General features: G+C 54.1%; 16 protein-coding genes across 27 annotated transcripts; 11 read left to right on the top strand and 5 right to left on the bottom strand.

The window, feature by feature from the left end:
- Nucleotides 1-2,140: 2,140 nt before the first annotated feature.
- NDEL1 (nudE neurodevelopment protein 1 like 1) lies at nt 2,141-25,504 on the top strand. Of its 7 annotated transcripts, none has more exons than XM_056506118.1 (10): nt 2,141-2,213; nt 10,267-10,364; nt 11,680-11,833; nt 12,994-13,142; nt 14,111-14,247; nt 16,242-16,415; nt 17,144-17,235; nt 19,228-19,379; nt 22,148-22,182; nt 22,453-24,108. In XM_056506118.1, the coding sequence occupies exons 2-10, from the start codon at nt 10,279-10,281 to the stop codon at nt 22,650-22,652; spliced, it is 1,179 nt and encodes a 392-aa protein (XP_056362093.1). In that variant the 5' UTR covers nt 2,141-2,213; nt 10,267-10,278; the 3' UTR covers nt 22,653-24,108. The 7 variants fall into 7 exon arrangements, with proteins under 7 accessions (XP_056362093.1, XP_056362099.1, XP_056362097.1 ...); XM_056506124.1 differs by lacking the exons at nt 2,141-2,213; nt 22,453-24,108 and adding exons at nt 3,334-3,458; nt 24,115-25,504; XM_056506121.1 differs by lacking the exon at nt 2,141-2,213 and adding an exon at nt 4,134-6,301.
- A 2,397-nt stretch (nt 25,505-27,901) lies between these two features.
- Nucleotides 27,902-112,769, bottom strand: MYH10 (myosin heavy chain 10). Its single transcript, XM_056506117.1, has 41 exons — nt 112,713-112,769; nt 109,993-110,366; nt 99,235-99,391; nt 82,916-82,943; nt 74,218-74,320; nt 65,848-65,940; nt 63,780-63,843; nt 61,931-62,029; nt 60,902-61,045; nt 60,504-60,599; nt 57,020-57,138; nt 56,388-56,540; nt 55,843-56,016; nt 54,423-54,596; nt 53,568-53,682; nt 49,965-50,158; nt 49,615-49,736; nt 49,088-49,157; nt 48,836-48,996; nt 48,165-48,273; nt 47,952-48,083; nt 46,965-47,171; nt 45,747-45,884; nt 45,150-45,273; nt 42,702-42,873; nt 41,758-41,970; nt 41,513-41,657; nt 40,241-40,447; nt 39,208-39,312; nt 38,049-38,201; nt 37,495-37,743; nt 36,740-36,952; nt 35,788-36,000; nt 34,502-34,663; nt 33,761-33,889; nt 32,592-32,680; nt 32,153-32,276; nt 31,862-32,070; nt 31,020-31,128; nt 30,585-30,757; nt 27,902-29,517 (listed from the first exon to the last, which is right to left on the bottom strand). The coding sequence occupies exons 2-41, from the start codon at nt 110,332-110,334 to the stop codon at nt 29,373-29,375; spliced, it is 5,928 nt and encodes a 1,975-aa protein (XP_056362092.1). The 5' UTR covers nt 110,335-110,366; nt 112,713-112,769; the 3' UTR covers nt 27,902-29,372.
- A 37,002-nt stretch (nt 112,770-149,771) lies between these two features.
- Nucleotides 149,772-157,690, bottom strand: LOC130260584 (TBC1 domain family member 24-like). The gene is made up of 7 exons (XM_056506127.1): nt 157,563-157,690; nt 155,498-156,533; nt 154,847-155,005; nt 154,432-154,495; nt 153,111-153,206; nt 152,673-152,937; nt 149,772-151,407 (listed from the first exon to the last, which is right to left on the bottom strand). The coding sequence occupies exons 1-7, from the start codon at nt 157,663-157,665 to the stop codon at nt 151,262-151,264; spliced, it is 1,869 nt and encodes a 622-aa protein (XP_056362102.1). The 5' UTR covers nt 157,666-157,690; the 3' UTR covers nt 149,772-151,261.
- Nucleotides 157,691-160,388: 2,698 nt separating this feature from the next.
- STX8 (syntaxin 8) lies at nt 160,389-248,147 on the top strand. Of its 2 annotated transcripts, XM_056506128.1 has the most exons (8): nt 160,389-160,468; nt 161,001-161,100; nt 165,090-165,184; nt 166,784-166,894; nt 172,978-173,102; nt 174,385-174,477; nt 214,350-214,451; nt 247,110-248,147. In XM_056506128.1, exons 1-8 carry the CDS (start codon nt 160,452-160,454, stop codon nt 247,175-247,177), a joined length of 711 nt encoding a protein of 236 aa, XP_056362103.1. In that variant the 5' UTR covers nt 160,389-160,451; the 3' UTR covers nt 247,178-248,147. The 2 variants fall into 2 exon arrangements, with proteins under 2 accessions (XP_056362103.1, XP_056362105.1); XM_056506130.1 differs by lacking the exons at nt 214,350-214,451; nt 247,110-248,147 and adding an exon at nt 174,560-178,368.
- A 4,569-nt stretch (nt 248,148-252,716) lies between these two features.
- On the bottom strand, nt 252,717-342,521 carry NTN1 (netrin 1). Its single transcript, XM_056506131.1, has 6 exons — nt 340,014-342,521; nt 288,745-288,933; nt 275,277-275,426; nt 272,886-272,939; nt 260,444-260,518; nt 252,717-254,889 (listed from the first exon to the last, which is right to left on the bottom strand). The coding sequence occupies exons 1-6, from the start codon at nt 341,035-341,037 to the stop codon at nt 254,561-254,563; spliced, it is 1,821 nt and encodes a 606-aa protein (XP_056362106.1). The 5' UTR covers nt 341,038-342,521; the 3' UTR covers nt 252,717-254,560.
- A 12,567-nt stretch (nt 342,522-355,088) lies between these two features.
- PIK3R5 (phosphoinositide-3-kinase regulatory subunit 5) lies at nt 355,089-399,045 on the top strand. 2 transcript variants are annotated; one of them, XM_056506055.1, is made up of 19 exons: nt 355,089-355,177; nt 375,983-376,098; nt 380,599-380,699; nt 381,941-382,009; nt 382,684-382,822; nt 385,385-385,454; nt 386,050-386,224; nt 386,714-386,867; nt 387,346-387,429; nt 388,002-388,755; nt 388,841-388,991; nt 389,103-389,228; nt 389,435-389,560; nt 390,273-390,366; nt 391,574-391,650; nt 392,408-392,501; nt 393,769-393,851; nt 394,045-394,157; nt 396,507-399,045. In XM_056506055.1, exons 2-19 carry the CDS (start codon nt 376,002-376,004, stop codon nt 396,646-396,648), a joined length of 2,649 nt encoding a protein of 882 aa, XP_056362030.1. In that variant the 5' UTR covers nt 355,089-355,177; nt 375,983-376,001; the 3' UTR covers nt 396,649-399,045. The 2 variants fall into 2 exon arrangements, with proteins under 2 accessions (XP_056362030.1, XP_056362031.1); XM_056506056.1 differs by having other exon boundaries at nt 394,048-394,157; nt 396,507-397,392.
- Nucleotides 399,046-403,148: 4,103 nt separating this feature from the next.
- Nucleotides 403,149-429,984, top strand: PIK3R6 (phosphoinositide-3-kinase regulatory subunit 6). Of its 3 annotated transcripts, none has more exons than XM_056506057.1 (20): nt 403,149-403,466; nt 411,294-411,389; nt 412,373-412,456; nt 414,609-414,700; nt 416,633-416,701; nt 417,100-417,232; nt 418,151-418,220; nt 418,590-418,773; nt 419,467-419,614; nt 420,616-420,702; nt 421,243-421,690; nt 422,255-422,354; nt 423,076-423,192; nt 423,811-423,921; nt 425,601-425,691; nt 426,300-426,370; nt 426,604-426,694; nt 427,053-427,123; nt 428,173-428,285; nt 428,916-429,984. In XM_056506057.1, exons 2-20 carry the CDS (start codon nt 411,377-411,379, stop codon nt 429,070-429,072), a joined length of 2,250 nt encoding a protein of 749 aa, XP_056362032.1. In that variant the 5' UTR covers nt 403,149-403,466; nt 411,294-411,376; the 3' UTR covers nt 429,073-429,984. The 3 variants fall into 3 exon arrangements, with proteins under 3 accessions (XP_056362032.1, XP_056362034.1, XP_056362033.1); XM_056506059.1 differs by having other exon boundaries at nt 403,164-403,466; nt 422,255-422,326; nt 423,075-423,192; XM_056506058.1 differs by lacking the exon at nt 403,149-403,466 and adding an exon at nt 407,428-407,505.
- A 619-nt stretch (nt 429,985-430,603) lies between these two features.
- Nucleotides 430,604-433,194, top strand: MFSD6L (major facilitator superfamily domain containing 6 like). Its single transcript, XM_056506060.1, has one exon. The coding sequence runs from the start codon at nt 431,083-431,085 to the stop codon at nt 433,054-433,056; it is 1,974 nt and encodes a 657-aa protein (XP_056362035.1). The 5' UTR covers nt 430,604-431,082; the 3' UTR covers nt 433,057-433,194.
- Nucleotides 433,195-436,926: 3,732 nt separating this feature from the next.
- Nucleotides 436,927-447,863, top strand: LOC130260542 (bMERB domain-containing protein 1-like). Its single transcript, XM_056506062.1, has 6 exons — nt 436,927-437,422; nt 441,757-441,877; nt 443,720-443,793; nt 445,062-445,176; nt 445,296-445,369; nt 445,937-447,863. Exons 1-6 carry the CDS (start codon nt 437,347-437,349, stop codon nt 446,053-446,055), a joined length of 579 nt encoding a protein of 192 aa, XP_056362037.1. The 5' UTR covers nt 436,927-437,346; the 3' UTR covers nt 446,056-447,863.
- CCDC42 (coiled-coil domain containing 42) lies at nt 447,857-452,653 on the bottom strand. The gene is made up of 7 exons (XM_056506061.1): nt 452,394-452,653; nt 452,007-452,112; nt 451,777-451,881; nt 450,109-450,306; nt 449,243-449,464; nt 448,624-448,782; nt 447,857-448,042 (listed from the first exon to the last, which is right to left on the bottom strand). The coding sequence occupies exons 1-7, from the start codon at nt 452,456-452,458 to the stop codon at nt 447,974-447,976; spliced, it is 924 nt and encodes a 307-aa protein (XP_056362036.1). The 5' UTR covers nt 452,459-452,653; the 3' UTR covers nt 447,857-447,973.
- A 5,856-nt stretch (nt 452,654-458,509) lies between these two features.
- On the top strand, nt 458,510-465,595 carry LOC130260618 (TBC1 domain family member 24-like). Its single transcript, XM_056506189.1, is given in 8 exon segments — nt 458,510-458,635; nt 459,692-460,727; nt 461,143-461,242; nt 461,245-461,303; nt 461,655-461,718; nt 462,733-462,828; nt 463,012-463,276; nt 464,201-465,595. Coding segments are annotated over 8 exon segments (1,869 nt in total). The 5' UTR covers nt 458,510-458,532; the 3' UTR covers nt 464,347-465,595.
- Nucleotides 465,596-481,999: 16,404 nt separating this feature from the next.
- Nucleotides 482,000-492,241, top strand: USP43 (ubiquitin specific peptidase 43; the record flags this gene model as incomplete). The annotated part of the gene is made up of 15 exons (XM_056506312.1): nt 482,000-482,419; nt 483,508-483,648; nt 485,796-485,896; nt 487,322-487,414; nt 487,619-487,754; nt 487,824-487,947; nt 488,656-488,818; nt 488,906-489,017; nt 489,170-489,273; nt 489,619-489,696; nt 489,774-489,903; nt 490,040-490,388; nt 490,644-490,815; nt 490,850-491,100; nt 491,173-492,241. Coding segments are annotated over 15 exons (2,823 nt in total), but the record flags the coding sequence as incomplete, so codon positions are not given.
- A 1,078-nt stretch (nt 492,242-493,319) lies between these two features.
- ARHGAP44 (Rho GTPase activating protein 44) lies at nt 493,320-516,817 on the bottom strand. Its single transcript, XM_056506314.1, has 23 exons — nt 516,207-516,817; nt 511,202-511,371; nt 510,890-511,112; nt 506,954-506,993; nt 506,119-506,223; nt 505,937-506,013; nt 504,324-504,435; nt 503,948-504,024; nt 503,162-503,279; nt 502,497-502,565; nt 502,339-502,420; nt 501,859-501,986; nt 501,322-501,433; nt 500,396-500,477; nt 499,981-500,061; nt 499,785-499,898; nt 499,309-499,400; nt 498,909-499,089; nt 498,243-498,260; nt 497,759-497,980; nt 495,619-495,704; nt 495,176-495,532; nt 493,320-494,057 (listed from the first exon to the last, which is right to left on the bottom strand). Exons 1-23 carry the CDS (start codon nt 516,815-516,817, stop codon nt 493,903-493,905), a joined length of 3,312 nt encoding a protein of 1,103 aa, XP_056362289.1. The 3' UTR covers nt 493,320-493,902.
- A 5,810-nt stretch (nt 516,818-522,627) lies between these two features.
- LOC130260372 (cytochrome P450 2C5-like) lies at nt 522,628-527,725 on the top strand. Its single transcript, XM_056505701.1, has 9 exons — nt 522,628-523,185; nt 523,677-523,839; nt 524,176-524,325; nt 524,968-525,128; nt 525,275-525,451; nt 525,538-525,679; nt 526,018-526,205; nt 526,865-527,006; nt 527,149-527,725. The coding sequence occupies exons 1-9, from the start codon at nt 523,006-523,008 to the stop codon at nt 527,340-527,342; spliced, it is 1,497 nt and encodes a 498-aa protein (XP_056361676.1). The 5' UTR covers nt 522,628-523,005; the 3' UTR covers nt 527,343-527,725.
- A 1,460-nt stretch (nt 527,726-529,185) lies between these two features.
- Nucleotides 529,186-540,062, top strand: LOC130260693 (F-box/WD repeat-containing protein 10-like). Its single transcript, XM_056506315.1, has 11 exons — nt 529,186-530,101; nt 530,183-530,310; nt 531,236-531,364; nt 531,861-531,973; nt 532,324-532,530; nt 532,779-532,900; nt 533,435-533,583; nt 534,445-534,587; nt 535,380-535,538; nt 536,385-536,733; nt 537,450-540,062. Exons 1-11 carry the CDS (start codon nt 530,008-530,010, stop codon nt 538,341-538,343), a joined length of 2,487 nt encoding a protein of 828 aa, XP_056362290.1. The 5' UTR covers nt 529,186-530,007; the 3' UTR covers nt 538,344-540,062.
- Nucleotides 540,063-541,570: 1,508 nt separating this feature from the next.
- Nucleotides 541,571-545,850, top strand: TVP23C (trans-golgi network vesicle protein 23 homolog C). Of its 2 annotated transcripts, none has more exons than XM_056506307.1 (7): nt 541,571-541,658; nt 542,056-542,138; nt 542,321-542,465; nt 542,895-542,984; nt 543,558-543,689; nt 543,775-543,903; nt 544,605-545,850. In XM_056506307.1, the coding sequence occupies exons 1-7, from the start codon at nt 541,584-541,586 to the stop codon at nt 544,635-544,637; spliced, it is 687 nt and encodes a 228-aa protein (XP_056362282.1). In that variant the 5' UTR covers nt 541,571-541,583; the 3' UTR covers nt 544,638-545,850. The 2 variants fall into 2 exon arrangements, with proteins under 2 accessions (XP_056362282.1, XP_056362283.1); XM_056506308.1 differs by lacking the exon at nt 541,571-541,658 and adding an exon at nt 541,957-541,975.
- Nucleotides 545,851-556,309: the final 10,459 nt, after the last annotated feature.

The raw sequence follows: 556,309 nt of genomic DNA on the forward strand, positions 1-556,309 counted from the left end.
GCACAGGGATGGACACCCAGCCTGCTCCAGAGCACAGGGATGGACACCCAGCCTGCCTCAGAGCATAGGGATGGACACCCAGCCTGCTCCAGAGTGCAGTGCTGGACACCCAGCCTGCTCCAGAGCACAGCACCACCAGCTCTGGCTCTTCCCAACTGCCAGCAGCTCAGGGCTGGATCCCAGGAAAGGAGCTTTTCTCCCAGATACCCTCCAGGTTCTGCACAGCCACCTCGATGTCACTCCCTACCCTCCAGAGGGGGTTCGGCAAGCCAAGGGGATGGTCAGTGGGAGGGAGAAGGGGAGAGGTGGGTGGGTTGGTCCAGGCTGTGGCAGCAGCAGCATCACCCTCTGGGAGCAGAGAACACAGGGGAAGGTGCACTGGGAGCAAGGCTGTGTTCCCAGGAGGGATGAGGTAGCTCCAAGGGCAGTTTGTCACCAGAGGATGACTGCTCCCAGGACGCTGTGGCTTCCCCTCCTGGCACAGCCTCTAATTCAGGTGTCTCGGGGCCGTGCTGTGCTGCACGTCCTGGCCCGGTGCTCTGACGTGGCTCAGCAGCATCTGTGGCTTTGTGCAACACCCAGGTCACACAGGGTGACCCAGAAAGGGCCGGGCAGGTGTCAGGGGCCAGCCACGGCTGGCTGGACACCGGCTGGGGAGAGGCGTGTGCTCTTCATCCTCGGGCTGCCTGCAGTAATCCATGGGAAATGCAGGAAAAGCACGGATAGCCCCAAGTATAAACGGGTGGGACATGGCTATGGGGACAGAGGTGGCCGTGGTGGCTCCGTGCCCACGGAGGGCACTGGCCGCCCCAGCTGTCCCAGATGCGGTTTGGGACACGGCCTCTGCCGGCAGCAGCGGCCCGCGGCGAGGGGAGCACAGGGCATCCCGGCTGCCCCGCCCGCCGCTAATGACAGCCCGGACTGCTAATTACAGGGCAGGAAATGAAACGCGCAAAGCCAGCTCCAGTATCGACAGGGGCAGTGCCAGGGAGCCGCGGCCGCTGCGGGGCACGGCCCGCCCGGGGAGCGCTGCGGAGGAACCCGAGCACAGGAGCCCGAGCAGCCCGGGGATGCGGGACACCCGGGCACGGGGACAGCGATGGCAGCCCCGCCGGTGGGGCACACTGTGCCCAAAAAACAGGGAATGACAAAGGCACGATGGACAGGCACGGCCATGGAGGCTGTCAGCTCTCCTAAGCTCAGCTCTGGGCCACCAGAGGTCCCTATGGAAGTTCCAAAAATGTGTATTCACAGAGTTCACTGCTCCATGGACAGAGAAGCTGTGCGGGGAGCGAGGCAGAGAGTGCAGGATGCGGAGGAAGAAGGCGGAGCTGCCCCTGCCCGCTCCTGCGCTCGCCCGGAGGGAGGGATGTCCTGGGCCCCGAGAGATGGATGTCCAGGCCCTGAGGGATGGATGTCCTGGGCCCCGAGGGATGGATGTCCTGGGCCCGAGGGATGGATGTCCTGGGCCCCGAGGGATGGATGTCCAGGCCTTGAGGGATGGATGTCCTGGGCCCTGAGGGATGGATGTCCTGGGCCCTGAGGGATGGATGTCCAGGCCCCGAGGGTTGGATGTCCTGGGCCCTGAGGGATAGATGTCCTGGGCCCCGAGGGATGGATGTCCTGGGCCCCGAGAGATGGATGTCCAGGCCCTGAGGGATGGATGTCCAGGCCCTGAGGGATGGATGTCCAGGCCCTGAGGGATGGATGTCCTGGGCCCCGAGGGGTGTATGTCCAGGCACCCCGAGGGATGGATGCCCAGGGATCCCGAGGGTGGATGTCCAGGCACCCGCAGGGACGGTGTCCGCGGGCCCGGGGCTGCGGTGCCCGTGCTGGGTGTGTCCCTGCAGGGGTCGCTGAGGACAGAGCGGCGGAGGATGGGCAGGGGGCAGTTCCCGAAGGCTCAAGGGCAAGAGGGTGGGACCGCCTCACCCCGGGGGCGGCCGGTGGGACGGATGGGGGCGAGAGGGGGGAACCGCGGCCGTGCGGCACCGGCACCGGCACCGGCACCGGCACCGGCACCGGCACCGGCACCGGCACCGGCACCGGCACCGGGGAGCGGCCCAAGCCCCGCCCCCCCACAGGCCCCGCCCCCGGCTGACGCCAGCGCCCCCGCCGGCTCTTGCATCACGCGCTGGCCCCGCCCCCCAGTCCCCGGATGAGGCGGCCCCGGCGGCGCGCGCTGCGGCGGCTGTGACAGGGGATGCGCTCCGGTGAGCGGCGGGGCCGCGGCCGGCCCGGGGTCCCCGCGGAGGCCGCAGCGGGCCGGGCCCGGCGCGGCGGGCGGGGGGCGCGGGGCGGGCGGGGAGGGGGCCGGGGGTGCTGCGGGCCCCGCTCCGCGCCGCGATTGGCTGGGAATTGACAACGGGGCAGGGCCCGCCCCCGAGCCGCGCCATTGGCTGCGGCCGCGGCGCCGCCGCCTCTCATTGGCCGCGGGCGGTGTCAGTCACGGCGCGGCCCCGCTCGGCCGCCGCCCTGGCCGGGCCCCCGCCGGGACCGCGCCGGCTGCGGGGCTGGGCTGGGCTGGGCTGGCCCGGCCGCAGCGGGACCGGAGCTGCCCCGGCCCTGCCGCCGCTCGGCCCGAGCACGGGCCTTCTGCTGTCACTGGCAGCGGGCTGGACGCGTGGTTTGCCTCTGTTCTCGTAAAATCCCCGATCCACCCTGTGGCCAGGGCACAGCGTCTTTTTTAGGAAGAAATTCCTCCTGGAATTGGTGACTGGATGCTGGAGCGGGGAAGGAGCTGGTGGTGGGGTCATCCCTGAGGTGCTCGCGGCAAGGCCGTGCCGTGCTGGGTGACCAGGGCGTGTTTGGGCACAGGTCGGGCTCGATGCTCCCGGAGCTCCTTCCCTGTGGTTCCGTGCTCTCTGTCGGGATTTGTCCGTAATTCAGTGAAGGTTTTTCCCCGAGGCTGTTCCCCTCCCTCCGAGCCCAGAGAGCGCTGCTGGGTTCTGTCTGAACGCGCCCAGCCGCGAGCGGCCGTGCCCGGGTGATGAGCGTGACCCGAATTGCAGGGACGTGCTGGAAAGGATGCGCTGACAGCGGAGCGGAGACATCCCCGAGCCCAGGGACTGCCACCGACACACGCCTCTCCTCCCGGGAGGAGGGAGCTGTGCCCTCCCACCCCAGCCCGGGCTGCGCGGGGAGTGACTCAGGGCTTCTCTTCCCTCTGCCGCTCTCCTGACCTGCTCACAAGTGCAGGGGGTGGAGGGCACTTTTGGATGCCTGTGGCATTTGTTGCCTGACAGATGGCTAAACATCAGAAACTGCTGTAGAAGAGTTCATTGGATACTTCAGAAAAATAATTTTCTTCGTTTACATATTTTTCCAGCCCCACCCCCCCCAAAAGAAACAATTCCTGGGCGCTGCGGAGAGCTGGTGGCCTTTCAAAGGTCGGTGTTTTGTTAGAGATATCAGAAACTGTAAGAGGAAGAAGCTGTCCCAAGGCAGAAAAGAGACAGGTAGGCTTTTAGAGATTTTGGAAAGTGGTGAAGTCCCCATCCCTGGAAGTGTTCAAGAAAGTCCAGTGCTCTGGTCTGGTTGACAAGGTGCTGATTAGTCAGAGACTGACTTGATGATCTCAGAGGTCTTTTCCAACCTGACTGATTCTGTGGTTCTATATTTATTTATTTAAATGTCAGTTTGATGTATTTGCCTGGTTGATGGTGCCAGTTAACTGTGGCTGCACAGGATGTGGCAGAGGTGGGTTAAGAGTGTGGATCTGGGATTAATAGTGTTAGGGCTGCCCTGGAAGAGATCATCTCCCTGTCCTGTTTCCTGGCTGGCTGTGCATTTCTGCTTTGTTGTATATGTGGAGGCAGAGCCTGGGTGAGAAGATTTAATCCCACTTGTCACTGGGAGTCTCAGAAGTGAAGGAAGTGTTCAGAGGCAGTGTTCCTTCCTCTTCAGGGGAAAACTCTCTTTTTTTTCCCTTGACTCTTTGGAGTTTGCAGATAGTAAGATAATTCCTCATTTGGTGGAGAAGGACAGAGAAGAGAAAGGAAAATAAGAAAGTGGAGAGAAAGCACGAGACTGATGATGTCTGTGACCTTGGTGTCACAAGGAATCTTGTCTCTGGAGACGCTGCTGGCAGCAGACTGCCAAGAAGTACAGAAATAAAGTACAGTTTATGCCCTCAGTCCATTACAGTTGTTTTTTTGAGGTGCCAGGAAAGTCAGACTGCAGAAAGGAAATGGTATTTTTGCAGCCCTTGATGTTTGTGACACCACAAACATCATCAAGATAAACTGGGGAGTGTGTTCAGCTGCCTGCACTGCTGTGCTGTCCTGGCCTTGGGCAAAGCCAGCCAGACCCATCAAAGCAGATTTTTCATGATGTGCTTGTGTCCCTCGAGGGTTCTTCTGTCCCCACAGCTCACTGGAAGATTGTGCTGGTTCCTTCTCCTGATCAACATGGAGTTTGGGAGTTGCTTTTGATATTCCTGTTGTTAAGTGCTCACTGCAGAGCCCCTCTCTGCTGGGGCTGCTCTGTGATGCCATTCTGGGAGGGAATTTTTCAAGTCCATTTTACCCCTCCCCAGCACTGGTAGAACTTCAGAGATTTAGAAGCGACAGAATTCAATCCTTTTGGCAGAAATCCGTGCTGAGTGCTTTTCCCTTGGAATTCCTTGGTCATTCTGTGGTGTCCAGGAGTATCTCACCCTCTGGCCATCCCCTTCCCAGGAGATGTTGTCACAGGGGTGGTTTGGGTTGCTGGGCTAGCAGGGAGGCCCAGGAGCTGTCACTGGTGCAGGCTCTGTGCTGTGTGTGCCACAACCTCTCAGGTAAATAAATCATTGCTGCTGGGATTCCCAGAGGGGGTCAGGGCCATGGCAGCCTGTACCAGCTGCCAGCTCACTGTGAGTGAGGCTCAGAGCTCAGGTCACGCTGCCTGTGCTGCCTGTCACACTCACCAGTCCTGGGAGCAGAGACTGAGGCAGGGACAAGCACATCCTTTCCACAACTGCATTTCCTTCTCACTTTGCTGTTTACTCCTCTCTCTGTGGATTCATCCCTGTGGAGTTTCTGGGTATGGAGCTGGGAGCAAATTGTTGCCGTGCTCAGGCCAGGGTGTTCTGGGACATGCACATCTCCAGGAGCCTTTCCTTCACCTCTGCAGGTGCTGAACCTGCAGCAGGAGTACCAACCTCTCCTTTTTTAGTCACTTCAGTGAGTTACTTGGGAAGGAGCACAGTCAAATGTCTGAAACTTTCCATGTTTGTTAAAGCAATAAATTTTTTAATACAAAATTCTGATACTTTTGGTAGTCATAGCTTGATTTCTGAAAAGAGGCTTTTTGCATTTCTTCTGTTTTCAAAGCTGCTAACCAGTGCTGGCTTACTCTTCAAGGGTTTTCCTGGGACTGGATATCAAATATTCACCAGACAGATGAGTCTTGGCCATGTGGTGTAGGGCAGACATGTTATATTTGATTAATGAGGCTGTTGAGATAACAAGGCTTTGGTGTGTGTTGCTTGGTTTATCTTAAAGGCTTTTCTGAATTTGGCACCAAGTTCCTGCAGGTAGGAATTGGTTATCTCCTGCCTGCCATGCTGCCCAAATTGGAAATGCAGGATTTATTATTGCAGCACAACAAGGAGCATTGTGCTGACGCTGTGCTCGGTGACTTTCTTCTCTTCCTGAAAGCTCCCGTGCTGCTGTTGTAGGAGAGAAGGAGGCATTTGTTGTGGTTCACTCGAGAACATTCAGTTCAAAAATAGAACTGCAGGAGAAGGTTCACTTCCCAGAGGTTCAGTTTCATCCCAGCGATGGATGCAGGCACACATCCAAACGCGTATGGAAATCCGCCGGCTCCTGTTCCAGCACCAGCAAAACGAGCCCAAATTGATTGGTGAAATCCAATCTGTGGCTTCTGCTTGTTTGTTTTCCATCTTCTAATGACAGTGCATGTTTGCTCTGAGTTTTGCTGGTTACCTTGCTTTGAGTCCTGATTGGGATTGCGGGGAAAACTTCAAGAGCTTCAGGAGCTGGAGGTTACCTGTTGGTCCTCACAGTTTGAGAAGGTGAAGAATGATGAAAACAAGATTGCTGCTTTTCTGCTCTTGAATCAGCAAGAAGGGGGAAGAGGAAGAAGAGCTGGTTGTAGCCAGTCATGCTCTGGGTGGTGCCAGCACGGGGTGACGGCGTCATTGCCTCTGAGAAGGGGGGGCTGGCAGCCAGCAGGCACTGGGACATTTTGTGATAGCAGAGTGCATCGTTATCTCCAGAACTGAAGGCCACATGTGGGCTTGGCAGAACTTCTTGATCAGGTCCTGTTTGAGCTGCTTGCTTGTTTAATTCCAAAGGTCAGTGGACATTTGTGGTGCCTTGAAGGGAGGGGGGATCAGCCAAGCGTAGCTGGGGGAGTTCAGCCCTGTGGTTGGTTCTGTTTGAGTGGCCTTGCTTTGCTTCTGCTTAAATTTTCATGTCTGGTGTCTGAAAATACTGGGCAAATGGGGTTGTGAGGAAGAAAGTAAAAAAATGTGTAGAAAAACGACCCGTTCATGAAGATCAAATAATATCCATTTTCTTTATATGGCAGTATTTATGAGCTGGTTTTAAATGGGAGAGTGTGAGGCAATTAAAATCAGGGGGAATGCTTTCTGCAGCCACTTGAGATGCTGCAGGTACATCCAGGGTGAATTGCAGTGCTCAAAGTCATCGCTGCCCAGGGACTGAGTGACTTTGAGAGCAGGGAGGGGTGGATTCCCCGCTGTGGGAAGGGGTGGGTCCCAACTGAGACGTGTTGGATTTCAGGCTGAGTGTTTTGTCTTAGATTTCATCCCGAGCTTCGCTGCAGTCTCCCGTCACATGGAAGCTTTTTTAAGGTACTGTGTTACACTTCAAGCTGTGTTTGTGTTTTCATGGCTTAGCTGGAAGGTGGCTCCAGAGAGGTTTGGGGCTGGCCTTGAATTCAAGATTCTTTAAATTACTTGAAAAATACTGTCTGCATGTTGTAGTTAGTTTACTTCTGGTGAATTCTTGAGCCTTTGGTTCTCGTGATATCCGGAGGATACTGCTCCTCTCGTTTTAAGGATGCTTTCCATGTGGAAAACCAGATTTGTCCTGTACAAACTCCTCTGGATTTAGACAAGTTCTTAACCTCCAGACTGTTGGGGTTTTTTAGAGTCATTGCAGCGTGGAAAAGTTCTTTCCTTTTCACAGTGGAGAGTTGCTCTGTCCTGCTGACTTTATCGGGGGGGCTTGAAAGGAGCCCCGGTATTTTGAACGTAGCTCTTGTCTGGGAGCAGCTTTGGAGCTGGAGCTGTGCCCACGGAGCTGTGTTTTCCCAGGGCACTGTGTGAATGCTCAGCTGTGTTGGAATGAATTTGAGTGGGCAGCAGCATAAGCCTGTTCTCATTTTCCCTGGAAGACGCTGCTGCATTGTCTTGTCTGCTCCCTGAAAGCCTCAGTGTTGTTTGTCAAAGGCTGGATTCTGCAAGTGCCACGTATGCAAAGAAGGCCTGAATAGGAAGGACTGGCCGTGCTGGTTCTCAGCTCCTGACAGAATTCCCAGGGCCAGGACAGCAGGCTGAGCAAAGCAGTTTTTGTTCAGCTCTTGGTATTCCGTGGGCATCCGCTCTCCCACACGTGAGATGTGTGAAATTGTCTGCTTGTGTTCTGATAACTCCTGGGATTTGCTCCCTGCTTGCACAATCCATGTTTTTGTGCCATCATTCTGAGGGAATGGGCAAAGGTTGGTGGAGTGAAGGATTTTCCCGTGGCCATGCGTGTGCTGGGAGCAGGTTTGGAAGCTGCCAGCATCTCCCAGGTTGATATTTTGGCAGTGAAGCACCGTGTTTGCCGGGTGTCTGTGTGCTCTCAACCCCTTCTCCTGCCCCTCATGAGCATGCAAGGGACAAAAAGCAGGATCTGGATGCTGGAGCTCAGCAGTGCAGGCTGGCTTTGGCATCTGCAGCAGGGCTTTATGCAGAGCAGTCAGCAGATCCCAAATCCCTGCTGATAGCATTAGGGATGGTGGGAGATGTGAACCAGGGGCAATCATGACCTATCACCTGCCTCAGCAAGGCAGGATGAGAGAGTTGGAGAAGATCTGGGTGGGCTGGGAGGGAGGAATTCCTGCCCAGGGCGTAAAGCAGCACTGGGCTGAATTTCCTCCCTGTAGTGTCTGAAAGGAAAAGGTGTTTGGACAAGGAGTGGGGGGCAAACACACCTCCTGTCCTTGGGAGCCCTCCCTGCACTTGCACAGGCTGCAGTGCTTGCAGGGATCCCTTGGATGCTGATTTCCAAGGGTGTGCCCCGTGTGAGCAGACAGGAAGGAGCCTTGTGCCTTATCTCAGCTACTTCTAGGAAATGATGTAAGATGCTTCCTTGTACAAGCTTTTTTCTCACCACATCCTGTCTTTTACTGACAGCCTGCTTGGCTGCTCACCTTTGGAGCTCAGCTGCTCTGGAGCTGTGGGAGTTGAGCCTGTGTTGTGCTTTATCTGATTTATTCTGGGATGAATGTGCTCCCTGCTGGTCTGAGCCTCTCTGGTGTGCTGCTTTGGAGCTGTTCAGGGAAAGGTTGGAGGGATTTGTGGAAGGGTTGGATTGGTGCTTGGCAAGTGCCATGGTCAGCACCCAGCAGTGGGAATCACTGTCCAGGGGCTGCTCCCTCTGTGCTCCCTCCATGGAGCTGGGGCAGCAATACTGGGCTCCACATCCACAGGCTTCTGCACAGGGCTTGGGATCTGTCCCTGTGGAGTGACTGAGCTGCCATGGTAATGGCTGATGCAAGTGCTCCCACAGAAAATCCTGTCTGAGATTTGTGATGGGAATGGCTCCACAGGTACTTTTCATTTTCTCTGTGCAGGAAAGGAAACACCATCCCTTCTCCTGAAGACCTGAGCCATGACTTGTTCACTTCTGCAGTAAAGCTGTGGGGTTAAATAAACACAGTGTGAGATCTGAGGTGTTTTTGAGGTGCTTGGCACCCTGTGGATAGATTTGCTCTTGGCCTGTGGCAGCTGCAGGCTCAGCTGGAGAACCAATGTGCCAGTTCTGCCTCCCTGTGTTTGGCCTGGCTGCCCTCTGACGAAAGCATGGGATTGTTCTGGCCCACTTTTAGGTGTCAAAAATGGGTCACTGAGATACAGAACACATTAGTGTGACAATTTTAGCCTGAAGGGACAGAGCTGGCTGAGAAGTGATGCCTGTCAGTTTGTGAAAGTCAGGACTTTTAGGTCAGCTCTTCTGATCAATGGGCTTGGTGCAGGCATTGTTCACAGCCTCTGCTTGGAGCACAGGGGAGGTTGGGTTCACCTCCTTCTTTTCCTGGGTGGGAAGGACAGAATTTGAGGATTGGCTTTTTGAGGAGAAAAAGAAAAAATCCTTGAAGAGCTGTGGGATGGCTTGGGGAGGGCTCAGCAATGGTGCTGGGGTCTGAGCATTCTCCTGGTCCTGCCCTGCATTTTATCTCCTTCATCACCTCTGAGACCTGCTGTGTGCTGAGGCCTCTAATGTCTCGTGTCCCCTAGACAATATAAAACCATAAAACCATCCAAAAAGTGTCCTGGGTTGTGTTTCTTCTGCTGGCTGATAGTCTGGGGAAGTCCAAAAAGGAGGATCCTCGTGGAGAGGGGATCACCAGTGCCTTGGTGTGGGAAACTTCTCTGAGCACCTCCAGGCTGGGCACACTCCTTTGTGTATGGGAGAGGCTGATCTTCCTTGATCTTCCTTGTGGCTGTTTGAGGCAGCAGAACCACGGGGATAATTCCTGTTAGCTGCATGTGACACATGCAGGAATTAGCCAGCACTTGCTGCAGGAGTAAGTTGAGTTTTGATCTCCACACAGATGTGTTTGGAGTTCCCTCACTTGGAGTGTTCCTCCTCCTTCACTGCTCACCTTTGCAGCTCTAAAAGCAGCTGTGGTGCAGTCACTGTGTGGTGGCAGGAGGCAAAATCTCCTAAAAGCATTTAGTGAAGTAAAGTGGAAACTGATAGCTGTAAATTTGAGTTAAAATTTAAAATTACCAGCTGTGAATTACCAACTGTGGGCCTGAGTGGGCTTGTGGCACCAACTGGAGTTTTGCTGGCAGGTACAAAATACAAGCAGAACTTCTGCTCTCATTTCAGGCTGCTCCACAAGCACTTTGCAGAGGCTGGGCAAAATCTGGGGCTCGTTGGGGCAGGTCTGTGTGCTGGGTGAGCCCTGGGAGGGAACCTTGGCATCCTGGGTGTGGGTGCCCAGGACTGAGCAGAGGTTTTGGGGCTATGTTTATCCTGCCTGGCTTTATCCTGAGTGTATTCCTGTGTTCATGTCCTGCAGGTTGTGTTGATCATGGACAGTGAAGAAATTCCTACTTTCTCGAGTCCAAAGGAGGAAACTGCATACTGGAAAGAGCTTTCCTTGAAGTACAAACAGAGGTATTGTGGATTTGCAAGCTGAATTTGGTTCTTAATGATCAGAACACTTTAATCTGTTCCTCTGCAAGGCCACACCAAGATGATTGTTAGATACTTTAGAGAAAACTTGTGAGAAGAGAATTCTCTGGAAAGGATTTCTAGCTTTAAAATTTCCATCTCTGTGGGAGCTGAGCATTTCTTGCCCAGTGTCACCATGCCAAGAACTGCAGGCTATGTTTTGAGCATGTTTGAGCAAGAGCAGAGCCTTTTTATGATCATGTGCATCTTTGTGTAATTAAAGTGCTGCCTAAAGTGGTAATCTTGATGTTTTATCATAAGAAGGAGCCTTTGGGCTTGCCTTGTATCATTCCTGTTCCCTCAAGCTTCTTGTAGTGGAATTACTGGTATGAAAAGAGGCTGATTTGGTGTCTGCTGCATTTTATTCAAGTGTTTCATAGCTCCTGGTCCTGCCTGTACCAGTGGTTTGCATCTCTTAGGGGACACAGGGCTTTTTGTTACCAAAAGTGCCAGGAGAAGCTGCTCTCTGGAGGAATGCTGTGCATCTGGAGGGATTGGGGGTGGGCTGAGGTTTTTGTGGTGTTAAATCCCTCTCAAGTGCCAAGAGCCCGAGTGGCTATTTTTGTTTGGTTTGGGGTTTTTGGGAGGGATGTGTTGGGAATGTGGAGGGGCCTGTCCATGTGGAGAAGCCTAAGCTGTTCCTGTGTGTCAGAAATTCCATCTGGGACACCAGTGGATGTGGTGTTGCCTAAAGCCTCGGTGGTTTTCTCTGCTGCTTGCTCAGGGCTGAGCTATTACATGTGGTAAAGATGCAAATTAAATAAGCAAAGTATGTGGAGTGGCTACTTCTAGTATTTAATAACTCTCAGTGGAATGAGGTAGGCATGTCCTGCCTTCCTGACTCTGCATGATTTTTACAAACTTTAATTTTCCAGCTAGTGCAGAGATGCAGAAACTTGTTCTCTCTTCAGTTTCTGACCAAAATCTGGTTAAATGTTTGCTTAATTCATTGTCTGTTCCATAAAGTCTGCCAGCAGTGAAAGTTAATGGAGCACAAAGTGCTTCTCAGGCTCCCATGAATCCTGTAAATAGCTCTCATTCCACACAGGCATTCAAGGTGGTTGATGTAAGGGAATTCATTTCCTCCAATAGCTTAGCTTAATGTAATTTTTGTCTTCCCATTTTTCTTTTTCCCCTTAGAGTTCTGTGGATGACACTTAAGTGCTTTAAAACTCCCATTTTTCAGCATTTTATTTTAGAGGAGCTGCAGGTTTTGTTTGAACTTGGCTTTTCCACTGATGCAATCCTGTCCTTGCAGCTTCCAGGAGGCCCGTGAAGAGCTGGCTGAATTCCAGGAGGGAAGCAGGGAATTAGAAGCTGAGTTGGAGGCACAGCTTGTGCAAGCTGAGCAGAGGAACAGAGATTTGCAAGCAGATAACCAAAGACTGAAATATGAAGTGGAAACATTAAAGGTAGGTTTTCTCTGTGGTAGTGATGCTTTTCCTTTCAGCTACATCTTGGATCTCTTTTTGGATTGTCTGGGCCACTCTTGGGCACTGAACATCCAAATAAAAAAGGAGTTGTCTGGTTAAGATCCACACTGAAGCATGGCATGTACCCCAAATAAGGCCAGGGAGATTCCTGGCAGAATTTTTCTTGTTCACGTCAGGAAACTTTGTCCTGGAGTTTGTGCTGCTTTGAATTCCCGAGGCTGTGCCAAGGAGGAGCTTTATTTGTTCCACATCAGCATAGCAACAGGGCACAACACAAGGGGGTTGTCAGCCACTGACACCTTTCTTTGCAAACCAGTGTTTCTGCCCTCGGGGCTTTATGAGACTCCAAAGAAACCAGAGAATGGGTGATGGGTGCACATCTTCCAGGGAATCTCCATGTCCATTCACAGCTGTATCTGTAGGGCCAGGAATTGCTTAAGGATCTGCATGTGCAAAAGGTAGCTCTGACTTGATGACTTTGTGTTAACAAGTTCTTACCTCTCTGGAAAAAAACATAATTTTGGGCAATCCTGGCTTATTTAGTGAAGACAGAGGTTAGAAATTCACTCAGTGGAAGGAGTTTGTGGGATTGCTCTGTGTCTTCAGTCCCAGCTGTACTTGCAGGGTCAGGATGTGTTTTATGAGGTCAGTAGTGTCTCCATAGGCCCCTACCAGTACCCTCAGAGGGTGTTTGGCAGTGAATTCTTCAGTCTTCTGAGGATGAGTTTGTGGGCCTGGAGGTTTTGTGGCAGATTTCAGTGTGCCATTTCTGCTAAGGGACACACAGAGAATTTCTGGTGTCAGGGTGGGTGCTGGCAAGGCAGAAGCACAGAAGGGGAGGCTGTGCAGTTGGATTTCTCTCTGCCTTCCTGGAGCAGCTGTCAGTGCAGGCTGTGGGGAGCAGATGCAGGGATGCATCCCTGAGAGGCAGCTGTGCCATGGGGAGGTGGCTGGGATTTTGTTCCATGGCCAGCTCTGAGTTCACACATGTTCCTTCTCCCTCTCTAGTTTCTGCTCTGAATTACCAGCAATCCCAAATCAGCATTCTGCAAAGAGAACAATACTTTTTCTCCCCTTTTTGTGCTGATGATTTGGCCAGTGCCAAGCAGCTGATGTTTATCTCCTGTTCTTTGTTCCAGGAGAAACTGGAGCACCAGTATGCCCAGAGTTACAAGCAGGTGTCGTTGCTGGAGGATGACCTGAGCCAGACAAGGGCCATCAAAGATCAGCTGCACAAATATGTGAGGGAGCTGGAGCAGGCCAACGATGACCTGGAACGTGCAAAGAGGTGAAGGCTGCAGAGCTCCTCTTCCCTTCGAGTTTGCACCACAAAGATCTTCTCTTTACTACTCAGCTCGACCATTTCATTGGTCCTTAAAGGGAAAATAACAACCAGAAAAACCCCCAACACCCCCAAGACTTCGGGTTCTTTGGCCAGAGCAGTTGTCCCTCATCATCAGCTGGTTCCTTGCAGGAAGGGCAGTGGGACAGTGAGGTTTGTGCCCAGAGCCAGCCAGGCACTGCTGCCCTTGGTACCCCCAGCTAAGTGACTGATGTTTGTGTCCTGCTGTCTCAGAGCCCCTTTGAAGTCAGCAGCTCCTGCTTTCCATAGTCCTGTTAAATCAAACAGGCCAAAGGAGTCTCCTGGTCCCTTGCAGAGCAGCTGGAGGGAACATTCCTGCCCTGTCCAAGTGCCTGCAATGAGCAGGCTGCTGCTGGGAACGCCCAGTTTGGGAGGAGGTCATGCTTCCCTTCTGCTGGGTGGGAATTCTGCCATTGATTCAGGGAGAGCAGGAATGAGCCTCTGGCTATCTGGAAAAAAGATCTGAGAGCTGAGGCCCTGTTTCCACAAGGCTCTTAAGCTCATGACTAACTTCTGACAGTGATTTGGGGAGCAGTTGGGTTTAGGTAATGTCCCAGTGCTCTGCTGCCCACCTTGGCTGGGCTGTGCCTGAGCTGGGACAGTGATTAATGCACAGCTTTGGAGCATGGCTTGGGGAAAATGGAGCTGGCTGCTCTGGGCTGGCTCTTCCCCAGAGCTTTGGTACATCTCTGAGAGCCAGAAGCTATCAGATTCTTCTCAACTTTTTCCCCTCTTTCTTTGGAGTTGATTATTCCTTTCTAAGGAGCATTTCCGTGGCTTTCAGATGTTTACCTTGAACACAGCCCTGCTACCATTTTCCTTCTGTTATGCTTTTGAATAAGCTTTTATGCTGGCTGAGCTGAAGAACCTAATATTCTGGATTTTGTTTCTAGGGCAACAATAGTTTCATTGGAAGACTTTGAACAAAGACTGAACCAAGCTATTGAGAGAAATGCATTTTTAGAAAGTGAACTGGATGACAAGGAGTCATTGCTGGTCTCTGTACAGAGATTAAAGGATGAAGCAAGAGGTATGTCTGGTCTGGTTGGTTCTGGCTCCTGGTGCAGGGTTGGTTTGCTAAAAGAGATGTGCAGCAAGCAAAGCTCATGTTTCTAGAAAGCCTCACATGATGAGACTTGAACTGGATGCTTTAGGTTTTACTAACAGTGTGTTCTTTGTATGTCCAGTGTAGCAAAAAGGAAAATTTCCTCATTTAGGTCAGAATTAACAATAGATGAATTCAGGTTTTTTAACGCAAAAATACTCTGTTGCACAGATATAAGAGAATTGAGGAAGTTGCTTCAAAAGTTCCTCTTGTTGTTTGTAGGATTTATAGGAAGGGAAAGCACAGGAAATGACAGGGAAATACAGGATAAATGATCAAGTAACTCTTAAAAAAATCTCTCTTGGGTTCCTTCAAAGCCCCTGGGAAATTGCCTTACATATATTATTTAAGATATTTTGATAAAGGCTGTGTCTGGACTTGTGGGAGATGTTTGGGATGGTGTTCTGGGATAAGTTCTGGGAGTTGGGAATTCCCCAGTGGATTTCACATGGAAGATGCTGGGGAAGCATTTTTAATGAGGGTATAAACTGATTTCTCTAAAAGTGGAGGTGATGTGCTAAGCCTGTGCCAGCCAATAATGTACTTCAGAGGTTGGTGATTTGCAACTTTGTTCCCTGAATGAAACTTTCTAAAATATTTCCTCTTTTAAGGCCTGGACCTGAGTGTTAGAACACACCTGACAGCAGGCTGGGATTTTTTGTTGTTGTTGTTCTCTTTTATGAACCTTTTTGAAGCAAGTTTGTGCCCCCAGAAACTGGGAGCTTTATTGGAAGCACAGGGATTTTGTCATAAACATGAAGAAAGACATTGTCTGAGGAAGTATATGTATTATAATTTTAGATTAGGGCAATAAAACTGGAAAAGCCAGCAAAACCCAAGGGACTGTTTTCTAGAACACTGGAACAATCAGCAAAACAGACATCTTGTTTCTTAGATGAATCATTTGGACATTTTTAGCATTTGTGAGTTATTCCCCCTGGCAGCAAGCAGGAACAGCAGTCTCTGAAGGAGCTGGTACTGTCAAACTCAAATGTGACATTTCTGATTGAACAGCCCAGATCCTCTTGTGGGAGCCCAGACAGATTTTCACTTCAGCTCTGCTGTTTTACCTAAAATCAGTTCCAAAGATTTGTTACAACTTAAAAGCTGTGATGTGCAGTTAATATTGCTTTTGTGCCAGGTTGAGGCAAGGAATAGGAGGTCTGTGAAAATGAAGTTGCTCTGCCCAAAAAGGAAGGACTCACTTGTAATGTTTGTTTGCATCTTCTGAGGATTTGAGAGATCCATTGCTGGGCTGGATGGTCTTTGTAGCAAAAAGCTGTGGAAAGGGAAGGGGCAGGGTAGGGATTAGCTGCAGTCTGGGGAGGAGGTGAGAATAAAACCAGGCTTTTCTAATGCCCAGGCTTTTCCCTGTCCTTTGGACTGCCCTCCAGTCTGCTCTTCTACTTCTCAGGGCATCAAAAAACTGGGTGCAACCCTTGGACTGCCTTTGGCTTGTGTGGATTATTAACTGGGAGGAGAATGTAGGGGGTGGCAAGCACAGGAGCAGGTCATTGCTCTGTTTTTCCAAGCTGTGTTTGAGCAGGAGCTGGGCTCAGCAGCAGCAGCAGCTCTTTGTGTCCAGCTGCAGTTTTGGGAACATGGAGCTCACACTGCAAATGGGGAGAAATCCTGAGGCAAATCAGCTGCCCCCATCCCTGGGATGGGATGGGATGGGATGGGATGGGATGGGATGGGATGGGATGGGATGGGATGGGATGGGATGGGATGGGATGGGATGGGATGGGATGGGATGGGGCTGCTCTGAGGGGTGTCCCCACTCTGGAGGAAGCAGCAGCCATTAACCCAGGATTGTTGGGAAGTGTCTCCTGCTGCCCCTCCCAAATGAGCAGAGTGTTTGTGAGAGAATCCATCACTAAGAGGGGGTTTGGTGGGTTTTTCCTTCCCTCAACCCTCAGACCTACGGCAGGAGCTGGCTGTGAGGGAAAGGCAGCAGGAGGTGACCCGGAAATCAGCACCCAGCTCCCCCACTCTGGACTGTGAGAAGATGGATTCTGCTGTCCAGGCCTCTCTCTCCTTGCCAGCTACACCTGTTGGAAAAGGATCAGAAAACAGTTTTCCTTCCCCAAAAGGTATCATCCAGAGGAATGGGGTCTGGTTATGTGCCTTAAGGGACCTGAGGTGGATGTGAGGGTGTGCATCTCACACTCTTGCATGAGCAGTGTGTGAATGCCAGGGCAGCATCAGGTGCATTTCAGGGGTGGATAGCATGGAAAGGACAGTGAAGCTTAGACACTGCCTTTGGGGGCAGGCACTCTGCCCTGGGTGCTGCTGTATTTGGGAATGCAGGGAAGTGCAGGGACTGATAATTCTGCTCAGATATGCAGCAGCAGTGGTGGGTGAGCATGGTCAGGAATTTGGAGAGTCTGTTACCACACTGACTTCTCCAGGATCCTCTTTTCTTCTGTGAGACAGTGGGATCTCAGTCCAGCCCCTTTTCCCATCTGGAAGGCTCTGGACAGTCACAGAGATTAATACTTGATTTTTCAGATGAGGAAGAGTGGATTCCAGAGGGGAGCTCTGGCTGGATTAGATGGATTGCAGTCAGTAGCCTTGCAGATGGAGAGTGCATGAACTCTGCTTGGAGGGGCTGATGGGAACCAGGGCAGTGGGCAGGAATTAAATTTGATCATTTTCCCTGCCTAGTGATCCTGCAGTTCCTGTGGGTAATTATATGAGATGTCTGCAGCAAGATTGCAGATATGTTTGGGTTTTTTTCCTGTAGAAGCTGATTTATTGAAATTTTTGAAAAGCCTGAGCTGTGGAGGAGTGAAGTAATAAGATGTGTGTGTGTTTGCAGCTATACCAAATGGGTTTGGTACCAGCCCACTGACTCCTTCAGCTCGAATATCTGCACTCAACATTGTGGGAGATCTGCTACGGAAAGTGGGGGTGAGTGCTCTGAGCTCTGGGCTCTCCTGGGCCTCTGGCCTTGTGCACATTCACTGCTTACTATTTGATAATGCTTTTTTTATTATTATTATTATTATTTTGATTTTTAAAGTCTGATCCTATGGTTCTGATCCAATTTGGGGTGACAAAACTCGTATTTGGAATAAAATTTTTCCAGTGCTGGGTTAGACACTGTCAGCTTGTTCTTACCTTAACTGGGCCTGCAGCTTCTCTGGGCAGCAGAGCTGGAGCTCAGGCCTGGCTGAGGGAGGAGCTGGGATCACCCTGCCAGGGGCTCCTGGTGGGAGAGCTCCTCTCCCATGGAGATCTGCCACAGATATTGAAAGAAGAAACAGCCTAGAAACTTTTGGTAAGAAAGTGAGAAAATAAATGAGGAGAAAGCCAAATGCTCCCATCTGTGCTTGGTGGGGAAGTGAAATGCATGAGCCTTTAAAGGGATTACACTGTAAGCAGGGAAGAAGTGCTTTAAACAGCTGCTGCAGCATTGTTCAGAACCCAGGCTTTCCTCTTGGAAGAAGAAGTGACTTTTGAGCTGCCAGGAGCTCCTGGATGAGCTGTGGTGCTTTGTGTGTGAGTGAGCACAGGGAAGCTGTGGCTGGCTGTGCCCTGTGCCTGTGTAACCACACTGAGCCTGGCAGGAGCTGCAGTACAGACAGTTGTTTTAGCAGAGTTGGACATGAAAAATTGCCTGGCTGCTCCCATTTGGAGGCAGTGAGCCCAGCCTTGGTTTGAAAGGGCAGCAGGACAGCTTGGGGTTAGCAGTGACACGTTTACAAGGGGATCGTTGTGAGTAAGAGTCTGCAGGGGATTTAGGGAGCTTAGTGACAATCCCATGTGATTACTCTGCAAGGACAGGAAATGCCAAATAAGCAAGTTGCTCTCCCAGCCTGCCCTGAGCCCCAGCTTGGCCACTGGGGCAGCTCCAGCTCATGCTCTAGGAACAATTAGAGGGTGCTCAGGTTCTTTGGGGTTTGGCTGTGCCTCATCCCAGGCTTTGCACTGTCTCTGCAGGAAGTTTCCCCTCTGCTTTCCTGCCTGCAGCTGAGACAGGGAGTCCTTGGCTCAGATCACACTGCCTGTGGCCAGGGGACAATCTGTGACACCCAGAGTCACCTACAGCTGCCTGTATAGTCCAGAATCCTTAAACAAACTTCCAGGGATTCCTAGGAGTCTGCACAGGGCTCACTTACCTGTGGCAGCATGTCAGTACCCCCTTAATGGAATATTCTGTGCAGAGCAGGACCAAACCCCACATTTGGGGAGAGGAGTTTCAGTTCCCAGTGCAGGCAATTGCAATGTTCTGAACTCCCCCGTGCACAGGGGGTGTAATGAGCAAGGACTGTCTGCCACAGCACATGGAGAGGCAGGATAAGGTGGATATTCAGCCTCTGATGGTGGAGAAAGGGCAGGTGATGTTCTGGAGTAAAGAAGAGAATCAGGATGTTGCTCCTCCTTCCAGGAGTCACTGTCACTTTACATGGGGGAAAAAGACCTCACCAGGCCTGTTTGGAAATTGACTTTATTTTGCAAGCCAAGATTAAGAAAGAAATTCCAGGAGGCATTGTTCTGGTGGAATAACCAACTTTCCAAGTACATAGTCCCTCTCAAAGCTTGAGGATTCTGCTTAAGGCTCTCAGTCTTCTGATCAGCTCAAGGCAGCTGCTGAAGCAAAAAGTTTGGGTAACTTCTGCTGGGATGTGGCTTCCTTATCTTGGGTAATTACTTCAGAGTTCATCTGTTCCAGAATCTGGGCCCTCGTGGAGCTGAGTAATGTCTGGCAGTCTGCATCAGCCTCTGTGTGTTTCCTCTGTGGTGGGGTGACAGAGGAAATGACAACTTTGTTCCCATTTTTTTGCCAAGGGTGATCACACTGGAGTCCTGCTCATAGCAATCTTGGGCTTGTGAGCAGCAAAATACTTCCTCTTAATTATTACTTGTTTTAATACTATATTTTTCCCTCTCCTTTCACAGGCCTTAGAATCCAAATTAGCTGCTTGCAGGAATTTTGCAAAGGACCAGGCATCACGGAAATCCTACATTTCAGGGAACATCAACAGCGCCGTGATGAGCAGCAATGGCACAAAGTACCCACACCCAGGGCACACCTCCTTCTTTGACAAGGGGTGAGTCTGGGCTCAGCTCTGCCCTCAGCACAGCCATGTGGCTTTGGAGCACCTCTGGCTTGTCCTTAGCCCACCACAGCTTGCATCCTCTAGGAGGGCCCCTCGTGGAGCAAAGTCTGTGAAGCAGAGAGAAAAGCAGGAGGGGGGGTGGCAGTGCCAGTCCTGCCCCATCTCTGTTGGCTGTAACCAGCCCCAGGCAGTGAGGAATGGGCCCTCTGAGAGCATCTCAGCAGAGCAGGGCTTGCCAAAGCTGCAGGTGTGCTCTGGGGAAGTGCAGAGCCACACCTGGAGATTGCCTTGCTGCAGCTGAGGGCAGGCAGGGATGTTCCCTGGCAGTCCTGGGTGCTCACACCCCCTCTGGGAGGGGAGGGGTGAGCCTTTGGTGGTAGAACTGTGGCTTGGGGGTGGCTCCTCCCTGCTGTGAGCCAGCCTCAGAGCCAGGGGTTGCTTTCCTGGGAACAAGGACCCTGTGTGTTTGCCGTGCTCAGAGCTCCCTCTGGGATGCTGGGAATGCTTCTGCAGGAGGCTTTTCCCCAGTTCCTCCCAGTACACAAATGTGGAAAGCACAGAGTTCTCCAGTGGCACTGGGGGCAAACACCTCCATGTGTACCTTCATGTTAAATTAGTGCAATTCAATGCTGATATTCAGCACTTCCTCAATCCTGCATTTATTTTAGAGAATGAAATGAGCTGTTTCCAACCAGGCACTGCCAGAGCAGCCAGCTGAGCTTCCCACATTTATCCTCAGTGGGGCTGTGTGGGGAGCAGGGCAAGCTGCACCTTAAAAACTGGCACTGAGAGCTTCTGGAGCCACTGGTGGTTGCTGCTTTTGGAAGGGAGGAATTCAGAGCCTTAAAGTCATGTTCAAATGAGCATTTGGGGCTGTGTGTGCTGCAGGGCTGAGGGGGCTGTGCATCCCCCAGCAGTGCTCCTGCAGTTCCAGGGAGCAGGGAGGTGCTGGGGAGGGATTATGGCAGCTCTTAGCAGGCAGCATGGCTATATTGAGGTGTGGTGTGACAAATAAGCTGATTGCTCTCTGGCATGGGGGTCACTTTTAATTATGCAGATTGTCATCACACTCCTTATCTGGGCTGCCTGCCTGGAGGGAGGAGCAGGCTGGGGCTGAGGAAAGCTTTAGAAAACCTGGAAGGAAATGCTACAGCAGAGCTGGGGATGTTAGTGGACAGGAAAAGGGCTGGAAGTGGTTCCTGTGCAAGTTGCCAGGGATGCTGCAGGGCCCCACTGTCCTGTCCTGGTCCCCTGTGCCCCGTGTGCTGCTCCCAGGCTGTGCCTGCAGCCCCCTGCTGCCCTCTGTGTGCAGGAGGTGCTGGCAGTGCCTGTGCTGCTGTGCAAGCCTGGCTCAGCCCCGGCAGCTGGCCCAGCCCAGGGCAGCCTGTGCTGGTGTGCTGGAGCAGTGACAGCCCTGGCCATGCTGGTCCAGAGGGGCTCTGCTGGCTGGGCACAAGGGGCTGAGCCAGGCCTGTCCTTCTCATCCCCTCCCTCCTCCTCCAGTCCCTGCACTCCCCTCCCTGCCCTGAGTGGTGCTGGAGCCTGATCCAGCTGTGAGTGTAACCCTGATCCAGCTGTGAGTGTAACCCTGATCCAGCTGTGAGTGCAGCCCTGCTCCAGGTGTGGCTCTGCTCCAGCTGTGAGTGTAGTTCTGCTCCAGCTGTGAGTGTAACCTTGATCCAGCTTTGAGTGTAACCCTGATCCAGCTGTGAGTGTAACCTTGATCCAGCTGTGAGTGTAACCCTGATCCAGCTGTGAGTGTAGTTCTGCTCCAAGTGTGAGTGCAGCCCTGCTCCAGGTGTGGCTCTGCTCCAGCTGTGAGTGCAGCCCTGCTCCAGTCTGCCTCAGGAGCAGCTGCTGGCTGAGTGGTGGGGTTGGTCAGGCATATCTCAGCCACACCATTACAGCTCTGCTTGGTTTCCTCCTCCTGCCATTTTGTTGGCTGAAATATCTGAGGTGTCTCCAGCTCTTGTGCAGTCTGCTCTCAGAGGGGGGCAGGGCAGCACTGCTTTAGGAGAGGCCTGGAGCACAGCAGGGCTTGCACCAAAGCTTGGCTGCAGAACTGGGGGAGGCAGGGTTTACCTGCTTGTTAAAAACTCAGCAGGGTCTGCTGTAAGATCAGTTTCCTGCAGATTTGTCTCTTCAGGAACATGCAGGTTCTGTCCAGATTCCAGGGAATGGCAGGACAGCACCTGAGGGTGGTCCTCAGGATGGATACTTGTTTTTTGCTGTTGCAATTACTGTTAATTGGTTGAAAATGTCAGTGCAGATTTGTGCAGGAACTAAAACTGCTGTGGGCTCTGCAGGGCCCTGGCACTTGGACAGCCAACCTGAGGTGCTTGTTCCCCTTCTGCAGTCCTGAATGTTTATTCTTGGTTATTTTTGTGAATCCCTTGGGCTTTGTTTTAATGAAACTAGCTGAAGTTTGAGGTGAGAAGTGCCTGTGCTCACACACAGCAGTCAGAGGAGTCTCTGCACTGTCACCCACAGCCCTGACCAGAATACCCAGGCTGGGAAATCTGGGTGTTTTTTCAGTCCCTGCCCCACCTTGTCAGAGGTTTCCCTGGGGTGGCTCCGTGCAGGGCTCTGTGCCTGTGCTGTGCTGGGTGCCCATGCACAGCAGTCTCACTCTGCAGAGCTCACACAAACAGGTTTGCTGAGGTTTGCCTGAACACTGTGCTTGGCCCCACTGTTGCCTCAAGGGTTGTGCTCAGGAATGTCATTTCTGTGTGCATAAACTTTCCCTTTCTCTCCACTAGGCGTGAGAAGGTCATATTCCCCACCTTGGTCATGGGTAAATGAATTCATTTGCACTGGTTGGCTGCATGTGGTGTAACCTGGGGCTTGGGGCAGATCTGGGGCTCAGTAACTGCACGAGGTAGTTTAGTGCCACACACTAATGGGCCCTGATCAAAGCCTGAAGCTGCAGTTGTTCTTTCTCCTGACTTGGAATAAACCTCTCTGCTGCTGTGACCTGTTGCAAACATAAGCCTGAGTGCTGCTTGCTTTCTTCATCTGTTTAATACTTCAAGTAACTGCATGTTTCTGATTGTACTGGTCACAGCAGGGATGCAGAGGAAGTGTCTCTTCATGGATGGAGTTCATTTGGAAGGTTTGCCCTTTGGTTGTGTTTTCCTTCAGCATTTTGTGGCTCTTGACTTGCTGATGTGCAGTGGTGTGGTTGTGGCTGACAGGAAAGCAAACAAGGGCACAGGTGCCTGGGAGATGGCCAGGGGTAGAGCAGAAGGGGGACAGTGTGGGTAGGGACAGCAGTGTCACTCAGTGTCACTGTCCCTGCCCAGCACAGCTGTGGCTGCTGGAAGCACCTGGGGTGGTTCCAGAGCTGTGCAGCTCCAGGTCTCCAAGTGTGCTTTGCCAGCTCCATTTTCCCTCCAGGCCAGGCTGTTCAGCTCCAGAAGAATCTTCCACCGAGGATTTGTTGAATACTTAGAGCTGAGGGAGTCTTGGGCATGAGATGCTGAGTACAAAATACAGCTTGAAATGGCAGTTTAATGATCCAAATTGGTAATCAGGGCAGAGACATGGACCCATGGACACACAGCCCATGGCACTGCAGGGACAGGCAGTCAGGAACATCCCTCAGGAACCACTGCAGGGAATTTCCAGCAGGGAATGCTGCTGCTGGCTCTGGCTGGAGCCTGGTTTCTTGGCAATCCCAGCAAGGGCATGGCACAGGCACCACAGAGTGTGCTGGGGAGGTCTGAGGGCCAGGGAAAGGGGCAGGGGCAGCAGGGGGACCTGGCTGAGTTCATCCCTGTGGGCAGGAGGCTCCAGACACCTCCCAGAGCTGCCCAAGTCTTTGGAACTGGAGCACAAGAGCTTTTCCCAGCCCACTCCTGGAAGCTTAGGCAGGACCTTTTATTGGTTATTTTTTACAGTTGCTGTATTTAAGGTATTTTATTTTCCTTTAATTCTGTCTCCCACTGCAGTAATGCTGATTTCTTTCCCTTTTTTTGGTGCCTTTCCGTGCTACCACCAGAAAGGCTGAGCAAGCCCTCCCTAAGCTCAGCCTTAGTGCCAGCTCCCAGTATCCCCCAGTTTGGTGCCTTTTGCTGTGGCCCATCAAATCCAGGCTGCTGCTTCACCTTGGATGAAGAAAGGCAGAGCTGGGGCAGTGCTGCAGAGCCCCGAGGGCAGGGCTGGTGTGGGGCAGTGCTGATCCAGGGATGCCATCCCTGCTGGCTGGGCCTGGAGCCCCTCACAGCAGATGTGTCAGAGCACAGTGGAAGAGCTGCTGCACCCACAGGCTGCTCTCCCAGCCCTCTGGGGGCAGGAGCTCCACAGCTCCAGCAGGAGGCTGGGGAGGGGAGCCTGGGCATCCTGGGGCGTGGGGGCACCCCCAGCCTCCCCTGCAGCCCGGTGGGGGTGGGTGGGCACAGGGACAGCTCTGCTGAGCTGTGCCACTGCCGAGCTGAGAGTGTGTGACACTGTGTGTGCCCTCCTGGCCCTGAGGGACACGGCACAGGGCACTGAGTGCCAGGGAAGGACAGCTGGGGCCAGCCCTGAGGGTGCACAGACCCACTGGGGTCTCTGTGGGGCCGCTCATCCTGCTGGGACAGTCACCGTGGCCGGACACGGCAGCTGGAGCAGGGCCGGCGCTGGGACCCCGCGGGAGGGAGGAGAGGTCGGGGCTGCAGTGCTGGGCAGGGGCAGCCGTGCCCCCTGCCCTGCCCACCCTCTCCTGACGGCTCTCTCTCGTTGCCAGGGCAGTGAACGGCTTTGAGCAGGGCCCCCCCGGCCTGGGGGGCTCCCGCCCGTCCTCGGCGCCGGGAATGCTCCCGCTGAGCGTATGAGCCCGCAGGGGCTGGACTTGGATGCTGTTCTCAGCCGCCTCGAGAAGAACTGCTCCCGATTCCTCCCCATTCCCACCCTGCTGGAACGTGGCCCTGAGAGGAGGCCCCAGCCCACGGCCCTCCATGTCCTGTCAATACAGTTTGTTTTCTGCTGTCGCTGTAATGGACCTTCTCTGCCCCGGCCCCACGAGCTGCCACCCTCTGCTGTGCTTGGGGACACCGAGTCCTGCTCTGCCTGGGGGACGGGCCTGGCTTCCCCCCGGGCTTTCCCTCTCCTCTCACCTGGGTCTGACAGAGCCTTGGCTGCTCCTCTCACAGGCTGCCCTGTCCCCTCCCAGGCCCAGGAGCTGCTCTCAGCCCTCTGGCTGTGCCCTGGGGGAGGCCAGTGGTGCCCTGGGGCCAGGAGCACTTGGGGCCGGCCCCAGCCCCTGTCTCAGGGGCAGCTGCAGCCACAGCACTCAGCAGGGCTGGCTGAGCAGCCCCATCCCTGAGGACAGCTGGGCACACCCAGAGACCAGGCTCCTCAGGGCCTGGGTGACCATCCAGCCTGCCCTGCTGCAGGGGGGCAGTGCTGTGGCCAGGGCTGTGCCCTCAGGTGCCCCCAGGGCTGCCCCACAGCTCCCTGGCCCTGCTGGGCTCGGCCTCCATCCCCCACCCCACACAGCGACCCCATGGGAGCTTTAGGAAGCTGCTGCTCCCTCTGGCCCCAAGAGCCCCTGCCCATCACCCCTGTGCTGTAGGACTGGATTGTGCAGCCTCACCTGTGGGCTTCTGTGACAGTTGGGGGCGACTGAACCTCGTGGGTCTTTCAAGCAACACATTTGTGTGGTTTCTCTGTCCATGTGCCTCAGAGTCAGTGGATTTTTAGACTGAACCAGCAAACGGAGCCAGGGTTGGAGCTGAGGGTTCAGCAGTCGTTCAGGGGCTCTGCAGCTCCCAGATGGTTGAGTTACAAATGCTGAGAAGAAAACCCCACTGGCCCAGCAGTGGAGGTGGGATTGTCCCTTTGCCATTAGGGTTTGTATGGTCCTTCCTTCCTGTGCATCCTCTGCTGCATTTGACTGTTTACATTTGTTTTATTGTACATAGATTTGTAAACATAATACCTTTGCCTGAGGTCTTTGTACATAACTTGGGCTTTGTAGCTTTATTTATTCAGCCTCTCTCTGGCATGTTTCCATAGGATGTACCGTTCCACCCTGGTGCCACTGACATGATGTGGTTTCAAAAGAATGAAAACAAATGAGAGTAATCTTCCAAAAATAAAGTTCTTTTAATGTGGAATCAGTGGATTTTGCAGAACCAGTGGCTGTGGCTCTTACTTTGTGCTGTAGGGTTTTCTGCCAAGCCCCAGGGCTGGCAATTCCCAAATGGGATTGCAGTGTTCAGGCAGTGCCACATTATGCCACACCCCTGCCCTTGGGAATGTTGCTCAGTTTGGGCACAGGGGAACAGGCACTGCTGAGGCCATCCCAGCCTCTGCTGCTGGCACTGAGGGGAGGACACGATATTTCACTTGGGGAGCAGTTGGAAGCTCCAGCTGCCTTCCAGGGCATTTTTGCCTCCTTGGAGCAGCTGGAAGGTGCACAGGACCCGGGCTGGGGCCCTTCCTGGGCTACTCCATCCCTTCCCAGGCTGCTCCATCCCTTCCCAGGCTGTTCCATCCGTTCTCTGCCTGTTCCATCCCTTCCCTGGCTGTTCCTTCCCTTCCCTGCCTGTTCCTTCCCTTCCCTGCCTGTTCCATCCCTTCCCTGCCTGTTCCTTCCCTTCTCTGCCTGTTCCATCCCTTCCCTGGCTGTTCCTTCCCTTCCCTGCCTGTTCCTTCCCTTCCCTGCCTGTTCCATCCCTTCCCTGCCTGTTCCTTCCCTTCTCTGCCTGTTCCATCCCTTCCCTGGCTGTTCCTTCCCTTCCCTGCCTGTTCCTTCCCTTCCCTGCCTGTTCCATCCCTTCCCTGCCTGTTCCTTCCCTTCCCTGGCTGTTCCTTCCCTTCCCTGCCTGTTCCATCCCTTCCCTGCCTGTTCCTTCCTTTCCCTGCCTGTTCCTTCCCTTCTCTGCCTGTTCCATCCCTTCCCTGCCTGTTCCTTCCCTTCCCTGGCTGTTCCTTCCCTTCCCTGCCTGTTCCATCCCTTCCCTGCCTGTTCCTTCCCTTCCCTGCCTGTTCCTTCCCTTCCCTGCCTGTTCCATCCCTTCCCTGCTGTGCCTGTGCCGCTGCTGCCGCTCTCTGGCCAGACTCGGCTCTGTCCTGGAACGCGGTGCTGGAGCCGCTGCCGGACCCGGGGCTGTGCCCATGTCCAGCCCATGTCCAGCCCTGGGGCTGTGCCAGTGTCCAGCTCTGGGGCTGTGCCAGTGTCCAGCCCTGGGGTTGTGCCCATGTCCAGCTCTGAGGCTGTGCCCGTGTCCAGCTCTGAGGCTGTGCCAGTGTCCAGCTCTGAGGCTGTGCCCGTGTCCAGCTCTGAGGCTGTGCCAGTGTCCAGCTCTGGGGCTGTGCCCATGTCCAGCCCTGGGGTTGTGCCAGTGTCCAGCTCTGAGGCTGTGCCAGTGTCCAGCTCTGGGGCTGTGCCCATGTCCAGCCCTGGGGTTGTGCCAGTGTCCAGCTCTGAGGCTGTGCCAGTGTCCAGCTCTGAGGCTGTGCCCATGTCCAGCTCTGGGGCTGTGCCCATGTCCAGCTCTGAAGCTGTGCCAGTGTCCAGCCCTGGGGTTGTGCCAGTGTCCAGCTCTGGGGCTGTGCCCATGTCCAGCTCTGGGGCTGTGCCAGTGTCCAGCTCTGGGGCTGTGCCCATGTCCAGCTCTGAGGCTGTGCCAGTGTCCAGCTCTGAGGCTGTGCCAGTGTCCAGCCCTGGGGTTGTGCCCATGTCCAGCTCTGGGGTTGTGCCCATGTCCAGCTCTGAGGCTGTGCCAGTGTCCAGCTCTGGGGCTGTGCCAGTGTCCAGCTCTGGGCTCTGGCCCCACAGACACCCTGGGCTGTGCCCCCCCCGTTCCTCTGGGGCTGCACTCGCTGCCAGAGCCTCCCTCACCCCCAGCCCCAGCTCAGCCTCATACAGAGCCCAGGCTGTCTGACAGGGACAGGGCCAGGGCCTGCCCCCATTCCAGCCGTGCCAGAGGCAGGGACAAGCCCTCCCTCTTCTCTTCTTTTCCACAGCAGTGAAGGAGGAAAAGGTGCCAGGACTGACCCAGGCTGATCCAGCACTGGTGCTGGGACTCCAGCCCCAAGCCAGGCCCCTGGAAGCACAGGTCCCGTGGACAGGGTGGGAGCAGCTCCCAGGCAGCCCCTGTGCCTGCTCTGTGTCCTCATTGCCTCAGGTTTTTCACCCACTCTCCTCTCCCTCCTCCCCTCCCACCCTGGTCCCAGACCAAACCACAAGCTCCCACCCTGCACTCCAGCTCCTGCAGCTCCCAGGCCTTTCCTGCCCCAGCTCCAGGGCAGGTTCTGCACCCCAATACCCCAAGACAGGGGATGTAACTGTTCAGGCAGGAGCCCAGACCCTGCTGAAGGCAGGAGTGGGGCTGTGCCACAGCACTGAGTGGCAGCAGGAGAGCCCAGAGTTTCTTTGTGCTCCAGCTGGGCCCTGCCAGTGGCATTCAAAGGCAAAGACACAGCTCGGACCAAGCCATTGATGCTGTATTTAGGTCAAAATAAAAGGAAAAAAAAAAAAAGAAAAAAAAGCAAGCAAACAAAACAGGAAGAAGGGAAAAGGCAGCTTCCAGTCATATCTCGTTTATTAAGGTCTATGCCAGCCTCGGGAGAGCTCTTCCAGTAAGTAAACAGAGCAGGCGGCCGCATCTATCATGAATAAATTTATTGTCTTACAAAAATCATTGTCTAGAAATATGGGTATACAAGAAAACAAGATATTTGCAGTCAGACGCCTGGTGGTCAACAGCCAGTTTGATTAAAAATATCCAAACACACACAACAAAACCTTTGCAACAGATGTTAAAGCTTTTAACCAAAAAGGGAAATCCATGGGTTTTGAGCATGTGGCAGAGGAAGTTTCCTAGTTAACACTGATTCATTGTCACTAATATCAATAATACCACTTGGACTAGAGAGGTACATGATATGAAGCACAGTCAAAATTAATACATTAAATCATTGTTATATAGGCAAATCATATATGTAACGTTGTCTTAGTACTGTAGTGTCTAAGGCACTTTCTGTAATGTCAGTTTTCAGCTATTTAAACAAAAAGAACGCTAACTACTCACTGTAATACTGCTCAAAAATAAAAAAAAAAAACCAACAACAAAACAACAACAGAAAAAAAAAAAAAAGGATTCACATCCACTGGCATGTTAACTGTAGGCAGGCAACATCCATCCATGCAGGGTGGGAGCCCCGAGCCCCGGCCCCACAGGACCCCGGGGGTCCCAGAGCTCCCGTGGCCTGGCTCAGGCTCCCATGAATAAATTAGTTTTGCCTGTGCTGTGTGTTTATTTCCCACTGGTGGTCACATTCTCCCAGCCCAGGTGCCTGCAGGGCCCCGGGGCTCTGAGCACTCAGGGCTGTGCAGGGGACGGGGACCCACCTCGGTGTGCCTGGACTGCATGGACACGAACGGATGGAGCAGTGCTGAGAACACTTCAAATGGGATTGCAGGATAAAAATGGACACTACTCACTCATCCCTACACTTCCCTCTAACACTTCCCAAGGCCGTTTTTCACAGTTCACTCAGGGCTCGTGTGCGGATCACAACAATTGGGAGAAAAGAAACGAACAGGTGCGGTTTGGTCTTCACTGATCCGAGCGGCCGCGCCCAGCCCGGGCTGAAGGATGCTGCTGGACACAAGGCATGCACAGCCAGGGCCTGGCCTGGCCTGGCCACCCACCCGCTGGGAATGACGCTTCTGGATTGATAAAAAAAAGTTTCATCCTTCACATGATACTTTATAAAATGGCTTTACAATGAGTATCTGGAAAAGAGATGCACTGAACAGAGACGATCCCGGTTGTTTACTATATATAAAAAAGCAGTTGTACCTATATCTGAAGCAGGGTACAGTGTGGTGAGGCTGGAGAGCCTTAAGACATGGTTGACCTATGATAAGGAACCTTGTAGCACATGCCGAGGGTCGTAAGGCAGCTTTCCGGCCCCAAGGCAGTTCCAGGGCAGGGCGGGGCAGGGCTCCTGCCGGGCTGCAAGGTCTGTGCATGCGGGCGGGTCCGGGCGCTACTCGGCGGGGGCGGCCGGAGCCTCGTTCACGTCGCTGCCTTTGCTCTCGGCGTCGTCGTCCGACAGCTCCAGCGAGGCGCCCTCGATGTGCAGCTGCCGCCGCCCCGAGCGGCTCGAGGAGAAGGTGATGGGGCCTCCCCTCCTGCGAACAGCGCGGGGTGAGGGGCCCGGGCAGCCCAGGAGCAGCAGGGCTCAGGCTGGGCTGGGCTGGGCGGATCTTACAGCTCAGCCCATCCCAGCCCTGCACGGCAGGGACACCTCCCACTGTCCCAGTTGCTCCAAACTCCAGTGTCCAGCCTGGCCTCGGGCACTGCCAGGATCCAAGGGCAGCCACAGCTGTGCCAGGGCCTGCCCACCCTCCCAGGGAACAATTCCTGCCCAATGTCCCATCCAGCCCTGTGCTCTGGCAGTGAGAACCATTCCCTGTGTCCTATCCCTCCATCCCTTGTCCTAATTCCCTTCAAGTGCTGGAAGGTCCCCCCAGCAGCCCTTCCTGCTCAAGGAGGGAATGGGGCAGCTCAGCCTCAGGAGGAATATTTCCCACAGGGAGTCTCAAACTCTCCTCTCTCCCCAAGGAGCCAGAACCCTGAGCTCCAACACATCTGGCACTCTGGAATTCCTGCTTAGTTTATACTATCACCTTAGGTTTGCAAATCTAAAGTTTGTCTCTGCAGGAGCACCCATCATAGATAAGAGCAGTTCTGCACAGAATTCCAAGGCTGCTCAGGGAAGCTCAGCTCAGCTGAGCTCAGATCCAGCCAGGCTGAGCCCCTCTGTGCCCCTCAATGTGGCTCATGGGCTGCAGGAGCCTCACCCCTGCTGAGCCCCCTGTGTCCCTGGCACACACCTGGATCCCACAGACCTGCTCCCAAGGAAACTGCTGCAACATTCCCAAAAATGAGGGCCAGGAAAAACAGGATCAATACCAGCCACTGGAAAAGCACAACTGAGCTGCTTCCTCTCACATTTACCTATGGCTGGGTTTAATTGGCTGCCCAGGGAACCTGCCAATGCAAACTCTGAGGAGCCTGAGCCCAAGAGCTGTCAGGAATATCCCTGTGGAACATCTGGCAGCTTCCCTGTTGTCATCACCAGGCTCTAGTTTGACCCATTCCCTAATCCCAGCAGTTCCCACTGGTTGATCCCCAGGGATGCTGCCCCAGGGAGGGTCTGTGGCCATCCCAGCCCCAGGGCTGCAGTGGCACTGACCTTAGCCTGTTTTTGAGGGTGCTGACCTCCCGGCTCAGCCCCTCGTTGGCCTCCGTGGCATCGTCCAGCTCGCGCTGCAGCTTGCGCCGCGACGCGTTGGCGCGCGTGGCCTCCTCCTCCGCCTCCTCCAGCTGCCGCTTCAGCTGCTTCATCCTGGCATTGGCCTTCTCCATCTGCAAGCAGCCCAGCACTGAGGGTCACCCAGCAGCTGCACCCCCGACTGGGGCCAGCACAGCCTCGGCCAGGCTCCAGCCCGGAGCCCCGAACACCGTGGAGCTCCCGGCCCAGAGCGGGGTGGGAACAGCCCGTGCCAGCAGAGCTCACACACAGGGACAATCCCTGCTGGTTTAATCCCACTGTACATTCCCTTTCCATTACAGCTCCTCTTCACAAGCCCTCCCCACCCCAAGGGGGTTTGACTGAGCCCCCACCCACCTGCTCCTTGTACTGGTCCGCGTGGCGCCGCTCGTCCTCCACCTGCATGAAAACCTCCTTCAGCTTCTTCTCCGTGCGCCGCACCAGCTTGTTGGCAGCTGCTCGTTCCCTGCAAAGCCCAGAGCCACTGTCTGCCCCAGTGCTGCAGGGCTGGGAGCACCACATCTTCCCCCATGAAGGTGCAACTGGGACAGAGCTCTCTGAACATGCCAGACACTGCAATGGAGCTGATCCGTGTGCCAGGGGCTGGCTGCGATGCAGGGGTGCAGCTCTCAGAGCACAAAGCCCTGGGGCAATGTGAGCATGGGACAGAGGGCTCAGAGGTGCCTTCACAAGATTGGACAGAGCAGCTCTAAAGCTGCTGCTTTACCAGTAACACAATCCTGCTGCAGAGCACAGAAAGGACAGAGGTGGTGGTAGGACAAGCTCCACCTGCAGATGAGGAGAGGAACCAGCTAAAAAAGTGAATTTTGAGAATAGGATTGCAAGGACGGATGGATAATTCACTGCAGAAAGATTTCTGGAGAGCACATCTCAAGCTGTCCCACATAGGCTGTTCCTCCTAACCAAGCAACTAGGGGTCTCAAGGGGACATTTCACCTTTTCTCAGGAAACTCCTGCAGCACTTCATGGCTCTAGGACATCAACACCTTACAGAATTTATCCAGCTGGCAGGAAGGAAATCCATTCTGCACCTCCCAAGCCCAGTTACTCTACAGCTGCCTTGCTGTTTTATCCCCTGAACAGAGTCTCCAACAATAAACCCAAGGCCCTTCAGAAATTTCCAGCATGAAACCTTCAGCCATTCAACCCACACAGGCAACCAGGTCTGTTCCCCTTACTTGGCTTCCTGCTCGAGCTGTTCTTCAAGCTGTGCAATCTTGGCTTCTAGAGTAGAAATTGTTGCCTTGAATTTGGACTTGACAGAGCCCTCCAATTCCTGCAGCTTGGCCTTGAGCTCCTTGTTCTGCCTCTCCAGCTGCTGCCGTGCGTTCTCGCTCTTCTGGGCCGCGCTGCGCTCGCCGGCCAGCTCTGAGTTGAGCGTGTCCACCTGGCAGGGAGGGACAGGGGACACTCAGTGCCACCAGGGCCTCTGTGGATGTCACACCCAGCACCAGCTGGCCCTGGCTCACCTGCAGCGTGGTCTTTCGGAAGCGCTCGTTGAGCAGCTCCATGTTGCTCTGCTCCTCCTCCAGCTCTTCCTCCAGCTGGGCAATCCGAGCCTCCAGCCGGCGCTTCTCGTCCAGCAGTGCTGACCTGCATAGGGGAGGGGTCAGGGGTCTCCAGAGCCAACAGAGCTCCTGGGGAGGCCACTTAGGATCAGGGAGTCTCCTGAGCTGGAAGGGACTCACCAGGATCATCCAGCCCAGCCTCTGCCCTTCACAGACACCCCAACAATCCCACCCTGTCCACCCCTGGCAGCGCTGTCCAAGCTCTCCTGGAGCTCTGGCAGCCTTGGGGCCGTGCCCATTCCCTGGGGAGCCTGGGCAGTGCCAGCACCCAGCACGCTCTGGGGGAAGAGCCTTTCCCTGACTCCATGCTGCCCTCCCTGCAGCCCCAGGCTGCACTCACTTCCCAGAGGCGCTGTTGGCGATCTCGTCTGCCAGCTCGTCGCGCTCCTGCTCCGCGTGCCGCCGCGCGCGCTCCGAGGCTGCGAACTCCTGCGGGGTGGGAACAGTCAGGGCAGCCCAGGAGCGGCACAGCTCCTGCAGAGCTCAGCCTCCAACAGCCCCGGGGGTGCTGTGAACTGGGATATCCCTGGGGGTTTTAATGGATAAGCCAGCAGGACACAGCTGGGTATTCCCTCCATGCCCTGGGACTGCAGTGGAGTTACTTCTCCCTGAAATGTTCCCCACACAAGGCAAGGGAAAAAATCCATGAAGATCAGTAACACCCAAACTGTCAGCAGCAGGAGAAGCCACTGTGCCACATGTTCTGATAGACAGTCAGTGTAAAGTAGATGCTAAATTAAGCAAATGTTTTAGGTTCTCACAGAGTTCTCAGCATGAATATAATAAAAATTAAAAAGCTTCAGCACAACAGCACTGAACCTCTGATTATAAATCTGCATTAAGTGGCAGAAACACTCAAGCACTTCCTAAATGAAATGCTCTACAAGTGCCACACTGAGGTCTGAAGGCCACCCAAGTCCACTTGGAGAAGCTCCAGGCAGTGCCAGGAGCAGTGCCTGTGAAGGCTCCAAGAGTGTGGTGAGTCTGGGCTGCAAGCTCTGCCTAAAGCAGACAGGAGAGGCACAGGGACCCTCCAGTGTCTGACCTTGTGGCACCACAGGGACACTGGAAGATGAGAGGTGCAGCAAGACTTGGAGTTCTCACTTAAATTACCAACAGTGAGGGCAAGCATGGCCATTAGAGAAAGGGCTAAGAGGGCAGAGGGATAAACCTTCACACACACAAATGGTCCACTGGGGCACCAGAGAGGGAATTGTAAATATGTAAACCCTAACAACCCATTTCAGTGCTGATACTGAGCACTGCACTTCCCAGAGACCCCTGAACCACCAGCACTCTGCAGGGAAGCCTCAAATGTGTTTAAGCAGCAGTAAAGCTTCCCTGCAATCCAGGAAGACTCCTACTCCAGACTCCTACAAAGCTGTAAGGACTCACTGATGACTCCCATCTCTCTATTCAACTCACTACATTGCTTTTCACTTTTTTTTACCCTCTCATCTTTGCCTCACTCTAAACAAGAAAAACAAATCTCCTGGATTTCCATCTCACCTCTTGGAGCTGGAGTATTTCTGCTTCGAGACTTTTGAGCTTCTTCTCACTCTCTTTGGACTGGGCAAAGATCTCATCCCTGGATGCTCGGGCCTCTTCCAGCTCCCGCTGGTAGTCCTTCATCTGAGCCTGCAGGGGGAGGGCAGGGTGAGGAACAGCCAGGACAATCACAAGAGCCATTCCAGCTCTGAAGCATTTCAGTCCCTAAGAGGTTGTTCTCCCAATGTGGCTTCATTCCACTTAAAGGCATTTCCAGTTCCTCTGTATTGTAAAATTTCCTTTTCTCATCTTTCCACCACTCAATGCCTGGTCAGAAATATCACATTCCAAGGCTTCAAGCACTCCATAGAATTGTAGAGTGGGATCTTAGAATGACCTAAGCTGGAAGGCCCCTCAATTATCATCCAGTGCCCCCCTGCCATGGGCAGGGACACTTTCCACTATCCCAGGTTGCATCAAGTTCTGTCCAACCTGGCCTTGGAAACCTCCAGGGATGTGGGAAGTGGTTTTGTGGTGGGGGAGTTTGGAACAAGATTAGCTTCAGGGCCCCTTCCAACCCAAAGCATTCTGTGAATCTATAAAAGGATGAGTTTTCCCTAGAGCATAAAAATCCAGGTTGGACACTCTCAGACCCAGCAGAGTCTGATTCTCCTCCTGCCTTCAGCTGCAGCTGCAGGGAATGGAAGCAGCCCCTGGGCAGCTCCCAGGACAGAACCCAGCTCCCTGAGCAGCTGTGCCTACCTGGAGCTTCCTGAGCTGTTTGATGGCTTCATCCCGAGCCTTGTTTGCAGCCTCTATCTGCCCCTCCAGGTCCTTCAGGTCCATCTCCAGTTTCTTCTTGGCCGCCACAGCCAGCGCGCGCTGCTTGCGCTCGTCCTCCAGCTCGGCCTCCAGCTCCCGCACCTGGGCAGGCAGGCAGCTCAGCCCTGCAGCACCGGCTGCTGGGCCCCCTGGCAAGGCTCTGCAATGGCAGCTAAGGGCAAGGCAAGGCCAAAGCCCACCTGCATTTGCACTGAGCCAAAGGGAGACCCCAGGAAAGAACTCAGCATCTGGAGCATTTCCATTTCAGCCCCTGCCCACCACTCCCATCCCTGGAGATGGCTCCAGGGCAGATGTCACTAACTCTGATGGAAAATAAGAAGTAGAATCACCTCATTGTCTCCAGAAAACAATGAAACCATTCCCTTTGAACAGCCTGTTACTGGCATTTATACACCAACAACTTCTTTTCCCAAAACAAAACAAGGGTGTATGAACAGTCAGACAACATGGACTGAGCCAAACCTATGCAAAAATAAACTGAGCCAGAAATGCCACAGGTTACCAACATGAAAGAATATTTTGTTTTGAAGCAAATCTCCCTCCCAGTGCAAGGTCAGGAGCACTTGCCCAGTTCAGATAACAGCAACTTTGTACTGCAGTGACCTTCCAAACCCTGCAGGCCAGATTTATTCCTAAGATATCTCTAGACTGGTGATTCTCAGTTTTTGTTTTCTTTGAGATAAATCTTGAAATATTGGCTGGTTTATTCCTCAACACTTAATGTTAATTTAGAATCAAGCATGATCCTCTGAAGGCATTTCTTGAGGCTCTTCTGATCCCTGTGTTCCCAGAATCCCCAAGTCTGACAAACCTGGAAGATCTGCCATGATTTGCATTTAGGAAACTGTTCACTTAATTTAAAAGTCTATCTCAGCATCCATGGATTTGTTCCTGGACATCAAATAGGATGGGCTTGAAAATGCAACTGAGATATCCCTGTGCTGGGAATACACCCAGGCAGCTACAGCCAAACCTCCTGCAGTGGTTTAGGAGGTCACCAGCACCACCTGACACTGCCTGGTGACAATGGCCAGCCCTCAGCTGACAGAACTACTGTCTGGTTTGTAAAAGTGCTATGCTTTGGGGTTCCCATAGAGAGAATCTTTAAGAGTAGAGATTTATTTTTCTGGTAGCACAGAGGCCCAGAATTCTGGCAGGAGACCTTCCTCCCCTTCTGACTACAGCACAAAGTAAAACAGACATACTTGTTTCACCAGCATCCTCTTCTTCTCCTCGTTCTGTTCATCTCTGGCTTGCAGATCTCTGTCAAACTGGGCTTTCATGGCCTGCATGTTCACCTCCAGCCGCAGCTTGGCATCTTCTGTGGCCTGCAGTTCATCTTCCAGCTCCTCCAGCTGAGTCCTCATCTCCTCCACCTGCTGCTCCAGGGTTCTCTTGGATTTCTCCAGCTCGTGGACCTAAGGCACAAACCCTGATCAGAGCCTGTCCTTCAGGGGCCTCCCAGCAGCAGTTCTGACAGCAGGACAGGCAGAGACTGCACTGGTGACACTGGGCACTGAACCAGGACAGGCAGAGCAGCAGCTCTGGGCTGCAGCAGAGCCCCCACAGTGTCAGTGCAGCCCCACTCCCCTCACCCAGGCCTGGCAGAAGGGGAAATCTGGTCCTTGGGTAGTGATGTGGGGGTGGGACAGGGTGACACAGCAAACACCATCAGGGAAGGGCAGGGGGCCTTTGCTGCTGCCTCAGCTGGGTGCAGCAGGGAGGACACTGCAGGATCACAGTTCTGCTCTGCCTTTGGTCCAACCATGTCCTGCAACTCAGCTTGACCAAAGGGAACAGAAATCCTCATTATCCCTCATTTCCACACAAAAAAAACCACCCAGCAACACAAAAATGCTGGGTGTGGCTGCCCCCATCTATCACAGCTGCAACACATACCCAGTTCTATCCAACTGCAGTCCCACCTCCATCGATCCAAAAGTATAAAATTGGTATCTGGGATCTCCATGAGGGTGAGAATACAGCTTTGGAAGAGGCCTGATGTTAACAAGGACCTCCCCCTTATGCTGGGCATTGATTCCTCCAGCATTCTGGGTGAGCTTCAGAAAGTTCTGTTCTTGTGCAGCCCTTCTCCAGCCAGGGAGCTCTCCCTGTTATTCCCAGTCTGGAACAAACAGCCTGTGGAACCATACTCACATTTTTGCCCACATCATCTTTGGAGCTCATCAAGTCTTCCATATCTGCACGCAGCTGCTTGTTCTGCCTTTCAAATTCCTCCTTGGCTTCCAGGGCCTCCTCCAGGGCCCGGGCCAGGGACAGGGCTTTGGTCTCCTTCTCCCTCGCCTCGGCCTCTGCACGGTCTCGCTCCTCTGCATATCTGGCTGAAATGTTCTTTTCTTCTGCCAGCATCTGAACATAAGGAACAATTAATCCACCTCTTCAGCTCCACAGTCAGGTCCTTCCTGCCTCAGGTGTTTTATTCAGGAACTGCTGCATGCTCTGAGTTTAACTGGCCTCCAGGAGCTGTCTGGTCCCCCAGTGGTGATCTGAGTGCCACTAAGAGAGCAGCTACAGCCCCTCTGGGACGAGGGGAGGAAAGCAAGCCACTCATCAAGACTCAAGTTTCATACAATTTCCACCTTCCACTCTTCAGATCCTTTTTTTAGTCTACCTCGAGGGATTACAATAAAACTCTGAAGTTTTTGTTCCAGCATAGTTCTCTTTTTCTATATGAAGAGCTGATTACTTGATCTAACCAGCCTCAGAGATGGCATTTGGCTCACAGAACTGGGAGTGACAAGTTCCTAACAAAGGCCAGCTGCTCAGAGATTTATCACCAACTTCAGCACACCAGTCAGACCCTTCTTTACACAAGGCTCAGCAACAACAACAACAACAAGATGTCATTTAAAAATCCTAAAAAGCAGGAAGATGACAGGAGACTGGAGTACCTGGTCAAACTTTTTCTGCTTTTTCTCCAGGTTGGAGACAATCTGGCGCTGGTGGTCCAGATCCACCATCAGGTCATCCAGCTCCTGCTGCAAGCGGTTCTTGGTCTTTTCCAGTTTGTCATAAGCCAGAGCCTTCTCCTCCAGGCGCTGGCTTAGGGACTCCACGTCCTTCAACAACTTCTTCTTGGTCTCCTCCAGGCCTTCAATGGTTCCCAAGTCATCATCCACCTTCTTCTTGGCCTCAGCCAACTGAAATTCAGGAAAAGCAAGTGAAGTCCCCTAGTGCATCAGGAGAGGGAGGAAAGGCATGCAGGGCAAAGTGCAAAAGCAGGAACAGATGTTACTGTGAGCTAAGGGAACACAAAAACTGGCAATTCTCAGGGTCTGAGCAGGTCAGTGTACACATCATGACTGCAGTAGAGAAAAGCCACAGGAAACTTTATTCCAAAATCTGCTCCAGCACCTGTGGAAGTTCTGTGATGTGCTCCCCAAAGCTCTGGGACACCAGTGTGGAACAGCTCCTCACACGAGTGCTGCCACTCACAGCAGCTCACCTGGGCCTGCAAGGCCAGCATCTGCTTCTCCAGGTTCTTCCTGGCCTCCTCTTCCTCCTCCTGCTGCTCTTGCAGGTTGTTCTTCTCCTCTTCCAGCTGCCTTATCCTGCTGCTGAGGTTGAGCTTCTGGCGGGTTTCCTCCTGGAGCAGCTCCTGGAACACAGGCATGGGCAGAGCTGAGTGTGCTCTGAAACCCCCCAGCTCCACATGGAGAGCTCCAGGTTTATTTTTCTCTCTGATTTTGGGACAAAGACATGCTTTGTGAAGACATCTGTTATTTGGGTTTTCAAAAAGTCACTGATCATTCATTTTGGGCACACTTAAACCTTCATAAAGCATGTTTCTGCTCAGGGAATCCACGCCAGAGTCTGTTCTAGAAGTTAATGGATGATATTTTTCCATCTTTCAAGGGACTAGCACAGAAGTCACCTTCAAAATGTATTTTTTCTTTTTGCAGACAAGAATAGAGCACCTATTTTAAACCACCTGGGAAGAACATGCAGCAGCAAATCCTGCAGTGGCAGCATGCTTCTATGTTTTCTGCACTGTTTAAATATAAAGGTCACTTTAAAGGTGGGAACTTCTGTATAACAAAGTAATGACAGGTGTAGTCCCCATCCCACCCCCTCTCCCCATCCTGCTCCCTAGAAACCCCTCCAGCTGTGATTAACACCATTCAGAGTTAAGTGGTCACTGTGAGAACTTTAATACAGGAAAGAGAAAATATATTGAAGTGATGAATATCTGCAGAAAGCTGCAATTTCTTCATTAAGAACCAAAACCTGGCAATTTGAACTTCAGCTGTAAGAATTTGAAGCTGTCAGTAGAAGACAGGATATTATTCCTCATATATCCTAAAGATATTGACATTAAATTCTGCCTGGAAAGGGTTTTTTTATTTGATTCTTATCTCCCTCAGAGACAAAGACATAAAACAGAACTAGCAACTCTCAGGCAGTGAGGCTCAGATAATGAAAACTTAGTTCCTCATGTAGCTGAGCCATCCCAATCCCTCCCATTTCACTGGACTGAACAGGAAATTCAGCTTCTACCCAGGGGACTTTCCAAAGCATGAATGAAAATGTATTTTCTGTCATCAGTCAGCATTTCCCTGAGGAGCAGAGCTCCAGTGCCAAGCTCAGCTTTGCTGCACACACACCTGTGTATCCTGAAGCTGAGATTCCAAACTGGCTGCATCCTTGGCAAACTTGATGCCTTTCTTCTCTGCCTCCTCCAGCAGACTGGAGACATTGTCCAGCTCATTCTGCAAAGCAAAGAGCCCAAAGGTAACAGCACAGCCCAAATCCCACTGGGGGCTGGAACTGCACAGCACAAAACCTCAGCAAATTCCAGCTACGGCAAGACAGCAACAGAGCCCAACAGAGAGAGACAAGGAGCTAAAACCACTGAAGTTTGGCTGCAAAATGGAAGTTGAATGTCAGTTCTGAAGTGCAGTAACAAAACAAGAGTTAGGCTATAGAGCTCTGATATGCAGCACTTTGCTCTGACCCCTGCATACACTTTAATGCTGTTTTTAATTCTAGGACCATATATTTCATGGAAGCATTAGGGATCAGGAATCATCAGGGTGGCAGCTGGGTCTAAAGCTTCATTGCAAGAGAAGAGGTTACTGCAGGTGCCAGCTCATTATTTTGGGTACATTACTTTTATATACAGTGAGAGACAGCCTGAAAGCTTCCTCCAGAGAGCTGGGCCATTCCCTTTTGGAAGTGCTTTAGCTGGATTTACCTGAAGTCCTCATTGCTGTGGTTCAGAAGTCAGCCAGAAATGGGCCTGTGCTTGCAACCCCTCCCTGCCAGGTCCCAGCTTGGAGCACCAAAGCAAACCTGTGGCCACCCTCAATTTTTGCTCATCCCAATCTACTCAATCCAACAGCCAAGCCATAAACCTGTACTGCAGCTGGATGTGCAGAGCTCCCTGCAGGATTTGCTCTCCAGGATGGAAGGCACATCCTTCAAAGCCACTGGAGCTCTCCCACAGCCCAGGAGGTTCAGGATTGATGTCACAGCTGTCCAGCCCTCCCCACCTGAGGCACATCACCCCTCTGGGGCTCCCAAGTCCATGAGAGCCCTTGCTGAGGTCACCTCCCACATCAGCCACATTTCTGCTCATGGTTACAACATTGAGTTCCTTGCCTGTTTTCCAGGGTTTCAGGACTTGCAGAGCCTTACCTGCAGTTTGTTGGCCTTCTCTGCCAGCTCCACCCTCAGCCTCTCCCCTTCTGACACCTTTGCAGTCAGCTCCTGCACCTGAGCATCGAGTTTCTTCCTCTTGTGCTCAGATTCTGCCTTGACCTGCTGCAGCACCTTCACCTCACAGGCCAGCTCCTTGTTGTCAGACTCCAAGCCTTGCTTGTTCTTCTCAAGGTTTGCTTTGAACTGGTAAAGACAAAAGGAAAGAAGTTCAACTCTTTGCTGCAGGTATATTCTGTTAAAAATGATTCTGCAGATCAGGTTTCCATGTTCAGAGAGAAGCCAGGTGCTCAGCAGGATGTCAGCAGGGAGTGTTGAAAATGCTGCTGTGTAACTTTGTGTGTGTGTCAGGTCAAGGCTGAGGGAGCTCAGGGTGCTCTCTCCCAGCAGCACAGGTAACAGTGAGGAGCAGCAGAGGCAGGATCTGGGATGGCAGCACTGGAAATGAGTGTTTTGGTAGCACTGCAAGGAGGAAGGAATGTGCCCATTAACAGATCAGCATGGCTCATCTCACAGAAATAAAAGGGAAGATATGAACCAAAGCTGCCCTGATTTGAGTAGGCAGAGCAGCCTGGAAGTGCAGAACAAAGCAATTCTCAGCACTGCACTGACATTTGTCAAAAGCCTTTAAAAAGCAATAATTGGCATAAGGGATGTTTAAGTGTCATTCCTGCTTTATCACCAGAGCTGACAGCATCTTGTCACAGGAGTTTTGTTTCAGATTGCAGGGTATTTTTCCATCTTTTCATGCTCTTATTGAGAATATTTATTGACTAAGGAGCAGAAGACATGCAGGAAATTTTCAGGTGAATAAAGCTTGTGAAAATCATAGTTTAACTGCTACATTTCTCACTTAATTTAGAATAGTAAGGAAGCTCATGCAGTATTCACAATGCAGAAAAACATCACCACAGGATATGAACTGTCCACACACACATCTGTGAATGACCTCAGCTGTAATTTCAAAAACTTGACACTTCTTTTTTTGGAAAAGTTCCTTCTGAACAAGAACAGGAGCCATGTGATCCACATGTGCCTCTGCTGCTGGTGACCAGAGGACACAGCACAGATGTGCTGCTGAATAGCTGCAATATTGTCAAACCAACATGATAAATCTCAACAATTTGGATTTTTAGAGGACAGCTTGGCTCTGTGATGATGGAAAACCTGAGCTCAGGTATCCTGGAAGGAACCACGCTGCCTGTGGTTCTTACAAAAACCCCTGAAGCAGAAAGTTCATTTTCTTCTCACCCTTTTGGCCTGTTCAAGCTGTTCAGAGAGCTCCTCCAGGGCAGTAGCATGCCTCTGTCTGATCTCCTGGATCTGGGCTTCATGGTTTTTGGTTTCCTCCTCAATTGCTTTCTTCAGTTCAGCCACCTCCTGCTCTCGCTTTGTCCTGGAGGAAGCACAAAGGGTCATCACAAAATCAACATTTCAGTTTTTGTAAATCAAAGATGAATGTCAGTGGTGCTTTCTTACACAGACCATGATCCTACCTCAGCTCCTGCTGTGCTGCAGTGGTGTCCAAAGTATCTTCCAGTTCAGTTTTTAAAGCCTCCAGCTCCTCACTGAGATCCCTTTTCTGCTTTTCTGCCTTGTTCCGCGACGCCTTCTCAGACTCCAGATCCTCCTGCAGCTCTGCAATCTGAGCCTGCAGCTCCCTGATCACTTTCAGTGCATTGTTCTTCTGAACTGCTTCCTCATCCCCTCTGTCAAACAGAGGCACCACAGTGAATGGGATTTCACCTCCTCTTGCAACCATCCTTAAATTATCTACAAAAACACCTTAACTTTTCCACTAGAATAAAATAAATATAAATTTTTATAGAATGGAAGGGACCTTAAATATCATCAAATTCCCATTCCTTCCATGAGCAGGGACACCTTCCACTATCCCAGGTTGCTCCAAGCCCTGTCCAACTTGGACACTTCCAGGGATGGATGAAAGATACCGCAGATAAAACCTAAAACCAAGGTGCACTATCAGAATTATAAAGCTTTAGTTTACAGTCAAATATTCCAGTTCTGTAGATCTCAACACTGCCCCAGAAATGTTCCATGTGTAGAATTTTCTCTTCCTGCAAAATTATACTTCAAAAATCTAGATGGTGTTCAGCATAACATGGGACTGCAGGAGTATCACACAAAGTCTGTCCTGCCCAGCACTTTAAAACCCACTGAGAAATACACACTTTTCCCTCTTAAAACCAAATTTTGGGAAATTAAAAAAAGCTTCCAGAGCCCAAACACTGTTATACCACATGAAACTTCTTTTTGCAGTTTGTAGAGCAAGGATGCTGAGGGATCCCTGAATTCCTTTCAATTTCCATGTCTGTGCACAGCACAGAGCTGCTCCAGCAGTGCTGCTACTGCAGCAACCCCAGCTCTGAGTGCAGCCAGCTGAAATTCAGTTTGGGGAGCAGCTTTGTCCCACACTGACCTGGCCACTGCAGCCTGCAGCTCCTCCTCTTTCTTGGCCAGCTGGATCTTCAGCTCCTCAATCTGGGCTTGCAGCTCAGCTATTTGGTCCTGCAGGTCTGTGGTTTCCCCATCCAGTTTTCTTTTAGCTTTTTCTAACTCTTGACGAGTCTTCTCTTCCTTTTTCAGGCGTTCTAAAGGAAGCAAAGAATTAAATTCCTATGGAATTGTTCCTCTTGTCACCCTCAGAGAGTTTGGGGTGGCAGGAAGGGTGGGAAGTTTAATTTGCCTCAATTCTTTCTCCAGTCTGCAGAAAAATGAAACAGCAAAGGAGAACTGCATGACTTAGCCAGAAAGTCAGGGGAAAGTCTCTGACAGCTGTGAATAGTTTGAGATGAGGCAACAGAAACATCTTGGTAGACAATAAGGAGTGGGATCTAACAGAGCAGCTTGAGCTGCTAGGCCAGATAATCACAGACATCAGCACTCAGAAAAGATAAGCTGTGGACTGGAACAAATGCTGGCTTGCATGGCTTTGGAAGGGCTAGGCCAGACTTCACAAAGTCTACTGGAACGTGGCATAGCTTAAAGTACAGAGGAATGAAGCATTTTACAAGTATCTGTGCTGTTTAATCCCATCCCATCAATATTCACTAACTGACTTGGGTAGCTGGGATGCTCCAGCCCTAAGGAATTCTTTGGGACAACAGCAGGGCCAGAGCAATCACAGACACTCAGCTGGCACCAAAACATTCTGCCTGTGGCAGAAGCAAGGCAGATCCTGGCTGTGCTGCCCACAGCAGCTGCTGAGCAGGGCTGGAACACATCTCAGCCCCAGAAGGTTTTGCTGAGCAGAGCCTCAGCACAGCTCTAAAGGCACTGGCACAAATGTAGAATTCTAAGTGACAGCAGGAGTTATTGTCCTTGTTCAATACTTTGTGGCTCCTCAGTGCAGAGATTTCCCTCACACTTTTCCCAACCCCCTTCTGGAGCAGGATCTTCCACATGGAAAGGGAGCCATGGTCAAGAAACACCTCAGAGCCACCCTGGGCTACTTGGGATTTTCCACACAACCTAAAGTAACACTGCTTTTCTCCAAACAGGCTCACATTCCAAAAGAATTGTACTTTTCCCTCTGTTTTTACATGGAGTTCCTGGTGACTGACAGTTACAGCAGTATCACAAGACCCAATTTTGTAATTGAGAAAGTTCACAGCAAACTGAATTAATTTTTCCCCCAAATATCAGTGCCTAGCAGTGCCAAGACTCTAGCAGAGACCTTAATGGCTTCTTGAATCATCTCCAAGAGTAAATATCATTTTACTCTGCTTTCCTAGCCAAGAAATTGCATGTCTTGAATATAAGCTTTAATTTCCACTTCTAAGGTCATCAGTCTTGGCTCTGTAACCAAACCCATCTGTCAAGTTCCTAGTCCTGATTTAAGCACAGAGCTACTCCAGCATTATTTTCCAGTGAGTAAAGCTTACTTAGACCCATCTTAAAGTCTGAATGCAACTGTTACAGACAAGGTTCATCCATCACTGCTACCTCTGTTAGCTCAGTACCTTCCCACACAGATAAGGTAAAACTCTGATATTCTTCCAGAAGCACATCAGCTTTAAAATATGCAGCAAGACAGGCCACAACACACCAAGTGCAAGAAATATTCCCAAATCAGGGCACAGTGAACAACTTTCTCTATTATTTTGCAACTTTGACTTGGCAGCTCATTGATGTTGCACAGTATCTATAGTAATTTTCAAAAACCAACATAAAATCAAGAAAGGTTGCATGTAGAGCAGGTTTAACTTGTGACAACATTGGCAAAAGAATCAGAAATAAATGGCTAAAGGAGTGGAACTATTTTAGATGGAATCATGGAATGGTTTGAGTTGGAAGGGACCTTAAAGCTAGGCTCATTCCAACCTCCTGCCTTGGGCAGGACACCTTCCACCAGACCAGGCTGCTCAATAAAAATAAAGCCCTATAAAATAATAAAATATATCTATAAATACAATGAAGATAAATATTAAGGAAAGCAAAACAATTGAGATTTTCTTATTGAAAAACAATCCTGGAAGCCTAAAGAGTGCCTGCTGCCATTCCTGCAGAAATACACTGATGTGGTGTTAGAGAAAGTGGGAGAAACTTCCCAGGTGCAGGATGTTTTCCCCTGGTGCTAATGGACACAGGCAACAGCAGGAATTTTTGAATGTGTCTATAATGAAAATGGATTCTCAGAAATGAAAACCTGACAAGTTCAAGGAGAGAGACTGAGCAGTCAGATACAGCAAACCTTGCAAGAGACACAAATTTCCCTCAGGAGCTGGCTGAAAGAGCAGCTCAGGAGTATCCCCAGCTCAGGTTACACTGCACAGGCTGAGCAGACACTGCAGCCCTGGCCCAAGTGATCCATCCCCTCCTGGCAGCAGCTCCAGCCTCTTCCCAGGCCACTCCAGGCACAACAAACCTTCCAAATCAGTGATCATCATTTCCTGCTTGTTCTTCAGTTTGGCCAAGTTTTTGGCTTTTTCTTCTTCTTCAGCCAGCTGAGAAGAGCATTCAGCAATCCGATCTTCCATCAGCTTCTTTTCCTGGGGAGGAGGAAGGGGAGGAAAAAGAACTTAAACACCACTTCAGGAGTCCCTAAGCAATGCAAATAAAGGAATGTACAAAACCCACAGAGGTGTGTCACAGAGCACAATATTCTATTACAGGTTTTGTTTCTAGCATAGGCTCCACTTCAAGTGATTGTCAATGTCAAGGATCAATTGGAATTGCTTGGAAACATGAACACTTCTTTTCCAAGAGACCTGGAATTCAGCACAGAGCAAGCCTGGCTTTAGGACAGCATTGGAAATCTGTTTGCAGAGAACAGTGCTACAAACAATTTTTCCAGCTCTAAGATTTGGCAGAGTCATGAAACTAGGAAGAGTGCATGACAAACTCCCTCTGGATTGTCAGCCCAAACTCATCTCCAGTGTCTCACAAGTGTCCAGATGCAAATGTCCCAGATCCTGGGCCAGCAGCTTTGGGAGCTGCCCCTTGGCATCTCCACTGCTCTCACCTTCAGGAATTTGGAATTTTGGTCCTCCAGCAGTAGGATCTCCTCCTCCATCTTTTTGATCTTTGCTTCAGCTGTCACTTTTTCAAGCTGCAGCTTCTGCCGAGCTCCCTCCTCCTCATCCAGTTGTTCCTCCAGGTCCTGGGGAGAGACACAACTGCATCTGTGCATCTTCCAGGTGATCCATGTGGTCACATTTAGGTTTTTTTAACTCAGTGACAAAGATGTGTTATTTTGAAGAGCCTCTTGCCCTAACACACACTAAACCCACATTCGCTTTGTCAGGTTCATTTACAGGATCAATGAGCTGGTGAGGAATTAAGGGCCATGGGATACACATGGGATTTTTGATGCTCTGAATTCCAGCTTTGGGAGAAATGTGCTGTCTAGGAAACACACACACTGCCACAGTCTCCATCTTCCTAATCTCAACTATAAAATTAAGACTCTGTATTTAATTACAACCAAATCATTTATGTCAGAGACTTCCCAGCACACTGCACCTGAATGGGGCACCTGGTGGAAAAATGCCAGGATCTGGGAAGAGATTCCACAGGAAACAACTCCCCTTATTTCAATATCACAGCTGAGACAGTTCAGTTATTGACACAAAGAGTAAAAAAAGCAATAATGCACTGTGCTTCTAAGGGTTTAAATATGATTCATTTAAATATGGTTAATAGACATTTATGAAAAGGCATCAAAAGCTGTGAGAAGTTTATTTCCTCTTCAACTACTTTAAATATTTTGGAACAGAGGTAACTTCTCACCCTTTTCAGGGCCACCATTACTTAAAAGGAAGCACCTAAATAATCTGATTTCCAAAAAAACCTCAATCAAGTAACTTGGAGAAAGTGACATTATCTTGTAAGGTCAGATGAGGAATATCCTTCATGTTCCCTGGATTTCAGTCAAAAAGGAACGTTTTCCTCACAAGTGACACCATCCCATCAGTCTGTCTGTAAGACCCTGCCTGGTTCCTGCCCTCTCAGAAACCCTTTAATTATCTCTCAGCACACACTGCCAGGGCATCCTGGCTTTCCTTTCTGTCCCCACCCTCACCTGACTGAGGGCACACAAAGCTCATCACACTGAACATGGGAAAGGGAAAGGGAAAGGGAATTCATTTAATTCCACTCAGGAGCCAAATTCCTCTGTCCTGTAAAGATGCTGAGGAAGCTTCCCCATCCTACTTCTCCACCTCCAGTCACAGAACCATACCTGGATATGGCCCTGCATCTTCTTCTTCTCATTCTGCAATAGTTGGTTTCTTTCCTCCTCCTCCTCAACCCTGGACTCCAAATCATGGAGAATTTCTTCCAGCTCTTGCTTTTTGGCAGCCAAGCGAGCCCTCATCTCCTCAGCCTCTGCAAAGAGCTCTGTCTCAGCCTGGAGCTGCTCTGCAAGGATGTTCTTCTCCTCCAGAACCTGCAAATACAAAAGGCAGTAAAGCTTTAAAAATGACACTTCAAAGTCTCTCATGAGAGATTACACCTGTGACAACTACAGAGGTACTTCAAGGCCACGTTCTGCACCAATTCCTGCCTCCCATGTCCACATCCCAAACCAGAGCCTTTCAGAAGAGGCTTTAGCAGCAGTGCAGAGGACACCAGCTCTGGCTCCAGCAGGATTTCCTGCACTGCTCCCTGCAGAGTGGCAGAGCAGTGCCATGGGCTGATCCTGGCACCTGGAATCACTGGAACTCTGGCCACCCCATCCCTGAGGATGCCACTTGTCACTGCCATGGAGCCACTGACTGGCACTCCTGGAGTGCCCCCATCCAGCCAGTTCCTCATCCACTGAGGGCTCCATCCACCAACTCCATGGCTGTCCAGGTTAGGCACCAGGATGGGACACTGCCAAATGCACAAGTGCAGGCAGATGACCCTGAAACTGCTCTTCCTTTATTCCCCAAATTTCTGCCATCACAGAAAGCCACCAGGTCTGTAGAGCTGTCCCAAGTCTTTGCCCACAGCTTGCCCAGCCCTGGCACAGAATGACACTGCCACTGAATTTCTCCTGTACACCAGGAAAGGCCACAGAACCAGGTTTTGTTCTGTTAACATGTTTGTGCATCCCTGGAGGAACAGCTCATGCTGTGAGTGGCAATCAGCTACCTGATCCTCTTTGCTCCCCAACTTGGCTCCCTCACATGGGACAGAGCACAATTCATGTCCTGTCCATCAAAAACTGTTCTTGGACACAAACCTGTTGATGTTTCCTTTCCATTTCCTCAAGTTCTGCCTCCACTTTTGTCTGTTTTTCTTTCACCTTCATCAGCTCCTCATCCTTGGCTTGAAGCTCTTCTTCCTGACGAGTGACCTGAAGAAGAGGCTTCACCTGCAAAGGTTTGAAATGAAAATGTGAGACCCTGCACTCACCTATTTATATGTGAATGAAACAGAACAGAACAGAAGGAACCTTGGTGAAGACTCTCCACCACTGCCAGTGCCTCAGCTTCAAATATGCAGCACAATTCCTCTGCAGGATTTTCAGTGCACTCAGCTGCTGCTGCTTCTTTGCAAAGGCCCTGAAGACAGCAAAAAGTTTGTTTTAAATACAGATGACCATCATTTCATTTTAGGTTGCCCAACCCTACAGCACTTACAGACCATAAATAGGCTTATTTACAAGTTTCAGTAACTACACTAAATGTATGAGTTCTTGCTCCTATAGAGTCAGAGCAAGAGCTGAATTCACCATTTCCAATAATTAAAAATGCTGTTTGTTCTTACTCTCAACAGGCTTTTTTCTTAAAAAGACAAAATCAGGATGGATTAGCTACTTTAATTTTTAAAAAGCAGCTTTCCAGAGTACTTCCAGGAACTTCCAGTGGGACAGGAGGAGAGATAAAGGAATCTGCAGCCTCTGTAAAAGGCTCAAAGGCAAGAGCAGGGAAAGGAGATATTGTTAAGGAATGAAGGTGCAAATTCTTCCCAGGCAAAAATCCACTTAATACCCAGGATACAATTACAGTTCCTCAGGCAACACACTCAGAAAATCTGTCCTGAAACAGAAGTTCTAATGCACAGCTCCCTGCCAGAGAGGCTTGAGAGAGGCCAAAGAAGAGCCAGCCCCAAGAGCACACTCACTTCCTGGCCAGGTACCCCCTGCACACTGCCTGGAAGAAGATGATGATGTCTGTGATCTTCAGATCCCGCTCTTCCTCCAGGTGTGCCAGGACTCCAGCCCGGAAGAAGATCTTGCTCTGTCCAATCCTGTACAAGTTGGGGTCCAGCTCCAAGGCTCTGATCTAAACAGACATCAAGGGCATTGTTACACAAAGAAATGGACAGTTTGGGGAATTTTTCAATGTTTTGAAATGTTTAGCTATCAACACTTACCATACGCTCACAGGCTTGCTTACCATCCATGAAACCCTTGGGAATTGCATTGGGAGTGAGGATCTCATACCTTGAAGGCAAATGAAAAAACACCTTTACATTCAGCAATAAGCAATGTGATTTATAGTATAAATTTACAGCACAACTACAGTGACCAAATGCACAGTTAGGGGAGTTCTCCACAAAGCTTTTCCAGCAGCCAATTTTGGATTGTTTCCCTTTCCTTACTGTCTTTAGAATAAACTGCAGTAATTAAACACTTGAAAGTTCAAGGCCTCACAATCACATCTTGATTTTCTTTGAGCTGGGTTGGGGGAGGAGAGAGGAGTGAGGGTTCTTCAATTATTTAGCAAGGAACTTTAACTCCAAAGAACTCAAAATTCAATTATTTAACGAGGAACTTTAACTCCAAGGAACTCAAAATTCAAGTATTTAACAAGGAACTTTAACTCTGAAGGACTCAAAGTTCAACTATTTAACAAGGAATTTTAGCTCCTAAGAGCTCAAAAGGCTGTTGCTGTTCTTACCTCTGCCTGAATTCCTGGAACACAATCCTGTTTGGGAATCCTTGCCGACAGATCCTTATTCCTTCCAAAACCCCATTGCACCGGAGCTGATCTAGAACCAGATGTGGGTCCAGTTTTCCAGCCTGGACAAACCAAACAATGACTATTTTAATTGGCATTTAATTGTACTTTCAGTTTTTCAGGCCACAAGCCAGCTGTGTGAATCAGGGGATGCACAGGGAATTCTCAGAGGACATTTACTGCTCGGTGTCACAACCGTGATGGGAGAAGGAAGAGGCAGGCAGGATGCAGGACTCAGAGCAGGGGAAGAGTGAAGAGAAGCAAGAATGAGGAGTGGCCTGCAGCCCTACCCTCTTCTCGTGGTTGGGGATGATGCAGCGCACGAAGTTGGGGTTGGTGTTGCGCAGCGTGGCCATCAGCTTGGTGAGAGACTCCTTGTAGAGCTGCCCCACGGTGCGGAACATGCCCTTCTTGGTCTTGTAGGCAGAGCCAAAGGCTGTCTCGGTGATGCCGGTCACCTGGTCCAGCCCCACGATGCGATCCACTGGGGGGACAAGAGGGAGGGCTGAGTGCCCCGGGGCTGGCAGGGGGCAGGGGAGGGCAGCAGAAGCTCTGGGGACAGTGGGGACGGTGGGGACGATGCCGCGAGTGCCGGGGCGCGAGGCAGCCGCAGCGGGACGGGGACACTGTGCACAAGCTGGGGGCCAAAAGCCACAGACTCATCAGCACAGGAGTGCAGCTTCAGGAGGTACAGGCTGAAATATCCAGCTCTTTGCTTGCAGTTCTACATGACCAGGAAAGCTGTTTGCTGTATTGAAATCAACTGGACAGAGATGGAAATCCCAGCTGCAGGCAGCTTTCTATCTGAGCTCTTACAGTGCACAGCATTTCTGGGCTGAACATTTGGAATTACACATCTGTGCATGAAAAGTCACTTGTGACAACCAGATAGATTAAACCTGAGTTTAATTCATATTTTAATAGGAATTTAAGTGTTATTTCAGTGACAAGAGGGAAAAGTATTTGCCAGACTTGTGCTCAGCTGCTGTTTGGAAGAGTTCTTCCCATTTTTAAATACACCTGCAAAGACCTCCCTACCCAAAAAACCAGGAAAACTCCACACCAAATCACTTCCAAGCTGCCAGAAAATATCACAATAGAGATTTTTCTTCAATATTTTGGAAGATTTTGGGTAAGAACCTCAAAGGTTTTTTTCAGAAGTACAATTAGAAATGTGACTGCCATCATTAAAACCTTGAAGGTGATTCCATGTGCATGCCAAGAATTATGTAAACAGTTCACTAAAAGATACACAGGTGGCTTAACACCTCAATAATTACAGCTGGTGCTTCTTAGGACTGAGCAAATCCCAACAATTGTGGGTTCTCCCAGCTGGGCAGCCAGAAACAAGCAACTATTTGTAGGCTACAGCTTCAATTTTGTCACATTAACTTCAAATTAATTTAAACCAAAGAGAGGGAATTCTGCTTTGCTACCAGAGTTATATGACAAATGAGAGACACTATTTAACTTCTTCCTAATATTCCACTGGTCAAAGATCTATCAAAAAAAAAAAAATTAAAAACAGATAAACACAGGGCAGCAAATTTGAATAGCCAGTTTTAAGTTTTGTGTGTAGAGCAGAGCTCAGATCCTCCACAGTGTTTTGAACACAAGAATTAAACTTATTAAAGTTGGAGAAATAAATAGGTGGTAAGGTGTTTATAAGGTCATATCCCAAATACTTGTTTGTAAGCAGAATTCTGTCCCAAATCAGACATGGGATAGAGATTGCAGGGAGTCAGTTTTACAGAGGATGAAATGCTTGTCAATATTAGAAACCTGCACCCAGCAGGCCTCACTAAGCACTGCAACCACTCAGCTTTTTTTCACCCTGTCCTTTCTACAATTTGGCAAACAGATCTGATCTTGCACAGTTTTGCTTTGCTCCTCTCTGTGCTCCAGCTCTAGGAGGGTTATATAATATAAATATATAAATATAATCATTCCAACAGGATTATTGGAGTTAAATGCAAGCTCTTTTTAAAGCATGAACTGTGTGACTGGACCATCACCCCTGGAACAAAGCTCTCCAGGAATTCCTTTAGGAACACCCCTGGCTTCCTCAGGGATGGGATGCATCAGGAGCAGTGAAAGATAAACCCAAAATCTGAAAGCACAGCCCTCACATCCATGTGTTTCTAAACTTGGGGAGAAGAATCCAAGAAGGATGAGGAAGTTGAATTAAATAGCTAAAGTGTCTTCAAAGATATTCCAAGTGCATTTCTTGATTTCTCAATACTCAAAAAAACATCTGCAGCTTATACAAATATTAAAATTAAGAGGTTTTTAAATTAAGAAAACAATTCCAACAAGGCTGGAAGAAATTTATTTTGCTTTCTACTCCCACTAAAACTGCAGCACTATCCTGACACTTCAAAATAGTCTTGAGCTCTTCTCCCAAAAGGACACAGCCACATCCTAAAACATCCCAGAGTTTTGTCAATGTTGGACTGCAGAAAGAAGCTTGATAGTGTTACAAAGCTTTTGCATTCTGTCAAATGCTTGGAGCTACCAGAATTGTCACTTAGAGGCAATTCTACATCTCCTCATGGAACCAGGAAGCAACAAACCTTTTCATCTGCAATGCATAACTGGAGATGCTTTGTGTGTGTGCAGCAGCAGCTGGACAGGAATGCACTGGGGGCCCCAGGGGGGCTTGGGGGGTTTTACCTAAATTCAGCATGAAATGAGAAGTTCATGCAAGCCTACGAGCAAAAATGGTTCTCCTGGAGGAACAACAGCCCTGCCTTCAGTAGGCCTAGTGTTTTATATCCATTCACCTGGTGGCTCATGAAGACCAGAAATATTGTCATAGAAACAGGCTCTCTGAATATTCTGAATCTCTAAGGCAGAGAAACAGCAGAAACAGAAAACAGAAGAGCAGATACACAAGACACTTGAGTTAGTAAAAACAACAGGTTCATCAGTTGCAAACACACTTCACTGTGCTACAAAAGCAGTCAGGCCACAACATATTCCATGCACATTTCAATGGTCTGTGGGAACAGGGGTTGAGGATTTGGACCAAAACACAATTAATGGCTCTGTGTGTGTCCTCCAAGGGAAAGAAGCAGATCCCCAACCAAAAAGTTCTTTATAGATTCATTAAAGCTGCTCTCTGTGGCTGCCAAAAGAGGGAAACTCAGCATTAACCTCCAGCACCACCTAAATCACAAGCTTCATTTCCTCCTCAAGTAGCAAACTACAGGGTTTATATCCTGTGACATGTACATACACTCTCATCAGTAAATTGTGATGTTAATAAACAGAATAGAAAAGTCCCTGCTAAGTATTTATGTGGCTATTTCTGCTTTCTGGAGTCATTTGGTAAAATACTGATAAATACTTTCAGGTGATGGGCAGATAACCTGGCTGAGCAGCAGTGTACAGTTAAAACAGGATTTGATTTTCATGTGCAATACCTCAGCACTGCTGTGGCTGCTAGTGCAATTCATTTCAGGAGATGTGGAGCTCCAGAGTACCACCCACCACAGCACAGGAAATAACTGTACTGATGCTCACAGGAGACAATGTTTACAAATTTACCAACAGCAAGAACCACTACAGCTGTTCACACTCAGGACTCCACTGCAGCAAGTCCCAAGCAAAATTTAGGACAAGATTCCACATGAAATTGGACACAGAGAAACAGGTAATAAGTGAGTATCAGTTCCAGTAATGAACATGAGAAGCAGAAATGGAACATGTGCAAGGGACCAGAGGTGCAACTCAGATTCTTTGGTGTACTTTGGGCACTAAATAAGAGAGAAAATGCCGTAGATATTTACAATGGAGAAGTGGATGGTGAGGAAGGAACAGGCATAAAAAAAACCCCAAACAAGTCATCCAGCAAGGTGAAATCACCAACAATCTGTGCTGAGCTCTCTTACCATCCTTCCAAAGCTCAGCCACGAATTTGTCTGAGGACTGGTGCAGGAGGGTGGCCACATTGTCATTCAGGGGGTCCATGTTCTTCATCAGCCACTCATCTGCCTTGTAGTCCACCTGCAGAGCAGCAAGGGCCACAGGCTCAGAGGAAAAGCAGCTCCAGATTTGTATTCAGCACCATCAAACACTAGTGGTGTTTTCCTCTCACTGTCAATGCTCAGAATCACAAAGGCTGGAAAAGTCCAGGCTCAGAGTCCAGCCCTGCCTGGCCACAGCAACCCTGGGTGCTCACACTTGCTCACTGAGCCTCCTCAGAACAGCTCAAGTACCACAAGCTTGTTATGCTTTTGAAAGAGTAAATGGGAATTTTCTTTAAAATTCACCAATCTGACTTCTTTCTTACTGACAGCTGAGTTTTATTTGCTGCCCAGTTTATTGCCAAAATAAGGTTTCACTGTGAAAATTTAAAACCAGCTCTAGGATAGATTACTTTACCAATTACTTTATCTTAATTACTGGAGAGTCAATTAAGGATGTGCTGCAGTATGATTTTTAAGAATTTCTCTACAGTATTTACATTTAAACACTTGCTTCTATAGAGAAAACAAAGTTCTTATCTTTCAAGAGCCAAACCTGTGCTTTCCAAATAGCAGCTAAAAAATCATTGATACCAGCCTGGATTTCATCCCAACCCAGGGAGCCCTAAAATTCCCTAAGTCCAACAAAATCTCTGTAGACTGAGTTCTGCTTCAACCAAGGCAAAAGTTGTCTGTTTTTTCATCCAGGCTTTGGAAGGAAAGCAGAGTACTTTCCCCAAACCAACCTTTCCAAACAAGAATTTAATGTTGAACCCTTACCTTCCCTGCATAGTGAATAATGCAGAAGTCTGCTTTGTCCTTCAGTTGTCTTGGCTTTTGGAACTTGGAATGAGTTCCTTGCTCTTGCACCAATTTTTCCACAAATGTCTTGTCAGTAGCTTTAGGGAACCAGCATTCCTCATCCAGCAATGCCAACACACCAGGAGGATTTGCCTGAAATGCAGTTTGATAATGTGCTCATGTTTTATATATATATATTTAAAAGTTTAATATTTCCAACACACCACTGAACATCACAATAAGGGTTATCCAGAATGATTCAATTTCAGTTTAATTTCAGTTAAAACAAGCTGTGGGGGTGTCCAGGTCAATTAGGATGCTATGGCTGGTTCAAACAAACTCATTCCAGTGTTTATGGAGACACTGAGCTGGTCCAGGGCTGACCAGAGCCCTGCTTTGTAAGGGTTTATACTTAAAAAGTTCTGAGGGAATGCAAAGTTCACACATTTGGTGAGAGATGTTTCAATGTACCTGGCATCACACTTACACAACTGTGAGGATACTGAGGTGTGCTTTTAAATTAATAAATAATTTGAGATATTTTGGAATATTTACCTACACATGTGCACACTGAGGGCAGCCACACCTGTCCTCTGAGGCTTTTTGGAGGAGATTTTACCTTCCAAGGAGGAAGAACTTTTTAAGTTGCACACATAAAGTGCAGACCTTTGATAACTGAAAGATTTCCCTTCTCCCAAAGGAAAACAGGAATGCAGCTTTTCTGCTGGTCAGGATGCAGAGCAGCACTGGGAGGTCACTGCACCCCAGGACACCCAGGGAAAGGCAGGGAGCAGTAACTGCAATGGCCCAGGTTTCATTTAAAAGGTCACAGGTTCTGAGATGGAAAGAACAATCTTGCAGGAGTCTCTGCTCTCCCCATCTGCTCCTGCTGCTCTTTAAAGGCTTCTTCAGCTTCCAGAAATTGAGCAGCCAGAGGAGGATGTTAAAAACCACAGTGACTAAACCACTTTTTCTATTTGCAATCTTCTAAGGGAAAACTCTACACCAAGTTTCAGGAATTTTGCTATTGATTTCCAATGAAGGAAGTTTAACACAAGTCTTGGAAAAACTTTCTACCTGAGTCCCAAAGCTCCTACACCACAATGGCACAGTTTAGTGACACTGACAGGATTAATGACTTCATTAGTACCAGGGAAAAAGGTATAAAAATAGCAGCTCCCATCTTGAGCTTAGTGTTTTACACTGACATAAGGGCAAAATCCCCTCTGGATAAATCCTTTTATTAACAATACATGGTATTTTAGATTTGAACTTCAGCATTCCAGTTAATTCCCTTTTAATGACAGCTCCACAAGAAATGTCTCATTTGCAGGCAGCAAAAGACAAAGTCAGCACTCCAAGCTCTCCTCCTCAGAGCATTATTCATGTGCAAACTTACAGGTCTTTCAATTAAGTCAATGCAAGGCTGCAGATCCAGGCCAAAATCAATGAAGTTCCACTCGATCCCCTCTCGCTGATATTCCTCTTGCTCCAGGATAAACATGGTGTGGTTGAATAATTGCTGCAGCTTCTCGTTGGTGTAGTTAATGCAGAGCTGCTCAAAGGAGTTCAGCTACAAGAATAACATCAGTATTTAAGAATGAGTCAGTGACAAGATACCACAGATCTGGGAGTCAAAAATTTGACTTTATAAGGAAATTCTCCAAAACTTTGCAAAGTTCGAATATAACACAAATTGGAAAGCAATTCTACAAATCTCCATCACACAAATAATAGTAGGAACAACTACCACATATAAAAGAAGGATTAAAGATTAAATTATGATTTTTTGGCACTGCAATTTTGGGCTCTCAAAGCCTCTGTACACCCCAAGCAAACCCTTTCTGTAAGCTCAGAGCGTGCTGCTTCCAGCACCTCTGCAGTGTGTCCTGATCCCACAGAAGGAGGGAAAAGGAGAAGCTGAGCAGGGATATTTGCAAGTACCTCGAAGATTTCAAAGCCAGCAATGTCCAGGATTCCAATGAAGGAGGCTCCCTGCCGTTTGGTCCTGTCCAAGGCTTTGTTGATGCGGTGCACGAGCCAGCGGAAGAGGCGCTCGTAGGTGGCCTTTGCCAGAGCTTCCACTGCAAAGTCCGCCTGAAAATCCAAACAGGAAAAGTGATTTACCCCGGAAAAGCCATCAAAAGGACACAGGGATGTTATCACAAATAACTCAGTAAAAGAAGAAGTTGGATGGAGTTAATACCAGGGAGGAATGAAAACAAGCAGTAGGAACAGTTTGGAGTTTGAGCAATGTTAAGAAAAAATTCTTTCTAAACTGTTCCATCAAAACAGAAGGTCTCCAAGTATTTGAAAATGTCACAACATGAAAGGATGAAACCAGGAGAAAGTCAAGGAAAGGGAAAGGTTTCTTCCATTCTACAAATGATTTTTACCATATAAGAACATTTCATAAAGACAGTGAAGCTCAAACAAAGCAGCAAACACTCAAAGCCAATTTTCTTTGTTAGGAGCTGACAAGGATGAGGATGAGGATGAGGATGAGGATGAGGATGAGGATGAGGATGAGGATGAGGAAGCTTCACTCAGACTATAAAGCACCTTTGAAAGCTCACCTGTTCTTTGGTCTGGGCTTTCTGGACATAGTCCCTGCCCACTTTGATGCGGGGGGTGAGGATGGCTCGGGTGAACTCCATGACGTTCATTCCCAGCAGGTGGCAGAGCTTCTGTGCAACTGCAAGGGACAACAGGGACACTCAGACCCTGCCACTGGGAGCTGTCACCTCAGGAGCCAGTGCCCAGCCCCAGGGGATCTGTCCCCAAGGCTGGCAGACCTCTCCAGAGGGACACAGCTGGACGTCCCTGGGGACATCAGGGAAACGCTGCATTTCAGGAGGTGGCAGCTCATGAACAGCTCAGGTAAAAGTGCTCACTGAGTTACTTTCAAAGGGTTAAAGGTTACTTTTTATAAGGCTACTTTTTACTTTTCTCATCCCCAGGAGAAAAGGACAGTATAGGGACATCACACATCAAATCCATCATCCTAAAAGTGGCTTAAAAACTGGTTTGAGCCATGTGCCAGCACAAACCAGGGATGTCACACTGCCCAGGGAGCTGAGGACTGCCCAGCCCTGGCAGTGCCCAAGGCCAGGCTGGACAGGGCTTGGAGCACCCTGGGACAGTGGAAGGGTCCCTGCCCATGGCAGGGCTGTGGAATGGGATAATCTTCAAGGTCCCTCCCAACCCAAACCAGTCTGGGATTGCAAGTATTTTACACAGAATAACCACAGGCATCAGTGCACTTCAACAGCAGAACCCCTGATGTCATTTCATTATTTAAACACTGCATTACCCACAGCAGCCCCACAGACTCCTGTTGCATCAATGCCTGTCCCTAAACACGTGGCCCAGGAGGTTGGGTGGTTGTGATTCCACACTTCTAAAAATGACAGTGACACTGAAGGTATTTTTAGGTCCAGGGAAGTGTTGCCCTTTAGCAGGAAGCTCTCCACACCACCCAGTAAGTACTTGGCCCCTTATCTTTATCATCTGATAGCTTCTTTTACTGTCAAAATGAAAATAAAAAGCTGTTTTTTTAAATAAGCATTGGAAAACAGATTTTCATACTAAATATATGAGAGTTTCTGCTGCATTATTTTTATTTTAGTATTAAAAAAGCTATTATTGCTCTTTAATGTTGAGATTCTCTGTCTGGCCATATGTTCACTAGAAGGGTTCATGACCTGACACACAACCAGTGAAATCAGGGGAGTGTCACAAACTGAGCACTCCTCCCCTTGAGCTACAAACAGGACCAGTTCTGGGCCCTGAGTATAAAAATGTACACCAGCACATCAGATAAAACTCACAACCTCAGGGGCCAAGTAGAAAGTGCCATCAGGATCTTCAAAACAAATAAAAGAAGAACTTGAAAACATGAAGTAGCCAGGAGCTTGGTGCAGTGACACTCTGGGTACTGTAAAGGATATTACAGTGCAAGGAAGGAAGCCCAAACACCACCCTCAGCTCCTTGCACAAACCAGGGACATGGAATTCATTGTCCCAGCCCCTCCAGCCAGCAATAAACTGTAGTTCAGGTGAGAATAATACCAAAAAACCCCAGCAGGTGTAATCCTGAGTACCACATCTGCTGAGCCACTGGAGGAGGCTGCAGCCAGCACTTCTGAGCTTCCTCTGAAGAAAATGACCCCACTCCAAACTGTCCACACTGCCACATCTAAGGGCAGGACTGGGTCACACTACCTCAGCTGGCTTCATCCTGCACTTTAAAATAAGCATCATTCACCTGAGGATGGTTTGTGTGGAAGGGACCTTAAACATCACCACAGTTCCAACCCCTGCCACAGACAGGGGACCCCTTGTTTGTCTGTAATGAGAAGGGGCCATTCCAAAGGTGGGACTGGAGAAAACCCTGACTGTCCTGACTCAGGTTTTATTACTGCTGGGCTTTACACAGAAATTTCTGAATTAATTACTGGGGAGCTCCCATCAGAGGTGAACATGAACTTTGGAGATTGCTTTGAACTTCTGCCCTCTCAGCAGAAAGGTTCCTTCCCAATCTGGTGAGCATGAAATGATTCTCCAAGTACAAATCTCCATCCTCCTAAGCCACAAAGGCTCTGTGGCTTCTCTGATATCTGTACTTGAACCCAGGATTTGTTTATCTACATTTACCATCTATAGGGGAGGATTTGCTTCCCATGTTCTTTGAATTGGTTCCCACCTGCACTGCCCACACAAACTCCTTCCCATCCACAGAGACAATACCTGACCTGTGTCACACCCAGGCTCTAAACAAGAGGAGTCCCTATCAGGACACTGATTTCTCCAGAGGATGCAGGGAAACCCCTCTCAATGAGATGTGACAAGAAAAGAGAGATCAGTTACACTCAGCTTCTTCAGAAAGATGCAATAACACAGACCACAACACCAAATTTTTAAATATAAGAGGACAAAAATATGCTTTAACTGAGCTTCCCATCCTTTTGGCTTTAGAAGTCAGAATTTTGTATCCACTACTATAAATATCCAAGAGTGTCAATATATTTATAATCAGTGCTGTAATTCAGAATTGATGTCTAAAAACCAATGGTAATGCAACTAAGTCAAGACAGTCAAAAAGCATCTCTGTCCTTCCACATGGACAATGACCCAGGTGGGCTCTCTAAACCAGCAGGAAAGCCCAAAAAATTAACCCCTCAGCCATCTTTTCTCCTCACTGCAACACAAAAATGCCAAAAGCCAGGTCAGGAACTCCTGAGCTTTAACTCCCAGCTGGGCAGCAGCAGTGCCCTCAGAAAGGACAATTTTGGGCATTGCAGTGAGCCATGTGCTCAGCAATTTGGGACAGCCACAGCATGAGACCCAGACAGGAGCCTGAGATCCACGAGCAGCAGCTCCTGGGAATGGTGGCTCCCACTGATGTCAGTTCTCCCAACTGTCTTTCCATGAAAACATTTCAAAAGCTGCCACTGGATCCTTAAATAAAAACCTCAAATGTGCCTCAGCAGTGCCTTTTTTTTTTTTTTTTTTTTTGGGTGGGGGAAGAAATAGATCCTTCAAAATGCTGATTGCATTGCAGGCACTGATAAATTCAGTGTCAGCCACACTGGCAGGACACTCCAGAAATCAGTCTGTTCTAAATGCAGCATTCCTGTCTTCAGCCACTGCACCATGGAAGTTGTGCTTGGCTCCAGGGCTCTTATCATTGGCAACAAAACTGCTCTCAGCAACCAAAGAAAACAAACTGATTTAAGCATGAACTTCTTCCTAGGGCTTAAGTCTTCAGAGAGAGTAATAAACAAGATTACAACCAAAATACTTGTTCAAAGCTTAGCAGCAATGCAAACAGCATAAATTGCCCTGATGGACACTTGCATTTGTCTGCAGGAGGAGCTGGAAGGGGAGAGGTTTAGGAATTGCCTGTTGGTGCCATCAGCCCAGGCCTGGCCTCCTCCTGGCCCAGAGCACTCACAGGGATGCTCAGCACTGCCTGTGCTTGACCAGATGTGCACTGGACAAAGGGCAGGAGGGAACTCAGCACAGGGCAAGGGACACCCCCAGATGTGGGCAGCTCACCAGTGTTCTCTGGCATGGAGGCCTGGTCTGTGTTCCTCTCCTTCTTGAAGGAAATGTTTCCAAACTGCAGCACTGAGGACACCACTTTCAGCATTGCTGTGAGAACAAGAGACACGTGCATCAGTTTCATGGCAGAGGGCTCAGCTGAACAAATTTTTTTCTGTTTCTTGTGTCACTTTCCTTCCAGATTCCAATGAGAAGTTCAGGGAGGAAATAAAATTTGTAATGTGCTTTTTGGGCAAATGGCTTGAATTCAACTCCAGTTGAATTCAGAGACACTGAAGCAACATTAAATTTGGTGACATTAAATTAGCAGAGTGTGTGTGTGTGTGTGTGTGTGTGTGTGTGTGTGTAAAAGAGAAAAGGACTCTGAAAATTCCAGAGCCTCCATAACTTACACAAGATTTCATCATGTGAAAAGCCCATGATATGCATGGCTTCCATTGTCTCCTGGAAGTTATCCTTGTCTTGCTGCCCAGGGATGGGGATGTAGCCATTAGATAAAAATCTGTAATTGTTAAATCCTTCGAGCAGCAGGTCAGCTGTGTTGGGGGCAAGGGGAAGAGACAGAAAAGTTAGCTCAGAAATGCTGTTCACACCCACCCAAGCTCTGTTCTCACTCAATTCCCCAGCTCTGCTTTAGGAAATCAGTTCCTCAGATATGGCTACAAGCCAGGACAGCAGCTTCTGAAACCCTAAAAATACAAGTGCACCTCCCAAGCTGAGGCCAGACTCAGACTCTCTCTCTGCAGCAACCTCCATGAGCTCTTTAATGCATTCAACCAGCCCACAGAACATTACCCAGATCTAGCACCATCTCAAATCCTCATCTGGAATATCCTAAAAGGAAAATCTCTGCTGAAAGGTACCAGGCCCAGGCAGAAATGGAGTTGGGGATTGATGATCACATCAAAGATGCTGAGCACCAGCTTATCTCACACAGGAGGAGTAGATCAGTTCTCTGAAGTCTGTATCTTTATTACCTTCACTTATCACAGCCTACCAGAAATTCCCAAGGAGAGGAAAAGAAGCCCAGAGTTGAGATAACCACCCCAGCACTGGTTTGAAGAAAGCCCCAAAGTTTCATTAAATTTGGGTTAAATTTCCCTGTAGGCTGGAGGAGATGGGGCTGCCTCTGCTGACCAGGGCTGGCTGTTGTCAGCTGGGAACTTTGCAGCTCCAATCCAGGGATTCCCAGCCAGAGGCTGCCCAAACTGGACTTTGGCATGGAGGAGATATTTGCTTGAAATACCAGAGTGGCTCCCCAGCACATCTGATAAAACACAGCAGTTATTTCAGAGCAAAGCTACATGGCCTCTCCTTCTTTTACAACTCACCATGACCAGAGAATAATTCAAACCCACCCTGTCCCACTGAAAGAACAAATGCAGCACCCAGCAGGCTGCAGGGGGAATTTCCCAGCTTACACTTGAGGTGCTCTCCTGCTCCAGCCAGGAGCTGGTAGAAGATGTGGAAGGTGCGCTCGTCCTTGGCCTGACGGACAGCTCGGGACTTCTCCAGCAGGTCTGGGAACACCTGGAGTCAAGGGTCACCTGCAACCTCTGCTCAAAAACCTGCAGAGCAAGCAGGAGCTCCAAAGCAGGCTATGGGATTAGGCTGAGCCCAAAGACAATTCTAGGAGTAATGTCCAGGGCAGCTGAGGCTGGATCCCTGGCAGTGTCCCAGGCCAGGCTGGGCAGGGCTGGGAGCACCTGGGACAGTGGGAGGTGTCCCTGCCATGGCAGGATGGGCTTTAAGGTCCTTCCAACCCAACCCTTCTGGCATTCTGTGACTGGACTAGCTCCAATATGAACTTTTAGTGACTAAGGAAGAGATTCCCAGCTGGTAGAAACCCACTTTTCATCTCAGCAAACTCTTGACATTTCAATATTCCCATCCCTTGGCTGTTTTTCCCTGCATTCCCTGCTCCCTGCAGCCACCCCTGAACCCATGGTCCAGCTGCAGTTTTGGTGAGGAGGAGCTCCCATTCTTCTCCATCACTTCTATTGAGGTCATAGCTGAACTCTTAATCCCAAAAACACAGCAGCTGCTGAACTCACAAGTCCTTTGTCATCCAAAGTGCGTTTGTCATTCCTTCCAAGCACTGCATTTTTCCATAACAATCCACACTGCCTTTAAACAGCTCCCAAATTCAATTTCTGCAGCAGGTAGTGCCTGATTAGCTGCCATGAGCTGTAATCTTATTTAATCTTTTTTATTTCTTGGTATTCCATATTGTAAAGCAAATGTAGGACAGGGATTTGAAATGACAGTGGCAAGGATGAGTTCCTGTGATGAAGAAGAAACTCCCCAAGAGTTAAATCCTGTTTTCACAAAGCTCTGGGCACAACAATTCATCTGGACTTTCCTAAAAGCTGCCCTCATTCCTGTGCTGTGGTGAATGAAAAAAAAACACTTATCCTTGCAGCATATTTTGAATAACTATAGATCTTTCCCAGCCTTATTGGGAAATCACATTTTCTGACAATTCCAAACATTTCATGCACTTCAGATCAAGCAGTTTCAAAACACAGCAACCAAATGGAAACTTAACTACAGCACTGTTTATGATCAATATTCACTTAATGCTCTTTACCAAGACTTCCAACTTCATCACTTTATGACCACTCCACTGCTATTCTCCCAGAAAACTCAAAATTACACAATACATTTTAGCACAGAGAAAACAACTCCAGGGAAGGGCTTTCAGTGCCCATGTTTTTACTTGGTTTTACACTCATAAATAAAAACTAATCTTAGAGCAAAAACTGAATTTGCTTTGGCATTAATTGGAATTAATTTAGTATAATAGCAGACCCTGTGTTATTGAACCTCCCTGGGTACCCAGAAGACTGAGGTGGCCCAGGTGTCCTGGAGCAGGAGCATCCCTGTCCAGGCAGGGGCTGCTCCCAGCTGAGCTCCTGGCAGAATGCAGAGGCTCAGCTGCTCCTTAGGAAGGCACTGGGGCATTTTCAGAAATGTTCCCAGAACAAGCACATTTTACATGGTTTCCCTTTCAAACACACCCTGGGTTTAAGGCCAGTCTGAAAACCCTGCAGGTTTCAGGAATTTGGGAGTTTAGGATTTCCAAGCACGAGGAAGCTGCTGAATCTGTGATATTTGATCAGTTATTTTGAAACAAAGGAAGAGATGGAAGCTGTCAAAGCAATGTCCAAGTGTGGCAACCTTTCCCTGCATTCCAGTGAATTCTAGGGTTAAAAGCAAAACAAAGCAGGGAAGCTGCATTTTGCAAGGATGTGGCAGGAAAAAGGATACAGGTCTCAATGTTGGCCCCAACAATGTAACCAGTGACATCAAAGTTAATCCTGATGAATTTGCCCTGCAAAGAAAAGAAGGTTTTTTCATAATTACTTTTTTTTTTTTTAATTAAGACAGTGCTGTCTATACCAAACAGAATCCAAATGCATTCATGGATCAAGGATTTCCCAAGTTCAAGGGAAACCTTTCTCCTTCCATGGGCTCAGCCATCATTCCAAAGGAACACATTGCATACAAACACACTCCCCAAGACTGAGGAACTCCTAGTGCACATTTATTTGGAATCCAGACTTATTTCCCTCACTTTTCCCTGAGCAAACACTGGCTGAGGTGAGATTCCAGGTGTGCACATTTCTACAGCATTTTCTGCTGCTAAAGGGGCTGAATCTCAGGTGCTGCCTGGCACAAAAGATTTCTCCTTCCTTTCCTAAAAGGAAAATGTCTCCATGGCCTCTCCAGCTCATCTAAGGGCTGAATTCTGTTGACACCATCACAGCACTGAGTCCAGGGCTTTGGAAAAACCACATCAGAGGGAAGCATTCAGTGCTGCCACATAAATCCAGCAAGGACACTCTCCTATCCAGTGCAAACCAGAGATTTATTCCCTGGAACACAAGAGAACTGCCTTTGGTAGCAGAAAAAAGGGAAAAAATGAAATCCATTGGCCACTGAGCTTCTTTGAGTCCTCCCTGGGTTATCAGGAGCAGGGGAAGGCTGGCAAGCCTGCAGGGCTGAGCACCACCACCTCTCACTTCGTGGGAGGAGAGAGATTTTTTTAAGTCAGGTTTTAAAATGGTTGTTAAAGATGATTTTTTTCTGCATGAGATGAGACCATCTGGAATGAATTATACTTGCTCCTTTATGAAAACAGAGCTGGAGCCATCAGAGTGATTATGTTCATGATGGCAATGCAGAGCTCAAAATAACACAAACCAGATGCTAACATCTTTTAGGGAAAAAAGTATTCTCATTAAATTAGTACAGTCTCTGATGGATTCAAGACAGGTAACAAACTAGAATCATTGTGCAGTGAAACCTGTTGATGTTATAAATCCTGTACCCAGCTTCTATAAGCATCAGGCAACATTATAAATAACAAGGTTGTAAAATTTAAAAAGCTGAAATTCCACAAAACTGTGCTCTCCCTTCTCAGCTGAAGGGGCTGATGGATTTAGTCATACAGTTTTCCAGAGTTCTTATCATGGAGTTGAGTTCATGCATTATAAATCCAAGCAACTGTTGAAATGTCAAAGGCAGACAAGAAATCTTTCATTTGTTCTGTAAATTTTAGTGCTGTTCTTGCAAGCAAAAAGATTTAATACCTCCTGTACACTTTTGAAGTTGTACTAAAAACATCTTCCCCCTGAAATAAGAGATGGCTTTTTTTTTTTTCCCTTCAAAGGAAAGGAAGTTCTAAGAAGTGGTAAAAAGCTATTTATTCATCCTGAGTTGCACCACAATTTTTAAAACAATGGAACCCATCAGGAGTGGTTATCAGCCACCAAAACACTGTGAACAGCAGGCAGGGACCCAACAAAAACATGGAGCAGCTACAGCAGTGCCTGACACCTGGGCTAAGTCACACTGTGGCTTTTTGACTTTCCTGCAACCAGTAAATCTAGATGGGGTTTTATATGCAAGTTCTGTGTTTCTGTATAAATTCAGGATGTTCTCTCCAATCCAATCAATGGATAAAGTCACAGCTATGGACAAGATTGGCTTGGCCAGCTCCATGGGGATGCCACAGTCCTTCCCAGCTCCCAGCAATCCAGCAGCATTTGTGCACACAAGCCCCAGCTCAGCTCCCCAGCACTGATATCTGTTAGATTCTGAACTGCTGCCAGCTCAGGGGGGGCTGGAGGTACAATAAAATTGTGTTTTGCCAAGAGCCAGTGAGGAGGTGTCTTCAGTGACCCCAAAAATGCAGAAGGCATTCTAGGAGAACCTGGACTCGTGGAGGAAGAGAACAGAGCAATCTCCTGATAGCAATTAGAGAAGCAGCTGAAAAGGTGGTTTCCCCCAAAGAGCAGTGTGTGCACACTCTGGGGGCCAAGGAGGCACTCACAAAGCGGGAGGAGTTGTCGTTTTTCACTGTCTTGGCATTCCCAAAGGATTCCAGGATGGGGTTGGCCTGAAGAAGCTGCCGTTCCAGCTCCCCCTAAAAACCACAGAGACAGAAAACAAACAGATTTATCACAGAGCACCCATGCAGGTTCAGGTATTCTGCCTCTCCTGACAGTCACTCCCCCTGGCTGTGGCAGTGCCACCACCTCCAAAGGGGATTCTCATCCTTCCCCTCACTCCCAAATCTGCAGAGTCTCCTCCATCCAGGGGTGAACGTGGCTGGATTTTTGGTGGTGCTTTTCTGGGTGGGGTTTCTTTATTAAACACACACAGAGACACACACAAACAGAGCAGGGAGGAGAAAGGACTTGATGGATGTTGAAAGTCACCAAAGATGGAAAAGAAAATTTACATTTAGGGCTAATGAAATCAGGCACAGACCTTGAGTACTTAAGGGAAGAAACCAACCTAACTGATTTAAGATTTCAGGTCTAAACTTTGTGTTGACAGTACAGCAATCTCAGAACACCCATTTTCAAACTCAGAAATACCTATTTTCAAACTTACTTTCAGATGAGTGAAACTCCCATTCAGTCAGCCAGACTGAAACTCATCTCATTGCATCACCTCTGACCTGCCCACACCTGAGAGGGCCAGAACAGCACAGCAGAGCTGAGCAACACCAATGACAAACACTGTTTTCAAATTGCTCAATCCAGCCAGCATTGCTCAGGACGTTTCATGCATTTGTTACATGTTTCTGTAAGTTCTGGCCAAGGAGTTTAGAATTTGAAGTTCTTATCTCAAGGAAATTGCACAACAGCTTTTACAAGTGCTGTCCATGAGGAGGTCTGGTAACAAAAAAAAGTCTGTGCTGCTTCCAAGAGCCCAGGAGGCACAAATGTACACAGGAAAATATATTGTCTTCTTGCTCTGAAGGATGGATTGGGGAAAAAAAAAATTAAGTGAAGCTGTCTGGAATGTAGTCTCCAAATCTGGCGTTTGTGTTCATGAACCTGCTTTTTCCAATTATTTATAGTCTTGATGAAAAAAGGCCCCAGACCAAGCATCAAAGAACAGGAAGCATTAAGTCTCCTAAGGCTTCCACACAGGGTCAATTCTTAGACAGGAATTAAAAAAAAAAAATAAAAAAATCACTACTTAACACCTGAAAGAGTTTTATTTGTATATTGAAATATATTTCAAGCTCTCCTGGAAATAAATGGCTTCCTTCTTTTATGTCACCTCAAGTTATCTGCTCAGAAATTGCTTACTTCCAAATGTATTCCCTTTGGGACTACACATTCCCTGAATTCCAGGGTAGGTAAAGAAGGAATAAATGCAGAAGGAATAAATGTGAGTCTTAGCCCAGAGCAGACCCAGCAGTGCCATGGCAGGGCTGCCAAGGTGACAAAACACTTTTAAACTGATAAAAAACCTGCAACTGGAGAGAAACTGGAAGCCTGTTATACCCACTCTGTGCTGTCTGCAATTGATATTCTTCAAATTTCTCCATAAAGCCTCAGATGCTGGGAATGCTCCCACCTTCCCTACCCCCCACACCAAGATCCAGGGCACATTCCCTGCTCACTGATCTGGGGATAAACCCCAGTGTGTCCAGCTAAGGAGGGAGGGTGGCACAGCTGGCATGTCCAACTCTGAAGCATTTTGGAAAAGAAATGCCCTGACTGCACAGTGACTGCTCCAGGGCATGGCTGTGTCCCACCTGGGCACAGCAACCTCTGCAGGGCAGCAGGGGTGGGATAAACCTTTGGAATAAACCAGCAGAGAATGTGGAGAGACACTTTTATCCCAATCCTCTGACTGCAGGAAGGTCGTTTTTGCCACCACCTCTGAGGAGCTGAAGGAAGCAGCTGGATCCTGTGGGTGAAAACCATGGGAAGGAGCTGCACACACAGACCTGGCACAGCTGTCACCAAGGACAGCACACCTCTCACTGTGAAAAAAGCTCCTGATGTGGGAGTTGTCCTCTCTCCATGGACTGCTTTCAGCCAAAACCAATCCTCTTCCTGAAGAGCTCAGTGTTGTGAAAGACTCTGAACTCCAGAGTGTCAGTTTGGCCCCTGGGCTCAGCTCCTGCACGGGCACCTCCCCAGAAGTTGGAAAAAGCAGTATGGGAATTGTGGGAGAAGTGAGGTCATGCAATAGTTCATGCAGGCACCACGAAGACAAGGCCAGGTTATTGTCTCAGTTTCAGAAAAATCTGCAGCACTGGGTTTGGGGGAGGCCTGGGGCAGGCAGGGGAAGCTCCATGCTACTCACATACAACAGGGATCCACTCTGGAGTTCCAAATGACATTGAAACAGAGATGTTAATGATTCCATGCCTTATGCAGCATCAACAGCTTGGGATTAGCACTTTCCATGGACACAGTTAAAATGTTCACCCACAAACGTTTTATGTCAACCCTGGCACTCCAGCTCTAAGCAAAAGGAGGGTTAAACCAAACACCACTCCATCTATTTTTGGACTTGACAAATATTTTAGTAAAAACCCTTAGAACTGGCTGATGTGTGCAAGGAGGGAGGATTAAGTTAAACACTAGGAATGTCTGCAGCTTCTGAAAATGAGAGCATGAGCTCAGACACACAGTTGGGTTACAGAGGTTTAATGTGTACCACACACTCCCAGAGGTACCACAGCTGTCCAGGGATTGCTTTTTGCTTCCAATACATCACACTTAAAGGTTCCTTTGCCATTTCCCTTTGCACTACAGTGACACTGCACTAAGCAGCTTCAGAGAAATGCAAGGAGGAAATTCACCCAGCTAAACTAACCCAGGGGAGCTGCTTCAGTCTCTGTGGTTGGTTACACCTGAGGAGCTGGGGCAAAGCTTTTCCTTTATTTCAAAGCTTGTCCCCAACGCAAAGGCATCACTTTATTTTAAATGCCCAGCACAAAAGCAGCACTTACAGCTCAGGTTGGAGTGGGGCACTTATCTTGTGGCAGCAATTGTTTATCCCTTTCCACTGTCCTGCCCTCAACTTCCAACTAAACCTCCTTGAGGTGAACTCCACCTGCAGAACTGCAATTCCTTCTGTCCCCCAAAAAAGTGGGATCAAACAGAGCCACTGCCGCTGTGCCCAGGGATGTGTTATCTGCCCAGCAGCTCCAGCCAGCCTGAGCAGTGAGAGCAGCTGCAGCTCCAGTGAGCAAACATCAATTCAGGCAGCAGATCCACTCTGCTCACACCACTTGTCCTAGAAAGTCACTCTTGATTTCAGAAGGCTTTTGGCTATGCCAGAGATCAAATCTTCATTGGTGATTTGCAAAGCTATAAAACTATTCAGACAAAACACTTAATCAAAAGAATTTTGTAGCTTCCATTAATCAAATCTTTTATTTAGTGCTTTGTTTAATATTTAAAAAGTGTTCTGCACTCTCTCAGCTGCACATTACCCAATATACACACAGTATTTTGGAGGGGAGTGGCTGGGGAGAGGGCAAACCTTTCATTTCAGGGTTTAAAAGTGGTTAAAATCCTTTGCAATGCTGAGAAACTCATGAGCTGCTCACTCTTCCTTCTCTCAAAGCCAAAATTCTCTATTAGCTGTGTGTTCCTTCAAGGTTTCCCACATTATCAGCACAAAGAGAAGAATACACATCAGTTCTCCTACATAACTTTAAAAGCATTAAAAAAAACCACTTGCCTGGTGTTTGACGGGTTTGGGTGATTCGGGCTGTTCATTGCAAACAAACAAATGATAAGTTAGCAAGCAGGCATTCCAGCTGCATGTCACATCCCCAATTAGCACTGTCAGCACCTTTAACCACACACTCACTCCACAGAAAGTTTCACAGAAACTGCCCAAATTCATTTGAGAACAGAAGTTATTGGCATGTGCAAAGCACTGCACCCTGTGTTTATGCAAGGGCTAATTAAACCCAAGATGACAGATGGCCCTTGAGCAGCAAAGGAAAGGGCAGAGTTGCATTATTTGGGCACTGCTTTCAAAATGAACCCCAACACCAAGCCCCTTTCTCCCCAGCCCTGGGCACTGTGAGGTGGCTGGGATGGAGGAGATGATCACTGTGCTTCAACACTCACAGAGGATCTGGGACAGCACCAGGGAAGCCACACAAAGGAGTCAGGGGGTTGGTTTTGCACTGTACTACAAATATTTCAGAAATGCAAACCCACATTCAAGACAAGACCTCTGCTTCTTTCTTTCAAGCACCACCACGAGCAGAAGCACAACCTTACACTGGAAATTTTGTCAGAAAGAAGCACAAAGGGAACGTGAAGGTAATAAAGTAAAATAAAAACTCTTCAAAATTCAAATGTGCACAGCTTCAGCAGGAATTTCCAATTCCATTCTTTCTTCCTTGGCTCAGTATGTGAGTTTAATAATCTTAAGCTTCATATCTGAAAGCCTGAGGCAAACTATTGTGAAGAAACACACACAAGAGATTTTTATACCAAGCCAAATGTACTCCCTCTTTCTCCAATTCTTATTTTATTAGTGCAGAATGGCAGATTTTGACAGAGGTGTCTAAAGCAGCTGGCACAGGTTTGGCTTGGTCAGGTAAGTAATGTGAATTTTCAAAGCTGCACTCTACCTGCCACGAAAAGAATTACCCCTCCTGGATTCATGGGGAAGGACAGGAACAGCTCAGAATTCAGAGTTTCATTTCTTATATTTAGAAAAGATGAACTGCACTCTTGGCTGTTCATTCTTGTCCTACTAGAAACAGAACTGAGCACAATCAGACACAAACTTAACTTCTGTTTAAATGAGGGCAGTTCAAGCACACTTGGGAAGCCCAGGGGAGCTTTAGCCTGAGTGAGCCTTCCTGAGATCTTGTCCTTCAAAAACTAATTCTGTTTCTTAAGAAATTAATAAAACAATTTAAGCAATTTAGCATTTCAGCTGCCAAGGCAAATGCAGTCACTGAATGCAATCATTAACCTGAAAGCACCAGTAATGAGTTCTAAAATAGCACCAACATGGAAGCTGGGTTTAGTGAAAACAGAGGCAGTTTGAGGTGAGAACACTTTGGGGAAACCTTAAAACCCCTTTCAGGGTCTAAAGGGGCTCCAGGAGAGCTGGAGAGAGGGAACAAGGGATGGAGGGACAGGACACAGAGAATGGCCTGAAGCTGAAGAAGGGCAGGGTTAGGTGGGAAATTGGGAAGGGATTGTTCCTGGGTGGGTGGGGAGGCCCAGAATAGAATTCCCAGAGCAGCTGTGGCTGCCTCTGGATCCCTGGAGTGCTCAAGGCCAGGCTGGACACTGGGGCTGGAGCAGCTGGGACAGGGGAAGGGGAGCTGGAACTGGATAATCTTTAGCATCCCTTCCAGCCCCAGCCATTCTGGGATCCTGTGATGTGTATTTGATTTAAAGGTTCCATCTGATGGAGACTTGACACCATGCAAGGCTTACTTCCACCTTGGAGGAGCTCTTGTTTATCTAACCCAGTGCCAGCACCTCTCCCTTCCCTCCCCTCCACTGCTCTGCACAGCCCAGCCTCAATCCCCAGTTTCAGGGACTGCTGCAGCCTCACCTGGCTCTGCCAAATCCCACAGCCACTGAAGTTTCTCTTGCACACCCCTACCACCTCCTCCTCCTCCCCACCTCCCAGCACAGTGCCCAAGACAACACTGTGGGATTCCACAGGAAATGAGGCACTGGGGCACAGATTCCAACACTCAAACCCAGGAACCATCACTGAGCAGGCTGAAATTCCAGCCCCTGTGTTACTGACTCCATTGCCAAGGCTGCTGTGCTGAGGGCTGTGCAGGACTTTGTCAGCTCTAAGCAAAGAGGGATTTTGGATAGAAAAGCCTCATGGACAAGCAGCTGGATGCCAAGCATGGCAGGCTGTGCAGGGGATGGGCACAGCCCCCACAGAGGCTGAGCATCTCCCCACCAGCCCAGCTGGAGGAGGCACCTGGTGAGCCCCTGTGACATCAGTGCTGCTCTGAGCTGTCAGACTGGGGCTCCCTTGGTTTGTTCTCTTTTTACAAATCAAAGTTAACCTTAGGCTTAGCATACAAATTGCTTCATTTAAAGAAATAATCAATGAGACATTCCAACAAGCTCAGAAATATACTTGTCACTGATAATTATCTGTAACAGGATGGGTACAGACAGACTGCAAGTCATGGATTAATTTAACAAGCCTATTTAGCATCTTCTTTGTGCACAGGGCAATGCACAGGTTCTACACACTGTGGATCACCACCAGCCCTCTACAGCTTTGTACTGAAGATGCAAACAGAACCAAATGACAGCTGCTTCTATAACCCCCATTCTGACACTTCCTACCTTTCCAGTGGCACCTGTGAGGGTTACACATCCTTTATTTCCAATATATCAACAAAAGCTAATTGTTGCAGAACAAGGAAGACTCATTTATATTTTCAAATTTAGTTTGGTGACAAACATTTTTCATTTTTCATGGATTTATGGCAAACCCAGTGCTCACTGTGGTACTGCATTGAATGAGGGGCACAATCCAAGACTTTTATTTAGGACACTCCCTGTTCTTTTGGTTCACATCCCAGCTTTCCCTTTTCTGTGCCTTCAGAGGCTCCCTGAGAAGTTGCATCATCTCCATCCCTCAAGATTTTCAAATCTCAGCTTTTCTGGGGCTTGGGCAATGCAATCTCACTTTGAAGAAAGGCACATTTTGAAAGGTGTCTGGACAAGAGGCTTCCAGAAGTGTCTTTCAGCCTGAGGTATTCCAAGTTGTCAACAGCATATTTAGAAATACTTGGTGCAAACCCTGCACAATTCCCTTATGTCCAAAAAGCTGTTGGCAATTTTGCTTCTGTAGAAATTTACAGAAACAGTGGGTTTGTTCAAGGTTACACAGTGGTAAAGCCAAGAATGTGCATAACTCAAAACCTGCACAGAAAAGCACTTGTGGATGATGTCCCAGACAGGGTCACCCAGTCACAACCTCTCAGCACGTGTGGCAGAGCCATGAACACAGCCTGACACTGCTGACACTGCTCTCCTGAGAAACCTCCTCCTGTGCCTGCAGCACTCTCAGGCTGCCCAGGAAACACCTACAAAGACTAATTTTCATCTTTTCTGTGTCAAAAACCAGCACCAGTTTGAATAATTATCAATGCACAGGCTCAGATTATTTCCTCTTGATTAAAGCAGAGTCAACTTTCCCCTTACACTTCAGCAGGATTTCTCCAAATCTATCTGTAACCTTTCCTTCTCTCCCACTTCAAATCCTCACCTTTCTTTTCCTTCACAGACTGGTCAGAAGTCATTTTGTGTTCCTACACGAGTTTGAGCCTTGGCACATACAGGAATGTCTCATTATGAAGTGCCCTGCACTAACCTGACAGAAGTTGTAGCTGCTACAGGGGGAAATGGCCTCAAGTTGTGCCACAGCAGGGTCAGGTTGGATATCAGGAGAGATTTCTTCCCTGACAGAGTGGTTAAACACTGGAACAGGCTCTCTGGAGGGCTTCAGAAAATGACTGAAGTGACACTTCATGGGATGCTTTAGTGGGAATGGGGTTCTGCTCAAAGGCTGGACTTCATCTTAGAGGTCCTTGCCATAATTCTGTAAGTCTCTAATTCTATAATTCCATCAGATAATGTAGTTTGGAGGTTCCAGCCACCACAGACATTCCCACACAGGATTACTACTGGAAAACCAGGCACATGCCATTGGTGATCACAGCAAGACACTGGGGCAAAGCTGAATTAAAACTACACTGCAAAGAGATCCAAGTGTTCATAACAATGAATATTCAAACCCATTCCTGTTTTTTAAAAGCAAAGAATCACTAAAAATTCAGTGCAAGTGTTGAAGCCTGGCAGGAAATCTGAAGGAAGTTCTATATAAATCAGAATTGGTTTCAAGCTACCAAAAAACCCAAAATTCTCTGATATAAAAGTATATACTCACTTGTTTATAGTGTAATAAAATCTGAGCTTTTAATTAGATGCTGGCTTCTAGATATAGCAAGTCTACAGCAGTTTTTAAGCTGGATGATTTTTCCCATCTACAAGTTAATTTTTGAAAGCACAGAAAGCTTGTTCATGAATATAGTACCCAAAACTGCAGCCAGTGGGAACTAAATTCAGCTAGAATTGCCTGGGTTTATTGAATCTTTTTGAAAAATGGCATTTATTGCATCAGAAAGCTTTGCTTTTGTTTGTATAAAGCCCTTAATTTCACAACAAAAATTAGGCAGCTGACATGGACTAGAAATTTTGATGTAACTGCTCATTTCAGCCACTGCTAAAGAGAAAATAATGGTTGAGGCAAAATTACACAGATTATATTACAGTTTAATAAAAAAAGTATCTTTTTTCAAATGTAAAGATAATAATTTGCAAAAAGAGCAATAAACAAATGAGAAAATAGCCCAACTTACAGGAATATTATGGTCCTTTCTTCCTTTATGGGAGGAAGCAACATGAGCAAGGTATTGAATGACTTTCTTGGTGTTCTCAGTCTTCCCAGCACCAGATTCACCTCTGCAAAACAGGGCAAACATTTCCTTCAAAATTCATCTTCAACAACTCAGCAATCCTTTTCCAGCACCTCACTTCACCCCACTTATGGCCCTGACTATGCAGCAGAGCAAAAAGCCAAAAGCAGGGATGTTGCAGGGAACTACAAGGTATTTGTTTAAAATCCTTCCTTCATCCTAAAGATCTCCTGAGCTTTAAAATGTTGATACAAGGTGTGACATCAGTTTGATTAAGAGCTTTTGGCTTTATGCCTGAACTCCTTTGCTACCCAAGGTGACATCAAACACTTGTCCCCTGCCTGGATCACTGCAGACAGAATTTTTCAGGGTGCAGATACATTTTTATTTTTAAATCATGAGGTATACACCTACACTTTTACACTTAGCACGATTTTAATATATATACTTTATATACCAGGATTTGGTTATAGGAATTACCAAGTTAAGGGAAGAACTCAGTACCTTCAGGAGCCAGAAACACAAGGCAGTAAAACACACTTTAAACAAAAGATTCTTTCCACTGCTCATCTCAGAATCTTTGCTAGGTTCAAAATATATTTAAGGCCACTGGGCTACATGAAACCAAGAAGAAATTAATTTATCAGTGCAGAGTGACAGAGCTCACAGATCAATAAAGATAGCAAATGCACATTTCATTTTTAAACCAGAGGTGGATTTAAAGCAGATCATGTTTAGACAGAATTTATGGAGAGGTTTACAGGAGATAGTCAAGGCAGGAAATGTGACCAAGTTCATGTCCCTGCAATCACAAATGATGTTACTACAGCTCTAAAAATTACAGTTTGGGTTTTTTTCTAACCCAGATCTGATCTTCAGACAAATCCACCCCCAGAGGGATTTAGGGGTGCCTTAGGCAGGACTTAAACAGTGCAAGCCACTGAAGGAAGATTCCAGGTAGATGGTGACTGCCGTGAGCAGCTCTGAAGCTAAAAAGGTTTTTATTATGGGGATTTGCATGGAAAGAGTGCAAGCACTCCTGTAATTCAACAGTTGTTCAAAAATTAACAGTCTGGAGCCAGTCCTTTGTAAGAATGACAAGCACACATTTTTCCTGCCCGTTTATTTCTCCTCTAAGCTACTCATAATGGAAATTTTCATTTACCAGGGGAATTGAAGCACATTCCTGGTGCAGCCCTTTTCATCACACACCCCAGTTTTGTAGCTAATCTGCATTTGCTTAGGGATTCAGCACCTCAAGGTTCAGCACCTGACCTGCACTTCTAGGTGAGATAAAAGCTGAGGAGCATCTCCATCCTCACACTGCACTCAGCAGCTGCAGAGAGGTGACAGCACTTGGAATTTCAATTCTGCACACACAGGAAGGATACTGATACTGTCTCATATCTTCAAGACTCAAGCACTCTCATTGCTCCTCACCTTCCAACACTAAAATCACAGAAACCCCACGGGGAATGGCCCTAAGAGAGGGGAACCTCTGCTAGGGGATGGTGGGATGGGAATTCCTGCACCCAGGAGCAAGAACCTTCATTGACTGCAGCTCATGGCACTCCTCCCAAGAGCTGCAGGTGAAACAGCTTCTGTTTGACCTGACAGCACAGCAGCAACCCCAGGTCTGGCTGGAAACCCCAGGCAAATGGTCCTGCAGACGAGCTGTGGGATATTGCACAGCCTCACTGCCCAGCTGTGGCCTGCAGCTCCACAGTGACCAAGCTTTATTGATGGCATCTGCTTGGAAGCAACTCCATCAGTCTGTCTAAAACCCCTTTGGTTCCATTTCCCCCCACAGCCATTGGAAAATAACACAGAATGTGAAAGATAAGAAAGCACTGCATTCAATCACTCCAAGCTTTCCAGAGAAAGGGCAGTTCCCTGCAAACTTGTTGACTGGGCTGGCTTTGCTCAGTGCATGGAAAAACCTGGAAGGTCCTACCTGAAAAGCTGGTTGCAAAGGAGATTACTCTGAGAATTGGCTAATGGATAACTGGGTTTCCTTTCTGCCAAGATACCATCACTATGAAACCCAGAAATGGGTGTACTACAATGGGACTGCTACAAGTGGAACAACACCCTCTGACTTAATGAAAAAAATCCCATTTCTACCCAGCCCAGAGTCCCCACAAACAAGACAAATGGGAATGCTGATAAGCAGAAAAAAACCCCCAAATCATCAGGTGCCAATTCTTGCTTCTCAAGTCTTTATTTCTCATTTCCCTTCTACTGCAGTGTTTACATTAACATAATTCATGACCATGAGCAATAATAAAAGCAGCTTTGCCTGTTTCTAGATGTGTATTAAAATATGTTAATGCTAAAACTATTCCAGCAGGTAAGAGAAGTAAGAAGCACAGCAAAATACATATCTACATTTTAAAACAATACAATTTGTTCTTATTGTCAGCAGAGCTTGGGAGTGCACTATTAGCTGTGCCTGTAAAGCTAGAGAAATAATCTTTTCTGTCAAATCACAAGAAAGTTTATTACATTTTAAAGGAGGGAAATCTCCTGTAACACATGCAGTGCAGAGAAGCTGGTACAATAAATACAGCTCAGATATCAGCTTTGGAAAAGGGCAGCACAGGGCTGGAGGAGTCAGTTGCAGCCACACCAGCAAAGCTCCACAAGCACAGGAAAAGCAGCAGCTTGAAACACATTCCTGGTGTTAAAAACCCTCTAAATCTAGCACAGGGGTATTTCAGACAGAGTCTTTATGCAAGACCTCATTGAAAAGCAGCACTAGTGGATGTTATCATCCCAGTCCTGCTCTCCCTGGAGCTTACAAGAATGCCAAATATTTCCTGCAGCATCGTGGCAAATAGCTCTGTTGCCATATGTGAAAGAATGAGAGGATTTAGGATCAAGTCCTTTGCATTTGTAGGAATAATGACATCTGCATACTTTGGTTCTTTCCCAGGAGTGCAAACACATGGATTACAAAAATAAATTAAAATCTTCTACCTCTATCAACCTGCCCAAAAAAGGTAAACTCTGAGTAACACCATGTCCAGTATTTATGGAATGGGGATGGAATCATGAAGCTAAAGCTTAACTTTTTCACAGCCTTGTTTTAATACAGCTCAATCTGTTACCATAAATTAAACAACTAAAGCCCTGGGCTGAGAAGCAGTCTCACCTCAGTCAGTGGCAGTTGCTAAATGATTTCACCTCCTTCATTTTTCCACTGGTAGAATCAGAACCTTCTGGGACTGAAAGGGAGGAGCCAGCTCCAGCCATGGGCTGTGCCAAGCAGTGCTCCCAAGGCAGCAAACCCTCCTTAGCTACAGCCTCCAGCTGGAAGCATGAGGTTATTCCATCACTTAACTGAGGGGTCTCTCCCTTGGAAACCACCTCCCAGGGACAGGCCAAAGTGTGCCAGTGACTGGTGAATTCATGCAGCATCCCATGTCCAAGTGCTCTTCCCCAGAGCATCAAAGCTCCTGCTTTGAAGCAGCTTCATGCACATTTAAAATAGGAAAAGTTTAGCCAGCATGAGCACTTTAAAGTTTAACATGGTTTTGAATTCATTGCATGTAAAGCTGGAGTGTCATTTTCAGCAAAGCCAGAACTCTCCAGGCAAATTCATGCCAGCTCCAATTTGGTTAGGAAAATCCAGGCACTGACTCAACCAGCTGCAGCTCTTTCCCTGAGCAGCCTGAGCCCAAATCTTGCACAAGAGGCACTTCCACCACTGAATGGATTGTCACTGCAGAGCAGGCAGATCAGAGAGGGAGGACTCAAGGGTTCATGATACAGCAAAGGGGCAGCAAGCAGGGATGGGAGCTGCCCTTCACAGGGAACAGCTCCCCCCCTCAGCACACTTCCAAAGGTATTATCCCAGAAACAGGCTGAGTGCCCCTTCCAAGGGACCTCCTCCAAGAGGAAACAGCAGCAGTAGTGAAACAGCTGCTTTCCTTACTGTCAGGCAGGTTTGAAGCATTCACTCACTTTGTGGCAGTGACAGCACCCAGCAGGCAGGGCCACCTCCTCTCCCTGACCTGGCAAATGCCTTATGGACTTCAGGGAAACCAGAGGAGCTTAAAGTTGTTTACTGAAGGCCCACTGCACAGACTGGCCCCTTTCCAGCCCCTTCCCCCATTAATTCCACGAGCAGAGGCTTCCCAGAAGGTACAAAGTGCCACAAGCAGCACGGGACACAGGGACACACACCCACACATGCAAAGAAAGCTTTGCAATTCCCAGACAGGCTTTTCTTTATCTTCTGCCTGGGCACAGTCTGCAGACTAACAATATTCCTGAAGATGTGGAATGTGTTAGGATGGTCAGATGCAGTTGGAGATCATCTCTGTGATTTCAATTCCTGAAAAACTAACCCAGACAAAGTCAGGACTTTACATTTTGGATGGCTGGGTCACTCAAAGCCTTCCTCTGCCCCAGTAATTTCAGTCATGAAATGATCAGGGATGAGAAGTTCATGTGGCAGCAGACGGTCCTCCTGTGAAGAAGTGGCACCAGTCCCTTGGCACTGCACATAGAACCCAACCTGCTGCTCACAGCAACACCTATTTCCATGGAAGCAGCCACTTACAGAAATAATTTCCAAGGAAATATGGAAATATGCACTTAAATTGTTTGGAGGAGAAAGTAACTGCCTATGTAAGAGCCCCAACAATGGCCTTTTGTCCTTGTGACAACAGCAGTTGCAAAGAACAGAGGAGACACTTATTCTCAGGCACAACTGAGCAGATCATCTGCCAGTTACAAATTAACAGATATTTACAGACAAGACCTGTAATTAAAGGGTGTCTTAATCACCTGGCTTATTTTCTGCAAGAGGTATAACTGATGGTTTGGAAAAGAGTCATTAATTGGCTTTACTAGTTACGTGGCTGCTTCAGAGCTGCTTCCTTTCCCTGCTGATGCTTCCCATCATCTCTACACCACTCACCATGGGAATGTTACCAGCTGGACTCCAGCCAGGGGTTGTATACAAAAATGTTTGGTATTTGCTGCTGTTGGCCTTTAATAAGCAGCCTGTATTCCCTCCACACCCCATCACTCCTACGGAAGCCAGTTCAGATTAGATATCCTTGTAGGGCTGCAAGCATCTGCTAAACACCTATTTATCAGGCCCAGGCCCAGTTTTGGGAATACCAGAAGTCTGTGGTAAGAGTCTCCACTTCAGAACACACTGGCTTTAAAAGTGCAGTGCAGCACATTTTCAGAGTTGACTTTCTTCAGTATTTCCCAAATTCCTAATTACCACAACACAAATTTCTTCATCTTGGTCATCAGCTTGGCATGCTCAGTGAGCAGAGAAACACCAAAACTTAACAAAATAGCAGCTGCAGCTTCTCCAAGGGAAAAAAAAAAAAAAAAAAAAAAAAAAAAAAAGACCCACAAAAAACCAAACCAAAAAAAAACACACTGGAAAGCTCTTCAGTACAGCTTCACATCCCACAGAAACAGGAAAACATGCAGGAAGGTCTGGGAATGCTGCAGTGATGGCATCACATCTCTGATGTATGCTGAGTCAACACAGGCTGATAGCTACTGCTTTCAGATAGAGATATATATAGATATATATACATAAAACTTACATACATGTTACCTGTAAGCTAGAAGGAACATGAAGTTTCTGGAACTACTTTCTTTTCAGCAAACTAAGAATTTACAGAGAGAAGGTCCAAAATAAACTTTCATTTGCAGTCCAGTCAAGAGGGAATGGTGAGATGGAAGTTGGTTAAGTCCAGCTTCCCAGAGAAGTGCTGGTTTTGAGGGCTGATCATTTGCTCTTCATTGAAAAGCTGGATGAAGTAAACTCTAAGGCAGAGGAGAGCTCCAGCAGCCTTCCTCACCATCTGTTAGTGGTTAGCAGCCCAAGATTAAACCATCCAACTTCAAAACTGAAAAGAAATTCTCACCATTACTGTTTGTTCAGCTCCTCCCATCTCATCTTCAGCCAGGCAATAATCTGGCTTTCATCCATGGATTGTCCAATGGATTTGGGAGCTGGAGATGTTCCTGTCTCTGGGCATATCTGGGTTTTCAGCTGGTGAAAGGCCAAAGGGCACAAAAGGAATCCCATCACTGCTCCTGAGGAAAGCAGGGGGATGCCATGGAGCAACACAGGCTGCTGGATGTGGGAAAAGGGTTTTCTGTTCACTCTGAGAAGAGGGAGTTGGATCCAGAGGTAAAGTGTCCTGCAAGTACCACTACTGGAAAAGTGACTGCCCCTCCTCTAAAGGCCATGGAAGGTAAAAAACTAGGAAACTTTATCACCAGAGGCAGGGGACAGAGGTGAAGATGCAAAGCAGGCAGACCTTCAGCAAGCAGTGGGAGAGCTTTGTCTCCAGACAAGTCCTGTGCAGGCAGAGACAGGGAAATGCCAGGCACACCACAACTGTCCACTCAGCTGAGGCCACCATTCAGGAGGTGCCTTCTTCCCCATTAGCCACCCTGAACCACTCCTGCTGGAGAAATGAGAAACTATTCTGAGGGCTTCCAGCTTTAGGAAACATCAGAGTCAATCAGGTGATCCAGGTCCTGAGACAGCAAGTTTGGGATGAGAAGATGAGTCTTCTGAGCTGCCACAGGAGTTTCTGAAACCACCTCCGGTGTGGTTGAGACACTCTCCTTGCACTTTATTTACTCCTGCCTTAGTCTAGGACCTGCAAAACCAGTGGCATGAAGGAGAACACTCAATTTACCTCATCACCAGAGGCAGCAATGCAAGGGGACTCCTGGGCACTTTCCCACTCCTGATCAAAACACAGGATCTCTTTCCAGCCTGCTACAAAAGGCTGTTCCCCATGGCCTTGTCTCACTCAAAAAGAGGCTTTATATCCCAAAATCCCAGTTTATAATGCAGACCTACAAAAGAGTAAGGCTCTCCCAAGGAGCATGGTGCCATTCTCCCAGGTCTGGCTGTAAGGACGTGCTCCCTCCCACCCCTCAGCCCCTCCAGCTCCTCTGCAAGGCACAGACAAGCCCAGCCATGGTGGAGCCCAGCACAAACTCCATGCTCTGTACCAGACACACACAGGGATCAATTGTCCATTCAGTACAGGTGGATCAAAAGCTCACTTTAGAGGTGAGGTAATGACAAAGTTGAAGGCAGGAGAGCTTATAGGCTTTGCAATTTGTAAATGATCAGATTGGACACCCACCAAATCCTGCAGCACTGCCACTCAACCTTGTGGGCTCAGCTGACCATGCAAGGGAGAGTAAAGTTCATGCACAGGCACAAAACACAAAGCTACTTCAAAACATTCACCTGGGGCAAGCACATGCTGCCAAAGCATCCACAAACACACGAGAACAAAGCATTTCTTCTCACTCTGGGATCCCATCCCTGCTCTGAGGGCTGCCTTGTGCATTGCACATGAAACAGTCATCACATGAAAACACAAGTCCTGCTAGGAGCAGGAACCACAGACCTAGACAAGCCTGAGTTAACTGGATCAACTTATCTAAGTACAGAACTCTTTCTGCTTCTGGGTCCTCAGGCCCCAAGAATCCTGTATTCATGGTAGATAGCTGGAAAAGGCATGGCTTGAAAGGATGGACCCTCAGTCTTATATAGACTCTGAGAGCTAAGGCACTTCTGTAGGAAGCAGAAGATGGAGATTTGAATCCCTTCATGCCAAGAAGGAAACTGAACCCAGGCCTCCTTCCAGCAGCTGGTCTCCCAATGGAGCTATTCCAGGCAGCAGGATCCTCCCAAATCACATCCCAAGCACAGTGGCACCAGGAGAGAGGCACCCAGGCACTGCCCTGCCCCTCTCCCTGAACCTGAACTTGCTGTGTCCTACCCAGGCCAGGTCACTGCAGGCAGCTGCAGGACAGAGCCAAGGGGAGGTTTCCAGCACAATGACCCATCCTGACCCCCAGGCTGCTCCCTGTACCCTGCTGGCACAGTGAGTGCTGGCCCAGGGAACTGGACATGAACTGCACCATTCTGTGCAGGGCTGGGCCAGCCCCTCTCCCTGAGCACACAGGGAACCCTTATCAGCCTGGCTGACACTCCCACAGCAGCACAGGAAGCTGCAGGAACACTCAGTCCATGGGGGAGAGGGAAGGAAGCTCATCAGCCCTTCCAGCTGCACTGCAAGCACAGAACAGCTCAGGAGGGCCACAAGCCTGAAATCCCTCTTCTGTTCTGCCTTCCCAAGCCCTGCCATTCCAGATCCCAGGAAAACCTCAGCTGCAGCAAGAAGTTTGCTCCTGGGAGGGTGAGTTCAGGTAAAAGGGAACCTTTGTGTCAGCTCCCTCAGAGATCCCCTGGGGGGCAGACCCAAAGCTGAGCTGCTGCCCAGGCTCTCCAGACCCACTTCTGGATCTTGTCTTCCCCAGGCACTTCCCACTGAACCGTTATAGCACAGCACTGCAGAGGTGGGAACTTCTTAAAACCCTTGGGTTGGATGCAGAGCTCTTCACTGACATTTTTAAATTACATTTAAGTAGCACATGCCTAGAAAACTCAATAACATGAATTACAGTATTAAAAGACTATATCCCCATATTAAATACCACTTCATGCTACATTTTCTCCCACTGCCTGTCAAGACTGAAGACCAAGCTTTGACTCCCACAGCTGTATCAAAGCCCCCTCTCACAATACAGATCCCCAAAAGTGCTGAAATGAAAAATGGTCACTCACGTGCAGAGAATTGATTGGTCCTCACGGTCTGCAAAACAAGAACAAACACTGTTAGAGGGGTTTGTTTACACAGTTCTGTAATCTGCAAAATAGTTTAATTGAGTATTTCTAACAGTCATCTTCTCAGTTTAACAATTCTAAGGATGCTCGGAAGCAAGTTTAATAATATCCCTTTAATAATATCCCAATTTCACAAGCACACATCCCTTAAACAACAGCTTAGAAGTTCCTAAAAGTCATGACATTTCAGATAATGAAGTCAAAATTCTGGTTGCATTTAATAATCACAGCAAGGTTTTATATTTTCAGATAAAGTGACCTAAGATTTCTTATTCTGAAAGCATAAAGAATATAAAACCTTACAGGAGGAGAAAACCAGTTTCAAGCACACAGTACTGAAACCACACACTTGGAAAGAGCACTGCCATCTCCAAACAAGCAAACAAGTGCATTCCTCCCCAGCTTTTTGTTTTCTTTTCTAAATGAACATGCAGGCCTGAAGAGCTCCCACAATTCAGCTTATTCATGCAAGCCTTGTCTAAAGGACACCCAGAGAAACCAAAATGCTGCAGTGCTGTGGCTCAGCACTTCTGTGCTCACGACCTCTGGGAAGAGCTCCTGAAGGTCAAGTACAGCCTGCAAGGGCTAATTCATCATCAAGGAGCTTCACAGAATGTATTTCAGCACCATGTTAAAAATTATATCATCAAAATATTCTAATACACCTGCAGCAAGTACAATATTTCAGTTCAAGTCTTTCAGAGCAGGCAGATGCTCCTGCACACTGCCAGCACAGGCTGAGCCACAGATGCCACCCCTGGCAAGTTCTAGACTGCATTAACACCAAGGATGACAAAAAACTGAGGTGTTTTCTGATTGAAAAATGTTAAAAACATGTTGGCTCTGAACCCACTGTTCAAAAATACTGAGAACCAGGAGTGGTGCCCTGGCCACCAGGTGAATCCTGCAGCCTGTGACTGTGTCTTGCAAGCAGATGTGAGCTCCAAAAATCCCTCCTAAGGATAACAAACAACAGAATGAGTGCAGGAGAAGGCAAGAATATTAGTTTAGCTTACTAAAAGTGGGAAAGAAGGATTCCAAGAGTTGGTGACCCTCCAGACAGGGCTGCAGGGATGGTCCTACAGCTGCATGAGGTGCAGCAACTTCTGCACACCAAGAAAAGGAATGGGAAGCCTGAGACTGCAAGCAATGAAAGGTAAGAGGGGGCAAAAGCAGTGGGGGTATGACAAGAGAAACAAGAAAACAATTCTTCTGGTTTGTTACCAGGCAGTAGGTCTTGCAAGACCTACCAAAAATGTGTTTTTGCTGGCAGGGGCAGAGGCAGGGCAGGGCTCAGGCACAGCTGGAAGCCCTGCAGAGGCAGAGGAGGGCAGCTCTGGCAGCCTGGCAGTGACTCATGCCTGGAGCAGCTCTGACCCCAGCACAGCTCAAGGTGACACAGGACAGCACACAGCATTTGTTCTTGCAGAAGAAACAGCTGAATGAAAGCCAGCTTGGTACTGTGAGTAGAGTTCAAAGTTAGTACTTCTTAGCTTTAGTATTTACTGAGGCATTTCTTTAAAAGTGACAACTTCATTTTTCCCTTTCTTACTTCCCAGGAATAACTTCACTCTAATTTTGGCACTTTAGCTGGACCATTACTTCAAAACACAGCCTCCTCTAAACTGGACCTCTTCAGTTTAGCACTTCAAAAAAGTTAACACAGCTAGCATTTGCCTTGAAGTTCAATTTATTTAAAGACAGTGTGAGTTTGTCAATGCTTTGTATCATGACATTCATTACCTGTGCATTTACCATGCAATGCTACTGTGCCACAACACACGAGGCACACTGTAAATGAATTTTCTTACCCAATTAGTACTAGAGAAAATCTACAAGTCCAGAAAGTTGTATTTATTTGTCATTGTCAGAAGTTCCAGCAAGTGCAGCCAAGCTTTTTAACTTTCTCTATCCAGGAGCCTGAATTGACACAGTCCTTATAAAGTCAATTATCTGCACTCAGTTGTCACCCCAAATCCATTTCTCTGTGTCCATCTGGACTCTGAACCTCACAGACCAGAAAGTGGAAGGAAGACAAGAGCAAGCCTCCAGTTTTGCCTTGTGATACTTTTATGATGCTGATGACCAGCTCCAGCATCCAGCAGTGACCTGACAACTCCCAAACCTGCACATGAAGGCTCAGGGTGACGGCCCAAGAAAGAGCTGATCTCCCCAGAGTCACTCTGAAAAGACCTCTGACAAAGTGACCAGTGTGGAAGGGTTATTTGTGGTTGGTTTCTGCAGCTCCTGTCTTCCCCAGATAGCACAAGGTGTCTGCAGGCTGCATTTCAGAGCAGCTGCTTCCCCTCCTCAGGACTGCACCCACATTTCCCTCAGCCTGGTCAAGGGCTGAGCCCCTGGGTGGCTCTTGCCAGATTTGTTCTCTGGGGTGAGGAAGAAGCTCTAAACTCCTCTGAGCAGACTGCAGGGCTTGGCTGATCAGGGGTTAAAGAGCTCACTAATCAAAGATGCTCAGTAAGTCAATCCAGCTCAATCAAGTGAACAGAAGCAGGAGGATGAGGACATTTAAGAGGTAATGAAATAACACCAAGCTCTTAATTTAAGTAACATCATAAGACAACCCTTTGGTTTTAATCACAAACCAAAACAGGCAAATCCCACTGGAATCTACCACTTATGCAGCTTGGATTTAAATATAATCCAAGGTCTTCAAGCTACACTGAAGACCACGACACTGAAGTTGCACAGAAAAGACTTTATACAATATCCCTGATTTGAAAATCAGAGTTAAAGTTATGCAGAGTCTACAAAAAAAAAAAAAAACAAAACAAAAAACCAAACTATTTTCTGCTGATAAAGTAACACTTTCTATAGACTAGGATACCTTTTTGAATAGAAGAATCTGGAAGCATGAAGGCAAAACAACCTGATACCCCAAAAACTTCCAGCTTTAGGCTGGAGCTCCCCTGCTGCTGTAATTCAACTTGAGCAGCTGTTGATGTCTCTGTTTCCTCTGCTCTGTGTCCCATCCCATTCATCCCTTGGAACCAGCAGCTGACTGGGCACATGCACAGTAGCTGATGGAACAGCAAAATTTAGTTTTCAACCAGATCAGCTCCCTGGTGGAGTTTGTACCAGAGCCAGGCAAACACTGGAATCAGCATATGGAAAATGAGAAGCATCTCTTGTGCCAGCTGCTGAGGCTCTGGTCACCCCACAGCCACTGAGAAAAGCACCTTGCCTGGCTCAGGGCAGCTGCAAAGCACTGCCAGCAGAAGGTTCCACCTCTTCCCATCCCCAGGAGTGAATGCCTTCCCCTCCTGCCCCTCTCACCTCCAGCCACTGGCAGGATCTGAGCCCAGGTGAGGATCCCAGCCCAGGGCTGGGAGCAGCAGCCCCATGAAACCCCCACTGCCACCAGGACAAGCCTTGGAGGAGGCCAAGGAGAATTACCAGAACACAGGAAGAATTACCCCTCTAAAAGTCATTTTACCTCTGCTCTCCCCTCCCCAGAGGCATTAGCTCTGGGGACAGCATTGGCAGCTGCTCAAACAAACCTTGTGCTCAGCTGCAAAAGGGTTTTAAAAATCCAGTCAGAAGAGATCCTGATACTATAACAAAATGCAGGAAGTTTGACTGTCAGAACACAAAAACATTTGACTCTACAGCCCCTCATTCACCAAGCTACATCTCCCAAAACAGACTGGGCCTAACAAACCCTCTGTTAACTCCAGGGGAAGGCTCCAGATGTACATTAAACATTTGTTGGGTAACTGGTTCAGGCAGGATGTTCTGAAAAGTTCAACTTCAAAACAGACTCAGTCCACAGAAGAACTGCAGTATTTTAAAAGCAGCTTAATGGCATGACTTTGTTCTGCTCTGGTCAACTGTAGTAATTTATGAACTGATATAATATAGTCAAACAGAAAAGCAAAAATCTGCCTTCAAGTTTGCCACCAAAACTCCAAGGCAGCAACATTTCAAGCACAGGAACTCTCCCACAGAACAGAGTTTACAAACTCACAGATGCCCAGCATCTACAATTAGCTGAGCTCAAATTACCCTTTACTATATTGAATTTTAAGTATTGCAAATGTCCAGATATCTCTCAGGATTTGACTGGGAATGAATGGGAGAAGCTGTTTGGTGCTACCCCTGAATGAACTGCCCAGCCAGAAAGGAACTTTTTGAATTAGCACTCATTCACAGATCTATGGAAACAATTCCACAGGTGCCTTACCTGCTTTCAGCTTTAACCTTTCTCTTTCTTTCTTATCAAACAGTAACTTTTATACAGACACTGACTGTCTCACAATCCCTTTATTTAAGGTAAGAACATGAAATAAGTATACCAAGGTGATAAAAGTTAAATCTGCTTTCCCAACTCAGGAGAGAAAGCAATGGGCTACCACACACCCAGCCAGCAGAAAACCATGCAGAGGAAAAAGGTTCTTATTTGCAGCTTATTATTTGTCCTTCCTCAAATCCAAGCACAAAATTCTTGTGGATCATTCACTTTGGCATAACCTTTCCTTTTCCCTGTCCAGAGCAGTGATCAAATACCAGCCCCATTTCTGGAGAAGACATTTTAGAAAAATCCTGCTTTTTTGGGAGGTGGAGGAGGCAAGTTCTTTGATATTTCTCAGACAGGAGAAATCATTTGCTTTCTAAAAAGAGGCCCTGTGTAGGGGAATGGAGGGCTCTTGTTTATTTGTAGGTGGTGTTTCATCCTCAGGTGCCACAGAGCACATCCCAGGAAAAGCTCCCTGGTGGATGGCCTTGTTTGTTGTGGATGCAGGCTCCAAGCATCTGTTGTGTATGTGCCCTGTGCTGTAGGTGAACAGGCTCAGATATCAATCTACCCAAGGTCATTTAAAAATTGCATTCCTGACAAGTTCTGTGAAAACAGGTCAGTGCCTGGGGGAGGGAGAGCTTCCCACCAGCACAGATTTTGCTGCTGCCAGGGCACTCACAGGACTGGTCCATGAATGCTACACAAGAGGGAAAGCACACAGGTATCCCACAACCTGCCACTCCTCAAGTCCCATTGAAGATGGGAATGCTTTTATTTTCTGTTTTCTTTTTCCTATTTTCCTGCTGGGCTGATAAGCACAGGAAGAGATCTAGTTACAGAGATGAAGCATGACTTTTTAATTTGTGTTTGTCTCTAAAATGTTGCCTGGTTACTCCCTAAACTATCATCAAACACTTAGCACTGTGAAGTGACTTGCAACAAACACCTCTACCCAGAGCCAACAGGAAGAGTGACAGGCACAAGTTTGCTTGCTGGGCACCTACCAGGCCAAAAGTGCCCTGACACGCTCCTGGCACCATGAGATTTCTGGTTATCCTACACTTCACCCCCATGGGCAGCTCACTCCCTCCTCACTGCAGCTTGCAGGAATAAATCAGCATTGTGCCCCCATCAGCCCAGACACTCCAGGGAGCTCTGCAGCAAGCAGGACATTTGCTAATAATATAAAGTTGATATTTCCAATTTTAACACCTAAATTTCACTAAGTTACAACTGTTTAAAGTTTTAAAGGAGCTGAATCTACACATGCCCAAAGCATCCAGCACATCCAGCAGTGCCACAGGAGCTGCCCAGTATCACTGTCAGGTTACCCTGCTTGGGAGGTTTCAGGTGACTAAAGGATGGAAACATCACAGGTATCTCCAAGGAACTGAGCAGGATCATTGCACTATCCTTCCAAAAGCTGAAAGGAACCTCTGGAAGCCAGAAATTCTCAAGAACACTTCAGGAGAGCCATCTCTCTATGTGTACCTTCAAACTATAATTTATTTTTTTATTTCTTGCCTTGTCATCATCAGCTCATTCATACATAGGTCAGGTTTTACATTCAATTCTTATTTCTTTCAAACTGTTGAGCAATGAACTTGCAGAAATTCTCATTCTTTGTCCTCAAAGGTGTAACATTAATTTATTCCAGAGGAAAGATCAAATTCAGGTGCAGACTACTCCTCATGGGTATCCAGTGGTTTTAAGTCTTAGAATAATAATATTTATCAGCTTTGCTTCATCAGTGCTCAGACACTTTTCTCCCAGAACACTGAAACTCAGACATCACTCCATGGGGAATTACATCAACCCTCTCCCTGCAGCCAGCTTCAAAGGCAAATGCAACAGTGCTGCTTTAAATCACTCAGCAGCTCCCAGCTCTGGGTGTTCACCTGGTGTTTCCCACCCAGCCTGAGCCAGGACAGACACAGCCATGGCTCCTGCAGTTTCCTCTGCCTGCCTGAGAACTGTCAGCTCCAGCTGCCACAAACCCTTTCACAAACCAGCATCTCACTCCTGCCTCTTACTGCAGGAGATGCCCAGGTCTAGAGTGAAGGGTCAATGAAACACCTCTTCACTCTAGGTGCTCCTGCTACTTGTAAAATTAAAATAGAAACAGCTTTTATTAAAAAGGGAAAAAAAAAGTGGTTCTGTTCATTCCTCTGGAACATTTGAGATAAATCCCAGCAGCCATGCTCCATTGCTGCTGGCTGAGCACATGAAGTTAATAATTAGCAGTGATACATAGCAGAGGGCACCCAGAGCCAGTCCTGGCTCTCCCTGCCTCTTGTCACAGTGACCCACAGCACTGCATCCAGGGACTTTTACATGTCTGCAGCACACCAGGTGACCACACTCATTATTCCCTCACCCAGCACAGCCCCAGCCTGGGAGGACTCAGCCAAGCTGTGAATTGAGACTATTTTAGAAATCACGAGTGAGGCATTTGAAACATTAGCTTGAAATTCCCCAAATTCCTGAGGAGAATGCTGTGACGTGCTCAGCAGTGCCAGCCAGGGCTGAGTCAGCACAAGAGGACAAAACAAACAGGACTCTGTCCTGCCCACTGCCTGCAACTGGGGGCAGCTTCACCACACCAGGGAAGAACTGGAATTTCATTTTTGATCCCTAATTAAGTTGGAAGAACCTTAAATATGGTTTAGTTTTCACTATCAGTCTTTCACTCCCTTTACTAATGATCATTAAGAGAAGCTTTAGTAGATTTAATTCAGAAATTACAACAGAGCTGCTGTGTTTGTGAACAGCAGTTCGTGCTGCTCCTCTAAATTCCAACAGGTCTGGATTGATTTCCTCAGCCTTTCCCAACGGGGCTGCTGTGATTTAGATGAGCAGAGCACACAAGGCAGCTGCAGCTGGAGAAAACCAGGGGAAACTCCCTGGGCAGTCAGGTGCTCCTGAGCCCACAGTGCCAGCTCAGGGCTGGGCACAGCTTCTGGCCAGCCCACTGCCCAGCCAGGAGCTGGGCACACAGCAGGGCTTCTCAGCTCAGCTGAAGGCAGTGACCACCCAGAGGGAAAACTCCTCTGACTGCCCAGGCCTTGCTCCCAGTGCCCATGGAGCCACCAACACACACAGATCTCTGCCTCCCTGCTTTGTGGCTCCCAAGGAGCTCTCCAGGAGAAATGAAAACCCACACAGCCCATCCCCACACTTAATTTCAGTTCTTATTTGCATTCTGCTTAGCAGTAACCTAAGATTAGTAGAAGCTAGCAAGCCACAGGCTGGACAAGGTTTATTTGGACCACAGAGCACTCAGCACAGCAGTGGTTTCCATTCTCCATCAATCCTGCTTAAGTTATTCTACTTCCCACAGTAGAATAATATTGTTTAGACAAAGATTACACTGGCCACTGAGACAATGATCCAAGGAGCCCTTCAGCTGGAAGATCTGCCATGTAAGCTCACTCATTTAACTTTTGCTCTTCTCCTTTCCAAACAAACAATCAAGCACAAACCACTTAACAAAATGGGCTGGCAACTTTCTCCCCACTGACCTCTTTCCCAAGGTTTGATCATGGCTGAGCCCCAGGAGTTTGGAGAGATGGCAAGTGTGACAGCAGTGACCCAGGGGCAGGGGTTGGTGTGTGCTCAGGCACACACAGGGCACAGAGCCTCACCCACCACCCCACAAAGAAGGCCAGCCATGCACCTTCATGGCAGCCAAACTCTCCTGCAGTTCTCTCATCCATGTATTCTCCACACAGGCTTTAAGCCCCCACTATATGCTGATGTACAGACTATGACAGTTTAGCTCTGCTGTTAAAAAAATTCCTTCTTTTTGCTGTTCTCAACATGTTATCTGCAAATTTCAAGTAATGACTCTGTTCCTGCATAGGAGGAGATGGGTGGAGGAAGCTCATTGCTCCCTGTGCCACTTCAGGTTTAGACTTCTGTTACATCTGACCTGAATTGTCATTTCCTTACTGAACAGTTTTCCTCATTCTAGTTGTTCTTTCAATGTCTCCTGTTCCATTTCCTCTTTGCCCAAAGCAGGGCAGCCCAGGACTGTACAAAGTGCAGATTAAATCACAGAATGGTTTGGGTTGGAATGAGCTTTAGAAATCAGTCACTCCTACCCCTCCATGGCAGGGACACCTCCCACTGTCCCAGCTGCTCCAGCCCCAGTGTCCAGCCTGGCCTTGGGCACTGCCAGGGATCCAGGGGCAGCCACAGCTGCTCTGGGCACCTGTGCCAGGGCCTGCCCACCCTCCCAGGGAGCAATTCCTTCCTAATCTCTAATTTAAACTTCTGTTTTTTCAGTTTAAATCCATTCCCCCATGTCCTGCCACTCCATCCCTTGTCCCTCTCCAGCTCTCTTGGAGCCCCTTTAAGCACTGGTCTCCCCAGAGCCTTTTCTTCTCCAGGCTGAACAACTTCAGGTCTCAGAGCATCATCCTGGTGCCTCCTCTGGCCTGGCTCCAGCAGCTCCACATCCTTCCTGTGCTGGCCCCTGAGCTGGAGGCAGCTCTGCAGGTGGGGTCTCACCTGTGTTTGTGCTGGGATGTACTCTAAGTCTATATATTACAAAAAAATTATATTATTATAGATTGATTATATGTATTATGAAAATAGAGAGAAAATGCATCAAATCTGTGGTAAAAATGTTTCCTAGATTGACCCCTTTTCCACTCACTCCTCACATTTTCTACCTGACAGCTGCATTTAGATGTCCACAGACCCTTCATCCCATCAGCTCCTGCTCAAGCAGCAGCAGCACCAACATCAGCAAGGGAACTCATCTTCCCCAAGATGTTTATGCACAAAAAGCACGGACAGAGGAATGCAGGTTCCAGGGTTTGCAGCAGCAACTCCCAAACCATAAAAAGCACAAAACAATGGGCAAGATTGACCAATCTTTAACCAGTTTTTTTGACCATATGAAGGCCTTCTCTCACACTGCTTACAATTCTCCTTTGGTTAGGATTATTATCAAATTCCTTTTGGAAAGCTGAGTACAGTGGTCTCCAGATTTTGAGTAGGACTCTCAGAGATGGCACCAGTAGCTCACATCTGGCTGCTCTGCTGCCAAATGTTTTTGTCCAGCACAGTCCATCAGCTATTCCACCTCTGAGATTAAGGATTTGGTTCTTGCAGATTTTCTGTCTTCAGCATTTTCCATTTACTAACCCTTCAGGGAATGATTTCGTGCCATCATCCTCAAATTTTCCACAAGAACTTCCCTGAGTAACTTCATAGCAGATATACATAAAGAGGGAGACACCTTTTTTTTCCTGCTTTATCTTCTGCATTTTCCTTCTCCACACCATCTGATGGCTTTACCACCACTTTGCAAAAGCCCTAGAACTGGATGAATTTGAATGCCCCAGGGTGATCAGAAAGACATGAGCTTTTATTCACGTTGCTCTCTGAAACAGATGCACAACACCCTGCAACTCTGAGTCCTTGAGGAAGGCTCACAAAGTCTGCCAGCAATTCCTGAGCAACCAAGTACCTGAGAGCATCAAGCCTGGCCAAGTGAAAGGAGGCTGGAGATATAAAAAATATAAATTGCCAATTTATATCTTGGTGTATTTATATATCAGCAGTTGTGCTGCTGATGTGAGCCTGGGGTCAAAGAAAGAAGCAGGACACCAGCAGCCCTCACCTCTCCCCACTCACTAAGGGGTAAATCCTGCTTGTTGCTTCCTGGCCAAAGGACAACAAAGCAATTTAAGTCAAGAGGAAGGGGGAGGAAAAAGGAGCAAGTGCTGGCCTGGCAGCCATGGCATAGCTGCATTCAGCATTCAGAGGAATGCAGGCAGGAGTGACAAGCCCAGCTTTGTGCACAGCACGCAGCGCCCGGCCCGCCTCGCACGCTGCTCTCCAGATTAGAGCACATTGGAGGTTTTGTTACATCAAGGCATTACTGCTTGTGCCTCTCATCTCCAGGCTTGAGCCAAGCAGGAGCAAATTATCCATTTCACAACTACCTAGAAATAAAAGGAGTTTAATTTAAACTAAAGCTTCAGTGCAGGAGCAGGTGCTGACTGAGTAATCGCACAAAATGATTCATCTCATGAACAATTTCCCAAGTTGGATGCACTTAGTCTTGAATTCCTGTCTGTAGGCACAGTCACAATTCAATTATAAGGTCAGCTTGCATAGCAAGTTTTAAAATTAAAGTCATCTCTGGTTGCTCAGAACATCAACCAAAAAAGCCCATGCAAGTGGCTCATCTATTGCAGCATTTCACTTCAGCAGTGGGAAGAAAGCCAAGGCAGCAAAGAAACTAAAAATTCCTTGTGTAACAATTGTCATTCCTGTCTCATTTGTAAATACAAGAAAGTTACTGAAATTACATAAAAAGAGATGTCAACTTCTAAGCAATTAAGGCTTGAGAGAGAGCTGTTCACTGTAAACATCATCATTCCTAATTAAGTGCCCAACCTTGAGGCTGAACAATAAACAGGGATCCAGTCACATTTTGACACAGAGAAGGACAAAGGTCAGTAAAGAACTAAAATTTTTCCAGCAATAAAAAAAAGTTTAAAGTGCAGTTTCTAGAACTAAATTGTGTAAGTTCAACTGGGCTTTTTCAGTAAGTACTTGTTACTGATGCCATTCCCAGCTGGCCAAGCAAGGTGCAATAATTTCAATCATGACAACTCCCAGCCCCTGAATCACATAGGTTTAACATCAAGAGACAGAACACAAAAGTCAGTGGAAGGAGATGAAATACTGCAAAACAAGTTCAGCTGACAAAAGTATTTATCATTTTACTTCAAATTCAAAAATAATGAGGCAGGAGACTGTTTCAGCACCACAGATTTCAGATTTCTCTGCTTTGTTTCTTGCTTCTCTTTCCTTGCACTCAGCCACTGCATGTGACAATCTTGGAGGTGTACAAGCAATCTGGATGTTAATAGTATTGTCACCTGAGTATTTATATTCCACACCTGCCTGAGTGGACCAAGTGAAACCCCAGAATTCTCAATGTAACAGTAAAGGGATCTATAAATCTTTCACATGACATTTACCAAGCAGCCAGATCTGCTGGGATCATCATCCTGCAGTTTGCAACTTGTTAAAAGGCCTTGGGGACTCTACTGGGAAGTCCAGATGCAATGAAAATACCAAGAACATTAATGGCACATTTATCAGGTTCCATCTGCTCTTCACAACAGAGAACACCAACCATCACTCCCAACTTTTTCAGTCTCGGGACAATTTTTCCCTCTTCCACTTGAAGATTTAATAGATCTTTAAAAGAAAAAAGTTGTCTTATTTTAGTTTCAACTCTTTTCTTCCATATCTGGGGGTGGATATGCCCCCAAGGGAGGATTTAAACCAAGATTAATTACAAATATAGATCAATAAGGTGTTTTTAAGAGAGAAGTATTGCACCTGTAGGCAGTTCTGGCTTCTCCAACACCAAGTGTTCCCTTCCTGTCTTACACTGTTTCCGATAAACCTTCTCTGCAACAGGATTAAAGGCAGGCCTAAAATATCAGTGCTAATTTGGTGCTCATCAAGATGTCCTCAGGGAAACAGGATAAAAAGGAGAGACTAAGCATAATTATACAAGAGTAATATTAATAGGCAAGATGGGCTTTAGCAACAAAAAGTCAACAAGTTTTCCTTAAATATTTCTTCCGAAGCACTTGTGCGTCACTGAATAAAGAGGAACAATAAAACAAAGCCATACTTCCTCTAGAAACCCAGTGGGAAAATTGGAAGGGAAGAAGGAAAAGAGAAAGTCAACTGTGGAAAAAGCACTAGAGAAAAATTTATGAGTGCTGCTTTTGCACAATCAAGTGTCCTTTGCTGGTAAAATACTGTCACAGACTTCTTAGCCCTAGAAAATTCATTTTCATAAAGAAACTCCTAGTCTTTGGCAAATTTTTATGGCCCCTAACTTTTAGCAGGACTGAAGAACACTAGCAAGGCTTGCAAATTGCATAACCAAACAGAATTAAGGTCAGCATGGTCACAGGGATTAGGACAGCAACTCCTTATGATCATGTCAGCTGTTCAGCAATGCTCTGTGGGGCCGGGGCCAGCCCCAGCCCTACCCCACTGCTGGGCTGCTTTCCACTCCATCACCCCTGGGACATGGGTACTCCCTGCTTCACCTTCTCCTTAGGGAAATGAAGGGAAAGTGCAGGAGAAATCCACTAAACCACCTGTGAAGTAACACCCTACTACCACAGCACTTTGAAAAATAATTACTGGGGGAAAGAGAGGGGAAATCCAGTCTGGAAAGCTGAATTGCAGGTTATTATCTTCTGCGGTCAGGCACTGGGTAATGAGTCTTTTCCTGAAGAGAAATCCTGCCTGGCACAGCTAGAATGCAGCCAAGCCTTGCTTGTCTCAAACAAGAGTACCTCCAACTCCATCTTTAATGCAATGCTGCAGCAAAGGCAGGAGAGCCAGCACTGCCTGAGCTTTGCCTTTCCCTGCACAACTGGCCCCAAGTCCCTGCTGCCTCCCAGCTGCCCCACCACTGACCTGCTCATCTGCAACACTCAGCCATGCAGCACAATTCTGCACCTCCCTCTCCTGTGGCAGCTCCCAGAAGCCATTCTGTGTCCCTGGGGAATCCATTCCCCCCCAAACTGGGTGCTCAGAGCTGTTCTGTGTGTCAGAGCTCTTCCCCCAACCCTGTGCCCTCTGTGTTTGGCAAGCACTGACCCACATTCCCAGCCCATTCTTCCCTCCCCAGAGGGCACAGGGAGGGCTGACCTGGGCAGCCAGAGGGGCAGGAGGTCCCCCCAAACGGGAAATTCTTCAGGGGGCCAAGAACAGAGCAGGGTTTGATGGCTGGCAGTCAGCAGTGCTTCCTCACAGACTTTTCCCACCACAGCACACATGGAAAACTGCAGGGATCCATTTGTATCCCCAGTTTAGGAAAATTCAGAGTGTCCCAGCAATGTTTAAGACAAGGAATAACTATGGAGATGCACATGCACCAGTTCTGCTGACTAGAAAATTGTTTGCTTTCATAATCTAAATAGAAATCTCCATTTTCTTATTTAAGCACAAATATTAAACATACAAACCTCAGCAAAGCAGAAACTGGAAGCTGAGCTGTGACTATCCATGCTCTGAATTACAGGAATGAAACCACTAAGAAACTGAGTAACACTTTACTCACTGTGCCCAATTCTTAGCACAGAAAAATTGTGGTTTAAGAAATCAGGTTGCTCAGAGTCACAGCTCAGGTCCAGCTATCCTGTTACTCACAGTAAACAGCTCACAAACACCTGGAAATGAGTAGTTTGTGATTAGCTGCAAGGAAAACAAACATGATTATGCTGCACAAAATACCACTGAACAGGCCAGGAAAATCCAGCCAACCACCTTCATTAATCTAAATTAGTGGCCAGGATATTTCTATTAGGTGAAGGTCATATTCTCCAAAGGAATTGCATTCCTATGGTTTCAATTTCAGGTTTGAATCCTAATAATTAAACTTCAGACGTCAAATACTGGAAACACAGCAGTCATCCATATCAAAAGAAACCTATGGATGTGCTGTAACAGCAGAAGCATGACTTGCAATAGTACTGGAAAAACTCCTCTCCCCAGCCCTCTCTGCCATCCCAGCTCTATCTCCCACAGCAGCTACGTGCACAGACACAGACAGGAACTGCAGAACAACACTTTTACAAGTATGTGTCAGTAACTTATCAGCAAAAGCATCCTGGCCAAGGATTCTGCTGCAAATAAATGCTTGCAGAGACCTCTGATGATTAATCTGAAGCATTTTGATTAAGCCAGCTAGTTCTTGGTTAGAGACATATTTCTACCAGCCAAAACTTTCTGACACATTTTCTGTTTCATTATGTCAGCTAAAACACAAGGCAGAGTTAGAAGATTAAAGACATTTTGCACATTGTGTTAAATACTTGATAGGGAAAACCTATCCTCACCAAACCCTGGGCACACTCAGTAGCTGACCTTGTGTTGCCACTGATAACCAGAAAACAAATGGAATAATGTAATAATCTGCAACTGTTAAGACAAATATTATTTGGTGCTCTACAAAACCTTGGTTGTTGTAATTGCAAGTTTTATTTCTATGGAGACAAAGTCAGTTCCCTGCAGTGTGTCTCTGCATCAGGGCCCACCCCAAGGCCCTGGAAGCACAGAAGCAGCAGGGTCAGTGCCAGAGCTCCCCACTCCACCTGACACACACTCACTGCTCACCCCCACCACACTAATGCCTGTCCTGGAGCTTTTATTTATCCCTGCAATGGAGGTGTGCAGACAAACCTCCCATGGGAAATTCACTAACTCCTGCAAAGGCTTCCTAAAATAAACAGGGAGTGGCTCCATACAGGTGAAGGCAACACAGAAACACAGATTTAGTTACCCTTAAACAAGTTATTCCCTAAATAATGGATCCCATTGCACAGGTTTATTCCAAGCTGTGCCTCCATGTGTTCAAAAGAGAACTCAGACTTTCAAAATCCAAAAGCAAGCAAGCACAGAGAAATTTGATACAAGATATAAACCTCCATGCATCAGAAGGATAGAAAAGAGGACTGTAACCAAACATACACCACCACCTGCATTTTTTTTATTCCATCTTCCAAAAATAGCAACATTTGTCCATGTAGCAAGATCTCCAGAGATACAAATCAGTACCAGCAGGGTATGTGAGCAAATATATGGAGCACCCAGAGTGTGGTAGCTGCTGACATTGACTTACTTTATTAGAGGACATTTGTCTCAAGAACATTTCAGTGTATTCTTGAGACCATTTCAAGAGGTGCTTTCAGATCGGGAAGCACTTAATCACAATCCACTTGAGACTGCTACAATAAACTCCTTAAAATAAATCTTAAGGTTTGCTCTGCTATTATTCCACATGGACTTAGTAGGAGTCCTCTGACCCGGCCTGTTAGAGGCTGTTGCTCTGGTCAAGAAGTCAGTGGGTTTTTTTCACAAAAACACATGAAAACAGAGTCCCAAATATCCACTGGGAAGCAGAACTCTTGGTGGCCCCAATTTGCTGCTCTTCCCCTGCCTGTCCCTGCATCACCCCACTCTGCTGGCACAGTTCTCCTGAGGTGAAAGGACACTCAGCAACCTGTAGTTGATTATTAAGCAGCCCTAAAGACAAAGTCACTATTCAAGAAACAAAGACTTGTGTGATTTATTTAAAGACATCAAATGTCTAAAAAAGTAGTTAACATTTAAATGGTTGGTTAACCTGGTAGCAGAAAGAGCTTCCCTTCAGTTTGTGTGAAGTAGGTCAGACAGCTTTTCCCCTCCCTCCAGTCCATCCTCAGCTACAGCACAACCCACAGCAAGGTGTGCACACCTGGCTCTTGGTTACACACACCTGGCTGGATACAACATGCTGCTGTCCCCACATCTTTAACAGCCTCCTAAATATGAGCCAATATTGGATAGAATAAGCTGTGCTTCCCAAATACTGTGTCAGAAATGCAACTGTGCAAGTTCAAGAGCACGTGTTCATTTCAACAAATTTGTAGCACATCAGATTCAGTCCTCATGTTTGTCCAGAACAAAATCAAAACATGAGCCCTCCATGAACACACTCTATTCTACTACAGACATACATCAGTTAGGAGACAAAAAAATAAATTCCTCCAGGTTAAGTATTTCCCTGACCTCTTTTTCAACTCAGACACACCATTGTTCCATTGTCACCTCAGATTATTTGTCAGCTTCCAAAATGCCAACATCTTTATAACATTGCCTTTTCAGCCTCACTCTTCTGCTCTTCTTCATCCAGAGCCAGTACACAGCATCTTTTAACATGCAACTTAGCTCCTCTTTTTTTTTTTTTTTTTTTTTAAAAAAAAAAAAGTATTTCTGACACAACTTCCAGAGCACCAATGGCCGGCATAGCTGTGCTGTGTTACTTTGCTGCTGCGCCTCAGCAAGTACATTTCTCTCCCCCTCTTTAAAATTCTGATTCCACAGAGCTGGATAGGAAAAGCCCAAGCTGCAGGTGCACTGAGGAGTGGCCAGGCAGCTGTTAAACCCCAGGATCTGTCCTTACCTTGCAGCATGCACCTGTAGGCAGACTCGGATATGGCGTAAATGTGCGGTGGCATCTCGTGGCGCTTCTTGCCCCTGTACATCTCAATAATGTTCTCTGAATAAATTGGGAGGTTCTTGTAAGGATTTATGACTACACAGAACAGCCCTGAATAGGTCTGGAAGAAGAAAAAAATAAACATTTCTGTCAGTAAACAATACTGAAATAAAGTTGTAAAGAACAGAAAGCCTTTTCACAGGTTCTATAACATTTATCTTAAAACAAAATTGAGGTGCTTTTTGTAGAGTAACTCAAAGTGCATGCTATATTCAAATTATTGGTTTTTAGCTCTCTTAAAAGGCTCTTTAATTACCTGCATAAAAAGTAATTTAAAGATAATAAGTGTAGGGAAATTTGAAGAGGAGTATCTGATCTCTTTCCCACAGACATTTAAATCTCTCTTCCGTTTGCCAAGTTCCAGCTTTATGGACACCTTTTGATCTTCAACTCCTTCAGTAAAATGTGCATTCCAAGTTATTTTCATTTTGAAGGAACTGATAATATCCATTGCTCTGGTAAATAATCTAGCTGAAGGAGGAGCCTATTTCAGACCATCATTATTTCTGCTATCCTGTTATTGTTTCATAACTCCCCATCTGTCTGTCTTTCCTGCTCATTCCCTTCCAATCCCACAGTGGGGTCATTCCCAGCCCTGCTGGCCCTACAGATGTTTCACACTCTGCTTTCAGAGCTGACACTCCACTACCAGAATATCAAGGAGCCAGCTCCAATTGTGCATTGCTGATTTCACTGACTTTTCTGTTTAGCCAACATGCCTCAAGTGTCACAGGGTTGAGCCCCCACTGGAGCAATGCCCACGGGGCTGCATTTCCCTGTGATCCAAGCACCACAGGCTCCTCCTGAGCTCCATCCCTGCTCCCCAGCAGCTCTCCCAAGGGAGTTATGGCAGAAGCAGCAGCACACTGGGTTATGAGGGAGGGACAGATGAGCCTGGCCTGGCTCAGGATCAGAGGCTGAGCTCAGACAGACACTGCTGCCTGCACACAGCACAGCTCTCCGGGGAGTTCCCTGCCCAAGGAATCTGGTTGGCTCCAGCCCTTTCAGCAGCAGCCACAACTGACTGCTTTTAAGAAAACAAGAATCTCTCCATTCACTGCTATCTCCTCACATGCTTGCACAGTGTGTTCCCTTTGGTCACTACTGAAATTCCCAGCTTTACCAGCTCAGGAAGTAAGCAAGAGAAACCAGGTTTGGCAGAAATAGGAGGTATCTCTGTGAATGTAAGGAAAACCACATTTCTTACCTTTGGAGGTTGAGAAAAAGAATGGGGAGAATAAGCAGAAAGCATTAACAGCTTTTGAGAGCCCAGAGTATTGAGCAGATCACTCAGGATATAACATTTGTCCACTTTAAAATATTTCTGCTACATTGGTATGAACACAGTAGCTGACAGTCCCTATCTGCCCTTTTTTTTTTTTCCTTTTACAAGTATAAAATATTTTATTTGGATTAAAAAGTGCCTCCTTGTTCTTTCTCCACCTCCACCAGCTTTTGGAAAGACAGGCAGAAGGTGTTCTCTGAACTGAGTCCAAGAGCACCATCAGCAAAGAAAAAGAACTTGGTTTGAAGCCAGATATCCTGACATGGGGACATCTTATGTCCTTGCAGTAAAATGCTCCCTCTGCTTTGGTCAGATCTGCTGGATGATAACTGCAGGGTCTTACCACCTAAACAAGGTATTTATTTCTCAAGAGAAAGGAAACAGATCTTATCAAGGCAACTGACCCAAGCATAAAGAACAACTTATCAGTCATTAACTCAACATAACATGGGGCTGTTGGCAAGTGGGCAGCTCCTCCCCAGCCTCCTTTCCTATCACTGTCCCTCTTGCCAGCATCAGTGCTCTTGCCCTCACTGACTGACTGCAGACAAATGCAAACAGAACCAGCTGGAAACAGCAGCATCTCCCTGCCCAAACTCATTCATGGCCACTGGTGAGACTGGGAGGGAGGGGAACAGGACAGTTGTTTCAACAGCTTGGTACAACCACCCAAGGAGCCAATGAACTCCTAACAGGGGCACACATTCCCAGCCACCTTCCAGTGCTCAGCTGAGGTCACCCACATCCATCTGTCACCACCACCAGTGACATGGAGGCTCTGGGAACTGCCACAAGCCCAGCTTCAAATGAGGCTTCAAACGAGGGTAACCAGAAGAAAGAACACATTTGCCAAGCCCAGCACAGAGCCACAGCTCAGAACCACAGAGCAGCACCTCCCCTGTGCTCCTACAGCAGGCACAGCTCGGGAGAGAGCTGGTCATTGACTGCAGGGCCTGGCACAGCACTTCCCAGAGGCAGAGTCCACCCCAGAGCCACCCCAGCACAGCTCTGAGCAGTGCCAGGGCACAAAAGGTGCTGAGGCCAGCAGGGCTCTGCCCTCTGCAAGGGCTCTGCCCGCTCACCCAGCAGCACTCTGAGCCTTGCTCTGCTTCTTCTCCACTCAGCTTCAGAGATTTGCAATTTTCCTCCCTGGGCTGCTGTTCCTCACCTGAGCAAGGACAGAACTCCCAAACCAGAGGATGGTTAAGCTGTAAGGGAATAACTGCAAAACCCACCTACATTGGTCACCCTCTTTCAGCAGCAATACCTTAATTTCTCTGCAAGTTCATCCAAAACTTTGACTTTGTTTTGGCATTTTATGTTCCCAAAGGAAAGCTGTTGTTTTTTCCCCAGAATCACTGCCCTTCACCAGACATAAAGAAATCGATCTGGTAAATAATTAAAAAATATCTGGGATATATGCTGGGATAAAACAGTTCTTTGATGATGATCTCCTCTCCCCAGTAGCTTTGGCATCTTTAGTTTATTTCCCCAGCACAGACATGGAGTAAATATTACTATTTAGCTACATAAAGAATTAATAACCTAGAAAAACAAGTTTAACAATCCTTCAGACCTCTGTTGATAATACCTAATGTGAAGCCTTTCCAGGCTGTCTCCTGAAGCAGTGGTTGGATGAACCTGTGAACCTGGAAGGACCAGAACAAGCAAAGCCCAACACAACCAATCCAGAGAATACCAATAAATATCTGAAAAGGGTAAATTGAAGCTCTATATTGAACAGGGGCAAATTAGAAGTCATAAAGCACAAAATTCTACATTTTGCCAGTGCTGGGGTTCATTTATTTGAAACTAAATTTAAAGGAGAGGCTCTTATCACAGACCATTCCCTCTGTACCATGACAGCTCTTTGCATGCAGCACCTTGAACTCCAACACCTTGATTTTCCTGAGTAGGTTACCCAGTTCACTCTCCTGCTGCTTCCCCAAAGAATTTCAAAATGAGACCTTTCTCAAACCAGCACCACCCTGCACAGCCTTCATTTATTCACAGGAAGATGGAACTGAATTTTCCCAATTTCCTGACTGTCATCTATTGCAGAAAGCAATATATGAACATATTGGTGGGCTGTCTTCATGGCTTGGCAGGCAGAGAAACACAGAAAGGATGCTTTTAATGAGCCAAATTTAATTGAGAGGGAGGCAAATGGTACCAAAATCTCTCACAGCTGTTTTATAACTGCAAGTCTCACAATGCATCACTGTGCCTAAAAAAGCAGGAAAGGACTTTGTGCATGGAAACCAAACACATTAAAAGTAGAGATTGTTTAAAACCCCTCAAAAAAGCTTCTTGGTGAGCAGCCACAGGAGGAATTATCAGGAATACACACACATCTGCTTAACAAATGGACATCCCATTATATGAACTCTATCCTGCAGCATTTGGACTCTGATGGAATTGTCAGGTGGGAATGAGAGCTGGGATCACTGTGAGCTCCAGTAACAGCCCAGTCTGGATGGAGAAGCAGCCTTCATCCATTTTTCAGCTGACAGAGGTGGATGTGCACACCAAGAATTGAAAGGCAAGCAAAGATGCTGATTCACCTTGAGCTGATGGATCAGCTGTTTGAACACATTCCTGCTTTAGCCAGGAACAGAGAGCATCAACTCACAGCCATAGGACACCCTGGAATGCACCCTCCAGGCAGGGCTCCAGGCACAAACAGTAAAGGAGAGCTCTGACAGAGAGCTTGGTTATACAAGCTCCCCTTCAGGACACTAAAAGTGCAGTTTGAAGGTTTCCAGATGCTTCCAGCCTGTATCCAGTAGTTTATCATGTAGTAATGGGGGTTCTGCTAAGCTGTCCCAACCTACAGAGTTCAGGGTCCTGGAACTGGCCCGTTTCAAACTCCATTCCATCCCTCCATCCTGGGAGGGAGGTGGGTGGGAGTGAACTGGCAAGCAGGGTGAGTTATTCCCAGGGAAAACACTTGGGAGTTCAGGCTCCTCATCTGGAATGTGGCTTTCATGGCCTGTCTTCCCTTAAAACCACATCAGCCTGTCCCTGTCATACTCACATGGAGTTCAGGGTAGAGAGCCTGGTGCTACCCTTGGATTAGCAGTTCCTGAAGCCAGGAACAAGCTGTTGTGGCTGCTGGGTTGGTCTCTTCTGCTATGCCATTGAAAGGCCTCTTTAAAGCATCATTTGAATGTACATTAGATGCTCTGGTCCTGCCAGAGCACCTTAGAAAAGGCACTCAGACTCAAAAGTTTCCTGACCCACTGAGTGGGAAAGGTGCCATTTATCCCAGAACTGTCCAGATGTTCACCTGCACTCACCACTCACAGGCTCAACGTTTATCTCCAACTCTTCAAATATACAAAGTGACAGATTCACTCTATTACTACATCAGTAATTAAGCTGAAGTAAGCATCTAGATAGCTCTCATTATTACTGAAACAGAAAGCAGCCATTCCCAGCCCAGCAAGCAATACATGTTTTAAGCAGTATCTTTGCCTGGTTTCAATTCCTGAGGTTACAGATTCACCTTTCACACTCCAAGACCTTCTGAATTCCCTGAGCTAGACATGGTTTTCTTCACAGAGCACCTTTTCTCCCTGAAATTATCCAATTCAAGCCTTAAGGAAGGGCAGGCAGCCCTTCAGCCTCAGAGGGGATGAAGGTGAGGCTGTGCCCAGGGAATTGGAATCAAACATTGGAATCAAAGGGTGATTAACAAGGGTAAGGAAAGCCTGGGTAGATCAGGTCAGAGAGGCTGGGGGATGACAGCCACAGATTTACTCAGGGCAGCTCAGGAGGAGAATGGGAAAGGGAAGGAGCACAGCACATACACCAGCTACAAATGGAAAAGCTCAGCCCACAGGACAGATGTGAATTCACACTTGTCTGTGAATGTCCTCCACAGCTGGAGCTGAGCAGAGGCTCAGCAGTGCTGAATCCTCATATTCCCAGCCTGCAGGTGATGTCTTCAGAGAGAAATCCCCCCTGAGCCCAGCAGTACCTGGCTTCTCCTCTCATACTCAGGGTCACAGCCTGGGCTCACTAGTGCCTCAGCCACAGCAACTGCTCAGAGCTAAAACATGAGCTGAGCTTGCACCAGAGGAGTGCTAATATCCTTCCACAAGGCTCTGGAGAGCTGCATGTCAGAGCCTGACTGCTCCACACACAGCTTCACAGCACTTCTGACACAGGCACAGGGCTGGAGGGGTGTCCTGCAACACAAGGCACTCACCTGAGCACTTGGACAGGAGTGAACAATACAAATTGCTGCTCCTTTTCACATTCTTAATCCACCCTTTTTAATAGAACCACAGAGTTTGACAAGAACAAGCACTTTTTCATACCTCTGCTTGCCTGATTCACTTCCTTGAAGTCCCTCAGACACTTCTAACCCTGCACAGAGTTCCCTCAACTTGATCATATTTATGAATCTTCCAAAAACATAGTCAATATAAAAAAAGGTCTTGTAACACATGCTGGGTATTAGATCCAGTGACTGGTTTGTGGTAGGAAAAAGACAGAATTAAGTAACAAACTCCATTTCTTGTAGGTTTCTTTTAATATCAATCTTTGACACTCAGTAACATGAAACATTCCCTACTGGACCAGTAGGAAAATTAAAGAAAATAGAATAGAGATGCTTATATAATACCACAGAGTGTTCTAGGTTACACTCAGGTCTCACAGGAGGCAGCAGCTTAACAGAAGGAACAGCTTAAAGGCAGTTCCTCCAGTGCAGGGCTGGAAGAGCTACCACCCACATCAGGCTCTGGAACTGGGGACTATGGCATAGCTCTCATTCCTTCCCTCTTCTATTCCAATAAAGTGGAAAGTGCATTCAAAAATGAAATAACAGGGCTGCAGACCCATTACAGAGGTAACACTTGCAATTATCAACAAACACCTGCTGCAGTATTTTACTTGCACAATAGTGAGCACATTTTCTACTCCACTGGAGGAAAGAAAACCCAGCAGCCCTGTGCCAGGAGAGCAGAACCAGCAGGAGGCTTCCAGGAACTCTAAGCCTCACGTAAACAGCTTCCAATGCTTTTTCAAAAGTCTTGGCTTAAAAAAACATGGGGGAGTGGGCAGGGAAGATAATGCACAGTGCACTGCAGTTTGGGGGATTCTGAAGCTGAATCTGAACCTTTCCTCAAGGAACATCAAACCAAATCAGCTCTAACTTGACTTTCCCCACAGCACACACCCCATGGGTACCTGGCCCCACCTGCCACTCCCTACCTGAGCCCCCAAACGTAGCCCAGGGGCTCCCCAACACCCCCCAGCAGTCACAAGAGGCCATCTGGACACTGGCACAGAGTCAAGCCTTTGAGAAATTCTGTTCATTTTAATCCTTCTGCCTGAAGGAGGTCAGGAAGCAGTTAAGGAGTAGCTGCAATGATTGATGGGGGTACCAGAAAGCCACACAACCAGCTGTGGGCAAGAGCCTTCCTCCAGGAAAGCTGGGCCTACATCACAGGTGGCAACAGCAACATTTTTTAAAATAAATCACTATAAAGCCCACTGAATTTGGAATACCCTGGTTTTTAATTAAACTCTGTTTGAGTGAGCAATTCCTTCATCCCATTCTACTGCAGTGAGTACAGGAGTGGGAACTTCTGACTGCACAACAGACTGCTGGTCCTACCAGAGCATCTCAGAAAAGGCACTCAGACTCAAAAGTTTACAGACCCACCGAGTGGGAAAGATGCCATTTATCCCAGAAGTGTTCAGATCTTCACCTGCACCCACCAGTCAGACCAGTAAAACACAGCCATCTGCAGCTCAGGTGCTGGGTTCCCTGGAACATCAGAACCTGTACAGTCATGGGAGACACACTGGGTTTGACAGAACATTTCTGTCCACGAGTGGTACATAAGGTGATGCTTCTAAATTTAAAATACACTTTAAAAGTGGGATTGAAGAGTTTCTTGCCATCAAAGGAGCTTTAAATTGCTGGCTAAAGTGTCACCCAGCCCTGACTTAGAAGCACTAACAGCACTTATTCATTCCAATTCCAGCCAGGGTTTGCAATATCAAGAACAAGCAGCTTTCTATGGAAGTAGGAGTGAGGTATTTGCATCCCTGATCCATGCAATTACCTGCATTTTCATCAACAGAAGTGCTGTTCATACTTTAAGTCTGGCTGGATGGGGCCTCTGAGCCACGTGCTCTGGTGGAAGGTGTCCCTTCCATGGCAGGGGCAGGAACAAGATGAGCTTTAAGATCTCTTCCAAGCCAATCCACTCTGGTGTTTTATGACTTCAAAACACTACAAAACTTACAACCAGAATGCTGCTTAACAAAGCATTGCAACATTCTTTAGAGTCATTAGGAGCCACTTTGCTTTTTGCAGCTCTAAAAGTGGTATAGTGTTAAAATTTGTATTGAGTTTAAAAGGAAAAGAGTCATCTTGCTCTTAAAGTGAATTAAAAAAAAAAGAAAAAAAAAAGACTAACATGACAAGTCTGGAAGGTGGTTCATGAAAAACCCCAAATCCCACAAAGGGAAAGTTACTGGAGCAGTAATCTTGTCTATCACACCTTGTGACAAAGAATGAAGTGTGGAATGAAAAAGCAGCATGCAGGGCTGAGGGACCCTCACCAGCCACTCTTCCCAGTGGATTTCACTTCTCCACCTCATTGTCTGATTCAAATCCCCCCATGAAATCTTATTTTACAGACACAACTTGAGCACACACCAAACTCTAGGACTGATATCTAGAAGGCTCACAGTGGCATTTTACATGCAGATCTTTATTCTTAAAGATGTTTCCTCATCCAGGGTACAGGCCTCAGTGACCCAAGACCTCTGAGAGAACTACTCCTTTCTTAAACCAACACCCCCAGAAAGTCACCTGGAACTCAGTTCACAGCATAAGGATATTCAAGAACCACCATAAAACCAGTCTGAGCAAAATCATGTTTATTCCAGATCTTCAAAGGATCTCCTCAGCCTGTGGGTATTCCCTGGGTGCCCTCCCAGTGAACCACCTCCAGCTCCTGATCTGCAGCTGAAGGATGTCACTAATGCAGCCAGAAGCCAGGATTAAAGCTGGCCACTCCAAAGCAGGGCAGCCACAACAGTTGTTTTGAAGCTGGAGAATCAAGTTCACAAGCATTTACAGGAACCAAAACCCACTCCAGCAGGATATGAAGGATCAATTTAGAGCATTAGTGACTCAAATGATATGTAAGAAGCATTGATATCCCTAGAAAAGCACAGGATTTGGGGAAGTTCAGCTATGAAACACAAAGGAGAGTGAAAATTCCAAGCAAAGGCAGAAGCAATGAAAAAACAACTAAACTACCTGCTGTAGGTGGCTGCACCTTCACAGAACCAGCACTTACACACCAAATAAACCTTGTGGCAACCAATGGAATAGATTACATTAAAAATGGAGCAAGAAATTAAAGTTACTTCATCTCCAAAGCAAACTGGGATCACCATAATTTACACTCCAACCACCCTTCCCAGCAGTTTTTGTTCAAGTCCTGCCCCTTTTCACATTCTGTGCTGCCATGAGCAGAGCCCAGAGAGACAGGACCAAGCACTGATACCAAGCACTGACATCATGCCTCTAGGAGCCCCTGATGTTCCATGTTCTCCCCTTGTGCTCACTCCCACAGCTCAGCAGTGATGCTCAGAGCCTGAGATCATGGCACTTGGCAGGCATCAGAGATGCTGCAAGTTCCAGAACCTGCTGGCCATCCCTACTTGGATGTTACATGAAACTCTTGGAAGTGAGCATCACTGGCCAGGTCACTCTGGGCTTTAGTCAGCCTCCCTCTTCCTGCAGCAGCGTCATCTGGACAGGAGATCACAGAGATCACAGACAGGTGACTGGACCCACCAGCCAAATCCCTCAGCTCATTTGTTTCCTTTCTAGGGATTGAAAGCAAACATGTGTCTACTCCAGTTGACATTCTTGCATCTTCCACTTCCTAGAAAGGCAACACTCCATGCTGCCTGTTGGTAAATTCCAGGACATCGAATTCCTGCACCTCACCTGCTTGAGGCCAACACCAAAATATGCAATTTTCATGTGGTTATTATGGGAGTTCTATTCAGAAATCAAAACAGACCCTTAACCAGCTCCTCTCCTGTTCTGTTTGCACTAGAGCTTGCTGTGACATTTAAGGCCTGCAGGCTTTTAACCTTCATAATGAAACAGGGCTATAAAAGTGGTAATGAATTTCCTAACAGCCATAATTAGGATTGATACACAGACTGACAACTTTTGACCTATCAACCTGTTTACTTTTAGTTTTCAATCCAGTTCCCATTAATTATCCAATTAGTTTCTTTATGCAGTAATCATTCCAGAAGTATTTTTCACCCAGCTCTGCTGTGAGCACCTTGGTGTAAAGGCCTTAGAAAAGGAAGCTGACAAAGACACACAAATACAAAAAAAAAAAACCACTTTGTAGTTGTATATGATTTTTAATAAGTCCAAATATCATCAAGAGTCAAGCTAAAAATGTACCCCCTAATCCCCAGATGGAGGGGAAAATGAGCCAACTATCAGGACTAAATAAAATGGATTTCAGCTTTAAGTGTTTATAAAGTGAACCAAGCATTTAAGCAGATGTTCCAGTGTCTTTTGAGACAGAAAGCCTCCTTGTAGCCGTTCCTGACTCCCTGACCCAACAAGTCACTGTGCAATCAGTCTGCCAAGAGAGCAGGAGCTGCTCCCAACTGCAGGCACAGACAGAGCCCAAGGGAGGAGCAGGGTCAGACACAGCACCAAGGGCGCTGGGATTCCCAGCTCCAGAGCAAGATGGTGATAAGCCAGATGTTCAATTAGTGCTTCAAAACCACTGGAAAAAAAAAAGCTTTATCTTATTGGTTTATTTTAAGCACTTGAACACATCTCTTCCTGCCCACTAGGCTGATATTCAGCTCCAAAACGACATTTTGCACTCCCAGTACTCTCAAACTTCATCTTTTAAATACCAGCAGAGTTTCTTATTGTCATTTTTAGCATGCAGCAAGTTAAAACAAAAGAAGTGCTCATTCACACAAGCAGTTAAACACAGCAATCCAGCAAAGTGAGGGTTTGTCACCTCCCTCAGCTCAAGGAAGCCACTTGCCACTGCTCACTGGATCAATTCTGCAGGAGACAAGTGCTCCAAGGAGCAGCACCAGCAAAGCTCCCCAAGCTGCCATTTCACATTCTGTGGCTGAAAGATGCTCACTGAATTGTACTATTTGTTATATGGCAGAGTTCTCAACCTGCACACAGCATGGAAGAAGACTTTGGAGTAATGTAAATGCTGGGGATACAAAGTACCTAGGCTGCCAAATCAAAGACAAGACCTACTCTAACAGCAGGAAAGAATCAGGCAAGGTCAGCTGAATTAGCACCCAGAATGGGTCCCATAATTAGTACTTACATAGATGAGCCCAGAGTAATAGCGATCCTTTAAATTATGCAATACAGAGGCTTCATTTAAACAGGTTAATTCTGCCATGTCTTCCACTTTGGAGAACTTGGGAGGATTCATCTTCTGAACATCATCTTTATTGACGAGCGCTTTCTTCCCATTCTCTGCCAGTTCCACCAACACCTCATCCCCTTTCTCCTCCTTGATGCTGGCTGCCTCGAAGCCATGGCGCTCCGAAGGGATCCACACCAGCTTCTTAGCAGTCCAGTCTGCCTGGGTGGCAGGGTTGTAGATGACAGCCCTGTCCACGAAGAGGTAGCGCTCCGGATCCTCCTGCCCCGGCCTCGCCATCCCGGCAAGAGAAGGAGTCCAATCCCAGTCACCTGCCAGCAGAGAGGGAACAGCAAGGAGCACGTTACACACCTGACCCCTGCCACGGCAACACCAAGATCTTCTCTGGGAGAAGCAGCATCAGGCATTGCTCCCAGCCCACAGAAGCTGCTGCACAGCTGAGCCCCTGCTCACACACCCCTGCCACACAGAAGTTCTGTGACCTGCCAAGTGTCACCCAAAGCCAGCAGGGACTGGGTCCAGCTGTGCAGCAGCAAGGGACAGACACCACAGCAAGAGCTGCAGGCAGGAAAAACACGCACCTGTGTGCTGGGTTAGATAAAGAACAAAAGCAAACAGAGCAGAAGCTTGGCAGTAAACTCAGTGGTGATGGAACGGTGGAAAACAAAAATAAAGAGATAGATACAAACCCATAAATTCACTCAGTGGATTCTGCTGCAGAAACCAGAAGGCGGCAAGGGTGAGTTTTAAAAATGTGGATTTTCAACTACAGACAAGAACTTGGGACACTTGGGGTTCCTGCAAGCCATCAAGGCAGCTAAACCTTATTTATGTGCTCCATGAAAAGCTTTGCATTTCTACAGCCTGCTCCCGTTCTCAGTCCTGAGTGCTGACATCACCATATTCCAAAAAATGTCTCCAGATCTCAAGTTTACCTCAAGGCTCAAAACAGTGCAAGGAATGGTGCTGGATTTTCCAACAGCTCCACGGGTAATTTGAAGCAGAAAGGAAACACTGACTGACAAGAGCCCCTGCACACTCATTTCACCTGTGTGCCTCTCTCCAAGAGGCCCCTGCCATCACAGCCAGGATTCCTGGAGCTGGCAGATCCATCTGAAACTGCCCAGAGCACCAAGGTAAAGCCTGACCTCTCGTACTCAGGGCTATAAACGTCTTTGGTTTGCTGAAGAACCTCATGTTGGCTACAGAATCCCTTCCCAGCAGGTAACCCAAAGGTCAGCTTGGGAACAAAGCCAGGGAGGTTCCCAAACTGCATTTGTCACCTTTCCGACTATGGCACGCGCCCTGATGGAAGCTCTGCAACCTCCTGAGAAGAGCATATAATTAAACAGGATAATTGTGTCTCCATCTAAGGCAGAGAGATTCGTTACACTGTCCAACTTCTGTGTAAAGCAAGCCCGAAGTCACTGAACTCTTCAGAGGTGCGAGGAGCACAGATGGCTTAATTCAAATCAAGATATGATGACTCAACACTTGGAAGTATTTTAGAAGAGCCTCTCAGAGAAAATTTCCATGAGCAAAAATGGAACCATGGAGGGGACACCTTAAGTGATAGCTGGACTCCTCCACCAGGAAAATGAAGGTTTAGACAATGGATGCCACATTTGGCTGGAGAAGCCCACAGACTAAATAACCGAGCTTTGAAGCCCAAGTGAGAAAGGTGACTGTCCCCACTGTGCCAGGCTGCAGCCCAAGCTCCAAGGAAGCTCTGGAACGCCAGTGCCACCCTCGCGTGCCAGTGCCCCTCGGTGCCAGGTCCTGAGCGCTCCCTGGGCAGGTGAGACACAGCCCAAGGCAGCCAGGACTCCGCTTTTACACACCGACAGGCAATGAAACCTGAAGGTCAAATAAAGCTCATACAACAAAATTAACCATTATTGCTCCCCAGCGGAATTAAAGGGTGAACACTGAAATGAATGCATTCATACATGAGAGCATGCACCAGTCATACACGAATGGTATAACTGACTTTAGAGCAGCTCCTGAGAATAAACCTAAACATCAGCGGATCATAAGCACTTTCAGGGTCATTCTTCCACTCGGGCTTCCAATCCCACAAAGCCCAGCACAAAAGACCCTCTGCAGAAGCAAAGCAAGCTGCAGCTCACCCTACCCAGGGCTCCTCCGCTAACAATGGCATTCAAATGAAACACACAAATGAGCACATTTATCATGCAGGAATCCAGCACTCCCAACAGACGACGTGCGAATAAAGGCAAAAAAAAACCAAAAATACCCCACACCCGCTCTGAACAAAAGGGGGGCGGGGGGCGCGGCGGGGCCGGGCATCCCCGGGGCACGGGCGGCCGAGCAGCGCCCGGGGCCGCGGCCGCGCTGCCCCTCGCCGGGCCCGAAGGACAAAGAGGCGGCCGCAGCTCGGCCCGGCGGCGCCCGGAGCGGCCGCGGCCCCGCGCCCCCCGCCCGGGGCCCGCGGGGAAGGCAGAAAATGGCCGCAAACGGCCCCCTCCCCTCACGGCCGGCAGCGGCGGGGGAAGGCGGCGCGGGCGGGCGGCCCAACAAGGGGGTCTTTGTGTGCCGGGCCCGCCGCCCCCGCCACACCCCCGCCGCGGGCGGGCCCCCGCCGAGCCGCCCCCCTCCCCAGCGCCTCGGCGCCGCCGCCGGCCCCGCCGCCTCACCTGTGCAGCGCCGGCCGCCGCCGCCCGCCCGCCGCCCGCCGGCTCCGCCGCGCCGGCTCCGCCGCGCCCGCTCCGCCCCGCGCCCGCCGCGCTCCTTTAGCGCCGCGCCGGCCCCGCCGCCCCCCGCTGCACCGCCCGCCCCCTCCGCCGCGCGCCGCGCGCCCATTGGTCCGCGGCCGCGTCCGTCAGTGGCTGCGCCCGCTGCCATTGGCCCGCGCCGCGGCCGCTCTCCGGCCACAGCCATAGCAACCTCCGCACGCCGTGGGCCGGCCCGCCCCCGCGCCACGCCCCGCCCCCTTAGCGCCCATTGGCTCTCGTCACCCCGCAGCGCCGCTCTGATTGGGCGGCCTCCACGCCCGTCACGGCGGGCCCCGCCCCCCGCTGCAGCACGGCCGGCGGGGGCGCGTCCCCGCTGCTGCAGCGAGCGGCGGGCGCGCGCCTCCCCCGCACCCTCCCGCGCGCCTCCGCGCCCCATCCCCATCCCTTTCCCCATCCCCATCTCCGTCCCTGTCCCAGGCACCGCCACCGGCAATGCCACCGCTGTCGGAGCCGGGCTGTGCAGAGCCTGGGCCCGGTTCCCACGCGGCCCGTCCCGCGGAGCCGGCCGCAGCCCTCGGTGGCCGCCCCGGGTCACTCCCCGGCCGGTCGCAGACGCGCGGTGTCCCGGCAGTGTCCCCGTGCCGCCCCCGCAGCCCCTCGGCTCCCTGCCGCAGTCCCGCTCCCGCTTTGCCCTCCCGCAGCATCCCCGCGGGGTCCGGAGCCCTCGCCCGCCGGGCAGCGCCGCTCGGGGGCGGGCGGGGTGCGGAGCTGCAGCGGGGGAAGGAGGAGCTGCGGAGCCTCGGAGCGCCCCGCGGGCTCTGGAAGCGGTGCCGGGGGTTTGGGTTCCCTCGGGGAGCCGCCGAACCCCGGGGTTCATCACGCAGAGCTCCCCGGCTCCACGGCCCTTCCCGCGTTCCGTCCCCGCCCGCGGTGCCTCCGGGCCGGGTGGGCGCAGCCTCTGCCCCCCGAGCTCCTGCCCGCCCCACCCGCACCGAATTAAAGGCGTTTTGTGAACGGAATTTGTGTTCCATCCTCCTGACTGCGAGCGGGGAGGTGTGAGGAGCAGGAGGGAGCCAGACCTGTCCGCAGGCAGAGCTGGAATCTGGGGGATCCTGGGCAGGGCTGGGGACTCCCGTTTTCCCCGTGCTTAGGAAACAGGACTTTCTATCATCTCAACTGTTTCAAATCACACCTGCCATTACAATTCAACTTAGCATTTTTGCAGGGCTGGAAAGGAGCGATCAGACAAAGCGTGGGGTGCCGGGCTCCTGGCACGGAGCTGGAATGGCCGCTCGCCCCAGCCCATCGCCCGCACAAATCGGCTCCTGGCGCTCGCCTTTCTCTGCAAGTCTCCCTGGTAATTACCATTGCACTGGGAGGTCTTGCACGTCCTGTTTCTCCGAAAAATCAGGGTGTTGACTCGCAGGCAGATGAAAGCCAAAAGGCTCAGCTGGTTCCTCCCCTGCGTTTCGCTGCGCAAGGACTGTGCCACTCCCGGGCAGCCCGGCTCGGTGGCCACTGCCCCGGGCAGCCCCAGGCAGCCGAGTGAGGCAACCGCACGTGGGTCTTGGGTCGCCCAAACACTGGCATGTCCCAAGACTGACACTTTTTCCTCGCTCAGCCATCATGTCTCCATGAGATGAGAGGCTCAGCGCTCACAGAGCAATACAAGCTCCCTGGCAGCACCAGAACTTTCCAACAGAGAAGCTTGATGAGTTTTTTGCTCCCTTTGGGAAGATCACGGGCACAAGGAGCAGCACCAGGAGCAGCATCATCACCAGTTGTGGTCATCCCTCAAGGCAGCCAAGGCCTGGGGATGGTGCAGCATCCAAGCCTTGATGCCTCACACCCCAGGGCAGCACATCCTCATCTCCCTGCTTCCAAAAAACTTCCATTTTTAGACATTCAGCATCATTTAAAAGAGAAATACAGACACCACCCAGAAAACATTAATCTAGGCACAAGCTGTTTGAGGAGTTTAGTTTCTTCTAGGAAATTATTTCCATGGAAAATCTTTGAGGATCCTGTAGATGCCGTGTGGAGCGCGACAGGGTTATTATTTTTATCACACAATTCTTTTTATCCAAGCTCCTGTTAGGAAGGAATTCTCCAAATCTACTCAATGTCTTTAACCCATGGATGGAAAGATAATATTTCTGTCTAACCCAGGAAACTGGGAAGAGCAGAGGCTGGAGAAAGCAGAGACAACCATCTTGCATGTAGGATTTTTATTTAAATAGAAACTCAGCTGGTCACTGATCCTAAAATTGCCCCTGTACCTTTACACAGAAGTCTCTTGATACTGTGGCCACCAGGGCATGCTTAAGGCAAAGTGTTTCCAGAGCTGAGACCAGGTAGGTAAATAAGAAACGCTGAAGCCTGAAGCAGAACTGAATATGTTTAAAACAACACAGAGAATTTAAGCAAAAAATGCTCCATTTGTTTCTGATTTAGAGGTCTTACTACTGGTGGCAAGTCCTGTGACACTCCTCTCCATGCTGGGTGATGTTCCCCTCCCTCCCCAGGCTGGGACAGTGCCAGGCAGGACAAACTTCTGCAAGGGGAAGACACCCCAACATCCCACAGCTGCTTGTTCTGTCCCATGTCCTTGCAGCATCCACAAATAAATAAAAAAAACCCTGGTTCCTTGACTATTTGGCACTTTCACTGCCTGCAGAGGTTGGTGTCCCCCCTTTCTGTCTGGGAGCTTTTGGATGCATCTCCAAGAGACACAGACCCGGGTCTGCCCCCCCAGGAGTCCCTACAGAGCAGAACATCTTGGCCTCTTTCTGGGTCACGTTTGTCCCCCATAACTTCAAGCCCTGAACAATCCTGAAGCAGGGTTAAATTCAATATTTAAATGCAGCAGTTGCATATGGACAGAACAAAGTTTGTGCTTAGTGGTGACAAGGGGACACCTAAATAAAATCCTTGTGAATTAATTTCCCAGTTCAAACCCTGCCCTGCTGTGGCTTTGGGTGGCCACAGCACCTCCCCTGCCCCAGGGAGGAGATGTCCCATTTGCCATGTCAGAGGTGAGGTCACATTTGAGGCACAAGGTGCTGTGATTCCTTCGAAGGAAGGTGGAGGAAAAGGCAGGATTGCTCGTGTACAAACTGCCTGCTTTGTTGTGTGGGATCAAAACAGAGAGGTGTAGGGATAAAAGATAAATTATCCCACGAGAAAATTACTTTATAATAAACATTTCTATGCGAGAAGCTTGAAAGGAATGGGAAATTCAAGCCTCATGCTTGATGCTTGAGTTTCAAAGCTTTCTGAGCTGTACTAAATGGCAGTAAGATGAGGTTACATTTATTTCTTGCAGCAGACTGACCTCCAGGGCCACACTGGTTATTTCATCTCGTGTGTCAATAGGAAACGTTCCCAAACAGGAGGGATCAGCACCAAACACGAGCTCCATTGTCTCACCCAGCATATATTTCAGTCCTGGAGAGTTTTAAAAGTTCTCTAAATCAGGAATGGAAAGTCTGCTCCTTCCTCTTCCACAAGGGTGGCTGGCCAGGCTGCAGTGCCCCTGATGTCACATGGCAGAAATAGCCACCTCTGCAGGGAGTGAGGCAAGGCCTGAGCTGCACAGGGACAGCTTTGGGGTTTGCCTTCAGCCCAGCACAGCCCACAGCCCTGCTGGCAGCCAGGGCATTCCATGGAGCATCCTGAGCCTCCTGGAGCAGCAAGGGCTGAGATCCATGCTGGAGCATGCTGCAGTCATGCTGGACTGGGTGTGCAGGGGACCTGTGCTCAGCTGCTCCTTGCCTTCTGTCTTCCTTCTTTCCACCCATCATGCTGGGAAGGAGTAGAAACTGAGAAGGCAGAACAGGATTTTTACAGCTGTGCCTTCCACTGTCAGCACAAGGATTTGGTGTGCAGGCCTCTTCCCTCAAGGAAAAGCAGGGCTCCTTCTCAAATCTCTGCTTAAACCCATCCAGAAATCTGAACCTCCCTTCTCTCCTCGAAGCAGGAATTTTTCTGCCAGATCTGCCCTCCTCTGCCCTGCTTACCACACCCTGGGATGGGAAATGTCCCAGGAAAACCACGTGTGGCAGGTTGGGGAAGCTGCCCTGACACTTGTGTCTGACTGAGGGCTTTCAATTCTCATCCCAGTTACACCAGTTTGCACTGCTGAAGCACTCATCACTTGCAATATTGTTTTTAAGGGAAATTATTTACTTATTACATAGTAGAAAGGCCAGAAGGAAGTTTTATTGGGCATTTAGAACCAGAGAGTAAATCAAGCTGGAATGAACATCACAAGATCATCTGGTTTGACCCAGCTAGGACTTTGCTGACTTGAATAAAGGAAATGGTGGAAGCTTCCCATAGATCCACTTGCAAAGGGCAAATTTCCCCAGGAATCCCTGCCTTGTCCAGAACTGGCCTTTACTCAGCACAACTGCAGGATTAGGTGTGTGGATGCCAGCAGCATGAGCCTGTCATGCAGAGCTCTCCCTGTGGCAAAGATTCCCCTCCTCACATTTTGGCTGTGGGGTTTGTTCATAGCCTGGTTTGTCGTGCCCCATCTTCATTTCCCACACACAGGGCTCAGTCCTGGTCCAGCACCCACCATCCTGGCTGGAAACCACATTTATCCCTGTCCCTCTGCCCACACTGCTGGGGGAAATAAATGCCCCATAAAATGGGGAAATAAATGCCTCATGACATGGGGAAATGAAATAAATGCCCCATTTGTTCCTGGGCAATCCCAGCAGGATTATCTGACATTTGTTACATAAAAATACAGAAGTGGTTCCAAGGCACATGAGCCCCCTGCATGGCCCAGGGTTTCACACCACCCTTGGCTGGGCTGAAGGGACCAAATCCTTCCTCTTGAGCTAGAACATCCATTCAAGACTAATTACTCACAAGAAGACTTAATTAAACCCATCCATTATTTTTACCCAATTAAGAGATCAATAAAGAAGAAACAGTGTGGGAAAGTCCCCATCAGTGCCCGTGCTGGAAGCCCTGGCCATGCCCTGGGGACCAAGAGAACAGGAATGTTCTGCTGAGGGAGCCAGGCTGTGCCAGGGGTGGGATCTGAGCAGTGAAGGGACACTTGGCCCAGGGTGTCCCCCAGCCCTCAGGCTGCACTGCTGGAACAGGATGGGACCTCACTGCCAGCCAAGCCTCTCCCTGCACACCCAGCTGCACCCCCACTGCCATCAGAGGCTCTTCCAGTGCCCACGTGTGCCACAAAGGAGAAACACCCTCCAGAGCCCCCTCTGAGGAGCAAACATCCAAGAACTGAGTGAGGACAGCATCCAACAGACTCCAGAGCAGAACCTTCCAGCAGGAGTGGAGATCTGATGGCTGCTGGGTGCCTTGGGAGCCTGGGCCCCATTTTTAAGGACAAATAATATATTTGGGATGTCTCCCTGCCTTGTGAGAAGGTGTGAGCTCCTCAGGGCCCACTGTCCAGGGCACCAGCAGTGTCCAGGGCCAGCAGCTCCTTCAGCTCCTCCAGACCTGACCACAAGAGCTTGTGTCTGCCTAAAAACCCACAGAGAAGCATTCCCAAGCCCTGCCTCGTGTTTGGACACGGGCACAGGTACTGCCAGCTGCCCTCACCCTGTCCAACCCTCTCACACTTCAAAAGTGTGTGTTTGCCCAGCCAGGCTCCAGCACCTCTGACCAGCTCCAGTGCCCTGCAAGTGGCAAGTGATGGCGTGCAGGGTTTGCCCAGGCAGTTCCAGGGCACTGGGGGTTTTCCCAGCTCCACTTGGAGCCTCCTCTTAGACTCTGGAGCCTTTAATTGGAGCTGATTTACAGCGTTTTTATTGCTGCAGACAGCCAGCAGTTGGCACAGCAGGCAGCTTTAATATTACTTTTGCATTCTGTTGTTGAATCACCAGCTTGGAAGGCAATTGTGGGGTTTTTTATAGCTGCAGCCTGGCACCACAGCTCGTCCCTGGGCTTTGGGGAGCTCCTGGTGCCCCTGGGGGATGGCAGGAGCATGGCCAGGGCACTGGGCACCGGGCTGTGTGAGAGCTCAGGACACTGCCCTGCCCCCAGCCCAGCACCACAGCCACTGCTCAGCCACTCCTTGGGGCTCAGCATGGCCAGCAAGCTCAGCCTTGAGGCTCTCACCTGGAGATTTTCACCCTCCCAGGGGGCACAGTGCAGCTTCTGAGTGGAACAGGAGATACAGGCTGGACCTCAAGCTCCTGGTCACTCCCAGCTCAGAGGAGCATGTGGCACTGCTGTCACCCTCCTGTGACAGGCACAGTGGCTTTAGGCTGTGTCTGTTGCTGTGACATTCACAGTCTCACAGGCATGAGGGATCTGTCCTGGTCCAGTCCAGCTCTGTGCAGGGCTGTGATAAAGCGAGCCTGAGAGGGAGCAGGGTGGTCTCTGTTATCAATTTGTTCCACACAGTTTGTTTCACCATGTTCTGAAGGAGCCCATTGATGTTCACAAGTCTCCTCTGTGGTTATTCATGTTTGCCCTGAAAGCAGGAGGGTCCTGCCTGGCAGTCACCAGCTCCAGACACTGGTTAATGCCAGCTGGAGAAGCCCAGCAGCGAGTGCCGTGGCTGCCTGAGAGCTGGAGGGTGAATCCTGGCTGGGGAACGTCCCTGCAGTCCGTGCTGCTGTCCCCATCCCTGTGGCAGTGCCCAGCTCTGCTGGGGGAGCAGGGAGTTCCCTTGGCAGCCCACAGCCACCGTCTCATTCAATCTCATTCAATCCAATTTAATGATTGACTGAACCCTGCTGGCTTAATTACCCAGCCAATACTCAGCTATCAGCTGGTGGGTGAGTGTGTAACTCATCTGCCAAGCCTTGCCTGGGCTGGGGGATCGATCCCAGCAATCCCAGCAGATAAATGCCCTGGGGCGCTGAGGATGAGCAGGGTGAGCAGCAGTTAAGCCCTGGCACAGCCCACACAGCACATCAGCACTGCAGAGCCCAGCCCAGCCCCACAGGCTGCCCTGAGCCAAGGGAAAAGCAGCTTGCATGTCCCTGTCAGGGCCAGGGTGTGTCCCCCTTGGTGGCCTGAGCACTGAGGTCCTGCTGGCAGTGTCTGCTCATTCCAGACCCTGAATGTGCTCTCAGGTGTACCTTGTCCCCAGGCCACAGCCTTCAAAGGGTCACAGCATCAGCAGGGTTGGAAGGGACACTGGAGACCACCCAGTCCAGCCCCTCTGCCCAGGCAGGGTCCCCTTGAGCAGCTGACACAGGAGCTCACCCTGTGAGGTTCTTTGTTGCCTTTGTTGATGAGGTGAGGTGTCCCCAGCTGGCAGAAGGGACCTGCAGCAGCTGCCTGGGCTGGCTGGGGAGTTTCAGTGTCCCTTCACACAGTGAGCAATCCAGCACTGGCAAGGGGCTGGAGCAGAGCACTCCCTCACCAGTCCCAGCAGGGACAGCTCAGCCACGGGATGACTTCTGGAATATCTTCAGTGCTTGTTCCCACCCTGCAAATGGCATTGGACTGAGCTCTGTTGGTGGCAAATGCAGATGCTGCCATGGGAGGAGGGGGAGGAAACCTCTGCCCAGAGCCTGGAGCTGTTGGGTAGCACAGAAGTGGGTGCCAGAAATGCAGAGTACAGTTCCTGCAGAGTGATATTGGGGCTGAAAGGGCAGAGCACCTGGAACCAGGGTGCTGCCAACACAGGCATCCCACCCCTCTCATCAGATCCCCGTGGTCATTCCCCAGCTCCTCTGGGAATGTTTTCATGGTCCTGTCCCTGTTGCTGAGAGATCTCCCCATTCCCATTGCCACAACCACTGCCCTGCTCCCACACAGGCAGCACTCCCAAATCCCACCTTGGCAGAGGCACAGCCTGTGCCAGTGGGTGGAGAAGCTCACATGCTCCTCAATAACTGCTCCCAGATCCCAGACAGAGGAAGGCTGAGCACCACAGTACCCGTGCTCAGTAGAGTTTTATGATGAAGAAGACAAAGGTGATTTGCAAATCATTCAATGATTTAGTTTTTCATTGGACTCGTGCCTTTCCTCACCTGTTTAAGATGGATGAGATTGGTCTGAGCCTCTGAAAGGACTGTTGGTAAAACAAACAAACAAACAAACAAACAGGCTATTAATTATCCTGGATGGTAACCTTAGCTGGAGGGCACTGGAGGAAGGTCTGCTGCTCCTCAGGGATGATCCCTGGTGGGTTCAGGCACTGGTGCTGCTCCTGGGGCAGGGATTTGTGTATCAGCACATCTCTATTTAACCCCTCACAGCCAATGGGAGAGAGCCCCACAGCCCAGTGGCACCAGTTTGAGGAGCCTGTCTGGCACAGGAATTTAAGGTCATCTGCAGATGGAGCCACTGTGACCTCCCCCACCTCTGCTGAAGGATCCTGGTGCTGCATATTTAACAGAGTCCCTTCCTCTGCATGCATTTACACCCTGGGGTTTAGAGAGGATGAAATAAATGTCTCTTTGGTAGCTCAGCTTTTTGTCATGGTTTATTTATTAATTGTTTCTTAGTTGTCATTTTATATGTGTGCTGTTATTCAATCACCAGCGTGGTGGAAGCTAAACCTGATTCCAGGAAGAATAAAATGCCCTTTTCCTGTTCTGTTTTCTACTGGAGCAGCCTCTGCAGGTGCTGCTGTGCCTGAAGGGCAGAGTGTCAAGGGATTTTTCAATGTTAAATCATGTGGAAATCAGCATAGAGAGGGAGTGTTTGAATAGTGCTGAGCAATGATGGGTTTGCATGGCACAAAGAACCCCAGAGGAGATGGAACAGCACAGGAGGAGCCAGCAGAGCTTCCAGGTGAAGGAATCCCCTAATTCCAGCCCTGCAGCAAAGCAAGGAGGAACCACTGACAAAAACCACTGGGCCACTGCACCCAGGAGCCACTGTCAGCTCTGGGGGTGTGGACATACCCAGGGGGGAGCAAACCCACTATTTTAGGGCGTGTAAAGGGGCAACTGTGCCACATTCAGGCAGTTCCTGAGCATTTTAAAGGATGGCAGCCCACGCTGCAGGGAACAGAGCTCGTGATTCACAGCAGGACATGCAGCCAGTGGAGGGTTTCATATACACATATTTGTCAGGAATTTCATTTTTCCATAGGGCTCTCTCCCCTCCATCCTCCCGTTTCATTTCAGTTCCCTGTCAGGGTCCCAAAAGAGGCCAGTGTTCACCCCCAGCTGAACGTCTGCAGGAGCTGCCATGAGTTAGGGCTGAACTGCTGCCAGCCCTTCTGGTAATGCTTAGAGAGCCCTGGCTGCTGGCCAGACCAGTGCTGGAGGAGAGAAAGGCAGAGGCTGACAGGAGTGAAGGCACTGCAGGATGTCTGGGAGACAATCCCACTCCGGGTAAAATCACAACCTCGGCAGCAGAGCCATGGACAGGGAAGGGCTGAGGGGCTCTCCCAGAGCCAAAAGGGCCTTCAAGGCCTGGGAGGCAGCATGCAATTTATTTGTTTCTCATATTTTAAAATTTTCTTTCTTGGAGGCATCTTGTGGGGGTCAAGATTTCAAATTCTCCTGTGGACTTTTTTTTTTTTTTTTTTTTTTTTTTTTTTTTTTTTTTTTTTTTTTTTTGGTGGTGATCAAATTTTTGTGTGTGGTTTTCTTTGGGGGGGGGGTGGTCAAAGTTTTATTGTGTGTTTTTTGTTGTTGTTTGTTTGTTTGTTTGTTTGTTTTTTTGAGGGGGCAACAGTGCTTTTCTGGAGCTTGATGTAGCCACAAACTGGGCAGGCCCTGCTCAGCAGCAGATGGTTTCACACTCTGTGCTCCCAGCCCAGGTTTTCCAGGGGAGGCAGCAGAAAGTGCTGCAGCAGAGGGGGTTTCCAGCAGCCTCCCACGGGCTGGATGCCCTGGGGACTCTGCCTGGAGTGCACAAGTGGGATTGATGTGGTCAAGGCTGGCCAAGTGCTCCAGGAGCTCTCCCTGCACCCGTGTGCCCAGCCAGAGGGGCCAGGAGGAGGGGTCAGGGCACAGCCCCTGAGCTCTCAGAACTGGGCAGAAACCAGGGAGATTTGCAGAAGAGAGGAGAGGCAGCAGCCTGAGACCCCACTCAGCCCCTGCCCCAAAATCAGCACTCCAGGCTGAGCTGGGACTGGGATGTGCTGGGAATCCCAGGGTTCAGGGAGATGGGGTTAAGCAGCCCAGGGGATCCCTGCTTCAACCCCATCTCCCTGAGCCCTGGGGTCCCTGGGCTGCTTAACCCCATCTCCCTGAGCCCTGGGGGATCCCCTGGAGCTTCTTTAACCTCATTTCCCTGAGCCCTGGGATTCCCAGCATTTGCAGCCCTGGGGCTTCTTTAACTCCCTCCACGTGGCTTTTCCTGTGCCCCATCCGAGGTGCCCCCCCTGCCTCGCAGGCACTGGGGACCTCGGTGGCAGCCCCTGGGTGTCCCACAGCTCCCCCCGCAGCCTCTCCTCGCAGGAATGCTGCGAATGCAAAAGCTGACAGCTGCCCAAACCAGCCTGTACCCCTCCACAGGGTCTGCTCTCTCTTTCTTCCCTCCTGGAAGCAGGGCTGGGAAAGCCTGGTGGCAATGTGGGAAGATAAAGGGCTGCCGCCAGAAAGGGGATGGATATTTGTCATTTTCCATCACTCTCTGAGCAGCACCCAGGACCCCAGGCAGCCCGCAGTTAAAGCAGATTCCGATGTGATTAACCCCGGCTGTGCCGCGGCTGCAGAGGGGTTAACGAGCCCCTGTCACCGCGGATTAATGGCAAATGCCACGGCCCAGGCAGGGCTGGGTGAGGCAGAGGGGACAGCTGCAGCTGGGGACGGGGCTGTCCCTGCCCGGCCACAGCCCGACCTGCTGGGAGCTGCTGGCCCAGAGGAGAGGGGAAAGGGTGAGCTCTAGGGAAGTGTCTTTAAGGTTTTATTTAATTCTCATTATCCTGCTCTGATTTGGTCAGTGATACATTCAATTCACATCTCTAATTGGAGCCTGGTTTGCCCGTGATGGTATTTGCTGAGTGATCTCTCCCAGTCCTTATCTCAAGTGCATCACAGCCCCTCTTTCCTTGCACTCACCCCCTGGTGGGGCCTGTGCCATGTCCTGGAGCTGGCAGGAGCCTGGCTGCACCTTCCCTGTGCCCTCCAGCTCTGGGCTGTGCCCCCCAGCTCCTGCCCAGCCAGCCCAGCAGCCTCCCCAGTGTCCCCAGCACGGGCTGCTGGGCCCCAGTCCCCACTCAGACACTGCTGCTGTGTCCCTCAGCAAGACATTGGTCCCCCAGCTGGGCACATCCCTGGCTGGGAATTCCATGGGAAAGGGCATGGATGGAGCCAGCACTGTCCCAGCAGGGCTTCCCCTCTGACCCTGCAGCACCCCAGGGCCCACAGCACCCATCCCCAGCTCTCTGCAACTCACACTGGCTGATCACATTTTCAGCCTTCCCTTCACAGGCACAAATTTTTTTTTTTTTCTCTTTTTCTGTCCCTCGAGTGTCTAGTTCTCTGAAACCTCCTCGCTGCTGCTCAGGAATAACCAAAAGCTGGATGTGCAGGGGGAGGAACGTGTGCAGGCAGGCTGGACCACACACAGCCTGGCCCTGGAGCTGGGAGCAAATGCATTTGTTCATTCCAAACTCCATGTCCCCCTTTTCCTGGGCTTTGCTGGAGGTGCTGTCCCTGCTCCAGTGACACAGGAGTGATCCACCCACTGTGGCTGGATTAGATGAACCCACTTTTACAGGCCTGTTCCATTTCTCCCCTCCCTGGTTCTACCACAGGTGTTTTGTGCCTAATCTCTGCATTCCTGACATGCCTGGAATTCCCTGATGCTTAACCTCAGACCCGAATTTCCTGCATTTGCAACATTTGGGTTTAAATGAGTAGCAATGACCTTGTGCAATTATTCACCCCAAGCTTCTGCTGTTTGAGCCCCTCCATAACCCCAGCTCGATTCCATTTTTGAACGTAATTTATAAATTTGTTTGATGCCAAATCAGCCTGCAGAGCCTCAGCTCTGTCTTTCTGCTCAAACCCCTCTGATATCCCAGATCTGGTGCTGAGAAGAGTGGCTTCAGTCAGAAACCTCTCTCCCTCTCACACCTCAGTGCTGTGCAGCTTGGTGGGATGCAGACCTGGAGCATGTGGAGCTTCCTCCAGCTCCCACCCAGCACTCCAACCTCCATCCCACATCCCAGCAGTCCCACAGGGACAGCTGACCCCTCAAGGAGCTCTGGCTGGCTCATCAGCTTTTTGTTTCTCAGCACGGAAGAAGTCCCTTCAATATTTTCAAGCTGCTGAGCTGTGGTGCAGAGCTTTTCTGCTCCCCAGGAGTCAGAGGGTGAGCAGGAATGGGGCAGCTCAGAGGCTGCTCAGGACCTTCTTGCTTTATGCCAGGTTTTATCTGGCCTCTGCTGCTTGCAGAAGTTGTGTTTGCTGGGAATAACTGCAGGGCATGTGGGTAAAGGGTGGAAACCTGAACGCAGATATCCACTATGGAACTGTGTGAAATTCTTCTCATGGAGAATTTCTTCAGAGAAAGGGTGGTCAAGCGTGGGAAGGGGCTCCTCAGGGAGGTGTCCAAGGAACACCTGGATGTGACAAGGTGTGGATCGGGCACAGCTTGGACTGGATGGTGTTGGAGGCTTTTCCACGAGGAATGATTCTGTGACCCTGGGTGTATCACACCGTGCATCAGTGCAGGGGTGGGAAGGCTGCACAGGAGCCAGACTGGATTTCATCCCTGGCATAGGACTGGCCGGTCCTGCCCTTCCTCCACGGCACGGGAATTGCCCCTCTGGGCTGCCAGGGTGGGAAATCAGCAGGATCGGGGCCAGGGCTGAGTCACAGCGGCACGACCCGGCCGCGCCCTGCCCTGCTCGCTCAGCGCCTTCCATCGCCCGGGATTGTTTCCTATCGCCCGCAATCGCTTCCCATCGCCCAGAATCGCTTCCTTGGAGGAGCTGCAGCCGGGGAATGGCACTCAGCAAGTCTGAGCACCCCCACGCCCTGCCTGCAGCTCAGCGACCCCTGCCCTGCTCAGCCCGCGATGATCCTGGCCAGGGATGTGCTGGGAAGAGAGGAACAGGAACAGGGGCAGGGGCAGGAGCAGGGGCAGGGGCAGGAGCAGGGGCAGGAGCAGGGGCAGGAGAAGGAGCAGGGGCAGGAGCAGGGGCAGGAGAAGGAGCAGGGGCAGGAGAAGGAGCAGGGGAAGGAGCAGGGGAAGGAGCAGGGGCAGGGGCAGGGGCAGGGGCAGGGGCAGGGGCAGGGGCAGGGGCAGGAACAGGGGCAGGGGCAGGAGCAGGGGCAGGGGCAGGGGCAGGGGCAGGAGCAGGAACAGGGGCAGGGGCAGGAGCAGGGGCAGGGGCAGGGGCAGGGGCAGGGGCAGGAGCAGGAGAAGGAGCAGGGGCAGGGGCAGGGGCAGGGGCAGGAGCAGGGGCAGGAACAGGAGCAGGAGCAGGGGCAGGGGCAGGGGCAGGGGCAGGGGCAGGAGCAGGGGCAGGGGCAGGGGCAGGGGCAGGGGCAGGGGCAGGAGCAGGGGCAGGGGCAGGGGCAGGGGAAGGAGCAGGAGCAGGGGCAGGGGCAAGAGCAGGGGCAGGAACAGGAGCAGGGGCAGGGGCAGGGGCAGGGGCAGGAGCAGGGGCAGGGGCAGGGGCAGGGACAGGGGCAGGGACAGGGGCAGGGGCAGGAGGAAGGGCAGGAGCAGGAGGAAGGGCAGGGGCAGGGGCAGGAGAAGGAGCAGGAGCAGGGGCAGGAGCAGGAGGAAGGGCAGGGGCAGGAGCAGGGGCAGGGGCAGGAGCGTGGAGCTGCTGCCTCACACCTCACCTGTGTCACTGTCACCTCACCATTGCCACTGTCACCTGTGGGCAAACCCTGCAAGCGGCCCTGCAGTGGCCTTTGGAGAGACCCTGGGACAGAGTTGAGCCCAGATCCCCTCTCTGCCCAGTCCAGATCCCTCTGCCCAGTGAGGTCCCCTGTGCCCAGCCAGGTCCCCTGTGCCCAGCCAGGTCCCCTGTTCCCAGCTTCCCAGCTGATTCTCTTGCCCAGGTCCAGATGTTTGGTGCCTCTCACAGCCCACAGTCCCTTCTCCTACCCCAAAAGCCATCTCTATGACATAGACCCCCTGAGTACTTGTCCTCAGATGGGCAGCCCCCACCTTGCTGTGATGCAGGGCTCCCACAGACCCTAGGGCTGTGACAATCCCATGCTCTGCCAAATCCCCCAGAATCATCCAAGAGAAGCCACAACCCTGACTGTCCCCACAGAGGCACCACACAGGGGCTGGTCTCTCCCCTCTCCCCACAAAATGCTCTTTGCACAAACAAACCAGTCAGAAAATGAGAAGCAGGTGAGGCTGAAAGCACAGATAATAAATTTTCACTCTGAATTGATTATTTGCATGTCTGTGGTTAGTGAGACCACCCTGGCAAGGAGCAGTCCTGCAAGTTCTGAGCTCTCTTGGTGGCCACCAGCCAGGAGCTGCCACCAGCCTTCTGCTTGTCCCTCACCCTGCTCCTCCAATGGCACCTCCAGGTGTGCTCAGCTCCTGCAGCAGGACCCCAGGGTGGGACCCAAGGGTCACCTGGCTGCAGCCTGGCCCTGGCCCTCGCTGCTGCTCAGTGTCCCCTCCTGCTCTCAGTGAGACATTGGCCTCTCCTGCCCAGGATGTCCAGAGCAGACACGTCCCAGCAGTCTGGCAGTCCTGCTGTGGCTGGAGGGATTCCCTGTCCCCCTGTGCCATCCCTCCTGCTCCACCCTGGTGGCTCAGCCCTCCCTGCCCTGGTTCACAGCCACGAGTCTCCTCTCCCTGCACAGTTCTCAGCCAGGCCTGGAACGTGGATCCCTCATCAGGAGAGCTGTGGGTGACTGCACAGCCTGGTGTCATTTGCAAACAGCTCTGCAGCCTTGGCAGCCACGGGGCTGGGAGGGGATGCAGAGGAGAGTGGCTCCTTCCAGCATTCCCCAGGCCAGCTGTGGAGCTGCCCACCTTTACTGACCTGGGGGACATGGACATGGCCACAGAGGTGAAGATCCCTGAGTGTGAATATTTTCCCCTAGATTTGGGTATTTTCACCTTCCCCTTTTGCCCTGTTACTGCCCTCTCCAGTTGTGCCATAGCTCCAATTTCTAGAGCAGAGCAAAAGCTTTGCCATTATAGTTTGGTCCCCACATGTTTTTTCCTTTGATTTTTTTTTGGTTGGTTTTTGTTTGGTTTTTTTCACAGAAAATGTTCTGGGTTTCAGATTTTTGTAAAAAACTCACCAAGAAGTGGAATAACCCCTGGAGTTGAAGCAGAGCCCCTGCTGAGCCACCTGGCTCCCAGCTCATGTCTCCCAGTTGGTTTGATCTTTTGACTTCTCCCTTTCTTTGTCACCCCCCATAATCACATCATTTTCTCTTTCTGGAAACCACCTTGGGAGGGAAGAGGAAGATTGAATGGCTGATAGAGGGAGAAATGAGAAATCCAATGGGAACAGAGGGCAGAGGTGACCAGGGGAGAGTCAGATTGGTATCAGCAGGTACAGATTGTCCCCTGGATACCTCCCCACCCTCCAACTTCTTTTGTTGTGCAAGATTTCCTGAGCCTGGTGTGGTTTGTTGGTTTAGCAAATCTCCACAGATCGCTTTTTCAAGCATTTTTTCAGTGTCTCCTGGAGTCCACCTGAACCTTCTGCAGACACAACTTTGGCAGGGAGTTCCCTGATCCATCCCTTCCCAGGGTGAGCCACACCTTCCTTTGGGCTGGCTTTGCTCCTGCCTTCCTCCTGGGACCCTGGGGGGTGATGAGCAGTGGCTCACCCCCATTTTAGGGGTAACTCCGTTCTCCAAGCCCTTGGGCCAGTCCAGCCCAGGCTGAGCAGCTCCAGGGCCATCGCTGCTACTGCAGAATTCAGCTCAGAGGAGCTGAGGCAGCAATCACCAGGCACAAGTCCCCATCCCAAATGGCTCATGCCCATTGCTGGGCATCACTGCATGAGGAGCAGAATGGAAAGAAGTCTCCCAGCCCAGAGCTGCCTGAGCAGAGCCAGTGAGTGATGGTTCTGCTGAGCCCATCTCCCCCCAGACAGGTGTGCAGGTGTCCCCCAGTGCCTGCCCCACGCTCAGGGGCTCCTGCTGCTCCTCACCCTGCATTCCCACAGCCACACTCGCTGTGCCCTCCCCCCTGAGCCCCTGCAGCCCCCAGCAGGAAAAGCTGCACGTTCCCAGGGCAGGGCTGGGGCTGGCACCCGGGGGCACAGGCTGTCCCTGCCTGCAGCCCGCCCGTGGCTGCACAAACAGGGGCACAGGCAGGAGCTTGGGGAGTGTTTCCTCACCCTGCCCGCTGCCTCGCTCCCAGCCCAGCCTAACTGGGCTGAGCAGGGCTGCCTGACTGGTTTCTAGCCAGCTCAGCTGGTTTGGCTCTTGCCTCCCTGCCTGCTGGCGAGACAAGTGTATTTTCTGGTTTTGCTTGCAGCAGCTTTCATGTGGGATGAGCTGCTCTGCTCCCCAGAGCTCCAGCCTGTGCACTCACAGATCTGTGCTGGTGCCACCACTGACAGCCACTGGAATGTCCCAGTCCCAGGCCACGTTGTCCCCACAATGTCCCCCTGTCCCCTGGAACACTCAGCACTGCTCTGCTTCCCATGGCTGCACGTGGGATGCTCATCCAAAGGGCAGCAGCGCTCCTCAGGCAGCCACAGGCTCTGCTGCCTGGCCAAAACCTGTCTGTCCCAAAGCCAGGAAGGCAGAGAACTGGCCTCATCCCTGATCTGTCACCCCTGGAGGTGTCCAGGACATGTGGCACTCAGTGCCTGCTCTGGCTGATAAGGTGGTGATGGGCCACAGCTTGGACTTGATCTCAGAAGGTCATTTCCATCTTCCACCTGGCAAAGCTGCTGGAGGGTTTTGGTTTAAGGAGGCTCCTTACTTGACCCAAGGAGTGTGCAACAAAGCCAGAAGATGGATGCAGATCTCCTCAATCTCCTTTGAATCTCCTCCGCCAGGCCTGGCTTCTTCTGCCAAGTCAGTCAAGGGTCAGTGACAGAGGTGAGAGCAAAGAACCAAACCCAAGTGTCCCAGCTCCTCCTCCCCTCTGTTTGTTTCCACCAGGTTGACTCTCCACAAATAAAGGATTAATTGAGGCTGTTACAGTTACCTGAAAGGGCCCTGCAGCATAAATTCGGGATCCTAAACACAACCAGTTTCAGGTTAGTAATTAGTGCACTTCACTCGTTGCAGGTGCACCCTGGGAGCTCTGAAACAAGTACAGGATCAGCAAGAAAAATATCTGGAAGCAATGGCAGTGATTTGAGAGAGCTCTCTGGCTTGAACACCAATTGGATTGCTGCTGGCTGCCTCGTCAGGGCTGCTCCGTTACTGAAAGCCTTTGGGAATTGGGGCAAAATCCTGACATCTCATCTCCAACCTACACACTGAGGGCCCCCAAAATTCCCATATGGCAGGTCTGGCTGGAGCCATTCCAGTGTGAGCACAGACAGGTTATTTCAGCATCCTGGGGCTCATTTTCTTCTTCTCTAAGCAGCAGAGGTGTTTCTGTGCCTTGGAGGTGATTTTGCACAGAGCTGGGGGAAGGAAGGGCTGCAGGGATAAAATCCCAGAGCAGTGCTCTGGCACCCCAGAGCTGGGGACCAGCACCCAACATGGGACAGGAGGAACAGGATAAATCCCAGATCCTGCTGAATCCCCCACGGGCAAACCCTGCTCCTTGTCCGAGCTTGTTGAGTTTAACTGGTTAAGAAGGAGCTGACTCCTTTCTTCCAGGAGCTGGAACTTTCCTGAGCAGAGACATTGTGGGCTGTGATGGGTCTTCCTGGGGTTCCTGGGCAGTGGGGGCCTTTGTGCAGAGCTGGGGGCTGAAGGCTCTGCCAGGATGAGATTAGCAGCCCTTGGGCAGGGAAAGTGAGTTCCTGCAGAAGTTTTTATTTCTGTCTTTGTCCCTCTGCTCTCAGCCCCTCTCAGCTCTGCAGCATCCTGGTGGGAGCATCAGCCCTGGAGATGGACACTGGGATTTTGGGAACCCTGCTGTTCCAATCCTGTGGTGCTGCTGTGACCGTGGCTGAGGCTGCAGGGACCCCATGGGGGCTGGGGAGGGGTCCCTGGTGTTGGAGCAGCACCAAGGCAGGAGTTCCCTCACCCTGGGCCTTGCCAGCAGGGGATGTCCTTGGCTGTGCCCCAAACCCCTTGTCCTCATTCTCTCTTTCTCCCAGTCATTTTCCTGTGGTTTGTCATTTTCCTAGCCACCCTCATCCATGCTTTCTCAGGAATTCTTCTCTCCCTCCCCATCCCTTGACAACCTCCTGTTTCAGGTATGTCCAAAATGAGGCAGAGGAGGTTCTGCCTGGGCCCACAGAGTCCCTTCTGGGGGGGTGGCAGGTCCATGTGTCCTGGTGGGACAGCAGTGGTGGTGGCCAGGGCAGTGGGGACACCTGCAGGGACACGTGCTTGCACTCCCTGCTCCTTGCCTCACCTGGCTGCCAGTGGAGCACCTTGGCATGGGTGAGCTGTAAAGGGTTTTTCAGAGCCCCTCCCCTGCCTGATGAACACCCAGCTCCCTGCAGAGGGGCAGAAGAGCCCAGTGCATCCCCAGGGAAGGGCCAGCAGCAGAAGCAGGGAGGGCATTGCCCCAGACACCCACACAAGGGTGGAGGTGACCCAGCCCTGCACCCACACCCAGCCCCAGCATTCTGCACATGGAGGAGGAATATCTGGAATATTCCCACTGCTTCCAAGGGGGGAAGTACTGGCTGAGTGACTCATGCCAAATATTTTGATGCTGTGTTCATGAGCAGGGTCTGGCAGGTAGGTTTGGAAAAACAGGAGCAATCTGGTGCAGCTCCTGCAGGATGCTCTGACCTCAGTCCTGTTGGGTGGTGAGCAGCACCAGGAGTGGCAGAGAAATATAAAACCATGGAGCTGCTGGATAGAGACCAGAGGAGGCACCAGGATGGTCAGAGGGATGGAGCAGCTCTGCTGGGAGGAAAGGGTGGGAGAGCTGGGGCTCCATGGTGATCTAACTGTGACCTTCCAGGACCTGAAGGAGCTGCAGGAAACAGGAGGAGAGACTCTTTACAAGGGATGGAGGGACAGGAGACAGGGAATGGCTTCAGACTGACACAGGGCAGGGCTGGATGGGATGTTGGGCAGGAATTGTTCCCTGGGAGGGTGGGCAGGCCCTGGCACAGGGTGCCCAGAGCAGCTGTGGCTGCCCCTGGATCCCTGGCAGTGCCCAAGGCCAGGCTGGACACTGGGGCTGGAGCAGCTGGGACAGTGGGAGGTGTCCCTGCCGTGGAGGGGTGGGATGGGATGAGCTTAAAGGTCCCTCCCAACCCAAAGCAGTCTGGGATTCTGTGGTTTATAATGGATGTTGGGCATTGTGTTTTACACAGGTGAGGTTGGAAAGAGTAAAGGAAGAAACTTCGAGTCTGAGCCAGCCTTGAACAGCCAGAGCTGGGCTGAGGCTCAGTCCCAAAAACAAAGGCAGCAGAATAAACCCATGATGGAAATAATGTGCCTGAGTGGGCAGTTGGTGCAAGAAGGGTGAAAGGTGAGGGTGCAGCCCCTGTGATGCCAGCAGGGCTGGGTGTCCCCAGGGTGGCACTGTCCCACAGCAGTGAGCTCACAAAGGGCACTGGGCATCTCCTCCCAGAGCTGCCAAGGAGCAGGGGAGGGGACACACAGAGGGGCCCCAAAGAGCTCCTGTGTGCCAGCCTGTGGCAGCTGGGACCCCTTTCACTTTCCAGTGGGAATTCCCCATGGACACTTGCCCTGTGCTCTCCAAAGGGCAGCAAATGGCCCAGGAGCTGTTGGCAGGGGGAGCCAGGCCAGTGACAGACAGTGACACCCATGGCCTGGCTGGGCCCAGGACACAAGCTGTGCTGGCATTGAAACCCCCAGGGAAGGAGAAAGCAGCGTGGATACTTCATGTCTTTATCCACAGAGAGCCAGTATCAGTGAAACCTGCTTGACAAACTGCCCCCTCAGGACTGCAGAAATACCTTTTCCATCTGCAAATGGGCTGTTAATAGGAGAAGATTTAGAGGCTCCAAATGCACTCCCAGAGCATTTGATAAAAGTGTGTGGGAGCAAAGTGCAGAGCCTGAGCTAATACCTCTCTGCTGGATCAGAAACACTCGTCTGGACTCTGGCAGGATGCAAACAGTGCCAGAGCTACTGCTGGGGAGGCTCAGGAGCTGCTGGGTCACTGCCCCAGCCCTGCTGGCTCCCTAGCAGGGGCTCTTTAGACCCAGTGGGGGCTTGGCTGAAGCTCGGTGATTCATGAGACAAAAATATGGTCTAGAGGATAGATGGTGTTGCTTCAGCACTGGAAAATCTAAGATAAAGGCCAGAAATATTTTAAACTGAACTCCAGCAAGTGCAGAGGTAGGGAAGGACATTAGGGCTTCTTGCATGTGCCAAAAATAGAGCACATCAAGGAAAACAGCCTGGAACAATGGTGCAGGAAAAGCTTATCTCCAGGAGCAAAGTAGCACAGGTTTCTTTATATTGCCTGAAAAAAACCCCCAACAGAACAAAAGAAAACAAAGCTATGACCTTGTTCTAGATCCTGATTCTCAGCTCTCCCAGCTCCTCCAGAGCTGGCTCACCTGGCCAGGCAGGGCTGGCCCACACGTCAGTGCTGCTGCGGTTCAGCAGACAGAAGTGGAAATGCAGAATTTACTCCTCATTGCCACAGCTCCACAAATGGCAGCCAGCTGAGGAGCCCCGTGGTGCAATCAGCCCTGGGGCTGTGCAGGAGCTCCTGCTGCTGGGCAGTGCAGAGCTGCTGCCATGGGCAGGGGGAGCTGGGGGAGCTGGCAGCAAAGGCTAAGCCAGCTCCTGGTCCAACCTCAGCCAGGATCTGCCACAGCTTCCTGAATTATCATAAAATATCCTGATTTATCATAAAATAAAGGCCTTTTGAAATATAGTTCAGGGTCTGCTACTCTAGCTAATCTAGTAGTTAGCTTGTAACTTCCCGTGTAAAAAATCATAAGAATAAAAGCAGTTAGCACAACAAATTATTCTAGTAAGAGAAACATTTACACCTGTAATAAACAAGAAATCTGTCCCTTAACAATCAGTGAACAAAATATGTGAACTAACCAAAATTAGAAAGATTTGACAGACATACACCCTAGCCATCTACCAACCAATAAACTGTCAGTGTATTGTTAATTAAGTCTAGTTAGCCAATTAAGTCTAACACCTTGCCTTCTGATATTTCCTGTAAATATGAGCTTTGTGAATAAAGAATTGGCTTTTTCTGCATGAAGAAACTGAGTCCCTCTGCTTTACTGCAGCACTGCAGGAGGCAACCCTGGCTCACTTCACTGGGTGGGGGCCCTAGAAAATCACCAAACCCATCTGCAAACCTGGGAGGATGGCAGCAGCAGGTCAGGCACTCAGGAAGGAACAAACACAGCCTGAGGGAAGTTCGGGTAGGATGGGGTGGGATGGACAGCCATGGGGCCAGTGGGATGAGCTGGGATGGACAGGGAGCTGCTGGGTCTGGAGGGATGAACTGGGATGAGCTGGGATGAGCTGGGTCTGGTGGGATGAGCTGGGATGCACAGGGAGCTGCTGGGTCTGGTGGGATGAGCTGGGATGAGCTGGGATGCACAGGGAGCTGCTGGGTCTGGTGGGATGAGCTGGGATGAGCTGGGATGAGCTGGGATGAGCTGGGTCTGGAGGGATGAGCTGGGATGAGCTGGGATGCACAGGGAGCTGCTGGGTCTGGTGGGATGAGCTGGGATGAGCTGGGATGAGCTGGGATGAGCTGGGTCTGGAGGGATGAGCTGGGATGAGCTGGGATGCACAGGGAGCTGCTGGGTCTGGTGGGATGAGCTGGGATGAGCTGGGATGGACAGGGAGCTGCTGGGTCTGGAGGGATGAGCTGGGATGCACAGGGAGCTGCTGGGTCTGGTGGGAGGAACTGGGATGAGCTGGGATGCACAGGGAGCTGCTGGGTCTGGAGGGATGAGCTGGGATGAGCTGGGATGCACAGGGAGCTGCTGGGTCTGGTGGGATGAGCTGGGATGAGCTGGGATGAGCTGGGAGCTGCTGGGTCTGGAGGGATGAGCTGGGATGAGCTGGGATGGGCAGGGAGCTGCTGGGTGTGGTGGGATGAACTGGGATGAGCTGGGATGGACAGGGAGCTGCTGGGTCTGGAGGGATGAGCTGGGATGAGCTGGGATGAGCTGGGATGGACAGGGAGCTGCTGGGTCTGGAGGGATGAGCTGGGATGCACAGGGAGCTGCTGGGTCTGGTGGGATGAGCTGGGATGAGCTGGGAGCTGCTGGGTGTGGTGGGATGGGGGGTGGAAGCGGCTGCTGGATCCCAGGAGGGCTGGGACTGCAGGGGACAAGCAGGTCCCTTGGGCCCTCCCTGGCAGCCCAGGGTGGGTGTGGCTGTGGTTCAGGGCAGGGAGAGCTCGGTGCCAGCAGCCCTGGGCAGGTGTGGCTCTGCCATCTCTCGTGTGGGCAGAGCTGGGAGGGACAGCAGGCGCTGCCCAGGGGACACTGCAGGGTACCCACAGCCCTGGGCAAGGTGGGCAAGGGAGACTCTGGCTTTGGGATGTGCAGGAGCAGATCCATGGCCCGTGGGCAGAGCAGGGTCCTGTCCTGTCCAGGGCTGGGCAGGGCTGAACCTGCTTGGCCTTTAATTGCTCCAGCCCAGCCAGGTGAGTGAGAACACTCCCTGCCAGCCCCAATTCCAGGCATGTACATAGATTCCATGGATGTACAGAGATTCCATGGATGTACAGGGATTCCAGGGATGTACAGAGAATCCAGGGATGTACAAAGATTCCAGGGATGTACATAGATTCCATGGATGTACAGGGATTCCAGGGATGTACAGAGATTCCATGGATGTACAGGGATTACAGGGATGTACAGAGAATCCAGGGATGTACAGAGAATCCAGGGATGTACAAAGATTCCAGGGATGTACAAAGATTCCATGGATGTACAGGGATTCCAGGGATGTACAGGGATTCCAGGGATGTACAAAGATTCCAGGGATGTACAGAGATTCCATGGATGCACAGAGATTCCATGGATGTACAGGGATTCCGTGGATGTATAGGGATTCCAGGGATGTACAGAGCTGGCAGCTGCTGGCAGACAGAGCCCCTCAGAGGCAGCAGTGCAGGGTGGGACAGGGACCATGGGGAAGCTGTGACATGGGGACAATGTGAGGTGCCCCTGGGTGCCAGGGAGCAGTTTGGGATTTGCCTCCCTGGGCTGGAGTGATGCTCAAGGGACACCTGCTGCAATCAGGACACCACAAAAACCCTGTGGGTGCACTGTCATGAGGATTGTGTAAATACTGTGATTAACTTCACCTTGAATCTACATGAAGGGGAGATTTTTATCACTTTTACTGACAAAACAGCTTTTTTGTTGTTGTTGTTTCGGTGAGGGAGGAGGAGGATGAGTAACTGCTAGAGGAGAATTCCTGCAGTGATTTCACAGCAGATGAAAGCAGCCAGATAGGAGCTGCTGCTGCCTGGAGCAAGGGGACAGCACCCCCTGCAAGTGCTGAGCATGGAGAACTCACAATTCCTGGTGACTGGGACACCTTTGGGATTCCTGTGTGTCTGGCACAGGAGCACAGGGCAGCACAAGGACATTCCCAACCCCTGGGCAGCTCCAGGGCAGCACAAGGACGTGTTCAGCCCCTGGGCAGCACAGGGACATGTCCAGCCCTGTGTCCAGCCCCTGGGCAGCACAGGGACATGTCCAGCCCTGTGTTCAGCCCCTGGGCAGCACAGGGACACGTCCAGCCCTGTGTCCAGCCCCTGGGCAGCACAGGGACATGTCCAGCCCTGTGTCCAGCCCCTGGGCAGCTCCAGGCTCTGGCTGCCTCCTGCAGCAGCTCACAGGGTTCATGTGAAGGGCCCAGGCTGGATCCTGTGTGTTGGCTGGCAGGGTGTCCCTGGAACTGGCACAGCCTGGGAATAGCCCTGCACTGGGCTGGGCTGGGGGTGATGGGGGCTGGGGGGTTCCTCTGCCCCCACTGCCAGGGCACAGGACAGACAGTCCTGCCAGAACTCCTCAGGGAGTTCCAGGAGGGGACAGCAGGTGCCCAAAAGGCTGGAGGAAGAGCGTGACTCATGAAGATGGGATGGGTGGCATTTCCCTCAGTGAGAGCCATGGCAGGGGACTCTGGAGGAGCTGGAAACAGGGAACAGATCCAGAGCTGAGGCAGCACCAGGGCCTGGATCGGCCCAGAAGTGTGGAGAAGACAGAACTGCAAAGCTTCACACCTCGTCTGCAGCCCGGGATTGCCGAGCCCTGCCCGGGGGGATCCCGCAGCCATCCCAGGACGGGCTGGGATGCAGGGCACGGCAGAAACCTCAGCCCACTGCACCCCCGGAGCATCCTACAGAGCCTCGTGCACCTTCCTGAAATACCTGCTGTTCACCTTTATTTCCTCTGGCAGAGGGTCCTGGGGCAGAGCCCAGCGCCCAGCTCGGCCAGGGACAGCTGAGGCTCCAAGGCCACAGGGGCACCAGGACTTTGTGCCTTTGAATCTGCTCTCCTTAAAGAGAGTTTAAACATTTGTGAACGCTTTGCAGGAAAGATCTCTGTGCCTTTGGCTCTGAATAAAATAATGGATTTAAAAGTTTTTTAAAATTTGGTTCAGGGCATGAAAAGGTGTTGGGGCAAAAACCTAAAACATTTGGTAAGACCCCTGAAAGCAGAAGTTAAGCCATTTTTCCCAAAGAGTTTTCTTAAGGGGAAATTTTCTTCCACCTCAATCCAACAAAAACACTGATGCATCTTTTGGTGCATTTTCTGTGCATTTTATCACTGGAAGAGTGTGAGACAGAGGTGGTGCAGTGGTGGGGAGCTGGGGACACTCAGGTCCTGCAGACATTCCACAGGGTCTGCATCAGGGCTTTGGGGAAAGTTCTGGGCTTCTCTGCCGGAAGAACAGGTGCCCCCAGCACCTGGGGGTGGGGGGTTCCAGCCCTGCTGGCACATGGAACATTCCTGGGGCTCTTTGGGGTGTGCTGGCTGTGCAGCCCCGGGGACACGGCAAGGAGTGAAAGGTGGCACGGGTGGCACGGCACATCCCGCGGGTCTGGGATGGCTGGGATGTCACTGAAATGTCCCTGGAATGTCCCTGGAATGTCCCTGCAGTGTCACTGCAATGTCCCTGCAATGTCACTGCAATGTCCCTGCAATGTCCCTGCACTGTCACTGCAATGTCACTGCAATGTCACTGCAGTGTCACTGGAATGTCCCTGGAATGTCCCTGCAATGTCCCTGCAATGTCCCTGCAATGTCACTGCAATGTCCCTGCAGTGTCACTGCAGTGTCACTGGAATGTCACTGCAATGTCCCTGCAATGTCCCTGCAATGTCACTTTACTGTCCCTGCACTGTCACTGCACTGTCACTGCAATGTCACTGCAATGTCACTGCAATGTCACTTTAATGTCCCTGCAATGTCACTGCAATGTCCCTGCAGTGTCCCTGCACTGTCACTGCAATGTCACTGCAATGTCCCTGCAATGTCACTGCAATGTCCCAGCAGTGTCCCTGCACTGTCACTGCAATGTCACTGCAATGTCCCTGCAATGTCACTGGAATGTCAATGCAATGTCAGTGCAATGTCCCTGCAATGTCCCTGCAATGTCCCAGCAGTGTCCCTGCACTGTCACTGCAATGTCACTTTAATGTCCCTGCAGTGTCACTGCAATGTCCCTGCAATGTCACTGCAATGTCCCAGCAGTGTCCCAGCAGTGTCCCTGCACTGTCCCTGCAGTGTCACCGCGCTGCCCCGGGAGCAGGGGGCACAGCCCCTCCATCCCAGCCCCCATTCATTGCCCAAGCCCTGCTGGGCACCCGATGGCTGAGATGAGTGTCACCTGAGAGGTGGCCCAGGGCAGGACTGCTGCTCGTGCCTTGGGGTCTGCAACCCCCCCAGAAAACCCAAAACCCCCCAGGCTGCAGGGCCGTGCCAAAGCAGGCAGGGATGGGCACTGCCCCTTCTGCAGCCCTGCCACGGGCAAGGAGGGAAAATGGGATTTCCAAGCAGCCGCAGGCAGGGCGGGTCCCCTTCAGCTCCCTGGAAAGTGGCGAGGTGGGGGTTGGGCTCCTGGCCCAGGGACAGCCAAGGGAAGGGTTGCACCAGGGGAGGGTCAGGTTGGATATCAGGAAAAATGTCTTTGCTAAGAGTGACCAAGCACTGGATCACTGGAAGTGCTGGAGTCACCATCCCTGGGAATGTTCACAAAACAAATGGATGTGGAACTTTGTGCCGTGGTTTAGTGGTACAGTGAGGTCAGTCAAAGGCTGGACTTGATCTTGCAGGTCTTTCTCCACTTTATTGATTCTGTGGTTCCAAACAGAGCTGTTGGATCCTCCCTGCACACCTGCTGTGCTGCACAGACCCTTTTGTCCTCTGGGGTGGAGCCCTTGTGACATCCCTGGGCTGGGCTGTGCTGACAGGGTCACTGCATGCAGGCACTGTGGATTTCCAGCCCAGGAGCAGCTGACACAGCTCTATCTGTCCCAATTTACTGCACAGTAAATTTTTTCTGCAGGGTCAGCAAGCCCTGCTGGGGGATGCCCTGGGAGAGGGGTTGGGGCAGAGGAGGAGAGGGCAGGGGGACACCCCCTCCCTGGGCAGCAGGAACCCTCCATCCCCATCCTCTGCTCAGCACAGCTCTCCCCACAGTCAGGGGAAGCTCTGTGTCCACAGAGAGGGACACCCCACCTTCCACCCAGGCTCAGGAGCTCTGAGCAAGGCTTGCAGCTGGATGGGGCTTCCTGGAGTCTGCCTCAGGTACTCTGTTCCCACTGCTCCCATTGAAATTAATAATTCCTAACTACCCTAGAGGTCTGGACTGGAGTCACAGGGGTGCTTTGGAAAGGCTGGAACCCCTCATCAGTTTTGGCCCAGGTATATCCTCAGAATTAGTGAGTTTTGGTGGCTGTTTTCTCTCTGCCATGTTGTTTGCCTCCAGCCTGCAGGGCTCCAAGAGCAAGGAGCTCCTCACCATTTTAGAGAGAAAGTCAATTTGTGCAGTAATTGCTGCCTGAGGAGCATGTTTGACCACGGCTCCAGGGTCCAGTGCCCTGTTGGCAAGGCTTGTGCTGATTGTCCCCATCATCTCAGGGCTCCCTGGTGCCACCCCCTGCCCTGGGGACAGCTGATGTGCTGTTGGGGGTGCCAACCAACACCCCAGGAGTGTGCAGACAAATCCAGGCTCAGCTGAGCTCTGCCCTCTCCCTGCCCACCCCACGTCTGCTCCATGGCAATTCCCAGACTCCAGCCCTGGCCTCCCTCACTCCATCCTGTCCTGTGGCTGCCCCTGCTCCCCCAAGGAAAGAATGCAGCTTTGCAGAAGCAAGGCAGGAACAAAGCAGAAAAAGAACAGTTTGGTGTTATTTTCTTTTCTGGGCCATTTTGAATTAATTAAGGAATGTGATCTAAACTATAAATACCCTCCTTCACGTATGATTTATGGCCTGTTTGTTCTGGATTGGTATGTGCTTAATCTCTAATTGTGAGCCCACCATCTGTTTTTATTGATCTGCTTGCCAGGAGAGTTATTGCTCTCCTTGGCCTTATATGGGAAAATTAGGTATGTGGTGAGGAAGGCAGAGCCAGGGCTGCCCTGACGTCAGCCCTGGAGCCGCTGGGACTGTGCTTCCCAAGGCTGCTCCAGCCCTGCTGCTGCCAGGTCCTGCACCGTGTGAACCTGCAGCCCAGGGCTGCCCTGAGCCCCAGGATCTGCGGGGCCATCAGCCCATCCCAGCTCCTCATCATCCATCCCCCACTGCCCGGAATGGGTCTGCTCTTCAGGAAATAAAAAATTAAAAATGGTGAGAAGAAGAGTCTGGCGTGGCCTTGGTGTTTTTGGCTGCAAATCAGGATTCTGCCAGCCCAGCCTGAGTGCTCTCAATGGTGGGAGTGTCTCCATGAGAAAACAGGATTTATTCATGGACCTGGAGGGCTCGGGTGTGTTATTAAGTGGAGAGATAACAGAGCCCGAGCCCAGCCCGTGTGCTCTGCATGGCCAGAGCAGGGAGGGGAGGATGAGAGCTCCCAGCAACATTTTGAGGCTTAAATGAACATTTTGAGACTTAAAGGAAGCCCGTGGGTTTGAAGGAAGGAGTGCAAAGCTGGGAAGCAGAGACAGGCAGTGACATGCCACAGGGGAGCTGCCCCAAAGCAAGGGGGACTCTGTCCCCTCCACACACCAGTCTCAGTGGGGCCAGATGTCCCCCCTGGCCCCCAGACCCAGCTGGGCTGTGGTGGGAGCCCCAGTGAGGGCAGGGATGAGGCTCCCTGGGGCTCTGCAGGCACCAGAGCTGCTGTGGCACAGCTGATGGGGACGTGGTGGTGCCCAGGACCCCCAGTCCCTGCCCGGGGTCTGCAGGGAGATCCAGCAGATTCAGGGGCAGAGTGGGGACCATCCCCAGAGATGGGGTCACACCGAGCCCCTGGCTCTGCATTTGTGCATCCAGCACAAAATGCCTCAGAACACATTTGCAGCCAGGAAGGAGCTGTTGTAATTTGCTCAGTCTCCCACATCCTCCCGTGGTTATTATTTTAAGCCATTTCCCTGATTTCAGGGCCTGGTCTGGAGATCCCCATTCCCAGACTGACTGATGCCTGTGATGACAGAATTTCTGCTGTTGGGCAAATTAATTTCCCATGGGATTGTGGCCTAATACATAAATATAAAACTGACACATTTTTATTCAGTTGAAAGGAAAATAGCTCCAGCTCCAGCTCGCATGAGATAAGGCTTGCAGGAGATAAGGCAGCAGTTGGAGTGTGAATTGCCATGTGGATCCCATTTTTCCCACAGATCCCTGGTGGTGTTTGCTGGCCAGGCTGTGCAAGCCCTTGATAAGGCAATGCTTTGGTTCTGCTTCATCTCACCCACGCCTGCCTGTCCCTGGGCACAGCACTCGGCTGGGAGGGTGGGAAGTGGCAGCTCCATGGAACTCACCGAGGGACCTGCCTGCAGCTGGGCTGGTGCTGGGATGAGCAGGGCCAGCCCCAGCCCTGGGGCCTGGAGGAGGCAGTGAGCCCTTCCCACAGGGAGCAGATGGACCAACAGCCAAGGTCCAGCAGGATCCAAGGGATGTGGGTCTCCTGTGCCCTTCCCAGAAGGGAACCGTGGTGAAAAGCCTCTGGGGAATGGAATTTCCCTGGCTCTGGGCAGGGGGGTGCTCAGGGTGCTGGGAGCTGCTCTGACCCAGTGCTGTGTCCCTTTGTGCAGGAGCAGGGGGAGGAGATCCCGGGCTGGCCCCAGGGACCAGGCTGCATTTGGAGCTTGATCTCAGAGCCCTGGAGCCCTTTGCTCACGCTGCAGAAATGAGGGTGTTGGATCCTGACCTCAGCCCTTATAAATAACCCAACCAGGGCCATGCAGGCACCAAAAACAATTTGTCCCTCTCCTCTCCTCTCCTCTCCTCTCCTCTCCTCTCCTCTCCTCTCCTCTCCTCTCCTCTCCTCTCCTCTCCTCTCCTCTCCTCTCCTCTCCTCTCCTCTCCTCTCCTCTCCTCTCCTCTCCTCTCCTCTCCTCTCCTCTCCTCTCCTCTCCTCTCCTCTCCTCTCCTCTCCTCTCCTCTCCTCTCCTCTCCTCTCCTCTCCTCTCCTCCCCTCCTGTCCCCTCCCAGTTCCCTCACTGCCCTGGGAATGTCCCCTCACCCCCAGGATGATTAAATCCTGAAGAATGTGTGTGAAGAAGGACCGAGGCTGGGGCACACATGGTGTGGGGGACTGGAATAAGCAGGAGAATTTATCTGCACTCTGTGTAACCCAGGCACTGCCAGAGCTCTTGGCAGTGTCCTGGCAGAGCCATCCCATCCCATCCCATCCCATCCCATCCCATCCCATCCCATCCCATCCCATCCCATCCCATCCCATCCCATCCCATCCCATCCCATCCCATCCCATCCCATCCCACAGCAGCTCTTTTCCCTTCTCCAGCTGTGCCATGTTCCCCAGGGATGGCTCTGTGGGTCACTCTGTCCTGCAGGGACATTCCTGCTGCCTTTGGTGGCTCTTTGGGCACTGCCAGGCCCCTCCAGCCAGGGGTGACCTCTGGAAAGGCAGCCTGGGAGCTGCAGTGAGGAGGGAGAGGCACCTTATGGGCTGCTGGGGGCACTGGGGGAACAAGAGGTCTCCTGGAGGCTTGGGCTGGGTGTATTTGGATAATCCTGGGACAAACTCCCTTGTATTTATACCTGGAGCATTCAGGTGTCTCTGGTGCCTGAGTCAGAGCTGACCAGAAATCAGCTCAGAGCCTCAGTCATCAGTAAATCCATATTTATTGCCCCAAACAGCACCAATTATTTTTTTTTTTTTATAACAGGAAAATAAAAAATCCAGAAAATAGCAAGGGAGGATTGCTTTGTAAATGTTTGCAAAAACACTTTTATTGCAGATGCTTAAACTGCTCTGTTTCCCTCCCTGCCTGTCTGCTGCCCCTAGTCAGCTGGAATATTCTGACCACTTCCTACCAGCCTCAACTGAGACATTAAAATGTCAAGAATGGCTCATTCCTGCAAGAAAATCTGGGAAAGAAGAGACCAGACCCACATTTAGGCTGCAATCAAGAGAAAGTCGTCAGTGAGCTCAGGCCCACTGCCAGACATTGAAAAAATGCATAAAGGAAAAAAAACAAGTCTCAGAGGTTGTTTGAGGTGGGAGCCTGATGCTGCAATCAGCTGCTTTCCAGTGTGGTTCTGCATCTTCCATGGCTCTCACATCCCTGGGCCCCCCTGAGCACCTGAGGCCACATTTCCAAAGGGGAATGTGCTGGGCAGTGCTGGGGGCAAGCAGCTCCTGGAAAGGAGATCTGAGCAGAAAATGCCAGACTGGAAGGATTTGTGCTTTTGCAGAGCACCCTGCCTGCCAAGCACGTGCAATGCTTAGAAAGAGCTCTGGGGTGGATTGCAAAATCTGCCCCATTTGGAGTGGGCTTGGAACTTCAATCCCTCTTTGGCTGCCCAGGAAATGACAAAGCTTTGGGAAAACAGCCAGGTTGGATCCAGGCTTGGGACATTTCAAACTGTTGCACACATTTTTTCATTTTTTTTCATGCAGCTCAGCAAACCCCTACAACATCCCACACAGATTTCCTTGTTTCCCTGACACTTCTGGTGCAAAATCTGGGCACTGCAGCAGATCCCAAGGCTCAGTTCCATCCAGCTTTGCCCCATGCTGGAGGGATCTGACTTGCTCTCAAGTCTATAGGTGACAGCTCCATGGGGATTTTAGAAAGCAGCTCCCCCTGACACTTGGTGTTTTGTCCTCTGCTGGCCCTGCAGTGATGCCTGTGGATGGACATGCCAGGGATGCTGCAATGGGAAAGATTTGTGTAAATTCCACAGTCACAGGCAGTGCCACTGCTCAGGGAATGCAGGAGTTGCTGGGTGCCCACTATTCCATCTCAGCTCTGAGCTCAGAGCAGGGAACTTCAGAGCTGAGCAAACTGCACTGGGGAAAGGAAATAAAATAAAGCATTGGTGTTCTTCCAGTGCTCAATGAGTAAATATTAAGCTGTTTTGAGGTTTTGTTACAGGAGATGTTTATGGGGTTATAGCTTTTAGAACACTGAGAGCCTCTGTGCTGAGTCCAGGTCATTCACAAGAGCAGGTTACACTTGAAAGAATCCACGTTAGATTTAAGTGCTGGCTTGAGGCCACAGCAAGAAGGGAGACCCAGGAAAAGAATCAGAGGCGTCTCTAGAAATCACTTTGGTCCAAGCTTAAGCAGTGAAATGCCAGTTTGGGCTGGTGTGGGCATTTGTGACAGAGCGTCCTGCAGCCCGGGGCAGGGGCTGCACCTGACAATGTCACCGATGTCACCAATGTCACCAGTGTCACCGATGTCACCAATGTTACCGATGCCACACAGCCCCGGGACAGGGGCTGCACCTGACAATGCCACCGATGCCACACAGTCCCGGGGCAGGTGCTGGTACCTGACCGATGTCACCAATGTCACCGACGTCACCAATGTCACACAGCCCCGGGGCAGGGCAGGAGCCCCGGGCTGAGCCCCGGATTTGGTTCTGAGCAGTGGGAAAGCCCAGCTCCCCCCGGGGGATGTCCTGGGGCTGGGATGGGAGGCAGGGATGGAGCAGGGATTTTCTTGCAGGAATAAACCACTTTTGACATTTCAATGTCTCAGGTGAGGCTGGCAGAAAGTGTTGCAGCCTGAGCAGGGCCAGATGAGCCAAACATCAGCTCCAGCATCCGCTGAAGCTGCTCTGCAGCCTGCAAGGGGATCTAGGTGAGCCACAGAGGGGACCAGGGCTGTGCAGGATCAGGAATTCCCTGGAAACAGGAGGGATGGCATGGCTGGGACCAGGGCTGTGCAGATCAGGAATTCCCTGGAAGCAGGGATGTCGTGGCTGGGTGCCCCAGGAAGGAGGAATGTCACTTGCAGCCCGCAGCTGGGACAGTCTGGCACCCCCTGCCACCCCCAACCTGTGCAGGTCCAGGGGAGGAGTGGGGGCTCTTCAGGCCCCTGGCAGAGCCAGCGGGGCGGGGACGAGGCAGGGAGGGGTGGATGTGTCTGGGATGTGTCTGCAGGGCAGAGCCTGGGGTCCCCCCGCAGCCCCAGGACAAGGCTGCTGCCTTCCAGCACCACAGCTCAGCTGGGTGTCCCAGCAGGGCAGAGCCCCAGGATAGTGTGGGGTGTCCCAGGACAGTGTGGGGCATCCAGGGCAGCTGATCCAGCCCAGCAGGAGCTGAGGTGGGCAGGGCTCCTGCTCTGAGCCAGCCCAGCCCAGCCAGCCCCACTGCCCTTCCCTGGGCAGCCCCTGGGATGTCACAGCAGGGCTGGGCAGGGTCTGAGTGCTGCCCCCCAAAATGTGGTCAGCTCTGCACACCCCTGCAGCTCCAGCACGATTCCTTTGCTCTTTCCCTGTGGATTTCACCCCAAAATGCTGTCATGCTTTGTCCTTCCCTGTTGCCTGATAGAAAATCACTGCCTTTCCTTGTCCCTGTAATCAGTGGTGCAACAGAGCTTCGGGCTCAGAAGCCTTCAGTGAAGCACTTGAGCCTAGAACCCTGTGTGCAGAAAACTGGAGCCATAAATGTGGAAATTCCTCCCTGGGAAGCAGGTGGGAAGGGGCTGCCAGTTCCTATCAGCCATCAGCTGTCAGGGCCACGAGCAGCAGATACTGATTTCCTCCAGGACCTTCAGACATCAGCCTGAGTGAAGCAGCTCATTAAAAGCAGCTAATTGCTGCAGTCATTTGTGAAATGAATTTTTCAAGGTTAATTTAGTTTAGCACTGAGAGGCCTCCATTTAGCTCTGGAGAGGGTGAACTGCACGTGCCACACATCCCTCCCTCCCTCCCAAGCACTGGTCCCAGCATGGCAAGGTGAGCAGCAGCCCAGCTTGGCCTGTGCTTGATGCAGACATCAGCTTTGTTTTGTCAGGAGATGAGCAATCCCTTCAGAAGTTCTTTTAACCATTGCAGGGATGCTGGGAAATCAGTGTCTGAAATGTGATGTGTTCAGTCAAGCTTTGCTGTTCACCTCCCTTATCCCATTTCCCCTTTGCCATGGAGTTTCCACAAGCAAACCTCCCTGTCTGCTGGACTCCCAGGTGGCTTTAAAGACAGCAGGGACAGTCTGTGGGGCCAAAAGGGACATTGGCTGCAATTGGGATGGCACCTGGTGTGGAATCATTTTCTGCTCCTTGCAGACTAAAAGCAAGTCCAAGGAAGAAACAAGTGCAGAGCCTTTTGTGAAGCATCATTTCAGGTCCAGGGGGGCTGTGCCAGCCTTTGCTGCCTCTCTGTGGCACACAGCAGCCTGGGCAGGGGTCTCAGTGCTGTGGGACACTGACCACGGGGTCAGTGGGAGCAGTGGGGATCTCTGTCCATCTCTACTCCTGGTGCATCATCAACCACATCCCCCAAGAAAGGATTCAGCTGCAGAGCCCAAACGTGCCCAGAGCTTGCTCCAGAGATGGTGGGGCTGGAAAGGAACTGGTGGGGCTGGAGAGGGGCTGGTGGGGCTGGAGAGGGACCAGTGGGGCTGGAGAGGAACTAGTGGGGCTGGAGCAGAGCTGATGGAGCTGGAGAGGGGCTGGTGGGGCTGCTGCAGAGCTGATGGAGCTGGAGAGGGGCTGGAGGGGCTGGAGCAGAGCTGGTGGGGCTGGAGAGGGGCTGATGGAGCTGGAGAGGGGCTGGCGGGGCTGCACGTGTCCCACCTGAGCACAGCCCGCCTTGGCACCGGCCTGGGGGAAATCAGCTGTTTAATGGACGCGTCCTGTGTTTGCAGAGCAGCCACCAGCTGTGACAATACAGATGTTTCCTGTCTCCCTGGACCTGCAGAGAGCCTTTTCCCAGCTGGAAGCAGTTCCTGCATTTGGGCTCCATCTCGGGGATCTCAGCCACCTGAGCTCAGCCAGCAGGACGTGCCTGGGCAGTGACCATCCCCCCTGCCCGGGTCAGTCCTGGCTGTGACACCTGGGGCAGCTCCAGGGAGGGAAGCCCAGCTCCGAGGGCAGGGCAGTGATGCCAGGGAGCGATGCCACCCTCCCAGAGAGCGTGAGCAGCCCTGAGCAGGACGTGGGGATCTGCTGGGCAGGAAGAACCCCCGTGTGAGCAGGATGGAGGATGTGACTGTATGGGCTGTCCTCCCTTGTTGAGTCTCTGTCTTTTCCTTGTCTGGACCCCTGGAGCCGGGTGCTGCCACATCCTCTGGATCAGGGCTGCCTTTGGGAACAGATAAAGGCAGGTTCCACCCCTTTCCTGCTGGGGCAGGGAGCCCTCAGAGGCAGCTTTTGCTTTCCAAAGCTGCTGTGCTGCAGACAGGCTCTGAGCCATTCCCTTTCCTCCCTGCCCAGCTTTTGGGGCTCCAAGGCACGGGCTGAGCTGGAGTGGGGGAGGTTAGCTCTGAGTTTTCCTTCTGAGCTGCAGTAAGCCCTGTCCTGACTCTTTGGTTTCCCTCACCTGGGCTGACCTGAGCGCTTTCCCTGCTGCACTGAGCCACCAGCACATATTTCCTGGGATGTCTCATGCACGCACAGCTGGGGCAGGCGCTGGGTAAGGATGCCACCCTCAGTGAGGATTTCTACCTGCACTGTTCCCGGTGAACTCCCTTCCTCCCAGCATGGAAACGTGCGGGCAAATTCCTTCCCGTCAGACTGCGAGCGATTGGCTCTGCCTGGAGCAGGAATGCTCCCTGTCGGAGCAGCTCGCCAGCAGGCCAGGCTCCTGGGGCACCGGGACAGCTGGATTGTCACCGGTGTCACCCCAGACAGCCCCTCCACTCTCTTTGTCTGGTTTACTCCACAGCCCGGGAGGACGCAGGGCTCAGAGCAGGCACGGTGCTTGCTTGGGGCAGTTTCAAGCTGTGACTGAGCTCAGGGAAGTCTGTCCTTGTCCTTGCAGGGCACGCAGGACCCTGGACAGGGATGCAGGACGGATGCTGAAGCACAGCGTGCCCTGTCCCTTGGTGTCCTGCGGTGACACAGCCCCTGGGATCCCTCCCGCTGAGCTCCAGGACAGCTGTGGGAGCATCTGCAGCTGGGGAGCTGCAAACTCTGCTTGGAGCTGCATGGAGGGGGCAGCAATTGCGCCCCAGTTCATTCACTTTCCTGCCAAGCTGTGGCACAACCTCGGGGACCCGCAGCCCTCCCTGCCTTCCACCCATCCTGGCACTGGGAGCAGAGCCCCTCACCCTGCCAGGAGCCAGGGTGCCCGTGGAGGATTCCCAAGTGACTCCAAACCAGAAGAGGTGAAAAACTCGCAGGAATTGAAGCCAAAACTGGACAATTCCGCTGCTGTTCCTGGAAATGCCACGTCAGAGCCAGAGCACTCGGCAGCCACCTGCATTTCCCAGCCTCGGCAATCCCAGGAGCGGGGCTGTGGGGAGCGGGACCCAGGGCAGCGCTGCTGACGCACTCCTGACAAATCCGGGGCGAACTTCCCAGCAAAGGCCGCGGGGAAGCGAAGAGGAGGAACGGGAGACAAAAGCACAATTGGAGCGCTTCGGTCTGGCAGCCAGAGTGCTGTGCTGGGAAAATCCTGATTTACTGCAAGAGTCCTGGCAGATGAGGAAAGAAGAGAACAGTTTCTAAGTGACTGTCCCCTGAGTCTTTTCCTTTTTCCCCTGGCCTGCTTTGCAACCCTTCTTGATACACTCAGCGGGTTTGGGGGATTTTCTGCTGGACTGCTGAGCCCTGGTGCCCATCCTTGCCCCTCAGCTTGGGAATAGGGCTCTGCCAAGCTCCTTGAACTGCCTCTCACTCCTCATGGGAGCCTTCATCCCACCGAGGGGACCCGGTGGGCACAGCTGAGCCGTGGCTGTGAGCCAGGAGCTCAGCTCCTGCTCCACCAGGGGCCGTGCCGATGTTCAGGCCGGACTCTGGTGCCTGTGGCCAGGCAGGAGCCCTGGGAACAGCTTTGCTGCACAGGGAGTGGGAGGGAGTCAGACCCAGCCCAGGGCTCCCACAGCTCGAGCGATGCGGGTGCTGAGCCTCGGGAAGGATTCCCTGCTCATCCCGGCACGTCTGCACACGCTTTTCCAGCCCGAGCTGCTGCCGGGGTTTCGGTCCCGGGAAGCCCATGGGAGCAGCAGCTGTATGGAAATCAGAGCGGGACTGGTGGCTGCCAGGGAATTCCCACGAGGATCGGGAAGGGTGGGAGTGCCCCAGCTCCAGCCACAGCTGTGCCCAGCGCAGTGCCCGGGCTGCCGTCCCCTCTCCGGGCAGAGCCGCTGCTGTTTCTCCCGGCGCCGGGGGATGGCATCGCCTCCTCACTGTTCGGGGTGCGAGCGAGGAGCCGGAGCTTTCCCCATCCCCTGCGCCCCGCAGGGCCTGCGTGAGGCTCCTCTGGGTGCAAAACAGAGATGCCACATTAAAAGCCGAGCTCTTCACGCATTTCCAGCCTCAAGTGCCCGGAGCTGGCGGGTCGGGGAGCTAATGCCGCCGCTGGGGACACGGGACAGGACGCGCTGTCCCAGCCCGGGCTCGTTCCTGGTGGGCAGCGCCAGTTCCCACCCCGAGCCCAGCGATTCCTGTTGTTATTTCTTCATTCCAGCTGGCCAAGGCAGGAGCTGGGGATTCCCACTCCCATCATAACTCAGCACTATTAACACGTTTTAACAAACAAGGACATCAGCCTTCACTAATTGCTGATCACATAGCTTTATTAATGTTTACTTTTTATTAATTGGCATCCAAGCCCTAATTGCTGGGTGTCCTGATCAGTCACAGGAGCAGCTCTCGCCTTCTTCGGAGCTGGGTCGGCTCCGTTTGAGTCAGTGGCCAACGCGCACTTGGTCGCAATGGTCGCACTTCCCACTGCCAGAATTCCCTTCCCTCGAGTATTTCTCATTCCTGCTGATTCTCCTCCTGGCGGCTCTGGCCCAGACACCCCATTCCCAGTGTGCCTGAATACCCCGTGGAGGCTCTGAGCCATTCCCGGTGCGCCTGGATACCCCGTGGAGGCTCTGAGCCATTCCCGGTGTGCCTGGATACCCCGTGGAGGCTCTGAGCCGTTCCCGGCGGGTGTGCCTGTGCCCGTGGGAGCTCTGCCATCACTGCTCCTGCTGTGCCCTCCTGCCAGCGCTGGCACAGCCCGGTGCAGCCACAGCTCCCGCCCCGAGTGTCCGCCGGGCTGGGATGGGTGGGAGGTGACCCCACCCAGAAAAGTGTGTTTGGGGTGAGAGAGGTTCTCCTGCTGCACCAGAGGGTTCCCCGTGGCCTCCAACCCTCCCGTGTCTGACAGAGCGACACCAAACGTTCCCATTCCACATTGAAATGGCCCATCCATCCCAGTGATCCACTAGGGAATCTCCTCGGTGTCCAGCCCTGCAGCCCCACACCAGCCCTGGGCTGGGGACAGAGCAAAGGGCTCAGCCCCAACCGTGGGGTCCCCCCGGGGCTGTGGCTGCACCCCACAAACCCCAGGCAGGGCTTTGCCATCACCAGCAGCGCTTCCAGCCAGGGACAAGCAGAGTCTCTCCCGGTGCTGGTGGATCCCGGGCAGCCCTGGATCCCCAGGGGCTGCAGAGCTCCGTGGATGGCCTGAAGGGCTGTGCTGGCCTTGGGGCCGGGGGGAAGCGGATCTGAGAGTGTTTGTGTGAGCTCTGGAGCTCGGTGTGGGGCTTTGCCTGGGCTCCGAATTCCCACAAAATCTGCCCGTGCTGTCACTGCTTTGCTGAGCCCCACGCTACAGACAGGCCAGGGAGGTGAGAGAAACTCCAGACCGGCTGCCCTCCCCTCCAGCACCCCAAACTGGGACAGACTGGGTGGAGTGGGCCGGGTATAAACTGTGGGAGGGGACCTCGAATGTCCCCAAGGGCAGCGCCCGCAGCCCCGGTCCGGCACTGCCCTGCCCTCTCTGCACCGCCCCACGAGGGCCGATCTGATCGGGCCCGGTCTGGTCCGATCTGATCTGGTCTGATCTGGTCCGGTCTGGTCCGATCTGATCCGATCTGGTCCGATCTGATCCGATCTGGTCCGATCTGGTCCGATCTGATCCGGTCTGGTCTGCTCGTACCGCGGAGGGGACAATGCAGAGTGGAGCTGCCGCGCAGGTGCCACAGCCCGGCCGGGGTGGCAGCGCGGGGAGGGTCCCCGTGCCCGAGGTGGCACACGAGGGGTGTCCCCACGGGAACTACGCGCTTTGAAAGCCCCACACTTCCAAGAGCTGCACCTGGAAGTTCTCCTGGCAGAGCGGGGGGTTGTCGAAGGTGTCGCAGCGCTCCGTGTGTCCCCAGAGCAGGCTGGCGTCCAGGGCCAGCGCTTGGCCGCCCCCTCCACCTGCAAGAGCGAGCGCAGGTCGGGCCCGGCTGCCGCGGCCCCTCGCTCTCTGTCCCCCGTCCCCCCGACCCGCTCCTGACTGGGAAGGGAGCTCCGGCCCGGGCCCCGAACCTCGCCGGGATTTGGGCTCGGGGGCTCCCCTGGGGCTCTCGGAGGGTCCCTGGCCTGGGGAAAGGGGGGGCTGCCCTCGCCTCCCGGACTCGAACCGAGATCCCAGGCGGGAGCTCTGGGGAAAACTCGGGGTTTAACCCGGAGCGGGCCCTGCCCAGCGCGGCAGCGGCGGGCGGTGGGTGCTGCCCTGGGGCCACGGGGGAGGCACCGACAGCGATCCGTTCACGGATATCGATCCCATTATCGATATTAATCTGCCTTATCGATACCGATCCCGTTCACGGGTATCGATCCCCCTTATCGATACTGATCCCCCTTATCGATACCGACCCCTTTCACGGGTATCGATCCCCATTATCGCTATTGATCCCCCTTATCGCTATTGATCCCCCTTATCGATATTGATCCCCCTTATCGATACCGATCCCTTTCACGGGTATCGATCCCCATTATCGCTATTGATCCCCCTTATCGATATTGATCCCCCTTATCGATACCGATCCCTTTTACGGGTATCGATCCCCATTATCGATATCGATCCCCCTTATCGATACCGATCCCTTTCACGGGTATCGATCCCATTATCGATATTAATCTGCCTTATCGATATCGATCCCGTTGACGGGTATCGATCCCCATTATCGATATTGATCCCCCTTATCGATACCGATCCCGTTCACGGCTGTCGATCCTCCTTATCAATAACGATCCCTTTCACGGGTATCAATCCCCCTTATCAATAACGATCCCCCTTATTGATACCAATCCCTTTCACGGGTGTCGATCCCCCTTATCAATATTGATCACCCTTATCGATACCGATCCCTTTCACGGGTATCGATCCTCCTTATCGATACCGATCCCTTTCATGGGTATCGATCCCCATTATCGCTATTGGTCCCCCTTATCGATACCGATCCCTTTCACGGGTATCGATCCCCATTATCGATATTGATCCCCCTTATCGATACCGATCCCTTTCACGGGTATCGATTCCCATTATCGATATTGATCCCCCTTATCGATACCGATCCCTTTCACGGGTATCGATCCTCCTTATCGATATCAATCCCCTTTATCAATATCGATCCCTTTCACACATATCGACCCCCTATCGATAGCGACCCCCCCTATCGATACTGATCCCCCCTTACCGATAACGATCCCGTCCCGGGAGCCGGACATGAACATGGAGGCAGTTTTGGAGGGCAGGAGGAAGTGCCTGACGGCCAGGAACGGGGACAGGCGGCCTCTCCTCTGCGGCGAGGGCACGGCCAGGTGGTTGGGGCTGGAGCTGCGGCTGTCCCGGGAGGGGCCGAGCCGGGGCCCGGCAGCGGGGGAAGGCGAGCGCGGCACGGCCTTGGCCAGCTCCGGCTTCTTGATGAACACCCACTCGTACCTCTCTGCCTCGGGGCGCACCTGGGCAGCGGGACACACCGTGAGCCCTGGGGCACCTCGCTCCGCTGCGGGGAGATGCTGCTGCTGCTGCTGGGGGCTGGGGCCAAGTGCTGCGTCCAGGTCTGGACCTGGGGCAGGGAGGGGACAGGGTGTCCTGGCAGGGCAGCAGTGAAGGGCCATAACCTGTGACTTACAGTGAACACAAAGCACTCCCCTGTCCCAAAAAAGCCCGACGTGGCTCCGTTCTTCTTCCTTTCGCTCCAGTCGGAGGAGAGAAACGCCCCACACACCTTGGGAGAGAGCACGGGGACCGTCAGGGGACGGGCCGGGAGCAGAGCAGCCCCGGGAGGGCCGGGCATGGCCCCGGGCTCAGCAGGGCAGGGGCTCTGCCCCGTCCCCTGGGGAATCAGAGCCCCAAATCCTGCTGTGCCAGCCCCATCCTGCACTGAGCAATCCCAGACACAAATCCTGCTGTGCCAGCTCCATCCTGCACTGCCCACCCCTGGTGCCCTGCACTGAGCAATCCCAGACACAAATCCTGCTGTGCCAGCCCCATCCTGCACTGAGCAATCCCAGACACAAATCCTGCTGTGCCAGCCCCATCCTGCACTGAGCAATCCCAGACACAAATCCTGCTGTGCCAGCTCCATCCTGCACTGCCCACCCCAATCCCAGACACAAATCCTGCTGTGCCAGCTCCATCCTGCACTGAGCAATCCCAGACACAAATCCTGCTGTGCCAGCCCCATCCTGCACTGCCCACCCCTGGTGCCCTGCACTGAGCATCTGAGGGCTGGGAACTCCTCCTGCCTGTCCTTGGCACAGCCAAGGGATAACAGGAGCTAAAATCTGTAGGAAACAAGGTTTTCTAGGTCACCTGCCCTTGTCTGCACGAGGCTCTGGGGGTGGCAGGTGTTTATCTCCACCCCACCCTGAAGTGTCAGCCTGGGGACATCAGCACTGCTGGTCAGTAAATCTTTGGGAGGCCTGAACAAATCACAGAACTCCCTCCACTGTGGGATGGAGAGTGGAGAGATAAATTAGGGGTTTATGAGGCACTCAGAGTCCCTGGGAAGAGCCCTGGCTCAGGGGCCTTTGCAGTTATTCCACAGCTTTCAGTAGGAACTGTCCTTATTTCTTCTCCATTTCCCTTGTGTGGCTGCTCGTGCAATCAGAGACAGAACCTGACCTTTAGTGCTTTGAAAGCAAGTCCTGGCTCAGACAAAGCATCTGCTGACTTCAGGAGAGCCTGCTCAGCGAGGACCCATGAGTCAGGCTGGAATTGCAATTAAAGTCTCACTGGTGGCCTCTCTCCCCATCACCCACTCCTCCTGTTCCCCCAGCACCTCGGGCTGAGGTGTGTGCTGGTGGCCAGAGGTGCAGTTTGTTCTGTCCTGGGAGCTGGGACAGGCCCGGGGCGGGGCAGGACAGGGACCACACAGCCCGTGGGTGCTCCAAGAGCCTGTGGGGTCACCCACCCTGTCCCCTGCCCAGCCCTGCCTGGGAAACGCTCACCTCCCCCTCGGTGGTTTTGATGAGCAGCACCGTGGGTTCATAGCCTTCACAGCACGTGTAGAACCTGCAGAGATGGACAAGGGGTGGGCTCGGGGGGAGCTGGAGCCCTGGGCAGGGTGTGCTGGCTGTCCCCGGCCGCTCCCAGCGTGCCTGGCACAGCGTGGCACACGGGGACATCCCTGCCTGGCACATCCCCAGGGCTCTGCGTGCCCCGGGCGGTGCCCAGGTGCTGGTGGCCATCGGGCCCCGCCTCTGCCCTCTCCCCTAAGCCCCACTCAGGACCCTGAATCGAGCCAGGAGGGTCCCCAGCAGCCCCAGAGGGGCCCCAGGCCACTCGCGTTGCTCCATCTCCACCACGAGCCCCGCCCGGGTTCCCGTGCCCGACCCCCGCCCCGCTGGGCAGGCGAGGCTTCACCTCTGCAGGCTGCAGCCGTCCTGGGAGGTGGAGAAGAGCAGCAGCGGGGGAAAGAGCGAGAAGCGCTCGGGGATCCAGGACCAGACGAGGCGCATCTCCTGCGCCGTGACCGTGCTGGAGCTGAAGTTCTGCATGTCCACAGCCAGGTGGAAGGACGGCCTGCGAGGGGAGGGACATCAGGCCGGGCTGCGGGGCCCCTCTGCTCTTCGGGGCACAGCCCCCTGCAGCAGCTCCTGTCCTGCTCTTTGCACCGTGAGCTCTCTGCCAACACCCTCGGCTCTGGCTGTGCCCTGTCCCCTGGCAGGTCCCCAGCTCTCACTGTGCCCTGCTCCCTGACAGGTTCCCGAGCTCTGCTGTGCCCTGTGCCCTGACAGGTCCCCAGCTCTGCCTGTGCCCTGCTCCCTGACAGGGTTCCCGAGCTCTGCTGTGCCCTGTCCTCTGGCAGGTCCCCAGCTCTGCCTGTGCCCTTCTCCCTGACAGGTTCCCGAGCTCTGCTGTGCCCTGTGCCCTAACAGGGTCCCCAGGGGCTGGGAGGGCCCAGCACAGCCCCGGCTGCGGGAGGTGCCCGCAGCTCCCCCCGGGTGCTCTCCACAGGAACTCCCATTTTGCCTGCTCAGCCCCCAGAGCTGGGGAACGCAGAGCTCTCCTCACCTTCTCTGCACCACGGTGATGCCCCTCTCCATCAACGCCTTCCTGTTGGCCATCTGCAGGAGCCAGATCTCCTTGCGGGAGAAGAGCCGGATGCCGAAGGCTCTCTCCAGGAGTTTGTCCACAGTGACGTGCTGGGCGATGTTCCTCACGAAAGCCTGCAGCTCTGCCTTGATGTCGGAGCCCTGCAGCCCGGCCGGGGCCAGCGAGAGGCGGAACTGCTTCAGCAGGGCCAGGGCGATGCGGTACAGCACCTTCTGGCCCTCCAGCAGGAACACGTCCAGCACCCGCACGGCGTAGGCGAAGGGCAGCCCGGGGAAGAGCCACGACAGCCACTCCGAGTAGACCTCGAGCACGTTGTCGGCGGCGCTGGCTATGAGCCTGTGGGCGGCCGGGCAGTGCTTGTTGGCCAGGTCCCCGAAGGTCATGCAGGAGGCCTGGTGGGCCAGGAAGGACTGGTCGATGTAGCCGGCGTGGGGAGCGTTGCTGGCGATGAGGCGAGAGACGCTCTCGAAGCACTGCGCCTCGTCCTCGCTGTAGTGCAGCAGCAGCGCCGCCAGCGCGGGCAGCAGCGGGCTGTGGGTGATGTCGGGGAACAGGGCGCCCACGCAGATGAGGATCTTCTTCAGGGCCGTGACCCCGTGCGGGTTGAGGCAGTAGGTGGGCATGGGGCAGCCCTCCAGGAACTCGGGCAGAGGGTGGCAGCTCACGCTGGGCTTCCCGAAGAGCCGGGCGGCCACGTCCCTGTAGACGAGCGCGTCGGGGGTGACGAGGCGGCAGGAGACCCGCTGGATGAGGCGGGGGTAGAGCCGGGCCCGGCCCGCGGGGCTCCAGCCCCAGCAGCCTTCCCTCGCCAGCCGCTTCAGCTCCTTCGGGGGCCGCTCCAGCGCGTCCTGCGGCATCTGCGCCGCCTGCTGCGGCTCCGGCATCTTGTCCCAGTCCACGAACTGCCCGCAGCCCAGGCAGGAGGAGGTGTCGATGTCCCAGGTGTCAGCCTCGGACGTGACCACGATGGTGACCGGGGGCGAGCCAAGCACCTCTGTAGGACAAAGAGCTTTTATTGAACACCTTTCGCCGCCCCACCAACAGCGTTTCACCCTGCCTCAGGGCGCTCTGAAGTCTCCCAGCCACGTCCCGGGTTTCTCTGTTCTCCCCTAAAAAGGGAAGGGTTTCAGTCTTTGCCCTCTCCTCTCCCATCAGCTCAGGCCCTGGAGAAGTGTGGGGCCAGGTCCCAGCCGGCTGTCAGGGTTTCTTCTCGCACCGTGAGGGGCTTTCCAGCCCCCCAGAAGCTCACGGCCCGAGGCAGGGCTCGGGCAGCCGCCAGCCGGCGCTGGGAAGAGCAGAGTCTGAGCTCCTCCTAGAGAGACGGGAGCGGCATTTCCTGGGGCTGCGGGAGAGCTCGGCCCGAGCGACCCCGCACGGGGGCACGGGAGCTGTTCCCGCGTGGGCGAGCTCTGCTGGCACTGAGTGCCGGGCAGGGATCAAGGCAATTAGCGCACTCATTAGCTCTCGGATGGTTTATCGTGGCTGTGCTCAGTTGCTGGAGAGTTCAAGGATGGATTCTCCCTCAGCCAAGGGGACACGGGGGGACAGCACGTGGTGGCTCATCGGGATGGTCCTGACGCCCGGGCTGGGTCCGGCTCTGGCTCTGGCTCTCCAGCTCAGTTTGGCGCTTGCCCAAGGGCAGCAGGAGCAGCGGCTCGGGCTCAGGCTGGGTCAGGGCTCAGCTGGTGGATGCGGTGGCTCGGCCCGACTCCCTGTCCTGGACACAGCCTGACCCCAGCACAGTCACGGGGGCTTCTGGCCACAGAAACCAGGCTGAGACAACACCGGGGGAGAATCAGGGGCTGTTTGCACCCCGCGATCCCCAAATTCACCTCGTCCTCTCCCCAGGATGCCGCCCTGCCCGGGTACCGAGCAGCATCAGCCCGAGCCCACCCGACCGCCGGTGCCCCGGCCCCGGGTGCCGAATGGAGGCCCCAGCTCGGGGCAGGAATTTGGGTCTGCCCCGGTCCTGTGCTCCGCCAGCCGTGTCCCGGCTCGGGCGGGCCCCGCTCGGCGCACTCACCTCGCCCGGTGCCCGTGTCCTCGCCCGCGGCCGGCTCGGCCATGGGGAAGGCGGCGGCCGCGCCCCCGGGGCAGCGGGGCAGGCTGAGCCCCACCTGCAGCATGTGCCAGCTCGGCCACCCCTGCCGGGTCCGCTCCGGCCCGGCACCTGCCCGCGCTTTAAAGGTGAGCGCCGGCCCCGGCCCCGGCGTTTATTTGGGGTAAATACAGCCGGGGGTGGAGCAGCTCCGCGCCCGCATCGCCCCTTCCTGCCCCAGTTCCGCGCCGAGCCCGGCTGGGGGGCTGTAAACACCCCGTGGGCTGAGATAGCATCAACCAGCAACACGAGCAGTAAATGAATCCTTTATTTTGCCGAGGATAACCTTGGTGTTCCCGCTCTGGGGCTCGCTCCCTGCGCAGCGCCCGGGGCAGGAGGTGCTGGGGGCTGGGGCGGGCGGGGGCTCCGGCCATGGCCCGGCCTTGAGCGGGGACACCCCGGCCCAGCGAGGGGGCTGGCACCACTTCCCGCTGGGGAGACCCGGGGAGACGGAGACAGGAGCTGTGAGCAGCAGGGCCGGGAACTGGGGACACCGGGGACAGGGAGAAGATAACCCCGGCTGTCTGCGCTGTCGGGGCCGGGGCCGTGCCGGCCGCAGGTGCACGGCGCTGCTCCAGCACAGCCCCGGGGACACTGGGGCGATGCGGCCCCGCGGCCCCCGCGCCCCCCGGCTGCCGGCGGAGCTCAGCCTGCGGCTGCTGCGGGCACAGCCGTGGGGCTGCAGCGTTCCCGGTCTGCACCCCGGGAAATGGTTGGAACCGATGGATTTTAGCCTCAGAATGTGCTGCAGTGCTGCAGACTGAGCTCTGTATTCACGGACAGAAGAGTGAGCTGGAGGAAAAGCAGCTTCCAGCAGAGGCTGGAGCCTGCAGAGAGGCGCCCAGGACATCGCTCCGGCCGACAGCGCTGACGCAGAACTCACAGCTCAGGCTGCACTTAGCAGGCACTTTTATAGGCATCCTAACATTTTAAAGGCTTTTTATTTGCCTTTAAAACCGGACTGTTTCTGTTGTGATAAGAGCAGCCGCAGGTTGCTCCTGACCTGCACCTGCAGCACCTCCCTGAGCATCCGCTGGCACCGCGGCCCTGCGGCATCTCCCGAGCAAGGCTCCGTCCTTAAGGACCTTCTCCTTTTTCTCACCTTCTCCGTGCTGTGCCAAACCCCTCGGGAGCATCTCGGCTGTCCTGTCACCGCTCCCCACCTTTGTCCCTGACAAGCGGGGAGCCCCCTGGAGTGGGGGGGGAGGCTCAGCAAAGACCCCCGGGCTGTGCCGGGTGGGAGGGGCTCGAGGGTGTCTCCCAGTGGGTGTTATCCTTATCCTTCTCTCCTTGTCCGCCCCGGAGCCTGTCCGGGGGCTCTGCTCCACAGGCTGCTCCCGAAGGGGCAGTGGCTGCCCCAGCCCCGCTCCTGGGGCCGGGGGGTCCCCACACCGCACCCCGCTCTGCTCCCGGTGCCAAGGGGCCGCTCGTTCTCTCTGCAGCTCCAGCCTTTGCCCAGCTCTGGCAGCAGCAGCTCCCGCTGCCTTTCCCGGACCTTTTCGGCCGCCTCATCCTCATTTGCCTTGTCCAGGGCAGCGGCCGCCTCCTCCTGCCAGCCCGACGAGCTCTGAAACCTCCGGCACGGGCTCCAGAGATGGAGATGGAAGTGAATTAGGGACAGAGCGAAAGGAAATGTCGCTTCATGCGTTTTTAATGGCGAAATATTAAATATGTAGAGGCCACGGGGCTCTGGCTGAGCAGCGCAGCTGAGGGCCATGAATGTTTGATGGCCACAGCAGCGGGAGCATCTCCGGGTGTGCAGAGATCCGGGCCAGGACACAGAGCCCAGCCCGGGGAAGCACAGCGAGGACCAGCCCCAGGAATGGGGGAGCACAGCGGGATGAGCCCCGGGAATGGGGGAGCACAGCGGGGATCAGCCCTGGGAATGGGGGAGCACAGCGGGGATCAGCCCCAGGAATGGGGGAGCACAGCAGGGATCAGCCCCGGGAATGGGGGAGCACAGGGGCGATGACCCTGTGAATGGGGGAGCACAGGGGCGATGACCCTGTGAATGGGAATGGGAACGTGCTGACGAGGATGCGCTCGTTATCGTTATCAATATTGTTATCAATATCGTTATCACTATTGTTATGATTGTCCTTTTTCACTATCGTCATCACTATCGTTATCCACACGTCACGAGGGCGATAAAGCCTCGCTGGCAGCGCCCCGAGGCTGCTCCTCAGCTTTGTGCCCGATTTGCGTCACCGAGCGCACCCCAAAACAAAGGGAGAGGCCAAATCCTGGCGGATCAGGGGTGGGAGGTGGGATGGGGTTGGACGGAGCTGCTGCGGGATGGGCAGGGACAGAGACAGGGCTGGGGATCTGGAGAAGGGAACCGGTGCCATCGCTCAGTGTCGGGTTTGTGTGGCAGCAGGGAGGGGAGGGAGGGGTGGGGACAGCTCTGGTTCTGTGCAGTGCACATCTGCACCTTGTACCGTGCACATCTGCACCCTGAATGTCTGCACCTCTATACCCTGCACATCTGCACCTCTACAAGCCTCTGCCCCTGTAAACCCTGGACATCCGCAGCTGTGTCCCTGCACCCCGCACATCTGCACCTCTGCCCCTGAACACCCGCCCCTGGCCCCGTACCGCACACGGGAACCGCTGCGCCATCGGCCTCGCTGCCCGCAGCGCCGGGCACCCCGCACCGCCGCACCGCCGCGGCAGCTGCGCTCCTCGGGCCCGAACCGCTGTCCCCTCCATCTCTCCCATTTCCTTCTCCCACTTCCCCTCCGTGCTCTCCCGGCGCCTGCGCGCGGCGCGTCCGGGCGGATCCGGCGGAAGCGCGGCGAAGGTTCCGGGGCCGCGATGGCTCCGGACCCCTGGTGAGCGCCGGGCCGGGCCGGGGGCTGCGGGCCGGGGGCTGCGGGCCGGGCCGGGCCCTGCCGAGCGTCCGGAGCCTCCGGGGCCCGGCACGGGCGGGAGCGGGACCGGGGGGCCGCGCTGTGCGGGGAAGTGTGCCTTCCCAAATTCATCCCGCTGTGCGTGTGTGTGTTGGGGGTGCTGTGCCTTCCTCTACCGGGATCCTTTCCCAAAGCTATCCCAGGCTTTGTGTGTGTGTGTGTGTGTTGGGAGTGCTGTGCCTTCCTCTACCGGGATCCTTTCCCAAAGCCCATCCCAGGCTTTGTGTGTGTGTGTTTTGGGGGAGCCGTGCCTTCCCCTCCCGGGCCTTTTCCCGAGACTTATATCAGCCCATCCCATAAGACCCCAGCCGATCCCATCCCGTCCCGTCCCGTCCCATCCCATCCCATCCCATTATCCCATCCCATTATCCCATCCCATCCCGTCCCGTCCCATTATCCCGGCCGGTCCCGGCTCCATCCCGCGGCCCCGGGCTCAGCCGCTGCTCGCCCCCAGGCTCCCGCTGCTCGCCGCCGCTCGCCAGCTCGCCCAGGACATCGCCGAGAGGATCCAGGAGCGGAACCGCTGCCAGCGGAGCGGGGAGAGCTCGGCCAAGGTGCCCCGGCAGGGAGGGGCTCGGCGGGGCTCGGCTGGGCTGGGCTTGGGTGTGCCGGGTCCGATGGGCTCGGGAGAGCGGGATTCCCGGGATGGGGGCCCGGGAGAGCGGGATTCCCGGGATGGGGGCCCGGGAGAGCGGGATTCCCGGGATGGGGGCTCGGGAGTGCGGGATTCCCGGGATGGGGGCCCGGGAGAGCGGGATTCCCGGGATGGGGGGATTCCCGGGATGCGGGCCCGGGGAGGGGCAGGAGCCGCGGAAGGGCGGATCGGGCCGGGGCTGTGTCGCTGTCGCTGGGGAAGGTTGTGTTCCACGCAGGAACCCAGCGCCCGTGTCTGTCCCTTGCTGTGTGTGTACAGGGAACGCGGTGTCTCGAAGGTCGCTTGGGCTCGGCAGCCGTGGATCTCTGAGCAGCGGGGCTGGCTCAGGGGAGGAGCTGCGGCGGTGCTGGGCACACACACCCTGCTGCCTGCTCCGGGCTGGTCCGGCCGGGATGGAGCTGCTCCTGAGGCTGGGGATGCTGGGATGCTGGGATGGAGCTGTCCCAGAGCTCAGGGATGTTGGGATGCTGGGATGGAGCTGCTCCTGAGGCTAGGGATGCTGGGATGCTGGGATGGAGCTGTCCCAGAGCTCAGGGATTTTGGGATGCTGGGATGGAGCTGTCCCAGAGCTCAGGGATGCTGGGATGCTGGGATGGAGCTGTCCCAGAGCTCAGGGATTTTGGGATGCTGGGATGGAGCTGTCCCAGAGCTCAGGGATTTTGGGATGCTGGGATGGAGCTGTCCCAGAGCTCAGAGATTTTGGGATGCTGGGATGGAGCTGTCCCAGAGTTCAGGGATTTTGGGATGTTGTGATAGAGCTGTCCCAGAGCTCAGGGATGTTGGGATGCTGGGATGGAGCTGTCCCAGAGTTCAGGGATGTTGGGATGTTGTGATAAAGCTGTCCCAGAGCTCAGGGATGTTGGGATGCTGGGATGGAGCTGTCCCAGAGTTCAGGGATGTTGGGATGTTGTGATAGAGCTGTCCCAGAGCTCAGAGATTTTGGGATGCTGGGATGGAGCTGTCCCAGAGTTCAGGGATTTTGGGATGTTGTGATAGAGCTGTCCCAGAGCTCAGGGATGTTGGGATGCTGGGATGGAGCTGTCCCAGAGTTCAGGGATGTTGGGATGTTGTGATAGAGCTGTCCCAGAGCTCAGGGATGTTGGGATGCTGGGATGGAGCTGTCCCAGAGCTCAGGGATGTTGGGATGCTGGGATGGAGCTGTCCCAGAGCTCAGAGATTTTGGGATGCTGGGATGGAGCTGTCCCAGAGTTCAGGGATTTTGGGATGTTGTGATAGAGCTGTCCCAGAGCTCAGGGATGCTGGGATGCTCAGCAGCTGGTCTGTGCCCTCTCTCTGTGAACAGGGACCAGATGTTCCTCCCCCAGGGCTGGCTCCTGCCTTTTGCAGTGGCTGCAGTTCAGAAGGAATAGAACTTTGCAGCCTTGTTTCAGCTGCATTTCTAACAAAATACAAGCCCAGAGTTATATAGGAATGAGAAGCAGCAGTTAGAGCTTACCCAGGAATGTTGTGTTCTCCATGTTTTCACACTTCCTGTTCAAGAAATAAAATAAGGTTTTCAGGATGCTGCTTTCCCTAGGGCTCCAGGCTTTGTCCTTTCCTTCAGGATCAGCTTTGAGTCATTACCTGCTCCCTTGGCTGTGTTCAGATGAAAATTACTGTAAGCCCTTGAGTTGATAGTTTATGATTTATCTCCCCCCCCCTCTAGATTAGGGCTGTCATGCAATGCTGGATCTGCTGGGCCACTCACTTTGCTGAGAGGGGTTCAAATCAAATGTCATTTTTTAAATGTTTCCTTGGAAGAAATTCTGAGGAAAAGTGTGTAGGCTGTGCACAACAATCAGTGCTGCTGAATGGCTGCCTCAGTTCAGCAGGAGTTGAAAAGGGGTTTCAGAAACCCCAAGGTTTGGGAGCAGTGTTTTCTCTGGCTTTGGAGTGTTTGGAGGTGCAGATTAAATTCTTGCTTTCAGGATGGTGAAGTATCAGAATTGCGCAGATACACCTCAACAACAGAAGACCAATAAAAAGATTGCTGCTCAATCTGTCTGTACTTATAGAGGGTAAAGTTCTCAGTACCACCTCTGAGGAGTCCAAACCCCAAGGAAACGTGGGGTTGGTGTTTGGAGCCTTTCTGGGGCTGGAACTCTCTGAGGTTGTGTTTTATGGAAACATTGCATGGGTGACTGACTTCTCCATAAAGTCATTTGTCCCATGCCCTGTGTTTTCCAGCTTCCTTTAATCCATTAAGAGGTAAAGGGGAATATTTGGCAGTGTTTGATTCTACTCTAAACAAGTTTCCAACAACGAGAGAGGTGTTTTCATAACAGAAGTGCCTGTTGAGAAATCCACGGCTGAGCAGTCACGTGTCCTGTGCCTCCTGATGTAATGCAGGAAAATGTCTTTGTACAATATTGGCCTTTTAGGCAGAATGTAAACAGGTTTTTATTTATTTTTATAGTATTTTGTCATTAGCATGCTTGACAAACTTCTTGCTTGTTGCTGAGCCAAAAATAGAGCATAAAATTTAAAATGGAAAAAAACAAACTGTGAGGAAAAATTTTAATCCAGCACTTACCATAGGTGAACTCTGCTCTGTTAAGCTGATCAAAACTTCCATTGGTTTATTTTCATTTCTTTCTACTTCTTTCTTAGTTTTCTGTGAAAGAGGTGACATCTTTTGTTCTCTCACTGCAGTTTCTGGTGAGGTGGCTGCATTTTGTGACTGTTTTGGCCGTGTCACCTTTGTGCTCTGTTGCTGTTCTGGGTCAGTCAAATGCATCACACTCCACCTGGAGCTGGGAACAAATGAGAAGACCTTTAATTACCTGATTGCAGAGGCTTCAGCATTCCCAAAATCGCTGATCCCCCATCCTGGTTTGGATCTGCTGCCGTGGTGGTGTTGGGCTGCTTTGGTCCAGAGGTGGATTTTGGCTGCCTCAGCCTGGGTGCATCTGCTCTGTGTTGTGTTTGGTGTTTGAGAGCAAACCTCCCTGAGCACAGAGGTTTAATCTTCTGAGGCTCTCCTGCTCCATCCAGTGCACACACCCAGGCAGGGTCTGGCAGCACTGGCCCTGCAGAGAGCTGCTGCTGCCTCTGTGTCTCCAAGAAAGCAGGGCTGAGAGTGAGAGCAGATATTCCCCTCTGTTCCCAGTTCCCCACAGAGCAGCTGGGGTTGCTGCCCATTGTAAGCCACAGCTTGTAAACAAGAGGCACAGCAAGTCTTAATTAGGACGACTTGCATTGTTAATTGCAGTTAGAGTGGTTTTTCTGCATTACTGGGATGAGAAGAAATAACATCTAAGGAGGAAAAACTCAGGAGGATAATGTGAGCTTGAGTTGGGAAGGGGTGGGGAGAAAGCAGGAGGATTCCTGCAAGTCTGGGGTTGGCATCAGGGAAGAATGCCTGAATTGCATTTTTACTGAGAACAGACACATCTGAATCTTGAGCAGGTCAAGGAGAAAGGACTGGGAGTCCTGGGTGCTGCTGAGAAGGGAAATGGAACAATCTGAATTTCTTTGGGGTGTTAAGTTTCAAGTCTGGAGTTCAGTACAGGGAATTTGTGAACCTGTAGCAGCCTTCTCTCTGATCCTGGTAGCTGGGGAAGAAACCCAGTGACAAAAGAAGCTGGTGCCTGTATTTTCATTGAAGATCAGAGAAAAGAGCTGGAAATTTATCTGGAAAATATTAAAATGTGCTGAAATGTTTTGCCCATCTAAAGAAGTGTGTTTATAAAGACTTGAAAGACAGCTTTCCATATTTCTCAGCATTAATGCCTTAGAGTTGTATTTGTGAAACCATTCCATTGTTTTGTAAGGGCTGCAGTGGAGCCCTTCACACCTGTGCAGTAAAAGTGAAATGTGTTGCAATGAAGCAGTGTGAAATGCCATGCAAATCTGAGCAGGCCAGTGACAATCTGTGTGTTCCCCCAGGTCAACGTGGCCATCAGGGCCTCTCTGCAGAGCCTGAGGGAGAAGATTGAGCAGCTGAGGGAGCAGCTGCTGCGGGCGGTGTCCACGCGCCAGATGTATCTGCAAGCACACCCTGGCCCTGGCTGGGGCACTGGGAAATGTGCTGTCATTGCTCTGCCACATGCTCTGGGTTTTTACCTCGTTCCCCTGCAGGAGAGTTTGTCACCAGAACCTTCTCTGTGCTGCTGGTTGTTATTTTCATGGCAGCTGCAGCACAGGGAGAGCTGGCACCTGTGGGGTGCTGAGAGGGAGCCTGGCTCTGGTCTGCTCTGTGTCACCTGGGCTGAGAGGAGCTCAGGGACATGTCTGAGCCACCTCAGAGCTGCCCTGCTGCTGTCTGTGCTCTGCAGGCACTGCTGCTGTCTGAGCAAGGTCGCTTGTCCAGCACTGAACTGGTCAGGTGACATTTTTTTCTCAGCATTTTCTCTTGGCCAGGCCTGGCTAAAAGGAAGGAGGAAGCTTTATTCAGGCTGTGGGCAGGGCTGGGGTATCCTGACTTTGGCTGACTTAAGAAACAACAGGGCTGCAGTTTCACATTGATCAAAATGCAGTGAAACACACCTTGGGAAGAAATCACAGATTTTCTGCTGGGAGTGTTACCCACAGCCAGACTGTGCTGGAAGAGTCAGGTTAAGGATCACAGGTATGTCCATCTCCCTGAAGGTATCCAGGAGCAGTCTGGTTGGAGGGAGGGATGTTTCCTCTGAGCCTAGCCCAGCAGAAATCCCTCCTGAGCCCCAGCCCCGAGTGCTGTGCTGATGGCAGCCTGGAGCTCCCCTGCCCAGGGCTGCTGGAGCAGGCAGATGCTGCTGCTGGGGCAGAAAACACACACAAACCAGTTCAGCCATTGCTGAACCACTCAGCAGGACTTGGGAGAGAGTTAGAAGTGCTTCAGGATGTCACTGAGGTTAATTTAAAAAGCCTCTACAGCTCCCCTCTGGAAGGCACAGCTCTTCAGAGGCACTGTGTGAATCGAGCTCTGCTCACCAGTGCCTGTTGGGTGCTCTGCTCATCAATTGCAAGTGAAAACAGATGCTCAAAGGAAAATTTGGGTTTTTCTCTGATCACTTGGCTGGGAGCTGCTCCCTGGTCTGTGTGAGGAGCCTCCAGTGAAGTGAGATGAGAAATGCCCTGCTGATTTTAAAGGCTGTGTTCTGCTTGGCCCTGCCCTGGTGTAATTTGGAGCTGTTTAAAGAAATCTCATCCTTCCCTGAGTTTAACCTGTGCAGTACTGTTACAATGTCAGTGTTAGAGACCAACAAAGAAACCAAGAATGACTTTGGTGGGATTTTGGAGGGGGAAATACTATTCTTAATGCTAATTTGGCAGTAAATGTCCATTCAGTTCTCTAATTACATTGAGATAATGACTTAAAGATCATTCTGTGTCCACTGGATGAAACCTTTTGTTTCAGATATATAAAGATCAGAAACAGATATATAAAGATCAGATTATTTAGAATAACAGCAGGTTTTATTCAGAAAAATGTGACCAATCCTCTTAGATCTTGGAGCCTTTTTTTTGAGTTAAAATGGTTAATTTGGGTGATCAGGAAGTCTGATTTATTTTAAGAATGTATAACAGGTATTATTTTATTCAATGACATGAAAGCTTTTCAGTGCTTCTGAGTTTGGTCCTTAACCCAGAGCCACCAGCACGCAGCTGGAGGGGGACAGGAGGCAGAATTTGGTGGATGATCTCCTGACACGGCACAGACAGCTGGAGGCATCCTACAGGAATGAAGGCCCGGAGCCAGACATGAGCAGGTATGGCACTGTCCCCTCCAGTCCTGCAGGATCTGTGCTCTGAGTGCATCTGAGGTGACACTGAGCTCATTTACCCTGCAGGTAACACAGGCAGATTCATTGCTTAGAAATGGTGTGTTTTTGTCAGTGACAGCACATTCCTGGCAGTTCTCTTGCTGCCTGGAGAGGCTCCCTGGAGCAGAGGCTGGGCAGTGTCCCAGGAATCAAGCAGGGATTTATGCCAAGGCTCCAAAGGATTCACCTTGGGCAGTGCCAGAGCCCGGCCGTGGCTCCACCCAAGATGGAGCCAAGATGGATCCGAGTCACCAGTTCTCACACTTGCATCACTTTGGCTCCATTTCCATCTTGGCTTCACTGTCCAATCCCAGCTCCAGCTCCTGCACTCCCATCCTCCCACATTCTCTCCTCCATTGCTGCTGCTTGCACTTTTTGGGGCTGAAGCTGCAGCTTCAGGTGTCCTTGGTTGTGGGGCTGGAAAAGGATTGTTTTGTGTGCCTGAGCTGGGAGGAGAACTTGTGACACTTTGTGTGGAGTTCAGGTCACACACCAGTGCACTGCAGAGTCTGGGAATATGAAAGCTGAAACTTGAGGCATCATTCTGTGAGTGGTGGCTGTTGGCCACTGGTTTTGGTGATACTCAGATTTCAGCTGATGGTTTGTTGCATTCCTGTGTATATTTATGTTTGCTGAGGGTGTCTTCAGTGAGGGTGAAGGGATTTGGTTCAGTGCTTGTGTTCTCTTGGTTGTTTGTTCCACCCAAAGCTGAGCTGCCTGTGCTGCCCAGAGCAGCCCCTGGATCCCTGGCAGTGCCCAGTAACATGTGATTGTCATTTGTCATCTTTATGTATCCAGACATCAGCCAGCACCTGCTGCAGGTGATAAACCTCCAGATTGGGGTTGAACCCAAATGATTGTTCAAGGTTTGAATTCTCCAGAGCTCAGTGCAGCTCCTGTTGTTGTGTTGGCTCTTAAATCTATCACTGAGAGTCACCCAAAACATCTAAAACAAAGAGTAGGCAAAATGTGGGACTGTGATGTGGGGAGAGCTCTTGTGTCCCCTGCTCTGAGCAGTCCCTGAGCTGGCCTGGCCTTTGTGGCCATCCCTGCTGTGGCAGGGCAGTGTTGGCAAGGTGCTGCTCCAGGGATTCAGCCTTGGGTTCCCAGCCAGAAGGTGCTGAGGCAAACAGGAGGAAAATACCAAAATCCCTTGATAATTTCAAGCCTTGTTAGAAACGATCAGGAATCCAGTATTTTCCAGCAGAAGATAATATCAGAGAGAGTATTTATTTGCTAGTGTTGCAAGGCTTGATGTTTTATAGTTCTCTTTTAACTTCTTTTATTAAAAATGGATAAAACTATGCCAAATATTCCATGTGGTGAATTCCCACCCCATCCATGGTCTCCCTTGTGGGTCTGGTTTTCAGGGGTACAGGCAGACACAACTCAGGCCCTGAATCCTGTGCCAGGAAATCCAACTTTGCTTTCTTGTCTGAGCCTGGGCTGTGTGTGGGTCTACAGGGAAAGGGCTTGGAAGGATCTTGGAAGGAGTTTGGAAGGAACTTGGAGGGATCTTGAAGGAATTTGGAAGGACTTTGGAGGGATCTTGGAAGGACCCTGGCAGGAGTTTTAGAAGGAGTCTGGCAGGACCCTGGCAGGAGTTTTAGAAGGAGTTTGGCAGGATCCTGGCAGGAGCTGGTGTCAGGCACAGAGCCCCCAGGGTCTGTAGGGCTCAGCTGCCCCTCCCAGCTCGGGGTCCCTCTGAAATCCTTGCAGGGTCCTGGCCCAGCTTTGGGATTCTGGGGGTGGCAGAGCCCAGCCTGGAATGTGCCTGGAGCTGACACTCAGCTTTTCCCTGCATTAGAAAAATCAGCACCTGGAGTTTGATGAAGCTGAGCAGTGACACTTGCCTGGCTTGTGCTGCTTTTCCATATCTAATCCAGCCCTGATGTGACAGCCCACGGTGCCCAGGTCCTGTTCTTGCCAGCAGCCCTTCCTTTCATTAACCTTCCTGCACCACTGATCACATATTTATTGTCCCAGGGCCTGGGGCTGGGAGGTTTTCCCTGGAATTAAGCTGGTTTACGTTTGGTCACCACTCAGTGAGTTTTACATCCTTTGAAAGCTGCTCTGAAGCTGTTTCTGGGGTGCAGGGCTGTGCTTTAATGCTCTCAGGGCTGATCCCAAGTGACAACTGTGGGCAGGACGCTCCCTGGCCTGGGGACAGCATTCCTGCCCCTTCCGGCCTTAATTAAGGTGCCACTGGGATTTTCCAGGGAAAGCTTGTGCTGTTTGCAGCTGCAACAGCCCTTGAGCAGGGCCAGTTCCATTTCCTTTAATTGGGCTTTAATAACAATTCCAGTATCTTCTGCCCCCTTTTCTCCTTGGGACAGATCTGTGCAGGTTGTTAGAACAGGGGCTTTAGTGGGGCAGGATTCCCAGGGCAGGGGTGGGAAAAGCAACCAGGAATGTTGACTTTCTGGATGTCACATGTCAAACTTTTAGAGTAATTAAACATTTGTGGACACAGAGGAATGGCAATATTCCTGCTCCTGTCTGGCCAGGTGTCAGGCTGCAGAAGTCACCAGAGAATCAATAAATTAACTGGCCTTCCTTGAAATTCCTCAAAAATGGAGACTTCTGCTATCTGTGGGACACAATGCACCTTCAGTAAGAGCTGCCCTGGGTACATTTTATTCTTTTTTGTCTTCAGTGTGGGTCACCATTTTTCCTGGTTGAACATTTTCCTGACAGGTGGAAGGTGTTTCAGCCTTGATGCAACAGGAATTTTGCCTAATGCCAAACAGGCTTCAATCCTTGAGTGCCCAGCTTCAGGTGTCAAATGCTTTTGGGAATCTGGCTGTTGTTTGTGGGGTCAAATGCTCTTTAGGAAATATGATCAACAAGAGTTGTTTAGGTGCCTCTGAAAGTCCTTCCTGGTGTCCTTCCTCCCAGTTCCTGCTGGAGCCTCCTGGCTGCAGCTGCAGCATCCTGAGCTGGGATGGGGCTGGCCTCAGTTCTGGGAGGTGGCTGGGAAGGGTGGGAAAAGAGGGAATTGTCCATCCAGGAGAACATCCGAGTCCCAGGATCAGATCTAGGGCTGAGCTGGGGCTTTCCAGGATTAATGTGCCTTTGGCTGTGTGGTCAAGAGCCAGCATGGTCAGGATTGTCCAGCAGCCTCCTCAGCCAGCACGTGCAGCTCCCAGTCCTTGAAGCAGTGGGACCAGTGAACCCAGCCACAGGGAAGTGGGGTCAAGAGCAACATGGAATTTTCTGGAATGTGGGAAAAGCAGCTCTTGTGCTGGTGTGGCTGGGAGTCCTCTGCCAGCTGCAGGGAATGCTGGAGGCACCCTATCAGGAGAGGTTCTTGTGGGGAAATCTCTGCCTGGGATGGTGCCTGGAGGGGATTTGGAGGTGCCTGTGTTCCTGTGGCCTCTCATATATGGGTCTTTGGAGAGATAGAGAGGGTTTCTATTTTGTATGTTAAAACTATATTTATTTTATTTATTGACTTGGAGCTTCCTAAAAATGCAGAGTGAACTCTGTGAGAAAATGCCCCAGTCCTGCAGCACCCCTGTGGAGAGTGACCTGTGAAGCCAGGCTGGGGTGCCCTGGGTGCTTCAAAGAGCCTCTCTGTAGTTCAGGGAATGTTCAAGTGATCATCCACCCAATTGTCATATGACCCAGGTTTTCTTTAAGACTCAGTCTTGCTGATCATTCTTGTAAAGCCCTAAGCCTTGATGTGTGGCCTTGGCCTAGAGTAAGTGCTGCTTGAGTAATCTAAGTTACTTGGGAGGTGTTCTAAGAATTATCAGTGAAACAATAAGACAAGCCCTCCCTTGTTAGGCAGTGACAGAACTCCCTGATTTTAAACCCCATCACCTTTTATACTCAGGCACATTGCTGAGCCCTGTAATTAGTTAAATCTGCTCCCATAATCAAAAGGCATCCCCACACTGCAGTGCTCTGTGAGCTCCCCAGATCTGCCTGATTAACTTGGCGGAGGCAGTGGGTGGCTAATTGGATAAGCTTTAATCTTCACACCAGCCAGGCGAGGCAGGGCAGGATCAGAGGCAGGAGGAAGTTCTGCTGTGTTGTGTGGGAAGGTAGTTACCAAACATGTCACAAAGATTATTGTAACGAGCAGACCACTTGTCATGACCCAACCTACAAGAATAGGGCAGAGACTGGTGGGAGGGGGAGAGACAGAGCTGCAAATTATTTCAAATTTGCTTGCCTTGGCTGGTTTTTAACAGGCAGAAATAGTTCTGCTCTTTTTAGCAAGCAGAGAGCTTTATGTTCCCTTTGCTTTAGTTAAACAACTTTGTCAGATGTTGTTGCACTGGATTTTGTGTCCTTCTAATTGAACTGAATTGGGTGAGCTGCAGTGATGTTTCCATCTTGTTTCTGTCGTGTTCACAAACCTGGTGCCAGTTGTGAGACTGGGAGATAAAAGAGAATATTTAATCCCCCAAAGCAGGGAGGAAAGCTGGGTAATGTGTAAAACTGCATTCCAGGTGTGTGTAAGTTTCTCTAATCAAGCCTGATTGCCTACCTCGATAAATACATGGAAATCTAATGGAGGTGCAGGACTGGAATGCAGAAGAATCCCAGTTCCTCTTTGGTGCTGCCCTTGACACCCAGCTGCTTGGTGTTCAGCATCACTGGGGTGGTTAAGGGAGATTTTAAGATTTATAAAAAGTGCTTTTTAGCCACTTTTATTTTTTAAAAAAAAGTTTTTTTTCTCTATTTTTCGTTCTGAATTCACCTTGAGTTGGGTTGCAATGCCCAGGGAGAGGAGCTGCAGAGCTCTCGTGTGGGGCTGATTTTCCTGCAGTGCTGCTCCATCCCATGGCCAGGAGATGTCCCCAGCTCCCCAGGATTCCTCCAGGAGCTCCAGCCCGAGCTCTGGGCTGTGCTCAGACACCCTTCAGTGCCAGCAGGGCCTGAGCCCTCCTGGCCCCAATGTCCCTGTGCACAGGGACCTCCTGCCCTGGGCTTGGGCCACAGAGCCGTGCCCAGCAGGTGTGGGCACTGGGCAGCATCAGAGCATCTCCTGCAGAACAACTCCATCAAAAACTCCATCAAAAACACCAAAACAACTGCAACATTCAAATTTAGGTCTTGGTGTCACTAAAATAATTGAGAATTTGATTGATCCTAAAAGCCCTCTCTCTGTTCTTGGGTTGTTTGTGGAAGTGCTTTGGAAAGAGCAGGGAAAGGGTAAAATAGGAATGAAATACAGAGTAAAGAAAAGAAAGCAGAAGCTCCCACTTGTGAACATCTGTGGGGGAAGTAAGCCTCCCCCTAAACCTGAGCTGCAGTTCTGGGTTCAGGGGACTCTCAGTCTGTCATGACGCTTGTCTTGGAGGAGAAACCAGTGAGGAGCTGAAAGGCAGAAACCAGAAATCTGGTATTGAGGAAATATTTAAGTGGGGTTTCATTTTACTGCTTGGATTTATGTGCCCTGGACATGGAAAACTTGTTTTCTGTGGTCACCAGGGAAGTGTCTGTAATGTGAGCAATCTCAAGTCATAATTCTTTGAAAAGAAAACCCATTATTTAATTACTCTTTCATTTAAGTGTGTGTTCCTGGCTTCTCATTCAGGTTGATGCCAGACCTGTGTCCATCTACAGTTTTTGAAATTCAGGAATGTTCCTGGTTAGGTTTGGTCAGAATTACAGGGAATTAAAATTCTCATCTGATTTGCACCACTTAACAAATGGATCCTTTCACTGTTTGAGGCTGTAGCAGTATTTTTATAAGTTTGTGCTTTGATCATATAGCAAATACAGGAATAATGTAATTCCCAGGAATGTTGTGTGTGCTACATGCAAACAACATTTTATATGGATATATTATACAGTCTGTGGATATGTTATACAATCTATTTATCCCTGAAAAATGAATTCTCTCCTGCCTTACCACTTCCAGCCTGTGGGATGGATTTGTTCTTGGGGGTTGCCTTTGGCTGATTCCTGCTGGGTTTGCACAGAGCCCCAAGGAGTGCTCAGCCCTGTGTGCTGCTGGCAGAGCACACAGCCAGGGGCTGGGGTTGGAAATCACTCACTGGAACTCTTTTCAGGTCCAGCCTCATGGCAGGAGGGGCCAAACGAGGCGTCACCAACCCCTGGCTCTTGGAAGAGTCGGAGGAGACCAGAGGACTTGGCTTTGATGAGCTCAGGCAGCAGCAGAGAAGGATCATTGAAGGTACAAGAGCCTTTGTGGTTGTTTTGAGCACCTCTGGCACTCAGAGAGGAGCCTTTATTTGAACCCCAACACACCAAGCTGTGCTAAAGTTTTGTTATTTATAGATGTCAAACACAGCAGCCCCAGGCAGCTTTCTGTATTTCCAGGAGCAGCATTGTGCTTGCAATGTTCTTAACTGGGGGAAACTTAAATTAAATCGTGCAAGTCCTGATTTTGCCCATATTCATGGTTTTGGTGTGCAGTGTGATCACATAATTGCACTGGGTGTTGGGTGTTGCTGGGTGCATTAAATGTCTTGTTGAATTGGGACAGGTAAGGTATTAAGGTGAGGTAAGAATTAACTCATCCAAGAAGGGTCTTTAGGTTTTGGCCCTCTGCACCCATAAGGAATCTCCAGCTTTGGAAGTAGTGGGAAACCTCAGCCTGAGGAGGTCAGGTGGTCAATGAGATTGTTTCCAGGCAATTAAATATTGGCAGGTTTGGAATGAAATCAGTCTCCAGATAAGGCCTGCTTCAGTCTGCCTGGGAACAGCTTGTGTGCAGCTCAGGAGAACCTGTCTGGTCCAGGAGGAACCTCAGCTGTGTTTTTAATTCCATTGTAGGTAATTAAACTGAGGCTGAATGAGGTGTTGGAGGGCTGTTGAAGTGAAGAGTGTCCTGGCCACTGCATTGGGCATCACTGCTGTGCCTGGGCACTCTGCAGCTCCTCCTGTGCCACTCCTGGCAGCTCTGGGCAGGGAGAGCTGCAGGTTGTGGCAGCCTGCTGGACACAGGGGAGGTGGTTCTTCACTCAGGAGTTCTGCAGAGCTCTGGGAGCACATCACACTTTCACTGCCCTCAGCTCTCTCCCACCCTCTGGGTCCTCTTGCAGCTTTAAAAATCTCTTTGAGTTCTTTGGTGTTTGCATCACCTGTTTTCTTTTATTCATGTTAAAAGTTGCTTGGAAAATTTAAAAAGGCTAATCAGGAGCTCGCTGTGTTTGCCAGAAAAATCTCCTGCACTTATGATTGAGTAACAGCTGAATGTTAAATTCTTGGATTTTTTTTTTTTTGGATCCTCAGCAAAATGTCCCAGCCAGAGTAGAGAAATTATTTACCCATCATTCACATTATTTCAAGAGTACTTTTGCCATAAGGATTAATTTTCATGTTGTGTTCATATGTTTTTCTTAATGCATTTTAGCCCTTCAAGCACAGAGTAGATGCTTTTTCTTCACTTCCACCTATGTAGCCTGCCATTTCAGGAACTTTTCAAAATAATTTAATATATTTTCCTGGTGCAGAACAAGATGCTGGACTGGATGCTCTCTCTTCAATCATATCCCGGCAGAAACAAATGGGGCAGGAAATTGGGAATGAGCTGGATGAGCAGAATGGTAAGGACAAGATTTTCTTCACTTTTATGTAAGACTGGGATTTGTTTTTTTCCTCTCCTCACTGTGTTCCTTCTGCCCACAGAGCAAGCAGCTGACACTAAAGGTTTATGTTCAAACAACCACTGCAGATCTGCCCATTCACCACCTGATTTTATTGTGCCTCACTCCTTTCCCTGTGGGCTGTGTCCAGTGTAAAACACTTGGGGTGTTTCCCCAAGCCTGACTTGTGAACAAAGAGATTGGTGATTACTGGTGCAAAGTACAGAATTAATTTTGTACTCCATCTTCTGCATTTTTCTGTTCTATGACAGTTTTTATGTGTTGCAGGGCTTCACTTGAGCATTCTCATTCTGTGTCTTTCCTGATTAACTGAAATGGAAAAGTCTTAAGCCAGCAATTAAAGCAGCATTGCATTGTTTGCTCCAAAGGATTTGGTTTGGGAGGGTTCATGGCAGTGAGTGAAGATCAAATAAAGTGTAATGTTGAACCAGGAGAGCACCTAGTTCCTTTCAGGGGGCCATGGGCCAAGTGGAATTGCTGGTAAATCTGCTGTGTTACTTCATTGTGCACATGCCATGAGCTGCCCTGGGAGAGCAGAATCTCCAGTGCTCCTGACTTTTCCATTCCTCCTGGAATAGTCCTGGGAGGGCCCTGCCAGCTTCTCCCTCTCACAAAGGCAGCACCCCTGTGCTTCAGCACTGAGCAGGGCAGTGTCCTTGATACTAAGTGATAACCTTGAAATCTAACCCTGGATGCTGCTTCTTCCTGGGATGAGATTCTCCCTTTGTGTCTCTCTGTGAGTTTGCTTGGAGTGAGGGGTTCCCAAACTCACATCCCTGCCATGAGGTGCTGCATGGAGCTCTGCTCTGAAGCAGGAGGATGGATTTCTCCTGTTTGCCACAGCTAAATCCACGAGGGATAGGAAATGCCTAGAATATGTCTTTGTTTATTAATCTTAAGGTTGTTAAGGAAGGGTTTGTGCAGCTGGGAGAGACTGCTTAGTGCTCTTGTCATGTTTGGATCCTCTGCCTCATGTGAGGAAAGACATTTTCAATTAGGGGGTCTCATCTCATAGGTTCCTTTATTAATCGCTGCTTAAAAAGTCATATTGATTGCTTTTTTTTTTTTTTTTCTCTAAATAGGAAACAGGTGGGAAGCATGAGCATGTTTATGGACTCTGTGAAACTTTGGTTTCTCCTCAGGAAAATGCATGATCTGTGTCCCATTTCTCTGTTGGGGGTTGGGGATGGTTCCCCAGATTCTTATGTTTTGGGACCCTGAAGGTTCTGTGTTTTGTGCCATTGAATTTTTGCCAGACTTATTCTAGCACTGAGGCCTCAAAATGTCTGTGAAATAGAAAATATTTAATCCTCCTTTTTATAAAGAATGCAAATAGTGCTGATGTTGTTTGTCTTATAGCTAGAAAGCCTAGAGCAAAATTCCTGTGTTTTCATGGGAGCTCTACCTTGAGCTGCAGGCAACTCTTTCTCAAAAAAGGGAAACTCAGCTGAGTTTGGAGTGGGAGTGGTGAGGATTGTGTGTGCTGGGTCCCAGAGCCAGGAGAGCAGACCTGCCAGCCGTGTAGGAAGTGTCATCAGGAGGTGCTGCAGCTGTCCAAGAGCTGGGACAGAGCCTGGCAGATGTGGGGAGATCACTCAGCACTTGGCTGCATCCCTGCCGGGCGAGTGGAACTCCCCTGTTTCCGAAATCCCTTTTTTTTTTGGGCTTTTTTGGCTGATGTGGGGGGGGATAAGGTCAGACATTTTGTTGCCACTGGCACCCTGGAAAAGCTGAAATCCTTAGCAACATTTTCCAGGGGCTGTTTCCCTGTGCACACCTTGCTTCATGCCCTGTGCTTCAGCACGAGCAGACTTTGCTCAGGCGCTGTGCCAAGCTCGTGTCACTGCTGCACGCTCAGGCTGATGAGGATAACTGCCCTGCAATTTCCCCTTCCCTGGAATCCCTTTCCTTCCTGGTGCTGAGTGATAATGGCATCGTCTGCATTGTGGGGAGCCAGGGGAAGTTCATCTTCATTAAAGTGCTGCTTCAACATTTCTTTTTCCTCGAGTCAGATTTTCCATCCAGCCACCCCTTTCTGTGGGAAGCTTGACTTCCACTTGCCCGACCTGCTGGGGATGTTCCCATCTTCTGCAGCTCAGGAGGTGCCTGTGGCTTGTCCTGCTGCTCAAATAAAACCTGGCTTAATTCAGAAGTAGCTGATAATGTGCATTAATGAATTAGGCTTTAGGGAGCCGGGTACTGATTTTGCAGACCTGTTCCTCAGGTCTGCTTTTCCCATTCCAAGGCAGCTGTGGCTCTCTGGAGGTGTTTGCTCCCCAGCTCTCCGAGGTGCCAGAGGCGTTTCCCCCCAGTGCCAGCTGGTGTAGCTGTGTGTTTGCAGATGCAGCAGGACCCAGGCATTGATTCATTATGCAAAGTTTACTCCTCACAGAGCCGGTGCATGCGAATTCCTTTGTGTTTGTTAAATGACTGCAAAGTGATTAAACTCTGCCTTTGGGAGGGAGGTGCCTCCTGGGAGGAGGAGCAGGGCTGGAGCTTTGTCCCAGGGCATCGCTGGGGTTTGCTGGAGCTGTGCCCATGGAAAGGTCGGTCCCTGTCCCTGTCCCTGGACTGGTGGTGACACCAGGTGACACCAGCCTGGCTTAGCTGCACATCTGTCATCCCAGGAATGCTGTGGAGCCAGCAGGGGTTGCTCAGGTGGGATCCCTCCAGCCTGCCTGGCACACAATATCCTGGAAAAGCCCATTGCCCCCGGGCACAGCTGGGATGGATGTGGTTGCTGAGTCCCATCCTTGCCTTTCATTGAGCAGCATCCCAGTTTTAGTGGGAGTCTCATGTGGTTCTTTACTCAGGTTTTCACTGTAGCCCTGTCCTGCAGATTTTAAGGCTCTGCTGAAAGCTGATGGCCTTTGTAAACCTTTGCACTGATGAGCAAAATAGGAGCAGGGTACCAGGAGACTTTGTTTTTTTCCAGCCTCAGGAGTCTGCTAGCAGTGGGGATTAGCAAAAGAATTTTCCCATCATTAGCTCCAAATTTGGCCCCAGAAAACTTTCTGTAATCCTTTCATCTGTTCCATAAAAAAAAAAAAGAAAGAAAATAGTGTAAATGGCCTCTGGCCCTGGTGATGAGGCAATCTAATCTAGTGCAATAATTGTGGAAGAATGCTTTCAGAAATTGTGAATGCTGTTTGTTTTACCCTTATAGAGATGTTGTTTTCTCATTGTGACATGCTTGCATGAGAATAGAGTACTCTGGCATGGATGGTAAATATTGGGAGCTTGCAAAACTTGCCCTGTTTGGCAATTTTCCCCTGTCAGTGTCCGTTTGCTTTGCTCTGTTGAGGATGGGTTCTTTTGCTTCTGGCTCCTCTTGAAGTTTATAGCAGAGCATAAATAAATTCATAAATATATAAGCTTCAAAATCAGACATTTTATGTCCTTTTCCTGGTTAGGAGAATGCTGTATCCAGTTATGATGCTCTTAACCAGACTGGATAATTTTAAGTAAACTATCTGTCATAATAATCCTTTAATTATATGGTTATGTAACATTTTGAATTCCTTGTCAAAATCAAGTTTCTGAAACCGGCCAGAAATTGTAGCATTATGTTTTTGTTTACAATAGCTTTGCAAATCAAGGTTGCAGTGTCACCTCTGGTCACAGTGGGTGGCACAAAACCCTCCATGGGGGACTCAGCTCAGCCTGGTGTGAGATTTTTGTTACTACTGCTGAGTCCCTTGTTCTGTTTATTATTAATAACATAATTGTTGTTTTATTTGCCTTATTAAGCATACTAATAAAAAACTGTTACTCCTATTCTCATATCTTTGGCTAAAACCCCTTAATCTCAAAATTATAATAATTCAAAAAGAAGTTTACATTCTCCAATCCAAAAAAAGCTCCTACCTTCCTTAGCAAACACCTATCTTTCAAACTAAAACACACTGCCCTCAAAATGCTTGAGACTGGACTTGTTCTGGCTGCTGCTGTGTCTACACCTAGAGAATTGTCCTGGCATCATCAGTAAAGGGAGTGAAAATATTCCTGGTGATGTAAAGACTTGTTGGAAACAGCACCAGAAATGTGGTTGCCCTCTCCCAGGGCAGTGTTCAGCCCCAGGCTCCTGGTGCAGCCAGGGTATGGACAGTAAAGGCTTCTCCTAAAGATTATTTATATGGCTAGTGCAAAACCCAAAAGTCGTTTCACATTTCTGTTTATTAAGAGCATTTTTGCTGTAATACAAACTAATTAGCACTGTGTATGGGCTGTGCTTGAGTTATGAGCCTCAGACCAGTGGGGCTGGGGATGCATTGCATCATTGTTAGGATTAGTTTGTAAATCACAAATGATTAAAGATTGAGTTTTTAGGAATGTTCATCATCTTGTCTAAACAATATCCGTATTCATCCTATGGAGTTCCAGCCCTGCCTGCTGTGACCCCTTGGAGATGGCTCCAGTCCTGCCTGGTGGGCTCTGGAGGTGTTCAGCATTCCCTGGGAAAGGCTGAGCACCAGCAGGTTCAGCTTTGCTAGAAACCTCCCTAGAGGCCCATATGTTTTTAATATTCAGATGTAAAATAACCATCCCTAGCCTGAGTGACCTCAGACCATGCAGATAGGTTTTAATTTTGCTTCCTGAGCTTATTGTATGGAATAGCAACAGCTTCAGTGTTACTGGGGCACTGCTCTGTCTTTATTGCACATTGTTTAAGTGGATTTAACCCTTCCCAGGGGAAAAATTCACTTTGCTTTTTGTCTTGAGTGGTCTAAATAGTGCAGTACTTAGTCTGGATATGACCACTGAGAAGCTGGGAAGTGGCAGACCTGAGGTTACACAGCACTTCTTGGGTGTATTTTTAATCCTGAAACACTTGCCTGCTGTTTTTGCAGGTCTTGCCTCATTTTGTGTATGGGACTTGATCTCTTCTGGGGTTGAACTGTGCATATGTGGTGACAGAAACTGTTTGTAAGGTCCCAGCCCTGTTCCTTCCAGGTGTGAGAAAACGTTTAGAGTGAGGCCAGGCTTGTGAGGGGGTTTGTGGCAGCAGCAGCAGCAGATAAATGTTGCCTCAGAGCATAGAAGTGTCTGTGCTGCTGCCCAGGAGCTGGGAATGAAGGGGTTAACCCATCCCTCAAAAGCTGAGCTTTCCCAGGAGTGGCTCCCTCTGTGTGCCTGGCTGGCACCCCTGCTCTGCCTTGGGTCTGGAGCACTGGCACTTGGCAGGGGCTGAGCTCTGCCTGCAGTGAATGCTTGGGCTGGGAAGGATCTCTGAGGATCATCTGGGCCATCCCCAGGAAGGACTGGGGATGTGGAATCATTTCATCAGAGACCTTCAACATCACCGAGTCCAGCTGTACCCTGACACTGCCAAGTCCAGCACAAAGCATGTCCCTGAAATCCATCAGAATGTGAGATATTGCTTGGAAAGGTAGATAAGGTGTGGTTTGCATGTGGTTTTAAAAAGAGAGTAAAACTCTCTTTTACTGAATGTCCAAAATAAACCTTAACTATTAGTTTTCCTATTTTCCATCTGAGTTGGAATAATAGTGTTCACCTCCCAGGGAAGCTGTCAAAATCAAAATACACTCAGAGCTGCTGTCAGGAGGGCCATCATGGGAAGGTCTGTGAGGAAGCTTTAACTCTTCAGAGCAGAGCTGGAGTTGTGTGCAGGCCATGAGGAATGTGCTTGTGCTGGGTGATGAGGATAAAACAAATTATTTGGTATCTGTCAAGGAAGTAACCCTGCCTGTGCTGCCTGCTGGGTGATGGAAACCAAGGTTACACTGAATTTGCATTGCTTTGAGAAAGGTATCTACACAAAAAAAAGTATTTATAGTGTTTCCTAACCTTTTAAGTACAAGACTTTGCTGCTTCAGTATTTCCAGTGTTTATTTATCTGTGAAATTTCCTGATATTCTTAAAACGAGTGTGGAAAAAGCAGGGCAGGCACTGCAGAATGGATCTGTCTGCAAGCCTGGGTCAGCAGCCAGATGGGAACCTGCACAGGGGGCTCTGGAGCTCAGGCACAGGGTAATTTCAGCAGTGTTGGATGATTGGAGCAGCATGAGGGAGGTGTGAGGTGTCCTGGCCATGGCTTCGCAGAGGGCTGCTGACAGCACAGGGAGGAACAAGGAGCAATCATCCTTGTGCAGCCTCAGACTCTGCTGGGATGGGTTTCCATCCTTGTGCAGCCTCAGACTCTGCTGGGATGGGTTTCCATCCTTGTGCAGCCTGTCAGACTCTGCTGGGATGGGTTTCCATCCTTGTGCAGCCTGTCAGACTCTGCTGGGATGGGTTTCCATCCTTGTGCAGCCTGTCAGACTCTGCTGGGATGGGTTTCCATCCTTGTGCAGCCTGTCAGACTCTGCTGGGATGGGTTTCCATCCTTGTGCAGCCTGTCAGACTCTGCTGGGATGGGTTTCTGTCCTTGTGCAGCCTCAGACTCTGCTGGGATGGGTTTCCATCCTTGTGCAGCCTCAGACTCTGCTGGGATGGGTTTCCATCCTTGTGCAGCCTCAGACTCTGCTGGGATGGGTTTCTGTCCTTGTGCAGCCTCAGACTCTGCTGGGATGGGTTTCTGTCCTTGTGCAGCCTCAGACTCTGCTGGGATGGGTTTCTAGCAGTCAGACTGGGGCAGCAGAACAAAATCCTTCTAAGCACTGGGGAGATGACAGCTCTGGCCTTGTAAGAGTCAAATGAATTTGGATTTTTTCTGTGCAAGAGCCTTATGGAAAGAATAAAGTGCCAGGCAAGGGCACCTGCTGGGGTAGCTGGGTGAAGGCCAGAAGGTGAGATGGGAGCACAGGCTCTGGAAGAATGGAGCAAAGCTGCTTCAAGAGGGGAGGGAGGCTTTTGGTAACAGGATTGAGTCGAGATCAGAAGGAACAAAAAAATCCTACCCAGCCTGTGTCAGGAGGGACACCTTTAGGAGCATCTATAATTGCAGACAGCTTCAGCTGGGTCAGAGCAGGAGCTGGGCTGGGCCAGTTCTTGTTTTCTGTTGGGACCTTCCCTAGCCTCGCTCTTTCCTCTCTCTTCTATAACTTGGCTTCCTTCAGACTGCTTATTCTGCTGCTTTTATTGATTTGATCTTTAATCTCCCCTTCTGAAAATGTGTCTAATCCTCACTTTTGAAACCACCCATCTGTATTCCAGCGTTGTTGCTCAACCAGTTCCCCTCCTGGGTCCTTTTCCATTCCCCTCTATTTTCTGTGTGTGTCACTGAAAACATTGGGGTACTGCAGCTCCTGAGGCCACTGCAGAGTCTTAACATGGAAGAAATAGCATTGTTCTGAAATGGCTTGGATATTTTGGCTGGAACTTTATTTTATTTTTGAAAATTCATCTGGAAGCAGGCTCCAAGCTGGGAATCTCCAGCCTGAGTCGTTACAGCTTTTCCTCATTTTAAGTGACTGCAAATAGGGCTTCTCCTGGGAAGCAGCACATGGCTCAGCAGTGGGTCGTGCTCCCAGTCCTGCTGTGGATTTTGCTGCCCTGTGTGACAGGGGAGATGCTGCTGCCCCTCCCAGGGTGTTTGCAGCACCCAGAGCCCCGGGCAGAGCCGCACCTGGCGGGGATGGAAGTGCTGCTGCTGCCCAGGGCTGCTCTCACACAATCAGCCTGCCTGGCCCCTTGGCACGGGCAGCCTTTTTCCTTCAATAGTTCAAGCCATAAAATAACTGTTCAACATTTGTCTTCTCAATTATGTGGATTTTTCCACAGTTAGTCAATCCCTACCTCACCCACCCCGTGCTGGAGAGGGGGAAGCTGTCTCCCTCCATCTGTCTGCACAGGGACCAGAACTGCTGGGGAAATGAGTTTCCAACTTTTTTAAGCCTTTCAGGATTTTTTTGATAAGAATTATGATCTTAAACATCTTCTTTGTTAAGCCTTGTCTTTCGTTTCCTAATGGAGAGCTCTGGTAGAAGCCTCAACTTTTAGCACATGAGAGTTTCCCATCTGCTGCTTCAGGCATTTGATTTAAACTGTTTAAAAAGAAAACAAAACCTAACTGTAATTGTAGATATTTCAAAACGCTGATGATTTTTTTCCACGTTAATTTAGCTTTTCCTTCGTTCAAGAAAATCTCAAATTGAGACTGTGGAGAGGGGATTTATTTTCCCAGCCTGCTTTCCTGCTTTCTTAGGATGTCTGTCATGCATCATAAAGGAGCAGGAAGGGACAAACCCAGTCTGTTCTCCTTTACAGCCCTTTTTGGTAAATCCTTACCTGTCTGGGAGCAGCTGCAATTCTATATCCTGACCTTGCAGTCACTGCTTGTGGCACAGGAAGGCAGGGGATAAAGTGCCCTGTGCAGAACAGCTTTGCTAGAGGATCTAGGAAAATGTTATGCAAGTTTCTGTATAATTTGATTTATTTTACCCTTGTAGATACACCAAGGTGTTCTGCCTGACTCATTCTCCTCTGGTTTTTGGCTGAATCAGGGGAGGTTTTAAGGTTTGAGAGAGGATCCCAAGTGCTGTCTCTGTGCCCTGAGCAGGACATGGCTGCTTCAGCCTTTTCTCATGATGACATTTCCCTGTCTCTGGGCAAGTCCTTGAGCACCACTTAGGCTAAAAATAATGCTTTATTTTAAAATATTTGCAGTTTGTGGCAGTGAAATACAGCTTGATGGTTTCTACTTCAGTGTGTACATTAAAGACTCTGACTTCAGAGCTTCCTTCACCTTCTTGGAGGGTTTTTGAGGTTTCATGGGGGGAAGAAGGAGGTGGCTGCTCTGTCCCACATCCCTGGAGGAGCTGCTTGAGGGCACTGCTGGAGAGGAGGTGATCTCCAGCTTTAAAGGGGTCATGCTTGGTGGGAACCAGCTGCTCCTGTCATGGTGATTTCGGTCAGGCCTGCTGGGCACTTCATGGGCTTTTAATAGATTTCCCAGAAAACCTGTAGGGCTGGAAGCTGCACGGTTCCAGCACAGGAGAGGAGAAGAAAACCACGTTTCTGGGCACGTTGTGCTCGTGAGGCATTGCTGGAATCTGAGGAGTGCTTTGAACTGGGCTTACCCAGCCTGAGCTGCCTGCTCAGGGCTCTGCAGCACATTCTCCTGCTTTTCCCATTACCTCCAAGTGCATGGCTTCCCATCCCTCCTCATCTCCTGAGCAGAAAATATTGCTGCTCTGACTCTTCTGTGCAGTCCTCTGGAGATGCTGACTTACCATGCCCAAAATCCTGGGGGTGAAACTGTTCCACTGGGCTGCTGGCCAGCACAGCTCACAATTCCAGTTTGTTGCTCCCAAGAAGTTTGGCTTGGGGTGAGGCAGCAGAACCAATTCATAGGTGCAGCACTTACTTGCCATGTAATTTTTAAGTGTTAAGTTTAAAGAAAGTTGAAGTGCCAGGTTGTGCCCACAGTGTTTGTGGGAGCTGATTTTGCCCAGAGGAGTTTTGGTTTGTGCTGTGTCAGACTTTTCTATTTAATGCCAGAGTCATGGCAGGGGGAAAGCTGGGAGCAGTTGCTTCCTCAAAGCTGTGTTTCAGTCAGAAAGAAAATTAATGTGATATAAACATGGCATTCTTTTAAAACATTGAATTGATATCTTAGAGCATCCTGATATCACTTATAAACTGATAAAATCATTATGCTAAAATATTACTATTAATTAAAGTAACTTCCTTGCAAGCTTGAGTGTAACCTTTTTGTCTGAATTGCTGATGTATTAAATGTGTTTCATCCCTCTGCATCCCAAAGCAAGTTGATGTGGGTATTCTCCTGTTTATGTGTTGTGAAAAATGCCCTGCCTTGGCTCCAGTCCATTCCTGTGATCCCAGGGAGCTCTGGGAGGGAGTGGGATGTACTTGTTGTTCCCTGTGAACTGCTGTTTCCAGACATCAGTAACTGGAATAATCCTCCAGCACAACAGTAGTACAAGTCTTGGATGTGGAAGCAGACAAAATTCCACTTTACTTTCTCCCAGCAGTTTTACAAGGAACACTCCACATGAAGGGAATAAATCACACAAGGTACATGAGGTCCCATAGCATGAAGTGTCTGGCATCAAAGTGCAGGGGCACAATCAAATCTGCCTTTTGGCTGTGTGGATCATTGTGCTGAAACAGCTCCAGGGGTGTTTGATCTCAACATTTTGTTGGAAATTTTCTTACAGGACCAAGTTTGCTGAAAAATGCTGGTTTGGGGCCAGTCTTTAGTCTGAAACATCTGGGCCTGACAGCCTTTTTCCAAGCTTGGGGGAGGAATTCAAGTGATACCTTTGTGATAAAAAGGGATGGATTGGGCTCTGAGATACCAAGGCCACAGTTCCCAGTCTGGAACAGGACACCCTGGGCTGGGCACCAGGGACCCACCCCAGGGTTCCCAGTTTGGAGCAGGACACCCTGGGCCCCACCCCAGGGTTCCCAGTTTGGAGCAGGACACCCTGGGCCCCACCCCAGGGTTCCCCACTGCTCTATCAGCTCCTCCAGGTGTCAGCACAAATACTGGTTTTCAGTCCTGCCAGGATTTCAGCAAGTTGGGTTTGATATGGTTTGGGGAAATCACATGTGAAAATAAGATAACATTTGGTATAAACTGTCCAGCTGTTTGTTCTGTATAACCCTGAGCTTTGTGTTTGTGGGATCTAGAGGGGGCAGCACCAGGAGACAGCCCAGTCCCAGTGACAGAGCCCCAGACCTGTGGCAGCACTGGGGTTGTGGTGCCCTGCAGCAGCACTGGGAAGAGGGATCAGGATCCAGCTTCTCCTTAATGGAGCAAAGAAGCACTTTTGGGTGTAGAGAGAAGAGTTTTGGTTCTTTCTGGTTGGTTGTCATCAGCTTTGTCACCTTTGCCATTTTGTGTGAGGGACTTAGGGTGGGAAACATGGTGATTTGGGCAAGAAACTTAAAAATTGTTAATTTTACTGTGTTAAAACTCTGTTAATGATTTTAATTATATTACCTGTGCTGTAGCACAGACAGGTAGTGGTGGAGGGGACTGATGTGGGATGGTCCTTGGCTTGAGGAAGAATCCATCAAGGACTTGGCTGAGCTCAGAAATCTCCTGGGGGATGCTCCAGCAGAGACGTGTTTGTTTGTCTGCTTCATTTTCTCCAGGTGATATTTCCCTGATCAAGCTGTGCTTGGGCAGAGGGGTGAGCAGGACCTTTCCTTGCTCCTGGTTTGGAGGCTGGGACAGGAGCAGGGACAGGGAAGGCAGGGGGTGCCCACTGGGACTTCAGTGTGGGGCAGGGAGGGATCATTCCAGGCAGGGACAGTGCCAGGCAGGCTGGGGACTGGGAGGGCATCTCTCAGCTTTGCTGTTCCTTGCCTCTCAGACTCCTGCATCCCCCTGGGATCTGATGTTAATTACTCTGCCACCTGCCCTTATTTTGGATTATCAAGGTTTCCCACATCCCTGTGTCACCCAGTTGCTGTGCAGAGGGGTGTGGGTGTCACAGCTGGGTTCTCAGCCAGGGCTTGCAGATAACCTGGGGTCTTGCCAAGGAAAATCAGCAGTGAGAACTGAACTCTGAAGTGGCCTTCCAAAACGTGGTGTTTGCAATGAATAGAAAATCAGATAAGCTGGGAGGAAAGCTTCCTTCTGCTTGAGCTTAGGACATGGCCTACCTCATATGTACTCACTACAAAAATGTATTTTCACTTGGAAATTATTTTTAGGGCCAAGCTGCCTCAGAGCAGCAGCCTGGGGATAGAGGAGACTCCAGCATGGCACACATTCATGTGCTAAGTTATCCAAGAGTTTTGGGGCTGGAGATGATTTACTGGTACTGGTGCATCTGTGAGCAGTTGGGGTCAGTGCTGGATTTTCCAGCTGCTCCGTGTCACTAATCCCAGGTCGTTCTAGGGTGCTCAGAGCTGAACTGCAGCTGCAGAGTGGCTCTTTGCACTGGTTAAGCTGTTGTGACTTCACTTGTTAGGGAAAAGCTCCTTTGATGCTTTGTTACAAAGGGAACTGCAATAGTTTGGCTGATGGCTAATGTGGGTGGTGTGTTTTCAATGAAAGGAAAATGACTTTCATAGCTGGAGACCACAGGACTTTTGGGAGGGAAGGGCTGAGGGTTTGAGTGTAAAATCAGTGTATTCCTCCCTTCTGTTCCAGGGCCAGCTTCACCTCAGGTTGGTGCTGCTGCTGAGCCTCCCTGAGCTTGGAACTGATTTTATCTGGGGGGCAGGTGCTGGGGAGAGGCCAGCAGGGCTTGAACCCAGCTCTGCCTGCCCATGGCAGTGTGCAGGACACAACACCTGTGAGATGCCCCCCACCTGCAGGGAGATGTGGGAGAGGTTTGTGTTTCACTTCCTGGCATAAGGGAGCTCTGAAGTGGAAATAACCCCCAAATCTGCCCTGTGCTCCCTACCCAGCTGTGTCCAAGGGAATTCCTGTTGGAAGGGAATGGCAGCAGGTTTTGTTGAGTGAGGGAAGTTTACATCCCTCAGAAGGAAACAGAAATCAAAAATACAACAATCACAGCTGATTTAAAAGAAATCTTAGAGCTTTGTTGTAAGCATGAGGCAGATTTCTCAGTGCAAGTGTGATTGCAAACTGCCCTGAGCAGTTGTGTCTCTACATGGTTTTATTCTGAAGGTAAAAATTGTTCCTCAGTCCCTGCTGGAAGAGAAACTTTCAGATTTCTGTGAATAATGGAGGAAAAACCCATTAATACAGGGGCTGGGGAATGTTTTGAAGAGAGCACATGCCAGGCTTGCTCTGCTTCAGGCTTTCAACTTGTACAGGATACCAAGCCAAATTAATGTAATTTCTGATATATGTGGAGTTTTTCTGTTTGATATCTGTTAAAGCTGCTTATATTTATTTTTTTATCACAATCTCTACGTATTTGATGTGCAGGTGAGTTGAAGGAGGAGTAACATCCCACTGCAAGTGCAGATGTGGGCCTGACCCTGTCAGACACCTGCAGGGATCATCTCTCCAGGGAGGCAGATCCAGTTCCATGCCCAGGAACTTTTTCCTGCTGTCCAAATCCTGGTGGCCACTTGGTGCCATCACACTCCTGGACCTGAATTAGTAGATCTTAGTCAGTGTTTGCTGGCAGGTGCTTGGCTCTTCTGCAGGACCTGGGGACTCCTGGTCTGTCAGAGCTCCTCAAGAGACCTTGTTTGGGTGAGGGCAGAGGGAAGTGGAGTGGAACCTCGGGGTTCTGTGGCCTGGCTTCCCCTCCAGCTCATTAACATCACCCACACTGTGACATGGTGACAGCTGAACAGTTTATCCCCTGAAGTTAGCAGGAAGATTGAGGAAAATTCACATTTCAGAGTTGCCAGGAGCCTTTACAAGGGGTGTATTTTAAACAAGCCTCCCAGTAGTGTTTAAAGAAATTGGAAGGGGAAAGCCAGTTTTTACAGGGATTAAATGGAGCAGCTGGGCATTAAAGGCAGCAGATCTTGTCTGCCTAAATCATCCAAATGTACAGACATTGCCAAACACAAACACAGCCAAACCCCCATCCTTCAATTGGGGATAAAAACATTTCATAAACTGACTGGCACTGCTGGCTTCAGTGAGAGGTTTGGTTTTTGAAAGGAGGGAAGCTCTCCAAAAGTTCTCACTAGCAGTTATTGTGTGAAAATCAACCACAGACACAGCTCTAGTCCTGCCCAAGTGTTCTTGGTTACTTGGGCTGTCCATGGCTGCTCCATTGAAGCTCCCATCACATTCTCTGGTGTTTCTGGATCAAAGCAATGGTGATAAACACTGAATTCTCCAAATTTAGCTTTGCTCAGGAGATTTTGGGTAAAATGTGTCATTGCTGGCAGCAGCTCTTTCTGCTCAAAGCTGCCAACTGAGGAGCTGCTGACACAGCCAGAGCTGTCCCCAGTGCTGCAGGGCCACTGGGGTTGTGTTCCCTCCTGCAGGGGATGCTCTTCCCCTTGCTCCCCCAAATCAAAAATGGTTTTAACACCAGCTGGGGGGTGGGAGTCGAGCTGGTGGTGACTCCTGTGTGCTGCCCAGGGGCTCAGAGGGGTCCATGGCTTTGTTTGGTGCTATTCCCATGCACTCTGCTCTTCTGGTCTGTTTTAGGGGTTTAGGGAAGATTCCCTTCTGCTGGAAAAAAATGGGGAGGAGTAGGGGGAAGAGAAATTCAGCAATTTAATGTTTCAGCGTTCCTGCGTGTCCTTCCCCACATCCTAAACATGAAAAATATCACAGAGTTTCCCTTTGGCCCTGGGGGAAGGAAAAGGAGTCTCCAGCTGGAATTGATGAAGGTCTGCTGGAGGAAGGAGCCGTGTCATGGCTTGGGGTGATCCCTCTGGAGCACAAGTGCTGTGCTGAGAGTGAACAGCCGGTTCATGCACACTTAAACTGTCCTGAACCAGCACCCTCCCCAATGTTTCTTCATCCCTTCCACGTGGGAGAGAAGCACAGGAAAAAAAACCCACAAAACCTTGAAAAAGGAAAGTTAGGAATCCAAAGGTACATTTTGTCCTTTGTAAAAAGAGGGCACTGCTTTTCATTTTGCTTTTAATATTGCCTGAAATAATGGCTATATTTTATTTTCAAGGTGCTTTTTAAGCATAGGGTCAGCAGTAAGGTTGGATGATCCTGCAGTCCTGTGCCTGGCTGTGATGCTGTTTCAGAGGAATGTGTTTTTCCCCTCTTAGACTTCTTCAGACAATTGCCCAACTGTTGGGAAAAAAGGTAGTGCTGCCTGAGGGGAGGAGGAGAGGAGGAGGTGGAAGTGTTGCTGCCCAGCTGCAGTGCTGCACGCCAGGGAAGCCTCAGCAGGTCGAGCACATCCAGCTCTTCAGTGAGGAGAAGTCTCTGATCTTGTCCTGGGAGAGGCTGCCTGGTTCCTGGGTCTGTTTCTCCATCCCAGCACTGAGATGCACGTGGTGCCCTCTGCAAGGTGCTGAGCCCCCATGTTGGCATCACTGTCACATCCATGGCTGTCCCTGGTGCTGGGGCTCTGCTCCTTTGGTTCTCCTGCTGCTGAAAACAGCCCTGAGTGCTTGGGTTACTCCTCGGGTCTGACAGTCACTGCTCAACTCTTCTCCAGTGTGAGAATGCAGTGAGGTAAATAAGGGAAGGACTCAAGTTCTGCTTCCACATCCTCACGTTTGAGCTGCTCAGCTCCAAGTGCTTCTGCTGCTGGGGAGCAAGAGCTGCTGAGCATGGAATTCACAGTTGCTCCTGCTGCTTTCAGGCAGCACAGTGAGCTCCTGGGGCTTGTGCCTGAGTTTCCTTGGAGAAGCTGTCCTGAAGCTGTTCTGTGCTCCTGGGGTCTCTTTGTGCTGAGGTTTCCAGGGACAGCATTTGACCCATTTGGCTCCTCACTCTGCTTGCTGCCCCATTTCTCTTGCATTTCTCTGATGTATTTTAGTTGTCTCCCCAGTTGTGCTGACTTTCCTCAGTAAATGAGAGGGAAGTTGGCATTTTAATTTTCCCTGGAAGCAAGTTCCTCTCATGCCCCTCATGCACTAATAAATCACGTGTGTACCATCTCCATTGCTTTTGGAGAACAAGAGAAAAAAGTCTCCTGTGGGTTTCTGCATTGAGTAACCAAAACTCCTCTTAGCAAACAGCTCTGGCTCTTGGGTTTGCTGTTTTCAGCTGTTGAATTCCTTGCAGGAGTAACAGAGGAAGGGCTCTGCCTGTGAGAAACCTGCAGCAGCCCTGGTGCCTGCAGGCCAGGCAGCTCCTCTGGGGGTGCTGAGCCCTGGCTGGGCTGGAAGTGAGACCTTAAGTTTGAGCTTTCATATGTTCCAGACTCTGCAGTGCACTGGTGTGTGACTCTGAACTCCACACAAAGTGTCACAAGTTCTCCTCCCAGCTCAGGCACACAAAACAATCCTTTTCCAGCCCCACAACCAAGGACACCTGAAGCTGCAGCTTCAGCCCCAAAAAGTGCAAGCAGCAGCAATGGAGGAGAGAATGTGGGAGGATGGGAGTGCAGGAGCTGGAGCTGGGATTGGACAGTGAAGCCAAGATGGAAATGGAGCCAAAGTGATGCAAGTGTGAGAACTGGTGACTCGGATCCATCTTGGCTCCATCTTGGGTGGAGCCACGGCTGGGCTCTGGCACTGCCCAAGGTGAATCCTTTGGAGCCTTGGGATAAATCCCTGCTTGATTCCTGGGGCACTGCCCAGCCTCTGCTCCAGGAGCCTCTCCAGGCAGCAGCAGAGGTGAATTCCTTGCTGAGCACTCTCGGTGTGCACAGGAAGGGGAGGCTGCTCTGGACGCTGCATTCCTCCAGCTACTCCCCATGGGCGCTGCTGGGATGATGGATATCTCTGCATCTTTGTTCTTTGTTTTCCTTCTAACGCTGGCAGAGCTTAAATCACGGCAGGAGAGGGCCTGACACGTCTCCAGTTACACAAACAAGTGGTGCTGCTCTGAGGAGCTGGGCTGGGAGAGCCGAGCTCAGTGCAGGTTCTGGGATCACGGTGTGACAGGGGCGTGAGCCTTGGAGCTGTTGCAAAAATGGGGATGTGGGTGCAGAGCCTGGGATGCTGTCCAGCAACAGCCTCACCAGCAGCTTATCACTGAGGGGTGTTTGGGATGGATCCTGGTAAAATGTACTGTGTGTTGTCAGACTTCACTAAAAGAAAACAGAAGCTGTTGGCTTACCTTTGTGCTTCTGCTGCTTCTTTCTCTTGAAATAATAACTCTCAGGTCAGTATTAATTTGTTCCAGCTTCCCTGGAGCAATCCCCCATCTCCCCAGACCTCAACAGGAATAAATCCGACTGCGTAGGTGCAGCTTCACCAGAGGAGGAGATCTCAGGTTGCACATCAGTGTCAGGGTCTCAGCAGCAGCATGTGGATTTAGAGGAATCCAAGCTGGGTATCAAAGGTGCTCTCTCCTGTACCCCAGGAGCAGCTCTGTTGTGGCTGCCATCGAGCAGTGTGGTCTGGTGGTCGCATTCCTGGCTTGCCCAAGGACTCACTGTGTGGTTTTGGGCTGGGCTCTCTGCCTTGCCCTTTGTTTCTAGGCCCCCCAAAAAGGGATGGTGCTGGTGAACCTGAGCTGCTCTTCTCTGAAAGCTGATTTGCTGAAAGCTGAGGGATCTCTGATGTGCCATGAGATGCCTCTTGCCACATCCTCTGTATTTTCTGCAGCATGGCTCAGGTCATGGCATGATGGTGAGGGTGGAGTTCCTGAAATGTTGTGAGGATGAAGCCTTGAGTTTGCCTTTGGTCCCCTGAGCTGCAGCAATGGACTCATCACATCCTGAGCTCATCCTAAACCTGACCAGATCTCTGCTGGTTTGATGGGAAGAGAAAATGAGGTGGAGCAGATGAACAGTTGTGCCTGGGGCCAAGACAAGTCACTGCACCTGGACACAGCTTTGTGAAAAATACTCTCTGCTTCTTGTTTCAGAAGAATAAATTGGAGGAAAAGAAAGTCCAGAGAAGAAGTGAGGGCTGTGGAGGACAGTGGGAAAGCACAGAGAGGGCTCTGATGTCTGGGCTGTGCAGTCTGGCCAGCTGGGGATGGATTGCAGATAATGGTTTGCTTTCTGTTCATGTTTTGGCAGTAAAATATTGGGGAGGGAAAAAGCTGCTGAAGCTAAAGAAGGATATTGGTTCAAGAAAAAATGGGAATGAATTGACCATAAATAGTACAGATTAGAAAATTACTTTTTTCTTTTCTAACTGAGAGATTAAAAATTCCAAATGAGCTTCCAGAAAAAAATGGGCAAAAATTTATCAGTTTTTAACATGGATTTCAGACTGGTAGAAAGTTTGTGACTTGACAGGGAAGGAACTGGCCTGGATCTGCAGATCTTTCTGGGGTTTCTATCTGTGAATATGTGCTGCTATTTCAGAGTAATAAAACCAGTTAAACTGTGTTTGAAAATGATTATTTAATGTATAATACACCAACAATGGAAAACCAGCTGTATTTTGAATCTAGAGAGTGCCAAACCAAAGTATCAATTATTTTCATTCTTTCATTCTATGGAAAGATCTTATTATCAAAAAAATATCAGAAAATCTTTGTGTATTCTGAGAAAGCCACTGGATTGTGGAAGGAGCAAAGATGCATCCAGGGAAGGAACCTGTGATCCAGAAGAAGGAAGAAAACTGCCCAGTCTGGTCACCAGCACTGGGGGAGTCAGGGAGATTACATTAATAATTTCTAACCTTCATGAGCATACATTATGCTGCTAATTTTTTCCTGCTGCTGAATGCATGTCAATGTTGAAAGTATAAACAATCCCCTGAATAAAACTGTGTTTGGTTTGCCTTGTCCCACGGATTAACAAATCTGATTACTGCATTTCAATTTAATGCCCCAAAAATTCCCTAAGTGAATGATTCAGTGTGAGGCCGTGAGCAGATGTAATTATCTATGAAAACTAATGAATCATGTGGTTAGGAGAGTTCTCCTTGCAGCTGTCTCCAATTAATCTGTCCCTCAGTAATCCTAGTCCTGGGCTAAGGTGCTGCCCAGCCATGCTGGGGAAGGAGGCAGCTTCCCTTGCCTTTAGGTTGTATTTTTGGAAAATGCAAAGCCCTGAGGATGTGTTTTGCCAATACCCCAGTGATGTTTGAGTGGTGTTTGGTTTGACTGCATCCCTCTCATCTTTCCCTGAGCAGCAAAGTGTTTACAGAAGTGAGTTTTGGGGAGGGTTGGAAGCTTTTCTCTGCTGATTTTGTCTGTCAGTGTTCTGAGCTGGGATCAGGTGTTCACGTGGGAGGCTTCTGCTCCTTTTTCTGTGTAAGGCAAGTCACAGTTTGCTCAGGGAACTCAGGTACTACAGGAGTGGATCCAATAGCTTTTCCTCTATCCAGATAAGTGGCAGAGGATGTTGAGTCTTTAACAAACAGCTCAAATGTCCTGGAAACAGCTAAGTGAGAAGAGTTAAGTATTAAAGGAGGCTTCCAAAAGCCTGGGGAAGAGGAACTTCCTCTTGCCCAAGTTTCAGTGTTTTGGTAGCCATGTGCCTCTGGCAGCTGGTCCTTGCCTCTCCACCAGGGCAATGTGCTCAATAATAATTTTCATGTTCATTGTTTTGTCTGTCAGTAGTGGGAGTTTCCCCAGGCTGGGGGTAATGTAACAAGAGGTGTGGATGTAGGTGAGTACACCTGATGTAGGTGTGGAGCAGTGCCAAGGCAGTGTCTCAGTTTTCTGGGCTGCTGCATTTGGGCTGTGCACAACAAACCAAGGGATGCCCAATGCTGCTCTCAGTGCTGGAAATGTTTAACTGTGTGCCTGCTGAGCACCTGGGAACTGCTGAAAATAGTGGGAAAATAAATCCCATGGTAGTTTACCCTGTTGCAGAATAAGGATTTTGGGGGGAAGAAAGAGCAAATCCCTCACCTGGAAGGAGGGATGTGGCTCAGCTTCTCAGGGTTGGTGGGGACAAAGACCATGGCTGCAAGAAGTCTTTTCCTACATCGTGTTCCCAGCCTCTGTGGGTGTGGAGAGCTGGATGAAGGTCTGTGGGGTGAAGATCAGTGCAGGAGGATTGGGGGGTACCTCAGTCCCCTCCCTGCAGAGATAAAAGGGCAGGCTCAGGGTGGGAGCTGCTCCTGCCTGGCCACAGCCCGGGCAGATTTGTTGTTGCAGGGAGCCTGACTGGTTTGAAGTGGTTCCCCTGGCTGGGCAGAACTGGCTGGTTCCTGGGACAAATGGAGCTCCTGCTGGGAGTGCACTTGTTCCACCTCAGGCTCACAATAACATCGGCTCTGTCCTGCGGTGGGGATGCATTGATGGCATCTCCTGCGAGCACTCCTTGCCTCCAGCCAGCATTGAAAGGGAAACTGAGCAGATGCAGGCTATGAACGACTTGTTGGCATTGCTGGGGGCTGGGAAGGGCAGAGGGGTCGGGCTGCTGTGATTCCTGCTGAGGAATGTTTGCTGGACACGCACGGCCCCAGCTCAGCGCTGCCTTTTCACACAGGAGGCATCTGTCAGGCTTTGGGACACCTGTAATTGCAATTAGCAGCAGGGAAACAAAAGTCAGCAGTCTGGAGGAAGGGGGGGAGCTGGAGGGGCTGTGCTGGAGTGGGGAGGTGGATGTGAGCAGCGTGGCCTCTCCTCAGCACCAGGAGCGCTGTAAAAACACCCGAGTTCCTTCTCAGCCTGTCCTGGTGATCAAAGCCAGGCAAAACGGGATTTTCCTGTGCACTGAGGGGGACTTCCTATAAAAGGGCTGCGTGAGGTTTGTTTATGAAAGTGCAAATTGCACAGAGCAGGAGTTGACAAAGGAGAAGCAATTCTTGCTTTTCCCAGTGAGAGTGCGCTCGCAGATCCACGGACGGCGTGACCCCAAAACCAACTGGAGTCACTGTGCACGGAGGGGGAGCTGGTTTGTTGTACCACCTGTACTGCACTGTGTTCTCTCAGCTATTTTAATAGCTAATTAATCTTGATTTGCTTGGATTTAAGAGGGTTTTTTTCCTCTTTTGGCACATACGCGCAACCTATTCTATCATAAATCCCACACATTTCAGCAAATGTCATCCTGATTGTTCCCTACAGCACAGCATCCTACTAGGGAAACATTCAGGGTCAGGAACTCGGATTCTTTAACCACTGTATTCGAGGAAGCCAATTTATTGTTCTTTCACAGCAGAGCAGGGTGATTTCTTTTGGACCTATATCACATTGGCAGCCAACCTGGAGAGGTCAGAATTGCCTTAATGCTGGAGAGTCCATGGGCACATTAATCTGTCTCCATGAATTCACTGTTGTACCCCACAGATGCCAGCACAGGGCATTTCTGGGTGTTTAGTGCTTTTATATTCCTCTAGAAGCAGGAATTATTTTTGTGCACTCGGTGTTTGACCTGTGTCTCATATCCTGAAATCAATACAAGTATTCCTTGTCCTTTTTCCTTGTGTCTCTTGAAGGGTTTGAAGGAGTTTGCTTGGGGCTGGAGGAAGTGACCTTCATATCAAATAATCCTGACGTGGCAAGTTGGGGCTTTGGGTAGCTTTCTTGTGGCTATTTGTGCTGTGAAAGCTGAATAAAAAATTTGCAACTGAAAGTCTTAAAAAGTGAATTAGGGAAGTGTTGACTCCAAAGAGCCATTAGTGTGTCCTCAGCGTGGGATGTGCCTTGTTTTTCCATGCTGCTTAATGTATGGCTGTGTCTGACCTTTTCCCCGGGTTGTTCTGGTGGGCCTGTGAAGGAGATGTCAGAAGGAAAATGTGAATTAAAACATCTTGCATTAGGGAATGACTTTCCTGCTCTTCTCCAAAAGGGAAAAAAACCTCAAAAATAAAATAATAGGGAGAGTCCTCTCCTAGTTTGCCACCTCTAATACTTGTAGTTCCTGTTTATTCTTGCTTTGGTGGTAGAATTTTCATCTTTTCAGGCTGTGATGCTGGAGGCAGTGTGTCTGTGTGTCCTGCTCTGTGCCTCTGGAGGTGCTGTCACTGCCCAGCTGCTCTGAGCATCACTCCAGAGCTGGGTTCTTCGTGAAACTCCTTCAGCCCCAGCAGCTGAATGTTCCCTGAGGTGGGATTCCCTTCCCAGGTGAAACACAGCTCATTTCAAACTTTTTGTTGAGTTTAAGTAGCTAAACCAAACTTTGTAGACATTCCAGTTCTCAAATCTCTTTTGGCTGGAGCTCAGAAGCTTTTTATTTTCTTTTTCAGAAATCTTTGGAGTGTTCTTTCTCTCTTCTAGTCTGTATCAGAGTACCCAGGGTTTTTCTGAGCAGGAATTCTGGGTTCAGGGTCCTGACAAGCTCCTGGGCGGTGCCTGTTGTACAGCTCAGCCCTTTCACAGCCAGAGTGGGCTTGTGGTCATGTTGACAGCTTGACACTGCCATGGCAGTGATTTGTTAAAGCTTCCTCAAACACCCCAGTGAGCAGAGCAGACAAAGGGGAGGCATGGGCAGGACCTCCCGGAACGAATGGGGATTTGAGAGGAGGCTGGGCCGGGAGATCCCTGCGGTGCTGGGGCTGAGAGAGGCGTGTTTGGCACCAGCACCACGGGGCTTGTGCAACAGACACGCTTGATTCATCCCAGTCTGGTGTTGCAAAATAAACTTTTGAGTGCTTGGTTTATCCTGTAGCAGACTCTAGTTCAGGAGAGGGAATCTTAGCAGGACTTAAAAAAGGTGGGAGCTTTATTAAGGTATCCTGAAGTGAAAACAGAGCTGTGGAGTGGGGCAGTCCTGGGCACTGGTGGGTGCAGGAGGGCAGGGGTGGCTGTGCCCAGCCTGGGCAGCTGTGGCTGCTGCTGGCACAGCTCCCTGCCCTGAGCTGGGGGACAGCCTGGGCTCTGAGCTCCTGGGAACTGCAGGTTGCTGCAAATCCAACATCAATGGCATGAGCACAGGCAGAGCAGGGAGGCTCTGGCAGGAGGGAGGAAACACCATGTCAGGGTTTGAATTAAAAGTGTGATAAGCATGCACAGTGTTCTGCAGCAGTTGTGAAGATTTTCTGACACAGAGCATCAGTCCTACAAGTATGTGACCCATTGTGACAGACCAGTGTCCTTGGCTGCAGTGAGACTCGGAGTCAGAAGGAGGCCAGGCAGGAAAACTGATTTAATACACAGTGGAGCTCTGCTGGGGTCAAAGGATCAAGCCCCATTCCTGGTCTAGAAAGTGCTAAATTCAGTTAATATCCTTAATTCATGAGGCCTGACTCCTGCTGGTACTGGGAGATCTCGTAGGTAAAGGTGAGTGGAAGGAGAAGTGCACCAAGTAAAGAAAAACACACAATTTTTCAAAAATAAAAAGGCTTGTGATGAGAAAAATAAAAAGATCTATCAGGGTGTAAAAGTAGCTCTTACACTCTTGTGTGTTCTCCCAGGAGCTGAGCTGGGGTTTGGTGTGTCAGGAGGGACCCAGAGTGGGGAGAAGCTGTGGCTGGGCACAGTCAGCCAGAGGGCAGCACCCTCTGTGTGTGCTCAGGGGTTTTGTGTCCCCTCAAACTCCTCTCATGTTTCCCCCCCTCTCCAGACAGCCCCTGGCAGTGCAAGGTGCTGTGCAGCATGGCTTGCTTTGGGAGGTGGTTGCCAAGAAGAGAGGCTGCCAAGTGAGCCCTGCACTTTTCCTCTCCCCTTTCTCATGGGGAGCTCTGGAGAGGTGGCAGCTGCCTGCCTTTGGTGCCATCCCAGCGCCCTGGAGGGGGTTGGGAACTGCTCACTGCCCCCCAGTGCTGCTCAGCTCCCCCCCTTATGTCCCCCTAGGTGCCCTCTCACACCTGGCTGCCAGCCCTTTGCATTACAAACCAACAGCTTCAAGTTCCTCCTGGTTTGGCATCAGCCTGGAGCTCTGGGGATGCTCTGTCCCTTTGTGGGCACAGCTCACAGTGAATCTCTCCTTTAAACCTCCTTCCAATCAAACTGTCCACCCTGTGCCTGCTGCTGCTGCCACCCAAAGTGAGCACACCAGGATTGCTCCCATCCCTGCTTTCAATCAGGAAGCGAGGCTGAGGAATAAATACTGCCTCAGATGAAACCTAATCTGTTTTTAAAGAACTTCCTCCCACTGAAATGGAGGGGTTTTTTCCTTGTTTTTTAACAAAAAGCCTCTCTTGGGGTGTCTCTCATCCTCACTTAATGATGTTGAGGTTTTTTTCTTTTTTATTCCAAGTTTCTGGAAGCTCTGTGGTTTTCCCTGTTACACGTTTTTAATTCAGAATGCCTCAATGAGCCTTTCCTGTTCTGAATCTCCAGAGTACTCCATGGGGGGAAATTTAAAAAATAACATGTAAGCTTTACATAATTTACTATGAGAGTAATTGGGTTTATACAGCAGTTCATAAACCTTTAGCTGGTAAAAATCAAAGTACCTTAATCTCAAAAGCAGATGGGGGGATGTCACGGTGAAGGCTTATAGAGTTTTCAAAGACAAATTGTTTAATTCCGTCACTGCTAGGAAAATAAATAGTTCTGCTGCTCGATTGAAAACAGAAACATCTCAGAAATGAGACTTTCTTTGCTTTCAAGCATTGTTAGCTTGACAACAAAGAAATCCAAAGAAGCTCAGTGCAAAGATGTGATGGAGCTCCAGTTTATGAGAAATGAAAGGCGACAGCCTCTACACCACGTTTTATCATTCTCAGGGAATTTTCAAGTGCCTTCCCTGCTCTGCTTTCAGGCACTGCCACTGTCCCAGCAGTGTTTGGTGTGAATCAGTGAGGCATGTGGTGTCTGTAGGTCATTTCCTTCTATCCTCAGAGGTGGCAGGGCTGGCCCTGGTCCGTGCCTGCCGCTGGGAGCGGTGAGTGTGGGACGTGCTCCCAAATCCCACTTTTCAATGCACTTTGCAGGGCTGGATTGAAAGCCCAGAGCCATGCCTTGCCTGTGTAATGAAGGCTGCATTTGTAGCCCCACAGTAATGCTGCTCACAGGCCAATCAGGGCTATCTGGCCAGCACATCCCCTCCCAAGTGATGGTCTTGCTTTAGTCCTAATGGCCTGATGAGATCACCTCTAATTTGTGTATCGAGCTGGTTTGTATCACATCGTTCAGAAAAAAAAAGAAAGGGGGTAAAAAACCCCACACAAACCAAACAAAACCCTCTTTATTTTATTTTTTTCTTGCTGGACTTCAAAAGGTTGTATTATACCCAGTGTGCTGTGCCCTGTGAAAGCGCAGAGCCATTACCTCAGCCCATAACCAGCAGAAAGTGAGTGCCTGTTTTGGTGGGGGCTCGTTTGCTCCAGAATTATGACAGTGCTGTCAGCCCAGGAGGAGATGCCTGGAGATGCTTGCTCTGGGGGCAGCCTGGGCTGCTGACTCAGGCTGGGGTCTGCTCTCAGCATCCACAAGTGCAGCATCCTCTCCTCCTGTGGCCAAGGCAGTGAGGAAGCCTTGGAGCAAGAACATGAGGAGCTCCTGGGTGGCAGCCCAGAAATAGCAGGGGGAGATGTTGAGGTGGCTCAGGATGCTGAGAGCAGAGTGTGGGGGATAACAAGGTGCTCCCAGGCAGTGGTTTGGGTGTCCAGGTACAGATATCACAGCCTGCAGAAAACCTTGCTGTGTTTTCTTCTCCTTGAGGAAGCAGCCAGGAGAGACTCAGTGTGGATTTGGTAACTCTGGGTCACAGATGTGGGTCTGACAGGGGGAGGAGATTTGCTGGCAGCCTCCTGCAGCAGCAGAGCCTTGTGGTAATGCTGCTAACTCAGCAGAACTGGATGGAGCTGATGCTGAAGAGTGTTTTTGCAGTTTTTGGAAAAAGGGGACTCAGCCATGGTGTTCAGCAGTGATGGACCCGGTCCTGGTGGGCTTGGACCAGTGGAGACACAGGCAAGCAGAGCTGAGGGAACAAAATAATCCTCAGAGCCCAGCACACAAAGCTCTGCATTGTGTGTTTGGGAGGAAGAGAGATTTAATAAAGTGCTTTGGTAGAAAGTATAAGAAATAATGGAATTGGGCTGTTGGATGTTTGGGAAGTGAGTGCTGACAGGGGAGTGAGGCAGGCTCACCCCTGGTGCTCAGTATCTGCTGTGCACCAGCCAGGCCTTTCTGCCAGCTTCTTCCAGAGCTGCATTAACCTCAACATGTCTTCTCCTAACACTGCTTTCCCTCTCAAGGAAACAAATTGCTGGCAGAAATTGCTTAATTTTAGCAGCAAACTTTTAAACCTAAAAACCTAACAAATATATGCTGCAACGATAAAAAAATGTTGCATTAACACTTTTTATGACCCAGCTGAGACACTTGGTAACATGCTGTTGTCCTGGGCGATTTTGATACTTTTATTTTTATTATTTTTACTGTTCTACACTCTTTTGTCACTGGATCAGTTTTGCATTTGGATTGCTCTTGGAATGTGGCTGGAGGAATTGAAGTCTTCGGAGCTGAACTTGTTGTTCATATACAGCAGTGGGAGCCCAGGGGAGCAGGAGCTCACAGGGACTGAGCCCTCAGCTCTCAGTTTGGAACTGCACTCTGCTCACAAAATTGGGGTGCTGGCTGTAGAAAATGCAAAGTTTAACTGTGGAAGTTGCTCTCAGTGGGCTCTTAGGTGTCTGTTTGGGATCAAACCCAGGTAAATAAGTGATGCTGCTTCAATCTGGGGTGTTAGATGAGGTTGGTTTGCTCTCTCAGACAGCAGGATTCATTTCCAGAGTTGTCTTGGGGCTGCCTGCATTGTTTTTTATGTTGGCTTTCTTGCTGAACTGGGCCTGCAGTTAATGCTGAGTTTCGATTTCCATGACAAGTTCTCTTCTGGGAGATTTACAGCTCAGCTGCTTTGCTTTGCCAGGCTAATGCTGTGGAATGCAGGTTGACAGTCCAGATGTGAAACCTTTCTCCTCACAAAGAAAACAAAGGATTAAATGCGTTTTAAGAGGGTTTGAAAAAAATAATTTAAGGCTGAGGCCCCGAACCCAACATCTGAAGTCTTGAAATACTGCTGGGGATGTGAAACTTCAAAATCAGGACACTGGGAAGTGTGGCCAGGCTGTGAGTTCCCTGTGGCTTTTGGAGCACCTGATGCTGCCTGTACTTTGGCTTCCTAAGGTTGTACAAAATGTCAAGCAATGAAATTCTGCATCTTCATGTGATCAGTGCAGGTTAAAGGGTGCTTTGGGTTTTGCTCCTGCTAAAACCTGAGGAGTGTGGGGCCAGCTGCAGGCACTCACTTGGAAATGACCATGTTTCCCTGATTTTCATAGCTAAAGATAGTAGCTGATATTTTCTGATTGGACAGACTGTCAGTTTTCCTGATCACAGCACCATCCCTGTTTCCAGGGGGCACAGAGGAAGGCCCAGGTGGTGCAGGTTTGTTCCCCAGCGTCCCCATGCAGGGGGAAAGGTCTGACCAGGCTGCAAGGTCATGACTGAACTGGAAAAGGGTTTAATGGTGGTATTTAATGTCCAAAACATCTTTTTAAAGAGAGAAACACAATGGCCTCAGCCAAGCCATTGAATGTGATCCTTTGTGCTCGTGAAGATTTGTACAATGCATCTACCCATGAATGTCCGTTTGGGTTTCAGAATTATTTGGGTTGGAAACAATGCAGCCGGAGTTCATTGTCCTTTCAGAGAAATGATGAAAACATCCAGAACTTTCTCCCAGCCCATATGGGAAGAGCAAACATGAGGAGTCTGTACTGCCAGATGTCTTAAAATTGAGACCATAGCCTCAAAGGTAGAAAGGGCAGACCTTGCAGGGCAGGTCATTCTCAAGTTGCCTTGGGAAATATAATGGGGTTTATTGGGATTTATTGAAACTGGAGTTGTAAAAAGGTTGTGGCTCTTTATTTGGGACTGATAATCCTATTGGTGTTCTGTTCTGATCAGGCTCAGGAAGCTTCTGCAGAGCAGTGAGTTTACTGTAGCAGAGGCATGTTATGTACACTCAGATATTTGGCATTTGTTCTGTTCTGAAAGGTCTCTGCCTTTATTCCAGGTTGTAGAATAGTAGATTAGTATAGGTGTGCTAAAAAGCAGGTTTAACAAATTACAAAAATGGCTTATGTTTTTCCTAGGTAAAAGTCAGGAAAAAAAATAAAAACCCTGGGCTAAAACTACCTTTTGTAGTATCAGTGTATCTTTTTTTAAAGCAGGATGTCCTGAACTGAGTAATTAGAAAAACAACTTTGAGATTACACACATAGAACTAGGAGTTAACTTTTTGCCATATATATATTCACTTTTTAGAATTAATTTCTCTGTGAAAACCATGTATTTTGGCTAATAAGATGTTGTTTGGTTGAGCTCTGGCTGCTGCAGTGAGGTCCTGTGCTCACTTGTTCCCATGCACTGAGAGCTGTCAGAGCAGTCCTGCAGGGCTTGCAGGCAAAGCACAGTGAGCCCCAGCAATCTCTGCACTTTGATAAACCCTGTTTGTGCAGCTTGATAAAAGTGGGGGCTCGAGGTTTCCTTCCTGCACTGGGGTTTGTCACACTGGAGTTCAGGGGATCACAGCCACACAAGTGTCCCAGCCTGGTGGCACCAGCCCCTCAGCTTGGTGCAGCTCTGATGCCTGGGAAGGCTGACCTGGAACAGGCTAGACAGATCAAAAGGAATAAAATTGATATTTATTGAGAGGATTCACCTTGGGCAGTGCAAGAGCCTGGCTGGGGCTACACCCAAATCAAATCCCAGATGGATCCTGGTCAGGAGTTTTTACACTATTATAAGTTTTGGTTCATCTAGACATTGGGGTCAATTATCCAACCACAGCCCCAGGCTGTGAAATCTCAGCCCCCTGGCTTGCCCCCTTCCCTTTGACACTGTTTCTGCTTTTTGGGCACCAGTTGTCCTTGATCCTCCAGCTGGGAAGGGATTGTTTTGTCACCACCCTGTGAAGAGAATTTACTAACACCTAATATGAAGCTTCAGAGTTACATACCAAGCAGCAGAGGATCTGAAAAATAGAAAAGCTAAAACCCAAGGCATCAGCTCGTGCCAGTGAATCCCTTTGGTCCTTCCAGCAAAGGAGCTCTGGAAGGGAAATCACAGCGGAGCAGAGCAGCTGGGGAAGGGTTCCCTCCGTGCAGCAGCCTCCTCTGCTCTGCAGAAACCCACGGGCACAGAGCCACCCCAAACACTGAGTGTTCAGCCACATCTGCAGAAAATCCATGGGAGGGCATGTGGAAAGTTGGCACAGCTCTTGGTGGAAGGAAGTGGGAAGAAAGAAAATCATTAGCTAAGGCTGACAGGGATGTGTAGACTCGAGGTCGTCTTATCTGTGGAAGTTCTTCTTCCACCCTTTCTGTTGTTTTAACCACTTCTCTGAGTAATCAGAACTTTTTCCATGCCTGCAGACTGGGAATGGAATATTTTTGAGCCACCAGCTTTGGAGATGTATCTCTCTGTGTTTGGCCTGTCAGTCTCCTGGGCAGGTGGCTGGGCAGGCAGGGCACTGGTGCCAGTGAGATCAAGGAGTGCCATCACTGCAGGGCATCCAATTCCTGCTATTTGCCCAGCTCTGAACATGTTGTTAGGTGATGTATTCCTCTTGCTAATTTCCTCAATTTATCACTGATTCCAGTAGAGCTTGATGAAGGATGTCAGCTGGAGATTAGTCCCAGATGCCTGGGCTGACCTTAGCTTTATCAGCTGCTTTCAATACTGGAACCATGAAGCACTTGCAAGTTTTCTGGTTCCTCCCATGATTGATAGCCCAATTCTGAAGTGGCTTTCCTCCTGGTTTCTGATCCAAGAGGATAATGCCCTGCAGCTGTCCACAGCGTGATGCTCTTGTGGTGAGCACTGATGCTCTGCTGGCTCCTTCCCAGCACCAGTGTTTGTTAAACTGGCACTTGTGTTCTGCAGGCCTGACCTCCCTCTGCTCCAGGGCTCTGCCTTTTCCTCTGCTCTCAGTATCTGGAGCAGAGTGGAACAAGTCCCTCAGGTGAGGCTGAGGTGTTTCAGGAGGGGTTTGGCTGTGGCTGTGCAGAGTGGATGGGCCTGCAGACCCCATGGCAGTCAGCTTTTAGCACTTGGCAGAGGTGTTTGCTCATTTTGAGTGTGGTTTTGGGGAACTTTCCTGGAGTTCTCAGCTCCTGTTGGTGCAAGGGGTGGGCTGGTGAGGAAGATCTTTCTTGCTGGCCTCATGACCTGCTGTGTTTGTCACAGGTTTGTCATCACATGGGAATGTGCTGCAGGGTGGCAGCTCCCCCGGCTCTGCACTTTGGGGTCACTCAGAAGGTTGTGTGGACTCCTAGTATTCCAAAAGCTGTGTGAATTCTGAGGCTGATGGCAGCCTTCCCATGATGAAGAGCCAGGACTAGACCAGACCAGGAATTTTTATTACCCTAAATTTTGCATCTGCTGCTGCCTGCTGCTGGGGCTCTGCAGAGGGTATTGGTGGGGAGCTCACCATGGTTGATTACTCTCTCAGACACAGCTGTAGGGTCAGGCTGGTCTGGCTGGGGGAAGGTGCTCATTAAATTTCTAAAGTGCATTTTCATTTTAGAACAAGGAAAAAGAAATACCAAGCCCCATCTTCCTTTAAGGGTGAGGGTGGTAGGGCATGAGCTCTGTGTTGCTCAGCTCAGGAAAGGCTCCTGGCTGTGGTCCTTGTATCTGTGCATGGGAAAGGGGCACTGCTGCTCTGAAAATGGGTGAAACTGGGAGAGGAGGGCATCCCCTCAGTCTGAGTCCCTGAGGTCAGCATCCATCCCTGTTTTGCTCCTCAAGCTGCACTCCATGGTTTGTTCTCCAGCTGTGCAGGAGCACTGCTGGTCATTTTTCCCAATCTTTAATCTGTGTGGAAACCAAGAGCACTCCATCTGCAGTTGTTGAATAATTCTCCATTGTAGGGGCTGTGGCACCAATGAAGTGTTTCACTGCTTTGGAGATTCTTAATGTGAAAAATGTGTGGCATTCTCATGGGCTGGGAATGCCCTTGCAGTTAACTCTTGGGGCATGGTCCTGCTTTTTGGGTTGAGTTTTCTTTCATCTGGGTAGGAATGAGTTTATATCCTGCTAGACACGCCAGGAATTCCAATATTCCTTTCCTTGAAGGTGTTGGCCACCAGAGCCAGGAGATGAGAATTGGTTTTTATCTCAGGGCAGGAAGGTGGAGAGCTGGGGGGAGGTGGCTGTGAGCAGAGTAGATGAGGTGCTCTGCCTCTGGTTTTTTCATGTTTTTCTCCATGGACTAAAGCCTGGTTTGTTGGTACCCACAAGGATTGTGTTATGTTCCTGGGGTGGGCCCACCTTTTATGAAGTGTAGGAGCAAGAATTGCCAAGGAGAGCTTGAAAGTGGCAACAGCTGCATGGAGCATAACACAGATTTTTTAATTTTAAATTTTGTTTTGGTATTTTTGTGGGGGTTTTGGTTTTCTTTGTTTCTTTGTTGCTGGAAACCTCAGCTTAGGGTGTTTAGTAGCCAAGTAGTGTTTTATGGTATAATGTAGCTCTTTTGGATTTTTTTTGTGTGTTTTTGTTTTGGTGTTGGTTGTTTTGGTTGTAGGTATTTTGGTCTTTTTGTGGGGTTTTGTTGGTTTCTTTCTTTGTGAGATGGACTGGAAACCTCAGCTTGAGATGTTTAGCAGCCAAAACAGTGTTTTATAGGGATTTACTAAACCACCTTAGGAAATTGTGGCAACTGATGTGTATTTGTAATGAAAGCTGTTGATATCTATGGAAAAGGGTTGCAATGGTGTAAAAACTTGGGAAAAATGAACATTGCTAAAAGAAAGCAGGGGTGAGCACTACCAACAATTTCTGAAGGCAGTATTTTAAACAATCCTGCTTAGATTTTGGATAAAGGGAAAACAAACAAATGTGGAGTCTGAAACAGCTTCTGTCCTTTCATTTTCTGCTGGAAGTTTGCAGAGCACCAACACATTCTAGCAGGAAAAGTGTTTTGCTTGGCAGGAATTTGTTATAGCCATGTGAGTGGCCTTCCAGCCTCCCAGTGCCCCAGCCTTTCCTGGACATGCAGATTTTATGGGTATTTTATCTATTAGCAGGACTTCCTTGCTTTTTCCCAAAGTCACGCCTGTAGGAAAATAATTTGGGGACATTGTTCCTGTAACATGAAGATCTTGCTGGAAGTTTGGGTCCAAAATCTCTGTTTGTGTTGCTGGGGCACCTGGATTTGGGATTTGAATAAAAATATACATATTAATTACAAGTGCAAAGAGCCCCTGGGTGTGTGGCACTGGGGACTTCAGCCAGTGCTGTAAACTATAAGGGCAGCTTTTTATAATTCCTACAAGAATATTTTTGTTCTAAATCTCTGTTTGATCTCAGGTGTCTGTGCTGCTGTGCCTTAAACATGGTGAGTAAAAGAAGGGTCACTTGTTGGGAGCAAAGGGGAGGAACAAATGGCTTTACAGTCAAATACTTCCAGAGAAGGAGACTTTTATGTCCTCACAGATAACTGGGAGAGGAAACTCAGAATGCCATATCATGTGAATATAGTTCTTGCCTGCCTTGTATCACTGTGAGTTCTCAACACATCTGGGCTGAGAGCAGTTCCAGTAACATTCAAAAGTACTATTTTGGTTGGCACACTGGGGCTGTGGTAGATGCCAATTAGTAATGGCTCTTGGAAACAGCCTGCATTAAAACTGTCCCTGAACCATTCCCCAGAGAAATTATTCAATTAAGTACAGCTAAAATTAATGTCCATGGGTTTTGTTCGAATCAAACAAAATAAGCAGCTGGAGAAGGGAAAACTTCTCAGTGTGTGCTTTTAAAATAATAACTCTTAACTAAAAACTGTGTGAGCTGGAATTGATAGCAGTGTTTGTTTTCCCAGTGCTGCTCTGTGGCTGTGGATGAGCTGCTGAGGGCTCCCACAGCTGATATCCTTGGATGGTTCTGTGTCACCTCCATGCAATCTCCAGTCACCATCTGCTGCTCCTGGACCTGCTTTTGAGAGGATGAAGTGTCCTGTGTTGCCTGGGGGTGTCAAAGTTTGCCCTAGTCAGATATTTTGGGATGGATGAAGGCAGTGTAGAAGGTGGAAGCAGAGGGCCTGGACATGTCCTTGGAGCAGGTGGTGGGGTTCTCTGTGGCAGAACAAACAGGTTCCTCTTGTTTTGGCACAGGTGTGGGCTGGTCCTGGGCACTCTGAGCTGGGTGCTGGGGCTGCTCCCCACTGCCCACAGGCAGGCAGAGGGCACAGGGCTCTGGAGCAGCTCCTTCTTTCCAGTCTGTGCCTTTGTCACTGCTGTCAAGAGCTCCAGGAGGCAGGAGCAGTCCTGGAAATGCAGGAGTTTCTGTTCCTCAGGCAGAAGGAGCTCCTGCAGGTGCCTCGGGGTGGGACCCTGGGCTGGGCTGTGCCCACTCCTGGCCAGGACAGCTCCTGCCCTGGAGCCCCCAGTGCCCAGTGCTCCTCTGCCAGCAGGACAGGGACAAGGAAGGGAGGCAAGTGTCCTTGTGCCACCTGGAGCCCCCAGAGCTGCAGGGCTGAGATCCCCTCTGGTCTCCCTGCAGCTCTGGCACTGCTCTGTTCACCTTTGTAACAGAAATATTCCTGTAGGAATTACAAAAGTTCCTCCAGTGCCTCCAGTTCACATCCTGACATGCTCCCAGCAGGAGCCCAAACAGAACTTCTGAACCCTCCTGTCCCCAAGGACCAGCAAAATCCCTGTTAATGAAAAGAGCTAAAGAGTGAGACAGCTGGAACACGGAGGAACAAGTCACTTTGACCCCTTGGAGGAGTTTGTATTTTTGGGGTTTTTAATGCTTACAGAAAGTTCTGCCAAAGAAGAGATTAAATGTCCTCAGTTATGTTTGGGATGGTGGAGGGAGGAATCTTGGTGTTTGGTTGAAGTGCAGCAGTGATGAGAGCAGGGAGTGTTGGTGTCCCAGTGAGCAGTGAGCTCACACCAGGGGATTGAGGTGGAGCTGCAGGAGGAGCAGCTCAGGAGTGCAGTGCAGTGTTGCCTTTGGCACAGGGAGCTCAGAGGGGCTGCAGAAACCTGCCATGGCTGCAGCCAGGGAGACAAATTCCAATTCCTGGCTTTGTATTAATGACTGTGTTTTTTCTCTTTTCACTCTGCCTTGACATTACAGCTGGCACATCGTGCTGAGGTTCTTCAGGTTTCTGATGAACTTCCATTAGTTGCAATCTTCATTTCATAGCCCTGGCACTTGGAACAATGCTCTGCTTTCTTATTAACATGTAATTATGGGGTTTGGGCATACAGAGGTTGGCATTCCCTGTATGATTCATTTCTTTGGTATCCAGCTCTTCTCCTGAGGCAGCAGAGACCTGAAGGAGGGAGGGAAAGCCTGTTGGCATCTGCACTGAATTCCAGCCTTACTGTAATTGGTTTTGTGTCGGGATTTTAGTTCTCTGTGTGTTTTCTTAAGGCTGACTGGAGTCTTCCATGACTCAGTGGGGTAGGCCATGGAGGTGCATTACTCATCGATAAATGCTATTGAGTGATCCATAAATTTCAATCCACGGAAAATCCAAACAGTTCTAAGGAAACCTTTGGTCAGCAGCACTGCTCTGCTAAACTGATCAAACCCCAGCTTTGTTTCTCTCTTCCAGTGCTGAATTTCACGTGGCCACTTTTGGTTTTGGGTTTCTCACTCCACAGACAGAATGGGTGCAGGTCAAAGATGGAGTTGCCAAAACCAAATGTGGCTTTTTATGCATTTGAAAGTAAATAAACAAAAATAAAAATACTAATTAGTGTTAAGTCATGTATGCAGAACTCTAAAAGCTGTTCCACTTCATGGGAAGAGATGGTCATCCGTGAGTTAAGGAGAGGGATTTAAATAAAAAAACAAACTCCTGTGCCCTCAGAAAGATTGTGCAGCTGTGTGGGACATGAGGAGAGACAGGGAGACACAGCATGGAAAGGAACCAGGTCATTTTCCTGCTCTTGAGTGAGGAAAGATTAGGGAAACCCCCCATGGTTTCCTGCAAAATGAAACATCAGGTTCCTCATGCTCTATCTCTGCCTGGCTTCCACTGCTGTAGGGAGCTGCTCATTTCCCAGAACCAGGAGTTTGATCTCTGATGGAGGAGCTCCTTAGCAGGAGAAGCATCACAGAGAGCCTGAGGCACTGAGAGGGACAGGATCCCCCCGTGTGCCCGCGCTGTGCCTTGTCCTCTCCAGTGACACTCCTCTGATGGAACCTGCACTTGGTCCTGTCCTGTAGCTGTGTCCTCGCTGCTCTTGGGCCCTCAGAGGATGTGCAAGTATTAGTTAGTGGTGGGATCTCATCCCTCACAGTCCCCTGGAGCACAGCTGGAAAGGGAGGAAGGACAGAGTGGCTGAAAGAGCTGCAGCAGGGGCTCCTGCTCTCTGGAAAGTTTGGGCTCCTGGTTTTGTTGGCAAGGCAGAATTTCATTTGGTTATTCACTTCAGGGAGGAGTTCCAGCACAAAGGGCACCCTCGAGGAGGATGGGCTGGTTTTGCCATCTGCCAAAGCCTTTCCAGGGGAAATTGTTCCCTTGGAAAACTTCTGGCCAGCTGTAGAAAGACCTGATGGCTGAGCTGCCACGGGAGATGGGCTGCCAGAGTGATGGGAAGGGCTGTTGGGAATGTCAGCAGAGGTGTTGGGAATCTGGGAAAGGTGCTGGGTGTGCTGCTGGGGGAGCTGTGGCTGTGCTGTGCTGGGGAGAGCCCAGGCCTGAGCTGGAGGGGCAGCAGAGGAGAGGAGCAGAAGGACCTGTTTGGGCAGCAGGCTGCTCCAGGCAGCTCAGCTGGGGTTTGCATTCCCTTCCTGCAGGGATGAGCTCCAGCTCAGCCTGGGGGGCTCCTGGCCCGTGGGAGGCACTGAAATTATCCATGCTGTGGCTGGAGAGAAGCACAACCAGCTTTCCACTGGAGCTATCAGGGATTTCAGTACTAAAACAGAACATTTCTGATTTTCATGGCAGCCACAAAGTCTCTGAAGGAAAAAGGAAATGAGGGATGAGCTTTTTTTCCTTTCCTAGGATCCCATACATTTTCTTCTGCTCAGTTTTTTATCATCTGTCTTCCTTTGGTGTCCTTTGCATAAATCTTTATTTTTTTTAGCTCTCAGCAGATGTGGTTTCAGAGATGTGTATAAGTCCACCCTTACCACTGCTGCCAGATTGTTCATTTGCACATTTAATGCAAATTATTAAACAAAACCAAATATTATTTGGTTTTGGAAAAAAAAATAGGAGGAGATTTCCTCACTTTGCTTAGGCTTTTTCCAGTAAACAGCTCTCCTCTTGCTGGGAGGCAGAGCTATGTTGGAATGAGAGAGAGCTGCACTTCCAGCCTCTCCCACCTCTTCCTCAGGGATGCTTCTTCTGACCTGGACCCACGCTCAGCCTGCTCTGTACTGTCCAAAACACACTGCCTAGGATCAAAAACTGCTGCTGTGTGATTTCAAACCAAAAAAGAAAGTCCAGTGTTTCAGAATATATCACCTTACACTCTTCCTGTCATGGGCTGGCTTTGCTGCTCCTTCCTTGTGTGTTTTCTCTCTAAGTGCCATGTGTGGAACTGATGCCAGGGGCTGCCCCTGCCCTCCCCATGGCTGGTGCTGGGCTGCAGGAGCCAGGGCAGCACTGCAGCCATGCTTGTGTCCCCAGAGAAGACCTGCCATGACTTCTGTCCTGCTTTCAGCTATGCCCTCAGATCCCACCATTATTTTGCTGTCTGACACAGACCTGAAGAAATCCTGTCCTTGTTGAGGGCTCCATCCCAGGTTTTATAGTTCAGCAGGAAAAGAACCCAGATTTCCCCAGATCTGTGGGGACAGGGGGTGCTTCCCTGTCACAGCCTGGTGGGAGAGAGGTGAGGAGAGCTGGAAGTGCCTTCCTGCAGAGGATGGATGGATGGATGGATGGATGGATGGATGGATGGATGGATGGATGGATGGATGGATGGACTTCCATGGGGAATGTTGGGCTGCCTCAGCTCCTAGGCAGCTCCAGAACTCCTGCTGGCTGGTGGCTGGCACTGCAGCACAGGGACACGTGTGCAGGGATGGGGACAGCTGTGGCAGTGGTTTTTCAGCAGTCCCTGCTGATGGAGCAGCTCCTGGCCAAGCTCACCTCCAGCACTGACCTTCAAACTTCTCCCACTTCAGCTGTGCTTAAGTGATTCTGAGTTTAGAGCTGGGGTTGGGCACTGGGTTTTTGTCTTCTGCTTCAAGATCCTGCTTCCCTGAAAGGAGACCTTGGCTAAATTTGTGTTGCTGGCTGAGTTGTGGTTTGCAGTGCTGAGTTACAGCAGTGTCCTTTGGAAGGTCACCAGCAGCCAGCCTGCCTTCCCCATCTGCTCCCTCCTGCCAGGGGGACCTGGCTCCTTCCCTCTCTTTTTTAGCCTGTTCCTTGCACAGCCAGCTAAATGGGAGGTGATAGAACGTGGAACTGCCAGCTTGAAGGGCACAGGGGGTTGCAGGTGGGTCAGGAAAGGTGGAACCTGTGGAGTGTCATTGCTCTGAGAACTTCCTTAGCCATGGATTCCTTGGTGCCCACCTTTGAAATCCAGTACTAATTTTCAACTCTGCCTTATCCAGCACTGATTTCCTTTGCTTTGGAGTAGGGAGAAATACTTCATATACAGGGAGGTTGAGCACTGCCCTGTGCTTGGGAGTCACTTGAACAGGGGGTTTGTGGGTGCAGAGGATGGATGGATGGATGGATGGATGGATGGATGGATGGATGGATGGATGGATGGATGGATGGATGTTTCTCTTCTGACTGTTTTTGGTTACAAGGGCACTCTGGCCTGGGGAACCTGCTGGACTGGGCTTCTGGGAATGGGGTCACAACCTCCTTGTGCTTCCTCCCCATTCCAGCTGCTCAGACCTCCAGGTCCTGCCATGAGCATTCCAGAATTCTCCAGACATCAAAGAGCTGGGTGTTTGTGGAGCTTTGGACTGTGTGTTGGGTGAAGTGCCCTGCTTTCCTGGACTCTGTCTGTGTCACAAAACAGGTTCTTTATATATCTATACATATATATATATATATGGAGAAATTCATCTTCCAGGATGTCCAGGGCAGCCCTATGGTTCAGAAATGAGTCCTGGCAGGGGGATTGGAAAGGAGAGGCTCTACACAGAATCCCAATTGCAGTGCCTTGGGCCTTGAAATGATGACAGAAAATTTTCCTGCTCACATTTGTTCTCATTTAGCTACAGCTTGTTCACCAGGATGTTTTTCAAGGAGGGTCTGGTCAGTGCTGGCAGAGGAAAGTCTCCAATTTCCCAAGCATGCTTATCACTTTGTCCTTGACAACGATGGGAACTTGCAGCACTTTTTTTCATGGAGAGGCAAACATGAGCAGTCCTGCCCTTGCAGGCAGCATTGTCCTGCTCTTCCTGTGTGCTGAATCACGCAGGACAGATAAAGTTTCTCCAAAATATTGCTGCCTTTGCAGATGTCAGACCTGGGAAAGTTGGGTGGAAGGGGCAGGAGAGTGAATATCTGAACTACAAACTGAACACACCTTGTAGCTGACACAAAATGCCTCACATCTCTTGGGAAAATGTGTTCAGGTGTAGGATGGACAATACTGAGTGTAGTGATATTGACAAACGATAATTGTAAGTATTGCAAACAACTTTGGAAATCTGGAAGGTTTGTGTCTGGAGTAGAACAGTGTTGGTGGGGGTGGATGGATCAGATCCAGAGGGTAAAACACAGGGGAGTGGTGGATGTTTGCCCTCTGCTCTCCCTTTGTGGGGATTCAGGGATGCTTTGGACTGCAGGACAGGAATCAGGAGCTCACATTTTAGGAAAGCTGTGTATTTTCAAAGTACAGGACCTTTTAGACACTGGTATCATTTTACATAGGGATTCACTGGGGATGACAGAGTGTTTGTGGAGCAGACAGAAACGTGCCCTGCAGGGATGGTGCTTACATGTCCCAGCTCTCCAGGAGAGCAAAACCTCCGTGCTCCATGTGCCTTGGACATTTCCTCTGTGCCTGCAGAGCTTTGATAATTGTATGTGGGTTTTGTTATCTCTGTGTATGATCAGACTGGTTTTATCTGTATTTGATACAGTGCTTGTTCCTTGATAAGGCTGAGAATGTAAACACCCTCCATAATGAACATCTGGGAGCTGAGGGAACAGCTGGAGCTGTGTCAGGGGAGGGTTAGGTTGGATTTCAGGAAAGGTTCTTCCCCCAGAGGGTGCTGGCACTGCCCAGGGAATGGGCACGGCCCCGAGGCTGCCAGAGCTCCAGGAGTGTTTGGACACCACTGCCAGGGATGGACAGGGTGGGATTGTTGGGGTGTCTGTGCAGGGCCAGGGGCTGGGCTGGGTGATCCTGGTGAGTCCCTTCTTCACTGTCATCCCCTTTTCCTTGTAAAGACATTTGGGAAATCTTTTGTCTGAAGGAATACAGTCAAAACAGTCCTGTTGATGGGAGTTGTGTTCTTTAAATGTTCTTTAACCCTCAACCATCATCCATACAGGGTTATAATCCATAAATTTGGGCAGATATCACTTTGTCTTGCTAACTGGATGCTGTGAGCTCTGACTTCTGCTTTTGTTGCTTAAGGGCCATTGCACCCAGGGTTTCCTCGGGGCAGAGCTCCAGTGCCAGGACCTGCTGGGGTACAGAGGAGCCCAGGGCATGGCCACTGCCCCAAGCCTGGCTTGGGGGACGAGCCTGCCAAGGCAGGCAGGGCTTGCAGAGACAGGGATCAATAGTGGGGGGAGTGCTGGAGGTGGAGGCAGAGCAAGAGGCTGTGCAGCAGCACTCAGGGCTTGGCTGCTGTCCCCTCCTGATCCATCATGCACAAAGGAAGCTTTCCTACCTGCGGGGCAGACGTGGTGTGCTCAGACCAGAAGCACTGGCTGTGTGTTCCAGGGAAATCAGAGCGTAACAGGCACTGAGAGGGAAATTTAGTGGCTTTTCATTTTCAGCCACCCCATCAACCACTCTCAGTGTAAGCCTTGTACCAGCTCTGCTTTCCATGACAAAATTAAAGCCATCATTACAGGAGGTTGAGGGTAGGTTGGCTTCAAGTTTTTCTTTCTCCTCTCTTAAAACTTGATGTAGGGGGAACTTTGCCCACTTTGCTTCTCCCAGAGGACCTTCTGGGCTGCAGGGAGAGTTGCCAGACCCACAGCTCCAGGAGGGAGCCAAGGCAGGACTTGGTGCCCGCAGTGGTTGTGTGGTCAGGACTGCACTGAGTGCTCTCAGAAGCCTTTATGAAGATGGTGGATGTGGTTTAGGGATGATGTCGTGACCAAGTGTTGAGATGCTGTTCCAGGGACTGAAACTCCAGATCTCCTATAGCATAGCACTAATTCCCTCACTTTAGCCCAGTGAAGGAATTCACCTCAGCTTTGTGGCTGCCACCATCCTGTACTCCCTGACCTCCTAGACTGATGCTGCTGTTTCAGGCTGTATTTTTTCCTCCACTTCAGGCTGTACTTTCTCCTCCACTCTTGCAGTGGAGCACTGCTCTGAATCTGAAGTCTCTGGTGCGGTATCTCCCAGGATTTGGAGCTTTCAGTGATGTCAGCACTGCTCTGTCCCACTGGAGGACGCAGCTGGTTCCCATGTCAGCAGGAGGGTGCTTGAGCAGGGGTGCTGGGGGCTCAGATCTAATGCTGCTGCTCCTCTTTCCCCAGAGATCATCGATGACCTCACGAACCTGGTGGAGAGCACGGACGGCCGGCTGCGCACCCAGACACGGCACGTGAAGCTGGTGGACAGGAAATCAACGTCCTGCGGTAGGAAAGGCTCCAGCACAAATCCCTCCCTGCCAGGGCAGTCCTTAGCTGATGAGGTGCACTTGTTAACTGCTGCTAATTGCTGTGCAATGCCCTCCCCCCCAAGGACAGCTTCTTTCAAAGGCACAACCCCCAGCACTCCAACATCTCCAGGGTTTGACTGGCTGTGCTGAAGTGCTGGTGCAGTTGATTTCCTTCAGCCATTTGACTCCAGCGTTGCACAATATCCTGATTGTATGAAATGGTTTGAAATCAGAGCAGTGCATGTTAATTAGCTTTACACAAACTTGCTACCAGCTCTCACAAAGCTGGCACAGCAGGGAGTGAGGCTGCAGGGGCGTTCCTGGGCTGTTCTGCAGGAATGAGCTCTTAACCCAGCAGCACTCAGAGCCTGCCAGGCATGAAATCCTTCCTGGTGACTCCTGAAGTGATGTGCAGGCTGCTAAAGCTACACTGGCCTCCCTCTCCAGAGAGCCAAGGAGAGGAGGTAATCACAGGCAGGTTTGGATGAAGAGCTGAGGGCTGCTAGCCCTGCCCAGGAAAGGATGCTGTGGGTGATGGCAGAAAATGTCATTATGTGGAGAGTGACTGACTGAGGGAGTCCCTGGGGAGGTGGTGGCAGTTCAGTTCTGGAAGCAGCATGTCTGGTTCTGATGTCCGTGGTTTTTGTCATGCTAGAAGACTCACAATGCTCTACAGAAATTTGACTTTCAGTCTCAAGTTGTTGAAATTTGGTTTATGTAGTTCAGTAAAGAGAAGGCCAGGGGCTGATGTGGTCACAACCTGTTTGGAGCTGCTGGGAGATTTCGTCCTGTGGAGTGAGGCTCTGGCTGCAGAAGCTCCCCAGCTCAGACTGGCAATGAAGCATCTTCCAGCACTGACAATTCCAGGGATTTATTTGGTTCTCCATCAGTGATAATGTTTTGAAAGCTTGGTTGATGTAGGTTGATGAAAACCTGTGGCTTCTTCTGGAGGTTAAAGTTGACTTGTCAGAGTCATTTGTCTCTGAGCTCTCTCGTACCAACTGCAGATGGAATTAAAGGCGTGACTGCAGAGTTCATGACTGACTCTTTTATTTTAGATCTTGAATGTTGATGCAAGATGGATTTAATTTAAAACTAAGTGCACTTGAATGATGCTGAGTACCCCTGTGTGCCTTTGGAGTCTCCCCTTAATTCCTGTGGCTTTGTTTTCCTCACGAGTCCAGGGCAGCTCAGCGTGATATGGGGGGTGGGCAGGGAGTCAGTCCCGTGGCATCCAGGAGGGATTTCTCCCCATTTCTAGGCTGCTCATGCAAGTGCAGCCCCACACATGTTGCTGCATGATGAGGCTGTCTCTTTAACTCAGGAAGCCCATCCTGGCTGCCTGGGGAATTTCAGAGGAGGAGGATGAGAAAGGCTGGGAGGATCCTGGGCTGGATTCCTTGGGGGTGACCTCTCTCACCCTTTGCACATTGAAAAACATTTTGCTTTGGTGAGAAGTGCTGCCCCTGGTGCCTGTTCCTTCTGCTCCCATAGGTCTTCCTGTGTTTGCATAACAATTTGGGCATAAGTAAACACCATATTGCCTCAGATGGCTGCTTCCTCCTGCCCAGGCATGAGCTTTGGAGCAATAATGCTGAGGACACAGGCTTTAACAGCATGCCTCCCATCCCTTTTCCCCCTTATCCCTGGCACTAGAATGAACTGGTGTACTGGGATGAGAAATACCCTCCCTGTATGTATGATTATCCCTGAAATGAGGCCAAGCAGCAGGAAAACTGGCACCTGCCAGGGAACTCTGTCAGAGTGCCTTTTCTATCATTTAAATGGATAAAATCTTCAGTAACTCTTTGGGTTTGGTGTCCCATTTTGGATTTGAAGCAGGATGAAGTGCTCATTCTTCCTCCTTGCTCACCCTGTCCTTACTCAGACCCAGTCTCCACTCTGCTCCAGCATGTGGCTGTTAATGTGTTTTTCCCTCCTTTTTGAAATCATGATGTCTTTTTATTTTCCTGATGAGTGCCTGTGCTGGAGCCACGGGCTGTGGATACAAGCAGAGCACACTGGCTGGAATAATGGAATAATCCCTGTTTTACAAGCAGGAATGTAATGCATTAATGGGTGTGTCTTTGTTAGCAGCCAATATAATCATAAAATCAAAGTATTGCTGGTGAAACCCAACTTTAATCAATATTTCAACATCTCCCTCTGATGCAAACCTCATTTCCAGCTGTTCCCAGTGCCTGCTGGGGTTTGGGCTGTGCCCTTGGCATTACCTGCCTGGCCAGGAGCTGCCTCTGCCCATCCCCAGCCTGGCACAGCCCCTCAGGTTGTCCTGGGTGGGTGTTTCATTCACAGCTTCCTTTCAGGGCCATTTTTCTCCCTGGCCAGAGCTGTTGACAGCTGCAGCCCCTGCCATGCCCAGGAAGGCTGTCCTGTCTCCTGGGTGCCCTTGGGCAGCCCCACTCTGGTGGCACTGGCAACTCCCAGGGATTGCAGCAGAGGAGTAACCATGGGATAGACTCCAGCCTGCTGCATTTATGAAATTATTGTTGAAAATCATCAGTCATCCACAGGCTAATGTTTGCACACTGCCTGGCATTGTTTATCCCTTCCCAGTGAGTGCTGGGCATTTGGAGGGGTGGTGGGATATATAAGTTCCTTAGATTGCAGAAATTTGCATTGAGCTTTCACCATAGTGTTCACACAGATCATCAATCAAGTGTCAGGCTGCCTGTACCAGCTTTGCCCCAGGAATGGCTGTGTGCACAATCCTGACTTTCCAGCCTCACCCCTGGCACTCTTGGGTTGGTTTGTCCTCTCTATTCCAGTTTGGGCACCTTTAGGGCTTTCTGCAGAGTAGCACTCACTAACCATGTCTCAATAACTTTTTTTTATTATAAACTAGAACCCTTAGAACATCCTCTTAAGAACTTCATTTAAAAATTGAAGTATAATTAATGTGGAGATGCTGGGGGATGTCATGGTTTAACCCCAGCCACCCCCTCCCTGTCCCCACAGGAACCATTCCATCAGTCTGTGGGCCACCCCTGGGAAATGTCTGTGAAAAGCTCATAAAATCCAGAAGATGTTCCTTGAGTTCATTTAGTGCCTGGCTTTGGAGGCTGGTGGTCACTCAGGGCAGGTGAGCTGGTGTTTGGTGGTTATTGAGCTCCAGAGCCAGCTCAGGGCACTGCTGCACTTGCACTGCTTCTTGTGGGGCTTCTCCACACTGGGCCAGGTGAGTCCAGAAGGCACAGCCCAGCTCGTGGCTCACACCAGTCTGAAGTCACACCCATCCCAGTGTCCAGCTGCCTGGGCTGGGGTCACAGGGCTCAGAGTCACTGAAAAGCCCTCCCAGACCATCGAGTCCAGCCTGTGACCAGTCCCCACCTTGTCACCCAGCCCCTCCCTGAGACAAGAACCAGAGCAGTCAGCTCCTCCCCTTGCTCCCAGCCTGGCTGGAAACAGGGGTTTGCTGCTTTTGGGTAACTTTCTCCCCATCCTGGACCTTTGTAGTGGGGTTTTTTGTTTACCTGGCAGCTCCCTGCAGAGAGGATGGTGAAGCAGCCTTTGGCTGTGATAAGAACATCCTCAAGTGTTTGTGTCTGGAGGAGCCAAGGGCATTTTGGTAGCTCAGGCCACAGCTGGAAGCTGTTGGCAGATGTGACTGTGCAGAGGTGGTTGCATCTGACCTGTGCCATGTGTGGGGTCAGAAATGCTCTTCAGGGCCTGCTGAACCAGACCATGAACTGGGATGGGGACCTGGGCATTGCTGGTTCTACTCCTGCTCCTCCCCCAGTCACTCTCTGGTGTTCTCCTGTAGCCAGGGAGAAAAGCTGCTTTTGTTTCCTGGGGAAGCAACACAGAAAATCATGACTTTGTCACAAAAACAAGCAAAAGTAAAAAAAAAAAAAGGAAGGGAGCTTTTATTTCTGATAGATGAGTCTGTGTCCATCCCTTTCCAAGCAGCCTGAGGGCAGCAGACCATGTTCTCTCTGTGTGCATCCCTCTGGCCTTCCAGATAAATGAGAATGAGGAACAAGCACAGCAAATCCCCTGCTGGGGCAGGAGCTGTGTCCTGGAGAGCAGCCCCCCCTGCACAGAGGTGCCTGAGCAGCTCTCCAGTCCCTGTTCCTCCTGTTCCACAAGATGGCAATGCACTCTAATCACCTCCCTCAGCCCAGGTAAAGGCTCTCAGCTCCCCTTTGCCTTCCTGCTCAGGGAAGGGCTGGGGATGCCAAAAGCAGGGTGTACACTACATCAAATTAATCTATACCAGGTGGGTTGTTGTTTTGGTTTTTTTTTAATCTTACCAAAATATCTGAATTAAAAACAGGGCTTTGCTAAACCCATTAATTGGAGTTTTTGGAAGGTTTGGTTTGTTTTAAAACAGGGTAGCTTGGATTATATAAGGTTTCCTGTAGAAAAGAATGATTCATGCAGGCTGGGGCCCTTTTTTGCCAGGTTCTGTGATCTGTCTGTTCTAAGTTTTGCTTATTTTTACCATGGATTTAATTTGTTTCATAAATTGTGATGGCAGTTGCTCAGGTTTGTTCCTCTGACGTATCCTGTGTGTTTAGATGAGCAAGTCCCCATCCCTTGGTTTTTTCTCAGTGGAGAGGAGGAGCTGGCTCAGTTGCCATGAAATCAGCCTTTCCTGCAATCTGACTCTCAGAGAAGTTCCACTGAAGTTCCTCCCCAGTGCTGCCCTGACAACTGCACTGCTCTGAGTCACCTGTCCAGCCTTGGATGGGATGAGGTTTCTTGGCCTGGCATCTTTTCTGTTTTCCTGAGGTGAGGTCCATGCTGCTGGCAGTCTCCCCCAGCCTGGAGCTCACTTCAGTGCCCTTGTGCTCCCCAGCCAGCTCATGGCCTCCTCTTCCTCCTTTTCCTCCTCCTCCTCACACTCACTCTATTCGCTTCTCAAATATTTGCTCGTGCTGAGGTGTTGGAATGGATTCAGCTGATGAAAGAGGATGGACCTAAGCAGTCATAAACAGGGTTTTTTGGTTAAAAAAGGTGGTTTGGATTTGCTTTATGACTCCCAGGTGGGAAGCACAGCATGTCCTGGTGCTGTCAGCTCTGTGTGTGTTGAGCAGGAAAAGATGGGACCTTCTGGGTCAGAGGATCCCTTCAAGATAAATTTCTGAGAACAAGCTTGTTTTTTCCCCCCCATTACTCCTATTGGAAGGCTGAAATGGTCATAAACTTATTTCCAGCCTGGACTTGTCAGGGATACTTCATGATGCCCACGTGCAGCCCTTGTTCTGCTGTCCTGAATAGTTCTTTCCTCTTTTTTATTTTTTCCCCCAAATGTGTGTGTCCAAGAGATCACTCAGTGTGCCCTCCCAGCTTTTGTTTTGCAGGGCTCAACAAGTGTCTTTACATTTTAATCTCCTACATTAATCTGTGTTCTGCCAAGTCTTTTTTTACACTTCTTCCTATTTAAACCTTTTGGATGTTTAACCACAGGAACCAAGTGCAGCATCCCTGGAGCCTTCTCACAATTCTGAGTTTCTGTAAACCCTGTAGCCTGCCTTGTCCAGCAGCTCCAGCACTTCCCTGGCTGTTGGAAATACTGCAAGTCCAGCATGTTAGTGCTTCGGTAATTTTGGTTTTGAGCTGTTTGCTTGAGCCTTTCTCACTCTTGAACAATTTCTGCTCAAGTTCATTTGCTTTCTAACTCACAGCAAAAACTGTTGCCTATCCCCAGTGTGTGGCTTCCTCTCCCATCTCAGGAATTTCAGCCTTCCTCCATTCATCTTCACAGTTACCCATTTTTTCCCCATCCAGTCCCAGCTTTCCTGTGTGCTGGTGCTGCTTTCCAGCTTTGTGTCAGCAGCAGATTTCATTAGCACACTTATTTCTCGTGCCAAGGTCATTAATAAAAACATTTAATAAGATCAGCCTGCTGACCATTCCTGGAGGAGCTCTGCCAGTGACCTCCATCCATTCTGATCCTTCTTTCAACACCACTTCCCCTCTCACCAGTTTCCTGCCCTTCCAGTTCTGCTAATCCCCAGTTTTTCATTTCAGGCTTTCCCATGTGGGGCTGTATCACTTTGCTGAAGTCTGTGTGGGTAGGATCTGTCTCACTTCCTTTGTCTAGAAAATTCATTATCTGACCAGCTAACCTGGTTAGCTCTGTGTGATCTGATTTCCCCTCAGTGCACTCCCAGTGTTTTCTACCCTCTTTACTTTTTGGTTTCATCTTCCAATTGCTCTTGGTTTGCTCTGGAGCCTCCATCATGTTGGTCAGACAGCCCTGGGTTGCTCACAGCTCTTTCTTCCTTGCATTTTGTGGGTGGCAGTTGTGTGGGTGCTACAGCTCCCCTCTGCTTCTGGAGGGATCCCTAATTTTGGGATACGTGTCCTGGCTAAGGCTCAGTTTGAAGGGAAGGGCCTTGGGTGCATCAGTTCTGCCTTCATTAACCAGGTCATTCTGTTTAATGTTTCATCCTGTGGCACTGAGACCCTCCAGAGCCCCCACAGCCTCTTCCATGTTCCCACCAAGGCCTGGCTCGGTGGATTCAACCAGTGATCATTTAAAATCATGGAATCACAGAGTCACCAAGGCAGGAAAAGGCCTCTGAGATCAAGTCCAGTTGTCACCCCAGCATCACCACTCATCCATGTCCTCAAGTGCCACATCCCCACGTTTCTTGGACCCTCCAGGGATGGGCACTCCAACCCTCCCTGGGCATTTCCAGTTCCTGCCCTCCCTTTCCATGGGGAAATTCCTGCTGCTGATCCACCCTGAGCCTGCCCTGCCCAGCCTGGGGCTGTTCCCTCTCCTCCTGTCCCTGTTCCCTGTTCCCACAGCCCGACCCCCCCGGCTGTCCCCTCCTGGCAGGGAGTTGTGCAGAGCCACAAGTTCCCCCTGAGCCTCCTTTTCTCCAGGCTGAGCCCCTTCCCAGCTCCCTCAGCTGCTCCAGACCCTTCCCAGCTCTGTTCCCTTCCCCTCCATGTCCTTGTCATCAGGGGCACAAAGCTGTCCCCACCACTGGAGGTGCCCCAGCAGTGCCAGCACAGGGGACAGGCACTGTGGCCACAGGGACAGCCCAGGTGCCACTGGCCTCTTGCCCACCTGGACACCCCTGGGCTCGTGTCCAGCCACAGCACCCCAGGGCCCTTCCCACCAGGCACTCTCCAGCCACTCTGTCCCCAGCCCCTTCCCTTGTGCTTTTTTCCATCTGTGGTGACCCAAGAGCATCTCCCTAAATCTTCATCCCTGGGTGCTGATGGCAGACAGAGACAGGAGTGAAATGGTTCATCCAGGCTGCACAGCAGGTGTGGTACAAGCCCAGGGTGAAACCAGGTGAAAAGTCCTTTTCCTGGGGCACAGGAGCCCAGGGCTTCCTCCCAAGGATGTGGAGATTGCAGAGTAATCCCATGACCCCTGATTTAAAGGACACCCCGAGAGTGGCATTTCTGGAGCTGGGCTGTGAGATGTAAATCAGGCAGAGGCTGAAGCCTGGAGCAGGGAAATGCCATCCCTCCCATCAGGAGACAGGGTGAGGGGAGAGGGGGAGCAAAAGGCAACAGAGATCTTCTTAATTACATTTGCATATGCAGCTGTTCAAACAGACTGAACTTCACCATGCCTGTTCATACCTATCAGGAGATTTAGAGCAGCTGTTGTCAACCCACGGAGTGGGATCCTACAAATCTAGTGGGAAAATAAGCCCCTGGGCACTCTGCTCACCCAAGCTGCCCATCACTGCAAAAGGCCAAGCAATTAATTGTATTTCAATACTGAAAAAACTTAAATTGTGTGAAACACCCAAGGGCGACTGCTTACAGCTTGGTTTCCAAGGATACATGTTGCAGAATTAAATCATTAATTTATATTTCTGAAAATGGTGATGAAATGTGTTAATTTGTACATTACCAAAGAGGCTCAAACTTGCCTCCTTCTGCCTTTTCTTCCCTAATGTGCTCAATGACAAAATAATTGCTCTCCCTGATCCGAGCTGACATACAACGGTGTTCAGGCTCGGGGATTTCGTGCCACAGTAAAACCTAAATTATTGGGGAAATCATCTGGGTTAAACGTTTGTAGTAATTCCTGCAGACTGAAATTCTGCCTTAATCTTTGGCTGCCAAGTGCTGAGCCTTTTGCAGCCTCTCTTGGTGGTGTTGCCCTGGATGCCCTGAGCCAGAGCTGTGCCTGGGCAGAGCGAGGGTCCAGCATCTGGAATTCTGCTTCCCGAGCCCCGGGCACTGCAGGGACACAATGCACTGAGGATGTGGTCAGTGGAGAAATTAGTCTGCTAGGGACAAGTGGTTATGTTGTCTCTTCAGGGCTTTGTGAGAGGCATGGAGGATGCTGATCCCACCAGAATCCAGGGATATAAATCAACAGGGGCTGGGATCTGAAGTATTTTTTGTTTTGCAAAAGTGCAGTAGGATTCCTGCCATCGTGCCAGTGGGCTGGAGGAAAAGTGTCCTGAGGCACATGGGAAGAGCAGTAAGAAAGCCCTGCCTTTGTGGGGGATTTGTCAGGTCTGGGGTTGCTTTAGAAAATGTATTGACTTAAGGTGCAAATCAAGATTTGTGTGCAGCATTCAAACACAGGAGTCCTGCTTGCAGCAGAGTGGTAATGAAGCCATGTTCATCCCACCTCTGGTGTTGGTGGTTGTGTTTTGGTGTCCAGCCAGGGCAGTGCTGTGCTCAGGGTGCTGGGAGCACTGTGGAATGGGTGGGATGTGGGGCTCAGGTGGGAGCAGCCCCAGGAGACTGGGGGGTCCCTGTGAGCCTCAGGAGGTTCAGCAGTGCCAGGTGCAGGGTCCTGCACAGGGATCAGAGCCATCCCTGGGTGGGGATGGGTTGGGAGCTGCCCTGAGTAGAAGGACGTGGGCTGTTGGTGGTGAGAAGCTCAATATTCCCTGGCCGTGTTCTCTGGCCCCCAAAGCCCCTGTGAGACCCCAGCTGCAGAGCTGCCCCAGCCCTGGGGAGCAACAGCAGAGAGATGTGGAGAGAGCCCAGAGGGGAAATGGTCAGAGAGCTGGCTGGGAGAGCTGGGAGTGCTCACCTGCAGAAGGGAGGGCTCCAGGGAGAGCTCAGAGCCTTGCCAGGGCCTGAAGAGGCTCCAGGAGGGCTGGAGAGGGACTTGGGGCAGGGGTCTGTATTTAAATACAGGTCATTTGTGCAGAAAACACCCCAGGGCTTTGGCCTCACTGTGCTGCAGCTGAAGCTGTGAGTGCAGCCCCTTCAATGTCACTGTCACCTGGGCTACCTGTCTGCTTGCCCAGGGTTTCAGGTGGGCTCTGCATCCTTTGCTCAGTGTCCCACAGAGCTGATGGGTGCTGGGTGGCACACGGGGGACATGGGGCTCACACTGAAGCTGTTGTGCCATCCCTGGAGCTGCTGTTTGCAGTGACTTCACACCCTGCTGGGAAAGCAGAGGAGTGCCCCTGGCATGTCACACCTGTCTGCAAACCCAGCTGGATGCTGGTGGCAGGAATGCTCTCCTGCCAAAGGTGCTCAATATACAGCCTGCATATTCTTGCACTGTATCCTTTCAGTAAGTTCCAATTTTATTCCTTTAGTCTCTGTTCCAGGTCAGCCTTTCCAGGCATCATCTGCTTCAGGAATGTGGGGTGGGGAGGGAAGGGGCTGCAGGGTGATCAGCTTGTGCCAGTGGCTTTGGTGTGACATTCTGGTGGATTCTGGGCTCTGTAGGTGTGAGGTTGTATTGTACCACGTTCCCAGATGGATTGTGACACACAGTAGCACCTGTGTAATACTTATCTCCTAAATGTTCAAAAAACCTGCACCAGAACATGGTTCTTTTGGCAAGGAAGGCAGTACCACTAGCTCTGTTTCAGTGGAAACTTCATTTCCCAGGCCATGCTTTCTGAATCTGCCTGGTTATTACATTTATCTCTGAGATGCATTGGGAAAACTTGGAAAACTTGGCTCTAATTTGCTGTAACCTTTTGAGGGAGGTGCTGCAAGCTTGCACCTCACCCTTGGGTCATTGTGTGCCTGATAATTAATGATGTTTGTCACTGTGGCTTCTGGGGCTGAGGGAAGCAGGGAATGCTGCTGGTTGTCCCCAGCTTTTCCTTCCCACCCCTCCTCTGTAAACATCTTCCCCTTGATGCTTTCTTTTGTCAGAAGTCTGAAAGAATACACTGATTTTAATAACTTCTATCTGCTTCCACAGAGGGACAGTTTTATAGGATACAGACAGTGCCTGCTGGGATTTTTATGGCCTATAGTTTTCTCAGCAAATGGTTCTGAGCACAAGTTGGCTGGGCTGGAATGACCTTCTCTTGTTCATTAACTGTCTGTTGAAAAATATGCATGGTGGTAGTCAGAGAGCCTGGATTGGGGTTATTTTAGGTGGTGCAGGGAGGTCTGGGCCTTTCCTTCCCTCCTCATTATCAAGCAGCAGAGGCTGCTTAGGGCCTGGTTTATTTACCTAATAAACTGCCTCTTTATCGTCTAGGAAATGCTCACATTTTTCAGCCAAGAAATCCTAGTAACAGGCAAACAGAGGTCTAGCAGTCAGGTCTGGGGAAACAACAAAATGAAGGTCAGCTAATATTGCTGTTATTCTCTTTCCTGGTGGCCATGACAGCAGGGGTGGTTTATTTGAAGATCCCAGACTCGGAGTCATTGTTGGTCCCCCGAGCATGGGAGGCTGTGCCAACACTTGGGATATTAATGTATTCTACAGATCAGTGAATGAGGAATTCCTCTGCACTCCTTTCTTTGGAAAAAAAAAAAGGGAAAAAATCCCCTTCTCCCCCCTTCCCCCTTCTCCCCACACTTTGTTTGGCGTGGCTTTGTTGGCGGGGTGCTGCTGGGCATCCCTAATGAGGCTGGCAGAGCCGGGCTGGGGCCGCTCTGGGCCCTGCACGGGGGCTGGCACTCGGCTCAGGTGTGGCAGCTCCCACACAGGCAGGGATTCCCGGGCTGGAGGAGGGCAGGGCTGCTCTGAGCACACAGAGCTCCCTGCTGTGCTTCACCCAGGAGAAATTCCTGCCCCGAGCCCTGCCATGCCTCATGCTCTGAGCATTCATCCCATCTCCAGCCCAGCTCCTGCTGCCCTGCCAGGGCAGGGCTGGGATCTGCCTGGGAGGAACATGGAAAAAGCACAGGGGAGCAGGGGCTTGGTGGGATGTGTGTGCAGAGACTTTGGGTGGGAATAAAAACCAGGTTCCTGAGGAGGCATTTCTATCCATCAGTAGTGCCAGGGATCAGGGAAAGGCATCTGAGCAGGTTTTTTATATATTCCTGTTCCATAGCAGGAATTGTACTTAGGTGTGTTTTTAATATATTCTTTGATCCCTCATGGAAATGTTAATGAGATGAATACTCCTAAGGAGCTCTCCAGACACTGGCCTGCTGTGGAGAAGGGTGCAGTGAAACACAGCCCTCCGAGGGCTCCTGACACACAAGCAGCCCCTTTGTTCCCTGCTTTCTGTCCCAGAGACACGTCTGGAACCAGAGGGGAATGAGGGGAGGCTGAGGAGGCTGGGAGGAGGCTGGGCATTGCCACTGACTGCAGAAAATCCCAGAGCAGCCACTGGGGCCAGGCTGCAGGGCATTGCCACTGACTGCAGAAAATCCCAGAGCAGCCACTGGGGCCAGGCTGCAGGGCAGTGCTGTGGGCATTTGAGGGATGGGAGTGGGACGGAAGGGGGATGCTTGAGGGCTGCCTTTCACTTGGACATCATTAAGGAACTCCCAGGCTTTGTGCCCAGGGGGCTGGGCATGGGTGGAGCTCGGCCCCTCTGCAGAGGGGACACGAGCACGGGTCTGTGCTGTGATGGCAAACTGCAGGGCAGGGAGTGGGGCTGGCAGTGCCACAGGGCACCCCTGCATGCAGTCATTCCCACTGGGAAGCTGTGTGCAGGACTGCAGAAGGCTCCCAGGTGGAGAACTCCCTGTGGGCTGCCCACCTCTGCTCCAAGGCTGCTTCCCAGCACTCTGAGCACAGTGAGCAGGAATGGGGCCATTCCAACAGGCTCTGAGCCCACCTGGGGGCTCTGACCTGCCCAGCACTGGGGCAGAAGCAAAGACAGCCCTGGATCCCTGGAAGTGGCCAAGGCCAGGCTGGACAGAGCTTGGAGCAGCCTGGGAAGGTGCAAGGTGTCCCTGGCCATGGCAGGAGTGGAACAGGGAGATCTTCAAGGTTCTTTCAGACCCAAACCAGTCTGTGATTTGTGATTTGTGAAATCCCAAATAGGCTGGAAACCAGAAAAATCAAAGCAGCTTAATTTTAAGAAGATGGAGCTGGACCCCACCATCTGCACCCACCTTTGTGGCAGCTGGAGACCAAACAGGGGTGAGAGACTCCCTGCCCTGCCAGCACAAGAAGCTCTCCAGGACAGCCCCACCCCTGAGGCACCGAGGGGAGAAGTGACACCACGACTCCTGCCTGGTGTCACCCTGCCACAGGGCACCCCTGCTGTGGGGCTGGCACTGCCAGTGTGGGGAACAGCAGTAGTTGCTGGGGGTGGGAAGGGCTCTGTCTGTGCAGGATCTTCCTCTGTCCCAGTGGAGGGGCAGAGGCTGCCCCAGGAAGGGGCACACACTGGTTTGTGCACAGCTGGTGCCTGGCAGTGCATTTCTGTGGGGAGGGGTTTGGGATTCCCTGGCCCTGGAGGTGCTCAGAGCCAGGCTGGATGGAGCTCTGAGCATGGGGAAAGGTGTCCTGCCCATGCAGGGGGTGGAATGAGATGATCTTTAGTGTCCCTTGCAAGCATTCCATGGTTCCATTCTCTGTTTTGTGTCTGGTGAAAGTTTCTCCCACTCCAGTGGGAAGGGTGACTCCAGGCCTTGTGCTGACTCAGGGCTGGACACTTTGCAGTCATCACCTCCCAAAGATGAGGTGTGGCCTTTGGTCCTGGCTTGCTGGCCAAGAACTGAAGGGACAGCAGCTGCAGGTGGCTTTTGGCACCTGGAGATGCCTCACATCCCTGGATGCACACTGAAACACTTGGTCTTCATCAATTACCTCTCTGGGAAGCTGCAGATAACCCAAGGAGAAACCATTTGAGATGGGCAGGGAGCAGCTGGGGCTGCCTGGGGGTCTGAGCCCAGACAGGAGTTTGTGATGGATGCTGAGGAATTTCCTCCACACAGACTAGGCTTGGTGGAGGGGCTGGGGAGAGCTCCCAGGATGGGATTTGGGGTGGAGGATGGGCAGATACCATTCAGCCAGCCCAAATTTTTGTCAAGCTGATCTAGTGCCTCAGCTGTAATCTGTAATTCAGATGTTACATTTGTCCTGCCCTACATGGAAGGAGCTGCTTTCTCCTGCCCTTTCCCTGTGGTCCAGCATGGATGGGACACAGGAAATTTGCAGTTTTACTGGTTAAACTGCAGTTTTACTGGTGTTTACTCCTTAGCTGCTTGTTTCTGATACCTGTGAGAGTTCACACAGCACAATGTGTGTCAGGAGGGCATATTTGCAAAACTGTCCCAAACCTACCAAATTCAAGGAGTTTGGAAAGTATAACCTCTCTAGAAGTGAAGATATTCCTGGCTTTAATGCTTCTCCCTGGGCTTGGAGATTTTGTTTAGCTCTGAGGTTTCCAGCTCCTGCAGAATTGGATGTGTTGGTTCTGCCCCAGTGTTTACAAAGTCTGGGGGATCCCAGCAGACAATGTTTTGTGTTTAGCTCTAGAGCATTAGCAAGGTGACAGTGCTGCTAAAAAGCTTTGGAAAAGCATCTCATTGGAGCCAAAGTGACTCATTCCTGCTAGAAAAGCAGCAAATGTTATTCTGGCATTTAAGTAAAATGCAAAAATATTAATTTCCCACCTTGATACTGAATTAAAGACTGAAAAGTGAGGGGGAAAAGCCCCCTATTTAGACCTTCTAGAAAAACAGCAGCAGTGCCAAATGATTCATGCTGGGTATTTTACAACATGGGGTAAGGCAGTGCCATAAACAGGAACATTCCCAGTTTCCTGAGATGAGATGATGGGATTTCTTCCTGTGAATTGTGCATTCTGTGTTTTCAGACCTGGAAGCAGCTCCATTTGGCACAGTGTGTTTGGACAAGACACTCAGATCCCTTGGGAGCTGGGCAGAGCTTTAAAGCTGATCTCCAGTTTTTGTTAGCCCTGCAGGTCTGGGTGGGGGATGTGGGGGAGAAGTGGCTCTCCAGGCTTCTCACTGCACCTCAGCCCTTTGCTGGAGTTAGAATTCCTTCAATTCTGCACCTTTCCCAGTGCCACTGCTTCTGCTTCACTGGTTATTGTGGCAAGGACAGCATTATTAACATTTCCTTGCTTGCTTTGCCATGTCCTCTGAGCCATTTCCATCATTCAGTGGTTTGTTTGCCATCAGCTTTGGTATTTGGGAGGTGCTGTTTGCTCTGGTTCTGGATGCAGCTGTGCCCATGAATGCAGGATAAACTCATTCTTCCCCTGAGCTCCTCTGTCCTTTCTGGAGCATTCACACCATATTTGTGTGTGAATTTTGGTGGTTAACAGAGAAACTGTCCTGGACAGGAATGTCTCCAGTTTGGATCAGGCAGCCCTGCCCAGTGGTGAGAAGCTGTTGCTGTGCTGGGATGCTGCACTGAGACCTGTCTGCCAGTGGATGTGCTGAGCCCAGAGTGTGTGCAAGGAGCTGCTGTCCCTGCACAGAGCCAGGCCCTGGGGCTCTGGATTCTGCCTGGAATCAGGAGCTGTGCATGGAGGCTTGTTGTGTTCTGAGCTGTGCAAGCCCTGAGGAGACAGAGGGAGCTGAGTTCAGGTACTGGGCAGCTGCCCAAACCCCTGGGAGGGTGGGCAGGGCTGGCACAGGTGCCCAGAGCAGCTGTGGCTGCCCCTGGATCCCTGGCAGTGCCCAAGGCCAGGCTGGACACTGGGGCTGGAGCAGCTGGGACAGTGGGAGGTGTCCCTGCCATGGAGGGGTGGGAATGAGCTTTGAGGTCCTTCCCAACCCAAACCATTCTGTGATTCCAGGATGCCCAGCCTTGCTCCCCTTACAAAACCCATGCTGCATTTTGCCTGCCAGAGGAGCACTGGAGATCGTCTTCCCAGGAAGGAAGAGTAGAACTGACTCTCCTTTGCAAATGAAGATCAAAGTGATGCTGATGGCTTTTTGGTGGCCATCTTTTGTCCTGCCAACTCTGGCAGTAAGGTTAAGTCACCAGAGGGCTTGGAATTGGGGAATATTTAGGTGTTAAATGGCCTGGAAGTTGAGGTGGCAGCTCCCAGAAGGGAATGGTGTCAATAGGTGAGCACTCAGGTATTTTTATGGGATGTGACTGACTGAGTTTTACAGTGGACAAGTTCCAGCTGTCTGCTTCCTGCTTGGTTTGGCACAGGACACACAGAGCCCAGTGTGAGCTGAGCCTGGCTTGGCTGGGCTCTGCTCAGTGCCTGCCTGTGCTCTGGGCTGGCTCACCTGAGACCCCAGGTACTGGGGGACCCCATCTCATCATGCCTTCATTCAGCATTAGTAAAGAAAGAAATGGGGATCAGGGAGGCAGGAAATGTGTTATTGCTGCTCTTGGCTCTTCAGAGAATCACAGAAGGGTTTGGGTTGGAAAAGGGACCTTAAAGCTCATCCCACCCCTGCCCCAGGCTGCTGCCCAGCCTGGCCTTGGGCACTGCCAGGGATCCAGGGGCAGCCACAGCTGCTCTGGGCACCCTGTGTTCCTCCAGGGAACAATTTGTTCCTAATTTCCCATCTGACCCTGCTCTCTCTCAGCTTAATGCCATTCCCCCTGCCCCATCACTCCATCCCTTGTCCCTCTCCAGCTCTCTTGGAGCCCCTTTAGGCACTGGAAGGAGCTCTAAGGTCTCCCTGGAGCCTTCTCGGGCTGAATGACCTCATCTGTCTCAGCTGCAGTCCTTAGCCTTGTACTTTCCTCTTCAGAGCTGTCCCACCATGCAGGTTCCAGGCACATGAGCCCTTCAGGTTGGTCACTGGGTTTGTGCAGTTTGTTCTGTTAGGTACCAGGGGTGAAATCATCCCTGGTGGTGGAGTTTCTCTTGGTGGAACTAGACTGCATTTCAGGAATCCTGAGCTGTCTAACCTCTTGCATAAGAGACTTTCTTTGAGAGATATTTTTAAAGACATCTCTGATAAAAATACCTCAGGTAGGAGGGAGAACTCTTGGCACACTCACCTTCTCCAGTGTGATGGGGTTACACCCTTTACTTTGTACAGATCCAGAAAATGGGGGGTTGTAATTATTTAGATAATTAGGGCTGCTGAATAATGCTGTATAGACTCCTGTTAAACTTGGAGTCTTTTGTAACATGAAGTGTTACAAAGCCCTGTCTGGAACAGCCTCTCCCAGAACCTGAGTTGGCAAAAAGTCAGGATTGCTGCCAGTGCCCCAGTACTGCAGGCAGGCAATCCCCACCCTTAGTCCCTGTGCTCTGCCAGGTCACCATGAGAGCAGAGAGAGCATCACCCATCTGCCATGGGGCAGCCAGACCTGCCTGGGCTCCCAGAGCCACCAGAGCACAGCCTGTCCCCAGCACTGCCTCTCCTGCCACAAGGGGATTATTTCCCCCTTTTTGCTGGGCTGGGCTGGGTTTGCTCAGTGCTCAGGACAGATAATTCCTGTGCAGCCCCAGCTGCCCATGGGGGTTCTTATCACTGCTCTGGGTGATGCTGCTGGTCCCAGGCTCACTCCAAAAACACTGATGATTTTCTGAAAAGACTTGTTCTAGCATGAACTGCTGCCTTGCTAAAGGCTGCTGCAGCTTCTTCCCCTCTACAATTTTTAACATAATCTTCCTTTTTGGCGGTGGGGGGGGGGGGGGCAGCTAAATGGAAGTTCATTGGGAAATGAATATTTCATGCTGCCAGGGAAGGTTCCTGATGGCAGTGGATCCTGGAGCTGGTAATGAATGTGCACTATCAGGGCCGGGGGATTTGGGGTGTGAGTTTCCCAGGCTCTAATCATCTCATAAAGCTGCTGAGTGTGACTCCTTCCCCAGTAATCTCCTTAGCTCAGTCATTTACCCCTCCTCTTGCCTTGCCAGGAGAATGAAGCTCCCAGGTTGTTTGCATGACAAGTAGCCCGGGATTGTCTGGGCTCTGAGGAAGATGCTGGGAGTTAATTGGAGCAGCTGGAGTTGGTGGTTTCCCATGTTTGCTGGCTGAGGAGCAGAGCTTTTATGGGCAGCTCTATTCCAGGCTACACCATGTGTTTTGATAGCTAAAATAAAAAAATTAAAAAAAAAAAAATTAAAAAATGGTTTGCCTTCCAAAGGATGTTTTTCTCCACCAAAACTAATCTCGAGGGAAAATGATGTTTGGTAGCTGTAGAATTATTGGATTTGCAGATAGAAACTGCTGTGTTAATGGCAGCTACTGACTGATGACCAAAGCAGCTAACTGAGAGATGTTCTTGGCAGCTGATCCTGCTAAAAACCTCTCCTCAAAGCCATGAAAACCACAGTGAATAATATCAAATAACAAAAAAAAAAAAAAAAAAAAAGCTGCTAGCAAGCAGAAACTAATCACTGCATCCACCTCTTCATTTTAAAATTAAGGATGCTCCATTAGAAGTGTTGCCTTTTAAATTTTATTAGGATTCCCTCCCAGCAAACCTTGATTGTGGTAAAAATAAAAGGGTAAACATCCCTTCATCTCTGTTTTTAATTTGCCTACTCCTAAAGCCAAACATTGTGAGTGAAATTGCTGCTTGGAGATGGGCTCTGTAATACTGGTCAGCCTGTGCTGGCTGGGATGGGAGCAGAGGCACAAAGAGAGGCTGAAGCACTGGATAAACTGTACAGGTTTTATTTTAAATTACTGTCATGTTCTGTGGCTTGCTTGAAATCAAACCCTGCCAGGCATGTCCCTGCAGTCCCAGTGGTTTGCACCTAATATGCATTTCATTAACCATTTGCAGATGACTTTATTCCTGCTGAAATGCTGCGTGTGCAGCATGGAGCTTTTGAAGTGATTGAGGCAGGAGTTGATGAAACCTTAAAAAAAAAAAAGAAATCTTTTAGCATGACTTGAGAGTCATTCACACACAGCCCTGGCAGGGTGACACCAGGCAGGAGTCGTGGTGTCACTTCTCCCCTCGGTGCCTCAGGGGTGGGGCTGTCCTGGAGAGCTTCTAGTGCTGGCAGGGCAGGGAGTCTCTCACCCCTGTTTGGTCTCCAGCTGCCACAAAGGTGGGTGCAGATGGTGGGGTCCAGCTCCATCTTCTTAAAATTAAGCTGCTTTGATTTTTCTGGTTTCCAGCCTATTTGGGATTTCACAAATCACAAATCACAGACTGGTTTGGGTCTGAAAGAACCTTGAAGATCTCCCTGTTCCACTCCTGCCATGGCCAGGGACACCTTGCACCTTCCCAGGCTGCTCCAAGCTCTGTCCAGCCTGGCCTTGGCCACTTCCAGGGATCCAGGGCTGTCTTTGCTTCTGCCCCAGTGCTGGGCAGGTCAGAGCCCCCAGGTGGGCTCAGAGCCTGTTGGAATGGCCCCATTCCTGCTCACTGTGCTCAGAGTGCTGGGAAGCAGCCTTGGAGCAGAGGTGGGCAGCCCACAGGGAGTTCTCCACCTGGGAGCCTTCTGCAGTCCTGCACACAGCTTCCCAGTGGGAATGACTGCATGCAGGAGTCCAGCTGAGCAGAGCTGGAGCTGCTTGGGCTGCAGGACCAGGGAGAGCCCGGGCAGGCAAGGGGCCTCTCCCTGCTGCCCATGCCTGGGTGAGCCCACCTTTGGTTAGCATAGTACCAACATGATCAGTGGTTTTTTTGAGGAAAGATAAACATGAAAAATCATTTATGTAAACTCTGTATGAGCTGGGAGAAAATCAGAATGAAATCCATGTTGCAATTCCAAAAGTGCATGGAAAGGCATATTTGTTCTGTGACTCAGAAAGACGTCGTTGGCTTAGAAGTGTAATTTTAGCAGAATTGTATCACTTGGTTTGAGTTAATGCTTTACAGACAGCAGAGTCCTCAAAACAACCTAAAATCTGGGGGATAAATGGGGATCTTCCTGATCAGAGCCCACGTGGAGTTGGTGGGAAGCTTTCCTAGGCAGCATTTTCTCTGCACTGCAGATCCCCCTTCCTTTGGAGCCCATCCTCAGATCTGGGGTGGGAAATGGGGATGCAGTGCTCACAGGAGCTGAACCTTCCCAGCCACAGCTGATCCATGGCATTCACAAGCAGAACCTTCCTGTCCATGGCTGGTCCATGGCATCCACCAGGTCTGGGATGGGAAATGGGGATGCAGTGCTGGCAGGAAGAGAACCTTCCCCCAGCCATAGCTGGTCCATGGCATCCACCAGATCCAGGGTGGGAAATGGGGATGCAGTGCTGGCAGAAGCAGAACCTTCCCCCAGCCATGGCTGGTCCATGGCACTCACAAGCAGAACCTTCCTGTCCATGGCTGGTCCATGGCACTCACAAGCAGAACCTTCCCCCAGCCACGGCTGGTCCATGGCATTCATGAACAGAACCTTCCCAGCCATGGCTGATCCATGGCATTCATGAACAGAACCTTCCCAGCCACGGCTGGTCCATGGCATTCATGAACAGAACCTTCCCCCAGCCATGGCTGGTCCATGGCATTCATGAACAGAACCTTCCCAGCCATGGCTGGTCCATGGCATTCATGAACAGAACCTTCCCAGCCATGGCTGATCCATGGCATTCATGAACAGAACCTTCCCAGCCATGGCTGATCCATGGCATTCATGAACAGAACCTTCCCAGCCATGGCTGATCCATGGCATTCATGAACAGAACCTTCCCAGCCATGGCTGATCCATGGCATTCATGAACAGAACCTTCCCCCAGCCATGGCTGGTCCATGGCATTCATGAACAGAACCTTCCCAGCCATGGCTGGTCCATGGCATTCATGAACAGAACCTTCCCAGCCATGGCTGATCCATGGCATTCATGAACAGAACCTTCCCCCAGCCATGGCTGGTCCATGGCATTCATGAACAGAACCTTCCCAGCCATGGCTGGTCCATGGCATTCATGAACAGAACCTTCCCCCAGCCATGGCTGGTCCATGGCATTCATGAACAGAACCTTCCCAGCCATGGCTGATCCATGGCATTCATGAACAGAACCTTCCCAGCCATGGCTGGTCCATGGCATTCATGAACAGAACCTTCCCCCAGCCATGGCTGGTCCATGGCACTCACAAGCAGAACTTCCCAGCCATGGCTGATCCGTGGCACCCAGGGAGCCTGCCAGGAGCAAGGCAGGGCTGGAGGTCAGCCCAGGCCATTCCCTGCTCCCACTGCAGCAGTGCCCAGTGCCCCAGGATTGCTCCTGCTCCATCCCCCACCTTCTCTTGGCCGCGCTCCCTCCCCCGTGCCGGGATGTGGAGGGCTGCGTGCTGTGCTAAACACTCCCTTTCTTTTCCAGCCCAGGGACTGCCACTTTCTTAATTGTGGATTCTTTTAGTTAATTGGGAGTGTTTGGAAACGCCTTGCACCTCAGCAGGGTTCAGTCCTGCGGGGTGCCAAGGCTTTGTTCCCCGGCCAGCAGAGCACTTCAGGCTGGCTCTGAGAACACTCCACAGGCTGCAATAAGCTCATTGATTTCGGGCACTGAAGGATTGAGCCAATACCAAATTTCTTCCAATGATCCCTAACAGTAACATCCAGGAAAGTGTTCCTTGAATCTTAATGCTACCTTAAAGAGCCATGGCTCAGGCTTCACAATCAGGGAAGCAGAGACTGAAACCAGTGTTTTGGGGAGGTTCTTCTGGGAATAGAGGAAAAGCCATGGTTAAAGGTGATTTTCCCTCTCTCCCCCCTTATTTTCCCTTCTGATCTGTAGTAGCAGGGATTTGCTTTAACTGTGGTCATCTTCAGCAAGCTTTTAATAAATGAAGAGGAAACTGGAAGAGTTTGGAAAAGGATGGGATAAGCAAACACTCCAGAGGGACTTGTAGTGGCAACATGATGAATAAGGGACAGTTCTGGTAATTCTATCAAAGCAGAGCTATTGCAAAAGCATATGGAGCATCCTGTGTTTGGGCAGGAGCAGGATTCAGACAAATGATCCAGGGAGATTTATGTGCTCCTTGCTGGGAGGGTTTCTTCTCCCCCTGCTAGTGTGAGGGAAAAGCTCTGTAGGTTTAACCATAGAATTAGACTCCAGGAAAAATAAAGAAATTAGTAAATCAGGCATCTTATGGCTTCCAAATATTTTTATGCTGGTTGTTTGTTTGATAGCAGGCTCCAATCCTTACACAGATCTCTTTTCCTTAACTTTATATATTTATCTTTTTTCTCTGTCAACCTCCACACATATCTGGGAATAACCTTAAGCAGCAGAAAAAAGGAAACGTTCTCCAAAAGGAAAATAGGATGAAAAATATAGAATCCTAGAGTGGTTTGGGTTGGGAAGGACCTTAAAGCTCATCCAGTGTCACTCCTGCCAAGGCAGGGACACCTCCCACTGTCCCAGCTGCTCCAAGCCCTGTCCTGCCTGACCCTGGGCACTGCCAGGGATCCAGGGGCAGCCACAGCTGCTCTGGGCACCAGAGAAGGTTTTCCAAACCATCTTGATCTCTTTAAAAGAAAAAAAAAAATCTTTCTCCTTCCCTTTCCCTTTCCCTTTCCCTTTCCCTTTCCCTTTCCCTTTTCCTTTCCCTTTCCCTTTCCCTTTCCCTTTCCCTTTCCCTTTCCCTTTCCCTTTTTTTTCTTTCCCTTTCCTTTTTTCTTTTCTTTCTTTTCTTCTTTTTTCATCATCCTGCATTTCCTCCTGGTGCTCTCCTGAGTCCCCACTGGGAGTGGGGCACAGAGCTGTGCCCATGGCAGTGCCACAGCAGTGTCACCAGCTCTGCCCTGCTCCTGTCACCCTGGCCAGGGGCTGCTCAGCACACTGTTCTCAGAAATTTCCTTCTTTCCTTTGAAGGCTTTTTCTGTGCAGCTGCTGGGGCAGCTTGGAGCTGTCATGTGGGGAGGCAAAAGCAGGGAACTGCAGTTAAGGGCTTATTAACTTCTCAGGTTTTAGGAAGGTACAGAGATGAAATGATACTGTGGGTTTTCCCTCCTCCTTTCTCTTCTTTTTTCTTTTTTTTTTTTTGACACAAAATGAGAGGGGACCTCTTGCACTGCACGTGCATAAATTGTTCAGGTTTGGCTCTGCTCGAGGCTGAAATTAAAAAATAAAAGAAAATCCAATAGTCATCCTGACACATGAGACAATGCAGTCGTCCAAAACCAAAATAGTTCTGTATAGTACTCTGCATATAGGAGTCAGAGATCTGTGTGTGGGCTTTAAGAGATGCCTTGTCTTCTTTTTTTGGAGAAGAAACTTCTGTTAACATCTAAATGATGTCAAGAATTCAGCAAGGATTGAATTCCCTACTCCATGGGCAGGAAATTTTCACATTGCTACTGAACTCTGTTATTTTATCAGCCTCCTGCTCTTCAGACTCCTTTTTCCAAAAACTTTTAAAGTGATTGTGCAAGTCAAACCTAATTTCTTATCACAATTCTTGTGTATGTTGGCTCAGTTGTTTGCAAGGGATTGTTTCACCCACCCTGTTTCCCTTGGCATTTTTAGAAGGTTCTTGTAGTTGCTAGCAGCTGTAAATGGTATTAATAAGGAGTATTTGGTTGCTGGTTTCTGCAGTTTTCTCTGCTGATTAGGCTGCATTGCCAAAGGTTGAGCAAGTTTCTAAAAGCAGGATTGTTCTTAGAGTTGTGAAAACACAATTCTCAACAAAATAACAGCTGTATCTGTGTCAAGAATTCTCCAGGCAGGCTGCTACACCCCTGCAGAAACTGGGGTGAAACACTCTTAATCCAAAGTGGTTTTGATGTTAAAATCAAGCAAGTTTCACCTGAATGTTTAAGGATCCAGCCAGGAAGACGCCAGGGATTTTTCCTTTCCTTAGGGTTGTGTTTGAGGTGAAGCACTTTCCCACTGCAGCATTCAGTCCCTGCTGTGCTGGGCTTCCCTGAGCAGCTTTGCTGGGTTGGGAAGTGCCTTCCCTTGAGGAGCAATGGGCACATCTTTGGTTGGGTTTCCAGGGAATATAGTGTGGGCTCCCTCCACAGCTCCATGTCCTTGGGGCTTTCCAAGGCTCAGGGTGACAAAGCCCTGAGCAGTCTGAGCCTGGTCCTAGAACTGTGGAATTATGAAGTATCTCAAGTTGGAAGGGACCCACAAGGATCATCCAGCCCAGCTCCCTAACGTGGCCCTGCCTGGGGCACTGAGTTGTACCAGAACCTTCCATGATCCATCTCCTCTGGATGTTATCATGAGTGATGACTCCAGAGCATGTCCTTGCTCTTGGAGTAGGAGATTTCAGATAAAATTCATGGAATGAGTTAACTGAAAATAAATGCTTGAAAAAAAACAACCTTGGCATCTTCTCACGTGGCTCCATAAACATTTAGGTGAAACTGCATTGATTTGAACACCAATACCACTTGGGACAAATGGTTTCAGCCCAGTTTCTGTCAGCCTGCCTGGAGAACTCCTGACACAGATGCAGCTGTTGTTTTGTAGAGCCTGGCTGCAGGTGGGGAAGGGCTCCTTGAAGTGAGATTCACCCAAGAAAGGGAAGCTGATGCCCAGCAAGCCTGTTGCTGGCTGGATGGAACAGGAGCTGCCATCCATGTGGCAGCAGTGATGGGATTGACCAGCCACACCACCGAAGTCAGGTTCACTTTCCTCTGGGACTGTGGAGGAGTAGCCACGTCCCTGTGCTGGGCTGTGCTGGGTGAAGGCTGCAGCTTGGGTTTCATCCAGCAGCTGGGCTCAGCCTGTGCCTGAGGGGCTGGGGGGACTCCAGGAAATGGCTGGAGCAGAGTGAAGGTGTGAGCAGCAGGTCTGAGGTCAGGTTCCAGCAGAGCCCCTGGGTGTGGAGAGCAGAGACCGTGCTGGGGGAGCAGCTCGGGGCTGCTCAGGCACCTGGTCCTGCAGACCTCCCCTTTCTGGGGGAATTCCATCCCTGCTGCCTCCTGCACGCACAAGGGCTCTGCTGGTGGAGGCTGAGCAGGGCTGGCTGCTCCTGTCACACTTCTTGGTCACAGTTGCTCAACTGCTGTTCCTGGTGAAGCTCCTTGGCTCAGCAGGACCTCAGGCTGGAGCCTCCTTGCTGTGCACCTGGAATTGTCTCTGAGCTGTTCTCCGAGGTCTGGAGCAGATGGAGAGAGACATCATGAGCAGAGGGAGAACAGTTTGGGCTTCCAGTCTGTATGGATGGAAAAACAAAAGGAGTTTTGGGTGTGTGGAAGCAGTTCAGGCGTGCAGTGTCATTAATCTTCATCTGTGGCTTTTAAAATCAGCAGCAGCCAGCTCTGAAAGCCAGATCTCCCAGATCTGAAAGCCATGTTTGTTTGGATGGAGTGGATGTGCAGGGAATTTTTTCTGAACTTCACCCCCACCAAGGTTTGTGTCAAGTGGATTGACTGAAGCAGCACTGCACAGTGTGGTTCTGACCATTGCAGCAGCCCAGCTTTGCAGGCTCAGCCCAGTGGTTTCATGTTTAAAGTTGTCACACATTTAATTCCTGACTGGTTTGTGCCCATTCTTATTTTCTAAAAAGAAAAAAAAAAGTCCATTCTGGTTTTGAGCTGGAGTTTCTCATACTTAAGTCTGTGTAAAGATGATTTATGGTGCTAGAAGGGCTCCAGTGGAAATGCAAGATCTATTATGAAGTGGATTGAACGGCCCATGCTGAAATGTTTATTGCTGTCTTCAAAATAGAATACATCAGGGTTGATGGGGCCTGTCCAGGAAAGAGAGGGAGTGCAGTGCAGTGGGGCTAGTGGGGTATTTTTAGTATTCCAATAAAAGACAAGGCTTTTAAAGGAAATCACTTATTGCCATTTTGCAATCAAGAATGCAGGAGTGTTCCAGGGACTGCAAGAAATATGCTTCAAGAATGTGGGAGCCATAAGGAACTAATCATTAAATATTCTCCCGTTTCCACCCCCGGCCCTGTGCTGAGGAAGCCATTTAGGAGCTTTGCAATTTGTATGGAAATCTCAGCCCTCCTGGCCACTCAGTCAAGCATCCTGGGCACTTGGGAGCCAGCAGCCCATTTTCAAAAGTCCCTACAATTCCTGGGTGAGCAGGGCACTTTGGAAAATTGGAGACATATGGACCAGCCTTCAGGAACACTTAATCTGACCTTAAATGACTGATATGAACACAATATGATCTTTGTTGTGCTGTAGGTCTTCTTGCTGGGTTCAGATGGATCAGCAAAACTGCAGGGTTGTTGTTCTGCTAGTTTGACTGAGCTGTGATTATTTGTATTTCTTGTTTATTTTTCTCATGTGATGCTTGAAACATTTTGGAAGTGTTTTCATGCTGTAATACGTCCATGGAAGTAGGGAGGGAGCAATCCCAGCATTTGCCAGAGTGAAAAACAAAGGCAGAGGCAAAAGATAATCCTTTCCCAAGTGATTTAAGAGCCTGATGGGACAATTTAGTGATGCATCTAAGCAGAGCTGGTGGTTGCCTGCTCCTTCTCCCCACGTTCCCACCTTTTTCCCTGTCTGGCCCTGGTGTCCTGGTGGGGCAGTTCAGGCAGCTACAATGGCAGAAAAGTGACCCCACCAAAAACAAAGCTGGGGTGTGGGGCTGGTGGCAGATGGACGTGGGCAGATGTCCCTTCTGTGCCAGGCCAGTAGAGCTGGCCTTTCATTTGATTATTTTTCTTTGCCCATTTGTTTTTACTGGAGAAAGTGGTGCAGGAGATGCAGTTCCCTGCTGAGATCATCTGTCACAGCTTCTGCCTGTTCCCAGCCTGCTGCAGGTAGCAGAGCTGGGCTGTGACCCTTCCTTTCAGGAAAACCCTTTGGAGTTTGCCAGCTGGGCTGGGGCTGGGCAGGAGGCTGAGCTGGAGAAGGTCCATGGAGGCTCAGATTTGGGAGGAACCCCAGCCCTCAGGACACAGCCCATCCTGGCACTGGCTCAGGCTGGTGGCTCCTGCAGCCAGGGCTGCTCAGTCTCCCACGTTTGGAGTGCACTGAGCAGCTCTTCAGTGACCTGTGACTGGAGCTGCAGAAGGTCCCACCTGGCTGGATTTCCCATTGGATTCCCTGAGGTGTTATGTTCTTGCCAGGAGAGCTTTCCCTGGCTGTCCTGCATGCCCTGATCCCAGCTGCTCTCCCCAGCACAGCTCCTGAAGGTTCATGGCACAGCTCGTGGCAAACCCTTCTGTTCCTCGTTGTTTCTGGCATGGGGGGATATCTTCTGGTGGAGATGGGGATATCCCAGTTAAACCTGTGCTTTCTCACCCTTCCTGCTGGTTTTGCAGAGCAGAAGGGTTCAGGTGACACACTTGGTTTCACCTGAGTGAACTGAGTGACCCTCATATGAAATAAGGGATTTTTAGAACCTTTGTGCTCTTGTTAGAGCTGCTTTGTTTCCTTTCTCCTGGGAAACCTTCAGTGCACATGAGGTCTGTGAAACTTTCACAGGTCCCATTCCAGGCTGCTCAGAAATGCTGAGTGTTCCTCAGCTGCTCATGCTCCGTGGTGTCCCTGATGTGATGGAAAGGATGCCCGAGAGTTTGGAGGAAGGACAGTGGGAAACTCTGTGTCTGTGTGTGCTTGTTTAATTAAAAAAAGGGGAAGAAAAATAAGCCACATGCAAAGAAATCCAGTGGCCACATCTGCCATGACCTCTGGGGCTGGAGAGAGTCTGATGATGGTGTGGGCCAAGCAAGGAAAGTCTGTGAAGTCACTCCAGAAGAACAAAAGGAAAAACCATGAGGATGGTTCCAGTTTTGGAACCAAGTGATCTGGGTGGTCTGCACAGCTCTGATCTGCCCACCCCTCAGAGCAGGCAGAGATGGGTTGAGATTGCCAGTTTTGGGTTGATTTGGGGTTTTTGGGATGGGGATCACTTGGGGAAGCTGTTGCCTCTCACACCTGCTCTTCATGCCATGGTGAGTCCAGGAAATGATTTTATTACCCAGTATTTTTGCAGAAGGTGTTCAGGTGTGGATTGCTCTAAAGCTCTCAGTTCAGTCATTGTGTCTCAGAGGTGCATGAACCATTTCTCCACCATTGTCCTCTCCCAGCTACCTGCTGCTATTTAAAGGAGATACAAATTTAGCTCAAAGTGTTCCCTTTCCCACAGAATCCTCTGGAAGTTAACACTTGTGACAGTTCAGTTCTTGCTGTGCTCTTGCCTTGTCTTCAGCTCCAAACAAATGTCTTGCCTGTCTCTGAGCTTCACTTCTGGTGGCTCAGAAGGTAAAATAATTTAAATTTCCTAATTTCCATGGGAAACTTTCCTGCCTTTGAGCTGCCCTTCCTGACTTCTGGTTCTCAGGGCAGTGCAGGAGGCTCAGGAATTGTTTAATAGACACAGAGTCAGATGTGGCACCTCAACCCATTGGAGCTGAGCCTTCCAAAGGCAGGAGATGACCCCCCCATGGAGCAGCTGAGCCCCAGGGCTGCTGGAACACCAGCAGCAGCTGGAGCCTGTGGCCAAAGCCCTGAGCTCTTGGTGAGGTTGGGTTTGTGCTGCTCCCTGAAGGAATTTGGGATTTCGGTGCAGTTGTGCTTGGAAGAAGTTCAGGGCATTACCTGGCATGCATCTGTAATTTGAAAAATAGATTAAAAAAGAAGCAAATTGAAGTATAACAATAATGGATCAAGAGAAACACTTAGCTCACTTCCCTGCCCTCAGCCAGGCTGCACATGGGGCTTGGGACCCGAAGTTTGGGATTATTCAGTTGCTGGAGTCATAAAGGTTTGGATGAAAACTCACTCCACGCTGCTTCTGGGGTTAATCTGACATTTGTTTTCTGATAGTGATGGTTCTCATCCTGCTGGGTTTTAGCCCCTCTCTGTTTGCCCACAGGCCCTTCTGTCAGTGGTATCTCCATGCCCTGATCAAAGCTTGTGTTAGCACCAAACTCATGTGTGTGCCCCAGAGGGAATCCTATCTCCAACCTGAGATGACCAAACCCCACAAAAATGCAATTTCTAGCGTGTGAAATAATGTTGACTGAGGAGTTAATGTGCATAAACAAAGTCTGCACCTTTGCCTCAGATAAATGGTTTCTTCAGGTTAATCTGGCATCGCATGAACAGCTCCAAATGTGCAATAACTCACAGACCAAGAGTTTTTCATCTCACATAGGAATGACCTGGGCTATTCTTTCTTCCAAATAAGGAATTAATAATGCAATAGTTGTTGTTTCCAACGAGCTCAGCTTTTTTGAGAAGTGCCTTTTTTCCCCTCCTCTAGACCCAGTGAAGCACATGAACATTTGGAGCCTTTAATAATTGCTCACCGAGCCTGGTCTTGATTTCTCTGAGAACTGCCAATGATTTTGATGTCAGGGCTGAGAGGTACAATAGCAGTGTTAAATTTCTCCAGGCAGAGCAGTTGAAAAGGAAGGTCAAAAGCAATAAGGGCCGGGTTCCTCTGGGGAAGGAGCGTTCCCCGGCCCTCTCGCCCAAGAAAACGTTTGGCTGTCACAAAACTAATAAAGAAAACCTCCAGAGAGGTGGGTTCAGTGCTGCAGGTGTAGGAATCAGGGCTGGATTTACACACCAGCCAGCTTCATAGCGTGGGATTTCTGCTCAAGTGCTTCTTAATGCAGCACAAATTGAATACCCGGCTCGGGGAAGATGTTAGAGGGAAAGGATTTTTGTGGCTTTTGGGGGAGAAAGTGTTGGGCTCTTTTTGTAGGGAGCAGAAGGGACAGCAAGATGGATTTCTTGGGGTGCTTGCCATGTGAAAGCAGTGCTTTAGGTATGTGCAGAGGGTTCAGAGCCAGCCTCTGAGCTGGTTCTCTGCTGCCTCAAAGCAGGACTTTGAAGGGTTTTGGGCAGGGTTTCTGCCATATATCTGGCAACACGGGCTTAAAATTAACTTACTGAAACAGCAGATAAAATTTGGGTTCTTTAAAACTGTGATATTAAAGAGAAGTCCTCAAGGAAAGCAGCCAGGCCTCTGCAGCCCCTTGCTGAAGCTCCCATCCTTGCCCTGCCTCCCTGCTGCCCTATAAAACAACGATTATGTGTTTATAAGTTACTGCTCCATGTCCCTTATAAAAGAAGACTTCTTCATAAACTTCTGGATAGACAGTTCTGTGGGAATATAACTTCCTTGGCCTAAACCAAGCTGCTTTTCCCAGATAATGTAATGCTATACAGGCTCTTTAAAGTCCGAGCATGCTGTTTATTATTATTTTATCATCTATAAAAGACACCAGTGTGGAACCTGGGAATGACACTACACTCAAACAGCAGGAAAGATTGGGAAAACCCCAAGGACAGCTGCTGTTCTCAGAAATACTCACTGACAGACTGCAGAGCACCCTTCCCTGCACCTCTCTGCAGGCACAGAGCCAGGGCATTGCCATGGACACATCTCATTTTTGGGGTGGGATTTGCCAGATGCAAGTTGGATATTGTTGAAATGGATTTGGATGCAACCTTGCAGATTGTGAAGTCAGGGCAGAGGACTTGGCCACACACACACACATGCACATGCCTTAGATATTTTTTTTAATGGGCTGAAATCAGCATTTACTTGAGTCCTCAGGACTCAATGGCCACGTGGCTGTGTTTGCTCTCTGAATATCCCAGTCCTGAGCCCACTGCAGCACCCAGCTCACCCAAGGACTGCCACTTCCCAGGGCTCCAGCTGGGGTGGATTTGGGGATGACAGATGGGATCACTTAGGCCAAACCTGCCCAAAGGAGGGATGCTCCCTGTGGGGAGGGGCTGTCCCACAACCTGCTTCCAGGCTGGAGGAGAGCCCGGGGCTGGGCACCCATGGAGAGGGGACATCACCCCTCAGCATCTGCCCTGGGTAAGGCACCAGCTGGGCTGGACATTCCTCTCCTGGATGCCCTCCAGGTGGATTCAGACCTCGAGGTTTTGCTTTTCTGTATGAACCCAAGCTGGAAAGTTGGTGGTTGGGGAGTAAATCAGTGGGAAGGGTGTCCATGAGGAACCCAAACCAGTGACCCTCAGAGATGACAAATCCTGGGGACAGGGAATGGCCTGGGCACTTGGGCTGGTGTAAATCCCAAGTCCTCTGCTCTCAGGGCTGGACAGAGCAGCTGAGAAAGACCAAAGAGCAATATTCACCTAAATTACATGTAATTAAACCCTTTTTTTCTATCTTGTATCTAAAAATTGGGTCTTTATTTGGAAAAGGTTTGGTGATATTTGGAGCACTGAACCCCCCTGAGCCAGGGACTGGGGGCATGAGCAGAGGAGCATCTGAGCTCAGCAGTGACATCAAGCCCTGCAGAGCCATGTGGGTGCCAGAGTTCCAGGAGTGCTGGGGAGATCCCCATCCTGCCATGGAATATGCCCTGGAACTCAGGGCAGGCTGGGAATGTGCTCCCTGCATTCCTGCCCTGCTCCTCAGCAGCTGGATCAGCAGCTGGATCAGCAGCTGGAGCACTGCCCCACTGCAGGAGCATGGCATTTAGTTCAGCCTGCCTTAATTATTTGCTCTGTAATTGCACAGAGGTTTCTGCTTCCCACCTTTCCCTGGGAGATGCAGTTTGGATTTGGATTCCTGGCACTGTTTCCTTTTGCACGAGAATCTTTCCTTTGTTCTCTTCCCACTCCTGTTGACTTTAAGAATGGCTTTGATTCCTGAACTTCTCTTTGAGGGTTGCTTGTCAAAGGGAATATTTATATTTCATAGCATTTGAGCAAAAAAAGGCAAAGCAGGCAGGGAGCTCAGAATGCAGAATTCCTGTCAGATCCTATCCTCAGCTTTTGTGGGGAAAGCACATGAAACACTCAGGTTTAAAACCTTCAGATCCTTCTAATCTGCTGTTCTGTGGTACAGGGGGAGAAATGTGTGTACCATCTGCTCTGTCTGGTGCAGGAGATGTGTGTGCTGTGTGCTCCTGGTTTGGTGTCCCTGGGCTCAGCAGCTCTGCTGCTCCCACCTCAGGGACAAGGAGAGCCCTTGGCCACTGCAGGTTCTTGGTGCCAGTCAGTGAAAGGAGGTTTAGTTCATCCTGCTGTCCCCTCCCTCCCTGCCCTGGCCTGCCCTGCAGTTCCCTCACTCAGCATTGCCCATTAGCAATCCTTTACTAGTCCCCCACCTTCTCCACTTCCTGCTGGGGAATAATTTGGGGTTTATGTGCAGTTTTTCATGGGACTCGTCAAGGAATAATTACACCCCATTAACTCCCCTCTGTATCATTACTAATTCACACCTATGGAGCATTTTCCAAGCAGCTGATCTCGGTTGTCTCTTAATTGCTGGAGTCCATAAACTCTGTTACACTGAAACTGTGTGAAGGATTTGCACCCTCTAAAACTTCTCCCTCCAGTGCAAAACATAACAGAGAATCGGAATGTGGCAGCTTTATCAGATCTTACTTCTTCCCTATTTAGGCAAATTATTTGCTTCTGGCTCTGTTGAAAACTCCAAAATGTATATTAAGGTGTAAAAAATAGGAGACTAAAAGGGTGAGAAAGTCGTGGCTGTTCAGCCTAGAGAGGAGAAGGCTGCAGGGAGGGCTCAGAGCCCCTTCCAGAGCCTAAAGGGGCTCCAGGAGAGCTGGAGAGGGACTGGGGACAAGGGATGGAGGGACAGGACAGGGGGGATGGCTTCACTGCCAGGGGCCAGGCCTGGATGGGATCACTAATGGTTTCAGCTGAGCATAAAAGAAAAAAAATACTGTTGGTGGCAACTCTTATTTCCCTGGAAAAAAATCCTGGCCCCTGGCAGAGGAACAGTTTCTGCACAGAAAACATGACACTATTTACAAAACACAGTGTCTAATATCCTTTTCCAGCTTGGAAAGAGGAGTTTATTTCAATACATCCTTTTTTAATTGCCATGAGCTGGACTTGTAAATACTGTAAGTGGTTGAGTAATAGTCCTTAGTGAGCAGAGCAGAGGAAGGGACAGGTTTTCCACTCTTGGAACCCTCTGCATTCCCTCAGCTGGGGCTGGGAGACAGCTCACAGCAGATACTGAACACAAGTAAGAGCCTCTCAATTAAAAGCATTTTAAGCCCAGGGTGTGCCCATGGGTGTGATGCCAGTGCCCAGCACAGTGATCCAGCTGGGTAAGGAGTTTGATTATTGGGGTGGTTTGGGAGGTGAATCCAGGATGTTCTCACTAAAACATTTCTTCCTTTCCTCTAAAAAATGGGAGAGAAAGGGGAGAGTTCCTGCTGGGAAATGGGGAGTTAAGAAGGGAGGGGGATCTCATTTTGTAGGATCTCGTTTGTCATGAACTTCTGTAGGGATCCTGTGGGTTTTGGGGCAGGATGTGGCACATGGAGCCACAGGCAGAGCTGGGGCACAGGGCTGTGGGATTCTCTCCAGAGCTGGATGATCCCTGTTTCCCCACATCAGGTACATGCCTGAAAGCCCAGCTCTGCACAGAGGACTTTGTGTTGGAAACAATTTCCTGGTGCAGTTTGGATTTCCTCCAGAATAATCCTTTGCCCCAGTGGGATGGTACAGAGGGATTCCAGCAAAGCTCCACCAGCCTGGCTGTGAGTTAAACACATCCCTTGATGTTTCCACAGCAGATGTTCAGGTAGGAAGATACCCCACAGGCACTGCTGGGAAATACTGATTTGAAGGATCAGGAGGAGAAGGAGCTGCTCTGCCAGTGTGGGTTTGGGTCCAGGTCTCTGCTCATCCCCAGAGTGCAGGCCTGTCGGGGTGAGCAGGGGGAGTCCTTCCCAGGAGGAGGAGGAATTTAACCACAGAAACCGTCTGTAAATGCTGAAGGCAGCAGCCTAACCCTGGTTGTGTCTCCTGCAGGGATGCTGGTGGTGATCGTGCTGCTGCTCGTCGCCATCGCCGTGGTCGCGCTCTGGCCGACGGGGTAACCTGGAGCAGCTCTCCAGGGGAGCACCAGGGCTCCAGGGAGGGACCTGCTGTGTGCTGGGAATGAACTCACCCCATCCTTGGGAATGAACTCCACAGCTGGGAATGAGCTCCACAGCAGCAGGCTGAAGCAGCATCCAGCAGCATCCAACTCCTTGGAGCGTGGCTGAGGAGCTCTGTGGGACCTGGAGGATTTCAGTGGGAAAAGAGGATTTTGTCCCATTCTTCCCACCTCCCTCTGGCATCCAGGCAGCTGCAGCTGTAGGATGGACCCACCTCTCCTGCATCTGCATCTGGGAACAACACTGGTGCTGCTGCCCTGCCCATCTTCCTGAGCTCAGACATCCCAGGGGCTTCAAACACCAAAATCCAGGAATGGTTTGGAGAACAGCAATGTTCCCCTGCTTCAGGATCCCTCCTTCAGAGAGAAAATGCTCCATGGTTTTCAAGGAATAGTCTTGGGGAATGACTGCACCTGGATTCTCACAGGTTGGGAAGTGACAGCCCTGCAGGAGCCCATGGGCTGCACAGAATGCTGTGACTGAGTCAGTGCTCAGCCCTGGTGGGGAGGAATGGTGGGTTACTGATCTCCAGGGATAGTTACTGATCTCCAGGGAAGGAGTCATTGGTGAGTTCCTGATCTCCAGGGATGGGAGTTAAGCAGCAGCAGGACTCAGCCCAGCCTGTGAGTGGAGAGCTTTGCCCTCAGTGCTCCCAGGGGCTCTGCCAGCCTGGCCTGGGACATGCACCAGAATTAACGTCCTCACCGAGCTCTGTCTCTTCCTTTGACAGCTTCTCACACCCTTCTACAGCTGAGAGGAAAGATTACCTGGTTCAAAACTAATGAAAAGGAAGTATTAAATGTTTGCTTCTGGCCAAGAGAATAATTATTTTGTTACACATGCCGGTTTGATTTCAGGATTAATAGAGCAAGCAATAAATACTGATTAAAGCTGATCCATTTATATACAATTTCTCTGCTTGGGGTTTTATTGTTTTCTACTATCTTGTGTTATCTGTGAATGATTTATCCAATGCTGCCATATCTTAAGAGCTGCTCTGGAGAAGGAAGTAAGCTATTCTGTCAGACTTTGTGTGTATGATGACAGATCTGTGAGACTTGCAAGGGCTGGCCCTCACCTGCCCAGCTGGTGTCTCCTTTCCAGCTCCCACCTGGCTGTGGCACTCACCTCCCTCTGCCCACACAGCACATCCAGCACTGCTCTGGGAGGTGGAACCAGGTGTCCTGGTGCCTTGGCCCCTCTTGGCTGGCACAAATCCCTTCTGCCCTTCTGGACTCAGCTTCCCCAGACTGGGCTTGGGCACTGCCCCCTTTGTTAAGGGTTTGGTGACTGCAGATCACCCTCAGTTGTCTCCTTGCAGGGTGCAGGTGTTGGCTGGAGCTTGGACCCCACCACTCCAGGCTCTGAGGATGAGAGCCAAGGAAGAAGATGGAATTCTGCAGGAAGCAGAGGCAGGGAGCTCCTGAGGAATACACAGAATCCCAGAATGGTTTGGATGGGAAGGACTTTAAATCTCGTGCCATGGGGCAGGGACATTTTCCAGTGCCCAGGTTGCTCCAAGCCCTGTCCAGTCTAACCTTGAACATTCCCAGGGATCCACAGCTTCTCTTCTTCACCTGTCGTGGGTGGTGCTGTGTCCTGCAGCTGTGGGAGCTGTGCCCTGGCCCCAGAGAGCATTTCCCTGTCTTTGTGCTCCTGGGGAGGGCACTGGAGTGGGGAGAGGAGCATGGTGGAGAGAAAGGCCCAGAGCTCCAGCTGTGCCCCCTCCAGCTTCAGGCTCTGTGCCCGTGCCCAGCCCTCCTCAACACTCAGAGCTGGAGGAGAGACTGGAGGCTGGAGCTCCTCCATGGGCTCTGCTGCAGAAAATCCTGGAAGCCTTTGCCAGCCCAGCCCAGGCTGTGCCTGGTCAGTTCTCCCGGGGAGATGCTTCACCTTGTGGCTGTCAGAGAGGGGAGGGGCAAACAGAGGGGCTTTAATGTCCTCTGCTTTCCAAGAGGGCACGGCAGGGGGTTGATGAGTTCATTGTTGATGTCAGATTGGAAATGGAGCTTTAGGCAGGGCTGCTCCAGCTGGAAACAAGGAAAGGCTTTGGAGAGCAGTTCCAAATCTGGGCATTGCTGCAGCTTTGCAGAGGGAGCAAGTCTTGGAATGCTCCTGGAGCTGGTCCTCAGCAGCAGCCTCCGAGCCCAGAGCAAGATTTCACCCCTGCTCTGGAGCAGCCCCTGGATCTTCAGTGACAGCAAGAGAGCAACGTGGGGTTTGTTCAGCTGAGACCACGGGCCTGGGCTTGTAGTTAAAACTGTCAGTTCTGGAGGGAATTATGGCTTTGTTTGAATTCCCAGGACACGCAGGATGGACGTGTAACTCATCCTGATCAACGTTCCACAGGGACTTTGTTCTGACAGAGGCACTTTCTGACCCACTGGATCCTCCAGCACATTTTTCCTGTGAGTGCCTGGGAAGGGTGGAAACACCAGGATTTGCTGCTTGTGCTGGCAAACAAAGAGATTCTCAGCCTTGCCCTTTAGGTAACATTTAATGTGTTCTCTGGGAGAGGAATTTTATTAAAAAGCTGCGGATTTGGCAGTGCTCTGCTGCGTGCAGGGAAGCTTTTCTGTCTCCCTGCCCCACTAAAGAAAATGGAAGGTTAAAATATGAGAGATGCCAGGGTTTGGCTCTGAGTAGCAGCGGTGGAGAAGCCAACCTGGAGTGGCTTCTCCAAGTAAAGAACTTCCTGGAATGTGCCCAGAGACATCCCAGGCTTCCCCTTTCCTGCCACCTCCTGCACCTCTCTCCTGGAGGACGTGCTCAGGAGTTCAGCTGCTTCCAGCTGTAATTTCATCAAAAATCCCAATGCTGGGGGCACATATGGGGTGTGCTCCAGGCACCTGGATGTCCCAGTGCCCTGGAAAAATCCCCACCTCCTGCATGAGAACAGGGATCTTCTTGAAAGGCTGCTGGGCATTTTCACATTCCCTCATTCCTGGTGTGAGCTCGGTGTGAGGATGGCTCCTCTCCAGCACTGCCTGGTGGGACCAGGCTGGGAAAACCACTCCAGGTCCAGCCCTCCGTGGGAAAAGCCTCATCCCCCTCTTTCCAGAGCCACCATGTCCCCTTTGGACAAGTGGCCACCTGCAATCTGGGAAGCCCATTTGCCCCTCGGAGCAGAGGGCTGCCACCTGTGACCCATTTGTCTCTGCAATAAAGAGCTGAGATTTCCGGCCCCTGGGATGTGTTTGGATTCATAAATTGCCAGCACTGCTGAAGGCTCAGGTCAGCTGGGCTGACCCCCAGCACCTGGCAGCACCCTTTGCCTGGATCTTTGTCCCTGGAAGTGTTTGTTGCCTCAGTTCCCCCCCTCCTCCAGCTCTCCATGCTGTGGGTGCCACCACCCCTTGCTTGGGCTCAGCTGATCCTGGGATGGAGCTGATGGAGCCCTGAGCCCTGCAGGGAATGGGCAGGAAGGGCCAGCACTGCTGAGCAGCCTCTGGCTGGAACACAAACAGGTCCAGAGTGGGCTTGGCAGCTTTCCTGACTCCAGACTTTGCCTGTCCCCACACCTGTCCCCCATTTCTTGGCGGGGTCCCACAGGTTTTGGCTCTGTCCCACTGCAGGGCACAGCTGAGGCTGGTGAGGACACCCCATGACACCCACCCATGGTGACCCTGCTGTCCCCAAGGCCACGTGGCCACTGCCTGGCGTGCTGGGCAGGGACAGGGCTGGGACTGCCAGTCAGAAACGTCTGTGCCACCTCAGCTCTGCCAAGGGACACCGACAGACCCCAGGGGTGGAGGGACCACCAGCATTTCCTTGCCCAGGTCCTTGTCCCACAGGCTCACCAAGCAATGGGGTGGGAAAAAGCAGAAATTCCTGGAGATTTTTACAGTTTACAAGAGTTTATTCAACTGGTTTCTGACTTTAGTTCTATCAAGGGGGTGCTGAACAGTTACAAGCTCCTTCGGGTCAATTACAGCCAATCTAAAGAACAAACAAACAAAAGGGGAGGGGAAAGAGACAACTCAGAAAAACAATAAGAAAATCCACAACTTTTTCACGTGTCATTAAATATATTCATATATAATAACCATAATATATTAGTATGCATTGTAAAGAAACATTGCCCAAAGCAGTCTGCCATGGTCATAACTAAACAACATTTACAGTTCAAGATATTAACAAAAATAATAAAAAAAAATCAACCAAAAAACCAAAAAAAAACAAACAAAAAAAAAACAGAAAAAAAACCAACAACCCCAAAACGAACACAGGTTTGTGAGGGGGTGAGGAGGGGCCGGGGAGGGGCACGGACACGACAGAACGAACAGAAACGAGACCAAGCGACTCTGTCGGGTGCTACGCTCAGTGATGATTGTTTTGGCATTGCAGCTGCTCTCCAAAGCCTCTCTGAAGGCACCACAGCCCCTTCCCGGCCTCCCTGCTGTCCTCAGGGTCCCCCTCTGTCCCCAGGGATGGCTGGGCTGGGTTCTCTGCTGCTCAGAATGGGGCTGGCTCCCCAGAGCTGCCCCCCGGCCATGCTGGTGTTGGGGCATCCTGTCCCTCTGGGTGACCAGGAGAGGTGTCCTCCTGGAGATGCCCCAGAGCAGGGGGGCTGCAGGGCAGAGTTGCACCTCTGGACGCTGAAATGGGGCTGCTGTGCCCTCCCAGCAGAGGCTGTTCCAGTCCCACCAGTTCCAGCAGCAGCTCCTGCAGGTCAGGGTTCCTGGGAGCGCATGAAGGGCACTGGGACCGTGGATGGAGTCAGGGGGTTTGTCTGGTTGGACTGGGAAGCACAAAACTGCAGCAGGGAGGGAGGGACAGGTCCTGGTGGGACAGGGCTGGTGACTTCCTTCCCTCCTGTGCCAGGATCCAGGCTGTTGTGCCAGCTCATTTCCTTCTGAGTCCCCAGGTTATCAGTGCCTGGAGGGGTCTGGCCTGGGAGGAGGGGGTGTGAGGAGGGGGTGGGGGTCTCCTGCAGCCTCCAGGACCAGTGGGAGCAGGGAAGGGGCTGGAGGGTGTCCCTGGGGGGGCTGGGGTGTCCAGGTTGTGCTGGGGAGGGTGGCTGTGCTTGACAAGGCTGGAAACTGGGAGTGAGCATGGGGTGTCCATGTGTGCCATGGGCAGTCCCCATGTCCCCTGTGGCCTTTCCTTCCTGCTCTCCATGTGGAGAACTGGCTTTGGGTTGGATTCTGGTCCTTTTAGGCACCGTTTGGAGGCTGGGGACATCCCGGCTACCTGGGGATGGGCTGTCCCCAGCTTTGGGGTTCCCTGGCAGCAGCTGGTGGTGGCTGCAGGAGAGCATCCAAGGCCTCTTTTGGGGCTTTCAGCCTCCATTTAGACACTCGAGGTCAGATTTTATCCTTCAGAACTTGGTGGCTTCACTTCCCTTGGCTGCAAAACCATCAGTTCTCCTTGAGCTCTGAGATAAGGAAAACCAAGTCCAGTTTGGGAAAGGGGAGAAAACACAGACTTGGAGTGGGAGGGAGTTTCTTGATGTCCAGGATGGGATTTTTTCCTAATACCCAGATTAATTTTGAGGGCCTTGTGGTGGCAGGGGAGGCTCAGCAGAGCTGGGTCCCTCTGGGTGGTGTCTCCAGCAGCCCTGGGAGCCTCCTCTTTGCACCTATTTACATGGCTGCCCTGCTTTATGGTGGTTTATGTCATTATATAAATATTGTCAATTGCTATAAAACAAGGCAAAACCACTGGAAAATGTCATAAAAGAGATGTTTCCAAGTTTCCTAAAAGGAAAAATATCAGGGAGGTTTTGCTTTTCATAGCGACTAATGTTTGCTTCTCCCCCAGGTACGTCCTGCCCTCCCTGCATTCTGCCCCAGCTATTCCCGGGCTCCAGGGATGAGGTGGAACTGGAATTCCCCATTCCCCATGGGCTGGTGTGGCAGGGGAGCAGCCTGGCATGGGAGTGACAACTCCCAAGCCAGTCCAGCCCGCTGGGTGCCCCAGGGGAAGATGCTCCAGTCTGAGGTGAGGCAGCCTCCACTGTGCTCAGTGCATTCATTGCTGGCAATTGGGAATTTTAAATTGGCTGTTTGTCCCCCCAAGCAGAAGGGGGAGAGCTCCAGGTGGGTCACACCTTGCTCCTGGCTGAGACCTCTTCCCTGGGCCAGTCCCTGCCCTGTGTGGGCTCTACCCTGGCCAAGCCTCAGAGCTCTGCACTGGCCCCACTGCCCACAGGGACAGTCCTGGCATCCTCTGCTCCCCTCTTTGTCTCCAAGACCTTTTACAGGGATGTCAGGGGGCTGCAGCTCCAGAGGGAGCGAGGGCAGAGCTACTGTGGGTTTGGGAGAACTGCCTGAGTCTGGGAGTGAAAGCAGTGACCAGCCAGCACCTTGGTGTCAATCCCTACAGGGATCTTCTACCATCTGAGGGTTCCTGGTGTGCTGACAGCAGCAGAGGGGACTAAGCCCATGGAGTAGGTTCAGGGGTGGCCACAATGGAGATTCAGGGACTGAGACTGGTAGGATCTTCCAGGGCACTTTCTGGGAACTGGATGCCAACTCATTTTTTGTCATGTCTGGGTGTTTCCTTGGGGATCCTGGTTATTGACTCCTTGCCTGTATATGGGTGGCTGGAGGGGGACAGGGCACCCTGTGGGCTCACCCTCCTTCAGTGTGGTGGGGGCAGCATCCTCAGGGTCAGGGGCTGAGCACGGAGCCATTCCCAGAGTTATGCACAGCAGGAAGTCACCCACCAACACTGTCCCCTCTTGGCTGTGCCTGAAGTGGACCCAGAGCATCATCACAGCTGGAGAGCTCGGCCCTCCCAGACCCCGACCGCCGATCCTCAGATCCGTCCTCAGCAAAAGTCTCGGTTTAGTTTCCTCTACAAGAACTGTTGCAGTCAGCCTAAGTCGCAAATACGTGTTTTGGGGATGGGGAGTTAATTTCCAGCGGTGCTGTTGATTAGTTTCTTACAGGGTGGGTGTGCCCATGCCGTGCTTTGGAGGCAGCAGATGTTGGCAGCTGGAAGGCAGTTTGGTGTCTCTGAGTTCTTCAGCAACGGGGCAGGAGGGAGCTGGGGGGCCCAGGTGCCGCATGCCCACTGCCCACTCGTGAGTTCTGTCCGTGTGTGCAATCGGCTTTTCTCGGGTCCTGTTAGGTTCTGTTGGGTTTTGTTGAGTTTCTATTGGGTCCTGTTGGGTTCTGTTGGGTCCTGTTGGGTCCTGTTGTGTTTTCTTGGGTCCTGTTGGGTTTTGTCTTCCCTGGAATACGAGGTGCAAGCCCAGCACTCCCCAGCCGTGGTCACTGTCCCCTGTCCCCCCAGCCCGCCCTGGCAGCCGGTCCCTGCCCGCCCCAGCTCTACACAAAGCAGCATGCACAGTCAGTCTCTCCCTCTCCTCCTCCTTTAGGCCTTCTTACACTTCCCCTTCTTCTCCCGCTGCTGGAACTTCCGGAGCCGCCGGGCCCACGTGTCCCGCCACTGGATCACCAGGCTGGTTTTGTCCGCAATGATGCCGCTCTGGTCGGGAGAGTCCTCGTTGTTGCCCAGCAGCAAATACTTCTTCATGGGCTTGATTTTGGGGCACTTGCAGGCTATGTCCTTGGAGTGGATCCACAGGGTCTGGTCCCCGCGCCGGATCCGGTTGCTGCCTTGTTTGTAGACGGAGATGATGTTCACTGTGAACTTCCACCAGTCCGCGTTTTTTTCTGCTTTCAGAATGTGGATCTGGACAGCTGGAAAAAACAACACACAGGCAAGAGAGGAAATGGTGTTACTGTTTGGGCTGGTGAGGAGAAAATGAACTTGCCTTACCTAATGGGCTGTGTGAGGAAGAGACATTTTGCAGCAGCCAAGGGTTGTGGATGCCCCACAATTCTGTCCCCAGGCCACCCCCCAAGAACAGGAGCAGCCAGTGCTGCACCTGAGGGTCTCAGCAAAGCTTCCAAGACCACCACAGGCTTGGGAAATGCTCTCCAGCTCTGCATCTGGCAGTCACTCACATCTCTGCAAGTCCTGAATGGCAGCACTGGGCTCCAAGGCCACCTCCTGGTGTCCTGGCAGAGGACTGGGAACCACCAGCTCCCACAGCAAGACTGAGGTGGGAGGACAACTGTGATCTCTGCACAAGGTGGTGGTGATGATGATGATGATGTTTTCTAAGCCCATGGCTGATGGTGTGTAACCTCCTCTGTAGCCATGGACTGAGAAAATGTCAGCCCTTGCTCTTTCCTGGGATGGGGCTAAAAATCAGCTTCCAGGAAAATACCTTCTCCAGGCAGGGCCTGCCCAGCCCTGCTGGGTTTGTTTGGCAGCTGTAGGATGAGGAATCCCCACCAGCAGAGACAGAGAGAAATCAGAGGGGAGGATGGTCTGGCTGGGAGAGCAGGCAGGGGCCAAGCTCTGCACAGGCTGGTGCAGCACAACCACAAAGAGCTTTTTTAGCCAGATCATTGAGCTTTTCCCTTTTCCCCCGCTCTTCTCTCCATGCCCTGGGAGCTATAAACCCCTGCCCATTCACCTGCCTGTCTCAGCTGCCTGGCTGAGCCCCAGTGGGGCTGATCCTGTTTGTATAAATTAACAGAGGGAGAAGAAACCCCCAGAGACCTCAGGGAAAACTCTGCCATTTGCCTTATAACAGTACAGTTTTCCTCCCTGGGCTGGTGGTGGAGGAGAATCCCCCTGTCTCTATAACCAAGTGATTCCAGGCTCTGGGAGGAAGCAGAGCTCTGCAGCCCAGCAGAACTTTTTAACACGTTGCAAAATATATGGGGTATTTTTTTTCAGAGCATGTCATGGAGGCCAGATGCTTTCATTAAAAAAAAAAAAAAAAAGGGAAAAAAGGAAAAAAAACCAACCCTAAGCTCTGACTGTGTATTTCCCTGTCTGGTGTGAAGGTAACAAAATGTGAAGAGTAGCCAATTTTTATTTTTTTGGAAACAAATCTTTCCAAAAAAGCTTAAACCTTTGACCTGCCTGGGTCCACACTGACAAAATGGAGAAAATGAATGAAAAGGAACTGGAGAGAGGTGGTTACAGGAAACTCTGCTCTAAAACACACAGTCTGTATTTTTTTTTATGTCAAGGCCCCCGTCTCTTCTTTTTTTCCCTTTTTATTAATGAAGTGGAAGGAGTGAAAGCTTTGAGGAAGGCTTGGCTGGTGCAGTCACAGCTGCCTGCCCTGACAGCCAGATTTCTGCTCATAGCTTCACATCCAGGATGCTCAGCTCCTCCTGAGCCGGGTTTTGGAGCCCAGCTTGAGTGGTGTTTGCCTGGGTATTTCAGTGGTGGGCTGGGAGCAGCACCTCCAACACCTCCCAGGGGACACAGGACATGCAGAGAGGCAGAAATGGGCCAGGATGAAGTTTTGGAAGCACCTAAACTGGCTCCCTTGGGGAAATCCCTGGGGATTTAAAGACTCCCTTCTCATGAAGGAGGCTTCAGTCTCTTCCCGGTTTGGGGCTCTGGCTTGGCTGTGCCTCCACAGTCCAAGGCTGGCTTTGGGCTTGGGTGTTGTCCTTCACCTGCCCTCTCCTGGGACAAAGCTTGGCTTTGTGCTGAACTGCTCTCACGTGGCTGATGTTCCTACTGACCCTCTTGGCTCAGGACTGTCCCTATCTCTGCATCCCTGGAAAAACATCCCTGGAAAAAGCCCTGGGGCAGCAGGTGGAAGAGCTGATAGAGGATAGTGGTTCCTCCTGGGGATGGTGCTCCCCTTGCTGTGGTCCCCTGGGAGCAGGTGGTGTCCTGGAGCAGAGAACAAAATCAAAGGAGCTGCAGCTTCCATGGCTCCAGCTGGGGCTGGTGACACTGGTTCCAGCAGGGATGGGCTCTGCTCCAGACTGGATTCAATGAAGAGGGGCTCCAGCCCAGCTCCTGATCCCGCTGGTGCCTTGGGGCTGCTCCTCCCTGACCTTTGTGCAGCCGACCCCTGGGGGAAATTTGGGTTGCTGCACCCCAGGCACTCCCAGAGATCCAGGGATTTTTCTCCAGGTTCTCTTGCCTGCAGCCTTCTCTGCTCCCAAAGGAGCTCTCAGGCAGTGAAGGGGTCTGTGGAGCTGGGGGACAGCTGAGGGACAGCTGGGGGACAGCTGGGTCCTGGTGAGGACAGGGGCTGCCCCATGAACCACATCCCACCTGACACTGATACTCCTGAACCACAAACCCCACCTAGATGGTGCCTTCCAGCTCTCACCACATGATGGTTCTTTGTGCATCCCCAGAGTTCAGGGATACTCGTGGCTCCTCGAGGCCTGGCTGGGAGCCTCCAGCCACAGCAAAGCCCCAAAGGCTGGAAACTGAAGATGAAAGTCCAGGGGTGGATGGTTTGATGTCAAGAAAAACAAAACCCAGCCCAAAGCCTCAAAACAATGTTTGAGCTGCTGAAGGCTGAAAGCAGCACCCTGCAGCATTCAGAGATTGTGAGTCAGGCCCCCAAATCTCCTGTGGCTGCCATGAAAAGAGGGAAAAACCTAATTATTTAATTCATTTTTAAAATTTACATTTGGGGTTTGTGATAAATCTCCTGAGTTCAAGGCTTTCCCTGCTAAGGCTGACTCAGGGCTGGGCTGTAGGGCCAAATCTCTGCATCCTACTGTGGAATCCTGGAATATCAGACATATCCCATGCAGCTGGAGTTGGAAATCTGGGGACCATCACTGAGCTGGCCCCTGGGAAAGATCCCACGGGGTAGCTGTGGGAACAGAGCAGTTTGAGGGTGTTTAATATGGCCAGGTGGAAGGGGGTGCTGGGGACAGCGGTGGCAGGCACAGATGTCCCAGTCCAAGGCAGGGTTTTTCAAAGGCTTGGCTCCCCTCTCACTGCACAAGTGGAGTGGAGTCCATGTGGATTTTATTCCAACCAGCAGCAAAAGGTGACCCCGACATCATCTGGGTTTGGGAATGTAAAGGGCTGGCTCCTAGCTGGAGCAAAGTGTTAAAATGTGATTTTTTCCCCCTTTTTTTCAGTTTTTAATTTATTCGGCGGCGGCTTTGCCTCGCTCCGGTTGCCAATTTCCTACTGGTTTAATATTGGAGATTTACGATCCCTAATCCCTGGGTGTGCCCTGCTGCTGGGGGACCCCTCGCTGCCCCAGCTCTCTCCCTCAGCACGTGGCTCCAGCAGGGATTGCTCAGCTCTGGGGTTGGGATTTCTCTGCCTTCCAAGCAGTGGAAGGGGCTGTGAGTGCCGGGGTTGGTGCTTTCCCCCTGCCTTGGGTTTTTTGGAGGATTCAGGTTTTTTCTCCCCTCTCCCTCCCTCTTTTCAAGCTGCCTTTTGAAAACACGTTTTGCTTTTTTCCAGCAGCCCCTGCCAAGCTCCTCTCGACAAAGGGGGTGACTAAGAGAAGGCTCCGCTGAAGGAAGGATTTTTTTACTTTTTTTTTCCAAGAAAGGGCAAAGTGAGCAGATGATCTCACCTTTCGGATGAGGACTCTGTTCCTCAGCCCCATAACCTCCCCATGCTGGGATGGGGATCCAGGGCCAGCATGAGGGACCACAGTGCTGGTAAAAAACATTCCAGCATCATCCGTGCAGGATCAGGCCCGGCTGTAGCACTGGCAGCTCAGCACCAGGGGCAAAATGGAGATTTAACAGCTCCAGGTTTCCTTTACCACAGTCACTCCCCACAGAGAGCAGAAAATTCCCCAAAATCGGGTGCCTGAGGGAGTAAAGGATGTTCACACTTCACCTGGATCAGCATCACCTGCTCTCTTCAGATAATTCTTTTTGGGAATCCCCACCCTCAGTGGGTTCAGCTGGGATCCTTTCTGCTTCCCTGGGATTTAGCTGCAGCAAACCCCTCCAGCTTTTCTGGGAGCTGAGTGGCCCTGTGCTCCCCCACACAGCCCAAATAAACCCAGAAAAAGCTTTTCTGCCTCTGTTCCTGCCTCCCCCCTCCTGGAATCTCCCAGCTTGCCCTCCCCGCCTCCTGTTTCACTCCAAATATTTGCACCCAAACCCATCTCACGGGGAAAAACCCCGAATTAAAATAAAAAGAAAAAAAAAAACACCCACAAACCCGACAAAAACAAACAGATACGAAAAATAAATAAGGGAAAATATCGCCTTTGAAAGGCTGAATGAAGCAGGGAGCTAAAAAGCCCCATTGAGGAGCACGGGGTGGATGATAGCTCCCAATTGAGGCCGCGGGAGAAGGAGCTCTGTTCAAGCTAATTAGGGCCTTTTAGGACATTCAGCCCAGCGATGCCAGCAGAACGGTGAGGAAAAGAGCCTCCTAATTGGCTTCCTGCTGGGGTGTCAGTCCCTAAGTCTTTATTATCCCTCCCTGCACCTTTTCAACCCTTTCTTCCCTCCCTGGCCCTGGTGAAAGCCTGGGCTGCCCCAGCAGCGCTCACCCCACTGCCTCACCACCATGGTTTGTCCTCAAAAAAGCAAATTTGTCATGGCTGTGGGACTGGTGGGGGCAATGGGGTCGTGGGGCACCCTTCCACAGCCAGGAGAGTTGGGTGGGAGCACCCCCATGCCAGCCTGGGACAGTGTCCCCCACACCTGAGCAGCTCTGGCTCCCTCATGAAGCTGTAGAAGTGATGCTGAGTGAGAAAAGAGCAGGAAAAGCTCTTTCCATCTCTTCCCTACTCATTGCTCCAGGGGCATCTCCTGCCTTTAGACACCTCCTGAGCCACCCACACCTCAGCATGGTCTGCTGGAGCCCACAGGGCAGCCCTAAACAAAACTGAGTATGAGCTGTCACCCAAACCTCCAACAGAACCGAGTGTGAGTGCCACCCAAACCTCCAACAGAACCAAGTGTGTGTCACCTAAACCTCCAAGAGAACTGAATGTGAGCTGCCACCCAAAACTCCAACAGAACCAACTGTGCCATCCAAACCTCCAACAGAACCAGCTGTGAGTGCCATCCAGGAGACAGGGAACTGCTTGCTGCCTCATCCCCACAGCAAAAAGTATTTTAAATATTTTAAAATATTTAAAAGCCGTGGCACGTAACAGCACAGTGAGAGGAGAGGGGACATGGTGTCATCATAACCTGGAAGACACTGGAAAACCCTTGGAAAAGAGGAGTCTCCTACAGATGTTGGGACAACCCCAATGCAGGGTCTGCAGTGTGCTCATCCCAGTCTCCCAAGGGACACAGGGCATCACTGCTCCACCGAGCATCGCTGCCCAGGGCTGCCTCTCCAAACCCGGCAAAAACCTTTCCCAAAAGTGCATACAGGCCAGCCCGGGCTGGGTGGCCTTGGGGACACCCCCTCGGGGATGCTCCTGCCCCGCATCCCTTTGGCACCGCTCGTCCCTGGAGAGGGGACACTCACCATAGTCTTTCTTACAGTACTTCTTCATGTTGATCTTCAGCTTCCCCTTGGAGGCTTTGCAGTACGAGTCGCAATCTGCACGGAGAGAGGGGGAGGGCAAGAAAACATTAACAAAACAAATTAGCCTTAAAATGAAGAAAGCGCTGGGGGAAGGGGGGACGGCTCAAAGCTGCAGCCTGCCATGAATAAGCAGCGTGCCTGTGATATCCATCTGCCAGGCCCCGATTGGGTCGGCCGAGGGGGCATTGAGAAAGCCCTTCCTTTCTAAAGAAAGCTGCTCACAAAGGAGCCCGTCCTCCCTCCGCCTTCCCCTGCCTCCTCTGTCTTCCTGGGAGACCCCGGGGGCCTCCCTTATTGTGCCACCCAGAGCTTTTGAGAGCCACACAAATTCCCCCTGTTCTGCAGCTCCCAACTGGAGCCTGCCCGGAGCCCACAGAGGCCCCATTGTCACCCCTAACCCGGGCCGGTGTCAGCCTTTGGCATTCATTGCCGAGAGATTCGGGCTGGGGTCACCCCGCCACAATGCGGGTCAGAGAGGAAATTAGCAGCCCATGAAGCATTAGCAAAGCCTTTTGGTGTCCACTCTACTGAAGTGTGCAAATAAAATACCCCAGTAGGAACATTTCATTTCTAATGGGCCCCCACTGCTGGGACACGCTGGCCTGGCCCAGGCGGCCGGCGGAGCCTGGCACGGCCCCCTGGCACTGCCACCACCGCTGGCCACGGGCCACTGGCACGGCCCTGGAGCCTGCAGGGACACCAGCCCTGCCCTGGGAGCTGCTGCTCCTGCAGAGGGTGGGCAGTGCCCTCTGGCCACCTCAGGGAACGTCCCCATGGCACCACGGCCATGCCAGGAGAGGAGGAGAGGGGACATCCTGTGCCCGCTGCCAGGACTGGCGAGGGCTCATGGACATGCATCCACGGCTCCTCAGCACCCACAGGTGCCAGAGAGGCCCCCAGCAGCACAGAATGCTCATTCAGGGAGAAAGGACACATCTGTCTGCAGCAGGAGGCCTCGGTACAGTGACAGCCCTTGGAGGCCTCCACCTCTCCCAGCATCGTCCTTCCCCAGCCACTGCTGGAGCACAGGTGTGGATCTGCTGAGGGGCCCCAGCAGGGCCCCAGGGGGTAGGGGGGAAGGTGGCAATGCTGGGAGAGATGGAGTTTCTGGGAAGGTGGCAATGCTGCTGGCATGCCATGGCCAGATCACACTGGCTGCCAGGACCATGAGGAACCCCTCAGCACCACCCTTGGGACCCATGTGTGCCCCAGCCCCTCCCAGCGTGGCCATGCAGAGTCTCCACCTCAGCCCTATGGCTCCCTGCTGCTCTCACTCCTCAGGAGAGACCATCAGGACAGCCAGGCTTCCTGCTCTTCCAGCCTGGCCAGCCCAAAACCCTGTGATCTTCATCCTGCAAGAGCCCCAGCTGAGATCTGTGCCCAGCTACAACCCAGCCAAGGCCCCTCCAAACCCTGCTGACTGAGGGCTCCCAGCCACAGATGCATCCCATTTGTTTTTCTCATCTAACATTTCTGAACATCAAGTAAAACTTGAAATGCACTGAGAAAGGAGTGGATATTCCATCAGAACTGCAGCTGAGTGGATGGAGATATGCTAGCAAAGCCCCAGCCATGCCCACGTGGCAGGATGCCACCACGCCGTGGGACGTGGCTGCCTGGTGTCACTGAGCTCAGGGAACAGAAACATTCCTGATCCAATGCACTGAGGTAAGGTGTTCCTGGCCATAAACATGGAAGGGAAAGTGTCTGGGGGAACTGAACATCTGGGCAGTGACCCAGGGAAGGTTCCCCTGAGCTTTTTGGGGGAGCAGGGAATGCCAAAGGACAGACAGGCATTCTGGCACCACTCTGCTCAGCCGAGGCTGCTGATGTCCTCAGGACACCAGTGTGGCTGTGACACAGCTGCTGATGGCTCTCCCTGGCACAGAAATCCCAGAGTTCTGTGGGTGTTTGCTGCTGCTGTCACACCTTAGCCCTGGGCAGAACAAGAGGTGACACAAGGACAGGTGGGCAGGGAACAGCAGAGCAGGGACAAGTCTGGAGGCTCTGGCTGTACCTCCCTCCTGCCCTGGCCAAATCCTGGCCAGCAGCTGGCCCCGAGCAGCAGGGCTGGGCAGCAGCTCCCACCTGCATGTTCATGGCTCAGCCCTACAAGGGGGCTCCAGCAGCCAGGCTGGCAGAGCACACCTGCAGCAGATCCTCCTGCAGCCCCACTGCTGGGGTCCAGTCCAAGAAACAACAATCAGAGGCACCATTGCTCTGGACTCCAGTCCAGAAGCCTCTCAAGAGCAACCCCAAATCACCTCAGCAACCTCTCCCCACAGAAACATCCCTGAGGACAGCTGACCTCCCATCCTTGCACCGCTGCCACGGTAATTCCATTCCACCTGAGCTTACAGGCCCACTGGGAATCCATCCCAGGGCTGATTGCCAGCCAGGGAGGCTGTAGGGTGCTGGCACAGCACTCAGCTGTCCCCACACCCTGCAGGACAGCACCCCATGCCCACAGCACCTACAGCCTCTGCTTCTCCCCGGGTGACAACCTGGGGCTGAAGACCCTAATCCTGCTTTTTCTAAGCACAACCCTTCCCTGTCCTTCTTCTCATTCCCCAGCCCCACGGGCAGTGCCAGAGCCTCAGCTGGTTTGAATTGAACCAGCCTGGCCAGAGCCAGCTGGTGTAAATCACTGGGAATCACCAGATTCCAGTGCTGGCTCCCGTGGGTGGGGGATTTGCTCTGGTTCATTTCCTTTGTCTCCCTCGTGGAGAGCTCTTCTGCCTCCTGGGCGACTTGGAGATCCTCTGGGGCCTTTTTGGGAGGGCAAACGGGATTTCTGTGAGCCAGGCACTGAGCTCTGTGTGTGTGAGGTGGTGCTGTGAGGCCCCTCTGCCTTCAGGACAGTGTACGGAGGGGATGCTGCAGGGACAGGCCCTGCTCTCCTCACCAAGTGACTCTTCAGCAGTCTGGGCTCTGGGGAAGCTTTGCTGAGCTGCTGCTCCTCAATGCAAAGGGATGGTGGGGCTGGGGAAAGGATGGGAGGAAGGATCAGCCCGTGGGAAGGGGAGGGTGGATGCAGAGTTCAGTGTCCCACGGGTGTGCACAGGAGACACAAATAGTGTGAGACTCTTGCAAAATTTGTCCCTAAATGTTTATGGGACAAACCTCGGGAGTCCCAAGACTTGTGCTGCCTGGCTGTGCCAGAGGTAACCTGTCCTGCAGGTCCTTCTCACCCCTCTCCATGAGGCTGCAGAGGATCAGCCTGGGATAACCTGCTGGTGGGAGGTGCTGCCAGAGCCCAGCCACAAACCAGGCTGAGATTGAGCAGAGCTGCCTGAAGGACACCCTCTGGTACCTGCAGCATGGGTGCCAGTGTCCAGCTGCTGTCCTGCAGGAGTGGTGAGAGGGCACCAGGATGGGCTGAGCCCCAGCTCCCTGTCCCACTGTGCTGCATGTGTCCCCTGCTCACGGGGCACAGCAAGGCTTGCTGCTCACCCTGCTGCTGTCCTGCTGCAGACCTGGGCCCTCCGTGTCCAACCCAAACCCGCGGTGACATCCAAGCCCCCTGCTCCTGGCCCTTTCCTCCCCGAGTTTGCTCAGCTGCACAAATATTCCAGTGCAAATCCCTGTTCAGAGCCACGAGCCCCAAGCACACTCAGCCCTTGGTGGCTTTTTCTGTCAGCCCTGCATCCTGCCGCGGGGACATCCCGCTCCTGCCGGCAGCCCCGGCTGGGGCAGGCACAAGCTGCCGGCGCTTCCCGGGTAAAGAGCGGGACGGGACCGGGATCGGGATCGGGAGGAGCCGCAGCCCCTGTTCGCAGAGGGAGCAGGTGGCGGGCGGCTGGTTCGTGTCGCTCGCAGCTCAGTAAAACGTGTCAGCACAGCCTTCAGCAGCTTTGCAGCTCAGCCCATCCCCTTGATAGAGCTAATTCTCTGGCTGGGCAGAGACTTTTCACAGCTAAACACCTTCTTTGTTTTGCTTAATTTCTTTTTTTTTTTTTTTTTTTCTTTTCCTTTTTTTTTTTTTTTTTTTTTTTTTTTTTTCAGAAAGTTGAAATTTTCCTGTTTAAACATCTTTGGTTTTGGGGGTTGTCTGGGGTTGCTATGATGAGGCTGAGAGCTGCAGGGTGCTGAGTGCTCCAGCCATGATTTAATGGATCCCGAGTGCCGATGCTCGCAGGGCTGGGCAAGAAGGAGGTGCTGGCAGCAGGGCTGCGGGCGCTGAGTGTTGTTGCAGGGAAGACCCTGCACCAGGCGCCTCTTGCTGCGCTTGCAGTTCCAAAATCAGCTTTGAGCTGCTGCAAAAGCCACATGTCGGGAACGGAAATTAAAGGCCCCTTGATTCTGACATGATAGAGCGATTAAAGCCACATTTCTTGGCCTGGGTACCTAACTGGAAATGCAGATATAAGGCTTAGATCCCCAAGGGGATTCAGATTTCTAATCCAAATTTATGCAGCTAAATTCCTATTGATTTCCCTCAGGTAGAGCCCTAAATGCCTTTGTGGGCTGAGATCCAAAGTGGAGGTGGTGTGGCTTAGGAGGGGAGCCCCAGCCCTGACAGCCTGACCCCAGAACTTGGGGCTGAAGGGCATTTTCCTGTCCTCCTTCCCAGGGGATTGTGCTCTCTGGGGGCTCTGTGATGGGGGTCTGAGTGTCCCCATCTCCTGTTGTCACTGGTGGAGATGTGCAACCACACTAAGCTAGTAAATGAAGGTGCAGCTCCGAATATCAAGTCCTAAATTTGTGATTCCTTTACCAGAGAGAGCGGGACTGAGAAGACAGGAGTGGGGTCTGCCTGGGGTCCCAGACACCCCCAGAGTGGGTCAGTGCAGATCACTGGTCCGGTTTGATTTGCTGCAGTACAAGGGGAGGCTGGTGGTGAGCAGATTTCAGATTCCTGCCCTTTTCTCTCCCTCCCCAGGGTTACTGGGTCAGAATTCCTCTGTGCATGAGCTGCCCCTGACGATGGGGGTGAGCGGCAGTGACTGTGTAGGGGACACAGCAGCTTCCAAGTCCCCACTGGCTCTGGCCAAATCTCAGCTAAATTTCTCCACAGGCATCCCAAAACCTGCACATTGCTGCAGCTCCTGGCTTCCCAACAGCCCCTGCAGTGTGAAGGTCTGTCCACACCTGGGGGGTGGGATTTGTTTCAGTGCTGTAGAACCCCCATGAGTGCCCAGGGAAGGAAGATGCATTTTTGTGTATTTTTTGAAATTGGACCTGAGCAATCCCTCTCTTCACCAGGAGTTGGGGAATCCCAACTCTCAGCTTTGTCTGTGCCCAGAGCCCCCTGCTCCCAACTGCAGCCTGGCCTGGCTCCCTGAGCCCATCCAACAACCACAAAACTCTCCCAGGTGCTCCCAAGAACTGCTGCAGTCCTGTGGATATTGTGTACAGCTGCTCCATGGCTCTGCAGAGCTTCCTGGTTCCCCATCCCCATGGGACTGAGAGCTCCTCCAGGCTGTTCAGACTCTGGAAAGAAATTCCCAGCCTCTCTTACAGGCAGCAACCCCACATCCCCAGCTTGTGGCTGAGGCCTGGAGGAAAAGAGGGGTGTATGGGGGGCTGCCCTTGGGAACATCATGTTTCTGCTCTGGGGCTGAGTGTGGGCTCAGAGCTGGGTGCTCAGTGCATTCCACTGGGCATGAAAACCTCCCTGTGAGGTACCCCAGAGCATCCCAAAGGCAGTGGGAGCCACGCTCCCAAGGAGCACAGGATAAAATGGAATCCAGCGCTGGGACAGGAGAGGATGGCCCTGTAGCAGTCATGGCAGAGATGCCTTTGGCTCTCAGACTCAGGAGATTTCCCCAGATGACCATGAACTCCTGGTTCACTTCCCACAGCACTGAAGCTGCCCCTTGCTTCCATCCCAAAGAATTATTTTACCATCTCATCCATCAGTCCCTGGAACAACTGTTGGAGTCATTTGGAGAGCTCCAGCTCTGCTTGCTCGAAGCTGCTGGCTCTGGGGCTGTGCTGACCACACATCCTGAGGGAGGTGATGCTCTGGAGGAGCCCTCTCCTTTCCCAAGGAGCATGGATGGGATCATCCCTGTGGGACAGGCACAGGGACTGCAGCGTCTGGCTCACAGAGCACACAGAGACTGTGAGGGATCACTGCTGTAATTTAATTTGTGCAGGACTCCACTGGGAGTCTTTGTCTCAGAGCTGGCAGCTTTAAAGTAAAGAAGCTTGAATAAAATAGCAAAGCTAAGGCAGAAAATCCTTCCCAGGTTATTCATTTCAGCAGTGGCATCGCTTGTCCTGTGCTTTGCTGCACCTTTATCGGACCACTGAGAGGATGGGGCCTGTTATCACTAAACTGGGTCTGTTATCTCTTCTCCTTCCACCTGGCTGTGACCCAGATGCCCTTTGCAATTATCATGTGTGAATTAGTGCCCTTCATCCCTAGCCAGCTGCAGGACAGCTGGTGTCCCCAGCAGGGTGGCCTTGGCCATTCCTCCAGCATGGCCAGGAGATGGAACAGGGAAGCACATCCCTTCCAGGCCTGGGATGAGCTGGGGCTGGGCTGCTCCAGCCGTGCCTGCTGTGCTATTGAGAGGATGGTCCCCAGGTGTGCAGCAGGCTCAGCCTGTGGACAGGGACTCCAGGGCCCTGGATCTGCCCCTAGAGGATCTGTGCCGAGCCCTGGTGCACAGCAAGCCTCTGGCACTGGGTTGTATTTAACCGAGTGCCTGTGGTCTGCCCTTGGTCACCTCCCAGCTGGGAGCAGCAGTGCCCAGGAGCTGGCAGGGGTTTGTCCCACCAGCTGAAGTGGGTTTGTGACCAGGCTGTCAAGGCAGAGGCACCTGCTGAGCATCAGAGCAACTTCTGCTCTCCAAAGCAGGCTGAGGAGCCGTTGGAAACAGCACATGAGTGTGAGGGGCACCGAGGCCAGCCCTGCCCTGTGCCAGGCACAGCCACCACAGCACTGAGCTGTGCCGCTCCCCAGCAGGGCAGCAAAAGCGGGAGGAGTCATTTCCACTCTTATTTATTTGTTTGTTTTGGTGCTTTGCAGACCCAAAACTTCCCCTGGGACCCCAGTGCAATCCCTGGGAATGGATACACAAAACCTTTCGTGCAGGATGCCACAGCTCCTTGAGAACACCTGGCAGGAGCATCCCGGGCCCTGCCTGCAGCAGGTCCCAAAGATCCCCGGCTGCTCCGTGTCACCCCTGAACTTTCTGCCCGTCCCAAAGATCCCCGGCTGCTCCGTGCCACGCCTGAACTTGCTGCCCGTCCCAAAGATCCCCGGCTGCTCCGTGCCACGCCTGAACTTGCTGCCCGTCCCAAAGATCCCCGGCTGCTCCGTGCCACGCCTGAACTTGCTGCCCGTCCCAAAGATCCCCGGCTGCTCCGTGCCACGCCTGAACTTGCTGCCCGTGCTGCGGAAGAAGATCCCGGGGCTCCCGGGCAGGCAGCTCTGCCGAGGCAGAGCCGGGAGCGCAGATCCCAGCGGATAACGACCATTAACCTCTCCCTTGGAACAAGAAGGTGCAAATGAGCCCACAGTAGCCTCCTTTCTTCTGGCTGAGCAAGATTGATTGAAAAACAAATTGGCGCAAATAAAGCATGTAATTAGATTAAAGCCTCTCGCCTGGAGCGGCTGGAAAGCGGCAGCGAGGGATTCCCGGAGCCCCTTCCCACCCCCGCAGCCCCAGCGCGGCCCGGGGGCCGCCAGCCCCAGTGCTCCAGCAGGACCTCAGCACCCCCAGGATGTGACCAGGGTGTCCCCGGTACATCCCGGCAATGTCCTTGGCAGGCCCCTCGTGCCCGCCACTCCAGCCCCAGCTGGGTCCCGGCAGGTTCGGGTGCCTTTGGTCCATCCCCGGGAGCTTTGGGCACGGGCAGAGGGGAACCACCCCAGACACCAGCCCAGCTCGGGGGGAGTGTTCGCTCCCTGCCTCTGGAGCTGCCCGGTGCCGGTTTGGGGATGAACGGCCTGAGGGATTTTTGGTGTTTCAGGACAGGCGTGCCCACCTCAGCAGCAGCAGCATCCCAGTTTTTCCGGATCTAAAGGGAGCAGGAGCCAGGCGATGGCTGCTGGTGGCACGGTGGGGACAGTCCAGCTGTTCCAGACACCCACTGGAAACACTGTACTGGAAAACAGTGAGCTGGAAAACACCTCACTGGAAAACTCCACACCAACACGGAGTTTTACAACTCTTCCACACCACCTCTGCCCCCTCCCCCGTCCTCTCCCTCTCCCAGGGCTGGCTGCACATTTCCTCTCCCTTCGCACAGGATTTACCCGGTGTTGAACCCCAGGACACGCTGGGGATATGGGGTACTGATCCAGTGCTGCCCTGCCAAGAGCCACCGCCAGCACCATGAAATACATTCCTAGGAAAACATCTGTCCTCGGGAGCCCAGCAACCCATAAATTCCTACCTGACAGCAGCTCCCAGCCTAGGGGGAAAATCACAGTTTTGTGTCCGGGGAGAGATGCAGAAACAGGGAGTTTTGTGTCTCCAGGGGGAATCAGCCTCTGGAAATGTCCCAGGATGGGGAGAGGGAGTTTGTCAGTCCTGACTCTGGAGCTCGAGGCTTGCCTATGGTGGGATATGGGGATGAAGGGTTACAGGGATGGAGGGATATAGGGATGAAAGAATATGGGATGGAGAAATGGAGGGATCTGGGGTGGGGGGAATCAGCTGCAGGGATGGGGGGATAAAGGGTTGCAGGGATTAAGGGATGTGGGGATGAAAGAATAAGGGGGTGGAGAAATGGAGGGGTTTGGGTGAAGGGAATTGGGTGCAGGGATGTGGTGTTGGAGGAATGCAGGGATTTGGGGGTGAAGGAATGGAGGAATAACTGGATGTGGGGCTGCAGGAAGCCCTGCACGGGGATGATAAGAGCACAGGACCGTTGTGCATGAAACTTATCTGCATTTCAGCAGTTTTGGAGGGTTTGTTTTAGGTTTTTTCCTTCAGACATTTGGAGATATTTTGAAGTGAACAGGAGCTCCCTCACTGGAAGAACCTCTCCCCTATTGTGCTCCCAGCCATTCACCGGGGATCACCATGAGAAACCTTTCAGAAAGAGCTGGATGCTGCTGATCAATCAGTCAATCAATCACGCAGTCAATCCATCACCTCGTTTACAGCTGGGACAAGGCAGAGAAAGCCCAGGCACGGCTGAATGAATTCCATTCCTGCTTTGGATGGGTAGAAAGCTGGAGACTCCCATGCTGAGCCCAGATTTAGCCCAGGGTGAATGAAATGACGATTTCCCCTCCCTGCAGCACAGGGAGTTGGGCAGTGCTTTGTTCCCAGGCTTTGGGATGCTCCTGGCTCTCACAAGGCTGACACCTCCCCACAGCTGAGGCTTTTCCCCATACCAGTGCAAATTCCTCCTGGATTTGGGAGCATCCTCAACAAGAAGAGATGCCTGTACCTGTACCCCAGCCTGGCAGCTCCCCTGGCCAGTAGCCCTTCAGGGAGGAGGCTGAGTGAGTCCTGTTCCCAGCTCCAGCACTGCTGACCAAGCACAGGGAATAGCAGTGCTGGGAGGTGGCTGGGACAGGGCCCTGCTTCACATCCCAAGGAAAGCTGGGGCTGGCTCCTGTGCTCCTGCCCCACACTCTCATTTCCAAGCCACCCTGGCACCCTCACAGATGCTGTGGAGGCAGCTGGTGGCTCACAGGGGGTGGGTGACTCCTTGTTTCTGAAGAAGCTGTGGCATATTTAATCCTTTCCTACTGACACTCTTCCCTTGGAGCTGTTGCTGCAGGGATGGTCACAGTGTTTATGTGGCCGTGAGATGGGGACAGTGGTCCTCAGGCTCTGCTGAGCCAAAAAGGCCAGGTTGCCATGGGATGCCCAGGTACAGGAGGGCTGGGAGGCTGGGATTGAGGTGTCTCAGCTGTCCAATCCCTGCACCTGCAGTGGGAGAGGGGATTTAATCCATGTTCCCCCTGTGCCCTGTGAGGTTTCCCTGCAGTGATGCAGGTGCTGAAGGCTGCACACCCGAGGGACCCCTTTTCCCTCTTTGTTTGTCCATGGACATGGGCTGTGAGCCTGTGGCCACCCCATGAAATCTGCATTTTGCTCTTCTGCTGAGGGCAGAGCCCATTCCTGCTGCTCACCCTGGGACTGTCCCAGAAGAGACAGAATTTACCTGCAGCAGGGGGTGGCTCTGCATCACCTCAATCCGGGCATGAACAGGCAAAAATCAAAGTTCTTGACTTTCAGACAGAGGAAAAACAATCCTTTTATAGGACAGGAGCACTTTGGCTACCTGTAAATGATGCTGAAACAGGAGCTCCAGCTCATAAGAGAGGGCAGTTTTCCTCATTCCTGGTTCTTCAGGGAGGATTCAGGCTAAAATTCGGATACCACAACATGGAGCCAGCTCTGCACAAGGTCTCCCCTGCCTCTGGGAAAGCTGCAACCTGCACCAAATCTGCTCTGGGTCTGTGCACCCTGGAGAGCCCAGGGACCCCTCAGAGCTGGCTTTCCCCTTTCCTGCATTTACATCCAGCCTCTTCCTCACCAGCCAAGAACAAAAGGGCCCAAAATGATATTTGGAAGGGCCAGATCTGGTTTTGAAGCTGCAGAGGTTGATTTCCAGGGAAATCATGGGGAGCTGCATCAATCCAATCACCTGTTTTTATTTAAGCCTCCTGGCTGAAATCATCCACCTCAGATAATCATTCCCCAGAAAATCTGGATTTGATTCAGATAAGACAAGGACTGACTGGCAGGTTTGTAAACCTTCACCCACCCACTGCTATTTTTGTTTGCCCTTTCACTGTGGTCTCTTCTGTCTGAGAGGGACCAAAAAAGGACCAGAAAAGCTCCTCTTGCCTGGCAGCAAAAATGAGGAGCAGCCCCTCCTCATCCTGCAATCTCCCAGCATGGGAGAGCATGGATGCATTTCATCTAAACAATTCAGTCTTGGCCTGTTTTCCCAAACTGATTGGGACCCCTGAGAGTAAAGCAGAGCCAGGCAGGACCCCCCACAGCAGAGCTGACAGTGTCCCACCCCTCATCCCCAGGCCAGCTTTGGCCTGTGCTCCCCTGGAATGGTTCAGGTTGGGGTGATGCGTCCTCAGCTCTTGGCCACTTTCTGTCCCACGTGGCCATGAGCACAGGAAATGGAGCAGCACCTCTCCCACAACTGGCTGCACTCAAAGTCTCCCACTAATTGCTTTTTTCCATCTTGTTTCCAAACCCCTTTTCTCCCATAGCATGGGAGCTCTGACTCACAGACACTGATTTAGGGGTTTGTGAAAAACCCCACAGATTTCAGCAGGGTGGAGGTGGGAGCTGAGAGATGCCAAGACACAGCACTGCTGGATGCTCCCCATTGAGGAAAAGGGATGAAATATAGAGTTCAAGCTCCTTGGACAAAGCAGTGCTTAAAAACTCCAATAAAATCCCAGTGAGAAGAATTATGATGGGATTCTGGGCCTGTTGGATTGCTCAGCTTGGCTCAGCCTTCACAGAGCTTTCAGTAGGAGATGGCACAGGAGGCTCCTGTGAGATGCCCTGGTGCCTGGTCACCCCTCTGGGCAGGGAATGGGGACATCTGGCCCTTCAGAGACACAGGGATGCACAAGGCACTGTCCAGGCATTTCTCATCACTCCCAGAGCATGGATAACCTGCTCCCAGCCTCCAGCCAGGGCTCCTCAGCTAAGGAAGGGCTCTAACCCTGCTGGGATGTTCTCAGTTATTGGCTCTATGCAAACTCAGCTGGGCTTTAGATCCCTAAGCAGGCCCTTTCCTGTTTGTACAGGGTAAAACCTGTCCCTTAAATCAGTCCCGCAGAACTCCTGAGATCAACCTTCCTGTGACACTGGGGGCTGAAGATGTCCCTTTGCTCCCTGGGATTCACACCCAAGGGCTGCTCCTGAGTGCACAGCCCGGCTGACAATCCCTGCCACAGGACTTGGCTCAGGAATCAATCTTAGGTGACATCTGTCACTCCTAGTAAAAACTCTTCATGTATGAACCCTCCTGCACCGCTGAGACAAAAGTAAACAACTCTTACACCTCATGACCTTCACAGCTGGGGCTCAAATACCCCGGGAACCTCCAGGCACAGTACAAGTCAGCCTTTCCTGGGACCCTCTGGCTCCTGCTGGCATCCCCTGGTCAGAGCCATGCAACACGAGGAAACTGGGAACAGAGGAGTCCCTCGGTGACATGGGGACACAGCCGTGGTTCCACTTGGACCCAGCACTGGGTAACCCCCTGTGCTCACAGATTCAGCAGGAAGACTGCTGCACCTTCCCTGCACTCCGAGGAGCACCAGCCTCTCAGGACACTGCACACGTATTTCCAACACATTTGGGCATAGAAGGAAACCACTTGTCCCGGTACAAACAACAGCATTTATGCCTTTGGGGCAATTTATCTACAGGGAAATGATTGCAGAAGAGACATTTAGCACATGCTCCAAAAGAAGAGAACGTACCTGCGGGCTCCTCCGCGCTGCTGGCGGCCGTGGTGGGCGGAGCAGCCGGGATCTCTGCAGGACAGCCGGGGGCACGCGGGAGCAGAGAGGAGACAAAAGGAGGAGCGATTATTCCAAACCCCAAAGAGCCTGGTCCCTGCACACGCTGCAGGTTCCCTTCCCAGCCATGTCTGCCAGCAAGGAGGGTCCCCAGCCACAGCCCCCAGCAAGAGCCCCCAGACCAGTACACCGGTACTGGGGAACCTCTAGGGTGTTGCAAAGGGGCTTTTCAACAACAAAAAAAAAATTGGCTTTTGGCTGCGTGCTGCACTGTGCCCAGCCCCTGTGGGCTGCTGTCACTGCCTGTCCCTGGGGTGTCCCCCCAGCTGCTGTCACCCAGGCTGGAGGCAGTGCTGGCACCTCCCTGGTGAGAGGCAGGGTGCAGGTACAGCACTGCTGCTCTGCTGGGATGCAAGGGGTGCCTCCCACATATAAAGGAAACACAAACACATCTGGTGCCAATTCCCTGGTCCCTGGCTCTGATTTGGGGCCAATTTTGCAGAGCTGAAACCACATCATGCTCTGGATATTCATTCCCAGGCCTGGCTGTGTTTGTTGAGAGGATGGAGGGAGCTATTTGGTCCCAGCTTTGCAGGGTGCTTCTCCTGGATGTCCTTCCTGCATTTGGGGCACGGTGCTGGCATTTCAGTGCATTCCTGGGAACCTTGGTGGGGGAACACTCCCCCAGTCCAGTTTGAGAGTGGAATTTAGGCATGAGCTGGGAGTGGGCATCTGCCTCTTTCTGCTTCTGTTCTTGGAAAAATGCACAGCCACCAAGGCAGGGATTGCTGGGGTGTGTGACAGCAGCTCCTAGGGCTGCAGCCCAATCAGCATCGGGTGTTTTTGGGGTCACTCACCTTCCTGCAGTTAAACACAGTGCATGGCCAGGCAGTACTGACAGCCAGCACAGCCATCCCAATGCTGGGGCTGGGGGGTGCTCATGCCTGGCCCACAGGGGTCTTGCTCCTTCCCCAAGGTGTTCTTTTCATGCTACAGACCTCTGGGAACAGGGAATGACGAGCAGTGGTAAATCAGAGAGTGACTGTGCCCAGCCCCACACCCTGGATGGGCCATGTTGAAATCCTGGGTCTGTCTTTATTTAGTGCCATGAATCCCGAGGGAGCTGATGCAAGGAACAATTTACTCTCTGATTTCCCCTGGCCCTGGGGTATAATTAATGATAAACCTTTGTGCACACTTGCTGCAGAGCAGACTGGAGCCATGGCTGGAGGTCTTGGGGACAACAAGCATCTGCTTTGGGCTCTTGCTGTCCCATTGCGAAAATGAATCTCGAGTGACCCCAAACCACCCTGGAATGTATGTTTTCTTCAGCAGAAGGTGGAGAAAGGGTCTCTGCCCGGGAATTTGGCAATGGCCATGCTGAGAGGGGTGAACAGTGTGGGAGCAGACTGTGGGTTCCCAACGAAGGCTTGATTCTTTCACCCTTCACTTTTCTTATTGGGCCTACTTCTCCTTTTAGCAACAGGGAATCACCCTTAGGGGTGCAGTTCCTCCTTCACATCCCATCCCATCCCATCCCATCCCATCCCATCCCATCCCATCCCATCCCAGGCACACTAATTTTGGTGCTTTGTTTCATTAGGGCAGATGGAGATGTCCCACAAGGTGCATGAGCCACTGGAAGATCCAACAGCAGCAAACCCCACAGGCAGCAGAGAGGGGCACAAGACTAAACCCCAACTTCCCAGGCAGTGAAAGCTCACAGGGGCTGAGAGGATCCAGGTGTTTGCAGAACAGAGGCTGCAATGGAGGTATTTTGGGAGCTGTAGCTGGTGCTTCTGCTGTTGTTTCAAGAGCAGAGGGTGAGAGAAGCCTTGGGAAGGCAAATTGAAAGGCAAACCCAAGGAAGCTGACAGTAAAACCACTCGTGTTTCTGGGAGGCTTGTGTGAGTGCAAGAGCCCCTTCAGCAACCCAGGTATTCTCAGCTGTGACAGCAACTCCAACACAGGAGCAGCTCCTGTGATGTGAGGTCTGTGCCAGTGCAGCACAGCCTGATTTTGGAGAGAAAAACCTGTTTGTAGTCATCTGCTTTAGCATCCAGCCCTGATGTGACACCCCTAAATAAATGTGCTCTTGAGGCACATCTGTTCCATGAAGCAAAATTGAATTCCCAGCAAACTGGGCTGTGGATGCACTCACAGAACCTGTCCAACAAGGCAGGTGAGCTGCTGGAAGCTGCTGCGGATTTTGGACCAAGTTTGGGCAGAATGGAGGGCAGGGGTCCCCAGGCAGCTGGCGGGGTTCAGCACCCCCCGGCCTGGGCAGTGGCTCCGGCAGGTTTTTAAGGGTTGAAACATCTACTGCACAGACAGAAAAGAAGATCCACCTACTTATGCAGGGGGCGATGGGGGAGCGGCTCTGCTGGTAGCCCTTGGCACAGCGGTTGCAGGTGATGCCGGTGACACCGTCCTTGCAGGGACACTGGCCCGTGGTCTGGTTGCAGGTCTGGCCGGCGGCACCCACGGGGTGACAATCGCACTCTGCGGGGACACAAGATAGCAGGGTCAGGGGAGGGCACGGGTGGCATCGCCGGGGAGCGGGGCAGCTCCCCCGGCACTGCTCCACTTCTCTGCCACCGGCTCTGCACCTCCGGCAAAGCCCGAATGACAGAGCTGGCATCTGGCATGGGGGCTGGGGAACAGCGCCGGAGCGGGGCTGGCCCTGTCACAGCCCCCTGCGGAGAGAGAAGTGCAGCCGGGATGATGGATCCTGCGGGCAGCGTGGGCATGGATCCCACAGACACAGCTCCTCACCCCATGAGCGCCGGAGATCGGGGGTTTGCAGGGTTTAGAGGCTGGGGAGCAGCACCCACTGCCCCCAGCCAGGAGCTCCAAACTCCCCGGGCTCTGGCCAGTGGTGGCAGGGCTGGTACAGAGGTACAAACCCAGCAGGGTTCCAGCACCCTTCAGCACGCCGAGCTCAGGCAGCAAGCAATCACTTGCAGAGAGCTTGGGAATTCATTCCACGTGCTCTCCAAGAAAAATCAACCCAGTCCTTTCAGAGCTCTCGCTCGAGCCCTTCCCGCTGAGCAGCATCCCTGGCAGCTGGCACTGCGGGCACAGGAAGGAAATGCCCTTGTGGGATGCAGGCGGGCTGGAGGACCTGCTGTTCCCGGCCAGATGGATGCAGCCTTGACAGCAGAGCTGGGCAGATGTGAAGGGTTTGGCAGGGGATGTAAATACTGCACTTGAAAACATTCACCATCTCATTTCCCACAGTGGGACTTTACTGGTGCAGCTGTTGGGGAAAAAAAAAAAAATAAAAAAAAGGCAAAAAGAAGAAAAGAAAAAAGCAAAAAGCATCAGGGCTTGTTATCATCACTGCTCCAAAAGGATTACAGCCTCGCACATTTGTTAACAGCCCTGATTTCTAAGAGCTGCAAGCGCCGTGCCAGACTGTGGGCTGCCCCTGCTGAGCGGTGGCAGGGACAGGCAGGCAGGCAGGAAAGCTTTCCTTTTCTTCTGCAGCATCCCCGGGAAGGAGCCAGCCAAATCCCTCCCCTGGAGCACTGATCCCGCTCTCCTCCTGCCCCTCAGGGGAGCTGCCTGCAGAAACAGGGGCTGGGGGAAACCTGTCCCACTGCCTGGGCCCTGGAAGGGGCTGTGCTAGGGGCCGGGGCCAGGGCCAGGGCAAGTGTCCACATGGGCACCAGTGGCTTCAAACCCCCCAAGCCCCCAAAAGTGGGCACATCACTCCCAAGAGGGCTTTTCCTAGACCCTGCAATGCTCCTTGATTTGTTCTGCACCTCCCTGGCTCTCAAAGTCCCTAAATCTGTCTCATCTAGGGACAGCAGACCACATCCCACATTGGTTTTGGGTTTCCAAGTTTTGGTGTTTGGTTTTGGTGCCACCCCAGCACGATCCTGCTCCCTGCACCAGCAGCTCCCAGCTTGACCCTCACTGGGCAGCAGTTCCCAGGCTGATCCCTGCCCAGCAGGGCTCAGATAGTGCATGGAGCACCCCTGCTCTGAGATGTCCAACTTCTCCCTGGGGACACCCCAGAGCTCCAGCAAACTGCCACTGACCCTAGACCCACCAGTCTTGGGTGGGAAGAGACAGAGCCTTGCCAAAACCAAATGATTTTTCACGAGAGGGGAAAAAAACCCTCAAGAAACCAACAAAGCTTTTGCATCTTTTCTCCTCTTATCTTAACATTTCTGATTTGGGGTTTTTGATTTAAAGTCTCACTCTTCCCCCTGCCCTGAGCTCCCTCTGGGAAACGGCTGCTTGCAAACCTGCCCACAGCAGAAATCTCCTTTTCTAGAGCTAATTTAGATTGGAAAAGCTTTAACATGAAATCAGCGTGGCTGGTGATGAGCAGAGAGGTGCTTAGGTGGGAAAACCTTCACACTGCAGTCCCGAGGAATGGCTCAGGTAATGCTGGGGGAGAGGAAATAAAAACGGATTAAGTGATAAGTCTGAAGGAGGAATAGGAGAGAAAAGAGTTAAGAGCAGAGAGGCAAGAGTTAATACAAAAATAAGTAAATCAAAGAAGAGTTACCCAAGAAGAGGCAAAGGGCAGGAGGATGGGGACGAATGGCCTCGTGTTTCAGGCGTCCCATCCGGGGCTGCTTCAGGCATTGCCACAGAGCCCATCCTGGGAGGAATCCCCCCTATGGGAGCAGATCGCCCTCATTCTGTAGGACTGCTCGGACCAGAGAGGGAAAAGAGGCGGGGGAAAAGCCTTGGTGATGAGTAAGATTCCTAGACTGAGGCTCTTGGAAGCCAGGCTGAGAACACAGAGCGCTCTTTGGACAGCACATAAATAAATAAATAAATCGCGCTGCTGCTGCTCCCTTTCCTCGTGAGGTAGTGGCTTGGCAGAGCTGGCCCGGAGCTGCCGGGGTTATTTCTACAGCCGAATCTCTCCGAGGCTGTCTCCTCTCTCCAGGTCGGGCTCCTGTGAGGACTCTGATGTCCCCATGTGAGATGTGCCCAGGGTGGCAGAGGGCATGAGCGGCAGAGGCTCTGGGACTCCCTGGCTCGCGGGCAGGATTGCACCGGGATGAGATCCCGGCCGAACTCCGCCAGCTCGCTCTGCCACACCGCGGTGAAAATCCTCTCTGGGTGCAGGGACGGGCTCAGTGCCACCGGTCCCCAGCGTCCCCTGGGGCCCTGAGCCCTCCTGCCTTGTCTGTCTTCCCAAAACTCTGGGAATCAGCAGCTCCCAGGGGGAGGCAGGAGGTGCTCTCCTCATGTCTGCAGATGTAGATTTGCTGTCCCCGTCCTCGAGAAACTGAACCAGCGCCAGCAATTAGGAGCAATTAAAGGTAATTTACAGTTCCCCGGCCAGTGCAAACACTTGCAGCCAGCAATTACAGGCTCTTCTCCTTCCCCAGCCGTGGAGAGCCGCGCTGCTGGTGCTTGATGCTGATTTTTCCAACCCAGTTGAAATTCCTTTGGGCTGTAACCCCACACTGAGGGAAGTCTGCCCCAGGATGCCAGCGGTGGGGGTGATTGGTGCAAACGCGCCTTTGGCATCGCCGCTGCCTTTCCCATGGGCACCTTGGGGCTCGCAGAACACGTTTGCATTCCTGAACTTCCCCGGCTTTCATCCCTGAACTTCCCTGGTGCAAGGATTTGTGGAGTTTTTCATCACCCACCGAGGTGCAGAAATTCAGCACTGCCCTGCACAGGGCAGAGCCCTCGAGGCACCAGAGCTGAGGGCACCTCTGTGAGCAGGACAGGACAGCGTCTGGGATATCCCGGGAGATGATAAGGAGGGTAACACGTGGGTTTTCCTCATGCCTTGCTTGGAAGATCACCCCACAGAGGGTACAGTGAGATGGAAGAGAAGTGAACGAGGATGATGCTGGAGTAAGAAAAAGATGTGTCTGCACTCTGTCAGCCCATCGGGGGAAGGGAAATAACTCTCAGGATCTCGATTTTTCAGAAAACCTTTAAGAAAAATTTATGCTAAGTGTCTGTAGCAGAGATGACCAGGAATTCCTAGTGAAAAATTGAGTTATTTTTGGTTGAAAACATGGTTATGGAGGAGAAAACAAGGAGCAGGAATCTGTGGGGAGGCTTTAATGGGCAATGAAGGCAGCAGTGGGGGTACCTCTGCTCCCAGAAGCTGATTTTCCCTATTAAATAACCATGGCCTGGAAAGCAGGGAGTTGAGAGCACTCCCAGGTGAGCACCAGGTGAGCCTGGCTGCTCCAGATGTGAGGAGACCACGTCGCTCTTTGCAAGACAGACCCAAAGTGGCCGAGTGGATGAGGGGAGAGCAGCCAAAATCCGGAGCAGAAGGAGGCATAATTGGAAGGAGGGAACAGGATGGCTCATCCACGCTGAAGGGTCCCAATTAACTGCATCCACTCCAGGAAAAGATCTGGGAGTCAATGAAACATCTGGCTGATTGCAGTGGAGCTCAGAAGAGCCTCAAGATGGGAGGCTGTGCTTGTGAAAGGGGGAGAGAGAAACTCTGAATTCATATCAGGGCACTATAGAAATCAATAGCTCGTCCTCAGCTGGGAGCTGGAGTGAAAGGCACGGAGAGCACCCACGGAAAAGATTGGGAACGCCTTGCCAAGAGACGGTGGAGGGCTGCCAAGCAATGCACAGCGCCGGGAAGGTCAGACAGGTGCTCCTCTTCACTGCTCCTTAAAGCCCAGCAACAAAGGGACATTGAGGGCGCTGAAAAGGCAACCTTTTCAATGATAAAAGGAAACGCTGCTTTGCACCGCACGTAATTAACTCGTAGAACTCCTGCTACGAGACACCATGGCAAGGGCCCAACAGGATTAGATAGGGCTCTGAATGAGAACATCTGTAGTTACATTAGCTGGGATTAATATATATACGGATATAAGCACTGCCAGGCAGCTCCACACCGCCTGCAGCCAGGAGATTTCCCCCGGGGCCAGGCTCTGCAGAACTGGCTGCCGTGGGCTTTTATAGCTCTGTCTGGAGCTTCCAAATCAGCCCCTATTTGCTGTACAAACCTGCTGAGGCAGAGCATCCCCCATCCCAGCCCAGCCAGCTCAGGTTTGGGGCTAAAAAACACCTGGAAACATCTTGGGGCCGTGCTTGGGATAAAAAAAACACCCACGGTTTTTCAGTTCAGGTGGTTGAACTTGCTGAGATGGTTCTGCCCCACTGAAGATTGACAAATAGCACGACAAAAATGCAAATATTTTTGCACCCCCGGTGTTTGGGCCGGAGGTATTCCCAGCAACTAATCCTGCCCCACACACGTGTGGTGAAAGGTAAACAGAGGGATAAATCTCCAGGCTCAGCTCTCCTCAAGTGTGACCTTTATGGAGAAGGTGCCTGAAAAGATCTGCATTTCTGGAGAATTAGCATCTTCCTGTTTTCGGGGAAGCTGCTTCCTTGGGAGGTTTTCAGAGGGATGAAAAATGCTTTTGCCTGGACAAGAAAAAAAGGCTGGGTTTGCCAGGGTGTCCAGTTTTCCTCTTGTTGCCCTGGATGTGCCAGGATCACAAACCCCACAGGGTTTGATCCAGCCTCTGGACTGAGCAGGAACCCAACAATGCATTAAACTGGAAAAAAACCCCTTAATTAGCAATAATCATTGATGAAGGCTCCTGAATCCAGAAATCACACTCAGTTTTAAGTACAAATTCAATCCCAGGTAGCCAATGTGCCTTAGGTGCACATTTACATTTAAGCAGGCTTTAAAATGCTTTTCCAGAATCATGGCCAAATTGCTTCCCTTTGGTTGCTTCCCTTCTTTCCTCCAAAGATTTCAACAGGAGTAAAAAAAATGTGGCTACAGAAAACTTCTGCTGGAAAAAAATGCAACAAACCCAGGTTTGTTGTCAAAATGTCAAAACAAATTCAATTTAAATTCTCCTGTTGCCTCAATCACATCCTGATGCAGCAAACATGTCTCACTTAACCTTGTGGTTTAGTGTTTAGAGGGGTGGTTCTGGCATCATTACTTAAGTGAGGTTTTTTTGTTGTTGTAGAGTTGTTTTTTTCCTGCTCCACTGTCTTCAGGAGCTCAGGTACTTTAAATCCTGCTCTCTCTGAACACATCTTGCCAGGGAACTCAAGGAGTGAGAATTCCTGGAGTGTCCCTTGTAGCTGAAAGCCATCCCAGAGGTGACCTTTAAGTGGTCCCAAGGAGGACAGGGTGTTTTTACAGCTTTTTTTTTTGGCTCCTGTCTTTGGGAAATCAATTCAAAACAAGCAGGGCTCCTTCCGTTGGATACCTATCCTGGTTACTTGTCCATGGATCAGGGAAGTCTGAGCTGAACCTGTGCACCTGAGCACTGAGGAGAGGTTTGTGCTGGCTCTGGGGACAACCCGTGGGGACGAGAGAGCCCACAGGCACTGCCAGAGCATCTCCAGCACGGGCAGCACCTCCTGCAAATCCCAGGGATTTCCAGGGAAGAGAAGCTGGAATTTAGGGTGCACCCACCCAGTCTGGCCCCAGCTGGTTTGCAAGGCAGAAGCAGGGGTGGAAATGTCCCCGTGCTAACTCTGAATACCATTAATGACTCTCAGTATTAACCATTAACTGCTCTGCGGTGAGCTCGTCAGCCTATCTGCGACATTGGGAGCTGGATTTAGCCCTCCAAAGGATCATGTTCGTGCTCAATGTCCCTCGGCACATTCTCCTGGAGATTTAAAGGTTTCCTGCCAACAGAACATGAATTCCTCCTTTTATTGGGCAGAGCCAAACAATCTCTGGGTGTCTCCTGCTTCTCAGGGCTCTCCCGTTTCCCCTTCTGGACGGGCACTCAGGGGAGCCAAGGGCTTTGGTGCCCTGCAGTTTGGGCCAAATTTCACAGATTAGACCTTGGCTTTGTCTTCTCCATAACAAGGAACAGACGGGGCCACAAAGCCTCCACTGAGCTGGAGTCACTGCTAATCCAGAGGGACCTTGGAACCCCAGCAATAAATCCACTTTTTGGGCAGGGGCACTGTGAGCAGGCATCAGTGACACACACAATGGGACAATTATGGCAGCATTTCCCCAAATGCTGGAAAATTCCCTTATTCCAAAATTTTTAAAACTTCCCCTGTCTGTTGAGAGCTCCATTTCCCATGTGATTCCAGTAGGACTGGAGAAGATGCTAGGGATGCTGAGATGAAGCACTGGGGTTTCCTTCACCCCACTTTGCTGGGAAGACTTGGGCTTTATCATGGAGGATGTAATTCCTTTGATTTTTCCATCAAAAATGTCAGACCTGCAGGGACAGCTCTGGCCAGGCCAAGAGCAGCAGCTGAGTGGTCTCAAAGATCTAAAGCAAACCCAGCTCCCCCTGCACTCATGGGAGGTGCTGCACGAGGAAGAGTGGGTTGGGAATGCTGTTATGGAAGAGGGGGAAAAAAAAAAGAGAGGCAAAATTTTTCTCTTCCTGATGGATTTTTAGCCTGGCTCTGGAGGAAACGAGGTTCCTACAAGTGCATTCTCCCACTAATAATAAAAATCAAATCTGGCAGCAGAGCAGAAGGCTCAGGGATAATGAGGTTGCCACACGCCCCGGGACAGGAGGCAGTGGGGAAGGTGAGGGAGGAGCTGGAAAAGCTCTGCAGGAAAGGATCCTTTTGGCGTGCACAGCCCTCACAGGACACCAAAGCATCCACAACGGGGAGAGTCCCCAGCATCCCAAGAGCAGGGAGAAATCCCAGGGAGAGCTCCTGTGGCACAAATCCCAGCCCTTCATCTGTGATGCTCTGAGAAGCATCTGTTTAACTGGAAAAGAAATCCTTTCCTACCAGAAAAAAACAAACCAACCCTTTTCATTTTAGTACACTGAAAACCAGAGTGTGGGGATGAGCAGGACTGAGCTTGGTTTTAATTCTCAGGATCTGAGAGCCCGAAGCACTTTCCACTCCTGAGAACTGGTCTGAAGCAGGAAATTATCTCAATTATTGGAAAACATTCATGGGGAAGGCAAATTATTCCTTTTCTTTCCTCTGTCTCGTGGATATGCAAAGGTCTGGCTGTGCAAGTGAATTTAGCAACTTTTGTCCTTAGTCTGAGACCAGCGATGGAGAGCTGGGGTTTAGTCTGGTTTTATTTTCTTAATAGGGCGCAAATTCCCCTCTATTGTGTCGCCACTTCTGACAAACCACATCCCAACCTGCCCTCCGGGATTGCTCCTGGACGTTTCTCTGCTGGAAACCCAAACCCCAGTTTGGAAGGTGGCCGGCCCCCAGTTTATCCAGTAAACCCCTCCTGGGCACCAGCATTGCCAGGATGGGATTTTTCAGGAATGCAGAGCCAGCTCTTGTCAGGGAATCAATGCTGTCCACTTTTCCTATTCAGCTGGATCATGCACACATCTGCCATGGATTCGGGACTCAGCTGTGAGCTCTGTCTCTCCTCTGAAGGTGCTGAGGTGGTTTCCAGGTGGCAATGGAGATTCCAGCTCCTTCTGAGGGTCTCTGGAGCAGCCTCCTCCATCCTCCTCACAGCTCCCTGGATTCAGCAGTGTCTTGCCCTGAATTCCACAGCTCAGCAAACTCTGCCTAATCTGCCTCATAGAGGAAGCTGCCTAATTTAATGTGTCTGATCATCCATCATTAAAATGTGGATTTTAATGGATTTTTAAAAATCTGGCATGGGCTGGGAGATGCCTTGTGTTGAGCTTAGTCTTAATTGAACAAAAAATCACTGCTTTTTCCATGGTTTCCTTTTACAAACTCAGAACAGCATAAGAGTTTCAGTAATACTCATGTCCCTTCTTTTCTCTGGGATCCTTCCAGTCCTGGTGGGTGAATGGTGCAGCTCTGCCCCGGGTCCTGGCAGTGCCATGGAGGAGGTGACACTCAGTGGCACTCGAGCCTCTTCTGCTGCCCAAGGACATTCCTACAGTGAGCATGGACAGCTTAAAACTGCATTTCTAGAAACCTTCTCCAATGGTCAGTGTGTGTCTGGGGGTTGTGAGGACAAGTTTTAGATGCAGAAGCCATAAATCAGCTCTCAGGGCTTGCAATAATATCAATATAAGGAATTATGGGCCCGTGGGGAAGGGGTGACTCAGACATAGCCACTGACAAATGCAGGATGGAAATGCAACTAGAAAATTGTTCTTGTGGCAGTGGAAGAGAATCTCCACAGTCCTGGGGAGAAATTAAAGTCTGTACTTGGCAGATCAATGCCTAGGAAGTTTGGAATTTCTCCAGGGATGTGATTTCTCAGAGGTGACCAAGCCCTGACACAAGAGCCCAACCTAAGCCCTGCCAGTACCAGGAGCTGGCTCCTCTCTCATCTCAGCAGCTCCAGCTGGAATCCAAAGAGGAGCAAAAGGAGGAAAGGAAGGGAGGGAAGTTTGACCATTAAGGACAACCCCCTGGTTCCTGGGAAGTATTGCCTTGGAGCTTGCCTTAAAACCAGGAGAGAGGAGAATCAAAATGAGGCAGCTCTGGAGAGGGGAGCATCTCCCTCTTCAGCTCCTCCTGAGGTGACCCCACGGGCAGAGCTGTGCTGGTCCCAGCAGAGACCTGCAGTGAGGAAAGGCTGGGTACAGAGCTCTGCAGGAGCCACCACTGCTGGCCCTGCTGGTCCTGCTGGTCCTGGAGCCCTGGTGCAGGGATCCAGCCAAGCCATCCCAATGTCTTTGGCATGCTTCAGCTGTGAGCTTGTCTGGCCCACCCAAGTGTGGCTTGGGGACCGTGGGGACAGGGAACATCTCCAAGGCTGGAGGAATGCTGACCACAACTGGAACTATGGACAGACTGGTGTCCCTGCCCTACACGGGGACACCAGCAGTGGGACACCTCTGGTGGCAGTGGCACCATTCTCAGACCCTGCTGTTTGCCGTGGGTGTTCCCCTCACTCCCTCCCCCCGTACCCCAATTTCCCAGCAGCAGGAACAGAGAGGTTCCATCTCCCCTGGCCCAGGCTCCAGGGAATGAGCTCTCAGCTCTAAGCTGGTCACGCAGCTCCCTCTATAGTCACTCGAGAGACGGGGACTGGTGCCACTGTCCCTGTCACCGGGGCTCTGCTCGGCTCTCCCAGCAGCACCCGGAACCAAAGGGGTTCCGGTTCTCTCCCACTCAATTCCTGCGACTGTGTGGGGAAAAACCCTTTATCTGTACCCATGAAATCAAGGACGGGAGGCTGGGCTCATGGGGACAGATCTCACCTCCCTCTGCTGCAGCCCAAACTGCCTCCAAAACGCAAATGTCAAATCTTGACCCTCAGTGGGTGCAGGCCAGGACGGGCAGGGAGGCTGGGAGTGCTTTTTGGGCTTTGCACAAGGCGTGAAATCCTCCAGCACAGCTGGAAAACTCCCCAGGCAGCAGCAGCACCAGGGCACAGACAATCCCATTTCCTCCCAAAACACTGAGCCCTGATGAATGTGACCTCTCCAGGTGCCACATCCTGCCCCTGCACGAGGGGTTTGCACTGGCAGCCCCAGCACAAGTGCATTCAGAGCACGTCTCGTTTGTCATCTTTTCATCAAAAAGTGAGCAAAGCCTCTCCCTGAAGTGCAGAGTTGTTTTACAGCCAGGCTATAAAACCCTGCAGACTCTCTACTCCAATGGAATTACATTAGTGCCAATAATCTGGCAAATATCAGGAGGGAATTTAATCAAAAGAACCAACAGCAGGGCCCTGATTTACAGTGGCCCGTGACAGAGCAGGGTGGACGAGGGTTTGCAGGACCCAGATGTGGAATTTCACTTGCAACATCATTTGGAGCAGAGGGAAGGCAGAAGGAGCTGGAAGCAAGGCTTCAGCGTGCTTGGAGCTCTTGGTGATTTCTCAAAACCAGGGAGTAAGGAGGAACAATTCGTCCTTGTGTGAGTCTGAAAAAATGAACCTGAGTTCTGCTGCTTCTCGGGACAGTCCCCACATCAGGGATGTGCCCAGGAGCAGGGGTGTGATGTGTCTGCCAGGACAAAGGGCATCCTGCTCCCCGCCCGCTGGGATGAGCCCACCCATCCCCCTGGAGGAGGAGCAGTGGCAGCATCGGGCTCCTCCAGCCCAGGAGCCGTGGCTGGGGCAGGGATCAGCCGCAGTCTGACCTCGGAATGCCAGGGGAGCCCTGGCTTGGTGTCCCTGGGCTTGCCTGACCACCCACCCGGAGAGTCACATCCTCCATGCCCAGCTCCATGCCCAGCTGCAGCCTGGCAGGCTCTGGCACACACCCAGCATTGCCACTCCGTGCAATATCCCTGCTCCATCTGTCATCAATTCCTTTGCCTGTGGTTTGCAGCCTCTGTGTCACGGCTTGCCTGGTGTGGCTCTGTCCCAGGCCATCTCTGGCCACTGACAACTTCCAGGCTTTTATCATTTTTGCAAGGAAAACCACTGGAAGCAAACACAGAGCAAAGCACAGCTGGATCACTGTTAGCCATAAGGGAACGCCATCCTTAGACCCCAGCTCCTTAAGCCCTCATCTGCACTGCTGATCTGAACTTCAGCTCATTAGAAAATCTTTTATTTATCAGTTATTAAAGGTTTGGCTGTTGGAAACACAAGCAGCCCTAAATTGCTCAGCTCTGCTTTGTGCTCACCTTTTGCTGCCTGAGCCTCACCCATGCCCTGCAACGTGCAAAAGTTTGTGGAATTCTCTTTTTCTCCAAGTTAAAAAGAAGGAGACATTGTGCAAGCATTGCTGCCGTGTCATGTTTTTGCATAATTATCCAAACCAACCATTTCAAACAATGCAAGTCCAGCCTCTTTAGTTTGCTGATGCTTGATGTGTTGTGATTGAGGCCCCTCTTGCATGGGATGGAGTGGGAGATGAGGAATTCAAGGCACAGGAGAGGCAGTGTAGCTGGATGTGTCTGTTAGGCTGAATAAATGGTGTTGAATTAATGAAAAAATTTCTCTGGCAGCTCTTTCATGGAGCTTTTGCTGTGAGATCACCCAAGGTCTTGCTGGGGTGGGTGAGAGCCACGAGCTCCTCAGCAGCTCCCAAGGCACCAGGGCTCTTTGAGATGCTTTTATTTAAATTCATTATGTGTGGGACATGATCAGAGGTATGTGATGGATTAAAGAATCAGGTTTTATAGAGAAAATATTGTTCTACTGGATGCAGGCAGTGATGAGGGAGGTGGCAGGAGCTCAGGATGGTTAATTCCTTAATTTTAACCACATTCAGTTGAGATGAGGCTCAGGCAGTGTTGGTTTGGTGAGATGGAAAATGAATGTTGCTATCAACGGAGAGGTGGCTGGAGCTGTTAAATGGATGGCTTTAAACCTGCCCATTTTCAACAATTATTTCAGCACAAGCCCTGGGTCAGGAGAAAAAAATAGAGGAAACACAAACCCCACTGTGTGATAAACAAAGCTGGGAAAAAGGAGTTTTCAAAGGGATGCTGGTGCTGTGGGAACTTCATTTCACTGCTGCTGTAGGGATGGGGGATTTGCCCCCACAAAAACCCCTCGAGGCCTGGACAGCTCATGGGCTGCCCATGCCCAGCACGGTTACCACAACCCTTTGTGTCTGCAGGCTCGATGGACATGGGTTTGGCACAGACCATGGGGGCTGGAGGAGCGCTGACATCTGGCCATCCCCCCTTCAAGTTCAGGAGAGGTTTGAGGAGGCAGAGCAGGAGAACAGAGGGATTGCAAAGAAGATTTCACAGAGACAATGATCCTGCAAGTGGGGAATTCAGCTTGAGAACTGCCTAGAGGCTAGTGATGGCATCTAGGTGCTGACTTAGGGAAACTGAGGCACAGAATGGCTCCGAGGTTTCCCATCTGCAGGTGCCACCCAGCCAGGTTTTTGGGCAGGACTTGGTGCTGTCAGTGACAATGAAGGGCCAAGGGACAGCAAGGAGGAACAGACAGGAGATGGGAACTGCTGTCCGGCCAGGAAGGAGACCTGGGAAGAGCAGGCATGAGCACCTGGGAAATATAAAAAAAAATCTCATTGGAATAGTTTTTAGAAGGATCAAAAAGGGGCAGTAGGACTATCTGAAAAAGGAATTTCTTTCCTACTATGGCAAAAAATGTCTGTTTTCAGTAAGGAAAAAGAAAGAAAACCAAAAAATTGAAAATGCTGGAGACCCAAAACTTCCTAGCCAAAAATATTGATCTGAAGCCAAAAAGCTTTCAATTTCTTGTTAAAATGAATCTTTAGAGAGAAAAGAGCTGAGGATCTCTGTGGGAAACCCAGCATTTTCTAATCTGGCTTTTGAATGTTTGCTTCCTTTCACTGCACATCAGGTTCAGGATTTCCATCTCTTCCAGCAGCAGCTGAGAGTTAAAAGGGTTCATTTGCAGGATTTGCTCTTCTTGCTGCTCCCGCCCCAGCTGAATCCCAGCTCGCCTCCACGGCCACACGAGGAAACCTCAAAATACTCCAAGCTCAAAATAAACTCGTTTCCCCTTTTTCTGTTCTCTCCTCGTCCGCAGGAGTGACAAGTTCTGTGCGTGGGCTCAGCTCTGCCTGAAGGGTGGGAGCTGGAGACAAGGCTTGAAGGAGGCTGATTTAAATTCTACATCTCACCCATACCTGGGATTTTGTGCCCCTCTGCCCTTGCAGAGTGATGACCAGGTAGGAGCAGATGCACTGCAATTCGTACGTGATAAAACCTGATATAATTTGAAGTCTTCCTCAGCAGTGAGGGCTTCTATTTCCATGGCCTTGTCCTCAGCAGGAGGCTGGGGAGAGCAGGCAGAGGTGATGGCAGGGGATGTGGGTGGCCTTGTCCTCAGCAGGAGGCTGCAGAGGTGACGGCAGGGAATGTGGGGGCATGAGAAGTCACTCCAAACAGCAAAAAAAGCAATTCCAAACCGGTTTGGGAGAGGGGGGAGCAGGAGGAGCTCGGCGAGAGGAAGAGCTGAGGAATCAGAGCTGCAGGGAGGGGCTGGGGAAGGGAGAGCTGAGCACTGCCACCACCCACCCCTGCCCCGTACCTTTGCAGGCCTTGCGGTGGGAGATGGGCTTGCTGAGGTCGCGGTAGAAGCCCTCCTTGCAGTAGTGGCAGTGCCTGCCCGCCGTGTTGTGCCGGCAGTTGAGGCACACGCCGCCGCTCTTGCGCCCCGACAGCTTGAACAGCTCCATGTTGAAGCGGCAGCGCCGCGCGTGCAGGTTGCAGTTGCAGGCTGAGGGAGGCAAAGAGGGGACATTGTCACATCTGTGGCTAAACAGGGAGATGCCAACCCCAGGGAGCTGGTGCCAACCCCTCTGTGTATGCCCTGTCAGACTGGGGGGTCACAGGATGGTGGCACCTCTGGCTGTGGGCAGCTCAGGCACATCCCTTCCTGATCTGATCTGCGAGGTGAGCCCAGCTTCTTGGAGGGCACAAGGAGCCAAGAGCATGTTTCACTGGCCTGACTTGCATTAAATACAGCTTTGGCTCTCCCTGCTCGCAGTGTGGGTTGCAGGGGGACTCTGAGGACAGGGGCCCAACCCTGGTTAGGGGACAGAGCACACTGACCCCTGTGGCACCTTCAGCTTTGTCACAAGCACTTTCGCCCATAGAAGCCCCGCTCATCTCCCTTCTCATCCACTCTCACTTTGTATTGTTACTGCTCAGTGCAAAGGTCCCCGAACTGCTGAGAAACCCCCACTTCCCTGCACCTCAGGAGCCCACTCTGCCCCTGTGGGAAGGAGTTTCCATCATCACCTGCCCGACCTTCCCAGTATTTCCACTCTCACCAGTTCTAAAACATACATATTCGAGCTCTGAGTACCTTTCCAAGACCTTCCTAGCTTGTTTCTGCCTCAGCTTTCCACACCACATGCTCTGTCAGCCACCTGCAGCCCTCACCATGCTGCTAATCCTCATTCCTGCCCCTGCATCCCCCACCCCGCCTGGGACAAGCCCAGTTAGCCAAATTCCAAAACGCGCCCCCCTGCTTTGATTGCTGTGGCTGAGCTGTCCAATTCCTCCACCAAATGCAGCCTAAAGTCAACACCGGGCCTATTTTAACAGGGGGCCTTCTCAAAGGACAACTTTGGGACTTCAAAAGCTCGACCCCTCGCCCACCTCTTCCCGAAGCTGTCACAGGGCCATCAGGAGGCAGTTGCCGGGGCTCTGGGCTTTACTGAGAATTTTATAGCTTGTTTTCTTTTCCCGTGGCTTTTATTTGCTCTTCACCCCTGAACAATGCAGCTGTGCCATGCCAGCCCACAGCTGGGCCCCTCGCCTCAGCACGGAGGTGTCACAGCTCCGGGCTTGTCACCTTCCCTCAGAGCACAGACGTCTTAATCCCTCATTCCTTCCTGTTTACCTTATGGTGCTCTCCCAACACAAAGCCACGCTGTATTTGCTTAATTATCAAATTTCAGCCCAGAAAATGACAGCGCAGCTCCGGAGTGTTTCTCAGGAACAATCCCCAGCTGACACGCCGTGACAGCACAGGGGAGAGCGGCACCTCCGTCCCCACGTCCCCAGCCGCCATCTCCGTGCTCTGCCGTCGGAATTCCTCCGGCTGACACCGAGAGGCCAAACCTCACGTCCCCATCAGGGCTGGCAGAGCAGGAGCAGCAGCCACCGACGTGCCCATGGTGACAGGAGCGGCCCGGGAGGGCTGGGCGGGCGTGAGGGAGAGAGGCTCCTGCCGCGGAGCTGGGCCACGGCTGTGAGGCGCGGTCTGGCCTCCTGGGCTGAGCCCAGCATCCTGCAGAGCTCTGTCATGTCCCCAACAGGAACAGCCGTGAGGGAGCCTGGCGACCGCGCTCCTGCCTCCACAGGGAATGGCTCGCTCAGATCTGGCCCAGCCCCACATGTGCTGAAGCTGCACTTTTAGCAGCTAAAAGCGGCACAGGAGCACGCACCAGGCACTTGTGGGTCGCCCCTCACGGCTTTTCCCCTTCCATGGAAAGCTCAGGAAGAGCAGCCTGCTGTGCCCTGCTGGAGCAGCTGCTGAGCTCTGCTTTCTCCTCATCCCACACGTGCTGAGCAGCCCCAGCCCACACCACGGCTCCACCACAAGAAGGGTTTTAGAGGTGATTTCTGCCCTGCAGAATGCACAGCTTTTGGGAAGCAGGTAAGGGTTTTACAGTTCCAACCCTTGTTTTACAGAGCTGACCCAGCGAGGTTAAACCCTTTCCCGGAGGTGCAGGACTCAGGCTGGTTCCTACCTCAGGGCAGAGCCTTCCCAAAGGCACAGAGCAGGGCTGGCACACAGGGAATGACCTCCTGGCCACACCTAACCCCCAAGGCAGCACCTGTACCCTGGCACAGCCTCAGGACTCGGCTCAAACACAGGAAAACAGATTTAAATCCCTCAGCCTGAGGGCTATTTAGGTTGTGACCAGTAGGCATACAGCCATCATTCAGAGCCTCGAGGCTCACAAGCAGCTCTGCCTTTGGTGCCACAAACCACAGGATTTGGTCCCTCTTGATCAACATGAGGGGACATTTCTCCAGGGAGTGGCACGGCCTCACAGAAGCCTTCGTTCTCCCTCAAATCTGTCAGAAATGCATATTTTCCCAGGAGAATGAAAGCTCACCTCCTCCTAAAACTTGTATTTTAGGAGAGCTGGACTTGGCACTGGAGTATTTTGCAAGATTGCATTGGCAAATCCGTTTTTAAAATTCAAAGCTGAGCCCACACGAAGAGTGAGTGAAAATCTTCACATTTCTTTGGGTTGCTTGATAAGCAGAAATGTTTTTGCAAAGCCAGGAAAACAAATCTCTGGGGATTTTCCTGAGTTCTTTGCTAACATTTCCACTGATGCCACCAGAGCAGAGCTGCACAGGAATGTGGAGGAATAAGTGGAGTGTGCAGAGCTCCTCCCAGCTCTGCTCCCAGGATCAATTTTGCCTTGGTGTTCCAGGGATAGGAAGATCCTGAAGAAGGGAAGAAGCTGAGCCTCACAAGAAGCTGCAAGGAGCTCCCCAAAACATCCTTCCCTTTCTCACCCAGAGCCAACCACCTGAATACTGAGGCTGCCTTGGGGTACAAACCCTCCATCAGCTCAGCCTTGGTTCTGTCTTCTCCTTCCAGAGCACTGAGGGAACAGCTGGAAATAGATGGGCACTGATTCCCTCCCAACCCCATACACCTGGCTGCTTTTCCAGCATCCTCCCCTCCTGATCCACCTGTTTCTCCAGTCAAAGGGGGCCAGACTTAGGGAGAATGGCTTTAATTGCAATTACTATGTCCTGTGTCCACCCTGAGTGCCTGGGCCAGAGTGGCCAGTGCTGTGCACCACTGGCCACCAGCCAAGGCAAGCTTGTAGCCTGGTGTGTTTGCAGAATGCCCAGTGGGAGAGGCTTGGTCTGGCTGAAGGAAAATACCCATTCCATGTATCCTGATAGTAGCACATAGGGATGGAGAGACTGAAGGAAAATACCCATCCCATTTCTCCTGACAGCAACACACAGAGATGGAGGGACTGAAGGAAAATACCCATCCCATTTCTCCTGACAATAGCACACAGGGATGGAGGCACTGAAGGAAAATACCCATCCCATTTCTCCTGACAATAGCACATAGGGATGCAGGAACTGGAGTAATGCAAGAAATGTCCCAGCCAGGCATCACAAAGTCCTTGTGGGGACAAGGCTGGGATGCCGTGATGGGATCACTCTGGAGGTGCAGGGTGTGGCCCTGCCTGGGCACATCGCTGGCCCAGCAGCAGGTTGGGATGTTTTGGATCCCAGCTCCAAATCCGTGCATGTCCCCAGGGCGTGTGGCTCCCCGGCCGGGCTTTCCCTGGACAGAGGCGCTCAGGAAACGCGGCTCCCGCCCTCCCTCTGCTCGGCCCGAGGTTAATCCCCTGCTGTGCTGAAGCCTTTTGCCTTGTTCCCAACATGACTTGGCCTGGCTTTAATTTTCTGCCACTGCTTCTTGGTTTGAATTTCCCTGAATTCAAGTGGCTCTTTAGCAACCCATTTTTTCTTTCTATGAACGCCTTGGAGGGCTGCAATAAAATCACCTCCCAGGACTGGCATAATGTCTGCTCCTCAAGCTTTGCTTTGCACCTGGTGGAGAAGACACCCCTGCATCCCAGCAGAGACAGCTACGGGCAAAACCTGGGCCAGGTGCTGAGGGCTCTGTGAGGAAAGGTTTTGGCTCCAGTAGCTCCACTAAGCTCAGTCCTGCTCTCTCAATCTCTTCTTTTTCTTACTCTGCCAAGGACCTCACAAGCCTTTTGTTCCCTGACTTTATTGCACACAGATGTGCAGAGCTTCATCAGAGCATCTCTACCTGGGCTGCCAGGCTGAGTCTGCATAACCAGATTTCATTTAAACACAGATGTTCCGAAACCTGGAAAAGATTGAAGAGGGAAAGAGGAAAGCTGCAGTTTGGAGCCAGGCAGAGAAAACACCACAGAATCTTCTCTGTATTAAAACCAGTGACTTGGTCAAATGAATCCCACAAGGAGGTCAAGGTGGGCAGGATTTTCCATGTGGGAGAAGGAAAGGAGGGACATGAATGGAGGTGCAGGCTGGGAGCTGTGGTTGTGGTCTTTGTGCTGCCACCACGTCCCCAGCGCCCTGCGTCTCCCAGGACGAATTCCTCTCCGTGGTTTTCATTCAGCAATGACAATGCTGCCCTTTCAAAAGACCCCACCCTCCCAAAGCTTATATTTTGGCAATTTTCAAAATGCAAATTGCTTTTTAAACAAACGAAAACCCCAAAACATTTTGTTTTAATTTTTGCAAACAATAATTCGGGGGAGGGGGGAAGGAAAAGGGGAGGATGGAAGAATCCAAAGACTGAAAGTAATCTCTAAATTTGACTTGAATTTATGAACAGTCTCTGTCTCCTTAAAATTATCCTTTTCCCAAACAAGTTTTTTTTCCCCCAGAAATTTGCTAGCTCAGCCTGAGCCATTATTTCTCTTTTGCAGGAGAAATCCTGACATGCAGGGTCATGGTCCCTCAGAGGAACCCTCTGCCTGTGCCCATTTTGGGGGGGGCTTTTCTCCCAGGGAATCTCTAGAGATATCTTTGGGGGTATCATTTCTGAGGACCATAATGGCCAAGGGAACATCCACAGGGACAACAGAGGTGAAGCAGCCAGAGCCAGTGGAGACCTGTCTGGACTGGGAGGTAGAAAGAAAAGAGAGAAATTGCCCATGGAGACAGCAGGAGGGTGTCCCTGCAATGTCCCTTCAAGCCACTGCCAATTGGTTTGAGGTTTTGGAGCAGCTGGGCACAAACCTGGAAGTGGTGGATGAGCTCTCACACCACTACAGGTCACTGGGCCACACCAGTCCAGCACAGGCTGCCAGGGCTGTGCCCGGTGAGTGTTTCCAGGTGTGGCCTGCAGGGATCTCTCCTGGAGCTTTGGATGACCCCAGGCTGGGAGAGGGTTTCTGTCTATTCCTGCTGCAGCAGAATGGCCAAGCAAGGAAGAACACCAAAAGCAAAGTCCTGCAGAGTAGAGTCACCACAAGTGGCCCCAAGAGCTTGGAGCCATAGGGACTGAGGGGTCAGATCCAGCTCTGCTCCACGGCCAGAGTCCCCTTGCCCTCCTGTGTGGCCCAGTGCCACCCACCACAGCCCCAGCTGGCCATCACCAGGCCTCAGGAAAGTTCATCTGCATGAGCAGTTGAGTGTGAGTAAGGAGGAGGCTCTGGAGTTGGCTGGGTTGGCTCAGGCAAGGGGAAATCCATGGGGGTGTTGTGGCTGTGAGGGGCAGACACGAGGGCTGTGCCAGGCCCAGGTTTTCCTGACAGTCAGAGCTAAAGGATGGAGGGAAGTGTGTGAGCACACCACAAAAAATGCTGCTGTGGCTGGCATCACCCCTGGGGCTGGAGCCACAGAGCCGAGTGCAGCAACAGCAAGAGGGGATGTGGAGGAGGGAAGGAAAGGCAGAGCCCCAGCCTTGCTCACCCTGTTGGGGTGAGGGGTTTTTGGGGAGCCCCTCCCACTCTGACCACTCCTCATGAGGCCAATGCCTCTGAACCCCTTCACCTGTGAGAGCAGGGAATGGCCAGACTGCCAGTGCAGGAGAGGCAAGGGCACAGGATCCTGGGGAGGAGCACACTGAGGACATCTCCCCCTGGGCACAAAGAGGGCTTGGGGATCAGAACACTTTTCCATGTCTGAAAATCCTCAGGAATGGCAGTTCTGTGGAAAAGCTCTGGAGGAGATGTCATCAGAGTGACTCAGGACCTCCCTGGGGAGGCTGCACAACCCAAGTGCCCTTCACTTCCTGCTTTGCCAGTTCCCAAATCCCCACATGCCTGAGGGACAGAGAGGCACTGGACATGTCCTGCTGTCAGCATTGGCTCTGCAAAGTGTAACAACTCTCTGTGACACTGACGTTGGTAACAGAACATTGACACCCGCCTGGGATTTCCAAGGATAAGACCCTCATTCTCTTTTCCATAAAACAAAAAGCTAGACTCACTGTTTGGGTTGAAATGTTTGAGACTGAGTGTCTGAGTCAGGCTGAGCATTTCTAGAAAAGTCCCTGCTAAAATGATTCAGCTGGAAATGAGAAATAAGGCAATTGAAAAATCCTGTGCTGTGCCAACCCTAACAAATTTGGGGATTTGTTTCCTTAAAGAAAATCAATTGCCCTTATGTTTGAAGACAAGGCTTAGAAGAAAAACACTGCTCTCTGCTACGGATGTGTCTGTTGCTGTCTCTAAGAAGAGCTGCTCAAGCTCAGCTGCATTTCTCAGTCACTGAAAAAGGGGGGACATATTGTCCCCCCAAGGGAGTTCTGCAGCTGAATTCCCTGAAAATCTGATTTTCACAAGCCCAAAACCAGGCCTGTAGAGGCGGGGCAGGGGATTCCTGTTCTGCTGGTGGATTCTCAGATGTTGAGTGTGGCAGTAACACCCTGACCTCTCCTCCCTGAGGTTCACCTCCATTCATCAGGACTCCCCAGTGGAGTCCTGCCCTGCCATGGTCATTGTCAGGCCTATCAGAAGGAAGGAATTGCTTCCAGTAGATGCTGGGAGTGGGAGGAGAAGCAAATGCTGAACAGCAGAGCTTGGCTGATGTTATGGGACTGCTGTCACCCCAGTGACAATAGGGGCAAACCAGGCGTGTCTGTGGTGAACCAGCTGTCCACCAACACCCAGAGCCAGATGAAACGGTGCCCATCCAAAGTGGCCAGCAGATGGACAGCTTGGCATGGCCAAATCCCAAAATACTTGGCTGTTTTTGAGAGCAGGTCCAGGAAGAAAGACCAGAGCTGTTCACAGATCAAGCCCCCCAAGAGGAAAGAACAAGTCCTGTCAGATCAGCTGTTGAGGGTTAATTGTCACCACTCAGAATTGTCAACTTTCTGCAGCATGGTGAGACCAAAACTCTTCCCAACAGCACCAGATCCATGTGGAGAGCACCCAGCAGCTGCTGCCCACCCAGCACTGTGGCTTCCCTTCCATCCTGCAGCCCCACAAGCCATGGGAGATGATCCCAACAGCCACAGACACCACTGGGAACTTAACCTGCCAGACTGGGGTCTGGCCTAGGCTTGGATTCACTTAATGGACGGACAGATTCCACAACTGTTTCCACATTTATTGGTTCCAGCCTGGACTGCAGCACCAGAACCTCCCAAGGTATTTCCTGGCTGTACACGTGGTGTTTCTGGCCCCACAGGAAGCATCAGAGGAGCAAGAGCAATACTTATTCCTGGGAGATTTACAGCTCCCAGATATTCAGATTTTGAGCCAGATTTGAACAATCTCTGGGCAGTGAAGCTCTCCCCACTGCCAGGCAGCACACGTGGCAAACAGCTGCTGGCAGCCCTCGAGGTCAAACTGAGCTGTGTGTTCCTTGCTGGAGTCCTCGGGGACATGTCCAGTGACCTGCAATGGCTCCTTCAAAGCCACCAGGCAGCTGAGGGTCCATCAACAGGCGATGGGGGTGGAGGAGGAACCTACGGGCCCGTTGTGCTGCATTGAAATGTTGGGATTTGTGGCAGCCTCTCACCCAAGGCGTTTTCTCCCAAGACAAAAGCTCTGTTACTCAATACAGGATGGGGAGCACAAAGCCGGCCTTGCCCTGGTGCAGCACACGCGGTTGGGCTCTGAGCGCCTGGGAATGGGCTGGGAATTGCTCTCGCATCCTCCGGAGCGCTGCGAGGGGACAGCGCTGCCCTGAGACCGCCAGGAGCCTCCTCCCGCACGGAAAGCTATCTCAGGATCAGCCTTCAGCCTCACCGGGAGTCATCCTCACCGGGAATTAGCCTCACAGGGAGTCAGCCTGACCGGGAGTCAGCCTAACCGGGATCCAGCCTCAGCGGGAGTCAGCCTAACCGGGATCCAGCCTCACCGGGAGTCAGCCTAACCGGGAGTCAGCCTCACCGGGATCCAGCCTCACCGGGATCCAGCCTCACTGGGAGACAGCCTCACCGGGATCCAGCCTCACCGGGAGTCAGCCTCACCGGGATCTAGCCTCACTGGGAGACAGCCTCACCGGGATCCAGCCTCACCGGGAGTCAGCCTCACCGGGAGTCATCCTCACCGGGAATTAGCCTCACAGGGAGTCAGCCTGACCGGGAGTCAGCCTAACCGGGATCCAGCCTCAGCGGGAGTCAGCCTAACCGGGATCCAGCCTCACCGGGAGTCAGCCTAACCGGGAGTCAGCCTCACCGGGATCCAGCCTCACCGGGATCCAGCCTCACTGGGAGACAGCCTCACCAAGAGTCAGCCTCACCGGGATCCAGCCTCACCGGGAGTCAGCCTCACCGGGATCCAGCCTAACCGGGAGTCAGCCTCACCGGGATCCAGCCTAACCGGGATCCAGCCTCACCGGGATCCAGCCTCACTGGGAGACAGCCTCACCGGGATCCAGCCTAAGCGGGATCCAGCCTCACCGGGAGTCAGCCTCACCGGGATCTAGCCTCACTGGGAGACAGCCTCACCGGGATGGATCCAGCCTCACCGGGAGTCAGCCTAACCGGGAGTCAGCCTCACCGGGATCCAGCCTAACCGGGAGTCAGCCTCACCGGGAGTCAGCCTAACCGGGATCCAGCCTCACCGGGAGTCAGCCTCACCGGGATCTAGCCTCACTGGGAGACAGCCTCACCGGGAGTCAGCCTCACCGGGATCCAGCCTCACCGGGAGTCAGCCTCACCGGGATCCAGCCTCACCAAGAGTCAGCCTCACTGGGATCCAGCCTCACCGGGATCCAGCCTCACCGGGAGTCAGCCTCACCGGGAGTCAGCCTCACTGGGATCCAGCCTCACCGGGATCCAGCCTCACCGGGAGTCAGCCTCACCGGGAGTCAGCCTAACCGGGATCCAGCCTCACCGGGAGTCAGCCTCACCGGGATCTAGCCTCACTGGGAGACAGCCTCACCGGGAGTCAGCCTCACCGGGATCCAGCCTCACCGGGAGTCAGCCTCACCGGGATCCAGCCTCACCAAGAGTCAGCCTCACTGGGATCCAGCCTCACCGGGATCCAGCCTCACCGGGAGTCAGCCTCACCGGGAGTCAGCCTCACTGGGATCCAGCCTCACCGGGATCCAGCCTCACCGGGAGTCAGCCTCACTGGGATCCAGCCTCACCGGGATCCAGCCTCACCGGGAGTCTGCCCAGGAGCCCGCTCTGAGCACTGGGCTGGCGCTCTGGGGGATCTCCCCTGAGGGCTGCTCTGTAGCATGGGCAGAGTGTGTTCCATCTATGTCCTGCACTGGATGCCAGCACCGTGTCCCCTCTGTGTCCTGCACCAGCTGCCACCACCTTGCAGCCACACCAGGTCCTGCTGTGACAGTGAAGGGATGGTGCTCACAAGCCCAGAACCAGCGAGGCTGGAAAAGCCCTTGGAGATCACTGAGTCCAGCTTATGACCCAACACCACCTTGTCACTAAACCATGGCACTGAGTGCCACATCCAGGCTTTTATAACCTGCGGGGATGGTGACTCCACCTCTTCCCCGTGCAGCCCATTCCAATTCCCAACCACCCTTTCTGTAACAAAGTTTTTCTAATGTCTCACCTAAACTTCCCCTGGTGCAGCTTAAAACATCCAACAAAAGCTTTGACCAGGATTTGACTTAGATTTGACCAGGAGATTTTCTCTGCAAATCAGGTGTTGTGAAGAAAGTTTGCAGGTAAACCTCAGATTGGAAAGAGCTTAATACTTTTTTTTTTTTTTGAGAAGAGAGAAGTCAAGAAGTGAACTCTATTTCACTCTGGGAGATGATACCAGCCTGTCATCAGCTTGCTTTGTTTAATTTCACCATCCAAGCCCAGTCTCCTGAGATTGTCAGTCCTTTGAAATGAATTGTTTGCATCCCGTAATTCATCCAGATGCCATTCAAAGGCTGCAGTTGATGGGAGATCTCACCCTGCAGTCCCTGGGTTATCAGGGAGAGCACAGAGCCCCCAGTCCCTGCTCTGTCCCCCAGCCCAGCTCCAAGGTGCTCCTGAAGTGCCAGTGTTTATTTAGAGTCGAGGGAACCCACTTGGGAACAATTTACCCACTTAGACTCTGCCCTTGTGGTTTCCCTCTTATCTGGTACTGATCTCAGCAGCAGCTTCCCTCAGCTGCTCCAGAGCTGTGGTGCTCTCCAGGACCTTTCTCTTCTCTCTACCCCACACCTCGGTATTTCTTGTGCAGCCTGACAACCTCCGGGCAGCTCTGAACTGCTGCAGATTGAGGGAATGCTTTTCAAACAGCCACAATCCTCATCCCAGTCCCCAAGTGCTTGGTCTCATCAATACGTTTGTGTTTCTGTAAAAGCAGAACCCTGCATCTCAAAAGGAGGGCACGTGGTGGGGTTGAGCACCCCAAAGCTCCAGATGATCCTCCGGGATATTTTCCTATACATTTCTGTCCCAGGAGGGACCAGCCACTTCAGTGTTAAAGGCACAGCACAAACAGATACTGAAAGAATTTGCTCATTCAGAGCAAAGGTTACCCGAAATGCACAAGGCTGATAACGCAACCAGCCCAGCGAAGAGTCAAAGGCTTTTCAAATCTGGATTAAAACTGTTCAGCCCAGACAGGCCAGGGATACAAACAGCCTCAGCTCTGCTTCCATCGGTGCCTCAGGGAGCCGGGAAACTTGGCCGTGCTTCCCCACAGCCAGGGGTGAAAGCAAAGCGAGGCGGTTTTAAACCAGCTCAGGCTGTGCTTCCCCCGGGGCAAACCCGGCTTAAAGTGATGTCGCTCCCGTGCCCGGTCCCTGCTAATTCAGCCTCCTGTGAGGTCGGTCTCCTCTTCATAAACAGCGTTCAGAAACGTGTTGTGTTGTTTTAACCCCAGATCATTTCCCAATCTCCTCTGGAGCAGGGCCAGGGGAATTGTTAAACCAGCCCCAGCCAGCCCCACTTCCAAAGGGATCCTGTGGCTGCTGCCAGAACCCAGCATGGAGCTGGGCACATCCCAGGTCTCATCATCCCTCCCCAAACCCAGCAGCATCCCTACCACAGTGCCACTGCACCAAAACCACCTCTCTGAAGCCCAGCTCCTGCAGGATTTCCCTCTGGAGTCTGTATCACCCTCCTTTTGTCCTTTTCTCAGCCCTGGTTTGGTGCTGCCTTCCATCCTCTCTGCAGGATCCCATGGCCTCACCCTCACAGGCAGTACAGTTCAGAGCCCCAGACCCCATATCCCGTGGCAGCAGGGAATGGGGGATCCCCAGGCAGAGGATAACACCCTTCTTGGATAACACCCCCTTGGAGCTGGGGAAGCACCAGACCCCAGAAATCCCAGCACGTACAAAAGCCCCAGGGAGGACTCTCCAAGGAGATGGTCCCCTCTGTTTTGGCACACTTCTGGGAGCTGCTGCTGCCTGTGCCTGAAGAAGCTGCTCCAGCCCGTGCCTCTCCCCGGGAGACGGAGCTCAGGGTGGCTTTGGGAGCGCTCCCGTTCCCGTGAGTGACAAACCTCAGCCTGGCCACTCGAGGTGCCAGACAGTAACCCAAGCTTGTGACAGATGAGGGCTCTTGGGAGGGGTTGGGTTTCTCTCGGAGCCCAGCTGGCTCAGGGGAGCTGTTGGCAGCTCAGCGCGTTCGTTCCACCCGCACAGCAGGACCCAGCACCGTGCCTGGTCTGCAGAGCTCGGCCTGGGCTGTCCCGTGAGCTCCATGGCCTGGGCTCAGCCACTCTGCTCAGCTGCTCTGGCCTTGGAGAGGACATGCTCCAAGGATGCAGAAAGGTCCTGTCATGGCTTGGCCTAACTCTGCTGTGCCTCAGTTTCCCTTTCTGGAAGTATGGAGAGGGACCCTGTGGGGGTTTTGTGGCAGAGGCTAAGAGCTCTGCCAGGTGACAGGAGCTAGAATTGTCTGTGGATCTGCACAATGATCTTGGATGACGTAAAAACTCAGCTCTAGCTGGGAAAGCTCAGCAGAGATGGATTTTAGTTCTGCTTCCAAGCCTTCCTAAACCTGAGCTAAACCTGCAAGCCAATCCAAGCACAAATCATGGTGGTGGAAAGGTGAGCATCCAGCTCCCATCCCGCAGTCACCTGGGCCCGGCATCGTTCCGGGCTGGCTTAAGAAAAGCCCTGCAGGTGTGAAGAGCTGTGTTTGCTCAGGGATATTCGCACCTTGGGGCTGTGGACAAAGCTCTGCGGCGTGCCCTGGGTAAACAGAGCTATCTTATCTCCGGGACATTCTGGGGCATCTGAGAGGGAAGCAAAACTGCGGCTGATGAGCCTGACATCCCAGCTGTTATCGCGGCGAGGACATGAAGGTATTTCAGGGAGGTGTTGGGACGAGCTGTCTGCCCTGCTGCCCCCACGCCGCGGCTCTGCTCCCGGCCAGGCTGGGCGGTCCTGGCACTCCCGACAAGGCACTGGTGTATTTTGTTTTCCTGGAGATTGGGGTTTTATCAAAAGCTGACAGGCTTATCCTGCTTTATCAGGGCAGCTGTGCTACTGTTAATGGTTTTCTGTAGCAGGCTCTGGGCAGAAATGTGGATTGTGATTGTGCTGGGCTCGGGTAGCTCGGGGCGGCCCCAGCTGGGCTCAGCATCCCCTGCGGTGTCTCCATGGAATACAGCACCACGATCCCAGGCACGAATGGGGCTGTCCTGCACTGCCCATGTTTAACATCCAGACCCCCACACAGAACATTCTGAGGGCAGATCCCCGCTCCCTGGAGGGAGCAGCTGCCAGCCCGGCTGTCCCAAACCCGCGTCCACCTGCACCACGGCACTTCCCCTCCTCACTTTCCCTGCGATTGCCATGGACACCTTATTTCTCTGTTCTGCTTCCCAGCTGAGCAGAGATGGACTGGGCTGGCTCAGAGCTCCCCCAGGCACGGCTCTGGGCAGGTTCAGCAGCTCTGCGCTCCTCACAGGCACCGCCTCCAGGAGCTCATGGTCTGTGTGTGTCATCCCTCCCTGCTCCACCCCCCAAGGCTCTGGGATAGCAGAAAGAATTTGTGAGCCAGAAACACAAATCTCTTTGGGGTCATGGGACTATTGTAGGGCAGGGACTTCGAGCCAAGCCTCATCTGCCTTAAGCCAGTGTTTGGATGGAGAAATGGCTGGTAGTGCAGGACAAGGGGAGTGGGTGGATATGGACACACACCCCGTGAAGGACACAGCTCCTGGCTCTGCACTGAGCCAGTCCTGAGGTGGGATCCTGGAATGATCTCACTGACCCAGCAGCACCAAGGATGAAACAGGCAGACATCTACTCAAATCCTGAATCCAAATCTGACCCTACAGCCTCCCTTGGGCAAGGACAACACCTGGAAATGCAGCAGCTCCTCCCTGCCCAGCAAGAGCCTGCAGCTGCCTGCTCACTTTTTGGGGTCACTCAGGGCAAACTTTGATGGCTTCAAGTCAAAACACACAGCCCCAGGAAGGCTGTTCCTGTTTGTCTCTGAGGGATTTAATCCAGATCAAAGCTAGTCAAACACAGGAATTTCCCAGCTTTTCTGCTGGGATCAGCCTCCCGTGCATGCCATGGCCCTGGGACACTGACTTGGCCAGCCTGGCCCTTGCTCTTCTTTTTTCTCCCAGGCAGGGAGGCCAGGGAAGACCAGGTCTGTTTGAAGAGGATGGGTAACCTCTGAATGGGACAGCATTCCTGGAAACCAGGCAGGTCTTTGGAGAGGAGCTTGACATGAACAGCCAGACACATAAAGCTGCACATTCTGCAGGGTAGCAAAGGCTGTTTGGGCTGTGGGAAGTCTTTACTTTTCATTTTGGCCAAAACTTGAGGAATGGGAATGCCTGGGAGTGGGTTCCCTAGGGGGACAGAAGGATTCTGTGGTCCCCCCTTTCTGAACACCACATCACCCACATTTTCCGAGCCCCTTGTTCTCCACAGGGCTGTGGCCATGCAGCCACTGCCACCAGCCCAGGTCACATCTGTAACCCCAGGGGCGCTGCCAACACCCCAGAGCAGAGAAACGAGACAGCCCAGGCCAAAGCAAACGTGCTGACAAGCCCTTGAGGGCAGGGGAGCAGGAAGGGCTATGATGGAGCCCTGAGTGTCCCAGCAGCCGTCTTCTCCCTCTCGCTGGGAGTCACCATCAGGGTCATCACAAGCTACTGTGCCAGGCAGATTTTATCGGGACCCTTTAATTAGCTGATCATGGCAATTAGCCCTGACTGCCCACAGCACAGGCTGCAGACCTGGCTGGTTTCAAAGAGGGCTGCAGAGGTGCAGACATTCCCAGGAATCAGGGTGGGAGTGGCAGTGCTGGCCATGGTGAAGAAGATGCTCAGAGGTGCGCTTCTGCCACTCAGACCCTGGGTTGTGCCACTTTGTCCCTAAAAATATCCATCCCACACCATGAGGGGAGGCTTGATTCTGTCCTGGAACTGCAATGGTGGTCCCTGACCACCCCGGCAGGAAGGATCAGGCTGGTGCTTGCAGGGACATGGGACAGCTGGGCACAGGCAGGAACTGAACCCTGTGCCCACAGATCCTGGCACCAGCCATGAACAGATTCCCATCCCAAAATACCCTGGAGCTACATCCAGAGCTTAAACCTGACCTGCCAGGGACACTGCAGGGACTGACTCACGTCCAGTGTCCTCCCATGGGAATGGTCTCTGGCTGTGTGACCCCGCAGAGTAGCTGGGAGCAGGGACAGCTGGGCCAGGCCTGCCCTGTGCCAGGGCCCATGTCATGCTAACCATGCTGAAAGGGTGACCTGTGGTACAGCTCCATGTGATGTGGCAGCTCCTCAGGTCACACCTCAGGTGACATCTCACTGCTGCAGGACAGGGCTGGAAAAGTTGCTCGCCCTCGGCTGGGAGATTCACCATGTGGAGCAGGGTGCCAGTATAATCCCTTCATCTGAGAGGTTTTCTTCCTTTTTGTACGTGATCCCCACTTTCCTGCACTCCAGCTGCTGCTCCAGACTCACATGGAGTCTGTCTCAGTGGGAGACTGCACTGCGCTTCAGCTGCAGTTCCTGAATTTTGCCCAAAAGTTACAAGAGGAGATTGCATTTCTCTGAAGGAAACTGCATTTCCTCCAGTTCCAGCAACAGGCTGGGAGCAGTCCTGGGTTTTAATCTGGCCCCTGCCTTTGAGTCTTGGATGTTGTCTGAGCCAAACCTCTGATCCTGCTGTGGTTCATTTTCAGGCGCGTGTGCCCCAGAAACTTTTTTTTCCTGAATTAATTTTTCATACAGAATTCTTTCTTTTGATGGATGCAGTGAGAAACTATTTCCCAAACAGGAAAGCGAACCTCCCTCCCCCTGCTCTGTGCCGTGGATGTTTTTAATAACAACATCAATTGTCTGCAAACAACTTATTCCTTTCTGACCTCAAAACAACTCCTGGTTAGTGCATTCCAGCATGGCCACAGACCGAGACTCAGTGACTTCACAGGGCCTTCAGGAGCTTTTCCATCACAATGCCTGCTCAGGGAAGGGCCTGATCTGGCAGATGGGAACTTGGCTTTGCTGGGATGAGGATGCTGAGCAGCTCAGAAACACACCCTGAGCACTGGTGCTGCTGTGCCAGTGTTTTCCCTGGTGTTCCTCATTTCAGCTGCCCCTCCTCCCCCCAGGGGACATCCCTGCTCCTCCTTTGTCCTGAGGGGCCAGAAGTGTTTCTGCTGTGGGCTCCTCATGCCTGAGCCCACTGTGCATGGCAGGAGCAGCAGGAGACACTTCCTGGGACTTGCTGGTCCCTGTGCAGATCAAGGAGGGGTTTTGAGGGGATCAAAGGGAGGGGGAGTCTGCAGCCTCCCAGTGCCATCGAGGGGGGATGCATCCCCTACCCTGCTGCAGGCTGTGCCACCCACAGCCCCAGGCTACACCATGGCAGAGGTTTAATGGGATAGTGCAGGCACAGACCAGCATTTAAAACCAGGTCTGACCTGGCAGGTGGGGTCACCTTCCAGTTCCATCCCCAACTTCCACAGGAATCACCGTGCAATAGTGACGTGGCCAGCACAGATGATTCTCCCACAGCCACCTCCGTGGTGGTGCATCAGGTCCTGCCCTTGGCAGGGCAGAAGACCTACTGTCCCTGGAGCAGCCTCAGGAGTGCTCCTGGTTCAGAGGCTCCTCTCTGCACATTCACAGTGCAGAGCCACTGCACATTCACAGCTCTTACACCCAATTTTCACATTTGTGATGCTGCACAGCTGGACTGCAGGGATCACAGCTGGACCACAGGGATCACAGCTGGACCACAGGGATCACCACAGGACCCAGACCCACTGGCCCCGGGACTGTGGGATCCCAACCTGGCTGGGGACACTTCCAGCCAAATGAATTATTGATTATTAAAGCAGCTTGAGACCAGCTGGAGCTGCTCACAAAATCAGGGTGATGGAGCTGAGAAGAAACGCTCCTTTTCCTGTTAGCTCATTGGAAATACCCGTCTGGGCAATTTTGAAATGCAATATTTTGGTTTTCTGGTGTGAAAGGGCACTGCAAAGCCAAGGTCACCTCAAGGCAGCCAGAGGAGGGATATCAAACCACAGAGAATCCAGCCAAAGGGAGCTGTGCTGCGGGGGATCACATCAAACATTTCCATGGTCTGAAATGCTGCAGGGAAGGGGGAAGGGAATTGTGCAGGACAGCAGATGCTTTGGCAGGGAAAAGGAAACAGGCTTGAGCTCAAGCCCACCTCCGGACAGAAAAGCTCTTGCAGTTCCCAGCTTGGCCAGAGCCGCCGGCACTCGCCCACTCCTGGCTCCTCTGGGGCCACCGAGCTGTGTCCTGGGATGGGAGACCCATCCAGACTGGAGGTGACCACCCCACAGCCACCTTCCCACCCAAAGCTGCCTGAAGCACAACTCTGCCCTCCTGGCCCTAAAATGAACCTGCAGCTCTGGGAGAGACCCAGACCATGAACTCCAAAACGCCTGGCTGCAGCAGGGGCTGATGTGCAAAACCTCTCCCACAGAAGCTTTGCTGGCTGGTTTTGCAGCCCAGCTGCTCTGCAGAACAGCAGCAGCTCCATGGGGAGGCCTAGCTGTGCCCCCAGGGGTGGAGGGTGACTCTGTCCCTCATGGGCCAAGCTTTGGAGCTGAGTGGGACAGCCCACCCAGAGCAGCTCGGGGTGCCCCTGTCACAGCAGCTCCCTTCAGTGCCCTCCTCGGGGTGACCCTTTCCCAAGGCAAAGCCCTGAAATGTCTGTGGTTTGCCCAGTGCTGAACACCAGGCTGTGAATCCTCGTTTGCTGTAGTTTGTACCTCTGGCCCTGAGCTTGCTGCAGCCCTGGAAGCAGCCCTGAGCTGGAGCTGCTCCCCACGCAGGAACACCACATCATTTTGTGAGCTAACAGACAGCGATCCCGGCAGGAACACGTGGCATTTCCCAGGAACCCAGATGTTCCTGAGCTCACGGGCTGATGTCAGGGAATGCACAGGGCCCACGGGGATATTCCTACATCAGGAAACAATGCCTTCAAAAGCCACAGAAATAGGGCTGAGACCAGCAAACCAACCCATGGCAGCCACCAAAGCATCACCTTGCTGTCACACTCAGAGCACAGGAGCAAAGCCCAGCCTGGCAAGGCTGAGAGGCAGAGGGGACATGGCCTCAGCCCTGCCTGAGTGGCTGAGGGCCTTTCAGGTTCTTGCATTTGGCCCTCAGCGTTTCCTGGCTGCCATGGGGGTGTTGGATGGAGGTCCTGGCACTCAGCAGGGGGATGGCTGCTGACTCCACTTGGAAAATGGATGGCTTTTCACCTGGAGGACCTGGGGACTTCCCATCACAAGCAGAAAAACAATCTCCCCCAGGACAAACATTGCTTCTTTCAAAAGCAGGCTTGGCCCACCAGCCTGACACTCTCTCTGATCTCCCTTCCCTCAGGAGCTCGAGTCTCCTTCACCTCTGGCCAAGCATGTTCCCTCCCAGGAGCAAACCCTTCTTCTCCCTTGGAACAGCACAGCAGAGCCCTTCCAGCTGCACCACTTGGGGGAGTGCAAGTGAGAGGCATTGATTTATTTATTACCCTTGCTGACAAGTTAACTAAGCTGACACTTGGGATGTGAAATCAGGGGATGTGCTGCAGCCTGGCACTGAGGGGCTGAGAGCTGAGCTGGTGCCACCAGCCGGGCTCTGGGCACGGCTCCATCACCTCACACATCCGGCCCTTCCCGGGGTGCTGCCCTGCTCCTCCCACCGGCCTTGGGGCTGTGTGTGCCAGAGGAGGGGACACATCAAAAGGTGCTTCAAATGCCACTTGAGAGCCTTCCCTGGGCTCAGCTAGGGGTGTTGGTGCCCAGGGAGCAGCGGTGCAGAGCTGCAGCTCCTCACTGCTCCTGCTGCCAGCCAAACTGCTGCCCTGGGCACAGCTTTCCCTGGATTTCAGTGAGTGGCACACAGCAAACCTCTCCAGCCACACAGCTCACCCCAGAACTGATCCTGCAGATGGCCAGAGCACTGTGGGTGCTGTTTGGAGCTGGGACTTTTGTCAGGGAGTGTCCTGAGGAAGGGGTACCCCCACGGCACAGCAGAAGCCCTGCCCACGCCCTTGGTGCCCTCCTGGGAGAAGGAGGGAATCTCCTGAGCTGCAGCATGGCCTTGGGCAAGTCTTTTCCCCTCTCTCTGGGCAGCATGGAGAGTGTCCCGGCTGAGGAACAAGACTTTGGTCTCAGTTTTTGCTTTAAAATTTTGCTGTGTCTTTTCTCATCAGCTCCAGTCCTGGACTTATTTGCTGTGTGGCCAGCATTGCATGGACAGGAGATGTGCCCAGGGACTGTGGATCCCCAGGGATCACGGAATCCCAAGGACCATGGAACCCAAGCCCATGCAGTGCTGGCCACCCCAAAGGTGGCATTTTCTTTGGGAGCCCTTGGAAGGGATGGAGGATGGGGGAGCAGCAGCCCCGGGGGTGTGTGCTGTTGTGTGCCCACCCTCCTGGCTCGGGGCTGCAGGGACCTCGCACACGTCCCTGAGGACACGGGTTGGTTGCTTCCAGTGAGGCTTCATCAGCAATAAACTCTTGAAAACAACATTTGGAGTTGCTGACACTCAGCTCAGAGTTTTCATAATCCCAAAAGCCTGTTCCCTCAGGCGTGACAGCCCCAGACAAACACCACACAAACTGAAGCTCAAGGACTCTGCCTGGCTGCAAGAGCTGTTGCATTCAGAATGGCTGGAGGAAGTGGACCACGGGCATGCCATGCTTAGCTGGTCTCAGGGAGAGGGGACTTCAAGTTCCCACCCTGTGGTGGCACTTTGGGATGCTCTTCACGGGTTTCAGCAGTGCAAGGAATGAGGAACTGGTTGTATTCTTCATTCCAGGGTGCTCAGGGTGGCTCCATTTCCCCTGAGGGCACATTGGCACGGAGAAGAGACACAGCCCAGAACACCTGGTCCTCTGCCCTGATGCCATTTATCCCTTCATGCATAACACCACCCATCCCAGGAAACAGGGATGGAGGGGTTTTCCCCCGGACCACAGAGGTCTTTAACTCAGCCCCACCCACCTCCAGTGTTACCCCTTGTGCGATTCTCTCTCCCTTTAGACATGCGGGGTGCAGTTCCCTTCGGAGGGGCCTTGGGCTCGCTTTCAAGCCTGGAGCCCGCTCTGAGCTGGCTCTTGCCTGTGCAGCCGCCCCCAAACCCTTTTAATCAGCCTGGGCAGCGCTGCCATCTCCCCATGAGCCCGCCACATCCCCGTGCTCCGGCCGATTGCTCGGCTCAGCTCCTGCCCGGATCGTTTTTAACCTTGCCCAGCTTTGGCTGCGGCAGAACTGAGGCTGCTCGGTGGGAAGCCCATTCCAAGCAGCGCTGCCTTGTATTTGCCTCTCCAGGTGGTAAGGAGTTGAAAAGCGCCTGTAATCCCCCTGAATGAATCCCAGAGCACAGAAACAAAGTCGGGCTCCATTGTGTTGTGTTCATCCCCTTTTAACACGGGCTGCTTCAGCCACCCAAGATAAAGCAGGCGAGGATCTCCCAGCTCCCTGTGCCAGCACCCCTAAGGAAGGGGTAGGAAAGATTCACCAGGCCCTGCCGTTGTTTGTTGGCAGAGCTGCTGCTGCTCTTGCCACCCTTTTCTTACCACATCGAGGAAAAAATTCTTCTGGCCCGTCTCCTGCCACAACTGCTGCCTTTCACCACGTTTCTGCCAAGTTCAATCTAATTTTTCCTGCAGCCTTAGTGAGACTCCCCATTTGACCAGAAAAACTCCTTTTAGGGCATCATGGCTGTGAATGGGAGACACAGGCTTTAACTGAAAGACATCAGCCCATGACAGTGGGCTCAGCTGACTTCTGAGACATCTCTGCTATCCCAGGGTCAGTGATGAACCTTTTGAAAGAGTTCACTCAGCAGGGACTGCAAAACCTTCTCTATGCCAAGCATCACATTTATGTCTCGTTTCTCCAGGTCAGCTTCAGGTCTTCTCAAAGATTGTGGACAGGAAACTCTCACTAACCCTTGGCTAGTGGGTTCAGTTTGTGGATCTGCTGCTCTGCCCACTCCTGACCCCTGACATGACCAGAGGGATGGGATTTGTGCCCAGAGACTGAACTGGCACTTCTCAGAGAGGGCTGAGGATGCAGAGGCAAAGGCCCCAGAGATGCATTTTGGCTGCCTCGTGGGAAGGTGGTGCAAAGTACGGAGATGGCCACACACCAAATCCAGCCCCTGCTTTGCTTGCACAGAACCTCCTCAGGGTGGCAGCCAAAAGTGAGCTCTGTGCCCCCTCCTTGGGGCAATCCCTCCCTGCTGCCCACAGCAGCAGCACTGTCCCACCCCAGCTCCTCCCACCATGCTCCCGGTGCTGTGCAGCCAAGACAGGGATGCTCCACACCTCCATGTCCAGCTCCTACTCAATCCCAGCAGCTCCAGGTGCTCAAAGGCCTGATCCAGTAAAATTGGCACTGTGCTGGAGCTCAGATTCTGCTCGAGCTCCATCCAGGGCAGTGATGGGAATGCTCCCACTGGGATCCTGAGAGCCCCCAAGCTGGGAGTGACTGGGATTGGGAGGGAGCTCAGGGCAGCTGCTGGACCGACCCCTGGCTGGGAGTGCCCTGTGCTGGACCGTGTGCTGGACCCCAGCCCAATTCCCAGCTCCAGGCAGGACATGGGCTGCCCTGTGCTGCCCTTTGCACCTCTCCCTTCCCATGGAGGAGCCCCAGCTTTGCCTCACTGACCTGGAGCTGCTCAGGCCAAGATGAACAAGAGCTCGGCGAGGAAGCAGCCATGAGCTGGGCTCTGCCTGAGTGAAAACAACTGCCCTCTGCCAGTTCAAATACAGCTCCCCTTGCCTTACTTACATAACATGGGAACCTTCTTGACACAAATTCCCTTTAATCCTGGCCCAACAAAGCATTACAAACCTTTATGTGTTTTGGCCACCACGGCCGAGACCCTCTGAGCAAAGGTGGAGTCAGTGCTGGGTGCACCTCTCTGGTCCCTGGCCAGGCTTAGGTGAAAGCCTTGGTGAGGGAAGGGCTGGATGTTTGCTGAGGGCAGAGTGAGGGAATTTCTGCTGATGGATCTCTGCCTTATGTCACCGCAGAGCTGGATCTGAGCACAGAAATATCAGCACTGCTCAGGCACCTTGGCACCTCCTGAGCAGGGTCTGCCTTCCATCCAGCACACCTTGGGTGGCCCCAGGCATGTCCCTGACCCAGCCTGGGAACACCCCTGGCTCTTGCTGCCTCCAGCTGGACAGGTGTTTCCAACAGGACGGGGCAGGATAGGATTTCTACTTTGGGTTCTCACAACTCAAACTAGTGCTGCATCCCAGGACCTTCATCAGAAGGCACATCTGGCTTGTCAGGAAAGAGGGGGAGAAGGGTCTGGGAAAGGTGGAGTTTCCACTGCTGAGCCCAAGCAGTGCTGAGGACAGGGAATGACTGGGATCAGGGAGATCCACCTCGGAGCTGTCTGCTGGGAGCGGTGCCTGCTGAGCCAGCGGCGGGCAGTCCCTGTATCAGCTCTTGTTTGGAAGGTGTCTCGTTAGCCCAGGGTTTTCCAAGAACATCAGAGCCTTGGCAGGGCCGGGCTGCAGCCTGAGGTTAACAAAACAGCCTGGGGCAGACAGGCGCTCTCGGAGCAGGACTCAGCGCTGCCCTGTGCCACGGGAGCCGTGGGAGCAGCAGGGATGTCCCTCCCGCACCTTCCCAGCCCTCCCGGAGGCTGGGAACAGCTCGTGTCCCTGGGACAACCCTCGGAGTGTCCACGAGAGCAAACCCTGCCGCTCCTGCCGCGGAGACAGCCTTTGCCTGGCTCCTCAGGCGTTTCTCCACCACAAATGAGCGCCGGAGCCAAGAGCAACCTCGGCACCGTCCAACGCGTCTCCTCCGGCCGCCTCGGCTGCCCCAGGGGACAGCCCGGCTGGAAATGCCATCAGTCTGTGTCACCTCTGCCTGCCTGGAAGGATTCATCAGAGCGAGGAGCTGGCGTTTAACGAGCCCTTTCATGGTGCGTTACCGGGGAAGCAAAGAAACGCACACCACACCACCCCTCCCCCAAGAGAAACAGATTTCCCAATAAAATTTATAGAGCATGGAAAGAGCTTCTGGCGCTGGGGTTCAGAGGTGGCCAGCCCTGAGTGTGGGGAGGCACCACCCTCCTCCTCCTCCTCACAGGATGAAAACAAAACAAACAAGCAGAGAAATTCCGGGAGCAGATAAGTGAAGTCACGTCCCTCACTGGAAGGATGGAGGTGCTGCTGGAGGTGGTAGGTGACCCTTGGGTGGACAAATGGAGCCCTCTGAGGCTGCTGGGCTGGACAGGACAGGCCCACACCCACACCATGTGCTCAGCTGCTCCAGGAGCCCTGGGGACATCCCTGGACACCACGAACCGGCTCCGAGGCTTTCCTTGCCTTGAAGAGGAGTTCAGAAACCTCAGCCAGGCTGTGCCAGTGCCCCGGGTGTGCAGGGGATGAGAGAGTTTGCACAAGGTGCACTCAGAGCATGAGCAAATTGTGGCCACGGGGGGAGCCCCCAGGCCTCAGCCTGTCCTTCAGTAGCCACATGGGCTACCCTTGAGCCAGACACCCCAATTCCCTTGCAGAGCCGCAGGGGAGAAGCTGCCACCTCTGGGGTGCTGCACCTCAGTCTGGGCACGTTCTATGGTGTGCAGTGAGCTGCTGGCAGCATCCCCTGCTCTGGGGATACTCAGTGTCCCCTTCCAGCCCTGGGCCACAGGCAGGAGTGTCCCCAGGCTGTCACTCTGGGAGGGGACTGGGATCCCCTTGTGGCAGGGCAGCCTCAGGGCAGAGCAGGACCTTGGGGGTCAGCATCCCCTCCTGGGTGAGGCTGGGGGACAGGGGCCGGAGCCTGAGGAAGGGGGAGCAGGATCTCCGTGCCCAGCCAAGAGAACAAATTATTCCAGCACAGTCCACCCTTGCCTCCAGTCGAGTAATCCTTGCAACCATGACAGCCACTTCTCCTGGCCCCAGAGAATTGTATAAATCATAGCAGAACAAAAGTCCTTTGCTGGGAGCTGGGCATGTGCGCTGCCTTTCAAAGGGGAGGCACATTTCTCTATAGATCTGCATTCTCCAGGGACTGCCACTCTGACAGCAGAGAGATTAAGCCAAACAACCCACTCAACCTTCCCTTCTCCAGCATCTCTCCATGGGTGGAACAAACCCATCACAGGCAAACCACAGGGCAGGGCCATAATTCACACTTGTTACTTTGCTCCTTAGTTGTTTAATGGCCTATTTTTCCTCCTTTAAGTTTTCAAAGTTTTGAGTAATAATTACATCGAATACAGACTCCTTTGGCGTTAGGGCTGGAAAACTTGGAAATAATGAGGCACAGCAAACCAAATGGAGCAGTTCTGGGAGTCCTGGGGGAACCTGCAGAGCTGCAGGGAGCTGGATCCAGCACAGCCACTGCGGCTGCGTTCCTCGGTGGAGCAGGGCACACGCAGAGCCCTCACCCACACACCCAGAGAAAAGCTGTAAATCAGCCCCAGCACACCAGGTGTATTCCTTTGTCACTGGCAGTGCCACAGGTGGCAGGTCCCCCTTGGACGTGCTGCTGGTGGTGCTTGTCACTGCCAGCCCTGGGACACCAGATGGAGAGAGCCCCAAAGGCTCTCCCAGCCCAGGGGGTGGCCTCTGGGAACTCTTCAAACAGCCAGGGCAGCAAACTCTTCCTCCTGCACCCGTGTTTGCAGCAGGGGGGACCTGGCTCAGCCCCACTGACCAATGGGCTGAAAATCAGAGCTGGGGGGAGTTGGGGCCCTGCAGCTGCTCAGGGCTGTCTTGAGAAGGGGCTGTTCTCCGCTGAGCTCTCAGTCACACACCTGCTTGCATGGGAAAATTTTGGCTTCTGCCTCGTGCCCTGGTGTCTGCTCCAAGGCTTGGACACTGGGGAGGTGTGGGATTGGGACATGGTCCCCCTCCCCACTGCTCCAAGGCTGGCAGGAGCAGATTTTGGTGCTCTCTGTGACCCCCAGCCCTGAGCTCCCTCACAGCTCCTGCCCTGCCTCTGGGGACCAGCCTCCACCTTGCTGGCATTGCAGGGGAGGGAGGAACATTCCTGAGGGGGCAGCTCTCTGCAGAGGGGACATGGCATGATGGGCAAGGGACACTCTGAATGTCCCTACGCCACCCAGCCCCTCCAGGGACAGCAGAACCAGGGACAACAGCTGCCCTGGAGCCACAGATGAACCCAACTGCAAACCTGGACCGGAAACAACTCTGGAGGAAAAGGAAGTATTAAAGAGCAAAGAACGAACAACAACCACATGTGAACATCATTAGTCAGATGAAGAAGTGCCATCCCCAAATCCGTGCCAGGAAACCTCTTCCTGTGGTGCTCCTCTGCAGAGGGAATAACAGGGAATTGTGCAACTGCTGTTGATGTCAGAGCACAGAGCCCGAGCTGGGGAGCTGAGCTTGGCTTTTGCCAACCTGCCTGGGTGTCAAACCCAGAGCTGATCTCAGTGTGAGCCTCAGACAGAAATCACAGGGGGCTTGGAGGCTGTGGGAGGAAGACTTTTCATTTTTCCAAGGAAAAACATCAAAACGTAGTAGAAACATTTTTGGGTGTATTTCAGATTTAAATTATTTCATTTGGGGTTTTGAAAGCCAAGCCAAAAGTTTGGGTTTCAAAGAAAAAAAAAGGGAAATATTCCTGTTCTGTTTTGAATTGCCTTCCATCAGATAATCAAAAACTTCATGGAAAAGGAAGAGTTTCCTCCAAACATTCACATCAAATCTGAGACAGTAAATTAAAAGGAGTTGGATGGTTTTAAACTGTTCCTTTCTTAGCAGCAATGTAATTTCCTTCCCTACAGGACACAACCTCCCTGCTCTGCCTGCTGCCCCTCCTGACTTCTGGGTTCATTTTAGGGAGCCTGGTTTGCAGCTGAGCTGTGTCCAGATGGTTTCAGGGGGGCTGAGTTCTCCCTTTCCCTGCCTGGCCTGACCATGGCTCCAGAATTGCTGGGATGGGAGAATCCGAGCTGGCATTTGCCTGGCAGTGCTTTGTTCCCCTTCCCATGGCTCTGGATCCCCCCAAAATCTGGATACACACACAAAGAATAAAATCCACCCTGCTCCACAGCATCCCCAGCTTGCAAAATCAGACTACATATTATTTACTCACTGCAAGCTCCATATGAAAAACGCTAAAATGAGGATAAATATCTGTTTTCCTTTCCCTGCCTCTGTTTAATGTAGGGATGGTAACAGTCCCGAGCCCTGGGGGCCGCCTTTATTTTCTCTTTTCTGATATTTACTAAAGACTTAAAGATGGGAAGAGGCAGAAGCCTCTGGAGTGCACGGGCTGAGATGAAAAGGTCCCGGATCCCCAGCGGGATAGGAAGGCTTCCAACAGGAGGCACAAGCTGCTCAGCTTTGTTTCCCAATTCAAACATGGACCCGGGCACAAAAGGAGGGGAATAATATCGCTCTCCCAGGGGCGAGCCCACGCCTCGCTGTTGCCCACAATCATCGTCATTCCCAGCAAAAAAAAAAAAAAAAAAAAAAAAAGGATGCCAGCAAGAAAGATGATTTGGGATTAAGGGTTCCCGTGACCCACCTGCTGGCTTGGGGTATTCTTGTGCTGAATGGACCTTCAGCTCTCCCAGCGCTCGGGCACCCTGCGGCACAGCCCGGCCCTTTCCGGGCCACCATTGACAAACCGCGGGATCAAAATGCCTCGGGAAAGATTCCTGGGGAGCTGATCATGTGCATGAAAGGGCAGCCTGTCAGTGACTCCGTGACAGCACAAACGGGGCTGTGGGGCAGGGACAGCTCGGGTTTTCTGCAAGGCAGAGGCTGGGGGAACGGGCAGCACAATGAATGTTAATGCCTGGGCTGAGCAGGGCTGGGCAGCTCAATGCCACCCCAGGAATTCCCTGTAATCTGCCATTATATCCCTCCTTTGACACGGCTTTCCCCTGCTGAACGGCCCTCTCCCGGCTTTGCTCCCGAGGCTGAGCTGCCGCCCCTTCCCAATCCTTCCCAATCCCAAGGTGTGCGGACAATGCTCAATTTTCTCCTACCAGCACAAACACAAAGAGCTCCCCTTACATGTCAATACAGCATCTGAGCCCCCCCTTTCCCCCCACAGTCACTCCTTGAGACCACAAAAGCCTCTGTCATCCTCTGCATCCAAGTGTGAGCAGCTCCATGGCTTGCCCAGAGAGCTGGAAGGATGAAGGAATCCTTACCTTTGACTTGGCTCAAGATCCCACTGGCTTCATTCATCCCCTCCTGCACCAAGTCCCCCATGTCCACACAGAGCCTCCTGTCCCACCAGCATCCCCCAGCCCTGTGTCCCACTCCGAGAGCTGTGGGGGATGTGGCTCCAAGGCTCAGGAAGGAGCTCCCCACTCCCCGGACAGAGACTCCTCTTGCCCCATTCCCTGCACAGGTCGGGCTTTGCTGAGTGTCTTCGGGGGCTGTGGAGCCCTTCCAACCACAGTCAGGCTCAAATCCAGCTGCAGGACAACCAGCTGCTCCCAAACCTTCAGTACAGCCACTGAAGGAGCTTCCCCACCTGCACTGGCCATGCTGGAGGAGCATCACTGAGCTGCCTGGCTGGGCAGGAGCATCACTGAGCTGCCTGGCTGGGCTGGAGGAGCATCACTGAGCTGCCTGGCTATGGTGGAGGAGCTTCACTGACCTGCCTGGCTGGGCTGTAGCATCACTGCCCTGCCTGGCTGGGCTGGAGGAGCATCACTGACCTGCCTGGTTGGGCTGGAGGAGCATCACTGACCTGCCTGGCTATGGTGGAGGAGCATCACTGACCTGCCTGGCTGGGCTGTAGCATCACTGAGCTGCCTGGCTGGGCTGGAGGAGCATCACTGACCTGCCTGGCTGGGCTGGAGGAGCATCACTGACCTGCCTGGCTGGGCAGGAGCATCACTGACCTGCCTGGTTGGGCTGGAAGAGCATCACTGACCTTCCTGGCTGGGCTGTAGCATCACTGACCTGCCTGGCTGGGCTGGAGGAGCATCACTGACCTGCCTGGGTGGGCTGGAGCATCACTGAGCTGCCTGGCTGGGCTGAAGGAGCATCACTGAGCTGCCTGGCTGGGCTGGAGGAGCATCACTGACCTGCCTGGCTGGGCAGGAGCATCACTGACCTGCCTGGCTGGGCTGGAGGAGCATCACTGACCTGCCTGGGTGGGCAGGAGCATCACTGAGCTGCCTGGCTGGGCTGGGCTGGAGCATCACTGACCTGCCTGGCTGGGCAGGAGCATCACTGATCTGCCTGGCTGGGCTGGGCTGGAGCATCACTGCCCTGCCTGGCTGGGCAGGAGCATCACTGAGCTGCCTGGCTGGGCTGGGCTGGAGCATCACTGACCTGCCTGGCTGGGCAGGAGCATCACTGCCCTGCCTGGGTGGGCTGGAGGAGGATTCCTGTCCTCCTTGGGCAGCCCCAGAGCATCCTGGCTGGGCTCTGGGTGAAGGTCCTGGGCAGCCTTGCTGAGCCAGAAGCTCACCAGGTAGCACAGCAGTACTGAGAGCAAAAACTGGGACTGAAGCTGGAGGGAACTGACCTCTGACTTTGGTTGCCCTGGAAAATAAACCCACTGTGGCTTGGAAGCCTCCTGGGCCACCTGGAGAGCTGTGCCCTTTGCAGCAGGAGCTGCCTGGACAGACACTCCCTCCATCCTGGGCATGAGGGAGCAGCACAGGTATTCAGCACTGGCATTCCCCTCAGAGCTCTGCTCTGCTCCCACTGGGATCAGTAGGATGCTTCCATTCACTCCAGAGAAGCAGCTGCCACCAGCTCTTCCATTGGCTTTATCCAACATGAAACAAGCCCTTCGAATCCCATAAATAAATAATAGCATTTCCATCCCATTAGATCAAACTGACATTTGTAACTCATTAAGGGCCACTGAGCTGTGCCCTTTGTTTGCCCAGGGCGTTGTGTGGGTACCCAGCACCTCATGGCAAACAGCTGCACTGATTCCCCCAGTTTACCTGGGGAGATGACCCAAGGTCTAATGGAGCAAAAGTATTGGAAAAATACCTCACCTGCTTCAGGTGAAGGATTTGGGATGAAGAAGAAGCAGCCTCCACACCACTTTGTGTTTGCCAAGACTTCCCTGGTCACCCTTTTGCAGGAAATCTGCCACTGTCCTTTGAAGAGGGACATCAAAAGGCATTGCCAAAGAGGACAATCTGGGGACACTGCAGGCACAGTAACCATTGCATCATCCATCAATTACTCGTCAAAGCCCAGCTGAAACCCAGCTTTCAGTACCAGACGGTGATGAAGTGACAATCTCACCACATCTGGGAGAAAGGTCTGTCCCACGCTGATCTCAGGGAGAGCCGGGAGCCTCCAAGAATTTTACTTAATCTTTTCTATGAGGTTCTGAGTTTACAAGAGTTTCAGTCTGGGTGTCTGGCCAGAAAGGGAAGCCCTGGCAAGGCCTGGGCCCTCATGTCCTGTGGTACTGTGACAATCTCCACAGCATCTCCCTGGCCTGGCTATCCCCAGGCCCAACAGGGTGAATTTGGAATTGTCTCTGAGGTTTCAGTTCTCTGGCATTGCTCCCTCCTGCAGGGCTGGGAATTGCTGTGAATTTTATTTTGTTTTGAAAGAGGGGAGCTCTTGCCTCCTGCTTCCTTCAGCCTCCAGCTGCTCTGCTCATGGCTCACAGCCCATGAGTTCTATGGGACTGTGGGACCAGCCCCAGCAGCTGCTGGGGCTGCTCATGCCTGCTCCCTGCAATCCCCAACCCAGCCTGGAAAGGAGAGCCCCGAGCAGAGCAGGGAGAGGGGCAGGATGGCCCCTCACAGAACTCCCTGCTCCTGCTCTCCTGGGCTTCTCCTCTCCCAGGGCGCCTGCACTGGAGGTTCTGCACTTCATCTTGTTCATAAAACTGATGCTAGGCAGGAGGTTTGGCTCAGCCTGAGCCTGACCCACGGCCATAAATCTGCCCTGCTCTGCCTGCTCACGCCCCCATGGAGCTGCTGTCACTGCCCATTTGGAGCTGGAAAACCAACCATGACATCTCCCAGGTGCAGCCCTGTTTGTCTCCCTCCCTCCCTCCTTCCCTGCCTGCCTTGGTGTCTCTCTGAAGAGGCAGGGATGGAGCAGCCTCTCCTCCTGCCTGGAAACACTGAGGCCACAGCTGGGCTGGGGCAGAGGGACAGCTCTGACACCTGGGGACACGGTGCCACCCTGTCAGGCTGAGGAGCAGGACTTGGGGTCTTGCCTTGCCCAGGAGGACTTTGCAGGAAAGGAGTTCCACCCACAGCAGCAGTGGGAGGATGGGGAAGGGCTCCTGGTGGTCCCTGGTGCAGGAGGAGCTTCATGGAGCAAAGAAATGGGTTCTGACAGGAGGATGGTGGGGAGGAGGTTGGATAAGGAGGAAAGTTGGTCTTGTGGAAAGGAACTAAACTGAGCTCTGGTGCTCCTGCCCTTCCTGCAGACACCCAGTAACCCATGGGCTCCCTCCTAGCGGTGACAACGGGATGGGGCCACAGCCCACGCAGAGTCCAGGGCCCCTTCTGACCTTACACATGGGGAGACAAATGCAGCACAGATGAGAATCAAATTTCTAGACTCCAAACAGTCCCACACTCTTCTAAGCCCTTATCCCACACCAGCTAATCCATATAAACAACTTGAAAATATCCTAGATGTGTGATTCATGGAAGTAGAAGCCATTAAACCACTCTTACTACTGATATGTCACTAAAAATGAACTGAAAGGATCCCATCTGTGGTTCAGAACCCCCTAAATTACAGAGAAACCCCCAAATTACAGAGAAACCCCAACTGCCACATGCCTGCTCCATACTCAAGCACCTCCCGGACAATCTGGGGCTGCTCAGATTGGGAGCAGGACCCTGCACCAGCAGGTGCTTTCTCTGGACCAGTATGGCCAGTGCAAGGACCAGTTGCAGAGCCTGAGGCTGGGCTCCATCCCCATTATCACTGACATTCTGATTGGTGCCCATTTTAGGTTGCTCTGCCCTTCACTGGCAGCCATGAAGGGAGGGAGGGTTTCCCAGAGGAAATTTGCAGTGCAAAGAGAAACAGCTCCCCACTTCCCAGCCAGCACCTCTGTGATCCTGCAGCAACATCCCCATCAGCACAGAGGGTGGCATCAGCCATTCAGTGTCACCTGGGAGGGGCAGGCCTGACCTCACCTCTGGGGGCTTTCTGGAAGAGCAGAAGCAAAGAGCTCCCAGCTATGCCTTGGGGACAGCAGGGTTGGGGTGGAGGCAGCAGTCCTAGAGTCACTGGCACTGGCCATGTGCAACTCCCAGGGGCAGAAAAATTCCCAAGCCCTGCTCCTGTGCCAGCCCTGGGTGACTTTTCCAGCTCATTGTCTGCTCCAGAGCCAGGTTTCCCCTCTCAGTGTTCTGTGCAGGTGGGTCTGCTGCTGCAGCTGGTGCTGGCAGCCTCCCCTGCAGATCCCACAGTGATAAGGGGTGGCTGGGGCTCTTTATGAGGGTGCTTAACGAGCTGATGACATTTTTACGAATTAAGACAGTCCCAAGGAGATCAGACTTGGTGATTCTTCAGAGATGCCAAGACCTTCCCCTGACTAACGAACCCCATTCACATCCTTCTGGGCAGATGAAATCTGTGCCTGTCCTCTCCTTCTGACCAGCCCCACTCAGATTTGGGAATCTAATTTCTCTCATATAGAATGGGAGGCTCCCAAATCCAAGGTGTCCACGGCACTGAGGGCTGAGTTTGGGGAGGAAGAGCAAGACTGGATGTTGGCTGATCTTCCCTTAAGGTCGGGAGAGGGATGTGGGATGAGAAGCACAGAGGCTTTGTAGAGCCTCCCAAGGGCCAACCCTGACTCTGCCAGGCGTGGGGTGGCTTTGGAAGAGCCAGCTCCATGTGCCAGGGTGCATGGAAATTTGTGAGGGGCTTCTCTAAATCACCCCCAAGAGGCTGTAAAGAACACCTGGTGACCAGGGGAGAAGAGGCAAATTCCCATCCCAAAGCCAGCCTGGGGCAGCAAAGACAAAGGCTCTGAACCCTGCAAGGCTTGGCATGCGGAGGGGAGGGGCACCCGGGGCCAGTCATAATTAAAAATAATAACACTGAGCACTCTCAAAGCGCTCGGTAAACACGATTAACTAATTAGTCAGGTCTTTACTAATTAACCAGTCACAGGACTGGTGTTGCTCAATATGTTTAATGATCCGGAGAGAGGCTGAATAGCTGGGGGCAACGTCTGGAGGAGCAGGAGCTGAGGAGGGGATGGATGGGGAGGCTCAGATGGGCTCACCCAGGCTGGGACACGAGGGGACAGGCAGGGACACGGGATGGACCCTCTTATCCTGCCAAAGACAGGGCTGGGACCCGAGGGGACAGGCAGGGACACTTCTGCCAAAGACAGCGCTGTGCCCTTCTCCTCACTCCTGGCACAGCCCTCTCCACCTCCTGCCAGGGCAGGGGACCCGCTGTGTCTGTCCCATAGACGCCTGTGGTTAATGTTTGTCCCTGTTTAGGGGGAGATGGAAATGTTCAGGTACACCTGAAACCAGCCCAGTCTGAAACCAGGCTGAGCTAATGAGAATCCCCAGAAGCCCACAGGCTCCAGGTTAATGCTCCCCAGCACTGCAAGGATCTGTCGCCTCTCTTTCCTCCCAGTAAAGCAAGAATTGGAGGAAAGCCAGTGCAGGAGTGGGGAAAGCAAGAGAATTAGGACCAGGGAGCCCCTCTGGTGGCCACTGCCTTGCTCATTGCCTCAGTTTCCCCAGGACTGGGCTGCATGTCACACCAGATGTCATGCTGAGACACTCCAACATCAATTTGGTTTCTAATCAGGGCTGTAGTTGGAAACTCCCCCAAAAGTGAATGAAAAGCACCTCCCCAAAAGGCAGATGGGGTCGGTTTCAGCCCTGCAGCTCGTGATTGTCCTGCACCTCTCCCTGTGTGAGCCCCTGTCCTGCTCCTCTGCACTCATCCCCACAGGCTGTTCTCAACCTGCCTCTGGTGGCACCAGGCTGTCCCTGCTGCTGACACAGGTGTCACAGTGAAGGAAGACTACTCCTGGCACCTTCCTGCCCCTGCCCTGCCCCTGCCAGTGAAAGCCACCTTTGGGGATGGCTTTAGGCATTTCCTCACTGTAATTTGGGCATTCACTCAGAATCCAGTTTCCTGTCAATTAAACTTTGGATTTCACAGCAGCACAGGTGCCTCTAGAACAGATCTGGATGACTGTGCCCATGGCTGGTGTTAAAACCTCTCCCCATACAGATCCCTCCCACCAGCACCAGTTTATTCCCTGCAGGAGGGATCTGGGAGCACCAAGGAGTCCCACATGGTGCTGTGGGGGGGTGAGTGATTCCTCCCCCCTCTTTTCCTGGGATAGCTGGGAAGTGCTGAGCTTCCCATAGGACCTGCAGAGCTGCAGGATCTGCAGATGGCACCCAGAGCTGAGGGGCTCACAGGGCCAGGCAGCCTCAGCTCTGCTGTGGCCTCTCCCAGGGCTCTGCAAGAGAAGCCAAGCCTTGGAGAAGGTATGAGCTCGGGCTTTCACTGGGAGCTGGATGGGCTTTTCCCACTCAACCCCCTCAGTGAGATGGGGAAGGAGGGACAGAGAACTGGGGGCAGGAGCTGGCAGCTCTGGGTGGTGGCACTGGGTGCTCTGCTGGTGGGCATGGAGCATCCCACCCTACTGGAGCCATCGCAGCATGCCTGCAAAGAGCATCCTCTCCTTTCCTCCCAGTTGGCCCCTGGACATTGGGAATGAAGAGCCACCACTGGGCAGCAGCTCCTGGCTGAGTCACCAGCTTGCTGTGGTGGGAGTGAAACCTTCCAACTGCAAACTCTCGATTCTGCAGTTACCAGGAGAGAAAGAAGGAGAATTCTCCCATGCACAGCAGTGTCTCGAGGTCAATAGAGAAGCCCCTGTGGCCTGAATACCCAGTCTGGGGAGGCTGGCAGGGAGGCTGGGGCTCTGGGTGCCTGCTTGTCACACTTGTAGCCAGGTTACCATGGCTCATCCACAGGGCATCCCCGCCCGGGGCTGCTGCCTGCGGGCTTTCAATGGGCTCTGCTCCCCAGCATTGAGCAGGACGCTGCATTTGCAGGAGAAAAGCTCGTCCTTAGTGCTGCTGTCATGTCATCCCCCGGGGGCTCACAGAGGAGGGTGGGTGCAGCACGGGGAGGGGATGCCCTGCCCTCCCCCGGCACCCACCGCACCCTGCTCAGCCCAGACACAGCTCAGGTGTCCCACAAAGGCACCTCAGCCACGGGGGCAGGTCTGGGGACACAGCAATAGCCACAATGCCCTGAATTCCTGCGTTCTGGCAGTGTCATCCTGAGCCTGCTGGCACCTCAGTGCCTCGGATCTGGAGCCACTCAAGCGTCCAAAGAGGGACATATGGACAGTAAGGACACTGATTTTGGGGGTTTTTTTCCTAAATGCTTAAGCTGACACCCAGGGCAGGGTATCCAAAGGCCATGGGTGCTGCTCAGTGCCCACAGCACACTCCAGTGTACCCTGTCCCTCCATGGATGGGGACCCTCAGGTCTCTTTCACGGCCCCCCTCCACCAAGCCCTGCTGCTGGGGGAGGAGAGTTGGGTGCTTTGGCCACGTCTGCCCACCCCTCCCTCCTGCTGGGGGATGAGAACTGGAATAAAAGGTCCATTTCTTTAGAAAGGCAGGCCTGACTATGGGAAGGGTCCCTGTATCCATGCAGCTCTGCCGGCCTCCCACTCCCCTGTTTAGTAATCTCACTTCTGGGCCTGAATTCATTCAGATGCTGTGGAGGATTAGCTGACCTTTCTTTCAGAGCTTGGTAAGCTGGGGATGTTAAAGCTTCCCAAAAATTAAACTCTCAGGAGGCAGGGAGACTGGGGAGTTGTTTAGAGGCTGTGGCTGCTTCCTCAGCATCCAGCCCAGGGCAGGGACAGACCTTGGACTGTCCCTTTGTGTCCCCAAAAATGCTCAGATCCACACACAACCCCAGCAGGTGCTGGTGGTGGTTAAAACCAGAGGGGTTTTCTTTCCTCTGAGAGGGTTGGGTCTTTTTTTTCCTTTTTGCCATAGGGCGTTTCAGCTCCTGCTTTCCCAGGTTCTCTCTGCTGCCATGAGAGGAAGGAGTGAGGGAAAATGTGAGGCTGTGACCCGGGAGCTGAGGTTTGGGAAGGTGGGGGAAGCTGTCTGGGAAGGGATGGTGCTGTCCCAGCTAGCAGAGCAAGGACCAGCTGCTCTCACCATCATCAGGGTGTGTTCACTCTGGAACCAGATGACAACCTGTGGCTTGAGGAGCATTTCTCTGCCTGGGATCTCAAACTGGGACTGAGCACGAGGAGCTGATTTTAAGCTCCCAAGCACAGATGTGATGGACTGACCTGCAGAGTGCTCCCACGGATGGAAATGTTCACCCAACACAGCTGCAGCCCCTGACTAAATGAGCCTGATTTTCAGAGCTGGATGCACAGGAGACGCAAAAAAATCCCTTTCTCCCCCCACCCCCAGGTTTCTACTAGTTTTCTCCCAAGAGTGAATCTCAGGGCAGGGAGACTATACCTGGGAAGGGCACAACTCGCAGAGCCCTTTTTATCTCCCTGGCCCCAGGAACCGGCTGGGGAGGTGAAATCACTGCTCCTGCCATTCAAAGAGCTGAAAACAGCAGCTGGAGCTGGGGGAAGCTGGGGGATGTGTGCTCTGTGCCCCACTGAGCTGCAAACTGCTGGGGCTGGCTTTGGGGGGCCCCCAGAGCAAAGGAGGGGCTGCAGGAGCTCTCCACCCCCCAGCACTCAGGGCAGCCAAACTGGGAGACAGCACCTTCCCCTCTGCTCTCAGACTCTCCCACTCGGGGCTGTGCTGTTGCCTCTGGCAGAATAGGAGCAAATCCATCAGCCCACACGCGGCCAGGGCTGTCCTTCCAAAGCCCAGCAAAGTGCACAGAGGAGAGCAGGGATCCATCCAAAGCCCAGCAAAGTGCACAGAGGAGAGCAGGGCTCCATCCAAAGCCCATGGAAGGTGCACAGAGGAGAGCAGGGCTCCATCCAAAGCCCAGCAAAGTGCACAGAGGAGAGCAGGGCTCCATCCAAAGCCCAGCAAAGTGCACAGAGGAGAGCAGGGCTCCATCCAAAGCCCATGGAAAGTGCACAGAGGAGAGCAGGGCTCCATCCAAAGCCCATGGAAAGTGCACAGAGGAGAGCAGGGCTCCATCCAAAGCCCATGGAAGGTGCAAAGAGGAGAGCAGGGCTCCATCCAAAGCCCAGCAAAGTGCACAGAGGAGAGCAGGGCTCCATCCAAAGCCCATGGAAGGTGCACAGAGGAGAGCAGGGCTCCATCCAAAGCCCAGCAAAGTGCACAGAGGAGAGCAGGGCTCCATCCAAAGCCCATGGAAGGTGCACAGAGGAGAGCAGGGCTCCATCCAAAGCCCACAGAAAGCAGTGGTGAGGTGAGAAATGACTTCTCCTCCTGCCCCTGCCCTCCCTCTCTGTTCCATCGGAACTGGAGCCCTTTGCACACAGAAAGGATCCCCGGCAGCAGCATCTGAGCTCACAGATGTGAGCCTGGCTCACACAAACCCAGCGCAGCTCTCCTCCCCACCGAAACTCAGGGTTTGTACAGGAGCTGTGAGGGGGGCGAGGCGCTGCCTTTGTTAAACATTTAAATTGCTAGTTTAAATGGGCAGGCGGCTCCTAACAGGGATAATTTTATAGGCCCCATAACCCAGCACGAGGAGTCTCTTTTATGGCCCTGCACTCCCCCTGTCTGAGGCAGGAGCGAGGCAGCGGCCGGAGCCCGCGGGGCTCTCTGGCACGGAATCCATCGGTAATCCCGAAAAATAAAACTGTCTTATGAGATATAAATTAGATTCCTGCCCTGGGGGATGAGCGGCTCTGCTCCCCCACGGGGCCGCCGCTGTCGGAGAGCATCTGTTGCAATTACAGGTTCCTGCAGCCTGCTCGGCAGGAATGACCTCCCAAATATTCCGGCAGCAGCTGGAGCTTGCACAAACACTCCGTGTTCTCTTTACAGCCCAGCAGCAAGGGCTTGCTGTGTGCTCAGTTGCTGCTTGGTGGCCCCATCTCCTCCCAGGGCCCTGGGGGTGTCCAGGGTCCCCTTGCTAAGGGTCCAGATTGTTACCTGGAGGCTGAGCTTGTCTCTCTTCACAGGTTTGTGTGCTCCAAAGTGCACCTTTGGCATGAGATCAGCACCATTAATTGCCCAGGAGAGGAAGCAGCCTTCAGTTCTGTCTAATTACACAGAAATTACCAGAAGAAATGAATTCCAAAAGGTGACCATATGGGCTGCAACGCTGAAGCAGAGGCTGGATTTTGCCTCTGGTTACTGCCACTCAGAACTGACGGCAGAATCCAGGCCAGAAGTGTGTTTCTAGTTCGTGATTTATTGCACCAAAATGGAGCTGGTAATGAAAACCGTGTTCCACTTAATACTCAGGCGACTTCCAACAAAAATGCCAGCAGGAACTCTTTCTTCTGCTCCCTGCCTTGCAGCTGCCGGGCAGCAGAGGCTCTGCGGGCTCAGCCCTCCTGCCGTGCCACGGGGAGGGGCCCCGCGTGTCCCGGTGTCCCCAAGCCCAGCTGATGGCACCGGGCTCAGCACCGGGCCCTGCTTCGCTCTGCCTCACCATGCCACAGCTTCCCCACCTGGGCAGGCTCAGCCGAACTGCACATTCATTCACCAAACAAACGAACCCTCTCTGTGACACTGTTTCAGCACTGGTGTCCGAAGCGCCCCGCGGGCCGGTTCTGCCGCAGCACTGACCCAGCCGACCCCAGCCCTGGGGGTGCTGAGCCGCCTCTGCAGCACCCAGCGCTGACGCTTTACCTCTCCCGGCACAACCTGCTGATCCTCAGCTTTAAAAACGTCATTTTTCCCCGCATGCAGAGAACGGCAGGACCCCTCCCCTCTCCTCCCGGCGAGCAGCAGGTGGAGAAAGGACCCTCGGGCCCCTCCGACCCCTCCTTGCGACCAAGGGGCGACCTGTGGGAAATGCCTGGGAGATGGCCGAGTGCCACGGCTGAGCCCCTGCTCTGCGAACGGCCATTCATTTGCATGCCGAAGTGGTAGCCGGGCTCCTTCCACCACGGTGCAGGCATAGAAATGTATTTGAATGTTCAATATCGCCCAGCAGAGAGCTCCCCGTGGAGAAAATCCCCCCGGGGGGCTGCTGGAAGGAGCTTCCAAGTCAAAGATGCCCGAAGGAAAACTCGGGTCCCAAGGGCAGCAGAACTGCCGGGGAGCTGAAAGGCAGCGAGCGGAGGCGGATCCCGGAGGGCTCTCCCGGCCAAGGCCAGGCGTGCCAGCCGCAGCAGGAAACTCGCGGGCTGGGTGACAAGTGCTGCGGCCCCTCCTCAGCTCCCGCACCGCTCAGTGGCTGCCGGGTGACTCCGCAATCGAGGTCCCATTCACGCCAGGAAGAATCAGATCCCAGGGATATGTGTCGGCCAGCACTCCCCACTTCTCTTTCAGCCCACGGACCCCTATAAATTTTCCAGGGACAGAGGGACAGGAGATGCCTCCGCTGCAGCCACTTCCAAAGGCTCCTTGAAAGCAGCCCAGGACACGGAGAAATCCATTCTCTGGAGCAATTACCAGGGATGAGTGGGAGTTCATGGAGCTGCTGCCTGCCAAGGACCCGAGCACAAAGTCCATCACCCCCAACCAAAGCAAGCGAGTCCAATTATTGGCAATAAATACATTTATTCCAAATGTCAAACCACTTTACATTCCTTTATTTAACGCAGCTGCTCTAAATAGGGGTTGGGAGGTTTCATGGCTCCCTGGTTCTCTGGGCAGAGCTGCCTGGGCTCTGGTTGCTATTATTAATGTAACGATTGTTGTTATTATTATTGTTATGATTATATGCATTTCATTCTCTTCTGGGTAATGAATAATTTATGACTGTGTCTCGATCCCCTTTCAATGGATTCACTATCCAGGGAGACTCGCTGAATAATTTGGATCATTCGTTTTCAAGTGCAGGGGCTGCCGACAAATTGTTCGCTTTTCACTGCTGGGGACATTCATTGGTCACCCAAATCAGGGGATTTCTTTGGTCGCCCCCAGCACGTGAGGCGCTGTCTGGAGTTTTGTTGGGATTTTTTTGTTGTTGTTGATTGGGTGAAATTTGCAAAGTGGAGACTAACAAACAGCTCATCTGGGGGGCTGGATTTGTGCAGAAGTCAGTTTGCCAAATTTCTGTGAACATTTGGTGGTTTTGCAGAGGCTTGTGAAAAGTAAATGCTACAGAGGATATTAAATGTTATTCAAATGTTTTAAAGGCGATGCAGCTCTTGCTCTTTGATTTGATCTGAACTATTATGCAGCTGATTATTAAGTTTTGCTTACTCAGCTCACACTAGAAAAATGTTGCGGTGTTAAACCTGCTTGCTTAAAATCCGGAGGGAAAGGGAATTTTCAAGAGGCTTGCACTGGGGATTTTCTAATCCTACAATCAAACGAGCGCCTGCAATCCCTGATCCCGAATACACATCCATCCCACGGGATCAGCCCTGGGCAGGCTCTGCACTCTCCAGGGATCCATCCCCAAGCACGCACACGACACGGTGTGGATGAGCACTGTTCCTTGTCCTGGGATGGGATGGGATGGGATGGGATGGGATGGGATGGGATGGGATGGGATGGGATGGGATGGAGAGGGCTGACACATCAGCGCTGGGACCCACGGCTTGCCTGGGATGTCCCCACTCTGCCTGGCTCTGGGATGTCCCCACTTGGACAAATCTCGGCAGATTTTCTGCCAGCTCCGTGAAAAATCATGAGGATATGCCACGCTCAGCTGGAGAATGAACTGGTATCAGAGCTCCGCTGGTGCACGGACCCCCTTGACACATCTCCGTTAGATGTTGAACTGCGCCCAAAACCGCCACTGGCTGAATCCAGGAACAGCTGGGAACGAACAGGGCTCAGCACCCCGCTCCAGCTCACACCTGCCCAGCTCAGCCCCGCAGCCGCAGAGCTCCCATCTCCCGGCACCACAGAGCCGCAGAGGACAATCCCTGGTCCCCAGGGCCGGAGCTGGAGCCTCTCACCCCGTCCCTGTCCCACTCATCCTGTCCCTGTCCCTGTTCCTCCGGTTTAATCCCTCTGGTCACATCTTTGTCCCGCTGATCGCTTCCCTGTCCCGCTGATCTCGTCCCTGTCCTGCTGATCCCGTCCCTGTCCAGCCGGTCCCATCCCTGTCCCGCTGGTCCCATCCCTGTCCCGCTGATCCCATCCCTATCCCTCTGATCCCGTCCCTGTCCCGCTGGTTCCATCCCTGTCCCGCTGATCCCATCCCTGTCCCGCTGGTTCCATCCCTGTCCCGCTGATCCCATCCCTATCCCGCTGATCCCGTCCCTGTCCCGCTGGTTCCATCCCTGTCCCGCTGGTCCCATCCCTGTCCCACTGATCCCATCCCTATCCCGCTGATCCCGTCCCTGTCCCGCTGGTTCCATCCCTGTCCCGCTGGTCCCGTCCCTGTCCCGCTGGTCCCATCCCTGTCCCGCCGGTCCTGTCCCTGTCCCGCTGATCCCATCCCTGTCCCGCCGGTCCCGTCCCTGTCCCGCTGATCCCGTCCCTGTCCCGCTGGTTCCATCCCTGTCCCGCTGGTCCCGTCCCTGTCCCGCTGGTCCCATCCCTGTCCCGCCGGTCCCGTCCCTGTCCCGCTGATCCCGTCCCTGTCCCGCCGGTCCCGTCCCTGTCCCGCTGGTTCCATCCCTGTCCCGCCGGTCCTGTCCCTGTCCCGCTGATCCCATCCCTGTCCCGCCGGTCCCGTCCCTGTCCCGCTGGTTCCATCCCTGTCCCGCTGGTCCCGTCCCTGTCCCGCTGGTCCCATCCCTGTCCCGCCGGTCCCGTCCCTGTCCCGCTGATCCCGTCCCTGTCCCGCCGGTCCCGTCCCTCCCGCACCGCCCGCTGCCTGCACCACCCGCCCAGCCCCGATTTACGAGCAGCGTGTGAAGGACAGACACTGGGCCGCTGGGCTGAACAATGCGGGAATATTAGCCGAGTTACAAAAACAAACAAACCAAACCCTGCCGGGAGCCCGTTTCATTTATCTTCCTTTGTCCCGTTTTGCTTCAGCGTGAAAGTCGCCCTTTCAAACGCAGCGGTTGCGTTCCAGCCCCGGCGGGCAGCTGATCCAAGGCGCTGCACCGCGGGCTTCCCAAAGGCGTGTTTGCACAGCTCAATTCATCCCTAAATATTCAGCCGAGTTTCCCTCCCTCCAACCCTCCCAGGACTTTTTGCCCGAGAGCCGAGGGTGTAAAGCCCGGGGCCGGGGATGGCGGGGCACAGAGCCTTTGTGTGCAAACACAAGCTGCTGTTTGTATTTGCCTTCCCACTGTCAGAGCCCGATTGTGCGCGGGGCAGCGCTGGCCACCAGGCTGCTCTCAATATCCGCCCGGCCACCGCCGCTGCCAGAGGGACGCTCCCCTCCCTCCCCGGCCGCTTTGAAGAGAAGGGATTTAATTTCATGAGGCTTTCGGTAATCACGTTCCGATCTCCAACATTAACCAGAACTGACTCCCTCTTGCAAAAGAGGGAGGATGAGCCAGTAACCAGCCCGGCTCGGGACGAGCTGCACCGACAGAGAAAGGCAAAACGCGGGGCTGGTTCTGCGCCGCTTATCAGATGAGGCTGGAAAACAACAGGCTCTTGGCAGCGCCGGGAGGGAGCGGCTTCACCCATCCCGAGGATGCTCTTCAGGCTGCCCTCGTGCACCACAAACTGCGATTTTTAAACCCAGACATTTTCCTCCTGTCTGCGGCTCTTTCTATCCCTTTCCTTCCTTCTTCCCTGTTCCATTTCCAGTGTCCTGATGCCTCTGTCACATTCCCCAGGGCTCGCTTTGCTGCTGGAACAGGCTCTTGCTCGTGCCTCGCTACCTGCTGGGGTAGCCAGTGGGCCAGGAGGAGCCAGAGCCAGCCCTCCGGGGAAGGCTTTGCATGAAGAGGAGGCTGTGAACAGGGAGACTGAGGTCTCACCTGCCTGCACTGCCCCTCCCTCCCCTCTCCTCCCCTCCCTGTATGCTGGGCTCAGCTCTCCCCACAGCATATCCTGACCAGGTGACACTCTAGACCCTGAAGGAAAGTCCTTTTGGGGCTGTGAGAACAAGTGCTGGGGCAATCCCCAGTGCGTGCTAAAATTCCCTTTTCCCATCAGATGTGCTGTCCACTTTCTTCTCATTCTTTTCATCTTTCTTCTTGTCTGACTGCCTGAGCCTTCACCCTAAATACCCACAGAGCTGCCATTAAGGGACATTAATTTTTCCCATAGGATAATTAATGATAATTCCAATGAAAATGGTTGCCCTGGTCAAAACAAAGCAGAGATCCCAGTGATCCACCCAGTGCAGCCTGGCAGGGATCTGGGTGATGGATGGCTCTGAAATACCACAGGGAAGATGACGTGGACACCTCATCCATCTTTCCATGCCGGGCCCTGAACTTGGAGCACACAGGCTGTGAGGATGGGATCTGGGGGGAGCAGCTGGGAGAGCACAGACCCAGCACGGAAATGGCAGCGAGCCCGGAGCGAGGGCCTGCTGAGCCAGCAGCATTCCTCCCGTGCTCCTCCTCCAATTCCCACCTGGGACAGGGGCAGGACACCTCACGTCCCTCCCGCTCCGAGAAACTGGGGAGTGCTCTCCGCACTCCATGAGGCACCATCAACTAATCTGTGCCTATTTCTCACTGGCAGAGAGAGTTTCCCACCCCAGCATGTCAAGAAGGAGAAATTTGCTGTAAAACAACCCCACAGAGCCGGGCTGCTCCCAGCCTGTGGCACTGCACTCCCTGCTCCTGCCCTTCATGGCATTTTTGCTCCTTCCCAGGAGAAACTGGGGGTGCTGGGTGTGGGCCCTAGGCTCTCCATCCTCTCCCCAAACCAGAGGTGCAAAAGCTTTGATCCTCCAACAGAGATTCCCAAGGCTGCTCCTCCCTACATGTACTGGAATTTCCACTCACCTGCCCACACAACCTCTTTTTGCTGCTTGTTTTTGGCAGAAGATGGCCAAGTACTCCTGGGTTCATCCATTAGCAGCCCCTCCATCCCCAGGGGAGCAGGAACTCGGCTGAGGGCTGTGATTCCCAGTGCAGCATCCCCAGGTGCCCAACAGGGGATCCCTTCCATCAATAACCACAATCTGGGTGACAACAGGCATTGGGCAAAGCCAGTCCCTTCCCAGCCCTTCTGTGAAAATTAGAAAACCCCTGTACTTCCAGGAGAGAGTGAAATAAAGGTTTGCTCCATTCCTGCTCTCCAACCCTCTGTCCAGGTAGAGGATGCAGACACAATTTCCAACGCTCCCGTCACTCACAAGACATTTTGAAAAGGTTGGAAAGGAAAATTTCTGCCTGCGGAAACTTCTGCCCAGGAAGATTTCTCCCGTGTCTCACAGCTGGGTGTGGGGTATGAATCCAGCTCTTTCCCTACCCCCTGTAATCCCAGCAAGGCACGAGGTGCCTGTTGTGGGCAGCAGTTCTGTGCCCAGTTTATGCTCTCGATGCCCCCCATGCCCGCTGAGCCCCAGAACAAAATCATCTCTCTGCCCACGTCACTCCATCAGTTTAAAAAAACTCCAGTCTCCACTAAAACCAGTGGTGTACAAAATACTTCCATAAATTCATCTCCCAGAAGCGCTGAGCGTCTCTTCCATTCCCCTGCTCTCCCAGCTCACAATCTGTTTCTTTAGTATCTCCCAAACCAAGACAGGATTTTTCCCTCCCCACCATTAATTCCCTGTTTTCTGCTGAGCCTAAAGCAGGCTCCCACTCAGTGTGGGGTTGAGCCCCTCCGTGCCTCTGGTCCCTTCTGCCTGGGGTGGATCGAGAGTGGCTGAGTCGCTGTTCCACTCCCTCCAAGAGCCTCCACGGCTGCCCCGGCTGAGAGCAGGAAAAGCCTCCCTGTCTCCTTATCAGTCCCCAGGGCATCCTAATCCCCTTATAAATGAACTCCATTATACAGATATCTTTTTAAAAGCCTGCCTGTCACTCCAGCCACCAGCCCAGCTCTCCGGACTCTTTGGAGCGTGGTCAGCGGGGATGAGTCTCTGCCGCGGGCAGAGCCGGGATCTTCCCGGGTGAGGATCCAGCCTGTCCCTGTCCCTGTCCCTGCCCCTGCCCTGTCCCAGTCCCTGTCCCTGTCCCTGTCCCCATCCCTGTCCCCATCCCTGTCCCCATCCCTGTCCCCGTCCCTGTCCCCGTCCCTGTCCCTGTCCCTGCCCCTGTCCCTGTCCCAGTCCCTGTCCCTGTCCCTGTCCCTCCCTGTCCCTGTCCCTGTCCCTGCTCCTGCTCCTGTCCCTGTCCCTGTCCCTGTCCCTGTCCCTGTCCCCATCCCTGTCCCCATCCCTGTCCCCGTCCCTGTCCCCGTCCCTGTCCCTGTCCCTGTCCCTGTCCCTGTCCCTGTCCCTGTCCCTGTCCCTGTCCCCGTCCCTGTCCCTGTCCCGTGCTGTGATCCCTGCTCAGACACGGAGCTTGTCCCGCTCCCGCCGGGCTGCAGAGCCAGGCTGAGCCGTGCCAGCCCCGCTGTGCCCTCTCCGTGCGGGAAGCAGCGGGGATCTGGCAGGGATGCTCGGGACGGGAGCTCGGCTTATGCAAAGCAAACGTTTCCTGCTGATCGCAGCGGCAGAGGCCAAACGGCAGCCGCTGCTCCAGAGGCACCCTGGGGACGGAGCAGATGTGGCTGTGCCACCGCCGAGCCCCGGCCCGGCTCCGAGCCCTCTGCACGGGCTGATCTTGGCAGCAAATCCTCTCCCTTCTCTCCTGAAAAACGGCGGGGTCTGTTCAGTGCGATCGTGAACCTGCTGCAAATAAACCATCCTGGTGAGCCCAAGGCTGTGTAAACCCCCGTGTGTTGGGGACACGGCCCTGCCATGGGGTGCTGTGCCCCAGGCAGCTGTGCCAGCGCTCTCTAGGAAAGGCTGGATGTGGATTTGATGGGTTCTGGGGCTGCTTTGGGGTTTTGTTTCTTGACAGCAACAAGGGGCCAAATGATCTTCAGCCTCTGCTATGCCAGACTGTTCCAGCCATCTCCTTTGCCCAGGATGTCCCTCAGGACAAAACTGGTGGAGGCAAAAACTCAACACAGCACCCTGAAATCCTCCAGAAATTCCTCAATAAAGCTCTGCTTGCACAGCCCAACCACAGAAAGGTAATAGACAGGATGGAAACTGTAAAGGCTTTTGAGGTAGAGATGATCAATCAGGGTAGAGAAAAGAAATCACCTAAATTTAATAAGAAACACCAGGAACTCCCTGGAAAGAACCCCTGAAGTCCTATAAAAAGCACAAGAGCCTCCAAAACCACTACTAAAAAGCTGAGTGTCACAAAAGGAAGGCAGGAGAGATCTAAGTCCAAAAAGGCATGAATCCTCCGTGGTCACAAAAATCCATCTCCATCCCTGAGGATGAAGGGGAGATAAATTAAGAATACAGAGACAAATTCATGTGCCCAACTGCTCCCACTTCACAGGCCAGATGGAAATCCCAGAATCCTGGGAGTGCTGTTACAGGCAGTATAATTCCAGATGCCTCGGGTGGTTTTTGCTCCATCCCTGGAGAGGCAGCACGTCCCCCCGGGCAGGCACAGGGAGTTTGCGAGGCGAGGACAGCAGAGGCTGAATAAGGATGACATGATTTGGCCCAGAAAGAGGAGGGCAGAGATTAGCTGTGGACAAGCTCAAGGGAAGGCAAGTGTCCAACCCGGAGTGCCAAGCCTGGTTTTGTTTTAGCCTTAACTGCGCTTTTTTGTTTGTTTGTTTGTTGGTGTAAAAACCTTTCTGTTGGAAATCAGTTTAACTTTAAGCTTCCTGAGAATAAAAGCCTGTGAGAAAGCTCTGCCCATGCGAGGCTCCCCTGGGAGGCTACAATGGGAGCCTCAGCAGCTCATGGGCCCAAATTTCTATGGCTACAGCACCCATCTGCTCAGCAATACAGTTAGCCCTGCTCATGTGCTTCCCCATGCAGCACAATCCGCTGGGAGCTGCACCAGGAGGGGCTGGGAAGGACCTGTGGCTCGGTGGATGGCACATGGAGCCAGGAGAAGCCCAGCCCTCGCAGAATCTGCTCCAGTTGCTGGTGAAGCTGCCCCAGGTTGCAGTTTCCTGAGTACAAGGATGCTGCAGTAATGCTTCGTGCCTTTCTCAACCCAAATCCAAAGGACTTTACAAAGCCCCCCTTTGCTCCCTATAAATGGGGAAATTGAGGCCCAAGACAAACCTGGATATCACAAAATCTGAGCATTCCTGTTATTATCAGAAGGTAACGGGCAGCACCACCACAGAGCAGCTCCAAAATCCACCTGAGATCCCTGGCTGGATGCAGCCACAGGCAGAGTTGTGCTGTGCTGCCAGATCCGGGCACCAGCACCTGCCTCGGGTGGACAAAGGATGTTACACTGCAGGGATCCTGCTCTGGCACCCTGGGGATCCTCTATGGCACCCTGGGGATCCTCTGTGGGACCCTGGGGATCCTGTGGGAGCAGCCTGGGGATCCTGCTCAGAGCCTCTCTGCTCGGGTTGGAAATGTGGCTGTTACTCCAAGCAAGAAGGGATGGATGCTTGCAACCTTCCCCATCCCTCTGGAACAGACGTGGCCGTGAGTAGGATGAACATGGGGACACTCGGACTCCTTTTCCCCTCACAGAGGCATTTTGCAAAATCACTTTATTCCTCTGTCAGCCTCCCATCCCACCGTGGAACTGAAGGGGCAGAGGGTGCCGTGGATGTGCCCCTGCGTGCCCAGGTCCCTGCCAGCTCTGCCAGTCCCACCCATTTTCCCCTTGCCACTGCTGCAGCCAGCACCTCTGTCCCTCTGTCCCCCTCAGGACAAACCATCTGCAAAGCTCTGAACCACCCCGGGAGAGGAGAAGACAGAAAGAACATCTCCCATCAGCCCAGCCCTTCCTGCTCAGATGTGTCTCAGCCCCTGTGAGCCATTGTCACCTCCTGGTGGCCCAGGCCTCACCCTGGCTCCCTGCTCTGCCTGGATCCTGCAGACAGGCACTGGCTCATAAGCAATCCCTGCAGGGACTGTCCAGTGGGACAAAGTCACCACCAGTTTGACTCCTTCTTCCATTTGGAGGCCAAGAAGAATGGGAAGAAATCATCTCATGGGGCTCCCCAACATCCCACTGTGCCAACCTGGGGAAAATGGTTACAGACAGGATGGCAACTGGGAAGGCTTTTGAGGTGGAGATGAAGGTAAAGGGGAAATGCAGGGGAAAAGGGATCACTTGAATTTAATAAGGGGCATGAAATCCCTCCCATCCCTCTGTGGGAGCAGAGCGAGAGGAGCTGACTGGGTGGGAGGATTTGATCTCTGGTTGTGATGAGGGTGGAGGGGCCCCATTTGCTATTTTAGCAAGCACTGCCCTGCAAATGCCTCCCTGGACCACCACGGAGGTGATAAAGCCCCAGGTTTGACTGGAAGTTTTTCACTGGGAGTGTTTGGCGGGCGCTTCTCTCAGAGTTCCTGGTCAACTCCTCGTCTGAGGTGAAGTTTCCTTTCCGCTGAATAAGAAACTTGCTCGGAAATTGCTCTGACATGAGACACATCCCAGCCTGGGAACCCTTCGGCAGCGGAGCAGAGCCTGTCCAACACCAGGCTCCCCGTGCTGCCTGTGCCAAATCCCCTATCTGGGAACACAATGTGTTTCCTTTCTCTCCCCGCGCTCGCTCCCGGGTTTGTTAAACGCTCTCAAGGCAGCACAGAGGCCAAAATCCGAGCGGCGCCCAGCACCTGCAGCCACTGCTGACGTCAGGAACATGTGCAGGTGCTGGGAGCATCTCCTGGCTCCGTGAGGGAAAGGCTGTGGAGATCCAGAGCCGGCCCTGGGAAAGGACTCTGGAGTTCTCCAAGTGCCTGTCAGCGGGATGCAACCTGGGCTTGTCCAGTAGTGCCTTATCCAAGGCGAAGGCCCTCTATGCAAACTGAAGGGAGAATGCTTGTCTGGGCTCATTCCCAGCACCTTAAATAAAACCGAGGTTCTGGAGAAAATGTGGAATGGTGCCCGCTGTATTTCAGTGATGTTAAATCTGATCAAAGACCCTGCCTGCATTTTCCCGTGCCCACACAAGCTCACCAGCAGCTGAGCTCTGACAGCACTTTACTTCAGACCTTTCCCAGCTGCAATCTCTTCTCCCGGGGGAGCTGGAAGCTGCATCAGGACAAACTGGGCTGGAGAAGGGGGCTTGGGCTGGACCAGTGCTCAGTAAAGAGCCAGCCCAGCGGCGCTGGAGAGAGGCAGGATGGAGAACAGACCTCCGAACTCTTCTCCAAGCCGAGTCCTCCCTGGAGCTCCCAGGCGCCCGGCCAAAGCCGGACTGCAAGGCCAAGCTCTACGTGCGTGAGCTACTTGCCAGGTAAAGCTGATGGGAACCCGAAGCTGTGAAAAGCTCTGCAGGAGCAGATCCCTGGAGAATGTCTCCTTGGGACAAGCCCTGTCCTCTCCATGTGCAGTGCTGGGATCTCACAAGGAGCTATGAAGAAAAATTCGATCTGGCTGGCAAAAACCGTTCCCATGGGAAATTTTGACTTTCTGTCAGAAACTCCAGAGCATTTCTTTTTCAGCCCCAAGTAAGCATGAATAGGAACAAAGATTCAGTTTTGGCAGGGGGAATGGGCTTACCAAAGAAAACACCCAAATTTTTAAGCAAAGCAGACACATTCTATAATTTTTCTCCTTGGATGAAAAGAAAAGTAAAACCCTCAACGATTTTCCAGAAAGGAAAAAAGTAAATTCAGTGAAAAAAATGCAACCCGTTCTCCCACCGCCACTTGATGCAAATTCGGCTGATTTGGCTGGTTCACCTTTCCCTCAGCACGGCGGCTCAGGACGCTCTGGGCGCTCCGATCCCCTCTGCAGAGCTGGAAGGAGCCTCCAGCGTGCGGCGGCAGCAGCAGCAGCAGCAGCTCCCCGCTCGTCCCCTGCCCCTGCCCGGCTCAGGCGGCTCCGCAGCCCCCGCTGACCCGGGGCCTGACTTTCTCTCGGGATTTGGGAGAGAAACCAGGGTGGGCCGACGGTCATGAGCGAGCGGGTGGGAGTTGAATGGGGTTATTGTGATCTTTATCTGGGGGGATTATTCCAGGCGGTGTGGGCTTGGCAGGGCAGCGCGGGTTTTTGGCCGTGGCTGGTTTTACAGACTGATAGGTGCAGCCCCAGGAAAGGAGCAGCAGGACTGGGCTGCGGAAAATTGTTTTACGGTAGCTTCATCCTTGCAAAACACTCACTTCCGAGCAAAGCCGGTGGAAAAGGAAAAAACAGAGCGATTTTCGTTTGCAGAAGTCTGACGCGGCTAGGACTGCACATGGTCTGAAATGCAAAGCCTGGCATAAAAGTGACATATTTTACTGGAAACTGGGAACTTGCTTCCCTTTTATTGGAAATAAATTGGAAGGGAGAAGGATGGTAGGAGCACTGAGCCAGCACAATAACTGAATAGAATCGTTTCTGGAGCAGCTGAGGATCCTGCAGACCGGGGATCCGATAGCACCTCGAGACCGCACCAAAATTTACAGCATCGCTGATAGCGGTGACTCTGCAGGCAGGGAGCGGGGCTGGGGTTGGGACAGCCGGACCCCTCCTGCCCCCCGGCCTCGCTGCTGAGCAAGAGACAGCGCTGGGAAGGAAGCGAGACGCGGAGCTCCGTCCCCGAGCGCTGCCGGGCAGCAGGACCCGGAGCTGACCCCGGCAGCGAGGGGCACCCGCATCTCCCGGCCGCTTCCCCCGTCCCGACGGGATCCGCGGCTCCACGGCGGGGCCGAGCATCGCCCCGACACTGCCGGGACCCCGCGGCCGCCCCCGGAGCTGTCACCGCGGGTGCCCCGGTGCCACCGAGCTGCGGGAGCGAGCCCCTCTCCCCGCCAGATAACCCGGCTTGGCCGTGCCTCCCTGGTGAAGACGCCGGCGAAGAAATTGCGTTCTGTGCAAGAGACACATCTGATTGTGATTTGGGGAAAATATAAAAAATGAAAAGAAAGGAAAGAAAACAAACAAAAAAACACACACACAAAAAAAAAAAAAAAATACCAAAAAGGAAAAATTAAAAAAAAAAAAAAAAAAAAAAGACGGCCAACCCCGGCCGCTCGGAGAGGGTTTTTTTCCTATCGTAGGAGCTGCAAATATTTTGGAAGACGGGGCCGTGTTTTCCGTGTAAACAAGACGGCGGCGGCGGCGGGCGGCGGGACTGGGGCTGCGCTCCGCGGGGCCGGGGGATCCCGGCGCGGGAGCCGAGCCCGGTCCGGGACATCCCAGTCCCGGAGCCGGGTCCCCGCGGGCTGGGCACCGGCCCCCTAAACCGCGAGGAGAGGAGCGGCAGCGCGGGGATCCCGCTGGGAAGCGGGGGTGGAAGATCGGAGGGAACATTCGGCGGGACGTGTGGGGACTCACGGGGAAGAACTCCCGAAACCCTTAACCCTTATCCGCCTCGGCAGCGGCAACGGACTCTCCGTCCCCACCCGGGAGCAGCCAGCACGGCGCGTGTTTCTCGCTCGAGATGGAACGAACCGGCTGCTGCCAGGTTCTCGTCGGTCCTGGGGCTCGTTCAAGTCCCCGCCGCCGCCTCCCAGGCCCGCCCGCCCCTCCTGAGGATGCAGGGACGGGAGCGACGGGCTTTGCCGGGCTTCCCTGCCCTGCTCCCGGCTGCCTTCCCTCTCCGGAAAGGGCCAGAGCCCGTTCCCGTCCCGCCCGGACGCGGCGCTTCTCGGGCTTTGCGGCGGCTCTGAGCCCGTGTTCCCGGGAAGAGAGCAGGGCTGCTGGCGAGCTCCAGGATCCCCGGAGCGGAGCCGGGCTGTGGGCTGCGGCCCCCCGGCCGGGACCTGCCGGGGATGGGAGACACTGCCCGGCCAGCCAGGGCCCCTCCGCTCTTTCCCGGACACGAACGGCATTTTCCCGGAATTCTGAAGGCCCCTTATCCCCTCTCCTGAGCTCCTTGGTTTTTCCTACCTCGCGGTTCCGAGCTTCCCCTTGCTCTGCCCATCGGAGTCCCCCGCTAAGCCCATCCTGCTCCGCCGGGTGCCTCCGGTGTCCCCGTCCCATGCTCCGCGGCTTTCGGCATTCCCTGCCCCAAATTCCTGTGCCCTGCTCGGTGGTCTCAGCTTCCCCGTCCCCACTATTTTGCATCTGGAGGTCTCTCGATGTTGTCACCAGCGGGCTCCTGAGTACCTCAGTGTCCCCTGCCTTGAGCTGCCGGGCGCCTCAGTGTCCCATCCCCTGCGCTCCCGAGTGCCTTCACATCCCTGCTCCGCGCTTCGAGGTCCCTCGGTGTCCCGTCCTCATCCCTACGCTCTCCGGTACCTCAGAGTCCTCCTCCTGTCCATCTCCCTGAGTGTCCCCGAACGGCTCCCCGTGCCCCGGTTGTCCCCGCGCTGCTCGGCGCTTCCCTGGATTTCCCTGTGCCTTTCGCTGCTGTCCCCCGCGGCTCCTTCGCTCTGCCCTCCCTCTACCTCCCCTCCGGGGACCTCCGCGCCCCGTCCCCGTCCCGCTCCCCGCCCGTGCCAAGTGTCCGTGCCCGCGGCCGGGACTCACCCACACACTCGTTGGCCTCCCGGGCGGTCGCTCGCTGCCAGGGCCGGTCGTAGTGGAAGGGCTTGCAGCGGTCGCACTCGGGGCCGGCCGTGTTGTGCTTGCAGTCGCACACCAAGCTGTCGTCGCGGTCCCGGACGCAGCGCGACGCGTGCCCGTTGCACTTGCAGCGCCCGCCGACCTGCAAGTCGGACACGGCGTAGAAGTAGGAGTCGCGGGCCAGCTCGGAGTCGTCCTCGCTCTCGTCGCCGAAGGTGTGCAGGCGGCTGAAGGTCACCCTGATGTCAGTGGCCGTCACCCAGTCCTGCAGCACGGGCGAGTTGTCGAAGTCGTGGGCGGTGGGGCGGCCGTCCAGGGTGCTGAAGGCGATGAGGCCGCCGGAGAGGGGCCGCACGTCGGTGTGCGAGTCGGTGCACACCGCCTCCTGCTCGTTCTGCTTCGTGATGGCGGCGCGGCTCGGCTTGTTGTACATCTTGCGGCACTGCGTGGAGTAGAACTGGAAAGGCACCCAGGTCTTGCCGTAGTCCATGGACTTGTGGATGGCCATGGACTCGGGGCGCGGCGAGCAGAACTGCAGGCTGACGTAGGTCACCTCGAATTTCTTGCCGAGGGAGAGTGTGAGGGTGACGTTGTGGGGATACTGGACGTAGCTGTCGGACTGCCAGCAGGTCAGGTTGTGCGGGTTGTTGAGGTCGGTGAGGAACGAGGGCGGGTGGGCGCGCTTGGGGTCGGAGGCGTTGCAGAGGTGGCAGGTGCGGACCTGCTCCTCGCCCTTCTCCGTCACCACGCAGTACCGCGACGGCGGCTTCCCGCAGGTGCTGGACACCTTCACCTCCTTCCCGAAGGCCGAGTTGACGAAGTCGGGGATGCAGCGGCGGGGCAGCCCGTGCTCGTCGTAGCAGGGGTCGGGCTGGGCGGTCTGCACGGCGAACATGTTCACGCCGTGGTAGCCGCCGCGCAGGGGCTGCGCCAGCCACGCTGCCGCCAGCAGCAGGGCCAGCGGCGCCTCCGCTCCCCTCCGCGGCATCCTGCGCGACCTCCGCGCGGCGCGGGGACAGCGGGGAGGGGGACACGGGGCAGAGCGGGGAGCCGCCGCTCGAGCGCGCCGCTCCGCCGGGCACCTCGGCCGGGGACGCGGTGCGGCGGCTCAGGGAGCCCGGAGCATCGCCCGCCCCGCGGCCAGCCCCGCGGAGAAAGGGGAGCCCGCGACGGCGGCGGCACCACAAAAGTGGGGCTGGCGGCGGGGCTGGGTCCCGCCTGCCTCCCGCCCCGGCCCTCGCACGGAGAATGACTGGCGGTCCCAGCCCCCGCCGCGTTTGAGGTCATGCTAAAGGAGTGACATCGCGCTCAAGGAACAGAACAACGACATCCACTGGCGGCTCAGCCAGAGACGCGCACAGGCCTCGGGGAGGGCGGGGGGGGGGATGGGAGTGGGACGGAGCCCGCCTCGACACCGCGGTGAGGGGCGCCAGCTCCGCCGCGGGGCTCCTGAGCCACCCCGAGGAGCCGGGCAAGGGCCCTTGTCCTCCCCCCGCGCCCCTGTGCCCCCGACGGGGCTGGGGGAGCCGGGGATGCCCCGTGGGCGTGGAGCGGGAACGGGGGCAAGCGGCCGGGAGGAGCCCCAAGCCCACCTGTGGGGACGCCGGGGGGATCAGGATGGGGATGTCTCCCACCTGATCCCTGCTGGCCGCCCCTCCCCACCGGGCCAGACAGGGACTGGCCCCCTCAGCCGGATCAGTGGGGGCACCTGCCCGAGCGGGCTCCCGCGGCTTTCGCCCTGGGACAGAAAACCCGGTGCTGGGGAAGTTGAATGGGGGGAAGTCACGACACGAGAACTACAGGGCCCGACGACGCTCGGCAGGTTGTTTTAGGGGGCTGATCTCGGTGAAGAGGGGCAGTCTCTCTATCTCAGCCCCGGGACAGACAGGGCACGAGGGGCTGCGCGGCGCCTCCCACCTCGCTCTGCAGTTTGTCGTCTCTCCCGTTAAGGCGAGGAAGGGGCTAAAGGGCGGCACTTATCCGGCACCGGGCCGTGGCCCAGCCCCGGGCTTCCCTTCCCACCCACCCAGCGGACCCCTAGTGCAGAGGGGCCGCCCCCGAAGGCCACTTCCCCCCGATCCACTGCTGCTCTGCTCCTCCCAATGTGATCCCGGCCGGAGACACAGCCCGGGGGCACGGTACCGACATCCCGGATAGACGGTCCCGGGAGGGAACGGAGTTCCCTACCTCGGCTCCCGCGGCCCTGCTCGCCCCCCTTCCCTCCCTCTTTGATTAAAAGGGCACTTTTATTTTTCCAACGGAGGTGCCCTCTCTCGGAGCGCTGCCCACGCCGTGTCACTCAAGCGGCCGGGTCCTGGCACGGCGGCGCGGTCCCCTCCCCGGAGAGCCTGGCGGGGCGGCCCGAGGGGACGGGGGCTGCCCGGGCAGCGGCGAGCCCCAGGCCGGCCTCCGCCCCCTCCTCTCCGCCCGCCCCTCTTCCCGCTTTGAATTCCTTGCCACCGAGCTGAATAAAAGTGGTTGTTGTAAATTGAATTAGTGCCTGATTAATCTGCTCCCGGGCCTGCTAGCCCAGCGGGGCGTCTTTGGCAATGCAACCGCCTTCCCTGCAGGGCAGCGGGGCTCCGCAGCTTCCCTGCCCCCATCGGTCCCTCTGGACCCCCCCAGCCGCCCCCCCAGCCCCGCCGCTCCCGGGATTTGTTAAGTCTTCCCCGAGAAGCAGCCCCTCCGTCCCGCTCCCGGCGCCCTCCGGAAGGAAGAGGGGGGGTGTGTGCGGATGGGGGTGAGGCCGGCCCGGGACTGGGGGGGTCAGGTCCCTCTGGTCCCACCCGAGCCCCCCAGGGACTCGGCCGCAGCCCGGCACACCCGGGACGCTCACGGACAGTCCCAGGATACTCCAGCCCCAGAGAAAAGTGTAACCCCTCTCCTGAATCGGGGCCTTATTTGCAGAATTGGGTTGGTGGGGGGGGGGGGGGGGTGTGCTCCCATCCAGCTCTAGGAGGGCACTTCAAGGAGGGAGGGGGGTAATTTAGAGCTGTCCCGGACCGTGGGGGCCAGGGGACATCGCCGCCCCGTGCGGCGGGCCCAGCGCGGCTGTGCGGACAACGGGGATGGGAATCCCCAGCCCGGAGCCCCAAGTTCGGGGCCACAGACCCCTCCAGGTGTCTGCCATGAGCATCTCCGCTCGTCGTTTGCGATCCCACGCTTTACTCGCCTGGCGCTTTTCCTTCGGCCACGCACGTCCGGGACCAGCTGTCACCACGGGTTCCATGACCACCGTGTCCGGGCCGTGCCGGCACTGCGGAGGGACAAGGGGACGGCTCCTGTGCTCGGGAGGGACACGCGGAGCCCTCTCGCAGATGCTGCTGCCGGGACCCAGGTTACTCCGGGGAAAGATGCGAGTTTGGCTCCGGACGCTCCTGGACCCTCCCGCCGGCCTGGCCGCGGCCCCGGGAATGTCCCCAGTGAGCAGGGCAGGGCTGAAATGTCAGCAGGGTCCTTCACTGCCTCACACCAAAAACTGGGGTAAATCTAAGGAAAACTGGCCCCCGAGGAACTCCCCCGCAAAGGTGGGAGTGCTGCATAATCCCATTAGCAGGGTGTTAATTTAACAACCTCCCAGCGCTGCCGAGCGCGGGGCTCCGCGCTGCCCGCCGGCGATCCCGGGGCTGCGGCTCTCGCCTCCCTCCTGCCTTCTCGCTGGGTTTATTCGGTGTTTCACAACCCCCGGGGTTTGTAATGGCTCTTGCGGTCATTAACGTGATTTACTGAGGCTTTCTCCTCTAATTACCTCGCCCTCGAGCTATTAAATACATGTAAGCAGCTCCGCGGGGACCGAATCTACTGGGCCGTTCCGGGGCAGGGGCCTGCGGCCGTCCCGGGAAGATGGAACGGGGGGATGCTCGGGCCACCAGGCCGTGCCCTCCACGGATCGCCCCCCACTTCGGATTTGATTTTCCTGTCACAAAGCACCAGCCAGCCCCGGCCCTGTCCTCCCTCGGGAAGACGGATCCTTGCCGAAGTCAGGCCTGGTGAGATGCCGAAGCATCTCCGGTACCTGCACCGGGGCTGGAACAATGCTGGTACCAGCACCGGAGCACCTCCAATGCCTACACCAGGAGCGGTGCATCTGTGGGATCTCCAGTACCTGCACCGGGAACGGAGCCCGGCTGGGACCACACCGGAGCATCTCCCGAACCTGCACCGGGAACGGAGCCCGGCTGGGACCACACCGGAGCATCTCCCGAGCCTGCACCAGGAACGGAGCCCGGCTGGGACCACACCGGAGCATCTCCGGTTCCCCGGTCGCTGCCCGGGAGCGCGGCCGGCCCACGCGCGGGCCCAGGGGCTGAGCGGCGGCGGGGCACGGCCGAGCTGAGCCGGGCCGGGGCAGAGCGGAGCAACCCCGTTCCCCCGGGTTTGGCCCGGGAGAAGCCCGGGGACGGAGAACCGGGAAGGGCTTTATTTCAGCCGCACCAGGGGCAGCGGGAACGGCGGCCCCGGCGCCCGGAGCCTGTTTTAAAAGTCAAATAGCTTCGGGTGCCGGAGCTCGTCCTCCTCCCCGGGAACAATGCGCTGCTCCTCGCCCACCTCCCCCTGCACCGCCCGGGCTTGGAGAAGGGAGGGGGAAAGCCCGAGCGGCTCTTCTCCTCCTCGGCTCTCGGGGGGCCGTTCCCCGGCGGGACCGCGAGCGGCTGGAAAAGCAGAGAAGACCCGGGTTGAAATAATCAGGAGCGATTTATTCCCCTGGAGTGACAGTTCTTTTGAGCAGTTGCCGAATGGCAGTTTCTGTCTTTCTGAAAGCTTTTCTTCCAGATTCTGTTCAGATTAGGCTGGGGAGATGAATGAGGCCATTATCCAGCCCAGTAGCTATTCTGAAATGCCAAATTAATTACCAAGGGCTAAATCAAGGCGATGGGGGCTGGAGGGGAGAGGGGGGCGGCGGTTTGAGGTGTGAAAATATCTCCGCGATCTTTTAAACACGGGCACGGCGGGCGGCCCGGGTTGCTCCCCTCAAACCCCCCAAACTCTCGCTCCGCAAGCGCGGGGGCAGCGGCGGCCGGAGCCGGGCGGAGGGACCGAGGAGACGCCGCGAGGTCCCGCTCGGGTTCCCCTGCCCCGGTCCGGCACCACCGCGTCGCTGCCGCGTTTCTCCGCTCCGACGGGGCCTCCGGGCACCGCGGGGCTCCGGGCGGGCTGAACCGGGGCCGCTTGTGCCGCTCACGGGTGCGGCGCACTCCCCATCAGCTCCGCGCTCCCCAGCACAGGCACTCTCCGTACCTGTGGCCCGTGCGGAGCGCTGTGGGGAGCAGCCCCACTGCCCCCAAATCCCTTTGCAGCGGTTTGTCGGCAGTGAGCCGCGGAGCGAGCCCGGGCCATTTCCGAATTCTCTCAGCTCCGGAGGGCCGGCTCGGGAATGCGACAGCGATCAAACTGTCGCTTCTATGCGACGACAGAGGGAAGGGGAAGGACGAGGGATTGTGCAGGATCCACAACTTGGTTCGTGTTGCTTGGTTTGGAGGGTCACAGAAATACCGCGGAGAAAGGGGAGAAACACCAGTCCCAAGGGAATTAGGGAAGAAGGCACCGCTGGCTCTTCCCGGACTGATGTCCCTCTGCCAGCATAGACCGACCACATTTGCACATGACATTTAATCCTCCACCCTAAAGCTCTGTGGCTCCCGGCAGGCAGTTATTGTTATTATTGTTGCTCTAATATTTACGCTTTGCTCCCAAACAAGTGTAATTTCCCCGATCGCTTTGTAGCTCCTTGGCCCCTAATCCAGTTTTCCCTTCAGTTCCCGGGAGACCACACCTCTGGCTCCTTTCATTCATGAAAAAGAGAAAAAAAAAATAAGGAATTTTACATTAAAAAGTAACCATTTAGGGAACGGCGAGTCAAGCCTATCAGTTTAGGATGGGGGAGTTGGACACGGGGCTGATGCTGAATCCCCTTCAAATGCCCACGGTCAGTGAGGGACATCCCGGCTCAGCCTGGGCAGCAGCTACTGCAGAGCCAGGCAAGACTTTTCCTCGCACTAGACAGTCCTTGCAAAAGAGGAATAAGCACCGATGAGATTTCCCAGGGGCTGAGAAGTGGGCTGGAGAAGGAATCAAGCCTTTAATGTAAATTGGCCGTGGCTGGCAGAGACCACTGAACACTGGGCTATTCAGCATCTCTGTGAACCTCTAATGATCAACTCGGTTTTCAATTATACACCCACAATTGCCACCAAGTGAGATAAGCCTCTGGAATACTATATTTTCTCTTGTAAAATGTTTTCTTTGGGGCAGGCAGGCTGGGAAGCTCAGTGAGTAATATTTGATTTATTTTCAGCAGAGCTGCGGGACACCCAGCAGCCAGCAGAGCTCCCGGCTGGCCCAGACAGGAACCAGACTTGTCCTGAGCGGCTCAGGCACTCCCGGGAGCTCACAGGTGGATTCAGCCACAGCAGCACTGCGGGTCCCAGACATTCCCAGGAAAACACGGGCGCTCCTGGAGATCAATCTGTGTGCTTCCCTGCGGAAACCACGGCTTCGTTTGGACGGTGCAGATGGAGCACACACAAACAAGGCAGCTCGGGCTGGGAAATGCTGCCGTGTGCTGGACACGCTGCCGGGCTCATCCAGGGAAAAGCAGGTCCAGGAGCATGCACAGTCCCTCAGAGCCCAGCTCCTCCTGCACCCTAAACAAGGCTACCCTACATCTGGAAGCTGTTTCCAAGTCAAAATTACTTTTGTGAGCAATACATTACAGGGATGGGACTAGAGCAACTTGGTGACCTCACAACAATGTTCTGAGCTCCAGGGGAAAGAAATATCTGAATTGGGAGCCCGGGATATTGAGAATGCCCCAGCACAGCTGGAGAAACCTCCCTGCACTGAATTGATGGAGGCCTGGCAGGACCCCCTGCACTGATGGAGGGAATATTCAGGGATCCTCAGGACTCTGCTGCCAGGTTGAGGTGTGGGGTGCAGGAAACAGGTTTGGGGCTGGAAGAGGCAGATTTCTGTATAAATATTCCTGGGGATCTGTGTGGAGAGGAGGAGATGGCAACATCCAGTTTAGTCAATAAAATGTTTAGTTCAGAGAGACTTCACTGAGGTTTTGGTGCCACTCTGCAGATCTTATTTTTAGATTATCAAAGCACCCACCTGGATCTCAGGGGACCTGAAGCAATTCCAGGCTTCCTACTCCACTGTTTAGGACTATTCCCTTTATATCCAGTATCTGTGGGTCTGACTGACAGAGGGACATCAGAGCAATGCACAAATCCCACCACCAAGGCCTAAGAGACCACCCAGCCCAGGTGCCATGAAGGCTTTTTGAGCATCCCTGTCCCAAAGTGCCAGGCTTTGACCCCACACCACATTTTGCACAGGAGTTTGATGTCTCCACTCCAGCTGTGCCTTCACTCCCCCCTGGCACTGCCTGACACCAGCTCGAGAGAGTCCTGGGCACTGTGAGCTGCTCCTTTGGGAGAAACCCAGTCTTGACTGAGAACCATCCACACCTGGGCCCTGCTGGGGGAGGACAACAGCAAAAAAAGACTTTTCCTTTTGATCTGAGCCCAGTATTACTCAGAGAAAACCCATCTCTTCACTCACTGCCTCAGCAAAGTCTGAGCAGCAACCCCAGCACAAGAGTTGTGGTGCTGAGGGAATGCAGCTGGAGAGGGCCAGACTTGGCCAGGGCAAAGAGATATCAGGCAGGACAGGGAATCCCAGCTGTGCTAGGGCAGAGACAGTGTGGTGAGCAGTGCACCATGGTCCTTTAAAATAACAAATATTCTTTTAAAATAATTAAATTGAGCAGAGACAGTTTCTCACCTGTATTACAGAATTGTTTCTGGGCACAGGGAACACTACTGGTATCACTCCCTGTGGGAGGTTTTCTGGCTCTGGCATCAGAAACTGGCCCATGGAGAGATTTTCTGTCTCCATAGAGACTGTTTAGGGGAACCCGGGATCACAGTTTTGTACAGGACCCTTGGAAGGTCGTGGAGCTGAACCCCTGATCCTAGAGGGAATGTTGCTCCCCTGTGAAAAGGAATTCAATCTCCTTAAGCTGGTGTAAGGTAAAGGTGGAACCTGGGCTGGGCTTCCAGGGGAGAGGGAGGGAGTGTGGCAGAGGCTGGGGCCAGGGCAGGCAGGGCTGGGTGGATTTCAGCTACCTAAGGAGCAGGATTATCGAAACATGGATCCCCAGAGCCTCTGGATTCCCAGCTCCTAGTAACTCCCCTTGCCAGTCAATTAACTCTTCTCCAGCATTCCCTCTGCAGTGACAAGTGGGCTCGTGGGACCCAGCTCCAACTGCAGCTGGGGCAGTCCCAGGGCAGGCTCTGTTTCAGCACTGCAGATGAAGGCAGTGTTTTGTTGCTTTCTTTGTTTAGAAGTAATAATAAAAAAATACATATTCCAGAAAGCATCCTGTTCCCTGAGGGAAGGAGTGGAGGATTTGGAGGGGTTGAGCCAGCAAGGCTGGGGCAGGGCAAAGAGTGTCATGGAGCAGATCATCCAGGCTTTGAGTTTGTATTTTCCTTAAGAGAAATCAGATAGGGTATCAGACAGGGCACGGTGGGTCCTGGGGCCTTCCTGGCACCCCAAAATCACGGGAGGCCGCAGAGAGGGTGGTGGGAGCAAGCCCTGGCCTAGCCCTGAACACTCCCCTGCCATCTGCCAGGACGAGTTTTCCAGGACCTTCCCCAGGGCACTGTGCAGCGTTCGGGCTCCTTTTGGCAGCCATCCTAACCTAATTATAATTAAGGATGTATTAAGCAGGGATGAAGTGCCCTTCGAGTGGCTCTAACCTTCTAATGGAGGGCTTGGGGACAGACGGCGGGAGCGGCTCCGGACGGGCACTGTGGCGTCCTGGGAGCCGGGCCGGGCTTGGGATGGGGCCACAGCTCCAAGGGAGGAACCTTCCCGTGCCCCTGCCGGGACACAGAGCCCTCATCCCGCCCCGTGCCAGGGCTGGCTTCATGCAGAGCCACCCGTGCCGCTGCAGGGCTGAGCTTTACCTTGGCGCTGTGTCCGTCCTTCCAGCCGCAACCAGTGCCATTCATCGGCGTGGTGCCCATGCCAGGCCAGCGTCACGGGTGGATCTGAGCGAGAAGAGCCCAAAGCCGCAGCACGGCCCTCGCTGCGCATCTCCCGCTGCGTGCTGGGGGGTCCGCACCGTCCCGAACCCAGCCGGGCCCCCGCCCTGCTGCCCCCGCCCCCGGGCACAGCCCCGGGCCCCGCGGCTCCCCGGGCCGCTGGAGCAGCTGGGCACCGCTCGGCTGCCCAGCCGAACCCCTCGCTGCCCACTGCTGCTCAGCAGCACCGTCGCCTGCCTGGAAGCTGATCCGGCCGCGCACGCCCCGGCGTGCCCGAGCCCCGGGAATGCCGGAGGAGAGCGCACGGAAGCACGAAGGGGAGGGGATGGAGGCGGTGGTGGAAGAAAGAGAATGGACCCCTCCGGGTCAGCCTCAGTTTCCCCAGACACTGAGCAGAGAATGATGCTCGCACCCTTGGTAAAGCTCTTTGCTGCCCGTGGCAGGAAAGGCAGTTCCGAGCTTCAGCCAGGGGTGGCTGCAGGTCTCATCCCTGCTCCCAATGCCTCAGGAACGAGGGGGAGGAGAATGTGAAGCTCTTTTTTCTGTCCCTTCCCTCTATGGCTCCAGTAACCCCCTGCTGTTTTTCACTGTTCATCTTTTGCTAGAGAAAAGCAAACCCATTCTCCCAGCACAGCACCTGCTTTGGATTCCGCTGGATCCTCATCTCCAGATCCTGCCAGTCCCGGGCACCCCGCTGGATGCAGGCAGACGCTTCCCCTCGAAATTCCAGCTGCAAATCCCTCACACCCATCAAACGCTGCTCCAGGACCTCGCTGCCCACATCGCTGCCCCCTCGCACAGGTGCCTTGGTCATTTGGTGGCACCATTAATTGCGTGGTGACAGAAGCAGTAAGATGTCGCCGCTGGGAGGGTTAATGCGGGGTGTGAGCTGCTCTCGTGGCACCCAAATGTACCAAATGCACTGCCTCAGACCTGGAGGTACCTGTAGCACACCCACCCTGCTGGTTTCTGACAGACCAGAGGGTTGGGTTTGAAATCTGCTCTAAGCACGCCAATTTGCAGATTTAAGCCTGGACCCACTGACGGCACCTCGGAGGATTTGCTGAGATCCGAGTGGCTTCACTCTAACTGTGAATTAAAGCATCAGGATGAAACTGGCCACTGGGAGTGGCGCAAAATGGGTTGAGGGCCTGAGGGTGCCTCCTGCCCGGAGGAGTCCTGGATTTGATGTAGTCCTCACTCAGAACTACCTGTGCCCACCTGGGCACCTCCCCTTGTGCCCACTCTGATGCTCCCAAAGGAGGGTTGAGGATGAGCTGCTCAGCCCGGCTCTGTCCTGCTTCCAGCCTCTTTTGTTTCGGTTGGGTGAGATCTTTGTCCCATTTTTCCCATTTATTCCACAAACCCCATTTTCTCCTCACAGATGATGTGGGCACATTATTCAGGTGCCTGCACTGAGTTTGTCACCCGGGTAAGGTGCGTGGCAAATGTCCCTCTCCCAGTCCAGCTTATCCCAAGGTATATCCGGAGTGGATTTGCGCGGGGTGATTACTTTAATTTAAAGCAAGCCGGGGAAAAAGGAAATTCACGGAAAGGAACGATCCATAGGACCCACCCTGAGCCCCTGCTGCCATCTGCTGGGGTCTCAGCGCTGAGCCCACTGCGCCAGCCCAGGGTGGGGATTGGAAATTGGAAATCGGAAATCGGAAATCGGAGATTGGGGATTGGAAACCGGGAATCGGGGATTGGGGATTTGGGATCGGGGATAGGGGATCGGGGATTGGCGATTGGTCGTGTCCGGGGGGATGGACCCCTTCAGGGGGCTGGAAGGGGAGGGGATGCCCATCCTTGTTTTTCTGGACCTGGCCCTCTCCCGCGGCAGCCTCATTTGGGATCAAAACCTCCAGAGAGGCCAAACAGCCCCAAGTGTCCCATGTGAGGATCTCAGCTGTCCCTTGCTCCTCTGGGATGTCCCTTGCTGAAGTATTTCAGCCCCTGCATTTGGGAAGGCAGAGCCCAGCTCCTGAGGAGCGCAGGAACTTGTGGTTTCTACTCAGATTTTCAGATTTACAACTGATTTACACCTTGGCTGTCATAAAATGTGCATCCGAAAGTGGAGGGGCAGTGGCAATGACAGGGCTGAGGCACGGCTGGACGGTGCTGCCCCAGTGCCATCGTGACTGTGCTGGATGACAGGGCTGTGACCTGGGGAAAGGGGACAAACTGCAGCTGCTCGGGGCTCACAGCCCTGCAGTGCTGCCACCTCCACAGGGATGTGTGGCTGCCCGGGGATGTGTCCGGCCATCCCCCGGCTAGCAGGGGTAGCACAGCACAGCCCCAGTGTGCAGCCAGCTCCAGGGATTGCCCAGATCTACTCGGTCCCATCAGGACTGGGCGAGTCCAGGTTCTGACACAGCTTAACTGGCAGTGCCCCAGGCGAGCTCCCGAATGCAGGCTCGATTGCTGAGGAGCTCACCAGGAGCTGGGGTGTGTGGGATGTGGGAAGTGGATGTGCTGCTGGCTCTGGAGACTCAGAGGAGGCTGAGACAGAGTCTTGAGTGTCACCACAGCCACAGATACCACGGGACCCACGGAATTTCAGCATCCTCACATCGTCCCTCCTGCGGACTGACCCAGAGAGGCTGCCAGAGGCAGAGCACTCCTCGGGAAGTGTTTTCCAGGGATTCATTGCCCAGCTGGGTGCACAGGGCCGGCCGAGCTGCACCCCCGGAGGATGCTGAACCCGCTCCATCAGTGCAGTTCTCCGGCAGGACACAGGGTGGAAACCTCGGCCCACGGGAAAGCCGCTGCCTGCCCGGCTCTTCCCAGGGCTCTGCTCCTTCCCAGGGCTGCCTGCTCCTCCTGGTCCGGACAGGAACCCTCAGCTGTCAGAGCAGGGAGCTTTGAGTACTGAGGAGAGGAGTTCCAGCTCCGGCTGAATCCCGTCTGGAGCCGGGGGTGAGCGAAGAGCTGCGAACGTCGGCAGTCCCAGATCAGCGCAGACCAGGCTCATCTGCCGAAAGTGGGACAGCTCTGGAGCCTTCCCAGACCAGAACTGGCCAAAAAAACTTTGACAGCTCAACAGATGGGGTCATGTAAAGTTATATTGTCACCTCCTCCCTGGGAGGTGGAAGGGGAACGTTTGGTGTCAGATCTGCCCGCATCGAGGTCTCTGCCCCAGTTTCATTTCTCAAGGGCTGCGGAAGAATCTCTCAGGATCCTCTGAGTGTGCTCTGAGAAATGAAAAACACAAGTTGTGGGGAAAACCAGAGGCAACAAGGTTCCCTTTTCAGTGACGCTGCTTCCCCTTCCCTCTGAGGGACAGGCGGTGGGGAGAGGCTGCAGAGCTGCTCTTCTGGAGCTTCTGGTTCCATTCCTGTGGGAACTCGGGGAGGGAGAAGCAATGGGCTCACCTGGAGCCTGTGCAGCCCCAGCAGCACACAGCAGCCTCGGGGGCTGTGTAAGGACTGGGTCAGCCATCCCAAAGCTGCTGGAAACCCTCGGCTGCAGCAGCAGCAGCACCCAGGGAGATGTGCAGCCTGCAGAGCTTGGCTTGAGTGTAGAGCTGGTGACTTTATAGCATTTTTGGGGGGCTGAAATGCTCAATTCCCAGTGTGGCGCTGGGTTGGAGTTGCTGTTTCAGGGAGTGTGTCTGGGTGTGGAGCAGAGAGGATTAGGAACAAGACTGTGATGAGCTGAACTTCAGTATAAGGTGAACGTTGGTGCCCAAGGCCGGGTTGGACGGGACTTGGATCAACTTGCTCAGTTAAACCTCCCCTGCTGGAGGTTTGGGACAACACGACCTTTAAGGTCCTTTCCAACCCAACCCATTCTTTGACTCCGAGCTGTTCACAGAGAACCCAAAGGTCTAAATGAGCTCATCAGAGCACAGCCTCAGCTTCCTCCTTCTGCTGGGGCTGGTCAGCAGCTCCAGGGGCAGAAACTCAGCTGGGACGTGCCCATGCTCCATGGCCATGCTCTGGCTTGAGCTCCAGCAGCTTCGGCATCATCTTTGGTGCCACGCTCAATGCTACCCCTCCTCGTGGGTGGGAGCCCATTCCTGCTCTCTGTGTGACCCCAAAAGCCACCTGGGATCACTTCCTGCTGCCTGCTGTCACCCTGGTGTGGCACCAACATCCCCAGGATCCCCTGGACTCGAGCAGCTAGCAATAAGGAGGAACACAGCTGCAGGGAGCTCCTGGGTTTCGACATCCCTTAGAGGTGGCCCTGCTCCAGAGCCCTTTCCCCGAGCTGGCAGTGTCAGCCCGCGGCCCCACGCGCTGTTTGTCACCGCTGCAGCCCTGGCACGCCCCTCCCTGCCCTCCTCCGCTTCCTTCCGCTACCACGAGCCCCCCCAGCCCATGTTTGGTAACTTCCTCAGCTGCTCTGGGCCCCCAGGGGCAAAACAAGGAGCTCCCGGTGCCTCAGGTGGGGAGGGAAGGGGGCAGGAGGGGACACACTGAAGCCCCAGCAGTGAGAGGAGTTTGGCTTCTGCAGCCTTGGCCCTTCAGATACCTCCCAGGTCCTCCAGTTCTGGGATCTGCCTGAAATGAGGAGGTGGGAACGGGGCAGAAGGAGTAGAAAAGGTCGGACTGGCATCCCAGACTGGCATCCAGGGAAGAGCTCAGGCCCGGAGGAGCTGGGACACAAAGCCCTGCCCAAACGCTTGGCTGTTTCCCGGGTCAGAGCCTTTGGGCAGGTGGCACCATGACATTGACACCAGACCTTCCCTGTCCCGCTATTTTTGCTGCCTCAGGATTTCTTGTGAACTGCTGGTGGCCGCTTAGCTGGCGAAAGCCGAGCCCATGTCCCTCCACGGGGGTTTCACCTGGTGCAGGTGACACGGGCACCCGGGGCTCTGCCCATGCGCTGTGCACTGCAGGCGTTCGTCTCCATGGGTCACCAACAAAAGGGGATTTCGGCTGTGACTGGGTTTGCTTTTTTTAAAATTCACTGGAATTTCACTGCAGAACCCACAGCTATTTTGGCCCCCAGCGGGTTTCGAGTCTCGGAGCAGCAGTGGCAGCGGTCACTCTCTTTGACAAACCGAAATCCGCAGAGGAACTCGCCCAGAGTCCCGCCCTCAGCCCCGGCTGGGCGCGTCTTGGCCACCAGCCCGTGCCCAGGTGGGGCAGGGACAGGTGTGGGGGCCAGAAACGAGGGTGGGACCGGCCTTTGCTCAGAGCAGCCACAGAGGCAACAGCAAAAGGACCTTCCCAGGTGCCACCAGAGCAGAGAGCAGCAGAATGTCCCCAGCCTGGGGATGGATGGATGGATGGATGGATGGATGGATGGATGGATGGATGGATGATGGATGAATGGATGGATAATGGATGGATGGACGGATGATGGATGGATGGATGGATGGATGGATGGATGAATGGATGGATGGACGGATGATGGATGGATGGATGGATGGATGGATAATGGACGGATGGATGGATGGATGGATGGATGGATAATGGATGGATGGATGGATGGATGGATGGATGGATGATGTATGGATGGATGAATGGGTGGATGGATGGATGGATGATGGCTGGATAGATGATGGATAGATTAAAGGATGGATTAAAGGATGGATGGATGGATGGATGGATGCAGGGACGGATGATGGAAGGATGGAGGGATGGATGGAGTGGCAGGTGAAGGACTGGAAAGGTGCATGGATGGATGGAAAGAAGGAGAGATTGATGGAATGAGGGGCAGAATGGCAGAAGCAAGGGATAGAAGGAGGGAAGGATGAATGGAAGAGTGAAGGGTGCAAGGGAAAGTGGTGGTGGGGTCACGATAGATGGATCCATGGATGGATGGAGGAGGGGATGGCTGGCCGGCTGAACGGCGGGGTGCTGACAGCGAGGCAGGAGCAGCGGGATGGAAGATGGGACGGACGGAGAGAGGGAAGGACGGAGGGCTGGGTGGGCGGAGCAAGCGGGGCGGGGGCAGGTGCCGGGGCATGGTCGGGGCGGGCCGGGCCGGGCACATGTGCGGGGCGGAGCCGCCGCCAGCCCCGCCTGCCCCGGTGCCGCCCGGCGCGGAGCGGAGCCCGGCGAGAGCCCGGCGGGGCCGGCCGAGGATGGGCACGGAGCCCCGGCGGCAGCCGCCCCGCAGGTGGGAGAGCGGGGGGTCGTGTGACGGGGACGGGGGGGCTGTGCACACACCGAGCCCGGGACAGGGGGGCCGTGCACACACCGAGCCCGGGGTAACCGGGGCGGGAGGTTCCGTACACCCCGTGCACCTGGAGGAGGAGCTCCCTTATATTCGCAGGGTGTCCGTGAAACCCGTGGGTTGAGGCGTTGGTGCCCGCGGGGCTCTGTCGTTTGCGGGGGGCTCGCTGTAAATGGGGTAACAGGAGGGAGACAGAAACCGGTGTCATGCGGGTGTCCCGTGTAACCGGGGGCTTCCTCCTAAACCCACCAGCGCGGTGTCATTACTCGGACTGAGGGTTTCTCTTGCAGCCTTGGAAGGGGCCCCCCCAGCGCGTCTCCCTCGGAGTGCCCTTGCAGCCCTGGCCAGGAGGAGCCGGTGTCACCCCGCGGGTGGGGACGGGACGGTCCGGCCGTCGTGACTCATTTCGGGACTCTGTGTTTGCTTTCCTCCGCGTGGCCCCACGGAGCTGCTCCTCGGGGCCAGGTGTGGGGCCCTGCCCGCCCCAGGGGACCACCCTGCCGTGGCGGGGTCCCCGGGAAATCCCAGGGTCTCTCTGGTCCCAGCCCGGAGTTTTGGCAGGGCGGCAGTGACTCACCCCTGTCACTGCAACAGGAGCCCTTCCCTGAAGGGACCCAAAGGTCGCCTGTTGCTCCCTCAGCTGGGTCCCTGCAGCCCGAGGGGCTGAGGTGCAGCCCCAGGGAATGCTCTGCTTAGGCAACAGGATGTGGTTTGGGATGAGACAAGCTCAGCAGCGTCACCCCTCCCGCATCGGGGGCTGGACACGCGCCAGCCCCGAGCTGTCCCCGTGCTGCCCCTTGCAGCAGCCCGTGCTGATTGTTGTGCCAGCCAAGGAGCATCTGCCATCAGGTGCTTCTGTGGCCTCCCAGTGCCACCGGTGTCCCCCAGTCAGTGCCCAGCCCGGCCTCGAGCCACGCTCCCTCCTGCACCCCCGCAGAGGATGCTGAGCTGCTTTGGAGGTGTGAGCCCTGAGGGAGGAAAAGGCTCTGCTGATTCAAATCACTAACGAAAGCGGGAGAAAAGAGCTTTCAGCCCTTTGTTTTTGTGTTGTGACAATCTGGCTGCTGTCACCCAGCACCCGTTAGCTTTGCCAAGGGCTGGTTTCGGGGCTGCGCTGCTCCCGGGGCAGTGAAACTGCTCAGGCAGCTGCAGGCTGGTGCTGCTGCTACTGCTTGCCCTGATGCTGAACAGCTGCAATTTATTTTGTTTTCCCATTTAGGTTAATTTTCTAAATCTCGGTCCACTGCAAACTCCAGGGGTTATGCAGGATGTCAAGACTTTGATTTTCCTGGTTGTCAGAAAGGTCTGTTGGTTTGGTGTTTGGCTTTTTTTCTCTTGTTCAAAGTACAAACTCGCATGGAGTCACGAAGTGTTTCCAAAACCTGGTTGCAAAGAGGTTTGGAGCTCTGGGTGTTGCTCAGATTAGAGCTCAAATATAGGAAGGTGAGAAGATAAGGAGCCAGAGCCCGCCTGTGGTGGTTGCAGTGGTTCCGTCCCTCAGTCACGGTGACTGCGTGAGGCCGGAGGGCTCAGTGATGCTGGGGATGCTCTGCAGGTCTCTGAAGGAAGCAGCTGGGCAGAGCCGGGTGCGCTGCAGCGGGAGCTGGGATGTGAGTGTGGTCCGAGGGCAGCTGCGATGCGGTCCGGCTGAAGTGGGGACAGCTCTGCCTTCCCTGGCTCTGTGTGGCCACCCCGTCCTGCTCCCGCAGTTCTGCAGCCTGCTCAGGGCAGAAGAAAGGGCATGAGATGTGTTTGAGGTGCTTCTTCAGAAGGAGAAAGTGGAATTCTGGTGTGCAGAAAGTGGAGTTCTGTGGGTGAAGGGCAGCCCCACATCTCTGGGGTGCAGGATGGTGCCGCTGGCTTCTCCCTCCTTCCCAGGGAGATCAGGGAATCCAGCTGGGACAGAAACCAAAACTGGCCCAGTGTGCCTTTTTGCTGAAGGTGAAAAAGAAGATGTGGGTTTTGCGCTAAGAAAGAAGAACTGAGAGCAGTGGGAAGTGTTGGCAGAGAGGAGCAGTGGCTGCTCCAGCAGGATGAGCTGCTCTGGCAGGGCGAGCTGTCCGTGCTGCAGCAGCCCCAGGGCTGAGGGATGCCAGAATCAGTGCTCTAGGTCTGCTGAGGACCAGAGACACCCCAGCATGGCATGGGGACCTTACCAGGCTGCAGCTCAGCCTGGCAGGGCTGGAGTAGTTTCAACTTCTCTTTTTTGGTTGCCTGCTGAGCACGGCGGGGCTGCCCAATTTTGCATTATTATTCTGCAAGAGGAAAACTGTGCCTGAGGGTGTCAGGGGAAAGTGCTCAGGTGAGTGTCCCAGGTGCTGTTGAGCAGTGAGAGGCTCCTTTTGTGCCTGAACTCTTGTCCCTAGCAGCGGTTTGAATTTCCAGGTGGGAGGATGAGGTTTTTATGGAAGCTCTGCTCCCAACTGCCCGGGCATGGCAGGGCTGCCGTCATTGCAGCTCTGTGCTTTGCTGGTTCGGGCTGGAAATGTCCCTGCTTGGAGGAAAACGGGAGCTGTGGATACAATCCGGGCTCCGCAGCTGCAGCTCTTTCCCTCCTTTCTGCTTTGCTCCCTGTTCCCTCAGAAGCTCAGTCCCAGGTTTCTGGACTCCCATCCCTCTCCCGTCTCTCATGTCCGGTGCGAGGACAGTGTCCTACCCACCCAAAGCCGTCACCGGGGGCTCCAGGTGACCTCCGCAACCCGCCTAGGGCTGCATCCACCTGGTGTTGGGCCAGGGTTGTTTGGTACAGGGGTGCGATCCAAGGATGTTGCCGCGGATCCGAAGAGCGTCTCCCTGTGCCGCAGCCCGGAGGGGCGGACGGGACCTGCCACCAGTGCTCCCTGCTGGCACCGAGCCCCGGCCGCGGCCTCCTGGGTGGGAGCCCGGGGAGCGGCCGCAGCTCCCGAGCGCCTTTCCCAGCACGGAGACCAAACCCCGCCGTTCCCGTCCTTCTGATCCGTCTTTGGCCACCAATTAGCGCGACGTGAGAACTTGTCTCCCCGCTGACGCGCCCGTGTGACTCCTCAGATGCTTTAATTGCGGTGTTTTCGGCGGCCGGGTGCAATGAAATGGTAATTGTTGTGATTGTGTGCCGGGCGGGAACTGAGAGATGCAGCTCTTTGGCGAAGCCTAATTAGGAAATAGGGACACTGTTGGGAATGGCTCTGCGATGTGATTTTCCTAATGAAAGCCGCTGAATAGGCAGCCTTGTAATGAAGAACAGCCTCGCAAGGGCACTGCCAATTGCTCTTCTCTAGTGTTAATTTTGTATTTCCTCTCCATTGTTTCTAATACCCTCTTGGAAAAGCTTGAAGATAAAATGCTTTATTTCCTTGCGCCTCGTATCCTGTTTGGCAAGCGGTGATTGGAGCATGTGCATCTGGAATACATGAGAGGCCAGGCAGGAGCTCCTTCAGACTTCTTCATCTCTGATTTCAACCTCTGCCACTGGAAAAAAAAAAAAAAAAAAAAAAAAAAAAAAAAAAAAAAAAAAAAAAAAAAAAAAAAATCAATTTAACTTGCGGCTGCTGTGCTCCCCGGCGCACGGGAGCGCCCGGCCGGGGTGGCAGATGTGCGGCTGGACGGGAGCTGGGGCTGTGCAGCCGGAGCAGAGCGATGCTCCGGGGCGTAGTGGGAGTTTTGGAGCCCGAGGCTGGGCTGCTTTCACCTCAGCTGTGTTGAACGTGCAGCGGCTGGGCGCTCACCCAGATTCAGTCTCTGGCTTGGTAAAGCCGAGCCTGGAGGCTGGACCTGCCGGGGCAGCTGTGGCTCAGCGCTCCCACCTGGGCTGCTCCTTCCCGGAACGGGGCTGGAAGGCTCGGGGTGCCCTGGTGCCTCCCCACCTGTGCCCAGGGAAAAGGACCGCAGGTGGTTCTGGGCAGCAGATGTGAGCGTGAGCCGCTGGCCGAGTTAAAGGGGAATAGGAGCGCGCTCCCTGCGCTGTGACAATTATCAGTGACTCTGGGTGCCGCATGGGCTGTTTGTATTAGTAAGAGAGATGGGGCTGGACCATGACTTCCCCTCCAATGCTGTTTCATTGCTCAAAATGCCCGCAGTGCTCGGGCTGAGAACAGCTTGGGTGCTCCCAAAACGCTGCTGGTGCTTGTTTTGGGGTGGGCTGAGAGCAAAAGTGAGCGGAGCTGGCTCGAGCAGCCCATGTGACGGGGGTGCCGGTGCTGGGGACACGGGGCACTGTCCCGGCGCTGCTGTGTCTGGGCAGGAAGGGCTCAGCTTCACCCTGACCTTGTGACTGCCCTAAGCAGCGGCCGGGCAGGGAATTTGCGGTGGCTGTGTCCCGTGTTGGAGGGTTTGTGCGGCCGCTCCGGCGTGTTCTCAGTCCCGCGATTGCCGAGTCCAGTGTGTGGATGGGCCACGGCTGCTGTGTGCACGCTTTGGGAAAGGCACCGTGTCCCTGAGCCTGCAGAAGTGTTTTTCATCCCTTGCACAAAGGCCCATTCTTTGTTGTCTCAAATTAGGATGAAACGCTTCCCCTTTCAGCTGCTTCCCCCATCGCTCTGTGTCTATTTAAACCCTCAGCCCAGAGGCTTCTCGGCAAACAAGCTCCCATCCTTTCAGGTGGCATTTCCCTTTTCTCATTGTTTCTGGCAGTCTGTACATGTGAAACTCCGCTAATGTTTCTTCATTCTCGGTGTCTTTGTGTTGATAAAGCTCGTAAATGGGTACACACGAGTGTGCAGCTGCCGGGGGGAGTCACAGCATCTCTCAGGTGTGGAGCTTTGCAGTGGGAATGCAGGAATTCCAGGCTGGGAGAGATCCCTGCTGCTCCTCATGCAGCTGTGGGGATCCTGCCTGCCGCCTTCCTGGATCAATTAGCTGGCTTGCAATCAAAGCCAACGAGGTTACTGTTCCCCGAGGGCTGCTGGCAATTGTCCGCAGGCTGATCTGGTCTCCATGCCAGGGGCGCTATTCCCTTAGGGAACTGCGGGGTGTGGAGGAATGGTTGCAAACCCGCTTTTATGGCCCAGAGCTCACCCAGAGCCTGGGAGGGAACTCCATGGCCCTGAGCTGCCAGGTCCCAGTGGCGGGCTTAGAAGTGATGGAGGATATTGAGAGTTAAATGAGATCCCACCTGCTCCAGGTGAGAGTCAAATGAGGTCCCACTGGCTCCAGGTGAGCTCCAACCAGGGCATCACCATGGGTGATGCTTTAGGATGGAGGGAACAGCCTTTGGAAGTTGGGTGTTTACAGTCACTGTCAGCTCAGCTCCCAGGAGCAAGGCTGGGATGAAGGGCTGTCCCTTTCTGGGAGAAAAGCTCCTGTGCCAGGATGCTCCAGCCCATCCTGGCAGGACCTGGGGGCTGGAAGTTCATGTGCTGATGTCCCTGCTCCTGTGATGGGTGCCTGGGAGGATTTTGGAGCTTTCTCTGAGGTCAGGGCTGTGCTGGCCTGGCTGGAGGCTCTTCAGAGCTGGGTTGCTCTTGGTGTCACCTTCAGATCCAGTCCCTGAGCTGGGGAGAGGGGATGGAGAGTCATGGATGGGTTCTTCATGTGGAGAAGGGGGCACCTCTTGCCTTGTGTTCTCCATGGTTTTTGGGCTGAGATGTAGCTCTGGTTGTACAAGGCCAGCCCAAAGGATGGGCCATGGCCCAACCTCCCAGTGCCAGTACCTTCCCTTTGTGCTGCCTGGCCCCCTTCCTCTCTGCAAGTCTGGCACATCTGGACATGGGAATGGCCTCCAGCTTCCCAGAGATGAACACGGGGTTTGGAAAGGTTTCAGGCTCTGGGCTCATTGTCCTCCTTCCCAAGGAAGTGTGGATGCTGCCATGGCTGTTTGAGGGTGCTCAGGGATGAAGCCTGCTGGGCTTGGCCACTGCTGGGTGGGTGCCCCCCTCTCCCTGGGCTGTCCCCCCATTTGGAGACTTCCTTTCTTCCCCTCACTGTGAGGGGGATGCTGTGGTTGTACCACTTGAAGTGGGGCTCACACCCTCCTATCAGGTTTGTGAATTCCAGCCCTGCTTGCCCTTGGCCTGAGGGCGATGGGGACTGGCCAGAAACGTCCCTGCCATCATCTCTCCTTTGTGGTGCTGCAGCCAGCGGTGCTGGGAGTAAACTGAAGGCTTTGGGCAACCAAGCCAGGGACTGAAAAGGCTCCTGGGTTCCCAGCAGGGCCTCCACAATGGCAGGAAGCAACTTCTAAAGCTTCCTTTGGATACACAGGGCCTTGGGGGAAAGATTTACTTGCTTGTTTATGCTGGAAGTTAATCTGTTTAGTGGGTTTGGCATTAGAGTTCACAAAAAGCCCTCAGAAATGGTCACGCTGCTTTTTTGTAGGGCTTTGTCTCTCACTTACTTTGTTTCACAGCTGGAGGAGTTAAGCAGAGACAGAGCCAATTGAAATCTCACGTGTAAACTTGTTTTTCCAAATAGCCAGAAGGAATTAGGATCAGCTGTCCCCTCCTGCATCAGGAGGGAGCTATAAGGGGAGGGCAGTGGGGCAGGGGTTGGGGTCTCCTCTGGGGGGACCCTTGTGCCACCTTACTGGGATGGTCTGGGAGATATTTTTCCAATGAAAAAAACCCAACAGACCCAGCCCAGCAGCCCTCCCTGTGAGCCAGGGTAGCTGAGCAAGGAGCCACAGGACATTCATGGGGGGCAAGAAGTGCTGGGAAGGGTTTGGAGCAGCACAGGAAAGTGCTGGGTCAGTGGAACACAGAATGGGGGGTGAGAACTCTCCTGCTGTTGCAGGCTTGGCGCTTCCCTTGAGCTCCATGCTGCCCTGAATGTGACAGTGCCACCCACACGTGACCTTGCACAGTGAACAGCTGCTGGAGGAGATGTGGGGCACCCTCCTGATCCAAACATTCCTTGTAGCATCTTCAGCTGCCAGGAGCTCCTGGGAAGAGCATGGACCCCAGGCCCAGGTGTCCCACAGGCTTTGGGAGGGTCTCCTGCTGAGCCTGAAAACACCTGGGGTTTAACAGCTGCACCCAGGGGAGTGGGCACGGCAGCGATGTCCCGTGTCCTGCCCCTGGGCAGTGCTGTGTCCCTCAGTTCCCTCTCAGCAGGAGCAGCTTGGGCTGCTGCTGTACTTTGGGAAACACCTTTTTTTCCCCTCTCTAAATTACGCACTTGCTAAATTTTTTATTTTTCCCCCCATCTCTCCTGTGACACACAGGAAGTCCTGTGCTGAATTTCCAGCTTCCCTAGAGAGCAGCCCTGGGGTTTCCATCCCGCCCTGCTGGTGACACCCAGCTCCTGTTAGGCTGTGACCACACCACAGCTGTCCCCAGCCTAAATCCTCTTGGAATTTCACCTGGAACCAGGAATTGCCTGTGATGTTGCATGGAACTTCAACCTTCACTGTGGTGACAATGACTGGTAGAGGCTAAAATTAACTCTTGCATCATGTGGCCAGGGGTTTTCAGAATTGCTGCCAGGAACAAGAGCATTTCCTCTCTGAAAACCAAGCTATAAAACTGGGCTGCTCTTACTCACATCAGATCTGTGTCATTTCTGTTGGCCTCGGGGTTTTTGAGGAGGAGAACAGAGGCTGGTCTTAACCTGGCTGAGTTTTGCCAAGCTCCCAGAGCCCAGTGAGTGGGCAGGGGTGGGGTGGGGTTGGTGATGTCCTGGGTGACCTCTCCACCCCCATCCCAGGCCAAGTGTGGGGGATTCCAGGCAGGTTTGGAGATGATGTTGTTTGCAAAGTTGCTGTTGCTGATGGGAGCAAGAGGAAAGGAGATGGGTTTGTCTCTGTGGTCCTGGGCATAAAGCAAAGCCCAGGCTGCTGAAACCTGCCAGTCTTGGCTTGGTGGGTCTGAGGGAGAGCAAAGTGGGATTATTCCTGTTGTGCATGTGGGAAGCAGTTCAGGAGAGCAAGGATGAAAGTTGTCTTGCTTAGGGATGGCCTAAAAATTCCACTTAGACTGCCCTGAAGAGGGGCTCCAGCTGAGTGGATTGAGCTGCCCTCCACAGCAGGTGTTGTATGTCTGGAGATGTTAATTTGTTTAATCACCTCAATTTTGCATAGGTAAAGTTGAAGGCAATGACTCCTGTCCCTGGATAGACCCAGAGTCACCACAGAGCTCCACAGCAGAGCAAAGAGCTGATGGGGTGCTCCAAAGTCACCACATGATTTATTGTTTTTCCATCTTGCTTGGACTCCATCGTTTGTTGGGGCTCAGGATGATAATCCTGAAGCTTCTGGTGGTGTTGTAAGGAACCAGGACTGTTGGCTGGAATAAACTCAGGGAGCACAGTGCCCCTGGCCATCCACAGCCAGCTCTGCACAACTCAATTCAACTGAATCCTTGTCAAGATCAGTATTTTGTAGGCCAGCAATGGCAGCTGCCTTCTTTAACTGGTGGTGAGTGTGGATTTTAGTCCCCCAGTGGTTTCTCCCTCTCTGAGCAGCTGTGCTTTGGGGAGTTTTTGGAGGGGAACTGGGTTTTCCTGCTGAATCCGCTCCTCTGGTGGGGTTGTCCTGCTCAGCAGTGATGGAACCTGAGCAATGCCTTCTGTGTGGGAAGCCCTGGCCCAGCCTGACCTGCCTGACACTTCTTTGCCAGTAATTTGTACCCAGTGGGAGAGGGGGGGCTGGGAAGGTGAGGCCAGGGTATGAACTACCTCAGGAAAGACCTAAATGGCTCAGGAAGGTGAATTTGCCCATCTGTGTGACCCAGCAAGTAAAACTGTCTCTTATCTTACCAAGCCTTTCACACAGGCAGCTCCATCCCTCAGACTCGAGTGACCCCATTTGAAAGGCTGAGGCTGCATTGTCTGTTCAGGAGTAGGTCAATAGCCACTGATACCAAATGCAGCCAAATTTTCTTTGTAGTTTATCCCAGAACAGCAAATGTTCACCATCCCTTATTTCTTAGGCCCCCAAACCATCAGGACTGGGCATTGAATTTCCTTCTTTACCTCCCTGTAGAGCCCCAGTGGGTTTTGCTGTCCCTGAGGATTTGGTCCATCAGAGAAAGTCCATTTCTCTCATTTTTCAAGGGGGATGGAAGCTCTTAGAGGTGGCAGATCTTGCATGTTGCTCCCCCAGTAACTCCCAACAAGGTGTGAATTCAGGATGTTGTGTTCTCGTGACCTTGTGACTGTTGGGATGCTCTCCCTGCTAATTAATGCACTGTAATTCCAGTGCTCATGCATATTCCCTCAGAAAACACCCCGAGGTGCCCCTCTGGTGATGAGCTACAGAAGGAACTTGTAAATAGTGAATTTCTTAAGGGCTGAGCCACTTTTAAGTGTGCTGCAGAGAGCTTCTGGTAATGGGGCTTAACTCCCCTTGGGGAAGGGATGCAGGAGATCTTTTGCTCTAAATGGGGATGAAATTTCCATCGTAGCAGCAGAAATCCAGGCTTTGATGGCTTCAAGGAAAGGAGTGATGATTGAGTCTCATCCAGACTGGAAAACAGAGCCCTCATGCTGAGCAAATGGAGCAAACCCTGGTGATGGATGGTGGAAGAGCCTCTCCTGCAGTTTTTGGCAGCAGTTGGTCAGGATGGAGCTGTTCTTTCAGCATCTGGGGGGAAATCCAGCTCCATGAGCACACAGGGAGGAGTGGATCTCTTGGTTGTGGCTCTGCTCCTCCTGAGCACCAGACAGTGCTGCCTGAAGGGGAATTGGCCCCTCAGACAAGGAGGGAAGGCCCCAGGATTGCCTGAGCCCACTCACCCACGTGTGCCATCCTTTAGGGGAGCTCAGAGTCCTTGGCTGGAGCTGCTTTCCTGTGTCTCCTTGCCCAGCCCTCTGTGGCCACATGCCCTGCTGGGGTATCTGACAGCCTGCTTATTTCTGACCAGATCATTTCTGTGTGGGCTTTATTTCTGTATTTTCTTGCTGATGACTGTTGAGGTTCCTGGAACCGCTTGCCCCAAAGCCGGGCCCTGTGCAGTGCCAGCCCCATTGCACAGCGTGGCCAGAGCTGCCCCTCGGATGTGCAGGAGCCTGAAATCCTCCTCCAGGCTAGGAAAGGGTGCCACCACTTCCCCCCGGCTCCGAGCACTTCTCTTTTTGGCCCAGCACACGGAAGGTGGGGTAAGAAGATCTCTGAAATTGCGGAAGTGTGGCTTGCTCTTGGAAACCGTGTCCAGCCACAGGCTGGGGAGGGGATCTGTGTGGGGATGGATTCTGCTCCTGGCCTGGGGCTTCCTCCAGCCAGGAAGTGTCAATGGCAGGAGAGCCAGAGGATGGGGGCTGCAGGCTCTGCAGGCAGAGTTGCCTTCTCTTGTTTTCCACCCTTGGGAACCCATGCTTGCCTATGGCTTGTTTTGGATCTTGTGGAATGCTGCTGATGTCCACAGGATTATTCCCACTTTGTGATGATTCTCTTGAGCTGCTTGGGAGGGAGAGGCCTGAGCCGCACTCGTGGGGATGCTCTTGGCTGTTCCACTGAGGCTGCTGGGTTTTGGCTGTAGTTTTCTTTGACCTCATTTGATTACTGATCCCTACGTGCTCAGCACTGGGGCAAAACATCCCAGGGAAAGTCACTTATGCAAAAACACCCAGAGCCAGTGCATTTCTAGAGACACAAAGGACTTTCCAAGGTCACACCACAGCTGTGCCTGGGAACAACTCCCCAGGGCAGCTGAGGGGGGAAGAGGAGGACTTGGACCCATGGGGGAGAGCAGTAGCAATTTGGGACATGCTGGGGATAGAGATGACTGAGGGGGGTTCACCTTGTCCCTGTGGGCTCTGGGGTCCCACAGCACCCCCAGCAGCACTTCACCTTCAGGGCTCAGGGCTCCTGCTGCAGCTTTGGGCTCTGGGGGAAGGAAGAAGGAGTACCCCCAGAGTGGGGAGCAGCCCAAGCCCCCAGCTCTGCTGCCTGCTGGAGCCAGGTGTTCTCCAGCTGTTCAGAGAGGAGATGCTGGGAGGGGCTGGAGTGCAAGCTGGGAGTGTGTGAGGAGAGGAGGTGCCAGCACAGGGAAGTGTCTGCGAGGGCTGGCAGCGGGCAGGGGCAGAGCAGAGCCAGCCTGAGAGGCACAAGAGCTGCTGCAGCCCCTCTGTGCTCCCTCACACCTCCAGGGCTGGCCCTGACACCTTGGGTGAGTTTCCTTTTCTCTCAGCTTTTCTCAGCCCTTTGTCCTGCCCGTGGCACAGTGGAGCAGCAGAGCCATGGCTGGGGCCAGAGCTATGAGGATGTCTTTAGATGGGATAGGATGGGATGAAGGATCTGGGTCAGTAGCAGTAAGGGACAAATGTTGGACCCCTTTGATGCAGATTTAACCCCAAATCTCTTGGTCCTGCCTGGGCCCCTCAGAGCTGATGCTGAGCCAGGTGGTGCCTTGTTCTGGGGCTGAGGAGCTCTTCCAGCTTGGGAGGTATCCTAAAGCTCCATGTTTCAATGAATTTGTGGAGTTTTTTCCCTCCCCCAGCTTGAATATGTAAGGGCTGCACTTGGAATCAGCACTTTGAAGCCTTAATTGCAATTATGAATCTTCCTCTGTTCCCAGGTCTCCCCTAATTGGCTTCCTGTGCGAACTTCCAGAGCTGATAAAAACAGAACTGCAGTTTTTGTGAGGGAGCTGCTGGCGTGGGACTCCTGAGCCCAAATAAAGCCGGGCCCTGTGCGCTGCTGTGCCCAGATGCTCACAAGGGTGGCATTATATCAAACCTAAGCTGATTTACATGCTTGCATTTGCAAAGTACTAATCTAGTGGGATTTTTTTTTTTCTTTCCCCCTCCTCTCCTTTTCTTTTCAGCCCCCTCTAATCTCCTGCTCTCCCTGCCAGGTTCCCAGCTCCTTTGGCTGGAGGAGGCCCCAGCTAAATCCTTTATCTGTCTGTTTGGCAGCCCTGCGTGCAGTAGTTAGCAAACGAGTGACACTTTTCCTGGCTCATTAATTAGATTTACTGAGCTGAGCACTTGCTGCAGCAAGAGTCTGGACAAGGCAGTTCTGTATTTTCTTTCTTAGAAATTTTGGGTTAAAAAGAAACAAACCCAGTTCCAAGGCAGTTCTGGTCCCAGTGGTCAAATCCACAGCTCCCCTGCTTGCAGTGCTGCTGGGAACACGTGGTTTTCTCATGTGCTGCTTTATTTCTGCAGTTTGCTGCTGCATGGGCAGTTCTGGCTGTGTGTCATTGTTTTGCTGCTCAGAGAGTTTGAGGAGGGGTGGCTGGGTACTGTGTTGGGTGCCCGTGGCAGGATGTCTTGGTTAAGGCAAGTGGTTCTTGTGGGTTAGAAATAACCTCGGTGAAGTATCAGCCTGTTTTTATGTACTATAAAAACGCCTTTTTGGCATGGCCTGCTCTGCCAGCTTTGCCTGCCAGGTTTATAAATGGGATTGGGGAGGTTACAGTAGGAGATAAAAGTGAAAGGATGAAAGGAAGGTCTGGTTCACCTTTACCTGCCACTGCTTTGCAGCTGAAGGGCTGTGCCCAGCAAGAGCCTCTGGCGCTCCTGTTGGAGGGGAAACTGAGGCACAGAGAGGTCTCTGGGCTTTGATTGTGGACTTGTGGCTCCCTTTGGGAGCACTGGACACCACCAGTTGTCCCGTGTTGTCTGGGTTTAGGGGCTGAGCTGAGCTGGCAGGATGAGGAGTGTCGGGCCTTGTCACCCCCTTGTCGGGCACTGGGACAGCCTGGGGGATGCTCCTGGTGCTGCTGAGTTACAGATCGAGCTGGGGGATGGAAAAACCCAACAGACATTTCGAAACACGAAGCTTTAGGATTCCCCCCAAGCTGGAAAAGCTCCTCACCCCAAGAACACCGCGGGCAAGTCACTGATTCCAGTTTTCCATGCTGGTGCCAGCAAAGGAAGTGCAGTGCCCAGGAGAAGCTCCAGCACCGCCCGCCAGGTGCGAGGAGACGGAGCTGCCGCAGGTCCGGAGCCGGGGGAGGAGAGCAGAAATACCTGCGAGGTGCCACAGAGCTCCGAGCAAGAGCACTTGGCACTTCAGCCGCGGGGAGTTCCCTCCCAGAGCAGCAGCGAGTGTTTATCCACCGCCGGGACAGGCGAATTGCCGCTAATTGGCTTCCGCTAATAGCTCTGGGCCAGGCCCGCTAATTAGCGGGGTCTTTACGCCTCCCCTGTTAATTTGGAGAGTGCAGGATATTCCCGGAGGGAGCTGGACTTCCCGGGAGGTGACCTCCAGCAGCTCGCCCAGTCTTTTGATCCCCGCCGGGGTGAGCGGGAGCTGCAGCTGGAGCCGCCAGCCTGAACTCTGGCAAAATAACCTCGCGGCTGTTCCGAGTTCGCGTTTTGAAGTTAAAAAGCACAGAAATAACGTGAGGTCTCCCCGAAGGTAAGTGAGAAGGGGAATGAGTTGCTGCCAGGCCGAGAGTGCTGCGGTGCGGTCGGGACGTGCCCCGAGCCTCCCCCTGTGCTGGCAGAGTGGCCTCGCTTGGCTCAACCTGTGCTGTTCCTATTTTTAAAATGCAATGGTTAAAAAAGACCATGCAGGCCACTCACAGAACCAGTCCCGAGTGCCCAGCTGAATCCAGGTGTGACTTGAGTTGTGAGTGCTGCAGGTTAAAACAGAAAAGGTGGGAAAGCTGTGACAAGCACAGGGTAATTCTGGTAACTGGATTTTATGGCAGCTCTGAGGTTTAAAGTGCCCTTGGGATCCCAGTGGCTCACCTTCAGCAGGGCCATCCCAGGGCACAGGATTGTGTCCACGCACCTCTGGAATATCCCCAGGGAGGACACTCCCCGTCCCTCTGGTCTCTGCTCAGGCCTGGGCACTGCCCAGCACAGCAGTTCTGCCTCCTGTGCAGGAGAACCCCTGGGAAGCTCCCCACGCTGATCCAGGTGTTTCACCTGCCCTTACACGGGGGTAAAGCCTCGTCCCTGATCCCGGAAAGCCACGATGTTTCCACAGGGAGTGGAAGTGATTGGGAGTTCTGGAGACACAGGAGTACAGTCAGAGCTCCCGATTGTGGATGCCTCAGGCATGCTGCAGGAGGGCAAACCAGCACAGGAATGTCCTTGAGGGCAGGTTCCCACCTGGATGCCTCTGGTCCCAGGGAGAGCTGGCTGCTGGGGGCTTGCTCTTAGCTGGGTGAATCTAAACTGGTGTGTGGAGCAAAATGTCTCCTTTGATCAGAAGTGAGAAGTTTTTTTTTTCTGGCTCGATTTTTGCTTTTTGAATCACAGTCAGATGAGGGCAAACACTGTTTTGAAGTGATGATTTGCAAGGTTTTGTTCTGACTCCTTGAACTCTCCACGTCTCTCCTTGTGCACCCTATGGGCAGATTCTTTTTTTTAACATCCTCTCCATTCACTGAGGAATTCCTTCACCTCAGAACAGTTTCTCCAATTACTTTGTTCTTTTTGCTGAGTATCATGCAGTCCTGGTTTTGCTCCTCCTGTGATTCAGTTTGCTGCTTTGGTTGCACACCCCTGGGACAAGTCAGTCCTAAATTTCAGGTCAAGCATGTCTGTTATCACCAAGGCTGCTCCCGAGGCCGCCTCTGTGCTGCAGAGGATGTGGCAAAGGTGCTTCCTTGGCAGCTGGTTTGTGATGCTGGGAGTGGTGTGAGTCCTGCTCCTGATGCTCCAGCAACATCTCTGTGACTTCAGCAACTCGAGGACATCCCAGAGCAAAGGGCAGCCGGGGTGGGTGGTGCTGGGACCCTGTTCCCTGTATTTTTGATTTCTTTCTTGCCTTCAGTGGAGCCTTTCTCTCCAAATCGCCTGAACAAAGGCAGTTACACTTTGGAGCTGTTGTTTGTTTGCACCTCTCGGGTTTATTTTTTTTGGCTTTTCACCTTCCAAACCCAGCCTTAAGCTCTGGCCGCTAACGGAGGTAGTCTTGGGGCTGGGATTTGGGAAATCCCATTGAATAACTCCTCTTTGCAGCGATACCAAGGGCTTGGAAAGAGGGCTTTGAGTGGGGCTGACTCGTCTTAGGCTTTCTGAGCCCCGTGTGGGTTTCCTGCTCTGATCCCGGAGCCGGGGCTGCTGGAGGCCGGGCTGTGCCGGGAGGGGCTGGGGCGATAAAACCACTCGCGATTAGCGAGCGCAGCGCTGCCGCTGCGGGCTGGGCTCTGAGCCCCGGCAGCCTCTCTTCTCTGCAGCTCAGGCTCGTCCCACGCCAGGGTCACCCCTCCCTGGCTGCGCACAGGATTTGGGGGGATTTGGGTGTTTGGGTGGCGTTGCTCGGGGTGAGGCGACGCTGAGCGCTGCCGGTGTCACCCGTGCGGTTGTGCTGTCCCCTGTCCCTCTCTCACCCTCCTGGGTCTTGCTGCCTCTCAGGGCTTGCTGGGCTTGCCCTTCCCTGGGAGGGAAGCACCAGAGAGGTCCTGAGCAAGAAAAGTCAGTCCTGCCTGGTCGGGAGTGAGGCTGTGTCTGGATTTGGGATTTTGGCCTGGCACCCAGGACACACAATTCTCCCCATCTCCAGATTTGAGCTGGGATTGGATGCCTTGGGTGTGGGTTTGCTGTTTAGACACAGCTGATGACCAGAGGCTGCTCATCTCAGGCGGATGGCAGAGCACTTCCCTTTTTTCTGCCTTTCCTGGATGTTGTTTTTCCCTGCCTTGGATGATGATCCATCCTTTGCTTGCAGAGTGTTTTTAAGCTCTTTCCTAAGCTGAAGACCTTTCCCCTCTGACTGCAGATCTTTCTTTCTGCCACATTCTGGTGCTGTGTGGCCGTGGTCAGCCCGACAGACAGAGCAGCAGCAGAACTGACCACGCACGTGCAGTTGTTAGGTCAGGCTTTGCTTCCCCCGTCTGACAGGAATCTGTGCCCTGGCCATGGACTGACCATGGCCACCGTTGTGCCTTCCCACAGAACCCTCTGCTTATGGCAGTGGGAGCTGTGAGTTAATTTGGGCTTCTTTGTGCAAAGCAGCATCTCAGGGCTTGGATCCGTGCTGGGCTCATGCACTGCAGTGCAGCTGTGAGCTGGGTGATGTTGGGGATGTTGCCCGTGGTGGAGGGGGACAGGCAGGGCACAGTGGCCGTCGTGGCTGTCCCTCACAGGAGCTGAGCAGCCCCAGGTACGAGGCTCACAGGGCTGTGACTGTAGCTGGTGGCAGTTTGGATGAATCTCAGGTCACCTTTCAGTTCCTCGGGCTGGGCTCATCCCACTTCCTGCACTGCTGCCAAGGACATCCCCAGCCCCCCGGTGCCTGCTGTGAGTGCCCAGCTGGCACAGGGGGAGCAGGCAGCCAGCCCTGGGTGTAAAACCTGGGTGCTGCTTTGCCCCTGTTGTGTCACATTCTGTAAATGCAGTTTGACACTCGGGGGACTCTGAAACTGCTTCGCACGTTAGGTGCTTTCCCTGCCCCGTGGTGGGAGCCTCTCCTTCAGCCCAGTTCTGAGAGACAGCGAGAGCAGGGAGTGATCTCTGCCTCTGAGGGAGCTCTGCAGTTGTTGGTCTTTGAGATCTCTCCAGTTCTCACATTTCTGGTGTAAGTAAGACGTTGCAGTTCAGAAAGGCTACCTGGGTAGGGCTTGGTCCTGTTCTTTCTCTCAAGGGAGCTGACGGGCTGGTACCTCACCTCTTCCCAAAATACCATTTCCCACTAATAACTCAGGATTTCACTTCCTCCTGTGAGCAGTGGGATGTCCTGTGTCATTCTTGCCCCTCAGCACCCTTGTCCTGCAGGTACAGGTGCTCTTGTTATTCCAGAAGTAGATTTTCTTCTTGTGCCAGGAGTTCTGTCTTCTGCTTTAAGATGAGATCACTGCCTGAGCCACTATTTGGGAATGATTCTCTGTGTTCCTTCTCTGCTGCCCCTTCCCCCATTGGCTCAGGGAGTGGGGACTCCCTGGAGTGAGGGTTTGCAGCCCAGGGAGTGAATGTCCCTCGAGGTCCCCACCGTGGCTCGGTGTCCTTGTCCTCAGTGGCCCAGCAGCCTCTGCCCCCGCTCAGTGAGACAGAACCCTGTACAGAGCCGTGCGGGGGTTTGGATGGCACAGCCTCCTCTTCAGGCGCCCTGGGAGGATGTTTGTCAAACCAGCTGCCTCCTGGATCTCCTGATACCCTGCCTTGGTGTGGTTTCAGCGAGCATCTTATCACCCTCATCTCCTGCTCTGTGCAGAGCTCTCACTTGCTGATAAACACACCGAGGCTGACGTTCTTCTTGAAAATCGCAGCTTTCTCCCCGCACTGCCCCGTGTTCTACAAAGGCTTCCTCCAGCTGCTGCCTCCCTCGCTCCGGGTTTCTATCTTTGCCTCCTGTGTGAGGTGGAGGGGAGGCAGTACAATCCTGCAAGCAAAGAGCTGAAACCCAAGATTTTGTTCTGTAATCTAAGAAAAACAGTGTCAGTGGAGGAGCAGGTGCCAGGCGCGTGCTGCTGCCCTGGCACAGCTCCGTGCTCCTAATCCAGCTCTTCCTCTGCAGCGAGGATGCATCTCCCAAAGCTCCTGTCTGCTCCTGCGGAGGATGAACTGGAGGATGAACTGGAGGAGGCAGAAAGCTCAGGTGGAGCTCTAAGGACTTGAACTTTCTAGGGAGCTTGTGTGAGGATCTTACCTTGAAAAAAATCTCTGGGTAGGATCCCTTTGCTTTAAACCAAGTTCAGTGTTTTTCCTTCTGATGCAGCATCAGCCCAAGCTCCTGTTTCCTTCAACCTCATCAGGCTTCTTGTTCTGGTCCCAGTGCCCAAAGACCTCCAGCAGCATCGATCCAGGTGCTGAGCCACGTCCTGGCACCAGCCCAGCGAGGCATCCGTGTGCCCCCACCCACTGCCACTGCTCCCGAACCTGGGCAGTGTCTTCAGGGCTGCTCTCGAGAGCCAAAGGCTTTGTTTTTCCTCTCCTGTTTCCTGCCCAGGATGCTCAGCCCTGGAACAAGTGGGAAAGGGAGTTGTCCTGCCCGGAGGGCACCCGCGGGCTTTCCTCAGTGCCAGTGGAGCAGTGGCTGCTCCCCTGCTGCAGGATTCCCTCTGGGAAGGTTTTTGTCAGGTCCTTTCCTGCCCTCGGGCATCCCAAGGAGATGTTGCTGGGATTTGCAGCGGGAGGGGCGATCTCAGCTTGTTCCTGGGTTTGCCCTCCTGGAGCAGTGGGTTTGGAGCATGCAGTGACTTCCCAGGGCAGTGTGTGGAGCCATCCAGGCTCTGGGGATTTGCTATGCAAGGAGGGGTCTGATCCTCTTCCCTCCTTAATTTTGGAGCTTTGAGCTCTTCCCTCTGGTCTCATCCCTTGAGGGCTGTCTTGGCCTCCACCACTGCAGAAGGAGCTCAGGGAAGTCCTTTGAGTGTTGAAGGTGGACCTCAAAACAAGAAAAGGGATTTTCCTTGCTGGAAAGGCTGCTCTGTGCCCTGTCCCAGCGGTGCCAGAGCTGCTGATGTCACCTTGGCTGCTGAGGGACCTTCTGCTCCTGGGCGTGGAGCAGATCCTGAGCAGCAGAAAAACCCTGGAAGGGAGAGGTTCCAGGGCACTGAAGGCAAGTGGGGGAACCCCAGTGGGTCCCAGCTGAGTGGAAAGTCCCTGTCAGGGAGCTGTGATACCCCAAGGGCTTCCCGTGACCTCTGGTGACTTCACAGCTCAGCAGGAAAATTTTTTTTTTTTTTTTTTTTGGTAATTCTTTTCCGTACTATTTAAAATTTTTTATTTTTTTTTCATTTTTACAAACTTTTTGCCTCAAGTATGACAAGGGAGAATCTAAAACTAATGGTTAGCAAGTTCCTACTTCCCACCAAGGGGTAAATATTTACCAGTTTGGTGTTAATTAACAGAAACACTTAATTTGTTCGCCTTTGTGACCCACAGAGATGAATGAAGCCTCTTAACTAAGCAGTCTTGGATGGAAATTCCCCAAGGATCTGGCACCCATGCAAGGACAATTTCACAAATAGTCTTAGGATACTTCCCAAGCTGATCTTTGGTGTGCTGGGCCTTTTCTCACTCACTTTAATCAGTGTTTTTTTAGAAAATAATTGGCTAGAAAATGATTACAAGTTAATCTTTATAAATTGCCCTTTTGGACACTCACACCTTCAGAGGGGATGGGTTCAACCTTGTCCTGAGCCCTGGCGCTGGGAATTGTTGGGCATCTGTTGAAAATGGGGCAAAGCCTTGAGGCAGATGGGTTTCTCTGAGGGCTTGGGGCTCCCAAAACCAGCTGTTGTCCCTGCTGTGTGGAGAGGGCTGTGCCACCTCTGGGCTGGGGTCATGTGGGGGTGCTCAACAAACACCCTCACTGAAAGCAAAGCGTTCTCCAAACCCTTGACCTCTGCACTTGCTTCCTTGGTGTTCTCAAGATGCTTAACAGGGCTCCTGAAAGTCAGATTACATTCTCCAGAAGTGTCCCCTGGCCTGGAATCATGCTCAGTGTGGGTGGACAGCAGAAAAGGTTGCAAAGCTTCTGCTGCGTTGTGGTGGATGAAGCGAGGCCTTTCCCACGGAAAATGCTTCCATAAGCACTGCTCTGGGAGAGGAGGTTCAGGTTCCTGTGTGGTCCGTGGCACAGCAGGAAAAAACCTCCCAAAGAGTGTGTTCTGTGGTTTGAAAGTTATATCAATAGCTTGGGTATATTTTATTTTAAATTCCCTGCCTGTTGTGTGCTAAGACACGATGGAAGGGATGGTGGGGCTGCTGTGGGGTGAGGAGCCTGTTCCCATCTGAGGGCTGAGCTGTTTTTTGAGCTGGGTGTAGCAGAGGTGTCAGTGAGTCACTCTGGGCTCTTGCTGACTGCCTTTCTCCTGCCACAAGCATGACTGAGGTGCTGGGCTGCGATTTCCCCGCTCCTTCCCGCGGCACCGAGCGTTTCGTGGTGCTCCTCTCACCAGGCACAGGTTAAAGCTCTGCTGCAAGCACAGTTCCAGGCTCTGGCTGTGGCCCAGAGAGGAGGAGGAGCCCATGAGCCTCTCTGGGGTGCAGGAGAGTGCGAGCCCTGGGCAGGTCAGTGGTGCTCGGGGTGTGCCCTCGCCCTTGGGGAGCTGCTGCTGGGCTCTCCAGTGCAGGGGCAGCGCTGGAGGCGGCTCCCTGTGTTCCCAGGGAGCTCCAGCAGCCAGGCACAGCTTTCCTGAGCCCTTCTGGGGGAGCTACTGGCAGTGAAGTGTGGCTGGAGGTGCTGGGAACATGGGGCAAGGAGGGATGTGGAGCATCTGCCGAGCTCACAGCAGCTCTGGGGCAGGGGTGGGTGGGGCTGTGATGGGCACAGCCACTGCTGGGTACCAGCAGCAGGTGCTGGCCAAAGGAGCAGAGAATTAGGATATATTTGGGAATTATGTGGGTGTGTGGCATGGCTGCTGCCCAGGGTGAAAGCAAAGGCCACCTTGCAGGTGGTTTTGTAGCATTGGCAGCTTTTATTTCTTCTTACTCAGCTTTTTTTGTACATTTGTTTTGCTTCTAAACGAGAGGCAAAGAACGTGTGGGATGGACCCATCTCTGTGCCTTGGGAGAGGAGGACACCCTCCCCAGAGTCCCTCTGGGCTGCAGGGGAGGGGGGAATGTCCCCCTGGTCAGCTCTGATTGCTCATGGTCAGGGACATTGGAGCAGTGACCTTGGGAAGAGGCGTGACTGTTCCTGGTGTCCCAGACGGATGGGTATGGATTGGGTGGGATTAAATCTTCCTCCCCAGCAGTCTCTGCCAGCCAAGGTTCAGGTTGCACCCTGGGCCCTGGGGGAGAGGTGGGATGTGACAGGGCTGCAGTAACAATTTCACAATATCCTCGTGTGCTGGGCTCACATCCCTGACAGAGCTTTCCCCCCTTGCCACAGGGCCATGGGAACGTTTCCTTCATGTTGGCTGTGTGGCAGCAAGGGGACAGTTCTGCAGCCTTCCCTGGCCATTTGGGGTGGGTTTGTGACCATTGCCAGTGAACATTGGAGCTATCAAGGGCAATCCTTTATTAATTCTCCTCTTTCTTTTCTCTTAGATTCAGGAGATGAGTTAAAATGCAGCACACCACGTGCACAGAGGACAGGATCTACCACGCGCTGGAGAGGTGTCTCCACGGGCTCAGCAGGGATGCTGTGTCCAGCAGATGGGCTGGTAGGTGACTTGCTAACCATGGGCCCCTGGTGGGGTGTCTCACCCACGACTCTCTGGGTTACAGAGAACTGCTGCTGCTGCTGGAGGCCTTTTCCCTTCCAGTGGTCAGAGGTAGCACCCAGCCTGGTCAGTCCTCCTGGGCGTTTTGCTGGAAGAGGAAGATGTTCCCGGAGCCTGAGCAGGTCACATCAGGTCTGACCCTGTAAGGACTCAGCAGGGCAGTCGTGCGTGTTGCCAGCTGTCCCTGAGTGAGCTGGGGAGAGGAGAAGGCTTTGTTCAGCACGAGGAAAGGCTCCTTTGTGCAATCAGCCGGCCCTGCCTTGATGCTCCGGGCCCCCAAGGCGGGGCTGTGATCCGTGCTGCATTGTCACACACACAGCACAGAAATGTTGTTATCAGTTCAACCCTGGCTCAGATACCATGGTGGCCATAAAGAGCTGAGCCATGTCCAGGGGACTGTGAAGGGATTGGGGCTGACGTGGTGGGGGCAGAGCAGCAATGAGCAGAAGTGATTTCTGAATTTCATTTTGATCTTTCTGCCTCGTAGCTGTGTCTGTGAGCTGTGATTAAATTGCTGCCAAACGCTCTTGTGGATGAAAAAATCTGGGGGCTGCCAGGTTCTGATTCCTTTCTGTCTATGCAGTTCTTTGAATCCTTTCTGCTTTCCTTTTTCCCTACAAAGAGATGCTGGCAGGATCCTACCTGCTGCCAAATCCCAGAGGAATCCCTTTGCCATCTCCTCACAGCCGCTGGAATTGATGGCATTTCCATGCTGTAACATCACCTGGGGGCTTGGTTGGGGCAGTTCTGCCCAAGATTCCTGTGTCCTTTTCTCTTCCTCTGCTCTGGGAAGAGGCCCTGAAGTGTGACCCACATTCCTGGCTCCTGGAAGCGCGACCTCGTGCTTGGCACGGTGACAGCGCGTGGCCAGAGGAGCCCTGTGGCCAAGCAGGTCATTGTGTGCCCAGAGCTCACCTCTGCTGTAATTACCATCAATCAGTTCCTGTGTCACTCACAGCTCTAATCCCAGCCCCTCAGCACTGTTCTTTGCGTTGGGGAAGCCTTTAAACAACAACTCCATCGTTTTTCCAGCTCATTAGCAAAGATTGGGGTGCGCAGGGCAGGGGTTGGGGCTGGGGCTGTGCCCCCTGAGTCCCATCCCCAGTGATCTCCCCTGGCCCCCAGGCCCCTTCCTGTGCCTCCTGTGGCTTTGGCAGAAATACCTGGCATTCCTGGCAGAATTTTGGGTGTCTTGCATTCAAAAATCTCTGTCTTGTCCAAAGGATTTGTGCTCAGCCAGGAATCTCCAGGGTGCCCTGGAGGGTGTTGGTGGCTTTGCTGTGCCCCAGCCCCAGTGCTGCTGCTGGAGACCCCCAGGACCCCCCAGTGCCCTCTCCCCTGCTGCCTCCAAGGAGCTGCTGTCTCCATCCCAGCCCATGCAGCCAGAGTGGGAAGGTTTTGGTCATTGTGGTGGCAGGAGGGATTCAGGGAAAGCAGAGCACAGTGCCCACAGCCCAGAGCTGTCCCCTGCTGCCTTCCAAAACTGGAGCAGAGGTTGTCACATCCTTCCCCAAGCTACAAATGACAGTTTCATTATTGCTGTCCTGTCCAGGCTGCTGCTTGTGGCAGGGTTGATCCTCACAAGTCAGTGAACGCTTTCATCTTGCTCTTGGCTGGGCTGGAACCTTCACCTTCCTCGTTTTTCACTTCTGTTTCCCAATTTCTTTGCTTTCCCCTAATTTTTTACCCTTTCTGTATACCAAAATAACACACACCATGTCACAGCGTTTTGGGCTGAGACCTTGTTGAATTTTGTTCATTTTTAAATCATTTAAAGCTTTATTTTTCTGTGCTAACTTCACACAAGATTGCTCTGGAGAGGGTGAATAATTGTTTCCAACATGTTGCTCCCCCTGAGCAAAGGATGAGGAGCTGAGGGCTGTGAAGTCAGCCAGGAGGGTTTGTGGAGGTTTGACTGTCCCAGATTTACAGCCTGGATAAGCCCATGGCCAGCTCAGGGGTGTAAATAGAAGATCTTTCTGCAGAGCTTACTGGAGAAAGCAAATAAAAATGAATTATCTGTGACTCACAGAAATCACTGTTAGAAAAGTGCTTGGAAGGAAAATCTTTTCCTTGTGGAGGAACCTCTTCAGGGCTGGCCTTGCTTGGTGCTGCAGGAGAGGGACCATGGTCAAGTTGGAGTGTGAAAAACAAGAAAAATGTTTTATTTCTTCCTGGTGAGCATGAAAAAAAAAGGTTTTTTTTGTGAAGGAGAGCCCTGGGCTTGGCTCTGGTGGTGCTGGGGAGCTGGCAGATTTGAGCTGATTTCTCCAGGCTTCTGCTGGGTTTTCCTGTTGGAAATCTCTGCCCAGGCTGGGTGGAAGTGCCAGGAGGTGCCTCTGTGCTGGACATCTATCTCCACCTCGTGTTTCTGCGCTGCTGCAGGCTGGATTGCTGTGCTTCCCAAGGGATGCTGTGGCTGCCAGCCTTGGGCTGTGCCTGTCCTTGGGCACCTGCAGCCTCCCTGTGCCAGCTGCCCTTCCTTTGGGCAGTCCCAGGAGAAACCACCTCCCTCTGGCGAGGAGATGGTGGCAGCAGCTCTGGGGGTGGAGGAAATGGAGCCTCCTGCCTTCCACCCCCTCCTGGGCTGTGTCACTGCTGACGGCACCGCAGCCCGTGCCCAGTGCCGTGGGCAGCTCGGGAGGTGCCATTTCTGCCTCTGCTTCTGGATTTCCAGCTCAACAGCTGCCCACTCTGAGGGGAAATGCCACCCCCTGAGGCCAGGAAGGAGCTGCTCTGCGAGGAGGAGGAGGAAGAGGGCATCTTGGGGCACTTCTCAGAAAAGAAATGGCAAAACCTCATCCTTCCGAGGCCGCCCACGGCACTGCTGTGCCTGGTCTTGGCACCTTTGCTGCTGATAACGACCAAAGCCGAGCCCAGGCTCCCTGAGCAGCCCCTGCCCAGCTCCTGCTGCCTGCTCAGAGGCTTTGCTGCCTTCTTCTCCCAAAGGGACAATTTCCTTTGGCTCTCCAGAGGCTTTGCTGGGCTGTGCCCTTGCAACAGGAGGTTTTCTTTCGCTCACTGTCAGGCTGGGTTTAGTTGAGTGGGATGCTGGGATAAGCCCAACTTAGTTCTGCCTTTGCTCCAGCTGGGGACAGGGTGTTCCCTGGGCTGCCTGTGCTGCTGGCAGATAAACCTGACTCATTCTCTGTCTTAAGAAAAATCAGGTGGTGCTGGTTTAGTGGAGCAAAGCCGGATGGATGAGCACGAGGGCAGGGGATGGCAGCAGCTCCTCAGCTGTGGTGCTCTCACTGCCCTTGGATTTAGGGTCTGGCACGTGAAGTCTGGTTTGTGCTCTTTGTACAAGGTGCATCTTCATTGGTGACCTTGGCCCCTCCCGAGCCGTGGACAGCCTCCCTCTCTGCTCCCGGGGATCCTGCTCCCACCTGCTAACTGCTTTGGCACCTGGTAACTCTGTGTCCTGGTTTGAAGGACAGGTATCTGCCAATAAAGGCAGAAGCTTCTCTTTGAAATGGAGAATGTAAACCCCCTTCCTCCAAATTATTATTATAATTTTGAAATTAAGAGGCTCTCAGGCAAAGATATGGGAATTAGGAATAACAGTTCTTTACTAGGAAAATTAAAATAGAAATGCAGTATTACAAAGAACAATCCCAACCCTGCCATAGTCAGAATCCAAGCTGACACCCGTCAGTCAGTCAGGGTGTTGGCACAGTCCCATTCAATGGTGGCTGCATCCTCCTGCAGGGGCAGATGTGGTTCAGCTGGAGCAGTGCTCCTGGAGAAGGTGCAGTTTCCTCTGAAGCTCCAGGGATGATGTGGAAAGGTCTGGCTTTTCTCTGAAAGTCCAGTGGAAAAGATGGTATCTTTCTGTCCAAAATCTCACTTTTTTATCTAGGTAGGAAATGTTTGGCTCCTCTCCCTGTGTGGAGCATCTCCCAATGGAATGATGTAATTTTATCAGTCATACAGTGGGACTTAATGGCACATCAGCAAATTATTTGTTCCTGGAAGGAGGATGGGTTGTGGAAAAGATAAAGATGATTGCCCCAGCTGGTTTAAAGATGGCCCATTAGCAGATAATGTGTGCCAGGAGATCAGGGTCACTGCCCCACCCGGCTGCAGCAGATGGGGATAGAATACACATTTCTGCCCACATCCTGTATTGCAGCCCAAGACACTCTGGCATGTTGGATACTCCCCTGGCTCCTGGGGCAGAGGCTCCAGCCCAGCTGGGTGTGTTGGGCTGTGAATATGCAGGTGCTCAGGTGCCCCAGGTGTCACTGAGACAAACACCAGTGTGCAGGGTTAGGTCCGGCTCCAGGGGGGATGTGAGGTTGGTTCTTCTGCCCGGATCTCATGCCTGTGGTCAACACCTTCCCTCTGCCCCCTTGCCATTGTTCATCCCCCTCTGACCCTCCTGAGCAGGGCTGGGGTGCCAGTGGCTCTCGGAGTGACCGTGGCTCTGTGTCCCCACAGCCGGGCTGTGCCTGAACTGCTGGAGCCTGCAGGAGCTGGTGAGCCGGGACGCTGGTAACTACCTCATCCTGGTGGAGAAGATCCTGGGCAAGACCAAAGAGGTGACTGGGGGCTGTCAGGGGGAGCTGCAGGCCCTGAGGCACCGGCAGCTCCGTGGCTTGTTCAGGATGGGCTTTGGCAAAGCTGGGTGGAGGATTTGGGGTCATAAGATATTGTTGGGCATCAGTGCTGGGGGTTGTGTGTGGCTGGGTCAGCAAGTCCAGAGCTCGGGGGCACCAGTGCTGTGTGTCCCACAAGGAAGAGCCCATCCCCATGGTTTGGGCAGCCCTGCAGACCCCAGGGATAGGTTTTGTTATTCCCAAAGCACTGCTTGGCTCTGTGCAGATCCTCCAGCCTTCCCCAGCCTTTGCCTAGCTGTGTCCGTGGAGCTGCTGCTCCAAAGCAGAGCAAATGGAAAATTTCCTGTTGTTTCTGGTGGAAACTTCACTGTAGGTTTCCTGCAGGGCTGGGACGCTGGGGACCATGGGCAGGATTTGCACTGCATTTGCACAGCAGTCTGGCAGCTGACAGTAGGGTCACAGCGAGGGGACAAAACAGCAGCAGGGACAATCAGATGGACCTGCCACGGTCCCATCGTGTGCCAGGGGAGCTCAAGGCATCACTGGTCAAGCAGGGTCATTCTGGGCTGCAGCCAGGAAGGCCTTGGAGGAATCCCTTGATGTGGCAGGAAATGGGGATGTGTTTCCTAAATCCCCAGCCCTGGGATTCATGAGGGGGTAAATGCCAGCTTCCAGTTTATGGGCAGGAGGCTGTGGAGCTGAGAGCAGTCCAGGTTATTCATGTTTATGTTCTTTTAATGGCTGGAACTGCTCTGGGCGCAGAGTGCTGTGGTACAGGAGGGTTTATTGCACTTTAGGCTGTGCAAGTATCTCCTTTAGACCCCAGTGAGAGAGTTCTGCTGGCTATCCCTGGAGGAAAGGCTGGGATTCCACCCCTGGATTCCACCCCTGGATTTCACTGTCCTGCCCAGCTTCCCAAGTTACCTACAGTGGCTGGGCTGCCTGCTGTGAGGCACTTCATGGAATTTCAAGCATCAGGAGCCTCAGAGGGTTGAGTGCCTGGCCAGACCTGGGAGAGAACAGAGTAGGAGGTTGTGCTGCTCTGCCTGTCCCGCTCTGTGCTTGCTGGGGCTTTGGGGGTGGTTTTCCCAGGGACAGGGAGGGAATCTCCCGGGTGTGGTGATGGGATGATGGGGGCTGGAGTCTTCCAGCAGCTCCAGAGATATTTTTGGCGGTGCTCCTGGCCAGCAGCTCATCGCTGTGCCCTTGGAATGTTCCCACAGGTGCAGGACAGGTGTGACTACGACCTGGTGATGCCCCTAGCCCTGCTCTTCTACTCGGCCGTGCTCTATGTAAGTGCTGAGGCTGCTACACCAATCCCAGCCTGGGGCAGGCACCAAAACAGGGTGCCTTTGGCTGGAACATCCCAGCCTGCTTTCATCAGTTCATCCCAAAAAGAAATATTCTGTAGGAATCCAGAGGGATCAGGATCAAACCACCATTGCACAAGCTGAGAGACAAAGAAAATGAGCTTCAGGGGTTTTGAAGCGATTTTTTTAAGGTTAGGCTAATCAGAAAGGGAGATGGACAATAAAGGGGGATTTTTTTTTTTACACTTTATAGTTGGGCAAAATACTCGGGCAACGTGAATGAAAAGGAGCAGAGCCTTCCCAGGAAATACTTTTATTATTATTATTATTCGCAGCACAATGCATCATTATCCTGAGGAAATCATTGCTGCCAGATCCTGCACAAGCACAGGCTGTGTGGAATTCATCTGTACGGCTTGTGAGGCTTAAAAAGGAATTTATATTTAGGCTTGGGCACGTGAGCCCCGCTTGGGGAAGTTAGGAAGGAGCTTCTTGGACTTGTGCCGGGGGGTCCTGTGGCCCTTCCTTGGAAGATGGGGTGGCACAGGGGGAGCCTCTGCTTTGCTTCTCCTCCCACTTCCAGCCTAAAACCTGGAGTTCTCACAGAGCACTCGGGGTCTTTGCTCCTCTCGAACCTCCTGTCCCTGTCCCCGCAGGCTCCGCACTTCCCACCCGGCTCTGAGCTGCTCCTGAAAGCTGCCAGCATCTACCACAGCTTCCTGACGTGGCCCGTGCCCTACTGTGACACCTTCCGGGAGCTGCTCACCTTCATCAGCAACGAGCTCAAGGCGCCAGGTGAGGGCTCCTGCCCTGCCCCGGGGCTCCGAACCCAGCCCTGCCCCCGGAGCTCCGAACCCAGCCCTGCCCCGGGGCTGTGCCGGCACCGAACCCAGCCCTGCCCCGGGGTTCCGCCGGCTCCGAACCCAGCCCTGCCCCCGGAGCTCCGAACCCAGCCCTGCCCCGGGGCTGTGCCGGCACCGAACCCAGCCCTGCCCCGGGGTTCCGCCGGCTCCGAACCCAGCCCTGCCCCCGGAGCTCCGAACCCAGCCCTGCCCCGGGGTTCCGAACCCAGCCCTGCCCCGGGGCTCCGAACCCAGCCCTGCCCCCGGGGCTCCGAACCCAGCCCTGCCCCCGGGGCTCCGAACCCAGCCCTGCCCCCGGGGCTCCGAACCCAGCCCTGCCCCCGGGGCTCCGAACCCAGCCCTGCGCCGGGGTTTGTCCCCCTGCTGCTCCTGTCTTATTTCTCCCGTGTTTCCTGCTCTCAGGAAAAGCTCAGCTTTTCCCCGGGGTCAGGATCCTGCCTTCCCTCCTCCCTCAGTACGGTATTCCCAGGTGGTCCTGCACAGAGGTTCCTCTGGAGGAGCAGGGCAGGGTGGTATTTTTGGTGGGTCCCTTGTGTGCAAGGAGCATCCCGGGCTCTCCCAGCTGTGCAGCAGGGTCAATTAGCCACACGGGTAGCGATTTCCTGGCTGGGTTTCAGTCTGGAGGGTCTTTTCCCCAGCAGAGCATGTGCTGACTGCTCCCCCATCCTGCCCTTTGTGTGAGGTGCTCAGTGCCGGGACAACAGTGGGGCCATTCATGAGCATCAGGGTGGCTGGAGCCTCCGAGCTGCTCTTCCATGGAGATTTCCATAGGGCTGAGGGACTCCCTGGATTGTTCTTTCCAGCCCAGACACTCCTTGTGACCCAGCTCTGGGCACATGCATGGACAGCACCAGTGCTCCTCTTAATTAAGGACTCCTTGTGGATGTCTTGTGGTTCCCAATGGAGCAGCTCTTCCAATTATTTCTCAAAGCCTTTTTTCCTAATCTCACTGCCTTTGGGGGCTTTTGAAGAGCTGTTATCACACAGAGCACATTGCAGCCCGTGTTTAATCCTGGGATGGTTTGGGAGGCCTGGGAGGGGGATGTGGCTGTGGTTGTGGCTGGGGGTGTTCCTCACGCCCTCAAACTGGGAAGTGATTTGGGGAGCTCTGGGGGTTGTGAAATGCAGGGATTCTGTCAGGGCAGAAGTTCCTGTGAGATGGGAACTTGGGAATGGGATGAAAGGTGCTTTCAAAGGAACAAAAAGATGGAAAAATACCAACCTGTGCAGCGGGAGCTCTGTGCTGGCTGCTTTACCCCCAGCACAAATGGCCATGGCCACCAGGCAGGGTCTGGCTTTGTCCACCCTCATCTCAGAGCTGCAGGACCACAGGGACATGGGGACACTTGTGGGGCTCCCCAGCTCCCTCCTGGTCAGTTCTTGCTGTTCTCTGGTCAGGGCTGTGCTGTACAACCTCTGGAAAGCTCTGGTGCTGAGTGGGCGTTGCTGCATCCCATTCTTGTTCCATCCCCAGTGCCCCAGGCTGTGTGAGGGGGGACTTTGGCCCAAGAGCTCTCCCCTCCCACAGCAGAGTGGATTTCCTCCCCCTGCCAAAGGGGCTGTGTGGGAGGTGCTGGCTGCTGACTTTGGGAATCCCTCTCCAGAAGCAGTGAGGACGTGTCCCCTGCAGGTCAGCAGCCAGGACCTTCTGGGCTGTTCAAGGCTTGCTTCACAGCCTCCTGACCTGCTGGGCAGCTGAGGCCAAAGCTTTTTATTGAGATGAGGCAAAGATTAACAGAGAATGAGCCGCTGTCAATATTTGCCAGGAGTGCAGCAGCTTTGATCTGCACCCTGGGGCTGCTGCCTCTGCAGGAGGGGTCGGTGCTGTGTGACCTGTGTGGATCAGGGCGGGCCCCGTGGTGCTGGGCAGGGTGGGATGTGGCTCCTTGCATGGATAAGGGCTGGATCTTGCTGATGCCATGAGGTTTTCCCTGTCCTGCTGTCTGTGGGGCCAGGGCTCTGCTGTTGCCACTCTGTCCAGATCCATCAGATGTCACCTGCTGTCCTGGGGACAGCCCCAGAGAGGCACCCAGGCTGTGGCAGCCCACAACAGCCTCTCTCCTGCTGCATCAGTCTGGGCTCCATGCCTACAGCAGGGGAGGTGGCAGTGACCCTCTGGCCCTGTGTGACACTCCAGGGCCTGGGGGCTAAGGCAAGTGGGAGAAGCTGCTGAATGTCATCTGTGTAATTCCCATCCCAAATGAGCAGTGGGGCAGAAGGGACTGGGGCTAGAGCAGGTCTCCTGTCCCATCCTGTGGGTGATTTCCCATCACTCTGGCTTTTTGCCCTTCACATCCTGAGTTCCCTTGCCCCTGGACTGGCCCCTCACACAGTGGCTGTGCCTTGTCCCCACAAGGACTCTTGGTGCTGCCATTCCTGCTCAAGGCAGGGGCTCTGCCAGCTCAGGGCTGCCCTGGGGGCAGAGCCGGCTCTATGCTGCTGGGCAGAGCAGCCTGCAGGGGTTCTGTGCCTCACTGCTCTGCTCTCTCCCCAGGAATCACTTTCCAGAGGCTGGTGAGGACAGAACAGGGGTTGCCTGTGAAGAACTACCAGAGCTCCACGGTGTAAGTGTGGCCATGGGTGCTGCTGGGGGCCCTGTGCTCCCTGTGGCATCCCCACAGGCTGGTACTGCTGCAGCATCTCCCAGGAGCTGGGGAGGAGGGCTGGGAAGCCAGGCTGAGCTGTGGGAAGGGTGAAGAGAGTGACTGGGCTATTTCCAGAGGCTTGGGACAGGATCTGTGGACTCCCTGTGCCAGTGACCCTGCAGGGCTGCAGATATGGAGAAGGCAAGATCTCCTCCCCAGGGAGCTGCTGATCTCAGCACATGTTGGAGAGCAGCTGGGAAATGCTGTGACCCATGATTTTGGGAGCCACCACCCCAATAGGAGCCAGCAGCCAGTCCATCCCTGCCCCAGTGCAGCTCTGAGCAGTCAGACTTTGCACCTTACTCGGGGGCTGAACCTTCCCTTGCCATCCTCAGTTGTAAATAGGGAAATGAGGCTGACAAACAGAGCTGTGCCACCCTTAAAGCTTCTCTCAGAACTGTACCTTCAGGAGGGAGATGTTTCAGGCTCACTCATGTCCAGTGGGGCCAGGTGGCTGCCGGGCTGGAGCCCTGGCTGGGCTCAGTGCCCTGGCCTGACCTGTCCCTGTCCCCAGGACGGTGCTGCTGCTGAACCGCTCGGAGGTGCAGAGTGAGTTCCTGGCCATCGCCGAGAAGCTGAGCTCCAGCGAGCCCCCCCAGCACTCCACGCTGCTGCTGCTCCTCCAGCACCTCTACCAGGCCAACTTCGGCACCCGCTGCGACCTGCACAGGCTGCACCACCTGCTCAAGGTGGGCTCGGGCAGTGAGCCCTGGGGTGCCACGGGAGCAGCTCAGTGCACTTGGCTGCTGCATTTCCTACCCAAAATGGGACTGGCTTGGTAAAGGAAAAGAGTTTTGGTAATGCTTCTTGGAGGAAAAATGCACATTTTCCCTTCTCAGGTTAGACCGGAGGTCTGAAGTGTTTTGTGGAGTGTGTGCAGAGGCCCCATTCCCCTTTTACCCTCACTCCTTTACCATCCCGAAGTGGAGAAAGACTCCCATATTTGAAAATCAGCAAAAGTGTTTGTTTGACCAGAGAAACACTTGGGGCAGAGGCAAAAAAACTATGAAGGAAATGCCTGGGGTCTTTTCAAAGTAATTTTTATTTTCATTGGAAATGTTGGAGGGATTTGGTGGGGGGGCAGTGGAGGGGAGAGAGTCACCCTGTCAGTGATGCTGCCCGTGCGTTGGCTCTGTGAAGGGACCCCCTGAACGTTTTCCCCCGGCTCTGCTCCGCAGTCCAAGCCCCTGGAGGAGCTCTCGGAGCTCTACGCCAGCGCTGCCGATGCGCAGGAGGCGGCGGCCGCCAGCAGTGACCCCGCCCTGGCCCGGGAGCGGCTCCAGGCCGTGCTGCGCGACATCGCCGGGGCCGCCTCCTTCTCTGCCGTCACAGGTGAGCATCCCCCAGCCCTCCCTGCCCCAGCCAGCCTCTCTTCTTTCTGCCAGCTCAGCCCCTGCTGCAGCAGCAAGGGGGAGGGTTTTGCAGAGTTTCAGCCCAGTGCAAGGACTGCGATAAAAAAGCACCACCGGCCCAGATCCTGTTCAATACCCACACCGTGAGCCTAACGCTAATGGTTTCATTAGGACAGCAGCAAAATGAGTTGTCTGGCCTTTGAATAATTCAAGGGTGAGATGAAAGCATTAAATCAGAAACTGATAGCAGCTGTGACATCTGGTGGCTGTGCAGGTGTGAAGTGTCCCCTTGTGGCAATTGCACATGACTGCCTGGAGCTAAGGACAGCAGCATCACAGCTCAGCGTGGCCTGGGCTGCCCAAAACGTGCAGGGGCTGGGTGGCACCTCCCAGGGCAGGAGAGCTGGCAGGGCACTGGGGGCCCTGCAAACCAGCTGCTGACCCTCCTCTCTCCCCAGGCGAGGCCCAGCCCCACAAGCTGCAGCCCATTGCTATCCCCCCTGCTCGCTGCTACACCTACAGCTGGGACCAGGACAACTTCGGTGAGTCAAAGAGGGGCCTTTGCTGAGCTCTTGGCCGGGCCCAGCAGTTTTGGAGAATTAGAAGTTTCCCCTTTTGCTGAGCTGTTGCCTCCAGCTTCCCCATTCCTGGAAGGACCTTGTCTGTTCTTGGGAAGGCTCCGTGTTCCTTCCCTGCTGGCCTCAGCAAGTGAGAGCAGAGCTCTGGCCCAGGTTTGCAGTGAAGGCCAGGGTGGGTCACTTTGGGGTTTGATCAGCCAAAGTCTTGGCTTCGCTCCTGCCCTCTGGTTAAACCTGGATCAGATGTGAGGGTGTGGTGGAAGTTGGGTGGGAAGGAAGCAAAAGCCCAGGTGGAATTTGCCTTTTGAGAACCCAGCCAGAAACTTGAGGAGAGAAACACTGTTTTGTTTGCATTGCAACCGAGCCTGTTGTGGAAATCCAAAAACATCGGGGAAGAGGTTTCCAGTTCTGTGCTTGACACCAGGATGGAGGAGAGCTGTGGCTACAAGGAGTGGCAGTGGTGTCTGGGGTCACCACATTTGCAGTGGCTCTGCTGGAGCCTGTGGCACACACCTTCTCCCTCTGGTTGCTTTCAGACATCCTCAACGATGTCCTCAGCAAGGAGTGCAGCATTGCTGAGCCCCTGGCCTCGGAGAACGAGGAGGAGGATGAGGAGGAAGAGGAGGATGTGGAGACCGACGGCGGCTCCCCTGAGCAGGATTCGCTGCTGTCCCCGCTCTGTGCCATCTCCAGTGACTCTGTGTACTCCGTGCTGTCCGAGGAGGGCTCCAAGCCCTCGCGAGTGTCCCTCTTCACCTCCTCCAAGGAATCCATCTCGGAGCTGACGGTGGTCTCCAGGAAGTCCCTGAAGTCGTTCGTGTCCAGCCTGAAGGACTGCATGGACAGCGGCTACGCCGAGGACAGCGACGAGAGCTCTCTGGACACGGCGGGCAGGACGGAGCCGAGGGCGGACCGGCCGCCCCCCCGGCACCGGCAGTCGCTGACCAACAGGCTCTACAAGCTGTTCAAGAGCAAGAGCCAGCAGCTGGTGCAGCGCCGGGAGCTGCGGGACTGCCCGGGGCCGTGCTCGCTGCCGCTGCGGCGCGCCGAGAGCCTGTGCGCGTCCCCGGCGCAGCCGCGCGTCCCCGCGCGCTCCCGCCGCGCGCTCTCGCTGCCGCAGCACGGCCCGGGCCAGCGCGGGCCCGTGCCGCTCGCCCCCCGGCCCCTCGGGCTCCCCCGCCGCCCCTTCCTCAGCTACGACGAGGACGCCAAGGCGGGCACGCTGCGCGTGGTGGTGTTCGGCTCGGACCGCATCTCGGGCAAGGTGGCCCGCGCCTACAGCGACCTCAGGTGAGGCGCGCGGGGTGGCCCGGGGGTGGCCGCAGGTGGCCCGTCCTGCGGGCACGCTCCGCTCAGCTGCCTCTCCGCCTCCCAGGCTCAAGGAGAGCTCCTGCCCCTCACTGACACGGTACTTCAGGCTGCAGTTTTTCTACGTCCCCGTGAAGAGGAGCTGCGTGGCTCCATCGACCCCGCAGATGCATCATCACCCCTCGCCATCCCCGGGGGAGCCCTCGTCCCGGGCACAGGTGGGTGTCCCCTCCCCACGGTGTCACCAGGGCTCTGCTTGGCCCGGGGGTGCTGTGTGAGGTGGGGCAGGCTGAGGAGACCCTCGGGGGTGACCCCGTGTCCGGTTTCAGGACCCCTCCCTGTCTGGGATGGAGAGCAGCACCAACGACATCTCGCACTACATCGGCCTGCTGGACCCCTGGTACGAGCGCAACGTCCTGGGGCTGATGAACCTGCCCATGGACGTCCTGTGCCAGGTGCGTGTGTCCCCTGGGCAGGGCAGCGTGTGCCCCTTCCTGGGGAGCTGTTTGGAGAGCCTTCTGCTGTGCCACGCGGACATGGGAGGGATGTGGGGCTCCTGGTGGTCAGCAGAGGGTTTCCATCCCTGCTGGGGTAGGGTGGGCAGTTGTGGCTGGAGGTACCACCTGCCCCATCACGTTTCTGACTCATTCTGCCACCCCAGTGTGCCAAGCCCGAGGCTGAGCCGCAGGAGGACTCGCAGGAGCAGCTGCCCATCCTGGCAGACATGATCCTCTACTACTGCCGCTTCGCCACGCGCCCCGTGCTGCTGCAGCTCTACCAGACTGAGGTGGGCAGGGGCTCAGCCCAGCCTGGCGAGGGAAAGGAGGGATGGCTCTGCCTGTGCCATCAGTCAGGAGCTGCCTGTGCAGCTCGGGGGGTGTGACATGTGCTGCTGAGGCAGAGCTCGGTCCCCTTCGTCCCCTGGCTGTCCTGGTGCCCTGGCTGATGCTCCTGGCTCAGGGACTGAGAGCAGCTCCTGCCCAGACCATGAAATCTCACAAGCAGTTTTCCACCCCAGTACCATTCCCTGTGGCACAAAGCAGTGCCTGACAGTGCTGCCAGGTTTCCCACATCATGGGATCTGTCCAGAACTCAGCTTCCCAAACCAAGTCCCTCCATGAGGGGAGTTTTCACACCCTGCTGAGTACCTGGGGCAAGGTTGAATTTGGGGCTGTGGCTGGGGATCACCTGCACTGGGGCTTGGTCAGCAGAGCTGCATAGGATTTGTGCTCCTAGAGTAATTCCCAGACCCTGCTGTTGCTCATTGTGGATTTTTTTTTCAGTGGGCTGTGGAGTTTTAAGTGAAAATGAAAGGTTTGGGTTGTTTTGGGATCTGTTTCAGCAGTCTGAAGTGGAGCTAAAGGCAGGTGCCACCCCAAGCAGCTGCTGGAAGGTGCTTTGAAAACATGGGAGGATTTTCCTAAGGGTTGAGAGGAGTGAAGACTGCCTGGCTGGGCTGTCCCCTCACCCCCACATGTCCCCTCTTGTTCCCCTGGCAGCTCACCTTCATCGGGGGGGAGAAGAGGACCGAGGTCTTCATCCACTCCCTGGAGCTGGGACACTCAGCAGCCACAAGGGCCATCAAGGCCTCAGGTCTGTAGCTGCTCCTACACCCCCCACCTGCCCTGGGGATGTGAAACAAGGGCTGGGAGGGAAGGGAAGGAGGGGCTGGAGGAGCCTGGGCTGCAGGAGGTGTCTGAGCCAGCCCGAGTGAGGGTCCAGACAGTTCTTCCCTGGTTTGGGAGACAAACATCCCAGTTTTGTATTCCCTCCAGGAGCAGAACCATGGCAATGCCTGATTGCTTGTGCTGCTCTTAATTCAGATTGGATTTACAATAAAACACCTCCAAGTTTGTTTCCTTCCTCTCATCAGCATCTGCCAAATGCAGCTCTTAATCTTTCCTTTTTACTGCTTTCTCTTTGTGCTTTGTCTAAAAGTCATTTATAAAATCCCTCTTCACCTTCTTATTTTACTGGGCACAGCCAGGTTTGTATGTGTGCTTGGAGCCTTGTGTGTGTAATTTTTTTGTACTTCTGTGTTATGAATTTATAACATTAGTGATATTAAGAGAGCAGAAGCAGCAGCAGGAACATCTGGCTGCAATTCCTGCTGGGTACCAGGATGGGATGCTCTGGTGAAGTGCAGCTCACACAGACACCTCATGGCCAGCCCCCAGTACTGCACCTGCACATGTTCTTCATGGCTTTAACCAACTGCTTTGGTGTGAGCTCCACTTGTCCTTCGAAGCAGAGCACATAAAATTCCCCCCTATGAAGTGTGCCCATCCTGCTCCCCCAAAATCAGGCTTGGGCAAAGTGCTCTTCACTCCAGCTCATGAAACCACCAGTGCTGAATCTGATGTTTTCCCCTTGACTTCTCTGGCATCACTTCACAGCTGCAAAAAACTGCCCAGATGGAAAAAAGTTAGAAAGTATCAGGCCCAGTATTTCAGGGCTCATTTAATGTGGGCAGGAGTCTGCCTGGACAAACAGGAGCAGAGAGAGCACTATTGCCTTCATTGCTCTGTGTTTTCCCTGGAGCTCTGAGCCCTCTGCACTGGCTCAGCCAGAGCCACTTGCAGTTCTGCAGAGTGGTTTTGTGTTGTAATTGCCCTCTGGATTCTTTGCTTTCTTCAGTTTTTAAACTACCTTTTCTCTTTTTTTTGCCCTTTGGCCCCACAGCTGTGCTCAGCAAGCGCTTTTCCCTTTCTGCAGGTCCTGGGTGTGCTGCTGTATCAGCAGCCAGGGAAGGCTGGGGACAAAAAACCCCTGTGTAACATTTGCTCCTTGTTCCCTGCAGGTCCAGGAAGCAAAAGGCTGGGAATAGATGGAGACAGGGAAGCAATCCCACTGACACTACAGATTGCATACAGCAAGGTCTGTACTGGCACTGCTGGGGCACCACCAGTGCTGGGGACAGCTCTGGGACACTCACAGCAAGGACACTGAGGGACTGGAGTGTGTCCAGGGCAGGGAACAGAGCTGGGGAAGGGGCTGGAGCCCCAGGAGGGGCTGGGGGAGCTGGGAAAGGGGCTCAGCCTGGAGAAAAGGAGGCTCAGGGGGAACTTGTGGCTCTGCACAACTCCCTGCCAGGAGGGGACAGCCGGGGGGGTCGGGCTGTGCTCCAGGAACAGGAGGAGAGGGAATGGCCTCAAGCTGCACCACAGGGAGTTTAGATTGGATATTAGAGAATATTTCTTCACAGAAAGGACTTTACAGCTCTGGCACAGAACAAGGTTCTGTGTTCTCTGGGTTTGTCTGGAAGAGACCCCTGGCACTGCTGGGGGCTGCAGGGCTCAGCCACAGCGGGGTCAGTCCATGGGGTCCCTTGACCTCCCAGGAAACAGGACCTGGTGTGCTCAGCACTGTCCCCAAGCCTGGTGGTAGAGCAGCAGTGTCACTTGAGGTTCAATCTGCCAGGGAAAGGACCACAGCTCCTGTGGGCTTCAGGTGTCTCAGAGGAGTTGGGGTCAGGTTTGTCTGGAGTCACCATCCCTGGGGAATACGTAAAAGATGTAGTGTTGGTGCTTAAGGACTTGCCAGGTTAGATTTAGGGTTGGACTTGACCTTTGAGTCTTTTCCAAGCTGAATGGTTGTGTGCTTCTCTCCCCTGGGCTCTGGCTGCTCCCTGCAGACAGCTGCCAGTGGCAGGAGTCACTGGAATGACGTGGAGAAGGTCTGCACATCCATCAACCTCAGCAAGGCCTGCAGGAAGCACGAGGAGCTCGGTGGGTGCAGGGGTCCCTGGGCTGTGCCCTGGGGAGGGTGGGGGGCACTGGGGAAGAGAGGGAGTGGTGTGGATCTCCTGGCTGGAGCAAATGAGGGAGGTGAGAATGCAGGAGACACGTGGGAGTCTCCTGATGTTCCCTCAGCTGTCCTCGGGTGTGTGCCAGTCCTCAGCACCACATCAGGGACAGAGGATGGGTCCTGTCCTACTGTCCCAATGCTTCCAGCTGGAAAAACATCCACTAGGGATGGGGCTGGGATGGCTCAAACACCAGGATGGTGTGATGCTTTCCAGAATAACACTTATTTAGTAAGGAGGAACAACAGGTAAAACTCTTTAGATGAAGCAGGACCAAGGGCAGGTACTTGTCCTGCACCTGAACAGGATGTTCAGGCCCTTCCTGAGCTGCTGCTGCAGCCTGGTTCCCTTCCTGCAGCTCAGACACAGTCCCAGCCACCTGGCTTGGCCTCAGAAACCTTTTTTCTAATCAGGTTCCCAATTAAGGAAGCTTTGAGCCTTTGAAAAGCTCCAGGTGTGGTCCATGTGTGTATTTGGTTTGTTCTTGTTCAAGAGCTGCTGGTTTGGCCGTCAGACCCATCAATTCTGAGGGGACTGAGAGGGTTTAGGTCCTTTTTCCTGGTGTGCCTGGTGCCTGGCAGGTGTTTGTCAGCAGGATAATCGGGAATGGGTGTTGTACCAAACAGGAGACATCCCTGCATGCTCCATGCAGCCAATCCTGGGAGGAAAACATCAGGAATGGGTTTCTCACCCCTTCTGAATGTTGGGTTGGATGTTCCTGCTCTAGCTCAGGGTTTGCATTGGGGTGCCCTCAGCTGCTCTCTGGGAACAAACCTGTCCATGAATCTCCATCCTTCCAAGAGGAATCTGATCCCCCTGGCTCCCTTGGTTTTCCCGTTCAGCAGTTTGACCACAGGATGTCACTGTAGCTCCAGACACGAGGAGGCATCTCCAGGTGGGCTCAGGAGAGACCACACAGGCAGAATCAGACTTTCCTCATGGTGATGGGCAATGCTTTTTTTCTCCTGTTTGCAGCCCAAGGTGGTTAAATGTTCTCTCCTGCTGTGTTTTGGAAAGCAGCTGGAATTGCAGAGGACATTTAGCAGGAGGGGAGGAAAGCTGGGACTGTACTGCATTCCCCTGGCGGTGGGATGCTGCTGGAGCTCCAGTTCTGGGATGCTTTGAGAGGTGCAGGGACCATGTGGGTTCCCAGCAGAGCCCCAGGTCATGGCAGTTTCCTTCTGTTGCAGCCTCGAAGACAGAGTGCCTCAACTTAACCATGACCGAGGTGGTCAAGAGGCAGAACTCCAAATCCAAGAAAAGTTTTAATCAGGTAACTCCAATCCTGGAGCTTTTGCATTTGGGGAGATGAGGCCAGCCTGGCCCAGCAGGGAGGGGAGCAGGGCTGGAGAGAGCAGCTCCTTGGGGGATCCCTTTGCTGCTGCCCCCAGTCCTGCCCAGCTCCCCTGCCCGGCCCAGGGCAGGTGCTGAGGCAGCAGCTCCCTCACTCCAGCCTTTCCTTTCAGCAGATCAGCGTGTCCCAGATCAAAGTGGACAAGGTGCAGATCATCGGGGTCCAGTCCTCCTTTGCCGTGTGCCTGGACCAGGATGAGCAGAAGATCCTGCAGAGTGTGATCAGGTGGGAACTGCAGCCAGAGCTCCTGGGATGGGGCATCCTGACCTGTCCCTGGGCTGTGGCTGGGAATGGGGTCCTGGCCCCGTGGGGGATCTGTGCCCCAAGCCCCAGGCTCTGAGATCAGCTTGGATGGATGCTCCTGCTCAGATCCCAGTAGGAGTTCACCTTAAGGAAGTCCCAAACTCTAAAGGGTGGTCCCCTGTAAACTCTTCAACCCCAAAGACTCCTCTGCCAGCAGGAGCAGTCACGAGCCAGAGGTTATGGGACATAAAGGAGGTGTTGGGGATAGCTCTGGGTGTGTGAGGAGAGCCTTCACCTTGTAAATCTCCTTTGGCTCAGCAGAGCCTTCACCTTCTAAGGTGGGGCTGTCCCCTCCTTTGGCATCCCCACTGCAGAGGGAACTTGTGATCCTTGTGGGAGAGTCTGGGCTAAAGCAGAAATTGTTCAGGGGACTGTTCACCCATCAGTGCTGTCCCCAGGCACCACCCTGGTTCCCCAGGTAGCAGAGTTTCCATGAGCACGAGAGATCAGTCCGTGGGTTTGACCCATTGCGTTTAAAAATGTTCATACATTGTAATTCCACTCCCAGATTGAGCAGAGCTCTGCAAAGTGATGCTGCCTCCAACAGAAAAATACTTGGGATCTTATGTCTTAAATAACCCCAAAGAGAAGTGTTTAACTTGTTTGTTGTGAAACTCAGAGGCTTGGTGGAGTTCATGAAATGTTAAAGGAACTCCTTCCCTCTTCCTGAAGCTTGAGGGATGCAGAAGTTCTCGTTTTCTCTAATGAATTTCTGCAAATGCCTTGGATGGGTGATGCTGCTTGAAGTCCCAGCCTGAGCCAGCTGAAAGTCCTGAACTCTCAGTGCTCAGGCTTCAGTCCTGTTAAGGACTGGGCTGATTCCTGCTGGGTTTGCAGCCCCATTCCCACTGGATTGCAGCCCCATTCCCATTCCTGCTGGGTTTGCAGTCCCATTCCCATTGGGTTTGCAATCCCATTCCCATTCCCGCTGGGTTTGCATTCCCATTCCCATTGGGTTTGCATTCCCATTCCCATTGGGTTTGCAGCCCCATTCCCATTCCCATTGGGTTTGCAGTCCCATTCCCATTCCCATTGGGTTTGCAGTCCCATTCCCATTCCCATTGGGTTTGCATTCCCATTCCCATTGGGTTTGCAGTCCCATTCCCATTCCCGCTGGGTTTGCATTCCCATTCCCATTGGGTTTGCATTCCCATTCCCATTGGGTTTGCAGTCCCATTCCCATTCCCTTTGGGTTTGCAGTCCCATTCCCATTCCCTTTGGGTTTGCAGCCCCATTCCCATTCCCATTGGGTTTGCAGTCCCATTCCCATTCCCATTGGGTTTGCAGTCCCATTCCCATTCCCATTGGGTTTGCAGTCCCATTCCCATTCCCATTGGGTTTGCAGTCTCATTCCCATTCCCATTGGGTTTGCAGTCCCCTATTCCCATTCCCATTGGGTTTGCAGTCCCATTCCCATTCCCACTGGGTTTGCATTCCCATTCCCATTGGGTTTGCATTCCCATTCCCATTGGGTTTGCAGTCCCATTCCCATTGGGTTTGCAGTCCCATTCCCATTCCCTTTGGGTTTGCAGTCCCATTCCCATTCCCTTTGGGTTTGCAGCCCCATTCCCATTCCCATTGGGTTTGCAGTCCCATTCCCATTCCCATTGGGTTTGCAGTCCCATTCCCATTCCCATTGGGTTTGCAGTCTCATTCCCATTCCCATTGGGTTTGCAGTCCCATTCCCATTCCCATTGGGTTTGCAGTCCCATTCCCATTCCCATTGGGTTTGCAGTCCCATTCCCATTGGGTTTGCAGTCCCATTCCCATTCCCATTGGGTTTGCAGTCCCATTCCCATTGGGTTTGCAGTCCCATTCCCATTCCCATTGGGTTTGCAGTCCCATTCCCATTGGGTTTGCAGCCCCATTCCCATTCCCATTGGGTTTGCAGTCCCATTCCCATTCCCATTGGGTTTGCAGCCCCAGTCCCATTCCCATTGGGTTTGCAGCCTCATTCCCATTCCCATTGGGTTTGCAGTCTCATTCCCATTGGGTTTGCAGCCCCATTCCCATTCCCATTGGGTTTGCAGCCCCATTCCCATTGGGTTTGCAGCCCCATTCCCATTCCCGCTGGGTTTGTAGTCCCATTCCCATTCCTGCTGGGTTTGCAGCCCCATTCCCATTCCCATTGGGTTTGCAGTCCCATTCCCATTGGGTTTGCAGCCCAATTCCCATTCCCGCTGGGTTTGCAGCCCCATTCCCATTCCTGCTGCCCCGGGGGTTCTCAGCCCACGCCTCACTCAGGGTTTGTTTCCTGGTGTTCCCCTGCAGGTGTGAGATCTCCGTGTGCTACAAGCCCCGGGACAGTGACCCCCTGGCCCCACGGGGGTCCCCTGTGCCTGCCCAGGACCCCTCTGAGTTCCACTCCCTGCTGTGTTTGCCCATTGCCACCTTCAGCGGGGCGCTGCCATAGAGGAGCCCTGTCCCTCCAGACCTCGTGCCACGCCCATTCAGGCTCAGGAGAGGGAAGAGGACACTGAGCTCCTGCATCCAGAGTGGCACTGGTGTCATGTGCTGGCTGAGCTGCTCCTGCTCCAGGCTCACCCCTCCTTGGGGAACGGGATCGTTGTGCTCTGCTGTCTCTGGGCGTCCCTCAGCAAGGGGAGGAAGGTGGTTCCTGGATATCTCTCTGTGGATCAGCAGATGCCAGCACCTGGGTGGGAGAGCAGGGTGAGGACAGGGATATTCCCTGCCAGAAAATGGTGCAAGTGGGATGTGGGGGAAGGGTGAGTTGCTGGGGGGATTTTTGGGAAAAGGAATGTCTTTGGTTCAGTGGTGTCAGGTGGCCATCAGTGCATGGGAATTACAGATCCCATTGGATTGGTGAAATGCCAACCCATGTCCTGGTGCTGTTTCACCTGTGACATGTTGAGGATGCTCAGGACAGTTTTTTAGGATGGGGACAGGTTTCTCAAGGTTTCCCTTCCCTTCTGGAGGTCAGGTGTCTTGCAGAGAAGCAGAGAAGGGATCCTGCAGCGTGGATTGGGTGTGTCCCAGGGAACTGAGTGCAATAGGCCATCCCAGGGCAAGCCCAGCAGGTGGTGGATCCATGTATTTCCTGTACATCCAGGAGAGGAATTCCCAATTCCTGCAGGATTCCGGCACTGTGTGCCAGATCCAGCCCAGGGCTGAACCCTCAGTAGTTGTTGGAAATCAGTCAGGACTCCCAGCAGGGAGGGAAGTACTGGGGGAAGTACAAGGATTGCCTTAGGCCCACCTGCAGAGTGCTGTTGGCTGGAGAAGGACACAGCACCAAACCCACCGAGTGACCCCTGCAAGTGACAGCAGCATTTGAGATCCTCCTCTCCCCCCTCCAGACATTCCAACCTCTTCCTCCTCTCTGCAAGGCCATAGGTACAGAAAGGTGCAATATTTGAAAATGTTTAGGGGTTATCTGACCCTGTGAGCAAAGAAATAAGACTGGAAAAGCCTCAGGCTGTTTCTGGGTGTGTTTTGGGGATTGTATGGGTGCTAGCAGCACAACAGCTCGCTGCCTGCTGCAGGCTCAAAGGAGCTTGATCCCAAGGTTCTGTGTTCCCTGGGTTTGTCTGGAAGGGACCCCTGGCACTGCTGGGGGCTGCAGGGCTCAGCCACAGTGGGGTCAGTCCATGGAAACAGGACCTGGTGTGCTCAGCACTGTCCCCAAGCCTGGTGGTAGAGCAGCAGTGTCACTTGAGGTTCAATCTGCCAGGGAAAGGACCACAGCTCCTGGGGGCTTCAAGTGTCTCAGAGGAGTGGGGGTCAGGTTTGTCTGCAGGATTCCCCCCATCCCTGCTGGAAGTGTTGGGGGGTCCCTCCTGTGCCCCTGACTGTTCTCCTGCCACTGCTGGACACATTCTGCTCCCACTGTCCCAGTGCTGGGGACAGCTTGGCTGGGCCCAGGGCTGAGCACCGTGTTCCCCAAGGTGTCCTCTGGTGCCCTGGGCAGCTCTGGGTGCAGCTCCTGGGCCAGGGATGAGGAACCCCGAGATGTGCCTGCACTCCTGAGGCCTCTGCACTTCCCCCTGCTGCTTGAATCCCCCACCCCAGGCTGGTGCTGCCATGGGGATCCAAGGAAAGCCCCTTGGGGGTGAAGCCTCCCTTAGGCACGAGCAGGAGCCCCGGGCCCACCCCAGAGCAGAGCCAGGCTGGTCTCCAGCAAGGATCCCCTTCCCTGGCCTTACAGCAGCTCCAGGAGCACACAGCTCATCCAAGTGCCTGGAGCAGTGTCCGTCCTTGGCAGGGACCCCTGGCAGGGCTGGGCCCTGCTGGGCTGTCCCCTCCTCACATCCATCTGATACTGCATCACTGTTTCAAGCCCAATAGGCATGAGGGATCAGAATCAGATTTTAGTGACTCTTCCCATGCATTTGGGAAGGGTTTTCTCACTGACTTTTCTTTCCTCAAACAGGTTTGGGGTATGTTCTCTCCAATGGGGCTGGGATTTGGCAAGTGGTTGTTTTTGTTCAGGGCTTTAAAATAGCACCTTACCTTGTCAAACGCTGCTCTTTGGGATCTTGGTATCTGTGGCTAAATCCATGCCAGGACGAAAATCCCTCTGGGTTCACTTGGCCCTACAGCAATCCTGGAGAAGAGAATTTCCATCCCATGAAGAAAACCAAGCACAAACTCCAGGGACTCATAATCCTGGCAAAGGTTTTGACCTCTGATGCTTTCTGGAAATGAAAGAATCCCAGGGTTCTTTGGGGTTGTCTTTGTACATTTGTGTAGCCTCAGCAAATCTGTGTAAAGTCTGTGCTGATCTGTAAAATACTGTGCAGAGAGCTTTTAAAGTAATTGTAAAATATTAAAAGTTGATTTATTTCCAGTACAGGATCAGTATTTGGGTGAAGGAATTCCTGGATGAGTGGGAGGCATGGGAAGGAGGCTCCAAATCTCGCCAGAGGAGCAGGAAGAGGCTCAGAGAGTCATTGGCGTGAGACAATTCCAGCACCCACCACAGCATTGGGGTCCTTTTCCTTTTCCTTTTCCGCTCTCAGGTGAAGTAACCTGGGATTAACCTGCAGGTAGAACCTGCACAGTCTTTACCAAATAAATTATATTTTCCATCCTCACAGGACATCCTGAGATGCTCCCCAGGCTGAACACTCCATAGTTTATTATTATCATCTTTTTATCTCCTTAGTATGATTTTTCCCAAAACCAAAAAAAAAAAAAAAAAAAAAAAAAAAAGGAGATGACTCAGTTTAGAGAAATGAAAAAGGCAACTGCACTACCACCACACTGGCAGCTTGGCTTTCTTTCCCTCTCCCCAGATCCCCTCATCTTCTATATTTGCTGGAGCTGGACTAAAATTAGAACTGGGCTGAAGGCCAGGGTAGAAAATAGAGCTGCAGCATCAGAAGTGTTTGGTTTGTGACCTGTTCCCTTCCAAACGCTGAGGAAATCACCGGGCAGGGTTTGGCCCTCGGCCAGGGGCAGCTTTCCCCGCGGGGTGGGAGCGGCGCTCGGGCAGCTCCGTTTGCTTTGGCCACTGCCCTCGGGCCCTCGGCTGCCTGCGAGCTCCGAGTGACGGCAAAGGAAAGCGGGGAAGGCAAAGCATCCCTGCCTAGAGCAGCAGGGCAGGAGGGAGCGGGCCCGAGCTCCCCTGGCCGGGGAGGGAGCGGGGCAGCGGCCGAAACAGGAGCCGAACGTCAGGGGAGGAGGGGAAAGAGGAGAAACAGCCCCGGCCCCGCTCACTGTCACCCGGCACTGCCACCACCCTCTGGCACCGCCACCCGGCACTGCCACTGTCCACAGGGTACTTTCACCCTGGCATTGCCCCCTCGGCACTGCCACCCGGCATTGCCACTGTCACCCGGCACTGGCACTGCCACCCGGCGCTGCCACCGCCGCCCCGACAGCCCTGGCAGGGGGGCTGGTGGCAGCGGAGGGGCTGTGAGGGGCTGGAGTGTGGGCAGCAGGAGGGAGCCACCCTCCTGTGGGTGTCACAGGGGTGTGACCTGGCGAAGAGCTGCCGCTCCCGACACGGGTTCAGGTAGCAGCGGGAGCTCCGGAGAAGAGAACTGTGGCAGGACAGCCCCTCCCAGGGCAGCAAGGTCCTCTCCAGGCAGGGAACCCCCTCTAGGATTAGTGCTTCAGGTGAGCCCTTTCTGTTTCATTGAATCCCAGACTGCTTTGGGTTGGGAGGGACCGCAAAGCCCACCCAGTGCCACCCCTCCATGGCAGGGACACCTCCCACTGTCCCAGCTGCTCCAGCCCCAGTGTCCAGCCTGGCCTTGGGCACTTCCAGGGATCCAGGGGCAGCCACAGCTGCTCTGGGCACCTGTGCCAGGGCCTGCCCACCCTCCCAGGGAATAATTCCTGCACAATATCCCATCCAGCCCTGCCCTGTGTCAGTCTGAAGCCATTCCCTGTGTCCTGTCTCTCCATCTGGTGTCCCCAGCTCCTCTCCAGCTCTCCTGCAGCCCCTTTAGGCTGGAAGGGGCTCTGAGCTCTCCCCGAATCTTTCTCTTCTCCCAGCTCTCCCAGCCTGGCTCCAGAGTAGAGGGTCTTCAGCCCTCGGAGAACCAGGACATCACTTCAGGACACAGAGTTTTTCCATGTGAAGAAGATTCCAGCTGCTTCAAAACCTCTGTGCACCCCGCCCATGCACAGAAGTGACCAGGCAGGGCTCCAAAATACCTGTAAATTCCAGAGCCCAGCATTTGCAAGGACAAAGAGCTGGTTTGTCCCCAGTCTGCCACACAAGAGGTTCTTTCTCTGCTTCAGATTGGTCTTCCCCTTTTTTTTCCCCAGTCTTCTGAGTGAGTACTTTGTGTGAGCAGGGTCATACCTGGCTCTTCCTCTCTCCATGGCCACGAGCTGATGTTATCTGGAGAGATTTAGCAGTTCCCTGTGCTGCTCTGAGAGTTTCTGTCAGCTGTGTTTTGGTGTTTAATGACATCAGAAAATATGGGGAACCAACATCTTTATCCCCCTTCCATGGGCTGCCACACAGAAATGTGGCCCCACAGTGGGAGGAGGGTTAATTGTGCTGTGACAAAGATGGAAAAGGCAGGAGGGGAAGGGTGAAGCTAAAGGTCCCAGCAGAGCCCTTTAGTGAAATGGATTTTTGGGCTGGGATTCCAAACTTGGCGACCATGAGTGGGTGCTGGGAGCAGTGGGTGGTGGGCAGTGTCCGAGGGACCCCTCTGTCCTCCCCCTTCTCTGTGCAGGGGAATAGAGTCCAGTTCTAGGGCAAAATAGAGGATGGTGAAGGCTTGGGGCCAGCTGGGAGGGGAGGAGTGCAAATATCCAGGAGCACGTGGGAGATCTGGCCCTGAAAGATGCAGCAAAGCAAGAGCACATCCCAAAAGGAGCAGCCATGGAGCCCCTGCCACTCCTCCCCTCCTGTACAAAGTGTGGGGCTCACCCCCTGGTGCTGCCAGAGCCCTCTTCCCGCTGGAATTTTAATGGAAAACAGAAGAGCGTGGTGGGTCCTGCCTCTGCCACAGCTCCTGCACGCTGGGACACTCCTGCTGAGGAGGGACAGACAGAGGTGGCAGCAGGACAGGGGACAGGACAAGGCACTGTGACGCCCCAAACCTTCCCCTGGGCTCTCGAAGGCGCTGGCTGTGACTGTGGCAGGGACAAGCAGCACCCGTGTGTGCCCGCGCCGTGCCCACCTGCCCGCGGGGTGTCCGCGTCCCTGATGAATGGCAGCGCCCGTGAACGAGCTCAGCGCAGCAAACGAGGATGTTTCCAGGGCTGCTGCTGTTCCCGGAGCCTTCCTGCCCGCGGGGCGGCTCGGGGCGGGGCTGGGGAAGGGGATGCGGGACTTGGCACTAGCGCAGCCAGAGGGAGGCAATTGACGGCAGGGGACGCTGAGCTGCCTCCTCCTGCCTTTCTGTCCCGCTCAGGAAGGAAGGAGGTTATTTTTAAACCTGGGACCCAGGTACGGAGCGGTACCTAAAGCTTTTCCTCGTGCAAAAGAAATGGGAAGTGATGCAGCGTCAGCTGCAGTTCCCACGCTCCCTCCAGAAGGATTTTCTTCTCCAAACCACCTCTCCAGCAAAGCTCGGCACCTCAGGCCCTGCTCTAGGTACCAGCAGGGCGAGGGGCTGACCCAGCCCGGCCGTGGCCACAGGAGGGGCCAGCGCTGGCCGTGGCAGCCGCTGGCTGGAGAGGCCATGGGATGGGGCTGCGCTGGGCACAGTGCCCGGCAGAGCCTGGCACACACACGAGGGGCACACAGGGCTCCAGCAGCCGCCCGGGCTGGCAGGGCTGCGGGCTCACCCCAGCCTGCCCCACAGCCCACAGGGAGCAGCGTTCCTCTCCATATTTGGGCTGGGTGTGCTGCGGCCCCACACCCCTCCCGTGTGCCAGCCGGGATTGTGCCAGCCTGCAAACAGATCCCGGTCTGCCCGAGCGCCAGGGCACCGCCAGAGCCCGGCCGCCCTGAGCAGCCTCACCTGGGGGCTCTGGGTCTCAGCCCTGCTCTCCTGACGCTGAGTCACACGCGGTGACAATGACACCCTGCTGAGCACTGCCGGAGCTGCTCCGGGCTCTGTCGGGGCAGTCAGACCGCTCCAGGAGCACGTTCCAGAGGGGCTGGCCATCCCTGGCCAGGCTGCATCCCGAGCTGGCAGCCGCAGGAGCTGCCGGGGCAGCCGCAGGGGCTCTGAGCAAAAGCAGATGTGGGAGATGCTGCGGGCGGGAGGCGCCGGCAGAGGCACAAACACCGCGCCTGGAACGGGCGGCTGGAAAAGTGTCTTTGGATGGACTCCTGGTGTCCCGGAGCAACGCTGTTTGTTGGGAGGTGTGAGCATCCAGGCTCTCTGTGCCTCACTGGGCGGCAGCAGCGCAGGGCTTGTCCCTGTCTGGGATGGTTGGCACCACAGCAGGGGCTGGGCCAGGGCCAGGGCCGGTGCCAGGGGCGGTGCCAGGGCTCACAGACCCATCCCAGAGCAGCCCGACCTGCGGAGCTGGTTTGAGGGGATCGGACCCAGGGCAGGGCTGAGCCTCCTTCCCTGCTCCCGCCGGTCCGGGAGCGCCAGGCGACAGAGACCCACGCGGGGATAGCTCCGTCACGGGGGGACTTCTCAGCGAAAGAGGAAGTTGTCTCGAAATAACTCGGCGCTTCCCTTTCTGCCCTGCAGGCTTTGGAGCGGCTGCAGAGCCCGGGAGCGGCCGGGGCTCCGCCGGCACCCCGATGTCCCTCTCCTGCGGGACCCTGCTGTGCCCCCCGCGCTGGCCGGGCCCTCGGGGGGGCTGTGACCCCCTGGGCCCCCCGTGCCCGCCCTGAGCAAGGTAAGAGCCCCGGGGGCGCGGATCTGCCGGCTCCGGCCGTGGGCACTCCTGTCCCTGTCCCTCTCCCTGTCCCCGCTGCTCTCGGGCTGCCCTGTCACTGCGGAGCGCTTTGCTGGGACTGGCATCCTGTGCCCGAGCGCTGCATGCCAGGGCTGACAGAACCTGGAAGGCCACGGATGGGGGCAGAGCCAGTCCTTTTCTGGGGATGAACGAGGGGAGGGAGCAGCGCTGGTGCAGGAGGTCGGGAATGTGCTGCTACAGGAGTATTTGTGCCAGCTCCCCTGCCAGCCGGCAGGATCCTGCTGGGCGCTGGGTTTGTTCCAGCAGCAGCGCGGGGATTTTGCTGCCCGTGCCCCGGAGAGGACACGGGCTGGCTTTGGTGTCGCTGCTGCTCTGGCCCCTCGGCCGCCCCTACAGCCCGGCTGGGTGAGGGAGTGAGTTCCAGCCCATCCCGGCGGCTGCTGAGGCTCCAGCTCGTGCTGGCTGCCTTTGTTCTGTGCGGAACAGCAGCTGCAAGGGACAGTCACCTGCCCAGTGCCACCGCCGGGGGCTGTGCTGGGGGTTTTGGCACGGCCGGGGTGATGCACATGCTGGCACTGGCTGTGTGTGCGGTCGTGTGGCTGCCCAGCTCCCCCGGCCTTGGCCCGGCGCCTCGGCTGTCCCCTGGGGCCCCGAGCAGCAGTGACAGGGCAATAAAGAGCGATGGCAGCGGCGATAACGAGCAGAGAGCACGGCCCCATCCAGAAAGGAAGCAAAAATCTGCATGCTGGGGGCCCGAGCTGCAAACAAGTGCACGTGAGCCAACTCTGCAGCAGGCAGGGCTTAGTCCTCCTGCCCTGAGTTCTTTCCTCGCATCCTCTGGCTGCTCAGAGCCATCTCACCATGACCATTTACCTCCCTGGGGTGCTGCTCCCTCCCACGGGAGCTCTCCAAGTACCTGTGCAGCTCACCAGCTCTTTTCCCTTTCTATCTTTCACTGAAAACTTTGGCTTGGTGATCCTGGAGGTCTTTTCCAACCTAAACTATTCTGCCATTCTGGGATTCTTCCTCTTGACTAAACCTGAGCACAGGAACAAACTCCCTTGAGCTTCCAGGACTGAGTTATCACCTCTGAGTATCACACAGATTTGTCTTGGCCCTGGTGAGAGGGCACAGGCAGCAGCTGTGGTTTTATTGTGCAGGTTGTTCTGTGACACAAACATAGCTTTCTCACTTTGCCTCCAAGTGAGTCAATCTCTGCTCATGGAAGGGCCATGAGCAGCTCCTGTTCCGTCACCAACCTGCACATCCCCACTGCAGCAGCTCCCACATTCCCTGCTGTGTTCAGAGGGCTCCCCCTGGGATCCCTTGAGCTCAGAGCAGCCCTGCTGGGACGTGGTGTCACTGCCTGGGTGGCAGGGATGTCCCCTGGCTGGGTTTTCCCTATGCCCCAGCTCAGGTGGATTCAGGCTCCCACCTCTCCCCCAGCTGTGGGCACAGCTGCTGCTGTTACAGCGCCAGAGTGACCCTTCATCCACTGGATGTGCTGGGATGTGGGCAGGACCCCTCCCTGGTACCCAAACTCTGATTTTCCCTTGGACTCCTCTGCTCCAAGTCCTCCGGAGGGCGCTGACCCCAGAGGAGCCCTGTTTTGGCCAAGTCCTGCCCTCCTAAGGCTGGCACAGCTCCCACCCGGCCTGGGAGCTCTCAGGGGCTGCTTTCCCTCTTGCTTTCTGGCTCTGCTGAGCTGTGCTGCTGCTCCTGGCTGCTCTGAAGGCAGGGGCTGAGCTGGCTGAGTCATATCTCTGTTCTGAGGTGTGACATGCCTCACAAACCTGGAGGGGGCAGGGGAGCTGCTGTCAGAGATCTGTGCTGGGCTGGGTTTGATTGAGAGCCAGGCTGCTGGAGTTCTTCAGGCAGACTGGAGTTTTGGGGTGTTCACTGAAAGCAGAGGGGGCTATTGGTGCCTGTGCCCTGTAATTAAATCCCCTTTTTGACCTCATTGTCCTGGTGCAGCCCTAAACCCTCATCCCTTCCTTGCTAAAGGCTTCTCTGTGCCCTCCCTGCCAGCAGCTGTCACTTCACTCTGTCCCCATGGTGCCAAGAGAGCACCCCCTGCCCAGTCACCTGCTGCCCACAGGGGTGGGTGCCACACACAGCATGGCTGTGGTCATTCTGGTCACCCTCTTCCTGCCACCCCTGGGCGATTACCTGTGCCCTCCCCAGGTCCCCTCCACTGTGGCAGCCAGAGGCAGCTCCCAGCAGGGCTGGGGAAGCTCCTCTGCTATGGAGAGGACAGTCCTGTGGCTCTGCACAGAGCAGAGTGCTCTGTCCCAGCCGGTGACACAGAGATATCTGTGACTGCAGCTCTGTCCCAGTGACCATGCTGGTGACAGCCCTGCCCAGGGGAGGGAATGCCCAGGGAATGGGTCTGAGGGAGGTTGGAAATAGCTGTGCCACCCCAGGAAAACAGCCTGGCCACTTCCAGGTTGGCCACATTTGGAAGTCTGAGCTCTCCCTGCTTTTATTTCCTCTCAGGTGGACAGTGCTTGCCTGGGCTGTTTGTGAACACAGTCCTGGCAGTGGCTTTCAAATCACACATATTTTTTCCCTGTGATTGTTTTTCCAAAGTCAACTCTGGGGATGGAAAGAGATGCTAAATCTAAAAAGCTGCTGTTTCCGGAAAATTCTTTCCTCTCCTTAGGAAGAATGAAATGTGACGCTGGCAAGGAAGTCTCCAAACAGTTGGTGGTGTCCAGGAAGCTGCTGGACTTCCACAGCTTCAGCAAAGGCCTGGGGGGCTGGTGAACCCCCACTGCAGTGCCAGTGAAGGTGTTTCATTCCTGAACTGGCCCCCAGAGCCACCCATGCTCTCCCCCTCCAAGGGCAAGACTCCCCTGGCAGGACCTGTTCCCAGAGCAGCCAGCAGGGAAGTGGAGCCTTAAAGAGATGCTGGAAAGCTGAGTCTGGAATCGAGATTCCCTTCCTTGGTAGTAAGAGCCCAAGGGAGAGCATCTACTTTCATCTCAGAGCTGTCTGGAGCCAGAGCTCTGTCAGGGTTGGAGTTAAAACTGGAAACCAGAGCAGGAGTGGGGCTCAGGTTGGGCCCCAGCACACGTGGTGCTCACAGCTCTCCTGCAGGTCTGTCCCCTCCAGCAATGGCCAAAAGAGCCAGAGAGGAGACAGGGCATCTTTCTGTGGAGTTTGTGTCTCATACCCAAAGTTTTGCCCAGTTTTCATTTGAATTGAGAGCCCTTGGGGCAGCTGATGGAAGGGAGAGGAGCAGGCACTGCCCTCGCTGTGTATCCTTGGCCAGGGTTGTGTAGGGGATCCTGGAGCTGCCCTGGCCTGGACAGCCAGGAGGGCTGGAGGAGGGACAGCTGCCTTAGTCCTGCTTCCCTACCTGGGCTGTGCAGCTGGGCTCGGGATCCAGGCCAGAAACAGTGGATGCTGCACTGGCAGACAGACGGGGGTTGAGAGGAGGGAGCAAACAGGATGCAGCGTCTGCCTCTGGTGGGGTCCCTGCAGCTCCAGCCTGGCCTGGGGCGAGGGTGTGAGGGATGGAAAGGATTAAGGGACAAGGGATGTAAGGGATGTAGGGGTGTAGGGGATGCTGCTGGAACCATTTCTCAGCTGCAGCTTGGGGCAGCCCAGAGGATGCCATGTCAGATCCCAGCGCGGACTGGGGGACACAGCCTTTCAGCTTCCACATCCCCCTCCGGCTCCCACCCCACCCCATCCCGTTATCCCATCCCGTTATCCCATCCCATTGTCCCATCCCATCCCGTGCCGGCTGCAGGAGGCAGCCCGGGCTGGGCGGCTGCCGGGAGCCGTGCCAGGCTCTGATGTGCCGCTTTCAGAACCAGCCTCGCCTGCAGGAGCCGCGGGCAGGCGGGGGAGGGCGGCACGAAGGGGTGGCGGATTTGGGCTGTCCCCAGGCCGTTTGTCGTGCCGTGACGACACTCTCGGAGCCCATGTGCTCGTGTGTCCCCTCGGGCTGAGCTCTCCCCGCGGCTCCCTCGGGACTCCGGCGCTGGAGCTCTCGCCCATCCTGCCGATGGTATTTGCGCGATCCTTCCTTGTCGGGGCCGGCTGCGGCAGGGTGGGAAGGGCTGGGGCCGGGCGGTGGCCGAGGTGGGATGGAGCGAGGGCAGAGCCGCTCTCCTGTGCGGGGCGAGGCGCGGCTTTTCTCCCTCTCTCGGTGGTGGAGCTGATGAACAGCGCCGGGAAAGCTCAGCGGTGCCCGGGCGGTGAATTTGTAACTGGACACGGGCTGCAGGAGGCGCGGGGAGGTGGCTTTGGAGCGGATAAATATAACTGCGGGAGAGCGAGGGGATGTGCTCCATGTCCCGCTGTGGCACCGCTGTCCTCGGGCAGACAGGGACAGGGACATCCTCCAGGCTGGCTGTGGCCAGCCCAGCTCCAGGTACTGACATTTGGTGTGCCGGGAGCAGAGAGAGGATCCTGGACATGCTGGAGCTTCCCAGGAGAGCCTCCTTTGCTGCCAGCCCAGCTCCCACCACTCAAGGGTTTGGGGTTAGGTTTTCTTTCGTGGCTTCAGCTATTTCTGTGCCTCTCGTGTTTCACCTGGCCGGGGGGTTGGGGTAGGGGTTTAGTGATTTCTGTCAGTATTGGTAGCCTGAGACAGAGCAGGAGGGTTTTGGGGAGCCTGTGCAGCCCTACATTTCCAGCCTGAGTCACTTCTGTCCACGGTGGGGCTGAAGTGGCTCACCTGGATGGACATGTCCCCGTCCCTCTGAATGGGATTTTCAGTCGCCCCAAAGGGGTGAGTTCACCTCACAAAGGGCTCAGCTTCAACCTCTGCCTCGGGGCTAAGAGGGAAATGTCCTTTTGTGGGTACGGGGCTGTGCTTTCCTGCAGGGATGAACTGTTCCTAACAAGGGCTGAGTGAATGTGGATCGTCCTTGGTGGAGGACAAAGAGCAGCCCAGCCTGGGCTCTGAGTGGGGACCGATGACCCTATGGGGACAGTGACCTGCTGCTGCTCAGGACCCTCCAGACATGCCCAAAAGCCAACAGGGTGATGTTTGATCTGCTGGAACCCACCTGGTGACCATGTCTTTGGTGCTCGTGATCAGCCCTCAGATCAGCAGAGGGCACTTGGGGTGCTGTCCTCAGTGTCCCTCCCTGCCTGTAAGGACTAGGAAGGGACAACCCTGGAGGGAAGTGACAATTTCTTTGTGCACACCTCGGCCCGATCAAACAGGCTCCCTGCTTAGGAGGAAGGAGCTTTGGTGGGGTGATCAGTGACATGGAGAGGTGAGAGGGAGGCAGAGGCTGGAGGATCCCGAAAAGGGACAGAACTTCACCTCAGATTAGCTGGGTTGAGACAGAGCAGTGGCACAAACTGGTCCCCATGCTGAGCCCTGCAGAGGAGGGGCTGAGAAGGGGTTTGTGGGTGCTCAGTGCCCCGTGCTCAGCCCGGTCCTGCTCTCGCTGTCTCCAGCACCCATAGTTTGGAACAGGAGGATTCCCTTTAACCCTGCAATTCCCCCTAACCCGTGAATTTATCTGCCAGTGTCCCGGGTGAGCTGCACTTTCACTGCCAAGTCCCTCGTTTTTAAGAATAGAGCCAGGTGTTCCCCGAAACTGCCCCAAACTCTTAGGGAAGGTGGCTTTGGGGTCATTTAGGGGTTTTTTCACTATGAATCTCAGAATTATTGAAACCTGAATGGAGAATTGCGACTTCTCTTCTTGCCCTTCCTCTTTCATTTTTTTCCCTGCAAAAGAAATAAAATCCAGCTGATGCCATGGGTATTTTAAGAATTGCAGAGAGGAAGTGGAGATTTGCAGCTCTGCAAAGAAGTGGGATGAATGCAGAGAAGGCTCTGGTCTTGCTGAGCTGGCAGGCAGCAAAACACCCGGTTATGGGATGAGGTGTGCCTCATGTCTGCTGCAGGGGAGGGAGCAGATCCAGGAGAGGAGGGGGACAGAGAGCAGAGAATCCTCCTGGTGGGGATCAGGGAACCTTCTCAGCCTTCTGGGGAGCAGGGAGGGGTTCCCAGGTGAAGGAGCTGAGTCCAGCAGGTGCTGGGACCAGTGCAGGGTCCATCCCCAGAAATGGGGACAATTCCCATTCCTCGTGCCAGGGATCCTTTCAGGAGGGCGGTGGCAGACAGAGAGGCTGGCTGGAGTGGGGGGCTCTGGTGCCCAGGGCTCCCCTTCCTCTGGGCTGGCATCATCCCTGTCTGCCCTGCTGGGATCTGGGATGGAGCTGTACCCTCAGCCTCGGGGAGCACAGCAGGCAGAAAACATCCCAGGGAAATGGTAACATTCTGCTCATTTTAGCTCCTGTGCTGGTCAAAAACATCTCCATGAAAAGTGGGAATTTCTGCTTATTTGGGTTCTTCTGCTGGTCAAAAGCATTCCCAGGGAAAAGGGGGAACTTCTGCTCATTTGGATCAAAAGCATTCCCAGGGAAAAGGGGGAATTTCTGCTCATTTGGATTCTTCTGCTGGTCTCAGCCGAGGAAGAACCAGTGGCTGGAGCCCGGCAGGACCCTGCCTGACCCCACTCTTCCTCAGAGCCTGTTGCTGTGCGTGTGTTTCATCCTCTTCTCCCATGACACCTGTCTGTCCTCACCTGGACAGCATGACTGGGTTCTGAACTTGCTGGGGACCAGTTTTTGTCACTTTATGTTGAATTTTCCCGGGAGACCCAAGCACCGGGAGCAGGCAGGTGCACCTTGGGCTCAGCCCCAGCTGCTCTTTGCTGCCAGGGAGGACAAGCAGCCCTTTTGGAGCAGGCAGGTGAACCGAGAACCAGAGTTTCTCAGGCAGGCGGAGCTCACGTTGGTCTTTGCTAAATTTGGAAGCTCCGGCCGGCCAGCAGCGCCCGCCCCCGCAGTGCCAGGAGGATGCGGATGTGGGAAGCCACCGACACCTTCAGCCGCATTTAGCTGCTGCTTCCTCCGGCAGCGCAGCCGAGAGGAGCCCGAGGGCAGGGCCGGGGGTCTCCCGGGGCTTTCCCAGCAGGAGCTGAGCCCTGGACTGGCAGTGCCAGCCTCCTCCCTGTGCCACGCTGCAGGGATTAGGAGAGCCATCCCCTTCCTTCTGCAGCCAGGGATTCATGGGGCGATCTGGGAATTGGGAAATGAGGAGGGCTGGTTGAGGTCCTCCTGTGTCCCAGACTGGCGTTCCAGCGGGCACATCCCGTTCCTGGCTGTGCCCACCGCTCTGCCCAGGGACTCAGCACTCTGGGAGCCTGGATGGGCAGTGCCGGTGCCAGGGGACTGGCACACGGGGTGCAGCCCCAGGGGCAGGAACAGAGCCCACAGGGGTTCTGCGGGCTCCGAGTGCTCAGGGGCTCGAGTGATGCATGGCAGCAACACTCCCACACCTGTCCCCCCCTCTCCTCCTCCAGCTGCAGCTGCAGAGTTGTTGATTTGGTGATGGAGATTTACAGATTTAGGAACTACCTGGGTGGAGTTTGGCCCTAATTCTTCAAATTAAACAGAAAAAATCTTAAATCATGGAAATTCAGGCTTTCCCCCCTATTTTTATTCGGAGATGAACCTTGAATTTCAGACTCAGTTTGACTTAAATTGGACATTTCTTAAATCGTGGGAGGATGAGGATCCCAATCCTGCCCTTTTCGGTGGTGCTGCCTCTCATCCCTGGGGAGCTCCTTGCTGCAGGAGGCCTTGGGGGCCAAATATCCTGATGGGATCAGCTTTGACCTGGGGATTTCTGCCCCAAACACAGCCTGTGCTCCCCCTTAGGGCTCTGCCTCTGCCCCACGGGGTGCTGGTGACTTTGTGCTCTCCCAAGGTTCATTCTGGCCCGGATCTCCACCCCCACCTGACCGAGTGTGTCCCCATTTTCTGCAGGCACAGTCCCGGATCCGAGGCCATGCCTGAGTGCTGTGAGGAGTTCTGTGCAGTCCCCCACGAGCTGCAGCCTCAGCCCGGCCATGGACAACTCAGGTGGGTAATGCTGAGGCCCCTGGGGAGGGGAGCCAATGAATAAACCCTCCCCCACCTCTTACACCTCAATTTTCCTCTCTTCAAACACCTGGATGCTTTCCAAGGCATTGGCAGGTGCTGCTGGAAGATGGGAAATGAGGCACAAAGCAGTGCAGGGGCAGCCTAAAGCTTTGCTGAGCGTGGGGCACTCAGATCTGACAAAACATTTGAGTTTTAAAGTAGTTTTATATTTTAGTGTTATTATTATTATTTGTGTATTTTGGTCCATTTACCCCCATTTCCATTTTCATGCTGTTTCAGACATGCTGTTGATCTCCCAGGGTCAGGATGTCATGCTGAAAGGTTTTATTTCATTTCTAAACCACTGCTGTTTGTTGCTGAGGTGGCGTTTTTTTTGGGTTTTTTTTGGTTTATTTTTTGTTTTTTTTCTGTTTTTAGATCAAAGTGCCTCTTGTTTGTGCTGGGTCAAATACTTTACTCTGCTCCCCATGAGGGACCCTCAGCACTGGGGTTGCTTTGATTCAAGAGGAGAGGACAGGATTGATATCAGTGCTCAGGAAAAGCTTCCCCTGGTGATTACAAACACAAAGGAAAAGAGCAGGAAATTTCAAATAGTCCTTTATGGCATAATTCCCATTTGCTGGGTTCTGGGTTTTTAATTTCAGTTCAGTTTTGTTCCTTTCTCTATTTAATGTGAGATTTTTATTGCGGGGGCGGGAGAGGAAGGCTCTCACGGCTCAGACATCAGCTGTCCTCTGCAGAGCTCCTCTGCCACACGTCCCTGCAGGGCCACTTTGCTCCCCAGTTTGGCTCCAGGGCCGCCAGTCCGTGGGGTGGCACTCCCGAGCTGCTCCGGTGGCTTGGGCATAGCTCAGTGTTCCCAATGCTCCTCTGGAGGGTTCTGTCCCCCTGCCCACCCCCGGGCTGGGTGCCCTGGCTCCTGGGAGTGCTGGCCCTGCTCACGTCCCCGTTGTCCCTTGCAGAGGTGGAGTCGGACATCCTGCGGCGGGTGCGGGCATTGCTGCGAGAGCTGGACGGGCACCACCCCTCCTGCCACAGCGACCGAGGTAAGAGAGCTGCTGGCACTGCCCGGGCTCCTCTGGCACTGCCCGGGCTCCGCTGGCACTGCCCGGGTTCCTTTGGCATTGCCCGGGCTCCTCTGGCACTGCCCGGGCTCTGCTGGCACTGCCCGGGCTCCTCTGGCACTGCCCGGACTCCTCTGGCACTGCCCGGGCTCCTCTGGCACTGCCCGGACTCCTCTGGCACTGCCCGGGCTCCACTGGCACTGCCCGGGCTCCTCTGGCACTGCCCGGGCTCCGCTGGCACTGCCCGGGCTCCACTGGCACTGCCCGGGCTCCTCTGGCACTGCCCGGACTCCTCTGGCACTGCCCGGGCTCTGCTGGCACTGCCCGGGCTCCTCTGGCACTGCCCGGGCTCCTCTGGCACTGCCCGGGCTCCTCTGGCACTGCCCGGGCTCTGCTGGCACTGCCCGGGCTCCTTTGGCACTGCCCGGACTCCTCTGGCACTGCCCGGGCTCCACTGGCACTGCCCGGGCTCCGCTGGCACTGCCCGGGCTCCACTGGCACTGCCCGGGCTCCTCTGGCACTGCCCGGGCTCCGCTGGCACTGCCCGGGCTCCACTGGCACTGCCCGGGCTCCTCTGGCACTGCCCGGACTCCTCTGGCACTGCCCGGGCTCTGCTGGCACTGCCCGGGCTCCTCTGGCACTGCCCGGGCTCTGCTGGCACTGCCCGGGTTCCTTTGGCACTGCCCGGGCTCCGCTGGCACTGCCCGGGCTCTGCTGGCACTGCCCGGGTTCCTTTGGCACTGCCCCGGCTCCTCTGGCACTGCCCGGGTTCCTTTGGCACTGCCCGGGTTCCTCTGGCACTGCCCGGGCTCTGCTGGCACTGCCCGGGCTCCTCTGGCACTGCCCGGGTTCCTTTGGCATTGCCCGGGCTCCTCTGGCACTGCCCGGGCTCCTCTGGCACTGCCGCCCCAACACCCCGCTCCCCTCTCAGAGCCGGCTGGGGACACGGTGGTTTCACTCATTTGCCCTTCCTGACCCTCTCCCGGAGGTGCCAAATCCTTCATCAGCTGCATCCGTGCCCCAGCAGCCTCTGTCACCCCCTGCACAGGCCCTGCAGCCTCTGTCACCCTGTGTGCCTGTCACCCCCTGCACCCCCTGCAGCCTCTGTCACCCTGTGTGCCTGTCACCCCCTGCAGCCTCTGTCACCCTGTGTGCCTGTCACCCCCTGCACCCCCTGCAGCCTCTGTCACCCCTCTTGCCTGTAACCCCCTGCAGCCTCTGTCACCCTGTGTGACTGTCACCCCTCTTGCCTGTAACCCCTGCACAGCCCCTGCATCCTCTGTCACCCCTCTTGGCTGTCACCCCCTGCAGCCTCTGTCACCCCTGCACAGCCTTCCTCACCCTGGGCCATGCATTAAGCTGGGACACAAGTGCAGAGCCCCAGGGAGCTGGAATCTCACGGAGCCCCGAGCTGGAATCTCACGGAGCCCCGAGCTGGAATCTCACGGAGCCGGGAGCTGGAATCTCACGGAGCCCCGAGCTGGAGTCTCCCTCTCCCTCTCACGCGAACATTCCCCTGCCATGCCCTGCCCAGCTCGTCCCTGAAGAATCCCTTGGTTCCTCTGTGTTATGGGTTTGGGGGATGAAACTCTTGCAGCCTGGGGAAAACTAATGAAATTTGAAACATTGATTTTCCTTGGAGCACACAGGATATTTTACAGTTAATTAAATTTGATTTTGCCTGGAATGAGCAGAGCATCCTCAGGGCTGAGAGGTTTTGTGATCCCTGCTCTGAGGGTGAGCTGTTGGCAGCCAGGGACCAGTGCCGGGACCAGCAGGATCCCAAATTCCTTGGGGCTGGTGAGGAAAGCAGCTGGGCACAAACTGCACAACAGAGGAACTGAAAACAAACTTCACATCCTTGCTTTGCTCCAGCACCCAGCCCTAGGGTCTCCAGGAGCCTTTCCCAAGGGTTTCCCAGAATTTACACCAATTTACACCAATGCTGTCTCCAGACTAAGGCAGGAGCTGCACTTGCAGAGGGCAGAGGAGGCTGGTTTAACTCTTAGTGATGTCAGAGCAGCATCCCAGAGGGCATTTTTGGACTCCAGTGCTCAGGTCCCTGGTTCTCCTGGGAAAGCTCATCTGGATCCCTCCCCTGGTGGCCTGACCTTCTCTGGCTCTCCCTTTGCAGGAATGCTGCGCTGGACCCTGCATAAGAAAATCGACCAGAATCCCAGCACCAGCTGTGTGCTGGTCAGGATCCTGGTGAAGGAGCTGGAAAGGGTGAGTGCCACCTCAGAGAGGGCAGTGCCACCTCCGAGATGTGCCCTGAGTGCAGGGCTGGCCCCTCTGTGCTGGGGCTGGGGGAGGCACAGGGATGGACTCAACTCCATCCCAAACAGGGGTTTTAGGGCAGTGGGGCCTGGCTGGGCACTGGGGCTCAGCACAGAGTGAAAAACCCTGCGGGACACAAGGGTTTGTCCCAGCCGATGCTCAGGGGCCAAGCTTTGTTTCTGAAGAGACCGTGAGCCAGGCAGGAACCCGCCTGGCTCCTCCCTGCACAGCAGCCCACGGCAGGCAGCCCTCCCACTGCTAAAGCCTCCCAACCACCCCAAACTTCCCCCACCCCACCCTCTGCGGCCTCAGGTAGAGCGGAAATTCCTCCCCCACATCTCTCATTTCCACCCCACCCAACCCTGCCCTGGAGCCATCGGTGATGAACCTGTGATGGGTTCTGCTTTCATTGATTTCTCTCGTCGTCTTCTGCTCTGGTACAAACCTGCAGCAGCCTCTGCATCCTGGTGTGAGCTGGCCTGTGGGCTGGGGATGTGTCGTGGAGAAACAGCACCTTTGCTTTCTTCTGAGCCTGCCTCAGTTTACCCAGATCCCTCATTCCCCTCCTGCTCCTCCTCACCTCACAGCTGAGCCCACACTCCTTGTCCCCTGTCCAGAAACCCCCCTGGGCTATTCTCTGCATCTTTGCTATTTCTCCTTTGACCTGGGAGGCTGGAGCAGCCCTGCTGAGCCTGTCACCTCCCTCAGGACTCCAGAGCTGTGCCAGCCCAGCCCAGGTCTCTGTGCACACACCCACCACTGAGCACCCAGCAGTGATTCCAACCCCAGTGCCCAGCCCAGCCCTGATCCCACTCAGTGCTGTGAACATCCAGCAGTGATCCCAGTCCCAGCCTCTGAAGCAGCTCTGGGGTTATTTGTAGACTCTCTCTCATGCTGTGGCAGTTCAGCTTCCATCAGTGCCTCAGGGAGGGATTTTTATCCAGTGATTTTCACAAATCCAAACAGGAACACCCTTGGCCATGGATTCAGGGATTCTCCCTGAGGTTTGAGGGCTGTTTTCCTCTGCAGAAGCCAGGTCAGTCCTCCCCTCTAGCTGTTATCACTCTATCACTCTTCTCTTCCCTGTCCCAGGAGGGGTGTCATCCCTCCTGCTCTGTAATTCCCTTCCTCTCCCTGAAGCTTTTCCAGGAAATCCCTGTCACTTGGGGCTTTTGTGGGTTTTGTTCACTCCTCAGCAGCTCTGAGCCATCAGCACCATGCAGGGATGATAATTTAGCAATTTCATGGCTGAGTTCCTCCAGGGCTGATACCAACTCAGCAGTTCCCTGCAATTCATTTTATTGGTGTTTTCTCAGGCTCTGCTGCCATCAGCTCCATTTAACTCAGACCCATCAGCTCAGCAGCCCTGAGGAAAGGGGACAGAATTATCTTTGGGGTGGGAATCTCTTTCCCAGGTTTATCCAGGTGCATTCCCAATGCTGAAGCTGTTGTTAGAGCCAGGCCAGGCTGCAGGGAGGGGCTGGAGCATCCCTTGGATTCCCATGGATGGGGACACAGGATGGGAACACCTCCCTGCTCTCTCTGCTCCCACCCCCACCAAACTCAAGACAGGATTTTCCCGGAGGTTTTGTGTTCTCATGGGAGTGGAAAGGAGCTCCTGAATGAGCTCATCAGTTAGAAACTGTGCTCACCCCCTCCCACCATCCCCTGTGCCCCTCCCCAGGGACATCCTGCCCCCCTAAAAGCCTGAGGAGGGATCCCAAAGCCAACCCTGACTCAGGGATCACCCCCTAAGCCAGGATGAATTCCCATGCACAGAGACAGAGCCTGGCACACCCTGAGGGCTCTGGGGCTGCTCCTGCCCTGAGGCAGTGTCCTGCCAGGACCTGACTGTGCTTTCCCTGCCCTCTGCTCCCACAGGCAGAGCGAGGGGACCTCTGGCACTACATCATCCCACTGCTGCACACGCTGATGTACACCCTGATACAGGTGAGCTGCACCTTGACACACCAGCCTGCCCTGGGCTCACTGGGGCAGCAGCCAGGGACATCAGGGGCCACAGGAGAGGCCACTCACAACCTGGAACAGCCACTCAGAAGCAGCAAAGCCTCAGGTGCATTTCCCATGTCCCTGTGACACACAGAATGCCAGGTGCTTCCACCTGACCCCTTCTCTGGAGACCTTTCAGTGCCTGATGGTGCAGACAGCCACAACTTGGCAAAAAAAGTGTCCCAAATCTCCAGTGTGTACTGCTGGAGGTTCCCAAACCATGACAGGACCCGGTTCTGCTCCATGTTTTGCATTTAAATCCATAGTGAATTTGGTGCCCTCCCAGCCTGATCCCCAGATTTGGTATCACTGCCTGTCATCTCCCTGTCCCCCTGCAGGCTCCCTGCATCCCTGACGAGCTCTGTGCCAGGGTTTATGACTTCTGCAAGAGGCTGCTGACCCTGCCCAAGCCCTTCTGCACCATTGGGCTGGACTATGCCAGCAGGCTGCAGGTGGAGAGGACAGCCCCAGGTAAGGGGGTGCCCTGCCTGACCCAGCCTGCCACCAGGAAGGGCTGGGCCCTTGAGGGGTGGCCTGAAGAAAACCAGCTCTAAACCAGCCCCATGGGCCCTGAGCTGTCAGTGGTGGCTGCAGGGAGCACCCTGTGGAGAAAGCAAACCCAAGGACACCTAGTTTCTTTTTCCTCAGTGTTCTTTTTCTCTGTTCTCATTGAAGTTCTTCTGGTTAAAGTTTTCTTTGATAGGAGCTTTTCAAAGCAATCCTTTAGAGCAGAGCAAGGTGCAGACACTCTGTGAGGGGGAGGTGAAACAGGAGAAACCTGGTGGGGAATTTTGGTGCCATTCTGGGGAGCCTCAGCCCATCCCCACCACCCCAATCACTCCTCCCTAGCACTGCTTTGGCTGGGGCTCCAAGGGGCACCTTTACCTGCCCTGATTTTTGGTACAGGAGAGAGGGGATCTCCAGCAGGGCTCCCTTCAGAGCACCACGAGATTCACAGGGGGATTGTCCCTGGGCCAGGGCAGGTGGATGGATCATCACCCCTGGCAGAGGAGGGGGAAGTGCCTTTCTCCTGATCCAGAGATCCCTGGTGCTCCTCAGAAGCCCCAAACACCGTCCCCATGTGGCCCTGGGGACAGAGCTCTTCCTCCTGCCTCCAACTCCACTCCCAAGCCCATAATGCCCTAAACAAAGGAAGGGAAACACAGGAAATCATCCCAGAATAGAAGGGGTTTCTTTTTCTGGAGCCAGGCCTATCTTTGTCCTTGGCTGTTTTTAGCTCTGGCCCAGTTCTTGGTTGTTTAACCTCATCTCAGTGGGTGTTCCCCAACTTGGCAGAGCCACCTCAGCCTCTACACCTGGGAGCAGCCCTGCTGCCCCGAGAGCTGCACTATTCCTGCTGCTCCCACTCTGTGTTTCTGCCCTTCCCAGGAACCCTGTACCAAAGAATGGTCATCTCCGAGCAGAGCCTGCCGAGCGCCCCGTTCCCTTACCAGGAGAAGTGAGTGCTGCCTCTCAGGAGGGTTTAGTGTTTTTATCTTGTGTTCTCTTAGGGAAACCTGTCCTTTTCCAACATTCAGAATTAGTCCTGGTTGGAACAGACAACCTGGGCTTAAACCACGTGGTCTTGGGGGACGCAGCTGGGTGACACCCAGTACCTCACCAAAAGTTTGCACTGGGAGGCCACACCCCTCCTGTGTCCCAAGTTATTTTGGGAGGCAGGGAGGTTCCCTTGGTGGGGAGACAGGTGAAAAAGGGGAATACCAACAGCAACAATGGAAAAAGTGAGACGCGAGCTGCTCCTGCCAGCCCTGATGTTGGTGATGTGAATCTGCATCTCCTCCTTTCCCCACCCTGTTCCCCCACCCAGGATTTTCATCTTTGCTGACCCAGAGCTGCTGCCTGAAGCCATCTGCAATGTCCTGGTCACTGACACCGAGGCAGCCCAGGTGTCCCAGAGCCCCCAGGGCTGCATGAGCTGCGTGGTCACCCACGCCCTGCAGGCAGCCCTGGGTGACACCTGCGACACCCATGGCCTCAGGGCCCGACTCCAGGTAATGCAGCAGCTCCTCCGGTGCTTTTCCATTGCTCCTGCTCTGGCTGGACACCTTGGAGAAGCAAAAGGTGTTTTGGCAAGTGGAGAAACCCCCCAGCTCCTCAGCACTGATCTCCAGCCCCAGCAGCACCAGAGGGGCTGGGGTTGAATCCAAACATCCTTCAAATGGAAATCAGTGGCTACAGCAGAGCCAGAGTTTGGAACCTTTAGTCTAAGTGTTGGTTTTGCCCAGCTAAGCTGAAGCAGAGCCTCTGTTATCTCCTCTGGGAGCCCCTGGGCACTGAAAGAACCTCTCAGGGGAAAGGTTTCAATCCATTTTCTCCAAGACCTCCTGGAAGGAGCTGTGGGGCCACAGTAACACAAATGTCTGCTCCAAAACTTTGCTGGGGCTCTCGGCACTTTCCACTGCAGGGACGCCTTTGTGTGCCTGCTGTCCTCAACCCCCAGGAGTCATCCCAAGTGCCAGCACTGCTAAGGATGCCCCAAGGGACACGGTGCCCATCAGCTGCAAAGCTGCCAGAAGAGGAGCTTTAAGCAGCCAGCACAGCCAGCATCTGTCCTGGGGACAAGAGGACATTTGTGTCCCCTAGGAAGCAATTTTTGCTTCCTGCAATTTTTGCAGGACTCATTTGCCCTTTCTGCCCCGGGATCATTCCCTGTTTCCAGGTGCTCACAGCCCCTCTCCCAACAGGCCTTGCCCCCAGGGGAGGTGGAGCACTGGTTCCAGCAGGTGGTGGCGGCCGTGGAGGGCGCGGGCAGCGAGGGCGGCTGGGACCGGGGCCAGCACACGGCGCGGCTGGAGAGGATCTACCACGGCCTCCTGGGCTCCTCGCCTGCAGGTGAGCCCCAGCCAGACATTCCCACTGGGACAGGGACCCTCGTGTCCCCACTGTGTCCCTGCCACCCCCTTTAGCAGCAGCATCAGGCTCCCTGCAGTGACCCCATGGCCAGCAGGGAGGACTGGCCCTGGAAGGTAGATTTGTCACTGAGGAAGGGGACAATGGAAATTCCTGCTGCTGATTTAGGAATTGTGGGACTGGATGGTCTTTAAGGTCTCTTCCTGCCCAAATATTTTTCTGATGTGCTGGACGGTGGCACTGCCATCTCCTGCCATCCTTGCCGTGCTCTGTTCCAGCCTGGTGCCACTGGAGCTACACAAAGTATAACAAAATCCCAATTCTTCACAGATCTGGGGTAGCCAGAGGGAAATGGGGTCATGGTTCCTCTGCTGGCTATTTCCTGTGTTCCAGCCCCCTCCCCAGAAGGCTGGAGGGTGTCCCAGTGCAGGATTTTGCGAGGAGCAGCCAGTGGTGCCTGGAGGGGCGTGGGACCAGCACCTTTTGGGGGTGGTGAGGGGTATGGGACCAACCATCAACTTTTGGGGGTGGGGGGAGGGGTGGGATCATCACCTTTTGGGGAGGTGAGGTGGGTAAGACTCACCTTTTGGGGGCAGTGATTGTTAAATTGTCCCACTACTGCCATAGAGCTCTCAGAGGTTAAAAAGAGCCAGTGCTGGTGGGACCAGAGTTCAGATCACCATGTACATTGGAAGCACAGTGATAGAGGAATTTATTCTGCAGTCCCTCTGCTGGCTGCAAAGCAAGGTCCTTCACTCTTGCCCGTGCCTCAGTTTCCCCCTTTTCATTTCTCCCTCCCACCAATGGTGTAGACACTTCATGAGGGCTCAGTTTGTGAGAGCAGAGCCTCACAGCCTCACATCTCCCAGAAGCGCTGGAGTGGGAGAGCCCCAGGGCTGCCTCGGCCAGCGCTCATCACTGGGGGCTCGTGATCCTGTGCAGGGAAATGCTCCCATGTGCTCCAAGCATCTTTGTTTCCCCAGGGAATGCTCCCCAGGAAGGGCTGCAGGGGACCCCTCTGCCCAACCCCAGCATCAGCTTCCACCTGTGGACAGAAGATGAGCAGCTCTGTGAGTGCCCCCAGCTGGAGGGAGCTGGGTGGGGTCTGAGCCTGGGGGTCCTGTCCCACAGGGGTCGCTTAGCCCTGACCCTTGGGGGTTTTGGAACCATTGTCTCAAGGCCAGGCTCGTGGAGATTTGTGCTGGCTGCTCCAGCCCTCCTTCCTTCCTGGGGGCTGCTGGGGCCAGGCCAGGGGATTTGGGGCATGAAGGGGTGAAGCTGCTGGGGCTGCAGCAGGATGTGCCCAGAGTGCCTGACTTTGTTGTGGCTGCCCCTGGACCCCTGGCAGTGTCCAAGGCCAGGCTGGATGGAGCTCAGCTCTGTTGGAAGGTGTCCCTGCCCATGGCAGGGGATGGCAACAAGATGAACTTCCAGGTTCCTTCCAACCCAGACCAGTTTGGGATTCTAGGACTGAGCTCTCTCAGTGGGAAGTGGGCTGAAGGGCTGACTGCCCTTGGAGCCACTGGTGCAGGTCTCAGCTCTACGGTGTCCCTGGGAGGGGAGAAGCTGGGGAGGACAGGGCTGAGCCTGAAGCCGCTCTGTGCCCGCAGGGAAGGAGCTGGTGCTGTTCCTCCGCCCGCTGTCGCAGAGCTGCGAGCCCGACTGCCTCGGGCAGGACCTGGACACCCTCGAGATGCAGGACATGCTCGCGGACTGCGGCTGCTGCGGGCAGAGCCGCTTCTCCGTGCTGTCCACGGACAGCGGCATCGAGCGGGACCTGCCCGCGCAGGACGAGCCCTGCGGCCCCTGCCCCGCGGACCCCGAGCGCTCCCGGCTCCACAGGAAGGGCGGCATCAAGAAGAAGCTGTCCCCGCTGGAGAGCGTGGCCTTGTTGCAGGCTGGCAGCAATGTCCCCGGGGGGAAGCCCCCCGGGAAGCTGCCCAGGAGGGCAGGAATGTCCCCGGAGCCCTCGCTCCAGAGGCTGCACACCGCCCGCGTGGTGCTGCTGGGGGACGATCGCATCCTGGGCCGCCTGGCACAAGCCTTCCACTCCCTCAGGTACCTGGGGCTCTGGGGGACAGTAGGGCAGGGTGGCTGCTTTGTCCTTGGGGCTGCTGGCGCAGCCGGGGTGGCTGGGGACGGGCTTGGTTCGGCGCTCCCTGGGCCGGGCTGGGTCCCGGCTGTTCCCCGAGCGCACCCCGCCGCCACCGGCGGCTCTCCTGGCCCAGGAGATGCACACAGCGAGTCCTCCCCTCTGTCCGTGGGCTCGGTTAAACCAACAACAAACGAAGCAAGGTGTTATTCCATACCAAAGGGGAAAACTCTACAGAGAAGCCATTTCCCAGCCGGCTGCTTCCCCAGGGGTGGGGTGGGGGTGGGTAACAGTGTGGGCAGCCTGGCGAGCAGAGCTGGGTGCACAGGGACACCAGGCCCTGACAAAATCCTCTCTGACGCTCCCCATCACCTCCCCTCGCTCGATTTGGGAGCCCAGGGCATATCCTGGGAAGGGAGGCAGCGAGGGAGGCACGTGGCAGAGCAGCCACAGCGTCCTGGCACTGCCCAGCCTTGCCCAGGAGCCACGTTCTGCCCCTTCCCTTCGGGACATCTCATTTTTCATTTCAGGAAACGGGAAGCCCGGCGAGTGTTCCTGACGCCCAGGCTGAACCTGCAGCTCTACCACATCCCTGTGCTGCCGGGGCAGCCCCGCCCCGCGGCTGCTGCGGTCAGTGCCGGGCAGCGCCTGGGATGGCGTCTGGGGGAAGAGCAGGGGGATCCAGGAACTCCCGCCGTTCCTGCCCTGGATCCCGAACAAGGAGGGTGGGAGCCTGAGCTGCTGGGCTCAGTTTGGAGTCACAGCTCCTTCAGTTCTGCCTTCAGGCCTCAGCTGCAGGAGGATTCTGTGAGGTTTAGCCAAGGGCTGCTGCTTTTCCCATCTCCCAGGTGCTGAGGGGAAGCAGTTGCTGCTCATTGAGGGCTTTGCCTCCTTGGCCATGGCTCTGCTTTTAGGTCTGTGAGTCTCTACTTGTGGGTTATGTCAGGCACATCCCTTCCCCTCACACAGCCTTGAGACAGAGGTAAAGAAACAATTGCATTTAGGGTATTTTAAGCTGGTCCAGAGCTGTCTGTGATCCCTGACAAACAGGCTGTTAAAAAGATCAGTATTCCCTCTTTTGATTCCTCATGGAAGTGGAGCAGGGAAAGTGAAGGAATGGGGGAATCTCACAGGTCTCTCAACCTCCTCATGGCTCCTGACATGGGGAGCTCCCCTGTTCCTCTTTGGCTGCAGGAAGCTTCCCATGAGTGTGAGCCAAGTCCCACAGGAGCTGAATTTAGGGCTGGAAGGGGCTCTCCAGGACCTTCTCTTCATGTTTTGCTCCATACAAGCCCAGGAAAAGCAGCCAATCCCCAGGCTGGAGGGACTGTGAGCTGTGTTTCCCCTGCAGGACCAGGCTGACCCCGAGGAGCTGTGTGAGGTGGCCGGGTACCTGGGCAGGGCTGATCCCTGGTACGAGAGCAACATCAACACCCTGTGTCACATGATCCCCAAGCTGGCCAACATGGTATGAGGAAAACCTCCCCATTTCCCAAAAACACCGCCAGCACCTGAGGAGGGGTCTGTGCCCTGCAGGGCTCTCCATCCCCAGGCTGAGATCTTCTCCTGCAAACCCTCCCCAGTGCCCTGCAGGGCTCTCCATCCCCAGACTGAGATTTTCTCCTGCAAACCCTCCCCAGGGCCCTGCAGGGCTCTCCATCCCCAGACTGGGATCTTCTCCTGCAAACCCTCCCCGGGGCCCTGCAGGGCTCTCCATCCCCAGACTGGGATCTTCTCCTGCAAACCCTCCCCAGGGCCCGGCCAGGAGGTGCCCATGTCTGACACAGCCCCAGACCAAAAGAGCCATTTGCTGTGATGGGTTTTTTGACCAGGGGACAGGAAATGGCAGATTTCAAGAAAGAAAACTTTTGCTGAAATCCCCCCAGCTCTCATTTCCCGGCAGTTTGAGCCAGCATTGGCAGCCTACACAAACAGGGCTGAGAGGTGGGCTCAGCTCCCACTCCATGTGATTGGCGAGGCCAGAGGACAGCTCATCCCTCACTCTGTGCCCAGGAAGGTGTGAGACTTTGTGGCAGGGTTTCTGAGAAGTGGCAGAGGCTGACCCAACCTGTGATTTGCCCCCCAGCCATCATCACCAAGCAGGGCCCTGGTGACCGACCTGTTCCTCACCGATGTCATCGCCTACTACGCCCGCATGGGCACCCAGCCCGTCTGCTTCCAGGTGCACTCTGTCAAGGTGGGTGGCACAGCCCCCGGCCTTCAGGGGCCCTGCAAGGGCTGCCAGAGCTGTGCAGAGCCAGCGGGGTCTGGGGGCTCCCAGCAGATCTAAGCCTGGATCCTCTTTCCCCTCAGCCCATCCCTCCCTGCCAGCTCCTAGAGCTGGAGTCCCTGGAGCTCAGCTCAGCTGGAGCCGGTGATCCTGCCAGGGCCATTTCAGGATCTCAGCTCAGCAAAGGGAGCCTTGAAATTCCCCACAGGGTCACAGATTTCCTGCTCTGCTGGGTTTGGGGTGCTCAGGAGCCCTGGTACTCCTGCTTCAGATGCTGGGAGCAAACAGGGCTTTGCTGAACAGCTTTGCCAAAAGCTCCCTGTACCTGCAGGGGCTTTGCAGGGTTTCCTGCAGCACCATTTGATTGATTTCCTGCCAGCTTTGCTCTGAAATGGTATCAGAGCGAGGCCTGGTATTTGATAGGAGAGCAAAGAAGTGTTAAATTTGGCATACAGCATTAACCCTCTCCTCCCTGAGCCCCTCCAAAGCTCAGGATGATGCACAGAGCTCCTTTTAATCTGCCCACAGCCACTGTGGCACCTGTTGCAGCACAGGAGGAGCCCCTGCCTGAGCAAACTGGCACAGGGCTTGCAAAGAGCTTTGGTAATTCCTTTGGTAATTCCATCCCCACGACTTCATCAATAGCCCACAGCCTGCCAGTCCTTGGAGCACCTGGGCCTCGGCTTGTGGCTGGGCATTTGGATTTCCTAGTGAAATTTTATTCCTCTTTCTCTCCTCCAGGTAAGACCTGGCAGTGAGAGGGTGGGTGATTCAGGCAGGGGATGAGGAGCTGGCTCCAGATGTGGTTTTCAGACAGAGGCTCCTGAGCTGCTCTCCTGTGCTGCAGGGTGTGAGGCTGCCTTGGCCACAAACACTGTCCCTGTTCTCCCTTCTGGCTCAGGACAGCCCTGTTCCTCTCTGGTTGCAGGAAGCTGCCCACAGGTGTGAGCCAAGTCACACAGGAGCTGGCTGTGGGGCCAGGAGAGCCTGGCAGAGCTTCTCCAGGCCCTGCTCTTCACACCTTGCCCAACACAAACCCATGAAAAGAAAATAATCCATAGGGCTGGAGCGACCTGGAGATTTAGGTTGGATCAGAGAGAAACTGTGTCCCCTGAAGCTCAGCAACATCTCAGCCTGGCCCGGGGGAATGCTCCCGGTGATGTGGGCGTGTGGCTGGCAGCTGGCTCATCTCTGAGGGCACAGTGACATCCAGTGGCAGGGGACACTGCCTGTGGCTCGGCTGGGGCTCCTGGCAAGGCTGGCCACACTCCTGGAGCTCAGGAAGCAGAGCCAGGGCAGTTCCCCCATCCCAGAATGCCATGAAAAGATTCCAGCTCCACCTTGGCTGTTCTGGAGAAGCAAAAAGCCTCGTGTGACACCTCAGGGAGACAGAGGAGATGTTCCTGTCAGGGATGATCCTCTTAGGGAAGTTCTGTCAGGGGTGTTCCTCTCAAGGGTGTTCCTGTCAGGGATGTTCCACTCGGGGATGTTCTGTCAGGGATGTTCTGTCAGGGCGGTTCCTCTCAGAGATGTTCCTGTCAGGGATGATCCTCTCAGGGAAGTTCTGTCAGGGATGTTCTGTCAGAGATGTTCCTCTCAGGTATGTTCTGTCAGAGATGTTCCTCTCAGGGAGGTTCCTCTTTCAGGTGCTGTTCCAGGACCCAGCACAGGACCCAGCTGAGGATGTGTTCCTGACAGAGCTGCTGACCCAGGTGCAGGACAGCCCTTCCCACAGAGGTGTGTGTGTCCCACCAGCCCCAGCCTGGACAGGGCTCCTGCCATCCCCACATCCCACCCATGCCATCCCTCAGCCTGCAGAGCTCCAGGGCATGGGCAATATTCCTTGTTCCAGACCAGACTTCCCTAAATGCCTCCATGTCCCCCTGGGTCCAGGAAACCAGGCTGTATGGAAGCCCTGCTGGCTCCTGGGCTCAGCCAGGGTTGGTGGTCTGCCTTTGGTTGGCTCCAGGGCACTTGGGAGTTGGACCAGAGTCCTGATTTAGTTGAGAAGACAAGCTGAGCTTCACAGCCAGATGTTTTTCCTGTAAGAAATCCAGTTCCTCGAGCTGCCAGGGATGGAACAAGAGCACTTGAAGGCTGGACTGTTCCAGAAGCCCCATCCAGCTCCTCCATCAGTGCACTCTGGTGTCCAATCCAATGGATATTTGTCCCTGAAGCTGGGCACAGAGCCTGCAGTGAGCCCATCCCACTGACAGAGGAGACAAAGTGTGACAGAAGGCCACTTCTGTGTGACACTGGGGTGGCTCAGCCCATGGCAGGATCCCTCTCTGCTGACCACAGGTGGGTTGAGGGAAATTCAATCCCACCTGGTTCCTTCCTCACAGAGCTGAGCACAACCAAGAAGAAAAGCGCCCTGGATGGCCCTGGCATCGACCTCACAGTGACCTACAGGAAGGTGAGGGGGGCTCCCTGCACCCTGAATGTCTCTGCTCCCAGGGATGCCCAGCAGGGCACACATCTCCTGAAAGGAGTTTGACCCTCCCTCTTTGTCTGGAATTGCTCTCCAGGCAAGGACAGAGAGGCTGTGGTGACCCTGTTAGCTCACCCTGTATTTGTGACAAGCTGTCCCCAGCCCCCCACGCCCAGCCCCTGCCAGGACACTGCCAGGACACTGCCCCTTGCCCACAGGTTGTGCTGAGTGACCGACAGAAGGAGCTGGCCCTGTCCCTGCGCTCCTCAGGCCTGCTGATGAAAGCCATCCCTGCCGAGGAGGCTGAAGGTGGGATCTTCCTGCTTTGCTTGCTCCATGGAGTAAATCTGGCTGCAGCCCTTGGTGCCAGCTGTGTCTGGGCTGCGGGGTGGGATCAGTGACAGGAATATTGCAGTCCACATGATCTGGTTGGGGCTTTCTCAGGAATGACATGCCTGAGGCTCAGACAGGATTTAAGCATCTTCCCTCTGCTCCAGCCTTCCTCTTTCAAAACACAGCCTCTGAGTTTCCACCCCGAGCATGATCCCAGACAATTCCTTTGCCCGTGGAGCCTGCTGGACTCCTGTGCCCATAGTCAGTGCACCCAAATGTGGGGCTGAGCTGAGCTTGTGCCATGGCCCAGACCAACCCTCTGCTTGTGTCACAGACCTGGGCTGCCTGAGCGTGACCATCACTGAAATCATCAGGATCAACAACCTGGCAGGACGCTCGTTCTCAGTGAGTACTGTGGGATCCTCAGGGGCCAGAATCCCTTCCAGCAGCGGGGAAAGGGGAGCCCTGGAGGAGGAGAAAGCGCTGGGGCCACCCTGCTCAGAGGGTGATTAGTAATTATTTTCCATGGAAAAGTCCAGATGTGTGGGCCAAAGCCCCAGATTCCCTCCCTGCTGGTCAGTGCTCTCCCTGTTGGTCATTGCCCTCCCTGCTGGTCATTGCCCTCCCTGCTGGTCATTGCCCTCCCTGCTGGTCAATGCCCTCTCTGCTGGTCTGTGCCACACTGAATCCTTTCTCAGGAACCCCTGAATGCCTCAGCTGCTGCTGGGGTTACCCTGTGACCACAGGGACAAAGTGGAGAAATAAATCTTGGCCCCACTTGGGTCCAGGGCAGGGTCTATATTCTGCCATCAACTCCATGAGTTCCACACCTTCAGCTGCAGTGCTGTGTTAATCCCACCAGAGATCACAAAAAATAATTCAACAAAGCATTAACGAGGAGCAGGTACTTCACCAAATCTTTATCAGCACACAGAGGTGAATTTGTTAGAGTTCAGGGAACTGAAATTTCGACTTCTGTCCTTTTTGTTTTACTTGAGAGTTTCAGTAGCTGCCAGAGGAATTCCCATGGTAATGTGCCACTGCAGTTTGGGTGGCATTAAACATTAGTGTGCCTAGGTCGTTTGGGCCTCTGGCTCCCAGCTGGTGGTTTTAGCCGGCACATTCTGCTCATTTTCACCTGGATTTTGGGAATACTGAGGTGCTGCAGCCCCACTGCCCACAGAGACATTCCATGGCCACGAAGAACAGACCACAGCCCACAGCAGACATCCCAAACTCACAGCAGGGGCTGTGCAGGGACTGCCAGTTTGGAAAATCTGTCCTTTCAAAACATGGCCAGGTTCTGAATTCTGAGGAAGGATTCATTTTGTGTCACATCAGAGGTTAAGAAAGAAAACCAGAGAAATGTCATTTTCTGTCCTTGTCACACCCAGCACGCAGCCCGGGGAGGGGAGGGACACCCTCAGCAGGCTCCCCCTCCTCTCCCTCTTCAGGCTGTGGCACACAGGTTCAAAACACGGAATATCAAGATCAGGAGCCCAGAGCAGAGACCCTTCACGGTGCGGCTGGACAAGGACAGCAGGAGAACCTACAGGGACGTGATCGGGTGAGAACCCCAGGATGGGGGGCTCTGCACACCTGCCCTGCCTTCCTCCTGCCTTCCAGGGAACCCTGATCCTCATCCATGACAAAAAACCCGTGTTCCTTCTCCAGGGAAAGCACACTGGGGCTCCCCTACATTTGTGATGGTGTGAGCAATAAAATGGTTCTTTGCACAAAAAGTGCTGTCCTTGAACCAGTAGAAAAACGGGCACCTCCAGGGACAAACAGAGCTTAGATCTCCTGGTTTATGAATTATATCATGATGCTGATGCTCTCTGCACTGACTGCATCCCTCACCTGGGGGTCTTCAGCAGGTGCAGGTGGGGGAGAGGACCCAGCCCTGTGGAAATGGCCAGGAATAATGTGCCAGCTGCAGTGATATGGGATGTGCTGATGGTTCAAGGTCCAACAAACTATGAATTCCTGAGTCACTGAACCAGGATCAGCACCTTGGGTTTGTGTCAAACACTGACATACAGCAGGTCATCTCTGCAGTCAAACCCAGGTGGAAAAAGCATAAAAGCAGCTGTGCCCCACAGTGGGAGAGCCCTCCCCCAGCAGGCAGTGCAGAGAGCTGGGGTTTGCTCGGAGATCAGCTCTGAACATGCATTAAATGTGTTCTGTGCTCTTCCAGCCTGGAGGTGTCTCCCTGCCTCGAGCCCAGCTACTGCCTGCAGAAGACCAGGACTATGAAATTCAGCCCTCACGAAACAGAAGATGTGGGGCTTGTCAAGTACCTGCCCAAGTCTCTGCTGCTGCCCATCAACACTTTTGCTGGAGTCATGCAGTGAAGGAAACAGGAAAAGGAGGTGTGAGTTCTGACATGGGGTCAGCACAGAGGGAATGGGAAAACAAAACACACTAAAAGCCACCCATGGTGACTTAAATGGCAGTGGTGTGAAGAGCTGCCCCAGCAGAGGTGGAAGGCTCAGAGGGCACACAGCTGTGCCCTGCCAGTGACAGTGTGACCATGGGTGACAGCCCTTGCCAAGGGCACAGCCATGCCCTGCCAGTGACAGTGTGACCATGGGTGACAGCCCCTGCCAAGGGCTCAGCCATGCCCTGCCAGTGACAGTGTTACCATGGGTGACAGCCTCTGCCAAGGGCACAGCCATGCCCTGTGACAGTGTGACCATGAGTGACAGACCCTGCCAAGGGCACAGCCATGCCCTGCCAGTGACAGTGTGACCATGGGTGACAGCCCCTGCCAAGGGCACAGCCATGCCCTGTCTGTGACAGTGTGACCATGGGTGACAGCCCCTGCCAAGGGCACAGCCATGCTGCAGGACTGAGCTTTCACTTTCAGCACAAGTCAGGGGAAAGCTCTGAGCTCCTCTGTTCAGGACGAGTGAGGAAGATCCATGGCAGGTGGTGCTGGCTGTCCTGTGGAGCCAGGGGAGCTGACAGCAGCAATATTTATCTTGGAGATGTCTCACAGCCCAGCAGAGATCGTGTTTTCACCTCACTGCCCAAACATTTTTGTTGCTCACCTGTGCCAGACTTGGGCAGCAAACATTCTGTCCCTGAAGGGAGGCAGGAGGGTGACAGGCTCATCAGGAAACCCCTGCACAAGCAGCTGTTGTTGGGTTAATGGGGGGTTTAAGGGGTGACCTGCACCCCTCTGCCTCTTCGGGGCTTCACTGTGGAGTTTGTTCACACCAAGAAAATGCTCAAAAATCCCAAAGGCTTAGAGCTGGGCTGGAGTGTGGGCTGTGAGTCCAAGTTTGTTCTGTACAGCTGTAAATGATGTAGATGGATGATAAATTATTTGTATAGGTGTCATGGATGACTTGTTCCAGAGGGTGCAATCCTTTTAATGCCAATTGAAAGAAATTAAGACAAACCCAAGCTGAAACTGCCAGTCGGTTGTCCTAGTGTGTTTGCACGTGACTGGGGAACAGATGCCCAGGAATTCCACCTGAACACGGGATAAATTTCTTCCCTGTGCAGTAACCGAGCCCTGAATAGGTTGTCCAGAGAGGGTGAGAAGTGTTGTCACTGGGGATATTCCTGAATATTCCACCGGGACACAATCCCATTCCATGTGGTTCCCGTCCGTGTCTGGCCGGGATGAGGGCGCGCCCGGGGCTGGTCCCGTCCGAGCCCCGCGGAGCCGCAGCCGCTGCGGCTCCTTCAGCCCGAGCCACCCGGATCCTGCGGCACATTCCTGTGACAGTATCGGGTCATTCCCGTGCCGGTACCGGGCCATTTCCGCGTCTGTACCGGCCCATTCCCGTGCCAGTACCGGGTCATTCCCATGCCAGTACCGGGCCATTCTTGTGCCAGTACCGGGTCATTCCCGTGCCAGTACCGGGCCATTCCCGTGCCAGTACCGGGTCATTCCCGTGCTAGTACCGGGCCATTTCCGTGTCTGTACCGGGCCATACTTGTGCCCATCCTGGGCCATTCCTGTGCCAGTACCGGGCCGTTCCTGTGCCGTTCCGGTCTCGGGCTGTTCCCCTGCCAGTCCCGGGCCATTCCATTCCAGTCTCGGGCCGTTCCCGTGCCGGTCCCGGGCCATTCCATTCCAGTCTCGGGCCGTTCCCGTGCCGGTCCCGGGCCGTTCCATTCCAGTCTCGGGCCGTTCCCGTGCCGGTCCCGGGCCGTTCCCGTTCCAGTCTCGGGCCGTTCCCGTGCCGGTCCGCAGACGGCGCTGCGCCCCCGCCGTTCCCCGGGGCGGGGCGGGGCAGGTGCGGTCGGTCCGGGGCCATCCCAGTGCCGCAGGTGCGGTCGCTCCGCCCGGAGCGGGGCCGGCGGGGAGCGGCGGTGGCGGCAGCGGGTGAGGACATGCGGCGGGGGCCATGAGCGAGCGCTGGGACGTGGGCCGGGCGCTGGCGCTGGCCGCGCTGTTCCGGCTGCTGCAGGGCGCTGCCCGGGGCTGCGCCGCGCCCTTCCTGCCGCTCTACCTGCGGCTGCTGGCGCTGCCCGCGCCGCTGGTGGGGGCCGCGGCCGGGGCCCGGCAGCTGGCGGCGCTCGCCGTGCCGCTGTGCTGCCCGCGGGGCCGCGCCGGGCGGCTGCTGCTGGCGGGCTCGGTGCTGGGCTCGGCCGGAGCCAGCCTGGCGCTCACCCTCATCCCGCCCGCGGGGCCCACGGGGCACACGGGCTGCGACAGCCGCCTGCAGCCCGGCCTGCCCGCCCCTCTGCCCTCTGTGCTCCCCTCCGCTCTGCTCGTGCCCAGCCCGAGGACCAGCCCGGTGCCCAGCCCCGGCAGGAGCAGTTACGGAGCGTTAAACTCGAGCGCTCTGACGCACACGAGAGCCGTGCCAAGGGGAACAGGGACAACAGCTGCTGACGTGTTGGCAGCGAGCAGGAAGCCCGCTATGGGCAGTTCAAGCTCCCAGGGGTTCTTGGGCACGACAGGTGCGCCTCAGAACCGCGGCAGAGGAACTGGGGAAGGTGATCCAAAGGGAAACGGCTCCCTGAATGGTCCTTCTGGCTGGACAGCAAAAGGCATTGATCAGCAGACACCCGAACCAGAAAGGCTGGCATCCTACAGACCTCCCTTCCCTGGGCTCCAGGAGGAAACTCTGGGCTCTGCTGCAACCGATTTAGCTGATAATGCTGAGGAAAGCCTAAATACTACTGAGAGTAATGAGCCAGCTTTGCTTAAAACAGCTCTTCCCGCTGTTGGAGATGCCCACGTGTCCCAAAACCTTCCATACTCTCGAGATGTTAACTTCGAGGCAGTGCAGAGCACCTCCCAGGACAGAGAGTACCAGGTTTTTCTCATGGTGCTGGGTGCTGTGGTGCTTTGGGAGCTTTTGGCCTCTTCCCTTGAATGGACCATGGATGAGAGTGTCTACGAGTACCTGGACTTTGTGGACGCCACGGACAGTCACGGGCGGCTGTGGCTGTGGGGCTCGGCGGGCGCGGCTGCCGGAGCGTGCGGCGTGTCCGTGCTGGTGGATCAGCTGGATTGCTCCCTCGGCAGCTCCATCCCCCGCCTCGCCGTGCACTTCTACGCCTACGCTGTCCTGGTGATGCTCTCCCTGATGGTCAGCGTCTTCTTTCCCAGCCGCATTCCCAGGAAAAGCACCCGTGCTCCCGGGCTGGCCAAAGCGCTGTCCCTGCTGCGGGGGGACTGCCGGGCGCTGCTGTTCGCGGGCACCGTGTTCCTCGTGGGTGCTGCCAGCTCTGCCGGGGACAACTTCCTCCTGTGGCAGCTGCAGGACCAGGGCAGCAGCGAGCTCCTCATGGGGCTCTGGGTGGGGCTGGGCCCGCTGGCAGAGCTGGCCCTTCACCCGCTGCGGGGGCAGCTGCTGCGGGCGCTGCCGGGCTGCAGGCTGGAGCTGCTGAGCCTGGCCGTGCTGGCAGCGCAGCTCCTGAGCTATTCCCTGCTCCGTGCTCCGTGGGCAGCGCTGCCCGTGCAGGCGCTGTCCGGCCTCAGCAGCGGGGCGCTGCGGTGGCGGCTGCAGGGGACAGTGGGGGACGTGGCCACGCCGGGCACGGAGCGCGCCCTGCACGCCCTGCTCGGGGGGCTCTGCGCGGGCGGCGCCGGCCTGGGCGCCTTTGGGGGCGGCTTTGTGGTGCAGCGCTTCGGGCTGGCAGTGCTGTTCCAGGCCAGCTGCGTGGGGCTGGGGCTCTGGATCCTCTTCGTCGTAATTGTCCGATCCAGATTGCCCCGGCAGAGAAAAATTAATTATTCCCGGCTCCTGGCTGCTGATTCCAGTGAAATGAGTGACTCTGAGGAGGAGAACGAGAAGGACTGGCTGGTGAAGGCAATGAAGGATGAGAGCTTTAACAGGAATTGGATACAGCAGCATGGAATCAAGTAATCTGTACCTAACTCTGTGGGGTGGAAAGGGAACCTGGTGTAATGATAATATCCAGAAATCACAGACAATTCTAAAGTGCTAAATATATTTAGGCTAGAAGAGATTTTTATTTTAATAAAACCCAAACAAACCCATAAATCTTATTTTCTTACTTTATATAATTCCACCTTTTTTTTTGTAATATTTCCTTTTTAACTTGATGATTTTGCTTCCAAAATCCCAAAAGGATATTTCAGGTGTATATTGGTTAAATTAATGTAGCTGAGTTTTTAGTCAAAAACCAAACTTGGATGGTTGCTGCCAGAGCTGCTGCTGAGGTTGTGAGTGACAGTTGTGACCCAGGCTGTGACACAACCAAATGGGAATTATCGACAGCACACAGAACTCTTCCAAGGTGGCTGTGAACTTTTTGCACTTTATAAGGGATGCAAATAAAAAACTGGTTCATTTTTAAAAGCAGGTTTTGCCACAGACTGTCTGCGGTGTCGAGTTCTGTGATTTCAGTGAGCTCCTGCTTGGAATCTGCTGGGAAAACCCTGCCGGTGTGCTCAGAGCCAGCGGCTGGCCCGGCCCACCTGGGCACTTCCTGGTGGTGATTGAAGGTGTCACGGCATTCCAGCTGACAGGAAGCAGCCGGGCCTCCCGGCTGGTATCACTTCTGTGCGCTGGGAATTTCCGGAGGGTGGGATGGGATATCCGTCCAGCCTGGCACTGCTGCCTGGATCCTGAGCAGGGCTGCTCCCAGGCAACGCTAGCCACCGCCCCAGAAAGAGAAAGGGAAGTTTGTGTCTGTCCCTCACTAACCAGGACCCAGAGCAGCACCTGGGCACAGGTGCACAAGCCGAGAGCAGCACTCGGTCCATGCCAGAGGATCTCCTGCACACTGAGTTATCCCACGTTATTCCCAGTTGGAAGTAACTGGCTTCCAGCCTTCCTCTTTTAACCCATTCCTGGGTTAAATTTCCTTACCTGCCCTGCCTTCGCCTCCAAGGCACAGATTTCACCCCCTCTCCAGGAGGTAAGTTTTGTTTATCAATCAAAAATCGGTGGTCTGATGTCATAAAAAGATCTTAAATGGGGTTTAAATGAACTTTGGAGTCCCTTCAGCCACCAGCAAACGCTGCTGTCACTTGATCAGGTACTCTTTGGTCAGGGAATCGCATCATTCCACCCCTCCTGTGCAGAGGGATGGATTTTAGTAACGTCTGCCTGAGAGGCTCACAAGCCCCGAGACAGGCAGCTGCAAAAAGCAGAATATTTATGGAAATGTATATTTAATACGGCATATGCAAATGGTCTGGCAGTGCATCACCCTGCCGTGCTGTGGGCTCTGCAGGAAGCGCTGGAGACAAGGAAAAGACTCCCGGGCGATAATTCCTTTGTGTATGCATCGATCCCGCATTATCTGCACATCAGATGCTTTCAGGGTAATTAGCTCCCTCTTCCTGGCACCGATCCTCAGCCAGCACAATGCGCTGCTGGAATCGCTCTATAGATAGAATTGTCCCCGTGCCAAGAATAGCTGGAACTTTTTATTAAGATGTTATCTTCTCCCAGGGATTCAAACACGAGTGGAGCAATTTTGATGTCAAGAATTTCTCCCGGTCTTATTATCGTGTAATACCTGAGGAACAAAGCGTGTTAATGGGGGATCTGCCTGCAGTCAGGCTCATCCCTGCGTGCAGCACATCCAGAGCCTTTGTGAGAGGCACAGAAAGAGCTGGAATGGTTTGAAATGCAGCTGCTGCTTCAGCTGCCAGCGCTGCCCTCGTCAGAAGCCGATTACTTGGGTAAGCTGTGCCCTTTTCATCTGCCTCAGCACAGCAGCAGCTGCTGGATTCCAGTTTCACAAGAAGAAGCCTTGCAGTGGCAGGTGCCTGTCCATCCTGGAGCTGTAGAGAGGGGTGACTCTCCTGAATCAGCACCAAATATGTTTAATGGATTGATAATCTTTAAAAAAACCCTTATTTTGCAAGATTATTACACTGATGTTCAGCTTTGGGCATTCCCTTAAATCATGCCCGTTCACAGCACAAGCCCATCTCCCTAAGAAGAAGCAGGGGAAGATCCCATTGAAACTCCTCAGGCTCAGAATTCCAGGACCTGGGCGAGGGAAGAAGCCCAGGCTGCTCCTGTCCCTGATTTGCACTCCCTCTGCACAGTGGATTTGCCCACGAGATTCCATCCAATCCAGCAGATCCAATGGTGGGTGGATGTTATCCTGACTGTGGGTGACTCTGGACTGTCTGATTTACTCCCGTGCTTTTATTAGGGATAAAGTTAGCATATAAAACGCATTAAACTCAAGTTCAGCCTGCAGCAGCAGATCTGGCTGCTGACAGTGAAAGTCATCCTGGAGAGTATTTGCCTGAAGGACTGATTAAAATATTTACAGGTTCATTTTCTCTGCACTTCCGAGCGACCAAAACAAGGTGAGTCACTGGAGCCCCGCTGGTTCCAGGGCTGGTGGTTGCTCATCGTTTAATGAGCTGAGAGGCAGCCACTTCATGGCTCTCCGTCCTTGCACATCCAAACACCCAAACCAATCGCGGGTGGTCGTGTCCCTCAGCTGGGAGATCGGCAGTTCCTGACAAACCCAGGGCATTCCTGAACAATTGCCTGGAATACTGGAACTCCCAGTTTGTCAAGGATCACCATTCCAGCTCACAGCCCACCTCCATGGCCTCCTGGCTTTGTGCTGCTCCTGGGAGCAGCATTTTCAGAGGAGCTCTGGAGCAAGGTGCTGCTGCTGCATTTCCATCGCAGAACAGCAGCTCCCCTGTCCTTACTGTCTTTATTCCCTGTTTTTACACAGGGACTCTTAATTTTTGCCTCCTTGCTGTGTTGCACAGCTATCCTCAAAGAATGAAGCACCATCTCTCTGGCACATGTTCTGCTTCAAATCCCTTGACTGGATCAAAAGCCAGGAGCTCCACTTTGGCTATTGGATGTGGGAATTCCGAGATTTTGCTCAGGTTTGTATTTCACTGGCTGGAGATGTGGCTGCTGCGAGCAGAACCCATGGGCTGGTTCTGGGCAGGGGCTGATCCTCCAGACCCCTCCTAGGTGTCACTGTGTCCCTGCTCTCCAGCCAGTGGCACTTCCCAAAGTGTCCCTGAGCCGCCTGGCCGAGCTGGGGTGTCCCTGAGCACTTGGACCTGTGCATGGGGACATCAGTGTCACCTACAGGCACCTCCTGACTGAGAAATGTGTCCTCTCCGTGTGTTTTGGGGAAGGAGGTGTCGAGATGTGTCCCTCCACAGCTGTGAAGCACAGCCAAGTGCTCCGGGAGCACAAACCCCTGTGAGCAGGAGGGTTTGCAATCCCACCCATCCCCACCTTCCACCTTCCCGTGCCGTTTGCTGGGCCCGGCCTTCAGGACAGTGGCCTTGGTCATTGCTGTCCTGGCTGGAGAGATGAGGGGCCACCAGGGTCCTGCTGAGGTGGCTGCTGCCATCGTGCCGGATTTCAGCCCTTGGAGCACTGTCCAAACTCTCGCAGTTGGGTTTTTCCATGGGGAAAAGTTGCTTCTACCGGAAAGCACATCTTCCCTGGCTCAGCAGTGGCTTTGGGGGACTGATGGTGCTGTGCCTCACCCCCAGCACCCCGGGTCCCGCCCCCGTGTCCCCTAGAGCCTGGACACCTTCTGTGCTCGGACCCCACTGTCACCGCCGGTGCCGATGGGGGCGAAAGGCCCGAAAGGGGTCGGGATGAGCCCCGAAGCACGAGTCGGTGAAACTGTGGGGCCGAGGGCTCGGAGGGGAGGGGACGGTGGGAACACTGGGATCGGAGGGAGCGGGGCGGAGGGAGCGGCGGGATCCCCCGCCCTGAGCGGAGCCGTGGGGTCGGAGCGGTGGGATCAGTGAGAGCCGCCGCCTCGGCGGAGCGCAGGGAGCGAAGGGAGCAGCAGCAGCGGTGCGGGGGGAGCGGTGGGAGCGGTGGGAGCAGGGGGAGCAGCGGGATCAGTGGGAGCGGTGCAGGGGGAGCGGTGAGAGCAGTGGGATCAGTGGGAGCGGTGGGAGCAGCGGGATCAGTGGGATCAGTGCAGGGAGAGCGGTGAGAGCAGTGCGGAGGGTGCGGTGGAAGCAGCGGAAGCGGTGCAGAGGGAGCGGTGGGAGCAAAGGGAGCGGTGGGAGCAGAGGGAGCAGCGGGATCAGTGCAGAGGGAGCAGCGGGAGCGGTGGGTGCAGCGGGAGCAGCAGGATCAGTGGGAGCGGTGGGAGCAGCGGGATCGGTGCGGAGGAGCGGCGGGAGCCCCCGCCCCGGCGGAGCACAGCGCGCTGGGCTGCGGATGGAGGGCAGCCGCGCTTCTCCCCGGTACGGATCCATGGAATCCACCCGGTGGCCGCCGGCCGGAGCGGAGCCAGGTGAGCGAGGCGGGACCGGGACGGGACCGGCACCGGCACCGCCCGAGCTCAACTTCCCCCGCCGCCGGCGCTTCGGGACAATCCGGACATCCTAGCCCCGGGAGCTGGCGGGGAATCGGCGGCTTCACCCACCACACGGAGCCCAGCCGGGGGTCCCCGGACCGGCACCGGCACCGCCGGAGCCCCGAGCAGCGGCCATCGGGAGTCGGGGAGAAGGATGGATGGATGGATGGATGGATGGATGGATGGATGGATGGATGGATGGATGGATGGATGGAAGGAGTGCCTGGGGGAGGGAAAGGACGGTGAGAAGGGGCTGAGTGGGAGGAAGGGAGGCTGGAGCGGAGGAAGGGTGGCGGCAGGGGGATGTCTGGAGGGACACACCGGGGGAGCACGGTCACATCTCGCTGCTGCTGCCCTGCCGGACACGGCTGTGACCGGGGCACAGGAGCGGTCGCCCTGTCCTTCACCGCCTTTGCCCCTCTCTGACCAGTTCCCCCAGTAGGACCCCGGGTGAGAGGAGCGGGAGATGCAGAGCGGGGGAATTGCCTTGGGCAAAGCCCTCGACCTTGGGCTGGGAGAAAGGGTCGCAGTGCTGGGCTGTGCAGAGCGGAGGCGCTGCAAACCCTCTGCTCTGCCACCCCTCCGACTTCTCCCGTTCCCCGTCCCTCTCCGCTCCCCCTTAGCCCCTTGCACACAGCGGGGCAGGGACAGGCAGCTAGAGAGGAAGGGAAGGAGGGATCAGCCAACTCCAGCATCCTGCTGGGTACTGCTTGGGGCGTGTGGTGCCCACGAAGCTGCTCAGCTCCTGGTTGAGCTGTGGGAAGTTTTGGTCCTTTTCCTTTGTGCCTTTCCTGGCAGAGTGTATCCTCCCCCACACCTCCTGTGGGGCTCTGAGCATCTTCACCACCCGTGTCCTCTTCTCCAGCAGCTGAGTGACATCGGGATGGGCCAGGGGCTGGACTCAGAGCGCTGGGTATGGTCTGGACATCCCTGTCCCTACTGCCTGTTGCTGCTGTCAGGAGCAGAGGAAAACACACGGTTGAGTTAGAGGCTTCTTGGGATGGTGCCCTCATGAAGAGCTCTGTCCCCTCCATAGGGGGGTGTCAATAAATTTCCCAACTTCAATCATGAAGAAAATTGCTTGAAATTCGCCCTGCACTGTTGGCTGTGGTGACTCATCCCAGGCTTGCTGCTCGCTGTCCAAATGTTTTCCCCAAACCGTCAGGAATGGAGCTCTCTGGCTATTACACTCCTTAGTGGAGGCCCCTCCCTGGGCCGGGTGTGATAATTAAAACATCTCCAAATTTCTGTCAAAGCTTTCTCCCCCTACATGGTTTGCCAGGCAGAAATGGTGCCAGGCAGGATCCCTTTGGCTCAGGCACTGTGGTGTTTTCTGTGTGGGGACTGTGCTGCTGTGGGAGAGCTGTGGGAGCAGATGGAGCCCTGGGCAGTGTGGCCACACATGGAGCCATCCCTGTCTGTCCCCAAAGAGAGATTTGGATTGTGGCCTTGATCCCAGCTTTAATGAACACCCTGCCTTGGGTGTCCCCTTCTCCAGGTGCTCCCTCCCAGGGTTCGTGAGCTTCATTTGGAGTTTTCTCCTGGCACTGCCCTCCCCCTGCTTCTGCTCTGAATTCAGCAGCTTCAGGGACAAAAAGGTCCTGTCAGAGCTTCTTGTCCAGCACCGACTGCTTTGGAGAGCAGCTCCCTGGAATTCCTGAGGAATGCAGTGTGCCAGGACCTGACCACAACACTGAAGGAGTAGCCAAGGGCTGGCACCCTCCAGCTGAGCCGTGCAGCCCTGCCTGGGCTGTGCTGTGACCTTCCCGCTGTCCCCATGTCACAGGACACTCCTGATCTGATAAGTGCCCAACAGAAAGGTGACTTCGGAGCAGTGTGTGAGAGCAGGGTGGTGCCAGCCACACCTGATGGGAACCATCCCAGAGCTGAGCCAGGAGATTTCCTGCTCTTGTGGGCACTGCCCGGAGTCTGGAATTACATCCCAGCCTCCTGATGCAGGTGAGGGAAAGCAACTCAGCCCTGCCACCTCCTCCCCTCCCAGCATTGTCACCTCCTCCCTATACCTACACCGGCGCGGAGTCACCTCTCCCCGCTGTAATGGTTGTGCCGATGACATTCTGGGATGAGAGGGACAGGAAGGGATGCTGACAGCTGTTCCAAACCCTGGCCCTCCTCTCTGAGAAACACCTGGCTGAAAGCCTCAGCCTAACGCTTGTGCCCGCAGGGATCAGAGACATTCCGGGTTATTCCCCAGCAGGGCAGGCAGCAGTGGCTGTTCCCTTCCCCTGCCCCGCCCCCGTGCTCCCGGGGCCGGTTGGTGTGTCCCTGGGGACGGAGGCTGCAGGAAGCTCTGGGTTCAGCTGTCTCTGTGTTTATTGGCACACTGGGACAGCCACCAGCCTTGTCACCTCCGCCTGGGCAAAGAGGGGACCCAGCAATGCAGCTTTTGGTGACAGCTCTGGGGCTTAGCTGAGGCACAGCCCCAGGGAGTGGCTGCCCACAGGCACCTCCCAGCTGTGCCACCTGCCCCTCCAGCTGTGCTGGCACCTGCACATCTGCCAGCATCTGCTGCGGGCCTCTGGGGCCATCCCCAGCTGCTCAACTGGGTGCAGCAGCCACAAAATATCCCAGGCCAGAGGAGCTTTGGGGTAGCAGAACCCCAGAATGCTCGGGAATGAGGTCCCCAGCATCCTGGTCCCCTAGCAACCGCACTCTGGTCCCTTAGCAACTGCATAGTGATGCTGTAGCAGCCACAGGCTGGTCCCTTGGCAACAAGGCAAAGGGAAGGAGTTGTGCAGAGCTCGGGGCAGGAGCTGCTGGAGGGCTCATCCAGCCTCACACCCTGCCCAGCCCAGGCTCTGTCTGTCCTGATCAAGTACTGGCTCCTGGGAGCATCCTGAGGCTCCCAACAGGGAATGAGGGACGAGCCACGCCCTGGCATCAGCTGAGCGTGGCCTTCCTGCCTGGGACAGGGAGACAACCTCCAAGAAATCCTCATGAGTTTCAAAGCCAGAAACAGCAAAAAACTCTTCAAACCACTCACACGAATCCAAACCTTGGGATTTCCACAATAAACCTTCCCTACTGGAAGTCTTGGAAGTATGTCCCATTCTGAATGATTTCCTGAACAGTATTACATGATGGGGAGAGGACAGAGAGTGCAGAGTGTTTGGTCTTGTACTTTTGAGTTTGTCTCTTCCTGCCCTGTAACCCTCAGCACTGACCTGGCTCCTGCTTGGAATGCCCAGACCGCACATCCTGACATCTCCCAACATCCCTGCCTGGAGAATCCTGCTCCTGGAGCAGCTCCATGGCTGAACTCTCCCTGCATGGGAAAAGCCCCAGGGCTGCAGGAAGGAAAAATCTCAGAGAGAAATGTGTCCTGGGAAGGTTCAAAGGAAGCAGATTGGTGTGGTGTTTGGAAAGGTTTGGAATGTTCTCCCACAGCCTGGCTCTGCTGCAGTCCCAGTCCCCAGCACATCCCAGGAATGTCAGACTAGCTGGGATGTGATGGAGGTGCTGCTGCCTGGCACTGGTGATAGGCTGAGTGTCATATCTGAGAGCCAGACCAGGCTGGGAGCTGGTCTGGAGCAAATCCTCAGCTATTCCCATAACACTGGTGGGGAGTCACTGTGGGATCCACACAGCACCCACGAGGAAATCCAGGGCAAACGAGTGGGATTTGTGTGTGAGTCACAGAGGGGGAGGCAGAGCTGCTGGCCAGAGCCATGGATGGAGGTGGATGGGCTTTCATCCCATCTATCCCTCTAAAACAAAAATTACAACCCCTTTATCCCACATCTCACTGCAAATCTCCACCCTCTCACCCCTTTCCCTGCCTCAGTTTCCCCAGGCAGGGGCTGGATATGATCCCTGCAGAGGGTGAGGGAGCTGAACAGGGGGGCTCCACCCAAGTGGGCTGGGAAGGATGGGGGATGTTCATCCAGTGTGTGATGGAGGGGGAGCAGCAGAAGGAATTTCACCCCTGTGACTGCTCAGCTCTGAGCTTTGCTGCTCCTGCTCATGCAGGAGGAGGGTGCTGGGCAAGCTCAAGTCTCTGTGCTGGACATGCTGGAAGCTTCCATGGCTCTGGAAAAAGAAAGGGACATTCCCATCCTTCCCTCCAGCAGTTTCCAGCTCCCTTGTTCTCCTGCTGCTCAGAGAGGGGGAGACCCCTGGGAATGTGGGGCTTTCTCCCAGCACAGAGCCCGGAGTGGCGCTGGGAGCAGGGGAAGTGCTGCTGCTCCCAAGGCTGCCCTCAGGTCTCTGCTGGCTCCTGCTGCCTCAGGTGGCTCCCATTCCTTTTCCAGAGGCCGAGATCGTGTCCATGGCCGACTCCACCACCACCATCGATGACATCGAGGGAGAGCTCTTCAGGATCGAGCGGATCCGGGAGATCCTGGTGCGCAGGGAGTCGGAGCTGCGCTACATGTGAGTCCCCAGCATCCCCTCCTGCCCAGCCAAGCACAGCTCAGCCCCTGAGGCTGCTTCCCACCTTCCATTTCAGTCATCAAAGAAGGTTTGGAAGGAACTTTCCAGGCCTTTCAGACCTGTGTTGCAATGGTGTCCACCAGCACCTGGGGGGATACAGGATGATTTCAATGGGTCTGTCAGGAGACTTCATGTGCTTGGAGGAAAAGGCCTGACTAGTTATCCACAGTTTGGGATAATTAAGTTTTGTAATCTCACTAAAGGGCTATAGTTAGCCCAGCCCTCAGATCCCACTCTGCCAGCCCAGCACAAACTGGGATTTTGGCAAAGGTGACATTCCTTGGGCTGAAGCACTTCCTGTGCTGCCTGTGATGAGTCCCCACTGGTCCCTACACTGAGGGACCTGCAGCCTGGAAATCCCTGTGTGAATCCAGTGTGAGTGGAAGCTTGGAGCTGCTTCAGAGGTTTGGATTTGGAGCCTCTTGGAGGCACAGCTCCCCCTGAACTCGTTGTTGAAAAGGATTTTTGGGAACCATCAAAAATGTAGCTCTTGAAGGCTTTCCATGGCAACAGTACCTGATCCTCTCAGGTGCTGTCAAAGCTCGCAGCTCCAGTGTTTCCTAAACCCTTTGTTTGGTTTCTCCCTTGGAAACCAAAGGGAAATCTGCAGAAACCTCAGGGTGGGCTTGGCTGCAGAAACAATCCTGTGGGTGTTGGGACACCCCAGGATTGCCTGGCTGGAGGTTTTGGGTGCAGTGGGATCTCGACCTGAGCTCTGCAGTGGAGTGAGGCTGGGAAGGCTGAGGAGCTTCCTGGGGCACTGCTGCTGGAGAAGGGGGATCCCAGACCTGGGCTCTGCAGGACAGGCTTAGAGAGGTGGGAAATGGGGGAGAAGGTGATGTTCAGGGTGGTTGCACTGCAGGGCTCAGGGAGGTGGGAAACTCCCGGGATGTGCAGCTGAACAGACCAGTGGCCTCAACAAAAAACAGTGTTTGCTTCTTGTTGGAAATGTTGGACTAAAACATTCCAATATTTGTGAGGCATCTTTCCTCTGGAAAACAGCAAGGCACCAAACACTTCTCCTTTCCAGGTCAAAAGGAAAGGTCTGGAGTTCCCCTGGGAGGTTCAGCTCCACCCTGTCCCTCAGTGCTCCTTGGGCCAGCCAGGGACACCCGGCTCTGCTGACACTGCCACAGGTGTCATCAGCAGAGCTGTCACCAGCAGGAGTAGAAGCAATCCCAGCCCCAGCAGGAGCCTCCTGGGTGCTTGTCCTTGCAACACCTCCTAATTTTAATTGAAAAGAGAATTTATTGTTTTTTATTCTCCCTATCAGTGTTCCAGAACTAATTTCCATTTAAACGCAACAGTCATCCAGCTCTCCTCTGACTGTTCATTTTAATTTTAATCAGTTTGTCCCCAGGAATGCCTGTGCCCCCCCTGGTGCTCTGCACACCCTCTCTGTTACATTTCATGTTTTTACCTTTATTTAACTCTGCAGGAAGGCAGGATAAAAAAAGATCTTTTTCTATGGTAGCAGCTTATACTTCTTTTTGGGTTTTGCTCTTTGGAGATTATTTTCTGGGACCAGGAGAAACACAGCAGCTCTTGCCTGGTGGATGGTCCAGGTTTTGATAAGGCTTTGTTATCATTAAGGTGATGAAACTCTCTCTGCCAACAGCCAGCACCCCAACAAAACACTGGGATGAAGTGGGCTGGCATTTCCCATGGCAAGGCAGGGAGATCTGGGATCCTCACCAGGCACTGGCTGAGTGTTGCCCTGGGGGTTTCTAAGCTCTTCTCTCCCAGTTTTCCCCCTCAGAGGTTCTGTTTGTGTCTCTGCAGGATGGACGACATCCAGCTCTGTAAGGAAATCAGCCGGCTGAAAACAGAGCTCCAGAAACTCCTGGTCCTGCCAGGTAAGGCTTTGGGCCAGCTCCATGTGAGAGCTGCACTCCCTGAGGGTGCTGCACTCCCTGAGAATTCTGCACTCCTGCACTTCCCGGGAGTTCCTCACTCCCTGAGGGTGCTGCACTCCTCGGGCCCGGTGCAGCTGTGCTGGGGCAGGGGGGGCAGGCAGGGCCCAGCTGTGCACAGCTGTGTCCCCAGACACCTCCTCAGTGCTGTGCCTGGGGCTGTCCCAGAGCCCACTGTGCCCCTGTCAGGTGCCACCAGCAGTGCTGCCTGTGCCTGGGAACCTTCAGCCCAGGTGCTGCTTAATATTCAGGTGCTGTTCACTTCAATGAACCTGGCTCAGCATCCGGATGGAGGCTCAGCCAGGGAGGGGAACACCCTGCTGTAAAAATGTGAGCTTCTTGCAAAACAGACCCAAATCTCATGGGGGCTTTTAATTCTAACACCTTCCAGTTCATTATCCAAGACTTGCCCTAAACCGTGGCTCAGAGCAGAGATAAACTGGTCTTTTCTGCTACTGGAGAAGTGAGCCTGACCTTCCTTCATCTGCATTGGGCTTTCATTTCTTGCCTTTTCAGCACTCCCAGACTCAGCTGAGAGCAGAAATTCTGCTCTTTTTGTCTTTTTTATAAGTTGACTCAGACCAGTCTGTGCTGGAAAAATCCTGCACATCCCCATTCTTGTGAGACAGCCACGGCAGCCTTGGGTTCGGATAAAGACAGAACACGTCAGCGCTTACTCAGAGCCCAGCCAGGGCTGGGGCTTGAAATGTCCCCAGCCAAGGTGCCTTTAATGACTCAGATCATCACCATGGTCGTGATGGGCTGTGACATCAGCCAGGGGGAGAAAGGGGCAGTGCTGCCCAGTGGGACTGTAACCCTGCCAGGCTCTTGCTCAGGATTGCAGGCTGTGAATAGCCTGTGTTAGTTAATTAACCCCTAACAGGGGGTGCTCGGGCACAGCCTGATGCTCCCCTTTGGTGTGGCAGCCAAATGCCACTTGAAGTGGCCTTATACCAGCAGGCAGTGGGGGTGGCTCAGAGGCCATGCCCAGGTGACTCTGCACTAATTCAGGGGGTGGGAAAGCCCCAGGAGAGCTGTCACCTCCAGCTAGGGACCAGATTCCTGCTCATTGAGCAGCCAGGCCTGGATCCAGCTGCTTCCTTCGGGTTGGCTTTGCCCCAACACTCACAGTTGAGCAGAACAGAGCAGGCCTGGCCTTGGCAGGGGTGGATGGACTCTGGGGGGTGTGAAATGTGCTCTCTGTGCTGCAGAGAACCAGAAATCCAACGAGGAGAAGCAGAGGGAAGAGGAGCTGGTGCAGCAGATCCACAAGCTGGTGGAAACGCGGGATTTCCTGGTGGATGATGTGGAGTTTGAGAGGCTCAGGTAGCTGGTGTCACCTATTGTGTGTGCTGGGGACAGGGCAGGACGGTGTCCTGCCTTCCCAGAGCTCCTGGGGGCCTTGCTTCTCTTTTCCCAAGCAATAACCGAGTTCTTCATCACAGGGAAAGGGAAGAAGACAAGGAAATGGCCGAGTTCCTGCAGAGCAAGCTCTCCAAAAGCTACCTCCAGAGAGCAAGTGCGTGCTGACTGGGTTTATTTCCTGCACTGAACCTCCCTGGCATTTGTCCCCTTTCCCAAGCACTCTGCCTCCAAAATTTTACTGCCTGGGGCTGGCTTACCTGGAGGAGGGTGGGGAAATCGAATGAGGGGATGCTGGTGCTTGAGGTCACATTGTGGGAACACCTGGAATTGGAACTGATGTTCGGAATTTCTTTCCCTCCTGACATTTCCCACCACATCCTATGAGAAGGGGGCTGGGGAGGGGCTCTCTTATGGCTGACAGATTTCATCTGGCCTTTTAACACTGGCTTATACCTCAGGTGGATGCAGGATGGACACCACATCCTCAGATGATAGCCACCCACCTCCCCAGGGTGCTGGGAGGCATTCCCAGCCCTGGGAACACCCCAGAGCACCCACAGCAGTGTCCTTATGGTGCAGGAGCTGAGGACACCCCAGAGCAGCCAAGGCAGTGCCCTTGTGGTGGCTCTGAGGGGGCCAGCAGCAGCCCCAGAGGAGCTCTGAGCACCAGCTCCAGGCTGTGCCCTGGTCCCCAGGCAGACCCAGATTCCTCTTCCCACAGCTCCTGTCCGAGAGAAGAAGATGACATCGAGGGGGCAGCAAACCTCGGCTCCCTACATGAGCAAGACAGGCCTGACCCTGCTCAAGGAGTGCTGTGGCTTCACCTGCTCCATCATGTAGGGCACTGCCAGCCCCTGGCACAGGACACAGCTGTGGGAGAGGCACATACTGGGAACCTGGACGGGCTGATCCCATCCTGGAACTAATTCCATCCTGGAGCTGATCCCATCCTGGACCCCATCCTGTCTTGGATCTGATCCCATCCTGGAGCTGATCCCATCCTGGAGCTGATCCCATCCTGGACCCAATCTTGTCCTGGACCCGATCCTGTCCTGGAGCTGATCCTGTCCTGAAGCTGATCCCATCCTGGAGCTGATCCTGTCCTGAAGCTGATCCCATCCTGGAGCTGATCCCATCCTGGACCCGATCTTGTCCTGGACCTGATCCTGTCCTGGAGCTGATCCTGTCCTGGAGCTGATCCCATCCTGGAGCTGATCCTGTCCTGAAGCTGATCCCATCCTGGAGCTGATCCCATCCTGGAGCTGATCCCATCCTGGAGCTGATCCTGTCCTGAAGCTGATCCCATCCTGGAGCTGATCCCATCCTGGATCTGATCCCATCCTGGAGCTGATCCTGTCCTGGATCTGATCCCATCCTGGAGCTGATCCCATCCTGGATCTGATCCCATCCTGGAGCTGATCCCATCCCAGAGCTGATCCCATCCCAGAGCTGATCCCATCCTGGATCTGATCCCATCCCAGAGCTGATCCCATCCTGGAGCTGATCCCATCATGGGCCACCCCCTCCCTGCTCCTCCAGAGACTCTCCAGGCTGCTTTTCTTGGCCCCCAGGATTTGCTTTATCCACACACCCTAAAGGCTCCTCTCTGTCCTGCCCTTCCAGGGCCTTACTGGGACAGTGAGTGACCCAGCCAGTGAGTTTGGTCAGGCTGAGGGAGCCAGAGGTCAGGAGGAGCCCTGGATTCCAGACTTGGAGCCAGCCTGGGCTGGAAGCAGAGCTGGTGCAGGCAGGAGGATGGGCAGGGTCTGTCTGTGTCTCACCTGTGGCCCTGAGGCTGCTCCTGGAGAAGGCTCAGGCTGCTCCCCTGGGCACATGGAGCTGCTGGAAGTGCTGGGAAAGATGCCCAGCCCACAGGAGTGACACTGCTTCATGTGCATTGATCTCAACCCAAACCAATAAATGTCTGTTGGAATCTCCATAGGTGTTTCCTCCACCTGGGACCTTTTTAGGAGATGGCTCAGCTGTGACAGAGCAGGATGGGTGAGAGGAACAGAAACCTGATCCTAAACAGTCAAGCTGGACTTTGGAGTTCCCTGGAGTGCCCAGAGCAGCTCCTGCTTCTGCAGCAAGACCCCAACCCTTCCATTTCTGGCTCTGATCCAGAAATTTCACTTTTGGTCCCTCAGCATCCTCCACCAGCCCCTGGGGAGAGCTGTGTCCCCAACAGCCCCTCACAGAGCAGGGGACAGCCATGTCCCCAACCATCCCTCTCAGGGCAGGGGACAGCTGTGTCCCCAATTGTCCCTCAGGGGCAGAGCTGCTTCTGTCCTGTGAGCTCCTGCCACCACTGAGAGGCACCCACATGGGTGACAGGGTGGCCATGGGTGGCCAGCAAGGGGACAGCTGAGTCACCTCTCAGGAGGGGTGTGGATGATCCTGTCCCTTTGGAAAGGTCACAGCTGAGATCAGATGCAAGAGCACAAAGGCACAGCATCCTCTGCTCGGGGATGAGTCAGGAGATGACTGTTCCAGAGCAGGCAGCAGCTCTCAGTGGCACCATCAGTGTCTCTGTGAGACCTCTGGGACCCCTGAGAGCCATGCAGGGCTCACTCCCTCCCTCCTTTTCTCTCTCTTCTGCTTCTGGGTATTTGAGCTCAAAGAAGAGCATGGAAGATCAGCAGGAAATGAAGAGATGCCTTAAATTATTTGCTATTTTTTTAGTCTGCAGTATCTGCAGGGTTCTCGTCCTCTCCTTTCCCTGCCCACCCTGCTGCTCCCTCGCTGGCAGGGCAGGTTCTCACAGAGGTTGGCTGCGCTCCTTCATGTCCTCTGTGAAGTCCTGGAGGTCGTAGATGAACTGCTGGATCTAGGGTGGGAGAGGGAGAGGGGGGTCAGGGCAAGAATGGCAGCAGGAGGCAGAGGGGAGCCTGTCCCTCTTGGAGGGGAGATGGTGACAGGTGACAGGACAAGAAAGCATGTGCAGCACCAGAATGTGCCTCTGTGGGGGAATGAAACCAAGCCTTGGCCATGGCTTGGTCTGCATTGCTGCACCCCTGCACCCCTGCACCCCTGCATTGCTGCACCCCTACACCCCTGCACCCCTGCACCCCTGAACCCCTGCATTGCTGCACCCAAGTCCCTGCACCTTCAAATCCCTGCACCCCTGAACCCCTGCACCCCTGCACCCCTGCACCCCTGAACACCTGCACCCCTGCACCCCTGCACCCAAGTCCCTGCACCCTCAAATCCCTGCACCCCTGCATCCCTGCCTGGCTCCTTCTGCCCCCACAGGGCCCCCTCCCAGCTCCACCTGCTGGGAAGGGACAGCTTTGCCTGGTGTCCCCACCACTCCCTGAGCCTGGGGACCCCAGGGGAGAAGGGGGAGTGTGTTGGGTCTGGGGGCTCCCCCTCGCCTTGGGAGAGCCATTCCTGCTGCTGTTCCTGTACCATGTCCAGCTGCCTGTGGCTGTCCCCAGCTGCCACCTTGTCCTTTGGCTGGAGCCGTGCGCTGGCAGCGTGGAAGAGGCTCTGGATGGCCATGTGGAGGGACTTCAGCTCTGTGGCCTTCCTGGCAGCGCTGTCCTGGGCCTCAGCCCAGCGATTCTCCTGGGGGATATGAGACACATCCCAGCAAAGCTGCTTCAGCACCGGGTCCCTGCTTGGAGACCCTGAATTCCACCCTCACTGGGGCTGGAAGAACCCAGCCTTGCCCAGGGCTGGAGCTGCTTCAGCCTGGTGTGGTGGAAGCAGATCCAGGAACACCCTGGCATGTTCTGTCTGCCAGGACAGTGCCCTCTCCACAGCAGGGACAGATCCCCTGCAGCAGCACAGCCACTGCCACTGTCACCTCCCAGACCTGCTGCTGCTTCCAGCTCTTCTCCAGGACAAACCTGTTCCACACCTGGGCTCTCCCTCCTGGAGGGATGGATGGGATCAGGCATCTCCTCCCCCCACAAACTGTGCTGCTGGGCCCTGCCATGAGCCCCCGGCTGCAGGAGGAGCCAGCAGCCACTGCTGACCCTGCCAGGCCTTGGAGAGCTCCCCTGCCCTCCCCATGGCTCCTTACCCACTTGCAGATGTCACTTTGAGCCTGGTCAAAAGATTCTTTGAGCTGAACCAGGTCGTTTTTGCACTGACGCATCTCAGCTTCCTTCTCTGTCCTGATTTGCTGCTGCAGGACCTTGCCCTGCTCCATCAGCTGCCGGTGCCACCACTGGGACTGCAGCAGGTCCTTGCGTGTCCTCACCAGGGCCTTGTAGTAGGAGATGATGTCCTCGATGTCCCGGAACTGCAGCACAGAGTCCTGGGTCAGTGACACCCTGCCCTCCCCTCACTGGCTTCTGCTGCCCTGAGCAGGGCCAAGGCCACCCCAGCTGGAAGATCTTCCCTTCTCCATTGTCCCTGCAGGTCCCCGAGCACGGCCACATTCCCTGAGTGAGGACATGCACAGTGCCAGGCCTGTAAGTGGCAGTGGCACAGGGCAGGTGTCACAGCCATGCCCCAGGGGAGCGGTGCTGGGGTGAAACACAACAGCTCCACGTTCCTGGGCCCTGGGAGGCAGCAGGAGCAGGAGGGATGCTTGCAGAGATGTCCCAGCATCTTGGAAAGGGGGCACAGCTTTCCTAACAACTGCCTGGGTCCCATTCCTGGCCAGTTTTCACCTCTCTCAAACCAAAGTGTGACCTGGAATGGTGACACACTATTCCCCTAAGCACGGAGCTTTCCCCCTTCCTCATGGCTTTTGTTGAGTTTTCTCAATCCCTCATCTGTTCTGGTTCTCCTCTCACTGTTCCCTGTGACCCACCTTGGTTACAAGGGAGCCCTTCCCACCCCACCTGGACTCTCTGGGTTTGATCAAGTGTTGATTTCCCCAGCCTTGCCTCATGCCCTCTGGTTCAAAGCCAGGTGAGGCTGAGCCACATCCAAGCTCACCTGTGAATTTTCCACCACATTCTCCAGGTACCTCTTAAACAGGGAGTACTTCAGCAATTTTTTTGAGAGTTTCTGGTGCTGTTTTCTGAGGGCTTCCAGTTCATTCCTAGCCTTCAAGAGCTCACTCTCTTTTTTTGTATTCTCCTCTTTCTCTTCTTTGGCTTTCTTCAGAGCTTGGGTTCGCAGCCTTTCATTCTCCTGGTGAGGTTTTCCCAGCACCAATCACAGCCAGAGTGGAAGGAAGGCAAAGGAAGGTGGAGCTGGATCACTCAAGGGTACTGGGAGGAGACCCGAGCACTGAAGCATCCCAGAGCCATTCCCCCTCCCTGTTCCGTCTTGCATTGTCCCTTTGGCCCAGGGACAGCACCTGGGATGGGACTGTGCCTTTCAGACCTCCTTTATCTGTCCCAGGAACATGGCTGGGGGTCTGCAGTGGGGACAGGGCTGAGAGCCTTCCCTGGAGATCCCAGGGCATGGACAGGGCTGAGAGCCTTCCCTGGAGATCCCAGGGCACAGACAGGGCTGAACCTTCCCTGGAGATCCCAGGACAGGGCTGAGAGCCTTCCCTGGAGATCCCAGGGCATGGACAGGGCTGAGAGCCTTCCCTGGAGATCCCAGGACAGGGCTGAGAGCCTTCCCTGGAGATCCCAGGGCACAGACAGGGCTGAACCTTCCCTGGAGATCCCAGGTCAAGGACAGGGCTGAGAGCCTTCCCTGGAGATCCCAGGGCAAGGACAGGGCTGAACCTTCCCTGGAGATCCCAGGGCAAGGACAGAGCTGAGCCTTCCCTGGAGATCCCAGGGCAAGGACAGGGCTGAGAGCCTTCCCTGGAGATCCCAGGACAGGGCTGAGAGCCTTCCCTGGAGATCCCAGGACAGAGATGAGAGCCTTCCCTGGAGATCCCAGGGCAAGGACAGGGCTGAGCCTTCCCTGGAGATCCCAGGGCACAGACAGGGCTGAGCCTTCCCTGGAGATCCCAGGGCAAGGACAGGGCTGAGAGCCTTCCCTGGAGATCCCAGGACACGGCTGAGAGCCTTCCCTGGAGATCCCAGGACACGGCTGAGAGCCTTCCCTGGAGATCCCAGGGCACAGACAGGGCTGAGCCTTCCCTGGAGATCCCAGGTCAAGGACAGGGCTGAGCCTTCCCTGGAGATCCCAGGTCAAGGACAGGGCTGAGCCTTCCCTGGAGATGCCAGGACAAGGACAGAGCTGAGCCTTCCCTGGAGATCCCAGGTCAAGGACAGGGCTGAGAGCCTTCCCTTGAGATCCCAGGGCACAGACAGGGCTGAGAGCCTTCCCTGGAGATCCCAGGGCATGGACAAGCTCTCTTCTACCCAGGGTACAAATCCCTGTTCCTCAGAGCTCTGGCCTCAGGGCAGGCATGGCCAGGAGTGTTAACCCAAGACTCTTCCCAAGGGAGAGGAGTTGGTGCAGTGGCTGAGCAGGGTGTTCCAGATGTGCCACGTGTGCCAGGAACACCAGGTGGATGAGGTTGATGAGGTATAGGACGTGTGCCTGGAGTATCAGAACTACCAGGTGTGCCAGGAGCATAAGGTGTGCCGGGAGTACCAGGTGTACCAGGTGTACCAGGAGTATCAGGTATGCCAGGTGTGCCAGGTGTGCCAGGAGCACCAGGTGTGCCAGGTGTACCAGGTGTTCCAGGTGTACCTTTACAGTTGTCCCAGATGTCATCACGTGGGCTTTCAGCTGGGCCCTCCTGGCGTGCAGGTCCCTCCACTGCTCAGCAATGGTCTCCATCCTCTCAGTGAAGGCCTGGCAGCACCAGAGTGAGGGTGACACAGCTGCCACAGCCAGAGCCACTCCCTGCCTGCTCCTGCCAGCCTCCAAAGCCCCACCAGCCCCCCAGCCATGTCCCAGCACCCTCCCAGCTTCCTCACCTCCTCTGTCTCTTCCACAACCTTCTCCATCAGTCGCACTTCTTTCATCTTCTTCAGGACGCAGATAAACGAGTCCGTGGAGTCCTCCTCTGTCGCCCGGAGCTCCCTGCCACACATGTCCTGAGGTTACCCTGCCCCTGGTTCCTAGCAGGGCGCTGGGTTGCTCTGGGAGTCGGGCTGTGTCCCAGCTCTGGGCAGGACCCCAGCTCCACCTCAGAGCCCCTCTGCAGCGTGTTCCCTGCAGGCACCCCCAGCACGGCCAGGGCAGCTCCGGGGTGATGGGGCGGGGAAAGGGAGGCGCAGGAGGGGACGGATAAGAGACAGGCGCTTGTTGCGGCAGGGGAAGGAGGGATGGAGACCGGGGGGAGGGGATGGAGGAGCCCTCACCTGAGCAGGGACAGGAGCCTGTCCTTGTACTGCCCCCGGTAGTAGCTCAGGTCCTTGTGCGCCATCGCTGCTGTCCTGCCGCTGGCCTGCCCTGCCTCTGGCAGCCCGGGGGCTGCTGCAACACCTGCACGAGCCCTCTGGCTACTCCAGCCCACCAGGGCAAACCCTGTGGCTGTTCTCAATCCCAGAGAGAGGCACTGTGGCTCCTCCAACCATTGTGAGAACTCCAGTGGCTGCTGCCGGCACTCTGACAGCTCCAGAGGCTCCTCCACCCATTGTCACAGCTCCTGTCACAATGGGCACTGTGACACACCAGTGGCTACTCCCAGCACTGTTACAGCTCCTGTGAACCTCTTGGCATCAGGGGCCTGACCACTGTGTCCAGGACCTGGAATTTTTTCATTTCCTTCTCTTTTTCATTCATCTTCTCTGCTTCTTTCTCTGCCCAGATTTGGCCCTTGTGCCCTGTGCCCTCTGCTGCCCTGGGCCCATCCTCAGGGAGGGCTGAGCACTGCTGTGCCCAGGGCTCCTTCTCTGGGCAGACTGAGCTTTCCCATTTGCCAAAAATCAGCTGGCTGGCTTTTAACGGAGTTAATTTCTCTCTCAAAAGAGGCCCGTGACCAGGGATCCCCCAAAAGGAAGGGGTGGGGCTCATGGGCCAGCTGGGGGACCCGGGATGATGGAGCCCTTGAATTGCTGCTTCCTGGGGGATTCCAGCTCTAATGCTCCCTGCCAGCCCTGGCTGAGCCCTGAGCAGCTCTGTGAGCTCCAAGCAGGGCACAGAGGCTGCAGCAGCAGCTGGAGCAGAGGGTTTGTGGTGCTTCAGCCCCTTTGGCAACTGCATGGAGCATTTTGGGTACAAAACCCACAAAAGCCACTTTTGTGACTGTCCGTGTCCCTGCTGCTCCTCCTCCCACCAGGACCAGCTCCTGGGTCCTTCACAGTGCCTCCTGTTCATGGTCTCTGTTTAAAGAACAACCACCACAAGCCTTGAAATAGTGAAAATATAAAGATTTCCCAAACTGCTTTTTAAATATCTCCCCTTAATATATACTATAGCTATAACAAATATTAATGATAAAATATACTAAAAATTTAGATTTATTTTAATATATAATAATATACAATAGATTATATATGATACAGCTTTATAGACAATGCATAAAATTACATAAAGTAAAATCTATAGCACAAAAATATCTAAGGAGGCAGATTTGCTGACTTTATAAGACTTTTGCTTTCTCTTTCCCAAAGCACCTCCACAAACAGAAGAAAAAGGAGCACTTTTAGGATCTCTTAAATCCTCTATGTTTTCTAATTACATCAAGACCTAAATTTGAATGTTGCAGTTGTTTTGGTGTTTTTGATGGAGTTTTTGATGGAGTTGTTCTGCAGGAGATGCTCTGATGCTGCCCAGTGCCCACACCTGCTGGGCACGGCTCTGTGGCCCAAGCCCAGGGCAGGAGGTGCACAGGGACAGTGGGGCCAGGAGGGCTCAGGCCCTGCTGGCACTGAAGGGTGTCTGAGCACAGCCCAGAGCTCGGGCTGGAGCTCCTGGAGGAATCCTGGGGAGCTGGGGACATCTCCTGGCCATGGGATGGAGCAGCACTGCAGGAAAATCAGCCCCACACGAGAGCTCTGCAGCTCCTCTCCCTGGGCACTGCAACGTGGGCGCTGCAACCCAGCCCAAGGGAACTTGTCTGAAAGAAAAATAGGAAAAAAACCCGTTTTTGCTAAAAGTGACTAAACCCCACTTGTTTTAAAACACAGCATCTCCCTTAACCACCCTGAACACCAGAGCCTGCCTGGTGCTCTAGGCCACACTTTATTTCACAAGACTTTCTTCCTCAAGCCCTCAAATACACGCCACAATCAGCATTTCCAGATGATTAATCCTTCTATCAAATACCAGAGCCTTCCTTCCACACCTCTCCTTGTTTCTATGTAAGATTCCTTACAAATCCAGAAAGTCAACATTCCTGGTTGCTTTTCCCACCCCCTTTGGAAGGGAGTGAAACCCTGGGAATCCTGCTCTACTAAAGCCCCTGTTCTAACAACCTGCACAGATCTGTCCCAAGGAGAAAAGGGGGCAGAAGATACTGGAATTGTTATTAAAGCCCAATTAAAGGAAGTGGAACTGGCCCTGCTCAAGGGCTGTTGCAGCTGCAAACAGCACAAGCTTTCCCTGGAAAATCCCAGTGGCACCTTAATTAAGGCCGGAAGGGGCAGGAATGCTGTCCCCAGGCCAGGGAGCGTCCTGCCCACAGTTGTCACTTGGGATCAGCCCTGAGAGCATTAAAGCACAGCCCTGCACCCCAGAAACAGCTTCAGAGCAGCTTTCAAAGGATGTAAAACTCACTGAGTGGTGACCAAACGTAAACCAGCTTAATTCCAGGGAAAACCTCCCAGCCCCAGGCCCTGGGACAATAAATATGTGATCAGTGGTGCAGGAAGGTTAATGAAAGGAAGGGCTGCTGGCAAGAACAGGACCTGGGCACCGTGGGCTGTCACATCAGGGCTGGATTAGATATGGAAAAGCAGCACAAGCCAGGCAAGTGTCACTGCTCAGCTTCATCAAACTCCAGGTGCTGATTTTTCTAATGCAGGGAAAAGCTGAGTGTCAGCTCCAGGCACATTCCAGGCTGGGCTCTGCCACCCCCAGAATCCCAAAGCAGGGCCAGGACCCTGCAAGGATTTCAGAGGGACCCCGAGCTGGGAGGGGCAGCTGAGCCCTACAGACCCTGGGGGCTCTGTGCCTGACACCAGCTCCTGCCAGGGTCCTTCTAAAACTCCTGCCAGGATCCTGCCAAACTCCTTCTAAAACTCCTGCCAGGGTCCTTCCAGACTCCTTCCAAGCTCCTTCCAGATTCCTTCCAAGATTCCCCCAAGTTCCTTCAAGATCCCTCCATAGTCCTTCCAAATTCCCTCCAAGATCCCTCCAAGCTCCTTCCATGATCCCTCCATGGTCCTTCCAAGATCCCTCCAAGCCCCTTCCAAGCCCCTTCCCTACAGACCCACACACAGCCCAGGCTCAGACAAGAGATCAAAGTTGGATTTCCTGGCACAAGATTCAGAGCCTGAGTTGTCTCTGCCTGTACCCATGAAAACCAGACCCACAAAGACAACTGGGAAGGGAATTCACCCTGCAGAAGGAAATGGCAGAGTCCCTTTGCTGTCCATAGATGGCTACCAGCTGAGGATGTTGTTGCTATCCCTTTCCTCCTCTCTCTCTCTCTCTCTGGGAATTACCTCACCGGGTGCTTTAAATACATGAAAGGAAAAACAGAGTTATTCCAAGTCTGTGCCCAACATAGTTTGTGTGTTATGGACACAGCACCTGTGTGGCTCCCACCAGTCCCAAAAATGTCCACATGGAGAACACTGCATTTAACTGACCCAGAACAGCACAAAGGGGACACAAGAAAGTCACTGAACACAGTCCCCATTGCTGGCTCCCACTACAGGGCAAGAACAAAAGATTTCACTTCCATTACAGAAAAAAAAAAAAAGAAACCAGTGGAAGTTTTAAGATCAGCTCAATGGAGCAAAGTTCACAGATGGTAGGTGCCAAGATTCTAATCTTTTCCTACAGGTTTTTTTTTTTTTTCTATTTTAGATTTTATGCTCTATTTTTGGCTCAGCAACAAGCAAGAAGTTTTTCAGGCATGCTAATTGCAAAGTACTATAAAAATAAAAACCTGTTTACATTCTCCCTAAAAGGCCAATATTGTACAAAGACATTTTCCTGCATTACATCAGGAGGCACAGGACACGTGACTGCTCAGCCGTGGATTTCTCAACAGGCACTTCTGTTATGAAAACACCTCTCTCGTTGTTGGAAACTTGTTTAGAGTAGAATCAAACACTGCCAAATATTCCTCTTTACCTCTTAATGGATTAAAGGAAGCTGGAAAACACAGGGCATGGGACAAATGACTTTATGGAGAAGTCAGTCACCCATGCAATGTTTCCATAAAACACAACCTCAGAGAGTTCCAGCCCCAGAAAGGCTCCAAACACCAACCCCACGTTTCCTTGGGGTTTGGACTCCTCAGAGGTGGCACTGAGAACTTTACCCTCTATAAGTACAGACAGATTGAGCAGCAATCTTTTTATTGGTCTTCTGTTGTTGAGGTGTATCTGCGCAATTCTGATACTTCACCATCCTGAAAGCAGGAATTTAATCTGCACCTCCAAACACTCCAAAGCCAGAGAAAATATTGCTCTCAAATCCCACTGATTTGGGGTTTCTGAGAACCCCCATCCAAAACCCCAGCCCCAAACACCGCGGAATCCCTTCCCTGCCTGGGGCACAACGGTAACAATAGTGATGACGATATTGATAAGGATAACGATATTGATAACGATAACGAGCGCATCCTCATCAGCACGTTCCCATTCCCGGGGCTGATCCCGCTGTGCTCCCCCATTCTCGGGGCTGATCAACTCTGTGCTCCCCCATTCCCAGGGCTGGTCCCCGCTGTGCTCCCCCATTCCCTGGGCTGATCAACTCTGTGCTCACCCATTCTCGGGACTGATCCCGCTGTGCTCCCCCATTCCCAGGGCTGGTGCCCGCTGTGCTCCCCCATTCCCTGGGCTGATCCCCTTTGTGCTCCCCCATTCCCAGGGCTGGTCCCCGCTGTGCTCCCCCATTCCCGGGGCTCATCCCGCTGTGCTCCCCCATTCCCGGGGCTGATCCCGCTGTGCTCCCCCATTCCCAGGGCTGGTGCCCGCTGTGCTCCCCCATTCCCGGGGCTCATCCCGCTGTGCTCCCCCATTCCCGGGGCTGGTCCCCGCTGTGCTCCCCCATTCCCGGGGCTCATCCCGCTGTGCTCCCCCATTCCTGGGGCTGGTCCCCGCTGTGCTTCCCCGGGCTGGGCTCTGTGTCCTGGCCCGGATCTCTGCACACCCGGAGATGCTCCCGCTGCTGTGGCCATCAAACATTCATGGCCCTCAGCTGCGCTGCTCAGCCAGAGCCCCGTGGCCTCTACATATTTAATATTTCGCCATTAAAAACGCATGAAGCGACATTTCCTTTCGCTCTGTCCCTAATTCACTTCCATTTCCATCTCTGGAGCCCGTGCCGGAGGTTTCAGAGCTCGTCGGGCTGGCAGGAGGAGGCGGCCGCTGCCCTGGACAAGGCAAATGAGGATGAGGCGGCCGAAAAGGTCCGGGAAAGGCAGCGGGAGCAGCTGCTGCCAGAGCTGGGCAAAGGCTGGAGCTGCAGAGAGAACGAGCGGCCCCTTGGCACCGGGAGCAGAGCGGGGTGCGGTGTGGGGACCCCCCGGCCCCAGGAGCGGGGCTGGGGCAGCCACTGCCCCTTCGGGAGCAGCCTGTGGAGCAGAGCCCCCGGACAGGCTCCGGGGCGGACAAGGAGAGAAGGATAAGGATAACACCCACTGGGAGACCCCCTCGAGCCCCTCCCACCCGGCACAGCCCGGGGGTCTTTGCTGAGCCCCCCCCCCACTCCAGGGGGCTCCCCGCTTGTCAGGGACAAAGGGGGGAGCGGTGACAGGACAGCCGAGCTGCTCCCGAGGGGTTTGGCACAGCACGGAGAAGGTGAGGAAAAGGAGAAGCTCCTTAAGGACGGAGCCTTGCTCGGGAGATGCCGCAGGGCCGCGGTGCCAGCGGATGCCCAGGGACGTGCTGCAGGTGCAGGTCAGGAGCAACCTGCGGCTGCTCTTATCACAACAGAAACAGTCCAATTTTAAAGGCCAATAAAAAGCCTTTAAAATGTTAAGATGCTGCCAGGCCCGCTCGCTGGGCCGGGGTGTCCCCGCTCAAGGCCGGGTCATGGCCGGAGCCCCCGCCCGCCCCAGCCCCCAGCACCTCCTGCCCCGGGCGCTGCGCAGGGAGCGAGCCCCAGAGCGGGAACACCAAGGTTATCCTCGGCAAAATAAAGGATTCATTTACTGCTCGTGTTGCTGGTTGATGCTATCTCAGCCCACGGGGTGTTTACAGCCCCCCAGCCGGGCTCGGCGCGGAACTGGGGCAGGAAGGGGCGATGCGGGCGCGGAGCTGCTCCACCCCCGGCTGTATTTACCCCAAATAAACGCCGGGGCCGGGGCCGGCCCTCACCTTTAAAGCGCGGGCAGGTGCCGGGCCGGAGCGGACCCGGCAGGGGTGGCCGAGCTGGCACATGCTGCAGGTGGGGCTCAGCCTGCCCCGCTGCCCCGGGGGCGCGGCCGCCGCCTTCCCCATGGCCGAGCCGGCCGCGGGCGAGGACACGGGCACCGGGCGAGGTGAGTGCGCCGAGCGGGGCCCGCCCGAGCCGGGACACGGCTGGCGGAGCACAGGACCGGGGCAGACCCAAATTCCTGCCCCGAGCCGGGGCAGACCCAAATTCCTGCCCCGAGCTGGGGCCTCCATTCGGCACCCGGGGCCGGGGCACCGGCGGTCGGGTGGGCTCGGGCTGATGCTGCTCGGTACCCGGGCAGGGCTGCATCCTGGGGAGCGGACGAGGTTAATTTGGGGATCGCGGGGTGCAAACAGCCCCTGATTCTCCCCCGGTGTTGTCTCAGCCTGGTTTCTGTGGCCAGAAGCCCCCGTGACTGTGCTGGGGTCAGGCTGTGTCCAGGACAGGGAGTCGGGCCGAGCCACCGCATCCACCAGCTGAGCCCTGACCCAGCCTGATCCCGAGCCGCTGCTCCTGCTGCCCTTGGGCAAGCGCCAAACTGCGCTGGAGAGCCAGAGCCAGAGCCGGACCCAGCCCGGGCGTCAGGACCATCCCGATGAGCCACCACGTGCTGTCCCCCCGTGTCCCCTTGGCTGAGGGAGAATCCATCCTTGAACTCTCCAGCAACTGAGCACAGCCACGATAAACCATCCGAGAGCTAATGAGTGCGCTAATTGCCTTGATCCCTGCCCGGCACTCAGTGCCAGCAGAGCTCGCCCACGCGGGAACAGCTCCCGTGCCCCGTGCGGGGTCGCTCGGGCCGAGCTCTCCCGCAGCCCCAGGAAATGCCGCTCCCGTCTCTCTAGGAGGAGCTCAGACTCTGCTCTTCCCAGCGCCGGCTGGCGGCTGCCCGAGCCCTGCCTCGGGCCGTGAGCTTCTGGGGGGCTGGAAAGCCCCTCACGGTGCGAGAAGAAACCCTGACAGCCAGCTGGGACCTGGCCCACACTTCTCCAGGGCCTGAGCTGATGGGAGAGGAGAGGGCAAAGACTGAAACCCTTCCCTTTTTAGGGGAGAACAGAGAAACCCGGGACGTGGCTGGGAGACTTCAGAGCGCCCTGAGGCAGGGTGAAACGCTGTTGGTGGGGCGGCGAAAGGTGTTCAATAAAAGCTCTTTGTCCTACAGAGGTGCTTGGCTCGCCCCCGGTCACCATCGTGGTCACGTCCGAGGCTGACACCTGGGACATCGACACCTCCTCCTGCCTGGGCTGCGGGCAGTTCGTGGACTGGGACAAGATGCCGGAGCCGCAGCAGGCGGCGCAGATGCCGCAGGACGCGCTGGAGCGGCCCCCGAAGGAGCTGAAGCGGCTGGCGAGGGAAGGCTGCTGGGGCTGGAGCCCCGCGGGCCGGGCCCGGCTCTACCCCCGCCTCATCCAGCGGGTCTCCTGCCGCCTCGTCACCCCCGACGCGCTCGTCTACAGGGACGTGGCCGCCCGGCTCTTCGGGAAGCCCAGCGTGAGCTGCCACCCTCTGCCCGAGTTCCTGGAGGGCTGCCCCATGCCCACCTACTGCCTCAACCCGCACGGGGTCACGGCCCTGAAGAAGATCCTCATCTGCGTGGGCGCCCTGTTCCCCGACATCACCCACAGCCCGCTGCTGCCCGCGCTGGCGGCGCTGCTGCTGCACTACAGCGAGGACGAGGCGCAGTGCTTCGAGAGCGTCTCTCGCCTCATCGCCAGCAACGCTCCCCACGCCGGCTACATCGACCAGTCCTTCCTGGCCCACCAGGCCTCCTGCATGACCTTCGGGGACCTGGCCAACAAGCACTGCCCGGCCGCCCACAGGCTCATAGCCAGCGCCGCCGACAACGTGCTCGAGGTCTACTCGGAGTGGCTGTCGTGGCTCTTCCCCGGGCTGCCCTTCGCCTACGCCGTGCGGGTGCTGGACGTGTTCCTGCTGGAGGGCCAGAAGGTGCTGTACCGCATCGCCCTGGCCCTGCTGAAGCAGTTCCGCCTCTCGCTGGGCCCGGCCGGGCTTCAGGGCTCCGACATCAAGGCAGAGCTGCAGGCTTTCGTGAGGAACATCGCCCAGCACGTCACTGTGGACAAACTCCTGGAGAGAGCCTTCGGCATCCGGCTCTTCTCCCGCAAGGAGATCTGGCTCCTGCAGATGGCCAACAGGAAGGCGTTGATGGAGAGGGGCATCACCGTGGTGCAGAGAAGGTGAGGAGAGCTCTGCGTTCCCCAGCTCTGGGGGCTGAGCAGGCAAAATGGGAGTTCCTGTGGAGAGCACCCGGGGGGGAGCTGCGGGCACCTCCCGCAGCCGGGGCTGTGCTGGGCCCTCCCAGCCCCTGGGGACCCTGTCAGGGCACAGGGCACAGCAGAGCTCGGGAACCTGTCAGGGAGCAGGGCACAGGCAGAGCTGGGGACCTGCCAGGGCACAGGGCACAGCAGAGCTCGGGAACCTGTCAGGGAGCAGGGCACAGGCAGAGCTGGGGACCTGTCAGGGCACAGGGCACAGCCAGAGCCGGGGGTGTTGGCTCACGGTGCAAAGAGCAGGACAGGAGCTGCTGCAGGGGGCTGTGCCCCGAAGAGCAGAGGGGCCCCGCAGCCCGGCCTGATGTCCCTCCCCTCGCAGGCCGTCCTTCCACCTGGCTGTGGACATGCAGAACTTCAGCTCCAGCACGGTCACGGCGCAGGAGATGCGCCTCGTCTGGTCCTGGATCCCCGAGCGCTTCTCGCTCTTCCCCCCCCGCTGCTGCTCTTCTCCACCTCCCAGGACGGCTGCAGCCTGCAGAGGTGAAGCCTCGCCTGCCCAGCGGGGCGGGGGTCGGGCACGGGAACCCGGGCGGGGCTCGTGGTGGAGATGGAGCAACGCGAGTGGCCTGGGGCCCCTCTGGGGCTGCTGGGGACCCTCCTGGCTCGATTCAGGGTCCTAAGTGGGGCTTAGGGGAGAGGGCAGAGGCGGGGCCCGATGGCCACCAGCACCTGGGCACCGCCCGGGGCACGCAGAGCCCTGGGGATGTGCCAGGCAGGGATGTCCCCGTGTGCCACGCTGTGCCAGGCACGCTGGGAGCGGCCGGGGACAGCCAGCACACCCTGCCCAGGGCTCCAGCTCCCCCCGAGCCCACCCCTTGTCCATCTCTGCAGGTTCTACACGTGCTGTGAAGGCTACGAACCCACGGTGCTGCTCATCAAAACCACCGAGGGGGAGGTGAGCGTTTCCCAGGCAGGGCTGGGCAGGGGACAGGGTGGGTGACCCCAAAGGCTCTTGGAGCACCCACGGGCTGTGTGGTCCCTGTCCTGCCCCGCCCCGGGCCTGTCCCAGCTCCCAGGACAGAACAAACTGCACCTCTGGCCACCAGCACACACCTCAGCCCGAGGTGCTGGGGGAACAGGAGGAGTGGGTGAGGGGGAGAGAGGCCACCAGTGAGACTTTAATTGCAATTCCAGACTGACCCACGGGTCCTCGCTGAGCAGGCTCTCCTGAAGTCAGCAGATGCTTTGTCTGAGCCAGGACTTGCTTTCAAAGCACTGAAGGCCAGGTTCTGTCTCTGATTGCACGAGCAGCCACACAAGGGAAATGGAGAAGAAATAAGGACAGTTCCTACTGAAAGCTGTGGAATAACTGCAAAGGCCCCTGAGCCAGGGCTCTTCCCAGGGACTCTGAGTGCCTCATAAACCGCTAATTTATCTCTCCACTCTCCATCCCACAGTGGAGGGAGTTCTGTGATTTGTTCAGGCCTCCCAAAGATTTACTGACCAGCAGTGCTGATGTCCCCAGGCTGACACTTCAGGGTGCGGTGGAGATAAACACCTGCCACCCCCAGAGCCTCGTGCAGACAAGGGCAGGTGACCTAGAAAACCTTGTTTCCTACAGATTTTAGCTCCTGTTATCCCTTGGCTGTGCCAAGGACAGGCAGGAGGAGTTCCCAGCCCTCAGATGCTCAGTGCAGGGCACCAGGGGTGGGCAGTGCAGGATGGGGCTGGCACAGCAGGATTTGTGTCTGGGATTGGGGTGGGCAGTGCAGGATGGAGCTGGCACAGCAGGATTTGTGTCTGGGATTGCTCAGTGCAGGATGGGGCTGGCACAGCAGGATTTGGGGCTCTGATACCTCAGGGGACGGGGCAGAGCCCCTGCCCTGCTGAGCCCGGGGCCATGCCCGGCGCTCCCGGGGCTGCTCTGCTCCCGGCCCGTCCCCTGACGGTCCCCGTGCTCTCTCCCAAGGTGTGTGGGGCGTTTCTCTCCTCCGACTGGAGCGAAAGGAAGAAGAACGGAGCCACGTCGGGCTTTTTTGGGACAGGGGAGTGCTTTGTGTTCACTGTAAGTCACAGGTTATGGCCGGGTCTGTCCCTTCACTGCTGCCCTGCCAGGACACCCTGTCCCCTCCCTGCCCCAGGTCCAGACCTGGACGCAGCACTTGGCCCCAGCCCCCAGCAGCAGCAGCAGCATCTCCCCGCAGCGGAGCGAGGTGCCCCAGGGCTCACGGTGTGTCCCGCTGCCCAGGTGCGCCCCGAGGCAGAGAGGTACGAGTGGGTGTTCATCAAGAAGCCGGAGCTGGCCAAGGCCGTGCCGCGCTCGCCTTCCCCCGCTGCCGGGCCCCGGCTCGGCCCCTCCCGGGACAGCCGCAGCTCCAGCCCCAACCACCTGGCCGTGCCCTCGCCGCAGAGGAGAGGCCGCCTGTCCCCGTTCCTGGCCGTCAGGCACTTCCTCCTGCCCTCCAAAACTGCCTCCATGTTCATGTCCGGCTCCCGGGACGGGATCGTTATCGGTAAGGGGGGATCGGTATCGATAGGGGGTCGATATCTGTGAAAGGGATCGGTATTCATAATGGGGATCGATACCCGTGAAAGGGATCGGTATCGATAAGGGGGATCGTTATTGATAAGGGGGATTGATACCCGTGAAAGGGATCGTTATTGATAAGGAGGATCGATACCCGTGAACGGGATCGGTATGGATAAGGCAGATCAATATCGATAATGGGGATCGATACCCATGAACGGGATCGGTATCGATAAGGGGGATCGATATCGATAAGGGGAATCAATATCGATAATGGGGATCGATACCCGTGAACGGGATCGGTATCGATAAGGGGGATCAATATCGATAATGGGGATCGATATCCGTGAAAGGGATCAGTATCGATAAGGAGGATCGATACCCGTGAACGGGATCGGTATCAATAAGGGGGATCAATAGCGATAAGGGGGATCAATAGCGATAATGGGGATCGATACCCGTGAAAGGGGTCGGTATCGATAAGGGGGATCAGTATCGATAAGGAGGATCGATACCCGTGAACGGGATCGGTATCGATAAGGCAGATTAATATCGATAATGGGATCGATACCCGTGAACGGATCGCTGTCGGTGCCTCCCCCGTGGCCCCAGGGCAGCACCCACCGCCCGCCGCTGCCGCGCTGGGCAGGGCCCGCTCCGGGTTAAACCCCGAGTTTTCCCCAGAGCTCCCGCCTGGGATCTCGGTTCGAGTCCGGGAGGCGAGGGCAGCCCCCCCTTCCCCCAGGCCAGGGACCCTCCGAGAGCCCCAGGGGAGCCCCCGAGCCCAAATCCCGGCGAGGTTCGGGGCCCGGGCCGGAGCTCCCTTCCCAGTCAGGAGCGGGTCGGGGGGACGGGGGACAGAGAGCGAGGGGCCGCGGCAGCCGGGCCCGACCTGCGCTCGCTCTTGCAGGTGGAGGGGGCGGCCAAGCGCTGGCCCTGGACGCCAGCCTGCTCTGGGGACACACGGAGCGCTGCGACACCTTCGACAACCCCCCGCTCTGCCAGGAGAACTTCCAGGTGCAGCTCTTGGAAGTGTGGGGCTTTCAAAGCGCGTAGTTCCCGTGGGGACACCCCTCGTGTGCCACCTCGGGCACGGGGACCCTCCCCGCGCTGCCACCCCGGCCGGGCTGTGGCACCTGCGCGGCAGCTCCACTCTGCATTGTCCCCTCCGCGGTCAGAGCAGACCAGATCGGATCAGATCGGACCAGACCGGACCAGATCAGATCAGATCAGACCAGACCGGACCCGATCAGATCGGCCCTCGTGGGGCGGTGCAGAGAGGGCGGGGCAGTGCCGGACCGGGGCTGCGGCCGCTGCCCTTGGGGACATTCGAGATCCCCTCCCACAGTTTATACCCGGCCCACTCCACCCAGTCTGTCCCAGTTTGGGGTGCTGGAGGGGAGGGCAGCCGGTCTGGAGTTTCTCTCACCTCCCTGGCCTGTCTGCAGCGTGGGGCTCAGCAAAGCAGTGACAGCACGGGCAGATTTTGTGGGAATTCGGAGCCCAGGCAAAGCCCCACACCGAGCTCCAGAGCTCACACAAACACTCTCAGATCCGCTTCCCCCCGGCCCCAAGGCCAGCACAGCCCTTCAGGCCATCCACGGAGCTCTGCAGCCCCTGGGGATCCAGGGCTGCCCGGGATCCACCAGCACCGGGAGAGACTCTGCTTGTCCCTGGCTGGAAGCGCTGCTGGTGATGGCAAAGCCCTGCCTGGGGTTTGTGGGGTGCAGCCACAGCCCCGGGGGGACCCCACGTTTGGGGCTGAGCCCTTTGCTCTGTCCCCAGCCCAGGGCTGGTGTGGGTCTGCAGGGCTGGACACCGAGGAGATTTCCCAGTGGATCACTAGGATGGATAGGCCATAATATGGAATGAGACAGAACACAGGGAATGGCTCCCACTGCCAGAGGGCAGGGCTGGATGGGATGTTGGGCAGGAATTGTTCCCTGGGAGGGTGGGCAGGCCCTGGCACAGGTGCCCAGAGCAGCTGTGGCTGCCCCTGGATCCCTGGCAGTGCCCAAGGCCAGGCTGGACACTGGGGCTGGAGCAGCTGGGACAGTGGGAGGTGTCCCTGCCATGGCAGGGGTGGCACTGGATGGGCTTTGGGGTGCCCCCTGACCCAAACCTTTCCATGATTCCATGGTTTCCGTGTGCTCTGTGCTGCCCCTGGTCAGAGCTGTCAGAACTCTCGGCACTCCCTGCCTGAGCTCTGCTGAGCCTTCGCTGTGCTGAAAGGGACCCTGAAAGGGATCCTTTCTTCTTGCCTCTTATTCCACTGCTGAATAAAGTTCAAAACTCTTGGAGAATTAAAAAAAAATCAAGCACAAAAACACGGTGAGGGAGCAGCGGGGCAAGGAGGTGAAGGGCACGTGTGATGGGGTATAAAGAGATCTCTATCCTGCTCTCACTTCCCTGCAGAGGGTCAGCACCCCAACCCTCACCCCATGGCCCCACAGCACCCCAGCCCCTCATCCCATGTCCCCACAGCACCTCAACAACTCACCCTATAGCCCCAGGCACCCCAGTCCTTCACCCTAGAGCCCCAGGGCACCCCAATCCCTCACCCTACAGCCTCACAGCACCCCAGCCCCTCACCCTACAGACCCAGGGCACCCCAATCCCTCACCCTACAACCTCACAGCATCCCAGCCCCTCACCCTACAGCCTCACAGCATCCCAGCCCCTCACCCTACAGCCCCAGGGCACCTCAGCCCCTCACCCTGTGTCCCCATGGCACCCCAATCCATCACCCTACAGCCCAGGGCACCCCAGCCCTGCCACCCCTTAGCCCATTTCCCTTGACTATGGGTCTTTACTGAAATCCAGGGAAACTTCAGCCCCTGAAAGGCTCTGAAAGGAGCCCAACATCCATCAGCTCATCCCGTTGGGGCATTTCTGCTCCTTTTCCACCCAAAAGTGTTCCCAGAGCAGCACAGGGACCCGCCTGGCTCACTCCTGGTCCTGAGCAGGATTCTGGGCCCCTTTGGAACGTGGAGCTGCCATTGCTGGCACAAGAAGAGCAGCCCAGGAGTGTCTCTGAACAATGGGGAATTAATGACGGGACAGTCCCATCCTGAAGGTTTGGGTCATCCCCTCCCCACCGGCGGTGACGGTCAGTTGGCCACTGGCTTGTAACACAAATTGCTACAAAAAGCACATTTTGTGCGTTCAGACCCGATTTCCCTGGAGGTCTGGGGACTGTGGATGCTCTGTCCTGCTGAGGGCTGGGCTTGGCAGTTTTCACCCTTTCACACGAGGGGGGCAGTGCGGAGGTTCTGCATTGGCTCCCGTGGTGCAGCTACACTGTAACAGAAAATGGCTCAAAGTGTCCCGAACCGTTCCCTTCTCATCCCAGAACTGATTCCCACAGGGGCTACCTCTGGGACAGGAAGTGTCCACTGATGATTTGGGGTGAAGGGAGAGGAGTCTCATGGGGTGGGAGTAACAGGCAGTGCCTCCAACCTCGCTGCTGCTGCCTGAAGCAGACATTTCTGCTAAAGCCGGGATTCTGGAGCAGACAAATGCTCCCCTTCCCTCCCTTCTCCTCTCCCTTCCTTCTTCCCTGCCCTCTTCCTTCACTCTCACCAAATGCAGCTTCCAGAGCCTCGAAATGGGAAATCCATCAAGTCCAGCTTGTTCTTGCTGTCAGGGAGTAGGTCCTGGTACATTTTTATCTCCCACTGCTGTCAGATCCATTTTCATCCTTCCCATTTCCCTTTTCCAGCTCCGTACAGTGATTCCCCTCCCACCCACCTGCTGCACACACAAACAATTCCTTGTCACTACACTGTCACCAGCTCCTCGTGGAACTCACATTTAATGGCTGATGCAGAAATTTCCGGCTGTAGCAGAGCCTTCAGTGCCACAGGAGGGGTTTTGCAGGTATTTCTTTCCAGTCAAACCAACAGCATTTATCAAAACAAACATGTCTCCATCCTTGTCCCTGAAATTTTTAACCCTGGGAGAAGAGTTAATTTTATTTCCCCCCGCAGAGCTGGGTGATTCCACAAGGCATCTTTGGACTTTTCCTTGGAAATGCAGCAGGTATCAAAAATTCATATCCTATGGAGAATTCCCCCTCTGGTGCTCTGGCAGAGCAGAGCTGCCCTGGGCTCAGCAGGGTCTGGCAGCTCCAAAGGGCATTTGGGGATGGGCACTGCCTGTCCTGAGAGGGAATTGCCCCTCCCTGGAGGGGAGCTGGGCCATGCAGCTGCCCCTGGTGCGACTGTCCCTCCTCCCTCTCTGGGGGATTGTTTTCAGCATTTCGTTGTAATTTATCTGAAAAATACAATCCCAGAACGGTTTGGGTTGGAGGGGACCTCAAAGCCCATCCAGTGCTACCTCTGTCGTGGCAGGGACACCTTCCACTGTCCCAGGCTGCTCCAAGCCTGGCCTGGGACACTCCTAGGGATCCAGGGGCATTCCAAAGATGAGTTCTAATGAGCAAACATCACCCTTTATCCCTAAAACCTTGCTCACACTGGGAATTATGAGCCCCTGGCTCCCCATGAAACTCTAACCCTGGAATCCACAGCCCCCACGAGGAGTTTCTCTTTAAATAAAGGACTTAGATCTGTGGGGGAGGGGAAGATGTTTATTGAAAATAAGTTGGGTCAAACTTAAAGGAGTTCTGCCTTTAGATATAGCAGAATGTGTTTATTCCCTCAGCCTGATCTGAAGATTCCTTTGTTTCTGTTTTGAGAAGGAGTGGCAGAACACTTGAGTGGGGTGGTGATGATGCTCCTTGTTTTCCACCTACATGGAATTATCTGTGCTTGCATTTCTGTGAGCTCTATAAGTACAGGGATAAACAACAATATTCGTTTTGATCCCTGTCACAGCCGAGCAGCTCCAAGGCTGCCAAGGCAAAGGGGGATGCACTGCAGGAAATGCATTTCCAGAAAAGGTTGATTTCCACTGAAAGAAAATTAAAATATATATTTAAAGGAGATGAGCTGGAAGAGTTCACAGGAGATCAGAACAGGACAAAGAGCAAATATTCCTGCAGGGGAAGGGGTGGGCAGGCAGGGTTTCTGATGGTGTTTTTATTTATAATCGCACTTCAAAGCATTGGGTTCTTGCTCGAAGGAGTAAATAATGAATGGAGATATTTTTAACCTCCTACACAGACTCTGCGTTTCATCCACCAGAGGTCTGGCAGCAGCCCCAGCATTAATGGAGCTGCCTGGCTGCAGGGATAACGAGAGCAACCTGAGCATCTCTGTTTACTCCAGGGGACTCAAAGCACAGCCTGGGCAGGACAGAAGTACAGTTATGGAGTAGAAGTGGAAATCAAACCCTGGGGAGCTCTGTGGGGCCAGGCTGGGAGAGCTGGGGGTGTTCACTTGGAGAAGAGAATCTCCAGGGAGAGCTCAGAGCCCCTTCCAGAGCCTAAAGGGGCTCCAAGAGGCACTTGGGATAAAGGCTGGAGGAACAGGACACAGGGAATGGCTCCCACTGCCAGAGGGCAGGGCTGGATGGGATGTTGGGCAGGAATTGTTCCCTGTGAGGGTGGGCAGGCCCTGGCACAGGTGCCCAGAGCAGCTGTGGCTGCCCCTGGATCCCTGGCAGTGCCCAAGGCCAGGCTGGACACTGGGGCTGGAGCAGCTGGGACAGTGGGAGGTGTCCCTGCCCCAGAAGGTGTTTGGAATTGAATGGCCTTTAAGGTCCCTTCCAACCCAACCCATTCTGAGATTCCATGATTTCATGAGCCTGGCACTGAATCCTGTCCAGATCAAGGTAGTTTTTTTTCTGTCTTAATAATCCTCTATTCCCTCTCAAGGTGAAGAACTGAAGAGAATTCCTTGGAAAAATCAAATCAGCCTTGGCAGTGTTGCAAGCCCTCTGATTTATCAGTGGGAGCAGGGAGCTTTAGTCAGAGAAATTCCATAGCCAAAGGTTTGATTTCTGGTCCCACCACCTGCCCCAAGGCCAAACCCAAAGGTCATGGCAGGGGAAGACTTTTCCAGGGAAAACTGCAAAGCTCCAGATCAAAAGCAGCTGATGGGGCTGTGATAACAGAGGACTCCCAAAATGCTGCCAACACCTCATAGGAAATTTTTGAAGACATAGTTCAGGAGGGGTTTGTTGGTGGATCATGTTCCTGATTAAAGGAATTCCTTTGATCTCCTGCTGTTGCTCAGAGTTTCTGAAGCTGCTCCCTGGCTGGTCGTGGTGTGGCAGTGAGGCAGGAAACCCCTGCTGGGGGTTGTGTTTTCCACTGGGATCAATCATGGCACCATAGGAGACATGGAAGTGCTGGAGACAGACCAAGGAGCAAATCCCACACAAGGAAGTCACAAATCAGGAATTACTTTCTTTCAATATTTTTTTCTGCCATCCTCATTTATTCAATTCCTGTGTTAAAGATCCATGGAGCTGGTTTGGGTGCAAAGGGGCCTTAAGGATCACAGGATCATCCCATTACAATCCCCTGCTGTGGGCAGGGCCCCTTCACTGGACCAGGTTGCTCAGAGCCCCATCCAACCTGGCCTTGGAGGAGAGTTTGTTTAGTTTTTATTTTATTTTATGTTGTTATCCATCACTTCTTGGTATGGCACAAAGGCTCAAACCTCTCCATGCTCCAGCAGTGCAGGAGACTCTCCCCCCTCAGCACAGCCTGAAAATCCACATCTTTCCAAAGGAATGAGTGAACTGTCTGCAGCTCTGGGTTAATCTGGTGCCAACATCCCTGACTGGTGCCTCCCTGCCCCAGAGCTCCCTGGAGGGGCTGCATTTGGAGATAACTGTAAGGTCTGCAGCACCACATTGCACTGGGGGTTCATTTTTAACCTGTTAGCTGCTCTTGACCAGAGAACAACTCTGATGGGGAAATACAGCCTCAGTTTCCCAGTTCTGGCTCATTCCAGGAGACCTAAATTGCTGCTGTTCTTCTGCTTTACAAAGCACCTCATGAGCTGGGCTTGAAAGGGGCTCCCTTTTGTTGTGCCACTTTTCCCTGCCCTGCTTCTTCTTTGTGGTGTTTAGGGGACGTTGAACAAAAGCCTGAGGCTCTTTCTAGATTTCCCTTTCTGTCATATCCCTGGGATTTGTGTGCTTTGGAGCTGATCTGAAAGCATCAGCCCCGTGGCAGCTCTTTTTTTATTCCAACAAGTAGAACAAGCATGTTCCAAACAGGCTCCTGCCACCCTCCCCACTGCCCTCAGCGATGCTGAGTGGGAATTGGCCAGAGAGAGATCAAAAATGACATTTTCACAATGTGAGGCTGCTGCGCATCCCCGGCGTAAATCAGGGCAGGCAGCACCTCCACAACCACTTTGTGTCTGTTACAACACAGGAGGGGTTTGGAGATGGGGTGTGGGAAATAAAGCATCCAGTCTGGAAATACATTAAATATGGGAAATTCATTCAGTATGGGCAATACATTAAATATGGGAAATGCATCCTGTATGGAAATACATTAAATATGGGACATGCATCCAGTATGGGACATGCATTCAGTATGGAAATACATTCAATATGGGAAATGCATTCAGTATGGGAAATATATTAAATATGGGAAATGCATGCAGTATGGGAAATGCATTCAGTACGGAAATACATTAAATATGGGAAATGCATTCAGTATGGGTAATACATTCAATATGGGAAATACATTCACAGCTTCCAGAAAGGGGAACCCTCTGGATTCATTTCCCCCTAAGCTGTGCTAGAGAGGCCACGGGAAGGCTGGAGCAGTGTGGAATTGTCTTCCAAAGCTTGGGCTGATGTCCCAACAGCTGGAGCATTGTTCTGAGTCACTCTGCCCCCATCCCTGCTTAGAGCAGTGCCAGCAGTGCCTCCTCTCCATGAACAAAGGCAGGAGAGAGGATAAGCCACTCCAGCCCTTCCTGGGAGCAGCACAGAGAAGTGCCTCAGCTGGTGAACACTGGATGAGGCCCTGGATCCTGTTTCCCACACAGAGACTGGCTCAGGCTCTGCTTGCTTCATCCCTGAATTGACAAAGGCAGCTGAAAACGAATTACAACGAAAGGCTGGTTAAATAGAAATGAGAACTGCATGGGAGCACTTGCAGCATTGGGAACATAAAGAAGCTCTTCTGAAACACCCATGGTTCTGTCCAAACCAGGCCCTCAAAGCTGCCACTTCCAGGGGCCCTTAAGGGACCTGGATGTTCTGATCATTCCTGCAGTGGGAGCTGGATCCTGATCCTGGGGTTAACAAAGTGTCTGGCTGGGAAATGGGGATGATCAGCTCCCTCTGCTTCTGATGGCAATGTCTGCATTTCCCCATCTTCCCTAGGATCTGACCTCACTGGAATGTAAAAATGAATGAAGCTGGCACTAGTGGGACAGCAAATGAAAGGTGTGAGATCAAATCCTCAAAGCAAAAGGATTTTTCTGTTACCACCCCTGGGAAAAGAGGAGATTTGGGGCCCAGATCTCCCATCAGAGATTTAAAGGCTGGCTTGTGTTTACTGACTGGAACCATGTGCAGCACAAACAGCAGCAGCTCCTTCATATTCCATTTCAGCAGCTCTGCTCTGTGATCTTTAAAGCACCACTGAAAATGTCTCATGGACTGGAGGCTTTTTAGCAGTTGAGGAATGAGTAAGTGAAGCAAGGTAGAGAGGGAACACAGCCCAGACAAGGGCTGGGGTTAACAGCTGGGAATTTGTGAGCCAAGTGGAGTGGACTCAAGGACTCAGAGAAGTGGAGTGAAGCAGATTTGTGAACAACTCCAGGAAAACAGAGGTGCTTGTGGAGACTGAGCTGCTGTTTGTGTTGTAAGGAGAAAGAAGCGTTCAGGACAGCCTTGGCTGAGCTCAGCCAGGACCAGGAGGGACAGGGGCAGAGGGTTGCTGCTGATTTCCTGCTGAGGGCCTGGGAGGTTGGTGGGAAGAGCCACAAACTGCAGGGAGCTCTGCAGGAGCCTCTGCTCTGTCCTGTGTGCAGATGAGGAAGGACAGCCCAGAGTGCCATAACTGCCCTGCTGGAATGTGCAGCATCTGGGATCTCGTGAGGGAGACATGAGGATTGCAAAGGATTTATAGTGCTGGGAATGTCTGTGTTGGGTCACTGTGTTCTTTCTGGGACAACTTTCAGAGAGGAGGAGTGGGAAAGAGCATTTGGAAAGGAAAGTTACTGGAAAGAGCCATCTACTCCAGGCAGATAGAACCTCCAGTGCTAGAAAGGTTTCAAAAGTCTGACAAACATTTATCTCCAGTTGTTTTCTCCTACTGGATCCTGCTTGGCCAAGGGAGTGGAGCAGGGGATTTCCTGAGCTTAGGCTCTGTTTTCCAGACTTTATGGCTCTTGTTGAGCTATCCCAAACCTTCTGCATTGTGCTGAGGACCAGGAAGGTTTGGCTGAACAGCACCTACAGAGCTTCTGGATTGAAAATGTCACTTCCTATGACAGCAGAGCAAAAGTGTCTCAGGACAGTCATGATGGGTGGGAGAACTGATGACCCCAAAAGGCTTCATGGAACCCTGATCTGGGACCAGCACCCAAAAATACCCACGTGGAAAAAAAATCTGATGGCCAGCACAGGCAGAGATTGTCCAGGCACTTGGAGTCTGGGGTTGGCCCTGATGATTTGTCCTGATTTAGAGGCATTTTGCAGGTGTTTTACGAGAAAACACATTTCACTTCAGGTGTGTGTTGCCTTGAAGGGCACCAGATAACCCCAAGAGGACCAAACAGAAAGGAAAGCAAAACTGCAGGAATTCTGTTTGCAGCAACTCCAAAACACAAAGTCTGGGGCTTGTGATGTGGTGAAAGCCCACAGGCTGTGCTATAGGGCAGGGCTGGAATCCCTGAGCTCTCCAAGCACTGCCCTCCCTGCTCTGGGAATTGTGGGGTGGCTGTGCTCCAGGGAAGGGCAGGGGGCTGCTCAGGGGCCAGCAGGGATGAAGGGACATCACTCAGATGGGGGACACACTGTCCCAGCTGAGGGGGATAAAACCAGACAAGAGGAGGTCACAGCAAACCCAGGGAAGTTGAGGAGTGAACCCAGGACGGCAGAAAGGAAAGAAAGAATTAAAAAGCAGAAAACAAAATGAATCACTGGATGAAAGCATTGGGAAAAGGGCTGGGACCCAGCCTGGGCAGGTGCTGCAGTTCAGCCTGGCAGGTGTGATGTGCAGGTGGAGACAAGGGTCAGATGTCCCCTGGGGAGCACGGGGAGCACAGGGAATAGAGGGAACACAGGAAACACACACATGGAACACGGGGAGCACACACAGGGAGCACAGGGAACACACACAGGGAGCACACACAGGGACCACACACAGGGAACACAGGGAACACACAGGGAGCACACACAGGGAACATGGGGAGCACACACAGGGAACACACAGGGAACACGGGGAAACACAGGGAGCACACACAGGGAACACACACAGGGAACACAGGAAACACACACATGGAACACAGGGAACACAGGAAACACACACAGGGAACACATGGAGAACACACAGGGAGCACACACAGAGAACACAGGGAGCACACACAGGGAGCACACACAGGGAACACACACAGGGAACACAGGGAACACACACGGAACACGGGGACACACAGGGAGCACACACAGGGAGGAAACACACACAGGGAACACATGGAGAACACACAGGGAACACACGGAGAACACACAGGGAACACAGGGAGAACACACAGGGAGCACAGGGAACACACACAGGGAGCACACACAGGGAACACAGGAAACACACACAGGGAACACATGGAGAACACACAGGGAACACAGGGAACACAGGGAACACACAGGGAGCACACACAGGGAACATGGGGAGCACACACAGGGAGCACAGGAAACACACACAGGGAACACAGGAAACACACACACAGAGCACACACAGGGAGCACACAGGGAACAAAGGGAGCACACACAAGGAACACACATAGGGAACATACACAGGGAGCACAGGAAGCACAAATAGGGAACACACACAGGGAACACACACAGAAGGAATACAAAGGGAACACAGAGCCCTGAGAACACAGGAAACACAGGGAACACACACAGGGAGCACACACAGGGAGCACACAGGGAACAAAGGGAGCATACACAAGGAACACACACAGGGAACACATACAGGGAACACAGGGAACACACAGGGAGCACACACAGGGAACATGGGGAACACAGGGAACACACAGGGACCACACACGGAACACAGGGAGCACGCAGAGGGAGCATAGGGAGCACACACAGGGAACACAGAGAACACGCAGAAGGAACACAGGGAACCATCTTCCCCCTGCCCTGTACCTGGTTTAGCTCTGCCGTGCTCTCCTGCACTCCAGGGCTGTGTCCCAGTGCCTTCCTCCAGGACCCTGGCAGGCGGCAGGGACAAGTGGGAATGGCTGCAGCCTCCAGCCAGCCCCGGGCTCTCATGTTGCCACTCCTGTGACATCTCCTCTGGGAGCTCCCCGGGCACGGGGGAGCTGTGGCATCATGTGCATTGCCTGTAGCTAAATCCGTGGATTTGCTGTCGGTTTTTTAGCTTAACCTGGGGAATGGATGCTGGTTAAGAGCCTTTTGAAGGCCCTTTGTGTTACTGGCCCAATTTCTGGCCACAGCTCCCTGGGAGCTGCTGCTGCAGCCCTGAACTGTGCTGGGCACTGACTCTGCTTCAGCTGAAAGGGAATAATTGTCACAATTATCCCAGTGATTATCCCACCTTGCCAAAATCAAAGGGATACCTGAGTATTCCCCTGCCTATGGGGAAAACAGGAACAAGCTTAGGTTTAGATTAGAAATTAGGAAGAGATTTTTAACTAGCGGGCTGATGAGGCTTGTGGAGAGAGATTGTGGACTCTCCATCCCTGTAAATGCCCAAGGCCAGGCTGGACAGAGCTTGGAGCAGCCTGGGACAGTGGAAGGTCCCTGACCATGGCAGGGGGTGGCACTGGAAGAGCTTTAATATCCTTTCCAACCCAAACCATTCTGGGGTTCTCAGATTCCAGGTGCTGCCAGCCTGGTCTGGAATTCCCCAGAGTTGCACAAGCTGTGGGGCTGCTATTTTCTCAAGATGATGCTTTTCCTTACAGCTGAGGTAACCTCAAAGCATTTTTACAGTTAGAGGAGACTCTATTTTTTATATTTCCTGTCATGCATTTACCAGATCCCCCCCAACATACCCCACAGCACTGAAAAAATGGGTCAGACTCTTTCAGGGGGACCAGGAGTTTTCTGTTCCTTTCAGATTGGCACGAAGGATTCCCCACTTCCGAGAACCATCCTGGCTGTTGTGATAACACTCCCATGTTGTCGCTGCCACCTTTCCCAAGAGGCTCCTGGCACAGCCTGACTCTGATCCGCTCCCTTTCGGAGGCTCTCTCGATTTCACTCCTCTCTCTTCCCTCCCCCCTTCTGCCCTGCCTTTAATGAATGACTTGTTGTGTAAATTCAGTCTTCTGTGTTTATTTTAATTTGTCTGGTCCTGATTAAGGAACAAGCCCTCAGCTCCAACTCCTGGCATTTACTGGGAAGCTCTTTCAAGCCAAGCTTTTAACCCCATGTTCTCAAAGGAATTCAGAGATGCTGGGGCTGCTTCTTTTGCAGTGTCTCTTCAGGGACCTGGTTCTGGACAGTGCAGTCACTGCTAAAAATTCCTGGGTGTTTTTAGCCAGACACATTCAGATTCCCAAGCACTGGCCTGATTCTTCAAACAGGCTCCACATTTCCACGGAAGAAGTGCTTGTTACTAACTCAGTATCACATCTAAGATTAAAAGCAACAGCTCTCAAGTACTGTTTGTGTAAAGATCAGTGCAGGCAGCAGCCTGGGAAGTGATGCAAGCAAAGGAGTTCTCTTACAGGCATTGGAGACCTGGAAGAATTCTGTCATCAATTAAAATGCAGCAGAATGCTGCAGCCCTTAATGCTGAAGATCTCAGATGTTTTAGTTAATGGAGATGATTTATCTCTCACACCTGCACTGACAGTTCTGGTAGGCAGTGGGGACAGACATTTAAAGGTATCATTGCTTGTTTTCCCTCACGTGCCACTAAGAACATTTCCTGATCACAGCACAGTAAAGGTGGATCCTTTTGGCTGTGCCCCTCTGCTGTCCATCAAACATTGAACAAATCCTCTTCCTTCTGCCTGAAAATCCCCTGCTCTCATTACTGGAGCCTTCAGCACAGGAATTCAGTCATTGCATCCTCTCTTCCTTTGGAGCCCCTGGTGCTGTGAGCCATAAACACTCCAGCAGGTTCCACAGGCTCTGCAGCAACTCTCGCTGGGCTTGGGATCCAGGATCCAACTGCTGGAATGTGGGACAGGCTGGCAAAACCTCTGTGCTTCTGTGGGGGAATGAGGAGGGCACTGGAGCCTGTGAGAGCCAACCAGGGGTCCCAGGAAGCTCTGTCAGCGCCAGGTCCCCATGGGGCAGAGTTTGCAGGTGCAGAAGGGGCAGGGTTTGGAGACCAGGCACAGCCCTACCTCAGCAGAGCCATTCTGTCCCCACAGGTCACCCCAAACTTGTCACTGTAGGAGGGGGAGGCTCCAAGGACTCACTGAAGAGCCAGAGTCCTGTGTTGGTGTGGCTGGTCCCAGAGCTCCACCCTCTCCTCCTGCCCCAGCTGGTTCTTTGTGCCTGGGAGGCAGCAAAGTGAGAGGAATGTCCCTGATTCTGTCACCCTCTGGCTCTGCGAGGGCAGGACCTGTGGCTGCTGAAGCTCACCTTCTGCCTGTGACAGCAGCCAGCAGGCTCAGCCCTGGGCCTGCCACTCTCCACGTGGACACCTGAGAGCTCAGGGTCTCTGGAGAGGCCCCGTCCTACCCATCCTGCTCTTCAGTGGGAAGCAGCATCACTTGATGAAACCAGCCCCAGTTTTAAGCAGAGGCAGTGGCTGAATTCACCTGGAGGAGCCAATGGAGGTCACCAAGCACTGGCAGCAGCAGCAGCTCCCCTGTCCCATGGCCCTTTAGCCCTCACCCCAGTGTCCATGTCAAGGCTGTACCCCAGCTGCTGCAGGGATGGGGGATTTGGGGCACATCCCCACGTTCCTACAGGAAACAGAGACCATCAGGAAACCTCCAGCCTACAGGAAACCTCCCAGGCTGTGGATGTGGGTGGCTCTGTGACATTTCAGCTTAGCAAGACCTGATCCCCAGCACATCTTTGTCCCTCCCAGCACATCCCTGTCCCTCTGGGCACACCCCTGTCCCTCCGGGCACACCCCTGTCCCTCCCGACACATACCTGTCCCTGCCGGCACATCCCTGTCCCTCCGGGCACACCCCTGTCCCTCTGGGCACACCCCTGTCGCTCCTGGCACACCCCTGTCCCTCCGGGCACATCCCTGTCCCTCCGGGCACATCCCTGTCCCTGCTGGCACACCCCTGTCCCTGCCGGCACATCCCTGTCGCTGTTGGCACATCCCTGTCCCTGCTGACACATCCCTGGTCCCTCTGGGCACATCCCTGTCGCTGTTGGCACATCCCTGTCCCTGCCGGCACATCCCTGTCCCTCCGGGCACATCCCTGTCCCTGCCGGCACATCCCTGCCGCTGCTGGCACATGTCACCATCTCACAGGTGTAAGAGCCCCGGCTGCAGCCCGGCACACGCCGGGTCCCCGGGGAGCCCCGGGGCGCTGCGAGCGGCCGTGACCCGCAGGGATCCCTCCAGGCAAACCCAGCAAACAGAGCCGCTCCCTGCCGGGCCGGGCTGAGCAGGAGCTCATGCTCACATCTCTGGAAGGTGTTAATTTACCCCTGAGACGCCCAAGGTGTGAGGCTGGTGCCCAGCTGGGATTTCTGAGCTCTCCCAGCCTGGCTGAGCCCCGGGAGAGCCCGGGGCAGTTTCCAGGCACAAGCCCTGCTCAGCACTGGTGGATGCCCGTCCAGTTCCCCCTCCCCAAGCCCGGTTCAGCTCCTGCTGTGGGATCGCAGTGTCTCGGTTCACAGGGATAACGGGTGGAAAAAGCCTAGAGACACCTGTTCAGTGAAGCAGCCAGGGATGGAACAGATGCATTAAAACCCGAGCGAAATTGCTGCCAACAAAGTGCAGGAGGTTATCTGCTGCTTTCCCATTCCGAACCGACGGAGCATGGCCAGATCTATTCACCAGCCTGAGCCCAGAGCCCTGGAAAAGAGAATTTCTCTGCCTTGATGCTGTCCCTCCTCAAAGAGACTCCCCAAAAAGGCAGGCCCCATGCATCTTTCATGGGGCACTAAATAACTCACTCTGCTATCTATCATTTAATCCAAACTGCAGAGGCTGAGGAGGGAGGGGTTTTGAGGGGGAGCTCTAAAACTGCTGCAGGCAGGGAGGGGCAGGGAGGGGGCAGTGCCAGCCCCAGCCAGCGCTCCCAGCCCCACCCAGGCTGCCCCAGCTGCCCCAGGCCGGGAGCAGGATGGGGCTGTTGAATGCACATTTCCACTCCACAGCACAGATGTTCCCAGCCCGTGCCAAGAGAGCGGGAGAGGCTCAAAGAAAGCAAACATTGTCCCAGGGCAGAGCGCAGCAAGCAGGGAGGAAGGTTTCTCTTTTTTTGCTGTTATTATCATGATGATTTGGCAGTGTGGAAATGGATTTCTCTCAGGCCTGAGTCAGTTAAGCTCAGATTTAATCAGGGTTTTATCCCGAAATCCAAGTGCCTCCATGGCACAGGGACTCGTGCCCAGACAGAGGGAACATTTCTAGTGCTGTCCTGTTCCCGTGTCTCCCTAATCCAACCCAAACCCTCCGTGTTTTTATATCCATCCTGGCTGTCTGGTGTCCCAGGCAGTTCATGCCATAACAACAAGGAATTTTCCATCATTGTGACCAAACGTTTCCATCCTTTCATTGTATTTGACACTCAGATTTTGCTCACCCCACATTTACTCTGAAGCCGAAGCAGGAAATGGCAGCTTGAGAGGCAGGAGCTGGAGAGAACCGGGAGATCCCAAAAAAGGCATTTTAGGGAGAAAGTGCTGATGCAACGCAGCAGTGCCGGATGCTGCAGCGTTGATAAATATTTGATTTAGCCTGAATAGGAAGGCATCACGTTCAGAATGACCTGAAAAATAGGCAAGATGACAAATACAGCACCACTGACAGGCAGATTCACACGGTGAGCATTCCTGAGGTTCACTCCGGTGTGCAAATTGCCTTAAATTGGAATGAACTGGAGTTGCCAGGGACAAGAGTTGAAAGGGACCTCTGCCTGCTCCAGGCCAGGTGGGAGACACTGACAGCCACAGGATACCTCTGCCTGTGCTTGGAAAGGCACTGATTCCATTTTCAGTGGTTCGCTGATGTCTGTCCCCTTGCTGTGTGCTGTCAGAATTCCTGCACTGGCGTCACATGGGTCAGCTGCAGGGGGCTGACAGGATCCCAGGAAAAATGCTTTCACTACCCAATATTTCCTAATCCTGGCAGGTTTGGGGGTTTTGACATGACTGAGTTTCACTCTCTCATTTTCCTTGGCTGTGTTTGTCAGCTCTACCATCCCATCCATCCCCCTCCAACAAACCCAGTTTCTGATCCAGCTCTCAGTTCAGCTCCTGCCTCTGGACTCTCCACTCCCCTCTCTTTTCTTTAGTCTTTTCCTCACTTCCCTAAGGAGTTGCTTTGGATTTCTGGTTCCCCTCAGTTCAGCAGGAGCCCTGCCCGGGCTCCCTCTCTCCCTCCCTGCGCTGCAGCTCTGGCTTGCGTGGGATGCTTGGGGCACGGGTGTCCAGCCAAAACCGGCCAGAGAGAAACAACAAGTGCTTTTCTCTTCAGTGAGCCGGGAGCTGCTCTAGATAAACCCATTCTTCCCACGCTGCATGAAGCACAACCTGCCCCTGTTAGAGAATTCAGAGAGGAAAATCACCACATCCTGACACAAATGCTCTGGCAGATCTCAGTTTCCATCTCCTCAGGGTGTGCAGCGGGGTTTGCAGTGGGGGGTGCTGGGAGCAGGGCCAGGAACCTGCCGGGGTCCCAGGGAGAACTCGGGACTCTGCTTTATGGATTGTCACCTTTGGATAGGAGAAGAGAGTCTGACATTAAGGATGTCTTTCACAAAGAAGCATTTTTATTAATTGGCTTTGTAATGATGGATTTGGCTCTGGCCAGGAGGATGCTGAGAAATGAACTTCAGCAGTGGATGCAGAGTCTGCTCAGGAGTCAAACCTCTGAGCTTGGGGGGGTTTGTAGCTGGAATTTCAGCTCAGCCCAGACTTCCTTGAGTGCCTGGGCCAGCAAGAGCCTCGGCAGTGCCAGCAGCTTTCCTCAGGCAGGCCGGGAGCTGGGAGCCCCAACGGTGCTGCTGGGGCTCTGCAGGGCCTGCACCCCCAGCAGGGCTGCTTCCATCGCCATTCCCATCTCCTCAGGAGGAAAAGATGAGTACCCAGAGTGGCCCCGGGTGGCCCCGGGCAGGAACTGCTGTCCCTACAAGGTGGCTGCTCCCTCGGGGGGCTGGCAGGGAGCAAGGGGTGACCCCAGCCAGGCTCTCAGGGGACACGCCGTGCCAATCAGGGCTGGCTGTGGGCAGGAGAAAACTTCGGCTGGGCTCAATCCTCTGTCCTCTCTGGATAAGCAGCTCCTGAGCCTGGGGCCACTCGCAGTGGAGCTGTCCCTGGGGATCCACGGGCGGCTGATCCCTCTCCATCTGCTCAGCACTGACAGCATGGTGTGGATTTAGCCTGACATCACTCCAGGGGCAGCACACGTGCCCCATCCGTGCACACCACACCGCTGGCTGCCAGCCTGGCATCCCCCTGGGAGGTCACCATCCTGTCAGCACCCCCGAACTCTCACACCCCGGCCCAAGGACATCTGCCCTGCGGGGAGGAGGGACCGCGACATCCAACAGCACCTCCTGACCCTTTCTCTGTCATTCTGCTCCATCTCCCTAACCCCAAACAGACACCAGAGTGTGGTGCCAAACAGTGTGGGATGGGCAGGAGGTGGCCAAATGCTCTGGATTCTGCCAGCGCTGGATTGGAAACCCTCGTTTTGTGACTCTGTGCGAAGGAACTGTCGTGATGTTCCCAAACCTCAGTGTGGAGGGTGAAGAGGTAACCACTGTCCCACTATTCCAGCTCAGAGTGCCCAGAGGTGGCAGAATTTGGGCATCTCACAGCGGCGCTGTGACACGCTGAGGTGATGCTGAGGGCAGCAGGGCAGCACCCGTGGAGCAGGGATGGGTCTGCCAGGAAAGCCGCGGGGCCGTGGAGGGGACAGAGAGATGGCTCGGCTCGAGTGATGCTGAGGGTGGGCTGGGGCACTCCGGGGTGGCGTTGGGACGGAGGGATGGCTCACTCTGGCCGATAATGGGCGTGGAGGGCTAGGTCAGCCGAGTGATTCTAGGGGCAGAGGGCTGCGGCACCGGGGTGATGCTGGGGACACCGGGGCAGGCGGGGCACTGCCGCCCGTGCCAGCGGCACTTCCCCGCTCCCCCCTCCTCCTCCGCTACGCTCCCTCTTCCTCCTCCTCCCGTTTCCCTCTCCCGAGCCAGCCCGGCCGGGGGAGGAGCCGGCCGCGCACAAAACCTCCCGCCCGGCCCCTCCGGGCCCCGCACCGGCACCGGCACCGGCGGCGCCCAGCGCCCGCCCGGGGCCATGCGCGCCGCGGCGGGGCCGGGGCCGGCGAGGCCGGGGCAGCGGCAGGGGCAGGAGGGCGGCCGCCCGCGGCCATGAGCGCGGCGGGGCCGGGGCCGGGGCCGGGGCCGGGGCAGGGCGGTGGCCCCGGGCGGCGGCGGCGGGCGGGGGGCGGCGGGGCGAGCCCGGCGGGGCGGCCGCGGGCGGGGGGCGGGCGGCGGCGGCGGGCGCTGCGCTCGCTGGGCAGCCTGGCCGGGCGGCTGCTCCGCACCTGGGCGCGCCTGGCCGGGGGGCGCGGGGGGCGCCGCGCCGCCCCCGAGGATGACGAGGGCGGGTTCCGGGGGGGGTCGCGGCGGCGGCTCGGCGGGGCGGCCCCGGCGGCGGCAGCAGCGGGGGGCGATGCGGGAGGGGCCGCCGGGGACCGGCCGCCGGGAGCGCAGGGGCTGCGGAACCACGGCAACACCTGCTTCATGAACGCCGTGGTGCAGTGCCTGAGCAACACGGCGCCGCTGGCCGAGCGCCTGGCGCTGGGCCGGTACCGCGCCCGCGGCGAGGTCACGCACCGGCTGGCGGCCCTGGTCCGCGCGCTCTGGACCCGCGACTACACCCCGCAGCTCTCCGCCGAGTTCAAGGTACCGAGCGGCCCCGCCCCGCGGCCCCCGCGCGGCCCCAGGTGGCCCCCGCCTAGAGCGGCATCCCCAGCGGCACACCGGCTCACAGCACCCATCACCTTGCACACCCCGCTCACAGCTCCCCCCAGCCCCCCCGGAACCCGCTGACACCCTTCCGAGCCCCCCCTCGGAACCCGCTGACACCCTTCCGAGCCCCCCCGGAACCCGCTGACACCCTTCCGAGCCCCCCCTCGGAACCCACTGACACCTTTCCGAGCCCTCCCTCGGGACCCACTGAACCCCTTCCGAGCTCCCCCTCGGAACCCACTGACACCCTTCCCAGCACCTGCTCCCCTGCCTCATCCTCCCCACGGACCCTGCTCTGCCAGACACCCCCCCAGCCGTGTTACTGTCAGCTCCCTCTGGCCTGGCTACTGTTCCCTGAGCTCCCGCGGGTGGGTGAGCTCCCAGCCCTGGCCATGCCACAGAGTCCTGAGGGCGAGCTAGTGCTGACTGTGATCACGGGTAAGGCAGGATATTGCCCCAGGAGCCAAATTCAGTGGCCTCAGGCTCTGTCCCTGAGCTTATGTCACACCTCTGTCAGGCTCATGCCTGAAGGTGTCAGGGGCATCATAGCATGTCCAGCCTGGCACGGCAGCTCCCCACGCTCGGGGACACGTGTCCCCCGCCGGAGTGACTTTTCCTCGGTGCTGCCAATAAACTGCTGCCGCCATTGAACTTTGCAAAGTGCCCGGGGGAGCTCCCGGGAAGCCGAGCCCTGCCCTGGGATGGGCTACACCGAGTTGATGCTATCGGAGTGCACGGGGCAGGTGGGACCTGAGGGTCCTCATAGCTGAACTTGCCCATCTGGACTTCATTGTTTTCTCTGTGTCCCTTCCTGGCCGCTGGAAGCTGGGACACCACAGAATCTCTGTCTCAGCTGCGTGTGTTCGGTGTCCCCACTGCTCTGCTGGCCCTGGGGTGGCCATGATGTCCCTGCAGAGGCAGGACGAGGGCAGAGGCTGTTGCAGGGATGGAGCAGGGATGGTTTGGGCTGGGTGCTGAGGAAGAACCCGTTCATCAGCGCCCACCCCATCCATGTCTTGCAGAACATCGTCTCCAAGCACAGCTCGCAGTTCCGGGGCAACGCTCAGCACGACGCGCTCGAGTTCCTGCTCTGGCTGCTGGACCGAATGCACGAGGACCTGGGCGCCGCCTCCCCCGCCCAGCAGAGCCGCGGCCCCACGCAGGTGGGTGCCCCCCCTGCGAGGGGAGGCGTTCGGGCCGGGTCTGGGACCAGGGACACCGGGATGTGCTGCGAGGCGGTGCCGTGGAGTTGGCCCCCGCGCCGGAGGGGGATGGGGATGCTGTGGTCTGGTCGGTGCGCGGGTGAAAGGATGGTGAGTGCTGCGGGGCTGGGCAGGGGTTGGGTGCTGGGACAGCGGGGTGTCGGCATCCAGCTGAGCACCCTGATCCTTCGTGAGGAGGAGACGCAATCCCCTCGTCCCTCCCTGCCTCCAGCTAAGCCCGCTGTAATTATAGCTCGGCGGCTTTGCTGCTGGCAAAATGAGTAATTAAGTCTTCCTCAATCCATCTGCGCTCAGGCATTGCCTTGGCCCTCTCTGCCTCCTCCTGCCTCCTGCCTGCTCCTTCCCCGCCTGCTGCTGCCCGCCGGGTGCTGTCTGTTGTAGAGGATGGATTTGAGCTGTTGGCATTTGACACATGAGCTCAGCCCAGCAGTGGGCTGTCCCCACTCTGGGGGTGACACCCGGCCCAGCAGTGGGCTGTCCCCACTCTGGGGGTAACAGCCGGCCCAGCAGTGTGCTGTCCATACTCTAGGGGTGACACCTGGCCCAGCAGTGTGCTGTCCGTGCTTTGGGGTGACACCCGGCCCAGCAGTGTGCTGTCCATACTCTAGGGGTGACACCCGGCCCAGCAGTGTGCTGTCCGTGCTTTGGGGTGACACCCGGCCCAGCAGTGTGCTGTCTCCACTCTGGGGGTGACACCCAGCCCAGCAGTGTGCTGTCCGTGCTTTGGGGTGACTCCCACCTTGGGTACAGGGAGCCTGGGAGCAGCTCCCTCCTCCCTGTGCCCAGCTTGGGGTGTTGTGGCTGTGCCAAGGGTGCAGGTTGGGGTCCTGGGCAGACCCTGCCCAGCCTCCCGCACAGCTCTGTCCCACAGGGAGAGCTCGGCTGTGGTGCCCATCTCCAGAGCCTGTGGAGAGGCTGCCCTGCCTGGCCAGGGTCCTGCAGCCATCTGAGCTGAGCTGAGCTGTCCACAGCTGTGCCACATTTCTTGGGAGGCATTTGAATGGCCCAGGATTTTTGGGAGAGCCTGGCAGTTCCCCTTAAGTGTCAGGTGTGCCATGAGCTGTGCTGTGACACGGCTGTGCCACCTGGAGGTGGTGCCATGGCAATGCCTGAGTCACCTCCCTGGCTCTGGGGATGGAGCCCTTTGTGTGCCCCTCAGCATCCGTGGTTTTGCCTGGCATCCCCAAGTTTTGGCCCCTTTTGGCAAAGCCACCTGAGTGGCACTCACATGCCTTTGTCCCTGGCAGGGTTGTGACCTTCAATAAATGCCTAGGAAGTGTCTGGAGCCGTTGAGTAGGAGAAAGGACCAAAGTGAGGACCAAGGCTTGGCTGCCAGGAGGGCTGGAGCAGGAGGCATTCCCTTTGATTTTTGGGGAATTTTGGGGGCCCTTCAGGGCACAGACACTGTCCAGGTCCCCTCTCAGCCACACCAGATGGACCCCAGTGCCAGGCAGACTGTAAGGACACGTCAGGCTCAGCAGGACCTGGTGCCAGCAGATGGCATTGAAGAAAATCCACCTCCTGGCCAAAATCTCAGTGATTTTCAATCTTACTAATCGAGACACCAGAAAGTCATTGACTCACCCCAAAACAGCCCAGTATTTTTTTACTGATACTCCTTTCTGCAGTGTTTCTTCCCGCAGGCTCCAGGGATGAAGCTGCTGTCCCCAGGGAGGGCAACGGGGCTCCTGGCAGGTCCCAGGGCAGCGGGCAGGCAGGGAGATGCCACTCACCCAAGATCCCCTCCAGGAGCGTTTCTCCTGGCTCAAATGCATTCCCAGTTCAGCTCCTTCGTGTCCCACTCTGCCCTGGGGGGACTCTTATCATGCAGATGCTTCATTAACCCTTTGTTCCCCAGGCTGGTTGGGGGATGGGACGTATCCCGAAGGTTCCCCTGGAGCAGCCTGGAGGGCACAGCAGTGCCAGGCAGGCAGGTGCCAGAGTCTCTTTGGCATCACCTTCAGCCCATCCTCATGCCATAGGGACACCAAAGCTGGGCTTGGTTCACTAGGACATGTCCCTGATGCCCTGAAGGACATGTCCCTCCTTCTGTCACCTCACTCACCACTTGTCTCTTGCCCCTGCAGCCTGGCAAGGACAGGAGCAGCAGTGCCAGCAGGTCCCCCCCAGGCACCCAGCACCCCCGTGGGCAGAGCTTCGTGCAGAGCCACTTTGAGGCCCAGTACAGGTCAGTGGGGGGACGAATTCTGCCCACAGGGGACGGACTTTGCCCTTCTGTGAGCCCTGGGTGGGCACTGTGAGCCCAGGGAAGGGATGAAATGGGGAGGGTCTCCATCCATCCATCCATCCAATCCCTTCATTCATCTCTTTATCCCTCCATCCCACCCATCCCAGTCTTGGGAGTTCCTTACCCTAAAAGCCCTTGAACGTGTCCAAGGCCAGGTTGGACAGGGCTTGGAGTGACCTGGTCTGGTGCAGTGTCCCTGCCCATGGCAGGGGGCTGGACACGGTGCTCTTAGAAGGTCCCTCACAACCCAAACCATGCTGTGCTTCTGTCTCAGGACTCAGGACAGTCCCAGCACTCCAGCACGAGGGTGCCCCTCTATGGGACACCCCACACGTTCATCTGGCTGGGACTCGTGGGATGCTCAGCCCACCCCAAGCCATTGCACTGCAGGCAGCAGGGGACACATCTGGCATCACAAGCCCTTCCTCCTCTCTCAATTAATCCCTTGTCCTATATATGAAAAAAGGCACTTTAATTATCCCTGTTCCACGTGCCAGAGCCGAATGCGCGTAAAGGATTTATTAATTTGTGCGGCTGTTTCCAAGGGACCTCAGTGGTTCTTCAAGGTGACAAATGACGAAGACTCAGGATTTTGCTTTGGATTTTAATTTAATTTTTCCCTTTTTGTTGAACAAAAAGGCAGGGGGTGAAAAACCCACAAAACACGACCAAAAAAACAGAATTAAGAAGAATCAGCAGTAGGTGGCCATTGGTGCCAGGGTGGGCAGGGGACCAGCAGTGGCTCCCCAGGGCCACCCTGGGGTCAGTCACAGGCAGATATCCTCCTGCTGTCCATCGCTGCTCCTCCCTCAGCCCAGCCATGACCCTGCTGCTTGGGGGGTCCTATTCCCCCCTCAGCACTCCGTGGCATTGTCCCTGCTTAACCCCACCCAGCTGAGCTGGGGTCATCTAAAATCCCCCAGGAGCTGCCCCAGCCTCTGCCAGCCCTTGGCAGGGGGAGCAGGACTTGGGAGGGCTTGGAGGCCACACTGAGGAATGGGGGTGGGAGACTCCCAGTCCTGCCATTTCATTCTGGCTTCCCCAGCACTGCAGGAGCCCCTCTCTGGGTTCAGACTGAACAGACCTTGGGTTGGGCAGGCAGGAACAGTCTAGGGCCCCACTCTGGCAGAAGGTATTGGAAATCCCCTGCGATGCCACAGCCACCTGAGCCCTGGGGGATGTGGTACCCAGGGAGTGGTACCCGAGCTATGGCACCTGAGATGATGAGTTTGGGATGTGGCACCTGAGATGATGAGTTTGGGATGTGGTATCTGGGATGCAGCAGTTTTAATAGGGCACTGCAGACCCAGGGTGGCACTCGGGGGGCCGTGCTCGCTCTGGTGACCCTCCCCATCCATTTCCCAGGTCGTCCCTGACGTGCCCTCACTGCCTGAAGCAGAGCAACACCTTCGACCCCTTCCTGTGCATCTCCCTGCCCATCCCGCTGCGCCAGACCAGGTGAGCCCACATTTACCCCCCAGGCGGGACGGCATCTCCAGCCAGAGCAATCTGCATATTTGGGGGTGAATAATGATGGTGGGAGGTGGCGGCACGCTGGGGACAGGTGACAGCCGCAGGAGCCGTGTCCATCTGAACTGCGGTGCAGGCACGGGGATCCCCCGGCGCCGCCGCGGCTGAGCCGTGTCCCCGCGCTGTCGCCAGGGCTCTGAACGTCACGCTGGTGCTGCAGTGCGAGCGCTGGCGCTTCGTGCGGGTGGGCCTGGCCGTGCCGCTGCTCGGCACCGTGGCGGACCTGCGGGCCATGGTGGCGCGGGAGGGCCGCATCCCCCCGGAGCAGGTAACGGGGCGCGGCGGGCGGGGCGCGGCGCAGCCCGCGGGGTGCTGAGGGCGCGGCCCCGTCCCGCAGGTGATCCTGGCCGAGGTGTCCCCGCGGGGGTTCCTGCGCTCGCTGTCCGACCCCGAGGCGCTGCGGGCGGCCGGAGAGGCCGCGCCCGTCTACGCCTTCCAGCCGCCGCCCGCCCGCCGCGCAGGTACCGCCCCTTGCTCCGATTGGCTGCGACTGCGGCCCTCTCCGCGCGGATTGGCTGCGAGCGCTCGGGCTGCGCTGCGATTGGCGGGGCGCTGTGGATCCCTCATTGGGATTGGTGGGAGGAAGTGGATCCCTCACTGGTATTGGCGGGACAGTGGATCCCCTCGCTGGGATTGGTGGGAGGTGGTGGATCCCCGTGCTGGGATTGGCGGGGCAGTGAATCCCTCATTGGGATTGGTGGGAGGTAGTGGATCTCCTCACTGTGATTGGGGGAGGGAGTGGATCCCTCACTGGGATTGGCGGGGCAGTGGATCTCCTCACTGGGATTGGCGGGGCAGTGGATCCCCTCATTGGGATTGGTGGGAGGGAATGGATCCCCTCACTGTGATTGAGGGAGGGAGTGGATCCTTCACTGGTATTGGTGGGGCGGTGGATCCCCTCACTGGGATTGGTGGGAGGTGGTAGATCCCCTCACTGGGATTGGCGGGGCAGTGGATCCCCTCATTGGTGTTGGTGGGGCAGTGGGTCCTCTTTGCTGTGATTGGTCAGAGGCAGCTGCATCCCGCCAGGACTGGAGAGGCAGTCTCTGCTGGGATTGGTGGGAGCTGTGTCCTCTCTGCTGGGATTGGTGGGAAGGGTGGTGGTGGGCAGGACCATGGCACTAATTAACCCCGCGCTAAGGAGAGCCCCTCATTTCCCCGCCCTGCAGGGTGTCCCCGCAGCCTCCCCACGTCCCCCGCAGTGCCCCGGCCGGAGGGGCCGCGCCTGCTGCCCAGCACCGCCCGCTCCTCCGACTGCCTGCACCGCGCACCCGGCAGCCGCATCCTGCTGCTGCTCTGCAACACGGCGGGCACGGGGCCGCAGCTCACCAGGTACCTGTCACCTGTCACTGCCTGCCCTGCCCTGCCCTGTCCTACCCGTGTGACACCCAGCCCCGTGTCCCTGCTGCCTGCCCCCAGGTTCGGGCCGCCGCTGGTGCTGCGGGAGGAGCGCAGCGTCTCCTGGGAGCAGCTCCAGCAGAACATCCTGGCCCAGCTGAGGGGGGTCCTGCGGGGAGAGATCCGGCCTCAGGTGAGCCCAGGGAACAACCCTGTCCTCTCTAAGCCATCAGATTTTGGGGGCTGTTTTTGCCTCATGTCCCGAGGCCTGGCTTGTCCAGGTTGTGCTGCTGGGCAGGGGATCCCTGTCCCCTGGTGTCCTCACAGTCCCCTCTCCCCCCACAGGGCACAGGAGCCCTTTTCCGGATCCGCCTGGGAGGGGGCTCGGCCCCCTGCACCTACCTGTCCCCTCAGGATCCCCGTCCCCTCTGCCACCCTGCCGTCGACAGGTAAGGGGCTGCAGGGACAGGACTGTCCCCAGGATGTCCCCTCAACCCCTGGGGGTGGACAGTGGCATCACCATGAGTGGGCACAGTGTCTCTGTGCATGGCTGTGCTGTCACCATGGGTGGCCAAAGGTGTTTCTGTGGCTGGCCAGTGCCACCATGGGTGACCAGTGGTGACACCTTGGATAGCCACAGTGGTGGTGACTCTGCTCCCCCAGAACTGGGTCCCCAGCTCAGCACTCCCACTGTGGAAGGTGGTGGTTGTCCCTACCTGCCACCATGGGCTGGCAAGGAGATGTCCCCATGGGGACAGGGGTTCTGGGGACATCTCACCCTATCCTCCCCTCAGGGCCCTGCAGCTAAGTGGGGCTGGGGGCCCTCCCCACGTGAGGCTGACGGTGGAGTGGGACATGAGCACCAAAGAGCGGTGAGTCCCCTGTGCCCGGGCTGGGGGGACACCTCGGCACTCGGGTCACCCTCACTGGTGACACGTCCCCCCCCAAGGCTGTTCGGAAGCATCCAGGAGGAGATGGTGCAGGACGCGGAGAGCGTGCGGTGGCAGCAGCAGGTGCACGGGCAGCAGCACAGCTGCACCCTGGACGAGTGCTTCCAGCTCTACACCAAGGAGGAGCAGGTACGGGCACCCCGGGCACTGCCCACGCCCTGCCCACCCCTGGCACAGGGGCTGTTGGTGCTTGTGGTGCTGGGCATGCCTGTGGAGGTGGCGGAGGGTGACAGGGAGGGAGGTGGCCATGACGTGGTGTCCCCAGCTGGCCCCAGACGATGCCTGGCGCTGCCCGCACTGCAAGGTGCCCCAGCAGGGCACGGTGAAGCTCAGCCTTTGGACGCTGCCCGAGATCCTCATCATCCACCTGAAGCGCTTCCGGCAGGTGGCCGAGCAGCGGCACAAGCTCACCACGCTGGTGAGGTTCCCGCTGCGGGGGCTGGACATGGCCCCGCACGTGGCACAGCGGGGCCAGCCCGGGGGGCAGCTCCTGGGGCGCTGGGCGCCCTGGCAGCCCTCCCTGCGCCTGCCCCCGGGCTGCCCCCGCGAGCACCTGTACGACCTGTACGCGGTCTGCAACCACCACGGCAGCATGCAGGGCGGCCACTACACTGGTGAGTGGGGACACTGGGGACAGGGGCACGTGCCGTGGGGCAGGGCAGGGCAGGGGGGAGCCGGAGTGCAGGGGACATGCAGGATGGCAGTACAGCCACCCCAGGGCAGGCAGGACACCGGGACGTGCCCCCGGCACCATCCCATTCCCCCAGTGCGTCCCTGCACCATAGCACTCCTGGTCCCCCCTGCACCTCGGGGCATCCCGGGACAGAAGAGCCCCCGTGCCCCCTCACCCCGTGCCCCCTTGCCCCCAGCGTTCTGTTGCAACGCCCTGGACGGGCGCTGGTACAGCTACGACGACAGCCGGGTGGAGGGGGTGCACGAGGCCGAGGTGAGCACCCGCAGCGCCTACATCCTGTTCTACCAGCGCCGCCGCGCCGCCGGCTCCGGTGAGCCCCGAACGCCTGCCCGCCGCACCCCGACACTGTGCCGCGGGGCACAGCCGCGTGGGCACGCACAGCCCTACGGGTGACCCACACCTGTGTGCACACACCTGCCTCCGCCGGCTGCACACGCGTGCACACAGACCTGCTGCACCTTCCCCACGGCTGTGCACACCCCCCACCCACCCGTGTGCCGCCCCCGGCCCACGCCCGCCGCTCCCCGCAGGCTCCGCCGCCGCAGGGCACTGGGTGTTCCGCCTGTCCGCCTCCGAGACCCGCGCCGACCCCGACCCCGACCCTTCGGGCTCTGTGGCCGCCCCGGAGAACGGTGAGGCTCAGGGTGCTCAGCCCGCGGTCCCCGCCGCGCCCCCCGCCCACCCTGACCGTGGTTCCTCCGCAGGCGGGTTCGATGCGCGGCCCCCGGTGCGGGGGCTGCAGGGGCTGCACGGGCGCAGCCTCAGCGTCCGCACCGCCCCCTCCGGGTTCCCGGGGCAGGGGGAGCCGGGCCCCCTCCGCGCCCCCCGACGGCTCCGTCGGGCCGCCAGCGCCGAGGGGACTCCGCGCCGGCCGCCCCCGGGCCCCGGCAGCCCCGAGGCCGCGATGCCGCAGGGGGACACGGGTGTCCCCCCGGGCCGCTGCCCCCCCGGCCCCTCGGCGCTGGGGCGGTCGCGGAGCTCGGCCAGCCTCCCCCCCCGGCCCGAGGGGGGGCTGCGCAGGTCCGCCTCGCTGGGCAGGGGCGCGGGGGGGCCGCCGCCGGCCGCCCGGGGTCCCCCCGCGGCCACCTTGCAGCGGGGCCGGCAGCCACCCGGGCCCCTGCGCCCGGCGGCCGTGCCCGAGTCCAGCTTCTGAGCCATGGATGGGGGGCAGCACCCCCCAGCAGCTGTACAGCAGGTCCTGAACGCATCGGGGAGATCCCCGACTGGGGGTGTCCCACCACAAGGGTGCCTGAACCAGGCATCCCAAACCAGGAACATCCCGGCCGGGGGCATCCCGATCTGGGGGCTCCCGACCCAGGGACTTCTGAGCCGGGAGGAAACCAAGCCACGGTGTACTGACCCAGAGGCTCCCAAATGGAATCCTGACAGGGGGGCTCCTGCCTGAGCCGGGGCACCACAGATCCCCATCCAGAAGCATTCCAAACCAGGACCATCCCTAGCTAGGGGTTTCAGACCTGGGCTCGTCCCAAACTGGGCTCATCCCGATATGTGGCTCTGAACCCGGGCATCTCCCAGTGTGGGGCCGTCCCAAACAGGGCCGGTGGGTGCAGGGTCCCCAGCTCTGCAGCACCAGAGTATTTATTGTACCAGGAGAGTTTTATTCAGAAACGCTTTTTGTTTTCTAAAAGGCGACTATTTGGGGGTGGGAGGTCCCCCACACCTCGGTCTATGCAATCCCCGATTCCTGCAGCCAGCTTTTGTACGGGGCCCTACCCCACCGCCGGCGGTTTCTATTAAAGACACGTGAAACAAGCCCAGTGTCCATCCCAGGGGACATGTCTGAGGGGTAAAGGGCTCTCTGTCCCTTGGGGGCGGTCCTGATCCTGCACTGGGGATCAGCCCAGGATCAGGGGTCAGTCCTGGCTGGATCCTGCTGTGTGGGATGGCTGTGCCTGGAGGAGGTCTGGGACCAGGGTGACAACACCAGAAGTGGTGGAATCCTGGAGCTGAGCCCACCCAGACACGAGCAGGATCTGTGGGAAAAGTTGGTGCACACAGTGGGGGATGGAGGTGGAGGTGGTGGGGTCAGGGGGGAGATGGAAGAGATGGTCAAAAGGGTGCAGGAGGAAGTGGGGGCTGGTAGACGTGGAGGTGGGATCAGAGTGGAAACAAATACGTTTGGAGGAGGTGGGATTGGGGTGGAAGTGGAGGAGGTCGGGGTGGATAAGGTGGTATGGAGGTGATGGAGATGGTGGGCAGAGATGGAAGTGGTGGAAACGGTTAGGTCAAAGGAGAGGAGGAAGGTGGAGGAGACCAACCCTTGCTGGAGGCTCCTCCAAGACCCCTGCTGTGCCACTGCTGCTGCCACGGCTGTGGCCCTGCTTCGTGGCAGGGGACACGTGGGATTGTCACTCATGTTGTCACCCGGGCACTCGGCAGCCCTGGGTGTGGCAGTTTCCCTGGGGCTGCTGGCAGTGACAAGGACAGGACCCGACCCGACCCCCCCCACTGCTCTGCACACCTCAACTGCAGCTGGGAGAGGGTGGGAGCCCCAGTGTGACTGACCACCCATGCCCGACCCTGCCCCATCCCATGGCACCAGACCCATAACATTCCCTATAAAACACCAAACCACCCTTTTATCATCCAAACCCTCTCCACCTCCAAATCCTTCCCCCGAGGCCAGGGCAGGAAGCAAAGGCCGGTGCCTCCAGGCAGTTCTCAGCGAGTGGCACATGGATTTATTGGATTTATTGATTGCTTTGGGGTGCTGGTGCCCCCCGGTGCCCGCCTGGGGCGGGGGGCACGGCGCGAGCGAGGGCAAAGCGCTGCCATTTCCATCCTCCCTCTCGCCCCGGCCGGGCGGGAATGGCTCCAAATAAAACAAATCTCTCTATAATTTCTCTCTCTCTATACAAATATAGAATATATATATATCTCTGCTGATATATATATATATAGATCTTCTCTCTCTGGAAAGGATAAAAGGTTAATATGTCTGTGCATGCACGACCAAAGCCACCAACCTCCGGGTACAGCGGGTGCCAAGGGACGTGCACCTCCCCCGCCAGCACCCCGAGAGCCAGAGGGGCACATCCTATGTCCCAGGTTATTGCTGGTCAGGTCCCATCCTGCTCCCAAACAAGCGGAGGGGGAAAAAGCCAAAGAAAAGAAATCCCACTGTCAAGCGCCAGCCAGCACCCTGTCACCTGGCCAGCACCCAGTGGCACACGCCTCGGGGCACTGAGGACATGGTGGCATCACCCCAGGATCGTGGGTGCTGCGGGGCAGGGGGGGCAGGCACCCGGTTCAAAGGCAAAGTCTGGATAAGGCGAACAAAAATGAACTAAAGAACAGCGGCCGCCCCCAAACCGGGCGCTTTTGCCACCCAAAACGGGCCCGTGGCTCTCGGTGCCGGTGGCCGGTGCTGGCCGCTGGGCGCCGCACGGATGAGCTTGGGGACATGGACACTGTCATAGGGCTGTGCTCTCCGATTCCTCCTCCTCCTCCTCCTCCTGCCGCGGGGTCAGGCTCGGCCCCGAGAGTCTCTGCGCTGCTTCGGGTGGGTCCCGGCACAGGGCGGCATCCGGGGACACGTGGAGGGAGGGGACCTCAAAACGGAGCAGACCTGCGGGAGGGCACAGTGATGGGCACACCCACCGGGGCTGGCACCGTGTTAGTGCCACCACCAGGGCTATCACCACTGCCCCCTGCTCTGGGACCCCACCCGAGCCAGGGCTGTTACACTGCCGGTGTCCCATGAAGCTCTGTCCCACCAAGCGCAGGTGACACTGCTGTCCCTTCTCCCAGGGGACCCGCAGGGTGAGGCTGCACGTGTGAAGTGACAGGGTGATCACAGCCAAAGGCAGGCGGTGTCATCGTGTCCCTTGCTGACAGCACAGCAGCCCCCTCAGATAGGAAAAGCATCTCTGCCACTCCTGCCCAGCTCAGGGACATTGCCCAGGGATATTTCTCAGTGATAATGCCCAGGAATGTTGCTCAGGTTGTGGCTCAGGGATCTTGTCCCACAGTGGGACAGGGGAGCTGCACCTGAGCCAAGGGTGATGCCAGGGTGTGATGTCAGGGCTGCATCCATGCCAGGGTGCCCTGGCAGGCCCACAGCAGTGTGCTGGCAGAGCCACACCAAAGCCAGTGCCACCCAAAGGCAGGTGGCAGCCCCTGGGAACACCATGACCAGCCCCTCCCTGCCACTCACACTATCCAACCCCTCCCAGGCAGGATGGGCACACAGGGTCCAGAGCCCTGTGCCCTGCCAGATTCCAGGAAGGGACACTGGGACACTCCTCCAGCTTCTGTGTCCTCCATGGTCCCCAATGCCACCTGGCACTTCCAAAGCATCCCCCTGGTTGTCCTCCTCCAGCAGCGCAGGGACCACGGGGGGACACAGCACCAACATGTCCTGTGGACACTTGCACTTCTCCAGGGGCATCACCACCTTCCCGAGTACATGCCATCCTCGGGGGATATCGGCTCCCTCCTGGGCCAGCATCTCCTCGCTGGGGCTAGTTCTCCCTTGCCTGGGCTATTGTCACCTTCCTGAGGACACCACCAACTTGCTAGGGCCAGATCTGCCTTTCAGGGACATTGTCAGCTTCCTGGGGAACACCTCTCCGGGGAGCGTGCCACCCTCCAGGGCACAGTCCTGCCTTCTCAGGGCCGTTGTCCCCGTCCTGGGGGACTCTGCCACCCCCGGGACCCCTCGCCGGCCAGTGCCGCCGGGGTTACCTGTGAGCGCGCCGTCCCCGGGGCCCGCGGTGTCCAGGCGGGGCGGCTCCGGGGGCTGGGGGGGCGCGGGGGCGGCCGGGGGCGGCTGCGGCGGGGGGGGCAGCGCGGGGCGCGGCCGCGCTTTGGGGGCGGCCCGGGCCCGGGGGGCGGCGGCGGCGGGGGACGGCAGCAGCGGGGGCGGCGGGGGCGGCCCGGCTCCGGGGGAGGCTCCGAGGGGCGCCCCGGGGGGAGCTCCGGGGGGGCCGTACGGGGACGGGGTGCTGGGGGGGGTCGGGGACAGGCTGGCCGGGGACGGCTGCCCCCCGCCCGCCTCCCCCGCCGCCCCCCGGGGCGGGATGGGCGCCAGCTTCTTGGCCCCTGCGGGACAGAGACAGCGACAGGGACACGTCAGGGCCGGGTCACCCCGCGGGGACCCCGCCGCCCCCTCCCCGCCCCGCTCCTACCTTTGCGCAGCGAGTGCGGGCTCTGCTCGGCCGCGGGGGCGGGCGCGGGGGGCGGCCCCGGGGACAGCTCCGGGGGCTTGAAAGTGCTGGGGCGGGCACGGGGCACGGAACGGGCAGAGAGCGGAGAGAGCAACAGGGACAGGGAGAGAAAAGGGAAAAGAGAAATGGAAGAAAAAGGAAAAAAAAAAAAAAAAAGGAAATAACCTCGCAAAATGGGAAAGAGAAAAGAGGAAAGAGGAAAGAGGAAAGAGGAAAGAGGAAAGAGGAAAGAGGAAAGAGGAAAGAGGAAAGAAATGCGGACGTTGAAATGGAAGAAAAATGAAGAAAAGAAAAAAAACCCACAAAATAAGGAAAAGGAAAAAGGAAAGGAATAAGAATGAGATGGAGAAAAAGGAAAGGAAAGGAAAGGAAAGGAAAGGAAAGGAAAGGAAAGGAAAGGAAAGGAAAGGAAAGGAAAGGAAAGGAAAGGAAAGGAAAGGAAAGGAAAGGAAAGGAAAGGAAAGGAAAGGAAAGGAAAGGAAAGGAAAGGAAAGGAAAGGAAAGGAAAGGAAAGGAAAGGAAAGGAAAGGAAAGGAAAGGAAAGGAAAGGAAAGGAAAGGAAAGGAAAGGAAAGGAAAGGAAAGGAAAGGAAAGGAAAGGAAAGGAAGAAAATAGAAGTGAAAACACGACAGGGAAAGGAAAAATTTCAAGCATAAAAAGGCCGAGAATAAAAAATAAAAGTAAAATTAAAAATTAAATTAAATGAAAAAAAAAGAAGAAAAATAGAAATAAAACAATGAAAAGCAAAGATAAAACATTCAAAGAATTAGAAATTAAATTAAAGAAAAAAAATACAAGAGAATTAAATAATAAAGATAAATGAAAAATCAACAAAGAAAACTCAAAATTCATGAAAAATATGATTTAAAAACATAAAAAAAGAAAAACCAAAAATCAAGTAAAACGAAAACGTAAAAGATGAGCCACAACAATAAAAAAGAAAATTGAAAATAAACAGCAGAAGAAGAGAAGAGGGAGAGCCGTGAGCTCCTTCCCGCACCCAGCGCTCCGCACCCGGTGTCTCCCTCCCGCCCCCCGGGATTCCTCAGCCCCCGCCGCTTGTGGGCACCCCCCCTCCGGCCCAGGGTCCCCCCGGCCAGGCGGCGGTGACACCCCCAGCCCCCCCCCGGGGCCCCGCGGTTACCTCGGGGGGCCGAGTCCTGCGGCGAGGGCGGGCGGGCGGCTGCCCCGGGGCAGGGGGGGCGCGGGGGGCAGGCAGAGCCACGGGGACAGGGGGGGACAGTGCCACGGGGCCAGCGGGGGACAGCGCAGGGAGCGGGGGCGGGCGGGCAGCGGGGCGGGCGCGGGGAGGCTGCGGCTGCAGCCCGGCCACAGCGGCGGCGCCCAGAGCGGGCAGCGGGGCCGGGGGCTCGGGGGGTCCCCGGGGCGGGGGGCGCTGGGGCCGCCGCCGCGCCGCGCAGCTGCCGGGTCAGCCCTGCTGCAAAGTACAGAAGCACCATAAAAACCGGCAGAAGTAACACAGAAGCGAGGGGAAATTCAGAAAAGAGCAGAAGCGTTGGCGGGCGCGGGGGCACGGCGCGGGAGCCCTCGAGGTGCCGAACCCCCTGACTCGTCCCACCGCACCGCGCTCCCGGGGCTGCCCCTCCCCAGGTGTGAGCATCCCGGCCAGGCTCTGCTTCTCTTTTGGGGCAGAAAAGTGGGATTTAGGCTTTCTCCCGCACGAGCTGTGCGAATTAAAGTCGGACTCAGATCCTGGGCAGACGAAGTTCTCAGAGGGCTCTGGGCTCTCTGAGGGTTCTCTCTGCACCTTCCTGCAGCACCTCCAGCTCAAATTCCACTACGGCCCAGTGACAGCGAGCAAGGGACCCTCAGGAAAATCCCTGAAGGTAGCACAGTTCTCATGGGAATGGCAGGATGGGGATGGGTGGTGGCTGCGGGGATGCTGAGCATCCTCTCCTGCTGCCCCCGGGACTCTCCTTCTCTCCCGGGGATGCTGAGCACCCTCTCCTGCTGCCCCCGGGACTCTCCTCCTCTCCCGGGGGTGCTGAGCACCCTCTCCCGCACCGTGAGGTTGTTTCCTGCTGGCCTCACTGGCGGGGAGGATGCCCGGCTTGGCGACACGGGGTGCCGGCGGCCTTACCTTATGCGCTCGGCTGCCGGGGGGAAGCCGAAGCTGGCGGGAGGCGGGGAGGGCGTTGCTGAAATCTCCGGTGACTGTTCGGGAATGGGCGAGTGGGGCGTGGGGGGAAGCTCGAGGGGCGGGGCCGGGGGCTGCGCGGCCGGGGGGGCCGAGGTCGCCTTGCGCCCCGCTGAGGTGCCTCGGCGAGCCACCCACGAGGTGTCCATCACCCTGACGCCCATGCTGGGGACACAGAGACGGGAGTCAGCACCCGCCCGGCGGGAGGGGACTGCCAGCACCCCCTCGCCACTCCTTCGGGGTCACTAAAAACGTCTCTTCCACCGGGAAACTGCTGCGAGTGGGACTACAGGGCAATAAGACAGGAGTGGCCGCGTGAGATAGGTTTGTGTCACCCACTGGGCACCTCTCCCTTCCCCAAGAACCAGCAGGCACCAGCACCCACCCAGCATTCACCCAGCACCCTCCCAGCACCCTGCAGAGGTACCTTTGGATTTTCCTAAGGCTGCATGGGCAGAAACAAACGATTATTAATGTGAAAATCCCCTAAAACTGTACAGCGCACAGGGAGAGAAGTCACAGCTGAGTAAAGGAGCTGCAAGGCTGAGGGGCTTTGAGAGTGGGAGCAGGGGGGCTGAGCAGGGACCAGGCTATGCCAGTGGTGGGACAGCTTGGGATATCTTCTGGAAATGGGGACATTTTTGGGATGGGCAGAATCCTGGGGTGTTTTCTGGAGCCCACTTGACTGAGGTCCCTGTGAGGTGTCATGGAGGGGAAACATGCACACGGGGAGCTTTCCCCTGGAGCAAATCCTGCAGACCCTGAGGACACCAGGACACCTGTCTCTGGCATGGTACAGCCCCAGTGCCACTCCATGGGCTGCCCCACTCCTATCTGCAGTGGGCTGGGGGCAGTCTGGGTTCACCTGAGCACCCCCAAGAGCCTGGCATGGAAAGCAGGGGGCCCCTCTTCCCGGGGACCACCCAGCCTCCACCAGATCAGTGCCAACCACCCCAAGGTGATGCTGAGCATCCTCTCCTGCTGCTTCCAGGATGCTGCTCCTACTTCAGGGAAGCTGAGCATCCTCTCCTGCTGCCCCTGGGATGGTGTCAAAGCCAGCTCTCCCTCTCCCCAAACCCAGCAGTGTCCCTACCCATCCTTCTTGTAGAACTCCAGCATCATGTTGTCAGTGGCCACGCTGAGGGGCCGCCGGGCCTGGTCGTGCTGCCGGCGCTCGCCGTGCTCCATGTCCGGGGAGGGCATGGAGCTGTAGTTGGCGTTGTGGTTCACGTGCAGGGGGCTGCCGTAGTTCCCCGTCACATTGAACTCGATGTCTGGGGACAGAGGATGTTGGGAGGGGTGGGACTGGGGGGGTTGGCACCGCAGGGATGCTCAGGGCATGCTCCAGAATCTCAGTGCTGTGCTGAGTGTGGCCACAGCGTGAGCTCCAGCAAGCTGAGGGGGATGGCAAAAGCAAACCTGGCAGCCCTGAGCCCCCTCCCCAGGAGGTGCCAGGAAGGCCAGCTGTCCCCGAGGCTGTGGGCACACCCTACCTCCCGGGAAGAACCAGTCTGCATGCTGGATGAGCGGCTCGATGATGCTCACGATCTGCAGCGACAGCGTCGTCATCATCTCCGTCATGTTCCTGCAGGGAAGCAGCAGCTCAGCAACCCCTGCAGGCCAGCAGGGCTCCAGCAGGGCTCCAGCAGGGCTCCAGCAGCATTCCAGCAGAATTCCCAGCAGGATTCCCAGCATGGTTCCCAGCAGGGCTCCCAGCAGGGTTCCCAGTATATGGTCCCCAGCTGGGCTCCCAGCAGGATTCCCAGCATGGTTCCCGGCAGGATTCCCACCAGGGTTCCCAGTATGGTTCCCACCAGGGTTCCCACCAGGGTTTCTAGCAGAGTTCCCACCAGGGTTCCCAGCAGGATTCCCAGTATGGTTCCCAGCAGGATTCCCAGTATGGCTCCCAGCAGGATTCCCACCATGGTTCCCAGCAGGATCTGCCCCTCAGCCCTCACCCAGTGCTCACCCCTCGGCCTGTGGCCACAGCAGGTTGGGCCCCAGCACGATGGCCACGTTGCTCGGGGTCATTTTGTTCATATCCTGGTACTCGGTCAGCTTGGCCAGGAATTTAATGACGTACCTGGAGAGCCCATCCCAAATGGGTCAGTGCATAGGTCACACCCTCTGTGTCCCCTCCCCTGTCCTGCTAGCCCCAGGCTCACCTGATGTTGTTGTAGTTGGCTTTGGGCAGCTTCTCACAGGCGTTCCAGAGAGCCTGCAGCCGTTTCTCCAGCTCTGGGATGCTGCAGGGAGGTGGGAGGGAGCGTTATCCCCCATTCCCACCCTGCCCTGGGGCTCTGGGACCCCACCACCCCACCCCTGGGGATCCTGTGAGACCTTCAGGCTGCCACCAACGTTGTGGAAGTAAATTAAGCCACAAAACCTGTCCCAGGGAGAAGGAAACCCTTTGAATTCCTTTGAACCCAGGAAACCCTAGACCTCTCACCACTCCATGGCTCTTAGAGCCCGGAGGAAACCAAACGCTGTGAACTGTGCCAGAAAAAACCCAAACCATCCATGGGGACCCAGGCTGTCCCCACCCATGCCAGGAGGAATGGGGGGATGTCCCAGACTCACTTGGAGGCCTGGATCCACTCCTCATACAGCTCGAACGTCATGAGGGGCTCGGGCAGCTCCCGCAGGTAGGACTTTAGAGCTCCTGTGGCACACAGGGGACACAGGGGTTGGCACTGCAGGGGGCATCAGCTGTTGGGCACCAAGTGGTTTTGCTCCTAGGCACTTGGATACACATCCCCCCCCAGCCTTCCCACCCACCACACTCCAGAGCACCCGCTGGTTTTCCCGACTTGGAGCAGCCTGTGGCACCCCCAGCACCCCCCTTGTAACCCTCCAGTCCCTGCCAGCACCTTCCCAGTTCCCTCCCCCAGGTGTTTTCCCAGGTCTCGATCACTCATTTTTGCCTGGGACATTCCCAGCTCCCTGTGCTGGGAGCAGGTTCCCTTTGGGAAGCCAGGGTTCAGCCCCATGCCTGCCAGAGCCCCCATTCCCAGAAGGAAGCAGGGAGGTCATGGAGACCCAGGCAATGCTCCAGAGCAGCCCCATGGGTTCAGATCTGTGATGGGGAGAGAATTCTCCCCAGAAGAGCTAAGAGAAGGTGGCATGTTTGATGTTTACACAAATCTTCCTGACCACTCCCTGCTCCTGCAGAGATCCCCCAGTCATTGTCACCCTCATTAGTGCCACCCTCATTAATGTGAGTGGATGATGGTTGTACCCTGTTTTCTTCATCTCTAGCCTGGCCTGCTCCCTCTGGATGGCAGCACTTCTCTGGGGCAGCCACTATCCCCAGGTTGTGTCACCTGCCTGCTCACTGAGGGGACACCCTGGCCCATCAACCAAGCCATTAATTCATGACAAAAGTAATTGAACAAAATCAGACCCAGCATCAACCCCTGGACTGCACCACTTGTTCCTGGCCTTCAGCTGGACTTGGTGCCCTTGGGGAGTGCCTGGAGGGGCCACCCTGGCCCAAGGAGCCCCACCTGCGATGGCATGGGGGTCAGCTGAGTACTCCTGCACATCCACCACACAGCAGTCCAGGGCAGCCTTGAGCTTCTTCAGCTTGGAAGCTGAGGGAGCCACTCGGAAGAGACCCTGGGCAGAGGAACAGTGTTGGACAAGGCTTGGGGCTGGGATGTCCCTGGAGCCCCTCAGCTCCTCACCCTGGCCTGGGGACACCCGTGGCCTCTTCCATCGTGTCCACCAAGGGTGGGACACAGGACCCACTTCTGCCTGCATCCTCCATCCCAGCAGGGACCCACCCACCTCCTCCTGCATCCCCCCTTCCACAGGAACCCATCTCCTCCTGCATCTCCCCATCCAACAGGGACCCACAAATCTCCTCCTGCATCCCACATCTCAGCAGGGACCCACCCACCTCCTCCTGCATCCCCTCATCCAACAGGGACCCACCTCCTCCTGCATCCCACATTCCAACAGGAACCCACCTCCTCCTGCATCCCCCATCCAACAGGGACCCACCCATCTCCTCCTGTATCCCCCATCCAACAGGGACCCACCTCCTCCTGCATCCCACATTCCAGCAGCATGGTCACACAGGCCTCCACCGGGAAGGCGATCTCCCGCCCGCTGACAGCCAGGTGCTCCTCCAGGGGCTTCCCAAAGGAGGGCTTCTCCACCCACGCCTCTGTGATGGGCAGAGGGGATAGAGGAGAGGGACAGACCAAACAGCCCCTCCCCAAAAGGCCCTTGGGTCACAGTTGTGGCAGCAAAACACTCTGTATGGGTGTTGTTAGAAGAAAGGGACCCTGCACCTCTGGCCTGGGCAGCTTGGGAAGTGCTTTTGAAAGGTGCAATCCAAATAAAGTGTTTTCCAGCCATCACGGGATTTCAAAGGAGCTGGATAACATTTTCCACAGGGGTAACAACAGGCAGGAGTGGGACAGCCCTGAGGACACACCCTGCTGGGTTCTGGGGACACTCACCCCGCTGGGCTCTGGGGACACTCACCCCAATGGGCTCTGGGGACACTCACTCACCCTGCTGGGCTTTGATCTGTGGCAGGAAGTTCTGCAGGAGCGCCAGGGATTTGCGATGGTACTCGGCCTGCACCTCTATCAGCTGCAAGGACACAGCACAGGGGTCACAGCGCTGCCGGGGACAGGGATAGCCCTGGGGGTGGGGGGGTGGCACTTACAGTTTGAAAATAGTTTGCATAGTCGACTTCTTTGGCCACAAAATTGTACATGTCAGCCGAGAGCTGGTCCTGCAGGGGGCAGAAGATCCATCACTGTCCCTCCCCTGCTGCCCTGCTGCCACCAGCACGGCCCCTCCTTGCCACCAGGAGGGAGCAGCTCGGTCCCAGCGGGAGCCAGAGTGGCACAGGTTAAGGTTAAGGTGTTCAGAGGAGGTTCAGGAGCCTCCCCCACTACAGTCTAAGCAAGGTCCAGGTCCCGCCAAAGTGCTCAAAGAAGGGAGATTGGACTCCCTCTTACTCCATGGAAAGGGGGTGAAAGTCCCTTGAAAATGATGGAAATAAACCCAGCACAGAGAAGGTGGGAAATGTCTCTAACAGTGCCAGGGCTGCATGTACTTGGTGCTGAGATGTGCCAGGACAGGTTCCCAGGGAATGGGAGCTCCTCCAACTCTGTGGGATGTGGAGAAGGGGGACAGAGCAACTGAGGGTGTCCTGCTGTGGGGAGCATCACCCACAGCCACCGTGCTGCATTTGGGACCAGCCAGAGGAGGGGTCAGCACAGGCAGTGGAGGAAGAAAGATGCAGAGCAGGGTGAGAGGAGAGGCTGCAGCTTTCCCCAGAGTGTGGGAGCCCACAGATCCCCTCAGGCAGGAGAGCCCCAGTACCCTGCAGATCTCCACTCTGTTGGCTGCCTCCTCCATCTCCTCCCTGAGAGCATCGGCTTTGGCGCCCGAGGACTGCAGGTTGCTGGCCAGACCCGAGGACTTCACCGACTGCTGCCACCTACGGGAGGGACAGGGGCCAGTCAGAGCAGTGACCACATCCCAGAGGCCCTGCAGGGCCACCATGGTCCCCAGGACTGAGCAGCACAGAGGATCCCAGGGCAGCTGGGATTTAGCACCCACTGCCAACCCACTGCACACAGCGGGCTCCAGGGAAGGAATTTTTTCAGCAGGATAAGGAGTCACATCCAGGTGGGAAGAGAGAGGGAGGAGATGGGAGAGCCTGGACATGATGCTGGGGACTGTGGACACCTCTCCCAGCACGTACTGGAGTGGGGGCTTGGACAATTCAATGGTGTCATGGGACAATCCTGAGTCATCCCAGCTCCCCTGAGTGCCTCTGCTGGGGCTGGAGGATCTGGCTTTTTGCATCAGAACCCACCAAGACAGGGAAAAAAGGTAGAAAATAACCCTTTCTGCCAGAAAAAAAATACACTTTTGCTGCAGAGGGCAGGCAAGAAAAGGAATCCATGGATCCTGTGGACAGGGGCAGGAATCGTGGCCCGTGCAGAGCTTGACTCAAGGCCCACAGAGACACATCCAGAACTTGTTCCAAGGGAACGTGGTGCCAGGGGCCCAGGAGCTGCTCACCCAGGAGCTGCTCTCCCAGGAGCTACCCATGGCTTGGGAATGTTGATTTCTTATAAAGCACTTGAAGGCACTTCTTACCTTGTCCTGGAGGAGTCCATGTCCAGCACAAGTTTTGCCAGGTGCTTCCTCTGCTTTTGGATATTTGGGATTTCCACCTGCAGCGACACATGGAACAGGAGGAGGTGAGCAGCCCTGGAGAGGTGTCCAGAGATGGGCCACACACTGGGGCTTTGGGCTGGGGCAAACTGGGGGGGTAAGGATGCAGCTCCTTCAATGAACACCCTCAGGGAGATGGCCCAGCTGATCCCTCCTGTGGAATGTGCCACACCTCGGCAGCCCCAGCTCCAGCACCCGAGAGGAGCAGCCTTGGGGGATCAGAACTTCCCGGGGAGCTGGATGAGGGCACGGAAAGGGCTCTGGGAGACAGCAGGGCACCCCAGGCACCCCAGCTCACCTCAGCCAGCACAAAGAGTGGCTCGATGACATCCCTCTCCACCTGCAGCTCAAAGTGGATCAGCTCCTGTGCCAGTTTGTCCTCAGCCTCCCCACACAGGCGCAGCATCTTCCTGCAGGGACAGGCTGGGGCTGGGGACAGGGGGCCTGTCCTGCACCCAGCACAGGGACAGGGACAGGGACAGGGACAGGGACAGGGACAGGGACAGGGACAGGGTGGAGCTGGGGACAGGGGGCCTGTCCTGCACCCAGCACAGGGACAGGCTGGGGTTGGGGACAAGGGGCCTGTCCTGCACCCAGCATGGGGACAGGGACACCCAGCACCCCCGGGGCTCCAGGAGTGGCACAGGGCAGCCCCTCCTGGGCAGATGGTGGAGGGAGGGCAGCAGCCAGGGGACCGTGGGCACCCGGGGTGTCAGGAAAGCTCATTCCTTAAGTACTGCACTTATAATGGTATAAAAATAATTAAAATATTTTATAATCATATTATGACATATTATTAGCTATATAATTTTGTTATAGAATAGTATTCTGTTATGTATTGGTATTATATATTATTATTAGACCAGTCTTTAAACTTTATTGCATGTAAATTATATGGACTATAAATATCTATATAAATAATATATATATTAAATATATAAATAACAAATCACACGTAAATATAGAACTATTCATAAAACATATGTAACTATATAAATTATAATACAGAAATATATAAAATGTACATATATAAATATATTAATAAGTATAAATCACATATAAGTATATAAATAGTAATAAATCAAATATAAATATATAGCATATATAAAATTGATATAAAAATAAAGATATATGTCTATATGTGCAGATTACACTTTATGATCACAGGACCCCAGCCCATACAAGGAGGAGAAGAACTAACTACCAAGATTTCCACAGCCCCTCCAACACAGCAATGAATCCTCCATTACCTGGCACTGGAGTCAAGGGAACACCACCATTCCCAGCCCATTCCCAGCATATTCCCAGCACCATTCCCTGGACATTCCCAGCATATTCCCAGCACCATTCCCTGGACATTCCCAGCATACTCCCAGCACCATTCCCAGGAGCATTCCAGCACATTCCCAGCACACTCCCTGCATATTCCCAGCACATTCCTAGCACACTCCCACCACCATTCCAGCACATTCCCGGCAGCATTCCCAGCACATTCCCAGCACATTCTCAGCACCATTCCAGCACATTTCCAGTGCCATTCTCAGCACCATTCCCAGTACATCCCCACCACCATTCCCAGCACATTCCCAGCACCATTCCAGAACATTTTCAGCACTATTCCCAGCACATTCCCATCACATTCCCAGCACATTCCCAGCACATTCTCAGCACCATTCCAGCACATTTCCAGTGCCATTCTCAGCACCATTCCCAGTACATCCCCACCACCATTCCCAGCACATTCCCAGCATCATTCCAGAACATTTTCAGCACCATTACCAGCACATTCCCATCACATTCCCATCACATTCCCAGCACATTCCCAGCACATTCTCAGCACACTCCCAGCCCCATTCCCAGCCCCCAGCATCCCCAGCAGTGCAGGACCCCGGGGTAGCTCCAGCCCCCTACCCCAGCAGGGAATCGTCCCCCAGCACGGCCGATCCCTCCATCAGACACTGCGCCAGCGTTGTCAGTGGCAGCTTCTTCTGCAAAGAGAGAGATTGCATTCCCACCTGGATCCCTGGATCCCCCAGGATCCCCGGATCCCCCAAATCCCTGGAACCCAGAGCTCCCAGCCCCACTGCCCTCACCGAGCGCTTGTCGGCGTCCAGGCCCTGCTGGCCCTGCAGACAGGCTGTCAGCTTCTTGTGGGTGCTGTGGGACACCTGCTTCACCAGCTCCAGCCGCTTCTCCACCTGCAGGAGCCATGGAGCCCATCACGGGAATCCCATCGCTGGAATATCCCATCACTGGAAATCCCATCACTGGGTATCCCATCACTGGAATATCCCATCACTGGAATATCCCATCACTGGAGTATCCCAGCACTGGGGTATCCCATCACTGGGGTATCCCATCACTGGGGTATCCCATCACTGGGGTATTCCATCACTGGAGTATCCCATCACTGGAATATCCTATTACTGGAATATCCCATCACCGGGGATCCCATCACTGGAATATCCCAGCACTGGGTATCCCATCAGTGGGGATCCCATCACTGGAATATCCCATCACCGGGGATCCCATCACTGGAATATTCCATCACTGGAGCATCCCATCACTGGATATCCCATCACTGGAATATCCCATCACTGGAGTATCCCATCACTGGAATATCCCATCACCGGGGATCCCATCACTGGAATATCCCATCACTGGAACATCCCATCACTGGAATACACTATTACTGGAATATCCTATCACTGGAATATCCCATCACTGGAATATCCCATCACCCATCCCCCAGGGACCCTGTCACCAGTATCCCAGCACTGCGGGATCCCTTGCTCCCAGGGATCACTGGAATCACCTGGGATTGCTGGGACACTGTGGCACCACCAGAGAGCTGCTGAAGGATGCAGTCCCCATGGGAGATGCCCAGGCACCCATGGACACCCTGGGATGGCTCTGAGGGAACCTCACCTGCAGCAGATCTTCACTCAACACCTCGGTCTTCTCGGCTCTGCAAGACAAGAGAGGAGAGGAGCCATTGGTGAAGGGTCTGGGACACGCAGCAGGCCCCGTGCACACCATGACCCTGGGATGTGCTTTTCCATCAGGATGCAGGGGGGAGTTAAGAATCTCTGCTCCCACCAGCCATTACTGATCTCCTAGAGAAGGGGCTAATGGAGCATTTCCGTGGCTCACTGCCAGGTACCACACCAATCCAGGGCTTGCCTGTCATCTCTCCCTTATTTTTCCATTATTCCCAGGAAAACAGGGATGCGAGATTCCCAGAAGGAAGCAAGCATTGCTCAGAGAGAGGCACTGTGCCTGCACAGGAATGGGCTGAGCCTCCTCACACGGGGGCAGCCATGGGATGTGAGGTGGCAGCTGCTGCCTGGGGCCTCGCCAGAGCCCTTCCCACTGCTCACTGGAGATGGATTCCTGGCTCCAGAGCCCGTGGCAGCCGCTGCCTGCCCGAGGGAGGAGCGCTGGGATGCAGGAGACACAAACCCGCTGTCCTCGGCCCACGGACCCGCAGCATGCAGGGCCTGGGGCCTCTGCACCACAGCTGCTCAGGCTCATTTAAACCATCACATCCAGATCATTTATTCCTTCTCTCAGGGTTTTTAACAACTTCAGTGAATCCTTTCTCTTGGAAAAACAAGCTCTGCCAATTTGAGCTGGGGCAGAGCTGTAATTCAGCCAATCAGTCTCTAAAGGTTCATCAGGGGACAGCGAGAGCTTGGTGCGGTCATCCCAAAAACAACACCTTTATTTCCTGAGCCTGGTCCCTTCCTGCCATCCAAGCTGGATTCTCAGGTTGGACAGAGCGAGGGAAGTTTTGGAGTAGTGGAAATAAGGAGCAAAGACAGGGAAGCACTGCTCAGACAGTGAGCACGGCACAGGAGCAGCTCATGCATGAGCACATCTCATCCAAAGCCTTGCAGAAAGTGCAAATCATAAAATCATTGAATGGTTTGGGTTGGACTGGGACCCCAGAGCCCATCCAGTGCCACCCTTGCCATGGCAGGGACACCTCCCACTGTCCCAGCTGCTCCAGCCCCTGTGTCCAGCCTGGCCTTGGGCACTGCCAGGGATCCAGGGGCAGCCACAGCTGCTCTGGGCACCCTGTGCCAGGGCCTCCCCAAAACAACTGCATTAAATCTGCTTTTGGCATGAAAGATGTCCCAGCACCTGATTTAAGGTGGTTTAAAAAATAAATTTTAAATAATTAAATTTAAAAAAACCTGTTTATTTTAATTTTTAAAATAAGTTATTGAAATGAACAGATTAGAAGCTCTCCAGGGAGCACTGCCCACATGGGAGCAAGAGCTGAGCAGCTTCTCATCCTCCTCTGGGAATCACCTTCACTCTCATTTAGACAGGATGGGAAGTGACACAGAATTAGCACAAACAGGGAGAAAAGCAGCAAATATCCACGGGCACAGCCACAACGCCCGTCTTGGCTTGGGATATTTTTAGCATCCTGAAGGAGTGGGAGGTGGCAGAGAGTGAGGCACCGCTGGCACATCGCTGCTGCTCACTCCCCAGGAATCACTTCCTCACTTGAACAGAAAAAGGGATTTTTTTTTCCTGTGTTTTCTCCTCTCCCAGCCAGGAGGTGGGTGGGATTTGCACATCCCAGGTCCCATGGGCAGGTCTCTCTCCCAGCAGCCACATCCCAACCCATGCTATGCTCTGAAGTGTGTTTGGCAAGCAGAAAACAACATTTCAAAGAGAATAACAAAAATCTGGCCTTGATCTGTTCTAAAGCACATCTTCAGTGTGAGAAACCCTCGTGGTTTCACTGGACAGCATCCCCCTGCGCCAGCCCCACACATCCCAGGATGCTCCAGTGGGCTGGGGAGTCTGCCAGGGAGGAATTGGCTTTTAAAAGGGGGAACAACCAGGCTGCAGCATTTTATGGACTGGGATAAGCAAAGGGGCTGATCCAATCAATCCCACTTAAGGACGGGTGATGGTCCCTGTGCCTCACAAGAGAGGGGTGCAGGAGACCCAAGTTTCTCTGTCTGGTCCCTAATTCCTCAGAACTTCATTCCATATGATTTACACACATCCTGAGGGAGCATCCCTTGGAGAGGCAGCCAGCATCCCCAGCTTCCAACGCTCTTCCTTGTGGAAAATAAAATCCTGCTCCTCCTCTTTCTCTCCAGATTTCCACCCCAAGATGTTTCCCCCAGCACAAACCTAGGCCCTGCTCAGGCAGCAGCCAGACTCTGTCCCTGCAGGCAGCTGAGAAAAAGGGACAATGACCATGGAGAGCTAAAGCCAAGGAGTGGAGTCGCAGCCACGGGGTGCTCAAGCTTTTGCTGCTGCACAAGTTCATTGCTGCCAGCAGAAATCAACACCAATCAAGCAAATTATGTTGATTCCCAAATAAATACATGAGTTTCCAAAGCCTTGACCTGGGGAGGTGCAGCAGAGCTGGTGCTTCCCTGGAGCATCTCCTGGTGCCAGCCACCTCTGCCTGGCTGGACCATCCATCACTGTCCCCTGCCACTGTCCCCCTCTGGTGCTCCAGCCACGCATGACAGGGAGCTGCTGGCCTTGGATTTGACCCTGAGCCTGCAAACCTCTGAGCACCACAAGGATTTCATGGTGAGTTGTCTCTGAATGGGAAAGCATCTCATCCGGTGTGGGGACAACAGGAGCAGGGATACATCTCCAGCAGGAGCAGGGATGAACCTCCAGCAGGAGCAGGGATGCATCTCCAGCAGGAGCAGGGATGCATCTCCAGCAGGAGCAGGGATGTATCTCCAGCAGGAGCAGGGATGAACCTCCAGCAGGAGCAGGGATACATCTCCAGTAGGAGCAGGGATGAATCTCCAAGCAGGAGCAGGGATGCATCTCCAGCAGGAGCAGGGATGCATCTCCAGCAGGAGCAGGGATGAATCTCCAAGCAGGAGCAGGGATGAACCTCCAGCAGGAGCAGGGATACATCTCCAGCAGGAGCAGGGATGAATCTCCAAGCAGGAGCAGGGATGCATCTCCAGCAGGAGCAGGAATCAATCTCCAGCAGGAGCAGGGATGCATCTCCAGCAGGAGCAGGGATACATCTCCAGCAGGAGCAGGGATGCATATCCAGCAGGAGCAGGGATGCATATCCAGCAGGAGCAGGGATGAACCTCCAGCAGGAGAAGGGATACATCTCCAGCAGGAGCAGGGATGCATCTCCAGCAGGAGCAGGGATGCATCTCCAGCAGGAGCAGGGATACATCTCCAGCAGGAGCAGGGATGAACCTCCAGCAGGAGCAGGGATACATCTCCAGCAGGTGCAGGGATACATCTCCAAGCAGGAGCAGGGATGCATCTCCAGCAGGAGCAGGAATCAATCTCCAGCAGGAGCAGGGATGCATCTCCAGCAGGAGAAGGGATGAACCTCCAGCAGGAGCAGGGATACATCTCCAGCAGGAGCAGGAATCAATCTCCAGCAGGAGCAGGGATGAATCTCCAGCAGGAGCAGGGATACATCTTCAGAGACAGAACGAGTCCATGGTGTCCCACAAAGCCCCCATCTCCATCAGGTGGCCAAACACCCATTTGACCCCAGCCACCCCTCGCTGCAACCTGCCCATAAGTATTTAATCACTGTTTAATTACCAACACTGATTTCCTGATTTGTCCTTGCTCCAGCCTAAAAACAGCTCCACTGCAGGAGAGGAAGGCACAAACACCCAGCCAAGGCCATCCCGTGCCGGCAGCACTGATTCCCAAGGGTGGCTGTGTCCCACATCCCACACGGACACAGGGACAGCGCCCAGCTCCATCCCGGTTCTGCTGCATCTCCCTCTGGTGCCTGGGAGAAAATTCCAGTTGCTCGAGCCCCCAAAGTGCAGAGGGGAGGTTGGGGAGTGAGGTTCATCCACAGCCCCTAGGTAAAGCACTGGGCACCCTCTGCGTTTGCCAGAGCGGGGAGGAAGCCCCTCAGTGTCACTCGCAGTACTGGAAGCGCTGCGCTCCGTGATCCAGGCTGGATCCTGATCCGAGGCCGCGCTGTCCCCACCTTCTGCCGCCACCTGAGCCCTCCCGGCCACCGCCTCCCTGGGGACAGATCCCAGCGGCTCAAACCCGGCACCCGCCGAGCCCCAGCGGAGCCGCGGCGTTTTCCCCGTGCCTTTTTTGCAGGCAAGAAGCAAAACATAAAATATTGATATCCTCAAATCGCTGCTCAGCGCTCCCGAGAAACGACTCCGACTGCAGCACCCAGCGCGCCGTGGGGACACGGCCCCGCCGGCGCCTCCTCCGGCGCGTCCCCGCGCGTCCCGCCCGCGGGTGACACGGTGCGACAGCCCGGGTGTCGCTGCTGCGCTGGGGGAGCGCTGCCCACCCTGCGGGCCCGGGGCCGGCGCTCTGCCCGCGGCAGCCGAGCCAGGCTGCAGCAGCAGGAGGAACAGGCAGGGAGGGCTGGAGCAGCTTCCCTCCATCCTGCCCACCGCTGGGAAACCCAAAGAAGAAAAGCAAAATGGGGGACGGAGTCTGCAAGGCAGAAAAGCCTCTAGTGCTCATCTCCTCCTGCCTCATCTCCTGCCGCCTTCCCGGCGGAGCGCCCTGTGCTGGCATCCCTTGGGCGCGGGATGCTCGGGGCCCTCTGCTCCTGGCGCTTCCCTCCCCGGGGTCGCATCCCGACCACGCTTCCAGCCCGATTTAGAAGTCGAGCAGAAGCCCCTGCAGAGCGCAGAGCCCTGAGGCTGCTGGAGCAGGGACAAAACCCTCAGCCCGCTCCATGAATATTCCAGGTTGTCAGCGCTGCCTCTTTTCGAGGAGGATAAAAATATCCCCGGGGCTGCCAGGATCTGCCGGCTCCAGAGGCAAAATCCCGAGTCACCGGCACCCCGAAGTGCAGATGGGGAACCCAGCTATTTACAGAGTTATTTATTTGTTCCCTCCCCCCAAATCCCAGTGGGAAAATCCCAGGCGGTGCTTTTATTTCCCTCTGCCCTTATTCCGTGAAGCAGAAGAAAATGTCCTTATTTCTTGCCAGATATTCCTGCAGCACCAGGAATAAATCCTTGGTGTTTAAAGGCTTTGTCTGGATGTGCAGCCGTCCTGGAGCTTGGAAAAGCATCTCCCTGAGAGCCACCGAGGTGACATCCAGCCCCACATGCCACCACTGCCCTCGGGATGAGGGTCACAGCTTGGGATGCTCAGAAAGGTCGAGGAGGAAAAATCCAACCCCTCCAAGATTCTGCCACCATTCCCGGTGTCCTCCATTCCCTCTGTGCCACCAGGGAACCCAACGTGTCACTCTGCAGCGGCTGCAAGAGCCTAATTTAATGCCCATGGGAAAAAATCTCTCGGGAGCTAATTCTGGGAAATTCCCAGGGCTGCTCGGCCACTGGAGTGACTGAGGTGACACCTGGTGCCATTGTCCCACTGGACAACTGCCCCTGGAGCCAGGGCAGGACCTCCCCATGGGATGGACAAACACAAATAAAGATTAAAGCACTTTGCAGGAAACCTCCTCATAATGTTCTACAGCCACTCATTGGTTTCCCTTTCCTTTTTCTACCCCACAGAGATAAATATTCTTGCCCCTCACAGACTGGCACAGGAACTCTTCCCAAGGTTAGTTACCAAGCGTGGGGCCGAGCATCCCCAGTTCTATCTGTCATGTAAAATGACATTAAAAAAAAAACAAACCCAAAGTAAATAAAATAAATAAATTTAAAACAAAACAAAATAAAATAAACCCTACAGTCAGGGCCCAGCAGAGGTTCCAATCTCCCACTGCAGCTCCTGTGGGAGCTGCTGCTCTCCCAAGGGGAAACAGGGGCTCTGGTGCTGGCTCCCAGCATCCAAGTGGAGCTGGGAAGGTCCTGGTGGTGGCACCCAGGACACGGAGCTCCAGACCAGATTTGGAAAGGACACAGTCACTTCCTCACCTGACCCTGGCCCTAACCCTGACTTTGATCCTACCCTGACCCAGTAATTCCCTGGTTCTGATTCTTATCCTGAACTGATCCTGGCCTTAACCTTGACCTTAACCCCAAGTCTGACCCTAAGCCTTACCTTAACCCCAAGTACAACCCAACCCTGGCCCTAACCCTGACCTTGAGCCTGTCCCAAGCCCTGAGCCTCCTGTCCCTCGGTCCCTCTGTGTGACCTCCTCTCAGGGACAAAGGGCTGCTCTCACCTGTCCCCTCTGGCTTCTGCTCACCTGTGGAGAGGGGTTTCTCTTCAGTCCCCTCTCTGCTTCCCTTTTTTATGGAAACTGCACCACCTAAAGCAGGAAAAGCCACCAGGGGCTGGGATACCTCTCTACACACCCCTCAGGGTGGCTGGGCAGATGTCTCTGCTGTCCCCACTGTCCTGGAATGAAGCAATGCCCCCAGGAGACAGCCCCCATGTGAGCACAGCCCTCAGCCCAGTACAGGATCCATCCTGGTGATCCGCACTCCTAGACTCAGGGCACTGGCACTGCAGGGGGAACCCCACTTGGGTTTGGTGACAAGGAGGAGGGAACACCCCTCAGAGCCCCAAAGGCTGTGGTGCTTAACCCCCAGTGAACCTCTTGCACAGAGACAAAACCAGGGTTCTACTCTCATTCCTTATTTCCATTTATCATACCTTATTTCCATTAATTATTCCTTAGTTCCGTTCACCATCCCTCATTTCTATGTATTATTCCACATTTCCATGTATTATTTCCCACTTCCTTTCGTTTTTCCCTATTTCCATCTATTATTCCTTATTTCCATCTATGATTCCCTGTTTTCATCTATTATTCCCTATTTTCATCTATTATTCCTTAATCCTATCTATTATTCCTACTTCCTGGCTATCTGGGGAGGCCTGCTCAGGACTCCACAGTAGAAGAGGAATAAGCACGTTGAGGTGGGGACCAGAAGAGCCGAGATGAGAACGAGGATGCTCTGCAAGCTCCAGCCAAGCCCTGAGGATCCTCCAGGTGCCTCATCCCAGGGAAGAGGAGGCTGCATCCCCTCGCAGGCCCAGGGTACCTCCAGAGCCTTTCAGCTGCACAGCACATCCCCTAAGAGGATTATGAGGGGTTTATCCGAGCCCCAGGCCCCATTCCCAGCGCTGTGGGAGGGCACAGCAGGATGCTCCGGCGGGATGGGGGAAAGAGGATGCTCCCAGCCCTGCCAGAGGCTCCGTTTTGGAACCAGGGATGGGAGCAGTGCCCGGCTCACGTCTCCCACGCTGTGTGGAGGATCTGGGGACACTCCCCCGTGCAGTCCCCATTCCCAGAGGGTGGGAATGTATCCAACTCCCTCGGAAGGTCTGGAGAGGGATCCTTGCCCAGTGGAAATGCCACGGGAAAATCCCACCTTCTGTCCTTCTGTCCTCCCCCTGCTGCTCCCCCACGGGAGGCACTGCCGGGCTCCCGGTGCTCCCGCATCACCTTCCCACAGCACGACCCCACAGTACGACCCCAGCACCACCTTCCCTGTGCCACGACCCCACAGTACGACCCCAGCACCACCTTCCCTGTGCCACGACCCCACAGCATGATCCCAGCACCACCTTCCCACAGCACGACCCCACAACATGATCCCAGCACCACATTCCCTGTTCCAGGACCCCACAGCATGATCCCAGCACCACCTTTCCTGTTCCAGGACCCCACAGCACGCTCCTGGCACCACCTTCCCACAGCATGACCCCACTGCACGATCCCAGCACCACCTTCCCTGTGCCACGCTCCCAGACCACGTTCCAAGCGCCACATTCCCTGTGCCACGATCGCACGGCACGCTCCTGCACCATGTTCCCGCACATTCCCTGTGCCACGCTCCTGTGCCACGATCCCACACCACACTCTGGCACCACACACACCCCACGCTCCCACTCCACATTCCCACATTGCTCCGGTGCCGGATCCCCGCCCCAGAGCCCCGGGGCTGCCGAGCCGCGCTCTGTCCCCGCGTTCCCGTCCCTGCCCAGCATTCCCGCAGCCCCGGGCCGGAGCCGCTGCATCCCAGCCCGTGCCCGCTCCGGGCCGGGGGCAGCACCCCCAGCCTGCCAGGGAGCCCGAGGAGCAGGACGCGTCCCCGGTGCCATGGGGGACACGGGGGGAGCCAGCAGGAGCCCTAGGGATGCCGAAGGGACACAGAGCCGCCGCTCCAGCTGTGAGTGCCCCAGTGCCGCGATGGGAAGGGGAAAATAAATAAATCCTCTTCCCGCCTTCCCCCCTCCCTCCCCTTCCCCGCTGCAAAATCTCCAGGAATTACACAACAGCCACCATCAAACCCAGGCCTGGCCGTGCACCGGCACACACGGCATTCCCCTGGGCATCTCCGTGGGCACGGCTCCGGCTGCAGAGCCCCAGAGTGCCCCCAGCCCCATGGCCAGCAGGGCCACCCAGGGGTGCTGGGGGACAGGGCAGTGGGGCACCCCACAGCATCAGGGCTGGGGGGCTCGGGGAGGCCCGCAGCCCTGGGTCAGAGGGGACGGGAAGGACAGGGGGACAGGCAGGAAGCACAGAGTAAAGGGACAGGGAGTGGGGTAAGGCAGGTGTAGGGGGACTGGCAGGGAATGGGAAAGAAGGACCTAAGGGATGGGTACGGGGGCAGTGGGGCAGGCAGAGAACAGGGAGTGGGGCAGAGAGAGGGGCAGGGAGAGGGGCACGGTGAGGACAGAGGGTGTCAGGGCTCAGGCAGGGAGCAGGAAGGCTGTAGGGTAGGGCAGGGAGCAGGCAGGCAGTGGGATTAGGGCCAGTGGAGCAAGCAGGCACAGAGCAGGAACAGTGGGGCAGGCAGGCAGTGGCCTCTGTGGAGTGGCAGTGGGGCAGGGAGGTGGCAGGGGCACAGGTGCAGCATCAGGGCACTGGGGCAGGAAAGGAGGAGGGGCGGAGGGGGAGGCAGGGAGCGGAAAAAGTGTAGGATGAGGACAGTGAGGCTGCCAGAGTGCAGGCAGGGAGTAGGAGCAGTGGGGCAGGACACAGGTAGGGGGCAGAATCAGGGCAGTGGGGCAGGCACGACACACGGGATTGGGGCGGTGGGGCCGGCAGGGAGCTGGGAACAGGCAGGTGCAGGTGCGGCGGAGCGGGCGGGAGCCGGCAGGGTGTGGGATGGGGGCTGTGGGCAGGGCTGGGTTGGGCTGGGCAGGGTCCGTCCCCACCCTCATCCCATCCCATCCCATCCCATCCCATCCCATCCCATCCCATCCCATCCCATCCCATCCCATCCCATCCCATCCCATCCCATCCCATCCCATCCCATCCCATCCCATCCCATCCCATTCCTACCTGCCCACGGTCTGGTTGGCGAGCTGGCGCATGCGGTTGAATTGCTTCTTCATGGTGGCGGCGGTGCGGGCGCTGCGGGCAGGCAGCGGGGCCGGGGGTCGCGGGCCGCCCCTCCCGCATCCCCGCCCGGCGCCGAGCCGGGCCGGGCTGAGCCGAGCCAAGCCGGGCCGGGCCGAGCGGGCCCCGCCGCCCCTGCGCCTCACCGCGCCTCCGCCTGCGCTCCGCGCCCCCCGCGCCGCCCCGCACCGCCCCCGGCCGCGGCGGCCATGGGAAATGTAGTCCGGGGCCGCCCGCCCCGGCGGGCTCTCCGGGCAGGGGGTGGGTCTTGGAGCGAGCCTGGAGCCGGGCATCCCCCCCTGCATCCCCTGACTTCCCCCCGGCACCCCTGGGCGTGGCCCCGGCATCCCCCCGGCATCCCTCAGCGTTCCTGGTCCTGGCCTCGGCATCACCTGGCGTCCCCCCGGCATCCCTCTGGCACGCCTAGCGTCACCTGGCATCCCCTCGGGTCCCGTGACACGGCCCCAGCGTCGCTCCAGCATCCCTGGCATCGGCCCGACATCACCTCGGCGTCCCTTGGCGTGGCCCCCGCATCTCCCAGGATCTCCTGTCATCGCATGGCAGCTCCCCAGAATTCCCGCAGCTCCCACCCCGGCACCTCCACCTCTGCTGTCCCTTGGGATTCGGGATACTCGGGACTGGGGCAGGTTTGAACAGTCCCTGGGGCAGTGCAGCCCCGGGCACGGCCGGGTGAGCCGGACCAGGACCCGGCTGCAGCCCCGGCAGTACAGTAGGAGCCCGGTCCCAGCGGAGAACATCTCTGCCTGGCTGCTCTGTGCCCCCCAAGCTCTGCAGAGCCCGGGCAGGAGCTGGTGTGATGCTCCCCGTCTGTCTGAGGAGCTGAGCCCCCAAAGAGCAGCTCTGCCCACACTGGCACCTCTCGGGTTTGAGGGGCACTCGATTGATTCAGTTGCTCTGGAGCATCTTGGTGTGGAATAAACAGAATCTACGGATGCTCCTGAGGATGTGAAACCTGCTTAGGCAACTCCCCGTGACGCTCCATGAGTCCTGAGGGGAGGGGCATCCCCCCCATCCCGGTTTCCCTGCCCTGGATCTGGACCCGGGCCGCGGGGACGGTCGGAGCCGCGGTCCTACACCGGCAGGACTGCGAGGGGCCACTGTCTGCCACGGGCAGTGAGCCCCAGGGCAGTCCCTGCACTGGGCTGGCACTTCTGATCGGACGCCCCGCAGCTCCCAGCCCTTTTCCACATGTCCGTGTTTCACCCTGCCAGAGAGGGGTGAGGAGAGCCGCACTCTGTGTTAGATCCCACAAAGCTTCTGTTTCTCTGGGGCCCCGCAGCCCTTTTCCTGTCTTCTCAGACGAAAAATGGGCTAGGAAGGTGCCCCAGGATTTTTACAGCCTGAGCACCAGAATGCAGAGGGACGGGGATGAGGGATGGGGGCTCCTGCTGCAGGAACCCAAAGCGTCTGCTGATGCCCAGTGTGGGGTCTTTCCCTGGGATGGCGCCCGGGCGCCCTTTCCTCCCTGTGATGCTGTTATTGCACCACACATTCCCCCCAGCATCTCTCAGGATCTGGGAATGTTTTACAGCCAGACAGCTCCTGGCATCTCCCCTGGCATCAGATGGTGCAGGCTCAGCACTTCCTCTCCCCGTTTTTCCATTCGAAATTGCACCATTACTGCGGGATGGAAAAAGCAGGTATTTTATTTGGTGCCTGGGGGTGGAGACAGGGAATTCTGGCTCCTTTGAAGAGGGACAGGAAGCTGCAAGGCTCAGAGCTGGAGTTCACACCATGGTGCCAGCAAGATGCTCCTTCCACAGGGGCAGGAAGGGTAACACTAACAGACAACACCGAGAAAATCCCTGTAGCACACGATGCCCAGCTTCTCCTGTCCCCGAGGCAGCTCCAAAACACCCTGCCAGGGCGGATTCCCTTCGCCTTCAGCAGCGCAGTGGTGCCAACAGGGCCAGTCTGAGCGCCCGGCGCCTCTGGCTCTATCCCTCCCTCCTTCACACGGGAACAGGGCCGTGCCTCCCGTCCACCCCAGCATCTCGGGGCTGCTGAACCTCCAAGATCTGATAGCGTCGGCCCAGATGGGTCAATTAACGTCAGAGCAGCCCACTTCAGTGGCAAACCATCCGACAGAGCAGCGCTGACGGGAGCCCAGCGCTGGCCCCGCTGGCCCCACCCGCAGGTGCAGCGCAGGCTCCTCCTCACCCACACTCCTCCCTCCTGTCCCGCCTGCTCCCCAGACACGCCACCAGCCGTTGTCACATCCCAGCCGGCCTCTCCTCGGGCTCTGGTGGGCACCGTGGGGTGAAGGCAGCAGGAGCCACGGCCCTGCTGTGCTGCTGACACCTCGGCAGCACCAGGGATGCTCTCCGGCAGAAGGGAGCTCACGGCCCTCCCACAGGCTGAGAAGCTCCCTGGGAGAGGGCTTTAATCACATTTCCCTGCTTGCTGTTCCAGGAGACAGAGATAATGAAGGGTGGGATGGAAGCGGTGTCTGTGCAATCTCTGCAGCAGGAAAACGGGGAAAGGGAGGAGAGGAGTAGGGGCACAGCTGGGGAGCTGCTCCCACCCCATATCCCTGGGCTGGTGGGAACAAGTGACCACAGCCAAACCCCTGCTCTGTCCTGGCTGAGCTGTGCTGGTGCCCGAGCCTTCAACCTCCGCAGGATCCCATCCCATTCCCCATCTCATACCCCAACGCATTCCCCTCTCCCAAGCCCCGGGAGGCACCAGGCTGTGCACTCGGTGTTTCGCTCAGTCCCTGTGCAATGGGAATAACCCTGCAGCGGGCAGGAGCTAATTCCCCGGCAGCAGGGCGCGCTGCCCTCTCCCGCGGATCCCTCTCCTCCCCTCTCCCAACTGGAATTGGCCGCTGTGCCTGGCACGTGGCGGTGCCGCCGGCAGGAGCAGCCCTGCTCCACCTGCCATCTGTCACCTGGCCCGGCGGTGCCCGTCCCAGCGGGTGACATATGGCACCGGAGCTGCCCCTCCCGGCCGGGACAGGGCTGGCACTGCCCCTCGGGGCTCCCGCGGAGGGTCCGGCTCCCTCCCCGCAGCGATCCCTCCCTGCCGCACAGAACCCAGGGCTTAAATCCTCCTGGAGAGCGGACCTGGCCGCTGAGGCGCCGGAGCCTCTTTCCCCAGGGCCAGGTCCTGAGGGCCGCTCGTAGGGACGCACAGGGCACACCGAGCTCCGCTGCCCTCCGGGGTCCACAGAGCTGGGACCAGTTCCAGGAAGGCAGACGAGGGTGTGTGCACTTCCCGCCTGGAAGCCCCAGCGGAGCAGCTCCCGATGCCATCGGCGGGGACGCGGTGCCAGTGCCAGGCCACCAGCCTGGCTCCCGCGGTGGGCGCCCCTCTCCTGGAGCTGCTCGGCAGGATGTGAGCATCACCCTCCGCCGTGTGGAGTACTAATTTCTCCTCTCACTGGAATGAACGCATTTGAAAGAGGTTTATGGATGTGATAAATACACAAACAGGGAGCAAAGGAGCGCCGTGTCCCGGGTAAAGATGTGAGGTGCTTGCAAGGCAGCAGAGGAGAACGAGCGATTTTTTTCTCCTCCATAATTATGGCAGGAAGGTGAACAGCAGGACGGGAAAGTTCCAGAGCAGTGCAGCTGTTCTAAGAAATCCCATGTATTTCACATCCTTCGGATGTTTTTCCCAACAGCTCCCTGACATCCTGCTGGGATGTCTGCTGGAATCCCACCACCAGGGAAAAGGGAGCGTGGCAAGGCTCAGCTCATTTTCCATGAACACAGGGCAAGATTCGCCCTCTCCAAACATTGTTTAGGAGTACAGCCATGCTTATGGAGAAGTAGGAGCTGGGTCCTGTGAGGAGCTCAGGGAGAGCTGCAGGCTCCTTTCCTGGGATTGCACCCATAATGCAGACCCACCACAAGTCCCCTGCTGCAGGCAACCTCGCTCTCCAGGGAATTACAGGAGGGAGAAATGAATGAATGCTGGCTAATTAAGCAATTAATTACTGCAGGCTCTATGGGCAGTGCCTGCTACAGCTGCAAAGCTCCCAGAGCCACCCCTCACACCCGGCACCCCTCAGATGGGCAGCAGGGGAAGCAGGGCGGGGATTGGAAATTAAAATGCTATTGGAAAGTTTAATTATATCTTCATAATTTGTCACCCCAGACGCGGCGCTGGATATTGTTCCGTGTGCTGGGATGAATTTCTGCTGTGGTTCCCTGGCTCGCAGGGCGGCAGAGGGGCCGTGCCCGCGGAGCAGGACCCGCTCCAGCGGCGCATTCCCGTATGAACGGATCTCTGGGACCTGGCTGTCCTCACCGCGGGGTCACTGACCGCGGGGCATCCTGCCTTTGATGTGCGCGGCTCTGGAACGCGATGGATCCCGCGGGCACTGCAGACAGAGCCGGCCTTCCTCTGCCTTCTGTGCAGACTCTGATTAATGGGCAGAGCGTCTGGCTCCCGTTTTCCCAGCCACGGAAGGATCCAAATGAAGGCTGGCTGTCCCTGATTAACCATTACCCTTCCCACGCCTGTTCCCAATGCCGGGATTGTGCTCTGCTTTGCCACCCCTGTACAGGTCTGCTGCTGCTGCTCCATTACGATTAAACCAGGAGCAGTGTTTGATGATATTTATTGAGAAAAAGTGAGAATTGCTTCATCCTCCTCTTGAATTACATCTTCCTGCTTGGGAAGAGCAGACACAGAAGCACCTGGCTGCCTCTCACACCCACAGCAGGTCCCAGCCCTGGTGTCCCAGGGGGCTCCCAGAGACATCTGAGATGCTTCAGGAACCAGGAGAAAGGTGCTGGCTGGGGAAAGCCTCGTGCTGCTCGTGGGATGAGCACACCTGGCTGGGCTGTCTGCTTGGCTTAACTGGGATGTGAGGACGGATGAAGGCAGGTGCAGAGGGTGCAGGGTTGGACCTGCAGGTACCAAACCTGGAGCCTTGCTCAGTGCCCAGGGCAATGACCAGAGCTGGGACCACAAAGCTCCAACGGGATCCATCTCCAGCCAGCACCCAGCATGGCTCTGGCACTCTGCCACCACGACACTGTTGATGTCACACTGGTCTCTGTTGACCCTGAGGTGGCCACTGGCTGGCTTCTGTCTCCTCACTGGGCACCAAGGATGCCATGTTGGTGACTGCTTTGCCTCTGTCCCATCAGGAGAAAGCCCTGGGACCACGCAAACCACACTTTATTGCAGGGACAAATCACACTCTCCCTCAGCCCAGGGGTCGGTTAACAGTGCACAAAACTGGATTTTCTGCAGACACCCCACAGCAAACCCCAGAAATCACCCCAGGAGTGTGTCAGGGACATTGGCATCACGCTGCTGTAGAGCTCCCTTGGAGCCAGGCAACAGTGATGACAAATGACACTGGCCCTGTAATTACAGCCAGCCTCCACTCAGCCAGTGCTGCTACATTATTGAGAGCAACCGAAAATACTCCCAGCTCAATCATTAACTGATCTGGGTCTCTTGGCTACTGGCTGCCAGAGCTGCCTTGGTCTGGGCTGGCAGAGGGGACAGCCTGGAATGAGCTGCAGAGGTGTTTACACATCCTCCATTCCATAGGAATGAGGCCCTGGGGCAGCAGAGCACCTCAGAGGGATGCCAATGGGAAAGTGGCATTAGGATAACATTAATTGCTTTAGTGTCAGTGTCAGTGCTGAGCTGAAGCAAGGCAGGGGATCACGGGAACCCCTGGGTGTAGCTTTGCTCCATGCCCAAGGTGGGATCTGGAAATCAGCTGGAAAATGGCTTGGATGGAAGGGTGTGAGGAGAAGGGCAGGGAGGCTGGAGGGGCTCCCCAAAGCCTGGGGGACCATCATCCTGTGTCTGCTTCGGGAGATGCTCTGTTCTGGGGGAGTGGAGCAGGTCAGAATCCTCTCTGCCAGCAGCACGGAATTCCTCCTGCTGAGGGGCTTCTCCCTCTGAGGGGACCAGCATGGACCTGAGCCTCCTCCCTCTTCTACCTCAGGAGGAATCCCATCCTTTCCTGGGAGCTGGCCTGCATGGTTTGCTCAGACAAGGCTGTGAGTGCTGTCGACCAGAGGTGGGGAGGCTGACCCTGTGTCAGATGTGCTTGTGTGCAGCCAGATATGCAGGTGCTCAGAGCAAGATATACCTTGGAGGAGCCCAGGAAGGAGTTCACCCACACCTGCAACAACCACAATACCTTTGCCTCCAAAGCTCAAGAAACACCCCAAAAAATATCAGAAAAAAAGCGGTTTTTCTATTTTTGGAACCATTTTCCATCAGAAAGGAGTTTGATGGAACATTGTTACCCCACAGGTGTGTGGCCAGGTACAATGCCCCATTGCAAGCTGCCTCTGTTTACCAGAACATCCCCTCCTGGGTCACTGCCCTGGTCAGCAAGGCAGTGACCAGCAGGGCAGTGACTGGACGAGACATTAAAGGCTTAGCCAGGACGGTGACAGTGACATCTTCCTGCAAGGGAGCACCGAGCAAAGGTGACTCAGTGGCACGGGCAGGGGACAGGCACCATTTCCCCAGCGCTCCCGCGGGGTGTCACAGAGCTCCCAGCGCCCAGGCCAGCTCTGAGGTCTCTGTGCCAGCCCAGTGGGGACAGGCGTGTGCCCGGCTGGGACACAGCAGCGCCTCCGGGTCCCGCCCAGCCCGGAGCCCCTGCTGCTCGGGAAAGGCTGAGCCTGCATGAGCAGGGAAGGGTGAACAGCAGCTTCGGGCTCCGCTCTGCTCTCTGCTCACTTTCCTCCCTGGAATTCCTCCGTTTCTTTCCCTGCTCGGCAGAGCAGTGAAGATGGATGCTGGATGGGCTGGGCTGCTCATCACCCTCCTCCTCCTCCTCTCTGTCCTGTGGTTCCTGGTCTGGAAGAGTGACACGAAGAGGAGCCAGCTGCCTCCTGGCCCAGCCCCGTGGCCCATCCTGGGCAACCTGTGGCAGAAAGATGTCCTGCCCCTCTACAGGCACTACGAAAAGGTAAGGGACAGTGGCTGTGCTGGACCCTCATTTGCAGCCCCCACAGGACACACAGCAGGAAAGTCCTGTACCAAAATAAAAGGGGAATCCCACAGGTGACCCTTCCTACCTTTCTTTTCTCTTCTTCCTTCCCCCATCTTTTGCTCTATCAGATTTGCCTAAATCCCTACTGCTGGGAGCAGAATCAACCCTGCTATTGAAGCCTTTCTCTTCCTGTAAGGGACCCATGTGGTGACAATGCCCCTCAAGGGTTGCAGCACTGCCACTGTCCAGAGCTGCTTCCTGGAAAAGATGCTTTGAACCCCCCAAAGTGGTACTGGGATAAAACTCCCAGGGACAGGGACAGGACAGGGACAGAGGTCACAGCTTTGAGGGAGGCACTTCCCCTCCCTGCTGGGCATTCACCAGTGCTATGGGCTTGAGTCCCAGTTTGAAACGAAGCGAATGAACTGGCATGGCACCCTGGCTCACAGAGCTCCCCATCCCCCCAGCTCAGCTGCACCTATGGCCCCATCTTCACCGTGTGGCTGGGGCTGAAGCCGGTGGTGGTGCTCTGTGGATACGAAGCAGTGAAGGATGCCCTGGTGGGACACTCCGAGGAGTTTGGGGGCAGGCCCGAGATCCCCCTCCTGAAGCAGCTCTCTAAAGACTACGGTGAGTGCCTGGATCTCTCCTGGATCTCTCTGGGTGAGCAGATGGCCATGCCCGAGTCTAGGGAAGGGCTCAGCACCCAAGACCTCAAACACCCATTTCCAGCTCTGTAACCCTGCAACTCCTAAGACCCTTATCCAGGATAATATTAATTCCAGTTAGGCAGTTCCAGCTTTATTCTGATCGCTGCAGAGATCCTCATCCTTTCATGGACACCGTGCACACCTGCATCGCTCCTGGTTCATTGCCCTGTTGCTCCTCAGCCTGGCTCAGAGCAGGGCTCCCACTCCTGGGGAACAGCAGGGTGGGCAGGGGCTGATCTCCTCTGTGTCCCTGCAGGATTTGTCTCCAACAATGAGAAGAAGTGGCGGGAGCTGCGAAGGTTCACACTCAGCACCCTGCGGGACTTTGGGATGGGGAAGAGCTCCATGTCCCAGAAGGTGCAGCAGGAGGCTCAGCACCTGGTGGAGCTGCTGACAAAGCTCAAAGGTGACGTGGGTCCTGTCCTTGCTGGCCCTGTGGCAGGCAGAGGACACACAAAAGCCCCACGGGACGTGTGTGGCCCCAGAGCTGTTTGCAGGGCCCAGGGTGGGTGATCCCTTCAGGGAAGGGCTGAGATCCAGCCCCACCCCACTCAGAAGCAGCAGGGATGTGCTACAGCATGGTTGCAGGGCCAGGAGGGAGGTCTTGCTCTGAACTGGTGCAGGGGTGGCCACAGCCGAGGAGCATTTCCTGCAGGAGGAACAGGAATGGGAAACAGAACTGCATGGGCCTAGGAATGCACTGCCCTGGTTACCTGAGTCACCTGGATGACTTGGGGTTATCAGGGTGATTTCCTCCTCTCCAGCAATAGCCAGCTCCTGCCAGTGCAAACACATCTCCTGGGGCTTCTGGCAGATGCCTGTGCTTCCCTCGGTCCAAGCTGGGGGAGGGGTTCTGGGGCAGGGAGGTGGATGGAGGAGCTCACAGCTCCACAGCTCAGGAGGACTCTCTGCTGTGGCTGTCAGGCTCAGCAGATCAGTCAGAGTTCAGAACCAGGGGCTTGGATTGGGGGGAAGGGGTATCTTCTGTCTTGAAGCATATAGACAACTGGTGACTTTTTGATGCCTTCCTCACCTCCTGTGGCTGCAGGCAATGCCTTTGAGCCGATGACCACGTTCAGATACGCAGTGTCCAACGTGATCTGCTCCGTGGTCTTCGGGAGCCGCTACAGCTACAGCGATGCAGCTTTCCTGGAGCTGCTCAACACCATCGGGAACTACATCAGCTTCTTCCTGTCCCCCATTGCCAAGGTGGGAGCCTGGTGTGCTCAGCGCCCTCTGTCTGCTGCCCTTGGAGGCTGAGGATGCTCCCTGGCTTTGGTGGGACAGCGTGACTTTGAGGGAGGGGCTGGGAGGCTCTGCCAGGAGCCTGAGCCCTGCCATGTACACCTCTGCAGGTGTACAACACCTTTCCCAGCATCATGCACCGGCTTCCGGGGCCGCACAGGAAGGTCCTGGCCGACTGCCAGAAGCTGAAGGACCACATCCAGGAGAAGGTGCAGTTCCACCAGCTGACTCTGGACTCCAGCTGCCCCCGGGACTACATTGACTGTTTCCTGATGAGAGCAGAGAAGGTAGAGGGGGGGCTGCCCTCCAGCCTGGCTGCAGCCTGGAGTATCACCCAGACAACACTGAATCCCCTCACCACACCTTCTTGCAGGAGAAGGGCAGCCCAGAGACCATGTACAGCCACGAAGACCTGATCATGTCAGTGTTCAGCCTCTTTGGTGCCGGGACAGTGACAACCAGCAACACCCTGGTGTTCTTCCTGCTGATGCTGGCAAAGCACCCCCACATCCAAGGTATGGCAGCAGCACAGAGCTGCTCCTGTGTCTGGGGTGCTCAGGGACCAGAGGGTCCCCACCCTGGAGGGTCCCGTTTGGGGGCAGACCCAAATCATCCTCTGGGGTCACCCAAGGGTGGGAGCTGGTAGACACAGAACCCCACAGGCCAGGGGGATCCGGGTGCTTCTCCCTGCCCTGTGCAGCTGGCCCCAGACTGGCCTGTGGGAGTTGCTCTGAGCTTGCTCTGAGCAGGGAGGGATGAGAACAGAGTTTCTGGGTTCCACAAGGGCTTAGGCCAGGCTGCTGCCCCTCTGGGGAGGTTGCACAGCAGGTACCCAGCCCCCTGCTGTTCCCAGCCAAGGTCCAGGAGGAGATCGATGCCGTGGTGGGCACTGGCCGTGCTCCCAGCACGGAGGACAAGCTGCAGATGCCCTACACCAACGCCGTGATCCATGAGCTGCAGCGCTTCCACAAGACCCGCATCGAGAACTTCCCGCGCATGACGACGCAGGACGTCCTGTTCAGGGGCTACACCATCCCCAAGGTACACAGGGTGGCCTGTGTCCCCAGGGGAGAGGTGGCAGAGGGAACTTGAGTGACATTTGCCTTTGTCCCTGGACTGTTTGCACACAACTGAAGGCCCCAGGTCTTTCCCAACCCTTGGTAGCAATGACCTTCAGAGGGAAGCAGAATGTCACTGCCTGTCCTGCCCACACACCGAGTCCCCTCCTTGTCCATCCTGGAAAACAGCTCTTCCCACCATGGAGCCGTGCAGGGCTGTGGGGCTGGAGCAGGAACCCATCCCAGGATGGGATCAGGCCAACCCCCCCCAGCCCTGATCTGGGGACAGTCACCTCTCCTGGTCTGACCACGAGTGCTGTGTGCAAAACCCACCCTAAGGGAACATCTCCCACCTTTGGATTTGGGGCAGCAGAGGGGCTTTGACAGCAACCCACAGGAATAACTCCATTAATTTGTGTCTCATGAGCTGCACAGAGACAGCAGAGCCCCACATCAGCTGTCCCAGTGGCACAGAGCCACCATTCCAGGCTGTCTCCCCATGGAAACCTATTTGAGTAGTGGGGCGCACATCCAGCCCCCCCGTGTCCCCTGGATGCTCCTCCCTGACTAATCCACCCAGAAGAGCCCATGGCACGGTACTGATGTCCCTCCTCACATCCCTGCCCTACCCCTCTCCCACAGGGCACTCCTGTTATTCCGGTGCTTTCCTCTGTGCATTCGGATCCAACCCAGTGGGAGAACCCCAAAGAAGTGAACCCCGCACACTTCTTGGATGAGAAGGGCGAGTTCAGGAAGCGTGAGGCCTTCATGGCATTCTCAGCAGGTCAGTGCTCCCCACCCTGCCTGCTCCATGCCCAGGAGTGCCAGCACAGACCAGTGGCACCATAGTGCCACCCTCAGCAGGGCTGCTGCCCACCCTGCTGTCCCTCGGCTCCCCACGGTGCCACCCCTCTCTTCATGCCCAGGGAAGCGGATGTGCCCGGGGGAGGCGCTGGCCCGCATCGAGCTCTTCCTGTTCCTCACCACTCTGCTGCAGAACTTCACCTTCCAGCTGGCCACCGAGCACAGGGAGCTGGATTTGTTCTCCCTGTGGCTTGAGATTGAGAGGAGGGCAATCCCAGGCAAGTTCTTGGCTGTCCCACGCTCAGTGTCCTCCTAACCTGGGAGAGCAGAGCAGGGAAAGGCTCTTCCAGGTGCCTGCACCCCTGCCCCAGAGTGAGCCCTCTGGCCACGAGGGCTCAGCCACAGCCACCACTGGAGGGACAGTTTGGGATTGGAGTTTCTTGCCCAAGAACTGTTGGGCACCTCTGCCACCATCTCCATGAGCAACGTGCTTCCAGCCCTTCCCATCCCAAGAACATGAGGATCATGCTCCTGGCACTGCTTTTCCCCCCATCCCCATCATTGCTGTTTGAGCTCCTCATGGCAGAGCTGCCTGGGGCTCCTGGGCTGGGCGGGGGCTGCCTCAGTTTGGTGATGGATTCAGAGAGCTCTGCAATGAAAATAACAATCTCAATAATAAAAATAACCATCAGAACAGGATGCTGGTGTTTATAAGAACACTTGGGGTGCCTCTTGCATCCAGCTCTTCTCAGTGCAAATCTCCCAGACACAGGATTTCAGCTCCATGTCTCTTCCTGGGGTGTCTTCACCTTTCCCAGAACAGCTTGAGCCAGGAAATCACCCAGGCATCAATCCAGTGCCACTCCTGCCATGGGCAGGGACACCTTCCACTGTCCCAGCTGCTCCAGCCCCAGTGTCCAGCCTGGCCTTGGGCACTGCCAGGGATCCAGGGGCAGCCACAGCTGCTCTGGGCACCTGTGCCAGGGCCTGCCTACCCTCCCAGGGAACAATTCCTTCCCAATATCCCATCCAGCCCTGCCCTACAGCAGTTTGAAGTCACTCCCCTTTGTCCTGTCAGTTCCTTGTCCTAAGTCCCTCTCAGCTCTCCTGGAGCCCCTTCAGGTACTGGAAAAGGCTCTGAGCTCTCCCTGGAGTCTCATCTCCAGGCTGAACAATTCCAATTCTCTCACCTTCCAAAAAACACACACTTGCTATCTCAGTGTTGGCTGTACTTCTCTGATTCCTTCACATCAATATTTAACTCCAGGAAATGCCCTCAGGTGCCAGTTCAGCCCCGTGTGCAGCTGCTGGAGTCACTTGGGGTGCCAAGGGGAGCTGGCAGGGTGGGATGTGCTCCCAGCCCTGTTGCCCCTGCCTGGGGGGAGGGTGCTGCAGAGGGTGTTGTGTCAGCAGTGGGGCTTGGGGCCCCTATGAAGTCTGGAACTTCAGGGCATGGGGAAAACTGGGGGTCTCCAGGGGTCTCAGAGCTGGTTTTGGTGGGGTTTGTCTTGCTGGGGTGCTCTGGCAAACATGGAGAGGGGGACAGCAGGGACTCTGCCCTGGAGGAGGTGGCTATCCCCTGCTGCAGGGAGGTGAGATCAGGGACCTGGTTAACCCTCTTGCCTTGAGCCAAATGATGCATAAACCAGTCTTTACTCTGACTCTAAGTGCATTTGTGACTTTTAGTTTACTAAATCATCTCTTCTTAATTTGGGGAATTTCAAAGCCACCTGCCAAAAACGTGTGTGACCCAGGCCTTTACTCAATCTCTGCCTGAAGCCATGGGTCAGCACTGTGCCTGTGACCTGGGTGACCTCTGGGCTTCTGCGTCTAACGCCAAACACCGGTGTCCAAAGGCCACCCGTGCTCCACTTCCTGGGGCGTCCCGTGCCCATTTGTGTCACTGCCCGGCCCAGGCCGTGCTCAGGGCTGCCATGGTGACTGCGGATCGCCAACCCGGAGGGCCTGCTGGCATCCCCCGGCACCCCAACATCCTCTAGCATCCCCTAGTATCCCCCTGGCACCCCAATATCCCCTGGCACCTGCCATCACCCTGACATCCCCCAGCACCCAGACATCTCCCGGCCCCCCGATATTACCCCCATTAAACGGACATCCCCCATCACCCAGACATCCCATGGCACCGCGACATCCCTCGACATCCCCCGGACATCCCCGGCGCTGCCTGCGGAGGGGCTGCGCCCGCGGGCTGCGCGGCTCTTAGCAGCTTTACGGCGGCGGTTGGAGATTACGGTAACTGCCGCGGCGGTGGCGGTGGCGGTGGCGGTGGCGGTGGCGGTGGCGGTGGCGGCGGTGAGCCCCGGGCAGGCGAGCGTCTCCCTTCCTTTCCTTCTGCAATGTCCCAGCCTTAGCCGTACTCCTCCTGATGAAAGTCGAGTGTTTAAAGGCAGGGAAGGTTTCCCCCAGTTCTCAGAAAAGCGGTGCAACGTCCTTGGCATGAGTGGCCCTGCTGTGCCCCTTGGAGCCTGGAGCTGTCACCTTACCGTGCTGGTGGCTGCTGGAGCTGGAGGGTGCAGAGCACAGAGCAAACTGCCGTAATGTGTCCCCACCAAGCCCACCCAGCGTGGCCCGTGGCCCTCTGACCCCCTGCTCTTTCCATAGGGGAGGAGCCCTCGCCACTACCCAGGCAAGGGGCGAGGGGTAAGAGATGTCACCTGCCCCTTAGCCCCCCAGCCCTGCAGACCAGGAGCGTTCCCAGCATTTTCCTGTGGCTTGCACAGTGCCAAAGTGATGAGTTAAAGACCACCCAGCTCTTCCAGGGCAGTGCTGACAGTGGTGCTGTCCATGGCACCAAAGCGTGAGCACTTCCAGGGCTGTAAATTCCCTGTTTTCTAGGTGGCCAAGGATCAGAACGTGCTTTTGGCCCCAAAACACGGAGTGTCCTGCCAGGAGGAGGACACTGAGTGCCCTGCTGGTGCAGGGGCAGCTCACCTTTGTACTTAGCTGATGCAGATGCCACCATGGTTCCTGCATCTCTGCAGCCTCACTCTGATGTCAGCCAGCCCAAGGATTTCACTCTTGTCCTGCCGATCCAGCTGTCCATGTCCATCCTGGGTAAAGCTGCCCTGATTTTCTCCTAAGGGTACGGAATGGTCTCCAGAGGGGATTAGCCAACCTGTCCCTTTAACTTCCCAGGGTTTTTGGATCAAAAATCCCTGGATGCCTGTTCTGCTGTGAATGGTCACTGGGAATTCCTGGCCAGGCAGGTCCGGGTGGAGCGGCAATGTCGGAGCATAGTCCAGAAGACCCTTCTGCAGCTGCAGGTGGGACACCTGGGCTCCTGCCATTATTATGTACTTTAGAAAGAGGGGGTTTTGCTGATGCCCAAGCTGTAAAATGGAAAATTCCTGTACCAGAGGCTGCCCCCCAACTCTGCCATGGCCCTTCCACTTCCAGCTGCAGAGCAAAGTCAGGTGACATTTCACACTGTCACAAGGAAACACCAGGGAACGGCTTTTACTTTCCTTTAGAGAGCCTGTGAGTATAAAAATGTGTGCAAATATTCTTCAAGAAAGCAGAGTTTGGTCGCAATGAAAATTTCCAGAGATAGTGGAGGTTGGGTAGAGCTACAACAGCTCCCAAGGCAGCTCAGGAAAGAGCTTCACTTGCTCCACACAGGGCAAGGGAAATGCAAGGTGTCTTTGTGAGGAACTGGGGGCGGTGGTTGGAACACAGGAATGCAGAACTGCTGGGAGAGGCCTGGCCTGGACAGCAGGACCTGCTACAGACTAAGAGAGGTGTGCAGGAGCTTCCCCCAAGAGACAGCCTGGACACTCTGCTGCTTTGGCTTGTGAAGGGAGCACAGACACTCAGCTCTGTGCTGGCCTTCAGAAAAGGCTTCAGGGAAGGTTTCACAGGCTAACAGTGAGTGTTGACCCAGGTGTTTTGAGAGCCTCTCATGTCAGGTGGATTCTGAATCAGCTGAGTGCCTGCCAAAGATGAGATGAGCTCAAAATTTTGCTGCTTATTAAAAGCTTAAGACTAGAGTTTGGAAAAAATTATAAAAAGCAATTCTTTTTCACAGAAGTTAAACCTTAGGTAGATAAAGTGCTAAATGCAAGCCAGGTCTCAACAAGAAGCCAGCATGTGCAGCTCAGCTTTGCAGGGAACCTCGGCATCCTGAGGAGTTGAACAGCATCCCTGCATGCACGGGCCCTGCAGTAACTGCTGCCCCTTGGTTTGTTCCAGGAGCTGTGTCCTAGAAAGGCCATTCCAAACTATGCCAAAAGAGTCAATGTGCAAATTCCCCACTTAAATGATGAGGGTGAGGTCATTGAAATGAAGAACAAGGAGCAGACCAAGAGATATAAATCGAAGGTTTGTTGGAGGCTGCTTGCCTTCCATGGATGCTGCATGTCAGTCTTTGGGGAGGAGAGGGGACAGCTCTGGGAAGACAGCACAGTGAATTTGGAATTGCTTTGTTCTTCCCCACTCCTGCTTTTGGATTGCCCCATCGTGACCAATTCATAGGAACTGGGGCTTGCTCAGCACCTTCCCACATTGGAGGGACTTTGGGAGGCATTCCCAAACTTCTGCCTCGTCCCTGTGTGTCCCCAGTCATGGCACAATCCTGGGGCCAGGGGCCTTCTTCCCACAGAATAAAGGGTGCAGCTCTCAGGGCTTCCATTTATGCCACAGAACATGACCTGTGAGCAACCCTGGACTAAACAGGGTCTTGCTGCACTCTGGTTTTCCTTACCGACACTCTGGGTCTGTGCTGGGCTCATCCCTAGAGCTGATAGGTTCAATATTATGGAATAATGCTGCATTCCTGCCTCCCTGCATTACTTTTCCTTATTTCCCTTGCCATCAGACAGAGGATTTCAGTCTGCATGAAGCCTATCAGGAGCTGAAAACTGACAAGATTGAGCTGGAAGAGAGGAATGTCTTCTGTGGCCCCTACAAGACCCATATCCTCCTGGAGCAGTGAGTGCCCAGCTGTGGGGCCAAGAGCAACTTTAGGAAAGCTGTTCCATTCCCTGTAATCCTCCTAGATGGCTGGGGAAGGGTCAGTGTTAAAAAATCTCCATTTTTTAAATAAAGATACCAAGATTAGCTGTTTTTAAAGGAAAAAGGGTTAGTGATCCATGGGATATGGGGCTGGGAGGAGCCCTGGCCCCTCTGCCCATCCTGATACAAAGGGAGATGTGCAGATTTAGGGACTGTGGTGGTGCCCTGCAAAGCATTCCCATTGGAGTGCTGCCCACCATGCTCAGTCCAGCACAGGGAAATGCTGATCCTGGCTAAAGCTCACAGCAGCCACTGCTCCTGTCCAGGTCAGACAGCACAAGGAGAACCCATTACAGTGGTGGGGACTGGGTGGCCGCTGCCTCTGCCAACAGAAGAGTGAGGCTGCTGCGTGTGCCAGGAGGGAAGGAAGTGCCTCTGCTGCTGCACGGCCAGGCTGGGCCCATCACAGCTCTGTGCCTCCGTGAGGACCAAGGGCTCCTGCTCAGCAGCACCAGCTTTGAACTCAGCATCAGGTGAGCTGTGCCTGGGACACCCAACCCCTGACAAAATGAGGTGAAAGGGAAGATTAGGGGCAAAACGTTCATGCAAAGCCTGACTTGATCATTCCAATTTCTCTGACACCTTAGTGGAACAGCTCCTGATTTTAACTTGGTGTGTGGGAGCAGAGTTGGGCACATTTAATAGGAAATAATAATGGAATCACGTTGAAGGAATCTTAAAGTTCATCTGGTTTCTCTTCTCTTGGGTTGGTGCTCTGTAGGTGCTGGAATATTCACAGTGGTGCCTGTGTGAGAACCTTCACGGGTCACTATGCAACAATCACCTGCCTGCATTGCCACGAGGAGCACTTGGTGTCGGGAGCTGGGGATGGGATGGTAAAAGGTGAGAAGAGCACTGGGAGCTCCAGCCAGAGGGAATCACTGGAGGATAAACTGGAGGAAAAACTGAAGGATAACGGGCAGAGGGCAAAGAGCTGGGGAGAGTGGGATACAGGGATGGGGGTGGAAGGAAGGTGTGAGTCAGAGGGTGTTTCCACAAGAGCCTAAGATGGGGACACCTGCACACACAGTCTCTGATTGGGTCAGGGCCAAATTCTCATTATTTCTGCTTTTATTCAGAAAAAAAAGTCTTTGTGGCTGAAATGCCATTCCAACTCTTGGGCAAGTGGTATCAACTTCCAGCTTTTTCAGATGTTTCTTTACAGAAAAAAGGTGAAAAAGATGTGCTTTTTCTGGACTTCACATTTAAATTTTTTGTCATACAATTATGCTTTTTAAGCCAACACTCAGCTCCTCAGAGCTGCAGGTACAAGATGTGACTGTAATCCAACAGTATGTTGTAATGCATGTCGTACTCCCAAAACTCATCATGATGGGGCAGATGTATTTTTAATTCTCCTCCCTTTTGCCCCAGCAGTGTGGAGCCTGAAGAGTGGGAAATGTCTCAGGACCCTGATGCACAGCAGCCCTGTGTGGGCAGTGAGGATGGACGGGAGCCACGTGGTCAGTGGGGGTCACCGAGGGCTGGTGAAGGTCTGGAGTGCTGAGACAGGGGCTCTGATCAAGGTGAGTTTCCTCTTGAGTGGATAATTCTGTGCTAAATGCCCAAAACTCCCTGCTAGCTCATCACAGTTTTTTGCATTTGCCAAAGACTTTCTAAAAAAGAAAAGAATCCTCCTAAACAATCCCCAAAGGAAATCAAGGAAACTGCAGATAATTAAAATCAAGGAAACTGCAGATAATTAAAAAACTGACTTGCAACCAACTGCTGAGTTTAAGGCACTGTGTGATTTGCATCACCCCCATCACTGCTCGCCCTCCGTAGGTTTGTTCATCTCTGCTCCCACAGAAACCTTCTGAACCTGGGGAGATGATGGGAGAGCTTCACTAACCTGGGCTGGAGGCACCAGGGATCAGCCCAAATCTCACTCTCAGAAGCAGATTTTGGAGCTGAAGCAGCTGGGCAGCTGTGGGAGCACTGAGACTGTGAATTCCCTGATCAGGCGCCCAGGAACAGTGTCAGTCCATACCTGGGACAGGAGAGAAGCTCTTTACCTGCAGAGAAATGGAGAGATAGCTCAGATATCTCAGCTATCCCAGCCCCTTCCCCCTCAGCCAGGGCAGCCCCCTGTTCCCTCTTGGGACAGCATTCCAGAAACCACAAAGTTCTAGGTGGAGTGACATCCCTTTATCACATGTAATAAAGATGCAAAAGGGATGTTATTCCATGCCAGGAACTAAGCAGCAGCACCAAGCCCAGAACATTTCAGTGAGTGTAAAACAAGCACAGTTATCCATAGGGTGCACTGGTAGAATAACACCCTATAAAACCATATCAGGCTGGTGTCCTGAAAGCCATGGGACACCCTGGACAGATTTACATCCAGATATTACTGACAGTGTTGATCTTCTTCTTTTACTTTGCAGACATTAGAGAGGCACCAAGGCCCAGTTCTCTGCTTGTCCTTTGATCAGTGGCACCTCGTCACAGGAAGCCAGGATGGATATGCCCTAGGATGGAGCATGTTGGGAAAATGTAGGAGATGCCTGATAGCTTTCTTCCATCCCAAGTAGGAATCAGATGTGTTTCACATTGTACTCAACAGTGGACTGAATCTATGTAAAGAAAACATGCCCCTCACAGAACCAGAGAATACCTTAATTACCAGTCTGAAAATTTGATATATCCCCACTTCTACCAATCTTTATCTAAGGCTCTGTCAGGCACCATGTAGTCACAAGCAGCATTTTCAGTTAAGACCTGGAACAACCTAAAATGCAAACCCACAACACTTTATCACAACCAGGGATGACTAAAGCCAGACAGAGCACAGTCCAATATTCCAAGGATCCCCGGCTGTGTGTCACATCACCTGGGCAGGAATAGATGTGACCCAGTTTCATGCTGACCACCTGCGTGTTATGCCATTCTCTCAAACTTTTAATTGCATCTAGGGCTGTGAAAACTGGAGAATCATATGGTTTTCATTGATTTTCCTGGACATAAAACTGAAATTTCAAATGCAGCAGATGGTCATGACCATATGGTTGCTATGGGGAGCATGCAATCACAGAATCCCAGGATGGTTTGGGTTGGAAAGGACCTTAAAGATCACCTCATTCCAATCCCCTGCCATGGGCAGGGACACCTTCCAGTGGAAGGATGCACTGGGCTGTTGGTTTGGGCGTGAAGTGATCTGAGATTTCTCTGTCAGACCTTTGCAATGTCCTGATCAGCTCCTCAGTGCAGGCTGTTGCTGCAGCCAGAGCCCTGCTTCTCCTGCAGGCCAAAAGAGCTCTCTGACCACTTCTCCTTGTGCAAGCACCATGGAAGTGCCAACCCTCACCTGGTGTGTTTTCAGGGAAGTCCTGTCCCTGGAGTTCCTGTACCTCAGAGTCATCAGTGGCTGTGCTGATGGACACATTCGGATATTCAACTTCCTGACTGGAACCTGCCTCAAAGTGTTGGAGCCCAGCAGCAGTGGGGACCCCGTGTCTGCTCTCTATGTTGCAGGAAGCAGGTGGGTGACACAGCTGCCAGCAGGCTCTGACCCAAATTTGTTAGATTACACTGAAACTTAAGGAACTGTGTGTTTTTCCTTCTCACAAATAACTTTTAAAGGGCTCCACTATTTATTAACTGCTTCACAATGGCTGAAGAGATTTCCTTAGTGTCTTCGGCAATGTACAATTTCCTGTTTCTCTATAGCTGAAGACACACACTCAACTGTACAGCTGAATTCAGAAATTTTTAGGAGGTTGGAGAATCAAGCCAATACCTGACAGTCTCTGTCTGTTACCTGACCTACAGCCTCTTTATAAAAGCCAATAATGAGAAATCCTCCCAGGTTCATTCACTTTTGCACCTCTAACTAAAGGTGTCTCCCAACTTCTGTGGAAGCAATGGGTAAAACACTGCTGTGGTTTCAAGGCTGGCTTGGCCACTCTCTAAAACACAAGAATAAATGGGCAGCTGTGAAGAAATTAACTCCATCCCAACCAGACCAGCACAGCCCTTCAATCCACACTTAGATGTCCCTGACAGTATGGTATCTGTAATCAGGTACTTTCATCCTTTAGCACTACTCTGATCTAGCTCTTACCACTGCTGGAAATGTTCATCCTAATTATTTTAAATTAATTTTGCTGTGGGGATGAATGCAAAGGGCCCCAGAGACTCACATAGAGCACGAGTTTAAAAGTGCAGTGTCTGACTGATGGGGTTAATTGCTGCTGCTCCTTCAAGGAGAGATGATGATCTCAGATCTGTTTGAGGCCTGGGGTTTGTGTTGCACAGGACCCCCTCAGGCATGACCTGCCGTGCCTGTGATTCCTGTGCTTTTATGGCTCTCCCCTCCCTTCCTCAGGGTGGTCATCAACTTCCCCAGCAGGCTGCTGCTGCTCCAGTTTGAGGATGTGTTGTGGGACTATTCCCTACCCACTGACAGAGAGGAGCTGAAGAAGGAAAGGAAGTCTCGGAAAGGGAAGCACCAGGATGCCAGTGCAGAGCAGCAGCGATCTCAGGACAAGTCCTCGAGATCTCAGCAGCCATCAAAGAGCCATGGAAGACCAAAAAGTATCACACCAAGCTTTTCTGGCTTTTCCAAACTGAGTCACAAACCAAGCAGCCACTGCCTTCAGCCCAGCCAATATTCAGACTCTCTGCTGCTGTCAAGAGCAGATATGCTGTTACATTTCAATGGTTCTGTCATTTTCTAGGCTTCTGTGAAACTTTTCTGCCATTTTACAAGGGTTTGGTGTAAATTCAACGCATTTTTCAAGACAGGCACTGTCATTTTCCAACTGAGTAAGACAGAAATCAGTAGTAGTATTCATATTCACACAGCTGGTGTGGTTGGAAACACACTGCTGATTCAGGGCTTGAATTATTCATTACAAACACCCAGAAAGTGAGAGAACACCTACAGTCAGGATCTGCCATCACTGGGAAAGGCAACTGCACAGAAACAAGCACCTTTTCAATTGTAACACAGTGATGTTATTTTGTTTTTAGTCATAGTTCTTCAATACAGTGTGATGACAAATCCAGCTCCACAAACATTGCAGATACATTGCAGATAAATTGATGGGCTAGGAAATGTTCCTGCTTTTCAGGCCAGTAGATGCCAGCTGATGCTCTGCTTGGTAAAAGATAGAACCCAGGGAACAGCTGGAGCTGGGCCAGGGAGGGTCAGGCTGGAGATCAGGGAAAGATTCTTCCCCCAGAGGTGCTGGCACTGCCCAGGCTCCCCAGGGAATGGGCACGGCCCTGAGGCTGCCAGAGCTCCAGGAGAGCTTGGACAGCACTGCCAGGGATGGACAGGGTGGGATTCTTGAAGGGCCTGTGCAGGGCCAGGGACTGCACTGGGTGATCCTTGTGGCTTCCTCCCAGCTCAAGCTTATTCTGTGATTCTGTGATTCTTTGATTCTGTGCTCTGCAGTGTGTGGGAAAGCCTCTCAACTCCAAATGTGTTGCTTTGTTTTTGGATACAGGTGAAGCTGAACAGGGCCCTGCTCCCCCTGCACCTGAGGAGGCAGAAGTCACTTTGGAGCATGAACTGCCCCAGAGAGAGTCAAGCTGTCCAATGACCCCTGACAAGTTCTTCTTAAAAATCAGCACCTTGCAGAGCTCCTGCAAGCCAGCCCCAGTCAGCCCCAGTCCTGAGCTCTCTGCAAAAGCCAGGGAAGCAGAGCAGCAGCACCCTGGGAAGGTGCCAATGTCCAAAACGCCCCTGCAGCACAAGGAGGAGCAGGCAGCCCAGCTCCAGCGTGCCAGGCTGCACAGCGACTCTCTGACCATGACCAAAATCTCCACACCCTTTGAAACCAAAATGCTGCAGCTCAGGCTGAAGAACTCTTTGCACAGCCCCACAGTGAAATCCTCCATCCCTGTTCCCTGTGTTGTACGCCCCAAGTTCTGTGGCTCACTGAGAGAAAGGAAAACTCCCAGGAGCCATGGGAAAGATGCTCCTGGCCCCAAAGATGGGGATCAGCTCATTGATCTCTGCACAGCTTCTGCAGAGCTGATCCAACCAACACCTGGCACAGCTGCACAGATGAGGAATGAAGATCCCAGGAGAATAAAGCCCTTCTGCCCCTATGGTTCCCGCAGGGACAGTGGGCTCAGGCTCCTGACAGCAGAGCAGGAGGTGCATGAGGCAGCTGCAGCAGCTCAGCATCAGGCACAGCAGGCAAAGCCCATGGAAGATACAGAAAGAGCCAGAAGGAAAGCCTGGCTAAGGAAAAGCAGAGGCCTACCTGTGGATTCTTTCACTGGGGAGAGGAAAACACCTGCTCCAGAACTTGGGCATAACACATTTATCTGAGGTGATCCCTGAGTCCAACCAACAGCCATGACCTGGGATTCTGGTGTCCATGTGGCTTTAAATATAAAATACAGATATATTCATTTATATATATTTAAGTGTATTTTGTTTATGTAAGTATACTCCTTGTGGTTTTAAGTGTAAAACACATCCCCACTGAAAGTTTTCCTAAGAGACATTCTTCATGTATTGAGCTATTTCTCAAGGCAGTGAATGGGCTGAGCCCTCTCCTGGATTTAATTCCCTAAAGCTGCTGTTGTTACCAGCATGGCACTGTCTGACACCAACACAGCTCAGGATGGGCTCAACCCGTGAGAATAATAATAAAAACATCTTATCAGAGCTTTTGTGGATTGATTAGGGTGTAGAAGCTGAAGATATGTGGACTGAAAGCTGATCAGTGGCACAAAGTCTGCTTGGAGACCAGTAACTGGGGGTTGATTCTGGGTCTGATTTTGTATGTCCTGGACCATGGGCAGGGTGTCCTGAAGTGCCACCAGCCCCAGAGTGGTGCTGCCATCCAGAGGGACCTGGCCAGGCTGGACACAGAGCTGACAGAACCCTGGGGAAGTTCAGCAGTGGAAGCTCCAGTGCTGCCCTGGGGAGGAACAGCTCCAGGACCTGTGGAAAGCAGCTTAAACTTCATTTCTGTGAAATGCAAAATAGGGTAAGGGTTCAATTTCCCCATTTTTGTGGATAAATGCCTACATGTGGATTATGGAGTTTCCTGTCCATGGCAGGGTGATGGAACTGGATGGTCTTTAAGGTTTCTTCCAACACCAACCATTCTGTGATTTTGTGGTTTCCACCAATGCTGATCACTTAACAGGAGGACAAAAACCTTCCTAGTATTTGAAAAAAGCTGTTTATCTAGCTTTAAGTATCTGGGCTGGTGTACCAAAGATCTGTTGCATCAGAGATTTGAGAGAGGACAATTCTGCCCATGGTCATGTCAAGGGGCTTTCACCAGCAGTTCTGGTTTGAAATTAAAGTGTCTGAAACTCTCCCCACAGTGGGGTTGTGATTAGTGTTGGTGTGTTTAATTCAGTGCCATCTTCGACTTGCAAAGCCTGGGATGAAGCCAGTGAAAAGCAACCCCCGGGAGGCTGGCAGTCTGTGCCACGGCACAGGGACTGCTGCGGCGAGGCGGCTGTGCCTGGCACAGGATGTCCCGTTCCGCCACAGGATGGCAGCTTCGCCCAAAGAATGAGCATGAACCCACCCAAGGAGCCTGTGCCACAACCCCCAGGAAAAGCCTGATGGAAAACCATCATGGAAAGGCTCATTTCTTTTTGGCCATGGCAGAGTGAGGAGGATCAGGGGGTTTGTTCAGCTTGGAGCCCATAAATCAGCACCTCCCTGCAGGTGGGGGTTCAGGTGCTTGGAAGGTGGTGTGATGGCACCGTGTTGGTGTCACAGCAGCTCTGTCTGCACAGCTCAGCAGGTGGCTCCAAACAGAATGTGCTTTATCCAGCGCTGCTTACAGCTGAAGGGTCGCTGTTCCAGCAAAGTCTGGATGCTTAACACGACGAACAGAGAAGAGAAAGATGCTGTTAAAAAGTGGAAAGAACCTCTTTTGTAAATACTTCTCTTTATTAAAAAGTAAATGAAGTTTTTAGGTAGCATTGCATTTATCAGCAACAGCCTGTGATGTCCTGTGAAATGGCCGAGTTAATTACATGGAGGCAGTCGGGGATCAGGGTCAGCAGTGGCACGGTGGCAGCCCCTTAGAGCAGTGCCAGTTCCCCAGGATCCCCCAGGATCCCCTCAGGCAGTGCCGGTTCCTCAGGACCCCCCAGGATCCCCTCAGGCACTGCCGGCTCCCCAGCTCCCCTCAGGCAGTGCCGGCTCCCCAGGACCCCCAGGATCCCCTCAGGCAGTGCCGGCTCCCCAGGACCCCCAGGATCCCCTCAGGCAGTGCCGGTTCCTCAGGACCCCCCAGGATCCCCTCAGGCAGTGCCGGCTCCCCAGGACCCCCAGGATCCCCTCAGGCACTGCCGGCTCCCCAGGACCCCCAGGATCCCCTCAGGCAGTGCCGGTTCCTCAGGACCCCCCAGGATCCCCTCAGGCAATGCCGGCTCCCCAGGACCCCCAGGATCCCCTCAGGCAATGCCGGCTCCCCAGGACCCCCAGGATCCCCTCAGGCAATGCCGGCTCCCCAGGACCCCCCAGGATCCCCTCAGGCAATGCCGGCTCCCCAGGACCCCCAGGATCCCCTCAGGCAGTGCCAGCTCCCCAGGACCCCCAGGATCCCCTCAGGCAGGGCCGGCTCCCCAGGACCCCCAGGATCCTCTCAGGCAGGGCCGGCTCCCCAGGACCCCCAGGATCCCCAGCTCCCCTCAGGCAGTGCCGGCTCCCCAGGACCCCCAGGATCCCCTCAGGCAGTGCCGGCTCCCCAGGACCCCCAGGATCCCCTCAGGCAATGCCGGCTCCCCAGGATCCCCAGCTCCCCTCAGGCAATGCCGGCTCCCCAGGACCCCCAGGATCCCCTCAGGCAGTGCCGGCTCCCCAGGACCCCCCAGGATCCCCTCAGGCAATGCCGGCTCCCCAGGACCCCCCAGGATCCCCTCAGGCAATGCCGGCTCCCCAGGACCCCCAGGATCCCCTCAGGCAATGCCGGCTCCCCAGGACCCCCCAGGATCCCCTCAGGCAATGCCGGCTCCCCAGGACCCCCAGGATCCCCTCAGGCAGTGCCAGCTCCCCAGGACCCCCAGGATCCCCTCAGGCAGGGCCGGCTCCCCAGGACCCCCAGGATCCTCTCAGGCAGGGCCGGCTCCCCAGGACCCCCAGGATCCCCAGCTCCCCTCAGGCAGTGCCGGCTCCCCAGGACCCCCAGGATCCCCTCAGGCAGTGCCGGCTCCCCAGGACCCCCAGGATCCCCTCAGGCAATGCCGGCTCCCCAGGATCCCCAGCTCCCCTCAGGCAATGCCGGCTCCCCAGGACCCCCAGGATCCCCTCAGGCAGTGCCGGCTCCCCAGGACCCCCAGGATCCCCTCAGGCAGTGCCGGTTCCCCAGGAACCCCAGGACCCCCAGGATCCCCAGCTCCCCTCAGGCAGTGCCGGCTCCCCAGGACCCCCAGGATCCCCAGCTCCCCTGAGGGCGTTAGCATGAACAGCGCGCACTCCCAGCCACGTCTCCCGCCCGCCAGCGCGCACGCGTAGGCAGCGGGCGGCCGAGCGGGGTCACGGGGCGCGCCGCGATTGGTCCGCGGCCGTGACACACAACGCGTGGGCGGGACGATGGAGCGAAGCGCGTCGCGATTGGTCCGCGGCCGTGACGCGAGCGGTGGGGCGGAAGTGGCGGCTCCGACCATGGTACGGGACCGGGACCGGGTCCTTGGGCATGGGTGATAGCTCCGGGCTCGGGAGCGGCATTCGGACTCGGGCTGGGATCAGGGGCTTGGCCATGGCCTATAGGACCGGGATCTCGGGGCCGGAGCAGGGGCCTGGGCATGGATTATACGATCCGGACTGGGACCCGGAGCGAGACCCCCCTCCCATAGGCCTCGGGCGAACTGCGGGGCACAGAGGCGCTTCCTGTCCTCCCAGGCCCGTCCTAATGATCATTTCACAATGTAGGCTTGTGTGTGCCTAAATCTTCACGTTCTTCCCAGATTAATTCTGATCCCGAGGTGCCTCTGCTTTTCTGGGTAATGAACACTGTGCCAGGTTGAAGTTCTCCTGTAACCCTTTGCGTCTGTCCCCCCCTCAGGACAGTGGTGATGACATCGAAGATGTGTCTCTCTTTGATGCAGATGATGATGTTTCCAGGAGATCCAAAAAGTCAAAAATAAGGTCAGTGGTGACAGAGGGAGTTTCTGGAATGTCTCTTCTTTGTGTCAGCATCCAGGCAGTTATTTTCCATATTTCCAGAACTCTGGGTTCATGTTGCTGACCCTTATCCTGTGCATTGCTGGAGATCCCTTGGCAATGTCACTTGTCTGCAGGAGCTGTGACTGTCCTGTCCTTCATTCCAGGCACCCAGTGGCATCATTTTTCCACTTATTCTTCCGAGTCAGTGCCATCGTTGTGTACCTGCTCTGTGAGCTCTTAACCAGCAGCTTCATTGCTTGCATGGTGACCATCATCCTTCTCCTGTCCTGTGACTTTTGGGCTGTAAAGGTGAGTTCCCCTTGTGCTTTTTGTTATCTTTGTCTTGCTGTATAAAAATAACTGACATGTCTCAAAAAAGTCATTTATTTGTGCATCTCCCACAAAATGGTAGCCTGAAACAGCCTCAGGTACTGTGGTGGATTGCAGAGTGTTATTAAATAAACTCTGGCATCTCTGTGTACTTGGTTCCTTTTGAAGTTCAAGTGGAGAACATTTATTAGACTCCTTTTTGAGGTAGCACAGGCTTTGTTATCAGCTTGGAATCACCACAAATCTGCCCCTCATGCTGGATCTCTGAGCAAATGGATTGTTGTGGATCTTGTTCTCCCAGATGTGAGGCAGACAGGCACAGTGGAAAGCAGCAATGCAGGCACTGAACTTTGGCAGGAGGTTTCTTTAGCAGAAGACACAGAGCTGATGGGTTCTCTTCTCTTTCAGAATGTCACAGGGCGGCTCATGGTTGGCCTTCGTTGGTGGAACCAGGTGGATGATGATGGCAAAAGTCACTGGGTGTTTGAAGCCAGGAAGGTCAATGATTTTGTTCTAATCTTGTCCTTGTGTCTGCTTCATGAAACCCCTGGTAATTGGTGGTTCTGCTTGTCAGGGGACATTGCACAGGGGACATTTACTTGCAGCCACAGATGTGTGACCTCGTTTTGTATAGGCTGCTGGATGAGCTTTTTGATTGTTGAGTTATGAAAAAATTCTTGTGAAGTATTGATCTGGCTTAATATAAGTAATGTAAATCTGTGGTTTTTGGAGGTAGGAAATTACTCCTTTGGCTGTTTCTGAGCTGTGTAACTGAACCATGCAGGAAATGTAATTTTCCCCAAACTTACCCTTCTAGCCTCAAGCATTCCAAGAGGTTTTGATGCTGCTGCCCCCAGTGATTCTGAGAGAAAATAGAAAAGATTCTCTTAAATGGAAACACTTTCTGTTGCAGAGATGTCTTTGTGTGATGTAGAAATTAGTCTTGGAAGCACCCAGTGCTGTTGTGTGGAGGGAAATCCCAGGGAGTGTGGGGATTCTGCCCTGGTTTTAAGGACATGGGATCTGTAGGATGGAGCAGCCTGATCACTTCCATTTCCTTTCTGTTTCTAGGTGTCAGCACAAGGGGGTAAAACCTCATCTGAGGCAGAGTCCCGAATTTTCTGGCTAGGCCTGATCACCTGCCCCATGATCTGGGTGATCTTTGCCTTCAGTGCTCTCTTCTCTTTCAAAGTGAAGTGGTTGGTGAGTCCCCTGCTGAGCTCCACGCTGGATCTGGCCCTGTCTGAGCCATGAGGTGACAGCTGGTGACATTTTTTCCCTGTCACAGGCAGTGGTGGTGATGGGGGTGGTGCTGCAGGGAGCCAACCTCTATGGCTACATCAGGTGTAAAGTTGGCAGCAGGAAGAACCTGACCAGCTTGGCAACCAACTACCTGGGGAAGCAGTTCCTGCGGCAGGTGAGGTGGCCAGGGCTTTGGGATCCCTGGGGAAAATGAGAGTGGCTGTGGGAAAGTGAGCTGTGCAGTGGGACCCTTCCCATGCTGCTGCCTTGAGAACCTGAGCCCTGTTAATTAAGGCACAGAGTACTGCTGATTGCTGCCATCCAGCCCCATGTGCAGCACTGTGGTGTTGGCTGGTGCCATGGATAAATGCCATGGGAATTACTGGAATATGACTGGCGTGGTGGAAATAACATTCCTGGCTAAAAGGGCTGCCACTGCCCTTTGTCTTCTCTCCCACTTGCACCCAGCTCTTCTCAGCAGCTCCTTTTCTCCCCCAGCTCTGGGTTTCTTCCTGCCACAAAAGGGAACAAATGTTCCAGCAGGAACAACCATGTTCCGCTTCACTGCTGCTGGGCTGTTTTTTCTGGCTGTATTGATGACTCTGGCAGAGGTGATTTGGCTGGCACAGGTTCACAGATATTTTCTGGAATTACTGCCATTAGTGTGATCAGAAGCTCGAACACTGATGGACCTTTCTTGGCACTCTGTGTTGGGCCCATCCCCTTCTTGGTTTGCTCCTGAATTCTTTTACCCTGGCAGGGGTTACCCACATGCCCAGGCCACTCTCAGACTCTAGCAGAAATGAATGTTTTGCCCCAAAATCCCAGCAGTGACTCACAGAGTTCTCCTGCCCTCTTTGATCTTGCCTCCTGCAGACCATGGCTACAGAGGACCAAGCAGCATCCTGAGTGTGGTGGGAGCCTCCAGCCAGGCTGCATTCCCAGCACTGACCAACAGAGAAGGTTGCCCTGACCAATTTGGGAGCTGTACACAAGGTGTGAATCAAAAGAAGTAAATAAATTGTGCAAGACTTGAGGTTAGCACTCCTGGCAAATTATATTCCATTTTCCAATAGCAGTTTGTGTTTAAGTCCTCTCTTTAGTTTGATGAACAAGAATTAATTTGCTTAAACTTTAAATTGAATGATAGCCTGAGTGGGTTTCATACAGGTGTAGAATTACTGGAGTTAAGAGAAAATTGCTGGAGATTCTTCAGAAAAGCCATGTACAAGCTGAGCCTTGGGAACTCTCCTGCTCCTTCAGCACTTGGTGCCTGCATACTTTCAGTTATGGACAGGTTTTGCTCTTGGAGGTTGTTGCTGCTTTTGTTACAGTGTGGGGAGGGATTTTTTGGCCCTGCATCCCTCACTGTGTGACTGGAATTGCACTGAGTGGGCAGGGAGGGAGGCCATCTGAAGGAAATGGAGCTGCTGGGAAGATCCATGAAGTCTCATGGCAGCTGCAGGAAGTGACCTGTGAGCAGGCCCTGGTTTTCTGAAGCATTCACAGACTTGGGAAACGTCCTAAAGCCCCGGATCTGTGGGAATACCTGCAGGCCTAGGCCTGTCTGAAGAGAGTGGCAAGACTAGAACCAGTTTCCAGGGAAGGCTGCACCCCCATTCCAGCCAGGGAAGAGAGCAGCCCTTGTCTGCCTGGCCGGCACACTGGGGGCATTCCTCAGGCCAGGAGGGTGTGGGGATGTGACCAGCAGTTCCTTGGCACAGGGGTGGGACTGTGGCCCATGCTCTGTGCTGTCCCCAAGCTCCCTGAGGAGTGTGAGCTGGGGAATGTGTGGGATGGTGGCTGGAGTGCTCAGTGGGGTGTTCTGAGCTCGTCTCTGCAGAGGGGTCAGTTCCTTCTCCTGGGCTTTTGTCCCTGGAGCTTGTGCTTCCACAGCAGCAGGTGCTGAACACTCTGGGTGAGGAATTGTAAATGAAGAATGGGGTTTCTTTTTTACTCCTGGGTGCTGCTGTGAATTGTGGGATTGCATTAGCCTGGTTCCTCTCCCTGTGCTCTGCAGTACTGGCAGCTGTACATTTGTTTAACTTTTTGGATTGATACCTTCCTTTTGTAAATACGTATTTATAAAATCTTGAAATTAAAATACTGCCCTGTTTAACCAGCCCAGACTTCCATTCTGTGGTTCATGGCTCAGCTTCATTTCTGCCCCATCTCCTTGTCAGGCAGGAGTTTGTCCATTTAAACAGTGCTGTTCTTCCAGCTCTGGCACAGTTCATGCCACTCAGGGCTCTGCAGAGTTTTCTCTGAGCAAACACTGGTCAAGCTGCTGGAGCTGTCACCATGCAGAGCTGAAGTCATCGTCTCTCCAAGGCTCATCTCCTTTTGAGGGTGCTCAGACCCTGCTCAGTGCCCACACCAGAGGAGCTTCAGTCCCTATTTACATGCAAGGGATCAGTTATTTCTAGGGAATCAATGTAAAGAGGCCAAATTCAGTCAAACTCCAAGTAAAGGCCCTTCAGCAGTCCCATGGGGACGTGCAGGTCCTGCAGGGAGGAACAGGAATCCTTCCTGCTCCAGCCCAGCCAGCCCCTGTTCACTGCTGGGCCGAGGGGCTGGCACAGCTCCAGCCACAAGCTGCTGCTTCTAAAATGTGTTAAAAGGTTTGGACTTAATGTTTGTTCACCTGCTGCCAAAGCTCCCCCCAGACTCCTGGAAAACAGGGCTTTTCTGGAAGTTGCAGTTTATTTAACCAAGGACAGAGGCATTTCTTAGTAGGTGTCTTTAAATAGAGCCTTCTTTGGGCTATTTTTAGCTCTTGGCAAACATTCAGGGTCTTGGCTTCTGAGAAACTGGCAGTTTATTGCATTTCTGTCATGGATCAGAACCAAATTTCTTATCTCTGCTGCAGTTGGGTGTGAGTCTGGTTTGACTCTCACTCACTGTGTGCTGGGGTTTCCTGGGGAGCAGGAAGTGGGAGTTGCCTCAGAGCAGAGAAATTCTCTGAATGTGCTTTTTTCCACAAGCTCCAGGACTCCACACTGCGCCAGCTTCTTGAGCATCAGCTGGGTAATGCTGGCCCCACCTCAGACCTGGGTGGGGCTGAACTTGGAGGGTTTACAGAGCAGAAATACTCCAGGAGAAGTAGTAATAATAATAATAATAATAATAATAATAATAATAATAATAATAAATAAACTCTTTGCTCTGAAGTAGTGGAATATGGCTGGGATGGTACAAGCACAGCTGGAGGGTGTCCATCCTCATTTCACAGTCAGAGCTCTGTTGGGTCCTTGAAATTTGGGCCAGCAAGGGAGGAGCTGGGCTAGCACAGGCCCTGGGGCACTCTGGCTGTCTGAGGTGCTTACATGGATCCCTGCTGTTGCTGTTTGGTGACGTGGGGACCTGTCCCCTCCCTCCCTCCCCCTGTACAGGTGCTGGGTGCTGATCCCCAGGAAGGTGCTGGGTTTAGGCACAGAGGCAAGTGCTTTCTCTGGCCCTGTGCTTTAACACTTTCCTGGGGTGCATTGGGGCGTTCTAACCCCAAAGACCTTCCTGGGCAGTTCTTCCCCATTCCCTTCCCTTCCCTCAGTGCTCTCCAGGATGCTGGGGATGCTGGGCAGCTGGATCTGGGCACTTGGAGCCTGCAGAAGCTCCCTTCTGGTTGCCCTCTGCACTCTGGGGGTGTTCAGTGGGCACAGCTTAAATCCAGTGGTGGGGGAGGGTGGCTGGGTTTGCCTCTCATGCAGCCTGGGAAGGGAAGCATCCTGCTTTCCTAAGGCATATTTCAAGAGGAGAAGGAGGAGATAGGACTTAAAGCCCAGGAAGCCAACCCACGGAGCTGCAGCCCTGTGGGGTACTGAATTAATTGTTGCCCAGACAAATGAAATACACTTGCAACAGCTGAGTTTGCTCCTATGGGAATGGCCCCTCTGATCATGCCAAAGATCCCCCTAACCCAAGCTCCCCTTTCTGAGCCTGCTTTATGCTGCTGTTGCTGAGGAATTGCTGATGGAAAATCATGGTGCCCTTCTGGCACCTGCAGCCTGGGACAGCCTGTGAGCAGGAGCCCAGCAGCTGTGCCTGCACCTCAAGCTCCGGCAGCTCTGAAGCTGCCTTGGGAATTACTGGCATGGAAACCCTCCTGTGGCAATGAATTCCATATGGAAACTGTGGGTTCCTGGGGAGCCCCTCTGGTGACCTTCCCTGGGGACAGAAACTGCCATGCTTTTGTTTTAGTCCCATCCTTTTGATAGATTTCCTCCCCTCAACTATTAATTTGTAAATTACCCAATTAATGGCTGTTAATGCCAGGTCAGTCCATTGCTGCACATTTCCAAGAGCTTTAATATTTCCCAGAACATTTGCCAAAGCCACGCTGACATTCTTCAGCTGATTTTTCTCTCAGTGAACCCTGGTCTGTAGAAGTCCCAACAGTTTGCTCCACTTTCTGCTCTGTTGTTCCTCACATTCCTCCAAGAATCCTTAAAATCCACCAGGATCACACTTGCCCCATCCCACCCATCTGGCACCAGGAGAAGCATCAGTCTGGGGATTAATTGCTCCTGAGTTCATCCCTGAGCTCTCTGGACACCTCCTGGAAACCTCCTGGGTCTGTGGAGTCATTCCTCAGAGCAATCCCTCTGTGTCACCAACCTTCTTCCATTTAGTTCATTTTGGGTGAGCTCTCTAGTGTTTTATCCTCCTTTATTTTTCAATCCCAAAGCACTGTGTAAACAGCTCCACAGTAACCACTGGAGCCCGTGAGTCATTCAGTTTTTCTGCCACGGCCACGCGCCTTCTCCCGCTGCTGATTCCAGAGCAGGGGAGGGCCCAGCTCTTACTCACCGTTTCCTCCTCAGGGCACCCCTGTTGGGCCCTGCCCTGTTTTATGGTTTGTGTCACTTCTGCCCTTCAGGGCAGTTCTGCCTCTGTGGGACCTTCTGTGCTTGTCACCTGTCCACTCTCCTCTAAATTAAGCTCACCTCAGTTTCTTTTCAGCAGTAGCTGGATTATGTTTTGTTCTTGTTGGAGCCCTCCCTCACATCCAGACCGAGCCCATTGGAGGTGCCACCAGTGGGCAGAGGTCCCAACCCAAACCCTCGCCTAAAATCTGTTTGTCCTGGTTTAGGGCAAATTTGGGGAAAGAAAGAAAAGAAAGAAAGAAAGAAAGAAAGAAAGAAAGAAAGAAAGAAAGAAAGAAAGAAAGAAAGAAAGAAAGAAAGAAAGAAAGAAAGAAAGAAAGAAAGAAAGAAAGAAAGAAAGAAAGAAAGAAAGAAAGAAAGAAAGAAAGAAAGAAAGAAAGAAAGAAAGAAAGAAAGAAAGAAAGAAAGAAAGAAAGAAAGAGAAAAGAAAGAAAGAAATTGGACTGCCTAGCTAAACTAACTAATAAGCAAAAGCAAAAGCAAGCAAGCAAAGCAATCAAGGCAGCGAGCAATCAAAGCGAGCAAGCAAGCCCAGCCTCCCCTAAGCACAGACCATGGGGCAGGTGAGCTGGCTGATAACTAAACAAAACAAACCTTCACTTTCAGAGTCAATCCTGAAAGCACAGAACATAATACCAGGCATAAACAGAACACACGATTGGGGATACAAGCACCATAACATCAACCCAGGATAATGAGTAAAAACTACTCCCTTGCCTTTTGTGAGCCCTTGATTTCTCATGCTTTAAATTGTAGGGTTGTGCTCAGAAGTTTGGTTTAATTAGGACTGGACTGGATGGAGATGGGGATATGGAGTTTGCTTGGATCCTGCTCCATCCTTGGCTCACAGAGCAGATCCTCGGTGGGGCTCATCTGGGAGCTGGGGCAGGAGAGCGGCCAGGGCTGGGAGCAGGGCCAGGGCAGGTTGGAGTTCTGAGATGTGGAGCCTTCACCAGGCACCCCCAGCCACATGTGGGGATCAGACTGACCACCCCAGGCAGCTGCTGCACATGGGACACCCCCAGACCTCAGCACGACGGGAGAAAACACAGGATCTGGAAATCCCTGTGGGATTTTCCTCACGATTTGCAGCAGGATGAGGAGGGCAGCATCCCCTGAGGTGTGACCAGGCTTGGCAGCCTTTAGGGGACATCAAACCAGCGAGCCCCTGGACAAAACCTCTTCATCCCCTTGGCCCTGCTGCCTGAGGGCAGCAGCAGCAAACATCTGGAGTTGCACAGCTGGACTGCCCCTGCCCCGGGTCCCTCCAGCCTCTGCCTTGACTCTGATCCATCCTCTCCCACTCAATTCCTCTCCTCTCCAAACCCGCACGGCAGCAGAGGGAGCCCTTAAGCTTCTGTTTAAAGAACAATTAAATAAATAATAATTTAAAAACGGAGCAGAGGAAGCTTTCAGGATGGGCTTGTTGGAAAAAACTCCCAGGATCAATCCCACGCCATGAGGAGCCAGAGCCACCTGCGGGCGTGGCACCTCGGTGTGCGGGGTGTCACCTCCCCAGGTGCCACCCTGGCCACGCTGCCGCTCCTCCCGTGCCTCACAGAGGGGTGACAAAGAGGGGGACAGCCACCAAAACCAACGCTGCTTCTGCCAGCGCTGGGGCCGGGCAGGGAGAGAGCGGGATGTGAGGAGATATAACGGGAACATGATTCACTGCTCTGGTGTTACAGGGGGTGTGAGCAACCCTGCAGCTGGAAAAAGGCAGTAAAAAGTGAATTTGCTGCCAGCTCTGTGTGTGTGGGACTGGCTGCCTGGGCTGGCTCCTCAAACAGCCCTCAGGCCCGCCCAAATTTGGGGGAAAAAACAGTGATTTCATTAATCCTCCCTAGGAAAGGATTCGGCCCAGGGCCTCAGGTGGAAAAGTCCATTAAAAATCAGAGTCCAAAACGCCAAAGGATATTATTCCATCTGCATCCAAGTCAGCAGGCAAATACAGGCATTTGTAGGAAGAGGGGTCATTCTGCAAGGATTTCTGCAAAAAAAGAGAAAGTCTATGTAGGTAATGGCAAATGGGAGTAGGGGGAAATGGACTGATGCATGGACTGATCCCTGGCTGATCCCTGGCTGATCCATGGCCTGATCCCTGGGCTTGATCCATGGACTCATCCATGGCCTGATCCCTGGGCTTGATCCATGGACTGATCCATGGCCTGATCCCTGGGCTTGATCCATGGACTGATCCATAGACTGATCTCTGGCTGATCCCTGGCTGATCCATGGGCTGATTCATGGGCTGATCCCTGGGCTGATCCATGGGCTGATCCCTGGGCTGATCCATGGGCTGATTCATGGGCTGATCCCTGGGCTGATCCGTGGACTGATACATGGGCAGATCCATGTGCTGATCCATGGGCTGATCCATGGACTGATCCCTGGGCTGATCCCTGGGCTGATCCCTGGACTGATACATGGGCAGATCCATGTGCTGATCCCTGGGCTGATCCATGGACTGATCCCTGGCTGATCCCTGGACTGATCCATGCATGATCTTGAGGATCCTGCAGAGTTTGGCTGTTGCTGCCTGGTTCCACCTTGACCTGTGAAAGGAGATTTCCCTGGAAATCCAGATTTCCCTGTTCTGAGAATGCCTTTGGCAGGCTGGGAGAGGAAGACGTGTGGCAGGTTCGGTGGGATTGCCCATGGATTTGAGATAGATTATACGGATTTTTGAACTTCAGTGCCTGCTTAATTTAAATTCAACACCACCCAAAGGTGTGGAAGCAGCAGAAGCCTTGCAATTCCCTCAGGGAATAACTCACAGCTCTGCCTCCTGAGCATCCTCCTCTATAACCCCAGATGTGAACCCACAGCTTAGGTCTCTCGTGCTCTAAATATGTACCAGGAGGAAATTCCAGCCCTGGCCCCTCTTGGCAAAGCTCTTGGCTCTGCTCTCGTGGTTTGAGCCGCAGGACCTCTGACTTCCAGCTGCAAAAATCTTGTAGTTACACAAGAGGAAGCGGCACAGCTCATGTGCACGGGAATTATTCTGTGTCTAAAGCTCTGCTGGGGCTGGAAGCCATCTGTGTGACCCTTCCCAGGGTCAGAGGGGAGACATTCCGTCTTTCCTGTGTCATTCCAAATACAAAACCAAAATCTGGCTGCTGCTCACAGCCCTGGCAGACGCTAGGTCTGTGTGTGGGACACTCAGAGCTGTTTTCCTTAAATGTGATTTAGCAATGCCCAAGTGTGTTCAGCCGGCAGCTGCTGGATCCCGGGGATATGTCAGGGCCTTCAAGGAAAGGGAATAAAAAAATGAGAACAACTCAAGGGCTGAAACCTTGGAAGTGTGCAGGACTCAGCAGCTGTGAGGGGAAATGGTGATGATCTCGATGTCTGGAGGGAATTTAAAGCATGGACATGGATCTAAGCTGTGGAAGCATTGCCTGGACACTGCAAAATGTGGAATTTATTGCAATTTATTGCCATTCATGACCTGTATTTGCTAGTAGCTGAACAGTGTTATTTACTGACAATCAGAGAAGGTTCCAATAACTGATTTAACCTTTAGTAATTTGTTCAAACCAATCCCATACAGGTGAAGTAAAATACACCCCATTTGGGTGTATTTGGAGAAGTCCTCAGGACACCCCCACATCCAAGGAATCACAGTGTCCCAGGAGCTCTCAGCAGGTGGGTTTGGTGTGTCCAGCTCCAGGTGTGGCAAACCACCCCCAAAGAGCCTGTTTCTCTCGGGATAGAATAGAAATAACTTTTAGTATTTAATTACTGGAGTTGGAGCTCAGTGTCTCCTCACTGCCCCTCTCCTTCCTACCAACACACACACGTGCCAGGGCTGTGCAGGTAAACCATCAATAAACTGACTTCCCAGGGGAGGCTGTGTGTCTGCTCCCTGGGTGGGATGCAGGGCAGCAGCTAGCTGGCTGTGCACTGCCACCACGGGAAGGGCACTGCGGGTTCGCTGTGCCGGACCAATGCCAAAGCCGTGGAGCAGGAGCCTTGCATCCCGATGCTTCCCAAAAAGGGGCTGAAAGGCCAGGCTCTGTCCTCACACACAGGATGGGAGACGAGGCCGATGTGACCCTGGGGGCCACGCCAAGTGCCACGGGTGACAAAGCTCCCTGCTAGAGGGTGCCAGGCTTGTCTGAGCCCCCCAAACCTTCTCCCAACCCATCTTTTGGAGCTGGCACCGCTAAGAGGGGCTGGGGAGCCCCAAACTGTTACTCTCCTCCTGCAGAAAAAGGTCCAAGCTGTGAATGGGGAACAAGGGGCTGGCACAGGAAGGAAGGAATGAATTCCTACAGGGAATGAAAGAGGGACAGCAGTACAAGGAGGAGAGGAGGCAGTGACCCTGGCTGTTCACTGAGCTCTGCTGCTCTCCAACAGGAAAAGCTGTTCTTGCCTTGCCCCTGTCCTGGCAGGGCTGAGGCTGTTGGGCTGCCTGGAGCTGTCCAGGCACTCACTGGGACAGCATTCCCACCTCTCCCACCCTGTGGAACACCAGGGTGACTCAGATTTCCCAGAGATGTTCTTATCTTGTCCTGCCCTCTGCCCTTCCCCAGCATGCTGGGCTTTCCTGTGGATCCCACACTCTCAGGGAGCTGGGACAGCCCAGGGAGGGCTGGGGGGCCAGGCCAGGTCTGTGCTCCCAGTTCAGCTTCTCCTGCAAGGAAAGGCCACAAGGAGCTGGGCATGGCTGAGCAATCCTGCTCAAGAATCCTGGGAAACCCCTCCAGAGGGCTCAGACCAGCCCTGAGGGTCTCAACCAGGCAGAGGAGGAGGAATGTGTGTCATGCTGGATGGAAAGGGATTTTTTGGGACTGTGGTGAGACCTCTTGGATGTGATCCCAGGGAAGGAATGACTCGGAGGTGGCTCCATAGGCATTTTCCTGTGTATCACTCACAGAATGAGCACCTCTGGCTGTAAACAATAAATCCTGGAAATTGTTCCACTCCCCCTGCACATCCCAAAGGCACCTGGAAAGGAGCCCAGCCCAGGGAGGAGGATGGTGCAGGCCATGCTGAGTGTCCGACTCTGCAGGGACAGGGATTTGGTGGAAGTGATGTGGAGTTTGGCCAGATTCGTGTCACACCAGCAGTGGCCTTGACTCCCTGTCCTGCCAGAGCCCAGCCTGGAGCTGTGCCAGCTCAGATTGTCCTCATGCTGCTTTTTCCAAAGCAAGGCTCTTCCCAGGGCAGGAGGCTCCCAAAGGAAGGGATTATTCATTTCCAGGAATGTTTGAACCAGAGGGAGCTCCTGGAATCCTTCTCAGTGCTGGGTGTGTTTCCTCAGCACTGGACTGCTCTGTCCATTGGGGCTGGGGAACCCTCTGGCACCAGCTCCTGGTGCCACCCAGGCAGCTCCAGGCTGGGCTGATCCCGGGAGCAGCACGGAGCCTGCCAGAGTGGGCAGGGGAGTGCTGACACCTCCTAGGCAGGGCTGGGCTCTGCAAGGGCAGGGACTGTTCCAGCCAAGGGTGTTTCCATGAGTGCAGATAACTCTTCCCAGTGGAAACCTCTTCCCTGAGCTCCCTGTGCCTGTCACAGAGGAACCACAAACTGGGAAAAAACTCTTTTTGCTTGCTGTGAACCTGCATCCCCTGCTCTCATTAGCACGGCCCTGCAGGGCTCAGACCTCCCTTGGGAGCTGCTTCCTTCAGCCCTCTCGCTGCTCTCATCCCTCTGGGATGGGCCACCAGCATCCCCTGAGCAGGAAACCTGCAGTTTTCCAGGTGGGATAACGTCATCCTCAGCTCTGTTCCCTTCTCCTCCCCCTCCCCTTCTCCCTGAGCTGGGGGAGCTGGGTGCACCCTGCACCCCTCACTCTCTGCATCCCTGCTGCTCCGGCCCAGGGCGGGGACACGCTGGGGCTGGGACAGGAGTGAGCTCAGCGCTGAAACTCCGGCCCTGGGTGTGGGCCAAAAGCTGCTTTATTCATATTTATTTATGTGCTCTGTGCACACTGTCACTGCCAAGGGGCTCAGCTGCAGGAGCCCCCCGGCGCCCGGAAAGAGGGATGGAGGTGCCAGGGCATGGCCAGGAGCTGCCATGGGGATGGAGATGGTGAAGCTCGTGTGACCCCCGACTCTGCCCACCCGTGAGAGAGGCTGCCCTGGGCGCAGATCCGCCCTGCTCCCAGGGTTGCTTTGGGTGGAGTTCCTCGGCTCACTTGGATTTGCTGGCATCGCCTGCTGTCTTTTTGGGAGCATCCTCCCTTGCTGTCCCACCTCAGCCCATTCCAGCTCACACCCTCTGCCGCTGCCGCGGGCGTCGCCCTCCTGCTCTCTGACTGCACTGCTCAGGATTGTGATTATGAAAAGCTGTCCCAAAACACGATAAAGATGTGCTGTCCCCCTCCTCTGGGGACACGGAGGGGTCACACCCTGTCACCCCTGCGGGGTGAGGGCGGCAGCGCCGGGGCTTCGGGCACTGCCAGCGCTGTCCCCAGGCTCGGAGGGGAGCGGGCAGTGCCTGGGTGGTCCAGCGGTCCCTCCCTCCTCCAGGCATCCCCCGAGGCTCTCGTGGCACGAGGGGCTCCATTACACACTTCCCAAACTCGCTGCTCCCTGCCAGAGACGTTACTCAGCGCAGACACAGCGAGCGTCCAAATCGCATCCCGTGTGCAGCCGGGACAGGATCTACAGCCCGGGCCCCACAGGGAGCGCTCCCCATCTCTGCAGGTGAAAATCAGCTCTTTCCACCAGGGCTCCGTGTTTCAGGTGAAAACCTCTGTTCTATGCCTGCAGAAAAACGCCTGTGTTCTGTGCCGGGGCGGCTGCATGGAGATCTGCTCCCCTCCTGTTCCCTCCTGTCCCCCACACAGGGACCAGGAGGGCAAGAACAGCCGCTCCGGGCAGAGCAGGGACTGAGCATCAGGGACTGGCCCTGGTGAAATCCCCGGAGTTCCCTGGTGAGCGGGCTCCTCCCCCAGACTCCGCTTCTCCTGCCATTTGTGGTAAGGAGCAAACGGAAAGCTCTGGGAGGGATCACAAGATCCAGTTTGTTGTAGAAAGGAAACTGGAAGCTCTGGGAGGGATCACAAGCTCCAGTTTGTTGCAAAAAGCAAACTGGAAGCTACAGGAGGCATCCCAACTCCAGTTTGTTGTAGAAAGGAAACTGGAAGCTCTGGGAGGGATGCCAAGATCCCCAAGGCTTTGTGCAGAAAGCCTCCATAAGGTCACCCCATTCCTGCTCTTGCAAAACCTTTCCCTCTGTGGACCTTCTGTGTAGGGTGGAAGCTGCCCCGAGTCCAACTCCTGCTCCAGCAGCTCCTGGGGCTGGGCTGGAGATTTTTAAAATACATGGAGACAAAAGCAGAATCTTTAGAAGGGTCTGTGAGGTGATACACAAATAGCATGGCAGTGCCCCATGGCTGTGGCTGTGGCTAGTGCTGCTCTGTCCCCTCTGCAGGGACACCACCCCTGCCCAGGGCACAGCCAACAGCAGCACCCAAACTGTTATTTCATGGTTAAGACCAGGAACCAGCTTTTATAGGACCTACAGTGCCACAGTGGGGATTCCTGTGGGATTTGTGTCAGCTGCCCAGGAAAAGGCACATCTTTTTTTGTGGAGAGGTAACCAAGGAACAGAGAAACACTTGGAGAGACAGATGAGGCTGTGCAAGGACCATGTGCAGGACAACAGGAGCAACTGGAGACATCCAGGTTGATTTTTGGCTGCTTTCCTAAGGAAATGAGCTCTGGAGCACTGAGTGCTGCTGCC

Source organism: Oenanthe melanoleuca, chromosome 18, assembly GCF_029582105.1.
Source record: "Oenanthe melanoleuca isolate GR-GAL-2019-014 chromosome 18, OMel1.0, whole genome shotgun sequence".
Taxonomy (NCBI): Eukaryota; Metazoa; Chordata; class Aves; order Passeriformes; family Muscicapidae; genus Oenanthe; species Oenanthe melanoleuca.

Bases quoted from the DNA above. Each gene is read 5' to 3' on its own strand.
- NDEL1 (XM_056506118.1), top strand. From the start codon at position 10,279: ATGGACAGTGAAGAAATTCCTACTTTCTCGAGTCCAAAGGAGGAAACT. The intron at 10,365-11,679 runs GTATTGTGGATT...CTGTCCTTGCAG, and splicing joins TCCTTGAAGTACAAACAGAG to CTTCCAGGAGGCCCGTGAAG. The intron at 13,143-14,110 runs GTGAAGGCTGCA...TTTTGTTTCTAG, and splicing joins GACCTGGAACGTGCAAAGAG to GGCAACAATAGTTTCATTGG.
- MYH10 (XM_056506117.1), bottom strand. From the start codon at position 110,334: ATGGCGAGGCCGGGGCAGGAGGATCCGGAGCGCTACCTCTTCGTGGAC. The intron at 60,600-60,901 runs GTAAGTTATGGA...TTGTTCTCACAG, and splicing joins TTCACATGATGAAATCTTGT to CAATGCTGAAAGTGGTGTCC. The intron at 40,448-41,512 runs GTGAGAAGAAAA...TGTCTTTACCAG, and splicing joins AGCTTGAACAGGCCAAAAGG to TTCAAAGCAAACCTTGAGAA.
- LOC130260584 (XM_056506127.1), bottom strand. From the start codon at position 157,665: ATGCTGCAGGTGGGGCTCAGCCTGCCCCGCTGCCCCGGGGGCGCGGCC. The intron at 154,496-154,846 runs GTGAAGCCTCGC...CCATCTCTGCAG, and splicing joins GACGGCTGCAGCCTGCAGAG to GTTCTACACGTGCTGTGAAG. The intron at 151,408-152,672 runs GTAAGGGGGGAT...TCGCTCTTGCAG, and splicing joins CCGGGACGGGATCGTTATCG to GTGGAGGGGGCGGCCAAGCG.
- STX8 (XM_056506128.1), top strand. The intron at 161,101-165,089 runs GTGCCCCGGCAG...GTGTTCCCCCAG, and splicing joins GCGGGGAGAGCTCGGCCAAG to GTCAACGTGGCCATCAGGGC. The intron at 165,185-166,783 runs GTATCTGCAAGC...CAGAGCCACCAG, and splicing joins GCGGTGTCCACGCGCCAGAT to CACGCAGCTGGAGGGGGACA.
- NTN1 (XM_056506131.1), bottom strand. From the start codon at position 341,037: ATGCCGCGGAGGGGAGCGGAGGCGCCGCTGGCCCTGCTGCTGGCGGCA. The intron at 275,427-288,744 runs GTACGGGGCAGG...GTGTCCCCGCAG, and splicing joins CCACCGCAAGGCCTGCAAAG to AGTGCGATTGTCACCCCGTG. The intron at 254,890-260,443 runs GTGAGTGTCCCC...TGTTTTTTCCAG, and splicing joins GTACTGTAAGAAAGACTATG to CTGTCCAGATCCACATTCTG.
- PIK3R5 (XM_056506055.1), top strand. From the start codon at position 376,002: ATGCAGCACACCACGTGCACAGAGGACAGGATCTACCACGCGCTGGAG. The intron at 380,700-381,940 runs GTGACTGGGGGC...ATGTTCCCACAG, and splicing joins TCCTGGGCAAGACCAAAGAG to GTGCAGGACAGGTGTGACTA. The intron at 393,852-394,044 runs GTAACTCCAATC...CTTTCCTTTCAG, and splicing joins CCAAGAAAAGTTTTAATCAG to CAGATCAGCGTGTCCCAGAT.
- PIK3R6 (XM_056506057.1), top strand. The intron at 426,695-427,052 runs GTGGGATCTTCC...CTTGTGTCACAG, and splicing joins CCCTGCCGAGGAGGCTGAAG to ACCTGGGCTGCCTGAGCGTG. The intron at 428,286-428,915 runs GTGAGAACCCCA...GTGCTCTTCCAG, and splicing joins ACCTACAGGGACGTGATCGG to CCTGGAGGTGTCTCCCTGCC.
- MFSD6L (XM_056506060.1), top strand. From the start codon at position 431,083: ATGAGCGAGCGCTGGGACGTGGGCCGGGCGCTGGCGCTGGCCGCGCTG.
- LOC130260542 (XM_056506062.1), top strand. From the start codon at position 437,347: ATGGAGGGCAGCCGCGCTTCTCCCCGGTACGGATCCATGGAATCCACC. The intron at 443,794-445,061 runs GTAAGGCTTTGG...TCTGTGCTGCAG, and splicing joins GAAACTCCTGGTCCTGCCAG to AGAACCAGAAATCCAACGAG. The intron at 445,370-445,936 runs GTGCGTGCTGAC...CTCTTCCCACAG, and splicing joins AAGCTACCTCCAGAGAGCAA to CTCCTGTCCGAGAGAAGAAG.
- CCDC42 (XM_056506061.1), bottom strand. From the start codon at position 452,458: ATGGCGCACAAGGACCTGAGCTACTACCGGGGGCAGTACAAGGACAGG. The intron at 452,113-452,393 runs GTGAGGGCTCCT...CATGTGTGGCAG, and splicing joins AGGCTCCTGTCCCTGCTCAG to GGAGCTCCGGGCGACAGAGG. The intron at 449,465-450,108 runs GTGAGCTTGGAT...TCTGTGCTGCAG, and splicing joins ATGTGGTGGAAAATTCACAG to TTCCGGGACATCGAGGACAT.
- ARHGAP44 (XM_056506314.1), bottom strand. From the start codon at position 516,817: ATGACAGGAGATCCTGGGAGATGCGGGGGCCACGCCAAGGGACGCCGA. The intron at 502,566-503,161 runs GTACTGGGGCTC...TGCCCCCTGCAG, and splicing joins ACAGAGTGGAGATCTGCAGG to GACCAGCTCTCGGCTGACAT. The intron at 501,434-501,858 runs GTGGGTCCCTGT...TCCTCTGCCCAG, and splicing joins AATGTGGGATGCAGGAGGAG to GGTCTCTTCCGAGTGGCTCC.
- LOC130260372 (XM_056505701.1), top strand. From the start codon at position 523,006: ATGGATGCTGGATGGGCTGGGCTGCTCATCACCCTCCTCCTCCTCCTC. The intron at 523,840-524,175 runs GTGAGTGCCTGG...GTGTCCCTGCAG, and splicing joins GCAGCTCTCTAAAGACTACG to GATTTGTCTCCAACAATGAG. The intron at 525,680-526,017 runs GTATGGCAGCAG...TGCTGTTCCCAG, and splicing joins AAAGCACCCCCACATCCAAG to CCAAGGTCCAGGAGGAGATC.
- LOC130260693 (XM_056506315.1), top strand. From the start codon at position 530,008: ATGGTTCCTGCATCTCTGCAGCCTCACTCTGATGTCAGCCAGCCCAAG. The intron at 530,311-531,235 runs GTGGGACACCTG...GGTTTGTTCCAG, and splicing joins AGACCCTTCTGCAGCTGCAG to GAGCTGTGTCCTAGAAAGGC. The intron at 531,974-532,323 runs GTGAGTGCCCAG...GCTCCTGTCCAG, and splicing joins ACCCATATCCTCCTGGAGCA to GTCAGACAGCACAAGGAGAA.
- TVP23C (XM_056506307.1), top strand. From the start codon at position 541,584: ATGGAGCGAAGCGCGTCGCGATTGGTCCGCGGCCGTGACGCGAGCGGT. The intron at 541,659-542,055 runs GTACGGGACCGG...TCCCCCCCTCAG, and splicing joins AAGTGGCGGCTCCGACCATG to GACAGTGGTGATGACATCGA. The intron at 542,985-543,557 runs GTCAATGATTTT...TTCTGTTTCTAG, and splicing joins GGGTGTTTGAAGCCAGGAAG to GTGTCAGCACAAGGGGGTAA.